This window comes from Saccopteryx bilineata, chromosome X (assembly GCF_036850765.1).
Source record: "Saccopteryx bilineata isolate mSacBil1 chromosome X, mSacBil1_pri_phased_curated, whole genome shotgun sequence".
Taxonomy (NCBI): domain Eukaryota; kingdom Metazoa; phylum Chordata; class Mammalia; order Chiroptera; family Emballonuridae; genus Saccopteryx; species Saccopteryx bilineata.
In genome coordinates, this window is record NC_089502.1 from 115,041,821 (window position 1) to 115,589,238 (window position 547,418).

The following is a 547,418-nucleotide window of genomic DNA, read 5'->3' on the forward strand; positions in this document are numbered from 1 at the left end:
CAAGTGGCATCTGAACTAGTCGATCTGAGAAACAGAAAGTGGAATGGCAGTTGCCAGGAGCTGCAGGGATGGGGAAAAGAGTTGTCTTTCAAGGGTATTGAGATTCAGTTTTGCAAGATGAAAATTTTCTAGAGATCTGTTGTAAAGTAAGTAATGTTCTTATAGTTAATACTAATGTACTATACACTTTAAAATGGTTAAGGTTTTAAATTTTTATTTTATTTTATATTTTAGGTGAGAGAAGGGGAGATAGTGAGGCAGACAAATATGCCCAAAATGGGATCCACTTGGCAACCCCTTCTGGGGCTGATGCTCGGGTACCAAGCTATTTTTAGTGTCGTGTCTGCAGCTGATGCACTCAGACCAACCAAGCTATCCTCAGTGCCCAAAACCATGCTTGAACCAATTCGAGCCACTGGTTGCGGGAGAAGAAGAGGGAGAGAAGAGGGAAAGGTGGGGGAAGAAGCAGGTGGTTGCTTCTCTTGTGTGCCTTCACCGGGAATCAAACCCAGGACATTCATATGAAGGGCCGATGCTCTATCCACTGAGCCACCATTCAGGGCCAAGATTTTAAATTTTATGTGTTTTTTCACACAATAAAAAAAGATTTCATGTTAAGGTAAGCCCTAAAATAGTTATTTATACTTCTATTCTCCTTTATTCCTATGCTAGAATTTTATTACAATTTCTGTCTCTTACTGTCTCTTCTCTTTGAACTTACCACTATGTCCATTTCCTTTGTCTTTTGAATTCCTATTCACTGCCAACTGACTGAGAACAATAGTTTGAAAATTCCATTAATCTTTATAAGAAGAGCACAAAACTCTGGAGATTCAATCAACAAATGTTGTAAATCATAATTGCGTTTACGTGCTGCACCAACCTGTAGCTATGATTAGCTTTTTGAGTAAACTATTGTGGAGAAAAAATAATTATATCACTACCCTTCTAGAGGTAGAGGTTGAGACCCCTCCCTGTAACAAAAGACAGATTAATAGGAGAAAAACAAACTAAAGTTTAATGACATGTGTCCCTCCTGTATATATCGAGAGACCCAGGAAAACTGAGTAACTATCCCATGTGTTCCTCCTGTATATATCGAGAGACCCAGAGAAACTGAGTAACTATCCCAAATGTCCCAAATCTTCATCTTAAATACTATGTTCAGCTATAGACAAAAGATGTTGGGATGGGTGCAGCCAGTTGTGGGAGGTTATCAGGCAAAATACAATAAACAAGGGTATAGTTATAATGCAGATTAAAGTCCAGACCTTCTGCACTAATAAGAGATTTTAGATTTTAATTATCTTCCTCTTACTCATAGGGAGCTTCTCTTATGCCCCCTATTTCTTAAAAGTAACCAGTACAAAATAATTATTATGCCAAAGAGGCATATATTGGAACGGCAAATCCTGCTCCCCAATCTAAATCTAGGTAAGGTACAGTCAAAATGTACCTCTAAATTAGAAAAGGAAAAAATACATTACACTGAAGGGGTTTTGAACAGGCCCTCCTCAAAATGTGCTACTTTGGCATGTGGATTCTTGTGACCCAAGACATCTTAGGTAATTCCATGGCTCAGAATGCCATATTGTTGCTCTGGTGGCAAGGTGTTTACAAACCACCACCAGCTTCTTTCAAGATTTTTTCTTTTTCCTGATACTGTATTTTTTTATTCCTAGCATATACTTTTGATTCTTAGCATTTATACAACATTGTTTATTCTACCTACCTACATCATTTTTTCATATTGTCATTTTTTCCCATTAGCTCTTTTAAATATTAATCATATATATTTTTAATTTCCCTAATAATTCCAATATCATATCTAAGTCTGGTTCTGATGCTTGTTTTGTTTCATCAGACTGTTTTCCCTTCTCTTTTGGCTTGCCTTCTACATTCTGTTGAAAGCTGGAAATGTTGCATCAGGTAATAGGGACTGAGGTAAATGAGTATCTAGTGTGGATATTTATGTTAATCTTACTAAGAGTTTATCTGTGCTCAACGTTTAGCATAGCTATAGGGGCCAGCGATTTCAAACTTCTCTAGTGTCCTTGTTTGTTTCTTTGTTTTTTGTTTGTTTCCCTCCTCTTGGCTTTAAGTTTCCTTAAGTATTTTCAGCTCTTTCAACTGTTATCCATTGCTATTATACTGGAGCCCTGTTGGTAAAGTAGTAAAATATGGGAGCATATTTTATAATCTTCAGACTAAATCTATTTTTTACTGTCCCTATGAACTGTGGCCTTCACAGGACTTTCTCTAGTGCTATAACTACCCTTCTTCCAACTCCATATTGCCTTCCCTGGTTGCAACATCATAACCTATTTCCTTGAATCTCTGAATCTTGTTAATTATGTTTAACAAGATTGCCCCTTCCTCCCCCACAACACACACCTTCTATGAGAGAGGGAAACTAGAGAAGGCTGGAACGGGGTGAATTTCCCTCTCCCCGCAGTGATAAGACTCTGAAAAAGTCCTTTTCCTATAGAATTCTGTTATGGAAAAGGCTCATATTTCACAATGGTTACTCTTCTTTTTTCCTTGCTAGAGCAATGAAGTGATCTTACTTGGATTTCATTATGAGAGCATGGCAAGGTTTCTTGAGATAAAGCCCACAAAAGTGTGCAGGCATTCCTAAGACTGTGACCCTCTAAGAATTTCTCAGTGTTGTAGAAAACTATACCCAGTTTCCAACTGTTCAGGTATTATTTAATACTTTTCATTAATATTTTAAAACTATTGCCTGACCAGGTGGTGGCGCAGTGGATAGAGCATCAGACTGGGATGTGGAAGACCCAGGTTCAAGACCCTGAGGTTGCCAGTGTGGGCACGGGCTCATCTGGTTTGAGCAAAGCTCACCAGCTTGAGCTCAAGGTCGCTGGCTCAAGCAAGGGGTCACTTGGTCTGCTGTAGCTTCCTGGTCAAGGCACATAGGAGAAATTAATCAATGATCAACTAAGAAACTGCAACGAAGAATTGATGTTTCTCATCTGTCTCCCTTCCTGTCTGTCTGTCCCTATCTGTCCCTCTCTCTGACTCTCTCTGTCTTTCCCACAAAAAAAAATAGAAAACTATTTCTTATAATATAATATAGTTTTGTATACCTCTTTATTTTTCTTATTTAAATATTAAATGCATGAAATAATAAACTACCTTTCGGTATATTGTTTTCTATACTTAAAATGGTCATTTAGGCAGAGAACCGGTTGTTAAATTATTGGAATCCCACCATGCCTCAGACTGTGTGTGAAAGGTGACAGTGTACCACTAATGCAGAGATGCACAAGAGTAAAACCACAAAACTGAGAGAGCTGACCTTCATTTGGAAACAATCCAGTGAATAAATAATACGATATATGTCATAAAGAAGTATGAGTATAGTGTTATCGAAAGAATGAGGCGATTCTCAATATGAAAGTGTAATTTCAGAGTCAGTTTTCCATATATTCATTTAGAGTTCTGTTCTAAGCTTTTTGAAATGCACTCAGTAATGGAGTTAGTTCCCTGGAGACCATGTGAATTTGGAGGATGCCAGGGACATGTGTCAGAAAGAGTTATGCACATAAACTGCATTAGCATCAATGTTAATCTCCATTTCCCTCATCGGCTTACTGAAAACCACATCTAATATTGATATTTCTCAATCTTATTTTCTTTTCAAAGAACTTCATGGTACAGTTTTGACAGGAACACACATATTTAATTCTCAAGAAAAAAACATAGATTTGAGATATCACAACCTTAAATGGTAAAAAACAAAACAAAATAAAAACAGTATAATAGCATTCTAGAACAACAAAATGTGATAGTCTCAGAAAGCAGAGAAAGGCACTTTATAAAGAATAATAGCATCACCTGATTGCACCAGGATATGCATTGCCTGGCAACCATTGGTGATTAGCATTGACTAAATCAACAGATCCAACAGTGCCAAGGTATAGGAACATCTCTAGAACTTTCTTTAAAATATTAATATTTTGGCTTCCAAAATTTCCACTCAGTTATTTCCTTTTGCTTTTATATTGTCCTCCTGATGTCTGCATGGATTGATATGTTAATCTCCTTTGCATTTTGATAATGCATATAGACCACTTGTTTACAAAAAAAGAACAGAAAAGGCATTTAATAAAATATGTCATCTTTTTATGTTCAAAACACTAAAAAAAATGAGTATAGAAGGAAAATACCTGAACATAATAAAGGCCATTTATGACAAACAATCAGCTAACATCATGCTAAATGGTAAAAAGCTGAAAACTTTTCCTCTAAAATCAGGAACAAGACAAGGTTGCCCACTCTCTTCATTCCTATTCAACACAGTGCTGGAAGTTCTAGCCAGAGCAATCAGACAAGAGAAATAAATAAAAGGCATTCATATTGGGAAAGAAGAAGTAAAGTTTTCACTTTTTTCCGATGATATGATCCTGTACATAGAAAATCCCAAAGATTCCCCAGAAAGGCTATTAGAAACAATAAACCAATACAGTAAGGTCGCAGGATAGAAAATTAATATACAGAAGTCTATTGCTTTCTTATATGCTAACAATGAAACCTTGGAAAAAGAACTAAAAAAATAATTCCCTTTATACATGCAACAACAACAACAACAAAATACCTAGGAATACACATAACAAAGAATGTGAAGAACCTATATACTGAAAACTACAAAGTATTATTAAAGGAAATTGAAAAAGACACAATGAAATGGAAAAATATTCCTTGTTCATGGATAGGAAGAATAAATATAGTTAAAATGGCCATATTACCCAAAGCAATATACAAATTTAATGCAATTTCCACCAAAATTCCAATGTCATTTTTTAAAGAAATGGAACAAAACATCATCAGGTTTATATGGAACCATAAAAATCCTGAATAACCAAAATAATACTAAGGAAAAAAAAAAGCTGGAGGCATTATAATACCTGAATTCAAACTATACTACAGAGCCATGATAATCAAAATAGACACACAGACCAATGGAACAGAATAGAGAACCCAGAAATAAAACCACATATATATGATCAGATCATCTTTGATAAAGGAGACAAAACACACAATGGAGAGAAGAAAGCCTCTTTAATAAATGGTGACGAGAAAATTGAAAAGCCACATGCAAAAGAATAAAACTTGACTACAGTTTGTCTCCTTGCACAAAAATTAATTCAAAATGGATCAAAGACCTAAATATAAGATCTGAAACAATAAATTACACAGAAAAAAACATAGGTACCAAACACACAGACCTTGGCAGTAGAGAACACTTTGTGAATTTGACCCCAAAGGCAAGGGAAGTAAAGGCAAAGATAAATGAAGGGGCGACATCAAACTAAGAAGCTTTAGCACAGTAAAAGAAACTGTCAACAAAACAAATAGCCAACTAAATGGAAGAATATATTTTCAAACAACAGCTCAGATAAGGGGCTAATATCCAAAATATATAAAGAACTCACAAAACTCAGCAACAAACAAGCAAACAATCCAATAAAAAATGGGAAGAGGACATGAACAGACACTTCTCCCAAGAAGAAATACAAATGGGCAACAAATATATGAAAAGATGCTCATCTTCATTAGCTATTCGAGAAATGCAAATCAAAACTACAATGAGATGCCACCTCACACCTGTTAGATTAGCTATTATCAATAAGACAGGTAATAAGTGCTGGAGAGGCTGTGGAGAAAAAGGTACCTCTATTCACTGTTGGTGAGAATGTAAATTAGTGCAACCATTGTGGAGGAAAGTATGGTGGTTCCTCAAAAAATTAAGAATAGAACTACCATATGACCCAGCAATCCCTCTACTGGGTATATACCCACAAAACTCGAAAACATGGGTACATAAAGACACATGCACCCCCATGTTCATTGCAGCATTGTTCACAGTGGCCAAAACATGGAAATAGCCAAAATGCCCTCAATAGAGAATTGGATAAAGAAGTAGTAGTACATATATACAATGGAATACTACTCAGCCATAAGAAATGATAACATGGATGAACTTTGATAACATTATACTGAGTAAAATAAGTAAATCAGAAAAAGCTAATAACTGTATAACTCCATACATAGGTGGGACACAAAATTGGGACTCATGGACATAGATAAAAGTGCAGTGGTTACCAGGGGGAGGGGGCAGGGGTGGCTTAAAGAGAAACAAAATATAGTGTGACAGAGGATGATTTGACTTTGGGTGATGGGTATACAGCATAATTAACTGTCTAAATGATGTGGAGATGTTTTCTCTAAATCTATGTACTCTGATTGACTAGTGTCACCCTATTAAATTTAATTGTCTAAATAAATTAATTAGTTGATTTAAAAAAAAAGGCCTGACCAGGCGGTGGTGCAGTGGATGGAGCGTTGGACTGGGCTGTGGAGGACCCGGGTTCGTGATCCTGAGGTAGCCAGCTTGAGCGCGGGCTCATCTGGTTTGAGCAAAGCTCACCAGCTTCAACCCAGGGTTGCTGGCTCAAGCAAGGGGTTGCTCAGTCTGCTGAAGACCCGCGGTCAGGGCACATATGAGAAAGCAATCGATGAACAATTAAGGTGTGGCAACGAGCAGCGGGAAACTAATGATTGATGCTTCTCATCTCTCCATTTCTGTCTGTCTGTCCCTGTCTATCCCTCTCTCTGATAGAAAAAAAAATTAAAAAAAAAAAGAACAAAAAATGCTACACCTTTGAGCTATTGTTTGGCCATTTAATAAATTCATTTTCCCTATGTCTCTATTATTTTAATGTTCCTCTTCTTGCACCCTTATCTCAGAGACAATATGTGTCTCACTTACCATATTAGGTATATTGATTTTTCTTGATAAGTTAGTAGTAGTGCCTCTTGGTTTTTATACTCTGTAAAAGGCTGAGAAAGACTGCAGCTTAAAAGAAAATAGTGAATTGCTTCTATAATTTAAAATGGAGTCACATCTTAATTTTATTTTTTTGTTCTTTTTTTCTAGACCAAAGAAACGGGATAGAGAACTATGTGCCTAAGTGGATGATTTATTAGAGTCATTTTCAGAGATTGCAGTGCCATTTCTTTTTCTTTTTTTTCTTTTTATTTTTTAGCAAATGAGAAAGACAGACAGGGAGAGAGAGGAAAGGAGATAGATGAGAGGCATCAACTCATGGTTGCAGCACTTTAGTTGTTCATTGATTGCTTCTCACATGTGCCTTGACTGGGGGGCTACAGCTGAGCCAGTGACCTCTTGCTCAAGCCAGTGACCTTGGGCTTCAAGCCAGTGACCTTTGGGCTCATGCCAGTGACCATGGGGTCATGTCTATGATCCCATGCTCAAGCCGGTGTCTCCATGCTCAAGCTGATGAGTCTGCACTGAAGCCGGTGACCTTGGGGTTTCGAACCTGGGTCCTCAGCATCCCAGACCAATGCTCTATCCTCTGCACCACCACCTGGTCAGGCTACAGTGGTATTTCTCACTCAGGGTTCAGGCTGAATTCTGCTGCTGAATAAGCCATGTCCCTTTCCTGACCTCTTTTCTTATGGGCCACTCATAAAAGCTGTGGAAAATTTTAAAGGACCAAAGGTTTTTATAATTCCCAACACAGTGTATTCCTCTACGCATATGTTCAAATCTTAAGTGGCCTTTAAAATGTCTTTGTGCTTCTGGCTTCCCCTTTCTAAATGCTACAACATGAAATGTGAATGACTTCCAAGGCAGGTCCTTAGTTTTACCTTGCAAGCACTAGCCAGCCAGCCAATGTGTTTACAGCAGCCTCATGTTGGCCTTTGTGATAGTCAGTGTTCAAAGCTGTCACACCTGACCTCAGTCTTTTTATACTTAAGCACACTAGACACAGTGACACAGTAAAACACTAGAAAATAAATCTTTACTTGTCAGTTACAGAGAGGCATATTCTTTTCTTCCCTTATTAAAAGAACTTTCTTAGTAATCATGAAAATGAAACCCTGTAGTTCTAGTTTTTTTATGCTTTGTCACATATCACATGTATAAGAGTATGATCTGTCATCCACTGAGAATTGAGTGAATGTCTCCCAGACAAAACCAGAGCAGACGAGCAGAAGCCCTCCACTGTACCTGGTGTACTTAGGAATAGGCAGATCTCTGCAGCGGACTCATTCCTGTTCTGTGGAGATCAGAGTTACTAGTCTCTGTGTTTACATGTTCCCAGAGGACAAATGTGAAGTAGATTTGAAGGATGCTTAGGAACTAACATTAGCCTAAAGCCTTAGCATATACTGTCTCCACGTGAGTGATTTTGTTATTTAAAAGTTTTTGGAAGCGAGAACTCATGAAGAAAGAAGATCCTGAATCTACCAAATGTTCACTGGTTGTCCTAATATTTCCATGTGAGAATAAAACAATCAATTTCTGGATTATTTGTATACATACTGCTTGAAAATCCTTTTAGTCTTTTGGAGGCCACAAATATGAGGACCAAATGCTCCACTTATTTCTTTCATTTAGCATTCATGGATCACCAAAAACACGATGTCCCATGCCCTAGTCATCACAAATACAATTATTAAAAACAACTTCTTGGACTGTACTGCAAGGTAATGTTGCCCAACAGCCAAAGTGCGTGACAGGAAGCAATCAATTGGCTGTTTTAGGGGCTGCTGCAGTCACGCTACCGGGAGCTATGTGCTAGCTGTGCTGGCATTGGGGCAATTGGCAGACACATATTAGAGACACTTACCAGCCAGCTCATTGTAGTCTCTGTTGGAATTCATTTTCATAACAGCAGACCTCTGTGAAAGAAGAAGGTAGAACCTAAAAAAAATCTTAGGACCTGATGACTAGAAAATCTATAACTAGAATAGGATAACCTGACCTGTGGTGGCACAGTGGATAAAGCATTGACCTAGAGTGCTGAGGTGCCAGGTTCCAAACGTAGGCTTGCCTGGTCAAGGCATACACATATATGAGAAGTAGCTACTATGAGTTGATGCTTCCCGCTCCTCCCCACTTTATCACTCTCTCCTCTTTCTAAAATCAATAAACAAAATTTAAAAACAAAGAAAAACAGCTTAACCAGGAGTTAAATCACATTAAAAAGATTTTATTGCCCTGGCCGGTTGGCTCAGCGGTAGAGCGTCGGCCTAGCGTGTGGAGGACCCGGGTTCGATTCCTGGCCAGGGCACACAGGAGAAGCGCCCATTTGCTTCTCCACCCCTCCGCCGCGCTTTCCTCTCTGTCTCTCTCTTCCCCTCCCGCAGCCAAGGCTCCATTAGAGCAAAGATGGCCCAGGCGCTGGGGATGGCTCTGTGGCCTCTGCCCCAGGCGCTAGAGTGGCTCTGGTCGCAACATGGCGACGCCCAGGATGGACAGAGCATCGCCCCCTGGTGGGCAGAGCGTCGCCCCTGGTGGGCGTGCCGGGTGGACCCCGGTCGGGCGCATGCGGGAGTCTGTCTGACTGTCTCTCCCTGTTTCCAGCTTCAGAAAAATGAAAAAAAAAAAAAAGATTTTATTAGTTCTCTGAGGTTCTTGGTAAAGTGAGACAGTGGTCCCAGATAGAATACTCCTTTGAGGAGGTTGAGCAGAATTTTGCTCCTAAAGAAGTGGTCTCTGTTCAAGCAGTGAGAGCATGATATAGAGAGGGAAGCCAGCAAGCCCATGCTTGAGGTTCAGCAGAAAGCACTGCAGGAGCCACAACTTACTTCTCAGAAGTTCCACGTGGAAGCCATCAAGCTGGACCCCATTCTGTTCCCCTTTCAGAGAGAAGAGCCAGATTGTAAATCAGCCCTCTCCAACTACCAGCCCCTGAAGTCAGGAAGCACATCACCACAGTGTACACCCTGGTGGAGTTGAAGAGATAGAGCTATAGGCAGCTGTCCAAACACACTGCCCTTGAGAGCCAGAATGACAAGGGTTCAAGCCTGCTTGTCACAGAATTAGGCATGCTGAGAATAAATATAAATTTAATCAGGAAACAAATCTATAAAATATGCTTAAGAAAGACATAGTCAACTAGGAACTGGCATATGTTGGTCATAAGAAATTGTAGATGCCAGTTTTATATGCGAGTTAATGCCCTAGGATTATTTGATTTCAAGTGCTTTTACTTACATGAAACTATAAATTTGCTCTTCCCCACCTCATTTCCCATTCTTAAGCTTATGTTATTTAAGTCTGAAGAAAAAAAAATCAAAATAAGTAGACATTATGTTCAGTAAGCACTATGCTAGAAACATAGACATCAGGACAACTTGAGGCTTGATCTGTTCCCAAAGTGAGCTATAAATGAAACATTTAGGCAATTCCACACATATCAAACTCAAACACTGTTTATCTAAAATACTCAGTGAATAGAGGCCCTGGTATCTTCTTGGCTTGAATTATTCACACTATTTCATCCACTTTCCATCTGGCTTTGCATAAATATAACCAACCCACATTTTTGAAAGAAATATCTTTGTCCCGAAATACATCCTCCATGGCCACTGCTTCCACTGTGACTACTGGAATGCATAAAGGCCAGAATGGTTGAACAGGGCCATATTGTTAAAGGCAGATTAACAAAGAGAGATACAAATGATAGGAGAATCAGCGAGTACGATGCTGCTCTTGTGTAGGCTGGTTGAACTTGGACATAATTAAGGGATTTAGAATGGAGGGGTGACTCAGAGAACTGAGCAGTCTGACTTTTGTTGAGATGAAGGAGGTAAAGTATGATATTTTTAAATGGCACCCTACTTATGCTTCCAGCCAAAGTATTAATAAGGACTGAATTTATCCTTTCACATAAAACTACTAAAAAAAAGGGAGTCAAAATACATGAGAAACTTTTTAAAGATATTATGTAATAAGAGATAATGATAGTTGAAATTTGGAGAACAAATTGATCAACCTAACTATTGATGAGACAGGTAGAGGAAATGTGATTAAAATGACAAAAGATTTCAAAAGTTGGGAGATAGAACATGTCATGTTCCACAGAAGCAGGAAATTTCTTAGATAAGCCAAGATTGTAAAGACAGATGAAGGCTGATGCTTTAGTTTGCATTTTTCTTTTAATTTTTGCTTTTGTTGTTCTTACTATATATTCACATGCTCCAAGTTTTCAGGTGAAATGGAGAAGCCCTAAACACAGTGCAATTTGTGGCCAAAAATTAGTAAATCAGGGCCAGGAAATATAAATAAATAAAAAAAAATTCATACATCGATCAATGGCAGTTCTATTTTAAAGGAAGCTCAAATCAAAAGAGCTGAAAGTGAAGACTGAGCCATTTTTCTTATAAAGTTATTGTGATTTATTTTGTTTTGTCTTATACAAGATCTTTTGTGGCCCTGGCATGTTGGATCAGTGGTACAGTATCATCCCAGCATGTGGAAGTCCCAGGTTTGATTCTAGTCAGGGCATAAAGGAGAATTAACCATCTGCTTCTCCAACCTTCCTTCTCCTCCTTCTCTCTCTCTCTCTCCTCCCCAAACCATGGCTCTAATGGTTCAAGCAAGTTGGCCCTAGGTGTTGAGGATGGTTCTATGGCCTTGCCGCAAGTGCTGAGATGGTTCAGTTGCTGAGCAATGGAGCAGCAACCCCAGATGGGCAGAGCATTGTCCAGTAGGGGGCTTGCCTGATGGATCCCAGTCAGGGCGCATGGGGGAGTACATCTCTGCCCTCCTACTTCTCACTTCACTTCATAATAAAATAAATAAATAAATAAACAAACAAACAAACAAGATCTTTATAACCCAAACTGGTGTATAGGAGTGGCCATTGAACACTGAGTTGAGATAGCAGATATCTAAGAAATAGTTCTCATTTGTTTGTGGTTGGGACACTTTCTTCTTATTATTAGTGATCCAAATAAGAAGAAAATTCACAAGCTATTAACATTATTTAAATATTCACAAAATAAAGAAGAAAACTCTTCTAGTTTCAGTATAAACACATAGGCACTCTTTCCCACTAGAGACTCTCCCATTTTATGAAATTCATTTGTTTACATATAGCTGGGATTTCTGCCAACCTTCTAGTGAAATAGACATATTTATGAATAAGACGTACTTTCATAGCTTCAAAAAACTTTCAACTAGGTACTCAAGAAACTTAATATCTTCTTTCCCTAAAAGTCACTATAATTTATGGAGATAGCAATGTCAAGTAATTTGAATTTCTTGTCATTGCAAAGTTACAACTGGTATCTTATATAGTTAGTGGATCTATTAAGAACACCTTCAGTTCTCTTATGAGTTTCTCTGAAGACTAGCTTTATTTCTTTGACTTGCTTTCATACCTTTTACCTATGGTGGTATTCCATAGGGTTTTATATTAGCTCTCCCAGTGGAAAATATGAAAGACTTTCATAAATTAGGGCTTGATATTCAAGATACTCATTGCTTATTAGATATATTATTTGCAAATATTTTCTCCCATTCTGTGATTGCCATTTCATTTTGTTGATTGTTTCCTTTGCTGTGCAGAAGCTTTTTAGTTTGATGTAGTTCCATTTAGTGATTTTTGCTTTTGCTGCCTGTACTTTCAGTGTCATATTCAAAATTTCATCGCTAAGACCAATGTCAAAGAGATTTTTCCCTATGTTCTCTTGTAAAAGCTTTATGATTTTAAATTCTTAAATTTAATCCTTTAATCCATTTTGTTAATTTTTGTGTATTGTATAAGATAAAGGTCTAATTTCATTCTTTTTCATGTAGATAACCTGCTTTCCCAATACTACTAATTGAAGATACTATCTTTTCTTTATTATGTAGTCGTGGTACACTTGACAAAGCAAATACAATATAGTCTCACTTATATGTGGAATAAAAAAAAAAGTCAAACTCTTAGAAGCTGACAATAGAACAGTGTGCTTGCCAGGGGCTGGGAGGTGGGGAAAATGGAGAGATGTTGGTAAAAGGGTACAAAATTTCAATTAGAAAAGAAATATGTTTTGGGGAGCTAATGTACAGCATGATGAGTACAGTTAATAATCCTATACTGTATATTTGACATTTGCTAAGAGTAGATCATAGGTGCCCTTACCACACATAGTGCTAACTGTGTGAGGTGATGAATGTGTTAATTAGTTAATTGTGGTAATAATTTTACAATTTATATGTATATCAAACCATTACATTTTATACCTTAAATATATGCAATTTTTATTTGTTATGTATATCTCATAAAATCTAGATAAATGAATGAAAATAAATGTTCATAGCTTTATAGAATTCCCACTTGGCAATGAGATCCAAGATTGTGCTGTCACTAGCTAGGCAATGTATTTGAATTTTAAAATTTGCCTCAACACATACTGTCAAAACCTAGATAATTTGGCTTTCTTTTGAACATATTACCAGCAGAATAATAATTCTTAAATGACCTAGCTCTAATTTCAATTCTAGAAGAACTTCAGGCAACACTCATATATTCTTATAAAAGATTGTAATAAGAAACAAAACCATATTACTCCTATAACCTCAATCTTCAAGCACTACTTTGGACCTACAGAAAAGAATGGCGGCAAAACAAACACTACTATAATTCCATATTGCTTCTTTACCAGGCCTACAAACTCTCATCTGACAGCCTTAGCATTAGTCAGTATATTTTATTTCCTGATATTTACTAGGTATTTAAAAATATTTGTCTTGAAAAATTAATCAGTATAGAAAATTCAGAGAATCTAAAAAATTACAAAGAAGATAATAAAATGTCCCATATTTCTATCTTTAAAGAGAACTTTATATCTTTTTGTTTTTGCTACATTGTTCTGCCTATCTTTTCATATTGTTAAAAATTCTGTAAAATTAATTTTAATGGTTTATAATGTTTTAATGTGTTCAGGTAATACCTAATTTTTTTGTGTGCATTTTTCTGAAGTGAGAAGTGGAGAGGCAGAGAGACAGACTCCCGCATGTGCCCAACCGGGATCCACCCAGCAAGTCCACTAGGGGGCGATGCTCTGCCCATCTGGGACTTTGCTTCATTGCAACCAGAGCCATTCTAGTGCCTGAGGCGGAGGCCATGGAGCCATCCTCAGTTCCCGGGTCAACTTTGTTCAAATGTAGCCTTGGCTGCTCAAGGGGAAAAGAGAGAGAGAAAGGTGAGGGGGAAGGGTAGAGGAGCAAATCGGTGCTTTTCCTGTGTGCCCTGACTGGGAATTGAATCTGGGACATCCACATGCCAGGCTGAATCTCTACCACTGAGCAAACCGGCCAGGGCCCATAATTATTTTTAACTACAAGACTATTCTTAAAAATACAGTGTGTCTGTAAAGTCATGGTGCACTTTTGACCGTTCACAAGAAAGCAACAAAAGATGATAGAAATGTGAAATCTGCACCAAATAAAAGGAAAATTCTCCCAGTTTCATACCTACTCAGTGCAGTTCAATGTGGGCTCACGCACAGATTTTTTTAGGGATCCTTAGGTAGCTATCCCATATAACCTCTACAGACTAGTCACTGATTGATGGCCTACCAGAATGGGGTTTTTTTTTCCACCAAACTGTCGGTTTCCTTCAACTGCAACCGAGTAATGTTATTCCTATATGGTGGTGCTTTGTTATAAATGCGCCGATATTCACATTGCACTTTGGTCACGGGTTCAAATTTAGCGAGCCACAGAACACACTGAACTTTCCTCTGTACCATCCACATCTCAACTGGCATGGCCGTGGGCTGCTCCACTGTATACATGGTGTTACATCATCATCTGTGCATGCGCATATGCTGCCACATCATCCTACAGAAACTGGGAGGGTTTTCCTTTTATTTGGTGCAGATTTCACATTTCTATAGTCTTTTATTGCTTTCCTGTGACCGGTCAAAAGTGCACCATGACTTTATGGACACACTGTATGTTTTTAACATTTCTTAATATTGTAATATGGTGCATGTGCTGGAACACAATTCTCTGTCTCACAGTAGATATGTGCTTTATTTATGCATTTATCTTTTTGACTGTATAGTATCCTTGTTTTGGCTCACCAAAACACTTTATCACATTCTGTTAGAAACAGTGAACAGTCAAGGGATATTTTCATGACCTAAGTAGGTCAATCCAAAGCATTTTCTGGTTTGATAGAGAGATGCTAGGAGAATAAGAGAAGAAATACTCTTTTAACTGTAGAGTTGCTAAAGCAGAGCCAATTGAATCTACAACTATTGGGGGTCATATTTTTTTTCGTTGAGAGAAAACATATTTGAAGAATAGTCAAGAAACACTAGCAAAGAAGAATGAGAGAAGAAGTTCGGGGGTGTCTTGGCATATACTGGTTCTTACCACCTGGCCTTGGGCCCTGGGTTTCACAACACTTTCTTCAATTATGCGAGATTTAGAATTCTTTCTGGCATTAGGAGCCATCACATTTCCACTTTTCGCTTAAATTATTTTGAGACAAGTAACAATGACATACAAATGAAAAATAAGTTTTGTTTATTTTGGTATCTATGAGTCCTTTTTGAGGACCACTTTTAAGAAACAGAATATATGGATCAAAGAATAATAACATTTCAAAGCTTTTGATATGTATTTCAAAAATGAATTACAGAAAAATAACATCTATTTCTTTCCATTAGTAATGAATGCATGCCACAGACAAGTTTCTGAAAAATTTCCAAATAATGATTCATCTTTGGGTTTGAGGCTGTTTATAATTCTGAATTTTAATTTGATTTCTTCTACCAATAATTATAGAGCATTTGCTACAGTGTGTTAAGAATTCTCCACAAATTAGAGTACAAAAATGAAGAACATTTAGGCCTAATTTAAAGGAGCTCACATTCAGTGAGCTTATCCAAAATACGTCATGTTATGATCAGTGATATAACAATAAAAAAGTTAGCAAACAGGAGGTTAGCATCTGGACTGGCTTTCCAGGATTGATAAAATATATACAATTTTAACAGTTTTCCCACAAGAGGAAATAAGAATTATGAAGCAGACATATCCATAGAAAAAATCTAAGAAAGCCTCAGGACCCCTAACAGAGTTAAAGAAAGGTATTTCCCTCCTAAAGTCAGTTAGTAAAGACCATAGGCGGTGATTGTTTCTTCATTGAGAAGTTAGCAATGTAAGATTTCAAGGAACAAGCAAAATCAAGGAAACATGATACTACCAAAGGAAGACAATTTTCCAGTAACCAAACCCAAAGAATGGAAATCAATCATTTGCCCAATATATAATTTGAAATACCTGTTTTAACAAAGTTAAGTGAGCTATAAGAAAACACAGAAAGACAATTCCAAGAAATCAGAAGAACAACACATGAACAAAATGAGAAGTTTAACGGAGAGATAGAAAGCATAAATAAAACAAGCAAAACAGAAACTGTGGAAATGAAGATCATAATGAGAGAATAAAAAATGTAATAGGGAACATCAGTGACAGAGTGAATCAAGCAAAAGTAAAACTCAGTGAAATAGAATACAATTTGAAATTAGTCAGTTAGAAAAAAAATAAGAGAAAGCTACACGAACTATGAGATATTAAGAGAGATAATCTAAAAACATCATTAAGAGAAACAACCTAAGGATATTAATAAGAGAAAGTCTATACACTATTTAAGTTCCAGAAGAGAAGAAAGGGACAGTGCAACAGAAAGAATATTTAAAGAAATAATCTGGGGAGAGATTTTGAATATCCATGTTTATGGTATTCATAAATCTCACCAAAATTTCAACAAAAAATGTTCCTTCATAATTTTTTAGAAAATGTCTAAAACAACCTGACCAGGCAGTTGTACAGTGGATAGAGCATTGGCTAGGATGCTGAGGACCCAGGTTCGAAACCCCAAGGCTGTAGGCTTGAGTGCAGAATCATAGACATGACCCCATAGTTGCTGGCTTGAGCCCAAGGGTGCTGGCTTGAGCAAAGGTTCACTCACTCTGCTGTGGTCCCCTGGTCAAGACACATACGAGAAAGCAATTAATGAACAACTAAAATGCTACAACAAAGAATTGATGCTTCCCATTTCTCTTCTTTTGTTCTTGTTTGTCCCTATCTGTCCCTCTCTCTGTCACTCTCTCAGAAAAAAAAATGTCTAAAACAATGACAGAGAGAATTTTAAAAGTACAAAATAGTCATGGGGATATAAAGTACAGCATAGGAAGTATAGTCATTAATGTTGTAATAACTATATATGATGCCACGTGGGTACTGGAAATATCAGAGGGACACTATGTAATGTATATGATTGTGTATACGTGAAACTGATACAAAACAGTACTGAATATAAAGTGCAATTGAAAAAAAAATAATTAAAGAATACAACTACTATTTAATCTAGCAATCTCATTTCTGGCTATATAGACTAAGGAAATAAAATCAGAATCTTGAAGACATATCTACATATTCATAGGAACATTATTCAGAATAGCCAAACATAGAAAGAATCTGTATCCACTGGTGGATGAATGGATAAATAAAATGTGATATAATATTATATTACCATATTTCACCATGCATAAGAAGCACCCTTTTTCAGAAAATTTGGGGTCTAAAAACTCAGTGCATCTTATACAGTAGTTGTAGACTTTATACTTGCATTTCCCACTTTTTCGTGCTTGTTTTCTTTGCACTCATTGTTTAATGATGAATAAAACTTGAGTTCAATAACTTTATGTAATACATTTTTTTTCAAATTTCAAGTCCCAAAATTAAGGTGTGTCTTATACATGAGAGTGTCTTTATACATGGGCAAATATGGTAATATATTATTCATTTAATAATAGAATAGCTATAGGTAAAGTAGAATATTATTTGGCCATAAAAATGAAGAAAATTCTGCCCATTTGCAACAAGATGATGGACCTTGAAGGCATTATGCTAAGTGAACAAGGTAGAGAAAGTATAATCCTTTGCATTAGTTTGCTAGTGCTGCCACAAGAAGGTACCATAAACTCGGTAGAATAAACAACAGAATGTACTGTCTTATAGTTCTGGAGGCTAAAAGTGCAAATCGAAAGTTCCACAGGGTTGTTTTCCTTGAGGTCTGCAAAGGAGAATCAGTTCAATCCTTCTCCTAGTTTGCAGTGGTTTGTTGGCAATCTGGCATTCCTTGGCTTGTAAGAAGCATCATCCTGATCTGTTTTCATCTTCACATGGTTTTCTCCAAGCATGGGTACCTAGCTCCAATTTCTCCTTTTTTTTTATAAGGACACTAGTCATATTGGATTAGAGCCCACCCTAATGACTTCACCTTAACTAATTAATTATGTCTGCAAAGACCCTATTCCAGATAACACCACTGTTAGGACTTCAACCTGAATTTTGAAGAGACACAATTCAACATGTAATAATAGCCTTCTTCTTGACAAAACCAAGGAAGATGGAAAGTCTTGCAGAAGGTCCGTTGAAGAATCATGGAGAAGCAACACAAAATTAAATTGTGGTGTGGCATATTCCAGGCATAAGGGGCAATAGCTTTCCTCTTTTCTTCTTAATGGTTCCATGGTTCTGAACAATTAACAAAGAACACTCAAAAGCCAGAGGCGGATTTAACGGCGGGTACACCGGGAAAGCACCCTGGACCCAACTTCTGAAAGGCCCCACAAAACCCCAACTTTATACTTTTTTCTAAAGATACCAAGTTTGGTTTCATATGTGCAATTTTAATATTAATAGTACATAATATTTTTAATTTATTTAAGAATATGATTAACATGTATTTTTATTTTCCATCTCTCTCTTTCTTTTTAAGGGGCTCAATATTTTCTTCTGCACCCTGGGCCTCAACCAACCTTAATCCGCCTCCTCCAAAAGCTCAAGTGATGGCCCAAGAAAATATGTACATTTTTTAAGAGAGAAATTGCTGGCAGACCTGTAGATGTCTTAAAGCTAGTTCAAGAGAATGCTGCATTTTTAACTGAGTTTAGAATTCAAATGAGTTTATAAATCTTTGCTAATGGCTAGGTGAGAGGAAATAAACTCAAGGACCAGAATGCATGAGTCATATCACTTTAGATGCTAGCATGGGATCAACATAGAGCTAGAGAGCAAGATAAATGCTGACTCCCCACCAATGACATCATGGCATTTGTTTAAGAACACAAGTCCCAGAGAAAAAGGTGTTAGAGTAAAAATCCTGAATTTGTCTGAGTTGAAGCTGAAATGACTGAGAAAATCACCAAAATAACTAGGCTCATCAGGAAGTGATAAGATCCTAATAATAATAGTATCATATTGCATCAGAGAGAAAAAGGGTATTGTGTAAGGCAGGGGTCCCCAAACTTTTTACACAGGGGGCCAGTTCACTGTCCCTCAGACCGTTGGAGGGCCAGACTATAAAAAAAACTATGAACAAATCCCTATGCACACTGCACATATCTTATTTTAAAGTAAAAAACCAAAATGAGAACAAATACAATATTTAAAATAAAGAACAAGTAAATTTAAATCAACAAACTGACCAGTATTTCAATGGGAACTATGCTCCTCTCACCGACCACCAATGAAAGAGGTGCCCCTTCCGGAAGTGCGGTGGGGGCTGGATAAATGGCCTCAGGGCGCCCCATGTGGCTCGCGGGCTGTAGTTTGGGGACCCCTGGTGTAAGGCATGCGGTGATAGAAAGTAAGCCAATTTGTAGAAATAAAGAAAAGTTTCATTTTGTCACATAGTAACTAAGTTTCTGGTCTATCAAGTTTATAGCCACTAAGTTCACTTTAACCAGCGATATTCTGTAGAATATAAGATGGAAGACTCTATGTTTTGATGTCCTATTATGATTATCTATAGAGTACTAGATGAAGATGAAAGATTTCATACATTTTACTAGCTGGAAAGTATATATTATGGGTAAATGCTATACTATGTTTTTTGGGTGTCAAGTGATCAATATTCCCTGCTAATCTTCATTAAGTATCACATAATACCTAGATCACCTAAAATAATACAAGAATAATAGTTGTTATTTTTTCTCCTGTAAAATAAACTCCTTCCAATGGTCACTTATGACCACTTGTTCACTCTGTAAGGCAGATCAGGTTACTCCAGAGGATATGATAACAGCCACCCTTGCAGTCTGCCTTCTGGTTTTTGGCCTTTCCCATAGTGAGCCAACTAGAGACAGTGCCGATTCCGCCTTCCTTTCCCCCGGTGCCCTTCCAGGTCAGAGTACAGCTATAACACTCCCTTCACCACTCCCCAACTTAGTGAAATGAAAAGTATGTTTTCTTCTGGAAAAATCTTAAAGACCCTGTTTTTATATGTTTGATGGTTTTTACAATAACTTTTCATTTATATTTAAAAAATGACCTTCTTTATTAGATCCAGCTAATAACACTGTTTTGTCTTTTTCCAAATAGCTCCAGATATATGGAAAAGATTTATATAGGCAGATGGGGATCCTCAAACCCCTCAGCGAGATCTTCTGAGCATGGCTTTTAAGATACCTAGAGGCAGAAAAAGCCCAATAGAGATCAGGGGAACTACCAGCTTTTAGGATACATCCTTAAAGGCTCCAACGCCCCAAAGGGGTCTCATAGGATGCCATCTGGGTCCTGCTTCAATAGTGGAAAGGAAGGTCATTGAGCTAAAGCCTGCCAGGCTTATATGCCTCTGCTGTGAGGAAACAGGGACACTGGAAGGTAGGCTTCCCCCTCGCTCCTCTAAGGGAGGGTTCAGTCTCTTCCAGCCCTGCTCCATCCACCTATGACCTAACATTGCCCAGAATGCTGGGGTTTGCCACTGAAGGCTGAAGGTGCCCAGGGCCGTCGGCCCCATCTATGACACTGTGGACGAGACTAGGGTATTTCTTCCAAGAAGCAGGTAAACTGATCTCATTTGCACAAGGGCCACTTAACTATGTTTTGCCTGAATAGTCAGGTTTTTTATTCTTCCTTCAAAGATCTCTGTTGTGGGTGTTGATAGTCCTATTTTCTGCGGCTTTGCTTAATATATAGTGTTTACTTTATCCCTCCTACCTCAATGCCTCACTCATATTTCAGGCTGGGACCTACTCCTAATTTAGAGCTCTCTTTCCCCCTTTTGCTAGCTTCTATTATGAATCTACCTTTGCAACCCAGCTTAGTGTATCCCAAGGTTCTCTCTACCATGCCACAGTTGCAGAGCTCCAGGGAAAAGCAACCTGGTCTCATCTCTCCAGGCAGAGGAGAACAGAAGCTCCATATCCACGCATGCTGCAAATGGCTTTTCCAGTCTACCTGAATCATTACCAGCTAGAAGCAGTGGTCATTGGGACTTGGACATGAGCTGCAAAGTATAGAATGGTGACAACAATTCCAGTGCCATGCGGACTTTTCCTGGATGTGGACTTTTCCTGGACTCCTGCTCCCTGTGACAGCTCCTAACAGACTGAACTGTGGTTGGGTTGCATTTTTCAGGGATTTGGCATGGTGATGGGGCCAACTTGGACTTGGTGAACATATTAAGGACACTACTCTTTTATGGATTCTTGCTGTATTGGCCAAGAGTTTGCTTAAAGGCTTTTAATCACTGTAAAAAAAATAGAAGATTGGATAAAGAAGATGGGGTACATATACACCATGGTGTACTATTCAGCTAGAAGAAATGATGACATCAGATCACTTACAACAGAATGGTGGAATCTTGATAACATTATGCGGAATGAAATAAGCGAATCAGAAAAAAACAAGAACTGCAGGATTCCATACATTGGTGGGACATAAAAGCAAGACTAAGAGACATGGACAGGAGTGTGGTGGTTACAGGGGGGTGGGGGGAGGGAAGGACGGAGAGGGGGAGGGGGAGGGGTACAAAGAGAACTGGATAGAGGGTGACGGAGGACGATCTCTCTTTGGGTGATGGGTATGCAACAGAACTAAATGACAAGATAACCTGGAAATGTTTTCTTTGAATATATGTACCCTGATTTATTGATGTCACCCCATTAAAATAAAATTTTATTTATAAAAATAAAAAATAAATAAATAATAAAAATGGGTCAAAAAAATGGGTCCTTCCATATGCTGTGCACCATACACGCATTTAGGAGAATCATTCTCTTTAATTTTCCTTTTTTTCATCACTTCTCTATTAGAGCATCATTTCCTTTGGCAAGTCTCACCTGTCGTTCGTGAGGGCGAGGCACACGAGGGTTGGAAGAATACCTGTTGCAGCTCCACTGTGCTTCCTCGTGTCAAAGTACTACAAATCCGGAACCTAAAGACAGTCTCACCTCACCTGACTGCCGTGCTGGATGTAGATCTCAGAGGAACCCATGCAGGAAAAACACTCCTGACAACATGGCCCCTCACTGTTGGCCCCCTCCTTCTAGGTTCCCAATCATGAGGCCTCTTAGCTTTTCCTAGAATGTAACGGCTACATTGAGGAACGTTTCTCTCCCCCCTCACTCTTACTAACTTCTTATAGGAGTTGATGGGAATCTATGTACTAAATTGCCCTAGAAGCATGTAAGAACCTCTATTTTTAGGATCCTTTGTATGCTCTGAAATTTAAGAATAAAAACAGAAACTTGTTCTGGTAATTAGGGCCACTCTGAAGGAGCACACAACCTGTGTTTACTTGAATGATCAGCTCATTAAAGAGATTTTGCAAGGGAAAAAAAAGTGTCTTCATTTTGATTTTTTTATTATTAAATAAAAAGAGAAATAACTAGCAAAATATTCATAGTCATCGCACTCCTTAAGAAAGTGTAGTTTAAAAAAAGTGTAGTTTGTTAGCAATATTACCATGGATATATGAATAAGCAAACATAACTTATAAAGAAAACTGTATACTATTCTAATAATGATTACTATTATCATTTACCCTGCCCTGACACATAATTCTCAATTTTAGTGTTTGTGTATATTCCCAGATAAAATTTTAAACTCCTCTAAGAAAGAGAAAACCTTTATTGTGTATTTTAATTTGATCCAGGACACCCTAAAAAGGGCTTTTCCCATAGTGGGGCTTTCATATGTACATATTATATGTGCATACATACATATATACTAAATATATTACATAAATAAAAATATATATGCATTTCATACATGCATATATATTTATAATTTTTATACTTGGGTGATTCTCAGGGTTTTTTTGTTTGTTTGTTTTACAGAGACAGAGAGAGAGAGTCAGAGAGAGGGATAGATAGGGACATACAGACAGGAATGGAGAGATGAGAAGCATCAATTATCAGTTTTTTGTTGCGGCACCTTAGTTGTTCATTGATTGTTTTTTCATATGTGCCTTGACCGTGGGTCTTCAGCAGACCGAGTGATCCCTTGCTCAAGCCAGCGACCTTGGGTCCAAGCTGGTGAGCTTTTGCTCAAACCAGATGAGCCTGTGCTTAAACTGGCGACCTCGGGGTCTTGAACCTGGGTCCTCTGCATTCCAGTCCGATGCTCTATCCACTGCACCACTGCCTGGTCAGGCTGATTCTCAGTTTTTTAATAATATGTAATTGACATACAATATCCTATCAAGGTCAGGTGTATATCTTAGTGATACATTATTTATATACATTACAAAATTATTCCCACAATAATTCTAGTTACCATCTGTCACCATACGAAGTATTAAAATACTATTGACTATATTCCCAATATTTTACATCCCCGTGACTATGTTGTAACTAAAAGTTTGTACCCCTTAATCCCCTTTGCTTTGCCTATTTTCCCTGCTCCCCTGATTCTCATTTTAACAGACTTATTTATTTTTTCTAGGAAGTAAAAGTCAAATAAGATTTAGAATTTTAGACAGACTCACATTAGACTTTTAACCGTTAATGATGCTATGAATCCTAAGCTGTGTGCTAACAAGCACATTGTTAAAAGTGCTAATACTGAAACATGAAATATACTGAGTGAGAGCCAAAGTGAGGACTCCAGTTTGTAGAAGAGTGAGCCAGACACTCATTCTGGGGACAGATGGCACAAATAAGGACACCAGAGCAGGAGAGGAACTGATGACATTTTGAGAATTCTCCCTGGGGCTGGATACAAATCCCTCCCTTTATATATTCTGATTTCACCACAATTTGAGAGCCCTTCTGACACCTTCACAGCGTGGCAGATACAGCCTCTTGAGCAGCTTGATGTGGTGCCCTTGTGTGTAGAAAGGCATGATTTGCTCGGATGTGGAAAGGTGAAGGGGCACACTCGGAAGGCTCCCTCATGAATTTCACAGGCAGGCCTCTTTAATGCGGTTGTTTGTTGGACCTGCCAACTGAAATAAGTGGTGAGAAATAAAATCAGCAGTCCGGTAGGAGGCTAGAATGCCGGCTTAATTGTGGACTTTGCCAAGTGAGATTGTCTTGTAATGCAGTGAAAATAATTCCGGAGGGAAAGGTAGAACTTGTTTGGATCTAACATTAGGCTTCAAGACATACCCCAAAGGGTCTGAATAGGAATGAGTTCCTTGAATCTCTGTGCCACAGCCTCTGGAGAAGCTGTGCTGGCATACTGTCTCTGCCTTTGCACATTCCTATATGTGGTTGTCAACTTGTCATTCTCAGAATGTAATTATTTCTTTTCCAGCTTGTTCTCTAAACAGCACCTGATTGTATAAATCTACTTCCTATGGCACATCCTCATCGACCTCTTGGCGACTCTAATACCCAGGATGCTATATTAAGCACACTCAGAGCACCACAGTTCATTTTCAATGCTTTCACAGTGGGTTGTCATTGCTTTTCCCTTTATTCCTCCCTTCTCATTCCAATGGCTTCATCATTTCAAATATGGTCTACTTAAGACCTAAAACTACATTTCATACTATACATATTCTAGCCACTTCCGTAACAAAAAGTGAATGATTTTTGCCTCAATTTCCCTCCTTTGGTAAAGGGTAGGAGGATTAGTATAATGAAGGCATATTTTTTCATAGGCCTTGCTTGCCTAAATGGATTATTAAATGCAAATGCTAATCACATAATTTTGCTTATGTAAAACAGAAAGAGAAAGAGAATCAAGATGTTATCCACTGTTAATTACAGATGAGAAAGAATTAAGTTGGAAACACTCTCACTGCAGGAAATTGGCAAAGGAAAAATCAAATAAAGAAGCCTAATATTATTATTCAACACAGACAACAAACAAAGAAAACAGAGCTTAAGCTTTTCTCCAAAGGAATTATAGAAGCAATTTGAAAGATTTTAAAAATTTAATTAGATTATTATTTTTTAAGTGAGAGGAGAGGAGACGGTGAGACAGACTCTCACATTTGCCCCGACCAGGATCCACCTGGCAACCCCTGTCTGGGGCTGATGCTTGAACCAATCAAGCTACTGGCGGTAAGAGGGGAAGAGGGAGAAATGCAGGAAGGGGAGGAGAAGAGGGAGAGGAGGAGGATGGGGATAGAGAGGGAGGGGGATAGAGAGGGAGGGGGAGAGAAGCAGATGGTCACTTCTCTTGTGTGCCCTGACAGGGAACTGAACCCGAGACATCCATATACTTGGCTGACGCTTTATCCATGGAGCCAACTGGCTAGAGCAGTTTATTTTTTCATAATCAAAAGTTTACACTGTACCATAAGTATATTTTTAAAACAAAATAACTCATGGAATGGCAAAATCTCCCCAGCATGGACAGAATAAAAGGGAAGTTGATAAATCTCTAGCAATATGTCCTCACCATGAAACCCATGATTTGCACGATTCTGCTACTTTCTGCATAGTATCCTCTATTCCCTCATAATATCCTAAGTTTTACACCCAAGCCATCTAAATAGGCACACTTTCCCAATATGATTTTGAAACTTTATTGCTCATGTTAAATTAATCTTAGCCTACAATATAGAGTACATATTCTTATGCCTCAGAAATGTATTTTTTTTGCTTGTAGGTGTTTTAAAGAATAAATAATATTGTTGTATTATGCAACATAATTCCACGCTTCATTGTGTTCCTTATATTGATTGAACTTGTCTGCTAAGAGAGAGGTTTGGAAAGTTAACAACTTCAAATCTCCAAACCCAGTGAGTTCATATTATCTATTAAACAAACATGGTATGACCTACAGACTTAACAAGGGAAAACCCGGGCCGATTGCTGAAAAGAAATAGCATTTAAATATTTGTAAGTCTCCATCATTAAGGAATAAAATGATACTTATTTTAATTTGAGCTAACAGCTTTAAAGTGGGATAACAGAAAAGTTTTCTTACAAATTTTAAAAATAAACTGGCACTCCTCATGGTTTACTTGATTCCTGTTCTATAATGTATTAGCTAGAGTGTCTGAAACATCCATTATTCCTCAATAAAATATGAAATTAGAATTATCAATATAAAAAAATAAGAGCATTATTTTTAGAGAAATTTTGATGAGCTGAGTTTTGTGTGGAAACAAGCAGAACAAGCTCAAGGCAAGAGTGATGTCATTTTGTCTGTTAATGCAGATAAATATGCCCTTAATAAAAGCCCGGAGTTCACAGCAAAATGCAGTTGCAGGGAAAAGCTGATTTTGATGTAAACGATGTAATTTCCGTTCATAAGGGAAGCACAGGCAACTGAAATCTTTCCATCATTTCCATATTTTATTTTAGATATCAAGCTCTATCTTTTCCCAAAATAAATATTGTACCATATCTATTGTGTTGTTCCTTTAGAATATACATCTAATGGTAAAAGAGCCACTTGTATTTATTTCTTTTTAGAACTGGCAAGTTATTCCACTACTTAATTCTCAAATTTCTATTGAGCATCTACTACTACATGTGCTACGGGGTTAGAACTGTGATAAGACATTCACAGCCTGAGCCCTAACAGAGGTTATAGCTTAGCTGTTTTGACTTTGCATATTTCTCCAATCCAAGGCTAACAGTCATCCCAATTTCCTTTAACAGCTACTTTCATACTAGAGGTGTGATCTCTGGCTGTGGCACAGAGTTCTCTCTTTTAGAAGACATCTCATTGGGGGTGAACCTGCCAATGCTACCAGCATATCTATCCCCAGAGACAAATGACAGAGCAGACCAACCTGGGCAACTTGAACTCCAAATAATGACAGTTTGGGCTTCAATTTTTCAAGTGGGTTTGCACATCAGGAGGAGGTGCTAATATTCTAAGGGAAATGAAAAAAACCTGTGTATATTCCTTTTCACTCCATTTCCTATAATTCCAGCAAGGTGATGCCTTCTTCCCCCATGACTCTGCTGCCTGGCTTGGTGAGAATGAACACACGTTTCAGAGGAGAGAAGATAGAAGTACTATTTTTTGTCTGTGCTATCCTGAACGTACCACATCGCATTCCATTTGTTTATTTTTATAGCTTTAATGAGGCATAATTCACATAAAATGCATGCTTTAAAAGCATTTAGTTTTATAAGTTTGGGCATATGTTTGTATCTGTAAAACCACTATCTTAGTGCAGACAACAAACAAATCAATAGCTTCAAAAATGATTCTTTATGCCCATTGGTACTTGGCATTCTAAACCATAGATTCATCAGTAAAACTGTTATGAACATACAGGCTTATAATGTAATCACAGAACAAGCTCAAATGGTCCTATACTGTTTCTAACAAAATAATGAGTTGCTTTTCAGAGCCAACAGACCAAAACAGACCAAGACATGCAGCCGAAGCATGTGCAGAAGAGAGAACATTGACTTCCAGCTGCACCCAGAACCCCATGGAACCAAAAGAACTAGACATAATAGGAACTTGAACACCAGAACCCTTTAAGAGGCAAAGGTTACATTGTCCAAGAAGTGGCACCGAAGTCCCTTACCATAAATACCCAAGCTCCAAGGTCCTCCCATTAAAATGTGCCCTACTTCTGCTTCCACATACCCATTCCCTTTAAACCCTGAAAAACTCACCTCAAACTTTGGATTGGAGAGGCAGATTTGGGTTTTCCCCTGTCTCCTCATTGGGCTGCCTCTCAAAATAAACTTTTTCTTTGTTTCATAATCGATTCTTTAGTGATTGGTGTTACTGTGCATCAGGCATACAAACTTGGATTTGATTACCATAACATTTTAGTAAAACTTTACAAAACACAGGTAAAGAACATACTATGTAGCAGGAGATTAGTCTGTATTAGATGATTACAAAAATTTTGCATTTAGTAAATATTCATGAACAATTAAGTTCTAACTGATTTTACCATTATATGCTTCCCATTTCCTCCAATAAATCAAGTCTTTTCTCAAGCTTACAACTAGAAATAAATGATTTCTACATAAGCTCTACATGAGTTGGTTATGTTTGCTGTAGAGAAGAGAGCTGGGCCTTCTGAATTATCTAAGGAGTAGATGATAACTACAGGCACAAGCCCTAGTGTTGGCTGACAGCTGAGCAAATGTCTGTGCGTGTCTGTGGAAGGGAGGAGATGAATCAAGGGCATTGATGTCACTACCTGAAGGGAGTCTGACCTTCATCAACAGCTGACACCAGGGGATAAGGATTCACAAAATTCTATCAGCAAAGAAACCACTATCTGAACAAGACAGTAGAAAGAAAACTTAGCTCCCAGGAGGAAGCTGTGCTTACCTGAGTCCAGATGGAATTAGTTGGTGTTTAGTACTATAGATGTTCAAAGTAAAATGGCAGAGATGTGGCAGTTCCTTAATAGATTATTTTCAGGTGCCTCTGAAGGAAAAAGGGAAGAAACTGAAGGATAGCAGAATTTGCCACCCCAAAATATGTCTCTTTGCCATAAGGATAATATTAAGCTGATTATTTGGAAGAAACAGAAGACACAGGAAAAATTCTGAAAACTGAGAAGTTACCTTTTCTGTAAGAGACATTTCATTTTTAAGGGGAATCTCCATTTGTTAGGGTGTCTCCCTCTCCGTACCTAGAAGAGAAGAATGACTAAAGACTAAATTTCTAGAAACTGTTGTGCATTGAGAAGGCAAGGACTTAAATAAGCATAATAACCATACTTGTTTTTACTGTGCTGTTAATGGTAACCTCCAATAACCAACTCCCCACACCAAATATCCTTTGGCTTTGTCTGGAAATGGTATTTAAGTTGGTGACTTGGGTCATCATTTCAGTAATTACTTATTTCCTCTGAGTCTCTTCCATGTATACAAGAGGTATACATGTTATTAAACTTCTGTTTGTCTTTTTCTGGTTAATTTGTCCTTTTATTACAGAGAGTTCTCAGTGAGGAACATGGAATGGTAAAAGAAAAATTATTTTCATCCCCCACAAAACTATAAGAAATACACTTCCATGTTTGAAAAGGAATGGTTGTGATTATATCCATTTTACAGAGTTAGAAGGAAATCCATGTCGGACTGTGAACCATTCTCTAATTTTAAAACTGCCATTTAGTGGGTTAGGTCACTTTGAATTGAATCTTGCTAGTTCTCTGTTAAAATGTACAAGTTTAAGTAATATTCAAGCACTAGATAATTCAAAGCAATATAAGTTTTCCCAAGTGGAATTTGGGGGAAAAAATCAAAGTATGCTAGTAAGTGTTTCACACCCCCAACACACACAGGCCTATAAAACATTTTAATTCATTGTTTTCTGGCTTTGGATATCACATTTTTAGTATCACTTATTTCATTGTGTTTGTTTTTAAAGTATGCATATTGGAGACTGACTTGAAACTATTTTTTAAAGTTTTGAAAACAGATGAAATGGTATTACTTTTAATCCTAAATAATTGCCACTTACCAAGTCAAAATCATTCAAATGTAGGTGATTTGTATGGTTTATCCTTCTTTGAAATCTCTTAAGAGAATCTCAGGACATAGTCTACTTTTAGAAAAGCACCATCTGTACATTTTGGGGTTTTTGTGAAGCATCCCTGTTGATTATTTTTTTAAAAGCATTTGCGCAAGTTCAGTGGTATGTACACTAATTTACAACTTTGTGACTGCTCTTATGATAGGTTTTTCAAGCTAATGAAATCATATCTGCTGATTGTTTTGGCTAACTTTTAAAGATATTAATATTGTTTATTTTTATTTTCATTGAGTGATGCGCCCTAATTATGTTATCAGACTCAAGTAGCTCAGGGAGCTTGTTAAATGCAGATTCTTGGAACAATTCCCAGACATACTACATGCTGTGCTTTAGTCATCTTGAGTTGCTATAACAAAATACCATAGACTGGGTAGCTTAAACAACAGAAGTTTATTTCTCACACTTCTGGAGGCCGGGAAATCCAAGATCCACGTCCTGGCAGATTCAGTGTCTGAAGAGAACTCATTTCCTAGCTTGTAGACAGTTGCTTTTTCACTGTGTGCTCTTTGCCAAGTTTTTTTTTCTCTCTCTCCGTTTCTCCCTCTCTTCTTATAAGGGCACTAATTACATGATGAGGATCTTATCTTCATGACCTAATCTAAAGCAAATTACCTCCTAAAGGCCCCATCTTCAAACACCACATATGAATTTGGGTAGACACAAACATTCAGCCTATAATAGGGAAGAACAAAGAATTGTATTTTAAACAAATTTCTTGAGTGAAAATTAAATGTATAGTTTTTGAGACCATGTACATACTTTTTACATATCTTCCTAATTTAAAATTTATAGCAATTGTATGTGGTGAATTTTATAACTGGTATTTTAAAAAGGAAGACCAAAAATTCAGCAAGACTAAAGAATTTACCAAGGTCTGGCAGCTACAATGTTCAGATTGATTTCAAATATGTGATTTCCCCACCATGTTTCAAGTCCTTTGTATGCCTATTAGTTTTTATCCTTCCAGAATCTTTTGCACATCAGTCTAAGTCAAATAACAGTAGCTTTACTGTATTAAAGCTAGAAAAATAATAGCTATCTGAACAGAACAGCTGTGTTCTGGGAAAAATAGATGTGGTTGGTAATTTTAAGTATGTCTCAAAAGTTCTATTGTAAGAAGCCATGCAAAGAACATAAAAAGAGCCATCTGGAAATCTATGGAAATCTATTCTTCATTATGATACTTTGTCAGTCATTGGCTGATGAGAGAAAGACCCGCAGTTCTGAGGGAGGGTTGAAAGAAGTTAAGAAAAGATTCTGAGAAGTGTAGTGAGGAAGTAGAAGCTGGCATCCCCTTACCAGAGCCCTCAACCTTGGTACATGATCAAAGGGAAACAGTAATGGCAGGAATCCCCTAAGGTGGCCATAAAATCAAACAATAAGGCCTCTCCAAATCAGAAGGCAGAGTGAGAATTTGGTGCTATAAAGCTTGGAGACAACCCCTTACCTTTGGAAACACATGAAACACCAAAAACCAATTGACCATGCCTAACTCATTCAAGTTGGTCCACATCCACAGAGATGGGTACTTTTCACTTCTTGCACAGTGGAGCCCACATCCTGGCCTCTGTCATTTTCTCTAGCTGAAAAAAACTTGCTTTATTCTCACTTCAATTCATCCTTGAAATTTTTCCTGGGTGAGTCAAGGACCTGGAGATCACCTGAAATGTGAAAGTCCCTGGAATGTGCTGAAGCAAAACTAGGTCTTGGAGTAGGAGTGTTCTGGTAACAGTTCTTCCATTTACAAAGGCTGAAATAATCCAAACCTGGGTTTAATTGTGTATAATTTAGTGGAGTACCATTTGTAAACAAAGTATAAAATGCATTTGCTTCCATAAAACAGAGGGCCATGATATGGCCTTTTCTCATTGAGTCCTTCCCTTCCTCAGATGCCAGGGCACTGAGAACCACAACATGAGTACACCTGGGAAACATCATGTGATAGTTCCCCCAGTGATGCCAGCTGCTGCCCAGGAAGCCATCTGCTTCACCTGTGCAGCTGGAAAATCCTTGTTCTCCTTCTTCAATTGCGACTCAAGTGAAGTCTCATTTTTCCCTCAGGAATTTAAATACCATCATGGGAGAGAGCTCTTTTTTTCAGCTTCTCTAAAAACAAATGTTCTTATTGATGACATACAGTAGCTGCCAGGGAAAACCTGTAGGATACTGCATGCTGAGAAATAAATAGCACACAAGATACAATTAATTCAGAATAAATGAAAATTCTCTGAAAAAATGTAGGTTTGCTGTGAAATAGTCCCATAGGATATCAACAAGTTGTATAACACAAATCTGTTTATTAATTTGCCAAGGGAAAGTGAGTGCTAACATTGAATAAGGTTAAGATGTTTCCTGAAAACTTATTATAGCTCATAACAAACATAATATAGAAATTTGTTATACAGAATGGGTAGTGGAGGATCTCCAAAAAGAAAGTGTCATCAGAGATAAAATATTGAGTTTTGAAGGTTTAAAACATCATTATTGACATATACAAAACACTTCACACAACAGCAGAATATATATTTCCCTCAAGTACACCTGGAACATTCTCCAGGACAGGCAATATCATAGGCCAAATAATTAAAATTATAAAAGATTGAAATTATACAAAAATCTATTATGATCACAATTCAAGGAACCAAGACATTATTAACAGAAGGAAAATTTGAAAATTCAGAAATATACAGAAATTAAGTAGCATACTCTTAAAAACAAACAAGTCAAAAAGAAATAAGAGGAATAGCAACATGCCTTGAGAAAAATGAAAACAAAATATACAAAAACATATGAAACACAGTGAAAGCAGTTCTAAGAAAACTTATAGCTGCAAAACATCATAATTAAAGACAGATCTCAAATTAATAACTAACCTCAAATCTTAAGAAAATAGATATCCAGCTTGAGGACAGACTCACCAGCTTAAGCGTGTGTGTGGAGGTGCTTGATTGTGGAATTACAGATATGACCCCAAGGTCACTGACTTGAGGAAGGGGTCACTGGTTCAGCTGGATTCCCCCACCCCAGTAAGACACATATGAGAAAGCAATCAATGAACAACTAAGGTACCACAAGTATGAACTAATGCTTCTCATCTCTCTCCCTTCCTGTCTGTCCGTCCCTGTCTGTCCTCTAAATAAATAAATAAATAAATAAATAAATAAATAAATAAGATAAAACTAAACTTAAAAGTACCATAAGAAAAGAAATAGTAAAGATTAGACATGAGAGATCCAAGACGGTGGCAGAGTAAGTAGATGATACACCCACCTCTTCCCAGGACCAAACTGGAGTTACAACTACATTTAACAAAAATTATTTCAGCAAACCAACTCAAGACTAAATCAAGAGGAGTTTTGGGGCAGATAAAGCTATTTTCTCTCACCCTTATTGTTAAATATGGCCACTACCCTCATGTGATATAGCTAGTTGCCCTTCTTGCTTAGAAGGGGTATGGTCATGCTAATGTGTGTTGGGGGAGGGTTTTTGCATCAAAAGGCTTTAAAAGAAGGAGCTAGGAGGCCATTTGGAGAGAGTGATTACATTCTGTAGAGAGGAAGAGCCCATGGAGGCAGGGCAGGGAGGCCACGTGGAGGAGGCAGCCTAAATGGCAGTATGGAGGAGAAGGAGATGGGGAACAGAGGTGAATAAGACTGGTGAGGTGGAAGCCTTTGATTCTAGGAAAATTTGGTTGAGTCAGTAGCTTTATGAGCACTGAATGAGTGGGTTTTCAAGCCCAGTGTGTTTGTTTTACTCACTGACTGCGAGCTAGAATAAAGGAAAATGGAACACCAGTCTTTGGCTCTGTTGATTCCTTACCATCTGTCCAAATCAAACCTGAACCTGCGTTGGCCAGGCGACTTTGATGGTGGCTGTGAATACTGGCTCTACAGGAGTCTTATAATCGAAGATTCACAGAAGTAGCCACATAAAGACTGGTAGGAAAGTCAAAGAAGCAAAAATAGTTGGCCCTGCTCCTACAAGTGGTAGCTAAGTTTCTGGAGGGATATCTCAGCTGTGGAGGGAATTCCCCATGAGAAGGGAGGGGTTTAAACCCCAAGCTCAGCTCTCCAGCCCAACATACCAGAGCCAGGAAGAGGAGCACACATAGCATTCAGCTATAAAAAGCACTGAGATTTCTGTCTGCCAGAAAGATATAGGAGTTTTCAGAGATTCAGGCAGCCACTTAAAGGGTCAACTTAAAAATCTTGTTGGCAGCCACTTACCCTGGGCTCTGGTGGAGGGAGGGCTGATCAGACTAGAGTTGCATGAGGAGAGTCTATAGTTTGTGGCCCTGGGGAGAGACATGGGGCAAAGCTATCAAAATCCCTGTGCCGCGTCATTCTTCGATATGACAGTCACCATCATTCTTGGACGGAGCACTCCCTTCCAAATGGCATCGTCTGGGGGAAAGAAATTTGCACTAAGCTGATGATATTAGGTCCTGTTGAAGAATCAGCAGCCTTGGCAAGGGAGTAGAGATCTGGACAGACTCAGAGAGTAACAGTGATTCAGTTGTCTGGCTTTGAAGCAGGAGGCATTCCCCCACTTTTCCATGAATGTGACTGGTTTTTCCTTCTCATGGGAGACTCAATAGAACTACTCTCCTAGCTGCTGGCAGACCCACACTCCAAGCTCCAACACCCCACATGCCTGACTCCTAGTGGATCCACCTTGCTGAGGTCTGGGCAAAATCTGGGGAAGACTTTCAATTGTGACTCTGGGGTAGGAGCCACACCCACCAAATTCCCTGAAGCCTGATTGGGACCCTCCCCTCAGGGGAGATACAACATTCCATCCTCCCCACTCCACCAGAGGCTCTTTCAGTGCCTAACAGGCAACTAGCAGGTAGAGCTAGCCAAAGGTGGGTCTTGGGGTGCTTGGGATCTTTGGTGACCTGCCCCTGGTCCAGGTACTGGTAAAAGTTGGCCTTGGTGTGGAGTTTGGTACCTGCACAAACACTGAAGCCCAGCAGAGGCAGCCACAAACATAGATCACTTATAGCTCCAAACAGGTGGCTGAGGGCCAGTCACAGGAACATCTTACATTGCCCTGCACAAGGCTCCTTCCCAAAAGACCCAGAATCAACACAATCAGTGGTCAGATTCAGACAACATCATAGCAAGATCCAATTAGCTCTTCAAGAAATATATCCAGGCCCTGGCCGGTTGTCTCAGCGGTAGAGCATCGGCCTGGCGTGCGGGGGACCTGGGTTCGATTCCCGGCCAGGGCACATAGGAGAAGCGCCCATTTGCTTCTCCACCCCACCCCCCTCCTTCCTCTCTGTATCTCTCTTCCCCTCCCGCAGCCAAGGCTCCATTGGAGCAAAGATGGCCCGGGCGCTGGGGATGGCTCCTTGGCCTCTGCCCCAGGCGCTAGAGTGGCTCTGGTCGCGGCAGAGCGACACCCCGGAGGGGCAGAGCATCGCCCCCTGGTGGGCAGAGCGTCGCCCCTGGTGGGCGTGCCGGGTGGATCCCGGTCGGGCGCATGTGGGAGTCTGTCTGACTATCTCTCCCCGTTTCCAGCTTCAGAAAAATACAAAAAAAAAAAAAAAAAAAAAGAAATATATCCAAACGAGAACTCGTCAGGCACCAAACTTAGCTCAAGTGAATATGCTTCCTATAGTCAATACCTCCACAGCAGCTCACACATTGCTTGAGGTAGAGCCTCATCATCAGCCAGACTGAGAGTCAATCCCATGCACAATGGGCCTATAGCAATAAAGATTCAATACAATAGGAGGTCCTACATAATCCACACAAGGGACATTCCTGGAACACACAGCTAACATGGTCAAGGAGTCCACACCACTGGACCCGAAAGAACACCCTACTACATAAGGACACCCCCACGAAGCCTAGGAATCATAGCAGATATATATATGGTCTATCGGAACGTTCTGTCCGTTTTTGGAATTAAAACAAAATACAAATTTTTCTTACTGTCAATAAACTTTATTAAATAATATAATTGCCATTATTATTAATGATTTCTTGCCAGCGTGAGGGCAATTTGTATATCCCATTTTTGAAAAATGTTTTATCTTTTGATGTGAAAAATTGAACCAGTGCTTGTTTGATATCTTCTTCATTTTTGAATTTTTTGCCCTTCAAAAAATTTTGTAAGGACAAAAACAAGTGATAGTTGGAGGGTGCTAAGTCCGGGGAATATGGTGGATGCGACAGACAAGCTTCTGTAGCATTTCTTCCTTATTGAAATTCGTAAAAATTACAGTGGCGTAAATGAACTTTATCAGTAGCCATGGGTACACTATGGCTTCACACATAAGACTAACATGAATCAACTTTGTTTTAGTTAATTTGCTATGTCAGTATGTATACATTAAGTGATAAAAATAGAGAGGCACACATGCGCCAAATAAACATGTGCTTACATGTCGAAACTTGTGATAGAAACGGACAGAACTTTCCGGTAGACCTTTTGTATATATTTCATAGAAATAAACACAAAGAGGCAGTCAAAATTAGGAGAAAAAGAAACAGGATCCAAATAACAGTACAGGAGAAATCTCCAGAAAAACAGCTAACTAAAATAGAGAAAAAAATTTATCAGATATAAAGTTGAGAGTACTGGATATATGGATGCTCAGGAACAAAGTGAGAACTTCAACAAAGAGATAGCAAACATTAAAAAAGACATAGAAGCCAAAAAAAGGAACCAGTCAGAAATGAATAATACATTTTCTGACATCAAGAATACACTGGAAGGAATAAAAAGTACATTGCATGAAGCAGCATATCAAATTAGTGATTTGGAAGACAAGATACAAAAAAATTGCAATCAGAAAAGCAAAAAAAAATTTTTTTTTAAAGAATGAGGAGAGTTTAAGGGACTTTTGAGACAGCATTAAACATATATTTGTGTCATAGGGTTACCAGAAGGAGAAGAAAGAGAGCAAGGAATTGAGAACCTATTTGAAGAAATAAGGACTCAATATTTCACTAACCTGGTGAAGGAAAAAGACACATAAGTCTAGGAAGTTCAGATGATCCCAAACAATATGGACCCAAAGAGGCCCACACCAAGACACAGCCAAATTAAAATGACAAAGGTTAAAGAAAGAGACAATCTTCAAAGCATCAAGAGAAAAGAAGATAGTTACCTAAAAGGAAGGTCACAGAAGACTGTCTGCTGATTTACCAACAGAAACATTTCAAGCCAGAAAGGATTGGCATGAAAAACTCAAAGTGATGAGAAACATCAGCCTAAGACCAAGACTACTTTACTCAGCAAGGCTATCGTTTAAATTGAGGGAGAAATAAAGAGCTTCCCAAACAAACAAAAAAAAAACTAAAGGAGTTCCTTAGCACCAAAACAGTATTACAAGAAATGTTAAAGGGCCTGTATAAGAAGAAATGGGAGAAGAAAACAAAGTAACATAGTTTAAAGAATAAAATGGTAATAAGTATATATCTCTGAATAATCACTTTAAGTGTAAATAGCTTAAATGTTACAATCAAAAGACATAGGGTAGCTGAATGGATAAGAAAGCAAGACCAATATATACATTTTCTACAACAGACTCACTTTTTTTTGTATCCCACTTTACTGAATTTATTTATCATTTTTAGTAATTTTTTGGTGTAAACTTTAGGGTTCTATGTAGACAGGTCACCTGAAAATAATGACAGTTTTAATTCTTCCTTTAAATTTGGATGTCTTTTATTTCTTCTTTTTGTCTGATTATTGTGGCTAAAACTTCCAGTACTATATATAACAAATAAATATCCAGAAATCAACTGTAGCCTGACCAGGTGGTGGTGCAGTGGATAGAGCATCAGACTGGGATGCAGAGGACCCAGGTTTGAAACCCCGAGGTTGCCAGCTTGAGTGCAGGCTCATCTGGTTTGAGCAAGGCTCACCAGCTTGAGCCCAAGGCCGCTGGCTTGAGCAAGGGTTCACTCACTCTGTTGTAGCCCCCACCCCCGGTCAAGGCACATATGAAAAAGCAATCAATGAACAACTAAGGTGACACAACTAATAATTGATGCTTCTCATCTCTCTTCCTTCCTGTCTGTCTGTCTTTATCTATCCCTCTCTCTGATTCTCCCTCTCTGTCAAAAAAAAATCAGTTGTATTTTTATATACCAATAATGATCTATCAGAAAGTGAAACCAACAAGTGCTGGAGAGGCTTTGGAGAAAGGAACCCTCATTCACTGCTGGTGGAAATGTAAACTGGTACAGTCATTATGGAAGAAAGCATGGTGGTTCCACAAAATTTAAGAGTAGCACTACCATATGACCCAGCAATCCAGCTACTTAGTATGTACCCAAAAAACTCGAAAACATTGGTATGCAAAAACACATGTGCCCCCCCAGGTTCATCACAGCACTATTCACAGTGGCTAAGACATGGAAACAACCGAGTATTCCTCTATAGAGGACTGGATATATATAAAATGGAATATACTATATATATAAAATGGAATACTACTCAACCATAAGAAATGATAACATATTGCCATTTACAACAGCATGGATGGACCTTGAGAACATTATACTAAGTGAAATAAGTAAATCAGAAAAAGCTAAGGACTATTTTATTTCACACATAGATGGGATATAAAATTGAGACTTATGGACATAGATAAAAGTGAAGTGGTTACCTGGGCAGGGGGTAGGGGTAGGAGAGTAAGGAGGGACAAATATACAGTGATGGAAAATGATTTGACTTTGGGTGATGGGAACACAACACAATTAACAATTCAAATGGTATGGAGATATTCATCTGAAACCTATGTACTCTTATTGATCAGTGTCACTCTGTTAAATTTAATTTCAAATAAAAAAATAAAAATTAAAAAAATGGGTAGAGGATCTGAATAAACACCTCTCCCGTGAAGACATAAAAACAACAATTAGATATATGAAAAGATGCTTATCTTTGCTTGCTATTACAGAAATGCAAAGCAAAACTACAATGAGATACCACTCACTGCACACCTGTTAGATTGGCTGTTCTCAACAAAACAGGTAATAACAAGTATTGGAGAGGCTGTGGAGAAAAATGAATCCTCATTCACTTCAGGTGGGAATGTAAACTGGTAAACCATTATGGAAGAAAGTATGATGGTTCCTCAAAAAATTAAGAATAGAACTACCATCTGACCCAGCAATTCCTCTACTGGGTATCTACCCCAAAACTCAAAAACATTGATACATAATGACACATGCACCCTCACGTTCATAGCAGCATTATTCACAGTGGCCAAACCATAGAAACAACCAAAGTATCCCTTGATAGAGGATTGGATAAAGAAGATGTGGTACATATGTTCAATGGAATACTACTCAGCCATAATAAATGATGACATATTGCCATTTACAACAACATGGATAGACCTTGAGAACATTATACTGAGTGAAATAAGAAAATCAGAAAAAGCCAAAAAGTATATGATTTCACACATAGGTGGGATATAATACTGACCTCGTGGACATAGATAAAAGTGAAGTGTTACTAGTGGGAGGTGAATGTGGGGGAGAGTGGTGGAGTATGATGAGTAATAAGGGACAAATATATGATGATATGAAATGATTTGACTCTGGGTGATGGGCACACAACACAATCAACAGTTCAAATGCTATAGAAATGTTTACCTGAAACCCATATACTCTTATCGATCAATGTTACCCCATTAAATTAAATTTCTAAATGAGAAAAATAAAAGAAGAGAAAAATTCAATGAAGATGGTACTCAAAACAGAGGACTCTCAGTAAATTGAGGCTGGATGCAGAACAGAAAGTATGTGGGCACTGAGGACTATGAGCATCTGCCTGCATTAAGCTTCAAAAATAGAGAAATGTCAATAAGTAGAATTTTAAAAAGAAATTGGATATTACTTTGCTTTGTACTATTAAAAAGCATTTCCTTTCCAGATCTGGAATTGTTGGCATGTGCTTCATACATACTATACATACCCTGTCCTGTGAACAACTCACTGACAATCCCTAGAAAGGCAGCCAATCAACTCTTAGCATATTGATTCTTTGATGTTTCTAAAGAAGACAGAATAATAGCCTAGAAAAAGTTCAGTATTCAATATTTTTAATATCCATTAGGAAAACAGAAAGGCAAAATATCCCAATTCCTGACAGAATATGCTCAATCAGCATATGAAGATATATTCAATCTTACTTAAAAATGAGGCAGAGTAATATAACAATAGACTATATTTGCATATAAAATTCCAAGTATTTTATTGCACCCTTTTGATGGATGATGAATGAGATAGATGATGAAACGTCTTATTTGCTGAACATTGGTGTAAATTCTCTGACAATTCAAAAATGTAATATCAAAAATCTTAAAAATATATGGGCTCTTTGATTAAGGAATATGAAATCCGGCATTGTCAGTAGATAATGAATGCATACAAACTTTAGCTACATGGTTGTTTATCATAGTAACATTAAAGTAAAATAACCATAAACAAATTTTCAACACAGGCTGCTGGCTAAATAAGAATGAATAATTTTCTTAATGTAAAACCAAACTTGTATCATAGAAAATAACAAATAGTACCACGTATTTTGCCAAATAGTGTGTGTCTATATAGTGCAATACAGGAAATAACTACAGAAATTGAAAACTGGAGAATGATCCAAGGGTTCAGCAGGAAACTATTTCCTTTCCGAATACAGAAACCATAGATACAGAAAGTACACTCATGGCTGCCAGGGGCTGTGAGAAGTAGCCTGGCTGCTAATGAGTGTAGAATTTCTCATTGGGGTGGTGAAAATGCTCTGGAATTAGATATGGGTGATGATTGCAGAATATTTTACAATGCTTTGAATATGCAAAATTTTTCTCAATTGTATACTTTAAAGTGATGTATTTTATAGCATGCAAATTCTATATCAATAGTTAAAAAAATAATTTTCAATGAAGTTGTGATTAACTAACTTACTTTTTTTTGATTACATAGGTTTTGGGCATACCGTTCCATAAAACATCAGCTATACACTGCAACTTGCTTTCACCACCCCACATCAAGTTACAGTGAAAAATAGAAAAAAAAATAGAATGAATTAGGAGCACTGATGACAACCACATCATAAGAAATGACTGGGTTTGTTCCCAACTGAAACTAAATAGGAGGGATCATTGCAACATAGGAAATAAGCTTATAATGAGCTGTTTTCTGTTACCATGGCAACCAACCCAAAGGTATTACCCTTCTGAAATGTATCACCAAGTAAAGTCTACCAAATCCATCTACCATATGCCTTAAATTCTTCCTTCTGTAAAATAATTATAGTCAACAGGCTTCTTCTCCTTGGGAGGCTTGTCCTTTATCCCTCTGTTTAAGCTGAGAATGATGAGAACATTAAGGTGGAACATGCTTTGATTTAGCGAGCTAGCATGGTGGAGCTCTGAAGCCTTGAATCTTATCCTGACCCAGCACCAACCAGCTGAGAAATCTTTGACCAGTTTCAGACAATTTACCTGACTTCTGTCCTTCTCTGAACCTTGTTTTTTTTTTTGTTTGTTTGTTTTGTTTTGTTTTTGTTTTTTTTTAGCCAGAGAGACAGAGAGAGGAACAGATAGGGACAGACAGACAGGAAGGGAGATGAGAAGAGGCACTTTAGTTGTTTGATTGCTTTCTCATATGTGCCTTGACTGGGGGGCTCGAGCCGAGCCAGTGACCCCCCGCTCAAGCCAGCGACCCTGTGCTCAAGCTGGTGAGGCTGCGCTCAAGCCCGCTACTTTGGGGTTTCAAACCTGGGTCCTCAGTGTCCCAAGCCGATGCTCTATTCACTGTCAAACTGCCTGATCAGGCTGAACTTTGATTTCTTCACGTTATCTGCAGCTCCATTGTCACAAGAACTCAGGGACACATCAGTATGCAAGTGCTTAGCACTGTACTAGGTCCCCAATGAGTGCTTATTAAATATGTCTGGTCCTATTATGGTTTATTATCCTTTCTTCTATTCCTCCCACAAACGTGTATAGATAGCCAACTCTGTGCCGGGCACTGTTCTAAGCACTGCGAATACAGAAGAGAACTGTTAAAAATTATGGGGCTTACAGGTTGGTGGGGAGACACACAAATAAGATTTTAAAATAATGCATGTGTAATATTAGGTAGTGATAAATGCTAAAGAGAAGGAAATAAAGAGGGAGGTGTAAAATATCAGTATAGAGAGTCAACTTCTAGTTCACGTGTCCAGGGAAGGCCTCACCAAGAAGGGAATTTGAGTAAGGATGTGTAGGAGCTAAGGAGCCAGGCTGAAATCTGGCTGAGGGGCATTTCAAGAAAAGCAACAGCAAAAGCAATGGTCCTGAGTTGGAGCTTGCCCAGCATGTCTGAGGATAACAAGGAAGTTGTCTTGTTGAGGTGAGTCTGAAGTGGGCAGAGAAGAAGTGTGGAGTTCTGTCAGGGACAGGAATTCAGACCAGAGGTGAGCTTAGACCAGGCTAGTGAAGGTAGGGACGTTGAGTGTTGGTCAGATTCCTGACATCTTCTGCAGGTCAAGCTGACATAGTATGTGATGGAACAGCATAATCGAGAGAGACTTAAAGATCTCTGTGTTAATTTGCATCCACTACAAAGCTGGAAATAATGATCCACTCATGGAGGGCGCTTCAGAAATATTTAATTCTCAGAGTTGGAATATCCCTTAACGTCTGTTCATTAAGCCATGTTGTTAGTCCTTGCTTTTCTTGTAACCACTATCTGGCTTTCACCACGCTATGCTCCAGCAATTACCAGAGGAAAGCACTGCTTCTCAGGGCAATCAAGTCTATCCTTATACAATTGTGGTTTTGTTTTGTTTGGGTTTTTTGATTCAGTGAGAGGAGGGGAAGCAGAGACAGACTCCCGCAAGTGCCCTAACTGGGATTTACCTGGAAATCGCACTAGAGGGCACTGCTCTACCTATCTGGGGTGTTGCTCAGCAACTGAGCTCTTCTTAGTGCCTAAAGCAGAGGCCATGGAGCCATCCTCGGCAGCCAGGACCAACTCATTGCAATCAAGCCATGGCTGCAGGAGGGAAAGGGGGGGCAGCGAGGGGTGGAGAAGCAGATGGGCCCTTCTACTGTGTGCCCTGACTGGGAAGCAAACCTGGGACATCCATACACAGGGCTGACGCTCTAGCACTGAGCAAACCAGCCAGGGCCTATCCTTATACAATTCTTATTGTATGCATTACATGCCTCTCTGAAGTATTAAAAGATAAATAATTGAAGAGGGACCCACAGGTTATTAGTGGACCTCTTCACTTCAGAATTGTCTGGAATGATCTCTCCTGGGCCAAGATTAGCCTTGAATCCAGACAACTCCAGAAGTGGAGACTTCATATTTTTTTAACTTAACTCTTAAACTAATACGCATGTAAATGAACACAAACTAATGCTAAACACTATGCTAAAAGCTTTACATTAATCCTTTATTCTAGTTCTAACAACTTTGATCGAAAGTAATTATTATTGACCTTATTTAGCAAAAGGAAGAAATAAGACCCAAAAGGGTTATGTGCTTGCCCAACTAGGAATCAAGTATGTGGCCGACCAGAAAGGACCTAATCTCAAGTCTCTCTTATTCCAAAGTATGTACTCTTTTTTTAAAACTAATTAAAAATTTTTTCAACTGTAGTTGGCATACAATATTATATTAGGTTCTGATGTACAACACAGTAATTAGATATTAATATACCTTATGAAGTGATCATTCTGATAAGATTAGTAAAAGTAGGTACCCGTTATTATATCCACTCTTATGCATATTGACATCTCTCTCCCAGGTCCCAACTCTCAGTTGCAATTTGCTTCAGAAGTGTCTGGATTTCAACTGCATTCTTGGTCTCAATATTCAGTTGGTCTGGGCTGGGGTGATTGCGTCTTATGGCCTAACATAAATGTGAAGTTCATGAAACTCGCCCTTGTCAGTCAATGAGGAGGAACTGAGGGAATCTGCAGCTTTCACAGAAAAAGAATTGCCCAGATGAAATATTGCCTTCTGAAGCCTTTCACGTGCATTTATTGAGTCAAAAAGCTTCCTACAATAAATAGTTCATCTGTATGGTGCCTTAGAGCAGTCACAAACCTTGCCTTTATGTCTTCTTTTTCAATTTTCAGTGATTGCTTAAGAATTCAAGATTCCTTTCTGAATACTGATCATTGTTATTTCTCACCAAATTGTTGTAAAAATAAATGAGATACATATAAAACCTATCCCAAACGAAATGCTCTATAAATTTTATTTCACAGTTGAGAAAGCAGGTTGAAAGCCTCTAACTAATTGAAGCACTACAGCTGAGAAGTGACAGACTGTGCATGTTGGTGCCAAATTCTGAGCTTTTTCTACAACAGAAATGCCTCTGTTACCTGCTGAGAACCTGATGTGTTAGGAAAACATTTACATGGCAGTAAATATTTGCAAAATTGCCCCCAAGATGGACTCTTTAGAGTTGTTTTACCTCTATTCTGCATTTTTTTAAGTGATTTGTGTAAAACATAAATAAAATCTGATGCGTGAACCCAAATCTCTTTGACTATCAGTGCAATTTTTCCTTATATCTTTTCCTAGGCATGCCCCCCCAACCCTTCAACACTTTTCTAAAATTTTTGTCATATGTCTTTAAAGAAAGTTCCTAGACTTCAGAAATTACCATTTACTTAATCTACACATATCTTGTAATACACAACTAGGTGTCCACAAACATCAACACATGCTGTCACATTATACAATACTAGCACATAGGAGCTATATGGTGACTGTTGTTCACTGACTCACACCTCTAAAGATTGGATTTTTACTAGATAGAAGGTGACAGAGGACAATCTGACTTTGGGTGATGGGTATGCTACATAATTGAACGACAAGATAACCTGGACTTGTTATCTTTGAATATATGTATCCTGATTTATTGATGTCGCCCCATTAAAAAAATAAAATTATTAAAAAAAAAAGATTGGATTTTTACCAATAAACCATGGGAAATATTGTCAACAATACTGTAATAACAATGTGTTGTATCAGATGAATAATAGATTTATTGGGTGGTCACTTTGTAAGTTACATGAATATTTAATCACTATGTTGTACACCTGAAGCTAATACAATATAGTATGTCAACTGCAATTGGAAAGTAAATTAATTTTTTAAATAAATAAATGCAAATATGATGATGTTTAGGTTCATTTCACCTTGCCAACTACCAAGGGTTTTTTTTTTGTATTTCTCTTCTGCCATTGAACATAGGTGATTTCATAGCAATTATTATGATGTATACATAGAAGTATGAAACTTTTTAAGACTTCACCCAAAGTAATAACATAAATGAAGAGGGTACGGTTAAAGACATTGACCTGTGGAAATGATCCCATGATGGATAACTCCTATAGCCATACCACATCATTTATAAGCAATGTTTTAGTCACAATAAACAAGCCAGTTACAAAATCAGTTAAATACATGATTATTCAACTATAGCTTTCCTATGTTTTTTTCCCTCTAGAAATAGGACATTCTAATACATTCCTAAAACACAGCTATATCATATATTCTGCATTTGTTTCACTTAGTTTTTCTTTAAAAAATAAATTTGACTTTTCATAATTTATTCTTAATAAATCTATATAAGATCCTTCTGATTAGAAGGATAAATACTTTTAAAAGTATTTAAAAGTTTTAAAAAAGTATTTAAAAGTTTTATTATTTATCCATAATAATGGCTGACTTTCTAATGATACTACTTCAACAGGACTGTAGATGATAAAATATATTCTTTTTCCCAAACAGAAAAATGAAAATATATGTATGCATATCCAGCATTCTGGCAAATGTCCACATCTTCCTGATTCTTCAGAGAATATTAAAACTTTTTTCTGATAAATATATTATATATTATATTTTATATATATTTAAGATATATTATAAATATATATATATATTATTACTTGAGCAAAACATCTTGTAAGTAAATTTGATTTTTGAAATAATTCTCACAGTGTTTGGGTGCATTTTGAATCTGACAACTTGGCAGAACACCAGGAAAAGAAAGGGCAGGTTGTCCACCCAGATCTCACTTCACATCAAAGAAACAGAAAAGAACCATCTACTACTCTAAAAAACACTTTCTTCCTCAGTTGGACACTGTTCTCCTTCAAACACTTCACCAACTGGTGGTCTAGAATTTCTTTTTAATTTATGTTTGTTCTTCAATTTTCTTTTTTAAAGCCATTTTACTTTATAGACAAAAAACCCTCAAGTAACATGAGATGGAGTGTTTCTTTTCTGTGATCTAGTATAACATCATCTCATCTCTTTTCATGTTCTATTTACTGCTCACAAAAATTATGGGATATTTTATTGCTTCATATTTATTTTTGAAATATCCCTAATTTTTGTGAGCAGTATATAATTCAGTAGTGATTTATTCTTGTCCATACTTTTCTCAAGCCTCCATTTATTATAGATTTTAATTATCCTGTTGCTATTCTATGGTTTTACTATTCTCTATTTGCTCTCTCAGTTATATTTTCTATGAATAATCTTGATGATATGAGTCTTCTTTTATATTACAATAATGTTTCTTTATAAAAATTAACACATATAACTTCCTAAGTGATGTAATTTATGGGACATTTCAGAAGATTTCTCTTATCTATCAAAATTCACTTATAATTCATATTGGCAACTAAACTTGCTTTAAAACAGAAGAATCCTTCTGTAATTTTAGTACAAGCATGGAAATACATATGATCTTTAGAGAGTCTATATTTTGAGATTAAACACCCATTAAATATTAATGTCTAATAAAGTCATTTATCAAATCAGGTTCATTATGAAGAAAAAAATAGGAGAGAGTATGTTGATGGGAAGGCAGATTGGTACAGCTGCTGTGGAAAACAGTATGGAGTTTTCTCAAACAATTAAAAATGGAACTGCCTTATGACCCAGCAATCCTACTACTGGGAAAATATCCAAATAAACTCAAAACATTGATTTGAAAGAACATTCATTGCAGCACTATTAACAATAACTAAGATTTGGAAGCAGCCCAAGTGCCCATCAGTAGATGAGTAAATAAAAAAGCTGTGGTACATCTGTGGTATATTTACACAATGCAATATTACTTGGCTGTAAAAAATAAAAAAGGTAAATCCTACCTTTGGCAAAGTCATAGTTAGACTTGGAGATTATTATGCTAAGTGAAATAAGCTAGGCAGTGAAAGACAAATACCATATGATCTCACTCATATCTAGAATCTAATGAACACAATAAACTGAGGAACAAAATAGAAATAAAGGCAGGGTCACAGAAAACAGTATGCATCTTCACTCCTTCTAAACTACAGAAGTCACATTAGCAAGTGCCTTAAATAGGGATTTTCCAAACTGCAATTGTGCACAGAATTCCCTGGGTATCTTGTTAATATGCAGATTCTGATTCAGTAGTCCTGTGGTGGGGCCCAGGATTTTGCAATTCTAAGAAGTTCCCTGGTGATGCTGGACCATGGAACATACTTTGAGTAGCGAGCATCTGGACACATTAAAATGACAAATATATTCTGCCCAAGCCTTGGTAGGAACAAGCTATCTTACTTAATTTAACATTTATAACTTTTGATTTTGTGTCTGTTTTAGTTTGACGTGAAAAAAAGTGAACTACTTTGGGATAACATTATGGAATTAAACTATAGTTTTAGGTTCTCTGAGACAAAAACGAAGTATAAGCATTTTTTATGAGCTTTGTACAAAATTTGTGCTATCTCTTCCTATGTCCTGAATTAGCACATTTAGCTTTTTGCATTTTAGCTTACTTTGAACTGCTGCATACCAATGCACTCTCTACCTCCTCCTTTTCTTGTTCCCAGACCTGCAAAAACTTCAAATTGTACATCCAGCATGATTGCCATACATTCTTTTGAGAATTCTATAGAGCACATACACAAGGACAAGGTAACTGAGGACTGTTATCTGCCTTTCTCTCATCCCTATTTAATTTCTTTACACACTTACACAGGGGAGCTTATGCTTACCCTTTATTGATTGCTTTAATGTACTGGAGAATATCTATAAATGGTCCTTTACTCAGACTAGGATCTTTCATTGCCATTTTCAATACTCTGACACAGTGAATATGACAATATTTTCATTAGTTGGAGCAAAGAAAACCAAACCAAAAAAAAAAAAAACCCCAAAGATGAAGCAGTTTCTACAGCAGAAGATGCTAAGAATTTTTCACTATTGCCAGAAGAAGAAAAGCCATTTCATAAAACCTGAGTTGATTGGTCTTACAATGCTTTCTCATTAGAAGCCAAGCTAGTAGCTAACAATATTCTATACCTCTAACAGATTGTGTCTCCTTAAGCAGTACATGTGATTGGAAGGGATGAAGAGGAAGAAGAGAAGGAGGATATTGTTTACAAAGGCTTCTACTAGAAAGGCCCTTCCTCTCATCCCTGTTTAATTTCAAAAATTAAATAAGAAATAGTAGGTTCCTTTGTGCAAATTAATTTAGCAACAATATCTTACAGGCCTCCTCTTATGGTAAATCCTCAATTCCACGGGTTTTTGTAGAGACACCAAGTCCAGATGAGTTTTGAAGAGTTTTATTAAAGGAGGAAATTTATTAAATATGCCGGCCGCATATAGTGTACATGGGGCAGCAGTCCCAAATTGTGTGTCTGACTAATATTCTAGGGGCTGGTTATATACCCTTAATTATACATGGATGGGGAAAAAGCCTGACATCACGGCATAAGATTAAACCTTTGTTTTTACCTATACACATTTGGGAAAAGGATGAAGGGAGGGGCGATGGGACACAATCATTAGCAAGTTTGTAACATTTGTCTACAGGATTCATAAAAAACGTTTCTACACATTGAAACTTACAAGGTAACATAATAGTAAAAATGTCACTCTACATACTAAGAGATATTCCTATATTTTCTAGTGTTCACCTGCCATTCTTTTGTTCAGAGATATATACATTAACTACACGCTTTCAGGATGGGAGGGATAGTTTCCATGGGGACAAATGCCTGTAAATGGCCCATCAATATAAGAAAAGGTTTAATTTAATCTTTCTCTTTCTGCACCTGGCTAGCTATTCACTTGCTTCCTTATAGGTGTGGGGGAAGGTCAGAGAATCCAAATCTTCCCCTCTTCATTTACAATACAATGCTATCAGCCATCCTGAGTTGATGCTAATCATACAAACATAGAAATCCCATCTACAAAATGTCTCTGCATGCCTAGCCCAAATTAATAAAATATTCTTTAAGCTTCCTAAAATATTAATTCTGTAGCCTTTGGTACCTTACTTTGCAATGGATGCCATGAGGAATGGTTTTTTTGAGGTGAAGTAATCTCCAGGTTGTTATTAGGAAATGGCTTTATTTATTTTTAAGTGAGAAGAGGGGAAATAGAGACAGACACCTGCATGCGCCCTGATCGGGATCTACCCAGCAACCCCCAGTCTAGGGCTGATGCTTAAATCAACTGAGCTATCCTTAGTGCCTGAGTTTAATGTTCATACCAACCAAGCCATTTGCTACAAGAGGGGAAGAAAGAGAGAAGAATGAGAGGGAGGGGAAGTGAAGCAGATGGTCATTTCTCATGTGTGCCCTGACCGGGGATAGAACCTGAGACTTCCACACGCTGGGCTGATGTTCTATCCACTGAACCAATGGGCCAGGTCCAGGAAATGGCATTCTTAATAAAGTAAAAAAAAAATGCCAGAATCTTTGCTTTTCCTGGGCATTAGTAGTATGATCCTGACAATTACTGACAGCTAGTCAGAATACCATTTGTGTTTTTTACTCTGGGTATTTCCTAATTATGAATGATAATTCTATTAATCATGTACTTGAAACAAGTAAATTATCCAGCAGTACATCATAATCAGTTGCATCAAAGAACCTTCCAGGAAGTCCCCCTGTGGCTTTCTGCTAGCCTCCCCATTTGCAGCTCTCCCCAGGTACTTTCAGGAAGTCATGAATCAATGGCTGTTTCCTAGCAATGAGAGGCATCCATCAGTGGATACCTTTGCAAATAAAGCCACACCACTTATTTGGGCTTAATGTCAGTCTCATGACTTGCTAGACTTGCCCTGTGGTTGACCACCAGGGGGTCCTACAAACTGACAGTGATTATTTGCAAAGGATTGGTCCTTCCTGGGCAGCTACTAAGGCTTCCTGACACCCCCATTACCAGCCGGACATCCCTATTGTATTTAGATGTCCTGACCCTAGAAGTAAAGTTATTCTCAGTCCACTGACAAAATAAGAATTGTTATTAAATTTACTCAGAGCAGCCTCCCAAACTTCACATTTTGGTGTGTAGGTGGTGTTATGCTGACTTGTATACTTGAAACCTGTATGGTTTGGTAAACTATGTCATCCGAATAAATTAAAAATAAATTGAAAAAATAAAGTATAAGGTATCTTGATAGAATTTTAAAAAAGAATTAATTCCTACAGCCTTTCTCTCTCCTTCCTTTCTTCCTTTCCTTCCCTTCCTCTTTTCCTAAATTTGTGCTGATATATATGAATGCTTCAATCCCTCAATCTAGGGTACTAGAGAAAAGATTATCTTTCTGGAAATGTCACTGGAGTAGAAGGCCCTAGTTCAATTTTCTTTTTAATATTGCATTTCTTCATTACATTATTTCTTCTATTATCTCTTATTATTGGGGATTTTAATGTTTCTATTACAAAGAAGACAACAGAATTAATTTAATTCAAAACCAGAGTCAGAACCATTAGCAATAGGAAGTTACACAAAGACTGTTTGCATTGACAGGGAAGGGAAGGGAAGAAAGTAAAACATTGTGTAATTAGTCATTCTATTAAACACAACACTGACCCTACCAGGTCCTATATTTTTTGTGTCTGTGGGCTGAGAAGGAAATGAAAAGATATAAATATAAATTAAAGATAGTCTTTTTTTTTCAGGGGAGCTGAAATGAGACACAGAATTGAATCAAGTCACACATTTCAGTTCTGTGTTTACTAAATGGACTCTTCTTAACAGCTTGACATACTAGGTATCCACATAGTGGTTGGTGAGTATCTAATGAGGCATTGTAAAACACTTGTTACACTTATACAAGAAAAGCTAAGGATGCAGACATTTGTGTGATCAGGTGAGGGAGCCAGGGATATGCCTGCTTAGATCTCTTCTCAAGAAATAATTTGCTGTTCGGTAAGGGGTGCAGCTGTCTGAGAGCCTCCAGCTGCATTACCTTCAGCGTTCCCCTCAGGTGTTATGGGCTTAATGCTTGTGTGTCCTCTTAAAACTCCTATGTTGAAATCCTTGTTGAAATGTGATGGAATTAGGAGGTGGGGGTCTTCTGGAGGTGATTAGGCCATGAAGGAAGAGCCCACATGAATGGGATTAGTGCCCTTATACGAAGAGACCTGAGAAATCATTTCCTCTCTCTCTATTCTCCACCACCTGAGGATACAAGGAGAAAACAGCCATCTTCAAATGAGGAAGCAGGCCTTTACCACACACTAAATCTGCCAACATCTTGATCTTGGACTTCCTAGTCTCCAGAACTGTGGGAAATAAATGTTTGTTGTTTAAGCCACTTAGTCTATTCAGTGGTCAGAAAACTCATTAGTCAACGGAGACAAATATCAACAGTACAACGATTGAAATTTCTTTTGAGAGCCAAATTTTTTAAACTTAAACTATATAGGTAGGTACATTCCTTATTGAGGTAGCACCTGCATGTAGTATTTTGTGGAAGAGCCACACTCAAGGGGCCAAAGAGCCACATGTGGCTCACGACCACGGGTATATGGTATATTTCTTATAGAAGTCCAAACCGACTGTGACATCTTTCCAGAAGATGCCATGCTCTTCCTGGGCATTCCCCAGTCATCGTCTGTGCAGAATCATATTAGTAAATCCTGACCATTCCTGCCAAGTATAAGGATTCTCTAACAAGAAATCTTTGTTCTCCAGCTCCCTACTGGGTTTGTTGAGATTCTGTCATATCTGCATTGTAGACTAAGGCCTTCTTTCCCCTTTTATCTTCCTCAGGCATTATTCCACAATAAGCTTCTTGTGCTCATCACTCTTTCTCCATGTCTGCTACCCAAAGGATCCCAATGATTTACCCTATCAACCTAAACTTAAACCCGATTTAAAGAAAACTATAAATCATTTAAAATCAAAGCCAGAGATTGATTATTAAATGTCTGCGAAATACTGTACCTCTCAATAATTTTCCCCCTCCAGGAAAAGAAGTTTTGTTTGTTTGGAAAAATCACTGAGACAGGGTAAATATCTTTCTGGTGAGTTTTAATTGGCAGTTATATAACAAGGGAGGTTTGGTAGGGATTGCTCCAAGTGTATTATCTCTGGAGAAATTAAAAACAACAATGAAGTCAACTAAAAGTTTGCATGCTTTGATTATCAGTGTGGGCTCAGTAATTTTTTTTAAATGTTAGTGATAAAATAAGTTTTACCTGTCAGAGTAGAATCTCCCCTGTCCCCTAAGTCCTACCTTGGTACACCACAGTGAACTGGTTAAAGTATGAACCTGAAATAGTTGAAAGTAATTAAAAGAGACAATAAATTCTCAATTTCTCCCTTATTATAAAGTTGGGCAAACCCTTTCTTTTTGGATATTAAATGTTTTTCCTATTTAAAACTCTAATTTAACATTTATTATTTTAAAGATATTACAGTTAACACTTAGTTTGTGTGTCACAGGGACTGGAGTGGTAAGGATTGCGGTCTGTACCCTTCATCATTCCCCCTTCCCTCAGTGTAGCACTGTGCATGTGTGTATATGTGTGATTGTGTGTTTGTGTGTGTGTGTTGGTGGAGTCTGGGTCGGGATATTCCTTCTACCTCGCCCTTACACATGTAGCTCCTCCAGGTTTGGGAACAGGGAGGAAAATCGGCAGCATATAAATGCTCATACATAACTTTTGGATGTTGGAGTCCTATGTCTTATTCTGATTTTTTTTTCCTTTTTCTTTTTTCCCAGTGAGAGGAGAGGAGATAGTGAGACAGACTCTCGCATGCGCCCCAACTGGGATCCATCCAACAACCTGTCTGGGGCTGATGATCGGACCAACCAAGTTATCCTCAGCCCCTGGGGCAACACTCAGACCAATTGAGCCACTGGCTGTGGGAAGAGAAGAGAGAGAGAAGGAGGAGAGGAAGGGGAAGAGAAGCAGATGGTTGCTTCTCATGTGTACCCTGACTGGGGAGTTAACCCAGGACGTCTGCATGCCCGGTTGATGCTTTATCCACTGAGCAAACTAGACAAGGCCTCTAATTTGGTTTTGCTTCTGCTTATGGCTACTGATATGTAGGTGGTGTGGATGATAATCAGGTTGGGTATCAGCTTTACTCTGTATCAATCACTCTAGCACTGAGGACCCCTACAGAGAAGTAATATATTATCTCTCTCTGATTACCTTCCAATACTCTATACTTCTAATCCCTTCTCTGGGCTGAGTATCACAAGGCTTGTCCAGCCAGTGGCTTGAGAAAACTGAGAGTTCCTCTTAGAGATGTAGGAAATGTTCTTATCCCCTTCTCCAAGGACTACAGAAAACTGGAATGGGATGAAGATGCCTCAATATTTTTTCAAAGTCCTCCTATACCATGATCTCTTAAAGTCTTGCTTGCCTCAGTCACTGTAGTTTAACTCTCATATTCAAATTTCTAGGAAAGAAAATGGAATCAATCATTCTATTCACTATGCCATGAATCTCCAGGAAATGCCTGTAAAACTACTCCCAAATCTCTCTTAATAACTCCTCTTAGGTTACAGTGCCAGGACTTCCAGATGAGTAAGTAGGAAAAGAAAACCCAGTCTCCTCTTCTCGCTAACTACCTAAAACATTAAAAGTGATTCTCTTAGAAAAAAACCATCACTATCAGCACTTAGATTTAGGAGTTGAGTCTTGGAGAGGGAAGATACGAGCCTTTCTTTGGACACCCTGCATGCTCCAAAAACTGTCAAGTATGACTCTCCTCCCTCCCATCTCTAGATCTTGGCAAACTCTGGGATGAGAGGGTGAATGATGGTAGTAGAGCTGATTCTATTGCCTTTAAATGTCTTTGAGTAGATGGTGTTCATAAGGCCTTCTTGAGTTTAAACTTATTCATAGGGACTTTTTTTTTTTTTTTTTTTTTTACCCAACTGTTTTCCTTCATGGCCAAGCCTGTACTAACAGGAAAATCTCATTCAACATCCCATGACTCTAGTTTCTTACCTATGAAATGAGGAATTAGAGAATATAAACCCCAAAAGTTTCTTTCAGTTCTAAAAGTGCATAAGTCAGATATGTCTTACCAAAATCAGGATTATAAAGACTCTCAACAAAATGTGTATACAAGGAAAATATCTCAACATAATAAAGGCCATATATGATAAACCATCAGCCAACATCATATTAAATGGCGTAAAACTGAGGACTTTCCACCTTAAATCAGGAACACGACAAGGGTGTCCACTCTCTCCACTCTTATTTAACGTGGTGCTAGAAGTTCTGGCCAGAGCAATCAGACAAGACAAAGAAATAAAAGGCATCCATATCGGAAAAGAAGAAGTAAAGGTATCACTTTTTGCTGATGATATGATCCTATACATCGAAAACCCAAAGGACTCCACAAAAAGATTACTAGAAACAATAAACCAATACAGTAAGGTCGCAGGATACAAAATTAACATACAGAAGTCCATAGCCTTTCTATATGCCAACAATGAAATATTAGAAAACGAACTCAAAAAAATAATCCCCTTCACGATTGCAACAAAAAAAAATAAAATACCTAGGAATAAACATAACAAAGAATGTAAAGGACCTATATAAAGAAAACTACAAGGCATTGCTAAGAGAAATAGAAAAAGACACAATCAGATGGAAAAATATTCCTTGTTCTTGGATAGGAAGAATAAATATAATTAAAATGGCCATATTACCCAAAGTAATATATAAATTTAATGCAATTCCCATCAAAATTCCTATGACATTTTTTAAAGAAATGGAACAAAAAATCATCAGATTTATATGGAACTATAAAAAACCCCGAATAGCCAAAGCAATCCTAAGGAAAAAGAATGAAGCTGGGGGCATTACAATACCTGACTTTAAACTATATTATAGGGCCACAATAATCAAAACTGCATGGTATTGGCAGAAAAATAGACACTCAGACCAATGGAACAGAATAGAAAGCCCAGAAATAAAACCACATATATATGGTCAAATAATCTTTGATAAAGGGGCCAACAACACACAATGGAGAAAAGAAAGCCTCTTCAACAAATGGTGTTGGGAAAACTGGAAAGCCACATGCAAAAGAATGAAACTCGACTACAGCCTGTCCCCGTGTACTAAAATTAATTCAAAATGGATCAAAGACCTAAATATAAGACCTGAAACAATAAAGTACATAGAAGAAGACATAGGTACTAAAATCATGGACCTGGGTTTTAAAGAACATTTTATGAACTTGACTCCAATGGCAAGAGAAGTGAAGGCAAAGATAAATGAATGGGACTACATCAGAATAAAAAGTTTTTGCTCAGCAAGAGAAACTGATATCAAAATAAACAGACAGCCAACTAAATGGGAAATGATATTTTCAAACGACAGCTCAGATAAGGGCCTAATATCCAAAATTTACAAAGAACTCATAAAACTCAACAACAAACAAACAAACAATCCAATAAAAAAATGGGAAGAGGACATGAACAGACACTTCTCCCAGGAAGAAATACAAATGGCCAACAGATATATGAAAAGATGCTCAGCTTCATTAGTTATTCGAGAAATGCAGATCAAAACTACAATGAGATACCACCTCACCCCTGTTAGATTAGCTATTATCAACAAGACGGGTAATAACAAATGTTGGAGAGGCTGTGGAGAAAAAGGAACCCTCATACACTGTTGGTGGGAATGTAAAGTAGTACAACCACTATGGAGGAAAGTATGGTGGTTCCTCAAAAAACTGAAAATAGAACTACCTTATGACCCAGCAATCCCTCTACTGGGTATATACCCCAAAACCTCAGAATCATTGATACGTAAAGACACATGTAGCCCCATGTTCATAGCAGCACTGTTCACAGTGGCCAAGACATGGAAACAACCAAAAAGCCCTTCAATAGAAGATTGGATAAAGAAGATGTGGCACATATACACTATGGAATACTACTCAGCCATAAGAAATGATGACATTAGATCATTTATAGCAAAATGGTGGGATCTTGATAACATTATACGGAGTGAAATAAGTAAATCAGAAAAAAACAAGAACTACATGATTCCATACATTGGTGGAACATAAAAACGAGACTAAGAGACATGGACAAGAGTGTGGTGGTTACCAGGGGTGGGGGGAGGGAGGACGCAGGAGGGAGGGAGGGAGAGATTTAGGGGGAGGGGGAGGGGCACAGAGAAAACTAGATAGAGGGTGACAGAGGACAATCTGACTCTGGGCGAGGGGTATGCAACATAATTTAATGAGAAGATAACCTAGACATGTTTTCTTTGAATATATGTACCCTGAATTATTAATGTCATCTCATTAACATTAATAAAAATTTATTAAAAAAAAACAAAAAAAAACCAAAATCAGGATTATAACACTCCATCCCCACTGAAGCTAATTTATTTATTCATCATACAATTATTGAATCCTAAGAATTGCTCTATATTACATCACTACCCAAATTTGTTTACATATGTTTTTTTCCTATTTTTCCATAAGTTCCTCAATCACAGCAGAACTTTATTTTATTCTGGTTGCTTCCTTATCATATGATAGACAATAAATCTTGTCCAAAGGAATATGATTTTATGCAAATTACAGAAAACTGACTGTCAGTCATGGCTTGTGGATAAAAAGTATCAATGAATAAACCAATGTTTCTTATTCTGTTCTTATGAGTCTACAGTCATACCATAATTTTGGGAGATTAAAGGGGTAAAAGATCCTGACCTCATGAAGAACAAATTCTAACTGGGAAAGAAAACTTAATCTACCGAAGACAAAGATTAAGCTTAACTCACAAGCTGAAGTTTTCTTAGAAAATATGTAAGCAAGAAATTAAAAAGAAAATATGTTTCTAGTCACATGCTCTTACAACTACTATAATAAAATGTGAAATAAGATAAAATATTTCACAGGGAATTAAAGAACAACCTTTTTTTTATAAAATAACTGAGGACCACATATCAAAAATAAATTTCACATAGCCATCAGTTGTTGCTGCAGCCTGATGAGGTAGTGAAATGTTGCAAATAAGCCTACAGCCTTTGTAGCCTCCATATACTTTATTAGCTCTGTTATATTGGGGATGGTTAATAATGTTCTCTGTGCCCCATGTCTTAATTTTAAAATGTGATTAATAATAAAAATTTTTTCATTAGTTGTTGTAGGTATCGCATCAGTGAATACAAGAAAAAAGCAAAGCTTGGCACTTAAATACCACAATATTAATGTTTGCCTTTCTTTTTACTGAATATATCCAGAGGCGGATTTAATGGCGGGCACACCTGGCACATGCCTTGGGCCCCAAATTCTGAAGGGCCCCGCAAAACCTCAACTTTATACTTTTTTCTAATGACACCACCAAGTTTGGTTTCATATGTGCAATTTTAACATTAATAATACATAATATTTTTATTTAAAAATATAGTTAATATGTATTTTTATTTTCCCTGTCTCTTTATTTAAAGGGACCCAATATTTTCTTCTGTGCCCAGGGCCTCAACCGACCTTAATCCACCTCTGAATATATCATGCCACAGAGGCTGTAAAAATATTAGTTCAGAATTTATGTTAATCTTAAGCAACTAAAAATCAGAGTCTTTGGTAGGAGTCACATGCACACACAAATACATACACATGCATAAATACATATTTTTTTCATACATTGCTCTCCTGACTTCAGTGAGCATCTTTATGTTATTTAAAATTCTCTTCAGGGAATTCATGTATCTCTATTTCATTAGGGTTGGTTTCTGGAGATTTATCTTATTTGGAGCACATGTCCTTATTTCTTCATTTTTCTTTATTCTTTGTGTTGGGGTCTGCACATTAGACAAATCAGCCACCTCTCCCAATCTTCACAGACTGGCCTGGTACAGAAAAAAACAACAACAACACTTACCGTCTCAGCCAGAGAACTTTGGTGCTTCTCAACAATGGATAGATCATTTAGACAGAAAATCAACAAGGAACTTTGAACTTGAATCATACTGAAGAACAAATGAAACTAAAAGATACATACAGAACATTTCATCCCAAAAGAATAGCATACACATTATTTGTGAGCACACACAGAACATTCTCCAGAATAAATCACAAACAAGTCACAAAACAAGTTTTAGAAAACTTTAAAAGTTTGAAATCATTCTAAGTATCTTTTCTAACTTCAGTGGTATGAAAATACAAATCATTTACAGGAAGAAAGGTCAAAAATACACATATATACAGAGATTAAAGAACATGCTTCTGAACAAGGGGTCAGAGAAAGAATAAAAACAGAAACAAAACCACCATATAGCAAAGTTATGGAATATTGCAAAAGCCTATAGTCTCTGCAGCCTGTATACACCTTATTAGCTCTGTAATGTTGGAAACGTTTATAATTATCTCTGTGCTTTTACTTCCTCATATAATAATGGGGTTAAAAATAGAATTTTCCTCATCACGTTGTTGTGAACATAACATCAATAAATACAAGTTAAGAGTATGGCTTGGCACTTAAGTACCACAATATCAATGATTTTCTTCCTTTTTACTGAATATAGAGATACATATCTGTGTTAAGAAACAAGGAATACATCAATTATATCACAATACATAATAAAGATCTCAAATAAACAACTCCACTTTACCCCTAAAGGAACCAAAAAAGAAGCATAAACTATGACCAAAGTTAGGAAAGGAAGGAAATAACAAAGATAAGAGCAGAAATAAATGAAACAGAGACCAGAAAAAACAATATAAAAGATCAGTGAAACTAAGAACTGATTTTTAAAAAAAATATAAACTAAACCGACAAACTTTTAGCTAGACTAACTCATAAAAAAGAGAGAACTCAAATAAATAAAATAGAAATTAAAGAAGAGATATTACACTGATACCATAGAAATAAAAAATGTCATGAGAATGCTATAGATGATTATGTACCAATTGAACCGGATAACCTAGAATAAATTGAAAAATTCAGAGAAATATACAACTTACCAAGACTGAATCATGAAGAAATAGAAAAATCTGAATAACGAGATTAAATCAGTAATCAAAAACCTCCCAATACAAAAAAATGAGGACCAGATACTTTCACTGGTGAATTCTACCAAACATGTAAAGATTTAATGTCAATCCTTCTCAAACATTTCCAAAAATTGAAGAGAAGCAAACTCTTAAACTCATTTTACAAGGTTCCCTTACCCTGATACCAAGGTCAGATAAAAACACTGCAAGAGGCGCGGCAAGATGGCAATGTAGTAGACAGACGTACCACCTTCCACCTCCCTGAACCAAAGTGGATTACAACTTAATTTTAAGAACCATCATTTGGAAAAACCAACACTGGACTAAACTAAGAGGATGCTTTAACCAAGGAACACCGAAGAAGCCACACTGGGACTGGTAGGAAAAGCGAAAACACAGATAGGGCTGCCCAGCTCCCGGGAGTGAACAGCAGCCCAGAGAGACTTGTGTGGCGGGAAATGAGTTTAATGGAGAAGGGAAGGTCCTGAGCCCCAGGAACAAAGCCCCAGCCTGCAGCCCCAGAACCTAGAAGAAGTATATGGACAATATTTAGCTGTGAAACAAGTCAGAATACAGTTTGTGAGAAAGAGACAGATTTCAAAGACCCAGGATCCTTCTTAAAGAGATGGCAGAGAAAACCTCTTTCACAACTACTCACCTGGGGCTCCGGCAGATGGGGAGATAGGAAAGGACTAGAGTAGCAGGAAGAGAGTGTAATCTAGGAGAAACAGGCAGAAACACTTTGAGGGACAGCCACCTTAACCCATGGGCTGAGTCACTCCCCATACTGGAAGTGAATATTTCCCCTGGAACCAGCAATACCAGCAAAGGGAAGCAGGACACCAGCCAAAGAAGCTCTTCCGCAGCACTCAGAGCCGAGTCGCTTAGAAGGAGGGAGCCTTAAGGAATAAAGTATTGAGTGATACAATCTGAGCTGCAGCACCCCCACTCACACAGCTGAGGGATTGCAGAAGTACAATCCCGTCAGCAGCAGTGGAAGCCAGGCCAGCTATGACTGAGTTCCGGTGTGAGCTCAGTCTTGCCCAGCAGCGGTGGAAGGGGCGCATGAAAGTGGTCTGACTGGCTGCATGCCCACCTTCAATCCTGCCCGTGGGGGTGGGTTGAGAGCCTGGGAACAGGCGGAGACCTATGGCTGAGGGCAGGCGCATAGCCCTGCCTGGCCCCCAGAGCTGGGGCTTGAGGTCCAACGCATCAGCACAGCTCTGCCCATGGGGGCAGGGTGAAAGCCCAGGAATAGGCAGAGACCTACGAATGAGCAAAGGTGCTCAACCCTGCCTACGGTGCCGACCATAGTGCACATCCCCACCCACAGGGGCAGGGTGAAGGCAGAGGCTTGTATACATGGCACGTGAATACAACTCCTCCCATGAAGGAGAGGTGGAAACTGCAGTGACAGCAGCAGTGGGCCAGCACCAGCAAAGCCCATGCCCAAATGCCCGAGGCAGAGGCAGAGGGGGTGGGGGCCTGCAGACAGAACATACCGAGGCAACACAGAGGCCACACCCATTAAACTCCAGTGGCCAAACCCTTCTTATACACAGACAAAATAGGAAGGCAGAGAAATGCAACCCAATTGAATTAAGAGAAATTCCCAGAAAAGGACTTGAATGACTCAGATGTAACCAAATTACCAGATGCAGAATTTAAAATAATGATTGCTAGGACGCTCAAAGATCTTAGAACAACAATAGATGGTCATAACGAACAACTAAATAAAGAGATAGCAAGTACAAAAAATGACATTGAAATAATAAAAAGGAATCAGTCAGAAATGACAAATACGATATCCGAACTGAAGACCACAATGGAAGGAGTTAAAAGTAGGATGTATGAAGCTGAGGATCGAATCAGCAAGTTAGAGGACAAGGTAAATGAAGGCATGGAAGCAGAGCAGAAAAAAGAAAAGAGACTCAAAAAGTCTAAGGAAACTCTAAGAGAGCTCTGTGACAACATGAAGAGAAATAACATCTGCATCATAGGGGTTCCTGAAGAATAAGAGAAAGAACAAGGGATAGAGACTTTGCTCAATCAAATCATAGCTGAAAACTTCCCTAAATTAATGCAGGAAAAAGTCTCAAAAGTTCAAGAAGCACAGAGAATTCCATTAAAGAGAAACTCACAGAAATCTACACTAAGACACATCATAATTAAAATACCAAAGCTAAGTGATAAAGAGAAAATACTAAAAGCTGCTAGAGAAAAAAAGGCTATCACCTACAAAGGAGCTCCCATAAGGATGACATCCAACTTCTCAACAGAAACACTTGAGGCCAGAAAGGAATGGCAAGAAATAGTTCAAGTAATACAGAAAAAGAACCCACAACCAAGACTACTTTATCCAGCAAGGCTATTGTTTAAAATTGAAGGAGAATTAAAAAGCTTCCCAGACAACAAACAAATAAACAAACAAACAAAAAACCTCAAGGAATTCATTACAACCAAATCAATGCTGCAAGAAATGTTAAGGGGCCTGTTGTAAACAGATCAAAGGGGGGGGGAAATATAGCAAAAGAGGAATACAGCTTTAAAAAATAAAATGGCAATAAACAACTACATGTCAATAATAACCTTAAATGTAAATGGATTAAATGTTCCAATCAAAAGACATAGGATAGCTGCATCGATAAGGAAAGAGGAGCCCATATATATCCTGTCTATAAGAGACACACCTTAAAACAAAAGATGCACATACTGAAGGTAAAAAAATGAAAAAAATATTGCATGCAAATGGAAATGAGAAAAAAGCTGGGGTAGCAACACTTATATCAGACAAAATGGGCTTTAAGACAAAGGCTATAGTAAGAGATAAAGAAGGTCACTACTTAGTGATAAAGAGAGCAATCCAACAGGAAGATATAACCATTAGAAATATCTATGCACCTAATATAGGAACACCTAAATATATAAGACAGACTTTGATGGATATAAAGGGTGAGATCAACAGCAATACTATAATAGTAGGGGATTTCAATACCCCACTAACATCACTAGATAGATCCTCAAGAAAGAAAACTAACAAAAAACAGCAGACTTAAAGGACACACTAGATCAACTGGATTTAATAGATATCTTCAGAACCTTACACCCTAAAGCAGCAGAATATACATTCTTTTCAAGTGCTCATGGTACATTCTCTAGGATAGACCACAGATAGGACACAAAAGTGGTCTCAACAAATTTAAGAAGATTGAAATCATATCAAGCATTTTCTTTGATCACAATGGCATGAAACTAGAAATCAACCACAACAAAAAAACTAAAAAATACTCAAACGCTTGAAAACTAAATAGGATGTTATTAAATAACAAATGGGTTAACAATGAAATCAAAGAAGAAATAAAAAAAATTACTAGAAATGAATGACAATAAGTATACAACAACACAAAATTTATGGGACACAGTAAAAGCAGTACTGAGAGGAAAGTTCATACCATTACAAGCATACCTTAAGAAGCTAGAAAAAGCTCAAAAAAAACAACTTAACCCTGCATCTAAAAGAACTAGAAAAAGAACAGCAAGTAAAGCCCAGAAGTAGAATGAAGGAAATAATAAAGATCAGAGCAGAAATAAATGACATAGCAGCTAAAGAAACAATACAGAGGATCAATGAAACAAGGAGCTGGTTCTTTGAAAAGGTAAACAAGATTGATGAACCTTTAACCAGACTCACCAAAAGAAAAAGAGAGAAGACTCAAATAAATAAAATTAGAAATGAGAGTGGAGAAATAGCAACTGACACAACAGAAATACAAAGGATTGTAAGAAAATACTATGAAGAACTGTACGCCAAAAAATTAGACAACCTAGATGAAATGGACAAATCCCTTGAAACATAAAATATTTTAAAAATCAATCGGAAAGAATCAGAAAACCTAAACAAACCAATTACAACAAATGAGATCGAACAGTTATCAAAAAACTCCCTTGGCCCTGGCCGGTTGGCTCAGTGGTAGAGCATCGGCCTGGCGTGCAGGAGCCCAGGTTCGATTCCTGGCAAGGGCACACAGGAGAAGCACCCATCTGCTTTTCCACCCCTCCTCCTCTCCTTCCTCTATGTCTCTCACTTCCCCTCCCACAGCCAAGGCTCCATTGGAGCAAAGTTGGCCTGGGCGCTGAGGATGGCACTATGGCCTCTGCTTCAGGCACTAGAATGGCTCTAGATGCAACAGAGCAGTGCCCCAGATGGGCAAAGCATCGTCCCCTGGTGGGCATGCCAGGTAGATCCCGGTCGGGCACATGCGAGAGTCTGTCTGACTGCCTCCCTGTTTCCAGCTTCAGAAAAATACAAAAAAAAAAACAAAACAAAAACCCACAACAACAACACCTCCCTTAATAACATTATACTGAGCAAAATAAATAAATCAGAAAAAACGAAGAACTATATGATTCCATACATAGGTGGCACATAAAAATGAGACTCAGAGACATGGACAAGAGTGTGGTGGTTACAGGGGTGGGGGAGGGGAGGGAGGAGGTTAGGGGAGGGGAGGGGCACAAAGAAAACCAGTTAGAAGGTGACAGAAGACAATTAAACTTTGGGTGATGGGAATGCAGCATAATCAAATGTCATAATAACCTAGAGATGTTTTCTCTGAACATATGTACCCTGATTTATCAATGTCACCCCATTAAAATTAATAATAAAAAATCTTTAAAAAAACCTCCCAACAAATAAAAGCCCGGGGTCCAATGGCTACACAAGTGAATTCTACCAAATATTCAAAGAAGAACTAACTCCTATTCTTCTCAAGCTATTTCAAAACATTCAAGAGGAAGGAAGACTTCCAAGCTCCTTTTATGAGGTGAGCATAATTCTGATTCCAAAACCAGGCAAATACAACACAAAGAATGAAAATTATAGGCCAATATACCCGATGAATCCAGATGCTAAAATCCTCAACAAAATATTAACAAACCGTATCCAGCAATATATGAAAAAAATCATACACCATGGTCAAGTGGGATTTATTCTGGGGAGGCAAGGCTGGTACAATATTTGCAAATCAATCAATGTGATTCATCACATAAACAAAAGGAAGGAGAAAAAAACCACATGATAATTTCAATAGATGCAGAAAAAACATTTGACAAAATCCAGCACCCATTCATGATCAAAAATCTCAGCAAAGTGGGAATACAGGGAACATACCTCAACATGATAAAGGCCATCTATGACAAACCCACAGCCAACATCATACTCAATGAGCAAAAATTAAAAGCAATCCCCTTAAGATCAGGAACAAGGCACAGGTGCCCCCTTTCACTACTCTTTGTTGTTGTTGTTGTTGTATTTTTCTGAAGCTGGAAACGGGGAGAGACAGTCAGACAGACTCCTGCATGCGCCTGACCGGGATCCACCCGGCACGCCCACCAGGGGGCAATGCTCTGCCCCTCCGGGGTGTCGTTTTTTGCGACCAGAGCCACTCTAGCGCCTGGGGCAGAGGCCAAGGAGCCATCCCCAGCGCCCGGGCCATCTTTGCTCCAATGGAGCCTCAGCTGCGGGAGGGGAAGAGAGAGACAGAGAGGAAGGAGAGGGGGAGGGGTAGAGAAGCAGATGGGCGATTCTCCTGTGTGCCCTGGCCGGAAATCGAACCTGAGACTTCTGCACGCCAGGCCGACGCTCTACCACTGAGCCAACCAGCCAGGGCCCTTTCACTACTCTTATTCAACATAGTCCTGGAAGTCCTAGCCACAGCAATCAGACAAGAAAAAGAAATAAAAGGCATCCAAATTGGAAAAGAAGATGTAAAACTATCATTATTTGCAGATGACATGATATTGTATATAGAAATCCTGAAGTCTCAGTCAAAAAACTACTGGACCTGATAAATCAATTCAGCATGATGGCAGGATATAAAACTTAATACTCAGAAATCAGAGGCATTTTTATACACCAACAATGAACTGTCAGAAAGAGAAATTAAGGAAACAATCCCCTTCACTATTGCAACCAAAAAAATAAAGTACCTAGGAATAAATTTAACCAAGGAGATTAAGGACTTGTACTCGAAAAATTATAAAATATTGATAAAAGAAATCAGGGAAGATACAAACAAGTGGAAGCATATATCGTGCTCATGGTTAGGAAGAATAAATATCATTAAAATGTCTATATTACCCAAAGCAATTTATAAATTCAATGCAATACCAATTAAAATACCAATGACAGACTTCAAAGATATAGAAAACATATTCCAAAAATTTATATAGAACCAGAAAAGAACACAAATAGTCTCAGCAATCTTGAAAAGGAAGAATAAAGCAGGAGGTATCACACTTTCTGATATCAAGTTATACTACAAGGCCATTGTACTCAAAACAGCTTGGTACTGGCATAAGAACAGGCATATAGATCAATAAAATAGAACAGAGAACCCAGAGATAAACCCACATCTTTTTGGACAACTGATATTTGACAAAGAAGGTAAGAGCATATAATGTAGTCAAGACAGCCTCTTTAACAAATGGTGTTGGGAAAATTGGACAGCTACCTGCAAAAAAATGAAACTAGACCACCAACTTACACCATTCATAAAAATAAACTCAAAATGGATAAAAGACTTAAATGTAAACTATGAAATGATAAGCATTTTAGAAGAAAACATAGGCAGTAAGGTCTCTGACATCTCTCGCAGCGATATATTTGCTGATTTATCTCCACAGGCAAGGGAAATAAAAGACAGGACTAACAAATGGGACTATATCAAACTAAAAAGTTTTTGCACAGCTAAAGACAATAAGAACAGAATAAAAAGACAAACTACACAATGGGAGAACATATTCGACAATACATCTGATAAGGGGTTAATAACCAAAATGTATAAAGAACTTGTAAAACTCAACACCAGGAAGACTAATAATCCAATCAAAAATGGGCAAAAGAAATGAATAGACACTTCTCCAAAGAGGACATACAGATGGCCAATAGGCATATGAAACAATGATCAACATTACTAATCATTAGAGAAATGCAAATTAAAACCACAATGAGATACCACCTCACACCAGTCAGAATGGCGCTCATCAACAAAACAACAGAAAATAAATGCTGGCGAGGATGTGGAGAAAAGGGAACCCTTTTGCACTGCTGGTGGGAATGCAGACTGGTGCAGCCACTGTGGAAAACAGTGTGGAGATTCCTCAAAAAATTAAAAATCGAACTGCCTTTTGACCCAGCTATCCCACTTTTAGGAATATACCCCATGAACACCATAGCACTGTTTCAAAAGGAGAAATGCACCTCCATGTTTATGGCAGCATTGTTTACAATAGCAAAGAACTGGAAACAGCCCAAGTGTCCTTCAGTGGTACATATATACAATGGAATACTATGGTGCCATGAAAAAGAAGGAAATATTACCTTTTGCTACAACATGGATGAACATGGAAACTTATTATGTTAAGTGAAATAAGCCAGGCAGAAAAAGAAAAATATCATATGACCTCACTCATTTCAGGAATCCAATGAACAATGTGAACTGAGGAATGGAATTGAGACAGAGGAGAGATCAAAGGGACCAGAGGAAAAGAGAACAGAGGGAAGGGGGATGATAGGATGGGATAAAGCTGAAGGGAAGGGGGGAGGGCGCTATGGGGAGGGGACAAGGGAGATTGTTCAGGAGGATATGAGGGAGGGGGGATGCATTCGGGGCAACACTAGAATCTATGTAAACACAATAAATTAAAATCAATAAAACAATTAAAAAAAGACACTGCAAGAAAACTATAGACCTATATCCTAATATATATAGATTCAAAAATTCTCAATCAAATATGACCAACATTAAAAAAGATGATACATCATGATCAAATAGGTTTTATCCCTGGGATATAAGAACGGTTTAGCAAACACAATCAATCAAAGTGATACATCACATTAATAGAATGAAAAATAAAAGTACAATTATCTCACTGAATGCAGAGAAAGCATTTGACAAAATACAGCATCATTTCATGATAAAAAGGATTCAACAAATTGGATATAGAGGGAACCACACCTCAATACAAGAGAGGCCATATATGAAAAACCCACACTAAATCATACTCACTGGTGAAAGTTGAAGGTTTCTCTTCTAAACCAGGAACAAGACATGGATGCTGACTGTAATCACGTCTAGTCACCATAGTACTGGAAGCACTAATGAGAGCCATGAAAATGAAGGAAACCCTGCTGTTTGCAACAACTTGGATGAATCATGAAGGCATTATGCTAATAGGGAAAGAGAAATTCCATATGCTCTCATTTATATGTGGAATCTAAAAAGCCAAAGTCAGAGAAGCATAGTGTAGATTGGTGGTTACTGGGAACTGGAGTAGGAAGAAATGAAAAGATGTTGGTAAATGGGAAAAATTTCCAGTTATAAGATTAACAAGTTCTGGGGATCTAATGTAGAACATGGTGATTATAGCTAATAATATTGTATCATATTCTTGAAAGTTTCTAAGAGAGTAGATCATCTTAAATGATCTGTTCCCATAACACCAAACCACCCTGATTACAAATCCATAGATTCTCAAGAGATGGTGATGATTTATTATAGTGAATTATTCATTGTCTCTGATCTCTGACACTTGGTGGCATTAGATGTAAATTATATAGAATCAGGCATTGGGATCTAGAATTTGAGTTTTGCATCGCATTTCGGAAGTACTCCTAAGGCAGAGAGTACTAGGTGGGTATTAGGGTACTAGGAGTTCCAGATTGCAAATTTGCAAGATAAGATGTCCATGGGTGTTACATTTAAATAACAGATTGGATTGCTCCCCACAGCCTCAGTTCCAGGTCCTTCTGGGTAAATTAAGCAACTTTTAGGAATGGAACATTTTATCACAAATCCAAACAAATCTCAGGACTGCAAGGACAAAAAAGAAGCTGGGGCTTTCCCCTGTGCAAAAATACACCAAGACTGGCTATGCTTAAAATCCTAGTTCATGGTAAAACAAGCAGGCACTGACTGCTCCCCAGGTCTGTTTTCTCTACATATGCCACAAAGAGGAAGCCCAGAAACATATGTGCATTTCTTGAGTCAGGACCTAGAGAAGTCCAAGTGGAAGAGTCCCATTTGGCATCCTTAAGAAGAAAGTCAGATGGATTCCATAAATATGCATTCAGAGAATGATCCTCAAGTGATCCTGCAGTGAGGACCAAGTGGAAAGGAGTCCTCCACTGGATTCCTAAGCAGTGCACAGGACGTAGCCAGCTTATGTGCACTCAAGGAATCACAGATGAGAAAAGGCATGGTGGTGAACGGGCATTCACTGCAGGATTTCTGAGATTGAAGGAAGGGAAAGTGCCTGCATGTTTGCAGTCAGGACTCAGACCGAAGAGAAGGTCCAGTGAAAGGAATTCTCTGCTGGATACTAAGAGGAAAGGGAAGGAGAGCACCAGCATGTGTGCTTTTAGGGAAAAGGTCAAATGCTTTTACTTGGTCTTAATTTAGATACTGAAGAAGTAAGAATGGGAAGGCGACTTAGGCTGGCTTTTTAAAGGGTAAGGGTGAGAAGAGGAAAGAACATGAGGGCAGGTGCTCTCAGGCACATTTGTTATAAATTGATGAAGAGAGTGTGTCCAGGTGTCATAAAGGGACAAAGTGAATCAGCTAAGCTCTTTTGTTTCTTTCACTTTGGTTTGCATCAAGACAGTGAATATCAGTGCTACTGCTCCCTTACTTGCTGAATTTATTTATGAGAGTTCACATTATTTACAACAATGAGATACTTTTTCTTATATGTCTTTGATATAATAATTCCAAATCAAAAACATTCCAGGAGGCATTGTATTGATAATACATATCCCAGGAGTGGAAAAACAAATCACAATGAAGAGATCAACCTCAGACTGCAAAGGCAGGTCTGTTTGTATACAGTGCTCCATGGGTCTTTCATATTTCTGAACATCTTGAGAACAAAGATTTTAAGTACTTAGACTATCTATTCAGGGATGTTCATATAATGAATAAACTTGGAAGGTGAAATAGTATCTCTCTCCAGAACCAAGGGTAGGTTCACTGACTGTCCAGTATAATAAACACAATACCATATCCCTCCAGATCAAAGGACAGGCATGCTTACCGCCCTATGTAAATCGATTGAGATTCTCTACTCTCAGTATTGATCTTCTGAAAGCAACCCTCTGTTTGTGCAGACATCCATATAGGTCCATTTATTGTCGCTATGGAATGGGAGGCAAAGCGAACTGATGCAAATATTCTGATGCTCATACTGCTTACTGTGCTGTAATAGTTTCATTTATCTCTGAAACAGGAGTCTCATGTTTTCTGACAGTACCTTTGGAGCAGACTAATTTTTATCTTACAAGTGGTATAAATCCTGAGATCCTTCACTAGTTGAGACAGCCTAGGTGGGAACTCAAGTCCCAAGTTGAAATATAAGCAAGTGATCTAGAGTTTTTAACTTAGGACACTTTCGGAGCTCCAGTGGCACAATAGGTCAGCACGCGGTACTTATACAACTTAGGACACAAGACCTACACACACACACACACACACACACACACACACACACACTTCTACTAGAGATTTACTTATGACAATTTTGAATTGTTACCCGAACTAAGTCCTGAAGCTGGGAATAAAAGACAAGTTGTAGGTCACACAACAAATTTTCTGAGAAAACTAGCATTATTTGAAGTCTATAAAATGTTCATATTGAATACTAGAAGTAAATAATGTAAGGGGACAAATAAAGGGGTAGTTAGAGAAAATTCAGTGTACGTAAATTATATGCACGTTTAATTTCAGCAAATTTAATTTTTTGCTTTTATGAGGGAGTGATAGTGACAGTAAGAAAGATTGAGAATGGGGGGAGGGAGAAAGGGGGAAAGGAAGGAGAGAGAGAGAGAGAGACAGAAAATATGAATAGAAGTTTAAATAATGTGAGCAAATCAGTCTACCATTGCAGTAAGCATACATACTAGAGGAAAAATAAGGTGAGAAGCATGATGTTACATGGCCTAGTCCTAGTTCTAGCATGCCTGTCAAAATGAGTAGTTATTTGTTTCCAGTGGTATTCCAGTATTTAAAGTTGTATGCTTTTCATATAACAGGGCATCTACAAGCCAGCGAGTCACTTCATTTGGAGCTAAACAAAAGAAACAGGAACCTGCTCCCACGCTTAGGAAAAATCATGAGTTGGACTTTCTAGCTAACTTTTTAGCACTTGATGTGTCACCTTTCTAAGGAATTTTCAAGCATCATTTTGATATATTATAGGGTGTGGCAAAAGTAGGTTTATAGTTGTTCATATGGAAAATAATATAATGATTAATGAATAATAATACAAGAATAAACTGTTTGACATAATCACAATTGTAAACTTACTTTGCCAACCCTGTAGAATGACTTTTTAAAATTGATTTTTATAAAGAGGAAGGAGAGAAAGAGAGAGAGAGAAATTGATTTGTTGTCCCACTTATTTATGTACTCATTGGCTGATTCTTGTATGTGCCCTGACCAGGAACTGAACCCACAATTCTCCGAGCACTTTTTCTTAGCCTAAGATAGATTCATGACTGTATCCTTCAGAGATAAATCAGTACGACAGATGCTACCCTAAGCATCTCAAGTAGAATGGCATTTAATATAGAAAATCAAAGTATTAAACAAGCATTGAAAGTGCTAGAAAAGTAAAAGTCAGAAATAACACTCTTGGCTTTCAGGAAATTTGGAAGTGCAAAAATCTGCACAAGCCACTGATGATGATGTCAGCTGCCTCACAGGAGCTAGCTCTCAGTCTACTGCAAACTCGTTTGCAATTTCCCAAGGGCCTCATTTTAATGCTGCTGGATCATAACACCTTCTACCTCTTATTGGCCTTCCAAATAAAATAACACGTGGATCCTTCTTATTGGCAAAATTTAACCTGGAACTCAGCTAGCAATGGAGTCTTAAAAATGTACTTCTGAAGACAGATGCAAGTATAAATCAGGTGGAGATTGTGTTTTTTTGATACAATCTGGCACACCTTACCTTTTTGACAAGTCAGGATCTGAAAACAACATATATAAATTTCAAATAACAAAAATCACACAAAATTCTGCTTTCACCTAACATGATGATACATATGACACTACTTTTTACTCCTAACATGAAACTCTAAACTCCTAACATTCCTTTATTCATTATTCTGTGATTTTTATTCCCCTTCTGTTTCAGTCACAATCTGTTGTTGTTGTTGTTGTTGTTGGTTTTGAATAAAGATTTTATTTTTTCTTAACCGATTTTACTGGGGTGACACTGGTCAACATAATTATACAGGTTTCCGGTGCCCAATTCTACAACACATCTCTGTGCATTGTATTGTGTGTTCACCCCTCAAGTCAAGACTTCGTCCATTACTATTTATCACCTTATACCATCCTTCACTCCCCTACCCACCCACCTGACAGTCACCACACTGTTGTCTGTGTCCATGACTCATTCTTTCTTTCTCTCTCTCTTTCTTTCTGGTCTTTTTTGCTCCATCCCTCCACCTCCTCCACCCAGCCCCCACCCAACCCTGACAGCTGTCTGTCTGCCCTTTATGTATGAATCTGTCTCTATTATGCTTGTTACTTTATTTTGAAAGCCCACATATGAGTAAGTCATACGATACTGGTCCTTCTCTGACCGGTTTATTTCACTTAGCATCATGATGTTCAGGTCCATAGATGCTATCACAAAAGATAAGATTCCCTTCTTTTTCAAGGCCGCATAGTATTGCATTGTATAAATGTACCACCGCTTTTTTATCCACTTGTCTACTAATGCATATTTGAGCGGTTTCCAGATGTTGGCTATTGTAAACAATGCTGCAGTGAACATGGGGATACAGATCTTCTTTTCAATTAGTGTTTTGGGGTTCTTAGGATATATTCCTAAAAGTGGGATATCTAGGTCATAAGGCAGTAGTTTCATTTTAATTTTTTTGAGAAAACACCATACTGTTTTCCACAGGGGCTGCATGAGCCTGCATTCCCACCAGCAGTGCAGGAGGGTTCCCTTTCTTCACACATTTGCCAGCACTTGTTTAATTTGTTAATGAGAGCCATTCTGGCAGGTATGAAGTGATATCTCATTGTGGTTTTATTTTGTTTTTCTCTGATGATTAGTGATGTTGAGCATTTTTTATACTTTTTAATTGACTCTATTGTGGTAACATTAGTTAAGAAAATTATACAGCTTTCAGGTGCCCAATTCTACAACACGTCTCTTTACACAATATCATGTCAAGTCTTTGACACTGAACATCTTTTCATGTCTATTGGTCACCTGTATGTCCTCTTTAGAAAAGTCTCTAGTTTATATTCAGGTTCTTTGCCCATTTTTTAAATTAAGGGGTTTTTTTTGGTGTAGAGTTTTATAAGTTCTTTATAAATGTTGAATATTAATCTCTTATTAGATGTATCAGCAAATATGTTCTCCCATTGAGTTAGCTTTTCCTTTTGTTGATGGTTTCCTTTCTAGGTGCAAAAAATTTTAGTTGATGTAGTTCCATGTTTATTTTTTCTCTCATTTCCCTGGCCTGAAAAGATATTGCTATGTGAAATGTCAGAGATTTTACTGCCTATGTTTTCTTCTGGGAATTTTACCATTTCAAGTCTAACGTTTAAGTCTTTAATCCATTTTGTGATTATTCATCTGTATGGTGTAAGAAGGGGGTCTAGTTTCATTTTTCTTGCATATATCTGTCCAATTTTGCCAACAGCATTTATTGAATAGACTGTCTTTACCCCATTGTATGCTCTTGCCTCCCTTGTCAAATATTAATTCACCATATAGACATGAGTTGATTTCTGGGCTCCCTATTCTGTTCTATTGATCACTATGTCTCTTTTTATGCCAGTACCATGCTGTTTTGAATACTATGGCACTGTAGTATAGTTTGATACTATACAGCATGATTCCTCCAACTTTGTTGTTCTTTCTCAAGATTGCTCTGGCTTTTTTGGGTTTTGTTGGTTTCATATAAATTTTGATATATTTGTTCAAGTCCTATAAAATTAGTATATTGATACTAATTGCATTGAATTTATAGAATTACGGACATTTTAATAATGTTAATTTTTCATCCATGAACATGGTTATATTTCCACTTGTTTGTATCTTCAATTTCTTTTCTCATTGTCTTATAATTTTCTGAGTACAGCCCTTTTATATCCTCGGTTATATTTATTTCTAGGTATTTTATTCTTTTTCAAGCAATTGTGAATGGTACTGTTTTCTGTTTCCCTTTATGATAGATCATCATTGGTGTATAAAATGAAACTAATTTCTAGATATTTATTTTGTATTCTGCTACTTTACTGAATTTACTTATTAGTTCTAGTAGTTATTTGGTGATTTAGGTACACTATAAACAGTATAATATCATATGCAGATAATGACAGTTTTACTTTTTCCTTCCAGTTTGGATGCCTTTTATTTCTCCTTCTTGTCTGCTTGTTGTGGCTATTTCTTCCAGTACTATATTGAATAAGAGTGGTGATAGTGGACATCCTTGTCTTGTTCCTGATCTTAAGGTAAATACTTGTAGTTTTTCCCATTGAGTATGAGGTGGAATGCAGGTTTGTCATATATGGCCTTTATTGCATTGAGGTATGTTCCCTCTATTCCCACTTTGCAAGAGATTTTAACAAAAATGGATGCTGCATTTTATCAAATGCTTTTTAGCATTTATTATTTATGATCATGTTATTTTTATATTTTGTTTATGTGCTGTATTATGTTTATTGATTTGGGAATGTTGTATCAAACTTGCATCCCTGGAATAAATCCCACTTGTCCATGGTGTGTAACCCTTTTAATGTATTGCTGGATTCAGTTTACTAATATTTCGTTGAGGATTTTAGCATCTATGTTCTTCAGGAATATTGTCCTGTTATTTCTTTCTTTGTAGTGTCTTTATCTGGTTTTGGTATTAAGATAATGCTGGCCTCATATAATGAGCATTGGAGCCTACCCTCCTCTGGAATTTTTTGACATAGCTTCAGAAGCATAGGTGTTAGTTTTTTGAATGTTCAGTAAAATTCACTGGTAAAGTCATCTGGTTCAGGACTTTTGCTTGTTGGGAGTTTTTTTTTATTATTATTACAGTTTCAGTTTCACTGGCTGTAATCTATTAAGATTCTCTGGTTCTTTCTCATCCACTGTTGGTGGGAATGTAAAGTAGTACAACCATTATGGAGGAAAGTATGGTGGTTCCTCAAAAAACTGCAAATAGAACTACCTTATGACCCAGCAATCCCTCTACTGGGTATATACCCCAAAAACTCAGAAACATTGATACGTAAAGACACATGCAGCCCCATGTTTATTGCAGCATTGTTCACAGTAGCCAGGACATGGAAACAACCAAAAAGCCCATCAATAGATGACTGGATAAAGAAGATGTGGCACATTTACCCTATGGAATACTACTCAGCCATAAGAAATGATGACATCGGATCATTTACAGCAAAATGGTGGGATCTTGATAACATGATATGAAGTGAAATAAGTAAATCAGAAAAAAACAGGAACTGCATTATTCCATATGTAGGTGGGACATAAAAGTGAAACTAAGAGACATTGATAAGAGTGTGGTGGTTACGGGGGGAGGGGGGAAAGGGAGAGGGAAAGGGGGAGGGGGAGGGGCACAAAGAAAACTAGATAGAAGGTGACAGAGGACAATCTGACTTTGGGTGATGGGTATGCAACATAATTGAATGACAAGATAACCTGGACTTGTTATCTTTGAATATATGTATCCTGATTTATTGATGTCGCCCCATTAAAAAAATAAAATTATTTTAAAAAAAAAGATTCTCTGGTTCTTTTTGATTCAGTTTTGGAAGATGATATGTTTCAAAAATTTTATCTCTTTTGTCCAGATTGTCCAACTCCTTGGAACATAGTTGTTCTTAATATTTTTCTTACAATTCTTTGTTGTCGGTTAATTCTCTTTCATCTCTCATTTATTTGGTTCTCTCACTATTTTTCATTAGTCTGGTTAAGAGTTTGTAAATTTTGTTTTTTTTTTTCAGAGCCAGTTCTTTATTCCATTGATCACTCTATTTTGATCTATTATATTGATTTACCACACTCTGTTTTGTTTATTTCTGGTCTTTATTATTTTCTTCCTTCTATTCACTTTCGGTTTTGCTTTTCTTTTTCAAGTTGCTTCAAGTATAAAGTTCGATTGTTTACTTGAGATATTTGATTCTTGAGGTAAGCTTATAATGCTGTAAATTTTCCTCTTAGAACTGTTTTTGCTGGGTTTCATAAATTTTTATTTGTTGTCTTCTCATTTTCATTTGTTTCAAGTTATCTTTTGATCTCAGTTTTCTTTTTTAAGAGACAGACAGAAAGGGACAGAGATGAGAAGAATCAACTTTTACTTGTAGCACCTTAGTTGATCATTGATTGCTTTCTCATATGTGCCTTAACCAGGGGGCTCCAGCTGAGTCAGAGATACCTTGCTGAAGCCAAGAACTTGGGCACAAGCTAGCAACCTTTGGGCACAACATAGTGATCATGGGGTCATGTCTATGATCCCACGCTAAAGCCAGGAACTCTGCATTCAAGCTGGTGATCTCAGGGTTTCGAACTTGGGTCCTCAGCATCCCAGGCCAATGCTTTATCCATTGCACCCCCACCTGGTCAATCTCATAGTTAACCCTCTCATATTTAGTAACATGTTATTTAGCCTACATCAGGGATTGGGAACCTTTTCGGCTGAGAAAGCTACATATTTAAAAATATAATTCCATGAGAGCCATACAATATGTTTAACACTAAATCCGAGTAAATGTGTGCATTTTATGTAAGACCAACACTTTTAAAGTACAGTAAGTCTCTGAATTCTTTTTAATAATGTTGTTATGCTGTTGCTAACCAATGATGAATAAAGTACTTCTTACCATTAATGCGACTTCTGGTGCTGCATGGTTTTGCTGATGGTTTTTTAGTCTGGTTGATATGTGGTGAGGTTAAACTTCATGCAGGTGTTGAGACTTTCATCTGTTAAACGTGATCGTAGGTTGGTCTTAACATTCTTTAGATGTGAGAAAGACTGCTCACATGCATACGTAGAGCCAAACATTGTCAGTACAGCAATACTCAGACACTGCAGTGTGTGGTATGTGATGGGAAGCGCATTCCAGGTTTTGACAATCATCTGGTCTGTGGGTGAAGTTTTTCATTTCTCCTCACTTGTGTTTGTTCGCCAACTCTGCTTGCTGTTGTGCAAGTCTTTCCAAATCTTCATTCAGTGACTTGAACTTATTCACCCACATGTCTGAGGACTTCAGGTCAGCAACTTGTAGCTCAACATCTCTGAGGGAGACACCGGGGATGTAACTCAGGTCGGTGCTGTCCACTGCACTCTCTTGTAGATGGGTGATGAACTTAAAAAGACGAGTGCACTCACGAAATTCTCAAGAGCATGCTTTGAATGACTGCAGGAGATTATATTTGAAGCCCGCTAACTACTGGAGATCAAGATGTTGAGCAGGATCACTTGCTGTGCATGCATCTTTAAACTCTCCCAGGTTTTCAAAGTGTAGTAAACAACCTCTTTCCATGTCCGTGATGAAGAGTACTAGCTTGTTTTCAAATGCAAACACTGCTTGTTGAAGGAATAAGATTGTATTTCTAATGCCTTGCATTTTCAACTGAGCTAGTTCAGATGTTCAGTCAAGTCCATGAGATAGTAGAACTTCAAGAGACACTCAGTGTTAGCTAACTCAGGATGCGTGGTGTTTTTCATTTCAAGAAAAGTCCGGATTTCCCTCAGACAAGCCGCAAAATGGTTGAGCACCTTCCCTCTTGATAACCAATGCATATTGCTGTGCAGAAGCAGACCAGGATACAAATATTGATTGAATTACAACTTGTGCAACTTACAACCATTTGACTTTAAGACCACAAACACTAGCCAAGACTGCTCTGCGTCTGGCAGTACAAGAGTTGCCCAGCTGGGCATACGATAGTGCAGATCAGTTTCCGGCAACACTACCATCTCCATGTGCACCATTTCAACTGTAATCTCAGACTCGGTACAGAAATTTGTGTTTTGTGTCTTGGATATTTTTCATCAAAACCCTCCCAAGATGTCAACCAAGAGGAAATTGTCTTTGCAAATATTAAACCAATTGTACTGGTAATGCAGTGTTTTACTTAAACCTGATGAATGTAAAAATAAGAAACAAAATGGTGTAGAGATGATAAAAATGGCATAAAATGAACAAGGAAAATTATGATATATAACAATAATGAACGAAAATTATGAGAAAATATGACTTAAAGATTTTTATAACTTCATTTCACAGTACTGTACATATAGCCTACTCAACTTACAACCCAATCGTGTTACGACTGGTCTGTCGGAACCAGTCATGGTCGTAAGTCAAGCACTAGCTGTAGTTATTCCCCTTCATCCAGCAGTGTTTTAAACTGGCGATCATTTAAAGCTTGGGCAACAATAAAGTTGACCACTTGAATGACTGGTGACATCACCTTACCAAGCTGCTTGCCACACATCTGACCGCAAAGCGCTTCCTGATGTAGGATGCAGTGAAAACCTAGGATGAGTCTCCTTTCATGTTCATGAAGAAGTGCTATGAATCCTCTGTTTTTCCCCACCATGCACGGAGCACCATCAGTACACACAGAAATAAGTTTATCCATTGGTAGATTTTTTTCTTTAGCGAACTCAGTGAAAGACTTGAATAAATCCTCCCCTCTTGTTGCCTCTTTCATAGGCAAAACAGCAAGACTTTCCTCACGTAGTGTGTCACCGAAAGCATATCTTGCAATCACGCTGAACTGGAATAAATGGTTTACATCTGTTGACTCATCCAAAGCGAGAGAAAAGAATGGTGCTGCATTTATGTCCTTCACTTGTGTTGCCTCAATTTGATTTGCCATCATGATGGTACGATCGTGAGCAGTTCTTGCTGACAGAGGCATGTCTTTTATTTCTTTGATTATCTTGTCTTTATCTGAAAAGTCGTCAAAAAGTTCATTGGCAACATCAAGCATGAATGTTTTGGCATACTCCCCATCTGTGAATGGCTTTCTGTTTCTCACAATTGCTAAAGCACCAGCAAAGCTAGCCGAATTCCAGTCACCTTGTTGGGTCCAAACACGGAATTGCTGCTGACTAGCTTGCACTCTGCACAGTAGCTCTTGACATGCTTTCTTCCTGCTATCCTCCGCTGGATATTTCGATGCAAATGTAGTATGATGTGTGTCGAAGTGCTGCTTTATATTTGACTGTTTCATCAATGCAATTTTATCATTGCATATTAGACACACTGCAGAACCTGCTTTCTCCACAAAGGCGAATTCCTCTGTCCATTCCTGCTGAAAAGTATGATATTCCTGATCTTTTTTTCTTTTAGCCATCTTCTTCATCAAAAAGATTTCTGCAATTAGCTAGCTGGCTACTTGAATAAAAGGAGGGAAGTTTACTTCCTGACCTCACAATGACACATGTACGTTACACATTAACCAATAAAAATTTGGTGTTGTCCCAGAGGACAGCTATGATTGGCTCCAGCCACCCGCAACCATGAACATGAGTGGTAGGAAATGAATGGATTGTAATACATGAGAATGTTTTATATTTTTAACATTATTACCTTTTTTATTAAAGATTTGTCTGCGAGCCAGATGCAGCCATCAAAAGAGCCACATCTGGCTCGTGAGCCATAGGTTCCTGACCCCTGGCCTATACGCTTTGGTGTGTTTTTCAGTTTTTGTGATTGATTTCTAGTTTCATATCATTATACTCAGAGAAAATGCTTAAATTTATTGAGACTTGTTTTGTGTCCTAACATGTGGTCTACCCTAAAAATGTTCCATGTGCACTTGAAAAAATGTATATTCTACTGCTTTGGGGTGAAAGTCTCTCGTTATCAATTAAATCCAATTGATCTTGTGTGTCATTTAAGGCCACTGTTTCCTTATTGATTTTCATTCTGGAAGACCTATCTATTGATGATAATGAGGTGCTAAAATCCCCTACTATATCTGTACTGCTCTCAATTTTTCCACTTATATCAATCAAGATTTGCTTTACATATTTACGTTCTCTTATATTGAGTGTGTTAATGTTTTCAAAGCTTATATCCTGTTCTTGGATTGCTCCCTTTATCACTATGTAGTATCCTTCTTTGTCTCAGTATATCTTTGTTTTAAAAATTATTTAGACAGATATAGATATTGCTACCCAGCCTTTTTTTTCCTCATTCCATTTGCATTAAATATCTTTCTCATCACTTTGCTTTTAATCTGTGTGTATCTTTCATTCTGAGGAGGGTCTCTCGTAGACAATATGTATATGGGTCTTGTTTTCTTATCCATTCAGCTACCTTATGTCTGGCACATTTAAGCCACTTACATTTAAAGTGATTATAAATAGGTACATATTTCTTGCCATTTTATTCTTTTAACTTCCTCTGTCTTCTTCCTCTTGCTCTTCTTCTTAAAAGCAGGGCTTTAACATTTTTCGTAATGCTGGTTTGGTTTTACCTCCACTACCTTTTTCTTGTCTAGGAAACTCTTTACTTTTCCTTCAATTTTAAGTGATAGTCTTGTGGGATAGGGTAGTTTTGGTTGTAGGTCCTTGCTTTTCATCATTTTGAATATTTCAGGCCTATCTCTTCTGGCCTGTATATTTCTGTTGAGAAATCAGCTGAGAGTCTTTTTTTTTTTTTTTTTTTTTGTATTTTTCTGAAGTTGGAAATGGGGAGGTAGTCAGACAGACTCTCGCATGCGCCCGACCAGGATCCACCCAGCATGCCCACCAGGGGGCGATGCTCTGCCCATCTGGGGCGTTGCTCTGTTGCAACCAGAACCATTCTAGTGCCTGAGGCAGAGGCCATACAGCCATCCTCAGTGCCCGGGCCAACTTTGCTCCAATAGAACCTTGGCTGCGGGAGGGGAAGAAAGAGACAGAGAGGAAGGAGAGGGGGAGTGGTGGAGAAGCAGATGGGCGCTTCTCCTGTGTGCCCTGTCTGGGAATTGAACCCGGGACTCCTGCATGCCAGGCCGACACTCTACCACTGAGCAAACTGGCTAGGGCCCAGCTGACTGTCTTATGGGATCTCCCTTGTAGGTCACTATCTACTTTTCTCTTGCTGCTTTGAAATTTTTCTATTTGTATTTAACCATAGCCATTTCTTTCTTTCTTTCTTTTTTCTTTTTTTTTTTTTTTTAGAGAGAGAGACAGGAAGGGAAAGAGATGGGAAGCATCAGTTCTTCATTTCAGCATATTAGTTATTCATTGATTGCTTTCTCATATGTGCCTTGACCGGGGAGGGGGGCTCCAGCTGAGCCAGTGACTCCTTCCTCATGCCAGTGATCAAGGGGTCATGTCTATGATCCCACGCTCAAGCCAACAACCCACACTCAATCTGGTGAGGCAGCACTCAAGCCAGATGAACCCAGGATGAACCCATGTTCAAGCTGGTGACCTTGGGGTTTCAAACCTGGGTTCTCAGTGTCCAAGGCTGATGTTCTATCATTGTGCAACTGCCTAGTCAGGTATCATTGCCATTTCAATTATGTTGTGTCTGAATGTGAACCTCTTTAAGTCCATCTGGTTTGGGGCTCTCTTCTCTTGACTGTGTGTCTTTTCCTTTACCAGGCTGAAGAAATTTTTGGTTATTATTTCTTCAAATAGGTTCTTCATCCATTGCTCTCTTTTTTCTGCTTCTTGGTACCCTATGATACGAATGTGGTTACATTTCATGTCCCAAAAGTATTTTAAACTATCTTTATTCTCTTTAATTTTTTTTCTTTTTCCTGCTCTGATTGCTTTTATTTTCTACACTGTCTTCTAAATTTCTAATTTGATCTTCTGCTTCATCCAAACTGCTATTTATTCCTTCCATTGTAGTCTTGATGTTGGACATTGTAGTTCTAATATATGACTGGTTCCTTTTTATAGTTTCTATGACCTTTTTGGTACTTACTATCTCTTTGTTGAAGTTCTCACTTTGTTACTTGAGTATCCATATAACCACTACTTTGAACTTTGTAATTGATAAATTGTTTATCTTGTTTTTATTCAGCTCTTTTTCTAGAGATTTTCCTGTTCTGTCATTTGGGGCTTGTTTCTTTCCCATTTTGACTGCCTCTTCATTTTTGCTTTTATGTATTAGATAGATCTGCTATGATTCCCAGTCTTCATGAGATGTCTTTCTGTAGTGGGTATTCTCTTTTCCAGTGATGAAGCCTCCTTGATCACCAGAGTTGGGTAGTCAAGGAATGTCTCTTGTGTAGTTTATGTGGGCCCTCCTATTGTAATTGAGTCTTGATTGCTATTGGCCCATTGTGCATGAGATCAACCTTCAGACTGGCTGCCTGTGAGGCTCTACCTCGATCAAAGAGTGCTAGCTGTTGTGCAGGTGCTAACCACATGAAGTGGAATTTGCATCAGCTGGGTTTGGTTCCTGATGAGCTCTCCCTTTGGATATGCTGCTTGTGAGGCTAATGAATCCTGCTCTGATGTTGTCTGAAGTTATCCACTATGTGTGTTGTTTCCGGGACTCTAGGGCAGGAACCTGGTACAGGCTAGTGTAAGATGCTGTCTGTGACTTGCCCTCAGCAACCTGTTTGGAGGTATAAGCAATTCATAGTTTGTGGCTGCCACTGCTGGGTTTAAATGCACATGGGAAGTTTCATGCTGCACACCAAGCATGGCTTCTACCTACACTGATCCTGGGAGCAGGTCAACAAATGTCCCAAGTCACTCTGAAATCTGGCTGTGTATTAGAATCAGCCACTGAAAACCCCATTGGCATAGTCAAGAATGGGGCTAGTGGATCTCTACTGAAGGAAAGGTGCCAATCCAGCTTCAGGGAAGGTGGTGGCTGTGGCCCCCACCTCAGAACTACAGGTTATAATCTATCCCAGATTTTGCCCTGACCTTGGCAGAGTGGAATCACTTGAAGTTGGGTAGGTGGGGCCACTGGAGCCCAGAGAGTAGTACTATTGAATTCCCATTGAGGGTGAAGCGTCAGTCAGATTTACAAGATAGGGTGGGTAATGGACCCCACATCAAAGGCAGACAACTGAGTCATTGTTACTCCCTGACTCTGTCCTGACCTCTACTCCCTGGACAAGGCCCTGACTGCTCAGCATTGCCTGATATCTGGTAGGTGGGGCAAGAGGGAATTCTAAGGGTGACATCATTGTATCCCCCTAGGCAGATGCCATATGAAGGTAGTGCTCCACCCAAGATGATAGCAACTATTGGAGAATGACTCAGCACAGGAATTCTGGTGGGTGTGTCTCCCCCACCCTCCATTAGTCGCCCCAGAGCCACAAACTGCAGACTCTCCTTATGAGACTCAAGTCAACTTAGTCTTTCCTCTATTGGAGCCCAGGTTAAGTGGTTGTGAATGAGATTTTGTGCATTGGTCCTTTAAGAGAGTGCCTGCATATAGGTGAACTTCTCTCTCTTTGCAGCAGACAAGAATCTTGCTAGTTTTCACAGCTAACTGCTATGTGGACACCTCTTCCTGGTTCTGCTGCTTTGGTTATGGTTCCCAGCTTGAGGTTTAGGCCTTATTTTATCAGGGGTAATCTCCCCATAGCTGAGATATCCCCCCAGACCTCAGCCCCTGCTTATGGGGGGAGGGCCAGTCTTTTTCACATCTTAGGCTTTACGATTAGTCTTGATATATCTTCTTTTGTGAATCCTTGGTTATAAGACTACTCTTCACTTAGTCCTGAGTTAGTTATTCAGAATGATTGTTCTTAATTTTAGTTGTAATTCCAGTTTGATCTTGGGAGGAGGTGAGTGTAACATTTACCTATACCACCACTATCTTCTGATGAATTATTGGCTCTATCCTGGGGAGGAGCAGAGCCACAGTCCTTTTCTTGATGATCTGCAATCTGAAGATTAAATTATAATGTTAACCACTTTGAATATCCATTACAGAAACTAGAACATGAAGAGAAGATTGGGAACATAAATTGCTTAACATATGAAAATATAACAAAGCAAGTAGAAAAATGCTTAAAATCTAAGGTCTTGATTTTTATAGTTGATCACAGTGTTGGTGTCTATAACTTCCTTCTTCCATTATGCAAGGAAGTTTCCTTTTGCCCATAGCTGATCGTGGTGGTTTACCTTTCCTAAAAGATATGAGTCCTGAAAAATCCTGTCTGAGTTAAGTTGCTATATATTTCATCTATTTTTAACACTAGCATAGAAGTCCTCCAAAGAATCACTTGAATACCATACTCAACGCATTATCACCTTGACTCCACAGTGAAGCAGCAAACTTACTTTTTCTTTATAATCTGGATCAATTAGCACAAAAAACAGAGTAACATTTTGCCTGTAAATTAACTGCTTTGCTGAATTTTAAATGGGTCATTTGGCAACTTCAGTTTTCCCATATTGGGAGAATTGCTGTGGCTCTGGTGGAAATAATGTTCTAAACCAGAAGAGCTGTCAATGATGTGAAGGATTAATTATAATCAGTCTGCCACATGGTAAATTGTTTCCCTCTCCCTCACAATGGTGCCATGTTGAGTTCTCAGCATTTGTCCAGGCCGGCAGATTGGTCACTCAGCAGTGGGAGTAGAGAATCAGTAGGAAATCTAAGAAATCGTGACTTACCTAAGGTAAGTGGGAAATAAAGGCACACCTTTTTTCTCATACTCAGGTGTTCTTTAACTTATTTGACTGCTCACATCATATAAAGTTCTGTCCTTATTGGAAAAAAAATCTGCAAATAAATGTCTGCATTATCTTTCCCATTCATACTTTATTGTCTCCAAAGCAATTTGTAGACAAAATTCTCTTAAAGATTGTTCAGCACATATCTCCAGACATCTCTCCAGCTCCAATCAGTGCAACAAGACACAGCTGAAAACAAGAAGTGGGGAGGAGGGGTAGTAACTCAGGTCTCCATGGAGATCTGAGATACACCTCCCTCTACTGTAGCTGAGAAAACACCCCACCCCCAGAGAAAGTGTAAAGACAGCCTCTTTAATAAATGGTGTTGTGAAAATTGGGCATCTACCTGCAAAAAAATGAAACTAGACCACCAACTTACACCACTCACAAAAATAAACTCAAAATGGATAAAAGACTTAAATGTAAGCCGTGAAACCATAAGCATCTTAGAAAAAAAGATAGGCAGTAAGCTCTCCAATATCTCTCACAGCAATATATTTGCTGATTTATCTCACGGGCAAGTGAAATAAAAGGCAGGATAAATAAATGGGACTATATCAAACTAAAAAGCTTTTGTACAGCTAAAGACAATAAGAACAGAATAAAAAGACAAATTACACAATGGGAGAACATATTCAACAATACGTCTGATAAGGGGTTAATAACAAAAATTTATAAAGAACTTGTAAAACTCAATACCAGGAAGACAAACAATCCAATCAAAAAATGGGCAAAGGAAATGACTAGACACTTCTCCAAAGAGGACATACAGATGACCAATAGGCATGTGAAAAAATGCTCAACATCACTAATCATTAGAGAAATTCAAATTAAAACCACAATGAGTTATCTCCTCACACCAGTCAGAATGACGCTCATCAACAAAACAACACAGAATAAGTGCTGGCAAGGATGTGGAGAAAAGGGAACCCTCCTGCACTGCTGGTGGGAATGCAGACTAGTGCAGCCACTGTGGAAAACAGTATGGAGATTCCTCAAAAAATTAAAAATTGAACTGCCTTTTGACCCAGCTATCCCACTTTTAGGAATATACCCTAATAACACCATAGAACTGTTCCAAAAGGAGAAATGCACCCCCATGTTTATGGCAGCATTGTTCACAATAGCAAAGATCTGGAAACAGCCCAAGTGTCCGTCAGTGGACGAGTGGATTAAAAAGCTCTGGTACATATATACTATGGAATACTATTCAGCCATAAGAAATGATGACATTGGATCATTTACAATAACATGGCTGGACCTTGATAACATTATACTGAGCTAAATAAGTAAATCAGAAAAAACTAAGAACTATATGAATCCATACATAGATGGGACATAAAAATGAGACTCAGAGAAGTGGACAAGAATGTGATGGTAATGGTGGGGAAAGAAGGAGAGAGAGGGGGTGGGGGGAGTTGAGAGGCACAAAGAAAACCAGTTAGAAGGTGACGGAAGACAATTTGACTTTGTGTGCTGTGAATGCAACATAATCAAATGTCAAAATAATCTGGAGATGTTGTCTCTGAACATATGTACCCTGATTTATCAATGTCACCGCATTAAAATTAATAAATTAAATTTTTTTTTAAAAAGATTGTTCAGCCAGATTATTTTATACCATTTCAATGGCTGGATCACATGCTTTCTTCTGACTTTCCCATACTGACAGCTGCAAACTCGTCTCAAAATAAGATATTTTAAATTTGTCTCAAAATACTTTTGAATTTTAATGGGTACCATATTGACATTGATAAAAATAATTTAACAAATAGTAGTGATAGGCTACTGATATAGTATAGAATCAATATATATATGATTGCTAGTGCACCACATGTAACCTATTTCCTAGATTTTCTTTAGCACACCCCCCCCTCCAGTAATGCAGGAGAACTACTGAAACTTGACCTCCCATAACCCTGAAGAGAACTACTGAAGCAGGACATTCCCATACCCCTGAGGAGATGACTGGCACCCAAGAATCAATAAAGAATGTGATAAGATCAGAACGCCATGGAGAAGAAATTACAATTCTGGAAACCAACCATCCTGCTGATGACTCTGACAATGCTGGGAACCAGCTATCTTACTTTATGACTAACTGCATTCCCCCCATTGTACTAACTTCACCTGAAGAAGTATATAATTAGCCCTGGTAATGGAGATTGTAAGGCAGGCTTTATGCCACCTGTAGTTTCAAGTTGCTGGCAATCTTAATTAAGGACACCAGTTAACCTCTCAGACCTAATCTCTGCTTATTGGCTATTGTGGCAATGGGTGGGTGATCTGAACCCTGGACCAGTTGTAGTCTGGTAACAATAGTGAGCAATACCAAGGCATGTAAACCACTGTAAATTCTTTACATGTGATGACTCATTTAATCTTCTTAACATCTTCAGGAGGTAGGTATTAAATATATACATTTTAAGATGTGGAAACTAAGGAAAATTCCTGGATTAAGTTATTGTCAAAGGTCACACAGCTGCCCTGGCTGGCTGGCTCAGTGGTAGAGTGTTGGTCTGGCCTGTGGAAGTCCCAGGTTCGATTCCCAACCAGGGCACACAGGAGAAGCGCCCATCTGCTTCTCCACCCTTCCCCCTCTCCTTTCTCTCTATCTCTCTCTTCCCCTCCCACAGCCAAGGCTCAATTGGAGCAAAGTTGGCCTGTACGCTAAGGATGGCTCCAGGCGCTAGAATGGCTCCAGTTGCAATGGAACAACAACCCAGAGGGGTAGAGCATTGCCCCCTAGTGGGCTTGCCAGGTGGATCCTGGTCGGGTGCATATGGGAGTCTGTCTCTCTGCCTCCTTGCTCTTCACTTCAGAAAAATTACAAAATAAATAAGTAAATAAATAAAATAAAGGTCACACAGCTACAGTCTGGTGTAGTGGGGATTCAAACTCAGGCATTTTGGTTTCAAAGTGCATTTTTCTCTTTTATTAGCTGTGTCTCACACTCAGCCCACCATGACACTTTTTTACTAACCCCATTTTGAAGTTTCATTAATCTACCTCCTACAGTTTGCTGTTAAATTTCTCTAGGAGAAAAATCAGTACTTAAGACTGAAAATTGTCATGTTTAAAGATGTTGAGTTAAGCCGTATTTTATATCTTTACCCTAATTTAAATCATAATCTAAAATTTTGAATTTAGGCATTGATAGACTGTTTTGATAATCATTAGAACTTCCCAAAGAAACCCTGATTCTATTTTGGCAATATTTAAATTCCTTATTAGTTAATGATATATAGCTTTAAATAATTATTATCCAAATGTTAATGTAATTTGGTAGCTAAATAATAAGGAAAGGGAGCAAAGGAAATCAGACATTAAATTTAATAAATCTCAAAAGCCTGATTCAGTAAGAAGCTACAGAATTCCATTTACTAGGAAGCTATAGCATTTACAATTCTGGACACCTGAGGTGATGAATATTCCTTCCCTCCCCAGTGTAAGGAAGAACCATTTTATCCAGCTCCCAGAGTACACCCTATCTCAGACTAGGAGGGGAGGTGCTTCTGTGCTTCATCTTTGAAGCATGCACAGGGGAAGCCAGGATGGTAGCCATAGAAGCCCGTCTGTTCAGCCTAGAAAAAGAGTATGATTTCTTAGTGGGGAAAAATAAATGCAAGCCCAAGAAATTTCTAGAAACTTATTCACTGGCTTAAAGAAAAGCTAGTCCTTCCCAGCCCACAAATATAAACAGAAACATACCAACAAACAAAAAATCTCCCTTTCTCCCTCCTTTTTTACTGCTGGAGACACATTACTCATCCCATTTGTTCATGAGCTCACCATGCAGCCATGTGGTCCTAAAAAGCCACACTAACCAGGGCATAGTGAGGAACACAGAGTATGCCAAGTAGATGAGGACTTATTGGACTGAACCATGGTGCAAATTGTACTCTGATCTTTATACTGGGCTCTATGAAAATTGGTGGACTTTTTCCAGACAGAAATGAGACATTGGAAACCTATGGGCCTCCTATTTCAATCCTGAATAAATCCCACTGTGAAAGTTTTACTTTCTCCAGATGTGAGTCCTGAAAATTCCTTTTCTGTGAGTCCATTAAAAAAACACCATTTCCATTGGCAACACAAAAGCTTTCATTTATCTAGAGATTTTCCTGTCTCTACTTCCCTCAATTAAAAAAAGGTCATTCTATGGTATATGAAGATTCACAACCTTTTGGCTAATTTGTAAGCGAGGATATCTAAACAGGTTTGAGAAAATTAAATTGGTAAAGGTGGGATAAAAGCATTGCAACATTACTGATCACATGAGTGAACCTTAGATAACATGTATGTGTATTAGTACCAACTTGCTATATTAAATTGGAGGAAGAATTGAAAAAAAGAGAAACCAAAAGAATGCTTGACAAATATATGGGATAAATATTGGCTTTTTGACTGCAACTCTGGAATCATTTAGGCTTTCAAATGAATATGTGGGAAGTTGAAACATGGAGAAAAAACATGAGAAGTACATCCCTGCTTCTACCACAACATTCCATCACTACCTCTAGATATTTACAAACTATATAAACACCATGCCAGCAATATTAATTGAGAACTTTTCTCTAAAAATGGTGACAACATCTGCACCTGTGGATTGTCAGTGAGATATAGTATTGGCAATGTAGATGGATCTATATTTTAAGAGCAAAATCTAAATGGCATTTTAATAAGGTGTCAAATTGCACTACCCTGGGGTGTTTTTTCAAATCCATAATCACAGATCAAGCCTTACCCTCCTTCTCTGAGGCAAGCAAGGAGTATCACCACTTTGGTCAACAGACCAGCCACATTAACTCTTTAAATATCAGCACAAGTAGCATAAAAAACTGTAAAGGAACAAAATGATCACAGCCAAGAAGCCACTAACACTTAATATTCAAAGGAAGAATATTAGCATATTTCCATGGAAAAGAGTCACACTTACCAATGCATTTTAAAAATTATCATTACTGAAAAAGAAGGAAGTGTAACTGATGTGTGTTCATGAGAACAGATGGCATAAAGTTGAAGAGCCAGTATATGCCTTCCCAACCACCCAATATGAAATGCTCACCTGAGATACTTCTTTGATCTGGGTTGCTCCTTTGACCTACATAAAATACAAATGTCTCTTTTCTTATTTGCCTATTTCTTTTCTCACTTTTCCTTTCTGCTCTTTAAATCTATTTAATTTTAATTGCCTGCTTTTCTTATGTCTCTTGTGGGCTGAATTGTGTTTCTCAAAAAGATATAACCTAACCCAATCCTGACCACCAGTACCTGAGAATGGGACCTTATTTGGAAATAGGATCTTTCCAATCATAAACCAAAGAATATGAGGTTATACTGTATTAGGGTGAGCTTTAACTATTTTTTTTCTTTATATCAGTGTACCTATAAGAAAAGATGGAGACACAGAGGAAGAAGACCATGTGATGATGAAGGCAGAGGTTACAGTCTGGAATCTTAAAAGTCTATTTTGTCTGGTATTAATAAAACCACTCCAATTTACTTTTGCTATTGTAAGGTATTTTTCCCCACCGAGAAAGAAGGAACAGGTCTCGGAGCCACCAAGTGTGGTAAGTTCAAAAGGCTTTATTCAGTACAAAGCGTTCCCCGGACAAGACTCACTGGTGTGCAAGATGGAGGTCAGGAAAAAATCACACATGGAGAGACCGTGCGGGTATATTTAAAAAGGAGTCCCTCTAGGGAAGTCGGGCTAAAATGATGTAGAGAAATCTTACTGGCTGACAGTCAGTCGCTTTTGTTTCCAAGGAGTCCTAGGAAGTTTCTTTTTGGTGCGCTTGACTGTGGGCGGTCCTAGCCAAAGTTCCCGGGCCTAGGTTCCCCACGTGACCATCCCTCTATCCACCGACCTTACAGCTATGTTGGTATCTTTTTTTTTAAATCATTTTACTTTCAACCAAGTTGTATCTTTTAATCTAAAGTGGGTGTCTTATAGAAAACATATAGCTGGATCTTATTTTGTGATTTTAAAAATCTATCAATGTTGCCATCTCTTCCTTTTCATTGGAGTGTTTTTCCGTTTTCATTTAACGCAGCTACAAGCAAGGTAGGACTTATGGCTGCCAACTTGCTATTTCTCTTCTACATGTAAGAAACTTTTATTCCTCTATTCCTCATTACTGCTTTACTCTTTGTTACATGGTATGCCATTTTAGTTGCCTTGCTTGTTTACCTTAAAATAATGTTGAGTTATATTATTATTTGTTGCCCTGGTGGTTACAATCAGAATATAAAGTAAGCTATCTAGTTTGGATTAATAGTAACTTAATTCCAATAGCATACAGAAAATCTGATTAATATTGCTATGCCCAAGCCTTTATACTATTAGTATCATTTCAATTACCTTTTCATACACTGTAAGCCCATCAACACAATTTATATCAACAATACTATTACTGATGAAATAATGTATGCTTTTCCACTAATCATGGAAAGAAGCAAACAATAACTATTCTTGCCATTTCTTTTCTTTTTGAAAAAAATATTTTTTTTAATTTGAAATTAAATTTAATGGGGTAACTGATCAATAAGAGTACATAGGTTTGCCTGACCAGGCGGTGGTGCAGTGGACAAAGCATTGGACTGGGATGCAGAAGACCCAGGTTCAAAATCCTGAGGTTGCTGACTTGAGTGCAGGCTCACCAACTTGAGCGAGGGGTCACTGGCTTGAGTATGAGACCATAGACATGACCCCATGGTTGCTGGCTTGAGACCAAAGGTCCCTGGCTTGAAGCCCCAGGTCGCTGGCTTGACCAAGGGTCACTTACTCTGCTGTAGCCACCCCCCCCCATCAAGGTACAGATGAGAAAGCAACTAAGGTGCTACAGTGAAAAATTGATGTTTCTCATCTCTCTCCCTTCCTGTCTGTCTGTCCCTATCTGTCCCTCTCCAATTCTCTGTCTCTGTAAAAAAAAAAAAAAAAAAAAAAAGAAGAAGAAGAAGAAGAAGAAAAGAGTACATACGTTTCAGGTGAACATCTCTATAGCATTTGAACATCTCTATAGCATTTGATTGTGTTGTGTGACCATCACCCAAAGTCCAATCATTTCCCGTCACCATATATTTGTCCCTCTTTACTTCCCTACATGAGAGATGCTGTCAAATACAATAATGCAAGAAGTATTATCTATCTGCATATAGCACAACTGCTTAGAGAATTATAAGGAGGTAAAAAATAATTAGAAGTAATTGATGAATTTAGCAAAGACACAAGATATGTAGTAAAATAAAAATTCAGTGTATTATAATGAACCATCAAACCAAAATTAGAAGTAGATTAAAAAATGTAAAATAACTTTAACAAAATATAAGCAAGTTATATAACACAATCATAGTTTGGAAGACTCAATACCGCTAGAATGTCTAGGCTCCACAAATTCACCTACAGATTTAATAAATCATAATAAAAATATCAGTAGATATTTTGTAAAAATATACAAGCTTGTTCTAAAATTTTTTGGAATTGTAAAAGATCTAGAAAAGCCAAAAACTACACAAAAATGAAAAAGTCTATATGATCTGATTCAAGACCTAGTATAACTCTACAGTAATAAGACAGTATGATATTGACATAAAAAACACATAAATCCATACAATAGAGTATATACTCTAGAGATATACCCACACATATGTAATCATTTAATTTTCAACCAACATGTCAACTCACTTCAATGGGAAAAGGATAATATTTTTGACAATCGGTACTAGAAGAGTTAGATACCTGGAAGCAGAAAATTACATCCAAATTAACCATACTATACAAAAAAGGGTAATTTATCAGAGATCAGACCTAAATATGTAAGCTAAAACTACAACGTTTTTAGAAAAGAAAAGAAAAAATATTCTGTGATCTTGAGACATCTTTGTGACCTTAATATATACATATAGGATACAAAAAGCACAAACCATAAAATAAAAAATAATAAATTAAACTGCATCAAAATGAAAAACTTATGTTCATTAATTAAGAGTATTAAAACTAATAGCAAAGATGTACCCTGGGGAAAAATATTTCCAAAGCACTCATTTAACAAAGGACTAGTATCCTGAAAATATTTATTATTTATATTATCAGTTAATATAAATGCATAGTAAACATATTATGTGCATTTTACAATTCAGTTCTGAGACGACAAAAGACACCCAAATTTGGGGAAATTTTGAAGATACGCTTCAAAGGAAGAACATACAGGAAAGGTCAACAAGCATATGTGAAGATAATCGACATCATTAGTCATCAAGGAAACCCAAGTTAAAAGCACTGTGTGATACCAGTAAGATTTCCTAGAGGATAAAGCATTAGTGTGGATGTGGAGCAACTAGCACTTTCATACTTTGCTAGTGGCAACCACTTTGTATACTAATTTGGCAATTTCTTATAACACTAAAAACATAGAACTCTAAGACCCAGCTGTTCCACATCTAGGTATTTACCCAGGAAAAATGAAAGCATGTGTCACATAAAATCTCAAATATTCTGAGCACTTCTACTCTTAATATCTAAATCTAGAAATAATTCATATATCAGTCAACAAATGGTCAAACTATGTATATTCACATAATGAAAAACTACTCATCAATAAAAAGGAATGAACTACTGTTATACACAACATGGATAGGTTTGAAAAAATAAGTTTATGAAAAGAAGCCACACACACACACACACACACCCCAAATAAAAACCCAGACTACCTTATCTCATTTATATATGGCTTTAAGAAGGGAAAAATTAACCTATAGTTAAAGAAATCAGAGAAGATATTATCTGAGTCAGGAGATAGGAAGGATTGACTGCAGAGAACACAGGGAAACTTTCTGGGATAATGGGAAAGTTTTATATTTTGATTAAAGTGCTGGTCAAAATGGTATATAACTCTGTTGAATTTCTTTAAACCACACCTTTAAAATGGTTGCATATATTGTATGTGAATTTTACTTTTAGAAAGTTTGTTTTGTAAAATAATGTAATTGAAAAACAAATACCCATTGAGTTTCAATAATATTATGGCCCTGGCTGGATAGCTCCATTGTTTATATCATCTGCCCAAAGCACAGAGGTTACCGGTTTGTTCATCAGTCAGGGCACATACAGGAACAGCTCGATGTTCCCTCCCTCTCTTGCTAAAATCAGTCAAATAAAATCAGGTACAATAATATTCACTTCAACATCACTTTCACAGGTAAAAATGTTTGCAAATAGAGATGTGTTCTATTAGATTGCTGGGGTGCGGTAACAAAGTACTGTAAATTCAGTAACTCAAATAACAGATGTATTGTCTCACAGTTCTGGAAGGTATTAAGAGAAATCCGTGATCAAGGTATCAGCAAGTATTTGACAGTGCTAGGGAAGGATCTACTCCAGGCTTCTCTCCTAGCTTCTGGTACTTCTGTGGCTCGTGGCGGCATAACTTCAATCTTCCCGTGGTATTCTCCCTGCGTGTGTGCCTGTCTTCACATGTTTTTGTTTGTTTGTTAAATAAGGAAAACTGTCATATTGAATTAGGTGCCCACCTTACTCCAATATGATATTATCTTAACTAGTGACATCTACAATAACCCTTCTTCCAAATAAAGTCACAGGTTGAAGTACTTGGGGTGAGAATTTCAAAATATGAACTTTCTGTGGGGGACACAATACAGCCTATAATATTTTTTAAATGGTGCTGTGCCTATAAATCAGAAGAGCATTCAGTTTTATAAATCATATTTTCAGTTATAGGTAAGGATATTTTAAAATACTACATTGTGTTATTAAATGAGTAAAATCAGCTTAATAGATATAAACATATGTATCTATATATAAGTATATACAGATATATAAGTATATGAAATATGTATATGGTTATTTTATAAGTATAATTCTGTGCATGATAATCACATGAATATTTTGTTTTTTTGTGGAGATGCAACTAGAAATTTATTGAATGGTAAGGTAACTATACCCATAAAGATGGATTTAATTTTGTGAGTCTTCTTCTTCATTCAGCACGACTTCACATGGAGTAACAAAAGCTAATTGCTTTAAATGACAGTAGGAAGTTCTACCATCATGCAGAGATTGTCTGTATCAATAGGCTTATTGTATCATTTGAAAGATGTTTTTTGCAAATGTCTCTAGTTGCTAGGAACATAATAGAAATATTTCAGAGAGAGCACACTGACTGATGGATGATTGGTTCACTGAGTCTAAAACTTCAGAGCTTGTAAATGAGTCACCAAATTCTCTTGAAAACCATTTTAAACTAGTTTTCTTTTATTCATAATATTATCTCCACATACACCAAAGAGTAGCCGTGTTTGACAGGAAAGCAGCAACTAATGCAGAAAACAGAAAAGTAAGATACTCTGAGAATAACAAAAGCAATTATTTGATCCTAAATTTACTTTAGACATTTCACATTCATATTTTGAAGCATGGGAAAAATATTTAAAAATGTAAGACTATGCACTGGAAAGAAAATAATCTCTCTTTCTTTTTAACATTTAGAGAGATTTTGAGGGAAGGATGAGTAAATAGGCTGCTTCAGTTACCAGAACAAAATTGAGAACAGACCTAGGCTAAGAGACATAGATTCAACACAATACCAATCAATATCCCAATAGTCCTTTTCCCAGAAATAGAATAAAACAATTTTATTTTTTAATTTTAATTTGTGTTTACATAGATTTGTGTCCCACCGACTATATCTCCCCCCTTATTCCCCCTCAGCTCCCTGTATGCCCCCTCCCCCAATGAACAATTTTAGAATTCACAATAATTTCATGAATGTAACACTAAAAACACAGGCAGCAAAAGCAGAAATAGATAAGTCAAATAATATAAAATTTAAAATCTTTTGCATAGCAAATGAAACTATAGAATAAAAAGGCAACATAAAAGTGGAGAAAATATTTTTAAACCTGTATCTGATAAACAGTTAATTTTCAAAATATAAAAGGAACGTCTGTAACTGAATATCAAAACCTAACAATATGATTTAAAAAATAACCTAGGGACCTGAATAAAAATTTCTCCAAAGAAGGTATACAAATGGCCAATTCGTACATAAAAAGATGCATGCCCTCACTACAATCAGGGAAATGCAAATCCAAACCACAATGAGATATCATCTCACACATTTGGATAGCTATTATTAAGAAACAAAAGACAGCAAATGTTGGCAAGGTTGTGGATAAATTGTAACCCTTTTATACTGTTGATGGAAATATAAAAATCATGCAATTACTATTGAAAACAGCATGGAGAGTCCAAAAATTAAAAATAGAACAACCACATTATCCAGCCATTCTATTTCTGGGTATTTAATTAAAAAAAATGAAATCATTGTCTCAAAGAGCTTTTAGCACTCCCATCTTCAATACAGTATTATTCATAATAATTAAAATAACTAAATTTCCATCCAAATTAATGGATAAAGAAAATGTAGTATATTCATATAATAGAATATCATTCAGCCTTAAAAAGAAAAGGGAATTCTGCCATTTATGACAACACCGATGAACCTCAAAGGATGTTGTTATGCTAAGTGAAATAAATCAGTGAAAGGACAAATACTGCATGATTCTACGTAAGAGGTTACCAAAAGTAGCTAAACTCATGGAAGTAAACACCAGAATTATGGTTTTCACAGACTGAGGGGTAAATGGGGTATTGATAATGAAAAGTTATATAATTTTAGTCATACAAGATAATTTGTAGAGATCTGCTGTACAATACTGTATTGTCCACCTAAAAAATGTGTTAAGTGTTCTTAAGTTTGTATGTTAAATGTTAAGTGTTCTAACCATAGAAAATTAATAGTAATAAAAAACAACCTTGGATTCCAAGATGGCTGCAGAGTAAGTGAATTTTGTACTCACCTGCTCCTGGCCCCAAACCAGATTTACATCTAAATTATAGTGCAACCAACCTGAATAACCTATTGAAAGACAGCTGAACTGAGATATTATAATCAAGGATTTGCAGAAGCCACAATAGAGACTGATAAGCAGAGACATGGAAAGGGCTGGCCCTGTGCTCAGGTGAAGGACGATGGCAGCAGGACTGCCTCCCCCCAAGACGCAGGAGTTCTCTATCCCAAGCAAGGATCCCTGGCCCAAAGCACTGGAGGGGGAGCCAGGAGCCTACCAAGCAACACCCACCGGGGGTTCTCCAATTACAGTACAGTTCTGTTCCTACCACAGTGGTACAATTTGAATTTTGGTGTGAGCTGAAACATACCCTAGCCTAAGTCAGTCCTAACACGTTGTAAAATCATAATCTAGAACATAAAAACACAACTAAGCCACAGAAAGAGGAAAAGGACATAAATACTGTACTGTACACTGTACTGTGTATTCTTCCACCGTGTACAACCAAACTAGTTCACCCACATAGCCTGTAAGTATGACTAACGGGTGTAAGCCAAAATACTCACGTCTCAATTTTTTTAAGTTTTTATGGGAGTGAGCATCGTAAAGTTAGAATGCCGTATATCAAGACTGTTGTAACCTGAGGACCCCTGGTATTTGGTGAAAACCACAGGAGACTGAGTCAGTCTGGGTCACCTAGATGCCACCTACACAGGAGCAAGCCCTCCCATTGTTAGAGTATCAGCATGAGGTGTGCACTCCCCACCCCCTGTTGTGGGTGTGGCCACTCTGCCCAGCTTGTTCCTGCAGAGGGGTCTGTAGGTTCCAACCGCAGTAACTTTTGGGATGCTCTCTCTTTGGGGAGGCTTGTAGGAGACACAAACAGTGACTGGTCTGTAAGGCTTTGGAAAAAGGACCTGTCTCTCTCATCTTGAGTGCTCAGAAGGTGCCCTTCACCCCCACCCCACCTGGAGGGGACACAAAGGGAGACAGGAGAATAGCACAGAGCTAGGACTTTCTGTAGTTTTGGAAGAAGAGCCTCTTCCAGCCACCTCAAGCACACAATTGGCACCCTCACCCACCCCAGCCTGTTGGGGCGCTAGGTTCACAGTTATAGCTGAATGTGCTGTGATGGTATTTGCCACACACTGAGAGACAGGAGAACAGAACATAGCTGAGACTCTCTATGGTTTTGGAAGGAGAGCTGCTCAAGGAGAGGCACGTGGGGAGACTCTGGAGTTTGTGGCTCTGGGGAAAGCCAGGGGTAGGGGAGAGTTGACTAGAATTTCTGTGCTGAGTCATTCTCCAGTGCCATGATCGCCATCTTTCTTAGGTGGAGCACTCCCCTCTGAATGGCATCAGCAGGGAAAAATCAATTGTCCGACCCTCTGATTCCTTGCTGCCCCATAGATCCTGCTGAAGAATCAGCAGCCTGGGCCAGAGAGGAGAGGTCTGGATAGACTCAGGGCAGAGGAAGATTAAGGTCGGTTGAGGTCCTGGGCACAGAAGAAAATATTGGGCCCCTTAAAAAAGAGAGAGAGAGGGAGAATAAAAATACATGATAACCATATTTTTAAATATTATGTGTAATTAATGTTAAAATTGCACCTATGAAACCAAACTTGGGGTCATTAGAAAACAGTGTAAAGTTGGGGTTTTGCGGGGCCCTTCAGAAGTTGGGGCCCCGGGCACGCACCCAGTGCGCCCTCCGTTAAATCTGCCTCTGACTCAGGGGCGGACAATAACTCAGTTATGCAGAGTTAAGGTGGAGTGGCTCTGACTGGCATTCCCTCTCACAGGTGATTTAGGAGAACCAGCCTGCTGGTTGAAAATGAGAATATTAATACCAGAGGCTCTGGAGTGGGGACCACACAAACCACCTTACCTGAAACCTGACCAGCACCTCCCCCTCCGGGGAAAGCTACTAGCCTCATCCTCCTGACTCTACCAGAGGCTCTTTTAGTGACCAAGCTTAACAGGCAGCCAGTAGGTGAAGGCAGCTGGAGGAGGATCTAAAGATGCCTAGAGTCTTTTGCCAACCTGCCCCTGGGCCAGGTGCTGGTAAAGGCCTACCACAGTGTATACTGTGGTCCTTCTCATGAGCACCTAAGTCCAGCAGAGGCAGCCACAAACTGTGGATCGCTTATATCTCCAAACAGGTAGCAGGAGGCCAGTCACAGGTAGCATCTCACATTGACACGTACCAGGCTACCTCCTAAGACACCCAGAAGCAGCACACCCAGAGGATAGCTTCGAACATTAGAGAAGGATCCAACTAGCTTCACAAGCAGTATATCCAAAGGGAAATCTTATCAGGCACCAAACCCAGCTGAGGAAAATTCCACTTCTTGTGGTCAGCTCCTGCATAACAGCTCATATGCTTTGGTCAAGGTAGACCCACACACACAGTCAGCCCTCCCGAGGCTCTAACTGATGCACAGTGGTCCAACAGCAATGAAGTCTGAATTACAATAGGAGGGACCACATAACCCACACTAGGGTCAGTCTTGGAACATCCAGCTCAGGCGATAAAGGAGAATGCACCACTGGATCCAACCAAACATCTGCTACAAAACCCCACTACAATAATACTATAAATCATAGCAGATTAATCTAACACATGGAAACAAACAAAAAGAGGCATCCATAATGGGGAGAAAAAGAAATAGGCCCCAAACAACAGAATAACTATCCAGAAAGAAAGCAAAATAAAATGGAGATGAGCTATTTATCAAATATAGAGTTTAAGGTGATGGTTTTAAGGATGCTCAAGGAACAAAGTGAGAACTTCAACGAAGAGATAGCAAGCATAAAAAATGACACAGAAACTCTAAAAGGAACCACTCAGAACTGAAGAATATATCGGCATCAAGAAGAAATAAATGGTAGGTTGGCTGAAGCCAAGTACCAAATCAGTGATTTGGAAGACAAGGTAAAAAACAAACAAACAAACAAACAAACAAACAAACAAACCTCAGTCAGAGCAACAAAAAGAAATTGCTGCCCTGGCCGGTTGGCTCAGCCGTAGAGCGTCGGCCTAGTGTGCGGGGGACCCGGGTTCGATTCCCGGCCAGGGCACACAGGAGAAGCACCCATTTGCTTCTCCACCCCTCTGCCGCGCTTTCCTCTCTGTCTCTCTTTTCCCCTCCCGCAGCCAAGGCTCATCGGAGCAAAGATGGCCCGGGCGCTGGGGATGGCTCTGTGGCCTCTGCCCCAGGAGCTAGAGTGGCTCTGGTCGCAACATGGCGATGCCCAGGATGGGCAGAGCATCGCCCCTGGTGGGCAGAGCGTCGCCCCATGGTGGGCGTGCCGGGTGGATCCCGGTCGGGCGCATGCAGGAGTCTGTCTGACTGTCTCTCCCTATTTCCAGCTTCAGAAAAATGAAAAAAAAAAAAAAAGAAATTGCTGTCCAGGCAGTGACCAGTAGATAGAGTGTTGACCTGGGATGCTGAGGACTCAGGATCTAAACCCCAAGGTTGCCTGCTTGAGCATGGGCTCACCTGCTTGAGTACAGGGTCACTGGCTTCAGCATGGGATCATAGACATGTCCCCATGATTACTGACTTGAGCCCAAAGGTCACTGTCTTAAAGCCCAAGGTTGCTGACTTGAGCCCAAGGTCACTGGTTCAGCTGGAGCCCTCCACCACTCCCTGTCAAGGCACACATGAGAAAGCAGTCAATGAATAAATAAGGTGCCATAAAAACAAGTTGATACTTCTCAACTCTCTCCTTTCCTGTCTATCTATCCCTATTTCTCTCTCACAAAAAAAAAAAAAAAAAAAAAAAGAATTAAGAAGAATGAGGAGAGTTTAAGAAGCTTTGGAAGAACACAAAGTGCAACAACATTCATATGATAAGGGTACCAGAAGGACAAGAGAGAGAGCAAGGAATCAAGAACCTATTTGAACAAATAATGACCAAAATTGTTTCTAAGCTGGTAAAGGAAAAAGACACTCATGTCCAGGAGGTTCAGAGAGTCTCAAATAAGATGGACTCAAAGAGGCCCACACCAAGACATGCCATAATTAAAATGGCAAAGGTTAAAGGTAAAGAGATAATCTTAAAAGCATCAGCTGGATTTAATTAATATTTTCAGAGAATTACACCCGAAAGCTGCAGAACATATATTCTTTTCACATGCACATGGAATATTTTCAAGGATAAACCACATGTTGGAACACAAAACAAGTCTCAATAAATTTAAGAAGACTGAAATTATACCAGGTATCTTCACTGACCATAATGAGATAAAATGAAAAATAAATCACAAGAAAAAACTGAAAATACACCAAGGCATGGAGGCTAAATAACATGTTACTAAACAATAAATGGGTTAACAATGATACCAAAAAACAAATCAAAATATACCTTGAAACAAGAAAATGAGGAGATAACAACCCAAAGTCCATGGGACACAGAGAAAGCAGTCCTAAGAGGGAAAGTTACAGCATTACAGGGCTACCTCATGAAACAAGAAAAATATCAAATGAACAATTTAACCTCACATTTAAAAAACAAAGCCCAAAGTAACTAGAAAAAAATATATAAAAAGATCAGAGCAGAAATAAATAAAATAGAGACTAAAAAACAATACAAAAAGATCAAGGAAACTAAGAGCTGGTTCTTTGAAACAATAAATATAACTGACAAACCTTTAACCAGACTCATCAACAAAAAGAGAAATCAATAAATAAAATCAAAGATGAAAGACAAGACGTAACAGACACCAAAGAAATGCATGGCGTTGTTGAAAGCATTATGAATGACTGTATGCCAACAAATTGGACAATTTGAATGAAATAGATAAATTCCTAGAGAATAGAATCTTCCAAAACCAAATCAGGAAGAATCAAAGAATCTGAATAGACAGTTTTTAGCCAGTGAAATTGAAGCAGTAATTAAATAACTCTCAACAAACAAAAGTCCAGAAGGCTTCACCAGTAAATTTTACTGAACATTTAAAGAAGAATGAACACCTATCCTTTTCAAACTATGCCAAATTCAAGAGGAGTGAAGGCTCCCAAGCTCATTATACCAGGACAGACTTATTCTAATTCCAAAACCAGGTAAAGACACCATAAAGAAAGAAAATTATATGACAATATTCCTGGAGAACATAGATGCTGAAATCTTCAACAAAATATTAGCAAACCAGATCCAGAAATTCATTAATAAGATCATACATTGCCTGACCAGGCGGTGGCACAGTGGATAGAGTGTTGGACTGGGATATGGAGGACCAGGTTCGAAACCCCGTGGTCACCAACTTGAGTGCAGGCTCATCTGGTTTTAAGCAAGGTTCACCAGCTTGAGTTCAAGGTTGTTGGCTTGAGCAAGGAGTCACTCCATCTGTTGTAGCCCCCCAGTCAAGGTACATATGAGAAAGCAATCAATGAACAACTAAGGTCCCACAAGGAAGAACTGATGCCTCTCATCTCTCTCCCTTCCTGTCTGTCTATCCCTATCTGTCCCTCTCTCTGTCTCTGTCACACACACACACACACACACACACACAAAAAAAAAAAAAATAAAGAAAAAACAAGGTCATACACCATGATCAAGTGCTATTTATTATTCTGGCAAGGCAAAGTTGGTACAACATCTGAAAATCAACTAATGTGATACACCACATACACAAAATAAAGGATAAAAATCACATGATAATATAAACAGATGCAGAAGAAGCATTTGAGGAAACCCAGCACCTTTTACATTAAAAAGTCTCAGCAAAGTGGGCATAGAGGGAACATACCTCAACATAATTAAGGGCATAGATGATAAACCCACATCCAACATCATACTCAATGGACAAACATTACAAGCATATCCCTTAAAATCAGGAACAAGAAAAGGATGTCTGCTTTTACCACTACTATTCAACACCGTACAGGAAGTCTTAGCCAGAGCAATCAGAACGAAGAAATAAAAGGCATCCAGATCAGAAATAAAGAAGTATAACTGTCATTATTTGCAGATGACATGACATAGTATATAGAGAACTATAAAGATTCCACCAAAAAAGTACTAGAACTGATAAATGAATTTAGTAAGTAGCAGGATACAAAATAAATATCCAGAAGTCAGCTGCATTTTTATACACAAATAATGATCTATTAGGAAAAGAGGCCAAGAAAACAATACTATTCACAATTGCTTGAAAAGCAATAACTACAAATAAATTTAACTAAGGATATAAAAGACTTGTACTCAGAAAATTATAAGACATTGAAGAAAGAAATCAAGGAAGAACTAAACAAGTGGAAGCATATCCATGTTTCTGGATTGGAAGAATTAACATCATTAAAATGTCCATACTACCCAAAGCAATTTATAGATTCAATGCAATTCCTATTAAAATATCAATGGCATACTTCACAGACCTAGAACAAATATTCCAGAAATTTATCTGGAACCAAGAAGGAACCCAAACAGCCTCAGCAATCTTGAAAATAAAGAACAAAGTAGGAGGTATTACACTTCCTGATATCAAGCTATATTACAAGGCCATTGTAATAAAAAATAGCTTGGTACTGGCATAAGAACAGGAATATAGATCAATGGAACAGAGAACCCAGAAATAAACCCACACTTTTATGGTCAATTAATATTTGATAAAAGAGGCAAGAGTAAATAATGTAGTAAAGACACTGTCTTTAATAAATGATGTTGGAAAATTGGACAGGTAGGTACATGTAATAAAATGAAACTAGACCACCAACTTACACCACTCACAAAAACAAACTGAAAATGGACAAAAAACTTAAATGCAAGTTGCAAAACCATAGAAATCTTGGAATAAGATAGTAGACTCTCAAGCATTTCTCTTAGCAACATTTTGCCAATATATCTCTGTGGCAAGTGAAATAATGGACAAAATAAATAAATGGTACTATATCAAACTAAAATGCTTTTGCACAGCAAATGACACCATTAACAAAAGAAAAAGACATCCCACTCTATGGAAGAACATATTCGCCAATACATCTGTTAATGTGATAAGAACCAAAATTTTTATAAAGAACTTATAAAATTCAATACTAGGAAGGTAAACAATCCAATTAAAAAATGGGTAAAGGACCTGAATAGAAACTTCTCCAAAGAGGACATACAGATGGTGTAATGCTGGTGGCCAAGGCCAGGCAGGTTCACACTGGATTTGGGAAGACAGTAGAGGAACTGCGAAGCCAGAAAGGGTTGGGTCATTCCCATTTATTAGAGTCTCACAATGGCAGGTGAGCAGACCGGCAGGGGAAAACTTTCTCACAGCAGCAAGTGAGCAAAGAGCAAAATCACCCCTCGTGGCAGCAGGCAAATGAACAGGAAAATGACTCCTCACATTGGAAGGCAAGCAATCTACCAAAAGGCCCCTTGCAATGTCAGAGAAGCAATCCGTGCCAAGGGCAAGCACCCGTAGTCTTATATAGGTTATAAACATGTGGCTCTGCCATGTGCTCACGCACTAATCATGCAAAGTGCAAGTGAGCAAGCCTAACACAGCTGTTTTCCCTACAGATGACCAATAGGCATATGAAAAATGCTCAATATCACTAATTATCAGAGAAATGCAAATAAGAACCATAATGAGATACCACATCACACTTGCTGGAATGCCTTTTATTAACAAATCAACAAACAGCAAGTGCTGGAGAGGGTGTAAGAAAAGGGAACCCTCCTGCACTGTTTGTGGGAATGCAGACTTGTGTAGCCACTGTGGTAAACAGTATAGCATTCCCTCCAAAAATTAGAAATGAAACTGTCTTATGTCCTAGCTATCCCACCTCTAGGAGTATATTCTAAGAATCCCAAATTACTAATTAAAAAGAAGATTTGCACGTCCATGTTCATTGCAGCATTGTTTACAATAGCCAAGATCTGAAAACAGCCAAGTCCATTAGTTGACAAGTGGATAAAAAAGCGGTGGTACCTTTACATAATGGAGTACTATGCAGCCATGAAAAAGGAAATCTTACCTACTGTGATGGCATGGATGGACATGCAGATTATTATGCTAAGTGAAATAAGTCATGCAGAGGGAGACCAATATTATATAATCTCATATGTGAAATCTAATGAACACAGTAAACTGAGGAAAAAAATAGAAACAGAGGCAGGGTCACAGGGAACAGATGCACAGTTGGCAGAGGGAAGGGGGAAAGGAGATGGAATCAAAGAAGGTGAAGGGACGAGCCAAATTATATATTCATAACACATAGATACAGACAATAGGGTAGAAAGTCTCGGAAGGAAAGGGAGGATGGAGGTGTGGGAGGGGGACAAATGGAGTAAAATGGGAATGGAAAGAGACTGAATGGGTTCTTGGGGTGCACGATGCAGTTTGTAGAGGGTGTTATATTGAGTGGGACACTAGAAACCATGTCAACACAATAAATTTAAAAAATAGCCATGGTACATTTACACAATGAAATACTATGTGGCCATAAAAAAGGATTATTACTTGACCAGGCAGTGGCACAGTGGATATAGCATCAGACTGGGATATGGAGGACCCAAGTTCAAAACCCTGAGGTTGCCGGCTTGAGCAGGGTTCATTCAGCTTGAGCGCAAGGTCACTGGCTTGAGCGTGAGACCATAGATATGACCCCATGGTTGCTGGCTTGAGCTGAAAGGTCGCTGGCTTGAAGCCTAAGCTCATTGGCTTGAGCAAGGGGTCAGTCAGTCTGCTGTAGCTCCCCAGTCAAGACACATATGAGAAGGCAATTAATGAACAACTAAGGTGCTGCAACGAAAAATTTATGCTTCTCATCTCTTTCCCTTTCTGTATGTCCCTGTCTGTCCCTCTCTGACTCTCTGTCTCTGTTAAAAAAAAAAAAAAGAAGGAAATTGTATATTTTGTGACAGCATGGATGTGCCTGGAGAGCATTATGATAAGTGAAAAGGCTGGTCAGAGAAAGACAAGTACCACATGATCTTGCTTATATGTGGAATCTAATGAAAAAAAGAACTAACAAGCAAAATAGAGACAAACTCATACACAGAGAGCAGGCTGACAGCTTTTCTGGGGGATTGTTCTTGCTGAGTGAGGGGGTGGAGGGAATAAACAAAAGCCTCCTGGACATGAACAACAAACAGTGAAGTGATTGCCAGGAGGGGTTGTTGTGGGGGAGGGTGTAGCAGGGATAAATGGCGATGAATGAAGACTTGACTGGGTGAACGTATTATATGGTGTACAGAGATGTGTTATAAAATTGGGCACCTGAAATCTGTATAATACTTTAACCACTGTCACCTTAATAAGTTCAATTAAAACAAACAAACAAAAACAAAGAAAAACTTGGCCATGCCCAGAAAGCTAAGTTGGTTAGATATACGTACCAAAGTTGCAGGTTCAATCTCCAGTCAGGGCACATACAAGAACCAACCAATGAATGTATAAATAAGCAAAACAACATATAAGTTTTTCTCTCCCTTCCTTTCTCTCTAAAAATCAATAAAAACAAAATAATCCTGCTGGTACCTTGATCTTTGATTTCCAGCCTAAAAAACTAAGAAAATAAATTTCTGTTGTATACACCACCCAGTCTGTGTTAATTTACGGCGGCCCAAATGGACTAACACACCAGGGCACTCACTTCCATGTTCCTCAGTCTCAAGGTCCCCAGCCATCTGTTTTACTGCCTTCTGAGTCTTCCTATGCTTATCACTGTGTTAGGTTCAGGGCTTTTAGTTATAAGACTAAAGATCTAGAAGGGGTCTTTTCCATTTTTTGCTGGAGCTGGAAGCCTCCTGCTCTGTCCTTTGAATGCAAACAATGAAAGGTCACCAGGCAGAAGCATGGGATGACTACATTATGTAAAACCACTGCAATTTACAAGGATCAAATGAAATAGGCTTATATCAGATATAGTCAGGATTAGGCACATTTTTTGTGACCTTCCTCTTTAGATCACCACATCCTCAGCATTCAAGGGAATAAAATATGTATCAGATTCAGTCCCCACTTCACTCTTCTCTCTTTAAGGTCACATAAACACCTGTCTGTGCCTTTGGTATAAATCTCCATAGGTGCAGCTCTGCAAGCCTTAGGTTTGCTTCCTGCACAGCTTAATTCTAGCACATTGCTTTCAATAACTGCAGATATTACATGATATTTTTTGTTTAATTTTTAAAATTAAGTGTCTCATTTATCCACAAAACACTTTAAATCTGTTAATAACACATCACTATGGGACGCAAGGTGCTGCCTGTGGATTGTTACGGAAAACTGACCCTTTTTCTCAGGCTTGGATATGACATTTTCTGAACCCAGATGTCCACGCAATTTGACACTTTCCTGGTGTCCATTAAATTGTTTTTACACAGGGATTGAAAGATGCAAGCAGCAACCCTGAGAGCCATCCTGGTGGCTCGCAAGACCCAGACGTATAATCAGCACCTGTGGGGTGGCATGGCCTGCCTCCTTGAAGCTCAATGCATCTAAGAAAATGAGCTCTTGGCTTCTCCTTCAGCTTCCAAAGGTGGCCTTTGCTTACACCCTTCTAAATCCAACATGCCTTATTGTCATCAGTATTGTTTTCACATGTTCAGGCTCCGTAACATCTTGAAGATTAATGGTGGCACTTCAGAAAAAATTACTATTAACACTTGACCCGCAGTTCATGTACTCTGTCACCATTAGAATGATTGACAGTGGCCAAAATTTCATGACACTTAGAATTTTTAGCATCTTTTTGTTAACCAGAGGAGTATGGTTGACTTGTACAAAGACCTGAGAAGGTTAGGTTCTTATAAATCTTTTAAAAACACTTTTTAGTTGCACAATAAGCTCTTATTTATAAATAGGTATAATTGTTAGTTTATATATTTTTATTTTACTTTATTTTAGCAAGTGGGGGAGACAGACAAAACAGGAAGGGAGACAGATGAACAGCTCAGCTGGTAGTTGCAGCACCTTAGTTGTTCATTGATTGCTTTCTCATATGTGCCTTGACCAGGGGGCTACTGCAGAGCAAGTGACCCCTTACTCAAGCCAGAGACCCTGGCTTAAGCAAGCCATGGGCTCATGTCTATGATCCCACACTCAAACCAGCAACCCCACACTTAAGATGGTGAGCCCATGCTCAAGACGGCAACCTTGGGGTTTTGAACCTGGGTCCTTGGCGTCCCAGGCCGATGCTCTATCCACTGTGCAACTGCCTGGTCAGGCAATAATTGTTAGTTTTTAAAATGTTTTAGAAAGTATTTTTCCCTACTTTGCATCAAATAGAATGCAGTTTTAAAAATACAAATAAATAATCTCAAATCATCTATGCTTGATAGTAATTTCTAAACCCCAATGTCAATTAAAATAAAAACCATGCAATACTTTTCAATTTGTGAAACAATATTTACGTATTTACTTGCATTTGGAAATTAAAAACAAACTCTTCTAGATTTGCACAAAGAACCATTGATTAAAAACAATTAATTGTTACCAGCTTGCATAGTCAACCAAGCCTCAAAAATTTCCAACTCTGGAGACCAGTTTCTCAGAGACTGCATTTCCTTACCTAAGTGGTCTATATCAGAGTCATCCTCAAAGGCTGAACAAGAAAGGGCTCAGGAGGCAAGAAGATCTAGATTTCATTTGGAGATGAGGGAACTGGTACTCAGGAAAGGTAAGTGGCTTGTCCAGGTTATAAAACCAGTTAATACTGAATTAAAATTTATTTTTGCTCCAGGATTGTTAGTGCAAAGCCTTGGAAGTTCCTGGGTAAAATTTCCAACTGGCTCCTGCACACAGAGGACAAGGAAAGACGGAAGGAAGAGGCCACTCTAGACTGGTCGGTAGCAGGTCAATAAGCAACAGAACTTGTTTACCTGGCTTGTGTCGGAAGGCTGAAAGATGAGTAGAACTCCACACCCAGCCACCCACCAGAACCTTAATGTTTATATAGAGGCCTTGAGTTCAGTCATGTATGCCATCCAGCTGGTTTCAACACATTATCCTCCCAAGGCTGAATTACTGAAGCGGTTCCTGGGGGCCGAGGGGGGGATGTGAGGGGTGAGGGATGGGTAACAAGTCTCCAATTGCCAAGGTTCAGATTGAAGGTCAAACATGGGTCACATCATCCTGATGATTTCTTCTAACCTCAACCTATACTATTTTCATTACATTAAAGATTTTTCAAGAGCATTGGACTGGGATGCAGAGGACCCAGGTTCGAAACCCCGAGGTCACCAGCTTGAGCATGGGCTGGTTTGAGCAAGGCTCACCAGCTTGAGCCCAAGGTCGCTGGCTTGAACAAGAGGTCATTCCGTCTGCTGTAGCCCCTCAGTCAAGGCACATATGAGAAAGCAATGAATGAACAACTAAGGTCCCACAAGGAAGAATTGATGCTTCTCATCTCTTTCCCTTCCTGTCTGTCCCTCTTTCTGCCTCTGTCACACCAAAAAAAAAAAAAAAAAAAAAAAGAAGAAATCCTCACAAGTCTGTTGAGCACCAACAACAGTCCAACAACAGCAATCTAAAGGACTTAACCTGATGCTTTATTACTTTTTTATACACTTTCTCCTAGGAGACAGGCACCCTCTTATGTTCCAAAATTCTAATGCAAGTTATATTTTGCATTATCATCTCTCTGTCTCTTCCCTTCCCATAGCCATGGCTTGAGCGGCTTCAGTGCATCAGCCCCAGGCACTGAGGAGGGCTCCATGGAGCCTCTACCTCAGGCACTAAAAATAGCTTGGTTGTGAGCATGGCTCAAGATGTGCAGAGCATTGGCCCCAGACAGGGGTTGCTGGGTGAATCCTGGTTGGGGCACATGCAGGAGTCTGTCTCTGCTCCTCTTATTTGGAAAAGAAGGGAAAAAATACAGAGAAGGGGACAAACTATATGATTCTTTTTATATGAAGCTCAAAATGGCAACAACTATTTCATAATGATAACATCAGAATTCACAGTGACCTTATGGGGAGTATTAACTAGGAAAAGGTACATAAGGTTTTCTTGATTGAATATGTTATGTATCTAGATCTGTGTACCAGTATCGTAGGTGTATGCATATGTAAAAAATCACTGAACTTTATACTTTGAAGTTGTTTATTTACTAAATATCTTAATAGAAATAAGATTACATAGCCATTACTATAGAAAAGTCCTGTTGTAGTGACTTCTGGACTGGCTGATTTCCAAGTACCCAGTCTTAATCCCAAAATGACCTTATTTCTGGGCACTATAATTTAAATAATACTGTGCTTAGGAGCAAGTGATGCTGAAATTTAGATTCAGTGTCTTAAAAACACATCTATGTAGCCAGCACAACTTACACAACTCTTTGTAAGCTATTGTTTCAGTAACTAGTAGGTGTATCTATTCTTGGAGGCCTGGGGTATAAGTCTAAAAAAAAGAGTTTGCTTAATAAAATATTCATCCTTTTTGAAGCTTATGAAATGTCTTATAAATATTTTTTCATAAACATGTCTTATTTTCAGACATACTATTGTTTTAAAGAATGATACATATGCAGACATGGAAGAAAAATACAGCCCCCATTTCCAAACAATACTCTAACTGGCACTATTTTCTACCTGGGTTGAACTCTCCCATAGACACACAAGGCAAGAAGGCACACAAGACACTGAGGAAATTCAAGCCACTAAGATATCTGCTGATGCCTTGAGTTTTGCTTTTGCTAAAGTTTAGCATGATTCTCTGTGAGCAGTTGTCCCAGATACAAAATCCCACGGAGGATTGATTCCCCAAGAATGAATCTGAAGTCACAAGTTTTGTTTGTCACTGGAAACCGCAGCATGCTTTCTCAGCATTGCCTTTCTGATCTTTGATATGGGGCAAACCCTTATACTCAAGAAAACTTTTTATACCAGAGAACATGCTTGAATATCATTTTTCTTTTGGGGAGTGTCTTTTTTGAAAATGGTTACCTTGACAGATTATTAAATGTGTTGCCATTCTCAATTAAAATATCTTTTTACAAGCCAGGTGCCCCCTCAGTATTGCAATGGCTGAAACAAAGTAAAATATGGAAGATTTTTCACATCAATGGACATGGTAGAGCCAGAAAATTAATTGGATTCCTTTTAGATGAATCTTTTATGGGTCAGAAGATTTATTCAGAGTTACTTAAAAAGCAATTAACATTCCATTAGCAACAAACTGTGATCTGTGTCAGCACTGAAACACTCTTCAGTCATTTATTTTAGTGCAAAAAGCCACTTCAGAAAAAAAAATGCAATTTTAAATATCCAAGAGGCACATAAATAGTGAGGCAAAACTAGGTCATTTTTCTTATAGAATTATGGACATTATCTTTGATTCTTTGCTTCATTTAGTCAAAATATTTGGCTGTTTTATTTTTGTCAGTTTATGATCAGAGAAGATGAAATAAGTTTTTTTTTTAAAAAAAAGACAGTAAAGATAACATTTTTTACAAGTTCATAGCAAAAACTTTAGTAACAAGTGCTTGGAGGATGGGAGATGTTTTTTGCTTCACAAGAGCATATTTGGGACAGGGCCACTACAAGACTTTAAGAAACTCCTGGCCTCCAGTGCTGGGAATCTCTGAGGCCAATGTGCACAGGCTCATTAATGAGCAGTGCCCTTCACCTTGACTGCATTGGGCTTCACCTCAGCACCTACAGATTTAGAATCTCACCTGGCATTAAGACAGAAGCAGATAGTAGAAGAATCCCAAAGGGGTCATGCTGAAGTTGGCTTCCTGTAGAACAGAGAGGTCATAGAGCTGAGCCCCTTTTGGCTTTTGAAATAAATGGATGACAAGGATGCTGGGGGAAACTGGAAGCATCCATGTTATTTCTCTCTTGGAGTTAATTAAGTGAATCTAAAATAAACTTCTTGTCTTGGGAAAGTGGAAGAAATTTATTTATCCCTTTTCCGCCCAGTAAGTACAACTAAAATCTATATCTTTATACATGTATCTATCTTAATAGATAGATACATGATAGATATTAATAGATAGATAGACAGACAGATCGATGGACAGTTGATGGATGGACAAACCAATGGAAAGATGGTTGGACATAAGTCTTAAAGATGGAGAGAAGAAGGCATACCAGTTAAAGATTACCTTGGAACTCAAGAAAGGATTAGGAAAAGGTCAGCCTAGCATACAGAAAACTTAAACAATAACTTCTCTACTCCAGTCAGATACTGTGGTCTTACATTAACCAATTAAAGCCAAATGGAGAGCTACACCTTCACACTCACAATTGCCAGGCTGTTATAAAGTCTACACCCTCCTCTGGAGTGGTGTCAGAGAAAGTGGAGTGGAAGGTAAGGCTTTAAAACCCATCCTTGCTAGGTAGTAAGAAGGTTGTGCTCCCCACACTACTGGGCAGATTGCACAAAAGGCTCAAACAACTGCTCACACTCTTCATTCTTACCCTCCCAAATGGGGTGGTGTAGAGATAGGACTTTGACCACCTCTCACTCATGATGAGGACACTTTCCTTGTGCTGTCACTGGAGGCCATGTGAAGAATAAGAACCAGGCACTCCTAGCCTTCTTGCCATAGTACTGTCATTGGAAGCCCAGTAGGGTTCACCGTCCATCCGTCATATGTCCATCGATCTGTCTGTCTATCTATCTATCTATCTATCTATCATCTACTGAGATAGATCCATGTATAAAGGTATAGATTTCAATTGTACTTATTGAGAGGAAAAGGGGTCAATTTATTTCACCTTCCCAAGAAAAGAAGTTCATTTTAGATTCACTTAATTAAGCAATCCCCCACCTGTTTGAATGTCGTTGGAGGCCAAGGGGGAAACCTGGACTTCTGCCCTCACTTGGCAGTGGAAAATTGGTGTCCCATTTTTTCTTGTTGGTGTGCTAGCATATAAAGCCAACTTAAACAGAAGTTTTAAATAAGATTCAGGATGGCATAACGTAATATCCAAAAGTTTCAAATAAAAATCCTTCTTCATATCAATAACCAGAAAGATCTTAATTTGAATGAAAAAGACAATAAATCCCAATACCAAGGTGGCAGAAATGTTAGGATGATCTGACAAAGATTTTAAAGTGGCCATCTTCAACAAACAATAAAAAAAGAAAACCTTTATGAACCTATTGTGAACATGTCTGAAACAATACACAGTATCAGCAAAGGAACAGAAAGACAGAAGAGAAACAGATGATATAAGGAAGAACCAAATAGAAATCTTAGAACCTAAAAACACAATAAGTAAAACTAAAAAATAAAAAACATTGGATAGCACATAATGCTCCAAATAAAAGATATAAGAAACGGCCAATCCTTTCATTGTATATGCTAATTTTACCATTAATGTTTTAAAGATTCACAAGCAACATCAACCTGAAAAAATGAGCAACATCGGTAATAGAAATAGTATTGTCATTGAAATCACATTTTTTTCAGTTTTATTATCAATATACTCCTGTACTTTAAAAATGAACCAATTCCGCCTGACCGGGTGGTGGCGCAGTAGATAAAGCGTCGGACTGGGATGCAGGAGACCCAGGTTCGAGACCCCAAGGTCACCAGCTTGAGCGAGGGCTCATCTGGTTTGAGCAAAAGCTCACCAGCTTGAGCCCAAGATCGCTGGCTCGAGCAAGGGGTTACTTGGTCTGCTGAAGGTCCATGGTCAAGGCACATATGAGAAGGCAATCAATGAACAATTAAGGTGTTGCAATGCCCAACGAAAAACTAATGATTGATGCTTCTCATCTCTCCGTTCCTGTCTGTCTGTCCCTGTCTATCCCTCTCTCTGACTCTCTCTCTGTCTCTGTAAAAAAAAACAAAATAAAAATAAAATAAAAATGAACCAATTCCAGCATTTGCATCTAGTCCATTAATTCAGAAATTAGGTATAACATATTCAGAGAATAAATTTACCATTAAAAAATGAAATATATTGCCTGACCTGTGGCAGCACAGTGGATAAAGTGTCGACCTGGATTGCTGAGGTTGCTGGTTGGAAACCCTGGGCTTGCCTGGTCAAGGTACATATGGGAGTTGATGCTTCCAGCTTCTCTCCCCTTCTCTCTCCCTCTCTCCCACCCTCTCTAAAAATCAATAAATAATTTTAAAAAATCCTTCCTCTAAAAAAAAAAAGAAATATATAAAGCCTCTTGCAAATGAAATAGTCAAAAGATGAAATAACAATAACAAAAATATTAATAAAAAATAATAATAAATTTGACTTAAGACCAATAAATACTTTGGAAAGAGTTTTCTTTATTTTTTATTATTCGACACCAAAGAAGCACTCTTGATGGTAGAGGACACCCTTGATTTCACGGCGTTGATATTTTCAGAGACAAAATCGTGCCGAATAATTATTTTTTTGTTAACCTTCTTACGAGTTGTGCTAATTTTGGATTTTATATTCTGTGGTGGCACAGTGGGAACCTCAGGTATTCCAATGACTTCATACAAATAGTACATATCGTCTGTCTGGAAACAAAGAGGGGAAGAAATTTTATATAAAATATTCAGGGATTAAGAAAACTGTAGAAAAAAAGTTTACCAAATTAACACTTCTCTTCTCCATGTAAGGTATAGGAAAGACAGAAAACAAACAGCACAGATAAAAGCAAATAACGAATATGGAAAATAAATTCAGGAAAGCATTTGGTTGTATGCATTAAGAAGCATTCACTAAAAAGTCTCTCACAGTTAGAGGTCTGCCCAGTGAACACACTAAGCACCTATCTGATGTAAGGAGAAGCAATTTATTAGTTTCTATGGAGCTGTTGCCCAGCAGGAACTGTAACTAACGGAAACAGTGCCTTGCAAGGTGAACCTATACATAAGAATGTAAGTGTGGCTAGAGAACCCATTGGTAAAATATGTGGAACTTCTCCTTTTTGGATTATGAAAGTACATAATTAATATAACCATTTGAAATTTCTGAACATGGTGTAAAATTATTTAATGACAATCATAATCTAAATTCAAGTCAGTACAACTTATATAGGGATTCCTTTTATAATTCTCCATTTCTTCTGCATTATGAGCAGGATGGCAATATTAAATTAGGCAGTGTAGCATTTTCTGCATGTTTATGTTCATATTTAAATCCCATTGCTCTTGCAGAATTTCCTGATGCTTCCTGTTTTCAGTTAGGACTTCTTTCTTGCAGTAAGACTTTTTCCATGTATGTTCAGAAAACCAATTCAGGATAAGTCCAGGCCAAGTACATACTGTGGTAACATCAGGGTTTAACATCTAATAAAGAAAAGTAAGTGCGGGCACTATTTGCACATCTGCAATGGCCCTATTTTAATCATAACTGGCCCTTCTATCTAGTGTTCATAGTATTGATAATTATGTATTCAGAATCAATGAGTCAAAAGAAGAACACACCAAGAACCCACTATTACAACAGAGATAACATTTTAATTCATCTGAGGATGCTGAATTTGAAGAACAAAGCTACATTTTGGTGATTGTGGATATGTCATTGTAAATTTTTACATTACAAGTGACCCACTTCATGAGTACAAATGGGTAAGCTACATCAAGAGACCTGCACTAGTGAGTGGCACAGTGGGTACATCTGAGTGAGCTATATGAAGGGATGTATACTTCTATTTGAAACCTACTGGGTATAAATGGGAACTACACATACGAATTTGTATCTTTGCCTAAACACATTCTGCAAGACCCTTTGAAAATAATCACTGAATGTTATTGTATGCATTTCAGTTAAAATCCAAATAATTTTGCAATAAATGATGATGAGTGTGTGTGTATTTATATATACAGTATATAACATATGATTCAAATATAAAATATATTTGTAAAAAGTTGTTCATGCCCTTTGTTCTAACATTCCATATGGTAATAAGAATGTTTATTTTATAAAGATTAAATATTCAGTTCTTATATCTAATTTTCTTCAATCAAACTGTGAATAAACACGATTACTCATTTGTTTTTGAAAATACTGCAGAGATATAGCTCTATATCCTCTACACTTAGCCTCCCTTTGAAAATATAAATAAAAAGCTGAAGTTAAAATAAGGAAAAAATCAATACATACATGTTACTAATGAGTTATAGAGTCACTGTGTTGATGCTTGCAAAAGAATGTCAAATTGGTAACTCAACTACTTATTAAAATAAATTTAAAACATTATTTTTTAAACAAATGAAATTTCCATATTTAGGTATGATCTCTCCAGTCCTAAAAGGGATCAGCCAGTACCAAAGACCTTATGGAATGAATGGCCAAAGCTATGTTTTTTTTGTTTTGTTTCGTTTTGTGTTTTTCTCTCTGCTGGGAAGCAGAGAGACAGACTCCCGCATGTATCCAACAGGGATCCACCCGGTATGCCCACCAGAGGGGATTGCTCCATTGTAACCAGAGCCATTCCAGCATCTGAGGCAAAGGCCACGGAGCCATCCAACTTTGCTCCAGTGAAGCCCTGGCTGTGGGAGGGGGAGAGACAGAGAGGAAGGAGAGGGGGAAGGGTGGAGAAGCAGATGGGTGCTTCTCTTATGTGTCCTGACCAGGAATTGAACCCAGGACTTCCGCACTCCCGGCCAATGCTCCACTGATGAGCTAGCGAGCCAGGGTACCAAAGCTATGTTTTAAAGGGCATGTTCTTATGAATGGAAACAAGTAATTATCCAGTAGAAGCAGTGGCTGTTTTCATTTCACTGTCTGCCTCAACTTCCAATTGCCAGTATCTACACTTCTTTGACTCTGTTTTTCAGAAACTCCAGAAGGCTTCTCTGTTGCTAGGGACTTACTAATCCCTGGGAGTGTTTCACAGTTAATAATTGAACAGTGGCAGTTGTATATACAGTCATCCCTCGCCATATTGTGGTTCACTTTTTGTGGTCTCACTGTATTGCGGATTTTTAAATTGTATATGTCTAATTTTGTAACGTGGATTTTTTGCTATATCAAGGGATTTTGCAGTATATAGGTATTTTCATATTTTTATAGGGCTTTGTACTTAGCATTATTTTAATTATTTCTGCAGTAAAATAAGCATTTTCTAGCCTCAAAAATTGAAAAGGTTTATGAGTGTGGGGAGGGTTTATAAAGCCATAAAATATATTTAAATAAAATAAATATAAGGTCTCTACTTCATGGATTTTTACCTACCACGAGGGGGTTCTGGAACCTAACCTCCGCAATAGATGAGAGACCACTGTTAATACCCCAGCTCTTTGGCCCCTTCGGGTGTAAACATTCTAAGGTGTACATTCCAGCCACACTATTTCCCAGAAAACTCCCATGGGATTAAATTTCAGTTGCCCACTGTGGTAGCTGTGGTGGTGAGGGACCCTTTCTTGGTTTTGACTTCTGTTTCATATCCTAGTTTCCCTACATCTGTTTCTTGAAATCACATAGCAAATATGCTACTTGGGACTTGAATTCTTATTTTAGGATTTGCTTATGAGGAAATACATATATATGCCATTTCCCACAGTTTAATGACAACGATAGATTCCTTTAAAAGCAATTCCTTTAAAAGCCCCGGCTGGTTGGCTCAGTTGTAGAGCATTGGCTCAGCATGTGGATGTCCTGGGTTTGATTTCCAGTCAGGGCACACAGGAGAAGCAGCCATCTGCTTCTCCACCCCTTCCCCTTCACCTTCTCTTTCCAACTCTCTCTCTTCCCCTCCTGTAGCTATGGCTTGATTGGTTCAAGTGCATCAGCTACAGGTGCTGAGAATGGCTCAATGATGCCTCTGTCTCAGGCACTAAAAATAGTTTGGTTGCGAGCATGGCCCCAGTTGGGAAAAACATTGGCCTCAGATGGGAGTTGCTGGGTGGATCCCAGTTAACATGCATGCTGGAGTCTGTCTCTCTATCTCCCTTCCTCTCACTTGGAAAAGAAGGAAAAAAAAGTAATATATTTATGTACATATCACTTATATCTGGTATGTCCCTAGTTATAATATGTCCAGCTATATATAAATATTACTTTTGTGCAAGCATTATGTTTTATCTTGGATAATTATGAAGTTCTCACATTTTAATATAAACTATTTCATATTTATCATGTGCTCCAAAGAAAGTTGAGTGAACTATCTATTCTCTTTGAGTAGCACTGCTTTTTGTAGCAGTCTGAACAAGTTAACTTAAGTCTCTCAAAGCTAGTGCTATATGCTGCCTTGTTTTAATAGTGTGGGAAAGACAGTTTTTAATTATTTTAAATATGGTTTCATTGAAAGGGAACTTATGAAGCTTGCTAACATGAATGTTAAAGTTTGTATAGGCTAATATGTAACTAAACTGTTCTTAAAAGTCCTATTTTTTATTTTCAAGTCAATCACAATTAAGATTGTATATTTTGGCCGTGACCAGGTAGCTCAGTTGGTTAGAGTGCCACCCTGATATGCCAAGGTAGCAGGTTCTATCCCCAGTCAGGGTAACTACAAGAATGAATTAATGAATGCATAAATAAGTGGAATAACAAACTGATGTTCCTCTCTCCGTCATTCTCTCTCTCCAAAATCAATCTTTTTTAAAAAAATTGTATGTTTCATATCTTTACAAGTATTATTTCACCTAATGCTGAAAATCAACACGTTAACTATAGTTAGAAAATGAATTAACTTCTTAAATTCTTCACATTTATCATGGTGTTGTCATTAAGAGCAGGGTTTTGGAGACAATGTTTGAGACATGATTTCAGAATCATTGATTTGATACATGTGGTAATTTTTGTAAATCTCAAGGGCTTTATACTTAGCATAAAATCCAATCTCAAAGGGTTCCATAGAGTAATTCCATTTAAATGATATGCTAGAAATTACAAAGTCACAGATGGAAAAAAGATAAGTGGTTGCCAGGGGTAGAAAGGGAATTAAGGTGCTGGACACCACATGATATAGTTTCTCTGTTGTGATGGTAGAGATCTATAACTTAGTTGTGACTGTAATTATGCAAATCTATACATGGGTTCAAATTGTCTAGAACCACACACACACACACACACTACCACCACCACCACCACCACCACCACCACAAATGCATGTAAAAGAACATTTCTAGCCTAGTTAACAGTATTTTATTAATGTCAATTTCTCTGTTTTGATATTTACTATAGCTGTATAAGCTGTCACCATTGGCAAAAGTAGGGAGAAGGATTCTCAGGACCCTATGTACTATTTTTGCAATTTCTTGTAAATCTATACACATATTTTTAAGTGAAAAAAAAAGTGAGATTTATGAATCAACTGGCAATTTGAACACTAAATGGATATCTTATATATGCTGATCTTAAGGAATTACTGATAATTTTAGATGTGATAATATATCATGGTTATTAATATTATCTTTTAGAGATTAATATAAAATATTTGCAGCTAATAGGATGTCTGGGATTTTCTTCAAAATACTATGAGGGGCGGACATCAGAGAAAGGGCACCGTAAGGAGCAATACCGATAAATCTCCCCAAAAATTCAGCAAGATCTTCAACCAGAGACAGAAAAATCCATCCTTGGAGCCTCCAGAAGTTCCACACTAAACACAAAGGCAGAGGCAGCAGCAACCCCATAGCTGGATCATCAGGCTACTAATTCAGGAAGGAAAGACTAGGAGAGAGGCTCCGGGAATACGGACCTTCTCATTGGCGGAGCCTGCAGATGCTAATGAGCCTCGACTGCCAACAAGACTGAAGCCCAATATATGACATCACCATAAAGACTTATCAACTGCAAACATCTACCTAAGCGTACCACAGGGGCAGAACCAGGGGTACAGAGTCACCGACCAGGAAGAGGGAGATAAAAGAAAAAGCAAGAAGATACCCTCTCAAAATCAAGAATAATCCACAGACTGTATAACCTATCCCATTTTATTATATTTGTTCGTTTGTTTCCCTTCTTGTCTTGATCATTTTCTTCCTCTTCCAATTTGGTTGTTTAATTCTCTGCTGGTCTTACTCTCTCCTCTCCTTGAACTACACTACCCATAAGTGTTACATACCCATTATCTTTTCTTTCTCCTTCTTTTTATCTCTATGAGGGTTGCACTCCAAAACTCTGAACTCTCTCTCTCTCCTTTTATTCTTTTTTCTATTTTTGTGTTTTCCTCTTTCATTTTTTTTCTCCCTCTATATTAGTTTCTTCTTTTCTCCTTTACTTTTCCTCTCTTTCAATCCTCAATCACGAACAAATTACTTTATCTGGGACACAAATTTTACTTTGTGGCACTTTGGGGGTTTTTTACTTCGCTTTTTTAACTCACTAGCAGTGCTCCCAACCCTGGCTCTCCATTTTATCTAGTTCTTGCTCCACTAAATACAATAGTAATTTTTTTTCCTTCTTTTTCCTGTTTCCCTCTTATTTCTCTCATCATATCTCTTAGTCAACCATCACCTAAAAGCAAATCATTTTATTCTTGACCCAAATTTTTTTCTTTTTTGCATTTTGTGGGTCCATACCCCCTTTTTTTCCCTTTATCACTTCTCCCCAACTCAGGCCCTCCATTATAGGTAGCTTTTGTTCTATTTAGCACAATATAATTCACAGTTCACCACAAGATTTTCTCAAGAAGGAGGGGAGATGAGAGGAGGGGAAAAAAAGGTGGGGGAATAATAATTGTTTTTACTTATTCCTTTATATTTTTTATTTTTTAAACTTTTTATTCTCTATTAATTCTTATTAATACTATCAACAAAACCACCCTCAGATGCCATTAAGGAAAAAGAAATCGAATATCATGGATACAAAAGACAGAGAGGTAGCAGAGATAGATGAGAAAAAAATCTATGGAGAAAAAAATTAATATATTGGAAAGCTTGGAGCTAAATGACAGAGATTTTAAAATAGAAATCCTAAAAATATTCAGAGATATACAAGAAAACACAGAAAGGCAATTTAGGGAGCTCAGAAAACAATTCAATGAACACAAGGAAATTGAAACTATAAAAACAAATCAAACAGAGATGAAAAACTCAATTCACGAGCTGAAAAACGAGGTAACAAGCTTAGTTAATAGAACAGGCCAGATAGAAGGTAAGATTAGTGAAATAGAAGACAAGCAACTTGAGGCACAACAGAAAGAAGAAGAAGAAAGACTCAAAAATTAAAAAAAATGAGAAAGCCCTACAGGAATTGTCTGACTCCATCAAAAATAATAACATAAGAGTAATAGGTATATCAGAGGGAGAAGAGAGAGAAAATGGAATGGAGAACATATTCAAACAAATAATAGATGAGAACTTCCCAAGCCTGTGGAAAGAAATAAAGACTCAAATTCAAGAAGCAAACAGAACTCCGAGTTTTCTTAGCCCCAACAAACCTACTCCAATGCACATCATAATGAAATTGGCACAAACCAATGACAAAGAAAAAACTCTCAAGGCAGCCAGGGAAAAGAAGAATACAACATATTAAGGAAGGCCCATTAGATTATCATCCGATTTCTCAACAGAAACTCTACAAGTTAAAAACAGTGGACCCCATTATTTAAAGTCCTGAAAGAGAAGAACTTTCAGCCATGAATACTATACCCATCAAAGCTATCCTTCAAATACGAAGAAGAAATAATAACATTCACAGATACAGAAAAGAATAGGGAATTTATCATCAGAAAACCCCCACTCCAGGAATTACTCAAGGGGGTTTTCCAACCAGATACAAAGAACAAAACCAAACAAAACCACAAGTAAATGCTCCACCAAGAATACAATAAAACCAAATTTAAACTGTGACAACAACAACAAAAAAAAGGGGGAAGAGAGGACGGAGATTAACAGTTGCAAAGGACGATGGAGTGCAAAAGTACTCACAATGTAGTGCACTACAATGAACAGGGTAGGAACCCTTTTCATTACTTAATGGTAAGCACCATTGAAAAAACCACCACAGAAGCACATGATTTAAAAAGATAGCAACAGAGGAAAGATGTATGGAATACAACCAAACAAAAACAAAAGATAGAAAAACGAAAGAGAAGAATCAAACAAGACACAAAACTAACAGAAAGCAAGATATAAAATGGCAATAGGGAACTCGTAAGTGTCAATAATTACACTAAATGTAAATGGATTAAACTCACCAATAAAAAGGCACAGAGTAGCTGAATGGATTAAAAAAGAAAATACAACTGTATGCTGCCTACAAGAAACTCATCTAAGCAACAAGGATAAAAAGAAATTCAAAGTGAAAGGCTGGAAAACAATACTCCAAGCAAATAACATAAAAAAAAGCAGGCGTAGCAATACTCATATCTGATAATGCTGACTACAAGACAGCAAAGGTACTCAGAAACAAAAACGGTCATTTCATAATGTTTAAGGGGACTCTGAATCAAGAAGACATAACAATTCTTAATATATATGCACCAAACCAAGGAGCACCAAAATATATAAGACAGCTACTTATTGACCTTAAAACAAAAACTGACAAAAATACAATCATACTTGGAGACCTTAATACACCACTGACGGCTCTAGATCAGTCATCCAAACAGAAAATCTATAAAGATATATTGGCCTTCAACAAAACACTAGAGTACCTGGATATGATAGACATCTACAGGACATTTCATCCCAAAGTGACGGAGTATACATTTTTCTCCAGTGTACATGGATCATTCTCAAGAATTGACCATATGTTGGGCCACAAAAACAACATCAGCAAATTCAGAAAAATTGAAGTTGTACCAAGCATATTTTCTGATCATAAAGCCTTGAAACTAGAATTCAACTGCAAAAAAGAGGGAAAAAAACTCCACAAAAATGTGGAAACTAAACAACATACTTTTGAAAAATGAATGGGTCAAAGAAATAAGCACAGAGATCAAAAGATATATACAGACAAATGAAAATGACAATACGACATGTCAGAATCTATGGGATGCAGCAAAAGCAGTGATAAGAGGGAAGTTCATATCATTTCAGGCCTATATGAACAAACAAGAGAGAGCCCAAGTGAACCACTTAACTTCACACCTTAAGGAACTGGAAAAAGAAGAACAAAGATAACTCAAAACCAGCTGAGGAAAGAAGATAATAAAAATCAGAGCAGAAATAAATGAAATAGAGAACAGAAAAACTATAGAAAAAATTAATAGAACAAGGAGCTGGTTCTTTGAAAAGATCAACAAAATTGACAAACCCTTAGCAAGACTCACCAAGGAAAAAAGAGAAAAAATTCATATAAACAAAATCCAAACTGAAAGAGGAGATATCACCACAGACATCATAGATATACAAAGAATTATTGTAGAATACTATGAAAAACTTTATGACACTAAATTCAACAATCTAGAAGAAATGTATAAATTCCTAGAACAATACAACCTTCCTAGACTGAGTCAAGAAGAAGCAGAATGACTAAACAGACCAATTATTAGGGAAGAAGTAAAAAAAAAAAAAACTATTAAAAACCTACTCAATAATAAAAGTCCAGGCCCAGATGGTTATACTAGCGAATTCTATCAAAAATTCAAAGAAGACTTGGTTCTTATTCTACTGAAAGTCTTCCAAAAAATTGAAGAAGAAGCAATACTTCCAAACTCATTTTATGAGGCCAACATAACCCTCATCCCGAAACCAGGCAAGGACGGCACAAAAAAAGAAAATCATAGACCAATATCTCTAATGAATACAGATGCTAAAATACTAAACAAAATACTAGCAAATCGAATACAACAACATATTAAAAAAATATACATCATGATCAAGTGGGATTCATCCCAGAGTCTCAAGGATGGCTCAACATATGTAAAACGGTTAACGTAATACACCATATCAACAAAACAAAGAACAAAAACCACAGGATCTTATCAATAGATGCAGAAAAGGTATTTGATAAAATACAACACAATTTTATGTTTAAGACACTCAACAAAATGTGTATACACGGAAAATATCTCAACATGATAAAGGCCATATATGATAAACCATCAGCTAACATCATACTAAATGGCACAAAACTGAAGGCTTTCCCCCTTAAATCAGGAACAAGACAGGGTTGTTCACTCTTTCCACTCTTATTTAATGTGGTGCTAGAGGTTCTAGCCAGAGCAATCAGACAAGACAAAGAAACAAAAGGCATCCATATCGGAAAAGAAGAAGTAGAGGTATCACTTTTTGCTGATGATATGATCCTATACATCGAAAACCCCAAAGAATCCACAAAAAGACTACTAGAAACAATAAGCCAATACAGTAAGGTTGCAGGATACAAAATTAACATACAGAAGTCAATAGCCTTTCTCTTTGCCAACAATGAAACATTTGAGAACGAACTAAAAAAAATAATCCCCTTCACGACTGCAACAACAAAAAAATAAAATACCTAGGAATAAATATAACAAAGAATGTAAAGGACTTATATAATGAAAACTACAAAGCATTGTTAAGGGAAATTGAAAAAGATACAGTGAGATGGAAGAATATTCCTTGTTCTTGTTTAGTAAGAATAAATATAATCAAGATGGCCATATTACCCAAAGCAATATACACATTTAATGCAATTCCCATCAAAATTCCAATGACATTTTTTAAAGAAATGGAACAAAAATCATCAGATTTATATGGAACTATAAAAAACCTCAAATAGACAAAGCGATCCTAAAGAAAAAGAACGAAGCTGGAGGCATTACAATACCTGACTTCAAACTATATTATAGAGCCACAACAATCAAAACAGCATGGTATTGGCAGAAAAATAGACAATCAGACCAATGGAACAGAATAGAAAGTCCAGAAATAAAACCACATATATATAATCAAATAATTTTTGATAAAGGGGCCAACAACACACAATGGAGAAAAGAAAGCCTCTTCAACAAATGGTGCTAGGAAAACTGGAAAGCCCCATGCAAAAGAATGAAACTCGACTACAGTTTGTACCCTTGTACTAAAATTAATTCCAAATGGATAAAAGACCTAAATATAAGACCTGAAACAATAAAGTACATAGAAGAAGATATAGGTTCCAAACTCATGGACCTTGGTTTTCTTTTTTTATTTTTTTTTATTTTTATTTTATTTATTCGTGTTTGTTTTTTTTTAGAGAGGAGAGAGAGGGAGAGAGAGAGAGATAGAGATAGAGAGAGAGAGAGAGAGAGAGAGAGAGAGGAGAGAGAGACAGGGGGGAGGAGCTGGAAGCATCAACTCTCATATGTGCCTTGACCAGGCAAGCCTAGGATTTCGAACCGGCGACCTCAGCATTTCCAGGTCGACGCTTTATCCACTGCGCCACCACAGGTCAGTGGACTTTGGTTTTAAAGAGCACTTTATGAATTTGACTCCAAAGGCAAGGGAAGTGAAGGCAAAAATAATAGAATGGGACTACATCAGACTAAGAAGTTTTTGCTCAGCAAGAGAAACTGACAACAAAATAAACAGACAGCCAACTAAATGGGAAATGATATTTTCAAACAACAGCTCAGATAAGGGCCTAATATGCAATATATACAAAGAACTCATAAAACTCAACAACAAACAAACAAACAATCCAATAAAAAAATGGGAAGAGGACATGAACAGACACTTCTCTCAGGAAGAAATACAAATGCCCCACAGATATATGAAAAGATGTTCATCTTCATTAGTTATTAGAGAAATGCAAATCAAAATTGCAATGAGATACCACCTCACACCTGTTAGATTAGCTATTATTAACAAGACAGGTAATAGCAAATGTTGGAGTGGCTGTGGAGAAAAAGGAACCCTCATTCACTGTTGGTGGGAATGTAAAGTAGTACAACCATTATGGAAGAAAGTATGGTAGTTCCTCAAAAAACTGATAATAGAACTACCTTATGACCCAGCAATCCCTCTACTGGGTATATATCCCCAAAACTCAGAAACATTGATATGTAAAGACACATGCAGCCTCATGTTCATTGCAGCATTGTTCACAGTGGCCAAGACATGGAAACAACAACCATAAAGCCCTTCAATAGAAGACTGGATAAAGAAGATGTGGCACATATACACTATGGAATACTACTCAGCCATAAGAAATGATGACATTGGATCATTTACAACAAAATGGTGGGATCTTGATAACATTATACGGAGTGAAATAAGTAAATCAGAAAAAAGCAAGAATTGTATTATTCCATATGTAGGTGGGACATAAAAACGAGACTAAGAGACATTGATAAGAGTGTGGTGGTTAAAGGGCGGGGAGGGAGAGGAAAAGGGAGAGGGGGAGGGGCACAAGGAAAACTAGATAGAAGGTGAGGGAGGACAATCTGACTTTGGGTGATGGGTATGCAAAACAATTGATTGACAAGATAATCTGGAGATGTTTTCTTTTTTTTCTTTTTTTTTTTTTTCATTTTTCTGAAGCTGGAAACAGGGAGAGACAGTCAGACAGACTCCCGCATGCGCCCGACCGGGATCCAACCGGCACGCCCACCAGGGGCGACGCTCTGCCCACCAGGGGGCAATGCTCTGCCCATCCTGGGTGTCGCCATGTTGCGACCAGAGCCACTCTAGCGCCTGGGGCAGAGGCCACAGAGCCATCCCCAGCGCCCGGGCCATCTTTGCTCCAATGGAGCCTCGGCTGCGGGAGGGGAAGAGAGAGACAGAGAGGAAAGTGCGGCGGAGGGGTGGAAAAGCAAATGGGCGCTTCTCCTGTGTGCCCTGACCGGGAATCGAACCCGGGTCCTCCGCACGCTAGGCCGATGCTCTACCGCTGAGCCATCGGCCAGGGCTGGAGATGTTTTCTTTGAACATATTTACCCTGATTTATTGATGTCACCCTAGTAAAATTAATTTTAAAAAATTAAAAAAAAATACTATGAAGGGTAAGAGGGTGGAATATACTTGAAGCAGGATTGGCCATGAGTTGCTACGTGTTCAGACTGTTTGATGAGTACATAAAGATAATTATTCCCTGTATTTCTACTCATATTTGGAATTTTCCATAATAAAAAGAGAATCAACAAAATGGTGATTTCTTAAACATGTTTCAATTTATCAAACTGTACCACCACCTCATACCTAAACAAAAACATCATAAAGTCAGATGATGCCATATATAAACTTATTCTCTCACAAAAACTCCTCAATTCTCCCAGTGACTGAATTCTCAACTCAACATGGGGAACCCAGGCACAGATTCGGTTGGCAATGACTCCTACGTAGTTAGTTTCAGAAATGTCCGCTGTGCACTAGATAAAATGAACACCACTTTAATTTATAAATCTACTTATAAAGATGCCATTTAATCCTCTTAGATTAAAAGTATGCCCTTATTTCTTGAAAAGCAGGTACAACAACATAATCATTTTAAATCAAGTATCAATGCAGCAAAGGGCTGTGTGTAGCAAGATTCCAGAGGCTTTATATCCTTACTACCTGGGTTGTAAGAACTCACAGAAAGATGAAAAATATAAATGCTTTTCTCAAGCAATACTCAACGCATTTTCTCTATTCATTAAAGCAATAACAACACATTTTTCTGCCCATGACACTGCCTAATTAGTGTCTTATTTAGAAATATACTGATCACTTTGGCACCAATAATTGTGTCATGAAACATGAATACATATCCCTTGTGCCTGTGCTACTGAAATAGTGGCATTTTTTTCATAAATAATTTAAAAGTTTTCTTTAGCCTAAATGTCCTTAGTAAAACATGTGTATAAAATTTTATGGAGAAATTTTGCTTACTGGATAAATTTCCATAATTGTATTTACATTAACTCTTAATAAAATGATCATTTTAACTGGCTTTTATATTAAAGGGCCCATTTTATGCTGTATTTTTTCAATTGAAAATAAATTTTATCTTCTATTTGATTTCCTTCATTTTAGACTTTAACATTTTGACAATATCTTATGCCTTAATTAAAGGTTTGGAATATCTCTATCTCAAATCACCTAAAGTCCTTCAATAGGTTATTATATAAAGATTATGTCACTCTACAAATCACTTCACAGTCATTATTTGTCTCTTCCACATTTCCTTAAAATGGAAGGAAAATCATTTCTTACATTCCACTGGTGATGACAACTTTTTGCTTATATTCACGATGAAAAGTCCTTGACAGGACAAAAGAAAGTTCAAATAACACAGAGCAGTTAAAATATGTTGACTTTGCAAGATAATGCTGCTCTTCTTCACCCTTGATCATTGGGTATAACCTTTTCTCCCTAGGTCATTTAACGCCTTTAGTAACATCAAACATCCTTGAGTAATACCTTTATAGAACTTACCTCTACTACTAATTTTGAATTGTATTTCTTTCCATACATTTGGGGTTTAAAACCCACGAGGAGGATAATTCCATCACTGTCACGAGGAGGAATTTCTCCAGATTCTGGTCTTACGAAAAACTCAGGATCACTGCCAGGTTGGAAGTACGCAGAGAATGGAACAGCTTTGCTGAAAAAAAAATACATATAAATGTTATCTTTAAATTTTATCATTACCCCCTCCTCTTTGTGAGAACTTGATGAATAGAGTATCTCGTGCTGTACTGGACTACAGTGAAACACCAATGCTGTCATGCAGCTATGTGTCTGACACCTGTAACTTTACAGAATGCTTACAGAATAACAGTGAGGAGGCATTTAAAAAGTTACTAAAGAATGTATTCTTCACAGTGTGACAAAATGGAATCTTCCTCATAAAAATTGGAAGCACTCAATGACCTAAATGAAAATTCAGTCATTTGCAAATAAATTCATAGCTAACATGCCCGACCTCAACAGTTATAAAGTCCTTCTTTTTACTACTATTCCAATGTGATATTTACTCCCACTCTCCTTTTGTTTTCTACTTGTGAAGTGAGATGAAAGTAGTTTATGGGTTAATTAAAGTTTTTGGGCTGAAGATGGGTTGCTATGATCTAAAGTGAACTGAGGGACATTCCAGAGTCAAGTGACCATCTTCCTGTCACGGTTGATTATATTTGCGATGAAGGCTATGAAAGAAGTTAAGGAACTTCTTGGTAGAATAAAGCAGGAAAGAGGCACAGTGCCTGGGAGGTTGTAAGTGAGAAATTTAAAATCCAAAATGACAGGAGAGAGGCAAGTAGAAGGTAAAGAAAAGTTTCTTAGAACAGATCCACCAGTAGAGACATAGAAAGAGATGTGGGAGGTTCAAGTTGGGACTTACCCATTCGGCAAATGTGCACTGAGTATCATTACAGAGGGTTCAAAAGAGTGGACTATGGATATGGACGGCCTAGATTGAAATAATCCTCACTCTAGGTACATGACTGCAGGCAGTTTACTTAGCCATTTTGTACCTCAGTTTTCATATCTGTAAAGTGAGGCCAATTCCTATAAAGCCATTAAATCAGTTCCTGACATGTGGAAAGTGCTATATCAGGATAAATCAGTATTAATATAGTCATCATTATGATTGTTGTTCTGAAACATTTTATTACCAGTGCTAAGTATTGATGCATTATCCAATGCTGAACAAAGTCCAGTACTGGAAATACAAAAGACAGGAGAAATTAAAAAGAAAAAAAAAACTTATACATCATTTAACGAATGAATATTAACAGGCTGGGAAGATAAGACACATGCATTAAAACAAAAACAACTACTGGTTTACACAGTGCTATAGTAATTCAAAGTCTGACTGGTCAAATTAAGATTTTATTGTAATGAGAAGAATGAGTAAAATTCAGAAAGTTGAAGAGGCAATGAAAAGTGGATTTAGAAGCAGAAAGAAGATAAAGTCAAGTGAGAAAGAGTAATGGATAAGACAAGCTCTGATAATAATGACTTTCCCCCCATAAGACTGAAAAAGAAGATCTGGTTTAGATAGCAAAGAAAGGAAATCTGGGAGCTTGGAGTGGGTTAGGACCGTGGACTGTGCATATAATTTAGATGCCACCTTGAGTAAGGAACAGGGAACTATCAAATGCTTTTGACAAGGGAAGTTACATATTAATAACATTGTTTTAAGGAGATAGGTTTTACTACAATGTATACAATGGATTGGAATGTAAGGAACTTCAGAGGCATTAATGAAATAAAATATATATAGAATTAGGAGTAGCAAATGGTAACAACATTGAATAATATAATTTGGGGGTTTTATTCCAAATATTTTTCCAATATTGCATTTGAGGAAATTATTAGTTATGAAGAAATCAGCTGAAACTATTTCACTAGTCCTGAAAAATATTTTGAATGCATGAAATCATTTTCCATGTAAACCAAAACATATAATAACTTGACTCTCTTTGGAAGTTGTAAATAAGACCACAACAGACTCAATATGGCTAAGTGGAACCCAGCCCTATACAACATCAAAGTTCCAAATACAGCAGGTGATTATATATTTAACTGTCCATTATTCATCTTGAACTATACATAAAGTACATCCAGGCATGGGCAGTACCTTTGTAAAGTTAATTTCTATGGTACATACAGGGACCAGCATGAGCTGCCACAGAACACAGGCAGGCATGTCATTCATTCTATAAATGAAGAAAACCAGTCAGTTAAGTGCTGCCTTCCCCTATTCTATTTCTCAGGTCTTGTATAGCATAAGTGGGAAATGTGCTCACTGTGACTCAGTAACATGAAACCCTTTATTCTCTATTCATCAGAGCTTAGCTTTTGTGATAAGTAGACAATCTTACTCTTATTCAGAAGAGATCTGACCTACACAGGCCCTGTAGTAAAACAAATTAGAGTAATTATCATCAGACTCTAGTCAGCACTTTGAATATAGAATCTCAGGAAGCATTTATATGCAACTATAGTGTGTTTAAAACACTGTACAGGATTGACTTCCAGTTGACTGGGTGAGGTTAATAAACCCTGTCCCCAAATGGTCAACTATAATGCTAGACTAAATGTTAAAAATAACCATTCAAGCCTTCTGGAAATTGACCAAATGTATACAACAGACTGAGAGGTGTTTATTCATTAGAAGTGCTGAACTTCAGATATGAATAGTGTTAAGAGAAGTCATGAACAATAGTAGATATATTGAAATCTTGGTTTTTGGTTCTTCATGTAAGAAGCTTAGAAGTCACCATGCTATTCTAATAAGTAAAAGGCTGAACACAGGGAAAAATCAACAAATCTTCTTGGATCCAAAATAGAGGGAAAGAAGAAACAGGCAAACTGCTGATCTCAATATCCCACAGAAAGGCAAATACAGAGAGGTACCAGTGAAAGCAGGAATCAGTTCCAGGATAGGAAAACCTGAACAGTAATTGACTAATTGCTGGCAAATCTGCAGGCAAATCTGAGAGTTAAAAACTCCAGGGGACTCAGTCATAAGAAGGCCCCCAAAATATTGTAATTTTTAATTAAAATATATAAATATATAACATATGAAATACAATATAAAATAAATTTAATTGTGTAATTACTGTGACAGTTGTTACCTTCAGTAGCTGAATATCGGCCTACAGTAAATGCCAGTGAAAAATCTCTTTTTGTGTTCCTTCACTGAGAGGGGAAAAGGTACCATTTTGAAATATCCCAGGATACTCTGTTCTTCTTAATAAGGTCTGCCCCTAGGAGAAACTAGTTAACCAGAGCCTAACTGACATGAGGAAGGGAAATACCCAACTCCAGGCCAATCTAGCTATGCTGTCCCACCTAAGTGGGGAGAAAAACTGAGAGTCAATTGTAGAGGTCACAATTCAGAGGCATAAGCTTAAAGACTGAAATTTAATCATAGGACTAGAGAATTTTTTCTCTCTTCACACACTAAAGCATCAAGTTACTAAAGGTCTTTGATAGTAGTTCCTTTTATCCAGTATAACATATCTGGTTATCAAGAAAATATTTCAAGACACACAAAAAGGCAAAAAACACAATTTGAAGACAAAACAAACATTAGACCCAGAGGTAATAGGGACACTAAAATCATTAGAGTGGGAATTTAAAACAACTATGATTAATATGTTAAGGACTCTAATGGATAACGCAGAAAGCATGCAAGAGCAGATAGACAATGTAAGCAAAGAGACGGAAATCTTAGGAAAAAACCACAAACAAATGCTTGAGTTTAAAATAAAAAACCTATCAGAAATGAATAATGGCTTTGATGGGTTTATTAGTAGACTGGACACAGCTAAGTAAAGACTCTCTGAGCTAAAAGAGATATCAATAGAATTCTTGAAAACTGAAAAAGCAAAGAGAACAAACACTGAAAATAAAAAAACCAAAACAGTAGCCAATAACTGTGGGAGAAGTACAAATGATGTAAAGGCAATACCAGAAAAATAAAGAGAGAAAAGAACAGAGAATATTTCAAACAATAATGACTAATAATTTCCCCAAATTAATTATGGATACTAAGCCATAGACGCAGGAAGCTGAGGGAATACAAAGCAAGATAAACGCTAAAAACAACAACAAAAAACAACAAAACCTACATATAGGCATATAACTTTTAAATTAGAGAAGCCCATGAGTGAAAAAACCCCACCTTAGATATAGAAGAATAAACATAAAAATGACATCTTACTTTTCAGAAACTATGCAAGCAAGAGAGTAAACTGAAATAAAGTTTTAAACAAACAAAAATCCCCATAACCTAGAATTCTGTACCCTGTGGAAATATCCTTGAAAAGTGAAAGATAAATAAACACTTTTTCAGATAAACAAAAAATGAAGGAATTTTTAGCTAGTAGATCTGCCTTGTTAAACTTCTGTAGAAAGAAAAATAATACAGGTGAGAAACCTGGATCTACAGGAAGAAAGGAAAATCATGGAAGAAATAATAAATAAAGGTAAAATAAAAACTTTTTATTACCCTTAATTGATCTAACAAGTAACAATTTCTTCAAATAAAAATACCAATAATATATTTAATTATGTATCATTATGTGTACATTTTTGTGTATATATCCATACATATGTTATATACAAGAAAAATGAATGACATCAGTGAAACAAGAGTTTGGAGGAAGGAATTAAGATTGTCTTGTTATTATAAGGTACAGATACTACCTGTGAAATGTACTATGTTATTTGAAAGTGGACTTGAATTACTTATAAATGTATATTGCAAACTCTAGGGCAACCACTAAAAAAAGTAAAAAAAAAGAGATATAACATGTAAAAAAAAAAAGAAACAATGGAATCGTATAAAATGCTTATCTTAAATCACATAAGGCAGGATAAGAAGACAAATACAGATACAAAGAATAAGGGCAACAACAAAACCAGTAATGAATATAGTAGATATTAATCCTGCTATATCAATAATTACTCTGAATGTCAACAGTCTACATACACCAATTAAAAGACAGATTATCAGTCAATCAAAAAACATGACTCTACTAGACCTATTAGCGTGATCACTTCGTAAGTTATATAAATGTCTAACCACTACGTTGTATACCTGAAACTAATATAGTGTATGTCAAGTGTAATTAAGAAGTTAAAAAGAATTTTAAAATCATTAAAACATATGACCCAACTAGATGTTGCTGACAAGAAATGATCAAAAGAGGCCTTTATCTATTAAATAAATTAAATCAATAACAATAACCTTCACAAAGAGAAAGCAGGTAGTCCAGATAGGTTCACTGATAAATTCTACCAAAGATTATAATAAACAAAACTCAACTGCTTTCCAATATGCCCAAAATAAACAAGTAGAATGTTGAATTAACACAAGACCATTTACATTAGCATCTCCCCAAAATGAAATACATAGGTACAAATCTAACAATATGTATAAGATCTAAATCAGCAAAACTACAAAATTCTGATAAAAGAAACCACATAATAAATACATACATTTGCCATGTATGAAAACATAAATTGGACCTTGAGGAAATTACACTGAGTAAAATAAGTAAATCAGAGAAAGCTAAGAACTATATGATTTCACACATAAGTGGGATATAAAAATGAAACCCATGGAAATAGATAAAAGGAAGTGGTTATCGGGGGAGGGGAGTAAAGAGGAACAAATATATGGTGGCAGAAAATGATTTGACTTTGGGTGATGGGCACACAACACAATCAACCTATGTACTTTTATTGACCAATGTCATTCCATTAAAATGAATTTTATAAATCAAATTTTAAAAAAGAAAGAAATGAAGATATTCCATGTTCATAAATAGGAAGATTCAAGATGTCACTCTTCCAAATTTGATCTATAGACTCTATTCAATTCCAATCAAAATCCCAGTAAGTTATTTTATGGCTATCAACAAATGGATTCTAAAATTCATATGGAGAGGTGACAGACTCAGAACAGCCAGCTTAATATTGAAGGATAACGAAGTTGGAAGACTAACACTCCTTGACTTTAAGACTTACTATAAAGTTACAGTAAAACAGTGTGTTATTGGTGAAATAATAAAATAATAAATAAATCATGAAACTTAAGAGAGACCTGATATAGTCATAAATATAGTCAACTGAACTTTGACAAAGGAGCTAGAGTCATACAATGGAGCAAAGATAATCTCTTCAAATAGTGATGGAACAACTGTACAACCACATGAAAAAAATATTAATCTGGACACACACTTTATACTCTTCTCAAAAACTAAGTTAAAATGCATAGTAAACCTAAATGGAAAATAAAAAATTGTAAAACTAGAAATGATCACAAGAGAATGATCGAGATGATCGTGATGCTTTACTAGATACAACTGCAAAGAGACCATTAATGAAATCAATCAATAAACTGAACTTAATAAAAATTAAAAAGTTCTACTCTGTGAAGGACTATATCAAGGGAATTAGAGGATACCCACAGACTAGGAGAAAATATTCACAAAAAATATATCTAATAAGAGACCGTTAACCAAAATATACAAAGAACTCTTAAAACTCAACAATGAGAAGACAAACAGCCCATTTTAAAAGCGGACCTTATCAGTTACTTCAACAAAGAAGATATGCAGAAAGCAAGCAGGTATTTGAAAACATGCATCACATCATGTTATCAGAAAAATGTAAACTAAAACTACAATAAAATGCTACTATACTTATATTACAGAGGGCAAAATCCAGAACACTGGCATCATCAAATACCTGTAAGGATGCGGAGTAACAGGGATACTCATTCATTGTTAATGGGAGTGCAAAATGGTATAGACACTTTGCAAGACAGAATGGTCATTTCTTACAGAACTAAACAAATTCTTACCATGGGATCCAGCAATTGTGCCAGTTGGTATTCACCCAAAAGAGTTGAAAACTTTACATCCACATAAAAACCTACACTCAGATACTTTTATCAGCTTTTCTTGTAATTGCCAAAAACTTAGAAGCAACGAAAATGTCCTTCAGTAGGTGAATGGCTAAAGATACTGTGGTACATCCAGACAGTGGAATGTTATTCACTGCTAAAAGGAAATGAGCTAGCAAGACATGGATAAACATGAAATGCATATTACTAAATATGAGAAGCAAATCTGAAAAGTCTATACTCTGTATAATTGCAATTATATGGCATTCTGGAAGGGGCAAAACCATGAAGAAAATGGAAAGATTAGTGTTCACTTGGGGTGTGGAAGAGAGATGAATGGGGAGAACACAAAGGATTCTGAGGGCAGTGAGAATACTCTGTATGATATAATCATGGATATGTGTGCAAACCCATAGACTGTCCAGCACAAGAGTGAACTCGAAGGTAAACTAGGGACTATGGGTGATTGTGATATGTCAGTGTCGGTTCATCCTTGTTAAAAAAATGTACCATTCTGGTGAGTGAAGTTGATAATAGAGGAGGGTATCTATCTATAAATGTGTGGGACAGGGTGTAGAAAAAAAATCTCCATAAATTCCTGTCAATTTCATTTTGAACCTAAAATAGCTTTTCGAAAACTTTTTAAAGACATATTGGGTGATTTTATTTATGTGAAATATCCAGAGAAGGCAACATTATAAAGACAGAAAGTGAATCACTGCTTTCCTAAGACTGAGTGTGGGAGTGGAGGTTGATTGTAAAGAGGCTTGAGGGAACTTTAGGAGGGGGGAAGATATTAGAGAGTAATAAACCAAGAAAGAACAATAGTTATGATAGAAAATTCTATAAATTTTCAATAAATTACTGAGTTGCACTTACAATGGGTGAGTTTTATAGTATGTACATTTTACCTCAAAAAAGCTGTAAAAACATACCACATGTGAGATATGTAAAAGTATATGACCATGCTGCATCTTTGTCACAAGTATAACAAAGATAGCTATGGTTGAGCAGAATAACAATACAGAAAATTGAACCAATATAAGTTACTCAATCATCTCTAGTTAGTTAAACCACTTGATAATCCCAAACCATTAAAATTTATTGAGAAACATTCCATTTATCTTTGAAAAAGTATATTAAAACATCATTTGAAAAACAAATAGAAATATTATACTAAATTTTGGTATCTATTTATTTTTGCTTCTTGTTTTTCAGTCTTCACCTTACAGACCCCACTTTCAAATTTTGAAATAAAAATTATAAAATATATAAAGCTTTGATTCACAGAAGCAATACTGCTCTGGCTTAATCAGTAAATGATGACATAATATAATTTTCCAACTTAAATTTTGTTTCCTAGTTCAACATAAATTACATTCACAAAACCAGTTAACATACTCTTGCTTGGTATATATTACCTTTTCCGACCCAACAGCAATAATTCCGTAACAGATTCCTTACATAAACCACTCCCTGCAATATGAATGACATCCTCCGTTTCGGGATCAGTAGCAACCAACGTTACCGGAAAGTTCCAGATCCCATCTAATATGCATTCTACTTTCAGCATAATGTTAGACCTTGAATAGAAAAAGAGATTATAAAGGATACTGCAGGGTAAAAGGCAAAGAGAACACAATACAGCAGATCAATATCTAACGTAAAAATGTAAGCAAACTTGTAGTTTCAATAAAAACACTGGGACTGTTAATTCATAAATAAATATACATAACTTAATTACATTTTACAATAACTTTAGGTCACAAATTATATTATCATTTTTCTTTTGAGGTAACTATTTTGTAGCATCCCTGACCTACTCTCTAATTATTTACTAAAAACCAGGAACATACGTAGATTTGACTCTGAAAATTTACTGTAACTGGCACAAGAGGCTGGCAAATGGTCCCCAGAGTTATACTAATAGACGTTCCATATGGAATTTTCTGTTCAAAATGAAACACTGTGAAAAAAATTTTCCAACCCTTGCTCGGATAGAAAATATATTTTCTGTGAACACTTAACAAAGCTCCATAAAACTGACTTAAAGTACAGCTTAAAAAATGTTTATTGTAATTGATAAAGGCCACAGAGACCTTACACAATAATGTATAGTTGAGTGGCAGCTGAATTAATGAAGAGAGTAGAGATAGCCTTTCTAAAGCCTTCGGTTATGAAGAAGAGGGGAGACAGAACAGTAGGCAAAGTTGGGGAATGGTTACCTGTTTGCTTGCTTAGAGTGGAAAGGACTCAAACACGTAATGATGTGGTTGCAATATCACATGTCATTTTGGATAAAGAAATCACAATCCTCCTATGTAAAAGTGTCAGGAAGAACAATTCCAGGAACTCTTATCTTCTTTAGATAGGAGTCTAAAATCACTCTCATTTGGGGAACAATTATACAATATCTTACCAAATTCCAAAGCTGCATACACTAAACCAGCAATTCCACTCTTAGTAATTTCCCCCAGAAATATGCCTCAAAGATTTCAAATGATATGTATGAGGATGTCCACTGGTTCCAAAAATTAAAAATAGTCCTTTAATAGAGTGGTGATACCAATAAAGTATATTACATGAACATATTGTAATATGTAATATACCATACGTAATATATCAGAATGACTGATATATCTGATTAAACATATAGGCAAAATGTAAACCCTACTCCTATACCTCTCTCACACAATATTCCTCTCCAAGCTATTTCAAGAGCACTATTTTGATAACGTATTTCTGTTCCTACTCTTGCCATCTTCCAAGGAGAGGACTGTTTTATTTTGTTTTTTCTTATTTAACTCTGTATCTACCTTTAACCACCTCCAAATTCATGTGGAGCAAGGAATGGCAGAAGTAAATGAATATGCATAAAGTAGAACTGTTAAATAACAACAGATCATCATCCAGCACTTACAGAATTTTATGAATCATGTGCACAAGTTGCCCTAAATCAGTCCCCTCAAATTTATCCTTAAGTCATTTCCAACTGTTTCTAGCATAAAAGACAAATTCATATCCTCCAGACACTATGTGATGAGATCCAGGCTAAACACTTCAACCTTACTTTCTCCTTTGCTTACTGCATTAGAGAAACACTGGCCTTTATACTATTATGTTCATCCCCAAAGTTCTGCAGTCATTTTCTCTGTCTCATATACTCTTCCAAGATCTTCTTGTCTATAAGGTCTTTGTTCAGACATCACTTCTTCAAGGAATCTTAAATGTCCACTAATCTGATGTATATCCTTCATAGCCCTTTATTCCTATTTACTTCCTTCTAAGGACAATCTGAAATGTCATTGTTTACTCACACATTTAATTCTCTCTTGTACTCACTAGGCTATATAAACCAAAAGTGTAGGGATTTTTATCTCTTTTGCTAATGCTAAATGATTTTTGAATACATGAATGAACATATTTAAATAAACAATGTTGACTGATTCCATTTAGTAGGCCAATTCTTTCAGTTGGTAGGAAGCCACTGAGTCAAACTTTTTGGCCCATACCAAAGACCACTCAATTTCAGAGTTGAGCATATGAACTATTTTATGGTCAATATTGTAGATTCCAAACAATATACATATCTGATTTCTTATTTCCAGCTATTTCTCTCAAACTCCGTAAAATTGCACTTTGTGTTCTCATTCTGGTAATCTCTTGAGTAGGTGAAAATTTGCAGGAAAAAGTTCTGGTAAGATAATTACTATTTCTAAAGATGTCCTAAAACCATCTATCATTTCTCTATTTTTTTAAGTTTAGACCTGTTCTACCATATTTCCCCATGTATAAGATGCCCCCTGGTTCGAGAAATTTGGGGTCTAAAAACCGGGTGCATCTTGTACAGTGGTTGTAGATTTTTTTACTTGCATTTCCCACTATTTTGCACTTGTTTTTGTGCTCATTGTTAAACAGTGATTTTTCATTAGACACAGACGAGGACAAGCTAATGGATGGGAGTTTTGACAGTGATAAGGAGTTGTATGAATTTTATGATGAATAAAACTTGACTTCAATAACTTTATGTACTACATTTTTTTCAAATTTCTGGCCCCAAAATTAAGGTGCATCTTATACATGGGGAAATTAGAATCATCAGACAAATTCATGACAATATTAAACATTTATCTTTTAGGTATTTGTATTAAATCCTTGATTTCTGTTAAAAGGTCAAGACCTTTAGGAATAATATTCCTGTTATTTTTTTCTTTGTAAAACCACCATTTAGAGTCATGACTACTATTTTTATTGTGTACAACAATCTTTTTCATGTACATGAAAGGATGGATACTAAAATTGCCTTGTATTTACTATTGTGAAACCATGTTATATTTTCCTTTTACCCAAACATGAAAAATTAAATTAAATACTTATTTTAATTATCCAGGTAAAGCATGGTTTGGGTATAGTTATTTTATTCTTCTTTTTCATGGTTTAGAGCTACTGATATTATTTTAGTTTTTCTAATTTACGTAACTGTGTGTCTTGCAGTGAACCATCCGAAATATATATGGAAGAAGGAATGACAGAAGTAAATAAATTTATAACTATACGCACAAAATAGAATATTAAACCACATCAGAACATCACTCCCAAAACAGAACAACACTCACAAAAACGTATGAATCGTGCATAAAATCTGTCCTAAACAAGTTTCTCAAACATTCACCAAGAAGCTCTAAATCCACAAAATGTTAAATGAGCATAAATTCACATTGGTTCTGATCATATTCACAAATGATAACATTTTCTCCTTCTGTTTGCTGTTGGTAATCTACATATTGCTAAATTAACACAATACACAGCTAAATGTGTAATACTAACAAACACAGAAAATTATGAAAATGAAAGTGCTATAAAAGAGGATAATGTCAATGTTTACAATGTATTTTCTTCTTGTAGCTTGATTTTATTACCATTTCCTGAAGATGACCCTGGTATCTTTTAGTTATTGGACTACATATTCAAAACCTGGCTACATCAGCTACATTGTTAAACTATAAAATGATTAAGAGCACAAGTAACTTTTTCAATTGGTCTTTTATTGCTAGGTTGTATTTTGTGCTTTGTGCATCTTGTGGTTCTGATCAGCATCATTGCATAAATAAAGCTCTATTTCAGATGTGACCTATCATATGGTATTTGCAGGTACTAAGTGTCAGGTGCCTAAAAAGTAACTCTAACAACCCTGGATGAGGTTTCCCAATGGACAGACATTTAAAGTTCACTATTCTAACAGATTCCACTATAATCCTCTTAAGCCTTATTAAAGTGTGTACAATGTTATTTTTAGGAGGTAAAAGAGTAATGACAGGAAATGCAAAATAGAAAGAATATATAGTTTAGAATTTTCATCATTTGAAATGGCTCTGAGAAGTATCAAGAAACATAATGTTGCCAATGTATAGTGCTAAGTCAGTATTTCCTTTTTCATTAAAAAATTTTATTAAAGTACAACTGGCAGACACTATTAGATCAGTTTCAAATGTACAACAGTTGTGATTCAACATTTATTTACCTTTCAATGTGATCATCATACTAAGTCTAGTAAACCATCTGTCACCACACAAAGCTGTCACAATATTGTTGACCATATTCCCTTTCACCTTTTTAATTTTACAAAGCAGATTATTCTCTTTTGTTAATATCATACTAATTACCTTAGGGAGGTCAAAATTTGGGAAGGATATCTTAGATTTCGAATCATTTGGACTCTTTTCTCATCTGACACATTTGGTAGCTTAATAGTTAGAGAAATAATCTAGCCCAATATATTTACCTCAACTGCATCAAAGAAGTAATGTAATTCAAATATAGAAAAATAAACAATTAGTTTAAAAGAGTGATAATATTGTTTAAAGAAAAATAGGGTAAAAACAGGTTTACCTCAATGGTTTCTTTGGTGAAAATTTCACAGTGAAGTCCAATATTATCAGTTGAGCATTGAAAATATAAACTGTATTTATCAACTCTAAGTCCAGGGAGGGCTTCAAGAAAGACTTCTCCTCTTCAGATTCAAATATAAATTCATATTCAAATTCACGTCTTATAGGTAGCACTAAGAAAATTGAGATTGAAATGCATCTTAATTTAATTAAATATGTTTGGATTCTACATCAGTTACATGTCAGCACTAATTATGCACAGGTATTTAGAGGGAGGGAGACAGTTATGCCATTTAGCTTTATGTTCATAATACCTAGAGTGTATTACAAGGTACATATAGTACTCAGTATGTTTTTGATAAAAGGTAAATAAATAAATGAATATAAAACATAATCAAGATAATTTGCACCATCCTTAAATCTTTAAAATTCAGATTTATAAAATAAGAAATAGCCAAATGGAAGTGAATAGTCAATATTCACTAAAAATACTAAAATAATACTACACAATTCACAATTCTAAAATATGATATGCTCTATATAGTAAATGTATTAAAAATCTATAGACATAAAAGTCTAAATACATATAATTTATAAAAAAAATAGGTTTGAATTATGTTTAAACAATATTAAAACAGTATCCCAATCTGTTTGGGCAGGAATTTCAAGTTCTGGTTTATTTTGCTAAAAGAGAAAGTTCTTAATGTTTTAGCATTGGGGTATTATAGACAATATGGTTAATGGTGTTTTCTTAATCAGTAGGTTACCAGAGGAAAGTTATAGCAGGATTTCATTAGGTACATGTGAAAAATATATGAAAGTCAGGACTGATATATAGAAAAGAAATACAAATATCTATTATATCCACATACATGTAAGGAGCCCAAATTCCAAATCAAAGGATTTGTTGCATGTGGGTCATGGAAAAGAGGTCAGAGAACCATGACTTGACCTCGTACATAGCTGAGCTAATTTCTAAAGTCTATCTCTACTGTATAGGGTAAAAGTAATCCTTGGGTTCAAAGCTGCTCTAAGAAATCCTAATGGAAACCAGACCACCTGTCAGAGATAGCTGATTATAATTTCTGCAATAGAACTCTAAGAAATAGCTTGGGCATAACAAACCCAAGTCACATTTAATGATTTCTCAGCAAACCTTATTAATGTGAATGGCTAACTGACCAATGCCATCACAAAATCTCTTTTTTCCTTTTTCTACATTTAAAAATAAATCTCTGACCTTCTGAATTGCCAGTTTTCATCCTGTTGACAAATCGGCAATTGTTGTTCCTATTGATAACCATTCTTTGCTTTAGCAAAATCAATATGTCTACATATATGACGTCTATTTGTTTTTGGAAATGTTTCATAGGAAGCCATACTCCATATAGAGACAAAGAATTTAAGAATGTGAAGAGAGTTTAATGGGAGATGAAATTCCCATTGCATTCAAATAACATACTATTTTTAAAAGCAAATACTGTATGTAGTTGAGATTTGCATCTGTTTCTGCTTAGTTACTGAAGCCTTTATGGGAATGGCTGTGTCAGAATGAAGATAGAAAAGGAAAAGTTAAATTTAGTTTCAGAAGCACTGGTCCTTCTGTGAGTGATCTGTTACTAAGGATGCTACAATTCCAATTCTAAAAAGATCCATTGGTACAAAATACAGAAATACTATCAGCTACAGAATGGAGTGTGTGTGGGGTAGGGGAGGTGAGGTGAGTATAAATCACAAGAGTATATTTTTTCAGACTAGACATAGCCCCTTGTCTGCAACTTGAATATTATGAGTATCTAAGGGAGTGGAAAAGAATCAGTTTGAACAAAATCATGATAAATTCACATTCTGTATTGCAGGGCTCGGGAACCTTTTTGGCTGAGAGAGCTATGAAAGCCGCAATTTTAAAATGTAAATCCGTGAGAGCCATACAATGACCTGTGTACGTTACACATTATCCAATAAAAAAATTATTGTTGTCCCGGAGGACAGCTGTGATTGGCTCCAGCCATCCGCAACCATGAACACGAGCGGTAGGAAATGAATGGATTGTAATACATGAGAATGTTTTATATTTTTAATGTTATTATTATTTTTATTAAAGATTTGTCTGCGAGCCAGATGCAGCCATCAGAAGAACCACATCTGGCTCACACGCCATAGGTTCCTGACCCCTGCCATATTGTGTCTTAAAGCTGACCTGTCGAGTCTCTGCATTTTATTGAAAAAGTCATATAGCCAAGTAATAAAAAATGCCTTTTGACCGACCAAGTTGGCAGTGGAGTAGGCAGATGCACAGACTCCCAGCTCACACCACCAAACTGGATTAAAAATTAATTTAGGAACAATCAGTGTGAAAAAACCAACTTTGGATTACAAGAACAGGTTTCAAAAACCAAGGAGCAAAAAAGAAGCCACACCGAGCCTGGTACGGAGGCACGGTAGGGCTCTCCTGCTTCCAGGAGCAAAGGGGGTTGAAGCTGAGAGCCCAAAAGGGCTCTCATTCTAAGGAGAAGAGCAGAAAATATCACTCACAGCCACTTGCCTGAGGACCTGGAAAAGAGGTGTGCTGAGAGGGCTGGCTTGTCTTCCAAAGGAAAGTGGGGGGAGAGAAACAGACAGTGACAGGCAGAGGAATGTATGGGATGACCTGAGAAGCTGACTCATCCAGTGTGGAGGTGGCCATAACTGGAGGAGGGGTTGATCCCTCCACACAGCACAAGCCTAAAGTGGTTCTGGGTGATCCACCTCTAGAAAGCTCTCCAGCTCCAACCAGCACAACAAGACACAGCTAAAAACAGGAAGTGGGGAGGAGGGGCAGTAACTCAGGTCTCCATGGAGATCTGAGATATACCTCCCCCTACTTTAGTGGAGAAAGCACCCCGCCCAGGAAGAGAAGCTGGTAGATCACACCTTCAGAATCTCAGGTTACACCCACCACATTCCTGGATACAGTTTCAAATAAGTCCCCTGCTGAGATCAGTAAACAAGATTACCACTGAGTTAAGAAAACTGAGAAGAAAACAAACAAATCAAGACTTCAAAGCGGCTCTACTAGGTAAGGAGAACACAACTGGAAGATAATGGGAAGGCAGAGAAGCATAAGTCATATGCTTCAAACAAGATGAATCAGAAGTAATCAAATTACCAGATGCAGAGCATAAAATAATAACCGTTAGGATGCTTAAGGATCTCAAAGCTAAAATGGATGGACTTAAATGAACACCTCAGTAAAGAAATTGTAAGCATCAAAAAGGACATGAAAATCATAAGGAAGAACCAGATAGAAATGACAAACACAATATCAGAAATGAAGACTACACTAGAAGGAATTAAAAGCAGGCTGGATGAAGCAGAGGATTGAATCAGAGACTTAGAAGACAAGATAAGTGAAAGCACAGAAGCAGAAAAGCAAAAAAAAAAGGGAGGGGGATTAAAAAGTCTGAGGAAACTCTAAGAGAGCTCTGTGACAACATGAAGAGAAATAACATTTGCATCATAGGGATTCCTGAAGGAGAAGAGAAAGAGCAAGGACTAGAGAAGCTCTTTGAAGAAATTACAGCTAAAAATTTCCCTAAATTGATGCAGAAAAGAGTCACACAAGTTCAAAAAGAAGAGAGAACCCCATTAAAAAAGAACCTAAAGAGACCCACACCAAGACATATCATAATCAAAATACCAAAGCTAAGAGATAAAGAAAGGATATTAAAAGTTGTAAGAGAAAAACAATCACCTACAAAGGAACACCCATAAAGATGACATCCAATTTCTCAACAGAAACACTTGAGGCCAGAAGGAATTGCCCAGAAATATTCAAAGTGATGCAGAACAAGAGCCTACAACCAAGACTTCTTTATCCAGCAAGACTACTGTTTAAAACTGAAGGAGAAATAAAAAACTTTTCAGACAAAAAACAAAACAAAACAAAACAAAAAAGACTCAAGGAATTCATCACAACCAAAAATGCCTTTTGCCATGCTCCTAATCTGGAGAAAATCTATACAGTACTTTTATGTGGACTGGAGTGATAAGAACTAAATCACTTAGGCTAGTATAAATTATCTGATTAATAAAATTATTCTGTCATGAAAAGCATAACTCATAACTTTAACAGAATAACTGCACATTTCTAAAAAAAATAGGCATTTAAATAAATGTAGTTTCCCATAATACACATTATAATTTCAAAGTTACAAGTCAACAGTCCTTGGGACTACTGTAACATTTTTTTTAATATTGAAGGAAAATTCTGACCTTTCACAGAAAACATTTAAAAATACTCTTGAATTCATGAAATTATGAAGTCATAATTAATATGTATTTAACTTCGGTTGTGTTTTAACAGGTAGTAAATATTTATTAACCTATGTTTTTTCTATCTTACAGTATATAATGCTTATCACATGCTTTTTTTAAAGCACCTCCCATTTTCAACTGCCTCCTATTCTCTGAAGATTTTCATGACCCCTAAGATCTGTAGCTTTTGCCCCAATGAAACATTTTAGCTTTGGCTAAATTAATGAACACAAGGAAGATGATTCTGTTTCCATACCAACATCTAAACATACCATACTTTAAAAGCATAACATTTTTCTTATTCATTCATTTATTTATTCATTCAGTGTATAATAATTGCAAGCTTTCATTGTAATGATGGTTCTCATTTTCATGGAGCTTATGCTTGAGAGAAAAGAACTGTCAATAAACTATCAATGATACCATTAATTTAAAAAATATTCCTGTGATAACTGCTACTATGGGGAGAAGTAAAAGACGCTCTGAGAGCAGAAGTCCTGGCAACCAGACTGCTGAGGTCCTGAAGAGCAAAGTGAAAGACAATGGAGGTACCTGGATACAGAGAGAAAGAAAATGCCTCTTCCGCATTACAGAAGCACGGGGGAATAGTCCACAGTGGAAACCAGCTCAGCCCATTCCCATTTGAAGAACTTATGTAGGTAGAGCAGAGAGAGTGGGAAGAACTTAACAAGAGATGAAACAGGTAAAGTTGGCAAGACCATGCTGGGTCGTGAGAATTTGAGACTTCTTAGCATAATAGGATGCCACTGAACGTTTTAAGTATGGAAGTGATGTGCTCATTTAATGAGTACTGAGAAAAAGGGGATTAGGAGATCCACAGTAGTTCAGGCCAGTTGTGGCTGTGCAAGGGTGAGAGGAGATTGTAGATTAAGATAAAAAGAATACCCATCTATGTATAAAGCAGGAGCTACTTAAGCAGTCATGACTAGTAACTGGAATCATTGTGTTTATCACTTCAGTACTATATTTACACCCTTAACATATATACAGAATATTTAATCAAACAGGGTTCAGGTCAGTACATAGTATCATGTATCTATATTTATTCACTTATTATGTCATAAAATAATAATGGTAATAACCATTTGGGTTGATGACAGTAAAGTCATTATATTAAACAAAAGGAATATGTCTCCCATCCAGATATTATCCCTGCACTGTTATCATTCAACATAATGCCTGTATCATACTGCCAATAAATTATGCAGCAGGAGCAATTTTGGGCAAAAGTTCCCGTTACTTGGGTAAGTGTTTTCAGGACAATAACTAAATTTTATTCAATGTGGAAGAATATTAGTAATTTTTAGAAAGAGATAACTTGACTGGCCCTGGCCAGTTGGCTCAGCGGTAGAGCGTCGGCCTAGCGTGCGGGGGACCGGGGTTTGATTCCCGGCCAGGGCACATAGGAGAAGCACCCATTTGCTTCTCCACCCCCCACCCCTCCTTCCTCTCTGTCTCTCTCTTCCCCTCCCGCAGCCAAGGCTCCATTGGAGCAAAGATGGCCCGGGCGCTGGGGATGGCTCCTTGGCCTCTGCCCCAGGCGCTAGAGTGGCTCTGGTCGTGGCACAGCGACGCCCCGGAGGGGCAGAGCATCTCCCCCTGGTGGGCAGAGTGTCGCCCCTGGTGGGTGTGCCGGGTGGATCCCGGTTGGGCGCATGCGGGAGTCTGTCTGACTGTCTCTCCCCGTTTCCAGCTTTAGAAAAATACAAAAAAAAAAAAAAAACGAGATAACTTGACTAAATATGATAATTGAAAAAGTATCAAATTCTAACAAACTTATTTGCAAAAAATACTTTGAAATTGTGTTATTATACAACATAAATTTTTAATTGAGTTTATTGGGGTGACATTGGTTAATAAAATTATATAGGTCTCAGCTGTACAATTCAATAATACATCATCTGTAGATTGATACACTTTAATATGTAAGAATACATTTCATAGCAAGCCCAACAAAAAATGTCTTAATTACAGAGAAATGATTATCAAAGTATAATTAACATTGCTATTCATGTTATTTTCCTACATTTCCATAGTACTCTCTTTATTAATAATAGGCACATACATTCGTTTCAAAGAACATAATCATATAAGAAATGGACTACTGAAGACAAATTTGAAATAGGATGAAGACAACAAAGTACTCAAAGAAAATAGAGAATGCTGGATATACTCCTTAGATCTATTTTCTTTGAACAGATAATGAAGATTGTGCCATCTGCTCACTTAATATTTTTATAAAATTGCATATTTCAAGAGGTATGCCATTTACATGTTTCATTTCACTTTAATAAGGCAATTTAATAGAACAAACATTTTAATTAACTTAAATTTAACTATGTTCCTATGCTGTGACTGTAAAAGGAAAACTCAAGGAAGAAAGTGGCTACATGGCTGATGCTTTTCTCAAATGTTTTATTTTAAACAAGATACCAGAAATAAAAGATAAAGAGACTAATTTTAACATAAATATTTTCTCTGATCAATGTCACCCTATTAAATTTAATTTCTAAATTAAAAAAATATTTTATCTGAGTTTTTAGCAATTAGCAATCAATTTCAAACTCTATCCAGGATTTATGTACCATATTATTGTACTTTCATTTTGATCACATATTCTTTTTTGTATTAATGAGAAAACCCACGGAATGGCATTGAGAGGACCGTGTTTCCATCTCAGAATATCATGTCAGTAAATAGGAGGTGTCCGCCAGTACATCAATATGATGGACTACCTAACCGAGCTTTAAATGATAATAATGGTAATACCTAACACTTGCTGAACACTCACTGAGCACGAGGCACTTTTCAGTATTCCATGAATTTCCACTTAATCTTCAAAAATATCCTATGAAGTAGATACCATTTCTGTCTGCATTGTTCAAGCAATTTATAGAGAGGTAATTTTCTTAAAGCCCAACAGAGACTAAACGGAAGAACTCAAGCTGTCTGGCTTCACACTATACAACCTAGGCCTGTCCTATAGCACAACTGCCAAGCAGACATCATCAGCATTATCATCTGGAAGTGTGCAGGACATAATCTGTACAATAAAGTATGGTGGCCCTTAGGGTAGAGACCTGGGTTACTCAAACATGCAGATTCTGGTCAGAGGAAAAGGAGCCAATAGAGAGAAGGACAGCAGTTAGATAATAAATTAACAAAGCTAATAAATCAACAAAGTCATGAAAACCAATAACAGAAAGTTCTTCGACTGGGTCAACTAGTAAATGCGGCTTTAAGTTGAGAATGCCCAGAACACCAATCTGACCATTGGATTAAGCATACTTGATAAGGCTGACAGTCTTGTTAAGGGCCATATCATTAGAGTAGTTAAGACAGAAGCCTTAATGGAGTGACTTGAGAAGAGAAAGTAAAATAAAGAGAAGCATAGCAAAGGATCAAGTCTAGAGGATAATATGGGGTCATGGAGGACCGATGCCAGGTTTCTCAGGACCCAATTGTAATTACAGGCCAAACTGAGCATGGGAGTCTATGGTCTATGTATGACATGCATAAAGCATACAGCCTGATGATTGGCCAAAGGTTAAAAGAGATTGGCGTAACACATAACTCGGCAAATCAGACACAAAAAAAGACAACAGATTAAGCAAAGAGAAATAGCCTCAAGCTGCAGAACACCTGGGAAATAAAAGGAAGAAGCATGAATCTGATGTGCTGTGAAATAATAAAACCACTCTCACAGAAAAAGTCACTGAACTGCTCCCCAGAGAGACACAGAGAATGCGTGGACCAAAAGCCACATATGAAGAAATATAATTAAAAGGAAAGTTCTTCTCACAGAGAATAATCTGTAATGTTATGAAGGGACATGCAAACTGCACTCTAAAACTGCAAGCATAATAATATCCCAGTGGAGCAATACCAATAATACAGATATATAAACCCAATATATTGAGTAGGTGTTCCTTGAATTCTGAGTCTTTGTCTTGTTCACATAATATCTGGTAGCAAAGATGCTCACTAGATTGTTGTTGACTGAGGAAGCTATGAAAGTGATCAATCCTGATTAACTCTACGGTGTGCACAAGGAGTAGGGGTAGAGAGAGAGACAAGTCCTGACATTTTCAAGCCTGAATGAGGCTTGATAATTTTATTGGACTCTCTGGGAAAGAAGATTACGATAAAGGGAAAATTATGGAAAGAGAGTGGTGGGGATTCTTATCTCCTACTTATCATGTTTACATAGAGGAATCTATTCACTCACGAGACGAAAAAAATTTAAGAGGAAAAAAAATAGCATCAACTTGCTTCTTCCCTCATGACTTGCCATCAGAGGAAAAGCAATATATCTGATCAGTGAATGTGGGTGAAGGAATGGAACATAAGCAGATAAGCAAACCCCTCTCTTCCTTTCCCAATGTTGAATCCAGGACTAAATCCTTCCGCCTCCTCTTTCATGTGTATGTTGTTTGTTCCTACAGGGAGTCTGTAACTGGGAGGCTCGGGGTGAACACACTCAATTTCAGAGGAAGGCATTAATAAGCCCAAATGAGTCCGTAGTACCAAGTCCAGTCCACCTTTATAATGATAAAAGTAACACCTTTTGATCTCCATCTGCTATATCTCTACATCTACTTGTTAGGAAACTTGAACGAGGGAATACCGGATGGAATCAGTGATCACACTGAAAACTCTATCACAATCCAGGCCACAGATGAAGTGCTTTAATTTCCACCAGAAGGGATTTAAGAGACATTAGAAAGTGCAAAATGGCATGAGCAATACAACTTTGTTGGACACTATTTGTTGAGTAAATTATAATTAAATTATACGCATGGGGAAACACGACTTTGCATATACTAAAGACTAAAAGAGCTTTCAGATTTTGTGGTCAGATTGTCCCTTCATAAAAATACAGGGGAGGGAAGTAAGGAGATTTACAGAGAGTGCAGGCAAGTTGACTATACCTTTGGAATAAGGGCAGAGAAAGGAATCCAGTTATTACCAGATGCCTTTATGAAATCCAGACAAGAGAGAGGTCAGCTGATTTATCAGATATTCAGATATCATAAAGACAAAGAAAAACATTCATGTTGAGGGATGACTGGAAAAAAATTCTACTTCTGGACAGCAGGACAAGCTTCAGACCAGAAACATTCACAGAATGTTTTTAGTTAAAAAGAAAGATGAGCTTCTTGAGCTTGTTGGTATTGAGCAGGAAAAAACCTATGGTAGAGGAAATGGTGCAAAGGGAGAGGTCTGCAAACTTTCCAAATAGCTATTTTCAACAGTAAGTGTTATTTGTCATTATGAAAAGTGCTGAAACAGTGAAAAATGACTCATGGCAAAAAGTGCATTCTGAAGAGTTATTTGAGAGAGACTGTTTTCCTAATATAATATGCCTATTTTAAACCTCCCAAATTGATGTTGGTGGCTTCCTTATAGACCTTGCTTCTTTCGAAGAAAGAACATTTTTTCAGTTGCAGTAGATAAAGCATCAGACCAGGACATGGAGGATCCAGGTTCAAAACCCAGAGGTCACTGGTTTGAACGCAAGCTCATCTGGCTTGAGCGTGGGCTCACCAGCTTGAGCATGGGGTCTCTGGCTTGAGCGTGGGATCACAGACATGACACCATGGTCACTGGCTTGAGCAAGGAGTCACTTGCTCTGCTGTAGCCTCCTGGTCAAGGCACATATGAGATCACAATCAATGAACAACTAACATGCCACATCAAACAATTGATGCTTCTCATCTCTCTCCCTTCCTGTCTGTCTGTCCCTCTCTGTCCCTCTCTCTGTCTCTCTGTCCATCTGTGTCACAAAAAAGAGAAATATTTATTTCCAGATCTTCCTCTATATTTATTCTTAGAATGCTTGTCTGCAAATAAGAGAACCCCAGTGTGAATGATTTTTCGGAAGTCACTAAGGGTGTCATGAAATAAAAGGAAGGACTGATTGATCATGACTGATCCATATGTATAAGTTGATGAGTAGACAGAGAAGTAGGCCCACAAAGGGAGGAGAAAAACAAGCATGCAGAGAACAAATTCTCCTCGGTTATACTTCTTGCAATTTCAGCAAATGAAGAGTAACAGACTTTCTGTGTTCTGACTACAAAAGATGTGGGGGCAGGGGAAGAATCACAAGCCCAACTTCCATCAGATGCCCTCTCTGAGCAGGGGAAGACTGTGTGATTAAAATATTATAAGAATTATAGGGCTAGTGGGAGTAGTTTCTCCAATAAAGGAGTGGAAGTTTCATGATGGGCAGGGCAGATTATCGCAGACATTCCCCATGCTGGGGAAGTACATAGTAACTATACAGAAGTAGCAAGTGATCCCACGTGGTTGAATAACAGGTTAACAATTTAGGGCAACAAGATATGGAATGATAGATAGGGGACTAATGGTGAAGGCAATTCTGGATTATTTTATATAGACTGCATCATTTGAAAAGACACTTTTGTAGATAAAGATCAAATATCTGTGGTTTCATATAAAATAGCCATTTCTGTGGATGAATATTGGTAATTTTATGTTTCACGGTAATATCTTATTTGGAAAGCAATCAGGAAACATTACTACTGAAAAGAAAAAGCAACAGAATCAAACAAGGTAGGAAGTAAAATAGACCACAGTGTGATCATAAAAGGAAAGTACAAAGAACTCTTGCTTACTGACTGGACATTCTCAACCAGGCATTATACTTTACATTAGGAAACCTCTCAGGAAACTTTGCTTTGTAAATGTTTTGTGATTCCTACAGGGCATTAAAAGGAAAATCAATTAGGTTAGGCCTGATCACAGTATCAACAGTTCAGAACCTACCATTGACATCTTGGTTTTAAATCCAAAGTTCTTTCAAAAATTTAAAAAATGTTTTAAAAAATAGGCAAGCCTAGATTCATATAGCATGTGTGCCACTGCTATGTTGTATAAATCTTACAAATCATTAGATTTTCTCTCCTTTAAAATAAAAATATAGCTGTACTACTCTGATGATAAATCCTGTAATAACACTCTATTCATATAAAGCCAGTAATAATCATAATTAATGTCATTTTGGAGATTACTGTGAAGGAAAAAAACATAACTGAACACTTACTGAGCGCTATTTCAATGACATTGTAAATGAAAAATAAATGGGCATGGATTTTCATGAAACTGAGTAATCAGGAACCTACAATTTAAGAAAACTAAGGTTTTGTTTATCATCATATTTTATATCTATCATGGCAGTTCTCTTACCATCAACATCTTCATAAGATGAATATGAATTTCTTTTTGGAACCACTGAAAAATCTTTCGTAAATAAGATAGGACGTTGTCCTATGAAGTCACCACTCAGTATGACTTGCATATTCGTTTCTATCAGTTTCTTTGCTTGGCATGTTATGACAACTAAAAGAAAGAAATACTTCCAGTTAATTTGACTATTAGGTTATAGGATCATTCTTGAGCTAGAAGAAAATAAATTATTATTGTCGTGAAAAATAAAAGTTTCTTTGGCATACTTTAACTTTACATTGCATCTGGCATTCATTCTCATTCACGAGGTATCCACATACATTGATAATTTTGTGATAAAATATAAATATTAAATAATATGCAAAAATAGCATGATGAGATAAATCTGGAAGATCTAAATTAGGTAATAGAAAATTTTAATAGCTTGTAGAAATTTGATTCAGAAACTGAACTAGTTATATCAATATTTCAACTGTGGGTTATGAACACATGAATTTTTCAACTATCTATATGTTCGTTGTGGTAAATCCCAAACCTTATTTACATAATTATACTATAGCAAATACCTTCAACTCAGTTCTGTAGTAACCTTTAATTTGTAACCACAATTTAAAAAATTTTTATTATATTATTTACATGTACCTTAAGATTCCTTTTATTTAAAATATTTAAGTATAATATTTTAATTTCCTCTTTTGAACTGCTTTTAATTTACAAAATGCACCATTAACAGTTCAAAATAAAATTGTAATAAATTAAAATTAAAATATGACTATATATTTATAGCATAAAACTTTATATATTTATATATACATTAAATTTCAATATTTTCTTATATCAAGTACAGAAGTTGTCAGTGATCTTGTGAGAAACCATATTATTGTTTTCATATATTTACTAATTATATAAAGGGGCATTAATATGTTCCTTTGGCATCAGCTCTATATTATATTATGAGGCCATATACACTAGAGTCCACATAAATAAGAATATTTTTTTCAAAATATATTAATTGTTATATTTTTCTCATTTTAGATGATATAATATATGGAATAAAGATGAACCATAATATTAAAAAAGTTTTTGAAATGCATCATACCATGCATTTGTGGCATCAATAATAAATTCACTTAAACTACAAAATTGAATAATGTTCTCATATGTATGTGTTTTCACAATATGTACAACATTTATAGTATAAAAATGTTTAAAATAAATATTTTTAATTCTAAACTTTACAGGTTGATAGTAAACATTTTATATTTAGAATAAATGTAAAACGTACTATAAGGGTATAAAGTTATATGTAAGTTAAGAGAGTTGAAATGGTTGAGGAAAATGTACAAGCTTTCTGGTTATCATTTTCTTTAGTCTTAAAGCATTAAGTTAGACATTAGTGTGATCAAAGTTCCAATCAGCACCATGTCACAGGTCTTACCCTGTAAGCCCTTAGGAAATGAGTGCCTGACACTGTAAGGATCATGGAACCACGGGTGGATTCACATTCCATTTTATTTCCACTGTGACAAATTGTGGAGTTTTTTCTAATTATCTGCCCCAGTGGACAGGAGCAGATAAGAATACTCAGAGAGTACAAACAACCACAAAATACCCTGGGTTTGAGAGTAACCTGAGTGACAGATACACTAAAAAAAAAAAAAAAAGAAACAATAAATGTTGGTGGAGATGCAATTCAGTTTGGAAAGCATACGCTATCTCTCTCTAATGTGTTCTTAAGAATGAAGAATGGACTATACAAAGGGTAAATAATATGTATATATAAAATTATACCTATTTGGTTCTCAAGGGCATTTATAGATAAAAATAATTACTAGAATAGGTTTTAGATTTTTGTAAAATGATTAATAACTATCATACAGTCTGTTTCAGAACTCTGATGTTAATATTAGGTCGAACTAATGCAACATTGGATACTTACAGAACTCACATTTAATTTAAAAATGGAGTAATAACCAAGAGATATGACTAAGTAGAAAGTGCCTTTATGTTTCTAGAGGGTGTTTAATTTTCTTTGAAGGAAACTGTACAAAAATTATGTTTATGTTTCTCTTAGGCTTTGTTGTAGACTAAAAATTTTTTTAAAATCTTTAATCTGGTTAAAACCAAACTCTGTCTGCATAGACACAGCAACAACATTAGAATTCCAATAGAGCAATGTCTAGGCTTTATTACATCATATTGATCATATGTATGTCTGTACTACAAATTTTAAACAGTTCAGCTTCATGGAAAGTATACAGACAGTTATCTTCTAGAAAGAAATAAACATTTTGGTTATATTTGGGAAGCATTCTGAAGATAATTTGTTATATATATATATATATATATATATATATATATATATAATTTTTTGTATTTTTCTGAAACTGGAAACAGGGAGAGACAGACAGACTCCTGCATGCGCCCGATCGGGATCCACCCGGCACGCCCACCAGGGGCGATGCTCTGCCCACCAGGGGGCGATGCTCTGCCCCTCCGGGGCGTTGCTCTGCCGCGACCAGAGCCACTCTAGCGCCTGGGGCAGAGGCCAAGGAGCCATCCCCAGCGCCCGGGCCATCTTTGCTCCAATGGAGCCTTGGCTGCTGGAGGGGAAGAGAGAGACAGAGAGGAAGGAGGGGGGGTGGAGAAGCAAATGGGCGCTTCTCCTATGTGCCCTGGCCGGGAATCAAATCCGGGTCCCCCGCACGCCAGGCCGACGCTCTACCGCTGAGCCAACCGGCCAGGGCCAATTTGTTATATTTGAAATATTAGTATGTATTGATAATTTTTTAACTGAAAAGTAAAAATACTTCAAATAAAACAAATGACATTTATTGTCCAAAGTATTGTTAGATATTTGAACTTTTCTTCTAGTTAAAATGAAACTACAGAAGAAAATATGTCATCTTGGCCTTCCAGTGTATTAAGGGAAGTACTGTTATTTACAAGCAAAACTTGTAACTTTTCTTTCTAAGTGTGGTGACATAACTTAAGTCAGTAAATGACTAATTCTTTTTCAATAGAAAAAACTGGCATTGGAGAGAGAAGGAACATTCAAAATGTCAAGACCTTTCTCAGCTCATCTGAGGTGTTCAAGAGGGAGATCTAAAATAAGTATCTGTTTGCTGTGCAGAGAAATTCAGTGTTTCTTAGTTATGAAGAACTATGCCCAGAGACTGGTAAGAGGTTGGGATGCTAAATTTCGCTTTATGGCTACCTAAGAGGCATTCGTTTCTTAGGCTGATCTTTGGCAGCAAATGGGAAAAGCCAGGAATGTGGAGGAAGGGAGAAGAGTATTGAGGAAAGAGAACAAGCTTGAGCAAAGTCTGGAGTGTGTAGAGGAAAAGGGGGGGCTCTGAGAAAAAGGAAAGTATTTAAACAGTAGAGGTTTGATGTTGTGTGTAAGCAAAGTGAACCTCCTTGAGAACTTTAGTACATTCTGACTAGGTTTGCAGAGCATCATTAAAGTTTGTGTCTGGGCTAACCAGGAATAGAGGGATAGGCTAGTTCTTGGATGAAATTTAGAACTACATAGAAGCTGGAATACGGTGATTAAATGTAATTAAAACCTGTGTTCTGACTAGGTTTTGCAGAGCATCATGAAAGTTTGTGTCCGGGCTAACCAGGAATAGAGGGATAGGCTAGTTCTTGGATGAAACTTAGAATTACATAGAAGCTGGAATACGGTGATTAAATGTGATGGGAGATCTATTGCAGGGCTTTGAGCGCCTCACAAAACATGAGATAAAGGGGACTTAAGCTAATGTAATTTTGATCTTAGTTGATTTCTGGCTTTCACCAACAGGAAGAGCAACAGGAAATGGTATGATTTTGTGGAAAGATCATTGGACACATTATTAAAAGACCAGATTCAGTCTTAGCACTCCCACCAATGAGGCTGATTACTTCACAACTTACTCTCCCTGGACCTCAACTTTCTTATTGTACAAAGAGAAGATGAGAAGGCCTCTAAGGTACCTCCGAATACTGGTGTTTTATGACACTAAAATATACCTACCTGGAGGACCTTGATCTTCCTTTGCCTGTGGAAGTCCAATAATAGGGTATATCCATCGTATTGTGTGGATTTCTCCAGTGTCTACTCCCATAAGTCTAATTAGAAATTAAATTAAGAGTGAACAAAAAACATAAACACTGTCAATATTAGCATAAAAGAGCATATTCTCTATTAACCTAATGGTATTTGAGCAAAGCTTGTGAATTTAACTTTGTCAGAAAGAAACTAAGTATGAAATACAAAACACTTTCAGCAAATGTTGAGTTTATAAGCGTTTTAAAGCAAATCCAGGGAAATGATCACAAATAAAAATGGAATACAACTATTATGAAATGTAAGGTGCCTTGTGCAATGGGTAGCGCGTCAGTCTCCTGTTATGAGATGTAAGTTAAAACTGAAGAACTTTTTCCACCAACATTTAAGTTTGGTATTTACTGATGTGAATAAACTGTGATTAATCAGAGGAAATATAGTTCCCATGGGTTATATTTTAAATTGGACAGGCAAAGCCTAAAATATAAAACAAAACAAAACACAAAAAATGCCATTAAATACATGACTTCAGAAAGTGATGAGTAATTCACTTTTAGGAGATATCAATTGAAAGAAAGAGGGCATCTCTCAAAATGCTGAGTCCATTTTACACCATCAGGAGGCCATCAGTACTAGAAAAATGGGCCTGATCATTGCTGAAAACGGGCTTTTCTGGTTAAGAATGAAATATAAGTCACAGCTGGCAGGACCAGCTTTGTGGGCATGTGACCTGTGCAACAGCACAAAAGCCCCACATTTAGAATTGCTTCATGTTTGTTTAATGCACTTCTGTTACTGTCTTAAAATTATTAATTTTTGAACAAAGGGATCCCTCATTTTCATTTTACACTGGGACCCAGAAACTCTGTAAGCAGTTTTGACTGTAGGAGTGATGAAAAGCAAGACAGAATGGGCCCAAAGGAAAGATTTTTTCCAAATGTGGAAACTAAATATTTATACATAGGGCAGAGTTCAAATTTATTTTTAATTAAGATTTCTAGACCAAAAAAAAAAAATCTCTAGACCACTATTCAATTAAAGTATAAAAGCAGAGAAAACATTTAAATGCTGCATCAGTATTGGAGTTTGCTTCGATTTCAGCGAAGCAAAGAGGGTACAAGTAGCCTGCATTCTGACAGTGATACAGGGTCCTCTCGTCATGGTCGAGGTTCATCAGGATATTATGTCCACCCAGCACAGTGTCATCACTTTGTGAATGACAGCATCGCGAGTCCTATACTTTACTCAGACACACAATTTTTTAGGTTGTTCTCTAGATATAGATTATTTATTGTCTTAGCAGTAACTATTTTCCCAGTCAAAAAGGAGGCCCTTTGCATATGTCTCTGACTGATTCATTGATATAATTCTTAAGATTGACTTGATCATCACTCTGAAGTTCGTATCAGCAATGCTATATACTATTTAACAAATACATTTTCCTCCTCTGAACAAATACATTTCAATACAATAGAGAATGTAAAAATCATCAACTTTATATTGCATAACATATAAAAGAAACTGATCATATCAGTGCCAGACAAAATGAAGGCAATATCCTTACTTTTTCATTTCTGGGGGCAATTCATCAAAATTGTCAATAGGCCAATTTTTTCCATTTGCTCTCATCATTTGAATAACAACCATTGTCTTCTTTATTTTTACAATTTTAGGATTATAACACACCAAGATACGAGTCCTCATTCTTGGAGACAATTCAATTCCTTTTAAAAACAGAAAACTAATTTTTAATGTGGTAATAAATTTCAGAATATAATTTGAACAGCATAAAGTAATTACCTAATTCCTTTACCGATAACAATTTTTTAAACTACTTATGAACAAAAAAATAAAGATGCAAAATTGTAAATACATTTTACTGGCATCACTAGTTTTCCTCAAATGTCATCAACCCTATTAAAAACTACAGTTTAGGCCCTGGTTGGTTGGCTCAGTGGTAGAGCGCTGGCCTGGCATGTGGAAGTCCCAGGTTCAATTCCTGGCCAGGGCACACAGGAGAAGCGGCCATCTGCTTCTCCACCACCCTCCCCTCTCTCCTTTTTCTCTCTCTCTCTCTTCCCCTGCTGCAGCCAAGGCTCCATTGGAGCAAAGTTGGCCCGGGCACTGAAGATGGCTCCATGGCCTCTGCCTCAGGCACTAGAATGGCTCCAGTTGCAGCAAAGCAATTCCCCAGATGGGCAGAGCATCGCCTTCTGGTGGGCATGCCAGGTGGATCCTGGTCAGGTGCATGCGGAAGTCTGTCTCTCTGCCTCCTTGCTTCTAACTTCAGAAAAATAAAATAAATAAATAAATAAATAAATAATAAATAAAAACTTTTTACCCAGAGGCAAGAAGATTATCCTGAAGAGGCTGGAGGGCTAAGTAAATGTTTAAAGTGATGGTTTGGGTTTCCCTGAGTGATAAAGGAATCATAAAACTCATGAATATTTTCAAGCTTTACTACATTTTACAGAAGAAAAAGAAAGTATAGCTATTTTTGACCCTTTAATTACTTGTATATTTTTTTCCTAGACCATAACAGCCCAAAGTTCTGTTTTGAGTTCCCACATTGCTACCAGTAAACTGTTCATTTATAAAACTGATGCCATGAGGGAAGCCAGAGCTAATTTGGGAAAGGAAGGGGGGCATCTGCTCCACACTGTAAAGATCAGAAGACTGAGAGCATTTTTTTGAATTCTAATGAATTAGAGTGTTTCAAAGTTTACTTTGCATAAGAACTACCTGTGAAATTTGTTAGATGTGAAGCTGGCTGAGTTTCACATTTAGAAATTCTAATTTACTAGGTCTGGGCCATGGCCCAGGATGCTACATGTTTATGTAGTGTCTCATGGGATACAGAGGCAGATGGTAAAGGGACCATACTTTGAAAACATATCCTACATGTTGGACAAGTACCATATTTCCCCATGTATAAGATGCTCCCATGTATAAAATGCACCTTAATTTAGGGGCCCAAAATTGGAAAAAAATGCATTACATAAAGTTACTGAAGTTTTGTTCATCATAAAATTCATACAACTCATCATCACTGTCAAAACTCCCATCCATTAGCTTGTCCTCATCTGTGTCTGATAATGATTACTATCTTCAACAAGGAGCACAGAGCGGGAAATGCAAGTAAAAACACCAACAACTACTGTATAAGACACACCCAGTTTTTAGACTTTTTTTGAAAAAAAACCTGTCTTATACATGGGGAAATATGTTATTAAGAGGTTGGAAGAGTGGTGAGCTAGGCATTTGTAACAGTGAGGGTTTCTAAGAGATAGGTATCTTCTTTTATTGTAAAGCGTAATGCTATTTATTTTTTTACAAGAAAAGAAGGGATATTGACTATATTCTGTTCTGTTTTTAATTCTTTGTTTTAAGATCAATGATATTCACAGCCATTTTGTCTCAGATGAGAACACTATAGGGTGATGTCAGAGGAGGGGCAGCATAAGGGATCTCCTTGATCTCTTCACTTGAAATTTTAACAATTTGAACAGCTATAACTCAGCCCATAGGCAAGCCTGAGAGATCTGCATATTAAGCAACTAGAGGTGGGCAGACTGGAGTAGGAGAGGGTATTGAGAAAAATAAGGACACAGACCTGCAGCTGAGAGCTTGACCTGGGGCTCCAGATAGGGGAGAAACCTGTTTTGTCTGTGTTTCTTTCAGCTGGGAGGAGCAGAGAGATCCTGTGACCACACCCACAACAACTAGTTCAGCAGCTGAGTGCAGGGACCTGGGCGGGGTACACAGGTCTGGGACATTGTCTGTTCTTCCAGTTACACAGTCCACCCATGGTCTGCTCTACAGGCAGAGAAACTGAGGCGCAAAGCCTGGCAATCCACCAGCTTCCCCAAACTTGCCTCCCTTCGCCCCTAGTGTCAGGCTGCAGAGTACATCAGTATCATACTGGAGAACTGACACTAAAATGCTACTGTTTCCCCTGAGCAAAGTGAGTCCTTTATGTTTGGTCCTCATCAGGGCACAAGTGAGAACATGCAGAGGCCCAAGGTCGCCATTGCCTGGAGGAAGAACAAAGAAAGTGGTTGGGTTCCCCCAGCACAGCTCACCCCACCCCCAGCAACACAGATACACTGCATTGGGGTGGCAGTCAGCACTGGGATTTCAAAGAGCTAAAACTTATGATTCACTGCCACCTACTGGAAAATAATAGAAGGGCCTCTTGGAAGTAATCTATAAAAAAAGAGCCCCTCGCACTAATGCCTACTACACCTAGGTCCATCCATATAACAATGAATAACCAAAAAAGACATGCAAATCAGAAAGAAAATAACAAATCTCCAGAAATCAAACTTAAACCCACAAAAATTAGGATATAAATGACAAAGAATTCAAAATTGAAGTTCTGAAAATACTCAACAAAATGCAAGAAAACACAAATAAGCAATTTAATGCACTCAGAAAACTAACGAACAAAACAAGTACTTTATCAAGAGATGGATAAAGAAGATGTGGCACATATACACTATGGAATACTACTCAGCCATAAGAAATGATGACATCGGATCATTTACAACAAAGTAGTAGGATCTTGATAATATTATACTGAGTGAAATAAGTAAATCAGAAAAAACAAGAACTACATGATTCCATACATTGGTGGGACATAAAAACAAGACTAAGAGACATGGACAAGAGTGTGGTGGTTACCGGGGGTGGGGGGAGGGAGGGCATGGGAGGGAAGGAGGGAGAGGGGAAGGGGAGGGGGAGGGGCACAAAGAAAACTAGATAGAGGGTGATGGAGGACAATCTGACTCTGGGCGATGGGTATGCAACATAATTGAATGACAAAATAACATGGACATGTTTTTCTTGAATATATGTACCCTGATTTATTGATGTCACCCCATTAACATTAATAAAAATTTATTTAAAAAAAAAGAGATGGAAACTTTAAAAAAGAAACAAAAAATAAATTCTGGAGATGAAGAATTCAATGAACTAATGAGCATAGGAAATAGAGTTTAGCATATGGAGGAAAAAATTAGTAATACAAAAGACAGAAATTTAGAGAGGAGGCAGAGAGAACAGAGATTCAAAAATAAAAAAAGATACAGCTCTATGAGAATTATTTTACTTCATTAGAATGAGCAATGTAAGAATAATAGGCATACCAAAAGAAAAAGAGAGGGAGAAGGGAATGGAGAACCTATTCAAACAAATAATTGATGAGAATTTACTAATCCTATGAAAAGAGCTAGGTCCTCAAATCCAAGAAGTGAGCAGAATACCTAGTTACTTCCATTCAAACAGACCTTCTCCAAGGCACATTGTATTAAAGCTATTAAAATTAATGACAAATAAAGAATCTGTAAAGCAGCCAGGGAAAAGAAGAAAGTAACATATAAAGGAAAGTCCATTAGGTTATCATGAGACTTCTCAGTAGAAACCCTATTAGCCAGAAGAGAATGGAACCAAATATTCAAAGTACTGAAGACTTCGAATTACCAGCCAAGAATAATATATCCAGGAAAGTTATCCTTTAAATATTGAGGAGAAATAAAGACTTTCTCAGACATACAGAAACTGAGGAAATTATCACGAGAACACCCTCATTGCAGGAAATACTCAAGGGAGTTATTCTACATGAAACAAAATACAAAACATTACAAAGCTATGAGGAAGAACTCCAACAAAACTACAGCAGAAATAGGGATGATTTGTGACAACAAAAACATAAAAGGGGAGGAGGCAGAAGCAAAGTAGGATGGAAGGCAGAAGCATTCATAAGACAAAGGGCTCCTACATATATGAAAGTTCCTTTTTTCATCAACAAGACAGGTAATAACAAGTGTTGGAGAGGTTGTGGAGAAAAAGGAACCCTCATTCACTGCTGGTGGGAATGTAAACTGGTACAAGCACTATGGAATACAGTATGGGTCCTCAAAAAATGAACAACAGAGTTACCATATGACTCAGCATTCTCTCTTCCGTGTATCTATCCAAGAAACACAAAAACATTTGTTCTCAAAAATATATGCATCCCCGTGTTCATCCTAGCATTATTCATGGCCAAGACATGGAAACAACCAGTGTCCTTTTTTTTTTTTTGCATTTTTCCGAAGCTGGAAACGGGAGACAGTCAGACAGACTTGCGCATGCGCCCAACCAGGATCCACCCGGCATGCCCACCAGGGGGCGATGCTCTGCCCCTCTGGGGCATCTCTCTGTTGCATCCAGAGCCATCCTAGTGCCTGAGGCAGGGGCCACAGAGCCATCCTCAGCACCTGGGCCATCTTTGCTCCAATGGAGCCTCGGCTGTGGGAGGGGAAGAGAGAGAGAGAGAGGAAGGAGAGAGGGAGGGGTGGAGAAGCAGATGGGTGCTTCTCCTGTGTGCCCTGGCCGGGAATCAAACCCGGGACTCCTGCACGCCAGGCCGATGCTCTACCACTGAGCCAACCAGCCAGGGCACCAGTGTCCTTTGATAGAAGATTGAATAAAGAAGATGTGGTACATATATACAATGGCATACTACTTAGTCATATGAGAGGATAAAATACTGCCTTTTGCAACAACATGGATGGACCTTGAGAATATTATGCTGAGCGAAATACGTCAGTCAGAGAGAGCTAAGAACTATATGATTTCACTCATATATCAGATATAAAAATGAGACTCATAAAATGTAGACAATAGTATGGTGGTTAGAAGAGGAAGGAGTTTCTGGAGATGGTGGGGGTAAAAGTGGCCAAATACACTGATGGAAGATGGTTTGATTTTGGGTGATGGGCACACAACCCAACATATAAATAAGGGGTCGGGAACCTATGGCTCGCGAGCCAGATCTGGCTCTTTTGATGGCTGCATCTGGCTCGCAGACAAATCTTTAATAAAAAAAAATAATGTTAAAAATATAAAACATTCTCATATATTACAATCCATTCATTTCCTACCATTCATGTTCATGGTTGTCGGTGGCTGGAGCCAATCACAGCTGTCCTCCAGGACAACACCATATTTTTATTGGATAATGCGTAATGTACACAGGTTGTTGTATGGCTCTCATGGAATTACATTTTAAAATATGTGGCATTCATGGCTCTCTCAGCCAAAAAGGTTCCTGACCCCTGATATAGATCATGTACCATAGAGATGTACACATGAAACCTATATGATCCTATTAGCCAATGTCACCCCATTAAATAATTTAAAATTTAATTAGTTAATTTAAAGAAAGTACCATATTAAACTATTAAGAACATCAAGAAAAGAAATAGAAAATGGCCCCTCTGAAAAACATCTCAACTCAAAATTTTCAAATTTAAAATTTAATTCCTTCAGGAAGTGAAAATATTGTTTTAATACTATAGTTAAAAATGATTAATTAATATGATTACAAGTTATTATTTACTTGTAATGATTATATGCCAGATTCCGTGCTAAATAATTTTCAAATATCTTATTTCCTTCACAGAAAAATGACCATAAATTAAATGCTATTATGTGTCATTTAAAAATATTCTTTTAATTTATTGATTGATTTTAGAGAGACAGAGAGAGGAAGGGAGAAAAAGAGATGGAGAGGGAAGCGTTCATTTGTTGTTTCACTTAGTAGTGTATTCACTGGTTGCTTCTTGTATGTGCCCTGACCAGGATTGAACCCACACCTTGGTGTTTGGAGATGACACTGTAACCAACTGAGCAAAGTGGCCAGGACTATATCTCTCATTTTAGAGATGGGGAAATTGAGACGATTTGGTTAACTTCTTCAGTCCCAATTAAAGACTTTATTGTGTGCTATGCTATCTAAACAATGTGTTACCTTCAACTTTGTCTTTATGAGCTCTATATTTTTAGTGAATCATTGATTCAAATGAATTAAAACAGCAAGAGCTAGAATAGAAAACAGCAAGAGCTGAGTCAACTATCATCATACATCCCCAAGCAAATCAAGTTTAGAAATGATGATCTACCCTTCTAAAATTATATTATCACTAAAATTAGACTATACTATGACTAACAATAAATCCAGATATTTGGATGGTGTAAAGAGTAGAAACAAACACAGAAAATGGAAATTCATTGCTAACACCATGCTTTCTTCTATTGTTTGAATTTAAAGTATGAAGAGATAATTCTATGACACATAAGGTCATTTAATTAATAATCTAGTAGCCTTTTTGTGGCTGTTATTGTTTACCAGACTAGAAAGAACTATTCACTACTGAATTCATGATAATCTTCTTTAATTATTTTTAACTGTGTGAATAGTAAAGAATCACTGTGCTGTTGTTAGCGTACAAAAAAAGATCACTGAAATTTAACATTGAAATAAAACTTTGAGAATTTATCAAATTCATTTTGTATCTCAATACCAAGTGTTGTTTCTTGTGATTTTCCCATTGTCCTTTGCAACACTAAGGAGAGACAAGAAAGTTGTCCTCACTTCTATCTTATAAAGAATGTACCCATGTTTCCTTCTAATACCTATATGCTTTCATTTTTATAGTTAAATATTCAATCAATATGTAATTTATTCATATGTATGGAATGAAGAATGTATTCAATGTTATGAAATTTCTCTATGGGAATAGTTATCCCCAAACCAATTATTTAAAAGTTAACTGATTTGAATTGCTGTTTTCATGGCATTCCCATACATATTATGGTCTTTTTCTGGAGTCCTAGATTTCTTTGGTTTTTCTTTTACTTCATCTGCAAGTGCTACATTGTTTTAATTATATAGGTGGTTTAGTTTCTAGTAGGACTAACTGCCTTTTCCTCCAGCTCATTTTTTAAAATAATTTTTTTTCTAAATTTGAAATGAACAGTTAGCTCCAGGATGTGGATGAGGTGGCAAATAGTACTTCTAATGGAATCACCCTACATTTATACTTTAGGCAATTGACACTTCTGTCCTTTCATGATCTATCCAAGAGCAAGAGTATGGCTTTTATTTTATTTTTCTCACTTGAGCATTATTTACAGTGCTTCCAGTTTCCTGGGATAAGTTTTCAGTCAGTCTAAGTTTTCAGCATCTTCATAAGTATCTAGCTGGTAAAAAGCACACCAGTTGTTTCTATATCCTGATTGGGCAACCTAGCTGGTATGAAGATTACTACATATATTCATTAGATAAAACAATCTAATATATTCTAAACTCAAAACATTTTCTGAGCTTATCACTTTCAGTTTTACTTAATTTCCATATAGTAACTATGCATTCAAATTACAGACATATTAGCTTTTTTATATTTCTTGTATATAGTTATATTTAAAGCTAAGATAGAATACTAAAATTTGTTAAAGTTACATGAAAATTATTTTAAATAGAATTATGTATATCTGGTTAGTTTTAATTATATGTATAAAATGATGTAGGGAAACAAAGACTGATGTTTTAAAGAAAAATATAATTTAAGTGTAATAGAGCAACATGGTCAAATGTATCTTCCCTATCTGCTTTTCTGCAATCTTTTCAGGAATCATTATCTAATCAGAAAAGTATTCCCTAATATTGTGATCACTCCCATAACAACAACCTAATTAAGGCTCTAAATCTTTTCTTTTAAATTAAAGATAAAATTTAATTAGTCTTTACAGAAATTATTAGCATCATGTACAATGTCTTGGATAATGTATTAATTCTTCTAACACCAAGAGTACTAAAATGATATAATAGTTATTATATAATAATACTTTCAAATATATTAATTTTTCTCATGTAAATGATTAAAGGTTTTCTTCTTTTTAGCAGACAACACTGTCATCATTTTAAGTAAAGCCTTTATATTATCAAGAAAGCAATAAGAGAAAATATAATAGTGAGTTGTTGCATTTAAAATCAATAATAAAATATTAAGTATAAATAACCATTGAAGTAGCTTGGATTATGTGACAACAAATTGTGTATTTTCTGTTGCTCTCACATCACAAAAAGGATGAGCTATATTGATAATATTAATACTATCTTAATAGGTTATCTAAAATGGTTTTGAGCATGATTTTTTTCCATTATAACACATGCAAAAAATATTTAAAAGTAAAATTTAAACATTTCTGAAGACACAAATTTGATGGACTAATAAAAATACAATAAAATGAACACTGATAAAGTTTTAGGTATCAAAGAAATACCCTTCTTTCCTACATGTACAGTTATAATTTAAACTATAAAACAAGGAAGGATAGTCAGTAAAGCTCTGAAAAGTAATGTGAGAGAACTATCCTGAACACATAGTAAAGCACATTATAAAGCCTCTCTAATGAAAACAGTGTAGTTTTGTTCTTAAGGACAGATTTGGTGGAATAGTAGAGATAACACAGAAAGAATCCAAGTACATATGGCTGTGTAGTCTCTGACAATGGTGGCAAATCAAATTACTGGGGATAAGATGGGCTTTAAAATAAATCTTTTTTTAACCTTATTTTTATTAATTTTAATTCAGTGACATTGATAAATCAGGGTATATATGTTCAGAGAAAACATCTCCAGATTATTTTGACATTTGATTATGTTGCATACCCCTCACCCAAAGTCAAATTGTCTTCCGTCACCTTCTATCTGGTTTTCTTTGTGCCCCTCCCCTCCTCCGACCCCTCTCTCTCCTTCCTCGCCCCTTCCCCACTCCCCCATCCTACCCCCTGTTACCATCACATTCTTGTTCATGTCTCTGAGTCTCATTTTTATGTCCCATCTATGTATGAATTCATATAGTGCTGGTGGGAATGCAGACTGGTGTAGCCTTTGTGGAAAACATTAAAACATCAAAAAATTAAAAATCAAACTGCCTTTTGATCCAGCTATCCCACTTTTAGGAATATACCCCAAGAACACCATAGAACTGTCTCAAAAAGAGAAATGCAGCCCCATGTTTATGGCAGTATTGTTCACAATAGCAAAGATCTGGAAACAGCCCAAGTGTCCGTCAGTGGACGAGTGGATTAAAAAGCTTTGGTACATATATACTATGGAATATTACTCAGCCATAAGAAATGATGACATCGGATCATTTACAATAACATGGATGGACCTTGATAACATTATACGGAGTGAAATAAGTAAATCAGAAAATAAATCTTGAATAAAGACACCCATTTGGATAAATAGAGGGAAGTACCATGTTCTATACCGAAAGACTCAATATTTCTAAGATGCTAGTTGCCTTCATATCAATGTACAGTTTCAATATACTTCAAGTAAAAGTCCTAAGTAAAAGGGGGTATGTGTGTGTGTACATGTCTGTGTGTGTTTGGAAATCAAACTAGCCGATTCTAAAACTCTTAAGAAAGTGCAAAGGGTCTAGAGCAGGGGTCCCCAAACTACGGTGCGGCCCCCTGAGGCCATTTATCCAGCCCCCGCCGCACTTCTGGAAGGGGCACCTCTTTCATTGGTGGTCAGTGAGAGGAGCACATTGACCATCTCAGCCAAAAGCAGGCCCATATTTCCCATTGAAATACTGGTCAGTTTGTCGATTTAAATTTACTTGTTATTTATTTTAAATATTGTATTTGTTCCCATTTTGGTTTTTTTTACTTTAAAATAAGATATGTGCAGTGTGCATAGGGATTTGTTCATAGTTTTTTTTTATAGTCTGGCCCTCCAAGGGTCTGAGGGACAGTGAACTGGCCCCCTGTGTAAAAAGTTTGGGGACCCCTGGTCTAGAGTAACTAAGAAAATCATGAAGTTCAGGAACATTTTGAAAGATATATGTTGTCACATATCCAGACTTGCCATATAGCTATAATTGTTAAGGCAGTATGCTATTAGTGCAAAGACAGATGAATAGAGAACTGAAACTGAAGAGAGTCCGGAAACAGATTCATACACACATTGTCACTGGATTTGAAAAAGTGTCACCATAATTCAGTGAAGGAAATGATGACTTTTCTATAAAACATCCTAGGACAATTTGGTATATATGATAAATAAAATGAACCTTGGCTCTTACATGTCACCACATTTTAAATTACTGAAGTATGTATCAGGAAAAGTAAACAATAACGCTTCTAGTAAAAAGAGGAATTTATTTTAACAACTTTATGCTCCAAACTATCGAGATTACTGCCAGTATTATCAGCTCTTTGAGAACTGCCTTCACCTGAAGGGAGTCAGCCGACCAAGGTCAAACTCCTTTCTAAGGCAGACTGCACTTAATGATGGATTGATGTGGGCAGTGGGTGAGGTGGGGATCAAGGCATAAAATCCTGACCTCCTCATACCAAATGAGGGCAAGTCTGAAGGGCTATCCTAATTCCAGTGCTTGGCATGCTGTAACTGGAACCTGTGTCCCCACCTTTTCCCTTTGTTCGGGCCTGTTCCGTTTGCTTCCCCCAGTGGTGTGTAGACCATGAGAGCACTCCTTAATAAACTTCCTTCACACTAACCTCCTTCTCAGGGACTGCTTCCTGGGAAAACTGTTTTTGCAACAGTGATACTTAAAATACTTCTGAGTAAAACTTGACCAGATATTTTAAATTTTTATTTCATTATTTGTTGACTGATGTTTTATAGCTGTTTATGACAGTACTGAGCAGTTGGGTAAGAGCCGAAGCTCTCCATTCAAACCCAAGCTTCAGCATACATTGGGGGTGTGGCATTGGACCTAACTTCTACACGTCTCAGTATACTCATCTCTAATACAGGGGTGTTAATAGGATCTATTTCATATGGTTGTGAGGACTAAATCAATCACTGTTTATGAAGTGCTTCAATAGTCCCTGGCAAGGAGTACATTGCTATTGCTTATGACAAGTGGCACTGTTTTCCATTAAAATACTATTAAGTAAATTATCATATAGGTCATACAATGGTATGCCAAAATTTGTGAAGGTGGCATATGATTAGTTAATTATATTAGTGATATTTTAAAAATAAAAATGTTAAACAAAAGAGAATATATAAAGGATTAAATATATCAAAAAGAAGAAAAAAGCTAGATTATTTTGAAAATATAGATATATCTGCAAAGTTGGATACTCTGAAATACAGATATAAAAATAAATAAGAAATAGTTATCTAATATTCTGTAAGAACTCCATTTCAAGAAAACTGGATTCACTAAGATAACAAGACTATTTAATGAATAAGTAATTGATGAAAATTAAAATCATTTGTCCAGTAATTGTTTCACTTAGACAACAAATGGATTTCAGAAGCAAAATAACTGTTATTTATTTCTTCATTTGTTTTTTTAGAATATATTTCCTGGCATGTACTACCAGCATGCTAGGTCTTGTTTTTAATAAAACATAAAACAGGAAACTGTTTTTGGGTTTAGCTATTTTCATCTATATAAATAATACTAATAACCCATACTTGTAAATGGTATTAGAGTGAGTTGAGAAATTTATTCATATACATAATTACATTTGTTTTTCAAAAAATACACTATTAGGTAAAAATTGATTTTCATTCTTTATAATGTCCAAAATGGGGTCTAGAGGGTACAGAAAAAATAGCTCAAGTTGCCTGACCAGGCGGTGGCACACTGGATAGAGAATCAACCTGGGACACTAAGGACCTAGGTTCAAGGTCCTTGGCTTGAGTGCGGGCTCATCTAGCTTGAGTGCAGGCTCACCAACTTGAGGGCAAGGTTGCCGGCTTGAGTGAAGGACCACAGACATGACCTCATGGTCGCTGGCTTGAGCCCAAGGTTGCTGGCTTGAGCAAGGGGTCACTGGCTTGTTGGAGGTTTATATATATTATTATTTGAACCCTTTTAAGATTTAAGTAAATCTTAAAATTATAGGATCAGGGAATGTGCAGATAATTCAGTATTTTCAAGCTTTTGTATAGTGCATTTTCACTAATGAAATAAAAGATAGTTTTGCATCTCATTTGCATAATCAAACAACTTTCTTTGACTTGTTATTTGCTTTTATGTTCTTGTTTAATAAAAAAAACTCAAATTTTTTTTATCGTTTCATATTCATTTTAAAATATCCCCTAATTTTTGTGAGTAGTATAGATAAAGGTTATACTATTCATGTTTTTCTATGAACTTACTAAAATTTGTGTCAAGAATGATAATTTGTATAATTAATTACTATCAAGCATTTAGTAAGACAACCGACATATTTCATTTTCTCTAAAATATAATGGCATACAGAACGACAGAATATAAGGTAGAAATCCTGTACCTTTTGAGGCAGTCATAGCAAGCCTGAAAGCAGAAGTCTCAGCAAAGAAACTACTGCACTGAATTCCAAGAAAGATCTTCTTGGGCACTTGCTGATCTAGTAAAAATATAAAGAGATATTACACTTTAATATCACATTTAAGAGAAAAAAACATTAGTGAAGATTATAATAGAATTAAAACTCTTCTCTAATGGGACATTTCTCAGATGATTACTTTTGAAAATACATTTTAAGATGAAATTTAAATTATACTTTTGAAGAACTTATTTAACATTACATGTAATTTTCTCTATAATATTTAAGAAACATTATAAAATCAACTCATACATCCTTGGAATTTTAATTTAAACCAGTCTAATAACAGATATTACTGAGACTGTATTTGAGTCAACAATCTAAATTTGTTTGTTTATTTATTCATTCGGGTGAGAGGAGGTGAGATAGTGAGGCAGATTCCCTGTAGTACAGGATGTAAATGGGAAGCATCAGTATAAAATAATAATTTTTAATAATATTTCTTTGTCCACCTCAAGGGACAGCCCAGCAGCCATGAGCACATCTAACGTCCATATCGTGGATACTAAATACCCTCTCTCTATAAAATGAGTCTTGGAAAAACACTTAATTTGAGCTTTACAGCAAATTAAGGGCAAGTTAACTGGACTATCTTGTGCTACAAAGTAACAAAATGTTCAAAAACTAAAGGAGACAATCCAAAGGTCTTGAGGATTGACTTGTAAGAGATACCACTGGTCAAATTTAAGAGTATTCAAAATGATAAATTTTTAAAAAACTTAAGAAAATGAAGTAGCCCTATTTCTTCTAGGCCGTCCTTATTAACTAAAAATTGCCAGACAGCACAGCAGACAAGCACGGGGAAACTCCTGAATTGTGAAGGAAGAAGCAGCCTGCCTGGAGACCTTGGAACGTGAGGAATGACATGGGGTAAGTTCCCTGGTTTCCATATTGCCTCTCATATATACTGGACAAGGCACTACAGAAGCCTCCAAATCAGTTATCCTCAATACAAGAGGAAAAAGGAAAAAAGGTTTGATATTTTTTTCTCTCAATGTAAGAGCCCTGGATTTGTACAAATATTAGCTCTAATTCTTTTAAATTGGTCATAAAAGCCATAAGGTCCTACTCGATCTGGAGACAGAGAAATACACAGACAGAAGCGATGTGTGTCAAAGACATTTCTGTTAACGTTTTGTTTTTGTTTCTGTTGTCCTAAACTCAGGAACATTATCCAGAAATATAGTGATACTGACATTTTTTACACAAAGGGATTAAGTAGCATTCTCTGAATAATAAGTGGGCCATCAGATAATATTGTTCAGTGATCAAAGAATTCTAGAATCACTAGCTAGCAGCAACTTTAGAGATGCCCTGGTATATCCCCCAGTGTGTTAGGAGATATAGAATCCCAAAAGCCAGAAGTTCCTTGCCCAAGATCACAAAGCGTGTCTTCTGAATTTAGACCCCCCTACATTTTATAAATTGAATGCTCTATAGTCAAATGTGATAGTGTAATGCAGGGGTCGGGAACCTGTGGCTCATGAGCCAGATGTGGCTCTTTTGATGGCTGAACCTGGCTTGCAGACAAATCTTCAATTAAAAAGTAATAACGTGCCCTGGCCAGTTGGCTCAGTGGTAGAGCGTCGGCCTGGCGTGCAGAAGTCCCGGGTTCGATTCCCGGCCAGGGCACACAGGAGAAGCGCCCATCTGTTTCTCCACCCCTCCCCCTCTCCTTCCTCTCTGTCTCTCTCTTCCCCTCCTGCAGCCAAGGCTCCATTGGAGCAAATATGGCCCGGGCATTAGGGATGGCTCCTTGGCCTCTGCCCCAGGCGCTAGAGTGGCTCTGGTCACAACAGAGCAATGCCCCGGAGGGGCAGAGCATCACCCCCTGGTGGGCAGAGTGTCGCCCCCTGGTGGGCGTGCCGGGTGGATCCCGGTCGGGCGCATGCGGGAGTCTGTCTGACTGTCTCTCCCCGTTTCCGGCTTCAGAAAAATACAGGAAAAAAAAAAGCAATAACGTTAAAATATAAAACATTCTCATGTATTACAATCCATTCATTTCCTACCGCTCATGTTCATGGTTGTGGGTGGCTGGAGCCAATCACAGCTGTCCTCTGGACAACACTCAATTTTTACTGGATAATACATAATACACATGGATCACTGTATGGCTCACAGAATTACATTTTAAAATATGTGGCATTCATGGCTCTCTCAGACAAAAAGGTTCCTGACCCCTGGTGTAATGGGTATGTGAAAACAAGAAAATTTGTGGTGTAAAAGGTAAGAAAAAAAAATCTGATTCTATACTCATACTCAAAAATTTTCTAGCCTGACCAGGCGGTGGTGCACTGGATAGCCTGTCAGCCTGGGATGCAGAGGACCCAGGCTGGACCCCTGAGTTTGCTAGCTTGAGTACAGGCTCACCAGCTTGAGTGCGGGGTTGCTGCCTTGAGCATGATATTATAGACATAACCCTAAGGTCTCTGGCTTGAAGCCCAAGGTCGCTGGCTTGAGCAAGGGGTCACTCGCTCTGCTGTAGTCTCCTCCCCGACCCCTGTCAAGGCATATATGAGAAAGCAATCAATGAACTAAGGTGCTGCAATGAAGAATTGATCCTTCTCATCTCTTTCCCTTTCTGTCTGTTAGTCCCTAACTATCCCTTTCTCTGTCTCTCTTAAATTTTTTTTTTCTGAAGAGTTGGGGAAGGGGGGTAAAAGGTCTCTCTCTTTAAACACACACACATAAATATGCATACATATATATTTATTATAGATATTTAGATATATATAGATATATATTGTTACTAAAATATATAGTTTGATTTTAATTATGAAGACATAATCAAGGAAATCTACCATGTGAACTCTTTTATAAGACAGCTGGTCTGGACTCTAAACTGCCAATAGCATAAAACACAGAAAAAGGTAGATTAAATGAGACTTAAGATATCTGACAACCAAATGCAGTGCATAGTTCATGATGGGATCCTAGTTTGAAGAAAAAAGAAACTAAGGTATAAAGAGACTTATATAGTTGATATATAACTTTCCTACCTACTAACCTCAAATCTACCAATACTGTTTAGCTGTTAATTCAAATACTGACATAGCTGATGGATTGAATTTGGGAGATTTATCTTTTTATTTATAAACTTATGCACACTCTGCCAATTTACAATGATCACTACACATTAAAAATCAGTATTTATTCAACTCTGAAGTTACTTTAGTTAAGATTCAGACGGTTTCCAGGTACAAGATTTTCATAAGCTAATTCTAACATGTAAAACTCGAATGCACTAAGTAGTGCCTCTCCATGTCCTATAGGTATGTCTAACTTTTAACTACGCTATATCGTGTGCTTTATTATGTTATTGCTGTGAACACCACGGTCATAACTAAGTGAGTAAACAACAACTCAATACAGTACTTTGTGTACATTTACCAACCCACAATATGAAAGTTATATTGGTAAAATAATATATTGTGTTGATTGGTATGAACATTTTACCCTTACTGTTACTTTTTTCTTCAATAAAACTATGACATATTTTATGAATTTAATCCTAAAGGCAAGGGAAATAAAGGCAAAATAAAGGAATGAGACTATATCAAACTAAAAAGCTTCTGCACAGCAAAAGAAACCGACAAAACAAAAAGGCAGCCTACAAAATGGGAAAAGATATTTACAAAAAGCAGCTCTGATAAGGGGTGAATATCCAAAATATATAAATACTTCACAAAGCTCAGGAACAAACAAACAATCTAATTAAAAAATGGGGAAAGCCAGACCTGTGGTGGCACAGTGGATAAAGAGTCAATCTGAAATGCTGAGGTCACCAGTTCAAAACCCTGTGCTTGCCTGGCCAAGGCACATACAGAAAGCAACTACTATGAATTTTTTTTGTTGTTGTTGTTTTTGTGATAGAGACAAAGAGAGAGACAGAGAAAGGGACAGATAGGGACAGGCAGGAACAGAGAGAGATGAGAAACATCAATTCTTTATTGCAGCATCTTAGTTGTTCTTTGATTGCTTTCTCATATGTGCCTTGACCAAGGGCTACAGCAGACTGAGTAACCCCTTGCTCAAGCCAGTGACCTTTGGTTCAAGCTGGTGAGCTTTGCTCAAACCAGATGAGCCCACACTCAAACCGGCAACCTTGGGGTTTCGAACCTGGGTCCTCTGCATCGTAGTCCGATGCTCTATCCACTGCGTCACTGCCTGGTCAGGCACAATTACTATGAGTTAGTGCTTCCAACTTCTCCTCCATCTTCTCTCCTCTCTCTAAAAGTGGGGAGAAGATCTGAACAGGCACTTCTCCCAAGAAGGCATACAAATGACCAACAGATATATGAAAAGATGCTTATCTGCACTAGCTATTAGAGAAATGCAAATCAAGACTACAATGAGATACCATCTCATGCCTGTTTGATTGGCTGTTACCAACAAGACAGGAATGACAAGTGTTGGAGAGGCTGTGGAGAAAAAGGAACCCTCATTCACTGCTGGTGGGAATGTAAACTATTACAACCATTATTGAAGAAAGTATGGTGGTTCCTCAAAAAATTAAGACTAGAACTACCATATGATCCAGCAATCCCTCTACTGGGGATATACCCAAAAAACTTAAAAACATTGGTATGCAAAGACATATGCACCCCACCCCCATGTTCCTCACAACATTATTCACAGTGACCAAGACATGGAAATAACCAAAGTGTGCCTTGACAGAAGACTGGATAAAGAAGATGTGGTACACATATACAATGGAATACTACTCAGCCATAAGAAATGATGACATGTTGCCATTTACAACAGCATGGATGGACCTTGAGGACATTATACTGAGTGAAATAAGTAAATCAGAAAAAGCTAAGAACTATAAGATTTCACACATAGGTGAGATATAAAAATGAGACCCATAGACATATATAAAGTGAAGTGGTTACCAGGGGGACAGGAGTAAAGAGGGACAAATATGTGGTGACAGAAAATGATTTGACTTTGAGTGGTGGGTATACAACATAATCTATACTTGTGCTATAGAACTATTTACCTGAAACCTATGTACTCTTATTGATCATGTCACTCTATTAAATGTAATATTTTAAATAAAATTATTTTTAAAAACTGCACAACATAATACACACAATAGAATAGTAGACTTGAAACCTATATAATCTTATTAACCAATGTCATCAAAATAAAATTAATTAATAAAACTACTGATACCTGGAAAGAACAGTTATATTTAAACATTTGAATCAAATTACTAATTTCATATTTAAATTTGGATTAAGTAAAAAAATTAAATAATCTCAAGATTGCTGGTACTTTAGTAGACTAGTAATCAAAACAGCTACTTTACATGCATCAGTTACTACTTCACTCATTTATGCAATTTATATAATCCATAGTGATATTTCACATGTAGGATACCACTCAAAAATCAGAGAAAGCAATTAATGAACTAAGGTGCCACAACTATGAGTTGATGCTTCTCATCTCTCTCCCTTCCTGTCTGTCTTTAACTGTCCCTCTCTCTTTCTGTCTAGCTAAAAAAAAGAATACCACACAAAAATCAAAATACATTGTTAACATATGTATGTTACATTTATAATTATTTTTGAAATGTGCATATGACAGTTTTCAGCATAAAATAGATGCTCATTAAGTACTGACTAAATGATCACCTCCTACTTTATCAATATAAATACCAACACTAAAATAGTCATTTAGGTAGGCCCTGGCCAGTTGGCTCAGCGGTAGAGTGTCGGCCTGGCGTGTGGAAGTCCAAGGTTTGATTCCCAGCCAAGGCACACAGGAGAAGCACCCATCTGCTTCTCTACCCCTCCCCCTCTCCTTCCTCTCTGTCTCCCTCTTCCCTTCCTACAGCCAAGGCTCCATTGGAGCAGTTTGCCTGGCACTGAAGATGGCTCCATGGTCTCTGCCTCAGGCACTAGAATGGCTCCAGTTGCAGCAGAGCAACTCCCCAGAGGGGCAGAGTATTGCCCCCTGGTGGGCATGCCAAGTGGATCCCGGTAGGGCACATGCAAGAGTCTGTCTGTCTGTCTTCCCCTACTTCTCACTTCAGAAAAATACAAGAAGGGAGGGAGGGAGGGAGGGAGGGAGGGAGGGAGGGAGGGAGGGAAGGAGGGAGGGAGGAAGGAAGAAATTTAAATAGTCATTTATGTAGGAATAAAGTTATGAGTTAATTCAACCCCTGCCATAGGCAAACACACAAATTAGCTGGTTTGGAATATGGTTAAATGAGCAAAAGCACACACACACATACATGTAATGAAAATGTGCCTTACAATCTCAATGCATACAGCAGGTCTTAATTCCTAATGTTTAAACTCAGACCCTGCTTCCCATTCATGACTATCTCTCCCATTCCCAGCTTTATTTCTGGCTAAGCAGGGTGGAAACTTCAGAGCTAAGGACTGGGGTAGAGGGCATAATTACTGATGAGAATTGTAGAGACAGTTCAAGGATACCAGCCAGTGAGCAAGGGTACAATCTAGGCTGTAAAAGGAGGCCAAGATGGAAATCTAAGTATGTGTAGATCAGACAGACAACTTAGAATGACAGACGGTCCTGGAGAGGACAGCTAGACATGATGAGTTCAAGACCCTCTTCCATCACTTATTTATTACATGTATGGTTTTAGGAAATTTCTAAGCCTCAGGTTCCATATCTGGAAAGCCTCCAAGATTTTTTTTTTTAAAGATTGGGTACTGTCATGTTTACAAAGCTCAAGTGTGGTGTATACTGCGTGTAAAACAAATCCTAGTTCCCTAGGCTATTTGAGCTTTTCTGCAGCAATCTGCTCCTCTTGGGACTCATTAATAATCTGCTTTGGGACATTTCTATTAGTCTCTGGGTCTGAGGCCATCTCCTCTCGAGCCACCCTATCTCATTCACCTTTGGAAGTTGGCATGGGTTAAGATATAAATAGGCTCCTGAAATATAACCTTTTAATACTTTGCTTTGCGTAATATTCACCTGAAAAAACTTTATGCTAAGACAACACGCAATAGAATTAAAGAGTTATATAGAATTAAATAGAATTAAAAGATTCTTTGAAAAACAAAGGGCAATACTTCTGAGGCAAGTGATTAAAATGGAAATAGCCAAGATATCAGCAGAAGAAAAGATACTAGAGAATAGGGCAATATAAAAGTTTGATCATAAGTTTGCAACTTTAAAAAATGCTGCCTTCTTGGAAAAACAGTGAATTTTGAAAGATCTATCCATCCATCTATCTGTCCATCTATCCGTCCATCCACCCATACATACATACATACATACATACATACATACATCCAAAGAGAAGCAAGAAATGCAGGATCCGAAAACCTGAGATTCCTCACACTTAGCAACCACCCTCGTCGTGCTAGCCTATGTCTTGCTATCAATTTTCATAAGGGGATTCTATTAATTCTGTAGCATCTGCAGGAACAGTTACACATTCCTTTGAAAGATAACAAGGGATTGCATTGTCCTGCCAAGAAATAATTTGAACCCTTTGAGTAGTGAGTTTTTTTCATGCTCGCTGATGCCCAGGAGTGAATTTTTTTTCAAAAAATGAAATTAGTTCCAGTTCCAGTTTTATTAACTTAAAATCATGTTTGTTTGTTAACCAATTTATACAAACAAGAAGAACATACATTTGCTTTTTATAAATGTTGCCTTACACATTTTTAAAGATGTACATGTACGATCGTACTCTGGATGGTCAGGAGGCACGAGAAAGTACGTGAACGTTCCTACTACTCAAAGGATTAAGACATTTACAAATATTTACATGAGAAGGTATCAATTTAGCACCTTTTTAATGTATATATTGGGCATGTATGTTAAATATTTTATTCTTCTTGTCAGTCACGTTTCCCTGTGGCCCTTCAACAATTCAGGCTAAATTATGAGGCACAGTCACCAAGGAATATAAGATGATATATAGGCCTTGGCCAGTTGGCTCAGTGGAGAGAGTGTCAGCCAAGCATACGAATGACTCAGGTTCAAACCCTGTCAGGGCACACATGAGAAGTGACCATCTGCTTCTCTGACCTTCCCTCTCCCTCTTCTCTCTTCCTCTCTCGCAACCAGTGGCTTGAGTTGGTCTGAGTGTCAGGCTCAGGTACTGAGGATAGCTCAGTTGGTTCAAGCTTTGGCCCCAGACATGGGCTGTCAGGTGGATCCCTGTCAGGGCGTATGCAGGAGTCTGTCTCACTATCTCTCCTCCTCTCACTTAAAAAAAAAAAAGACATGTATATGATGGCTAGAGAAAAAGAGTCCACGAAAGAAAAAGGAAAGGATGAATCTTTTCATAAAGGGAAGAGAGAAAGATTAGATCAGTGTCTTATTTTGTCCCTAGTCTTGTCGGGTTGAAGGAAGAAGTGGAAGAACCTGAGAGTTTGAGTATTTACCCAAGAGAATGAGTTCAGTTATAAGACTGTTTTAAACTGCAAAACACTAATAAATAAAAAAGTTTGTACTACAAAGAAAATTAGCCACAAATTGTTTCACAATTTATGTTCAATGTTAAAAATCTCAATCAAATATGTTCTATAACACTCTCATAGTTATAATTTGGCTGCACCCACCCTGAAAACTTCATTCCCTGATATAATTCATCTATCAGCTTTGTGTGTCCTCACACCAGTAAATCTGAGCCCTAAAACTGGTAGAAATTTCACAAACACACATTTTTTGGGGGTCTATCTAAATGTGTGGCCTGCAATTCCAGCCAAATACAACACAGTTATATTTGAATTTTGTCAGCTGCATCTTCTTGTCCCCCTGGTAGTTATTGGAAACCCCTGTTCCACACTTCAAATCTCTTACTAAGTCTCCTTTTTTTCAGCAGACGAAAATCTAAACAAAACTGCTCTTAATTGGCAAGCCTTTCTAGTACCTAACAATTTGTCTACATTCACGTTTGTTTCATCTTGCCTCTTCTGTCCATGACTTTTCTTTCTACCTCAAGTCTGATCTTAGTCCTCCCAGAGCCTCAGCCATCAGTTAAACACTACCTCCTTTATAGCTTTCACTCCTGCTCCTCCTGGCTTCTTCCTTCTGCTGCTACACATGCTCAAGTCTCTTCAATATTAAAATGCCAACTTCCTGAGACAGCAATCAACTGTTAGTAAATATTGGCATGTCTCTCCTCACCACAGCCAAAGTAGTCATAAGAGAATTTTACATCAGATGACATCACGTACTTATTTTTTCTTATTTCGTATCGGGAATATGAAGAGATGATCAGAAAAGATAAAAACTCCAATAGGTAAATAAGACTATTCAGCTTCAGGATTAAACAAAAAATAATAATAAATTTGCAATGATGATAAAACACCATTTTTCTCCAATCAGATTGATGGAATTAAAGAGACTGCTACTAGTCAGGGTTAAAAGGCTCAAGAAAATAGGTAATGTCTATAATATACTCCTGATGGCAGTATGAATTGCAGTAGTATAACTATTCTGGAGAAATAGTTGATTATTTATATGAAAAACCTTAATATATATATTCCTCTCAGCCCAACATTTGAACTATATAAAATGGATCACTGCTATAGTAGTATTTTAGTAGAAGCAATAATATCTGAGAAGATAAAATTAGTACTGTCCAACATTACATTTAAAATGTGTTTGAGAAATTTAATAGTGAGTTATTATTTAGACCTACATTATTTGAACATTTAATAAAAAGTGAACAAAAACTCCAATCTTTAAAACCATGTATCTTCAATATGAAAGGAAGAAAAGAACAAGTTTGATTACAGCCAAAATTTAACCCAAAGATGCTATTTATAATGAATATAGAGAAAGGAAACAATATCAGAACACTAAGAATTTCTATAAACTTTTATAGCATATTTGAATAATAATAATCAGAATCTTACAAGTCTACTAATTTATAGTTTTGGCTTTATAGATAAAATTAGAAGATGACTTGTTACATAGATGTCTTACTTTTTTGGAGCATTTAAAAATATTTTTTTATTTATTGACTTTAGGGAGAGAGTAAAGGAGAGAGGGAAAGAGACAGAAACATGTATCTGTATCTGTATGTGCTCTGACTGGGGATCAAAGCGGCAACCTCTGCATATCAAGATGCCACTTGGACCAACTGCGATATCTGGCCAGGGCTAGATTTCTAAATTTTCATTCTGTCTCCACCACTTACATCCTGTGATTTCAGCCAAGATACCTCATTTTCACATCTCATATTCTCTCTCTTATAAAATGATGGTATTGAGCTCCTGGATCTCTAAGTACCCACTACCTCTAAAATGCATTGTTTCTATGATAAAATAAGTTTGAATAATAATTATAAAATAGCATAGGTAAAATATAAGAAAAACAACTTAAACAACTTACTTGTTAACAGGATATTGACGAGAACATTTTCTTTTGTGGGATTTTCAAAATCTATAGCAATACTTATTGGCTTATGCAAAAATGTAGTTACTTTTTGTACTTCTAGAGGCTGTGGAAAAAGTCCAACTCCAGAAAGGAGGCATTTCCATTCTTCAAACTGTTTAAAGATAAACATTCATAACATATATGTCATAATTGCATGCATTAAAATGAACAGGTTTTGCTCAAAAAGGATGGTGACTGGATGAGTTAAATTAAGAAAGGAGACCCGATGACTCTGAGATGAAAAAATAAAAAGTAAAAAATAAAAAGGAAAGGCAAATAATCAGAGAGGTCAGGGAAATACGTTGAAAAGGTTGAAGGGGTCTGGGCCCTGGAGCTGAAAAGATGAACAAATGATTGATTGAAGTCTAACTACAGATGAATCCTTGAACCTTTGCTACAACTTGGAAGGAGACGTTTCAAGTGGCCGAAATCAAGCACCAATGTAAAAATGATTTATAAAAGGTTTAAATTGATTACTTACTTGAGTTCTTTGTGTTTCAGAATTTCAGGCTCAATGTCTAGGCTAGGATTTTCTAAAGCTATTAAGACGAAAACTGCTAATGTACCAGGTTATCCTTAATTAGATATAATTTACATCAGAAATGCAAGTGACCAAACTGTCCCCAGTAATTAAGATAAAGGGACTAACCCTGGTATGAAGCAATGATTTAAAAGTGTGCCTTGTTAAAGTTATTTTTGTACAAGAATCCAACCTCTATTGTACTTTCCCTCTGTACAGAAAGGATTACTATTTGCTTTAATATCTTTGAGGCACAGATACTTCCCCAGTATTGCTTCGGGTCATGCATAATTAGATCAGTAATCATGTAGGAAATTTAATAGCCTCAAATTTTTTGCTGAAGGTAGATTACACAGTATTTTAGAAAAGAGAACACTTCTGTCACCCACAAGTCTTGCACCAACATTGGGACCCTTATATTGTATGTGATTCCACTGCCTCTCAGATGGCAGTCTCCTTTGTGTCCCTTGAGATTTAAAGTTCCTATCTCCATTTATTTTCATTCCCATCAGCACTTGAAGAAGTACAAAATAATAATAAATGTAAAAAGCTATATAAATTTCTCATGGGTAATAAGAGAGTTATAAGAAAATTGGCAATCTGTAGGTAGCTGTAAAAATAGTCACGAAGATGGTTTGAAGCCAGACATTTTGGATTCAGGTCTGGATTAAACTTCTTACTAGCTACCTGATTTTCATCTCTGTAGCTCAGTTTCCCGATCTGTAAAGAGGGGTTGATAATCTTTTCATTTTAGAACTGCAGTGAGAATGAACTGAGATAATTAGAAGAATGGCATGAGGCAAGCTTAGAGATGCTTAAAAAATGATTAGCCATTGTTGCTTTTTCAAATATTATTCAAAAATGCTGTGCAGATGAAACAGATTGAAAAAATAACATATTTGCAAGATCAAACTTTCTACAGTTTAAGTTTATGAAAATTTGAATAGTTCATAAAACCCAAGTCAGAAAATTCACATAAATGCCAACAATTTGGCATTTACAAATGTTTAAAACCTGGGTGTCTATTCTCCTTCATTCAAGCAATTTAAGGATTCAAAAATGTCTTTTTTAGACGCCTGTACATGCACAAACTGTATTTCCAAAAGTTTATTTAATTAATAGTTTACAATAAACTTGTTCTATATACAAAAGATGTCAACTGGATGAACAGGTTTTAGTTACTTGACTTTAAAATTTAATTAACTACACTTGGTCTAAGAATACTCTATCATACCTGGGCACAGTAAAAGATAATAGAACCTTGGTGACCAGCTCTTCCAAGGCCAGAAGGCCGAAACTGAACAGGTACTTTTTCCTTGCCGTGAGGAAGTATGATCAGCTGTGTAAATTTTGAAAGAAGAGAAAGAGAAACAAAACAATCAATACCTTTGTTTGGGTCAGCATCTTTGTGTACTAGGTGTATGCTGGGTTGCTGTTTGTGTGATTAATGTGTTGCATTGCACCCTTTATCCAATCTTAGTATGCCTGCTTGATGAATATTGGTAAAACAGCTGGTGGTTAAGTGTTGAATGGTGCTCATGCCATGTTCTTACCCAGACATGAACTTCATGCTCTCTTTATATATAAAGAAAAGCAACATTAATTTTTTAGTCTGAGTTAGAGACCCCATAATAGAGATGTGCATTTTGTTTAAGAATCCATAGTTTATTGTTCATTCTAGGAAACAAGGCACACACTGGGAACCTAAACTGTAGCCTTGGTGATGTGGACAGAAATGAGCTGATTCTAAGCATAGATGCAAGTCATGCTTCTTTAGTGTATCGTAAAGTGTTCCACTTTGTCCTATCACATACACACTAGTGTGACCTGAGAAAGTAACTTGATTCTGAAACGTATTAATTTGTTACTTCTTTAGAGTTTGTAAGTCAAGAACTTTATCCCAATATATTGAGGACTTGAGTATCTCATAATTAAAATGCTACACTGTGAATAATATTTATTACCAACGCAAATAATAATAGAATGAGTGGTACATATCTGAAAAATAAATGAGTTATTTTTTCACTAATTTATTTTGCCAGATAACACTTGAAAAAGTAAAACTGATATATGGCAGTGTCATTCAATCCTTGTTAAATATAGCACTTGGTTCTCAATAAACTCTGAGACAATGAAATACAAATACAAACTTAATTTTATATTTAGAACAGAGTTATGTCTTTATTATGTATCAGTGTGTTTATCTACAGCAAGTATTTTTATCTTGGACTGGTTGTCTAATACGTAGAATATTTCAAAGTTATTAGTTAATGCACATTTAAGGAGAATAAATTAATTTCAACATCAACTTTAGCAAAAAATAAAGTTGTATTTCATATATTCTTTAAATTTAGCAAATAAGAAAAGTTTCTCTGTACATATAGAAAGGATATACATATACATGAAATAAATAATCCTTTTTATTGGAAAAAACATAAACTACTTCATCAAATTTGATTTTAATTCTAACATTACCACTTGCTAATCATGTCGCTTAAGTATTTTAACCTTCCTATCTTCAAATTCCTCTTTTGTAAATATATGTCACAGGCAGCAAAGATTGAGGTAGTATATACAACCAAGGAGTGATTCAATGAAATTTCTTATTTCTAGCTGAAATGTACTAGAAAATACATTTCTCGTGTTCTCAAGGGAAGAAGTATTTAGTGTTGAAATAGCATGATACAATTTACCTTAAAATTAAACAGTGAAGGGATGAAGAAGTACAGATTGGTAGTTCCAAAAAAAAAAAGATGTAAATAAAGTACAGCATAGTGCATATGATAAATAATATTGTGATAACTGTGTCTGGTGCCAGTGGAGCATGGATAACACTCTGTAAAGTAGATGACTATCTAACCACTATACTGTACACTTGAAACCAATATAAAATTACACTGAAAGTAAACTATAATTTAAAAAAAATCCTGAATGAGAGTGAAAAAAAAAAAAAGAAAGGAAGAGAGATACATGGCAAACTATTAAGCTAAGACCCAAAGTAGAAGGTATAAATTTGTGCAGTGTATTATTCTTTCAGAATATATGTCTTTATATATATGTGTGTGTATGTGTGTGTGTGTGTGTGTGTGTGAGTGACAGAGAGAGCAACAGAGAGGGAGAACATCAATTCATAGTTGTGACACCTTAGTTACTCATTGATTGATTTCTCATTTTGTGCTTCAACCAGGGGTCTCCAGCTGAACCAGTGACCCTTTGCTCAATCCAGTGACCTTAGGGCTCAAAGCAGCAATGTTCAAGCCAGCAACCCTTTGCTCAAGCCAATGAGCCTATATTCAAGCTGGTGACCTGAGGGTTTTGAACCCTGGTCCTCAGTGTCCCAGGCTGATGCTTTATTGACTGCATCACCACCTGGTCAGGTTCAATTTCTGTATATTTTTGAAATTTTTCACAATATATCATTAAAGGAATGCAAGATTTTTACATCCTTATTTTCTTTGGTAATCAATCTATGAGTTTTTTGTGTATGTTTCTGTGGTGTGTGACAGGGAGAGAGAGGGATAGATAGGGATAGACAGGAAGAAAGAGAGATGAGAAGCATCAATTCTTTGTTGTGGCACCTTAGCTGTTCATTGACTGCTTTCTCATATGTGCCTTGACCAGGGGGCTATAGCAAAGCGAGTGACCCCTTGCTCAAGCCAGAGACCTTGGGCTCAAGCTGGTGAGCCTTTCTCAAACCAGATGAACCCCTACTCAAGCCAGCAACCTCAGGGTTTTGAACCTGGGTCCTCTGTGTCCCAGTCTGGTGCTCTATTCACTTTGCCACTGCCTGGTCAGGCCAATCTATGCTTATTTATTGAATTATTTATGAATAATAATCAATATTTTAAAATCCTTTCCTGTGTAAATAAAACTATAAGTTATATATATATTACACACACACATATGTATACATAAATGAAAAAATACATTCATTCACATTAATGTGTTCTCCTAATTTGTCCTACAATATACAATACTAGCTTCAGTAATCTATAAATTTATTTTGTCATTTCATAATACTGATATTAATTGCTTATTTCATACTTAATATCTGACAAATATATATATAAAAGAATAAATGGACTAGGAAGACATAATTGAAAATATTAAAGCAGAGCCCATATTCTTTATTTATATAAGTTGGCATCTGCAATACATTGTATTTGTTTTCCCTTGGAACACAATTTATATTCCTCTGTAAAAGTTGTGATATAAAGAATATGAGACCACTTTCTAATGAGAAATTTATTTGTAAACTATATCCTGAATATTATATTAAATTTTTATATATGGAAAATACAGTATTGATATAAGCATACGCATATTTTAAAATAAGTTTTTAAAGATTACACAATATATTTACTAATTTTAGCATTGATAGTGATATCTAATTTTACACATTATGTTAGTTAATTACTAATTTTATATCATGCTATTGTTGATTGGCAACCAGTGATTCATAAGAGATAGGTATTAAAATATAAATGAAGGAATCACATTGTAGATTTTTGAATAGTTGTTAAAAGTCTATTATTTTGAAATTTACCTGAAAGCATGGTTTTGACATTCACTGCCATTGTTGATATATGCTTTGGAAACATAGATACTGATGCTGAACCTTCAGATCTTATTTTGTTAGTGGGGGAGGGGAAAAGTGATTGAGGCCCACTGAGAGGCTCTGATATGTGCTAGGGGCCAAGTAATGAGCAAATAGGGCAGAGAAAGGAGGAAAGAGAGGCAGAGTTGTCATCACTGTCTGGAAGTTGGGGAGGGGTGGTGGGTAGGAGCTCTTGAAGGACTGGAAAAGAATTGGCCTCTTGGGACCCTGGAAACACAGCATGACTGTTGAGCCAAAACCATACTACTGGAAACCTACTGCAAAAATTGATTAAAAGCATAGTTTATTTAGAATTCAGTGATAATGAACATGACTCTAGTCTAGCATATATATTTTCAAAAATATATATGAATATTATATTGGTTTTTTGATAAATGAAAATTGGGGATATATATTATATACATTTACATAAAATCCATTTTTAAATTTTAGACATTTAAAACCTTATTAATTGAAATGCTAATATTCTACGGTTTCCCAATATCAGAATTGGAAAATGTTCTGGTAGTGATAGGATAATTGGCTTTCTGAATTTACTTACTGGTGATGTTTGAATTTTCACTTCAAAATTATCAGGATTGCTGTTTTTTATTTGTAACTCTAAGGTTTCACATGTAGGGTTACGTAAATAAATGGTTTGAGCGACAAACCTAGAAGGAAAAACAAAGCTAGTAAACTTGTTCACAAAGCTGTACATTGTTAATTTTTTTAATTTGATGACTATTATGGGATGACATGTATCCCACAAAAAGGTAATTTGAAATCCTAAATCCCAATACTTCAGAGTGTCACCTTATTTGCAAATAGGGTTGTTGCAGACATTCTCAGTTAAAATAAGCTGGAGTAGTGTGGCCCTTAATCTAACACACTTTATATGAAGATGAAATGACACATGAGAAGATGGTCATATGATAGCGGAGATGAGATTAGAGTGATGAATCCATAAAGCAAGGAACACCAAGGACCGCAAGCAAACACCAGACGCCAGAAGAGACAAAGAACGATTCTCCCTTACTGGTTTCAGAAGAAGAATGGTCTTTCTGAGACTTTGATTTCAATCGTCTACCTTCAAGAACTGTGATACAATCAGCTTACATTTTCTTAAGGTATTCAGTTTATGGTATTTGCTATGGCGGGCCTATGAAACTAATACAATCACTTGTATGAGTTTCAAAATAAGAATCACATGAACTAATGACATTTTGCTAAATTATATAATCCCTGATTCTCTATTTTTGACACCAATAGCATTATACATTGGGTACTGGAACATACTGCAATTTTAGGAGCAATGTTTACCAATTATTTTATAACTGATAAATCCAGAAAAAAATTAATGCAGTCTAGAAATAATAACAAAGAGTAATAAATTAACAATGTCCTGTCCATTTCATCAAGAAGGTACAAAGTGATGATAAGGAAATAACAACCCCCCAAACTGTGGCTAGCATTTATGGTCAAAGCAAAGAATAATCAAGACAGTTCATAATTTTCAATCCACCATCATTTCTAATGCCTTTTGATTTACGATATCAAAATTGGAATCTTGTAAGACAAATAAAAACCACACTGAGATGTCACCTCACATCTGTTAGTTTGACTGTTTTTGTCAAGTAAGATATGTATTGGTGAGAATGTAGAGAAAAGGAAACAGTGGTACACTGTTGATAGCAATGCAAGTTGGTACAGACAATATAAAATATAAAACCAATACTGTCTAGCCACTGTGCTGTACACTTGTATCAAATACAAAATAACAATATAAACTGCAATGTAAAGAAAAGACTATCAAAATGGTCTAGAAACATATAACAAGAGAGTCAACCTCATTAGTCGTAAGAGACATGTAAATTAAAAGCACATTGAGGTACCACTTCACACATACCAGGATGGTTAAAATTAGTCTTCCAACATCTATGATTTTTAGGATGTGAAGCAAATATAATTCATATATTCTGGTAGGAGTATAAAAAGGTACAGCCAATGTCGAACTCTTTGTCATTCTCCACTAAATTTAAATGATACTATCTTCGCATGTTATCACAATAGAAATGAACACAAATGTGCAACAGAAGCATATACAATGTTATAAACAATATTTTTCATAATATACAATGCCTGGAAAAAAGATTAATCAACAACAAAACGCTGTACTTTGTGGCAGTGAAGAAAACAAATGAAGAATAGCTCTAAGAACAACATGAATGGCCCAATAAGGCCCCACTATTTTGAAGCCTCACATGTACATATGAGCAAAAAAAGCATCAGAGAAAGTTTCTAATAGGAAAGAGCAAAACCATTAAGACAAAGACCATGACTTCTTAAAATGACCATTCAAATCTTAAAGGATAGGAGAGAAAATATTAAAAACATGAAAAATTTTAGAAACATCCAAATTAAAACATTAAAAAAATGGTCTTGGATGTTGACAGCAGACATAAAAAATTCAACAAAAAAATTGTAATCTAAAACTGAGTACATCTGCCTAAATGCAAAAATACAAACGTTGGGGAGGGAGGCAATAAAAGTAAGAACATTATTAAAATAGTCCCCCTCCAAGTTCTAAATCTGAAACATAGATATTGTAGGAAGAGAGAAAAGAGAAAATGGAGAGATGACATAATTTGTGGTTTCCATGAACTGAAGGCCATTTGCTTCCATATTGAAAGAGACCACACTTACCTGGAAGAAATGTATGAAAATAGAGCCATACGAACATATTAACAATTTTAAGGACATTGGGTACAATGAAAAACCGTGCAAACACTGAAGAAGGTAAGGATCCAAGGCAAGGTTGTTAAAAATATAGTCACCACCAAACATCTTTAAATAGTATATCTTTTAATTATACACAGCATGACTTAGATGAAAATAAATTTTAAAGAAAACATGTTGAAAAATAACAAAAACTTAAAAAAAAGGCTGATGCTTTTTAAGGGCATGAAAGAAATCATGATTGTAAAACAGAAATATTTTTACAAAATTGTCTTACATTTATTAATAATTTATACATATAGTTTTCATATATTAATATATTTTTAAAACAAGAAAAAGTAGTTGTTTGTAAACAAGTTGTAGGATACTGCTGGTGCTGCACTGGTTTCCCTAGAAGATTTGAAGCAGCTCTCTGAACTTCCCCCACCACCAACTTCCACATGTTTGCTGTGTATCTTCCACCTGAGACTTTCAGAGAATTGCCCATGGGTCCTGGAGCCTCCTCAGTGTTACTGCACAAGTGTTGGAAGTTTATGGCTCATCCCAAGGAAGCTTATAGTGACTAGTATGGGAGTTCAAAAGCCCAGCATCTTGGCATCAAGACAAGACCAACTCTAAGATGTCATTTCTGCTGCAGAGCTTTTTGCGGTACTATCCCTGAAATGATCCCCTTCTTCTCTTTCCTTATCCTGCTTTCGCTATTCTGTTATTGACTTCTCTAACTGGAATCACTTCCTTAATAAATCACCTGCGGTGTTGTTTTGGCTCAAGATCTGGTGTTAGGAGAATTCAACACTCTTTTGGTGTGCTAAGGAAGAGAAATTAATGAAAAAGCACAGATGTGCCCACTAGCAGAAATTGTGACATGGTTATCCCTATGTACTAACACCAAACTTGGTGCCAGGCATGTAATAACTCAACCATCCAAATATAAATGGTCATATCTCAAGGGAATATGGTATTAACCATGTAACCAAGTATTCTCAGCTGCCTATTGCTTACTGTCTGCTTTGCCCTGACCAAGCTTTAGCCAGCCTTCTCTCTGTCCTACAGCTCCCAGAACTCTGCTGGAATCCAAGCCTGAGAAGGCACACACACACAAAAAGTAGAATGTGCCTCCCTTCTCAGCTTTTCCAGGAAATCAGTTTATCCTAGTGAGATGCTTTTCCTATCAGTTTTCACTGATCATTTTCCCTTCCTTATCTAGCTTGCCTTCCAAAGATTCTGCTTAGCTCTCTCTGCTTGCCATTTCTTTACCCTGTAGAGTAAAAATCCTTTTCTATTTGATTTTGAGGCCCTTGCATATTCCTGAGCTCAGAGCATTCTCCCTACGCATTAGTCCCCTTAGCTATTTCTCTAGTCCCTTTCTCTCCCTAGCAATACTCATTCCTGGTAAAAGCCTCTCCTTACTATGTCCTGACTTGCTTTTCTTTCATGTACATGTTCCATGGGGTAGTTTAAATATCAAACCTTCCCTGGAGAAGAAAATGAATTGAAAATATATTCATGTCTTATTTAAAAATACATGATAACACTACTCGTTTAGATAAACATTTTCCTTTCATAAAATAATTTTATCTATTAAATAGAACTTACTTTCCAAGGTCACACTGGACTTCTGGCATTACAATCGGTGTTGGTAAGTCGACAATAAATTTCAGTAAATACCAGAATTCTACAAAATTATCAGGCTGAAAAATTATGCTGGTGAAGAGAATATACAAAATTTTATCAGTTGTTTTAGTCTGAATAACTAATTTGTCAGAAAAAAATATCCCAAATACAAAAAAAAACAATGGCTCTGTAACAATCTACTCTCATGGTAGATAAATTTTTAAATTTTTCATTTTTGGTGAGAAAAATCAACTCATTATTCAAGAAAAACATACCATTATTAATACTTGTTTAATAAATTCCTGTTAAATAAATGAAAATTGTCCAAACCTAAGTAATTAAAACACCTTCCAGGAGCTATAACCAGAAAAGTCCTGCTTTCAAACTGTGATTGAATCAAATTGAGTTTGTTGAATTAAACACATGTAGATTTTCCTGTGAAGGCCATCAGGAGACATGCAGCTCTGGAGAGCCTCCTTCATAATCAACATGTGCTCATCTATGGGGAGACAGAGACAGCATATGACAGTCTCCAAGTATAACTGGGCTGGCATTCCAGCTCTGTCATCTTTTATTTGTATGGCCTTGAACAAGTCACCTAACATTTTATGCTTCAATTTAATCATTTATGAAATGGGAGCAATTATTCCTGTGTCTCTCTCATGACTACTTTGAGAATTTTTATGTGTATATATATGCAAAACTCATGCCCCAATGATGATAACAGAGTAGTCAGTAAGTATTACCCCAAATTACGTCTTCCAATGTATGCTGATAAAGAAACTTCAAGATTCAGTCTGTGTTCACAAAACCTCTACAGTCACACTGGGGAGAGCAGACTAGTCCACATTCATAATGGTAATCTATCAAAATAGTATCTTCTTTTTTAATTTAGAAATTAAATTTAATGGGGTGACACCGATCAATTTGGCAGATGGGAAAAATATGTTATGTTCTTATTTTCATGCTTCACATTACAAAAATTTTTATGCTCTAAAATTTCAAAAATGTATTTATTTATCCATTAGTCACTAAAATAAAATTTCTTTAACCCCAAAAGAGCATATTAACTAGCAAAGGGCATTTTCATGGAATAATGGCTGTATTTTATAATGTCTTTGAAGTCTAGTCTTTGAAACTATAATAAATAAATGGGATATTACTTTGAAACAAATAAAGTTGATTATTTTACTATAATGCAATTGAGTTAATCATGAACATAGAGGTTCTGTGTTTGTGTGCATGTACATGAGCATACAGTACTGTTTTTCACAATTATCATGCTATAAAAACACTTATCATTGCACTGCTAACACGTCTGTTTATTGTTGTGTGTTTGTGATGTGCATGTGTGTGTATACACACAGAAGGTCCTCAATATATAACTGTTCAACTTAAATTGTTCAGCTTACTATCTTTCAAATTTATAATGGTGCAAAAGCAATATGTATTCATTACAAACCATAATTCAAATTTTGGATTTTGAACTTTTCCTGAGCTATTTTGAACTTTTCCTGGGCTACAATTGATACACTACAGTACATTCATTGTGTTAGATGATTTTGGCCAACTGTAAGCTAATGAAAGTGTTCTGGGCATGTTTAAGGTAGGCTACACTAAGCAATGATGTTTGCTAGGCTAGGTGTATTGAAAGCATTTTTGACTTATGATATTTTCAATTTACAATGAGTTTATTTCAAGACATTCTGTGTATATATTTAGCATAGTATAGTACAGTACTGTCAATTTAATATTCTCTATGTCAGGGGTCACCCGGAGGACAGCTGTGATTGGCTCCAGCCACCCGCAACCATGAACATGAGCGGTAGGAAATGAATGGATTGTAATACATGAGAATGTTTTATATTTTTAACATTATTATTTTTTTTATTAAACATTTGTCTGTGAGTCAGATTCAGCCATCAAAAGAGCCACATCTGGCTCGCGAGCCATAGGTTCCTGACCTCTGCTCTATGTCTTCCAAGAGAATGATTTGTATTTAGTTCAGAATATAAAATATGAATTAATTTCATCAAGAATATTGAAAGTTTAACCCATAATATCCTTATATAATCACTTTCATTTAAGTCAGTTTTTGCACCAAGAAATATTTGGTTAGTGAAAAGCAGAATTGAAGAGGGTATATAAAGAACAATGCAAGAACCATTTAACTTGTTGCTCCAATAAACATTGAAGAAAGCAATGCGAACTCTAAATTAGTACATTTTATAAATGATTGGTATTAAATAAAGCTAAAACTATGAGCAAGTGTAATCTAAATGATTACAAAATGCAAATAATCATTTTAAAAGCTTGATTTCAAAAAATCAACAAGAAAATATAACACCATATTGAAACCATACCTTTCCTTTCTACAGCCTGTAGCTGCTGGAGTATACCTCACATGATAGTCCATACACTGTTGTGGAGCCAATGTAAACTCCCGGGGTGCCAAAAAAGCAGGATTTGATATTATAACATCCATGTTAATCATGTGTTCTTGTGCATTACGTAGTGGGATATCAAAACAAATGCCCTCCTAGAATTACAGAACAAATATAATCAGTTGCTAGTATTAGCATAGTGTCATTTTTCTATGGAAACAAATGCAAAGAAAAATTGGATACAATATAAAGCCATTTCTTTTATTTTTCTCCTTGGTCCACGAATAAATGCATCTCACTTTATATCGTTTTTCCCCCTTGATTAGTTTTGGTAAATAACATTATTTTTTTTCAAAAACAAGTACTCCAAAAAATCTGTCTAGCTAAATGCTAAGAGCACTGTAAAATAACATTTGAAATAAATCTTTTGTCAGTACCATTATTAATATGAGGTCCACTTGTCAAATTCTTCTCGCTGCTGTACTCATGCTTCAGCACAGAAAAGAATCACCTGCAAAGGTTGCTAAAGCATACATTACTGGCCCCTACTCCAAAAACTGATTCAGTAGATCTTAGATGGAGCCTGAAAACATTTCTAAAACATTGTGGCTGCTGCTGCCAATCTAGAGGATATACTTTAAGGACCTCTCTACATTAGCATCAAGAAGTCGCCTGACCAGGCGGTGGCACAGTGGATAGAGCATTGGACTGGAATGCGGAGGACCCAGATTCGAGACCCTGAGGTCGCCAGCTTGAGCGCGGGCTCATCTGGTTTGAGGAAGGCTCACCAGCTTGAGCACAAACAAGGTCGCTGGCTCGAGCAAGGGGTTACTCCATCTGCTGTAGCCCCCCAGTCAAGGCACATATGAGAAATCAATCAATGAACAACTAAGGAACTGCAACGAAGAACTGATGTTTTTTATCTCTCTCCCTTCCTGTCTGTCTGTCCCTATCTGTCCCTCTCTCTGACTCTCTGTCTCTCCCACAAAAAAAAAAAAAAAGTAAGGACACGCTGTACTAAGAAGTCAAATTATATGATGATGTAACTACTTTCCTGTTTAAATTCCTTTCTTCTGTGCTGGTTTCTCTTGTCCTGCCCCATTAGCTATACACTCGGCCCTGGAAGGTACTCTACAAGTTCCAAGGCATTTACTGATCGTCATTCTGACCTATGTTGGCTAATATCTTGTATTTCATCTCATGACAGCCGCAATTTCAAGTAAAAGTCATTAATTTAAGCAAATATCTCAAAAGTGAATAATAGGTTCAATACGAACAAAGGCCAGTTGTCTATAATGCTTTAACCTAATGAAAGGAGGATGTTGCACGTTTCAGTCACAATTTAAAAACTGGTAATGAATGTACTTTAAGGACATAGAGCTATTCTGAAATTTATGAAATAACATTACAGGTGTGACAGAAAAGTAAATTGGTGGGAACAGGTAGTGATAGGGAGAGTTAGTTATTCACAAAACATAACTTCAAGATAGGCATTGCAGCTTTGTCCATGAAGGAAACACTTGCTTGCTTACCTCTATATAAATAAATGAGTGGTTAATGCTACATTCACATACTCTCTGAGCAAGAAAAATTTAATTCACTAAGTATTTTCATGGAAATGTCATACTTCCTACACTGAATGGGTTTGAGTAAATAAAAATTATATTTTGGTTCACAAAAGTTTAATTGCATAAATGGCCAATTCAATATGAAATAGCAGAAAGTCTTTTTCACCATACCCTCTCCCAGATGATAATCATGAGTTCATTATAAAAGAATTACTTAGCAGGTACAAATCACACAATAATATTAACTTAAGTAAGGTATATTTTACTGAAGAAATCTTTGATTTTAATTTTATTCAATTTCAAAATATTACAAAGTCAATAAATAAATTGTTCCAAAGGGTATTTTGAAATGTACCATGTAATTTGGAGGAGGTGATAACTCTGATCTGTCTCAGTAATTTCCCTAAATTGAAAAGTCAGGGCCAACAGTTCAGAACCCAGAGGAACCAGGTCTGTAATTATAAATTAAAAACATCATTGTCATTTTTCTGCTACTACCACCTGCATGCCACTGTACCTACTAAAGTCATGCCTCCTGCCCCCTATTTCCAATCCTGCACCATTCCATGTGAGACATAGAGAAGGCAGAAGTGGGTGCTAATGTCAGATTGAGGGGGTGGCATGTTCACATGTATTCTGACATTTTCCATAACCCTGTGTGTGCATGGGTGGGGGGGGGGGCTATAAAAGACAGTAACAATAGAAAATTATTTAACTGCAGGTACCAATCCCTAGGAAGTACATTCCTGAATAGCTGTTTAACATAAGTTATAGGTTTTCTTTATATAACTATGTCTATATCAATCTAGAGCAATATATATATTTCGTGATTTAATGCAAAAGAAGACATGAGATACTTTTTAAAAAACCAGTTTAAAATTTTTTCATAACTTGTCAAGATAAATTCAGAGTCAAATGGTTATTTTTCCTATCTTAATATTTCATGAAAAAGAAAAATTCCAGTATCATATTCAAATCTCATAATGTATGGATTTTCACCCAGAAAAAATAAAGAATATTAATATATAAAGGAAAGAAGATAATACATAACACAAGGAGTACCTGAAAATATTTTTTTCATATTATGAAGGCTAAAATTTTAAACTAAAAACATTGAAAATGGTTGGCAACTCGCATGTTTTGTATATATGTTTTTATATTTGACACCACGTAGATCAACAGGCTCTTAACTATGCTCCCCTCTTACTAGCTTGTAGAGAGATTTCTGGGTCTCACCATCAGTAATAGAATGAATTTAACTGAAAGTTAATTATATAATGCATAAAACAAGCAAAGAAATAGTCATGCAATTATCATTGACAACAGAGCAAATATTATGAAGGCTATGAATGATCTAAAACTTAAAAGCATATGAAATTTTGTTTGCTCACTTCAGAAAAACAGCTCTTTGTTATATATTGGAATTATTGAGTGTCAGTAGAAAAATAATGGCTTACTCTCATAATTTTCCCACAGCCAAACTACGTGAGATACAAGAGATTTTTGAGTTCAAACAAAATAGAACAGCACATACTACATGTTAAAATTTTCAGGACTCTAAACTAAAAAAAAAAAAAAAACCAAACAAACACATAAACCAATTTAAAAATGGGCAGAGGACCTGAATAGACACTTCTCCAAAGAGGACATACAGATGGCCAATGGACATATAAAAAGATGCTCAATATCATTTATCATCAGGTAAATGCAAACTAAAACCACAATAAGATACCACTCCATACCTGTTAGAATGGTTATTAACAAGGTTGGAGAGGATGCAGAAAAAAGGGAACCCTTGCACACTCTTGGTGGGAATACAGACTGGTACAACCATTATGAAAACGGTAGGGAGGGTCTTCCCTCAAAAAATTAAAAATGGAATTGTCATATGACCCAGCAATTCCACCTCAGGGAATATATCCAAAGAAACATAAAATACTAATTTGAAAGAATATATAAACCCTTATGTTCACTGCAGCATTATTTATAATAACCAAGATATAGAAACAGCTACAGTTGCTTCAATAGACAAGTGGATAAAAAAGTTGTGGTGCATATCTACAATGAAATATTACTAGGCTATAAATAAAATAATGAAGGCTTAAAGAAAAAATTTTCAAGAAAAATCCTAAATATTTTACTCCAAGAAAAAATGAACTACCCACAACCGATTATTTTTCCTTGTGAATATAATCTGATTCTTTGAACCTGCTGTAAAAAGTAACAAAATTTATATGCCTCAAGGGTCTAAATATTTCTTAAACCCCATTTAAGCACTCGTTTATCTTTAGGAAAGATGTGGAAACTGGGTTTAATCTAACAAAAGCTGAGACAGAAAATCAGAGATAGCTTTGTATCTTGAAAGCTACATTGCCACATATGATGATTTAAGGTTTAAGTAAAATATTCCTCAAAAGTTTAGCAAAAATAGCAACTGTAGTAAAAAATATTAGGGAACAATATATAGGTGAGGGCAACAGTTTTAATGTACTTCTGAAAGTATTAAAAAAGCATCTTCTTCAAGAAGTGCACAAAAGTTTATTTGATGGGAATTAGGGTAATCCACACCATCTCTATCAACTAAATCTTCATGTTCATTAATTAATAGGTTGTAAGTTTTACCTTAGGCAATTACTATTAGAAAGGTGGAAAAGCTTGACACTTTGGCAACAACATCACTGTTATTGGTAGGCCATGTGGAGAGAGTTAGTGGAAAAGGACTCCACTTCTCTACAAACATCTTTTGAAAGTGAAAATGTAATCAGTACAGAAAACTTTTCTAGAGGAACAAAGAGAGCAATGTAGCAGCTGATGGGGCAAAGTCTTGCTTCTTCCCTGTAATGGAAGACTACTCAATAGAATGGAGGTTCAAAACTTGCATTTTCATATAGACCTTGAGAGGAAATTATTTCAGTGTCCTTCTGAAATAACGATTCACAATGAAAAATAAAAGCAATAGCATAATTGGTAATAATCTGAAATGATATACAGATAAGAGTTTTAGGTATACAACTGTGGTATTTAATTAGGATTAAATAATAATAATGGAATTTGTTACATGGGGAGGGGAAAGTCCTTTGTGGAAAATTGAGAGGGGCCCATTTTTAAAAATATAAATTTGTTTATTTATTTATTTATATTTAAGTTAGAGGATGCAAGATAGAGAGACAGACTTCTGCATATGCCCCAACCAGGATCCACCCAGCAACCCCTGTCTGGGGTCGATGCTTGAATCAACCAAGCCACTGGCTGTGGAAGGGAAAGAGAGAGAGCGAGCAGGGGGAGGGGGAGGGGAAGATGAGCAGATGGTTGCTTCTCCTGTGTGTGCCCTGACTGGGGATCGAACCCAGGATGTACACACACTGGGCCAATGCTTATCCACTAAGCAACCAGCCAGGGCCAAAAGAGGAGCCCATTTGAAAGTGTATTATTCATGAAAACAATTTATTTCCAAAAGGGTGTATCAAATCTTAATTTAAAAAGTAAAAACATAGTTGAGGTACATTAAAGAAGATAGCTAATCGCTTCTTTTTGCTTTTTGCTCAGTCTTCCTATGTATCCATATAAAGTATCCTGATGGCATGTGTTTCCCAAACTGTGTGACACTCTTGACCATGCAATGTTGAGAGTTATAAAAATCTCAATGCCTACCAATACTTTTTTGAAGGGCTAATAATACATTCTCAAAAAGGGTACCTTATGTACCATTTAATGAGGAAATGATACAGTAGTGTGTGAGTGATTTCAGAACTGCATGTATATTTGCTAGTTTGTATGCACATTTCTACTCTTCTTTATCCCTATTTTAAATGGTTAATGAGGAAGTCGATGTCTCCCCTTTTTGACACCTCATGGGCCCAGTTTCTTCTGGACCCACTTAAAAAATTTTTTTCTCCTGAATCTTGACAAAGTGATGACTTTTAATCTAGTAATAATTTTCCACAGCAAGTTGTTTCATAATTAAAGTTATGTCATTTAAAAGTAACCTTTAAGAAATATTTTATTCTGTAGTGATAACAGGGTCATGAAAATAGAATGTTTTCTTGAAGTGAAATGATCCAGACTTTATCATATTAAATAACTTTACACTTAGCAGAGATTGCTTTTGCAATCTATACTTGAGTGCATTTCAATAGTTTAATCACCCATTTACTATGCTTCAATGGAAATTTACCCAGAAATCACAGGGGCAGATAATTCATATATAGACTCAAAATGTTTTCAGTCTTATTTTCTATTTGATGGAGTAAAAGTTCAAGATTATAAATAATCAATTGTACCAAAAAAATCTATCTTCACATTTAAAAATGAAAATAACCTTTTATCACAGATTTAAATATTTGAGTACTAACAATAAGGACATTAAATTGAATGAAAACATGATTAATAGCAATTGATACTGACTTCATGTTTCATTTAAACCAAAACTCTCACAATTTGACTCTTAAATAATCCTGGACATGGAGTGAGTATCTTTAATAATTCACATAACACATTCATATTTTTAATCAACTGTTATTTAAAATGCCAACTCTATATCAGTTGCTCCAAATATGTTTCAAAGGAAAAGCCCTGCTGTAGAAAACAGGATGAATTAGTACTGAAAAAGTCTAGAGACACAAGGCTGCTTTTATCCTGTGATGGCAAGCATGAAGGTGAAGTTTTCTCCAGTAACTCCTGAGAATTCCAGGTGGAATGCTAATCGGTGCGGCCACTGTAAGATACCATACAACTAAAAAATTCTCGCCATAATATTTCAAGGTAAAGATTACTGGATTTAAAAATAAAATAGCTGTAATTTGAATAATTTATCTGAATATGAGTATTTAATATGGATTTTTTAGGGATAGCAATTTAAGTAAGTGTACAACAAAAAGCTGTCTGCAAAAACACAAAAATCGATGAACATTTCATGGGCACTTACCAAGGCAACACATTTTATTTCAACAATGTTTACAGGCTCTGCAGGGTGGATATAGATGTCAAGGTTATACCAAACTCGTACATTGCTACCAATGCCCTGATCATCTGGGAAAAAAAAAAAGCATTTAATATAGGCTCCATAATACTATACTTAACATAAAAATTTGAGGAACATGAACAGATATAATTTTCAGACTCCTTTTGATGGACTCATTTGTCAAGAGCCCTGAGAAGAGAGAAGCGCTTTCATTACTCTGTGAGTGCTAAGAGAAGCCCTATCCTGCATGGCCATGAGATAGCCCGTGAATGCTCCCTGCCCAATCTCTGCCCCAGTAACTTTAGTTCCTCACTAAAATAAACTTATAGATGTTTCACTTTTAAGTTAAGGATTAAAATTTTAAGAGAAATAATCAGTTCTTTTTTTTGCCATAATTGCAAAAATATTTACATACTGTATACATAAATGTCTAAATATGATATTATAATACATGATGTTACATTTCTAGTACCATAAGAATTTAGTCTACAGACAAAGTCAGAAATAGTTAAAGAGATTTCTGGTTTCTTGGGACACTGAAAAAGGAGCATAGGAATTTATCCCAAAGAAAACTGTATTGGAGTTATGGGCCAAGTGGAGAGAAATTGTGTTTGTAAATGGGTTCCTAATATTATTTAAAAGCAGGTATTTCTGTTGCTGCTAATGATCAAAGTCTCACTTCCAAATGTAGAAACTAGAACTCTAGTAGACCACAAGAGCCCAGCGTAGCAAGGTTTGTACTAGCATCAAACCCTGGTTCTTTCCATTTGTTCTCATCTGTGTAGATTCTTACTTTAATTTTCTCTGTTCTACAGCATTAACCTAGTTTTCAGTTTGAGATGTCCTCTAGTTTCAGTTGACCAAATGTATTTTCATATCAGTATTGTCATGTTTTATGAATTCCAAGAAGTGCCTTACCAGCTGGGGGCACAGTGGATAGAGCACGGACTGGGATGCAGAGAATCCAGGTTCAAAACTCTGAGGCCACAGGCTTGAGTGCAGGCTTACTAGCTTGAGCGTGGGGTCATCAGCTTGAGTGTGATTTAAGCAAGGGGTCACTTGCTCTGCTGTAGCCCCCCGGTCAAGGCATATATGAGAAAGCAATCAATGAACAACTAAGGTGCCTCAACAAAGAATTGATGCTTCTCATCTCTCTCCCTTCCTATCTGTCTGTCCTTATCCCTCTCTGTCACTCTAGTAAAATAAATAAATAAATAAATAAATAAATAAATAAATTCAAGAACTGATTTATTTGACTAAATTGCTCAAATCACTAGCATGTTAGCCAATTCCTTATAAGATCCCTGCATTTATTGTATATTACTTTACACTATAATATATTACAATATTATGGTGATATCTGTTTCTCTGAAGAATCTGATTAAATACATATTTAATTAATAAAGATTTTTCTTTGGGATACCTTTGTCTCGATAACTTTGCTCCTGTTGACCCACTCTTCTATAATGCCTTCATATGTTCCTACTACTCACAGAAAAGAAAACTCATTCCCCCACTCTCTAAGAAATCTTCCTTATCTATTCCCACACTCTATCATCTCAATTTCCCTTGAATTTCTATTAAAAAGGTATAATATTTATTAAAATGCAAATTACTCCTCCTATGTTTATAATATAGGAAGGGTAAACAATAATATTTACTTCCTTTTGCATGTGGAAGATTATCACATCCTATGTTGAAGAAAAGCATATTATACTGTTAAAATAATATACTCATTAGTGGGGGTTTTTTTTGTTTGTTTGTTTTTCCTGAAGCTGAAAACGGGGAGAGACAGTCAGACAGACTCCCGCATGCGCCCGACCGGGATCCACCCGGCACGCCCACCAGGGGCGACGCTCTGCCCACCAGGGGGCGATGCTCTGCCCCTCCTGGGCATCGCTCTGCCGCGACCAGAGCCACTCTAGCGCCTGGGGCAGAGGCCAAAGAGCCATCCCCAACGCCTGGGCCATCTTTGCTCTAATGGAGCCTCGCTGCGGGAGGGGAAGAGAGAGACAGAGAGGAAGGAGAGGGGGAGGGATGGAGAGGCAGATGGGTGCCTCTCCTGTGTGCCCTGGCCGGGAATCGAACCCGGGACTTCTGCATGCCAGGCCGACGCTCTACCACTGAGCCAACCGGCCAGGGCCTACTCATTAGTGTTTTATCAGAAATTTACTGCTGTTTCTTGTTTTATAACAGAAATATATATAAAGTGTTTCACTTATGAAAAAGTAGGCAGCCTTCAAGCTGAAGGATTATAATCTACAGTGTTAAGAGCAAAACAAATCTAGAAATTAAACTACATAAATTTAATACTGAAATAATACAATAAAATTCTGACAAATATATGCAACATACATTTGTATATGTATTACGAATATAAAGTATCAACTTATAAACCAGTTTATGAATAGTGGTTGTGGAACTCTCCATAATAATAAATTTACCTGATTCTTCCTCATAAAGCGTGCAGGACCCTTCTGACTCTGATTCCCACAAAATTGGTACTAAATCTTGACATTGCATTATATTTCGCTTTTTATAATGATCCGATTCTTTCTTAGAATCATCCTCTTTATTGTTTTTAATGGAACGGTCTTCATGATGATCCGACTTTTTCTCAGAATCACCATCTTTATTGTTTTTAACGGAAGGACCTTCATCAGGATCCGATTCTTTCTCAGTATCATCATCTTTATTGTTTTTAACGGAAGGACCTTCATCGGGATCCGATTCTTTCTCAGAATCATCATCTTTATTGTTTTTAACAGAAGGACCTTCATCAGGATCCGATTCCTTCTCAGAATCATCATCTTTATTGCTTTTAATGAAACGATCATTATGATCTGATTCTTCCTCAGAATCATCATCTTTACTACTTTTAATAGAAAGGTCTTCATCATGATCCAATTTGTTCTCAGAATCATCATGGTTAGTGCTTTCAATGGAAAATAAAAGTCTACCTACAACACACAGGTCCAAGATGTTAGATTAACCAGGGATTAATTTTCTAAAATGAAACGTCAGTTTGAAACTAACAAATACAAAAGACAAACACACAGTCTAGACTTTCAGTATCAGAATTAAAACTGATAGTGGTTAAAGAACAATTTAGTGAGAAGTTCAAAAAACAATTTTTTAAAATCTTCATTATAATGATAATTTTAAAATAATTTTCTTATAATAATTAAAAAAATGTGGCAAATAATAGAATTATCAGGTTTCAGAAAACTGAATGAGTGAGCGGTTTAACATATAAAACCAATCAGCGCAACACATCATATTAAGAAAACAAAGGAAAATAAAACACATGATCATCTCACTTGAGGGATAAAAAGTATGTCACAATATTCAACAGCTTTTGAAGATAAAAATAAAATAGGAACAGGAGAGAACATCCTCAAATTAATAATAGCCATATAGGAGGAACCCACAGCTAACATTATACTCAATGGTGAAAAACAGAAGACATTTTCTCTAAGATTGGTACAAATCAAGGACGTCTGGTTTTATCTTTTCTATCCAATATAGTACTGGAATTTCTTTTTCTTTTCTTTCTTTTTCTTATTCAATGAGAGGATGGGAGGCAGAGACAGACTTCCACATGCACCCCAACCGGGATCCACCCCAAAAGCCCACTGGGGAGCGATGCTCTGCCCATCTGGGGCATTGTTCCATTGCCTAGCAACTGAGCTCTTCTTAGCACTTGAGATAAAGGCCATAGAGCCATCCTGAGTGCATGGGGCCAACTCGCTCCAATCGAGCCATGGCTGCAGGATGGGAAGAGAGAGAGAGAGAGAAGTGAGAGGGGAAAGGGTGGAGAAGCAGACAGGTGTTTCTCCTGTGTGTCCTGACTGGTAATTGAACACAGACATCTATATGCCAGGCTGATGCTCTACCACTGAGCCAACAGGCCAGGGAAGTACTGGAATTTCTAACTGGAGTAATTATGAAAATATAGTAGTAAAGGTATCAAAATTGGAAGAAGTAAAATCATCTTTGTCTGCAGATGTCACAAGCATATATATAGAAAACTTTAACGACTTTATGTAAAAAAGTTAGACCTAATGTATTCAGCAATATAATATGCAGGATATAAAATCAACACAAAAAATCAGTTACATTCCTATATATTAGCAATTAACAATTTGGAAAGGAAAGTAAAACAGCAACTCTATTTTTCTTATTTCTTTCTTTTTTTAATGGCTTAGTAGTATTCCATGCGTGGTGCAGTGTACAGTTGATAAATATGGAATAGTGTATCTAAAACTTATGTGATTTTATTAACCAATGTCACCCCAATGAATTTAATTTAAAATAACAAAATTAAATCTTTGCCCCACTAACATCACTAGATAGATCCTCAAGAAAGAAAATTAACAAAGAAACAGCAGACTTAAAGGACACACTAGATCAATTTGATTTAATAGATATCTTCAGAACCTTTCATCCTAAAGCAGCAGAATATACATTCTGTTCAAGTGCTCATGGTACATTCTCTAGGATAGACCACATGTTAGGGCACAAAAGTGGTCTCAACAAATATAAGAAGTTTAAAATCATATCAAGCACTTTCTCTGATCACAATGGCATGAAACTAGAAATGAACCACAATAGAAAAGCTAAAAAATTCTCAAACATGTGGAAATTAAATAGCAGGTTGTTAAATAACGAATGGATTAAGAATTAGATCGAAGAAGAAATAAAAAAATTCCTAGAAACGAATGACAATGAGCATACAACAACTCAAAATTTATGGGACATAGCAAAAGCAGTACTAACAGGGAAGTTCACAGCACTACAGGCACACCTTAAGAAACTAGAAAAAGCTCAAATAAACAACTTAACCCTGCATCAAAAAGAATTAGAAAAAGAACAGCAAGTAAAGCCCAAATGTAGTAGAAGGAAGGAAATAATAAAGATCAGACAGAAATAAATGACATAGAGGCTAAAGAAACAATACAGAGGATCAATAAAACTAGGAGCTGGTTTTGTGAAAAGGTAAACAAGTTGATGAACCTTTAACTAGACTCAACAAGAAAAAAGAGAAAGAGGACTCAAATAAATAAAATTAGAAATGAGAGTGGAGAAATAACAACTTACACAACAGAAATACAAAATATTGTAAGAAAATACTATGAAGAACTGTATGCCAAAAAACTAGACAACCTAGATGAAATGGACAAATTCCTTGAAACATACAATCTTCCAAAAATCAATCTGGAAGAATCAGAAAACAGACGGATTACACCAAATGAGATCGAAACAGTTATCAAAAAACCCCCAACAAAGGAAAATCCGGGGCCTGATGGCTTCACAAGTGAATTCTACCAAATATTCAAAGAAGAATTAACTCCTATCCTTCTCAAGCTATTTCAAAAAATTCAAGAGGAAGGAAGATTTCCAAGCTCCTTTTATGAGGTGAGCCTAATTCTGATTCCAAAACCAGGCAAAGACAATACAAAGAAAGAAAATTATAGGTCAATATCTCTGATGAATATAGATGCTAAAATCCTCAACAAAATATTAGCAAACCGGATCCAACAATATATGGAAAAATCATATACCATGATCAAGTGGGATTTATTCTGGGGAGGTAAGGCTGGTACAATATTTGTAAATCAATCAATGTGATTCACCACATAAACAAAAAGGAGAAAAACCACATGATAATTTCAACAGATGCAGAAAAAGCATTTGATAAAATCCAGCACCCGTTCATGATCAAAACTCAGCAAAGTGGGAATACAGGGAACATACCTCAACATGATAAAAGTCATCTATGAGAAACCCACAGCCAACATCATACTCAATGGGCAAAAATTAAAAGCAATCCCCTTAAGATCAGGAACAAGGCAAGGGTGCCCCCTTTCACCATTCTTATTCAACATAGTCCTGGAAGTCCTAGCCACAGCAATCAGACAGGAAGAAGAAATAAAATGCATTCAAGTTGGAAAAGAAGTAAGACTATCATTATTTGCAGATGATATGATATTGTACATAGAAAACCCTAAAGTCTCAGTCAAAAAACTACTGGACCTGATAAATGAATTCAGCAAAGTGGCAGGATATAAAATCAATACTCAGAAATCAGAGGCATTTTTATACGTCAAAAATGAACAGTCAGAAAGAGAAATTAAGGAAACAATCCCCTTCACTATTAAAACCAAAAAAATAAAGTACCTAGGAGTAAACTTAACCAAGGAGACTAAAAGACTTGTACTCGGAAAATTATAAAGCATTGATAAAAGAAATCAAGGAAGATAAAACAAGTGGAAGCACATACCGTGCTCATGGTTAGGAAGAATATACATCATTAAAATGTCTATATTACCCAAAGCAATCTATAAATTCAATGCAATACTAATTAAAATACCAATGATACTTCAAAGATATAGATCACATATTCCAAAAATTTATATGGAACCAAAAAAGAACACTAATAGCCTCAGGAATCTTAAAAAAGAAGAATAAAGTGGGAGGTATCACAATTCCTGATATCAAGTTATACTACAAGGCCATTGTACTCAAAACAGCCTGGTACTGGTATAAGAACAGGCATATAGATCAATGGAACAGAACAGAGAACCCAGAAATAAACTCACAGCTCTATGGACAACTGATATTCCACAAAGGAGGTAAGAACATACAATGGAGTCAAGACAGCCTCTTTACTAAATAGTGTTGGGAAAATTGGACAGCTACCTGCAAAAAAATGGAACTAGACCACCAGCTTACACCATTTACAAAAATAAACTCAAAATGGATAAAAGACTTAAATGTAAGGCGTGAAACCATAAGCATCTTAGAATAAAACATAGGCAGTAATCTCTCCGACATCTCTCAGAGCAAAATAGTTGCTGATTTATCTCCACAGGGAAGTGAAATAAAAGACAGGATAAACAAATGGGACTATATCAAACTAAAAAGCTTTTGCACAGCTAAAGACAATAAGAACAGAATAAAAAGACAAACTACACAATGGGAGAACATATTCGACAATACATCTGATAAGGGGTTAATAACCAAAATTTATAAAGAACATGTAAAACTCAATATCAGGACGACAGACAATCCAATCAAAAAAATGGGCAAAAGAAATGAATAGACACTTCTCCAAAGAGGACATACAGATGGGCAATAGGCATATGAAAAAATGCTCAACATCACTAATCATTAGAGAAATGCAAATTAAAACCACAATGAGATATCACCTCACACCAGCCAGAATGGTGTTCATCAACAAAACAACACAGAATAAGTGCTGGCGAGGATGTGGAGAAAAGGGAACCCTCCTGCACTGCTGGTGGGAATGCAGACTGGTGCAGGCACTGTGGAAAACAGTATGGAGATTCCTCAAAAAATTGAAAATCGAACTGCCTTTTGACCCAGCTATCCCACTTTTAGGAATATACCCCAAGAACACCATAGAACGGCTCCAAAATGAGAAATGCACCCCCATGTTTGTGGCAGTATTGTTCACAATAGCAAAGATCTGGAAACAGCCCAAGTGTCCGTCAGAAGAAGAGTGAATTAAAAAACCTTGGTACATATATACTATGGAATACTGCTCAGTCATAAGAAATGATCATATCGGATCAGTTACAATAACATGGATGGACCTTGACAACATTATACGGAGTGAAATAAGTAAATCAGAAAAAACTAAGAACTATATGAATCCATATATAGATGGGATATAAACATGAGACTCAGAGACATGAACAAGAATGTGATGGTAATGGGGGTGGGGGGGAGGGGGGATGGGGGAGGAAAGAGAGAGAGGGGAGGGGAGGGGAGGGGCACAAAAAAAACCAGATAGAAGGTGACGGAAGACAATTTGACTTTGGGTGAGCGGTATACAGCACAATCAAATGTCAAAATAATCTGGAGATGTTTTCTCGGAACATATGTACCCTGATTTATCAATGTCACTGCATTAAATTTAATAAAAACACACACATGCACACACAAAATTAAATCTTTGCTTGAAATAAAGTGAAAAAAACCCTATTATTTAGATAGCCCTACATATGTTAAACAAAATGTGTGTACTGAATAATAAGAAAATCTAATTAATATTTCAAAGTACTATGAAATATTCTCAAGAATTAAAAGTGTACATTCTCCATTCTTTTTAATTTCAGGTCATTTATTTACTCAGCATAATTATTTCTTCTTCCAATACATCCATTTAAATGTTATCACATTTTTATTATCCCTTAACAAAAAAAAATTGGACAAGCATTTGTAAAACAATTTAAAAGCCGTACATGAGTATAAAAAAACCATATATTACTAACCAAAATAAGAAATTAAATATTTATCTTTTAAGAAAAGGAAATGGATGAATGAAACTATGGAAGTAATTACAGATCTATTTAGTAGCTCATGTTTTAACTGAAAGGATACTTTTAAATAATGCACCTTAGAATTATGCCACTAATTTTTACTTAATTTTTTCTAGAGAAAACCCTTTTTCTTGGCAATGTAATTTTAATTTTATTTCTAAACAATTGCATTTTTAAACTGCATCTTTATTTTTGGTTATTAATTAGCTATAAAAGGAGAAACAAGTAGTCTTGTTTAAATTCTTATAAACATATTAAGAAAATTAAATTAGGCTCAGCAACCTGAATGTCAGCAATGAACCTTCAAATCAAAGTCAGTATGTAAATACTCATTATGAGAAGACCATGTGTTTCAAAAAGATGATCATTTTCTGCAGTAAATGCATGTGACTACTTTGTTCCCCACATCCCTCCGGTCTGGCCAAAGCCAAGGAATCCAAAAAGGAATAAATAAAAGCTTGATTTTCAGTGCTTAAGTTTATCAGAGTGACAAGAAAATTATTAGATGGCTTTAGAAACACTATAGGTAGAACAGAAAAAATAGCAGTAAGCAAAAGCAACTCTAAGATACAGAATCATTGATATAATGGAGATTCTCAATTTGTCTGAAAAGAACGTTCCAAAAACAATCAAAAAGAGATAGGAATTAGAGCAATTCTACTTTCAATAGCATAAGCTTTTATTTTGATGAAGGAAGGTTTTTATCTGCTAAACACTCTAATATGTTGATTTTTCAAAATGCTCTTTCAACAGTCAATAAAATAAACATTTCTCAGTATACAAGTCATTTTATAAAATTAGGAATTATTTTTCTCGAATTTCATATTATCATGTAGACAGGGGTCCCCAAACTTTTTACACAGGGGGCCAGTTCACTGTCCCACAGACCGTTGGAGGGCCACCACATACAGTGCTCCTCTCACTGACCACCAATGAAAGAAGTGCCCCTTCCAGAAGTGGAGCGGGGGCTGGATAAATGGCCTCAGGGGGCCGCATGCGGCCCGTGTGCCGTAGTTTGGGGACGCCTGATGTAGAATGTTAATATCAGACTCAAGTTAATAAAAACCAAGCAATATAATATTAATGGTTTTTCTTTGAAAAATAATGAAAAAACTAGTTATGGAATGTTCACATTATGTTCAACATATGCAAAATGCCTCTCATTCATTACCTACTTAACTCCTTTAACAGACATGTGTTAATTAGACACAACTTAGTTTAAAGCTGAACAACCTGGGTTATGGAGAAGGTCAATAACTTCCTCCAGGTCACACAGGTAGTAATATATATGTCCCTGACATACAGTATCGGAAATGGTATATTAAGTCATGTCTAACCATCACCAAATATACCACAAAATCAATGGGTTTTTTTTTTTTTTTTTTCTGAAGCTGGAAACAGGGAGAGACAGTCAGACTCCCGCATGCGCCTGACAGGGATCCCGGGATCCACCCGGCACGCCCACCAGGGGCAAAGCTCTGCCCACCAGGGGGCGATGCTCTGCCCATCCTGGGCGTCGCCATGTTGCGACCAGAGCCACTCTAGCGCCTGGGGCAGAGGCCACAGAGCCATCCCCAGCGCCCGGGACATCTTTGCTCCAATGGAGCCTTGGCTGCGGGAGGGGAAGGGAGAGACAGAGAGGAAGGCGCGGCGGAGGGGTGGAGAAGCAAATGGGCGCTTCTCCTGTGTGCCCTGGCCGGGAATCGAACCCGGGTCCTCTGCACGCTAGGCCGACGCTCTACCGCTGAGCCAACCGGCCAGGGCTCAATGGGTTTTTGATTGGCAAAAACAGTAAAATCACTCACATACTTCCAAAACATTTTTATCAAAAGCGATAGGTCTGAGATACAGCTCAATGATCACCTAAACTTGCATCTCTCAGAAAACCTCCGAAAGCAAGTTTCCATGGCAACAGTTAATCCTGGCAAAGCTCTGACCTCTTTGCACTTGGTCCCTTCACAGCCACCCTGTTCCTCGCACTGGCTTCATGCTTCACCACTTCCAACCGCTAATGAGGAACACTGTTAAGGAAAATTTCCGTAGGGCTGGGCTTTGGTCAACTTGTGAATTTCTCGGAGGCACATTAATTCCATCAAAAACTTTCTTCATAAGTATCTGCTCTATGCACTTTATATCGCACATGATCAAATGAATGTTTATTGTTTTGTTTCTCTAGTATACTACCTTATAAAATCTAAAAGCAAGATATAAGATAAAAGTTTAAGGCATCTTTTGCTGACCCTCCTCTTCTATCTTTTTATTCTTGAGGTTAAGCTTAATTCTCACTCCGTTTTGTTTTGTTTCCCCTTCAAAAGGTAAGGAGGAAAAACAAAGTTATGTGGAAGATAAACAACACACAGAGAAAAAGAACAGTGCTGTAGCCATATCTATATAATAAAGCTCTACTCCCATTTTGTAAGTACCAACTTTTACGATAAAAGGTACACAATTGACCCTTGAACAACATGGGTGTTTGGAGGGCTGATTCTCTCTGTAGACAAAAGAGAGATAGAGATAGAGTGACAGAGAGACAGAGAAAAGAGGCAAAAGGGAGAGATATAAAATTTTTTATTTACTCAATAATAATTCTAACTATATCTTGGGTAGTGCAGATTTCCAATATAAAGATTTTAACCATATATCATAAATATCATAGGTGGATTTATTAGCCACGAGAGCTATCTTTCAAAAGCAGCTTGAATTTATATTCAATAGAGCATCTACAGACTGCCTTACTATCCCAAGGAGAGCTACCTCTCTAACATACATTCAAGATTTCAAGTGTGTGTTGTGCCAATTAAACGTGGGCCTCATGGCAAATGCTGGAATTACAGGAGTGCCTTCCTCCAATTTAAAAGAGCATATGTGATTTTCAAATGTATGCTTTCCTCCAAGTTCATTACTTTTCCTTGTTCTCATATTTTATTGCACTGCAATTATTGTACTACTAAGTAACTTAAAAACTATTTTGGAAACAATTTTGTGAAATGCATTGCTCCTTCTATTCTGGAAGCCTGGATGCCTGCCACTGTGTGCCAGGTGTTAGACTGGAGGCTGATGCTGACCTGGCAGTCAAAGGACAGATTATCTTGCATAAAGGCAGGAAATGCAGTATACATCATCACTCATTGGTCTGTTAACATGGATTTACCTCTAGACAATCATCTCAGGGACTTGAAAATAGAATTAGGCCCTGGCTGGTTGGCTCAGTGGTGGAGCATCAGCCTAGCATGTGGATGTCCGGGTTTGATTCCTGGTCAGGGCACACAGGAGAAGAGATCATCTGCTTCTCCATCCCTCCATTTCTTCCTTTTCTCTCTCTGTCTGTCTTTCTCTTTCCCCTTTTCCCTCCCTCCTGCAGCCATGGTTCAACTGGTTCGAGCATACTGGCCCTGGGTGCTGAGGATGGCTCCATGACTCACTTCAGGTGCTAAAATAGTTCAGTTGCTGAGCAATGACCCCATATAGGCAGAGCACTGCCCCATAGGGGGCTTGCTGGATGGACCTCAGTCAGGGTGCATGCAGGAGTCTATCTCTTTGCCTCCCTGCTTCTCACTTAAGAAAAAAAGAGACAGAGAGAATAGAATTAAAACTTATTTTGATTTTGGGATCAGAGGCAGAAAGAAAATTTCTAGTGCTCACTAGCCCTCAAGGGTAACACCATGCAGGTGGCTAAAGTCAAGAGGAAACATCAGAGCACACGCTGCCTGGGAAAGCAGATGGTGAAAGCAGAGAGAAGAGCCCAAAGAAGCACTGGAGGAGTCAAGCAAAACTAATTCATTCTCTCTGCAAGGCCCTGATTTTGTAAATCATGTCTTTAGCCTAAAAGAGAATAAAAATGCTTTACAGCAACCAAAACTTGTTTTGAAAGACCAGTGGCATTTAACCTGTTTTTGTTTTTACAACTATGTGGCAGTCCACAATAGTGATGGAGAAAAGTCAGAAGAATCCAAAGTTAGTTTCAGCCAAGCTTTTGATAGCAACCTCCCTGGTATATTCATCGAGACATACCAGGACAGAATGGGGGCAGAAGAAACCCTGGATCCCCCCAACATCCATACCATGTAATGGAATTTTTTTAAAAATAGGAGTTAGTATATTAAATAAGAGTGATATATATTACTGAGCACTTACTAGGTGAGCACTTTTCATATATTCCCATTTAATGCCCATCACTACCCTGAAAGGTGAAATATTATCTACTATATTTTACAGGTAAGACGTATGACATTCACTAAGGTTAATTATATTACCCAAGTCATACAACCAGATTATGATGTAATTAAGATGTTGAAGTAATGTTTGACTTGTGAGTGTATCCCCTTGTAGCATAATAACAATGAAAGAGGAAACAGCAAAGTAAAAGTTATACAATTTTGCCATCTCAGTGTGGTGGTTAGCATGAATATGCTGTCCAGGCTTTAAAAGAAAAATTAAAATTGAAATAACACTACATTTGCTCAGCATTACATTCTCAAAGTGCATGTAACAAGTGATGTTTCTCACATACAATATTAGAAAATTCTGAACTAAGTGTGTATTTGTAAGATGGCAACTCATACTACATATCTTTATAGACAGTGTGCTGTTTCAGAGTAGCAGGATGCCAACCATGAAAACTAATCTATCTTGTTTAAACATACGTTTAACATAAAAACTTAATTGTGCACCCATTAGACATTTTGTTTGACATTAAGCAGAAGTTTATTCAAAATAAATTTTTAAAAAGTCTTTAGAAAAGCTGGTTAAAATCTTAATGGCAATTGTTTGGACAAGGCTTCCTTGTGCCAACATCATAATAGATCTCATTCCAGTGTACGAACTTCCAAATTGCAAATGTGCAGAAATGAACCTTAGCTATAACTGACAGTTGTGTTGAACTGAATGAATACAATCACTTTTCAGCAAGTAAAAATGCAGTTTTGACTGCTATTAAAAAAATACAAGGTAATTGTTGATATGTCAAAACTAATTATCGTTACCTACTTTCCAGAGCTACCAGCTTATGAGGTCATGAATGATAAGAGAACTTCAGAGTACTCTATTATGACTGTTCAGAGTAAACAGTAAACTTATTAATATGACTGGAAACCACTTTAAATCTGCGTTCTCAATATTTGGCTTTCCAATATGGAATGAACAGTTCAAGTTCCTCGGCGATTGTATAGGACTGTGTCCATGAAGTGTTCTCTACCAGCTAAAGCAGTAATTTCCAACCTTTTTCATCTGAAGGCACACAGAGACTAATTACTACAATTCTGTAGCACAACTAAATATATATATAAATATATATATATTGCCAATCTGACAAATGAAATATGTATAATTCTGATTCACTCATGCTGGACAGCTATTGTTGTATTGGCTGTTCTCATTTTTTTATTTGACAATCTAAGGGAAAAGAGGCCAGTGTCCAGACTAAATAGGTATGGCATGTTTTAAACATTCTTGCAGCACAACGGTTGAAAATCACTGATCAAAAGACCTGATGGTCTTTGTAAATGATACATGGACATTTACATTTAAAATTTAAAACAATTTTAAATGAGATGTAATTGACATACAACACTGTATTAATTTTAGGGGTAAAAAATTCTTATTATAAAATGTTTGGACATCATTTTGGGTCTCCAGGTCATTATCAACATATTACATTATTTCAGCCTGGTATTTGTCCATACATTTAACTGATTTATAATTCAATAAATAACCCTTGCTATTGGCTTTTCCTGTTGTACTTCCACCAAGTCTATGGTCAACTCCTGAGTTTCCCCTTCTTCTTCCTTCCGCCCCTTATTGGAGGATCACAATAAATATCATTAACTATTATAAGACTTTCTAAAGGCCTCTTCCTTGCAGATAAAACTATATTTGTTTCTCACAAGTAGGAGTAGTTGTGGAATAATTATGAAGTTCCATACTTACGTTTTAAAAAATCAGCTATATTAGTTAACAATGAGAGAAAACATAATTTAAAAAATTTAGGGATGGCCATTTCTATAATATGTTGGATATTCAGAGAATCATCTCCCAAATGAAAATTTTAAGTTAAACACACACACAAACAGAGAACGCAAGAATCCACTCCAGTGAGTTATAGCTGGAGATGCCATTTGTTCTAAGATACAAGCTACTCTGTGCGGGTCTGAAGGCTTTGCTTTTGCACCACAATCGGGAATCAGAGAAGAAAAATATCAACTAATAAACTCACACTTGCATGGTCTGAGGCCCACATTTCACATTACATTTTTGGATGACCAGATCTTAAATTAATTATTTAGCTTCATAGCACTAGATACAGAAGAGACCCTACAAGTTTAAACAGTTTGCTATTTGTTATCAAAATGTGCTTTTTAAAGTTATATTATGACCCAGATATTCATAAGCTAGAGGATTATGAGCTGAATAATGTGACATCCTCATCAGGAACTCAGAACAGTTATGCCAAAGACATATGTAGATTATTATGTATTATTTTATGAAGATTATTAAAGAATAATCTGGAGCAAATCATTAGAGCAAATGATGTAGAGGTTATACCAAACTGGACAGTCTTAATTCTTACCTGTACAAATTATTTTTCTTAAGTATATTAAGAGTGACTTGCTCTAAGTTGTGAATATGCATGTAAATTGTATTTGTGACTCATGTTATTGTAATAAAAATTAATATAAGGATTACTGTCTGGGGAGGGGCTATGGTGGTTAGAATGGCAAGGGTTACATTATAGTGGAGCTCAAACAATTGAGTATTTGCGAACATATGAGAAATGTCTAATATTTTAACAGAGCATAACTAGTTTAATGTCAGTTTTGTTAATAGCTACTATGCTTTTCAAGGTTTCCCAAATTATAAGCCTTTTTGTGAAAAATGTTATATAATGAAAACAGAATTGTTACATAATAAAAAAACAGAAAAAATAAAAGTTATTTTTTAAAGACCATCAATACAAATACACTGATGTACTTTTTTTTTTAAGTGAGAAAAGGGGAGATACACATGTGCCCTGACTGGGATCCACCTGGCAACCTTGGTCTGGGGCCGATGCTCAAATCAACTGAGCTATCCTCAGCACCTGGGGCCATGTTCAAACCAATCGAGCCACTGGCTGAGAGAGGAGATGAGAGAGAGAAGGAGGAGAGGTAGGGGAAGGGAAACAGATAGTCACTTCTCTTGTGTACCCTGACTGGGGAGTGAACTCGGGACGTCCACATGCGGGGCCAACACTTTATCCACTGAGCCAACTGGCCAGGGTCTGAAGTACTTCTTTAAACAGTATAAATAGGAACATTATCATATGTTTTTAGTCTAGTTTTCTTTATATCAGATTAGCAGCTGCTCAGAAGCAATTATATTTAGCCTACTTAAACTATCGTTGATGTCTTCCAATAGCAGCATCAATCAAACTAGTCTCAGTTTCTTCACATCATAATAGCAACAAAAATTCAAGTCTAAGGGATCACCCTGGGAAGAATGATCATGATCATGTCTTGCAAATATTTTTCAAAATTATGAAGCCTACAAAACCCCTTGTGTAGCCAGCGACACTTACTAATTCATCCTCACTTTACAACTTACGCTGCATTGCCTTTCACTTCCCCAAATTTTTTCTAAAGTCCTTCAAACCAACACATTAAAGAGTCCATATCTGATTAATAAAAATACATATTGAAATTTATTGTGTCAGAAATGATGCCAAATCCAACAAAAATGACTATACAAAGAAAGACATTAAACATGATTATTTAATTCTTCTTAGCCTCATTTCTATAACTTTAAGAGTCTGATTCAGACTAGTCTTTCTTTGTTTTGTTTAAGGGAGTCATAATCACTGCTAATTCAACAGTGTTTCACAGTTCGAGGTTCCTTGTATGTTCCATCTCAGAAATAAAGCTCACTGTCTTTTTATACAACAAGAAACTGAGATTTACTGTGTATATCAAAAATGATGGCAAGAAGTTAAAATCCTAAAACTAAAAAAAAAAAAAATCCACTATTCAGACTGTCATTTGTTGATCAAAATGAAACTGAAATTGAAATTTCTTAAAATGATTTTTAATCTTCTGAATTACATAAAAAAGGCAAGTTATGGTACTTCATTGAAATGCTTGGAATAGGCTCACTATAGCTCAAAATCTACCTATCCCATGAAGAATTAATTATTAATGAGCTTTGTAAAATCAAACATCTGCAAAGTGACAGGAGGATTTCAAAAGATGCTAATGTCTAGGACTGTGGTGATATTTGAGGTGAGGCAGGTTGGATCTTCCTTCCTAGCACTTTCCATTAAAGTGGTACTAATTGGATCAGTTTGTCATTTGGAAATTTCCCTTCTGCTTATAAACTGGAATGGCATCCATTCTGCCTCTGTACTCTTTCCTTCAGAATGGCACTCTATACGTTCTATGCTAGGAATAGACCCTTTCCTAAAACATTCCTTTCTGAGACAGCAGGAGTGAGAGGAGAGGCTAGTACAGTGCTTCCAGGGCACACAAGATTGCAACTAGGCGTATGCTTTCTACACCTCTAACTTGTGTCCATTTACTTATATTACAATAACTTCCTCAGCAGAATCCAACTACCAGGGAGCATTTAATTCTCTTCCAAATAGGATAATTTATTCCTTTGATGAATCACAGTCCCTCTGTTCTTCCCTATTACTCTTCTACATTTTTCACCTCCTCACTAAAAAAGCTTATAAGAATGACCTTTATGGCCACTCCCAACAAGCAATTCTGTTCAGGGACCACCAGAGTAATCTGTATAAATGAATACTTTCTTAGACACACATTAAGAAAACTTCATACATACCAAAGTCTAACCTATTGTTCATGTATTAGTTAAGTGCATGTATGCTTTTATTTTACCTAGTCATGTAAACAGACATTCTCATAGGATGCTATCTGGTTCAAAAACTGGTATAACTATTTGAAAGTATCACATTTTTTTATTAATATTTTTCAAGATTTTCTATTTAGAAAATTAAATTTAATGGGGTGACATTGATCAGTAAAAGTACACAGGTTTCAGGTGAACATCTCTATGGCATCTGAACTGTTGATTGCATGTGTGCCCATCACCCAAAGTCACATCATTTTCTGTCACCATATATTTACCCACCCTTGTGCCCCCCAAGTCCCTCATCCTGGTAAAGTGCCACCATTTTAAATGTAAATTCCCTCAATTAAATCCTCCTACTTCAAGGAATTTGTCCTATAAATAAATTCAAATAAATAACCAAGAAAGTACAGCACTATATCTAAAACATGTGCCTCAAAACTCTGATTATTTAGAAAGGTAATGACTGAAATAAACAACTGTATTTCCTTCTGAGTCACTTATTAGAAAGGGGAAATGTAAGTACATTTTTGTTTCTTCATGTTTCTAGACTAACGTGGTAGTTAACATTTCATTAACAGTTTGCTTACCGTGGAATGCACCACGTTTCCCAGAGTTTATGTGTAGAGTATATCGAGCTGTATCATTAGGCTCTATGGTGACCGTTCGCTTTCCCCACACTATTGGAAGATTTGAAGTTACCTGGACAAGAAAATTCAAAGTAAAAATTTATATGTCAGCATTTACATGAAATCAGTGTAACAAACTAAAACACAGAAAAAATGAATTTAAAATACTTCCATTAAAACTATTCACTTTTAATTAAAAAGCAAGCCAAAATGCTATAAAATGTAAAAGAAAAATCTGAGACCTCTGAAAAAGTAGAAAATTCTTACCAAAAAAAAATGTTTCTTTTCTGTTGTTAGTCGTAGCAAGATTATTGATGCTTAGATAATCTGAGTACCTTTTATAGGCCATGTATCATTTTCTCTATGCAATTTGATGTACAAAAGTTGAACCATTTAAATTGAATTTTACATTATTATTAATACTGCATATAAAGAATATTTAAGCAACGTTTGACTACAACTCTGGTTAAACCCAGATTTCAGCATAGTGAGTATTTACATCTTGCCAACCCCATCCCTCTCACTGGCCAAACACTAATCTTTTCCTTGTCTCTATAAATTTGTCTATTGTAAATAATCTATAGAAAAGAAATCATTCAATCTGTGGTCTTTTGTGACTGGCTTTTTTCACTTTGCATAATGTTTTCAAAGTTCAACTACTTTGTGATATAAACTAGTACATTATTTCTTTTATTGATGAATGGTATTAAAGTTTATGACATGATACATTTTGTGTATCTATTCATAAGTTGATAAAAGTTTGGGATGTTTCCATTTTGGTTTATTATGAACAATGCAGGTACCAAAATATGTTCAAGTTTTTGAGTAGACATAGATTTTCATTTCTTATAAACATACACCTTGGAGTAGAATTGTTCAGGCATATAATAATTCAATGTTGAACCTTTTTAATTACTGCCTTCCAAAACTATTTTCCAAAATGGCTGTACCATTTTTCTTTCCCACCAGTGCATGATGGTCCCTATTTTTCTACATCTTCTATCAAAGTTTTTATTGTGTTATTTTAATTATAGTCATACTAGTGAGTGTGAAGCGGTATCTCACTGTGATTTTTATTTACATTTTTTTTAGAGCACGCATGAGAAAGAGAGAGAGAGAGAAAGAGAGAGAGAGAGATAAATATATATGGGGGGCAGACAGGTATCAACTTGTTATTATTGTGGAGCTTCAGTTGTCCATTGATTGCTTTTTCATACCATTTACATTTTCTTAATGACTAATAATGTGGAATATCTTTTCACCTGCTTATTGCTCATTTGTATATCCTCTTTGGAAAAATGTCTACTGAAATTCTTTGCACATTTAAAAAACTGCATTGTTGTCATTTTATTCTTGAGTTGTAAGAGGTTTTTACACACTCTAGAAATAAAGCCTTTATCTGACACACAGCATATGGATATTTTCTCACATTCTCTAGCTTGAGTTTTCACTTCCTTCAAGGAATCATTTGAAGTACAATCATTCTAGCTTTGAAGTCCAATTTATTTATTGTTCTGTCACTTGTGCTTTTATTGTCATATCTATGCCTCATCGAAGGTCATGAAGATATACTACTATGGTTTTTTTCTATTATTTTTAATTATAGCTATTAGATTTTGGTCTAAGACACATTTTTTTTTTTTGTATTTTTCTGAAGCTGGAAAGGGGAGAGACAGTCAGAAAGACTCCCGCATGCGCCCGACCGGAATCCACCCGGCACGCCCACCAGGGGCAACGCTCTGCCCACCAGGGGACGATGCTTTGCCCCTCCGGGGCGTCGCTGTGCCGCGACCAGAGCCACTCTAGCGCCTGGGGCAGAGGCCAAGGAGCCATCCTCAGCGCCTGGGCCATCCTTGCTTCAATGGAGCCTTGGCTGTGGGAGGGGAAGAGAGAGACAGAGAGGAAGGAGGGGGGCATGGAGAAGCAAATGGGTGCTTTTCCTATGTGCCCTGGCCGGGAATCGAACCCAGGTCCCCCGCACGCCAGGCGGAAGCTCTACTGCTGAGCCAGCCGGCCAGAGCTAAGACACATTTTGAGTTGACTTTTGCACATGGTATGAGTTCAGGGTCCAAATTCATTCTTTTGTATGTGACTATGAAGTTGTCTCAGCATCATTTTTTAAAAACACTATTCTCGTGATATTTTTATCAAAAATCGATTAACCAATATACTAAGGGTTTATTTCTGGATACTCTATTCTTTTTCATTTATCTACATGTCTACCTTATGTCGGTACCACATTTTCTTTGAGTTGAGGGTTTTTAGTAAGATTTAAAATCAGGAAGTATGAGTCATCCAACTTATTTCCTTATTTTACAAGATCGCTTTGTGTATTCTGCATCCCTTGCACTTCTATATGAATTTTAAGATCACCTTGCCAAATTCTTCAAAAATGGCCGTTGGGATTTTGATATCTGGGTAACACTGCCATGATAACACTATTAAGTCTTTTGATCTATACGCATATCTGTCTATTTATTGGAAATTTCCTTAATTGAATTCAACAACACTTTGTAGTTCTCAGAGTACACATTTTGCCCTTTTTTGTTAAGCTTGCTCCAAACTTTTATTATTTTTGATGCTATTGTAAATTATTATTAATTTCAATTTGGATTATTCATTGCTAATATATACAAATGGTTAATTGTTTATATTTATCTTGTATCTTGCATATTTTCTAAACTCATATATTAATTTTGATAGCATATTCAGTGAAATTCTTATAATTTTCTATTACAAGATCATGATATCTACAAATAGAGATGGTATAATCTCTTCCTTTCCAACATAGATGCCTTTTATTTCTTGTTAACTAATTGTACTACCTATGACCTTCTAGTACAATGTTCAACAGAAATGGCAAGAGGAGAAATTCTTACTTTGTTTTGACCTTAGGGAAAAATTATTCAATGTTCTCCTATTAAGTTTGATGCTAGTTGTAGGACTATCATAGATGCTCTTCAGCATGTCTCAAACACACATGGAATATTCCAGGATAGAGCATGTCTTAGGAGATAAAAGAACCCTCAATAAATTTAAAAGGGCTGGCATCATACACACTATGTGTTTTAACAATAATGGAAATAGCTTAAAATCAAAAATGGAAAAAAAATTGGGAAATTCTTAAATAGGTGGAATTTTAGACACATAGTTCTAAATAGCCAACATGTTAAAAAAGAAACTCCAAGGGAAATCAGGAAATCTTTTGAGCCATATAGTGAATAATTCCTTTCTTTGATTGTACTTTTAAACTACATAATTTTTTCTAATTCTACATATTTATTAATACTGTTTATTGAAACTTTTTATTAATCATTCAGGCAAGATTCCTTTTAGTTCACTGAATCTATTTACAAAGGTTTAAAATCTGTCTACTTAGCCAACACGTGGGCCCTGACCCTTCAGAGATGGCTTCTAGTGACTGCTTATTTTCCTGTGTACGGGTCATACTTGCCCATTCCTTTGTTTCCTTTTGCTTCGCCTCACAAATTTTTTTGTTTTTGTTGAAAATGTACCTTTTATATCAGTAGTACAGCCATTTTTGAGATCAGATCACTACTTCCCCGTGTTTTATTCTTTCTTGGCTTAGTGACTTTTCTGAACAATTCTGTAAATTTTGCATTCACGGCAGTATGTGCTCACTGAAGTCCCTGGTTTATTAGCTTAGTAGTCAGCAATAATTTGTCACAGGTTTCTTTAAATGCCTTGAAACAATAAATCATCTGCCTTTTGTCAAGGAGCATTGTACATGCGCTGTGGCGCGACTCGCGCACTTGGGTGCTTATTTATAACTTTGCCTTAGTCTTCATTGCCAGCTCAGAGAGTGCCTCTGTGCCAGCCAGAAATAGAACAAATGGCTTCCCTCAGATCTTTCCTGGGTAAGTGCACAACTCTACACATGAATGTGATCTGCATGTTCCCCAAGAATATGTGGAGCTTTTTAAATCCCTTAAGGACATCTCCTTCCCCAAATATGCCTTTCAAGTTTTTTGCCAAACTCTTGTTGGCCACAACAGTTATTATGGCCTCAGGCAACTATAGTGTCAAACAATAACTGCTGAATAGTTTTGGCATGTGTCTTGAAGGTAGAGATACACAAATATTAGGAAGACCTGGATCACATGAATAGTATTATTAATACTTTAAAGAAATACGTTTCATTAATTTAATATGTAATATCTTTAATTACAGAGAGAACTTCACTAAAGATTTACACTCTATAAGTAAAATAACTAGGTTCTTAGGTTTTATTTATGGATGAAAATGATAGAAATATAGACTTTACTTATTACTGTTTCTGAGAATAATTGTTATGAATAGAATTCCACTTCTACATTTTATCTGATATAGTTAACATAGCAATTAATTTTAAAAGCCTACATCTAAAAAATGCATTCATTCTGAAGAATATTAAAAATCTGTAAACATTATCTTTGCTATAATAACAAAAAAATAGCCAATGTTATAAAATTACAGATTTTTCTTTAACCTGTTTTCATCAAACTGTTCTTGCTTACCAGTAAATTCTGGAAGGGGAAAGGGAGTGGTGGAAAAATAACTTTTTCTCTTATTTTTAGTAAATTCAAGTAGTCATGATTTTTCCTCCCTCCTTCCTTCCCTTCCTTCTTTCTCTTCTTCCTTTGTCTTAAATGCCACCTATTATATTTTGTTCACTAAACAAAACTTTTTAAAAACCATTATGTGCTTGATATTATGATTTAGGCTAGTTATAAAAAGCTGGATAAGAAAGGCATGCCCTTTTCACATAATTATAATCTAGTGGAGACTAATGAAAGGTTGTAGTATAGGATGTATGTATGATGGTGGGACAGGTGCAGAAATGCTGTGGAAGTACATGAAAGGCATGTATTCTGGGTTTATGAGAATAGGGAAGAACTGTTGGAAAAGAGGTATCTAGGACTTGCCCTAGACAATGAAAAGGAGTTATAAACAAAAAAATGGAAGATAAGTAGCTGGACCAAGACTCTGAGGTGGTACCAAAAGGAAACACATACAAAGGCCTAAGTGTTGCTGAAGCAAGAGATGAATCAGATTTAAAAAAAAAAAAAAAGCTTTCTCTTTCTGTCTCCTTTCCTTTCACTTAAAAAAAATAAAAAGTATAAGTAAATGGAGGGAAGAAGGAGACATCGAGACAAAGTCTCACATGCATCCCAACTGGGATCCACCCATCTGGGGCCGATGCTCAGACCAACTGAGCCACTGGTTGCGGGAACGGAAGAGGGAGAGAAGGCAGAAAGGGAGGGGAAGAGAAGCAGAAGGACACTTCTCCTGAGTGCTCGGACCAGGGATTGAACCCAGGATGTTAATGCACCAGGCCAATGCTCTATCCACTGATCCAACCAGCCAGGGAGATAAACTTTCTTTAAAATTTTTATAATAGAGTATTTTTTTCTTATTTTGCTCATTTAGAAATTAAATTGAATGGGTGATATTGGTCCATAGGAACACATAGGTTTCAAGTATACATCTCCATAGCATATGAACTATTCATTGCATCATGTGTCCATCAGATAAACTTTTGAAGGACAGTAAAAGCCACTTTGGGGGGTATGTACTCTACTTTGAACTTTAGAGATGACATTGAAGAGTTTTATCAGGAGAGTGACAAAATGAGATATTTGTTTAAAATATTCATTCCATTTGCAATCCAGCAAGGGAGAAAGAAGAAAACCAAAGCACATATTTTTCAAGATCATAAAAAAGCAGAAGAGTAAAGCCAGAGGATTTCCAGACTTTGGCAGTACCCTCTAAAACTGAATTCAGGCATCTGTCTGTGATGGATAGATATTTGAAGCTTCTTTCAAGGATTCTATTGGGCACACAACAATTTATAGATAAACGTGGGGGTGGGGAGTAGAAATTTTTATTTTGGGATTGGCTGAAACAACTCAAGCAAGGAGGGCTAAGAGCAAAACTTCATAAAAAATAAACATGTAAATAATTATGCATTTCTTCACATGCCCCTTATTACACTGGTAAGTGACAAAATACACTTTTGAAATGTGCTGATAGGTTTCACATTAAAATTTCAAAAGCTTTTAAAATTCTTTGCAAATAACTTTTCATATCATGTACAATTTCTTCAAGTAAAAAATACATGAGACTCAAATAAGTAGATGATGATATGCCTTATTATATACTAATACCTAGCAATAAAATTTGTTTCCCATTAATTCAGCTTCATAATTGCAACAAAATTTAATAGCTTCTATAATAACAGAAAGTAGAATTCTAAACATTCTTTATGTGTCATCGCTTTACCTAGTTAACTCAAATTAAATGTTTTAAAAATTTCATGTTAATTCAATATATTCTTTCAGAAAATATTTTTATACGAAAAATAAAATCTTACCTTCAATGTCACTGTTTCCTTTGTATTATTGGGAACAATTATGGTTCTACATTCTGGGACCCCCACTTTACAGTTTGCAATGATGTGTTCCAAAGCCACAGGTTTTCTGCCAATCCCTTTCATGGCAACGATATGCTCCATACCATCCAGTATATTTTGTACAGTAACTTTTCCCTGGGACAAATCAACCAAATTTTAGCTCTACAGGAGTCACAGCTGAATGCCAAACAACCTCTACTATCCTATTAATTTTGAATCTGATTAATGAAATGAGCATTCAAAGAGGTGTCAGCAATTGACTCCTTCAGTTCATGTATCAATACTCTATCTGCTGAATGAGTGAGATGAATTTCCAGTGAAAACCTTATTATATCTCTTTACTTTCTCTAACTACAGAATTTATATAGGTATGCTCTTACATAGCAAGTATAAGCGTGTTTATTTCCTTGTCAAAGAAATACCGTATTTTTTGCTCCATAAGATGCACCTGATCATAAGACACACCTAGGGCTTTAAGGAGGAAAATAAGAAAAAGAAATATTCTGAACCAAATGGTGTGTTAAAATATTTAATAAAATATCACATTTTTAGCTCCCTAAGATCCACGGGCATTTCCCCCTCCACTTTTGGGGGGAGAAAGTGCATCTTATGGAGCAAAAAATACGGTAGGTCTTCAGAAAAATAATTTCTGAAATACCAACTTCCTTAATAAATAAAAATAGGAGCAGTAATTTTACTTTTCTAAATGTATCATGTAAAAGTAATCTAGAGAGAAATATTGGCAGCCACAGACACTGCAATTTTCAGAATGTTTATCCCTCAAGTTAAAATATTTATCAGAGCTTCAAGCAGAGTGAACAGTAATGTTCAAGTTCATTAAAATATAACTCTTCTGCAAAATGATTTACTGTAAATTATGTAGGTTAATATCATGCATTGTTTTATTGACATATTGATACTGGGTAAAATATATCAATGAGTTCTTACCATGATCTCACATTCCAGGGCAGGTTCAAATGTGAGAGGATACTGCATCGTTTCACCAGGCTTAAGAGTTAAATCTGAAGGTCCAGAAAAATAGTCTCCTTCTATAATCACGTGACATCTCCACTCATCCCTTGTTTTATTAATCTAAAGCATGAATAAAAAGAAATATCAGAGAGATGATATTTATAAAGTTGCATTACATATTAATTCTTGGTGCTGTTCATAAAATTATCTGTTGTATTCTTAATTGTATTTCTTAAGAATCACCATTTGAAAGTCGTATTTGTTAGGAACAACTATCAAAAATGTAAATATAATGCACAATAATGACTATATGCCCTTTCAATGTCATACAGGCGTATTGCCTAACAGGTTGATCTACAAATTATTTAATATCTAAGAGAATATTCCTTTCTTTGACTTACTAATTTATCAAGTGATAAAATGGTCTTGGAGTTACACATTTTACTCCTAATAATGTGTCATAAAAAAAGTGTTCTAACTGGTAGATTGTGTAAATAGCAAAGGTTACATATCTATTTCATCAGAGCCAAGTAGTATGCTTTGAGCAGACTTCTGTTATATATATATATATATATATATATATATATATATATATATATATATATAACAATTAAGCAATAAAATATCAGTCAAAATCAGAATTCCTTACAATTATATTACCATCTTCTATGCTGTATTATCACTTTCAGTAATAGAGCCCGAAACTACAGCCAATCATTCTTAGTGCCTATGAACCTATCTTCATAAATGTCAAGATCCACAACTGAATTTGGAGCAGAGTGATCTGAGAGACCATTATTTTGCTTGGTGGAACCAGGAGGCATGGCATTTGACTAGGAATTTGATGATAGTTTAAGGAAGTTAAAGTTCATTTTTTAAGCAAAGAGATCCAGCATAAGTGATTAATCAGGTAAGTAACCTGATGCCATTTATATTCAGGAATAAAACTCTGACATCAATGTAGAGAAACCAACAGTAGCAAATAATGCAATTAGAAATCGGTCATGATTCAAGATGAGAGTTTTGAGGACTAACTGAGATTTTGGCAGTGGGAATAAAGAAAATACAAAAAAAATGTTTGCACTTACTATTGGAATATTCTGGGTAAGGGCTTTAAATGCTGGTGTTTGAAACTCAAATGTGGCTTCCGGACGCTCATCACTCACTATGCCTTCGAGGTAAAAGAGGCGCACATCATACTTTGATGTCAACAGAATTCTACAAGGGTAGTGTCCAGGAGTAAGAGGAAAAAAGTGTAGAGACACTACAAAAGAATCATCTGGAACTATAAAAAAAAATAATTTAATAAGTTTAAATGGCGTAAATCCTAAAATTCATTTTGGGGTAAAGCAGTATTAAATATTATTGCATTTAACTGTATAATCTAGAAGAGACTAAGATATCTCAAGGTAACACACTACCCCTAAATCACCCATAACAAGCAAGTTTATTTACCAATGACAGATAGAGCATTGATAGGTCAGAGGAAGGTCTGCTCCATAAAGTCACTTGGTGACACACGCTGTGAAAGACAGCACTATCTTGCAGCAGGACCATCAGAAATACCTCTCCTCTTTCCCTGACAGGTAGGGGAAAGAGGAATGGCTAGAAGTTTGCTCAGGGGCTTTTCAGTGCTCAGATTAAAAGTATCACGTTACATTTAGTTGGCCAGAACCAGTCACATGGCTCTATCTAACTGAATGGAGGCTGAGAAAATATACAGAATATTTGGTAAGCATTATGGTTTCTGACATTTCTATGACTCATGGGTGCTCTGTCCCTAACAATCAATATAATTCGCAACATGACCAGCTGATAGAAATAATGTTTTCCATAGTTAATAACCAAGGGAAGTACAAAGAGGCATATCCAAAAAGTACTTCTCAAATCTCTTGTTATACCATTTACCTTAAGTTAATGGCTAATATAATTTCTTGTGATAGGTAGGCTATCTATATCTTTCCTTTCCTTCTAAGCAATACTACTTTTTCTCAGATCAAAATTTTCTTAATCTCCACAAAATGAGAAAGCAGTTATAAAAACCTCTCAAACCTAAAGATGCAGTATAAGAATATAATACAAATTTCACTGCTAATGGTGAACTATTTAAGTAACAGATGAAAAAGAAAAGATAAAAAAATATATTTAGAAGTCTAATTGAGCAAAGAAGTTCTCTCAAACCAAGAAAACAAATCAAGCTTATCAACCAATGGACCTGACAGGTATTTAGACATTAATTCAGCTATAATTTTAACTGACCTACATTTAACACCTCAAATGTCAAAAATGGCAAGCTTGTTTTCAAACACACACGAACATTAACTGCTTTAAATCATTTTCCAAATAAATGGAGAATTGTATGTTTATTATGTTACATGTTATATGCTACATATTATAAAAATATATTAATTATGTAGCATATATTACATGTTACATATTTCTGTATGTCACATATTATGTATAATGTTACATATTGTATATTAAAATATACTGTTAATGGATTATATTTGAAATCTATATTACATCTAAAAGCCCAAGATTTTCAGCTTGGAATCAAGCAGACCTTGATTCCAAGCAGGAATAAGGAATAAGGAAGAAACAAAGTCTGTCAGAATGTTGCTATTTTTATTCCATCTTTTCAAGTACAAATCAAATTTAGAATAAAATTTCTTCTTGTCAAAAAGGACTTAAGGCACTTCTTATCATTTGTTATTTTCATTGATTATTTTCCTTTCAGGATGAAAGAAGTATATGAGTTGTGGCAACAGCAATAGAACAAACCAGGTGAGATAGTGATGTGATCAAAATCTGTTGCTTTATTAATAGAAATAAAGAAATCTAATTTTTCTCCTGCATGAACAGGCTGAAATTAGAATACTTAGATTAGGTAATTTTTAAAAATATTAAACTGCTTAAAATAGGAAATTTAAGCAATTCAACTATAATTATTATTTTCATCATATATAAAGAATAACCAGCCATTTAATAGTAAATAGTAATTGAAATGTACATGTTCAAGCATAAAGCCTCTATCAAACGCTTTATATTATGCACTATTTTGTTTTCCCTAAGAGTATTTATTTCCTAATGATACTGAATCTAAAGTGAGAGTCAAGGTCATTCTTAAGTGTGTTATTTTCTAACTCATGAAATGTTCATGAACAGAGACCCTAAAAGGAATGCACAGTGCCAGCCCTTCTTCCTTACAAATCCGAAAACAAATCCACCACAAAGTGGAATTCATAGAAAAGGTGGGTCTATATTTGAAGATCTCAATAAAACATTTGTTTCTTTTTCTTAAACATCTGAAATAATTTAATTGATTCATTCCAGAAACATAAGTAGCAATATTATCATAGATTATCAACACGAAGTCACTTCTAGATGAAAGCACATGACAGCCAGTATGCACATTCTCTTAGATATAAAAAATAGCAGAAGTAGAAACTACCTTAATTTTTAGAGGATATTTTACTGGCCTCACTGTGCCACCATTCCATTATTTACTTTTAAGTAAATAATGTTTTCTCAAAGTCCTTTCCTACTCTGCCATGTAGCAGATGTTACTCATGTCCTCCTGCCATGTCCCCTTTCATTTAAATCTTCCCTGTAGGTCAATGGATTTATGGAACACTATAACATTCTTCTTTTCTTTTGTTAACACACATATATACAATTTATTAATAATACATGAACGCATTAAAGGCTCAATATTTATACAATCTAAATTCTAACAAGATAAACAAATACTGAGTGACTATGGTACATGCCGAGGTAAGTAAAGTATTTTCTGAGAGATTATCAGTAACACTTATGCCATTTTTATTTCCAATACATATTTCTACACGTTTAGTTTCCACCCTTCACAGTGCCAATAAATAAATAAACAAATAATAAAAAAATAAAAAAGAAAGAGAGAGATGAAGAAACTAGTCACAAATTGAATGAAACGAGAATTGGTGCCACACTCAATCTAAAAATATTTTAATAACCATCCAACTCTTATTTAGACTATGACATTCTTCATGAGGGCTATTGTGACAGGAGGTGGCTCACATGCATTGGGCCAGAAGTGTCAGTTAACACCTGCAGCTGCAGTTCTCAACAAATAATGTATCATATTGGTGAACAAATAAGCCAGCTTCTTTGTCTTTCGGTTAGAATAACTCTGGGGTGAATTCCCTACCAACTCCCAGAGATCCCCAGTGAAACAGCCCAAATAGCTCACACTGCCAACTGTTCGCTTACATTCTTTGTATTGGCTGCATGTCTTTGCCGTCTCTCCCTCTCACTCTCCTAACTGTGGATCCTGAGATTGTTTCTCAAACTATTGATCTCAAGACCTAGTCTCAGGATCTGGGGGTTCCTAAACTAACACACACCCTACACACAGAAAAGAAAGCTTCCCATCCTGGGCCTCAGGCTTTCTAGGGCCTTACTCTGAATCTCCTCTGGTACTGTCTCTCTGCTCGTGCCCAAGGAACAGACCTACATAAAGCCCAGACCCAACTACGTTCCAAGTTCATGGGATGCCATAATTCAATCCAAAGTGCTTTGATCCCATTTCCAGTGCTTGCACAGGACTCCTCCCAATGCCAGTCCTCCCATGTAAGACTCCCAGTATTGAAGGGTAACTAAGAGGTGGCTATTAAGCAGGAGATGTGGACCAATATTAATTATGTGAGCTGGGATACCCAAAAATTTGTACACAAAGTCATTATGGCAGATGTCAGAGTTGAAAGAAGGAAACTGAATGAGCATCGGGCCAAGGTCTAGCTATCTTATATTGTCATGTTCTAGTGCAAAACTCTGAGCAGGCCAAGAATTCTAAATTCAAACTTGGCTCTTTTTGATTTGTATAAAGTAATATTTGCCAATGTGAATAATAGAATATATTCTATTTAAATTTTTTTTAGTTTTATTACTTTTAAATCTTAGATATGTGCTATGTGGCCTTTCATACATGCTTTTGTCCTGGGCATCACAAATATTAAGGACCTTCTGAACCTGTCCCTTCCATCCCTACTCTACTCAGAAATAGCTCACCTGGGGCCTTTTGTTTACAGGTGATCATGGTAACTGTGGCAGTAGCCAGAGTTCTGTAATTAAAGATAATCAAATATATCTAAATTGATCAGATTACAGTTCTTGAAGAAAATAAAGGAATATAAAAGAATCTCTCTAAGAACACTTAATTTTATATAGTATTAGCTACTAGAATAAGTCAGTATAATCTATAGTTTTTGAAATAACCCATAAAAGTATTCTGTGCTCAGATTCTAGAATGGGTCATGGTTATCAGAATAGGTCAAAACTGCTGTTTTCATCAGTTATCCCTGCATACCAAACTATAACAAAACATATTGGTTTAAAGAAACAACAATTTATTTGCTCATTGTTCTGCAGTCTCACCTCATTTGGGAAAGCTTTTATGTTTCATGTGGACTCATTCACGAATTGGGACATCAACTGAAAATTCTGTCCATGAGCTCTCTAAAGTTCTATGAGATGAACCTACTATTTCTCATATAGTACAGAAGAATTACCAGTAGCAAAAGGAGAGCCCTGATGAACTAATGGTTATCAAATATCTGCTTCCTTCACATTCCATAATAATTGACCAAAGCAAGTCACCCAGCCAAAACCAGGGTCAACAAAGGAGGGAAAACTACATAAAACATGTATATAGGCAGACATTATCCTCTTGGGTCTTTACTGAAACAATCTACCTTGTTGTAATTGCAAAGCAAGAGGCATGTGTAAAACTGGTGAGGTGAAAGATATAATCAACTGAGTTTAAAATCCTGTTTTCTAGTTTTAGCTCCTCTCCTGCACTGTACAACCTTGGGCAAGGAACTTAGGATTTTCTTTCAGAACTCAATCTCTTAATGTGTTAAAATCAAAGAGTGAGATTTGATCAGTAGCTTTGAAGAATTTTATTTTTTGGTTTGGGGAACCTGTGTATAAACAATACTTTAGAGAGAATCTCAACATATCCAACAAATTAATGGAGAGTTGATCTTGTGAAGGAGAATGCTGAAGCCCCAATTCACATGCATAACACCCCAACACACAAAGCAAGGTACTTGAAAGCAATGCTAGGGCTCTATAGATAAAATTTAATTAACTTATCTCTTAGTTTTCTTTGTGTATCAGAAACATGAATGAAACTAAATAATACAGTGACTTGATCATTATCTTCTATAGTTAATTATTTAAGTATATTATTGGCAAAAAACAGTCAGAAACTCTTAATTCAGAAGATGACGTATTGAGTGAATGAAAAACTATGTTTATGTGAATCCAATTATATAAGTGAATTTACAATAACTATTACATGTTCTAAATTCATGTATGAGTAATTACATTTTCTGAGAATATTTTTAGCCTATTTACTAATCCTACTTTCATCTACTACTAGAAAGTTCTAGTCTAGATTTTTTCTACTCTAGAAGTAAAAAGACAAACACATGCCAGTTCGAATTTTACCAATTTTAATGAGTTTATTATGTTGTTATCAGCACACCTACCTCACAAATACTCTGGTAAAGAGTGATAGATTCATTGTGTACTAACCACTGCTCACTACTGAGTTTCTGAATGTAACAATAAACACATGAAGTGCACTGTAGATTTTATATAAAAAGAGAAGTATTCAGCAATTAACAAATACTAGAGTGTGCTTGTTTATTTTGTAAAGTGTTTTCATTAGTAGAGTGTAGTATAATATGCACTCAACCATTTTTGGAAATGCTTTAGCAGCTTATGTTGTCCAATTTATTATACTAGTCAATAAAGTAACAATAATTTAAAATGATAAAGATTCCTACTAATTATGGACAAGTTCAATTTTTGAAATATTGGTTAAAATGGGATTTATCCCTTCAAAAGAGGCTGAACTACTTTGTTTTCCTATCACCAGGAAGAGTTAAATAATATAATATTTCCGAGTGAAAAGAAGAAAAGACTGGGAAAGGGACAAAGAAAAAAAAGAAGGAAGGAGGATAAAAATAAAGGACGGAAGTAGGACTCGAGGAAGGAAAAGGAGAGTATGGGAGATGCTAGGAGAAGGGCATGTGAGCTTTTACCCTGATAACTCCTAATGTCCGAGAGCAGTGGACTTCTCTCCCCATGAAGTTTCTAAGGACCTGCAGGCAGAAAAGACCGCTCTGCAGTCCCCCATCAGATTTTGCTGAAAGGCAGTATCTGTACATGCTTGCACATGCCCTAAAGCAGAGGGAAAGGGCCACAGAGAGGTATCAAAGTACTAAAGTAAGCAAAGGGCAAGAATTGTGAATTTTTTTTCTAGCACAGCCAAGTTAGGCTTAAAAGGTACATGAATACCGAATCTTACAGTGTTGGTCAGGTCTAGTAGGGCCTCACTTATGATGTTCTGTCACCTGGATCTTTCAATTATTGAAAGGTGTATAATAAAATCTCCTACTCTAGCCTGACCAGGTGGTTGTACAGTGGATAGAGCATTGGACTGGGATGCCAAGGACCCAGGTTCGAGACCTCAAGTTCACCAGCTTGAGCACGGGCTCATCTGATTTGAGGAAAAGCTCACCAGCTTGGACCCAAGGTTGCTGGCTTGAGCAAGGGGTTACTCGGTCTGCTGAAGGTCCATGGTCAAGGCACATATGAGAAAGCAATCAATGAACAACTAAAGTATCGCAATACGCAACAAAAAACTAATGATTGATGCTTCTCATATCTCCGTTCCTGTCTGTCTGTCCCTGTCTATTCCTCTCTCTGACTCTGTCTCTGTAAAAAAAAAAAAAAAAAAAAAAAAAAAAAAATCTCCCATTCTGATTGTAGATATATTTATTTTTCCTTCATAATTGCCAATTTTTGCTTTATCCATTTTGAGATTATGTGGTTAAAAAAATCTAAAATTTTCTGTACATCAGATTATTTCTTTTTGTATTAATGCATGTATTTGCCTTAAATTCTACATAATCAAATATTAATATATTTATGCCAGCTATTCTTTTGATTTGTAAATACTTAGTATAGGTTTTTGGATATCCTACCAGGCAATTTTATAAACAGCCTAAATCTGCATTTTACTCTCCATTGTGAAGATATCAACTTTTATTGTTTAGCAATTTATATTTATCTAGGTTAATGATATATTTGTGTTTGATATCTTATTTTGTGTTTCTTTATCTTTACTTCTCTGCTTTTGTATTCTATTGGACTCATTAAGATGTATTTTTATGCATTTTACTGGTATATATAAATTATACAGCTTGCTCTATATTTTTTGGTTTTTCCAAATTTTCTACATTCAAGCTTTATATAAAAATGTCTTGAAGTGGTTCACACCTGTCCTCTCCAAATACGAGAATCTTATATGCTTGTAATGGCAATAACCTACTTCTTTTACAATTAAAATTACTGTCCAGTGGTTGAGTTTTCTTTATTTTTATATACCTTAATTATTTTTCTTATTATTTCCATAGCCAATGCTCATTGAAATTTACCTATATTTACTGATTACTTTATTAACCACTGCTCTTGGATCCCAATTCTTTCTTCTGAATTCAATTTCCTTCACCTATAAGTAAATCCTCTATTTGGTTTTTTGGGTTTTTTTTTTTTGTTTTTTGTGGTTTTTTTTAGCAAAATCTGTGGATTTTAAATCTCAGTTTCATTGTTGGATTGAAAATATTTTTATTTTATCTTTACTCTTGAGTGATAATTTACTGAGATTTAAAATTCTACAATGACAGTTAATTTGCTTCAGTACTGTAATTCCATTGTCTTCTGGCTTCCATTATTACTACTGGTAAATCTACCTAAGTACATTTTTTTACTCCTTTGAAAATGTCTTTTTCTCTTGTTGCTTTTCACAATTTCTTGCCTTTGCCATCCAATTGTTACATTATAACCCATTTTGGTGTTACTCTTTCATCTTCTAGCATTAAAAAAATTGCTTCTGCCTTTTCTCATTTGCTCCTATAAATAGCAGAAGGTTATCTTTCCTAGGTGCTCACATGTACAGGGTCTCATTCCCCTTTTACTTTCCAATGGTTTCTTATTAGATCTAAATGTGGAGATGGCTCAATGCATAGCCTTGGGCCAATTTCCTGTATCCAGAAAGTATCCATTTTTTAGTTGTAAGCAGGATATTTCCTTACATCTACTGGAAGTTTTCAACTGACCTAGGTGAAAATTTACATTTTACAAAATCTCATTATCTTCTTGTTATTAACTCGCATCCTACCAATAACACACACCACAAAGAACGTGGATGTTCCCTATCTCTGCCATCTGCAGCAGAGTGCACACATCCTTGATAGAATGATGTTCCTCCACATTTTCCCCTCTAATGAGAGTCATTTTAAATCAGGGAGGGTATCTTTTCCAAATGGATGCAAGCAAGTATTAATAAAGAGCCACCTTGGAAATTGTTTCAAAAAATATTTTAAAATCACTATGTGCCAAGAGGTATGCAATGAGGAGGCGGCTTCCTAGTTTTCTGGTAGGTTTAGATAATAAATTTCTGAGAAGAAGGCAGGTCATGGGACTAGACTGTTTGCTCTTTATAGCAAAATTACATTTTAATTGAGCAGGAGTCACAGAGGCCATTAAATGTGTTTTTCAATCAGGCCACAACAGCTCAGTAATTATTGGAAATTCCTCATAGGATTTATGTAAATGGATGGTTGTTATCTTTTCTTTCCATTGCTACTGAATTTTTGAATTTCTATATGTCTTCATGGATCATTTACTGGAAAAATTGAGAGAGAGCCTATCTGGGAGTTGTAGCTTGCCATTATTTTAACCAGAAAGTTTTTGTTTTCCTGTAATTTTTTAAGGAGATAAAATTTTCAAAAGAAAAGAAATAAAATAAGATTTCACTTTCTAATTAACCCCTCCATGAGGAAGGAACCAAGGGCTTGCTGACAGCAAATTAACTTCGTGTTTGCATTTTCAAGTCTGAATACCAAAACTTTCTCCAATTGTCATATATTAAAAATTACATTTTGAAGAGAGTTGGTTTTTAAGTTCTTGCAGATTGATTTACTAAGTGTGCAAACTAGTCTGAATGAGCTGCTAGCATGCCAATAAAAAGCACATTCTCTACGACTTGAACTTGCAGGAAAGGCTTATACAATTTTGATTAAATGCCACCATAAATGTATTGTTGCATAGCATATGTTCACCTTTGAAGACCTTTAGAAAGAAAAAGAATCAATATAAAAGTTTTTTTTGTTTGTTTTGTTTGTTTGTTTGGGGTTTGTTTTTTTTTTTTGGCTGGCAGGTTCTATGTCTATAGATATAAAACAATAAAAGGCAAAGTAAAACATTTATCGAACTAAAAGTACCTTGTATTAAAATGATGAGGATAAAGAATATACATAAGTCTTAGATATTACAATTATGTTGATAAAATTATTACAAATTATTTGAGTTAAACTATATTTTCTTTGATAATATAGGACAGGGTCATGTCTCACGATTGCATGGTGCAGCATACAAAGAACTTGGAACTGGAAAAAATACATAAATATCCTCAAATAGTAGGACAAGACCCGTATTGACAACTGAACAAGCTGTAAACTCTGTGGAAGGGCACATAGGGGAGGGCAGCCGGATGAGAAAGACACATTAGTCAACAACAGTTAGGACTGAGATTTCAAAAGTCAGAATTCAAATTATAATCTGGTATACTAAGCCTAGAAAAAAAGGGGAACTAGGTCAGGTTGATGTCAGAAGCCAATTTCACACTCCAGAAAAGCCCTGGGATCCTAAGTTCAGGGGCAAGATTTCTGTTTGAGGGGCCTTGGGCTGTCTGCACCAAGGTGAATGATAGAAAGACCATACCAGTACCCAGGGAGGGAGTCTGGCAACAAGCTTGGTTTTAAGAAATAAAGTAGAATCCTATGCCTGTACTGTACCATATAGGACAGAGGGAGATGCATCACAATTATGAGAGCATACAAACAAGGAGCTGGCAGACAGAAAGGAGAGAGATAAGAAGCATCAGTTCTTTGTTGTGGCACCTTAGTTGTTCATTGATTGCTTTGCCAGATAATCACATGCAAAAGGGTCTAACCGTTAGACCCTTACTTCAAATAACATACAAATACTCAAAATGGATCAAAGATCTAAATGCAAGAACTAAAGCTATAAAAATCTTAGGAAAAAAATGGAGTTCTAAATCTTCATGAACTTGAATTTGGCTATGAAGTCAAGGATATAATGTCAAAAGCAAGAAGAACAACATAAATAGAAAAATTGGACTTCATCAACATTAAAAACTTTGTGTTTCAAACTAAATCTTCATGAACTTGAATTTGGCCATGGAGTCAAGGATACAATATCAAAAGCAAGAGCAATAAGAACAACATAAATAGAAAAATTGGACTTTATCAACATTAAAAACTTTGTGTTTCAAAGGATACTATCAAGAGTGAAAACGAGAACCAACAAAATGAGAAAAAAATATTTGCAAATCATCTCTCTGAGTGGGTATTGTACTTAGAATATGGATAGAACACTTGCAGCTAAATAATGAGACAACCCAACTTTTAAAAATGGGCAAATGATCTGAATAGGCATTTATAAGATGGTCAATAAGCACATGAGCAGATGCTCAACATCTCAGATCTCTTAGGAAGGCAACATGAACAGGTTATCCTGTACCTTATAATTCTTAATTATCATTTTAGATATAGAAGTATTTTATAGTTAACACAAAGCCACAGAAAAAGTATCAAATGAAAACTTCACAATTAGCAATAATATAACTCAGAATCCATGACACATGGTACACTGTAGGACTAACCCTAATGAAAAATATATATATTCCTAGTATTATTTACCAGCTTGGAAAGAAGCAAAGGAAAAATGTCAATTAATTTTAATAGTTTAAACTCTTTAGTCACATTGTTTATATCTTATCACTTGTATTCAATAATGTATGCAATGTAGCAATATTTTATTAAATCTGGCTTAGTCCCTCCGAAACACAAATCAAAATAAAGGGACACCAGAAGACCAAGAATAAGTACTCAATTAATAATGGCACTAGTCAATATCAAAGATAAATTACTCATAAGTGGTATTGTTCTCCTCTGATATGCCCTTGACATGAACATCCCTCCTATCCTTTAGAGCCAGCTCAAGTCTCAATTCCAGCACAACTTCTGTAACCAGTTTTACTGTTCAAGCAAGAGCTGACCTTTCTCAAAGTGCACTTATTGTTTTTATCAGATAGGTATATCATTTAACAAAGAACAATCTGCAAATTTCAGTACCAGTAATTTAGCACCCAAATTCAGTATATAACTTACCATAGATTACTGTTACGCAGTTTATTGGTTACTTATAATACAAAATATTATTGAATAATTTGCATTTGTGTAGCAAAATTATCTTTTCAATTATATTATGAACATTTTATTAGAGATAATCTGTTCTTTGTATTTTATTATTTCCCAGTGCCTGCAACACTGCTAGATATTGCAATCCACACATTACTGATTACCTTCTGGATGTGATGGTTTCAGTTCCTTAGTTAAAATTTCTTTATACTGAGGGATGTGAATTTCCTTAGGTACATAAAAGAATCCTGGAAGGCTCAGTTCCGTTGTGTATAAAATGGACTTGGGCTTCCTCAACTTTGAGATATTAAACAATAATGAAGTCTGCAAATAAACAGAAAGAAAAATTGAAATGTAATTTTCTTACTTTTTAACTCTAAAACATACAATATACTATTATGTACTTAGATGCCATATTTGGGGGAAAATTAACCAAGGAATTAAGTTTGTTCATTTCTTTGGACACATTATTATTTCATTGGTGGGAGACAACCCTAACACGTTTCATGGAATTATTGGGGTCATCCTTTATTGAGAGCCGCTCAGTGTCTCTGTTCTAACCCTTTCAGTGTTGAGAAATTCATTGTCTCAGGAAGAAACCATTCCATTGGTGAGCAACACTGAGAAAGTGCTTCCTTCCTTGAGTTGAACCCTGTGCGCTCAAATGTCTACTCATCAGTTCTAGTTCTCATTAGCAGTATAGTTAGTCCCCTTTGTTTTGCTAACGACAATTTAGTGGGGGGAAAAAGATCAGAAATAAATACATACACACACAAAAACAAAAGTAGGTCCTGCCCCTCCACAGACCTCCAAATACCTCTTTTAATTAAGTTTGATATTTTTAGTCCTTTCAAACATTATATAATGTAGGTTATAACTCACCTCTATGCATATAATCCTCAAGACACAATTGAGTTCAATATTGCACTTCCTAAAATGGAACACTGAAGAGAAACCCAACTCTCTATGTGTTTGTTAACCAAACAATGATCAAAGCAGAGGGATAGGCAATCATTTATTTTGATCTGGATGATCTACTGCAACAACATAATATACCCCAATGATTAAACTAAGCATTCTTGAAACTAAACTACCCACATTTATATAACCCAACTCTGTAAGCTTGGCCAGGTTATGAACCAAAGCCACAAATTCCTCATTTGTAAAATATGGGTGATAATAGTATATACACTGCCTATCCTCGGTTGTATTTAAAATGTAAACAAATACCAGGTGCTTGGAGCATATTTTAAGAATTTAATAAATGTTGACTATCATTATCAGCATTGTCATCATCAACATGATCATGATATTACTCATCAAAAATAAATGTTAGTGTCTTCAGCAATTATCTCATTCAATGGGTTATCTATAAAAGCTACAAGATTTTTTTTCCCCCACAAAGTCACATTTTCTACCTACTTTACTTTGGCAATACACATCAAGTAAATGCTGACATTTAAATTAATTCAGTGTACATTTATCACTGTTTGGGTTTGGTTCATTTTTCTAGTCATTGTGAATAAGTAGTCTATCCACAGCCACATCTGCAATTAGCTCTTTATCCTAAATGCATATTGTCTGCCTTCTAGATCTTCAAGTCATTCAAAATAGTACATACTGACACAGACTCTTTTCCTGGCCAAACTCTAGTCAGGCTCCTCCAAGCCCTCTTCTCAACTAGGCTTCAACCTTGGCATATAGAAACAGCAGAGTCACAGAAGTAGACATTAACAAAAAGTGAGAGGCAGTTCGTGGATGTGTTCTGGACTTGTTAATCGATGCTTATCTGCAGTTACTTTAGAAAGCTTGCAATTGCAAATATTTCTTCTCTCCTTTGATATGTAAATCTTCTATTACACATAACTATCATCTCAAGGACCTCAGAACCCTCTTTTTTTTGTGTGTGTGACAGAGAATAGGGACAGATAGGGACAGACAGGAAGGAAGAGAGATGAGAAGCATCAATTCTTTGTTGTGGCACCTTAGTTGTTCATTGATTGCTTTCTCATATGTGCCTTGACCAGTGGGGCTACAGCAGACCCAGTGACCACTTGGGTCAAGCCAGCGACCTTGGGTTGAAGCTGATGAGCTGTGCTCAAACCAGATGAGCCTGCGCTCAAGCCGGCAACCTCAGGGTCTCGAACCTGGGTCCTCTGTGTTGCAGTCCAACACTCTATCCACTGTGCCACTGCCTGGTCAGGCAGAACCCTCTCTTTGAAATGCAAACATTCTGGGTACCTTGTGGCAACCTGCACCACAACCACCAGGTATGAAGATTCCAGAAGTTTTTTTCTCCTGCAGATAAGCACCAACTAGCAAGTCCAGATAACAACACCCATCAACCCCCTTGCCCTTCTTATAAATATCCATGTCTGTGACTCTGCTCAGGCCCCTACTCACTTTTTCTCATTCTTCCTTTAAAACTCCCAGTCACTGCTGCACAGACTGGAGTTCATTTCCTGCTGGTTCCTCCTCCCTGCTGAATAACATCTATCCCTGTACTGCTGTAACTCATGGCCAGCTTTATCTTTCACAGTATTAACAGGCTTACTTCATGACCTGAAGGGCATCTAAATTATACTAATACAAAAAAAATTTTTTCCTTTACCCTTTTGATTTCTCATTAAGAATTTCCTTTTTAAAAGACATAAAATTTCAAGATTCCTATAATTTTTCCTGCCATTTATCCTGAGGTACATAGCATTATTTTTAAAACATAAACATGAGGACGCTAATAGAAAATAAATGGAAACTACCCTGTAAGCCCTGAGTATTTCCAGTATCACTGAGTATATCATTACAGTTGGTTTATTAATGGACAAAGAATATGAATTCAATAATGATTGCTAAGTGAACTGTCATAAATTCATGCTCCTGAGAAAAGATCCTGTCTTTTACAGTATGTAAAGTAGATACTCCATGTTGCTATTATTCTATAAATATTTCAAAATTCACATTGTACACTGCTGTGTAACAAAAAATTGGACATGTCACTTTTCTACATTTATTCAATTAGGTTTAGCTTTGAACAAATATATTTCAAGGTTGATTTTAGATTTTATTTGCTGCAGTTATTTTATGCTATAATAACATTCTAAACTTTCATTTATTGCATTATACAAGTTCATGGTAGCAGCCTGACCAGTGATGATACAATGGACAGAGCATCAACCTGGAACCCTGAGGTCCCACATTCAAAACCCTATAGTCTCCAGCTTGAGCATGAGCTCATCTGGCTTAAGCATAGTATCACCAGCTTGAGTGCAGGGTCACCAACTTGAATGTGGGATCTTTGAAATGATCCCACAGTTGCTGGCTTGAGCACGGAGTCACGGGTTTGGCTTGAGCCATCCACCACAAGCCCCCTCTGTCAAAGCATGTATGAGAAGCAATCAGTGAACAATTAAAGTGATGCGACTACGAGTTGATGCTTCCCAGTTCTCTCCTCCCCCCCCCTTTCTAAGAAAATAAATAAAAATAAAAAACAAGTTCTTGGTAGTAGACTAACAAGTGAACATAAGAGCTGGACACAATAGTTCAAGGAAAAGAATAGTGGACTGGGAGGTAAAAACTTGGGCCTATTTCTATTCTGTTACAAATTTCTGGTGTGAACTTAGGGTGCTACCTTGCTATTTTTGGATCTTGCTTTACAGGTCTGTAAAATAAAGAGGTTGGGACTATGTGTGTCTGAGTACCTTTGGTTTGTTTTCCAGCTTTAAAATATAATAATGTCTCTACCTTAATCTGGGTTGTAATCTCTGCCCAGTCACTGAGGGCAATTTAGGATACTGTATGTGTCAATCATCCCATTTTCTTCTATTATCAATATTTAAGTGCAATCCTATCCATTATACATTTACTCATGGGGATATCAAAACGGCACCAAAAAGCACTTTGGGGAAAAAGGTGAGAGTATTTTAAAAATGTATCTTGTTTATTGTTCTGCCACGCAAAAGAATTCACATTGTTGTATTTCAAGAGTGCACTTGACTTGAAAAAAAACCTTTATAACTAGATGTATGTAAATGCAGTAAGACGTGTCCGTAAATTCTGACTTGGTGTAGCTGGGATTTTTTTTAATTGATATATTCAACCCTCCTTTAGCTACTTTCTACACTTACAGAGTTTTTGCTGAAACAAAAAAAAATGCATGATATTCAGGGAATTCAAAGAAAATACTAATCTTCAGGTGAAAAAAACTTAAAATTTTTAAACTTAGAGACTACTAAACACATTTGAAATTTTATTTTTTTAAAAAGCCAAAGGTTATTCATAAATTATTATTATCGTCATTAATATTCCTACCAACAAATTCAGAGAAGTGCACACATATACATACTCATCCTGAAAATGTGAGAGAGAAACAAGTGTAAGTAACAACAAGATTACTGTGAAAAATCAGGCTATGATGCAACCTGAATAGACATCTATATACAATGAAGACATAAGGTTTAAAAGGGCATTTGTTTTGCCTGACCAGGCAGAGGCACAGTGGATAGAGCATCGGACTGGGACGCGGAAGACCCAGGTTTGAGACACTGAGGTTGCCAGCTTGAGCGCGGGCTCATCTGGTTTGACAAGGCTCACCAGCTTGAGCCCAGGGTCACTGGCTTGAGCAGAGGGTCACTTAGTCTGCTGTAGCCCCCCCAGTCAAGGCACAGATGAGAAAGAAATCAATGAATAACTAAGGTGCCGCAATGAAGAATTGATGCGTCTCATTTCTCTCCTTTTCTGTCTGTCTGTCCCTATCTGTCCCTCTCTCTGACTCTCTCTGTCTCTGCCACAAAAATAAATAAATAAATAAATAAATAAATAAATAAATAAATAAATAAATAAATAAATAAATAAATATACAATGACAGCATCTCTCATGAACAAATCATTAAAGGGGGTAAGCAAAAATCACATAATGTAAGGTTTTAGATTTCAAGGATTTCACATCCTAGAGAAACAGGTACATATAAAAATAAATCATTTTTTTTTAAGTGAGAGTAGGGGAGATAGTGAAACAGACTCTGGCATGAGCCTTAAGCGGATCTACCAGGCAGCCCCCATCTGGAGCCAATGCTTGAATCATCCGAGCTATCTTCAGTGCCTGAGGTCATCACTCCGATTAACCATGCCACTGGCTGGGAAAGGGGAAGAGGGGGAGAAGGGGAGATGAAGGGCAAAAAAGAAGATGTTCACTTATTTTGTGTACCTTGACTGGGAATCAAACCTGGGACGTCCATATGCCGCATCGAGTCTCTATCCATTGAATACACTGGCTAGCGATAAAACTGAATCTTATATAAAACAATTTGATAAATGCAATAATAAAAACAAAAAGTATGCTGGGTTCCAAAGAAAAAGCCAAGAGATGAGGAAGAAAAACAGAAACCACATACATATATAAAATACTAGAAAGAAGATTCATGGGCAAAATCCATTTCCCTCAAGCATTTTTTATTTCAATAAAATGCTTTGGCAGGAGGTGAAAATGAAGAAAATGAAATTAAAAAACAGAAAGAGAGAGCTAGAGCACACATTTAAAGTTGGAAAAGGTCACACATTGAACATCTTTATTGTAACAGTGTTTCTAAATGTTCACATACACCTTCCCAAATTCACTGTTTTATAGAGCAGAAGGAAGCATTTTGGTAGGAGCTGAAAAGAGGCATCAGCTTCTTACATGCAAAAAGTGGATGGGTGCCGCAGAGGGCGTTCACAGCCTCAAACCTTGATATTTTGAGCTAATCAGAATTTAAAAATCCAGGTCATACCTAACATATTATCGCTGTTCAATATTTGCGATTTAGCCTAAGTGGTGGCACAGTGGACAGTACGTCCACCTGGAATGCTGAGGACCGAGGTTTGAAACTGCAAGGTCCTGGCTTGAGTGTGGGCTCATCTGGTTTGAGCGTGGGCTCAGTGGCTTCTGTAGGGGTCACCATCTTGAGTGTGGGATCACAGACATGACCCCAGAGTCTCTGGCTTGAGCAAGGGGTCACAGGCTCAGCTGGAGCCCCCCGGACAAGGCACATATGAGAAAGCAATCAATGAACAACTAAAGGACTGCAACTATGAGTTGATTCTTGTCATCTCTCTCCCTTCCTGTCTGTCTGTCCCCTGCCCTCTAAAAAAAAAAAAATCTGTGATTTCTACTATTGATTATAACATTCTGTCAAAAAAACCTCCACATCATTGAGTACTTTGCTGCAATGTATCTAAATGAAGGTAAATCTTAAACAGCAAGGATGAAAACATTTATCATTTACTCCTTCATTGAACAGTTTCTGTGACTACCTTTGGCAAGGCACACATTTTTTCTAGGAACTGGTGGTATGCAAGTTAACTAAACAAATATCTTCTCACAAATTCCTGATGGAGACACACATGAGAAAACACATATAAATATACTACTCCCAGATAATAAACTGTATCAAATAAGAAAACGAAAGGAAATTTAGGATTTGGAGAGTGACTCATAGACTAAGTGATGCTTTTAGAAAATATCTAGGTTGCTAGAGCAGAATCTCACTAAGAACACAGGGACGGACCTGAAGTACACGAGGGAGGCAGTCCTTAATATCTAGAAAAAACTAACAAAGGAAGTGCACAGGCCACGGGGAGCACACTTTGGGAATGTGAAGAACAGCAAGGGACCTGTGCTGAGGGAATGGCAGGAGTGAGTGGGCTCCAGAGGAAAGCTGAGATCAGGGAAGGAGTTGGAACTGATCAGAAGGCTCATGAACGCCATCCTAGGGGTGTTGGCTTTTATTCTAACATGAACTGGCACAACAGTAGAGGAACAATGTGAATAGGTTTACACATTAGAAGAATCACAATGGCAGCTCTGTGGTGACTAGACTGTACCTTATTTCCATTATAGAACAGAATGTAAGCTGTAACAATAGAGTCTATATTAATAGTAATGATAATAGCAACAATGTCATACAGATAAAAAGTACTTACTACATACTAGGTTGTATACTCAACATTTTATATAGTTACATCACTTACTTTCCATAAATTACCAACATCTGCAGATTAAAAATGGAAGTTTGATGATTTTTAAGTAGTCAGCCCATAGTCACACAAGTGGCAGTGTTAATGTCTAGACTCTCAGGTCATCTGATCCCAGGGATGAACCTCTCTAGATACACAACAGAATGTCCTGGGCAACCTTAGAACATATCCCCATGCACCTAACCCTTCCAGAGAGCTGTATTTAATCACTCAGGAGCGGTACCTAGGCATTAGTACGATTTTAAGTTTTCTAGAGCATTCTAACGTGCAGCCAGAATTGAAGACAACTGTGTATTAAGCAACTACAATGTAATGCCTAAAATTAGTAGAATGCTTAGTTACTGCTAATTCAGTTATTATTACTAAAATTAGTCGCAATGCTAAAATTAGTACAGTGTTCTTCAGGTTTATTTTTAATGAGGTAAAATAGAAAAGAAGCTACTGAGCGGTCGTTCTCAAGGCAACCAGAATTCATCTTTTTTTCTACGTATAAATGTTAGGATGAAGTAACCTGCGTGTACATTTGAAAAGAGAGAACAATTGAAGCACATCATCTACCTGTACGCACCTCAACTCTGGTCAGCCCCAGGAGGGCGATGGCCACGCGCACGCTGCTGCTTTCTAGAGTGCCTGTGATGGATCGTCGCTGGTACTCTATATCAGACATCTGCTGTTTTGCTGCAAAAGCCAATGCCTTTTCTTTGGCTTCATTCATGAGAGGAAGCATGAGGTTTACACTCAGCATGTGCTTCGGTTTGCACTTCAGGTAGAGAACTGGCTCTTCCTCATGAACCACTAAGGGAAGCAAAAACATTCATCACTGCAATGATCTTTTTTTTTTTTTTTTTTTAATTTTTTTAATTTCATTTATTCATTTTAGAGAGGAGAGAGAGGGAGAGAGAGAGAGAGGGAGAGAGAGATACAGAGAGAGAGAGAGAGAGAGAGAGAGAGAGAGGGAGAGAGGAGAGACAGGGGGGAGGAGCTGGAAGCATCAACTCCCATATGTGCCTTGACCAGGCAAGCCCAGGGTTTCGAACCAGCGACCTCAGCATTTCCAGGTCGACGCTTTATCCACTGTGCCACCACAGGTCAGGCACTGCAATGATCTTTATGCCCTTGACATTATCATTCAGAATGGACTTGGAGGTTTGAAATTTAAAACTGCCATGGTGGTCTTCATCAAACAGAGTAAAAATAAATAGTTAACACATTTCTAGTAGTACTAATTCTGTAGTTCAAGAATAAGTCTTCGGAAATTAAAAATATTTTCTTGGTAGTCTCTGAAAAGAGGTCTAGTGAAATGATTTTCATAGTAGCATCATTAACATGATAAAAAAAAATTCAGTGACTTTTGTGCTCCTATCAGTGATCAGAAGGTAAGGGGAGTAGAAATAAATGTAAAGAAAGACATCTGTCGAGGACTGGCACGAACTGTCATTTTCTTTCACGTACAACCTTACACTTTAAACTAGAATGTATATTACTGACATAATAAAATTATAATCTAATTATATATTGGAAAAACTTGCTATGAAGAAACTTAGGTAACTATATGAGGGACAGTCCCATCCTTCAATATTATAAGTGAAATAAAAAAATATATATATAGCCTGACCTGTGGTGGCGCAGTGGATAAAGCGTTGACCTGGAATGCTGAGGTTGTCGGTTCAAAACCCTGGGCTTGCCGGATCAAGGCACATATGAGAGTTGAAGCTTCCTGCTCCTCCCCCCTTCTCTCTCTCTCTCTCTCTCTCTCTCTCTCTCTCAATCTCTCTCAATCTTTCTCTCTCCTCTAAAATGAATAAATAAATAAAAATAATAATAAAAAAAAATATATATATATATATATACTCTACCTTCTGGAGTGTTTCTGCAGTCAAAGGAATGTGAAGTCCTAGACATCATTGCAGGTAGGACGGAAGGCAAGGGGATCACACCTGTTCCTTCCACAGCGTATACTAATTCTCCAATCTAAAACACAACCACACAATAATAGTAAATTCTAAAAGCTGAGACAAAATTAGGATAAATCTTTCTGCTGCGAGCGGAATTTGCGTGTTATAAAAACATCACGGCACTGTGCATTTTAAGCAACATATGCCCTAAATATGTGGAGAAAGGAAAGGCTTAAATGTAGCCCTACCATAGTGTGGAGGAAGCTCTGCATGCAACACAACACGGAGGTGGCTTAAGAACATCCCAGGATCACACTTCCAGCAGTTAATCCTTATAGCTACAAATATTCATGGCAGATTGCTAGCTTAAACACATAATCAATCAAGGAAGACATTTCCCCCTTTACAGTGCAATTTATTGTTGGAGAGGAGTGACATAATTTTTGCAGGGTATCTGGGTTCCCAAGAGTTTTATTTCAAAGCACAGGTTTTCTAACTCCCTTTGATGGGTGAAAGGACAAATAAAATGTGGTATATAAAGAAAACTAAGCATTATACAATGGAATACTACTCAGCCATAAGAGAGGATGAAATACGGCCCTTTGTGACAACATGTATATAGATCTTGAGAGTATCATTGTAAGCAAAGTAAGTCAGATGAAAAAGGACAAGAACCATATGATTTCACTCATATGTGGGATATAAAACAGAAAGCAACAAAAGAACAAACAAACTAAACAAACCTATAGACAGAGATAGCAGTATGGTGGCCACCAGAGGGAAAGGGAGTTGGGAGGATGATAAAGAGGATAAACAGGCTCAGATACAAAGTGACGGAAGGAGACTAGACTGGGTGGTAACACACAATGGAATATACAGATGGTGGACTATCAAATTGTACACCTGAAACTTACATAACCAACATCACCCAAATCAATTTACTTTTAAAAATAAAGTACAGGTTTTCAAAACAAGTATTGAGAGTCTGAAGAGCTTTTAGAATAAATAATGAGGCAAATAGAACAAAAGTATAAACAAAGAGAGTGACAATAAAGTGGGGTCGATGCAAAGGCAGCAACATGACACAGAGAAAGATTAACAGAGATGGACAAGCCTACTTTAATCCTGATACTCTCATTTATTAGCTACTAAGCCTGAGGCAAGTTTACTAGAAGAACTCTGAGTGCTGGTTTCTTCCTCTGTGAAATGGGATGAACAATATTCCTTCATTTTCAGAACCTAGAGACTAAGTGAAAAGAAAGGAGAGAGGGAAAGTCTCAAAAGACATATCACACAATCAGAATGGATAATTATTATTCAGACCTCAATTCTGAGTGGTAGCAGAATATGCCACCTCAAAATAGGATTGTTGGGGTTCAAGACATGCCACCCCCAAATATGTCACTTTATTATATCAACGATTTTGAGCTGTAGACATGTGAAAAATAGCAACTACAGGGAAAGGCTTTCTCTTATCTGCCTAGAGACAGATCCTCCAAAAGGAATTCAACTGTCATAAATCTCCTGGGAGTTTCATCAACCAAAGAAGACTGACTCTTTTCACAGGAGAAGAGACTAGAAGTTGAAACTGTACCCAGACAAACTGTCACAAACTATCACATCTCCCATTTATTATTTCAAAGACCCATTCGTCTTTCCTAATAAATCATTTACTCTCCTAAACGGCTGACATCCCTTTTCAACTTTCCCTAGTAAGATGGTATTTATGCCTAAATTCTAAGCTACATTAGGAAGTTGTTTGGTTTTCCTGGGTATATTGCATTTATACAAAAGGTATACATCTTAATAAACTTGTTTGAATTATTACTGTTAATTTTTTATTACAGGTGGGAGTTCTTAGCCAAGAACTAAGAAGGATAGAAAAAACATTATTTTTTCTTCTCTACATTTCAAACAAAGAAATTCAAAATAAAATGACAGGAAAAAAAAACACAATCATGAGACAATCAGGAAAATATGAACAATGCTCAGATGTTTAATGTTATTAGGAAAAAAGTTGGCCCTGGCCGTTTGCCTGAGTGATAGAGCATGGGTCCCGCATGTGGATGTCTTGGGTTTGATTCCTGGTCATGGCACACAGGAGAAGTGACCATCTGCTTCGCCCTTCCTCTTCCCATTCTTTCTCTCTCTTCTTCTCCCTCTCTCTCTCTCTCTTCCTCTTCCACAACCATGGCTCAATCAGTTCAAGCACATTGGCCCCAGACACAGAGGATGGCTCCAGAAAGCCTCCACCTCAGGTGCTAAAAATAGTTCAGTTACAAGCATGGCCCTAGATGGGCAGAGCATTGGCCCCAGATGGGAGTTGCTGGATGGGTTCCAGTTGGAGCACATGTGAGAGTCTGTCAATTTGCCCTCGTCTCATTTCCAAAAATGAAAAAAAAAATTACAATATTTTATTTAGTAGTAATGCTATCCCAGCTATGTCAAATTTTTGTTATTGTAGAGACAGTTACTGAATTATTTATGTATAAAATGATATGATGACTGGGATTTGCTTCATTAGAATCATGAAACATATCTGGCCATGCACTGCTGAAGATGAATGAAGGGTACCAGGGGGATTTATTATAGTTTATCATCATCTACTTTCATATGATAATGCCCCATAAAATTTGATTATTTATGATCCATAATTATCTTCAGTTCATGCTGATAAAAGAAATATGGAAACTTTGAATGTTTTAGATTGTTCAGCATTTAAATCTGTGCATACCTGGTAATAATTAGAACATTATATATAATTTATACAAAGTAGTTTTTCCTAAACAGCTATGTACTTTGTAAACATAAACCCAAGCTAGTGAATTGAACTGTGTTGTGTGAATGTGTTACTACAAATATAACTGAGTGATCAATACTGATGTAAAATTTTCAATGATAATTCAAATAGAGTATGAATGGATAAGTTCAACAGAGACCGAAAAAAACAACATATTAATATTTACTGTCATTTTTACCTTTTTGTTATCCTCTTATCTAAAAATCAGTTGTTTTATCCAAAATATAGTATTCATAAAACATCAGACTCAGGGAGTATAGTTATCATAACTTCATGTTATTGTTTTTTTTTAATCTGTGCTGGGATGAAACCTGATCTATAGTTTGTCTACTCCATGAATATAAATACAGACCCATTGGAGTTGATACAAAAGGAACAAACTACTACTTGCCATACTGTTATTCTTAAATATAAATTATTAACAGCTTTCCACCCTTCAATTAGCCAATGGAAATATCAGTAACGAAGTTTCCATTCAATTCTGTTTAAATCCATATATTACAGAGAATATATTATCATTTCTCAAAAAAATTACTTTATTTGTTCACTTTCAATATATTCTTTTTATTAAAAAATGTAACATAATGGAAAATAATGTATGTTTTGCCTGTGTCAGAAAATTATTCAGGAACTGTAATCTGTAGTATTATCTAATTAGTTCCCTTTACATTCCTTGAAATAAAATCAGACCAGGCAAGAAATGCAAATGCAACAAAGAACTCTTTTAAAGTACAGAAGCCCCTTACCTTCCAACTCTGGAGGCTGTGACAAGAAATGGCATTATCTGACACCTAGCAGGCACTTGTCAGTGTGTGCTATTCCAACAGTCACCTATTACATTTCCTTTCTGCTCTTAATTGGCATTTATCAGTTGGCATGTTTACTTAGATTTATATTATTATATTTTCCTGGAAGATGCCACAGCCCAGGGTTGATGCGAAGAAACCCTCACAAAAGATATTTTGTTCTTCCTGTGTATCTAGTTAAAGGAAGTCTTTAAATAAAACTGTTACATGCAACTTTACAAGACCAGCTGTCAATGACCCAGAAAGGAGGAACACAAAAACTGCACTGGAAGGGAAGTTTTTATTCCACCTCTTCTACTAATTAGCTGGGTAACCTTGGGCAGGTCATGGATGCCCTCCAGATACAAATAAACTCCATCTTAAAAAATAAAATTCTAAAGCATTTCTAGACAGAAAATCAACATGTTGCATAGGTGTTAAATTTTATGTTTTTGTTTGTTTGTTGTTCTTTATCTTGGGGCTAGATCTTCCCAGTTTTTTGTAATTTATATATTTGAATTGGTTGAACATTATATTATTTTGATGGATAAAAAGACCCATGAGAGCTAAGCTAAAATTCTAAAATGTTAAATTCTGTACACTAGAGAGGGATCATTAATCAATCATTGTAGATGATTATTTGACTCTGCCATAATTATAATATGAAACTGACTATGAAGAATAATCACTGTTCTTTTAAAATACTATTTTTCATAGAAAGATTGAGCTAGGAGACTCAGTAAGGGTAAGAAGTATAAAAAGATTCGTATGCCTTCACTAAAAAAGTTTAGCCTTCTTAACACGATTCTAACGCAATCTTAATTGCATGCCTGAATGATAATTCTGCAGATATATTGAGACTAAATTGTTGTAGACCATGAATCAACAAGAAGGCCTTGCAGGGTCCTGCACCTGAGAGTGGGCACCCATGTCCTGTAAACTTTCTATGTGACTTGGCAAGGCTGAAACTCTCCCTGGTACCTGGGGCCCTGGTGTCAGACTGGACGAATTTGCATAAGTTGTTCAGAGATGGTGATTCCCACCCCAGCTTCAAGTCAGCAGTATCTGGGTATTACTTCCGATTTTTTCTGACCAAGTTTTGAAAACCGAGAAGGACAATGAAGAACTGAAAGGTAAACCTACCAGGGGAAAGAAGGACTCTGCTTTGGGTCAATAAAAAGGCTCATAGGTTGCTGGGAGAGGGATGGTTAGGTCACTGCAAGTGGTTTCTACTGGAAGTCACTCTTAACCCAGGCCCTGTGTCAAGGATGCCTGCTTGATGTCACTGCCTCTTGTACATGATGAGCCTAGCAATGCCAAGTGGTTTCCTATTTGAGGACCTAAGACTACATGGAGCAGATATTCACATGGACTCCACAGTGAACACAGAGTCCCAAGGTTGTGTCAAGACATTGCTTTGTGATTTGTAGTGTTTGTCTGCCTTGTATAGAGACCTGTCAACCACTCCTCCCAGCAGACACAACATCTCAGGGAGTAGGTAGGTCATGATTTCATCTGCCCCTTCCACGAAGAACAGATATGTCTTTGGATTTTTGACATCTGACAGCATGGGTTTTTTAGGGCTTCTGTAGGTTTTCTCTTAAGGTAAAAAATTCTATGAACAGTGATGGGAAGTTTAACAAAACTATTTTTACTTTCAAAAAGCCGTTACAGAATGCATTTCATTTTTTTATTTGAAAGTTTGAATGAAACAGCCAAAGTGAAACAAATGGCTTTTCCTTGATAGCAGTGTTAGCAGAAATGGTTCTGTTTTACACATGGAAAGCTATCAAATTAAGGCCTAATTACTTTACAGTTTTCAACAGGTGGCTCTCAATGGCAGAGCAGTTATCACACATTTAATAAGAACAGGCCCTAACTAGGTGGACTTGAATATTTGATTATTTATTTAAGCGTGTAATTGCATTTTTCAATATAATTAGCAATAAAATTAAATGTGTAAATTAATAGATGTGTTTTCCTCACATAAGTTATTGTAATTCAATGCAATCCTTTACATTAAGGGCATTATTTCTCAATTGATAACAATATAATTTTGTGATTATTTTTCCTAATAATTTTCTCTGACAAGGACAAATTATATGTAATCAAAAGTCATGTTTTCATAAATTGACATGCCAAGTATATTTCTACTTTAATTAATTTAGATAAAATTTATGGAAGCAAATATTAATTTTCTAATAGTTTAATTTAAAGAATACAATTAACTTCCTTACTATGCTATTAAGAATCAGCCCTAGCATTTTTCTACAGGTATTTTATAAATTGATATAAAAGAGATTGTGAAGCATTTGACTAAACTACTACTTTTCACAAATTTTTATATCGAGGAATTCAGTTAAATCCTGAACTCCTTTAAAGGGAATAAAAAACAATATTTAGCATTACTATCAAACAGTACTATTTTTCCTAAATAGTAATTTTAAGTGTAAAATTAGACTATATTTTATATATTTCACAAACTATATTATTTTTACATGTAAATGATCCCATAGACATCAGGTACATAAAATATCTCTTTCTAGTTACCACTATTTCATTGCATTGACATTCAAAACAGTGCATAACTGATACATTATTAATATATTTGGGCCTATATCCTGAGGGTTATAAATTTCCTCCTCAGTTTAACACATGGCAGTGTCTTTCTAGAAAGGGATAATGGCATAAAACTTTTTCTCTAGAGATAATCTCTCTCTCTCTCCCACCCTCTCCATACCCTATACCCCCTCTCCATCTCAGTCTTTCACTTTCTGTCTCCCTCTTTCCCTTCCTTCTTCTCCTCTCTTGATACTTCTCCTTTTCGGGCTTTAAGGAAGCAAGGTGCATGGATCCTTGAGCCACTAGGAAATTAATTCTGCCAACAACTTCTGAGAAGTTGGAAGCGGCTTACTCAAATGGACCTCTGTGGAGAACTCAGCACCGGCCAACCCCTATTGAAAACTTGACAGGCTGCAGGCAGGGGACCCACTTAGGTCATGCCTGGACATTAGATCTATTGAAAATGTGCTATAACACACATGCGTTGTTTTAAGTCTCTCAGTATTCGATAATTTGTTATGCAATGGTAGATTCATACAGATAGGGCTGCAGCAAGGTTAGGCATGCCTCCACTCTGATTCCATGGAACTTTCTTATGAGGCCATTAAAAAATGTTTGCACAACTAGTGTAACTGCTTATTCTTGAGGATAAGATCTTTGTTTGGCTACTAGAAGGCTGAAATTGTTATCTAATTTCTAGAGTCTTTAGTTGCCATCAAGTTACCCATACTAGTTATCCCAGTAAAGTGCCAGGCCGGATAAAAGCCCCAACCACGGATTTGTTCTCACATTTTTGTTACTGAGGATGATGATGCAGTAGCGTGTCTCCATGTCAAATGGAACGAAGCAGAGCTCCAAATACATAGGCTTTCTCACTTGCATGTGAAGAACTGGTGTGGAGCAGAAGTACTCTCTGATGAAACTGGATCTAATTGCTGCAAAACATACAGCAGTTTGTTTACATGTCATTGCATAAGTGCTGTTGAAATAAAGCAGCTGTTTCAATTAGGGATTAAAGTTTTGGAATAAATAACAAAATGTTCAAAGCATTAGCACACAAATTTAGAAGATGACATATACATTTGTTAATAAAAGTACCAGTGATCCTAGTACAATCTTGATATAATAAAAATGCAAAAATTTTGATACATTGTTAAAGATGCCTTAATAAATAATTTCTTTACAAAGGGAACTTCACTAGTGTTAAAATTAGCTTGATATATACACATAAACAGCAAAACTGTCATCAAAGAATCTTTAAAGTTCTGGGGGACTATGTAATGGTTAACAATACAGGGATAACAAACAAGTGGAACTGTTGGCTTTAAAACATGTCCACACATTCTTCAACATCGTCTTAAATGTGGTGATATGGTAGATCAGTGTTAGTGTTTTGATCCCAATGAACAGTATACTAGAATGTAGCAATAGTCAAGAAGAATGACTCCTGGTACCAGATCAGAAAAGGTAATACAACTTCTTTATTATCTCCTTTTCTTGGTTCACCTGCTTTTAGAATCAAGTTATCTTGTGAAGAAGCCTAGGCCACACGGAGAAGCCACATATAAGTGTCCAGGCAAAGAGCCTCACCTGAGGTCCCAGAGGAAAGGCATTAATCATCATGCTGCCAGCTTATTAATATCTAGCTACCTATGCTAATAAGCAGACATGTGAGTCAAGAAGCCTTTGGGATGGCTCAAAACCCAGCCTCGACCTGGCTGCAACTGCAAGAGTCACCTAGCTGAGGCCAGTCACCCTGGAAGTGTGAGAGATACTAACCCTATTACATTTTTATTGTTTAATGCCACTACATTTGGGGTGGTTTATTTGTAGCTACAGATAACCAGAACAGTCCTATATCCATTTTCCTGTCCAGCATTGTACCCATATTTTCTAAATCTTCAGTTCTTTCATAACACAAAGTAATCTGTGTTCTTATCATTTTAAATATGGTGATACTTGTCACCTAAATAGGCTAAAGCAGTTCAGAATAAGCCAAAAGAAATGTCAAGGTCATGTATCTAAATATATTCATTGTACAGGTGCGAAAATTAAGACCCATCAGTGAAAGGAAAGATGTGAGCAGAGTCATAAGAAGGCTGAGGACCAACACTTCAGCCTTCCATTCAGTCTGCAATCCCTATGCCTTGACAGTCTGTCTATAGTTTCACTTCATGGAATGCTCTGTACATAAAAAGTATACATGGAAACACATACAAGTTTTTATTTGAGGTACTCACAGGTTCTCAGAATTCTTGGTGCCTGAAAGGCGTCCTTATCATATTCAAGGTTACTCCTACCATCCCTGTCATAAGTGAATAGAAAAACAACATCAACAACACAGAAAAAAAAGTCATCAACAATTTTCTTTTTTTTTTTTTTTTTTAGTAAGAGGAGGGGAGGCAGAGAGACAGACTCCTGCATGCGCCCTGACCGGAATCCACCCAGCAAGCCCACTAGGGGGTGATACTCTGCCCATCTGAAGCCAGTGCTCTGGTTGTTCAGCAACTGAGCCATTTTTTTTTAGCAACTGAGGCAGAGGCCACAGGAGCCATCTTCAGTGCCAGAGGCCATCTCGCTTGAAGCTATCGAGCCATAGTGGCAAGAGGGGAAGGGGGGGAAGGGGAGTGGGAGGGGTGGAGAAGCAGATGGGCGCTTCTCCTGTGTGCCCTGATCGGGAATCCAACCCGGAACATCCACAAACGGGGACAATGCTCTGCCACTGAGCCAACTAGCCAGAGCTCTCTATCTTAATTTAGTGTTACAGATCCCTAAAACTATGGCTACCCTATAATATGATGTGCAAAGACCACAGATTTCTTTCAGTATCATTTTTATGTTTATATTGTTTAGAAATTTTAAAAATAAGAAAAATGCAAAATGAACACTAAATCATCCACATTTCCACTGATATTTTTTTAAATTTGGTAAAAACAATTCCCTTTTATTTTAAAATACTGTAGAGAAGTAAAAATTTGATGATAATAATAATAATAAAAACCCAAATCTCGAGACTCAAGAATAAGTGATCTCAACTGAGGACTAGATAGGTACTCTCTCCAAAAGTGGTTCTAGAACTTGATGTCTTGAAAACTTCTCTTCTCTCAGATTATTGTTTCTATGTTTGCTTCTCCCAGTCAAGTTAGAAGAAGACTTGGATAGCTGTTTAATCTCTGCTTGCATTTCTGAAAATTAATGAACAGATCCCAGCCGAGGCAACGGCCTCCCTTGAAAGGTTCCTTTCTTCCAGAACCCATCAATTTCCCTCAAATTTCTTTTCTCCTAGTTTCATGATTATGTCACTCAAAAAGCAATCAGTTAGTATTTGGACACTCAGATACTGTTTGCCTGATTTTTTTTTTTTTTCTGAGAATAAAAAAAAATTTTTTTTTCTCACCTTGTCATCTGCCTTTGCCTAAATTTTATACTGTGCTGTAAAAATATATTGACTATTTCTAAGTAAAGTTCTAACCATATCCATGCCATTTCTCCAAATGCTGTCTTTTCTTTATACCACATTCTTAATAAAGGTTATTTGTCACATCTTACAATTATTCTGTGATTTACTTCTACTTTACAGACATTCTGAGTAGCAAATTAGGATCTTTTTAAAAAAGTAAATAACATTTCATATTTTATGTAATTTGAGCATTTGATAGATACTTTAAGGCTATCGTAGATATAATAGATGAATATCTCAGCATTTATGAGGGAGACTATACAGAGAGTAAAAAAAATGAAACAAAAAAAATGCTTATTTCTCAGTGTAGAGCTCCACTGTCATCTCTTTGATAATGAATCCCTGGGCAGAATGCCTGATTAAAACCCTCAAATAATCTCCCAACCTCATTCTGTTCAATACTTGCAGTCTCCAGCCTTTTAATGATTTTTATTCATAGTGAATAAAAAAGCAGAGCAATTTGAGCTTCATCGCCTTTTTCTTTCATTTACTTATTTTCTTAGAGAACAGCTAATGAAAGTGCCTTGTGAATAAATAAAAGAGGTGCCTCGTCCTTAAAGGAGATTCTCAAACCCAGAAAAATTGAATTATCCATACTATTTATGGCAAGGACAGATAGAAAAAAATGCAGATCTAGGAAGTTTATCGGCTTGCTCATAAAGCTAATTATCATGATTAACACAGATATATCAGAAAATAATTTAGTAAAATAATTGGGCTCAGGAAAATTCTGTTCTACTTAATCAGTGTTTTTGAGTTGAGAAATTCAGTGATAAAATCAACCTGTTTAAAAACTAGTATCTTGCATATTTCAAAGACAGAACAAAAAACAACCCATTTACTTTTTTGTTCCTCCCTGCACCTCGGTCCATGCTATCATGTTTCCAGATTCTCACAGATTATTGTAGAAGCCATGGCAGGCAGAGAAAACGTGTTTAAACTCTTGGTCTTAAGGAATAAATAGCAGCAACAACAACAACAACAAAAGGCCCAAATTATACAAAATTCTCTAGATTAAGCAGTTGAATATGTTCTAGCAATTTAGTAGTCAGACAAACTCAGGGAGTGGAACATATTAATGAGGTGTGAATAAATGACATTCCTGCCTGTCCTGGCAGTGGTGCAGTGGATAGAGCGTCAGCTGGGGACACTGTGGACCCAGGTTTGAAACCCCGAAGTCGTGGGTTTGAGCATGGGGTCGCCGGCTTGAGTGTTATGGTATCACGGACATGACCCCATGATCACTGGTTTGAGCTCAAAGGTTAATGGCTTTAAGCCCAGGGTCACTGGCTTGAGCTAGGAGTCACTGGATCATCTGGAGCCCCCTGGTCAAGACACATATGAGAAAGCAATGATCAACTAAAGTGTCGCAACTATCAGTTGATACTTCTCATCTCTCTCCCTTAACTGTCTGTCCCTGTTGGTCGGCCCCACACACTAAGAAAAGAAAAGAAAAAGAAAAAAATGACAAATTATCCAGTAGAAGTCAAATTTTTATGCATCATGGGAAAAATATAAAAAGACTTGTTTTTAGATTCATTCCATCCTCCATGTGACCAGGTGGACTATAGTCAAAATGTGATGTTTTCTGCATTTAGTTCTACTTTGGCCCCTGACCAGTTGAGAAGTCTCTGAAGCAAGAAGTGCTAACCTGGGGTACAAAGACAGAGTGGCTTTGTGGATTTAAATTTGTATTTGATAAAGGAGAACACCAGAGTAAACTGTATGCAAGGAAAAACAGTGCTTCATATCTCATTATTCTCGTTAAAAGTATTTTCTTCTGTGAATATCTCTCTAATATCTAGATAGTGCTATTCCTTGCCAATTAGTGTACAGAACATTTTTTAAAATAACACGTATTACTGAATGTGTTCTTCTCCAAACGATTGCCTCCATTTCTGGAGATTTATTTTTCTTCTCTACTTGATGTTTGGCTCCTTGAGGACCAGACCTGTGACTTATTTATCTCTATATTTATCCAGTACTAAGAACAGTGTTTGTGATGCCACTTTGTAAAAATTTACTGAATGATAAATAATTCAATATTGTAGGAGAAAGATAGCAAGTCATATAACTGTAGGAAATTATTTACAAAGTGCTCAGGTAATCAGCTATTCAATTCTAAAGGGTGGCTAAAATCACTCCCTTCTCCTGATCCTTTCTGATAATCCTTTGAATTTAATTAGCATAAAAACATCTTAACAACTCTTGCTTATGCTCATGGATCATCATCCCACAGTAAAATGTGTGATAAATATAGAATTTTATCATCCATGCAGTGTTTTGTATGTATCTATTAGCTTAAAAAGAGTACATAGTTTATAGAGTAATTTTTATTTTTTAATAAACTCTATCTTTTTTATGCCAACTTAAAGATAATGTCAGCTCTTTACTGCTTAGTTTAGAAGACAAAATTTATTATCTGGGGAGATGCTGACTGAAGTGACTCTGAGGAGGATTATTAGCTAGTATAAACTATATTGTGCTGTAGTAACAACCCCTTATCTCAGTGGATTAACACAATAGTTCATTTCCTGCTCACACTACACGTCCATTCTAGGCAGAGTGGTTGTACTCAGAGATCCTTGGTGAAGAAGGCTCCATTTCTATATGTGCTCCTCCAATAATTGTGGCAGGTGAAGGGAAAAAGAATAATTGCTCACTGGGTCTTAACACTACCACTACCACTTGGAAAAGACATGCATTCATGCCATTGTCCACACATTAACTTCAGCGTCAATGGGGAAGTATAATATTACCATATGCTTAAAAGGAGGAAAACAGGGATATCTGTAAAAAGGTCTAAAAATACAGTTTAAGGAGATTTTAAAAACCTTTTCTTGTTCTATTATGTTACCTTCCTGATTAAATCTAGAAGGCAGAGCAAAATTTTACTGAGGCAATGTAGTGATTATTATAGGGTCAATTACATACGAAAGTTAATCAAAGAGGTAATACACCACACTTCCATTCTGATAATTTAAAATCCATGCTTTTTTTTTTTTCTTAGAGATAGAGAGAGAAAGACAGAAACAGACAGGGAGGGAGAGAAGCACCGACTCATAATTGTGGCACCTTAGTTGTTCATTGATTGCTTTCTCAGAGAAGCCTTGACCAGGGGGTTACTGTAGAGCAAGTGACCCCTTTCTGAAGCCAGCGGCCTTGGGTTTCAAGACAATGACCTTTGGGCTCAAGCCAGCCACCATGTGGTCATGTCTATGTTCCCATGCTCAAGCTGGCGATCTCGGGGTTTCGAACCTGGGTCCTCAGTATCCCAGGCCAATATTTTATCCACCTGCCACCCTGGGTCAAGCTAATATGCATATTCTTAAATTTTATTTGTTTGGAAATCTATGCAAGAAAAACATTAAGAAGAACTTTAAGAAAAACAGTATGTAATATATTACTAAGTATATATTATTTAATTAAGACATTTAATGATCAAAAGGCCTCATTATGCCAATGAAGCTAGATTGATAAAATAGTAGATAACTTCATACTGTCTGGAGATAAAATGAGTCTTTTCTTTGCCCCCTCATGGTGGAAATTGTTAGTTACCAATGCCAATAACCATTGGCCCTTTCCTCCTCACTGACTAAACCCTCATTTAATTTTGATATCTATGTCTCTTATCCTTGTGCTGCTTCTTTTCTGTTGCCTATAAAGTGGATTTAATCGTTGGAGTTCTGAACATTTCAGAAAATGAATAGATGTGCCTGCTCCATGAACTGGAGACTGCAGGTGCTATACTGCAAGCAGTCAGGACCCTGGAAGAAGGAGCTACATTAACTGCTTCTAATAAATCCCTTCAGTTATCAGAAAAAAATACAGACTTTTTAGTGAACTTGAGACTGCTCTATCTCAATTCAACATATGGGCTTGGGGCTCAGCATTCAGCCCATGCTAATGCTAAAGTGACCCAAGAACCAGCCCTTCTCCTTTAGAAACTGTGTGGCTTTTGCCTCTGTAAGTTCCAACCTTGCCTTTGATGGGGGAGACAGTCTGCACAGAGTTGCACAGGAATAAGTCCTCAATCCTTTAATGGCTCTGAGTTATTCTTTGAGAGTTAATCTTCAGAAGCCTGACTACTCTATGTTGGATCATGTTCTCCCTGAGGCAACACTCAATATCACTGCATCTTTGTTTCTTTACACACAGGCTTGAGAGAAGAACTAAGAAGGTACAGGATTATAAATACAAATAGAAGAGATTATATGAGAAAGAACGATCAATAATGTTTGTGACCACAGTAGACACATTTCTTAAGTTGTACTTCATCTTAAACTGGCAATTATTTTGAAGGAATACTTCAATATTTCTTTTCTTTTCCTTCCAAAATTAAATGAGGAATGCTTTCATACTTGTTCATCCCACTTTGCTTTTGATTTGAGAAATGTCTTTGCCTGCAACTTGAAAGTGGGTGATTTCAATAATTTCAGATTTTAGGGTACAATCAAAACCACTCCATAATATAATGTGAAGGAAAATCATGTTAAAACTTGAGATACATAATTCCTGTACTGTATTCTAAATTGTGAAAGTAGATTTAATTTTGATGTTCATTGAATGGATTCAACTATGAGTTGCTTTGGTCACAGAGATCTACAGCAATGCTTTGAGATCTAATTTATAGTTTAATATGTAACAGTATAAATTATTTGCAATTAATGTGAAGAAATTATTTCAAGGAAATTCAGAAGAAAACTATGATCACCAACCATCTTCTTAAGAAAGAAGGAACTGAAAAGATTAAAATCTAGGAGAAATGTTTACTGAAGTTTTTAAAAATAATACTAGCATTTCATACTACAAAGAACCTAACATAAAATGCCTACAATATTCTATTCTAATGATACCTATAAATATGTTATCACATAGCTCAATATATTAATTCATATTTTATAATCCACAACAAAATATGAAAGAAGACTCTGAAGGCCTTAAGCATGAAATCAGCATTCAACAAAACAAATGCAATGAGATAAAAATTAAATTTCCTTTAAAAGAAAAACCCAAAACAATAAAAAATATTTTATAATAAACTCAATTCTTATCATCTAAAACTATTGGCTTAAATACAATTCTCTTTTGAAAAATAATCTGTATTCATTTTAATCTAAGCAAGATCTGTAAAATCATTTTAATGGATTCTGATTACTTTAATATTGGAAATTTCTATGCTATCAACGTGGCCAAATATTTGCCTCCTAAAATGTTTATGCATCTAAAAGAATGACGATGCGCTCAAGAATTACACAGACACAAAGGAACATGCACTTCATTAATAGGCATTGCATTATTATTTTTTGGCCCAACTTTCATTAATCTTGTCAAAATTGTTTTTAATTCTACTTGACTTTAAATAGTTATTTTATACAGTTGACCCTTGAACAACATGAAGGTTAAGGTATCAACGCTTGTGCAATTGAAAATACACATGTAATTTTGACTCCCCCAAAACTTAACTACTAATAGCCTGTTGACCAGAAAAAGTCTTGCCAAAAACATAAATAATTGAATAAAACATCTTTTTTGTGTTCTATATATTATATACTGTATTCTTACAATAAGGTAAGCTAGAAGAAAGAAAATGTAATTAAGAAAACTGTAAGAAAGAGAAAACACATTTATAGTATTTTTTAAAAATCTGTATATAATAATTGCACAGACACCATACAAATCTGGTTGTTAAGGGGCCAATTGTAATTTAACAGATGAGAAATATAAAGAAATCTAGCTTTAAAAAATTCTTCCTCTTTATTCAGAATCCAAGGTTTCTTTCTAAACTAAATACAGACCTCATCATATAGATGGAATAAGCTTAAATACAGGCAATCCTCATTACTCACGAATTCTACTATTTGCAAATTTACCTCCTTGCTAAAATTGATTAGTGACCCCAAAATCAATACTCATGGTGCTATAAAGGTTGTTTGTATACATGTGCAGAAAGGCAAAAAGTTCCAGTCACTGGTCACACAAGTTCCCAGCGGAGGTTAAACAAGGTGACACAAGGCCTTTTTGTTTCAGTTCTCATACATAGATGAGTTGAGGATGGAGACCACAGGGCAGTACAGAAGTGCAAGCAGCTCGAGCTCTGGGTCCAGGCAGACAGGGTTAGGCTTCCTTGTCTGGCATCTGTTATTGGCACAGCCACAGGCAATTCATTTTACACTCTGAACCTCATTTTCTTTGTGTAAAGAAGTTAGAAACTATCAGGACAGTTTCTGATTATACAATTTACGATTATAATCTATGTGATTATATATATATTTCTCCTAGGAGTAATGATTCAGTATTCACTAATTGAATGCTTGCAGCAATTTTATAGATCATAACTGCCATGATTAATAAGAATCCACTGTTTTTAATCACATGCATATTTATTCAATTTTCATGCATATAAACCTGTACAACATACGAGATTAAGAATATAAATTATATATGTAATATAAATTAAATATTTCCAATAAATTAAAACTATTATAGAATTTTACAATAAGTTTACTTAAACTTCTCAGAATATTTCCTCAGATAATTATTAGCATAAAATATATGGATATTTACCTCTGGTTCCTGCAGTCAATGAATTGTCCAGATGTAGTTAATTGGGATGTTGTGGAGATCATTGTTGAGGATTCCACCAAAATAACACTGAAATAAATAAGAGAATTATTTTGGGTTCTACTATAAGAAAATTCAGATGACCACAAAACATTCTTCTTTTAAAATGTTTTCTTCATTCATAACATATAATTAGAATCAGAATAAATTACCATTTAAAAACTCCATGAGTTCTCATTCTACAACTCAAAACACATATGTCAGAAAGAATGGAAAAATCTGGAAATGAAATACGTAAAAATATATACATATTCTTTTATATTGAAAGGCAATACTAAATACTCCTAACAAGGAACTTTAGAATATAAATGACTACCCAAATTATATTCCAAAAACAAAGAGGAAATCATACATTGGCCTTAATGCATTGTTACAACTGTATACATTTAATAATTTCTAGTCCTATTTCAAGAAAGTAGTAATGTTTCTTTTGGGAGTAGGACATGAAGAGACACTGAGGTTGGAGCTCTTCAGCATGGTTACAGGGTTACTGTTTAACCTGTCTTGTGGCTCCCTGAAAAAAACCAATGTACTCAGTACTGTCTATATTTAACCTAAATCATGTGATCTGAGGTAAGCCATAAAGTTACAAAATATTATGATTTTTTTGAGAAACATACAACTATTAATATCCTGGAATTTGAGTTTTCTTTCAGCTTTTACCACAAGAACACAAGGCCAAATATGTTTGCTTCTCATTTCTTCTGAGGAAATGCAGTAGGTCATTTGGTTCATTTAGGGACATATTTTCATACTGGATTAATATGAAATTTACTGACATTTTTTTTTGTTCTTTACATGATGATATTATAGTACGTAAATAAAATTATACTAACAAAATTCTCTCTCAGTGAACTCAGGACCATAAATTCACCAATTAATGATAAAAAAAATAAATTTTGTTTTGTCAACAATAAATGATATTATTATAAGAAACTTCCAAAAGCCTAGACATATGATGATTTAAAAAACTAAAAATTATCAAACATTAATAAGCATATATACAACTTACGATCTCAATACAAGTATTGTTGCAATTTCTAAAGCTGGTGGAAAGAGAGTTCATAATTTAAGCAGTACGTAAGATATCATTGTCCAATCTTCTCCCTAAACATGTAAATTTCTAGCAAGATATTTTTCTACTGTGATCTTAAATAATAAGCATTTTACTGTATTTTTATCTTAAATCTATGTTGTTGCTACTGTTGTTAAATCTCAAGATGCATAAATGCATATTTAATAAGCAGTTTTCATCAATAATGATGCCTTATGTAAAAAATAAATTTCTTGAATCAAAAGTTCACTTTTGTAAACTGAGAGATGAAATAGCATTAGAAATAAAATGTTTGTTAATTATAAATTATTTAAAGTTAAATAAATAGTAAATCTCAACAAACAGAGTTTATAAACAAAATTCAAAAATTTGATATGATCAGTTTTTGCTTTGTATAGGTAATAGCATTTTAAGGGGAACTGATTTGCCTTCATTAGTCATTCCATTTCATATAATGCTTATAAATTTATAGCAAAGTAAATATCAAAAAATTTCTCCTCAAAACAGTTCATGCTGAAAATAGTTATATTTCCTTTAAGATTTGATATGGCTAATTGAATTTATACCCAAACAATAACTTACTTGAAGTCACCATCACTAAGAAAGGGATTCTGAACATTCACACTGATCATCTGCCATTTATAACATGGGGATCTGCAATTTATAATACTCTAAAGTAAAAAAATAAATCATACAAAATGGTAAGAACAAAAAATAGTAAACTGAATTATAAAATATAAGCTTAAAGCATCTAAAAACTTACTCTTTTAAATATTACAATATCAATTATATAGTTCACCTTTTCCCAGAATCACTATACCATTGAAATCTAAATAAAAAAAATAAAAATATATTTTACCTTATTACTGATCCATAATGTAGTACTAACAACTGAACTGTCAGAGTAATGTCTCCCAAATTGATTTCTTTAAAAATGTGTTATTAATAACTGAGCATTTCACATTTGCAAATTATTTAATTGTATATATACCTAATACCATGACATAAGGAAGAGGCAGTTTTGTGTGTGTGTGTGTGTGTGTGTGTGCGTGCGCACCCAAGTGTGTGAGTGCATGAATATCTATCTGTGTCTGGGTATGTGTGAGTGAGGCATGTCTGTATTTTCAATGAGGTGGCTGCATTGGCATTTTTGTACTAATTAAAGCACAAACATAAAATTTAAAATTAAAATTACTCAATGGATTTCCATAGAGGAGAATATTCTAGAAAGTCTACCTTTATAGACTGTGTTCTTACCTTCTTTTATTTCTCTATTATTACCCAATCTACTTCCTGGTGACTAAGGCCATGAATAGTCAGATGAAGAAGTGAACAGAGACCACATGAGCTTCAAGTGTCAGTTTTGCTGTCCCAGAGCCATGCTAACAATAGGCAAAAAACATGCATGTCTCTTAGAAACATGGCAAAGCCATGTTTGGTCTCAGAGAATTTGTGTGAAAGAATTGGGAAGTGTAAGAGGTCATTATTCAGGAGGAAAATCAGAAGATCATAATACCCATTTCAATGACAATGAAATGCCTCTGGGTGTCATTATGTAAGATGCCAGTCTGTCCATGTGAATATCTTAATGTTCTCCTTACAGAACTATTACTAGAGCCATTATGTTTATTTACTTCCTACTCATGCTGCTGCACACCTGGAATTCTTTAAAATCCATATGGAAATATGACAAGATAACAAATTTATTTCTTCTTTATTATATGTCTATGGTAGAAAATAATATTTAGCCAAAATAGTGACTACAAAAAGTCAATTATAGAAACGTTACAATCATTTTATAGGAGTTTTTAAAATCCTTTTCCTTTATGCTTTGAGATATACACAGAACTATGGAATATCATCACTACTCATTAAATGCCAGTCTTAGTATTATCTTTTTAATGAATTTGATTCACAGAACACTCAAGATAAATTGATGAATGTTCCAATTGGAGAAGAGAAGCATATATCTTTGCTGTGTAAACCACCAACCCTTAATTCAAACAAAAACAGACACAGGCTCAGGGACTGCTTTAACTTAAATCACAAGTCTCCATGGCAGAGGGCATGTAAGTTGCTACATGTATTGTGAATGACCCCTTCGTGAAAAGCACTAATGTACAGTAATCCTAAAAAGCTGACCTTAAAAGCTCACTCAATTTAAGTCCTTTAAAATTCTATTATGAAAGTAGAGACTTATTTCCACAGAAAGAGTATCAGAATAAGAATATCAGAGACAGAGCCCTGGCCGGTTGGCTCAGCGGTAGAGCGTCGGCCTGGCGTGCGGGGGACCCGGGTTCGATTCCCGGCCAGGGCACACAAGAGAGGCGCCCATTTGCTTCTCCACCCCCCTCCTTCCTCTCTGTGTCTCTCTTCCCCTCCCACAGCCAAGGCTCCATTGGAGCAAAGATGGCCCGGGCGCTGGGGATGGCTCCTTGGCCTCTGCCCCAGGCGCTAGAGTGGCTCTGGTCGAGGCAGAGCGACGCCCCGGAGGGGCAGAGCATCGCCCCCTGGTGGGCAGAGCTTCACCCCTGGTGGGCGTGCTGGTTGGATCCCGGTTGGGCGCATGTGGGAGTCTGTCTGACTGTCTCTCCCCGTTTCCAGCTTCAGAAAAAAAAAAATCAGAGACAGAGAGGCCAAAATTTGTGCAAATGTAGGAACACACACACAAGATCTCAAAGAACAAGTTTCCAGAAGATACAACTAGGAAGAACAGCTATGATTGGGATATGCCATGGTCTGAAAAGAGCAGCAAAGACATATAAATAAGTAAAATTTACTTACAATGGGATTAAATTTGCTGACTTCACCCTTAAGAGGAAACATCATTGTACTTCCTCCAATTGCATTTCTATGTTTTGAAATTAATAGCAGTGAAGCTTCAGTAGGATGGAGGAAGCGACTGGTGAAATTCACAGCAACGCTGATTTCTTCTCTAATAAGAGGGAAAAGTTTATTGAGAAAAGGTAACAACCATCAAATTCAATGTGGACCATGTGCCCAATGCCTACACTGTTGGGAGACCTCAGGAAGCCTACAATCTAGTTATTGTCATCAGTTAAAACATCTAGATTCATCTTATATTCTTTTTTGAGAAATGTCTATTCAGGTCCTCTGCTAATGTTTTTTTTCAGGGAGAGAGAGGGGACAAGGACAGACAGAAAGGGAGAAAAATGAGAAGCATCAGCTCTTACTTGTGGCACCTTAGTTGTTCATTGATTGCTTTCTCAGCTTTCTCATACCTGCTTTGAAGTATGTCTGTGTGGGGGCTCCAGCTGAGCAGCGACCCCTTGCTCAAGCAAGTGACCTTGGGCTCAAGCCAGTGACCACAGAGTCATGTCTATGATCCCACTCTCAAGCAGGCAACCCTGTGCTCAAGCTGGAGAGCCCACACTCAAGCCAATGAACCCACGCTCAAGTCGGTGACCTTGAGGCTTTGAACCTGGGAGCTGAGCATCCCAGGAAGACACTCCATCCGCTGTGCCACCGCCTGGTCAGGCTAATTAGATGATTTGATTTTTAGTGCTAAATTGTACGAGTTCTTTATATATTTTGATATAAATGCTTTATCACCAGAGATGTGAAAAGATAACTCAACATCACTAAGTAACAGGGAAATGAAAATGAAAATCACAATGAGATAACAACTCACATCTGTCAGAATGTCTATCAACAATAAATCAACAAATAACACGTGCTAGCGAGGATGGAGAGAAAGGCAACCCTTGTGCACTATTGGTGGGATTGCAAATCAGTGCACTCATTATGGAAAAGAGTATTGAAGTTCCTCAAAAAATTGACAAGAGAACTACTACCATATGACACAGCAATTCCACTTCTGGGTATATACCGAAGAAATCCAAAACATGAGAAGATATATGCCCCCAATGTTCATTGTCGCATTATTAGCAAAAGCCAAGAAACAGAAGTAATCTAAGTGCTAAGTGCCCAATCGATACACGAATGAATATATATAACGGAATAGAGCCATAAAAAATAAAATTGTACCAATTAAGACAATATGGATGGCTCTAGAGGGTATTATGCTAAGTGAAATAAGTCAGTCAGAGAAAAACAAATACCATATGGCTTCATTTATATGTGGAATCTGAAAAACAAAATAAACAAACCAAACAGAAACAAACTCATCGATACAGAGAACAAACTGATGGTCATCAGATAGTTGGGAGATTGGGGGACTGGGTGAAAAAGATGAAAGAGATTATGTACAAATTGCCAGTTGTAAACAGTCACAGGGATACATAGGGAATATAGTCAATAATATGGTATGGTGAAAGATGGGTGCCACTTATCAGAGTGATCACTTTGTAAGTTATATAAATGTCTAATCAATAGGCTGTACACCTCATATTAACATAAGAAAATATGTCACCTGAAGTTGGATAATTAATTAAAAAAGAAATCTTGATCCAGTCTGTAAAATCTAAAGTTAATTTCCAAATGTATATATAATCTACCAAATATTGGATTTTCTAACAGCTAGCCAAAGAAAATTATATTTTTGTGTGAATTTCATAGGATATTCTAAGCTACTGTTTAGGCAAACTTTTAGTCATGTCACTGGTCTTTAGTCACATGAAAGAAAAAAAACTGAGAAAGACTAAGAATTCAAAAAATTGATAAAACTGTGGTTGAAAATAAAATTCAAATCTCAAATGAAATGAATGGTATATAAGTAACATGAATTTTATTTCAAGATATACATAATTAAAAGGAATAAAAAAATATCCATCTGCCTTCATGTTCAACTTTCTAATCTAAAACATAGTAAAAAGATAGAGTCTATGGTCTTGGGGATGGATAAAATGGCTATTCAGCTGCCATCTCTAGAACAGTGCAGGCCGAAAGAGGAAGGACTGGCTTACTTAGTAACCCACCCCAAATCCCTGGCTGCTGATAAGGGGACAGCTGAGTCAGAGTGCAAACAGATTTTGAGGAGCTGTGATGCCACTCCAATCCACAAACAGAGAAAACTGTCCCGCACAGCAGATGCAGCAATGTCAGCTGCTTTTGCCCCAGGCCCTTTTGATTATTCTATACAACCCCTGCCCTATCTCTCCTTTGGGGTTAACACCCTTTGTTGGTCTCAGCCCGCTTGCACCCAGACACTTTTAAAATAAATTTTCCTCTTTGAACACACTAGCCTCCTGTTTTTGGTTCAGCCCGAGGTTTTTGCCTTTTACTTGGAGATTTCACTTGCCAGTTTGTAGGGGCATGACTGAGCCACGACATCCTGGTGACCCTGCATGCTAACACATAGGCCACAAATGCAAGGCTTACCAGTCACCGATCTTAAGTATTGGCAGGAAGTTCTATGATCTTCCCATAACGTAAGAGCATGGAGGCTCATGAAGTGCTGCTACAAGAAGATAACTCACTTGCCTCCCTATCTCCCTTGAGAGGCTCTCACCAGAATGTTTCTGATGAGGTCTGAGGCTTGCTTCCTACCCCCCTTCAGGGTAGAATTACACGTTATAAAACTCAGTTGCAGCATGCAACTGTCCACAATACTCTCTTACTGACCATGATACTGTCATCTGGACCTTCTTGGTTTGGTGGTGTGCCGCACAAGGGACATAGGACTCTAGTCCCTTTGCTTACTATTGTTTTCACTGTTCATGTATAATAAATAAAGAACTCTCCAAGTACAAAATGGTTTTCATTGTTTCCTTGCTGGCTGAATCTTTCAGCATTGCCTTGCTTTGACACAACTGGGGGTGACAAATCTTGGGGAAATTTTACCTTTGCTTTTGCTCTTGCTTTTAACATATTTAGCATTAGACATCATATCACAGTTATTCATTGTACAAACTATCACCTGTCTCCTTCCCTTAGGAAACATATTTGGGAATGGTGATGGAAATAGATTCTCTGAGTGTCAAACTTTGGCTTAATTTCCCTAGAACCATAAAGAAATTACTGTTGAATGGGTGAGTTTAGGAAGCAGCAGAGTCTAGTAAATAGGGGACTTTTAAATCAATAAAAATATTCTCAAAATTTCTTTTTAGAAATAAACATACAGCCCACATCTAGCAAGAGTAGAAATGGTTTTTATCCATATAGATCATCACCAATCTTGATTTATGCAAAATGGCCTTTTCTTGGCTATTATGAAAATATCTTAAATCTGAATCTGAGAACAAAGAATATTTGACCTTGTGATACCTTTTTGGGTATAATAGGCTCAAACTCTGTGTTCGGTACCTGTGAGTGACTTAGGATTTTTCTAGATATTCTAAAATTTATCATTAGATAAAACCATTCATTCATTCCGTTGATTTCTATAGAGAATTTATAATATTCCAAGCACTTGTTTAAGTTTTTGGAATACAGTGATTAGAAAAAACAAAACAAACTATTGCTAATCTTTTGGATCTTACGTTGTATGGGACATGGCAGACAATATGTCATCACAAAATAAATGTGAAAACTACAAATTGTGTGTGCTATCAAGTGGTATAACAGCACATAATGGGGAGTGTGATATAGTCTGAAAGGTCAGATGAAGTGCTATGTTAAAGTAAGATATGAAGGTTGAGAATGAGTAGCTAGACTGAGTCAGGCAAGGACAGAAGGCATTCAAGGACTCTGACAGGAGGGATTATGATCCAATTCTCTCCCCCTAATTTAAGAAAAAAACTCCTTCATATTACATGTACCTCATAAGCTACTTTAACTTGGCTTTCAGAAAAGATAGAGGATAAATATATAACATATCAATGTCAGTGCCCATATGGTTCAATGAGGATAATGAGGAAAAAAAGAACTTTCTAAAAGTATACTTTTACTTTTATGACAGTCGCTCCATGGTTATAGCTAAATTTAGTCATGAAGTTGAAGATTGACATAAACATGTTTGTTTATATACTGGTGTAGCTGTTTAATCTTTCTGTATAAATTATATCTCTGGGAATTTAAATCCACAGCTGGCAGAAAGAGCCATTATTAATTACAATTTAGTCAGAATATAAAACAGGATGTGGTACACATAGATAATTTGATCATGATAAAGCCACAGGTTTTTTGTTTGTTTACAGAACAGTTTCTGAATCTTACTCATAAAAACCAAAGACTATGAAATTATTTAGACTAGCTAAAGAATACTTATAGAGGCCCTGGCTAAGCAGTAGATTGTCAGCCTGGCATGTGAATTTCCCGGGTTTGATTCCCAGTCACAGCACACAGGAGAAACGACCATCTGCTTCTCTACTCCTTCCCCTCTCCTTTCTCTTTCTTCCCCTTCCATAGCCATGACTCAGTTGGAGCCAGGTGGCTCTGGGCACTGAGGATGGCTCCACGGCCTCGCCTCAGGCACTAAAATAGCTTGGTTGCCAAGCAATGGAGCAACAACCCCAGATGTGCAGAGCATCACTCATACTGGGCTTGCTGGGTGGATCTTGGTAAGGGTACATACAGGAGTCTGTTTGTCTGCCATCCCCACTTCTCATTTAAGAAAAAAATAATAATACTTAAAGAACCACCTAATAATAGTATTATTCAAGCCTACAAAATAAGATACATCCAGAGAAATGAATAAGGACTTTTCATATACATGGAGAATTAAGCATTACATCTTCTGAGAACCCGTTGGTGGTTTCCCCAAGAACACTTAGGTAGCTTTCTTTTCCCATTTTCCTCTGGCTCTATACACACATCACAAATAAAACAATTATCAAGTTATATCCTCATTATATATTTGCTTATATGGCACTCTGCAAAACTGTAAACACTGTGAAGAGTGTTGATGTTTTCATGTATGAAAAACCAGCACTTTGAATTGGGGGAGAGGGGCAGATACTTATTGATTGCTTCCTGTAAGTTCTAATTACAATACTAGGTGTTTTAGCTATATAACTACATTTTCTTTTACTGACAAAACTGTGAATAAATATTCTGATCCACATTTTCCAAATAAGAAAAATGAGGCTGGATGATAGAGCCTGTGCATAACAGTATCCAACTGCAGCATTTAATTGTTAAATGACATGACAGAAGGGTTCTAGGTCACAGTGGCATCTGAAACTCAGATTCATTGCCTATAGGAGAAATCTCATTAAAACTACAATAACTTGATTTTTTTTAAATGTTGTTAGTTGGAGGGAGTCATGCACGAGCATCTGCACAGAGGCTAATAAAGAAAACAGAGATGCCCTGTAAGACTTCTGGAGAAGCCATTTCCAGAAATGCCTAGTTTCAGAAAGGACAAAATGGAATTCAGACAGCCCGACTCTTCCCAAGGCCAGAGAAGATTACCAGGTAATTGGGCACAAAAGCAGAATGCTTCACCCTAAAGCAATATCTTCCAACTGACAAACCTGTACATATACAGACTCACAATTTATATTCTATTGCCACACTGTTACATAAAAATGGATAAAAAAAGAATCACAAGTCATTAGAGTAGATCCCTCAATTTACTCAGTGAAACAGCAAGACCAAGGAAAACAAATGTAACAAATAAACTCAAATAATATAAAAATGATACAGTTACTGAGTGAGGATGTGAAAGTCAGAGACATTTATGAAGCTATTATAATCCCAAATTAAGAACATGATGTTATGAAACAGGGAAATTCAAAGAAAAAAAAAAGTAGTTACCAGAGGGGTAGCAAGAGGAAAAAGGGGCCAGATATATTATATGGTGACAGAAGATGACCTGACCTTGGGTGTGGGCACACAATGCAATATACAGATCATGTATCATAGAAATGCACACTTGAAACCTATGTAATCTTATTAACCAATGTCAACTCTATAAATTTAATTTAAAAATTAAAAAAAAGAAAGTGGCAACACTGGAGTATCTTTCAGGTATGATTATCAGTCTTTTTTCTTTATACTTTCATAGCTTCTAAATTTCCTACAATGAACATATAGTGCTTCTATAATCAGAAACAACTATATATAATATATAATATTTATATATATAAATTTAGCACAAACTGCTTCCAGTGTTCTGCAGCAAACAGGACTGTACTATGTATATAAACATCTTATTGTCTACTACTCTACATGGCATACATATGAAAAAGAAACTAAAATTAAATGTATACATTAAATGTAGCTGCTTAATGTTGTTAGGCATTTTTAACAAAACTGATGAGGAATCTCAGCAACATATGAATAAATTATCTGTGTGAGTGATGGTCTTTTCATTTATATCTATCTAGCAAAAAACAAATCCAGGTTACTTTTTTATAATTATTACACACATTAAATCTTGAGGGCTGATACATTCACTCAAGTAAATTAAAAAACAAACAAACAAAAACACACAACACTTACTTTGGAGGAATTGTTACCATACTCCCTGTTAGGGAAACAACGGAGAAGTCAGCAGCGTCTCTTCCAATAATTCTAGTTGTATACCCTAAGGGGGTCGAGCTTGGATTCTTCACTAGAATCTATGTTGTAGAACAAGAGAGTAAAAAATAAGATTATGAAATTTTGGGGGTGGGGGACAGACAGGAAGAGAGAGGGATGAGAAGCATCAATTCTTTGTTGCATCACCTCAGTTGTTCATTGATTGCTTCTCATATGTGCCTTGACAGGGGGTGACAGGGGGGGGCTCAAGGCTAGCCAGTGACCCCTTGCTCAAGTCAGCAATCTTTGGGCTCAAGCCAGCGACCATGAAGCATGTCTTTGATCCCATGCTCAAGCCAGATGAGCTCATGCTCAAGCTGGCAACCTTGGGGTTTTAAACCTGGGTCCTCAGCGTCCCAGGCCTACGCTTTACCCACTGAGCCACCGCCTGGTCAGGCAAGATCATGAATTTTAAAAATTACACAACCTAACATTCTTTTATTTTTATCAAAGAGAGTTAACATTTTAATATTGAAAATAGTTATTTCTAATGTGTACTAACTGGAGGAAAGCCCACTTTTTATTTGAATACACAGTTTAGCAAAACTAGGTAGGGAAGGGGAGCTTTCAAGCAAGAAAATGACACAAAGATTTGAAGTCAAAATTCAGTGTCTTGGAGATCATTCTTATTGCAAAGGGAAATCTTTAGAGAAATTTATACATAGATTTTATATAATCCAATTTACAAAAAGGATACTCTGGCTACTCAATGTATAAAGTTATAAAGAGCATACATTTATAATCAGATGTCCAGGCTAGAAATAATGGTGGCCTCATCTAGAAGTGATAGTATATCTATGGTTTCACTGTCCCTTCTTTCCTGATGTTGAGAGATGGAGACTACTGGAAAATGAATTAGTTCATTTTTAGAGAATGTATTCCATGAAAACTTGAACATACATATCTTTAAGTAGAATGTACTGGGGATTAAAAAAAAAAACAACATACACACATTAGGAAGACACAAGGTTATCATAGAAAGTACTGGCCCAAAAAAGGAAGAACAGATGGGCAAACAGATGATTGGCCAAATTACAGTAAAAGAAAGGTAACTGCACTTAGGCAATCCAGGAACTACAGACACAAATATTTCAAAAGTTAATAATTCACACTACGGGTGTGATTATAGTGAGTGGTAAGGAATATTGTAGAGATTTGTCGAAGATTAAATTAACTACTTTTATATTTCAATGAAAACTTTCTGTAACTACCAGAATACATATGTTGCTGCTGAAGAGTTTCTATTTTCAGTTATCCCAAGGATTTGTGGTCTAATGTTGCCTGCCTACTTATAGATATCAGCACCAAAAGAATTACTTAACTGACCAACTCATTTTAAGTCCCAGAGGACAAATTTCCATTTTCTGAAAGGGAAAGTTAAAAAGAATAATAAATTCACTATGCATGATTATTGGCTTCCACTCCTGTAACTTTCATAACCATCCCTGCGATCTTAAAGGAGATAGTCTCATGGTCAGATCACATGCATGATACAAAAATCATTGGGCTCATCTGTAGTCAGAGTATTCCATCCAATTCTAGGGCTTCATGTAGGGGTGGTGAGTGGTACATGAGGAGAGAGGAAAGCTTTTGAAGGGAAGGAAAGACAGCTTTGAAGCCTCAATTTCCGTTTTGCAACGATAGTCTGTAACTGTAGTGCTTCTGTGTAATGTCTGTTTCAAAAAAGTGGGGAGAGAGTTCATAGCTTTAAAAATTGTCTCAGAAAATAAGTACACCCTACATTTTTCTTTACTCGCCATATGATTTAATGGTTTTAGTACTCTATGTTTCTATTTGACACATATAGCTACAGAAATACCTTTTCAATTTTTATAGACATTTCCTGAAATTTTTCTTTATTATGGAAGAATTAAAGGGTTGATAAGAATGACATTCTATGACTTAGGCACTGTCGTTCATGGTGTTGGAGCATAGGGTCAAACTATCTCTAAGTTTTTCAGCAAATTGCAAATCGAAGATTCTTCTTAAATAAAATTTAAAATAAAGTTTTGTTGGAATTAATGTTTCCTTTTGCATTTATATTTAATTTTTATTGTTCCCTACAAATGATGTATCTTACATTTGTGAAAAATGAAAGTTAAATCTGTACAATGCCATTTATAATCTTAAGGTGTGGACAATACTTCTAATAATTAAATTGGAAAGATATCACGTTTCCATTTTAACATGCTTTAATTTAATTTCAATATCACATTTAAAAATCATGTTTAAATATGAGTTTGTCAGTAACTAATTTTTTTTTTATGAAGTGAGAGGGTGAGAGGCAGGGAGTCAGAGAGACAGACTCCTGCATGTGCCCCGACTGGGATCTACCAAGCAAGCCCCCTACTAGGCAATGCTCTGCCCATCTGGAGCTGCTCCTCCCTTGCTCAGCAACTGAGCTATTTTAGCACCTGAGGAGAGAAGCCATGAAGTTATCCTCAGCTCCTGGGGCCAACTTGCTTGAATCATTTGAGCCATGGCTGCAGTAGGAGAAGAGAGAGAGAGAGCAAGAGAGAAGGGAGAGATGGAGGGGTGGAGGAGCAGATGGTTGATTCTTCTGTGTGCCCTGATCAGGAATCGAACCCAAGAACTCCACATGTCGGGCCAATGCTCTGCCACTGAGCCAACCAGCCAAGGCATTATTAACTAATTTTTAAAAAATAACAAATGCCATAAAGAAATACAAACATATGGTCAGAATTAAAGAATTGTTAATAATACTTAACTGTAATAAATCAGTGCTTAATCTAACTCAGACTCCTCCTGCCTTCCACAGGCTTAAGCAAAACATTTCTAATTCTCTAGAAATATGAGTCAGAAGTCCTCTTTAATATAATGATATCTCTAGGCTAGTTAGTACCCAAGGCCCTTAAATTTCACTGCATTAGGGAATTATCACAGTAAATACTGTTGAAAACATTATCTAAAGAGTTTTACATTTCCTTTTTTGACAGAAAGAGAAAGGAAAAAAAAACTAAATAAAAGAGACTGTACCTCAATATTTTGCTAACAAAAAAAAAAATTCAAGAGTGACTTTACTTTCCCTAAATTGAGCCCTTTACACTTTGAGTCAGGACCCTCAGTTTTTCCCAATTTTTAACTCAATCTTACCAACCATTGTCCATACTGTCACAAATTACAGTTATGTTTTCAAAGAGGTCACAACTAGAAATCAAACAACACCAGAGTATGTATTTTGAAGACCAAATATGGACAAGTTTTGCATCAGAAGTATAAAATTAACCCCACCTATAAATGACCAAAGCAGTAACGTAACTTTTGTAGAAAATAAGATTTTATTAATCTAGATCAGTGGTAGTCAACCTGGTCCCTACCGACCTCTAGTGGTTGTTCCAGCTTTCATGGTGAGCAGGAGTGGAGCAACCAAAGTATAAATAAAAAGATAGATTTAACTATATAGTAAGTTGTTTTATAAAGATTTATTCTGCCAAACATAGCGAAAATCTGACATAAACTACTTGGTAAGTAATTATTATTATATGCTTTAACTTGCTGTAACTCTGCTTTATAAATTTTATAAAGTAAAGTTACTTCCCTACTTTATAAATCACCATTACTGTGGAACTGGTAGGCGGTTAGAAAATTTTACTACTAACAGAGATACAAAAGTGGGCGGTAGGTATAAAAAGGTTGACTATCCCTGACCTACAGTGTCCTTAGAAACAAGGAGACTGCCTATAAATCTGGTTAAAGATTTTTATAAAAACAACCTTAGGTAAATATAAACAATTTAAAATTTCTATGGTAGAAGATGTTACACAAGTGTTTATGTGAAACAAATTGTTTAAAATTGAAGTAAACAATTTATATAGATTTGTTACTGTCACAGACTCAAAATTTCATTTTCAATGTTTTTTCTGAAAATTAAAAAATTCAGTTGTCCATTTAGCTCCTCCAGCATATATAATACCGTTTAGAGAGAATTAGACGGCCCTGGTCAGGAGCACTGCCATTCTTACTTCCCTTTCTATACCTTCATTGGAACAAAACCCACCTGGATGTGTACACTGGTCCCGAAACGAAAACCAAGCACATTCAGATCTCAAGTTTCCACTTATGGCATCAGTCTTTTTGTATATGAAATGGATTTCAAGTTTCTTGAAATGAATTGCCCTTCAAATTGTATAACTATATTTTCTATGTCCCCAACCCCTATTCCTCAATTGCATGAAGGAGTCATCATGTTCTTGCAGGTTAGAGGTTATTAGTAAGCAAAAATTGTCTCTTTCATTCTGCTACACCTTTGCTTTAGGAGCAATATTTGCTAAGGCTTACTGTATCAGATTGATACTTCTGTTGCTTTGGGTTTGGGAAAGAAATACATAAAACCCCCACTTAAAAGTGTTTAACTCCATGTATACTTTGGCCCTGAATATACCCTTACGTGTTTTGTCGCAGTTTCATGTAGAGTACATTGAAACGTCAGCAACTTCCGGGGGAGATAAGAAGGGAGTCTTTCATACATGTAGACACAAAGCATGAGCATCTGGATTGGATTCGGTTCACAGATGTCAGGGGCCTAGTTTTGAAGAAGAAAAATATAAATAGAGTATATACAGATAAAATAAGTAAGTAGAGCTAAAGCATAGTACGTCAATTGTTGAAATACTTTAAAACTTTTTAAAATGTTATTGACTGTTACTGAAATGTAGTGACAACAACAACAACAAATATATTGCTGTGACTCAGAAGAGCTTGACCTAAATGTTAAAAGATGAATGAGGTGTGTTGTAAGTATAATGCCAACCTTACAGAATCAAAGACTCCATAAAAGCTAGCCAGACATCAGAAAAACACTATGCACTAGAAATACTTACTCATGTGACTAAAATGTCATCTCTGAGTTATTAAAGTATCATAGAATGCAGTAAAAAAAAAACTTGAAAAAAATAGACAAGCTACTTAGGTGAAAGATGGCAAGAGATATTAAATCAAAAGTCCAAGGGACGAGGTACCACATGAGATGACCTTGAAGAGTGCTTGGTTTTTAAATAGGCTGTATTTGGTGTGGGGTAAAGGGTATACTCTATCAGAAAAACAAAGAACCATAGAGCAAGGATACAGGGAAGTAGAGTGTTCATTTGGAAGAAGAAGTACAATTTGAGTTATGCACAAGGTAAGAAGGCAGTGGAAGGAAAGAATGAGGAGTGCAAGGACCACTTCATAGAGGGCATAGGTGCCAGGGAGAAGGTCTGATTTCCAAACAAGAAATAAGACAAGAGCAGCAATTCCAGCAGATCAAACTGTAGATGGTTGGGGAAGCACTTTTTCCAGAACAGACACATTATAATAAGGCAGAAAATGAATTATAGTGATAAACAAGATAAATTAGTGATGGTTGCTGGAATACATTTGAGATAAAATCCAGACTATAGAGGAATAACAGCAGAGACAATCAATATAGCCAGAAAGCACTACAGCTAAAAGGTAGAGTCAGGAGAAGAAGGAAGGATTTTATCAGTTTACATAGTGACTTTGATCTCCAAAGACAAGGTGCAGGTAGTGGGGGAGAATCAGTCACAGCAAAATAAGAATTGGGACTGGGGCCCTGGCCGGTTGGCTCAGCGGTAGAGCGTTGGCCTGGCGTGCGGGGGACCCAGGTTCTATTCCCGGCCAGGGCACATAGGAGAAGCGCCCATTTGCTTCTCCACCCCCCCCCTTTCCTCTCTGCCTCTCTCTTCCCCTCCTGCAGCCAAGGCTCCATTGGAGCAAAGATGGCCCGGGCGCTGGGCATGGCTCCTTGGCCTCTGCCCCAGGTGCTAGAGTGGCTTTGGTCGAGGCAGAGCGACGCCCCGGAGGGGCAGAGCATCGCCCCCTGGTGGGCAGAGCCTCACCCCTGGTGGGCGTGCCGGTGGATCCCAGTCGGGCGCATGCGGGAGTCTGTCTGACTGTCTCTCCCCGTTTCCAGCTTCAAAAAAAAAAAAAAAAGATTTGGGATTGGTCTGAGGCAAGAAATCAAAGATATAAAATACCCCTGATTAAAAAAAAAAAAGCAACTCTCCTGACCAGGCGGTGGCGCAGTGGATAGAGCGTGGGACAGGAAAGCGGAAGACCCAGGTTAAAAATCCCGAGGTCGCCAGCTTGAGCGCGGGCTCATCTGGTTTGAGCAAGGCTCACCAGCTTGAGCCCAAGGTCACTGGCTTGAGCAAAGGGTCACTTGGTCTGCTGTAGCCCCCCTTCAAGGTACATATGAGAAAGCAATCAATGAACAACTAAGGTGCTGCAACAAAGAATTGATGCTTCTCATCTCTCTCTCTTCCTGTCTGTCTTTCTCTCTGTCTCTGTGACAAAAAAGAAATAACTACAATAAGTAAAAAAAAAAGCAACTCTATCATTGTCAATGTACAGGGAGTTCTCTACACTTCCATAAAATTAAGATCATAGTATGATTTAATGGTGCACATTCAAGTTAGCAACTGAACGTGAACTGGACCTGGCCTGGAAATGCATATAGTGTAAGAGCTAAGGAACTCTAGGTCCTGGTCAGTTGGCTCAGCAGTAGAGCATCGGCCAGGCATATGGAAGTCCTGGGTTCAATTCCCAGTCTGGGCACATAGGAGAAGTGCCCATCTGCTTCTCCACCCTTCCCCCTGCTCCTTTTCTCTCTCTCTTCCTCTCCTGTAGCCATTGCTAAAATGGCTCAAGTTGGCCCTAGGTGCTGAGGATGGCTCCATGGCCTCGCCTCAGGTGCTGAGATGGCTCAGTTGCCGAGCAATGGAGCAGCGGCCGTAGACGGGCAGAGCATCACCCAGTAGGGGGCTTGCCAGGAGGATCCCGGTTAGGGTGTACACATGAGTCTGTCTCTCTGCCTCCTTGCCTCTCACTTCACTAAAATTTAAAAAAAGGAATTCTAAAGTGTTACAGTAGGTCCCCCATATCTGCAGTTTCATTTTATACAGTTTCACTTACCCCTAGTCAAGTGCAACCCAAAAATATTAAAAGAAGATTTGAAAAAGAATTCATAAGTGGCAAACTGTGCACTGTTGTCAGATAGAAAGAAATCTCACTCAGTTCTGCTCAGGTTGGGAATAACCCCTTTGTCCAGTGTCTCCATGCTGTACATGCACGCCACCCACCCTTTTTAGTTATATGGGAGCCATCTCAGCTACCAGATCAACTGCCACAGTATTGCAGTGCTTGCAAGTAACCCTTATTCACTAATAATGATCCAAAGCAAAAGAGTAGTGATGGTCGCAGTATGCCAAAGAGAAGCTGTAAAGTGCTTCCTTTAAGTGAAAAGGTAGAAGTTCTCAGCTTTATAAAAAAAGAAAAATATTCATATGCTGGGGCTCTTAGATCTACTCTACGAATAATTCTATCTTTGAAATTGCTAAGAAGGATAAAGAAATCCATGCTAGTTCGCTGATGGACAACACATTTACATAACTTTTATTATAGTATATTATTATAATTGTTCTATTCTATTATTGTTGTTAATTTCTTATTTTGTCTAATCTATAAATTAAACTTTATCATAAGTATGTATGTATAGGAACAACATAGCATATAGTATATACATAGTACGTAGAGTGTTCAGGCCCCAGGGTCTCAGGCAACTACCGGGTGTCTTGGAACATATGTCCAGTGGATAAGGGGGGAATGCTCGCTCGTAGAGGAACTAAGACATCTGACTCTGAACTTTGGCAGCAGTTACCTGAGAATAATTTATAGCCCATCTGATCATCTGCTAATTCACATTTCCAAAAAACATTATTTTCCTTTTATGAAAGGGAGGTGAGTTTATTCTTACTTATTTTATCAATAAGCAGTAAGGTTTACTAGTAAAGGTAACTGAGGAGGGAATTGTTAGTAAAAAAATAATAATAATAATAAGAGAGCTGGCCTGCCTCAGCAGGATAGGATGCTGTCAATGAATATGATGTGAGAAAAACATCATATGTGACATAAATATTTCAAAGTTTCTCATCAATATTCTCTGGTCCTACCTTTCTTCAATAAAGACAATAGTAGTCAACAGATATAGAAAAGTTACTTAAGATAAAAACAAATTAGCCTGTCCAGGCAGTGGTGCAATGAATAGTGCATCAGACTGGGACGCGGAGGACCCAGGTTTGAAACCCCGAGGTCGCCAGTCTGAGCGCGGGCTCATCTGGTTTGAGCAAGGCTCATCAGCTTTAAACCCAAGGTCGCTGGCTAGGGCAACGGGACACTTGGTCTGCTGTTGCCCCCTGGTCAAGGCACATATGAGAAAGCAATCACTGAGAAACTAATGTGCTGCAACAAAGAATTGATGCTTCTCATTTCTCTCCCTTCTAGTCTGTCTGTTCCTCTCTCTGTCTCTGTCACAAAAAAAGATTAAAACAAATTAAAAAATTAAATACAGAGTTGAACTTCCACAAAGTGAAGACCATGGCCCTGCTGGACCTTGTGTAACGGGCCAGCGCACGTGGTGAGCCAAAGAGGGCTCAGGGACGGGGAAAGCTACTGGTCGGGGAAAGGAGAGCACTAGTGGCGGCGCACTCTGGGCTCAAGTCTAAGGTCCACAGAAGCCTTCTGAACACTGAGTGACTACAACATAAAGGATACAGAGAGAAATATAAAAATTATTCCAAAAGTTCGTATTTGAAAATTTGGAAATAAAATGTTTATCTTGGTAGACAAATGTATTTGATAATTAAGGTATTAAACTGGAAAACAGAGAAAAGAGCATTCTTATCTTTCTTCATGATTAATTTCAATGAAAATAACCTAAATTACATTGTACATTTTAGTGTAAATTATACAACTACAATTTAGCCAATCATACATAGGCTTAAAAGGCCAAATGATAAGTTAGGATTCCCTAAAACAAGATTTTCATGTGAAGTATCTTTCAAAAACATAATCATCTTTTTCTCCATATAGGTCTAGGCAAGAATAAATTTGGTTATATTGATCCATTTTTGACCCTGATGACAACATTTTCTACTAGACTAACAAAAGATATGAAATTAAACAAACAAACAAAAAACAAAAACAAAAAAAAATCGTAATAGAGAAAATTGCTGGAATAGAAATCTGATAAACTAAAATTCAAGTCCTACTACTATACACTGCCATGATCTTGAATACATCAACTGGTTTCACAAAGCCTCAGTTTCCTCATCAGTAACAAGAAGAGATGAGATGGTACTGAGCTTTGTGTTGGATTTATTTCATTTTCTGTGACTTCAAGATATCATCAGCTTTCAAATTCAACACCAACTGTAAATAGCAGTATCCACTGACATACTGTAATCCCACAGAGAACACTGTTGATTGTCTTCCTAACAGCGATTTTCTCCCTTGTTCTTTACTAAGAATCCCAGTTTTTGTGCTTGTCCCATTACCTTTCTCAAACACTGGTTTGGCTGTAAGCGATGCAATTCTGGTCAATGCTATGTGATGGAGATATGCTTTGGGGATCAGTGAAAAAGGTTTAACTTAAAGAAAAAGAGAAGCATAATAAAACGTGCTATTCAGCCAGCCCAAGCAGAGCTGTGTGCAAGTGTTCTATGAGAATTGCAGTAGGGATTTCATGGGTATTAGTGCACATATAAGCCAGTAGGCTGAGAAGGACTGGGCAAAATGAATCTCTAAAAACTTTGTTGGAAAACTGAGTAACTGCCTGACTTCATCTACTGTAAAATATTGAATTTATTTTTAAACCACTTGTACTCGTGAATTCTGTTATTTAAGGCTGAAACGTTCTAGATGATAAAGACAAACAAAATTTTCAGTGAAAAGTTAGGTTATCTATCCAGAGTTAGCTCTCATTTCTTCTCAGTGAATTATATGTAGTATAACTAACCTCTGTAAATGTTCATTATATTTATTTTTATATCCATCTATCTACATGTGGAAATGAAAATACATTCTATGCAGAGTCCAAACAATTCCTAGAATAGTCTTCCTTTAAATAAAAAGCATGTCAGGAAAGGGAGACTATGTAAGAACTGTATATTCCAGCTCACAAGATTCTACAACAGGACACGACATTGGTTCAGAAACTTATCTAGCTTATTCGACAGTTTCAAAGGACATAAAAAATAAGAAATGTAAACATAAATAAATCCAGGGCTGAGTTTCATAGGTTAAAATGTGGACAGTACTGTAGTAGGCATCAGCATTTATCTGTCATGGCTAAGTTAATTTAAGTGTGATATTTTATTTTTATTTTTTATTTTAATTTATTGGAGTGATACTGGCTCACAAAACCATACTGGTTTCAAACACACAACTCAATATAACATCTGCACACTGCACCGTGCATCCTCCGCCCTAAGCACAGCTTTTTCTATCTATCCCCCTTGCCCTCCTTTGTCTGTCTCCACCTACTCCCACCCACCCATTCCCTTTGGCTATTGTTGTCTCTGTGTATGTGTCATGTATATATGTCTTTTTTGCTGATCCTTTCACCTTCTTTGATCCCATTCCCTCATCTCCTTCCGTTTTGACAGCTGTCAGTCTGTTCATGTATCCATGCCTCAGTTTCTATTTTGTTCCTCAGTTTATTGTGTTTGTTAGATCCCACATATAAGTGAGATCGTGTGGTATTTGTCTTTCTCTGCCTGACTTATTTCAATTAGCATAATAATCTCCAGATAAGGGTGATATTTTTAAACTTTGCTCTTTAGTGTGCTTGGTGAATCCAGGCTGACTAAAAATTAGTGAATTGGAACTAGCTGGTAAAAGCCTGGTAATTAGCTACTAAATTAATTGTCAATTTCTCTGTTCATCAACTCTTGGACATCTCTACATTTTTAAGTATATTGGGAGATAAAAGTCAAGGTATATATTAGTTTTCCTTACAACCTCAAAAATGGATAACCAATGGACTGAATACCAGTGATGGAAAAGTCCATGCTATTTTCTTTCCACTAGGATTTTATATACATATATTATATCAAACATCATGATATCATTCAATGAAAAAATCATAATATAAACTAAATACATATAATTTTCACTTACCAGTTATACCTAATAAAAATGGAAAATAAAGAAGAAAAGACCCTCATAAAATATTTATGGAATGTATGATATAAAGGCACTCACCTCTATGCCTGTGCTAAAGCCAATGTCATGAAAACTATTCACAATAATCAGGGAATTGTGAAAACGTTGTTCAAAACATTTCGGTTCTGTGTACATATTTACAAAATGAGCCTCGATCTGGAAAAGGCAACAGTTAAACCTTTCAGTAATGTAATAAAGATGACAGCTTTTCAACTGTTCTCTGTAATTCAGCAAATAATCTTTTTAAATATTAATATTTGTTTGCAGTAGACTACTGCAATCAAAATATAAGAATAAACAAAAAGGGAAAGCTAGTCATGCAGATTCAGGCGTTACTTAAAATCAAAACATTTAAAAGAATTGGTTTGCAGAAAACATTTTAAATTTAATTACTAAGTTCTTTCATATAATGGAAGACCATTCTGCATAAAAATAACTCTTACCAGAAATGGACAATAGGCTGCCAACAGTGCGGCAAAAACAAGGCCATCTGAAAGGTCTTCATCAAAATTCAATATCCATTTCCCAGGGGGCATAGTACCTGTTCAAAAAATAAAATAAAACTGAGTAAGTATAACAACAGTTTTACGTTTCTAAAAAGATATCTTATAAGCCTTGGTCTGATAGCTCAGTTGGTTAGAGCTCATCCTGAAGCTCAGAGGTTGCCAGCTTGATCCCCAGTCAGGACACATACAGGAGCAGATCAATGTTCCTATCTCTCTCTCCCTTCCTCTTTATTTCTCTAACGTCAATACAATAAACATTAAGAAAAAAAAGTATCTTATGAACATTTGAGCTATAGTCAGAGAAACATTTGCCTTTGCTTGGAAAAGAAAGTTTAAACCTCAGAATCTTAATACCAGGAAAATATATATGTGTGTGTGCATGTGTGTGTGTAAGGTTTTATGAGCAACTGCAAAAGCTGTCTCCTTTATATTTGAATATATTGCCACATAATAATGGAAGAAAAATCCAGGGTTTCAAAATTACTCATTTTGTAGAGTATCTTGGCGTTCAAGTGTTCGATCATGATCATCAACATGGGTGAAGAGGCTCAGAAGACATGGGGTTACCTGTAACTGAAAAGTTTAGTGCCAGTTTCCCTATCTGTTGCAGTAATTCCTCCACATATAGAATATATGGAAGAGATTGGAGATTTATGGCTTAAAGAAACCAGAATTGACCTACAAAAGATAACATTAAGACAGAGGAGTAATAAAAGGACTTAAAGAAACCAGAATTGACCTACAAAAGATAACATTAAGACAGAGGAGTAATAAAAGGACTTCTCAGTTATGGAAATAACTACTACATTGAGACTAGAACAAAAGACAAAGTACCTCAGTATTTAGTATACATCTGGAAGGCTGTCTTATATTAGGGAGAGAGGAGGTGATTTAAATATTGGAAATCATTGCTATGTTGGACACAATATACACTTTTTTTAAATTGCTACCAATAAGAACCTAGATTATTAACTGGTTTGGGATAATTTCTTGTCTGAAAACAAGGGGGGAAATGGGTAATCTTCATAAATTCCCTCAAATCTCTTAATTTCCATCTTCTGTGAAGAACAAACCATGACAAGATACGGTCATGACATGTATATGAATTCCACAAAGCAGGACTGCAGTATATTTGAATTAGAAGGCTTAGTTTTCTCTCAAACCACAGATGTTCTGACTGAATACATCACAGAAACAGTGCCCTGTATCTTTTTACCTGAGATGTTACCACATTGAATATTTCTATAGGACTACAATAGCACTATTACTGCAAAATCAATCTAGCAAACAAAGATCAGTAGATATTTTCAAATAATACACAACAAATAACATTCTGTACAGTATTTTTAAAGTATTTTTCCGGATAGAAACCTCTAAATAACTATATTTGATATATGATGTAATACATCAAAGTTAAGAGTTTGAAAATGTGCATTTCTAGTTGGCTGTATAATTATAACCTAAATGTGCTTCTCTTAATGTATATTTACCACTCAGGTCTTCTAATAAAAGCAAAGGGTCTCACTTTTGTAGCCAGTATTCATTTTTCTATGGACTAGAATCAATTCTAACTTTAATCTGAAAACTGCAATTTACTAGCCTTTTAAGTTGATGGTGAATCAGTCAGTTAGCAAGAGACAGAGACTGTGTCCTAGTCTACACATCTCATCCTCATCTTGTACAACATTAGAGAAGGGATAGGAATTCCTCTAAAGAAGTTTAACATCTTGTGGAGGAAAACTCAAACCCATAAAGATAAACAACTAATGAAAAAATCTCCTAGGCCCTGGCCGGTTGGCTCAGTGGTAGAGCGTTGGCCTGGCATGCAGGAGTCCAGGGTTCGATTCCCGGCCAGGGCACACAGGAGAAGCACCCATCTGCTTCTCCACCCCCCCTTCCTCTCTGTTTCTCTCTTCCCCTTCCGCAGACAAGGCTCCATTGGAGCAAAGTTTGCCCGGGCGATGAGGATGGCTCTGTGGCCTCTGCCTCAGGCGCTAGAATGGCTCTGATTGCGGCAGAGTGACACCCCAAGATGGGCAGAGCATCACCCCCTGGTGGGCGTGCCGGGTGGATCCTGGTCGGGCACATGCAGGAGTCTGTCTGACTGCCTCCCGGTTTCCAACTTCGGAAAAATACAAAAAAAAAAAAAAGAAAAAGAAAAAATCTCCTAACTACAATAGAAGCTAATGAATAGATAATATAGCAAAAATTATGTATTACATGGTTATTATCAACTCTACCAACTGCAATCCAGCACCACAAGATCCATTTATGACTGTCTACATTTCCCTATTTCTTACTTCTTTCTTCAATAGTTAAAAACCTGGCTCTCATTTTCAACAACATATTTACTTATTTGTTCAACACTAGTATACATATAAAGTACTTTAAGAATTATAAACCCACCTGACCAGGTTGTGGTGCAGTGGGTAGAGCATCAGACTAGGACACGGAAGACTCAGGTTCAAAACCCCGAGGTCACCAGCTTGAGCATGGGCTTATCAGGCTTGACCAAGTCTCACCAGCTTGAGCACAGGGTCGCTGGCTTGAGCATGGGATCATGATCACAGACATGATCACATGGCCGCTGGCTTAAGCCCAAAGGTCACTGGCTTGAGCCCAAGGTCACTGGCTTGAGCAAGGGTTCACTCGCTCTGCTATAGACCCCCCAGTCAAGGCACATATGAGAAGGCAATCAATGAACAACTAAGGTGTTGCAACGAAGACCTGATGTTTCTCATCTCTCTCCTTCCTGTCTGTCTGTCCCTATCTGTTCCTCTCTCTTTGTCTCTGTCACAAAAAAAAAGAAAAAAAGAAAACAATTGTAAACCCATAACCCTGCAAGAAAGTAATACGTAAATACAGGGTTTTGTTGTCTTTAGTTCTACAGTATGCAGTCATGATACTGTTTTCAAAAGATAATTAAGTCAGTAGTCAGCTGCTTTTTTCTCCATTACATTCAATGAGGTTGTCAAACATATGTAATGCAGTAACATTTATCATTTGTCACATTCACTGATAACAGTTTGCATTCCATCCTGGATTACTTCCATGTCTTGGTTGATTAAAAAATAATATATGTACTCATATTCATTCACTCTTTGGGGTGTAGCTTCTAGGATTTTTAGTATACATCGTCATGGATTTATTGCCACAATTCCACGCAGAAAAGTTTCACCACTCCCCCCAGATTACCATATGCATTTTAGAGTCAACATATTGATATTTACCAAAAAATAAATAAAACAAAGTGTAGTGGGACTTTCATTGGAGTTCTAGCATTTTGACATCTTAACAACAGTCTTCAACTGCATGTGCATGCTCTATTTCTTATTTAGTTAGTTCTCTTTGATGCCTTTCATCAGTATCTTATAATGTTCAGTGCATATATCCTGCACACATTCTGTTAGGCATGTTCTTAAGCATTTTTAAAATCCCAATTGTTTACTGCCATTATGTAGAAATAGAATTTACTTTTGTATGCGTACTAGTATGTCCTACCACCTTGGTAAACTCATATACTACTAGTTCTAGGAGCTTTTCTGTGGATTGGTTGGAATTTTTTACTGAACTGCCATGTTGAATCCCATCCTCTTTCCAAGAGGTGGTGGAGGTGTACGTGTGCATGTGTGTAAGTTCCTTTTTGCAGCTGTAATGAGTTTTAACAATGGTCCCAAGGATGACAGTATGTGTTGTCCTCCCCACAGATTAATTTTTAAAGACTTTATTCATTTTAGAGAGGAGAGAGAGAGAAATAGCTAGAGAAAGAGAGAGAAAAGTGAGAGATAAGGGGAGGGAGGAGCAGGAAGCATCAACTCCCGTATGTGCCCTGACCAGGCAAGCCCAAGGTTTCAAACTGGTGACACTGGCATTCTGGGTCGACGCTTTATCCACTGCACAGGTCAGGCCCTTCTCACAGATGAAAGCGTTTGTTCTATAGGGAATATAGGAGTCTGCACAAATTGCTTGCCCCTCCCCCAGGTCTGTATCATAGGGCACATATTCTCCAGACTCACTGCAGTCATTTCTGTGAGCAACTAGTAAGGTTTGTTGAGTCAAAACCTGTAAGAGGACACAGATCCCTCCATAACTGTGACCCTCAGGGACTTCACACTCTCGTGTGCACTTCACCTATACCAATTCACCAAACAGCCTAATTCAACTCTTCTCATCAGTGTCTAGTAGTCTTTTACCATAGCATACAATTCATATCATCACATTTCTTCCTATAAGTACCGCCTCCTCACTGGACTTTCTGGGCCATTTTGTTGGCCTACAGGCTCAGCTTCCTAGGAGAGCTTTAAAACACTGAAAATTTACTGTTGGCATTGCTTTTTCTGTTATAACAGCAAAAAATAAAAATTAGAGGCAGGGTCACAGGAAGCAGAGAGACAGCTGTCAGGGAAGAGGGATGAGGGGATGGGATCAGAGAAGGTGAAGGGATTAGTGAAGTTATATATACGTAACACATAGATACAGATAACAGGACAGCAAATCCCAGCGGGAAGGAAGGAGGGAGTTACTGGGAGGGGGACAAAGAGAGTGTAATGGGGGACAAGGGGGTGGGGGTGAGGGTGTTATATTGAGAGGGACACTTGAATCCATGTTAACACAATAAATTAAAATAAAAAAATTAAAAATAATAGAAGTTTAAAAAAAAGAGCCCTTCCCGGGCTTCAACCTCCCTGAGAGGAACCAATGCATTTCAACAAGCTTCCGACTGAAGGTATTTCTGATTCACATGGCACACTGTGGGTAGCGAAACCTTAGAGAAGCACAGAAGAAAGAGTAGCCTAGATCAAAGGAGCTTACATTAAAAAAAGAGAACATAATGTACAAAATAATCCTATAGTGAACATCGATATCAATGATGTAATATTTAATGTACTGTTTTTAGGATTAAGTACAAAACGATCAGGTATAATACATGATTGTCTATGTTAATTCAAACTTAGAAAAAGCCTCTTCATGTCTCCATGTCTCAATTTCAACCAATACCTTAGGCTTCAGAGTACAAAAAGTATTTCAAATACCAAATTTACCAAGGAAATGTTTTAGACCAGGTTTCACACTCTAGAACACCTCACCCATTTTGAGATTATAAAAACGTCTAAAGCTAAACCAAGCAACTAACTTACAGGGGAGGAGTTATCAGGCCAATCCATGTTTTTCAAAGCTTTTTTCCAGGTACAACATGGTGGGGTATTGTCTACAGAGTTCAGAGAAAAATAAAGTGTGATGCACCCAAGTTTGATTCTCAATCATGATGCCATTCACAAATAAATAAAATGAAGATATTTAAAAAGAGAACTGAGAGATTAGAGTCCCTTGAAATAACAATTAAACAAAAAATTATGAAATCCAGCTATCTAATAACTAAGTCAAAAATAATTTAAAATGGAGAATCCAGGTAAAATGGCACACTGTTGAACACCTACAAAATAAGGGTATTATAAGTACTGACAAGGGAGGTATAATAAACCTAACAAGATGATGTCACTGAGAGAAAATAAGAGTAATAATCATGTCACCTGTCATACCAGTGACGATCAATGCTATGATAAAATCAAAACAGGTAGCAACAAAACAAAACCATGAAAACCTCAGAACATATAATGTTATTTCATAAATTTCTTCTTTTAAATTTGAGACATGTTTTAGGAAATATATTTTTTTTTGTAGGGTAGACATTTATCTCATATGTTATCTCTCCACTATTTAATCTTATTCTCTGTTTCTATATTTGCATACATTAGAATTTTAACCTTTCTCTTTGTGCATCAGAACCCCCTAAAGAACTTTTAAAAGCTGCACATGTACAGACAACTCCCCAGACATCGTTTTTCAACTGGTCTCAAGTGGGGCATCAGTCATTGTTTGTTTATTATTTTACTTTTTGGTTTTTTTTTTTTTTGTTTTTTGACAGAGGCAGAGAGACAGAGAGAGGGACAGACAGGAAGGAAGAGAGATGAGAAGCATCAATTCTTGTTTGTTTGGGTTTTTTTTATTTTTTACAGAGACAGAGAGTGAGTCAGAGAGAGGGATAGACAGGGACAGACAGACAGGAATGGAGAGAGATGAGAAGCATCAATCATTAGTTTTTCATTGCATGTTGCAACACCTTAGTTGTTCATTGATTGCTTTCTCATATGTGCCTTGACCGTGGGCCTTCAGCAGACTGAGTAACCCCTCGCTGGAGCCAGGGACCTTGGGTTCAAGCTAGTAGGCTTTTTGCTCAAACCAGATGAGCCTGAGCTCAAGCTGGAGACCTCGGGGTCTTGAACCTGGGTCCTCTGCATCCCAGTCTGATGCTCTATCCACTGCGCCACCTCCTGGTCAAGCGAGAAGCATCAATTCTTTATTGCAGCACCTTAGTTGTTCATTGACTGCTTTCTCATATGTGCCTTGATGGGGGAGGGGGGCTACAGCAGACCGAGTGACCCTTTGCTCATGCCAGCGACATTGGGCTCAAGCTAGTGACCATGGGGTCACCTCAATGATCCCATGGTCAAGCCAGTTACCCCATGCTCAAGCTGGTGAGCCTGTGCTCAAGCCAAATGAATCTGTGCTCAAGTCGGCGATCTTGGGGTTTCAAACCTGGGTCCTCTGCATTCCAGTCTGATGCTGTATCCACTGTGCCACGAACTGGTCAGGCTCAGTTTCTTAATTCTCTAGATGGTTCTAGTGGGCATCCATATTTGAAAAACCACCATGGTGGATGAAAAGCAAATAAGATGTCTCTCTGAGTATCAGAAAATAATTCACAAAAATTGCACAAATCTAACTTAAAGAAGAATTAATGTTTCAATGAAACAGCATCTCATAATAGTACTTAACATGAGCCTTTGAGTCAAACTGCTTGAATTTAAATTCCAGCCATACCCTTTCCTAGGAAAATAAACCTCTCTGCTTTAGGTTTTCTGTTCATATTAGAAGTTACCTGATCACGTTGCTTGTTTTGAGTATTAAATAAACAAATATATGTAAAATCCTTAGTCCTTTAACTGACATACCACTTGCGTTGGCTATTATTGTTATTAATCATTGTTTTGGTGAATGTCTAATGGGAACTGTAATCTACTATACTGAAGAGATGGTAACTGCATCTATTCTTCCTTTAGTCCTATTCTACACATGCTTTCCTTCCACAAAGTGGAAAATTCCTTCCTAGTTCTTCAGAAATAGTCTTGAGTTTCCCTCCTTTCAAAGAATTGAATAAGATTTGTTAAGTTTTCACAGCATTTTTTTAAAAATCAAGATATTAGAAAAATTCATATGGGATGCCAAAAGTCTGGGATAGCCTAAAGGTCACTATAATGCTACATACAACCAAAACTATGAAATGTTAGTAATACATTAAAAAGAACTTTCCAAAAATGAGATGTCTATACAATAGCTCTGGGCATCATGGAGTATGATGGTTGGCTGTCTGCCTCATTCCTTAATTTCCTGTTTACAATGACATCATAAGCACTGATACTTCTCAGGCCATTAGAAATGGTGAAGATTTGTCCTGATAATAGAGCTAGGAACAGGAGAGAACTGAATGGGAAATCACTGAAGTGGAAATGCTGACAAAATGCGTGGTGAACGAATGTATATTTACTCATATACTTGCTCTATATTTTAAGGTAAAAATGTTAAATTATATGTGTATATATATAATGTATATTATGCATATATACACAATATTCATGATTCTATTTCTTAAACTATATTTTCAATTCAGTGAGCAACTAAGGGTTCCAACCACAGAGAAAATGGTGACTTAATTAATCAACTTGTAAAGATGTTGTTGAATGATAAAAAAATATATATATATACATTGTCACCACCATCTCAAAAGACTAGGCTCATGTCATTTTTTTTTTTTTTTACAGAGACAGAGAGAGAGTCAGAGAGAGGGATAGATAGGGACAGACAGACAGGAACAGAGAGATAAGAAGCATCAATCATCAGTTTTTCGTTGCGACACCTCAGTTGTTCATTGATTGCTTTCTCATATGTGCCTTGACCGCGGGCCTTCACCAGACCAAGTAACCCCTTGCTCGAACCAGCGACCTTGGGTCCAAGCTGGTGAGCTTTGCTCAAACCAAATGAGTCCATCCTTAAGCTGGCGACCTCGGGGTCTCGAACCTGGGTCCTCCGCGTCCCAGTCCACCACTCTATCCACTACACCACGGCCTGGTCAGGCTAGGCTCATGTCATTTTTAAAATTTTATTTTTCCATTATAGTTTACATTCAATATTATTTTGTATTAGTTTCAGGTGAACCGCATAATGGTTAGAGACTAGGCTCATTTCTAAGGTCCCTGAGGCAAAGTTCCTTCTTTCTGTTAGAATGTAACCGATATGACAGAGGGATTTGGGCTCTTTTGATTTCTGCTACATCTCTAATCCCTAGAATAGTGCTGGGCATATAAATTAGTGCTTAATAAATATTTGTCAAAAATAATTTTTTAGTGACTTCTATTCTTGCTAGAATTTTAAAAAAGTACTTATTATACCAAACTCAGATAAAATTTATCTTATTCTTTTTCTAAGTTATTTTCTAGTCTTTGTTTTATACTTAATTACTTTTCATACATTTAGAATTCATTTTTGTTATATGGTACAGAGCAGTGGTTTTCAACCTTTTTATACTTGGGGACCGGTAAAAATAGAAGAAATATTTTGGGGACTGCTAAAGCAGAAATCACCCTGAGTATAAACAAATTTGACTGAGATCATTGGGCCTACAATCTTAATACAACAACAAGGTAGTTAACTCTTCCATGAACTGGCCGAAATTTCAGGCAGACTGGAACAGGTCTCCAGACCAGCTGCTGAAAAACACTGGTATACAGTACCTTAATTTTAATTTTTTTTTCCCGAAGCCAGAAACAGGGAGGCAGTCAGACAGACTCCTGCATGCGTCCCACCGGGATCCACCCAGCACGCCCACTAGGGGGCGATGCTCTGTCCATTGGGGGCATCGCTCTATTGTGACCAGAGCCACTCTAGCACCTGAGGCAGAAGCCACAGAGCCATCCTCAGTGCCTGGGCAAACTTTGCTCCAATGGAGCCTTGGCTGCAGGAGGGGAAGAGAGAGACAGAGAGGAAGGAGAGGGGGAGGGGTGGAGAAGCAGATGGGCGCTTCTCCTGTGTGCCCTGGCCGGGAATCAAACCCGGGACTCCTGCACGCCAGGCCGACGCTCTACCATTGAGCCAACAGGCCAGGGCCAATAGTACCTTAATTTTAAAAATGTCAGTTAATTGACTTAGCATCATTTACTGAATAAACTAATTCTCATTAAATTACTTTTTTAAAATTTATTGATGTTAGCAAGAGAGGAAGAGAGAGAAAGAGAGAAACAGAGAAAGCAGAAACATCGATCTGTTCCTGTCTGTGCCCTGACTGGGGATGGAACCAGCAACCTCTGCACTTTGGGATGATGCTCTAACCAATCAAGCTATCCAGCCAGGGTCTAATATTCAATATAAATTCTGAAATGCCATATTCATCATACTAAATTCTATTAGAGAGCAAAGTAGCTATTCCAGAATTTCTGATTTGACAAGTTTTGTCTGATAGTTTGAAAATAAATAGGCAATGAGCATATTAAATTTTTCCAATTTAATTTCTTGCTATAATTGCTAAAAATGTCAACAAACTATTTTGTGCAAACCATGTGTATAGTAAAATTCATCTGCTTACGAGCCAAAATGATTGGGCAGGAAAGCTTATTAATTGTCTTTCTGTGTGGTTTCTATAAACCAATGGTTCTCAACCTTTCTAATGCCGTGACCCCGCAATACAGTTCCTCATGTTGCGGTGACCCCAAACCAAAAAATAATTTTGGTGGCTACTTCATAACTCTAATTTTGCTACAGTTATGATTCGGAATGTAAATACCTGATATGTATTATGTATTTTCTCATGGCTTTAGGTGACCCCGCTGGGGTCGCGACCCACAGGTTGAGAACCGCTGCAGTATAAACCCTTGAAATAAATTTCCCAAAAATAGTTTTTTGGGGATCACAAAGGTTCTGACTGGTTCAGAGATGCCACGCAGTTCATGCACTGGGAAGAGATTGGCTTAATGAATCACCCACCAGGCTTGGAGTGCATCTCTGGTAGAGATCCAGGCCAGTTTCAGACAGGCAATGGGCATTTGTCATGGGGTCAGAATATCTGTTCATTACCCAGAATGGAGAGTTAGGAGCTGGATTGCTGGTATTTTAGGCACTATTTTTTATCATTGAGTTTAAAATAGATAAACTGCTCTTTCTCCTGGCTGATGTCCTTCTTATGGAATGCATACCTTGCAGCAACACAAATATATGAATAGTTCAGAGAGAAAGAATATAGGATTATTTTCCATGAGAGAATGTTCATTCAACTCTGGGGATTGTTATTTTCCCAATTGAAGACTTGGAAACCATTCCCTTTCTCTAGTCACATGAATAGTGAAAATCTCCAATTACATAAATTAAAAATTAAAGACCTAATTCTAACTATAAATCTAATGGCTCTAACTTAAATATTGGATACTGAGACTACCCAGGAACTGTCTATATCTCAACAGTATTTAGATGTTCCTTCTGTCACAACTATTTTAAGTCTCATAAGGGAACCATAGCCTTTAAGAGATTATCTATAGCATCTCCTTGATCTTAAATAAAACCACACAAACTCTGACAAATGATTTCCAAGTAATACATCATAACATAAACGTCAAACAGACTGAGTTCATTTTGGCTACCTGGCACGTGAAGTTTTTATACATCTGAAAAATCTGGGCAAAAAAGCCTTATCTTACAGAATTCTTTAAAACAAATCCATTTTATTTGTTTACTTTCCAGTAAGTTTAAACCCTTGAGGGTACAGCACTACATGGATTCTGTGTCCAAAGGCCTTAGCAGGAAGGTTGCTTGAGGATTTAACGTGAACCATCCACTGTTTCCACGAGCACAAGTGACCTTTGCCCAGATGACTCTGGTTTTGTTCTCTTTGCCACCAGGAGTCACTGTGTTGTTCTTTGCCTTGTACACATAAGCACATCTCTTGCATAGAGAGAATTCAGTTTCATCTAGAGCTTAAACACCTTTAATTTTATGAAAAGCTATGTGCTCCCCTCTGGTTCCAGAGATACCACTTATAACTGGCAAAAATGGCCCTGGACCACACAGCCTTCCAGGCATGTTTGTCGTTACAGAAGTCCTGGCCCCAACAGGCTTCCACAGGCTTCAAGGTGGCACAAAAAGGCTCCTATAGGATTTTAAAAGGCCAGATGCATGCTTTTTTGCTTCCCTTACAGCTTGGGCAATCATAGTTATAATAAAAGAAAACTGAGTTCTGGTGAGGAAGTTGGAATGGTGCAAACTTTAATTTTGAGCATTCTGTGATGGTGGATACACTTTTATATCATTCCAGATTTGTAGTAGAGGTTTAGGGTTTATTCCTAAGAGATTACCCTTAAATCTGGTTCTCCAAATCAAAAGTTTCTGTGAACCAATATCATTTTAATGAACTCATTTTCTGTTTAATCAACATAAATGAGCTTCTACTACTTGCACGTATATTAATAACAGCAAAATAAATAAGTAAATAAATAACTGCTAAACCTGAGTACGGCACTGTGCTCAGTGCTTTACATGTTTTAACTCATTTAATCTTCTCAACAAACCTATGTGGATGAAACTACTTATTTACTATATATAGATGAGGACTCCAAGGCACACAATGGCTCCAGATTTGTATAAGAGGTAAGTGACAAAGGCAATTTTTTTGAATCCTGAGTCTATGATTGTAGACATGACATTTTCTCCTGTTTCTATATTAATCCAATATGCTCATTGTACAGATGAGAAAACGAAGTCCAGAGAAATTATATGAGTTGTCTAAAGTCATGGTGGTTTAATTTATGGCAGCCAAGAAGACCAGAACAAAGGTCCTATTATTCTTGGTCTGGTAAATTCCATGGTACATACACTGTTCAAATGTCATGATGACTTTTGTTTTTATTAGCAACCTCTTAATCCTACATGATATGTGTTACACCTACTTTCTTGTTCAACTTTACCAAACAAGGAGACTAGATAGATGGTTTGTTGTTTCCCATAAATGAGACCAATAAATAAATAAATGCTATTATGTACTTTTATTGTCTTGAGTTCCCTGTTATGTTAGATGCAATTATAAATGTAGTGATTCTTTAAAATATTTTAGTAGTAAATATTATTTAATATTTAATATTTTATTTCTAATATATTTATCCTTTTACTCTCTATATTTTTTTAATTTTATAATGTCAACCCTAGAAAGCTAGCAAGTGAATTGAAGTATCTAAATTTAGAAAAACATGATGGTAGACAGGGGTAATCTTGTATTATTTTATATTATAATCAAAAGAAAAGGCTAAAGAAAAAACATTTTAAGCTAAAAATACTAAATGTGCATCATTAGTCACTAAGGAAATGCAATTCACACCCAGCTGAAATACTTCACATATAACTGATGACTATAGTTAAAAAGACAGACAATCACAGTGTTGGTGAGGATGTGTAGAAACTGAAACGTTCAAACATGGATAGTGGGAAAGTAAAACTGTATAGCTATTTCAGAAAACTATCTGGAAATGTCTCAAAGTAGTAAACATTCAGTTATCATATAACCTAGATATTCTACTCTTATGTAATACTCAGGCAAAATGAAAATGTACGTCCACAAAAAATTTTTAAATAAATGTTCATAGCAGCATTTTTTATTATAGCCAAAAAGCAGAAACAACTATCCATCAAATGATAAATGGGTAAACAAAATGTCACACAGCCATTTAATGGAGTATTATTTGTTAATGTATGAACTTTGAATAAGTGGGAAAAAAAGTCTCAAAGATATTATATGATACCATTTATATTCAGAATAGTGACACAGTGTTGATGCATGTTTCCCTGCTGCTGGGGGAGTGAGAAGTGCCTTCTAATAGGTATGCCCTGTATACATTTGGGGATGATGAAAATGTTCTAAAATTGGATTGTGATTATCAACATATTGAAACTGTTAAGTAATACATTTTAAATTGGTGATTTTGTAATACTGAAATTATATTTCAATAAACCATTAAAAATACACTTATCTACAACTCAGCAATGCCACTCCTAGGGCTTTACCTCACAGAAATGGAAACATCTGCCTATAAAACACTTGAATATAAATGTTCACAGAGGCTTTACTCATAATAGCCACAAAATGAAAAGAACACAAATGTCTATCATTCAGTTAAAGAAAAACAAATTCTAGACTATACATAATAAATTTACGAATACTCACCAAAGTCAACAAATTCAATACCAACAATTCCACTCTCCCCGAAAAGAAAAATAAAAGTTTTCTCTCTGTTCTGTGTTTTAATTTATCAACCCTTTTACAACTGTAAGGAACTTGACACTGATATCATGTTTCTTAACACCCCAATCAATACCGAGTCAGTCCATATTGACTCAACATTAAGTCAGACAGGCCAATGCTAGTTACATGTTTACCTTTTCCACTGCCACAGTGGGAAAAAGAGTTAAGCTGTGAACTACTAGAAGACAGATTATAATGTTGATTATCTAAGCTTAGTAAATGCTGGGAAACAACGCTGTTAAAAATATATGCTTTCATCTCTTTACAAATATAAAATGACTGCAAGTTCAATTCAGATGTGGAGGAGGGGGTTCAGTTTAGCCTCCCACCCCACCAAACAGTGCTCTGGACACCAGCTGGGCATTCTACATCAACTCCATTCAGGCACATTTTACCCGAAAACAGCATCAGATTCCACAGGTACAAGGCTCAGGCCTACAAGATCACCCTCCAATTTAGAGACCAATCTCAAGCCCAGGTTAATACCTGTTCTTCTGACGGAACAGCTGTAGATTGGAGGTTCCAAGGAACCCCTCCTTGCACATCAGATGCCAACTGCAAATCCAGGCTGTTAAATCTTTACTTGTGACCAAACTGCTAAAAATCAGAGATTGCCATAAACCACCCCTGTTCAGATTTGACTAATTAGCTAGAGAGAATTATAGAACTCAGGGAAACACGTTTACCAGTGTATTATCAGGATATAAAAGGATATAATAAAGGATACATAATGACATGAGATGGAAGAGATTCACAGGGCAAGGTCTGTGAGAAGGGCACAGAGCTTCCATGCTCTCAGAGCAGGCCTCTCTCCCCACATCTCCACATGTGGACCAACCCAGAAGCTCTCTAAACCCCACCCTATTGAGTTTTTCTGGAGGCTTCATTACATGGGCACGATTAATTAAATCCTTAGACACCAGTGCTCAATGCACTCTCCAGGCCCTGTCCCATCCCAGGTCAGGAAGGGGGACTGAAATTCCAACCCTTCAATCTTCAATCACTTTGTTGGTTCTCCTGGCAACCAGCCCCCATCATTAGGTGACCAAAGGACTTTCCAGAAGTCATCCGCAAAAGTAACACAGGACACCTTTATCTATCTCACCACTTAGGTAACCTCAAGTGTTTGAGAAGGTGTGCTAGAAACTAGAAGGCCAAACATATTTCTGATTATAATTAACAGTATCACAAAATATTAGTAGTAATTAACACAATAATTTATCACTTCTTACAGACCTTAATGCTTCATTTCACATGAAGTTATAAGCATAATTCTTAATATATTCTATTTGGTAATTCTGGTGTGTTAAAAAAATTTAACTGAGTAAATTCGAAGACCCAATTGGCTTTATGTAGTGATTCATGAATCAGGCAGTATCCCATCTAGCAACCAGAAGGGCACTCAGAGGGCTTGTACAAAACGGAAGAATGGTGACAGGGAGCTACTAACAAAAGAAAGGAGGATTATTTGGGGATCAGGAGGTACTCTTGGGGGGAAGAGAACCAGAAGTATGTTTATCATACAAACAAGCCCTTCTCTCTTTAGGGATGGAGAGGACCATTTGACAAATTACATCATTGGTGTTGAACAGAAAATGCCAGACAGGTTGCTTAAGATTAAGTTTCTGGGAAAGGTTGAAACTGCAAGTAGATCAGGTATTAACTATAGGTTTGGTCTCACAGGCTTTTAGCAGATGTGATGGCATTTGGGGTCTGTGGTTTTCTCTTCAGCAAGTGAAAATAGGAAAAACAGCCCCTGACATCTGTGACCCTGCCCGGGGTTATCAGCTGAGCTTTGGTACTGGTAGGGGCACATCACAGCTTGGTCATGCTATTCTGTTATTGGACAAAAACAGTCTCATAGTATACTGATATCATACGAGGTCACTCTGCCACTGTGATGAAGTGAGACAAAACAAGAGCATTTCTTAATCTTGTCTAAATACAGACAAAAACAAGTTCTTATGTAAACCACAAAATACTAAGCATGCCCCTCTGCTGACTAATATGACTACTGTTTCTTTACAAATTAATGAATTGGCCTCACTATAGTTCTCTTTCCTCCCAGTAAGATTTATTAAATTACTTAATCCTAAAATTATCATTGTCCCTAACAGCATGCAATCAAGGTAAATCTCTATATTTGAACCTTTCCAAAAATTTACCTAGACAATGCACAAATCCTATAACTATTACCAGGGGTTTTTGAGTTCCTCAAGATAGAAATTGGGGAAACCCCAGAGAAATTTCCAGACAGATTTTAATACATATATGCCTGTGCACAAGGGAGGCAGCACAGAGGAAAAGAAGGTCCTCTGAACTGGCTCAGAAACTGGTTCTGTTAGGTTATATAACTAGTTAGACATAAGCCAGGACAGGCAAAGGAAAGGGAAGAGGGATGAATTGCTCCCATCCATTCCTAGTATTCAGGAGCTAGGTAAATCTTTAAGCTAGAACAGACCTCACCACTTTGCATACACCAGACTGGTGGTCTCCAGCTCCCTGATATGGTATCAGGCACATAGCAATATAATTAATAGAGATAAATGAGAAGATAAAGCCCATAAATACATAAGTTCTCTAACTAATCGGGGTACTCATTCTTGTGACTGAGTTGCCCGCTCAGGCATTCCTGAGTGCATTCCTTCATGGCCAATAAACCCTTGTTTTGCTTGCTATACTTTGTCTCTTGATTTCTTTCTCACAAGCAAGACAAGAATCGAGGTTTCGTGGCTTCACTGGTAACAGTTCTGCTTGGCTGCTTTTATAAGCTAAGGACAAAGCAGGCTTGGTTGAAAACAAGGGCTTTTTGAAAATGGCTTGTGGAAGTTTCCATGTCAGAGTAGGAAATAAAGTGGTTAGAAGGGAGATAAAATCCTATTTATTTGTTTTTTTGTTTGTTTTTGTTTTTCAGCAGGAAGTGGAGGGAGTGATGACATTCTTGCAGTCAACTCATCCATCTGGATACCTGATCTTGACTTGGCTTCCTGGCCACCCTTTTTCTTTCCCATTCCTGGGCCCAAGTGCCCAAAAAGTCTTTCATAATATCTTTTACTGTGAGACAGCCCGTGATTCTCCATAATGAGTAGTCTGTCTCTCTGCAATGAACACTGAAAGGAATTTGGTCATCTACAGATCTGCAGCTGGAAGGCACTGACACCGAGTAGGTATAAATAAGAAAAAGAGACAAAATGTGATCTGGCTGTGGGAGAATGTCTACATCCTCCATTTTCCAGCACGCGTGGCACCTGCCTCGGCTCACCCTGATTTACTAAACCACACTGCTAACCCACGGGAAATGCTTTACCTTTCTGTGATCACATTAGTCTGACTGCTTGGCATTTCTCACAATTTAGTGCTGAGCTTCACTCTAATCATGACTTCTACATATTGACTGACAACCGCCTACCCCAAAAAAAACATTGATATAATACTAAAATGTCAGATTATAGCATTTCTATTGTCTATGTACATCTCAATCCTGCAACACTGGATATATAAGTATGCAATGTGAAACATTAAAGGGCTAATTTGGAACTTCTGGGAGAAATATAAAATCCTTTGTAAATAATGACCCTTTTTTGGTTTAATGAAGTTGAAAACTAGATACATTTGAAATAAATAATGCATACAAATTTAAGAACTCAACACCACATTAGTTTTAAGAATAGATACCAAATTAAAGGCCAATACCATCACTCAAAGGCATACTGACCATTGTTTACTTGAACAAACTCATGTAATAAGTAAAATCGGGGGCACCTTTAAACGGTACACAAAATAAAAGATAAATTTTTCCAAACATACTTATAACTCAGCTCAGCTCCATAAAAGAAAATAGATTTTTTTTTTGTATTTTTCTGAAATTGGAAACAGGGAGGCAGTCAGACTCTCACATGTGCCCGACCAGGATCCACCCGGCATGCCCACCAGGGGGCGATGCTCTGCCCCTCTGGGGCATTGCTCTGTTGCAACCAGAGTCATTCTAGTGCCTGAGGCAGAGGCCACAGAGCCATCCTCAGCGCCCGGGCCATCTTTGCTCCAATGGAGCCTTGGCTGCGGGAAGGGAAGAGACAGACAGAGAGGAAGGAGAGGGGGAGGGGTGGAGAAGCAGATGGGTGCTTCTCCTGTGTGCCCTGGCCGGGAATCAAACCCTGGACTCCTGCATGTCAGGCTGACGCTCTACCACTGAGCCAACCGGCCAGGGCCAAAAGTAGATTTTTTTAAAAAAACAGTATTTTTCATTTGTAAGAATTACAATTACTACTTCATGAAAAATGCTAAAATTAGCACAAGTTTAAAGACATTATTTGTAGAACAGTGTTCCTTTGAACAGACAGTTCAAAATGTTCCAATTTGGGGATTTTGTTAAAAGTGTAGTCACATAAAAGTACTAGTCTTGTCAGAAATTAAATTTACATTACAAAATGGTCTGTTGCTGCTCTCAAAATTACCAGGTGATTACAGGATGACACAATTTCCATTAGCAATGAAATGTCACATTTGAAGCAAAGGATGCAAAGAAATGACATAATGGGCCATTTTATCACAGACGTGATCTACTAAAGAAGATACTGTCACTAAGGTATGAAAAAACGGTTCACTAGTGAAAAAACATTAACTATGCTGTTAATGATAGAAGGATTTAAGCACATACAATAAAAGAGCTACTGCAAACAGACGGCTAAGTTTATAAAAGCAAATGTATCTCCTGGCAAGCACTAAAAAGGTCCCCTATTTACATGAGACAGCTGTCCACTTATAAGAAAATTGCTTTTTGACTTTTACATTTAGAAAAAATTCCCACATGTTATGTTTTTTCAAACAAAGGATGAGTATCATTTTCTTTTCTTTAATAGTGGCTCCTAGCAACTATCTATACTTAGAAAACGTAATTTGATCAAACTTTGACTGCCTGGCACCACATATTCTTGGGAAAATTCACAGAAACCCCAGCGTTAAGACATCTCAGTCTCCTCTGAGGGCTAAATCCAGTTGTGCTGACTGAAATCATGTGGCCTCACTGCACTTTAACCATCTGGCTGTTGACAGACCAAACACCCCTTTTATCAGAACAAACCCCAGTTCAGCCATCTCCCATGCCTCTCCAACGGCAACAGAGTCAAGTTCTAAAACATTGTCCTCAATTCAAAGTATTGGATGGCTGGGCCTCTGAGCCAACTGATTCCGGCTTTACTACTCGATACTCTCCAACATGTTTTCCTCTATCAAGAGCAAGGCTCCCTCACTTGTCACATCCTTCCTGGTTCCACATTGCAAAGGAATTCTAATGAGAGAAATGTATCAGCCCTATCCTAACTGAAGTGAAGTTACCGATAAAAAGACATCAGCACATATGTAATATGGAAACAACCTGTCATGCTGACTTAACTCTTAAACTCTCAAGAGTTTCTGAGAAATCCATAAACAACTAAAATTTCTTCATTTGTTGCCCCGTCAGGGTGATCAAACAGGCAGTCCATAAGGATGACAGTGCATGCTGCCCACTGATGAGTTTATCTAGAGACTGTGTAAGCAAGGTCCCTATCTATTCTCTGCAATGTTGTCTCCTTTCACAGGGTACAGAATTCTAGGGTGTTTTTGTTTTCCTTCTCAACACATTAAATGTTTCATTCCACTCTCTTCCTGTTTGCATATTTTCTGACAAGTTGTCCATAATTATTAGATTTGCTCCTCTATAAGTAAGGTGGATGTTTTTTACTTTCCCACAGCTTTTTAATAAAAAGTTTTTTTAATCTTAGATTTTTCTGCACTGTGAATATAATATACCTAGGCATAAAATTGTGTTTTCTGTTTTTTTGACATTTTTCCTATTTGTTATTCTATTAGTTTCCTGGACCTATAGTTTGATGTCTGACATTAATTAGGGGAAATTCTCAGCCAATATTACTTCTAAATAATAGTGTTTAAAAGGGGATTTTTTTTTTTGGAAATATAATTGGTGAGCAAATCTTATTCTGTGAACAATTTAAAAGTAGCAATGAAACCCCTTTTTGTGATACTATTATCTCTTTCATATGTTAGTGTGCATCAGAATCACATAAAATAAAGATTGCTGGGCCTCACCCTCAGAGTTTCTCAATTAAATGGTTTGAGGTCCAATCCTATCCATCTAACCATCACAACAACACTGCACCAAGTTGTCCGTATTGTCAAGACCTTACCAATGAAGTGGGGGTAAGCTGAGTGTCAATGTTGAGAGGTAAAAATCTGGGGCATTGAGTATGACATCTTCTCAGTCCTAGTTAACCTAAGTGAAATATTTTATTTACAGGGCCTCTCCTCAATCTCCTCATGTACCTTCACAGTTACTAGGTTAATAAGCTAATATATGTATATATGTATATATGATATATACACACACACACACACATAATTGAATATATATATATATTCAATTATAGAAAATAAGGTAGAAAAATATATAAAACCTATGTTTCATTATTCACTCATTTATTCATTTATTTACTCAAACAGTATTTGGTATCTATTATTTTTCAGGTACTATTTTAGACTCTGAGAATATAGCAATGAACCACAAAACAGACAAGACTGTTCCTATTAAGAAGTTCACATTCTACTGGAGGAGACCTAGCTCAGTAGGTAGAACATGAGACTCTTAATCTCAGGGTCGTGGGTTCGAGCCCCACGTTGGGCGCCAGTTGTAGACAAGTCCTGCCAGGGGTGAGGACGATGGAGATGCAAAGATCCAACTCCAGGGACCAGGTTCAGTGATGCAGAACCACTTTATTCAGGAAGTAAGCTAGCTTATATACATGGGTTCAGCCAATAGGGTGTTACAGCATATTCTTCATAGCCAATGGCTGAAAAGATCAGGGAGTTGCGTGGTTGGCACTGAATCACTTCCTTAAGCAGGCGAGCTCCCTTCCTGGTTATGCCCAGGAGGGTTCTGGGAGCTGGAGTATTCTCACAGCATTGCATCAGCCACAGCTGCTAGGAATGCGCTCTGTACTACACCCAGAGACAGACTATAGGCCCTGGCCAGTTGGCTCAGTGGTAGAGCATTGGCCTGGTGTGCAGGAGTCCCGGGTTCAATTCCCAGCCAGGGCACACAGAAGAAGCACCCATCTGCTTCTCCACCCCTCCCCCTCTCCTTCCTCTTTGTCTCTCTCTTCCCCTCCCGCAGCCAAGGCTCCATTAGAGCAAAGTTGGCCCGGGCGCTGAGGATGGCTCCATGGCCTCTGCCTCAGGCGCTAGAATGGCTCTGGTTGCAACAGAGCAACGCCCCAGATGGGCAGAGCATCGCCCCCTGGTGGGCATGCCGGGTGTATCCCGGTCGGGCGCATGCGGGAGTCTGTCTGACTGCCTCCCCGTTTCCAACTTCAGAAAAATACAAAAAAAAAAAAAAAAAGACAGACTATATATATTATTTTTGTAAAGTATTATTGAGAAAAATAAATCAAGAACATGAAGGACTAAAGGATATGCTATTTTAGAGAGGTTCTTGGGAAAGCTTCTCAAATAAGGTGATAATTAAGCAGGGACTTGAGTGAAGTGGGAAAGGGAATCACAAAGATGTAGAGGAAAATAATGTTCAAAGCAGAAAGAATAGAAAATACAAAGGATTTGCAAAGTCATGGGTCTCAGTGGTTTAAAAAACAGCAAAGGGCTAATAACATACTCAACAGTGAAAAGCCTTCAGCTTTTCCTCCAGAGATCAGGAACAAGAAGAGAAGGATGCCCACTTTTACCACTTTTATTCAACAAAGTATTGAAAGTCCTAGCCATAGCAATTATATAAACAAAAGAAATAAAAGGCATCCAAATCAGAAAGAAGTAAAAATGTCACTATTCATAGATTACATGATACTATATATCAGAGGTCCCCAAACTTTTTACATAGGGGGCCAGTTCACTGTCCCTAAGACCGTTGGAGGGCTGGACTATAAAAAAAAACCAACTATGAACAAATCCCTATACACACTGCACATATTTTATTTTAAAGTAAAAAAACAAAACAAAACGGAAGTAGTATTGTACGTGAGCGACGCTGTGCTTTGCAGCGCTGCCACAGAGTACTCCAGGAGCACAGGATGTGGATGCATCCTGTGCTCCTCTCACTGACCACCAATGAAAGAGGTGCCCCTTCTGGAAGTGCGGCAGGGGCTGGATAAATGGCCTCAGGGGGCCACATATGGCCCGCAGGCCGTCGTTTAGGGAACCCTGCTATATATATTTAGAAAACCCTAAAGACTCTACCAAAAAAAAAATCTATTAGAGTAAGTAAATTGAGTAAAGTTTTTGGATAAAAAATTCATACACAGAAATCTGTTGCATTTCTATATGTTAATAATGAACAATCAAATAAAAAATTAAGAAAATCGTATTTACAACTGTATAAAAAAATACCTAGGAATAAACTTAATCAAGAAGGTGAAAGACCTATAGTTTGAAAAGTATAAAACAATGAAGAAATTGAAGAGGATACAAATAAATAAAGGGATATACTTTGCTCATGGATAAGAAAGACTCCAAAAAGCCAAAAGAATCTTGAGAAGAAAGAACAAAGGAACAGGTATCATGATGCCTGATATTAAAGTATACAACAAGGCTACAATAAACAAACATCCTGGTACTGGCATAGAAACAGACATATAAATCAAGGGAACAGAATAAAGTCCAGAAATAAACCCTTGTTTGTGTGGTCAATTAATATACCACAAAAGAGGCAAGAACAAAGTGGAGAAATGACAGATTCTTCAATGAGGGGTGCTGGGAAAATTGGACAGATATATTCAAAAAAATCAAACTAGACAACTTCCTTATACCATGAACAAGAATAAGCCAAAAATAAATTAAATATAATACCTGAAACCATAAACTTCCTAGACGAAAATACAGTAAACTCTTTGACATCAGTTATAGCAGTATCTTCTTCAATATGTCTACTTGGGCAAGGAAAAAATAACCAAATGGAAAACCTACTAATTATAAGAAAATATTCACAAATGATATATCCAATAATAGAAGAATATCTGAAACATATAAAAAACTCATACAACTCAACATTAAAAGAAAAACAATCCAATTTAAAAATGGGCAGAGGACCTGAATAAGATATTTCATCCAACAAACAAATGAAAAGATGCTCAATGGCATTAGTCATCATGAAAATGCAAATCAAAGCTACAAAGTGATAACATCTCACAGCTGTCAGAATGGCTATCATTAAACGTCAACAATGGCTGAGGAGTGGACAAAAGGAACCCTTCCTATATTGTTGGTGGGATTGTAAACTGGTGCCGCCATTATGGAAAACAGTATAGAGACTCTTCAAAAAATTAAAAACAGAGCTGTTTTATGACCCATTGATCCTACTTTTGGGAATATATCTGAAGAAACCCAAAACACTAATTCGAAAGAACATATGCACCCCTATGTTCACTGCAGTGTTATTTACAATAGCCAAGATTTGGAAGCAGCCCAAGTGCCCATCAGTAGATGAGTGCCTCCTGTTTTTTATACTTTTTAATGGGTCAAATACATTTTGAAAGATATGAATCTTATTAAATTACAGTTTCAAGTCAAACTGTTTGATTGTCAGCACCTCAATTAGAAGGTAATAAGATATTCTATGGCCCTGGCCGGTTGGGTCAGTGGTAGAGCGTTGGCCTGGCGTGTGGGGTACCCAGGTTCGATTCCCGGCCAGGGCACATAGGAGAAGCGCCCATTTGCTTCTCCACCCCCCTTCCTCTCTGTCTCTCTCTTCACCTCCTGCAGCCAAGGCTCCATTGGAGCAAAGATGGCCGGGGCGCTGGGGATGGCTCCTTGGCCTCTGCCCCAGGTGCTAGAGTGGCTCTGGTTGCAGCAGAGCGTCGCCCCTGGTGGGCGTGCCGGGTGGATCCCGGTCGGGCGCATGCGGGAGTCTGTCTGACTGTCTCTCCCCGTTTCCAGCTTCAGAAAAACACAAAAATGAAAAAAAAAAAAAAGATATTCTATATTTATACAGAATTTATAAATATAGAATCTCCTATATTTTATATTTAACTGTTCTCTAATACCAACGCATCAATATATCTCGTTGAAGCTTGATGTCACTGTTTGCTTCACTAATGGCTTTAAGAGTAACTATAATTCAAAGTCTTATGTTAAATCATACTCTTAATCTTCTCTTGCTTCTAAAGTTTAGATTAAACTCCAAGGGTTCAGTATAAATAATAAACTAAATTATTATAGGTTAAAACACAATCCATTGTGAACACAGCAGAACTGTATATACCTGGAAGAGTGAGCTGAACTGAAGTCAAAGAAACAACCACCATGAATACTGTCCTCCTCATGATAATTAATGCTAATGATGAATTAAAAAATGCACTGTTATACTAGAAATTTGGATCTTGTTAAAAGAGTTTAATGCTTTTGTGGTAGAAACTTATAGAGCCTCATTCCTCTTAAAAGGCAGAACCAGGGAGTGCTTGCCTGAATACTGGAGCAGTTCTGTCTATGAAGGAAATCTTTTCTCAGTATACTGAGTGGGACAAAAGTAGGTTGATAGTTGTTTATAAGAAAAATAATACAACAATTAATAATACATAAAAATACAAGGAGAAACTTACATTTCGCATACTCACAATTGTAAACCTACTTTTGCCCTTCCTTGTATTTTCCAAACATGACCTACTCCCCACGAATTCATGAAGCATTGTTTCACTTAGTGAATTCCAACACAAGTATCACAACAAAACGTGAGATGCTGTCTGGATGATTTTCATTTGATCTCAACTAATTACATACAAGGTTTAATCAGTATCACCTAAATTTAGTACTTTAAAAAGCAGAAAATATTAAGGTTATCTTTCATTTCTGGAAAACCTATACCATAATTTTTATCAGTTACTCTTCAAAATAAATTGGAAAAGCATCTTTTATTATTTCTATTTTACATATAAGAAAACTAATTGTGAAGATGGTAAGGAATACTCTTTTTGCAGAGCAGAACATAAATTTTGTAGTCAAGTCTGAAATCTATGAATTTTGTGTCCAATTCCATGACTCCTTCTACACTATAACTTACTTCTACACTGTCATATTACAACATATGATATTTAAAGAAAAATTCTTACCATGTTGACAGTTTTGCCATATAATATGCCGGGTATTCTCATAATTCGTGTTCATCCAACTTAGCAGAATTCTCTCAGATTTAGAATATATATTACTGGATGCGAGGCAAGGATTGACCCTTGGTGACTTCTGCATATGTACAGAGGGCAATTTATTTTTGGGATGTGGTGAAATTCGGGATAGTACCAGAACCTAAAATTGAAAAAAAGAGAAAAATATCTCTTATTGGACCTAAATGGCAAAACAAAAATTTGAAGAGTAAATTTTTTTACTCTTTTACAGTTTTTTAAAAATGACAGATAGATAAAGAAAGGTATCAGTATTTTCTGCTTAATTATATGCACTCAGGAGAAAAAGAATAAATAAGTTTTTTTTAAGCGCAAGAGAGAGAGGCAGAGACAAGAAGGGAGAGAGATCAGAAACATCAACTGTTAGTTGTGGCACTCTAGTTTTTCATTGATTGCTTTCTCATATGTGACTTGACCAGGGTGGGGGGGCCAGACAAGCCAGTGACCCCTTGCTCAAGCCACTGACCTTGGGCTTAAGCCAGCAATCATGGGGTCATGTCTATGATCCCGTGCTCAAACTGGTGACCCCACACTCAAGCCTGATGAGCCTGTGCTAAAGTCAATGGCCTTGGGGTTTTGAACCTCGATCCTCAGTGTCTTAAGTCGACACTCTGTTCACGGCACCACCAGTTATAGATGACTTCTGATGCACATTTTAAATTTCCAAGTTTTTGCTTTTATAGCATCTAGTGTAGATGGTACCATACTATGTGATTTACATGGAACAGCTTATTATCTAATGATTCTGATCACCAATTTCTAGTATATATGTGTAGGGGGGGGATGGTGGTCAACATCCCCACACAACCAAGCAATTCTCTAACACCAGCAGAGCCTCCAAAAATTTAACTCAATTCTGAAACTATCTACCCAGAGACAGCATCAGATTCCATAGGTTGAGGGCTCAGTCCTACAAGGCTACACCCTGCCCCCTCCAACTACTTCAGATGTCAATCAAAAGCCTAGGCTGTAACCTATGCTTCTAATGTACCAACTATCCACGTGAGGTTCCAATAACCCCTTCCTTTGCAAATAAATTCTGACACTAGTTGCAAGTCCAGGTAGTGACCTATACTTCTGACCAACTAGCTATAAATCAGACGTTTCTATGACCCCTTGTTGGGTTCCATTAATTTGCTATAGTGGCTCACAGAATTCAGAGAAACATTTTACTTACTAGGTCACCTGTTTATTATACAACCATGTAACTCAGGAACAGCCAGATAGAAGAGATACAAGGGTAAAGGGCATGGACCTTCCATGTCCTGTCCAGGCATACCGCCCTACCCAAATCTCTACATATCACCAACCTCAGTCACCTGTCCCTTCTGAGATTTTTATGGAGGCTTCATTAAATTCATTAAAAGGATTGATTAAACCAATGGCCACTGGCAACTGTGTCAACCTCCAGGACCTGTCCCATTCCCAGTCAGGGAAGTAAAACAAAAATCTATTTCTCTAATCACATAGTCGTTCCCTCTGATAAACAGCCCCCATAGTTAGGTACTTCCAAAAGCCACCTAATTAACATAACAAAAGACATCTTCATTACTCTCATCTTTAGAAATTCAAAGGGCTTTAGAAGTTCTATGCCAGAAATGAGAACGAAGATGAAATATATTTTTATTATAAATCACAATATCACAGTATGTAACTACTTATATTGAGTTTTATCTGATCACTGTCACATGCACCTCCAGTTCCTCATGAATTTTGTTATTATAGTTGGCTTATTATTTTTCAATGACAGATTTTTAAAAATTATGTGTTGTTTAAATCTATTTTTCAAAATTAATTTAGTGAGTAATCAGTAAAAGACCAGATTTAATTTTTGAAGCTTACATTTCTGTATCAGACTGTTTAAATGAAAGGACTTAAGTAATACACATGTTCAAACATACCATAAATGTTTATCACTGTAACAAACCCTCTTACAGTCATTTATACCTACATATTATCAAGATTACAAATTTGTTGTAAAGAGAATATAACTTACTTCCACAGAATAAGAATTATAAAAAAAAAGTTAAAAAAAAAGAGACAGAAAGCAAATTTGAAAAGTAACATTCAAGTGTGTTCATCAACAGCCCCTATTAAAGAGAAATACAAGGGAACTAATTTTGGGGTGAAGATACAAACTTCAGTTAAGACAGGAGGTGGAGCGAAAGCTCTAGGAAGAAACTGAAGCTACAAGGGTATTTATCTGGAAGTGAAAGACACAGCATCCATCTGAATGCCCATCAATAGACCAGAGGATAAAAAAGCTATAGTATATGAATACAACGAAATATTTCTTAGCCATAAAAAGGAATGAAATCTTACCATTTGCAACTGCAAGGATGGACCTAGAGGGTATTATGCTAAGTCAGTCAGAGAAAGACAAGTACAATATTATTTCACTTGTATGTGGAATCTAATGAACAGAATAAATGAACAGATAAAACAGAAACAGACTCATACATACAGAAAACAGACTGATGGCTGCCAGAGAGGAGGGGTTGGAGGGGACTGGTCGAAAAAGATGAAGGGATTCAGAGGTACAGATTGGTAGTTACAAAACAGACTTGGGGATATAAAGCACATCACAGGACATACAGTCAATAATAAGGTAATAACTACGTATGGTGCTGGGTAGTTACTGGAAATATAGCAGGGGGAACACTTTGTAAAACATTATGGTTGTCAAAACACTATGCTGCACACTTGAAACTAATACAAAATAATATTAAATATAAACTATAATTGAAAAAATATAGATTTTTAAATTTTAAAAACCAACAACAAAAACTTCTGATCACAGCCCTAAAGCACTGCACACATGATCCATGGGGCTGATGGGGAAACCTGACTTTCCTAAATGTACCTGTTCCTAATTTAAAGACAAAATCGGCAGGCCCAGGATTCCCCGTTTCCCTTGTCTTCTCACTCCGTTATCCTTGGCTCCTGGCTTCTTAATTGTCTTGATCAAACCTCCCTCCTTCTCAGCCTATCTGCTAGTTTCTCTCCGAAGTTCCATTATCAACTTCAAAGAGCAAAGGGATGACATCTTAAGGACAACACTACAGTCTCCTATCACATGTCCGAAGGGCTTGCCTCGGCATTCACTTGTCTTCCTTCCCCCCAGCCGCAATGGCTGAGCTCTCCCTTACCCCTTCTCTTGTACTAGATACCAGGCCTTCTCATCTTCCTAGGAACAGCCCTGCATCAGTTGTCTTTTTTAATTGCTTGGATCTTTAACTTCTCTCTCTCGAGTAGTTCTTTTTCAGCAGTATCAGTACATGCTTATTTGTACATTCAGCTTTTAGGGAATCTCCTCAACTTGAATTCCCATTGATTCTTTTATTTGTTACTTCTACCAGTTACAATGGTTTTCTGTTCTGTCAACACTTCCTTTCATTTGTTTAGCTCACCAAAACAAGGCCGACCTAATGACCTTCCCCAACTCATCACTGCCATCTTAAGCAAACTCTCAATTTCATCTAATACTCTTATCCATGTGCACCCTCAAAGGCTCTTTCCTCCTGATACACAAACTTATAAAGTGTGACTGCTGTCTTCTTACCCACTTGAGGCTCATTTGCAGAATTCTCTCCTTTGCCTATGTAATATGGTTTCTTCAATATTGAGTTTCTGACCTATGCTATTTTTTTTCAATCTATAGCTTTTTCCTCCCAATGTTATTACCTATATACCACTAAATGTCTATTAAGAAACCACACAGACAACCAATTTTAGTAATTCAGAAATAAAAATTCAACACAGTATTTAGAACATTATCTTAGTAGTAGTAATGAGAAAAACTACAGCTTCATGTCAGTGAGATAAATGATATAATAATCTCTTTGAAGGTATCTGCATATACCTTGGTGATGAACACATTGAGCTCTCCATCACTTTATATATTCAGTAAATTTCCTTTCTTACTCTTTCTACTAAGTAAGAAAACCCTAACTCATAATATAGGTTAACAAAACAGGTGCTCAGTCTGACTGTTACAGATTGTCAGGACTACCATGAAGCTATAAATTATAGAGATGTTTTATATTAAAATCTTTGCAATAACAAAAATATGCTAAATTGGGTGATGAGCATATCACACTCAAAAGCAGAAGGTCAAGGAAACCTCAACTCTGGAAATAGTATTCTACTCTTCAATGGCGTTCATCTTCAGATAAAGTTCCTTCAGCTCCCACTGCCAGGACAGGACTTCAATAAAACCTATATAGTGTCTTTGTGCAAATTAGAAAATGGCACCCTCTCCAAGAGAATATTATCCTGAGGGTGCCCTTATTTCAAGATAAAGGCCCCCTTAACTTTTGTGAGACACAGCTTAGACCAGGATCACTATTCTTAGCAAGCAACATGCAGGATGGATTTTAGCATCTAATTAACTCAACTGTGCAGAATATACACAATTATATTCAGGTTACCTGTCCATTCAACAACTTGATACATTTTTTATCCAATAAATATTGGTAAAAAGCAAAGCTTTTGATGCTTTAGTGATCTATACCACAATAAAAATTATAATATTCAAATCCTACAGGTATATGTCCAATGCATCCAAGAAATCACTTGATATTATTTGAGGTAGCCACTAAAAATAATGAAAATGATATATACAGAAAAGCACCACTACTATGAAAATGATGTTTTTAATTTCACCTCAATTGGAAAAATTCATGTGAGTCACCTTCCATTCATAACTAGCACATGTCAATATTGAAAAGAAAGCATCTTAAATTCACAAAGATCACAGTAAAATGATATAACTCAGTAGCCTCACTTTGACAGTATTTATGTTTTATAATTTCTTTTAACATTGAATTTAAAACAGAAGCATATTTTTTAATCACCAACATTTCTTCACACACAAGGATTCATTTGTAATACCCTTCTTGTTGTGACCAGTGTGGTTAATTCTGTATTACTATGTACCACCACTGGATTTCTCCCAGCTATGTTATAAATTAATCTTTAAATGACAAAGAATGCCACCAACTAAAGCCTGGGCTCTCCCTGTTAAAGAGGAGGTAAAAAATATCTTACCATTTGCGACAGCATGGCTAGAACTGGAGATCTTACTAAGTGAAAAAGCCAGCCAGAGAAAGACAAGTACCATATGATTTCACTCATATGTGGAATCTAATGAAAATGAACTAACAAGCAAAATAGAGACAGACTCATACATAGAGAGCAGGCTGACAGCTGTGGGGGAGGTGTTGGGCGAGGGAGGTGGAGGGATAAAGCAAAAAAGGAGAAAAAAACAACCCTCATGAACATGGACAAGAGTGTGTTTAGGGTAAGGGAAGGGGGGGAGGTGGAGAAGGGTATGAGGGAGATAAATGGTGATGGAGGAAACTTGACTTGAGAGGTGGGGTGGTGAACATATAATATGGTGTACAGAGATGTGTTGAAGAATTGAGCACCTGAAACCTGTATAATTATGTAAACCAGTGTCAGTGTCACGCCAATAAAATCTTTTTTTAATTATTTATTATTATTATTATTATTATTATTATTATTTTTAGCAAGAGAGAGATAGGGAGACAGGAAGGAGAGAGATGAGAAGTATCAACTTGTAGTTGCTTCACTTCAGTTGTTCATTGATTGCTTCTCATATGTGCCATGACTGGGGGGCACCAGCTGAGCCAGTGACCTCTTGCTCAAGTCATTGATATTGGGCTTTAAGCCAGTGACCTTGGGCTTCAAGCCAGTAACGTTTGGGATCAAGTCAATGGACTCAGGATTTGGAACCTGAGACCTCAGTGTCCCAGGTCAATGGTCTTTACACTGTGCTACCACCAGTCAGGCCAATAAAATTCAATTTAAAAAAAATGCAATGAAAATTAACTAAAACACAAGATGCAAATGACAAATGGGTGAAAAGACTAGCCGAGAAACAGCAAGGTAGCTCAAGATGAATAAGGAATGATGGGGGACACCTATAATAGGTACACAGTGTGCCCAGCCAGTTGCTAGGTGCGGGGGGAGAGCAGAATGGAACCGGACACATGCCTCCTTCTCCAGGAACTCACAAAGTCTCTCACAAGAATTCCCAGAGGCAAGCACAAATATCTGCCCACTTGTCTTGGCTTCTCACACACCCACAGGGAAACTTTTGGAAGTAGAGAGCAGATTAGTTGCTCAGAGGTCTTGGCTTCCTACCAGGTGCTACCTCCAGCTCTGTGGGCCCGAGAGCCGCCGTGCCCTATAGTGGAGTGAGGGTCTGGCTTTGGGGAACACCGCCTCTTCTCTGCCGTTCCCCCTGTCCTGTCATGTTGGCATTTCTCTGCTGCATGCCTAGTTACCACTGACTGCCCCCCAAGAAGTAGCAAGAGCTGCATCCAGCTGTTTGTAAGCCTGGGGCACTGAGTTCACAGCTGTGAACGAATGACTCACACCTTCCCCCTCAGCCTGTGCAGCAGTAGCAGAATATTGGAACACAGCTCTGGCGTCTGGGTGCCGGACTTGAATCCTGGCTCTACCAATGGCCACCTTGAACAAAGTTATATAAACTCTCAATGTGTCTGTTTCTTTGTTTATAAAATGGAAATAGCAGCACCTGATAGAACTGTAAGGCCCAATAAGACTATGCCTATTAAAGTGCTTCCAACTGTGCCTGTTAGCTATCATTATTAACTATCATTATTTATTAATCATCCTTCATAGACTTAAAAACCAATAATAAATTTGCTTTCAACTCTCTTCAGGTCATTGCTTTCTAATCCATGGGCTATGAACAACTAGTTTGTTGTAGAATGACTGTAAAGGCTTTAATATTATGCAAAAAAAGAAAGAATACAATGTCATCATATACTTTGCTCACATATATTTATCACACACATGCAGAGTTATATGTTCCCTATCCATGGTTATATCCAACCAAAATATGCAATAGTTGTTATCACCTGCAAGAATAATTGCATTTCCACATTGATGTCACTGACACTATAGGACATACTGCAAAGCCATCTAATAAAAAAGTTTCATGAATTCTGCTTCTTTCCAATCATATTTTACTGAAGTGCTTTTAAAGATCCCTCAAAATATGACCCCCTGTACCATTTTTGTTTGTTCTCTACAAGGCGTGCAATTCTGACTAATGTGTAGGTAGAACTAGTATCTCACCACATTTAGCAACAAATACTCCAATTTTAATATAGGGGGAACTGAACTGGTTCAGGGAAAACATGTTTACTTAACCAGCAAGATTACTGCTCTTAGTTTAAAAATACCAAAGTATTTGACAAATTTTGCCACTATTCTAAGAAAACAGAACTTTATGACAGACAGTATACTGGAAACAAATGAATAAACGGTTCTTTCTGATTTAATAGAGCACTTAGAGCTACCCATGCTTTGGACACAATACACGAAAAAACAGCTCTGCAAATGATCTAACTGGGCACACTTATGCGTTCCTCTGACTTCATCATGGCATTAGTAAGGAATTTCAAACGTGTGCTGCCGTCCAGATCCCTTTCTGACTAAAGGATATACCCACCTGGTAATCATACCAGGCACCATAATAACAGCAGAACCAAAATAAACTTCTCATGTCCTCTCACTTTGTTCCACTCTCTGCCCCAACAAAATACTGTTATTATCCCTTGTCTTCTATATATTTCAGTGATTGGGTCAAATTCTATTCTGTCACCCAACAAGAAACCCACTGTCATCCTTCACCTCTCTGCCTCTTATATCCCACAAGATCTAGTCATCACTAAGTCAGTACTACTGAGTTCTACTCCTAATTATGAAAGCTGCCCCTTGTCTGTCTTTCCCACCACCAACAACATTCCTAGCATCAGACATTGAAATACATCCCCAAAGTTTCTACTCTGTACCACAGTAATTCCTCTAAAATGCAAAGCTCCACTGCTCTTAACCCAGCCACGCTGTGTTTATTCTACAAAGTGTGCCATGTTCCATCTCACCTCAGACATTTCCACACTGAATCTCCTCTGCCTTAGGAAAAAACTCATGTAACACATTCTTCACACAAATCAGCCCATCTCTCTCTCTAAACTATGTCCCAGCTTGCCTGGTAAACACCTATCAATTCTCAGGGCTCAGTTTTAATTAATATTCTTCCAGGAAACCTTCCCTGAAACACAAGACAGTTAGGTTCCTCTCTATGGGCACTCATCCTTAGTTCTTTGGGTTTACCTTGTCATAGTGTTTGTCATACCTCCTTGTAATTATATATTCTTCTCCTAACCCTAACTTTAGCTGAGAGTCACCAACACCCTCATATGTTCTTCTGGGAATTAATCAAGACAAATCAGGATTTCTTCCCTTGACATCCATTAAGAGAGACAGGGCAGTTTGAGGTGGGGAGGAGAGAAGAGGAGGAGTAAGTGAGAATCATATAGCAGAAGGAACTCTCCAGAAGATAGGCCTGGGAGACTGGCTTCAGTGAAGGCTTTAGATGCACAGATTGCAGCAAGAGGGCATTGGGCTCCTGGCAGAGAACTATAAGGAAGAAATACATTTTTCCTATATCAGCTAGTTTTATATGGCCAAAATCTTAGTGATCTTAGAAGAAAGTAGTTAGGCCTGTGAACCTTAGTTTCCTCATCTCTAAACTGGGGTTCCCATTTAAAAAGCATTTTATCACAAGATCACATTTAACAAGCATTTTGTGACATATAATAATATCTAGCTTTTTTTTTTTTTTTTTTACAGGGACAGAGAGAGAGTCAGAGAGAGGGATAGATAGAGACAGACAGGAAGGGAGAGAGATGAGAAGCATCAATTCTTTGTTGCGGCACCTTAGTTGTTCATTGATTGCTTTCTCATACGTGCCTTGACCGTGGGGCTACAGGAGACTGAGTAACCAACCCCTTGCTCAAGCCAGCGACCCTGGGTCCAAACTGGTGAGCTTTTTGCTCAAGCCAGATGAGCTTGCGCTCAAACTGGTGACCTCAGGGACTTGAACCTGGGTCCTCCGCATCCCAGTCCAACGCTCTATCCACTGCGCCACCACCTGGTCAGGCAATACTATCTAGCTTTTAATTTTGTCCATTCCTTTGAGTGATGACTTGCTGTTTCTATTTAACGTCTTCCTTTTAACTCCTTATCCTGCAGCTTACTTTGTGAGGATAGAGCAGAAGCCCCGTTGATCTCAGTGAGCAAGAGAGATAATGCCACATTTGAAACACTGGGAAATGATTCCAGGACTGAAACCAGTACTCATTTTAGCAATAAAGATATAGGTTGTGAAGGCACAATTTATATGTTAATTTACTCACACATGCACCTTGGCATGAAGTCAATTGGAGAATCTCATCAACACCTGGTCTTCCCTACAGCTGTATGATTCCTAGTGAATATCTCTTCAGAATAACTTTACAAGAGACTATTATGCATTACAGCTGAAAACCATAATTTTCTTCAATATTCATTCTTTAATCCTTTCTTTTAATATACTGGAAAATGCCTGTAGGTAACAATCTTAGAGACTATACGTCTCAACTTTCCTAAATCCTGGTGCAGTTATATGACTAAATTCTGTCCAATGGAATGTTTAAAGCGATAGGATGCATTTTCCCAGCAACATCCTTTAAAGGTATATACTTGTCTTCTACTTCTTTATGTGTTCTTTCATATTCTGCGAAACTGACCCAGGGATGAAAGCCCAGTAACAAGAATGGAAGACACACCCGTACCACCTCTAAACTACAGTTCCATGAAAAAGAAAAATGAAAATTCTACTTCAGTTACTGTGGTTTTAAATCTTTTATAGCAATATTACTTATGCCTTAACTAATACACTATCTGTGTAAATTAACCAAATAAAAAAAGCCAGCAGTGAACAAGAGGGGAAATGGTACCTTATACATCTGAAGGAATAAATCTGTCCATGCCCGTTTACTCCAGGTTTCAAATTCAATCGCATTTAAAACAACAGCGTTCTTTTCTTCAGGCAGAGCAGAAAACATTGAAGAGGTTGTACTGGAATACTTTAAAAAATAAAGTATCACAACATTAATTAAAATGCAAGATGAATATTAAGTTCAAAATTTTAACTACTTATTTAGCCTATGTTGTTTCTTTCAATAAAACCTTTACATATCTTTTTTACACATTCATCAAAATCTCTAATTTCCCATGTACCAATCATAGAAACTATCAACAAAGGTAACTTTCTGGAACTCATAGCCCTTTATTGAGGTCATAGATTTATTCATATAGTGTACCCACTAGCTCTGGGGCAGAATTGGCAAAATGAGATACAAAGTTATTCTGAACTCTGACTCCTTTGAATTAAGCTACAGGGACTCGGGAGAGTGCTACAGAACTGGCCCCCAGCTCTGCTACTCATTTCATGTGGTGACCACAACTTGAGTTGCCTCAAAGGCTTCAGACATCTCAAAACAATACTCCTTTATCAACAGATTTCCATAAAATGAATTGCATAATTTGAAAAAACAACATACATATCTTTCTTAATTTCTCCCTATCCACATCAAAAATTAAAGAAGGGAAGTGAGAAGTTGTGGGTAAATTAAACCAGTATTTTCTTTGGGAGATATATATATATTCAAAATCCCACGTAAAGAAAAATATTTATCAATACATAGGCACACATCATTCTTCATTTCTAAATCCCCTATAAGAAGCAAATATTTATATATTTAAGAAAGCCATGTGATCATTTCTACCTAAGGCTTCACTGAGATTTTTAGATAAATACAAATATATAGTATATATATGTCATCAAGAGGGGCATAAGCCTTAGGATACGTCATAAATAAAAAATCAAGAATTCTAAAATGAAATATTTGGGCAAAGACCAAAAATCAGTAAATTCAATAATATCTGCACAGTTGTTTTGATAAATTATATTTCCTTACTTTAAGTTCATGCCATATCTTATAATCTCCTGGTTCTAATAGAAATTCTGGCAGTATATGAGCAAAATATGCTCCTTGTGTACTGAAATTAAAAAAGAAAAAACAAGTTATTATGGTATAACACTCATGATTTTATGTCATTTGTATTTCAACTCCAATTAAATTATTTCAATGTCATATAATGTGTTTATTATATTTTAACTTTGCTATTTAAGATTATATAATTAATTTCAAAAAATCCTCCTTAACAATAAAATATGTATATGATGTTTCCTTTAGAGAACTGATTTATGAGAAAAATCTTACTTAGTGCCTTCAATAATCAATATTTACACTTATATATTAATAGTATATAGAAATTATGATTTTTAGCCCATGTTTTTAAACTGCTGGAACCAGTCCATCAGAAATTTCATGCCAGTCGACAAAAGAGTTAACCACCCTGATGCTGTATAAAGACTATAGACCCAATGATCTTCATTGAATTCATTTGTGCTTAGGGTGATTTCTGCCTTAGCAGTCCCCGAAATAATTCTATTTTCACAGGTCCCAAAATGTAAAAAAGTTGAAAAACTAATTATTTAGCCCCTGTTATCAAACCACTAACCACTTTTTGTTATAATATTATATTTAAAAATATATAGAAAAGTTTGAATACAGTAAAATATCTGATACAGTAAAACATCTGGTTGATCATCAGTCAACCAATGCTCATGGAATACCTCTCACCATATATGCCCGAATATAGAAAACCCCCAATATACCAGAATCCATCACTTATTTTTCCAAAGAGAATATCCAAAACTTGTGGCCTCTTTAATTATATAAACTTATAGTAGCATAACTAAAGCAGCAAATACCTATATATATTATTTTATATATTCAAAAACTATTCATATTATTTTATACATTTAAAAACATTTATCATGTTTAATACTTTATAATTTTTCATGGTCAAAGTATTTGAAATATTTTAATCCAGACTCTTCATATGCATGTTCCTCACTACCAGAACCTATACAGATGTAATGCAGCTTTGGCAGGAGTGTCTCCCAGAAGGGTATTTGGGTGTTTAGGTATAACTCAGTTAGCAAGCATCAAACCTCACTCACCATAACCGGAGAAGAATGCCTCATCTAGTACTCAACTTTGAAACACCTTCAGTACTTTGCAGTCTAGAACTACTGGGAAGAATTAAAGAAAAAGAAGAAGAGAGCCTTAAAATGATTCTGAAAGGTCAAATCTTGAAGACAACACAGATGAATATAAGAAGAGAAAAGTAAGACAAGAAACTCTAGTGGGGTTGGAAGACTTGTTAAGATGACAGGGTCCTGGGCCAGTCAAAGCTAGCGGAAGAAATCCTGCTGCACACATATAAAGTTCCTTTCTTTAGAAGTCAAGCCTCATCCTTTCTATTTGATTTTTACTCATTTTATGTCTACATCTACATTATTTTTATGACTCTTCATTACATTCACATTAGTCTAGGTTTAAATAAAATCTAATTTTAATGGAACACTAATTCTCAGCAGGAGGAGCCAACCTAAAGCCTATGTAAGACTCAATGAGATGATGCCCCATTAAGTTGAAATCCTAGAGAGTGAAACAAAGACATATGAAGAAACTGAAATACCTTCTTGCTCCAGAGCCAAGACAGGATCTCAAGGGGAAATGACTATTTCTATAAAATGCTGCTGAGAGCCTAGGAGAAACTATCAGGGAACCATTAAACTGAGTTTCCTGAAGAGTGAGATCACCTGGTATTCATTTGAGGATTCTACAGTGTCTAGCAGAGAGTAGGCCATCAGTAAAAAGTTGAGAATGTAAGTATTAACATAAGCAAGTAGATAGATACTGATGGGGAAAGGAAGCAAAGGGAGCTGGATATTGTATTTTATAAAACTTGGAAAGCCTGCTTCAGTAAGAAGCTACATCCTATTTAGCTTAATTTGTTAGAAGGCTAAAGTATTCATAGGCTCAATTGCCCATTTCAGAATCTATTGTTCCCTCAGAGTCCATTGCGCCAACACTTTTACTATAAGTGCTATTATACAGGGTAACCAGAAGAAAATATTGCTTCAGCACTCTGGGCTCACTCTGGGAATCTTCCCAAGCTGATCTGGTGCTAGGGGAAGGTATTTCAGTGAGTCCACTTTAAAACATGTGCAGTGGAAGATGGAATTGCCACCATAGATGCCATAGATGCCTGTCAGTCTAGCCTAGAAGAAGGACTGATTGGTTAATGAGATAAATCAATGAAAGTCCATGAAATTTTGAAGAAACTGATTGGTTAATTTGGAAAGCTAGTCCTTCCCAGCCTGAAAATATAAACACAGGCTTAGCAAAACTCTCTCTCTCCCCCAGCTTGGAATAAAGCTTGCCTCGCTTGTTTGTTCACGAAGTCTCCCAGCTGCAGTGGCTGGCAGCCAGGTGCTCTCCCAAGTATGGGTTTTGAGCAATGCCTGGACTGAACTGAACTTTGATAAGGACTAAACCATGACACAGAATATGTGAACTTTGTTCTTTATACTGGGCCTAATGAACACAAGACTGGAGTTCCTCCTTGGTGCGAGGGATGGACAGAAATAAGACACTGAAATCCTGTAAGCAACATTCTATTTCAACCTCGAATAAATCTTGCTGCAAAAGCCTAAGCTTCTCCAAGTGCAGGTCCAGTAAAATGCTTTTCGTACGACACTGTACATGAAGCACATTTCCACTGGCATTAGAAGCTGTATCGTGAAAATTCAGTTTTGCATTGGTAAAGACAAGGTAACAGGCCCAAAATGGTGTTGTGTAGGCTAAGGCTCACATCACCAAATCAAGACTTACTTATAGTTTGGGTCTCCCATAAATGGAGTCTTAAACCATTCTATCAGAATTTCCTGATAAGCATTAGTTAGGTAGCCTGCCTGATCATAGAGCCCTGCTATCCTTTAAAGCAGGGGTCAGGAACCTTTTTGGCTGAGAGAGCCATGAACGCCACATATTTTAAAATGTAATTCCATGAGAGCCATACGACCTGTGTACGTTACACATTATCCAATAAAAATTTGGTGTTGTTCCGGAGGACAGTTGTGATTGGCTCCAGCCACCAGCAACCATGAACATGAGCGGTAGGAAATGAATGGATTATAATACATGAGAATGTTTTATACTTTTAAAGTTATTACTTTTTTATTAAAGATTTGTCTGCGAGCCAGATGCAGCCATCAAAAGAGCCACATCTGGCTTGCGAGCCATAGGTTCCCAACCCCTGCTCTAAAGGAACGTAACTTCAAAATAACCAATCTAGTTTTTGAGCTGTAGGGGTAGAAAAAGGTTTCCTTTCTTTCTTTGTAGGCTCTTTGGTTGGTCTAACCATCAAATTGATGTAAGACAGATTAAACAAATTAAATATGAACCTCTGGGAGCCCCACAGAAAACTGAAACTCCCAGGCAGTCAGGTAATTGAGGAAAAGAGGGTAAGGGTTTTTGAGGCTTCAAAGAGGAGGAAGACAATTTACAGAAAGATGAGATGAGCAGATATTGGGTTAACAAATGTTTGCCCTGTCAAGCAGATAAAAGTTATCACTGGTATAGCTCTCTTTCTGGGCCAGGCTCCCTGTCTAAATTTTTTGAGGCAGCTAAGAGAGAGGAAAGCTCTTCCTGAGTCTGCTGGGTTTCAGCCACCTGCAGCTCAAAACAATCCCCACGCCAAAGTGGCACATGTTGGGGTGGCACGTTCCACCCCCTCCCTCATTGCCTAAGTACAATGTCCTTGTTCACACCCTGATGTTCATAAAGTCTCTTGCGTTGTATAGTAGCTTTTTGGGACTCCTTTCTATCTGCTAGACTGGATGCTGTCTGATTTACAAATTGTTGAATAAAGCCAGTAAGATTTTTCAATTTTACTCAGCTGAATTTTGTTCTTTAACGGCATTTTACAGATACTGTTATGAAGTGAAGAGTAGCAGAATAAACCACCCCAAAATATGCCTCTTTGGCATACTGATTAGTTTGAGAAACTATACACACAGGAGAAGTAGAAAACAAAGTAGAAGTTAGCCTTTTGTAATGAAAATCTACATTTATTGAGGAAATTCACATTAGAAAAGAAGTCCTTACTAGAAAGAGTTATTACTAGAGATAACTTTTAAACTGAGGGATTTACCTGCATGACAAGCGGGACAACCCTTGTTTAACAAACATTTCCTTTCCCCCCAATACACCCCTCCCACCCCTCAATTTTGAAGCTCTGGACTCCTATCCCTTTCCTTCTCTCAGAATGGTAGAAAAGCCTCAATTTTTTGTCGGCCTTCACGTCCCCTATCTTTGTGGGGCTAATGTACTTATTATGCACGTAATTAAATTGTTTTCTCCTGTTAATCTCTTACTAGCCAAGAACCTAGAAAGAGGAAACATTTTTCCTCCCCTACAAGAGGTCTGTTTCTTTTTTTTATTTTGCATATATCTGAATGCCTAATTTCATCAGCCCCTAAGATAATATTTACAATTATGTTTTGTCAATAGTTTATGTCTGGTCAGTAGTTTTATAGTGTTGACTTTTATAATCGATTTCATTACACTTTTACAGTCTAGAGTTTGTATTTGCATATTTCTCCCAAGTTTACTTTAAGTAGAACAAATTAAAATTAGATGTAAAGAGTTATTAAATTCTAAACTTTATCTACAAAAATTATACTTTCTCATTAATTGCACAAGGTAAATATAATTTCACTTGTACAAAAGGCCTCACCCACTGTCACAAATTTAAATGGGAAAGCTAATAACATTTATTATCATTTTGAATTTAATACATTTATTTCCACGATGAAACATATGCATGCATTTTAAATTAATGACCCAATTCTATTAACCAGACTGCCACATTCTGAATGTTGATGGATTTTATCAGAGCAAACATATCCTGATAGGCATATATTTGCTGATAAAAGAGCAATAAATTGGAAGGGCTTGGATTTAATTCCAAAATCATTCTTCCATACCTGCATCCTCAAACCACAAAATGTCAAAACAAAAACTTCCCATGTTAATGTCAACTCTACTGGAGCTGTACCAACCACAATGCTACCAGAGTAGCATGAAAATCACAAGTACCATAAAGTGTAATGATGCTATCAGAAAACTGTTTGATTTCTATATTGCAAAAACAAGAAAGATCTAGTTAAGTATCCAAACCTTCTCCTTTTGTTCACAGTTAATATGCCATTGGATTTTAAAAGCACAAATAACTTTCTAAAATAAGAATGGAATTAGAATTTTTTTTTAAATGAGAGGAGAGGGGATAGAGAGACAGACTTTTGCATGCACCTCAACCGGGATCCACCCAGCAACCCCCGTCTGGGGTTGATGCTTGAATCAACCGAGCTATCTTCAGCATCCAAGGCTGACTCTCAGACCAATAGAGCCACTGGCTGCAAGAGGGAAAGAAAGAGAGAAAGGGGAGAGAACTAGATTGTCACTTCTCATGTGTGCCTTAACCAGGGATTGAACCTGAGACATCCATATGCCAGGCTGACACTCTATCCACTGAACCAATGAGCCAGGGCCTGGAATTAGAATATTTCTTATTGAATTAAAGGATTTATTTTATATTGAATCAGTCAAGTATCAAGAGTATGAAGGGGTAGCCTGACCAGGTGGTGACATAGTGGACAGAGCGTCAAACTGGGATGCAGAGGGCCTAGGTCTGAAACCCCAAGGTCGCCGGCTTGAGCACAAGTTCATCTGGTTTGAGCAAGGCTCACCAGCTTGAGTCCAAGGCCACTGGCTCGAGCAAGGGGTCACTCGTTCTGCTGGTGCCCACCCAGTCAAGGCACATGTGAGAAAGCAATCAATGAACAATTAAGGAGCCACAATGAAGAATTGATGCTTTTAACCTTTCTCCCTTCCTGTCTGTCTGTCCCCACCTGTCCCTCTCTGTCTTTGTCACAAAAAAAGTATATAAAGTGGTAAAATTAAAAGAAAAGTCATGTGCTTTTGATTTTAAACTTATAAAAATTTAAATAAATGTTCCTTTTATCCTGAAAATATAAAAGACCGAGTTGATAAATACTTATTTTCTTGTATTCTTTATGTTAACTGACATTTAAGTCTAATAGAACAGATTTTTAAAAATACTGACAGCTCTTCAGAAGGATGGGGTTGGGGGACGGGGGGTGGTGGTGGAGGGATTGAGCAAAAGAAAAATCAAAAGGAAAAAACTCATGGCCAGAACAACAGTGTGGTGGTTGTGGGGGTGGGAAAGGTAGTGGAAGGTATGGGGGATTAAAGGTGATGAAAGGAGACTTGACTTTGGTGGTCAACACAAAACACAGTATACAGATGACATGTTGTAAAACAGAGCACTTGAAATCTGTATAATTGTGTTAACCAGTGTCACCACAATAAATTCAAAAAAAAAAAAAGAAAATAAATAAAATATTCTATTTCAGTAATAGTGATACCAAAAAAAATCAGTTTTCCGTATGTCACTAATGGCTATTACATTTGAATACTATAAGAAACATTTTAGTACATGAAAGCCATTAATCATAATTTATTACTCTTCATCATCATCAGTCTTATTATTTGTCATGTGTTACATATTTTATTATTTCCATTCTCTTATCAACCAAGATTGAGAATTATAACCCTGAATTTTACAGATATTAAAATTGGGGCTTAAACGGGGTAAATAACTTGTGCTAAGTCACTGGAATATAAAAGAGCTAGAATTGCACCTGCTGGGCCGCTTGACTGGTTAGCGCAAGTTGCCCCACGCCAAGGTTGTGGTCAGGCACATACAAGATTCAACCAATGAGTGCATAAATAAGGGAGACAACGAATTGATGTTTTTCTCTCCCTCCCCCCACCCCTTTCTTTCTCTAAAATAAATAAATAAAATAAAATATATATTCTATAAAAAAAGCCTTCATCTTCTAACTGATTCAAAAGCCACACTTTTAACCCCACTTCAGTTTGCTCTTCCAGAATCACGTATGTACTTTGAAATATTGTTCTTCTTAGACACAATTCCATTAAAGATCACAGTAAAATCACACATGAAATTGAATTTACTTATAAAGGGAAGTAAGCTGTTTTTTTCCTGAGTGTAATTTGTTTGGGTAAATGGACAATTTTTTTTTAAATATCAGGGGAAGTAGAAATAAGAGTTACCATAGCTCTATATTACATCATCTCCTACTTTCTAGTTTCACTGTAGGGTACACAGTGTTTACATTTTGCTTGTTTTAGCTTTATATTATGGATATTATAAATCAAAAAAATTAATTTTTTCAATAAAAATTTATCACATCATGAAAAGAATACATTGAAAAAATTACATTATAATGCAAATATTTATATTTGATTTAAATATTATTTTTAAATATAATCACATATTATATATATTATAAATGAATCAAGTTATATCAGAAGATATTAGATACTGTATTAATCTGCTCATGCTGCCATAATAGAATATCACAGACTGTCAGGGGTCCCCAAACTTTTTACACAGGGGGCCAGTTCACTGTCACTCAGATCGTTGGAGGGCCACCACATACAGTGCTCCTCTCACTGACCACCAATGAAAGAGGTGCCCCTTCCGGAAATGTGGCGGGGGGCCAGATAAATGGCCTCAGGGGGCCGCATGTGGCCTGCAGGCCGTAGTTTGGGGACGCCTGGCTGTAGATTAACAAGAGAAATTTATTTTCTCACAGTTCTGGAGGCAAAAAGTCCAAGAACAAGGTGTCTGAAAATCTGGATTCTGATGAGATCTTTCCTCCAGGTTTGTAGATGGATGCCTTTTTACTTTGTCCTCATGTGACCTTTTCTCTGTGCTCCCACGGGGCTGGGGGGATCCCTGGTGTCTGTTCTTTTTATAAAAGTGCCAGTCTTATTGGCTTCAAGATCAACCTCTATGATATCACCAGCCTAATTACATACTTAATGTCTTACCTCCAAAAAAGTCAAATTGAGGGATAGTACTTCGACATGTGAACTTTGGGTGAACACAATTTAGTCCAACACAGGAAACAGTATGCATATTATTTTGCATATAGCAAAACAAAATTTACTATAAAATCTAACAACCGCCTGACCAGATGGTGGCGCAGTGGATAGAGCATTGAACTGGGATGTGGAGGACCCAGGTTCGAGACCCCGAGGTCTCCAGTTTGAGCACGGGCTCATCTGGTTTGAGCAAAAGCATCATCTTGGAACCAAGGTCGCTGACTTGAGCAAGGGGTTTACTCGGTGTGCTGTGGCCCCATGGTCAAGGCACATATGAGAAAGCAATCAATGAACAACTAAGGAGCCTCAACGAAAAACTGATGATTGATGCTTCTCATCTCTCTCCATTCCTGTCTGTCTGTCCCTATCTCTCTCTCTCTCTCTGACTCTCTCTCTGTCTCTGTAATGAAAATAAAAACCTAACAACCAATTGACATATTTTCTGTCTTGCAAAACATATGAAATTGTTAAGGGCTGAATTGTGTTCCCTGAAAACTCATATGTTGAATCCCTAACCTTCAGTACTTCAAAATGTGACTATTTGGAGTTACGGCCTTTAAGACAACGATTAGGGTAAAAAGAGGTCTTTAGAGTGGTCCCTAATCCAAACTAACTGGTGCTTTCAAGATGAAATTTGGACAGCCTTGACCAGATGGCGCTGTTGATTAGAGCACTGTCCTGAAGTGTGGAGGTTGCAGGTTCGATCCCCGGTCGGGCACATACAGGAGCAGATCAATGTTCCTCTCTCTCTTTCTGTCTGTCTCTCTCTCTATCATCCCCTCTCTCTAAAATCAATACAATAAATGTTTAAAAAATTTGGACATACAGAGAGATACCAGGGGTGTGTGCACACAGAGAAAAGACCATGTAAAAACTAGAGAGAAGGTGACCATTTGCAAGCCAAGCAGAGAGGCCTCAGAAGAAACCCAATCTACCTTTACCTGGATCTTGCACTTCTAGCCTCCAGAACTGTGAAAAAGAAATTAATTTTCATTGCTTAGGCCACCCATTCTGTGGTATTTTGTTATGGTAGCCCTAGCAAACTAATACGGGTACGTTGAAATAGTTATTCTTAAGAGTTCATAATTTAGTGTTATAAAGTCAATGTATAACATTCATAGCACCCACACTAATTTTCTCCTTGAATCTCTCATTGGTTACATCTTCCCTCCTAAAATACAAATGCTTTACTTTTTTTTCTTTTACCCCCTAATTTTATATTTCACAAAATTTTCCTCATCCCTTTTAGACTGTTCTGAGACTCAATTTCAAAGTTTTATTCCTTTTAGCACAGGAACTCAAAAAGAAAAGCTCTGTGAAAAAAAATGTTAAGAAATATTTAATGAGCACTAGACCCATTCTGTGCTATCAATGACCCTGGGTGTCAAGAGATACCAGAAGAATGAGATGTGGCTTCTTCCCTCACATGCTCACAAACTCAAAACTAGTGGGGTACACAGACCCATGAATGAGTCAGTGGTGTGCTATTTTCCTTAAATGTTAGAATCTTTCCTATTCTCCCACCCAGACTGGGTAGAGAGGAATAGAAAGAGAGTGCAGACTTGAGTCTTCACAGATCTTAGTCTCTTCTGACCAGAGCAGTCTCTTTAGGGTACTGTTCTCTGGGATAAATAATCAAAATTTTAGACCTCCTCTACCCACCACCAGGTGGCATCTGGGAAGAGGAAGATTTATTGTTAAATAAATAAAGCTTCAACTTCACGTTTCCTCACGTTCACGAGTCACTTCTGAAGACATGTATCTACTTTATTTTAATTTGATATTATCTTATAAAGGAGGAATCTCTAAATTGTATAGAGCGTCACGGGACATGGATCATCCCCTGCATTTGGGTGACATGAGATAGGTGAGAGGGACACATATCTGTGTATGAAGGTCTGTGACTACGTTTCTGGATGCTCAGTCTCTTTAGAATGCCTCCTCTCTGCCTGAAGCCAAGCTGCCATGTGGGCATTTGCTGCTGAGCCTGAGCTGAGGATTCTGTATCTCTTCTCTTAGCTCCATCAAAGACCAAGAAATCCCTCATAACTGACTTGGCCACTGCTCAGTCCTCATACATTTGTCATTCATATTGTGGCTTCAGAGCCAGCTACCCTCTGCCTCTTTTATTTGTCAACTCAGCATCCACTGTATAACAGGCTGCTTGGGTCCTCATTCAAGCACCTTCAGTAACGTAAACACTTCTAGTTCTAAGTAACAAGAAACTTAAGTTAGCTTTGCCTATAAGCATGATAACAGGAATCTAAGAAAGGAAGAAAAATATTTTTGTTTAGTGCCATTTCTAATGTTTAAGACCAAAGTATTGCTAGGGACTGAAAAAGTCTGATCTAGAGATCTAAAAACTGAACACCAAATCTTTAATTGGCATTCCTGCTATATGTGTCCTCTTCTTACACTCTTTCCCCACTCCTGCGAAGATAGATGAATATCTCTGGTCAACTATGGGATAGATTGCATACACAAATAAGCTAGATATAAATATATGGCAATATACTTCAAAATATATTAACCTTAATGCATATATAATTTCATGTAACAAATACTATTTTAGGGATATAGGAGCACAGAAGATGGAGCAATAACACTGCCTATGAATGTGGGGAGTCCCACTAGACACGGATACTACAAATGTAGGCAGAAGGAGTGCTAGATATTTAGCACCACTCCCTTACAGTTTGAATGAGCTCTGTCTTCCCATTTCTTGACCACTTGACATTGGAACATTGCAGAGGAACAGACACTATGGTATTTTTCCTTTATCTCCTATCAACCTTTTATGGAAAATTTCACCTGCTCATTATTTTAATATTAAAAGGCTTTAATCACACAGACCAAAAGTTCACAGTGTCCATAACTTGAGATTATGCTAACAGTAACTGGAAGAATAAATTATTGGTTTCACCCTTTTTTTGTTCAATAGATTTATATTTGACTTATATGAGGATTCTCAAAATGAGGTCATGGAGCAGAAATATAGTATCACTTGAAACATGTTAGAAATGCAAATTAGCATCATACACTCAGTGTGTAAGGGCCAGTAACATGTTCACCATGTCATCCCAATGATCTGGATGCATGATAAAGTTTGAAAATGACTGCCTTAGATTCTAAATTCAGTAAGTCATGAAATGCTTATTTGCTATTATTTTTCAAAGGTATATATTACAGGGTTATGTATAGTGTAGAAACTTAGTAAATATTTTCTTTTAAAAAAAGCAAATAATATCAAAATTTATCCAGCTACCTATCTACCCATCTACTTATTTATCTACCTATATAAGCCATAATTACATTTTTAAATTAGCACATTCATGTTCTTACCTTAAAAAATGAAGAAGTGAAGAATATTGCATATAAAGTTTAATCACCCTTTGATGACAATTCATCGGGAGAGACTGACCAGGTGCAATTCCTTCAGGCATTCTCCCACTCAAGTTGCGGATCACATCATAGATGGTTTTCGTGTACCTCAAGGAGTCATGTGCTCTGGATTTTCTTTGGTTTAATGGCACCGATGCCAAGGCATACATTTTACACACATCGCTATGGGAAAACGAGTTTAAAAATTCCTTTAAATCTCAAGAAATGATGTTATGGAAAAAATGTTCAATGATTAAATAAAATTCTATTCCAAATCAAAAAAAAAGTAATTACCAAATTCACTTATTTAGCTACCCTTCGCTAGTAAATGTAGATGTTTAAAATAACCCCAGACATTTCCAGCATCTTAAGACACATATTATCTAATGTTGCAATTGTCAATTCTGAAAGATTAGATTCTAAATAGAAAATATAAGTGCTTTGGATAAACATTATAGGAGTTAAATCTTGGACCCATCTCCTGCTAGCTGTGTAATTACCTTAACTCAATTTTGTATGCTATAAGTTAAAGACAGCAATGCCTATGATAGTTTCCCAGATATATTTCAAACATTCATCACACATTTATACAAAGATAAATTTATCATTTTCTCAACATCTGTATTTTAATACTTGGAAGGGCACATCTTGTACATTGGCCTCATGAGGAGGGATTCTCATTTGAAATATTAATCCCAGGGATCTATTGTTCCTATGAATGACTCTGTTCTTCCTTTATTTTTTTTAAAGAACATATTTCATGTTTTAATTTATGTACTGATTTTAAAGAGAGAGAAATATCTACCTGTGCCTGTACATGCTTTGACCAGGCATCAAACTTGTAACCTTTGTGTATCAGGTCGATGCTCTGGTAGTCAACCTTTTTATACCTACCACCCACTTTTGTATCTCTGTTAGTAGTAAAATTTTCTAACTGCCCACCGGTTCCACAGTAATGGTGATTTATAAAGTAGGGAAGTAACTTTACTTTATAAAATTTATAAAGCAGAGTTACAGCAAGTTAAAGTATATAATAATAATTACTTACTAAGTACTTTATGCTGGATTTTCAGTTTGGCAGAATAAATCTTTATAAAACAACTTACTATAGTTAAATCTATCTTTTTATTTATACTTTGGTTGCTCCGCTACCACCCACCATGAAAGCTGGAACACCCACTAGTGGGTGGTAGGAGTCAGGTTGACTACCACTGCTCTAACCAACCAAGCTATATGGACAGGGCTATTTCTCTGTTCTTTACACAGGACAATGCAATCTTTATTTTCTGACACCTCCTACACCAAGTTGTGATATATGCTAATTTTTAAATGGAGTAAAAAAATCACTACCAATTTTACTGCCTACAGAATATCAAATATCTAATACTATACTATTTGTTTCATAGCAATCAGTCACAAATCTGTCACTGGCTTTGACTGATAAATAAAAAGTACTCAAGGGACGAATTTGAATGACAGTTAACCAGTTTGCTAGCTAGCAGTTCTGTGTCACATATTATAGGAGAAAGAACATTGTTTTAGGTAATGGTTTAACTACCACTGCTCAGACCCTGGCTCTGCCACTTACTCTGACTTTATGAAGGTAACTTGACCTTTCTTTCTTCAGCTTCCTCATAAGTAACATATATAATAAAGCTAATATGTCCTGAAGTTAGCAATAAAGAAAAAATAATTTCATGATGAAGAACATTAACATCATCATAGGACTTAAAATCACGCACTTGAACAACAGTGTGGTGAGTGTTGACTGTGTGGGGAAGATGGAGGAGAGACTAAGGGAAAGAATGGTGATGGACGAAGACCTGACTCATGGGGGTGAACAAACAATACAGGGTGCAGAGATGTGCTGTAGGATTGGGCACCTGAAACCTGGATAATTAGGTTAAGCAGTGTCACACCAATAAATTCAATTACTTTTTTTAAAAAAATAAAGAACATTGCTCACAACTTTTCAAAATTGACCAAAAAATTCAAACCACAATGAAAAAATTACTAGAAATACCAGTAAAAATAACTACAAAGAAAACTTTTCTAGGCATATCAGAGTGAAGCTCCTGAAAACCAAATATAAAGATCAAATCTTAAAAGTGCACCAAAAGATATTTTCAAAGCAGTAAAAGTAAAAAATATACTTATTTTTTTTAGAAACAAATACAAAAATTTGTTAACAAAATACCTTAATTAAAACATTTAAAGATAATTATTTGAAAGGAAAAAAAAAATCACCTTACACTAAAGACCAAAAATGCAAAAAGAATGAATAACAATAAAATTGGTAAATGGTGCTGATTAAAATTATTATCTGAGATATATATATATATATACACACACATATATATATATATATATAATTACAATACACAACAATAGCATATGATAGGAAGAGAGAAAATAAACCTAAAATACCATATATACCTGCCACAATGAAAAGGAAGATCAAATTAATTAGTACAAGAATTTAATAACTTAAGAATGTATACTGTATTGTCTAAGGTAATCATTAAAAAAATTTAAATGTGTATTTAATTTCTAAGCTAGTAGACAATGAATCATGAAATAAGAAAACAATGTTTAATCAATTCAGAGGAAGGCAAACAAAGGAGAAAAAGGGAACAAAGAATAGACAGAAATAGAGCTTTATAATATTGTAGATCTTATTCAAATTTACATAATTACATTAAGTTTATGTAAACCATAAACTCAAATTAAAAAACAAAGATGGAGAGAAAAATATGAAACATGCTAAAGATGTGCATCAAAAGAGACATAACAAAAGACATAGGAACTGAAAAGATTTATGTAAAAGTGCAAATGTTAACGAGAAGTGAAGTATTGATGTTAATACAAGATAGCTTAGCATTTCAGGAACAAAGCATTCTAAGTATAAAGAAAGATATTCACTAGGCAAAAAAAAATTTCAATCCATCACAAAGGTGGTACAATTGTACATTTGAATCCACTTAGTATAGCTCAAAATATATAATGCAAAATTGACTGAATTAGCCCAGCCTTTGGTAGGCAGTGAATAAAGTGTCGACCTGGAATGCTGAGGTCGCTGGTTCAAAATCCTGGACTTGCCCAGTCAAGGCACAGAAGAGAGTTGATGCTTCCTTCCCCTGCCCCCCACTCTTTCCCTCTTCTCTCTCTCTCCTCTCTAAAATAGAAAAACTAAAATAAAATAAAATTGACTGAATTAAAAAGAAGTAGCCAAATATACAAATGTAGGTAGAGACTTAAACAACTTTATTCTAGTAATAATTTAAAAATCAATAAGCATATAAATTATTTAATGAGTACAATGATCAAACAGTGTAAATGTACACACATGAAAAACAGATTTCAATAACTAGAACTACACAACATTTTCAAGTTGAATATTTAAAAACTAAATAAGCAATAGCCAATAAACAAGTGCAAAAAGTTTCAAAGAGGATGGTCTCTGACCTAAATGAAATTATGCTAAACATCAACAGTAAAATCACCAACTGTAAGCTTCCAAATGACCTTTGTAAAATAAAATTGTTGTAAATGAGAAAGAAATGAGTGGAATGAAAAGAATATATTACTTATAAAAATATGTAATTCAGAAAAGCCAAATGAAGAAAATTATATTTTAAAAATTAAAGCTTCTCATTATGAAAATTCATGATTACTAAAAATAAAAATAAATTTAATTGGTAAAGGGTTTCTATAAAAAGCATACAATGAGCCTCATACTTAATGAAAAATATTGAAAGGTTTTCTGCCTATTGTTGAGATGAAGACGTGGTTGTCTACTATTCAATATTTAACTGAAGAACCTAGCCAATGTAACATGGCAGAAAATAGAAAAAAAAGTGATTAGTTATAGATGATGTCTTTTTAGAAATATGAAAGTAATTTTACTGATAAATCAGAATTAGTAAGTTGCCTTAACATGGCAGTTAGGTAAATATCAGCACATGATAATCTATTATAGCATATAAAAAAATCCCATTAATCATAACTTCAAAACATATTAAATACACAGAAATAAATCTGCCAAAACATGTGCAAGATCTTAATTGAAACCTATAGAGCACCAAAAAGATAAACTTCAAATGAACAAAGTAAAGGAATGTACAAGTTCTTTTTTTGATCAAGGACATAGTGCAAAGATACCATTTTTTTCTAAATTTAACATAGAAAAAATTCAACTGCAATCAAAACAACAGCAAGGTGCCATTTTTAGTCAATATTTATAAGAGATTCTAATATTTACATAAAATGCAAATGTTATAAATCACTAAGAAAAAACTGGAGAACAACAAACTTGTGTACTTGCACAACTAGATATCAAGAACTATAAAGTCACAAAGCCTACAACAATTTATTATTGAGGCAAAAGTATGCAAATTGATTGAAGGAATGTACTACTCAGATTCACAACTACGTATATGAATACTTGGCTTATGAAAAAAGAGACACCGTAGAGTGGAAAGAATATAGAAAGCGTAAACTTTTCCATCAATGGTATTCAGTCAATTGTTTATCCATATTTGAAGAAATAAGGAAAAATAAAATACACCTTAACATTTATCTCTCAATATACACAAAAGTAAATTGCAAGAGGACCAAATCAAACATAAAACACAAAACAACAGGCCGGTTGGCTCGGTGGTAGAGCGTCGGCCTGGCGTGCAAGGGGTCCCGGGTTCGATTTCTGGCCAGGGCACACAGGAGAAGCGCCCATCTGCTTCTCCACCCCTCCCCCTCTCCTTCCTCTCTGTCTCTCTTTTCCCCTCCCGCAGCCAAGGCTCCATTGGAGCAAAGATGGCCCTGGCGCTGGGGATGGCTCCTTGGCCTCTGCCCCAGGCGCTAGAGTGGCTCTGGTCGTGGCAGAGCGTCGCCCCCTGGTGGGCGTGTCGGGTGGATCCCGGTCGGGCGCATGTGGGAGTCTGACTGTCTCTCCCCGTTTCCAGCTTCGGAAAAATACAAAAAAAAAAAAAAAAAAAAAAAAAAAAAAAAAACCCACAAAACAACAAAGCTGCTAGGAATACCAAAAGAAGTTAATCTTCATGTGTCAAGGAGAGAAAGATATTTAAAGAGCAGACAAAACCAATAACCACTAAAGTAAATAGTCAAAAATGAAACTATATTAACATTATGGGGAATATATTTATAATGCATAAAACCAATATCAACCTCACATACAATATTCATAGAATTCCTCAAACTAAAAAAAGAGAATCCATTTTTTAATGGGGAAACCATTATAATACAGCATTTCCAAATGATCAAGAACATGTAAATTTTCCTAATACTAATAAGAGTAAAATGTCAACTCAAATCAGACTTACTAGAAGAGATAATATTTAAAATACTGGCCATATTTAATATTTCTTACATGTAGAACAAATGGAAATTTCATGTACTACTTGTGGAAGTACAACCACCCTGGAGAACTATATGAAAATGCCTCTTAAAGGTGATTATATTTCTTTCTTATGATCCACCAATTTTACTATTACATATATGCCTTTCAGAAATATGTTTACTAAAAGGCACATACTAAAAAGGCACATACTAAAATATGTTTATCAAAAGGCACATTCTAATAGCATTGATTAGAATAGAAAAATCTGAGAACCAGTGAAATGTCTATTGACAGGAGAATGAATAAATTGTAGAACATTTATACAATGTGCAGTGGTCGGCAAACTCATTAGTCAACTGAGCCAAATATCAACAGTACAACGATTGAAATTTCTTTTGAGAGCCAAGCGGGAGGAGTATAGTGAGTAATTATAACCACTTTCCTTTTAACACTTTGTTTTGAACTAAAGATATGTTTTGTTTTTTGGTGTTTTTTTATTTTATTTTATTTTATTTTTTGTAACTTTGTTAGAAATCACTGGCAGTGTGAATAGGCAGGGTACCCAGAAATGGTGGTGACACTTTGTTTATATTATTAAATTTATCAATAAGCTTGCCAGCAGCTCGAAATTGCAGAAAGAAAAGCATGCTACCTGACCAGGCGGTGGCACAGTAGATAAAGCATTGGACTGGGATGCAGAAGAACCCAGGTTCGAGACCCCGAGGTCGCCAGCTTGAGCACGGGCTCATCTGGGTTGAGCAAAAAGCTCACCAGCTTGGACCCAAGGTAGCTGGCTCGAGCAAGAGGTTTCTCAGTCTGCTGAAGGCCCGTAGTCAAGGCACATATGAGAAAGCAATCAGTGAATAACTAAGGTGTATCAATGAAAAACTGATGACTGATGCTTCTCATCTCTCTCCATTCCTTTCTGTCTGACCCTATCTATCCCTCTGACTCTCTCTCTGTCCCTGTAATAATAAATAAATAAATAAATAAATAAATAAATAAATAAATAAATAAGAAAAGTATGCTATATATATTTGTTTAAATTTCAAAATTTCCTACATAAGGCTGGAAGAAAATCCTTCAAGAAAGAAGTATTATTAGTGAAATAGCATTTAGGTAAGTGCTTAGAAACAATGGGTTTTAAAGTTACCTTCCACTGCCAAATAAAAGAGTTGGTAAATATGATTAATGAAATCAGAAATACATAACACTATTAACATAATCTTAATTAAATTTAATAAGAATAGCTAACATTTATTGAGTGCTTACTAGGTCCTAAGTTCTGTTCTAATATAATTTAAAGGTATTACCTCTTTTAACTATCACAGCAACCCTATAGGATAGGTATTATCATTCTCTCCTTTTTACAAATGAAGAAATGGAGGCATAGAAAGTGTTTTCCTTATTTTTTCATGCTCTCATTATATATGGTAGAACATTACTCTAATTAATTTGATTTTTGGTATGATTCCATATACTTATACGAAATGAGAGCTTCTAGGATGGAATGCTCAAATCCTGGTTCTGCTATATGTCAGCCAAGTGACCTTAGGAAAGTTTCTTAACTTCGTTATGCCTCAGGTTCTCATCAGTAAAATGGGGATAATGATAGTACCTAACTTACAAGGTAGTTATAAGCAATAAATTATTACCCACAAAGCACATATAGTACATACATAGGAAAAGTCCAATATATATTAGTCATTATTAATAAAATATAATAAAATTATTTTTCAAGAAATAAGAGATATTATAAAGAAAGTTCAGGAGGGCATGAATTATTTGGCAGCAATAATGAAATCAATAAGAGAAATGGTGAGTCGTTAAGTTGGAACTATAAAAAGATAAATGGGAGAGTAAAACTGCAGAAAACTATGAGAAGGAAAGGCAACTTCCTGTACAGAATAATAAACCAAGCACATTTACTTATTTTTTTTTCCTCTCAAAATATACCTGAAATGTCAGAAAGATTGGAGAAAGGGAATAAACCTATAACAACACTGAAATTGGGACAAGGATCATTATTATACCAGAAACTTTGAAGAATAGCTATAAGACAGACAATGGATGGAATTGTATTGAAGAATGAATTAAAATGATGGACAGCATAGAAGTAGAATACAGAGGACAAGGAAGTCATTTTCCTAAAGAAACATAAGAAAGGTGGCAAGCTTAAAGTTGGCTTAAACAGGGGAGGAAGTGACCTCTAACATGGTAATCAAGATGATTAATAAAAGTACTGCCTGATCAGGCGGTGGCTCAGTGGATAGAGCGTCGGACTGGGATGCCGAGGACCCAGGTTCGAGACCCCGAGGTCACCAGCTTGAGCGCGGGCTCATCTGGTTTGAGCAAAAGCTCACCAGCTTGGACCCAAGGTCGCTGGCTCTAGCAAAAGGTTACTTGGTTTACTGAGGGCCCACGGTCAAGGCATATATGAGAAAGCAATCAATGAACAACTAAGGTGTTGCAACACGCAATGAAAAACTAATGATTGATGCTTCTCATCTCTCTGTTCCTGTCTGTCTGTCCCTGTCTATCTCTCTCTCTGACTCTCTCTCTCTCTGTCTCTGTAAAAAATAAAAATAAAAAAAAATAAAAGATAATAAAAGAAGTACTATCTGGGAAGGCATCCATCCAGAACACAAAAATAGGGTATTATGAAATGAAAATACAGGAGAAAGGAAAGAAGGAAGAGGGGGATGAAGGAGAAAAGGAAAGAAAAAAATAAAGAATAACAGAGTTCTTAGAAAACAAAACTAAATACCACTTTAATTTTTCTATATAAGACTGAAAGAGAAAGTGAAGAAGATCTACAAGTATAAGAAAGAAAAATAGAAAAAGATGAAAAACAGAAGACATAATTGAGTGATATAAAGGATCATTCATATAGGTCCACCATCATTCTAAAAGGAAATTAATAGAAAATAGATTCTAAAAGGAAATTAATAGAAAATAGATAAATAGTAGAAAAGAAGAGTTAAAAGATGAGTTTTCTAAGTGAAAGAGCCTACTGGACATTCCCATGATGAGAATTTATTTCAATAAATCACAGATTGGGAGATTAGTAGAGAAATAAAAAACATAAAATAATTCTGAGAGCATGAACACAGTACTCACAAAATATGACATCAGTTTTATCAAAATCACTGCATGACTCCAGATGATGGAGTAATGCAGGAAACATGGAGGAGGGGGTTCAACTATTGGCAACAATACATAACCTTGGAAACAGCCTGAGAGTCCAAAGATTCCTAATAAACTATTGGCACTGAATAACAGTCCTACTTGAACAAAGTATCTTTATTCAAAGTTGTTGGCTGTGGGCAGCTTCCTACCCATGGCTTGAGAGGCCCTCATACTGCTCTAGAAATGCCTTTAGGCTGTTTCTCATTTATCACAATAGCAAGTACTCAACTCTGTCAGGAAACAACCAGAATGACAACGTAACTTAACTAGTGGAAATATAAAGTAAAATGCTTCCTAAAAAAACATCCAAAAGTGGCCCTGGCCGGTTGGCTCAGCGGTAGAGTGTCGGCCTGGCGTGCAGGGGACCTGGGTTCGATTCCCGACCAGCGCACATAGGAGAGGCGCCCATTTGCTTCTCCACCCACCCCTCCTTCCTCTCTTTCTCTCTGTCTCTCTCTTCCCCTCCCGCAGCCAAGGCTCCATTGGAGCAAAGATGGCCCGGGCGCTGGGGATGGCTCCTTGGCCTCTACCCCAGGTGCTAGAGTGGCTCTGGTCTCGGCAGAGTGACGCCCTGGAGGGGCAGAGCATCGCCCCCTGGTGGGCAGAGCGTCGAAAAAAAAACATCCAAAAGTATGAAATTTTATAAAGCTTGTATTATTTTTGTGTATGTGATAGAGACACAGAGAGGAAGAGACAGAGGGACAGATAGGAACAGAGATACAGGAAGAGAGAGAGATAAGAAGCATCAATTTTTCGTTATGGCACCTTAGTTGTTCACTGATTGCCTTCTCACATGTGTCTTGACCGGAGGGCTACAGAAGAGCCAGAGACCCCTTGCTCAAGCCAGCGACCTTGGGCTCAAGCTGGTGACATCAGGGTTTCAAACCTGGATTCTCTGCTTCCCAGTCTGACACTCTATCCACTGTGCCACCACCTGGTCAGGCTAAAGCTCATATTATTTAATGTAGTGATCCTACCCTCTGAGAACCTCCTTATTTAACATCCAGAAATGTCTGCTACCATTTATAAACAGATATGTTCAATCTCAGCATTATTTATATTAAGAAAACATTGAAAAACATTAACATTAATAATGACCAACAATTGATGTAAATGAAAAAATAATAATAATGCATGAATGTGTTACATATTCTCCAACAAAACAGCAGTCATTATTATGGTAAAAATATAAAAAATTAAAATCGCAGACTCTATAAAAAACCAAAATAAAAATACTTAATCGCAAAAATTCTGGGAAATATCCAATGTGGAATAAAGAGATAAATGTACAGATCTGAAAACAATTAAGCACAGAATCCAAGTTTAAAGAAAGAATAAATTCTAAAGAAAAAAATCACCATCAAATAATTTAGAAAACAAATGGATAAATTAATCCAAAAACTTATCTTTTATATGAGACATAAAAATAATACCTATATTTAAGAAAAAGTAAAAATTATAAATGAAGGGACTATAAACACAAACAATACTAATAGTCATAGTAGCCACAAGAATTAAGGAATTTTAAATGCCCAGTAAATGATTTCCATTCAAATGAAATCTTTTGCTGTGCAGTTTTTTGTTTGATATAGTGCCATTCATTTATTTTTGCTTTTACTTCCCTTGCCTTTGGGGTCAAATTATTAAAGTTCTCTCTAAGACTAAGGTCTGTAAGTTTAGTACCTATGGAAACAACCAAAGTGTTCTTCAATAGACTGAATAAAGATGTGTACATATAGACAATAGAGTACTATTAATCCACAAGAAAGATGGAATCCTGCCATTTGTGGCAACATGGATGGATCTTAATACTATCAGGGTAAGTGAAATGAGTCAGAAAAGGTCAAGAGCCATATGATTTCACTCATGTCTGGCATATTAATGTGAAAGCAACAAATGAACAAACAAACAGAAAAAACTAACAAAAATGAATAGACACAGACTACAGTATGGTGTTTATCAGAGGAAATAGGGATGGGAGTAGCGGAGGGTAAAAGGGGTCAAATATACGGTGATAGATTTAACATGGGTGGTGGCCGTACAATGCAATAGACAGATAATGTATTAATAGAACTGTGCACAAGAAACCTATATAATTTTAGTAACCAATGTCACTCCAATAAGTTTAATAAATAAATAAATAAATAACATTGGTAGCATGAAAATATAAAGCATTGTTTATAATCACGCTTATCATAAAATGACAGTACTCATATGAATTTGACATCAATTTTCATAAAAGTGATATTCCAGTAAAATATACTTCTTCGGCTTCACAAAAAAAGAAATCATGAAATTTACTCAAAATAGGTAAAATTTTCAGTGGAGCAAACACCAAAGCAAAAAAAAACTGAAGTTATAACAGAATAACTTCTCAAAAATTACTTGGAGTCAGATGACTTTGTGATCAAGCTGGTAAATTTTCAGGATATTTGCTGCATTCAATTTCTCTCACCATAGACAAAGATAAAATATTAGCAAATTTATTCTATTCTAAAATGAAGCTGATGTTGTCTTATTAATTTTCTAAAAAACTGAAAACAATTAACTTATAGGAAAACTATGGACTTAACGTAACCTAGCTCACTCCTAAATATAGATGCAAAAAGTCTAATAGAGCCTTTCTAGCTAAGAGATGAGTATTCACCCTATCGGTGCCAGCAAGTTACATCAGTGCTGAGAAAGGAGGTTTAAGAGCTCTGAGAACTACACCAGCAACATAACAACAACGGAGGTACCTAAATTCCTGTTCAGATTAACAAACGAAATTAAGTGATTGATGTAACCAATGCAGTTTAACTATTTTAGACATGTTGAGTAATAAAAACACATGAAAGAGTGAGGTAAATGTATTGTTAAAGAAGAGAGAGTGTCAAAGAAATTGATACTTTCTGTTCAGTAATACCACTGTGTACCTGACTATACATCTAGGGCTGCTATTTGATTTATAGAGAAATGTAGGGTTTCCCTTTTTTGCAAGTTTAAAAAGGCTTTTCCTACACATAGTTTACCCTTTGTGTTTGACAAATGAGGAAACTGTGGTTCAGAGATGATATTTGATTATATGATTCAAAGCAAGGAATTTAGAGAAACCCGCAGCTCTCACCTTCTTATGCTCTCTGGAATAAAAAGGTAATGTGGGCCTTCAGGCCAGCCAAAAAGGGTGAACCAAATTTCAGTTGCTCTTACAACCTTCTGATAGAAGTTCTCTGTCATTTTTTCTTGTTCAGAAAGTAACTGCTTCTTTTTCTCATTTTCCATCGATTTATTTTCTTCTTTCTCTGATGTTTCATTTTTGTCCACGTCCAAATTTTCAGGTGTTTCTTCTATTCCTAAAATTCACACATTTCTTTGTAAAAAGGGTTATTTGATCATAGAGCAAAATATTCCATTAGCTATTGCAATTTGTAGGCAGACGAATAGAGCTCATTCTACAAATTATTCTATGCAATCAAAGAAATTCTGATCCAATTTACTCTTATCTTAAAATAAAAGTACCAGTAAATAGATTTATTTTCAAATACCCGATAAAAATATTTTAAAAATAGAAAAATTTAAATTTAAAATGTTTAATTTTCTTCTTGCCATAATGCTATATAAAAACACTCCTCAAAGTGGAACTTTTCATTTTCAATTACACATGTAAAATATTTTAACAGTTCTTTAGCTTAAATTGTTATAATTAAATCTTAGCCAAAAAACTTACAGAAACAAAATATTGGCTTCATATTCAAAGTGATTCTCTATCCAAGAGAAACACTTCAGGAAAAGAAAACATTTTGAATTCTTTTTTTTAAGCAAGAGACAGAGAGACAGGGACAGACAGACAGGAAGGGAGAGAAATGAGAAGCATCAACTCATAGTTGCAGCACTTACGTTGTTCATTGATGGCTTTTTCATATGTTCCTTGACCGAAGGTGGGGAGAGGGGCTTCTGCTGAGCCAGCAACCTTGGGCTCAAGCCAATGATTATGGAGTCAGGTCTGTGATCCCACGCTCAAGCCAGTGACCTCGCGCTCAAGCTAGTGAGCCTGTGCTCAAGCTGGATGAGCCTGTGCTTAAACCGGCAACTCCAGGGTTTTGAATCTGGGCCCTCAGTGTCCCAGGTTGACACTCTGTCCACTGCATCACTGCCTGATCAGGCAAATTAATTCTTTAAAAAATTTTAAGAATATAAAATGATTTTATCATATTTAAAAAGTATCTGTCACAGTGGATAAAGCATCAACCTGGAAATGCTGAGGTCACCGGTTCGAAACCCTGGGCTTGCCTGGTCAAGGCACATATGGGAGTTGATGCTTCCAGCTCCTCCCCCTTCTCTCTCTCTCTGTCTCTCTCTCCTCTCTCTCCCTATCTCTCTCTCTTCCCTAAAAATGAATAAATAAAATTAAAAAAATAAAATGTATCTGCCTTGTAAGGGCACAACTCATTTAAAAACCTCATAATATTTCATTTGGTTTGGTCCATTCCCAAAAATGAAAATTTTTCAATACTACCCATATCAAGACAAAGGAATATTTGAATAGTTAACTATAAATAATATTGTTAAATTCACATATTTTTCTGTGTTCATTTTTTCTACGATAGGCAATGTTAAATCCCACTTGGTAACTAGAAGACACATCCCTAGCTTGATAGTTCCCAAACTGTGGACAGAGGGTAGCTGGGATGTCACAGCAAATTCTGAAGCCACAAGGCTTCAGAAGGATATTTAACATTTGAGTTAAATATCACTACAACAACTCTTGGCTATCACATGGATCACCACTCTTAGGTTTGTGGACCAAACCATTTTTAAATGGAACTGCTTAGTACATCTTTTGCTCTAGGTGAAAATTACTGAAATACTAAGCATACTGTGAAGCAAAAACTTTAGAAATCTCTGCATTAGATCACTGGAGAGAGAGAGCTCATAAAGCAGATGACCCATTTAAAACTAATGACAAACTCAAAATTTTCTTCTGGTATTTCTTATTATCTGAAAAAAAAAGCTTTTAATTAAATAATATGAAACAGATCATGTTTATAGACTGGGTTTGAGTGGTACACTATATATTTGCCACATACCAATAAAGAATCTCTTCGCAAGACTAGCCTCATTAAATTTAGAAGGAGCAGAAGAGGATAATCCAACTCTTTTATAGGGAAGTGAAGCACTGTATCTACTCTTCACAGGTTCCGGATCCCTTTCTGCAAATGATACATTGCATCATAGTAAGTAAAGCAAGCATTTATAAATTTACTATTGAATTTAATTTCAAATTACTAAACCTGAATTTCATAATTTCATATATAAAACACATATAATATATATGTGTGTATATAGCTATATCTGTATATATAGATATCTATATCTATAAATACACACATATACATATATATCATAAATATGAATATATACACAGAGTACAAAATAAAAGGAAAAAGCATAAATATTCATTATACATAAAATGTCAAGAAAAAAAATAACATAAAGGGTGTCTGAATCAAATGAACTTTGATATGGCAATTGTGGTATATCAAAATTTCTGGAGAATAAACAATGTTCAAATTTAGCATAAACTGGAATATGTAAAACATTTTAAATCTTTTAACTAAAAGTTTTGAAATTATTATATATGGTGCTGAAAAACAAATATAAAAAAAATGTATCACAAACAAAAGACATTTCTTCCTGGTAATTTTTCTGAAATGACATCACTGTTTGGTGAGTAGCTGACACCATTTTGCACAGCTTTCAATGTCTAGTTCACTTAGAGTTGCTGTATATACACTAGAGTTTGTCACCATAGTTATCTGAACCCAACTAAATGCAGTGCTGACAAAGAGAGAGCCGTAGATGTGACTTAGGGCAGGTTATCTATTATGATGTATGTACATACATCCATATGTATGTATTACGCATGTATGTATTTATCTATCACTGTCCATCCATTCATCCACATGTGTGCATGTATGTGTGTATGTAGATATACATATATTCATAATGTAATTCTGTCAGAAGAGCATGGCTTCTACAGTTACAAAGATCTAATTTGAAAGCTTGGCACTACAACTCTTGAGCTGTTGAACTAGGGGTATATTATCCAAGTTCTCTGTAATAAATGTTTTTTTTCCATAAAATGAAGCCAAGGGTTCTGAGCTCATGAATCTTTTGTGAGAATTACTTTATGAGCAATAACACATATAAATATGCTAGTATATACTGTTTCTTCTACTCTCTCAGTATTAAGCCATCATAATTTGCCAGAGAACCGTATCTAGTAGATGTGTATAACTCCAGAATACTACACCACCAAAGCTTCATAAAAGTGAGCCTCGGGGAATTCAAGGACAGAATGAATCACTGCATGTGCATTATGAAGTTATCTTTTCAACTTACCAACTTACTTATAAAAAGTGCCTAGTTGGGTACAAACCCACATCTGAATCCTTCAAATTAAGTTAGTGATTAATATAATAGTTTTTATTTAGCATTTTAGCTATAACAAGCAAATCATACTGTTTTACTTTTAGATATACTTAATATATTTTAAGATTTCACCTTTACTGTATATAACATACTCCAAAGCACAATAACTATTAAGTGTAGGCTCTGAGGTCTCACAAATTTGGTTAGTATTCCCTAGAGCAAGTTGCTCAACCTTAATTTGTAAAGTGAGATTAACAAGAGTATCTAACTCAGAACTGTTGAAAGGAGTAAGTGAAATAAACATAGGCACTTAGCAGAGCACTGTATCCCTGGAAAGTACTAAATATATATTATAAATTATTACTATGAATATTTATAAAGGTACTTTAGGAAGCATGATGTCTTTCTATAGTAATAATTATGCCTTCTTTTCAACCCATATACTTCGTACTCATTCATCCTCCAAAGGAGGATTCATTTTCTTTCTTTTAAAGAGATAGCAATATCTTGTATAGTAATTCCCCATTATTTTGGGGGAGAATATTGTGAGAAATATGAAAGAGTAATAAAGCAATGAAAATAATAAGAGTTACAATAGCAATAGTAATGAAATGATGATGATAATAGCAGTACTACTTTCCAGGTATTTACAGTCTATGAATCCTCAGAAAAGCTTTCTGAAATAGATAAGTACATACTGTTAATACCCTGCTACACCCTCACCATGAGCATTTTGTTCAATAACAGATGTTTGAAGATCTGAGACTTAAAGATAAAATCACATGGCAAATTGGTGAGGTTAACATACAAAATAGAATTTCTACCCAGGTTCTATGATTCTTCATCCATTGCTCCTTCTATGGTGTCTTGTCTTATCCAGGCCCACCCTGTCCAGTATATTAGAAAAATACTTTTAAAAAAAATATCAGGATTATCCAGAGAGAGAAAACAGTCAACAGTATAAAGTGCTGCTGAGGAGTGAAGGTGCAGCAGTACAATGGAGAACACTTGCTTCCTCACCCCTGACACTTCCTTCCTGTTAAAGGAAGCTGAGAGAGTAAAAGCCTACTTTCCTTTGCTAGTTCTCTCCCTCTCCCTGAGAAACTGAGTGCTTCATCTGACTGTTAAGTTTGGAAAGACTAAATCAACCATGCACCGCCTGAATTCACCCTCTTTTCTTTTTAGGAATGAGCCAGTCCACTGAGAAAATATTTTCTCCTTTCCTCCCAGTTGTCACCCTGCACACACCCCTCCCAAAGTGACTAAAAGGGAGGCTGAAGTTGAAGAGCAACAGTAAGTTGATCAAGCAAAGGTCCCTAGATAGAAGGGTTCAGATCAAGCAACAGCTTAAGTAAGAACAGTCTTGCCTCCCAGCTTTGTGATAAGAGATAATGGGTTCCAATGCATACATGGCATGTGGAAGTTCAGGGTATTCATGCGTGATGGTATCGATTTCTTCTATAAAGTCAGAGAAAGGTCATCCCCTACAACTGATGCAGAACAGGCTTGAACAGTTCCACAGGAGTGGAAAACATTTGAAAAAGCAAGTGGAGAATATGACAAAATATGTTAAAAATACAGAAAAGATCTCCAGCTTGTGACTGAAACTTAAGGCCTTGACAATCTATATATAGAGGGAATTTTTCCCTTTCTCCACCCATTCTCCTCCCGTGAGATTTACTCTAACCACCACCATCCTCTTCTGTGCCTTATATTGCACATCTCTCCCTGCTCAGCAGCTTCTCCTGATTGTTCTTACCTTTTCTCACCAGTTCCCCTGCAGCAACTCCTAGAGAGTCTACTGACCATTCGCTTTCTCTTGCATCCCAACAATTGTTCCCTTTCTAAATCACTGATACTCAAAAGAGCACTGACATTTCCCATTGTAAGAGAATAAAGGGCATAGTAGTGTGGCTCTGCCCTTCCACTACATTGCCCACCGTATTCTCCCATTTTTAATGTTATCCCTTGTCTCAATCATCCTGCTCAAGATCATTATTCATCACATTCTACACAAATGTCATCCCTTCTATAAAGTCATCCCAGACCCCCAATATCTGCGTTAACCTCACTGCACCACCCCCGGCATTCCCAATACTTCAATTCACTCAAATGCAGAGCTCTTAATTCCATCCTGTTTGTATTAATTTGTTTATGTGCCCTCCCCAAATTTCTCAACTTTTGGAATTAAGAGACACTGCATTATTTTACTCTCTATACTAAACATGCTCCCAGGAAGCTTAATAAATGTTAATTATTTATTTATTTATTGTTTAGAGAGAGAGGGACAAACAAGAACAGAGAGGAAGGCAGAGAGATGAGAAGCATCAATTCATAGTTGTGGCACCTCAGTTGTTCACTGATTGCTTTCTCCTATGTGCCTTGACCAGGGGGCTCCAGGAGAGTGAATGACCCCTTCCTCAAGCCAGAGACCTTGGGTTCAAGCCAGCGAACTTGGGCTTCAAGCCAGTGACCTTTGGGCTCAAGCCAGTGACCATGGAATCATATCTATGATCCCTGCGCTCAAGTCAGCGACCCTGCACTCAAGCCGAATGAGCCCACACTCAAGCCAGATGAGCCTTGCTCAAGCTGGTGAACTACAGATCTTGAACCCGGGTCCTCAGTATCCCATGCCAATGCTCTATCCACTGCATCACTGCCCAGTAAAGCAGTATCTGTTCATTTTTAAGGTTACTTTACTTCTAGATGTCAGCCTTAGATAACAAGAATACATACAGTTATAATTAGGTCATATGCAACTTACCATTCCTTATAACAATTTTTTCCGTGTAATTAACTGCCATAAATGGATAATAAGAAAGAATGCAATTTTCTACTGTTGCAGTAACTGGAAGTAAAAACCTAAAAATAAAAATATTGAATTTCAATAACATAAAACTTTCAGATCAGTAAGAACAATAAAGTATTTTTCTAAGTGTCCTGGATGCCTCTAAGAGTCAAGACATGAATTAGTCATCATTTTTCTCTCCATCTACTTTGTTTTTCTTAACCTCCTACTATATCTATTTTAATGATTTAAGAGTATTTACTTTTAAACTTCTAATAGAAATAGTAAATTTCACTGTGAAGTGTGCTCTAGAACATAGCTTGTCATTATTCAGGTTCATAACCAAATTCAAGAAATTTTAGAGTTGCAGCCTAACAGTGAATTCACACACCTTCTTCCTCTTCTTCTTCTTCTTTTAGAGATAGGGACAGACAGACAGATAGACAGGGGCAGATAGAGATGAGAAGCATCAACTCATAGTTGGGGCATCTCAGTTGTTCATTGATTGCTTTCTCGTACATGCTTTGACTGGGCGGTTCCAGCCAAGCCAGTGACCCCTTGCTTAAGCCAGTGACCTTAGATTTCAAGCCAACAACCCTCGGGCTCAAGATTGTGACCATGGGGTCATGATCCCACCATCAAGCTGGCAATTCCACACTCAAGCTGGTGACCTAGGGCCCTAGTTGGCAAACTGTGGCTCGCGAGCCACATGCGGCTTTTTGGCCTCTTGAGTGTGGCTCTTCCACACAATACCACGTGCAGGCACTACCTCCATAAGGAATGTACCTACATATATAATTTAAGTTTAAAAAATTTGGCTCTCAAAAGAAACTTCAACCGTTGTACTGCTGATATTTGGCTCTGTTGACTAATGAGTTTGCCGACCACTGATAGGGGTTTCAAACGTAGAACCTCAGCATCCCAGGTGAATACTTTATTCAGTGTCACTGCCTGGTCAGGCACATACCTTCTTCTATAGTATCCCTGACAAATGGTATCTAGCCTCAGATGACACTAGTGGGGAGACACTACCAGGGTGACACTCATGACTCAGAACAAACCCATTTTCTATCTGGAGAGCTGTAGCTCGAGACATTCTTTTCAGAGCAACACGAAACTGAATCTAAAATCTAATCCCCATTATATTCCTTCAAAATTTAAACATAGTATATCTTCTCAAAGGTTTCTTTTCTTCAGATTTTCAACATTCAAAAGGGTCAAGAATTCTTTCTACTGCAGTCTCCAAATATTTCACAAACCTAAAAAAAGCTTAACATGAAGTTTTGTTTCCTGTTTTCCTCCTTTAACAATGTCTGATAACTTAAAACAATACTGCAAAAGTTATTAAACCCACGGAGACTACTATTACCCTCTACTACCTGCACTCTGTATTATGCAAGTGTTGTGAAAGTGCCTTATTATTTTTACCAGACACAAAACAGTCTTAGGTTATATTATGCCTGTCTAACTTATGTGACAAATCTGTCCTTGCCTAACTGATATACTGTTGTTATATTGCCTTATTTGTTTCAGTTCTGCATTACAGTATTATATCAAGATAATTTTAGTCTTGAATCTGCCATGTACACAAAAACACACACGCACACATGTAACACACAGCATCTACTTTTCTCCACATCCAACCAGCCATTACTGCCTTCGTACTATTTGATCATTCTCCATAGTACTAGATTCTACAAATGAGGTTACTACATGCTAGAAAAGTTAAACCAACAAAAAAATCTAACTTAGAAAAGAAGAAGTCAAGTAAGAGTATTTTAGGTTTACAGCAGAGGATAATCAATAAAATGCAAATTATATTTTTACAAACCATAATCTGATACTGAATGGCATGGAGGCCACATATAATTCATATAATTCATCAAATAAGGTGTGGAAAGTATTATCATTCATTTCTGATCATTAGCTGGTGAATAATTAATACTTTAATTATACATCTCTAATTCTTTTGCCATCAATAGTGAAGATTAAGAGACTCTTCTGCTTGTCATCTCAAATCACTTCAGGGATAAAATTTTGAAGCTTCATGTTAAATCTATCTGATAAATGGTCCGGTAATTACAGTATTTTATCATTCTCCAACAGTGTATTAAGTACAGTGATGGCCTGTCAACAATATGTCAAACACCATGAGAAATATTAAGATCTTATTTATACCTTTCTCATCTTAACTAAGGTTCTTCTAGCTAGCTGTACTATTTATAAGCAGATCTTACATTCTAAAAGCAGCGCCACTGAACCTGGTTTGAACTCACAGAGTTGAACTGAGCAATAGGCAGGGCTGCAGGGGATGGAGTTGGAAGCCTGTCCCTTAAGCCTTAATATGCTTGTCTGTCTTTAACCTTTCTCCATAAGCCAGCTAAAAAATTATAAAATTATATACTGGGAAAACTGGCAGCAGCTATGAAGAGTTAAAGAAAAGCTTTTAGCTAACAACTACTTTGGATCAATGCTCTAGAGCAGTGTATTTCAACTGCTGGTCTGTAGACCAGTTCACCAGAAATTCCATGCCGGTCCCCAAAAGAGTTAACCACCCTGATAATGTGTGAAGTTTACAAACCGAATGGTATTAGTCAAATTCGCTTATACTCGGTGTGATTTTTGCCTTAGAAGTCCCCCAAATAATTTTATTTTCACCTGTCCCCAAATATAAAGAGGTTGAAAACCACTGCTCTAGATTTCTATTTACAGAACTGAATAAAGTGAGAAATAGGAGGAGAAGAAAATATCTGGGTCAGCCCTTTGAAATTGCTTTTCACTGTAAAAGCCACCAGTAATGCCATAACAGAAAAAACAAGTGCTTATTGCTATCTATACAGTATTTAAATAAAGACTTACAAATAATGGAATGACAGTATTTGCTTTAGAAGAATTTATTACACAAAACAAATATCCTTGGGCAACCTTTCCAAAGCAGCTGATCCACACCTATTCACAATGTTTCTCAATTCAAAAATTGCTAGAAAAATAATTCACATGTAACTTTATTTACACAAAAAAGGGTTAACTGATGTTTATATAAATACTGAATGCTTACTATATGTTGCACTTTTATGTTAATTGGGCCAATGAATGGAATGTAATCTAGTGCTGTAATGTATAACAATTGAGGTCAAAGAAGATGTGGCCATCCCTTCCTGTCTTTCTGCGCCTATTTATCCCACTCTCTGTCTCTGCCACAAAAAAAAAAAAAAAAAAAAAAGATGTGGCCAAACAAGATTCTCTATCACAGTTGAGGACATCGAATGTCATTTTGTTTTTCAGCAATAAAGTTACATACTTTTATTTTAAATAGAGCAAAACACAGATTGAAAATATTCCTGATGATACTGTGATTCTCACCTAACTGTTTTTCAATAATCTTTGGTGAGTGGAGGGAAAAAGAGTAAAGTTACAGCTGCTCTTCTGGGCATTGCGATAACCCACAATATGTTATCTGCAACCCATCAAGACACTTATTTATGAACATTAAGAGTTCTGGCAAGTATGTGCTATTAACAAATTTAGTGACCTTGAAAACACTTTAGGTTTGATCTAAATGTGCGTAAGTTCATGGAAGTATGTTTCACATGTGAATGTACTTCATTGATTGATATACAGCAAAGTAAGGTAAGAGCAGAGAATTCTTCTTTAGACACATGAATGATCAATGGATAGTCGTCAACTCCAGAAATGTATGTCCATTTAGCAATACCTCAAATATATATCAATTCTTTTTACCAGAAACATCTCATTTTCAGTCTGCCCAACAACCTGGAAATAATTCTGTAATCGATATAAACTACTTTTTAAATCTCCAAATCTCTCTTTAGGGGCTCTTTGCACAATTTTAAATCACTAATGTCAGTTAATATATATCAATATCTACTGCTCACAAAACATAGAGGATCACGGAATGTGCAGATACTCCAGTACTTTCAGCCTTCTATATAGTGCATTTTCATCAATGAAATAAAAGTGGTTTTGCATCTCATTCGCTAATTGAACAACCTTCTTTGACTTGTCATTAGCTTTTCTGATGTTGTTTAATAAAAAAGAATCAAATGCTTTTTTTATTGCTTCATATTCATTTTGAAATATCCCCTAATTTTTGTGAGCAGTGTATTTTATTTTTAATTCAGTGTTCTTGTGGGAAAATATTATAGTTGTTAACATAGTTAACAGGAAGAAAATGTGCCACCCGAACTTTTAGGAGCTCTGTGAGGACCAGCAGTTAGGCTGCTGCTCACACCCACTCAGGGAGAGGAAAGGGTGAGGCACTGCAACTTCCTCAAGTGAAAAATCTGTAAGCCGGGCAGAAGCTCTCTAACCACTGGCTTCAAAGATTGGGGGTGAAGAGAACAAAAAGTAGGAAAAGAGAGAAACCACATCACCAATGGCTAACTTTCTTTTCTGCAACCTGGTGTTAAAAGCACTATGATTTTAATAATCCCAGAAGACATGGTAAATATTATCTTGGCATTCCATTTCTAGGCTTTTTCAGTTTCTATACAAATTTTAAACACCCTCATTTTGCTACAAGTGAATAATGATCAAATCATGAATATTATCTTGTGTACAATTTATTATAATACACTGGTATCCTATGTTTTGGTTAAATATATATAAATATTGTACTGTACAATAGAGACTGTGCTGTAATCCTGTGACTTGGTTGAACAGATCTACTATGAAATTACTGTTCTTCATAGAATGAAGATACCATTACAAACAGCTTTTCATGGACTAGGTCAAGGAATAAGGAACAGATGCTTATGACAGAACAAAGCATGGCTCCTTAACAATTCTGCTCCTCCCACTGCCTATTCTCTCTACACATACAAGATCAAGAAAGGTGGAAAAACACCTTGTGTTATGCACCCCCATGTTCATCACAGCATTATTCACAGTGGCCAAGACACGAAAACAACCGAAGTGTCTCTCAAAAGAATACTGGATAAAGAGGATGTGGTACATATATATGATACAATGGAATACTACTCAGCCATAAGAAATGATGACCCAGCAACATTTATAACAACATGGATGGACCTTAAAAACACTATTCTGAGTGAAATAAATCAGAAAAAGCTAAGAACTATATGATGTCACACATAGGATATAAAACTGAGATTCATGGCCATAGACAAAAGTGAAGTGGTTACAAGGGGGAGGTACATGTACAGATGTGGGGGAAGGATGGAGGACAGGTACAAAGAAGGACAAATATAAGGTGACAGAAAATGATTTGACTTTGGGTGATGGGTATACAACATAATCAACAGTCCAAATGCTATAGAAACATTTACCTGAAGCCTATGTGCTCTTATGGATCAATGTCACCAAGGTAAATTTAATTTTCTAAATAAACTTTAAAAAAAAGTTTGAGAATGCCAAAGGGGGAAAAATACCTTCTTTTCTGTATAACCTATCCTCTCAAAACATGACAGATGTTTTGGGAAATATTCCAATACTGTATTATGATCTATTAGATGATTATTAAATACACATGAGATTTCCCATGCCTGCCTTTCATCAGCCACAGTGCTAAAATTCTAAATGGCTCATTGGCAGGAGGTTTGTGATAAAACTGGAGTTTCCAAAATATGAACATGTCCTAAATATTGCTCTTCTTGACCTCTAAGGGAAGGGGAGCTTTGAATACCTCAAAAGTTGCTTCTAGCTATGTGGCAGTGTCCCGTATACGTTCTTGACTCACTTTACATACGTACTTTCATATATTACAGAAAGACACATAAAGAGCAGATAATAATATTAATTTAAATAGACTTACTAAGGTCATGTTGCCAACCTGAACACATTAGCACTCCATGCAGTTGGACTGTGGGTCTGATTCATGGTCTACTAGTCTCCTTAACATGACAAAGATTCCTACCCTTTCAAAAACAATAAAATGTCTGGAAGAAGCATGCTAAAAATACTTTGTAAACTGTTAGAAACAGCCTGACCAGTGGTGGCACAGTGGACAGAGCATCGGCCTGGGACACTGAGGACCTAGGTTTGAAACCCTGAGCTCACTGGCTTGTGCACAGGGTCACCAGCATGAGTGTGGGGTCATAAACATGATCCCATGGTTGCTGGCTTGAGCCCAAGGCTGCTGGCTTGAGCAAGGGTTACTGGCTCGGCTGGAACAACACCCCCCTCTCCAGTCAAGACACATATGAGAAAGTAATCAATGAAAAACTAAGGTTCTGCCACTATGAGTTGATGCTTTTCATCTCTCTCCCTTCCTGTCTGTTCCCCTCTCCCTCTCCCTCTCCCTCTCTCTCTCTCTCTCTCTCTCTCTCTCTCTCTATAAAAAAAAAACAAAAAAAACTAGAAACAGATCCCAACTTGCCAGGTGTATCCTACACAGATGCCAAATTATGAGGAAAACAATTAGAATCAGCTTTCATTATTCCTCTTTATTGTATTGAATTATTTTAAAAATAATACTTCAATTTTAGAGACTGTCCTATTATTTTAATGAGAGTAAGCATAACAAGTTTCATTATGCACCAAAAATGTTTCTGAATCCATAACCCAGTTGATAAAATGCTACTTATATACAGAAAAAGAGTGACATAACTAAGAGCTGTTCATTCTCTATTTTAAAAAATAAACCTGCTTCTTTTTAGTTTCTCTCACTTTAATTCCCACTCATTTTTTAAATTCACCAATAAAGAGTGACCATGGGAAACCCTAGGCAACCTGCCCTCGGCTCAGTCAACACAGAACCCCCAGCTTTCCCCACCCTTTTGCTCACTCTTTCTCTACTGGCGACTTCATTATGAGGCCCCAGGTTTGCCTTTTACCCTCCCGGACTTGTCAGTACTAAATCATGTTTTGCAAAGTTTCCCCATAGTTGTTTTTGAGGTACATCCTGCAATCATAGCAAAAATTGCAAGGGCCAGTCCAGCCACAACAATGGCTCTGACAGGGAAAATGTCTGTGGGACTGCCATAAGTACATAGTATATCCCAGGTGAGTGACCCTGGCATTTCTAGGCAATAGCATCACTGTATATAGGCTGAGACGCACCAAAAACAAAACAGCACAGTGTCCCTAGAACTCTGGCTATGACAGGCATTAACCCTTTTGTTACTAGGTCTTGAGTGAGTTCAAGGTCCAAAAGGGGTACCTGAGGCAGGTCAGGCACCAGATCTGACAGTGACTGGCTACCAAACACAAAGAAATATTTCAAAACGTTACCCACTGGCAAGGATATACCACTTTATGCCAGCTAATCAGCAGCTCTGATTTTAGATCAACAACATCTACCAAACATTCCTGTACTATTCTTAGTGTACACTTCGAATTGGCCTCTCATATATAACATGATTAGTTTTAACTTGCATTAAAACATTGAAGTCTTCCTATTCATCATGGATGATATATAACATAACAAATTTTAAAAATAATTGTATATTCAGTTTTCTTACTAAACTGACCATGTTATAGCAATAAAATCCTAAGACTTGAACAGTTAAAGGGGTCCTCACCAGTTGGCTCAGTGGTAGAGTGTCTGGCCAGTGTGTGGATGTCCCTGGTTTGATTTCCAGTCAGGGCACACAGGAGCAGTGACCATCTTATTCTCCACCCCTCACCCCCCCCTTCTCTATATATATCTCTCTTCCCCTCCTGCAGCCATGGCTTGATTGCTTCGAATGCATTGGCCCTGGGTGCTAAGGATAGCACCCTGAAGCCTCTACCTCAGGCACTAAAAATAGCTTGGTTGTGAGCATGGCCCTAGATGGGCAGAGCATTGGCCCCATATGGGGGCTGACGGGTGGATCTTGGTTGGGCGCATGTTGGAGTTGATCTCCTCTCACTTGGAAAAAGAAGGGAAAAAAAAGTTAAAGGGGAGCAAATTTCTGTGATAGAGATAATGGGACTTGATCTCAGTTCTTAGTTCTTTCATTCTATAGCTGTTGAGGGTCCAAAAGATAAACAAACAGGAGTACATCAATTTCCTCTCCTGTAAATGTGGAATTATACTTAACCAGGTTAAGTTAGATAATGTATTAGCAAACTAAACTAAACCTACTCTAAAACAAAGTTGGGTTGCAGGATTCTCACAGCAACACTATTTTCTAGTAATCATGTTATTTTCTGCCAAACATTTAAAAGTGTTCCACTGTTTAATCTAATCCTTCTTGATGTCATTTTTCCTTATTCAGTATTCTTTGGTCCAGTGTTTCACCAACTCTACTGTGCACAGGAATCACCTGGGGATAGTTTTAAAATACAGATGACGCTGACTCCTTAGATCTCAACAGAGACTAGAAATTCTGTCTTTCAAACAAGCTCCAAGTCTGTGCCTAGGCAGCAACCTCAGCATCAAATGGGAATCTGTTAGACTTGCAAATTTGCAGGTCCCATCCATCACTTGGTAGACCAGGGACCAGGGACTCTGGGGATACAGCTTGGAATCTGTTGTAAGTAGCCCTCCAATTGAGTCATATGCAGGGTAAGGTTTGAGAACCACTGTTCTAGAGCTAGTGTTCTCAACTCTGAGTTCCCATTCAACTTAAACAAGAAGATTTTTAAATTTGCAATGCCTAGGTTACTCTGCAGACAAATTATAACCCCGTCTATGGATTAGACTGAAGCGTTTGTATTTCTTTTTTTAAATCTCCAGGTAAGTTTGGTATCCAGACATGAGAACCACAGCTCTAAAAGAGAAAGCGGCTGACATCAGAATAGCAACCCATATCTATTTGACAAATAAGTCATTGAGATTTCTTTCATTTGGCTTAAATTTTAATTTTCAGTAATTCACGTTACCTCTTTTATAAAACAGCTGATCTTTTTCTTTTCATTTGCTTTAAAGGTATTCCAATTAAAAACCTAGGGAAGATATAATTGCTTTTGAGCATAATGGATATGTGTTAAATAAACGTGAGATTTAAAAAATGTATGGAGGATCTCAGAGTTTTGATGCCACATTTCTAATTATGAACTCTCAATTCACATTTGCAGTTTAACAATGAGGCATTGCTAACTCAAGTTAACCTCCTGTTTCCTTATTTGCCGTTGAAATTAACTCTTCATTCTACAAAACGAAACACCTTATGTTTAGAGTTAATCATAGAAAAATATTAAGCTGTATTTGGCATGTCTTAGGATTTCTATGAAATAAATCACCCCAAGCCATAACTCTTTTGTTTTTTGCAAGGTCTAGAGAAAGTACCAGTCAGACTATGATTATTAAGAAAGAGAAAATTCCAAGACTTCATTCTCACAATTAAAAGTTCCTTCAGGATACAATGTTTTTTCTCCAGGACCTAGAGTAGAAACCACCATGCAAAACGGGGGATTGCAACATGCTGGCAACCCTTAATCTATTTGCTGCTGTGTGAATAATATACATTTGTAAACATAAAAACAAGTATCAACTCTGAAATATATTATATATGATTTGGAGATTATCCAAAGCAATCTCACTCTTATGGTAACTGAATTGCTGCCCCTACATTGTTACCTCATATGCCAAAAGTAAAAATAAGGAAAGTCAGAAATAGAAAAACTGAATTGATGAGAACATAAGATAATTTTAAGCTAGACTAGAGGTTGATTGGTAAAGCAGCAATGAGAGAAATTAGATTTTAATATTGCATTGCTTGACTCCCTCAAAAGCCATTCTTAATATCATTTAAACTCTTATAAATAGATATAAAAATCCCTCATAAAACCCTAAGCTTCTAAATTAAAATATATTATTTCAATAATAAGCACATATACTCCTGTAATTTTTGTAGGAAAAGAATATATTTTCATTTTCATAAGAAATCTAAAGACCTAAAAATATCCACCTACCAGGCTGTTGGGTGGATGTCATGACACGCAGACTAGGACCTGAGTCATGTTAATCCATAGCTGTTGACCTGCTTCCTGTATTTATTATCCAGGCTTTGATTCCCATATCAATCCTGGTTCCCTTCCTATGTCCCATTCATGGCCATAAAGCAGGGCATGCAGACTGTCATTGTCTGCTTCTGCTGCCCTTTCAGCATCATCTCTCAGTTCTGCCCTATTAATAACCATCAAACCCAAAACACCAAAGTATCTTGCAAACATGAGGCTGCTTCGGCCTTCAGAACTAGTGTGTTTTTTACCACACATAATATTCTGACCACATCACCAACCCTCCCATAGATATACACAACCTGCATCCCCAGGTTTGGGGGAAATCTGGGGAAAAGACAGGCAGGGTGTGCAACCTCAGAACTGAGGGCACATGAGTGTGGAGGGGACCATTATCAATGACAGCAGACATATCAGCAAGTACCACAGTGGATAAAATTTACAGTCGTGGGCCAGTTCAACCAATCCAAATATGACAAAGTCTAAAGAAGGACACAAAATTAAAAGCCAAGCATGTTATGCCCCAAGGGGGACCACAGTATGAAATGGGCTTATATATAAAAAAGAAAGCAAAGCATGAAGGAATGAATGTTTATTTTTAACTGGAGCCATGCACTTCCATATGGACAAACAGGATGCAAAAAAAAAAAAAAAAAAAAAAAGATAAACACTGGCAAGAGTAATTTGTCCTTTGAGATTTTCCTCAGAAGACTATGCAGTATCCCAGATTCATCCACCACCCAGGACATTAGTAACACCTTTTTCCATTTTCATTTACTTCTTTTATTCAGTACTTTTCCATTTTCTACCTACTTCTGTTGGCACCAAAGGGTATATAAAGAATTGGGTTAAGTCTATTTTCTCTACTACACCGACCTCCATCATGGAAGGACCACTTTCTATTTCATCTTTGCTTACCCCAATCTTGGGCGGAGCACCCAAGGATTACCTCCAGTACATACAAACAGATGAAAAGCAATGAAAGAGTCCAACTGATTCCAAAAAGAACTTCTAAGGTGAAAGGGAAACACTGGAGGATTTTCTTGCTGAAAGACCTCATTTATCTCAATGGTATCAAAGGTGAAATGTCTAGCAAGACAAAGGCAAAGACAGCTTTGGGCGTTGAGACTAGAAAGATAATCTGATTATATGCTTGACAGGAAACTAGATAAGGACTTAACAAGGCAGCAGTAAAGTGGGTTGTCAGTATTAAGGTTCCAGAGAGTGCTGGAACCTCATGATTTGTTGCCTGTTTCATGAAAAAGCCTTTTGTAGCCCATCTATGATTATCAAAGTTTCTAAATTAGTTCCAATAACTCCACTTTATGCTAAACCAGCAGAGGGTTGAAATGGAGTTTAATGGAAAGTAAGATAAGATGGGTGTGAAATTCAGGTCAGAGCAAACAAGTCTAGAGGCTAAAAGAAGACAAAATGACAGAGACAAGATAACAAAATCATCAAGCCTGACCACATGGTGGCGCAGTGGATAGAGTGCCAGACTAGGACATAGAGGACCCAGGTTCAAAACCTCGAGGTTGCCGTCTTTAGTGTGGGCTCATGTGGTTTGAGCACAGCTCACCAGCCTGAACCCAAGGTCGCTGGCTTGAGCAAGGGGTCACTTGGTCTGCTGAAGCCACCCCCCCACCCCCGTCAAGGCACATATGAGAAAGCAATCAGTGAAGAACTAAGGAACCGCAACAAAGAATTGATGTTTCTCATCTCTCTCCCTTCCTGTCTGTCTATCCCTATCTGTCCCTCTCTCTGTCTCTGTCACAAAAAAATAAAATAAAATCATTAAATATAGCATCAAATATAGCACCCTCCTCCCCTAGAGACTGTTCTTAGGTCTCCATACCATCCCATTTGCTGACCAGACCTCAAAACGTCGGCACAATGAAGTCTGTTCCTCCCTGCCTGACAGGCAGTTCTACTTTTATCTAAAAGCCATCTAGCTCACACAGTATTTAGTGAAACTATTTCCTTCCCATCCTGTTCTTGTGGTCTGGGCCTTGATTAGCTTTAAGGTATTCATGGATTCGTATTAGTGAACTCCAAGGTGCACCTAATGTAGTGTTTTGGGCAAAGTGTGAATTTAAGGACTAGAGAAAAGTAAAGTACAAGTAACATGCAAAAAGATACAATGTTTCCCAGGACAGAGTCAAGGAGTTCCATGCTTGAAAGGAGCCTAAATCAACACCATTATTTTTTTAATGTCAACAAAAGATAGATTGTTAGCATCAAAAGAGAAAAATAGGAGTCTGAGAAGTGTAACTTAGAAGATTTTATCTATCAACATACACACAGAACTCCATGTACTGTGTTCCGGATACAACCACACTTCACCTTGGATACAATACCCTGGTAACATGTGTTTCTCTCCTTTCTAATTCCTAACATGTAAGTCAAGCCTTTGACTAGGAATGACTACTATGTACTATATAATATAGTAATATATTATGTACTATAATATACTATATTATATATGGTATACTAATATATAATATAGTATAATAGTAAAATTCACACCAAAAGTTGATAAATTATCATATAAAGTAAACATATTGACAATAATCTTTAGTGTACAATTCATTCTAAAGCTACTTTTCACTATAAACATTTTAAACAAACTTTGTTCCTGTATATATTAGCCTCTTGCCATTTGGTAAGTCAAATCATCTTAGGATATATTGTAAAAGTGGGGTTTCTGGTCCTAAAAGGTAACAATTCAAAACCATAGTTTCACCAAGTTGTGTCTGAATTTCTCTTAGCCTGTTAAAACAACATATAACAATCATATTTTAGAAATTCATTATGCTGATGTTTCTTTTTCATTTAATACTTATTTAGCATTTCCTTTGTGTCAATTCCTGTCCAGTTACTTAATAATTATTAATTCAATTTCTCATGATTACAGATGAGACCGGTTATACCCATTTTATAGATGAGGCAACTGAGACCTGCAAAAGATTAAGTAACTTCACCGAAGGTAACAGCCAGGATTGAAATCCACGTGGTCTAGTTCCAGATATTATGCTGGTGACCACTATTATGATGTTTCTCATGAGAGCAATGTTGCATTTGGAACTTTTAAAATATTTTTTATGTCCAAAGCCATTATTTTAGATGACTCCCCTTTAACATTTTACAATAGTGTAGAATAGCATAACCATTTTCCTTTTCACTGTCAGAAACAAACAAACAAACAAACAAAAAACACTACAATTAAATATCTTACTTGTTACCGCTGCTATCACAGACAAAAATACCGGTGAAAAATGACACAGGTTTAGATGATTTGAAGCTCAAGCGGCAGGTGAGTGCGGTGTTAATTCCTTTGGGAGAGCCTTTGACGGTCCTGCCTTCTGGAAAACTCGCAGAAAGAGAGTAACTGCTGTCATCAGCACCAAGAAACAATGATGAGGGTATTCTAACACGTAAAGTTGTATCTCTGTTTAAAATGCAAAAACAAAAACTTGATGCATGAAAGTAATTGGCTTTAAATGTGTTTTTCTCTGTTTTTTTTTTCTTTGAGGGGGAGGATAATTAAAAAAAATTAAAACAACAAATATCTATAGTAATGTACCCAATTATTAAAGATATTTTTGCATCATCTCTTATTTTCTGGTCATAATATAAGATTGACAATGTATGAATTTAGTGAAGAACTACATAAGATGATCAAAAGTTCCTTTTTTCTTCTAAAGATGAAAAAAATGAGTTAAAACACCTGATTAAATACAATGAGTGTTTAACCACAGCCATGATATAAATAATATTGCCCTTAAATATATCCTGACAAAAACTTACCAAAAATTACATTAATAGCTAGAGCTTTATCCCATGTAGAGTAAATATTAATAGATGAATATACACAATTTCTTTTTAAATATGAATACTCTTCAGCACTGTATACATATATCATGAATATTTTTCAAGTATCATTATTAAAAAATTTCACTTAATGTTCATGTACATCACTATAGAGCTATAAATTATTCACCCAATCTAAAATGTTTGGAATTATGAATAACAGAGTATGTAGTGTTCACTTTAAATCAAATTAATACTTGATAACTTTTAGTGGTCTATAAATATTTAACAATATTACATTTTTATTTTATTATATGTGTAGGCTCTTATAGCAAATAAGAAGTGTTATCAAATAGAAGTCATATTTCTATAGTATTTTAATCAGAATGAACATTATTCAGCTAATTAACTAGAAAAAGTAGAGAAAGATCTCAAGTTAAATTAATTAATCAATATGATTTACTGCAGTGGTCCCCAAACTTTTTTGGGCCACGAACCGGTTTAATGTCAGAAAATATTTTCACAGACTGGCCTTTAGGGTAGAATGGATAAATGTATCACGTGACCAAGACAAGTGTCAAGAGTCTTAGACGGATGTAACAAAGGAAATCTGGTCATTTTTAAAAAATAAAACATCGTTCAGACTTAAATATAAATAAAACGAAAATAATGTAAGTTATTTACTCTTTCTCTGTGGACTGGTACCAAATGGCCCATGGACTGGTACCGGTCCATGGCCTGGGGGTTGGGGACCACTGGTTTACTGGATAAAACAGGAAAAAATAATTTATAAATTAGGTCCTATTCTATTGCTAATTATTTTTCATTGGATAAGTCATTAATGTTGATTTTATTATAAATATAATGAGATGGTTCCATCATCTCTACAGTCTCTTTTATACATTTATTCCATTATAACATATTTTGCAAGATTCAACTTTTGACTTGAGATCATTTTTAAATTGATACCTTCATACATTAATTCAAAACTTGAAAGACTAAAATAGTAATTTCTATATTAGACATGTCTTGCGATAAAAAATACTTTTTAGCACAAAATAATTTAAGCTACTTCTCTTTCCTGTTTAAGCAACTAGGTTAGTATGTACTTATAAGATCGGGTCTTGAAAGAACAGTAAATTTAGACCAAGCTCCACGGCACAAGCAAGCACTCATATCTTGTAGGCCAAGCATCAGAAACCGGCGATTGTTCTATGCTCTCCAACTTGAATAATTTTCTTTTTATTTTCAACGATTATATCACATTTGGAACTTGTTTGAGAAATCTTTATCTAACCACAGACCAAAACATTTTTCTCTGCATATTTTTTACATTTTGACTTTCACATTTAAGCCTTTGATCCATTTGTTATGGGTTCTTGTGTATTATGTGAGACAGGAGTAGTTTGAAATAGTCTCAGAGATAATAAATTGTTCCAGCACCATTTGTTGAACCTCTTGTACCCAAAGATCTGTAATACTCCCTTTGTCAGATATTCAGTATCCATCCATGTGTGTGCCTTTTCAAGTCTCTCTGTTCTATTCCTTTGGTCATTTTATCTATCACTGCAATATCACAAGCCCTTACCTTCTTCAAGGGTGGCATGCCTATACTTGAACCTGAATTCTTCCATATAACATGTAGAATTTTACTGGTCAATCTCTATAAAACATTTCATTTGAATTTTTACTGTCGTTGTACTGAAGAAGTATATTGATTTGTGGACAACTATCATTTTGATAATACTGCATATTTCAATTCTTAAAAATCATGTAAATCTTTAATGTCTGAGTTCTTTGTCTTAAATTTTATAATTTTCTCCAAATAATCCCATACAGTTCTTCCACAAGCTTTGTTTGGTTTATTACTATTACCTTTAATTTTAATATCTTTATAAATAGTAATTTGAGAATTGCATGTTCTAAATGTTGTATGCTGAAATGTTACTGAATTTTTAACATTAGACTTAGAATTTTGTATCTTCATATGATCACCATGACTTAAAATTTTGCCTGTTAATTCTTTTAATGCCCTACGTGGAAAAGCATCTGATCTATAAATAATTACAGTTTTATAGCTTACTTTCCTATTCTTACATATTTTATTTCTCTTATTTCCTATTCTTACATATTTTCTCTTAACTATCTGTATGTTTTATGTCCTTCTATAAAATGTATTAGAGGCAATGAGACTAGGCATCTTTCCCTTTTTTGTTGTATTTAAGGGAAATTTAGTTATTTATATCAGTATCCATAATCTCTTTTCTAGGTTTATGATAGGAAACTTTAACAATTTAAAGAATATCTCTTTTACTCCTTTTTAAGAATTTTATCACTTTGGAATTTTATCAAATGCTTTTTTCTTGTATCTATGGAAATGATCATATCCACATTCTCTTTAATTTGTAAATGTGAAAGATGAAAAGTCATTTTAGATTTTTTTATTTTCTTATTTTTCTTAAGTGGGAAGCAGGGAGGCAGAGAGATAGACTCCAGCATGTACCCCAACTGGGATCCACCCAGCAAGCCCCCTATGAAGCAATGCTCTGACCATCTAGCACTGCTGCTCTGTTGCTTGGCAACCAAGCCATTCCAGCTCCTGTGGTGAGGGCAAGAAGCCATCCTAAGCACCCAGGGCCAACTTGCCCCAACCAAGCCATGGCTGCAGGAGGAGAAGAGAAAAACAGAGAGAGGAGGGAGAGGGGGAGGGGTAGAGAAGCAGATGGTCATTTTTCCTGTGTGCCCTGACTAGGCATTGAACCCAGAACATCCATATGTCAGGATAACACTACCTCTGAGCCAACTGGCCAGGGCAGATTTTCTAACATTTTAGGCAAACTTAGAAATATTGGGATACACCCAGGTTGGATATAAGCTATTATTATATTTATATTATATGGGATTACATTACATTGTATTATGTTAGTCATATATTACACAAGGTGAGACAAAAGTAGTTTTATGTAGTGCAATAATAATACAAGAATAAACTTTCACATACAACTGTAAACCTACTTTTGCCCCACTCTGTGGTATATTGTATTATATTATATTAGTAATACATTATATTGCATCTATATTAGTGCATCCACCATATGAAAAACTGACCTATAATTTACAGTTCTCATACTGTCATTGTCTGATTTTATAGTAAAACCTTCTAACTTCATAAGACAAACTGGGGCATATTCTCTCATTTATTCTCTGGAAGAATCTGTACAAGGTTTGATATATCAGTTTCTTGAATGTTTAGTAAAACTTTCCTGTAAAAACATCAGAGGATGGTATTTTCCTTGTGGGAAGATTTTAAGTACTGATTCAAAGACTTGCAATTTATCACCAGTATGATTTTAGTAAATTACATTTTTTTCTACAAACTGCTCATTCACTAAGTTTTCAAATATAATTGAAATAAATGTCTTCATAGTATTTCGATTATTTCACTTTTCTTCATTGGATATATGGTTATGTCCCATTATTCCTAATATTATTTACTTGTGCCTTCTTTTTGTTCCTCATCAACTTTACTGTATTTGTGTCTTTTATATCACAATTTCAAAGAACCAACTTTTCATTTCAGTGAGCCTATCTTCTATGTTTTCTATTCCTTCAATTTCTACTTTTTCATTTTATTATCCCTTGTACATTTCTTGGGTTTAGTCGACTTCCAACCATTTCTAATACCAGAATTTAAGACTCTGTATTTTCATCTAAGTACCACTTTTGCTGCATTCATAGCTTATTTACTTATTTTTTGCTTAACCACTGGATTTTGGTGTTTATTTAACAGAACAGATAGAGTTCACTTTAACAGGCCTAACTGCCTAACGAAAGCAACAGAAGGCCCTGGCTGGTTGGTTAAGTGGTAAAGTGTCAGCCCAGCATGTGGATGCCCCAGGTTCGATTCCCAGTCAGGATACACAGGAGAAGTAACCATCTGCTTCTCCTCCCCTCCCTCTCCCCTCCCCATTCCCTCTATCCTCCTTCCCCTCACGCAGCCATTGCTTGACTGGTTCAAGCATATTGGACCCCAGAGCTGAGGATAGCTTCATTGAGCCTCTACCTCAGGTGCTAAAAATAGCTCCATTGTGAGCATAGCCCCAGATGGGCAGTGCATCAGCCCCAGACAGTGTTGCCAGGTGGTTCCTGGATGGGGCGCAGATAGGAGTCTGTCTATCTCCCCTCCTCTCACTTGAAAAAGGGGGAAATTTTTTAGAAAAAGAGAAAGCAACAGAAGCCACAGTAGGTGTTTTATACATTCGTTTAAAAGTTTAATCTTCAACTCTAATACTCGAATACTATTTGTAGCATTTGATTGTATTATACATGTTGTCTTCATGTTTTGATATATAGTATTAGTTATTATTTATTTGCAAAGTTCCATATGATAACTTCTTTGATTGTCCTCAAGTCTTTTTTTTAACATTTCCAAATGTATGGAATGTGTTATTTTCCTTATTGATTTTTTATTATTAGATAAGAAAACATAGTAATATGATGTCAACTCTTTACAATTTGTTAAACCTGAATTACAGAATGATACACTTTCAATTTTTGTAAATATCCCAAATATGGATGAGAAATATGTGCTTTCTGTAATTGCAGGGTTCAATATTTTATAACACTATTTTGAGACTATTTTTAGTATTTTCAATAATATGGTATCAAAAAATAGTTTAACTATCTTGTTCACATTCTGTTTATCTGTACAAATGTTTTTGTCTTTTGGACTCAGCAACCATTGAGATATCTTACAATTTTCCCATTATTTTAATTTGAAGTTTATATATTTTAAGACTATTTAAATTGTGGACAGAATTTTAGAATTGTGACTGTTTCCAGGTGAGCCACATAGTTTATACTTATTTAATGACTTTTCTATATTGAAAATATGTTCTACCTCATAAAGGTTACTACACGTACATGTAATACTTCTATCCTGATTGCTTTTGCTTATGATAATACATCTTCCTATGAGTTTGTCAATTATCAACTAGAAGTGGTTTCACTCTCCAGGGGACCTGAAACAATGTGTGGAGACCTTCACTGTTCTGTCACAACCCGGGGCGTGCTATTGGGATGCTGCTACACACAGCCTCCAGAGAAACAGGGATCATCCTCCCCCAAATGTCCACAGCTCTAAAGTGGAGAAACCCTACTACCCTACCTTTTACTTCAATCTTCCTTTGTCCTTATGCTTCACATATACTACTTTTAATAGGCAGTTGAACTTTTTCTTATTAACTGTAAACATTCTCTGTCTTTTAACTAGAGTTATTCATTTACATTTTACTGCACAGCTCAACTAGAGGTTTTGCCATCGTCTTTGTTTTAGATTTAAGTTCTAGAGTATGTGTCCCTTTTTCTCTCATGCCAGCTTAGATGAGGTTTCATTTGTTTCTATGCTGGTGGTATAATTATATAACCTTAGGTTTAGTGGATCCCCTTACATATTTACCCTAAACATTTTATTTTAAAATTTCTAAAACTTATATTTGGTTCATTTTCAAATATACATTGTAGAATCCCATATTAATCACTAATTTTAGCAATGCCATTTAAAAAAATAATTGATATTCTGTGGCTGATAACTCCAATATCTGAATTACTTAAAAGTCTAAATCTCAAGAAGTTTGTTTGTGTTGACTCTAAGCTACACAGTCTTCCTTCCTTGTGATACTGTGCTCCTGTCTGGTTGATAGAAATCTGTGGAAATTGAAATATGGGCCCAATCTGAGGATGGCTTAATTTTGAGTAGAGGTTCACAAAACATGGTCCGTAGATCAGCAGTATGATCTGGAAACTTATGAAAAACACTAGTTACAGCTCATTGCAGCCTTCCTGAATCATAATTCTGGGAATGGAATGCAACAACCTCTGTTTTAAAAGAGTCCTTCAGGTGATTCTAACAAATACTAAAGTTTAAGAACCAATGATTTAGGGAAGAATTACTTTTACTGAAAGGTAGAACTTACTCATATGGAACCATCTTAGCCTCTTCCAATGTTCCTGGATTAATTTAGGAATCTCAGATTAAGTTTTCCTACCTTGAAGTTGTCCCATGAATGAAGAACAAGCCTGCATTTAGCATCATGTTCTTACAGCTTACCACTCCTACTCTGCTTTGACCTTATAAGTATGTACTTTCTTGGACTGATTTGATTTGAGTCTTTTGGAGACCTCCCATGCTCAGAAACATAGCAATTAAACACACACACATACATGATCTAGTGATCTACATATTTTTTAGTGTGAAGGCTCACAGTGTATCTAGGCCAACGTACTATTGGGGTTTGGGCTATTAATATATTTCTTTAAAATGAAAACAGACTGCATTCAGCTCTAGTATACGCATGAGTTAGGCAAAATTCCAAGACAGCCCCAAAGAGTCCTGTCCCTTGGTGTACAAACTCTGTGTAATTCCCATCCCTTGGGCCTCAAGACATATAAATATGATGAGACATCACTGGTGATTGTTATGTTATACAGCAATGATAAAGGAACTTTCCAGCCCTGGCCGGTGGCTCAGGAGATAGAGTGAGTATTTGGACGCCTAGTATTTGGACGTCCTGGGTTCAATTCGTGGTCAGGGCACACAGAAGAAGAAACCATGTGCTTTTCACCCCCTCCCGTTCCCTCTATTCTCCCTCTTCCTTTCCAGAGTCAGTGACTTGACTGGCTCAAGTGTGGCCCTGAGCACTGAGGATAGCTCCATTGGAGTGCATCAGCCTCAGGTGCTAGAAGTAGCTTGGTACCTGAGCATCAACCCCAGACAGAGTGTTCCCAGGTGAATCCCAGTTGGGGAACATGCAGGAGTGTGCCTCACTCTCTCCCTTCCTTTCACTTAAAAAAGAAAAAAAGGAACTTTCTATATGTAACTAAGGTCTAGTCAAATGAAGTTAGGTGGATCAGAGTCAATTAGATGAGATCTTATAAAGAAGTTTAGAGGTCAGACACAAAGAAGTCAAGAGATGGTCTACTTTTCGCTTTGGATAAATAGCGTACCAAATTGGAGGAGGAACCACATAGCTAGGACTTGAGAGTGGCCTCTAAGAGCTGAGAGTGGACCTAGCCCAACAGCCAGCAAGAAAATGGTGCCTTAGTCCTACAACTGCAACAATAAATTCTGCCAACAACCAGGGAGCTTGGAGGAAAACTGAGCCTCAGATAAGACTGCTGCTACTGCCCTCCCTTGATTTCTACCTATTGAGACTGTCAGCAATAGACACAGTCAAACTAACCCAGACTCCTGACACAAAGATACTCTGAGATAACAAACTCATGTTTTAAGGAATAAAGTCTGTGGTAATCTGTCATACAGCAATAGAAAATTAACATTCTGAGTTTTTAAGCTTACTTTTTATACCATAAAAAGAGACAAAAATTTTTATAAGAAAATTAAATGACCGTGAGATAACTAAATGGCCTTTTTTTGTATTTTTAATTTAAATTTAAAGTTAAATATTTTAATAGTTTGTTCTAAGTATAGAAACAATTTAGACATTCCTCATAACTCATACACACAAACAAAAAAACACACAAAGAAAATATGGTAAATTCACATTAAGCATTTACCTGTAATAACTTTGAGGTAAAATTTTGATCTCCATCTCAGTTGACAAATTCAAAGGAGCAGGGGTGAAAAGTACGAAAGGACGGTCAAATAATAACTTGGGCGATTTTATCTCTCCGACCAGGTGTAACATTTGATAGCAAACTGGGATATTATTTAAACGTAGAGGAATATTTGCTGTGTATTTTTTAGGCAGAACTAAAAGAAAAAAAATTAAATATTTTAGATTAGTTTACACCAAAAAACATACACATAATTTAAATATTACTAAGTATTAAAATGTACAATAAAGTTACAGTTCAATGTAGCAGAACAGATTACCCAGAAACCGGATTTATCCTGCCAAGGAATTTAAGGCATGTAATGAGGAGTCATTGATATAAAAATCTTTCAGTGTGCACTATGTCAAAAAATAGAGCAAGTTTTCTTAAAGTAGATTTTCATTATTATAGGAAAAACACATGTAGCTGAGAAAACAGTACAACAGGACTTTTCTTATTGTTTTCTGTGTGTTACCAGGAGCTACCCATTTCTGTAGTACATACAGTACGGAAAAGACGTCAGACAATTATTATAACGATCTCAAGAGACTACTAAGAAATGGATGTGCTGAGAGGAAAGAAATATGCATTCTCCCAGGTTTTTTTAATTTATGAAGGGTTCCAGGGTTTACTGGCTGATTTCACCTGGTAGGAAAAGACAAGAAATTGCCATGTTTCTCACTATCTAATGCAACTTACTATGAGGAAAGACAATTTGAGTTAGACAAAAGGGATGAGCATAGGGGGCTGCATGCTAGCCCTGGAGGACAAGTTTCATCACAGCAAGTTGCCAATGCCCTTTAGACCCAAATCCCGAAGTCTATTATCTCAAAGGAGGAAAATGTGATCTGGTGAGTATAAACTCAATGTGTTATCTTAGAGTCTAAGAACTGGACACTAGAGTGGTCCGGCAGGGATCAGGGTTATTAAGGAGACCTGTGGCCCTGGCCAGTTTGCTCAGTGGTAGAGCATCAACCTGGCATGTAGAAGTCCCAGGTTCATTTCCTGGTCAGGTTATAAAGGAGAAGCAATCATTTGCTTCTCTTTCTCTCCCTCCCTTCTCTCTCTCTTCCCTTCCTGCAGCCATGCCTTGATTGATTCAAGCCCATCTCCCCAGGCGCTGATGGCTCCATGGAGCCTCTACCTCAAGTGCTAAAAATAGCTTGGTTATGAGCATCTGCCCAGATGGGCAGAGCATTGGGCCCAGATGAGGGTCACTGGGTAGATCCTGGTCAGGGCACATGTGGAAATCTGTGTCTCTATCTTCCTTCCTCTTAAATTAAAAAAAAAAAAAAAAGGAGACCTGCTCAGAGGATGAGAATGTTCTGGATGATGCAGAACCATGTTCAAAAGTGACACTGTGAACCATAAGCAAAACCAATGGTCTCACTGAACTGATAAAACCCACATGTTCACTCTGTACTGGATGCCTTTACTTGTTCAAATAAACCTTTTCCTTGTTCAAAAAATCTGGGCTCCTTGGAAAATGGGAGGTGGCTGGAAAAGGTAGAGAAGAGAGGCTTCCTAATAATGATGACAGATGTCTATTAGAAAGACTATGTGAAAATATAAAAGATTGTATCTGCACTTTGATCTGACAAAATAAGTTCCAATAATTTATGTATTTAAAGCATTGTAACTCTCTTGGATACGGATAGTTTCATTTAATGAATCTGATACGGTTAAAAAAAATTTTAAGAAAAAATAACAAATTTTAGAGTCAGGCAAGGTTTTAAGACTTATTGAATTCTAAATTTTGAATGGATTATTTCAAGATTATTTCTGGGTTTCAGACCTATTAAAGGTTTCTGGGTCACAGGGAAATGGCTTCGTTGTGTAACTTATGAGTACAAGGGATTCAATCACACTTCTCTCTCATTTGAGATGTAAATTATATAAACATCTTACAGGCATTTTTTTTTTAACAATTAGGTTCAGTTCCTAAGGAGGGAACCCTAAATTTGACAGCTTGGGCTCAGCTCCATACTGAAGAAAAAAACAAATGGAAATGCTTCTTATTTCATTCTAGATTGTCCAGTCCATTTCATCTGGATCTAAATGTTGGTAGGAACATAAAGGAAAGGCTCTCTATTTAAACACAGAAGGTGGCTTTGCTGAACTATTTCTTTCAGGACTTGACACAGTAGATACTGAGGAGAAATACACAGAAATATACAATGAAACCTCATTATTTTAACAAAATAAACCTCAGAATGCAGGGACTACTGGATGTATATTATCATATTTTCAGAGTTCTAAGCAGAGGTAATAAAAGATGAAACATTTTAACCCTATTAATCACAGTATCCATGTACTTTTTCTGATGTATAAAACTAAAACAAATTACACAGTGCCATGCTAACAGATGTGAGTGAGACATGTTCATGCAACATCATGCTAACAGAATACTATTGAGGAAGAAAACAGAGTTCAAGGAACTCTCTAGAACAGGGGTCCCCAAACTTTTTACACAGGGGGCCAGTTCACTGTTCCTCAGACTGTTGGAGGGCTGGACTATAAAAAAAAACTGAACAAATCCCTATGCACACTGCACATATCTTAAAGTAAAAAAGCAAAACGGGAACAAATACAATATTTAAAATAAAGAACAAGTAAATTTAAATCAACAAGCTGACCAGTATTTCAATGGAAACTATGGGCCTGCTTTTGGCTAACGAGATGGTCAATGTGCTCCTCTCACTGACCACCAATGAAAAAGGTGTCCCTTCCGGAAGTGCGGTGGGGTTGGGGGGGGCTTGATAAATGGCCTCAGGGGGCCGCAAGCGGCCCGCTGGCCATAGTTTGGGGACCCCTGCTCTAGAAAGCTTAAAAGCTATGGCACATTCTTATCATGGCTTTTCTATTGATCACATAGCTAGCTGTGGGTATTTTACTTTGATTGTCACATGCATAAAACACAGTGGTGTCCTAAAAATTCTGATACAAGTGATTTATTGAGAGTGCTCTCAGGAGGAGCCTGTAAGTAAATGAGGAAGCAGAACTGGGCAGGGCAGGGCAGGACAGGGCAGGGCAAGAGGCTATGAAAAGGTGTGGTTTTAGAATCCAGATTCAGCCTGATCCCATAAGGAGTTCTGGGATGAATTCACCAAGAGATTGTCCCACCCACAGGAGGGAGTGGGCAGGACCACCTGAGGTAGTGGTGGTGGTGAAACTTAAACTCCTAGACATGTCTGCATGAGATATCTTCATTCAGCCAAGGGGACAGACATAACCTATCAGGAACCAACACCTGCAACTAAGCAATGGATAGGAAAGCCCAGTCATGAGACTCTAGATAGAGCCAAACAGCATATACAGCAGAATGCAAACTTAATATTGATTTACAAGGAAAAAAACTAGGAAGAATAACAGGTAAGATACTATAACTCCTTCTAGACAGAAAAAAAGCTTGGAAATGGCATTCCATATGCTTATTCCATTATAGAACATAAACTAAATAAGCACATGCTTTAAATTAGAGAAAATAGCAATACAGACTTTCTCAATAAAAAAAAAAATATCTTCATAGCTGATTTTTTTTTCAAGCACCTTCCTGCTGTTGCTTTGTTCTGGTCTGCTTCAAGAAACTGGTTGTCAAAACCCTTACTTCCTGAAGCTCATTACCAAGAAAACTCTGTTCTTTTTTCTGCAGCAGGGATTCTCATGCTGCGAATTTTCTAAGGCATGTGCACCCTGGGTGCCAGGCTTGGAAAACACTGAGGCTATTTACATGAAGACAAAAACAAGCTCACCCGTGGGGAGCTAAGAGTTTAGCCACATAAATTAGATTCAAAAATAGTGAGTAACTGAGACTCAGGAGGAACTAGAGATTCATTTAGAGACCAGTGTGAGTCACATATACTAATCACATTCCAGCGTCCGTCCCTGTGGCAGTCCAAGCGAAGGACAAGAAGGGCAAGTGAAGAGTAAGAACCACCCCACTAGAACTCTTCGAAGCCCTGACAGTGTCAGGCAGCCCTGCTAGGTGACCAGCATATCAGGGTCTAGCCAGAGTATGATCTTTTAATATCCAGTTGAATTGTTTGCTAGTATTGTTTTTCAATTCATTAATTTTTAATCTTCAGTTTGCGAGTATTTTGTTGCTCATTTTTACACCAGTGTTCATCAAAGATATTGGCCTAATTTCATATCATCTCCTTGTCCAGCTTTGGCATCAAGGTGATGAAATGAGTCTGAAAGGGGCCCCTTCTCTTCAGTTTTTCCTAGAATTTGAAAAGAATCCATATTACTTCCTTAAAGATTTGGTAGAATTCTCCAGTGCGGCTATCTGGTCCTGGGGTATGCTTTGCTGAGAAATGTTTAATTGCTGACTCAATGTTCTTACTAGTCACAGGTCTGTTCAGACCATGATCTTTAAAAGCTATTTTAGAAGAAAAAAGCTTCAGTTTTTAACAAGGAAGGTAACAACTGAACACACAAATAACTAAAGTATGATACAAGTATATGTTAAATATGTTCAGCTGATGTTAGAGGGAATAGTGGAAATAGTACATCTGAAAATCCATTCTTCAGTGAAAGCAATGACAATACTGCTAGAGTTTTAGATTGTCACAGTTGCTTCAATAAAATAGTTTGGCAGTTTCTTAAAATGTCAAATATCAAATAATCCTAGGACCCAACAATTCCACTCCACAATATATGGCCTAGTTAACAAAAACATGTGTCCACGCTAAACTATACAGAATGTTCATAACTGTTACTCATAATAGACAAAAAGTAGAAACAATCCAAATGTCCATTAACTGAATGGACACTGAATGTCTTATGAATAGAAAATATGTGATATAGCCATACAACTATTTGACAATCAAAAGGAAGGAAATACTGATTCATGCTACAACATGGATGGGCCTTGAAATTATTATGCTATGTCAAAGAAGTCAATCACAAGAGGACACACGTTGTATTACTCTATTTATATGACATGCCCACAGTAATGATATTCTAAGAAATAGGAAATAAAGTAGTGTTCAGCACTGGCTGAATGGAGGGGATACAGGGAGTAACTACTAATGGGTATGGGCTTTCCTTTCTCAGGTGATGAGTACGTTCTAAAATTAGACTGTGGTGATAGTTGCACAACTAAACTACCATATTGTATACTTTTAAAAGATGAATTTCATGGTGACAATCAAATTTTAATAAAGTTGTATTTAGGAAAATTATGCTTTAAATACAATTCAAAGTATAACTATAAAACAATCCCATCTGAGTGTGAATTATGTCTTTCTTAGGGTATCTGAGGCAAAACAGAAGGCATCTTTTTGAAATCGCTACTAAAGAAAAGTTAAAAGGCTGTATTCAGTGCCTTGTGAGCAAGGAATAGTAAAATTGTCTGCACTAGAAGAAAATAAATGGTGGTAACCAAAGATGCTATCCAAGTTTCAACTCAAAAGTCTTCTGTAACTCAACCCCAAGTCCCCAGAGATTTCAGTCTCTGTCCAGTTGTTTGACCCAGACAAACCCAGCACTCTTACCCAAACTGCTAGCTTTGATCTGCTAGAGACTTGCCTCATGTTTCTTTAATGCCTTAGAGATGAAGAAATCTCTAGAAATGATTTAAAAATGTGAGGAACTGAATGTTGTATAACCTTTTACATAGCACCCAAACTGAAAATAAAATTCCAAATTATTTCAGCAAACTCTTGACATATTGAGAGTAAAAGGAAACTCACAGTATGATTTTTATTTTATCTGTGGCTGAGTTCACTGATATTCCTTCATCTTAGAGCTGATAGGAAAATATATTTTGAAGTATTTTTAAAGGTTTAAAGATTATCACAAAGAGAATAGAAATAAGAGGTATAGTATGTCCAACTAAAATTTGATCAATACATATAACTTAAGAAAAAGTATAAGAAAATATAAAATTGCATGAAATAAATTTCTAACACAAAATATAAATAAGCCACATTAGACAAATTTTTCATAACATCTAAATATACAAAGCAAAACTATTGAAATCAAGAAAATTTTTAACAAACTGACATAACAACACGTCAGACAGATTACAGTAACAACTATAATACAACTTTAAATGTAATTGTAATGTCTAACCTTGTATTAACAGATTCAGGAGGAAGATAAGGAGTCAGAGGAGAGGGGGAAGAGGAAAGATATAAATATTGTAAATGAAGAGACAACTTTAAGAGTTACCATAATTTTATATTATTAACAATTGCTTAGAAAACAATGTAGAATAATATTTGAAAAACTTCCAGCTCTAGCCAGAGAAGTTCAGTATAGAAGTGCCAGATAAAATATAAATATATTCCTTTAATGTAGTGATAGTTAATTTAAAGGAATAATGAAAAAAATCTCATTACCAATAATGATGCATATAAAATAAAACTTTAATTACTGAAAAAAAAATATTCTCTGAAGTGAAAAACTCAATTATGTGCCTTTTTCTAGAAACTAGATAAAAACAAACTACAGTTCATTTCCAAAAGTAAATGTGTAAGAATTGCCATGCAGTTCTGTAACAGATACTTAATGAGAGAAAATTTGTCATACTAATTATAAAATGATACAATAAAATTGCTGTAATTAAAAAAAAAAAGCCACCAGAAATGAAGTGAAGATATAGCTAAATAGAGATACTAGCCAGCTTCCTCTAAAGCAGGGGTCGGGAACCTATGGCTTGCGAGCCAGATGTGGCTCTTTTGATGGCTGCAGCTGGCTCACAGAAAAATCTTTAATAAAAAAAATAATGTTAAAAGTATAAAACATTCTCATGTATTACAATCCATTCATTTCCTACCGCTCATGTTCATGGTTGCAGGTGGCTGGAGCCAATCACAGCTGTCCTCCGGGACGACACCAAATTTTTATTGGATAATGCCTAACGTACACGGGTGGTTATATGGCTTTCACGGAATTACATTTTAAAATATGTGGCGTTCATGGCTCTCTCAGCCAAAAAGGTTCCTGAACCCTTCCCTAAAGTAAGTAATCCAAGAGCACAAGCCAGATGATGCAATTTCTTTTCAGACTGAGCTTTGGAAGGCCCATACTCAGTGGTGGGATTCAGTCAGTATGCACCTATTCCTGTTCGGCAGAACTGATACTTAATTTTTTGTTGAGGTTGGCAAACCAGTTGTTAAAATGGCACTTGTAATCACGGTTCTCTCTAAGGCGGGTGCCTGGCTTGCCGGCCATGTAACAATCACAAATTTACATTCTTTACTCTTTTTTAATGTTCATCTGTACCACAGAGTATTCTAAGAGCTCATAGTAATGTTTATTTCATCCATAGGGGAAAAAAATTGCAAGTGGAGACACTACTAAAGAAGCAATATGGCAATACCTTAACAGTTTTATTTATTTTTTTGTCAGGTATTTAATATTTTTTCATTAAAGTTTTAAAACCCTTTCTTGGCCCTGGCCAGTTGGCTCAGTGGTAGAACGTCAGCCTGGCGTGCAGGAATCCCAGGTTTGATTCCCAGCCAGGGCACACAGGAGAAGCGCCCATCTGCTTCTCCACCCCTCCCACTCTCCTTCCTCTCTCTCTCTCTCTTCCCCTCCCGCAGCCAAGGCTCCATTGGAGCAAAGTTGGCCAGGGTGCTGAGGATGGCTCCGTGGCCTCTGCCTCAGGCCCTAGAATGGCCCTGGTTGCAACAGAGCAACGCCCCAAGATGGGCAGAGCATCACCCCCTGGTGGGCATGCCGGGTGGATCCTGGTCGGGCGCATGCGGGAGTCTGTCTGACTGCCTCCCTGTTTCCAATTTCAGAAAAATACAAAAAAATAAAAATTAAAATAAATAAAACCCTTTCTTATAATCTACTTTTGTGTACCTCTTTTTTTGTTCTTATTTAAGTTTGAAATGAATAAAATAATAAACTACCTTTTGATGTATCTTCTTTTTATACTTACAATGGTCATTAGGGCAGAGTATCGGTTGTTAATTATTTGAATCCCACCATTATTCATAATTATTGCATTCACAATATCCCATGGGCTATATATCAGCCCTATTTGATTTGAGAGAGGATTACAATGGAATTAATACTAGTAGGTGAGAATCACTGGGAGCCATTTTTTTAGGATGATTAACAGAAAATTCTAGTAAGAAACTTCTTAAAACTGTTTTAAAAACATATAACAAAAAATTAAAATTTTGTATACATGATAAAACAATGTGGTAGATAAACTGAAATATCAACAACAAATATAGGAAAAACTACTTACGTGGACAAAAAGTTATGGAAATACTATACTCTTCATCTGGTTGTAGAAACCCATCCAGTTCACTAAATTTGAATATGCCACGTTGGAAAAGTCTACTACTTTTACTAATATCCAGAGTCCAATCCACAATGCGTGTTGAGAAATTATGTAAGACAAGATCCTGTTAACACCGAAAACATAAAAGAAGCAATTTATAAATATTATAATATGCAATATGAAATTTAGTTGGCATTACCATACCAAGTTGATGAGCCTATGAATGAAGTGACGCCATTAAAGTGATAATCATACGACTGATCAATCAGTGGCACAGTGGATAGTGTGTTGGACTGGGATGCGGAGGACCCAGGTCTGAAACCCTGAGGTTGCCAGCTTGAGCATGAGCTCATCTGGTTTCAGCAAGGCTCACCAGCTTGAACCCAAGGTCTCTGGCTTCAGCAAGGGGTCATTGGCTCTGCTGTAGCCCCCAGTCAAGGCACATATGAGAAAACAATCAATGAACAGCTAAGGTGCCACAACAAAGAATTGGTGCTTCTCATCTCTCTCCCTTCCTGTTGTCTGTCTCTATCTGTCCCTCTCTCTGTCTCTGTCACACACACAAAAAGTGATAATCATAGGCCCTGGCCAGATAGCTCAGCAGTAGAGTATCGGCCCAATATGTGGAAGTCCCAGGTTTGATTCCTGGTCAGGGCACACAAGAGAAACAACCATCTGCTTCTCTACCCCTCCCCATATTCATTCTCATTCTCTCTCTCTCTCTCTCTCTCTCTCTTCCCTTCAAACAGTTTGAGCACGTTAGCCCTGGGAACTGAGGATGGCTGTGGCCTTGCTGAGCAACAGACAATACCCCAGATGGGCAGAGCATCAGCCTGTAGGGGGCTTGCTGAGTGGATCCTGGTTGAGCAGGGCACGTGCAGAAGTCTGTCTCTGCCTCCCTGCCTCTCTTAATTAATAATAATAATAATAATAATAATAATAATAATAATAATGTGATAATCATAAATACAGTGTTTTAAAAGTGATGTCAGGCAAACAAAAGGATAATTTTTTTCATAGCTTATTAACAACTATGTAAAGTACACAAAAGATAAGAGACTGAGGTTAAACAAAACTACCAAAATAGTGACATTAGCTAGCAAGGATGCAGAGTAACATACAATTTCGTTTGTAATTATGAGAATGCAAAATGGTGCAGCCACTTTGGAAGACAGTTTGGCAGTAATCCCATTCTGAAGTATTTACCTAAGTGAACAGAAAATTTATGTCCATACAAAAATCTGCATGTGAATGTCTTTTGTTTTTTGTTCTGTTTTGTTTTGCTTTTACAAGAGAGGGGAAGGGAGAGTAAAAAAGAGAGAAATGAAGAGAGATGAGTAGCTTTAACTCATAGTTGTGGCACTCAAGTTCTCAATTGCTCCTAATATGTGTCTTTACTGGGGGCCTCCAGCCAAGCCAGTGACCCTTTGCTCAAGCCAGTGACCTTGGACTTCAAGCCAGAAACCTTGGGCTTCCAGCCAGTGACCTTTGGGCTCAAGCCAGCAACCATGGGGTCATGTCTATGATGCCACACTCAAGCTGGTGACCTCAGAGTTTCCAATCTGGGTCCTCAGCATTCCAGGATGATGCTCTGTCCACTAGTGTGCCACCACTGGTCAGGCTGTATGTGAATGTTTATAATAGCTTCGATCATAATCACCAAACACTGTTAGAAAAAAACAAACAAGATTTCCTTTAACTAATGAGTACATAAATAAATTGTGGTACATCCACACAAAATAAATGAGTGATATATTCATAAAATGATAAATGATTATGTAAATATATTTTGCTAAATCAAAGATGTCAGAACCCAAATGGCTACAAATTATATAGTTAAGTTAATTACCTGTCACTCTGGAAATGCAAAATTATATAGATAGAAAAAAAAATCAATGGTTGTCAAGTGCTGGTGTGAAGAGAAACAGTAGACTACAAAGATGTTACACAAAGAACTTTTAGTGTGATGAAACTGTTCTGTATGGCACTGAAGTGGTAGAAAAATTATTCCATAAATTTTTCAAAACCCATAGAACTAGAACTATATAATATAAAGCATGAACTTAAAAGTATGTAAATTTTAAAAAATCAACCAAGATGTTGGGATTCCCAGGATGAACTGCAAACTATGACAAATTATATTACAAAAGTATAAAATAACCTCACTGATGTTATTGGGAAATAGGAGGAATGGCCAAAGTTAACTTTGGAAAACTACAGTTAGACTGGAAACTACAAAGCTAACAAAGCTAAACACAAAAAGGTCCTCTTTATAAACACTATAATTGGTAAATGTGTTAGCATTCTAAAGGCTATAGGTTAAAAAATATGAATCTTTTTACTAGTACACTATGGTTAAAACACAGTTAAATAAATAAGAGAAACAGATTTCTGTCAGAGAAAGGAGTGAAAAAAAAGCAAGAAAGAGTGGAATGAACCTTGCCATGCTGAATTAGAGTCACAGCTGGAAATCTGTTTGAATTCACATTGAGAGAGTAAAAGAAGAAGATAGACATACAAAAGATAGATGGACAGATAATTACAGATGTATGTGGTAGATAGATGATAAATAGAACTATATAGACAATCATAGATATATGTGTATTCGTGGGTTAGTATACACACAAATATTTCCTTGCTCTATTTGCCAAAAAGTGTCTAGAACATATAACATCCCAGCAGCACATAGCACTCTTACTGCACAGATCTTGGGTTTCTAAATACCATTCCCCATAAAATAGACTGATGTTTCTCAGCAAAAAGACTAATTCTAGAGCTTGAACAAATAAAACGGATGAACATGACCAGTGGTGGTGCACTGGATGAAGTGTTGACCTAGAAAGTTGAGGTCTCAGATTCAAAACCCCAGGATCACCAGCTTAAGTGCAGGATCACTGACATGATTCCAAGGTCACTGGCTTGAGCCCAAAAGATGAGGGCTGGAGCTCAAGGTTGTTAGCTTGGGCAAAGGGTCACTTGTTCGAGCAAGAGGTCACTGGTTTGGCTTGAGCCCCCCAGTCAAGGTCCATGTGAAAAGCAGCCAATGAACAACCAAAGTGAAGCAGCTACAAGTTGATGCTTCTCACTCTCCCCCCCCCCTTCATGTCTCTCTCTCTCTTTCTCAAAAAGAAAATCAATTAAAATAAAAGATGGGCCTGGGCCATTTGTAGTAACAGAGAATAAGAGAATGCTTTAAAATCATAATGATGAGAATATGCCAAAGGTCCAATCTGAAAGAGCTCTTAGTGGCCAAAGTTGAAACAATTTTAGCTAAAAAATAAATTATAATACTGAGTTATAACTGACAGTATAAAATAAATATATGTGAGTTCACAGCAACATATTATGTAATTAAATATATAAACAAATGGAGAGAATGCTTTTTCTTACAGAAAATTTCCAAAAAGTATTCTCCTCCAGGAGGTTGAGCTTGACCCTATACCCCTTGAGTATGGGCTGAAATGAACAACTCACTTCCAAAGTATAGAGTGTGGAAAGGAAAGAAATGGAAACTTGATATATATACTAAAGTCATGTTGTTATCATGTACCCCCTTCACATGATGTGACAAAAAGAATGTTTTGCCTCCCTGATATTCTCAAAACCTATGGAAAATAAGAACTTGGTCTAGTCGGGATCTAAACATCATTATATATGAACCAATATGGAAAAATTTACAAGAACTGTTATGGGGAGGGAAAGCAATGTGTAGAACATGGTGTACAGGGTTATATATGGATGTATTTTATTTATATATATGTATATATATATATATATACACACACACACACACACACACATATATATATATATATAATACATACATGTGTAAGTGTATATGAATACACACTCTCACGTTCATGGACAACCATTAAAATTGCCTATAAAACACCTGAAATGGTTGTGGTCCTTGGGGAGGAGAACGGAGTAGCTGGAAAACAGCATAGGAGAAGGGAGATATACTTTTTATTGTATAATGGCATATAATTTTGTATTGTAGAATTTTGTACCATACGTGTACACCTGTTCAATAATAAATAAATAAATGGAATTTATATCTCAATTTAGTTTACATTTTTTGACAACTAGAGACTGAACAGATTTTTATTTACTAATTGGCCAATTTTATTTCTTATCTCATGATTTGCCTTTTCATGTTCTTGCATAAGATTTATCTTTTGGTATTTTGTTGAACGGAGAAGCGGGGAGGCAGAGAGACAGATTCCATCATGTGCCCAACTGGGATCCACCTGCTATGCCCACCAGGGGGCGGTGCTCTGCCCATCTGGGGTGTTGCTCCATTGCAACCAGAGCCATTCTAGTACCTGAGGTAGAGGCTATCAAGTCATCCTCAGAGCGCAGGCCAATTTTGTTCCAATGGAGCCTTGGCTACAGGAGGGGAAGAGAAAGAGAGAAAGGAGAGGGAAAAGGGTGAAGAAGCAATGGGCGCTTCTCCTGTGTGCCCTGCCCGGGAATCAAACCTGGGATTTCCACACGCCGGGCTGACGCTCTGAGGCTGAGCCAACTGGCCAGGGCCAAGATTTAACTTTGTAAAGCTTCCCACAAATAATATTAAAATCTATAAGCATTTTGGGAAAACATATGATATTTCATAAAGTAGAGCTGCATGCTACTATGTGACCAAGCTTTCATCTAAGGAAATGCTGTTACAGCTTACACCATTGCTGCCTAAGCAATCGGTGATTTCCCTTGGCACCAAACACAGCAAAGGAAATCCACTGAGGCTCTAAACCGTTTCCACATTTGAAAAGCTACAGCCATAATAAATCGTGGAGAAGAATTTTTTATTTGGGGATCTAAAAGCCAATAATCATTAGTCTTTTTTTTTTTTTTTTTTGGTTTATGATGCATACATGTAAGAGACAACATTACAATGTCATACTAAATTGAAAATAAGAAATAATCTTCCTAACGCACCTTATAACAAATATTACACTTAAATATTAAGGAATTTAGAAGGTGCATGCTGCTTCTGTGGTCACTTTTCTCCTCATATTTTTTAGATATATTGAAACTATGTGGTGGTTTTGTCTAAGGCATTCTTCTTTTTCCCTTTTTATTTGATAAAGTATAATCTTGGTTTCCAAATACCAAGTTTCTCCAGTAGGACAACTGGACTGAAAAGAGCCACAACTGAGTAGACATACAGGAACCTTTCTAAGGTCTGGGAGACCCCAGAATAACATCACCTTCCTGCTGTCCTGTCAACCTCCGGCAATGTGGAAGATCTTCACTGATTTAAACCTTGCTCTGGACAAGTGAAAAGGGATTTAAAATATCCATTTCAGAAGTGTACTGTAAAGATTAAATTAATAACATGTAAAGCTCTTAGCATGACGGCTTGCAATAGAAATATACGTAACAAGTTGTGGTATCATGATCATCAAGAAGATGAAAACAAGAATGTGGCAATTTATCAAGGTGAAGGCAGAATAGACACAGAAACCATACCCGAATCTGCATACCACAATTCTGGGAATGTGAAGGTCTTTAAATACATATTTCCTGACAAGTTTCAGACTAACAGAACAAAACAAAAACCAGCCATTTTGCATGCTACTTCAAGTAGCACCTCACCACAGAGGTCATACATATATACTGTTTCCTCTTCACATCAATCATAGAACACCACAATTGACACAACCAACCAGAGAAGGATGAGTATTTGTAGAAGGATGAACAATGAAGGACATCAGGGTAAGTGACTAACAAAAAGGAATTCACTGTAAAACATTTATTTAGCTGCTTAACTTTCTCCAAAGTTAAGCAGCAAATTACCACATGACCCAGCACATCTACTCTAGGTATACGCCCAAGAGAACCGAAAACAGAACTTCTAGTAGGCATGGAGCTTTTGGGGGTGATGGGAATGTTCTGAAATGAGACGGTGGTGATGGTGGCTAAACACAGTGAACATATTAAAAACCACTGAACTGTACACTTTAAAACGGCAAATGGTATGTTATGTGAAATCTATCAATTTAAAGAAAAGAAATGAATTCACAGATCGCTCCAAAGATGACCCATATTTAAGATTAGGCACTGTAATTTGGAAGAATGATTTTATGCTGTCCATAGAAGAAAAAAGCAGATGCAAAAATAGCACAAAAGACAAGTTAGACACAAATTAGTAATAGTAAAAATAAAGAAAAGGAAAAAAGGAAGGGAAAAAAAGAACATTTTAAATAATATGTCAGACCAGTACTCTTTAAAATTGTTAAGGTAGTAAAAAAATTAGCAAGACTGAGGGCCTGTCACATATCAGAGAAAATTAAATGCAATATAGAATCCTGGATTGGGCTCTGGGACTAGAGAAGTACATTAGTGAAAACTTGGTGAAATTCAAATAGAATGTGCTGTTTACTTAATATTGTACTAATGTTAATTTCTTCATTTTGAAAAATGTTCTATAGTTGTATAAATTGTTACCATTGCAAAAAGGACTGTGAAAAAATACAGAACCTCTCAGCACTGTAATGTTTTGATAAATCTGGGCAATATGGGGATGACTGAGTGCAGACTTATCTTTCCAATGCAACATATACCATTAAAGTAAAACCTTAAACCAGTTTTTAACTAACTTTAATCTTCAAAAGTTTGAAGAGTACAGAATGACCCATACTATTGCGACCACAGCACAATAATGTATTTTCTTTCTCTCTAATGCATAATTCTTCTTATTATTATTATTATTTTTGACAGAAACAGAGAGAGAGAGTCAGAGAGCAGGACAGATAGGAACAGACACAGAAAGGGAGAGAGATGAAAAAGCATCAATTTTTGGTTGTGGCTCCTTAGTTGTTCATTGATTGCTTTCTCATATTTGCCTCAACCAGGGGGCTACAGTGGAGCAAATGACCCTTGCTAAAGCCAGCAACCTTGGGCTTCAAGTCAGTGACCATGGCATCATGACTACGATCCCATGCTCAAGCCAGCGACCCTGCGCTCAAGCAGGTGAGCTCATGCCCAAGCCAGATGAGGCCTTGCTGAAGCCAGTGACCTTAGGTTTTGGAATGTGGGGATCCACGTCCCAGTCCAATGCTCTATCCACTGTGCCACCACCTGGTCAGGCTTCATGATTATTTTAAAATGTTTAAAATTGAAAAATGAATCAATTTTACTCTGAATATTTTAGCACTTAAATATTTATTCCTAAAACAGCATCTTTTAAAACAGAAGGTGAGCATGAAATCATACTATTTATATGAATCATTTTTCCATTATGAAACTGAAGAAATGGTATAGGATATCTAAAATAATATCTACTTTCCATATTCTATCCTAATAGAACCAATACAGTTAGTTATAGAGAAACATTGTTTAGTTTGTTTAGTATATGTTTTATAATTTTATCAAAATAATATTGGACATAGGTTACACAGCTAGCTCAAAAATGCTCATAAAAACAGAGCTCTCCCATTCAAACCTACTTCTTCTACAGTTCTGCTTCTCAGAAGCAAACAGTTTTAGACAACTCTAATTTAGATTTTCTAAAATACCTAGTTGCACCTTATTCTAAACATGATGCTGATATGACTTCAGGTTATTTTATGGCTGCCTTAACAAATACCACATAGTGGTTTAAAACAACACAATTTTTTTATATTACAGTGTTGTAACTTAGAAGTTCAATCACATTACGTATCAGCAAAGTATCTTTTGCAAGAAGAGGGAATATATTCACAAATTCTGGGGATCAAGGATTAAGCAGGCCCTGGCCGGTTGGCTCAGTGGTAGAGCGTCGGCCTGGCATGCGGGGGACCCGGGTTCGATTCCTGGCCAGGGCACACAGGAGAAGCGCCCATTTGCTTCTCCACCCCTCCCTCTCTCCTTCCTCTCTGTCTCTCTCTTCCCCTCCCACAGCCAAGGCTCCATTGGAGCAAAGATGGCCCGGGCGCTGGGGATGGCTCCTTGGCCTCTGCCCCAGGCGCTAGAGTGGCTCTGGTTGCAGCAGAGCGACGCCCGGAGGGGCAGAGCATCGCCCCCTGGTGGGCAGAGCGTCGCCCCTGGTGGGCGTGCCAGGTGGATCTCGGTCGGGCGCATGCGGGAGTCTGTCTGACTGTCTCTCCCTGTTTCCAGCTTCAGAAAAATACAATAAATAAATAAATAAATAAATAAATAAATAAATAAATAGGATTAAGCAAATTTGGAGGACATCATTTTGCCTGCCACATGACTATTTCATGATTTATCAGATTCAGATATCATGTCTTGACTGCCCGCCAGTGAGGACTAGGATCTAGCTCCTTTGCATTACCTCCACTCCTCTTTCCACCTTTCAATTTTGGATATTTGTGCTATTTTAATTTTTCCATCAGTCACCTGGAAATTTTAAACAATGTATTTACAGCTTTAGTTCATTTTCTCTCATCTTTACACAATTCCCTTTAATTCTTCACCATCTAAGAGGTTTCACTCCTCTTCCTCCTACCATTCCCAACTGTTTTGTCAACTTAATCTTCACATACACATTGTCTATATCATGCACATCACTTTACACATAATATATTATATATGATCATATTTTAATTCTGCTACATAAACATCTTGACCTCTCTGTATTATATATTTTATTCTGACTTTGTAAATATTAATGCCAAATCCAAATAGTGTATTAGATTCACAGTTCCTTCTCTGTGGGGCCAATGGTCAGTCCTTTCTCAATCAAGAGAGATGACTCTCAAGATTCCAAGTGAATAAAATTACAATTATATAAAATAAGCTTGTGCTAATAAAGGGATTGCTTTTGTCTGGAATTCAAACCAATTCATTTGACTAAAGTTGACAAGGTCTTTGCATCCTTGAAGTTATATGACAGTCTTACTTTTATGCTTGAAACAGTCACATTTTAAATTCAGAAGAGATCTTTTATTCTCTAACAATTGCATATACACTCAGCTATTATTTTATGGATACAATATTAAATATTTTCTCCTGATAATTTGTCTTCAAGCTACAAAGGTTCAAAATGTATTTTAGGAAAAGCAATGTACAAGGAAAAAAAGAAAACTACAAATACAAATTTCTACAGTATATAAATGAGTTCTTCTTATGAATTCTCTTACTTTTCTTTCTAGATATATTTATAATTAGAAGACAGGCAGAAATACCTATTAAGGAAAAAGTAGATTATCACAGAAGTCACTTTATTATCTAGCTACACTTTTTCAGGTTTTATCATTGCCTTAAACCACATTTCCTTACCTGTATGAAACATATTTCATATTGATTTTAATCACAGCTTCCATTCGTATAAGGAGACAGGGATAACTTGGTTCTATTCAAAATATTTATATATACATATTTAAAATAAATGGCTTTATGAGTGTTTGTATACTTTCACAATGACTTCCAAGAAATATGAGGTATACATATACATATATACACACATACACACATAACATACAGGGTAGAGCAAAAGTAGCTTTACAATTGTGAATATGTGAAAACAGTCTAGTCTTGTATTATTACTTATTAGTCATTGTATTATTTTCCATATGAACTATAAACCTATTTTTCCCTACCCTGTATATACATACTTCTGAAAAATATGATATATATATATGTGTGTGTGCAAATTATATATATATAAGTTCTCTGAAAATGAAAGTTTTCTTATATGCTTCATATTAACTCAATAAACTAAAATTTATCATCAGAAAAACAGTTGTAAACTGCACCATACATACCTCAGTTTTTGTGACCTTAGTCTCGGGATATACAGTATGTGATGGAATATCAAACATAAAATCAGTGTTGGATAATCTCACTGGTGATTGCAGTACTATGAGAAGAAAGTAAACAGACTGATAAAATAGTAATTGATATAAGCTCATAGGTGATTCTAATTATACCTTTCAACAGGAAGCAATAAAATACAGAATTATTTTCTATTTTGATATTCCCAGCCAGACAAAAACTTAAATTATAAACATTTTTAGAATATCTTGGTTTATCATATCTATAAAATTCCAACTTTTTACTTTTAATGGTAATAAAAGTAAAATTAAAAAACCTTGAGACAATAAAATAATATTAATGTAAGAACTATTGAGCTAAGAAAAGTGTAAACAAAACTAAAATGACTTCCATACTAGAGCCTGACCAATTTGGTACAGAACTGAAAAGAAACATAGAAGGAAAAATTATGGGACTAAAGGAAATATGTAGATTGCATATCATAACATTCATACATGAAAAAAGAAGATGGCTATTTTACTGAAGGTTTGAATTGGTGGTCTGTAAAAATACATTAGAGAAGATATTAGCTGCTGGCATATCTTTTTAAAAAAATTATTACATTTATTGTGGTGACATTGGTTAATAAAATTATATAGGTTTCAGGTGTACAGTTCTATGACACAATATTTGTATATTGCATTGTGTGCCTAAGTCCAATCTTCTTCCTTCACCATATATTTGACACACTTTATCCTTTACTATCTCCCCACCCCAATTCTCTCTGGTAACAATCAAACTGTTGCCTGTATCTATGAGTTTTGGTTTGTTTTTCTTGTTCATTTGTTGCTTTCAGTTTTATATTCCACATGTGAGTAAAATCATATGGTTCTTAACTTTCTCTGTCTGACGTTTTTCACTTAGCATGATATTCTCAACATACATCCATGTTGTTGCAAATGGCAATATTTCATCTTTTCTTATGACTGAATAGTATTCTATAGCATATATATACTATATCAGGGGTCGGGAACCTATAGCTCGCAAGCCAGATGTGGCTCTTTTGATGGCTGCATCTGGCTCGCAGACAAATCTTTAATAAAAAAAATAATAATGTTAAAAATATAAGACATTCTCATGCATTACAATTCATTCATTTCCTACTGCTCATGTTCATGGTTGTGGGTGGCTAGAGCCAATCACAGCTGTCCTCCGGGACAACACCAAATTTTTATTGGATAATGCATAACGTACACAAGTTGTTGTATGGCTCTCACAGAATTACATTTTAAAATATGTGGCATTCATGGCTCTCTCAACCAAAAAAGTTCCCGACCCCTGTACTATATCTTTCTTATCCAATCATCTACCAAAGGACACTTTCATTGTTTCCATGTCTTGGCCACTGTGAATAATACTGTAATGAACATAGGGGTGAATATATCTATGTGAATAAATGTTTTCAAATTTTTCATGTAGATACCCGGAAGAGGGGTTGCCTGGTCACATGGTAACTCTATTCTTAATTTTTGAGAAGTCTCCAAATTGTTTTCTGTAGTGGCTGCACCAGTTTGCATTCTGACCAGCAGTGAATAAGGGTTCCTTTTTCTTCTCAGCCTCTCTAAAACTTATTACTTGTCTTGTTGGTAATAGCTATTCTTTTTTTTTAATTTATCTTTGTTTTATTGATTTCAGACAGAGAGGAAGAGGGAGAGGGAGAGGGAGAAAGAAAGTGAGAAACATTGATTTGCTGTTCCACTTATTCATGCATTCATCAGTTTATTTCTGTATGTGTCTGACGGGGAATCAGACCCACAACCTTGGCATACAGTGACAATGTTCTAACAAACTGAACAAACCAGTAAGGGCAATAATAACCATTCTAACAGGTGTGAGGCAGCATCACATTGTGGTTTGATTTGCAATATCCAGATATAATGCAATCCCCATCAAAATCCCAATGACATTTTTTTTAAAGAAAGAGAAGAAAAAAATCATCAGGTTTATATGGAACCACAAAAGACCCCGAATAACCAAAGCAATTTTGAGAAAAAAGAACAAAGCCAAAGGTATGTATCACACTCCCTGAATTCAAATTATGCTACAAGTGACAATAATCAAAACAGTATGGTACAGGAAGAAACACAAACATACAGAACAATGCAACAGAACTGAGAGCCCAAAAATAAACTCATACATACATTTTATATGTGTGTGTATGTGTGTGCACACATATATGTGTGTGTGTGTGTGTAAATAATTTTCAAAATGAAGCCAAAAACATACAATAGAGAAAAAAAGCCTTTTCAAAAACCGGTGCTGGGAAAATTGAAAAGACAAATGCAAAAGAATGAAACGAGACTGTAATTTTCACCATAGGCAAAAGTTAACTCAAAATGGATCAAAGGTCTAAATATAAGACCTGGAACAATAAAATACATAGAAGAAAACATAGGTACCACACGTATAGACCTTGGCCCTAGGGTTTTATGAATTTGAACTCAAAGACAAGGGAAATAAAAACAAAAATAAGTGAATGGGAGTTAACCAAACTAAAAAGTTCCTGCACAGCAAAATAAACCAACAAAATAAAAGGCAACCAACCAAATATTTGTAAACAAAAACTCTAATAAGGAGTTAATATCCCAAATATATAAAGAACTCATATGACTCAACAGCGAAAAAACAAACAATCCAATGAAAAACTTAGCAGAGGACCTGAACAGATACTTCTCCCAAGAAGACATACAAAATGGCAACAGATATATGAAAATATGCTCAACCTCACTAGCTATTAGTGACATGCAAATCAAACCATATCTTTTTAATAGATTTATTATTAGAGACATTTTAGATTCACAGAAAAACTGAACAGAAGGTATAGAGATTTCCCTCATGCCCTCTGTCCCCATGCATTCATAGTCTCCTCCATTACCACCCTTCTTCACTGCAAAGGTGCATTTGTTTATAACTGATAAACCCACAACGACACAACACTAAAATCCAAAGCCCACTGCTAACATCAGGGATCTCTTGTAGTGGTGTACATTCTATAGATTTGAACAAACGCATACATAATGTTATGTATCCACAATTACAGTGTCATAGAGAAGAGAATCAATGCCCTAAAAATCTGTAGTCTGCCTACTCAAATCTCTCCCCCACCCCACATTCCCTGGAAACCACTGATTTTTTATTGTCTCCACAGTTTTGCCTTTTCCAGGATGTCATACAGTTGAAGTGAAACAGTATATAGACTTTGAGATTGGATTCCTTCACTTAGTAATATAAACTTAAGGTCCATGGGATCGGTAACTGACATAACAGCTCATTTCTTTTTAGTGCTATTAACAATCCACTGGCAGAGTGTAACAAAGTCTATCCATTCATCTACTGTAGGACATCTTGGTTGCTTCCTAGCTTTAGCAGTTATAAACAAATCCACCATCAACATTTGTATACAGGTTTTCATGTGGACATTTTTCAACTCCTTTGGAAAAATACCAAGGGGCACGATTTGAGGGACTGTATAGTGAGTATGTTTAGTGTTTTAAGAAACCACCAAATGCCCTCTCCCATCATAGCAAGTAATGTATCACTCCTGTTAGCCATGTAATCTCACCAGCAGTTGCATTCCCACCAGTTCCTGTTTTTCCACATGGTCTCCAACATTTAGTGTTGGCAGCATTCTGGATTTTGTCCATTCTAATAGGTGTGTAATGGTATCTTACTGTTGTTTTAATTTGCATTTTCCTGATGATATATGTGAAGTATTTTTTATAAGCTTATTTGCCATTTGTATATCTTCTTTGGTGAGGTATATGTTCAGATGTTTGGCGCATTTTTTAATTCTTTTGTTTTCTCCTTGAATTTCTGAGTTATCTATATTTAGGATAGCAGTTCTTTCTCAGCTATGTCTTCTACAAATATTTTTCGCCCAGCCAGACGGTTGTCGTTTTTTCACTTGACAGTGCCTTTTGCAAAACAGATATTTTTAATATTACCAAAGACCTGCTTATCAATTTTTTTCTTTCAAGGATCTTGCTTTTATTCTTGTGTCTAAAATGTCATTGCCAAACCCATCTAGATTTTTTCCTGTTATCACCTAAGAGTTTTATAGTTTCGAAGTTTATATTTAGGTCTATGATGCATTTTGGGGTTAATTTTTGTGAATAATTTAAGGAACATGTATGATTCTGCTTCTTCTTCTTCCTTTTCTTCTTCTTTATTTTTGCTTGTGAATGTCCAGCTGTTAAGCAACAAATTTTGAAAAGACTACCCTCCTGAATTGCACTTTGTATACTCATTTGTCAAAGACCAGCTGTCTGCATTCCTGTGGGTCTATTGCTGGGCTGTCTATTCTATTCCATTGATCTATTTGTCCATATTTTTTCCAATACCAAACTTATTGATTACTGTACTGTTGTAGTAAAGCTTGAAGTCAGACAGTGTCAGTCCTCAAACTTTGTGTTTGTTCAAAAGTGTGTTGGCTGCTGTCAGTCTTTTCCATTTCCATATAAACATTGCATCAATCTGCCAATATCCACAAAAACAACATGCTAAAACTCTCACGGGGGCTGCCTTAAATCTCTAGATCAAGTTGGAAAGAACAGCCATCTTGACAGTATTTTCCTAGATGTGAGCATGTATTAGCATTTCATTTACTTAATATTCTTTGATTCTTTTCAAAAGAGTTTCATAGATTCTCTCATATAGATTTTGTAAATATTTTGTTAACATGGGAGTCTCATTTTGGAGACTGCTAATATCAATATAAATCGCATTTTGTATTTAATTTTAAAAACCATTTGTTGACTTTTGTATATTAACCTTACATCCTGAAATCTTAGTAGGGTTCCAAGAGACTTTTTTAAATCAATTCTTTTAGATTTTCTACAGACAATATATCACCTGTGGGGGGAAATACAGTTTAGTCCTGCTCTCTAAACTCTATAGATAATTCATCCTTCTTTTTTTAAGTGAGAGGTAGGGAGGGAGGGAGGCAGAGAGACAGAGTCCTGCATGCGCCCTGACTAGGATCCACCCAGCAAGCCCCCTATGGGGTGTTTCTCTGGCCATTTGGGGTCACTGCTCCATTGCTCAGCAAATGAGCTATTTCGGTGCCTGAATCAGGCCATGGATCCATCCTCAGTGCCTGGGGCCAGCTTGCTCAAACCATTCGAGCCATGGCTGCAGGAAAGGAAGAAAGAAAGAGAGAGAGAAGAAGAAGGGGGAAGAGGTGGAAAAGTAGATGGTCACTTCTCTTGTGTGCCCTGACTGGGAACCCAACCCGGGACTTCCACATGCTGGGCCAATGCTCTACCACTGAGCCAACTGGCCAGGGCCAATTCATTCGTTTTAAATTGCACGTTGTGAATTGTGTGATAAAATCTCATGGCATCACATTCCATCCTGCTTGAGACATGAATCTTCCCTTTGTCCAGTCTATCCATGCTGTAAATTCTCCCAGCTTGTTAGTTACTTAGTAGCCATCACAATTAGCAGATCGACTGTCACAGTGTCACATGTGCACATAACTCTTATTTTACTCAATAATGCCACATTCATATAATTTTTATTATAGTGTATTGCTATAATTATTCTATTTCATTATTGTTGTTAACCTTCCATGGTGCTGAATTTATATATTAAACTTTATCATAGGTATGTATGTACAGAAATAAACAGTACACATAGGATTCTGCACTATTTGTGGTTTCATGCATCCACTGGGAATCTTGGAACTTATCCCCTGTGGATAAGGGAGAACTACTGCAGAGAAAGCACTGCTATTCATCTGAGAATACAAAACCTCAGTGATAATGGCAAAGTTCATGAACATATAATTTACATAAGAAATATATAATAGCAAAGATAGAAATCGGTAATCTGTAAGCAATTAATGAAAGAAAAATGGAAATAATATACTTTTAATCACATAGAAAGATACCCAATTTCTTTACTTCAAAGCTGGTTACAGTTTGTACTGAAGGAGGGGCAAAAGAGTACAAATCTTCACGAAAGCCTTTTTGAAACATTCATCAAGAGCTTTAATATGTATATACTTTAGAAGGAATGCAGCAAATTCAGAGAATCAACAAAAATGATCTCAATAAAAAAAGAACCATATGGTATCACACATATTTGGGGGCTAACAGAGAGGCCTGAGGGTGGATGAAGAAGGTAGAGGGGGTCAAATATGTGATGGAGGGAGACTAGACTTAGGGTGCTGAGCACAGAATACAATCTACAGATGATGTATTACAGAATCGTACACCTGAACGTTACAATGTTATTAGCCAATGTTACCCTAATAAATATAATTAAGCAAAAAATTTAAATAGAAAAATTTACCATACATAAAAAAGTTCACTATTACAATATTTACTTTAATAAGAAAATAAATGTGTTCAGGTCCTCTTCCCACTTTTTAATTGGATTATTTGCTTGTTCATTGCTGAGCTTTTTGAGTTATTTATATATTTTGGATATCAATCCCTAATCAGAGCTGTTGTTTGCAAATATCATCTCCCATTTAAATGACCGCCTATTTGTTTGGTTGTCAGTTTCTTTTGCTATGCAGAAGCTTTTTAGTTTAATATAGTCCCATTCGTTTATTTTTCCCTTTATTTCCTTTGTCTTTGGGGTCAAGTTCATAAACTGTCCTCTAAGGCCAAGGTCTATGAGTTTAGTACCTAGGTTTTTTCTACGTAATTTATTGTTTCAGATATATTTAGGTCTTTGATCCATTTTGGATTAATTTTTGTGGGGACAAACTGTATCTAGTTTTATTATTTTGCATGTGGCTTTCCAGTTTTCTCAGCACCATTTATGGAAGAGGCTTTCTTTCTAAAAGATTATTTGTCCATATATATATGGTTTTATTTCCAGGCTCTCAATTCTGTTCTATTGGTCTGTATGTCTGTTTTTCTGCCAACACCATGCTATTTTGATTATTGTGGCTCTGCAGTATAATCTGAAGTCAGTTAGTGTGGTGCCTCTGGCTTCATTCTTTTTTTCTCAGGATTTCTTTGTCTATTTGGGTTTTTTTAATGGTTCCATACAAAGCTTGTAATTTTTTGTTCTATTTTGTTAAAAAAAATGACATTGGGATTTTGATGGGAATTCCATTAAATTTCTATGTTGTTTTGGGCAATATGGCCATTTCAACTATGTTGATTCTTCCAATCCATGAATATGCAATATTTTTCCATTTCACTGTGTCTTTTTCAGTTTCTTTCAATAACGTTTTTAGTTTTCAGTACATAGGTCCTTCACATCCTTTGTTAAGTTTATTCCTAAGAATTTTATTTTTTGTGTTGCTATTGTAAAAGGAATTTTTTTTTTTTAGTTCATTTTCCAAAATTTCACTGCTGGCATATAGGAAAGCAATAAACTTTTGTATATTGATTTTGTATCTGTGACTTAACTGTATTGGTTATTGTTTCTAAGAGTTTTTTGGTAAAGTCTTTGGGGTTTTCTATATACAGGATCATGCCATCTGCAAAAAGTGATACCTTTACTTCTTCTTTCCTGATATAGATGTCTTTTATTTCTTTCTCTTTCTTGATTATTCTGGCTAAAACTTCCGGAACTATGTTGAATAAAAGTGGAGAAAGTGGACAATTTTGTCTTGTTTCTGATTTTAGAGAAAAAGCATTCATTTTTGTACCATTCAGTATATTAGCTGATGGTTTGTCATATATGGTCTTTATTATGTTGAGTGTTTAAAACATAAAGGGATGTTCTATTTTATCGAATGTCTTTTCTGCATCAAATTGATAGGATAATATGAATTTTGTTCTTTGTTTTGTTGATGTGGTGTATTACGGTGATTGATTTCCATATGTTGAACCATCCTTGTGCTCCTGGCATGAATCCTCGTTTGATTGTGATGTATTATTTTTTAATGTGTTGTTGTATTCGTTTTACTAGTATTTTGTTTAGGATTTTTGCATCTGTATTTGTTAGAGATATTGGTCTGTAGTTTTATTGTGTGTGTGTGTATGTGTGTGTATTGTCCTTGCCAGGTTTTGGTATAGGGGTTATGTTGGCCTCATAAAATGTGTTAGGGAGTATTACTTCTTCTTCTATATTTTGGAAGACTTTGAGAAGAATAGGTACCAAAATGTCTTTGAATGTTTGGTAGAATACACTAGTGTAGCTATCTGGTCTTGGACTTTTGTTTTCTGGGAGGTTTTTGATAGCTGTTTATATTTCCTTTCTCCTTATAAGTGAAAGTGTCCCTGATAAAAGATTGGATAAAGAAGATGTGGTACATATATACAATGAAATACTACTCAGCCATAAGAAATGATGACATAGTGGCATTTATGATAACATGGATGGAATTTGAGAACATTACTATAGTAAGTGAAATACGTAAATCAGAAAAAGTTAAGAACTGTATGATTTCACACATAGGTGGGATATAAAACTGAGACTCATGGACATAGATAAAAGTGAAGTGGTGACCAGGAGGAGGAGAATGTGGGATAGGGGAATGTGGGGGAGAAGTGGGGGAAGGGTATAAGGAGGGATAAATATAAGGTGACAGAAAATGATTTGACTTTGGGTGATGGGCACACAATGTAATCAATAGTTCAAATGCTATAGAGATGTTTACCTGAAACCTATGTACTCTTGTAGATCAATGTCACCTGTTAAAGTTAATTTTCTAAATAAAATTTTAAAATAAAGAAAAGAAAGAAAAAAGAAAAAGAAAAGAAAGAGAAAAATAATAAAAGAAATGAGAAGGAGAGTAAAAGAAAAGAGAAGAAAGAGAAAAGAAAAAAGAAAAAACCTAAATGCCTCTGATTATGGTTAAGTACAGATACTTACTGGATGAAAAAGTCTGCAATAGTTACCAGTCTTAATTTATATATTTAATAAGGGCCTATAACTTCCAAGTAAAAGTTCATATTAAGAGGTAACACATTTCAACTTAACATAGGCAATAAGATGCCAACTATATTAAAAAATAAACTGATAAAAGCAAAGTAAAAAACAAAAGTAATATACCAAAATATTAACAATATTGTGTCCTGAATATTCACATTGCGGATAACATTTACAATATTTCCATATTTTTCAATTTTCCATAATGATGAAACACTAATTTCATGGAGCCTCCCTGCCAACTGCTAATTCTTAATTCTGTATTTTAAAGGGGAGCAAAATAAATATTTTGCATATGCTACCTTAAATGAGGCTTCCCTTATTAGGTGACAAGTATAATTATTAACTGATCATAATTTCATTATTGACAATATCAGAACTATAAAAACAAAATATAGTATCAGATAATATAGACTAAACTTAACTTTTCTGAAAAACACTTAAGCATATATTATAAACTACAAAGCCAACACTTTTCAAAAGTATGGTTTGCAGAGTACATTGTTTTTATACTTAAATATCTGGAAAAAGTGAGTAAATGAATATTCAAGAAATATTTCAAAAATTTAATATACTTTTTTTACATAAAGTTTGTCATAACCCATCCTTGTGGGGAAAATATTTTCTACAATTAAATTTCTATCCTTTTATTTTATATCTGATGTACTTTACTTTAATAATCTAAATTTTAATATAATCATTTAAAAACTGCCCACCCAATAAATAAAATACTAAACTGACTTAAAAAATTATATCTTATATTTTTTAAAGAAGGGTTACTGATAGAAATTATATCCATACTATTTATCAAAATTCAGTCTCAGACTCAAAATTTAAGTGAAACACACAGCAATCATATAATTTTACTTTCTAGTACTTATATTTTTTTAAAATATCATAGTCTGATTTCTTAAACTTTTAGCTGTTTAAGTATAAATATTTGGCTTATGCACATCCCTTAGATATTTCATATTACATACCAGTAGCTTGAACGAAACATGGTCGAATAATAGGTATTTTTTGTGGAGGCAGAGGAACTTTAGACAAGTGATATTCAGTGTAAATATCTGACGAGTCGAAGAAATTAATTCGAACTGGAACGTGAAATTGATAAGATGCCACCTAACAGACAAAAAATACATTACTTCTGTGACTATTTTGCTCTAAAGATATGTGATAATATTTTATTTTATATGTGAAATGTACAACTTGATGATTTGATACACACATATATATATACACATAATGAAATAACACTACAATAAGCTTATGATCATATCCATCTCACAGTCACCTTTTTGTCTTTTTTTTTTCCACGATGAGAACACTTAAAATCGACCTTCTTAGCAAATTTCAAGTATAAAGTACAATATTGTTATCCACACTATCATATTACCAAGCAATCTTACTTCTGGGTATTCATCCTAACAAAATGAAATCAGGGTCTCGAAAAGATGCCCACACTGTATTTATTACAACATTATACGTAATAGTCAAGATACGAAAATAAACTAAGTGTCCTTGAAAGGATAAATGGATAATGAAAATGTGGTATATACATGCAGTGAAATACTTTAAACTTTAAAAATAGAATAATATTCTGCCATTTGCAGCAACATGGATGGACCCGAAGGACATTATGCTAAGGGAAATAAACCAGGTACATAAAGACAATGTACGATCTCACTTACTAATGGAATCTAATACAGTCAAACCTATGGAAGCTGAAAGTAGAATGGCAGTTACCATGGGCTGCAGGGAGGGAGAAATGGGGAGATGCTGGTCAAGGCATGCAAAGCTTCAGTTATGCAAGATGTATATAAGTTCTGGAAAGCTATGGATTTAGTAAAATAACACTTAAAAAAAGTTTCATAAAGAAAATTATTTTGTGACACTGAAAGTCTATTTTTCATTATAAGACTTGGTTTCTTTTATTATATAAGTCCAAAATTAATTCCTAAAAATAAAAAAATAATATTTAAAAATAATTTCTATTAATTAAAAATGAACCAAAGACATAAATATAAAATCTAACTATATAAACCTGGTAGAAGAAATGTAGGAAAAGAATATTTGTGATTATTAGTTAGGATCAAAGATTTCTGGAATGCAATACAAAAAAAATCATCTATGAAAGAAAAAATGATTAAATTGTACTTTAGCAAAATTAATATCTGTTTTCTTAAACATAATATTAAGAAAATAAAATTGGAAGCCAAACACACATTTCTGATCCCCCAAATCCAAGATATCTAAAGAACACACAAAGATCAATGAAAAACAAAGTACCTAATGAAAAAACTAGGTAAAAGATTTGAAAAAACAACTTATAAAAGAAAATATACATATATTATCACATGAAAAGATGTTTCACATCATCAGACCATAGAGAAATACAAACTGAAATCAAAGGAGATGACACTTCATACCGATCACAATGGCTTAAACAAAAATGACACACTGCAGGACATTTGGTCCCTTACAAAACATACAGTACATGGCAACATTTGGTCCACAATAAAAGGTCCCTGATATTTGTTCCTGTACAAAACATCCATGCTTAGAAAAAGTCTCTGGGTTGAAACAGCCTATAACACTTATTTCTATTTTTCATTTACAGAATTAACACATAAAAAATACTATTATGTTCTATTGTTCCAATAAATGTGTTGTGGCTGTACTGACAATTACAATAACTCTTCTTGCTTCGGTAGCCTAGGTGGTAAAGGCACATGACGTTAGGTAGGTGAGACAAAGTTTCAATCTTGAAGAAGAGCAGGATTTATATAAACTATGGACCAAAAGTTTCCATGCACGTTTTAGACAGGATCAAATATCTGCTAATCAGATGATATTACCAAGTGCTAATAAAGATATGAGTACCTAATACATTTACACATTGCTGATGGAATGCAAAACTCTATAGTCATTTTGGAAAACAGTTTTCAAGTTTCTTAGAAAATTAAATATTTACTTAAAATAAGGCCCAGGATTCCCAAACCTAGGCATTTACCGAAGAGAAGTGAAAACTTATTCATAACAAAAGAAACCTGCATGTAAATGTTTATTGTGGCCCTATTAATAATTGTCAAAACATGAAAACAAAACTAATTCCCTATAGTAAATGTATAAAAAAAACTTTGGCAAATCCATACAAGATTATTCTTAACAGCAAAATGGACTGAACTACTGTTACACATAAATAATATGGATGAATATCAAATGAGTTATTCTAAGTAAGAGACATCAGACTGAAAAGGCAGCATACCTTGAAAAGGCAATATACCTTATTAATTCATTTATATAATACACAAGTGAAAAGACAAAATTATACAAACAAAATAAGATCAGCATTTGCCAAGAACCGGAGGTAGGGGACAAGTTGACTTATAAACAGGCACATGAAAAATTTTAAAAAAGGTGATTAAACTGTTCTTATTGATTTTCATATTTGCTATACAACTGCATAGTCTGTCAATACTCATATAATAGACACAGAAGTTTACTGCAGCATAGTTTTAAAAATAAATGAAATGAAAGTTCATTCCTTAGCTCTAATTTTTATACATCTGGATTCAAAATCTAAATCAGACTAATAATATAGGCAGCTAATCAGGATGAGTCATAGAAGAATGAATAGAAATTCATAACATCTTGACAATTATATAGTGCTAGCCCTCAGTTTTAAATGAAGTCTCTGTGATTAGCCTTGATAAAAACACAAATCTCCATTAAGGAGAAGAAATTGAGACAATTTTGATGTTCAAGGCCCACAACAAAATAAAAGGAGAGGGTAACGTCAGCCAAATGGTGGATATCCAGTTCCAAATGCGCATTCCTTCACACAAACAATGAAAGCAAGCATATGCTGTCAGGACCAACTTCGTTAGAACTATGAAAAATAGTCAAAGGCTTAGAGCAACCAAGCGAACGCTTAAGAAAAAGACAATTTAAAAATAGTAGTAAAGCAATTCCAGAAATAGCTTTCTGAGTTAGTATGCAGGTTAGTGTGGTCTTTGTCAGTCTCAAACATGGCATACTATGGCCAGGGACAAAAAGTGCAGAAAGTGATGGTGAAGCCCATCAACCTCATCTTCAGATATTTGAAAAACAGATCTCAGATTCAGGTATGGCTTTATGAGCAAGTGAATATGTGGATAGAGGGCTGTATCATTGGCTTTGATGAGTATATAAAAAACTTCATACTTGATGCAGAAGAGATTGATTCTAAAACAAAGTCAAGAAAACAACTGCCTGACTAGGTGGTGGTGCAGTGGATAGAGCGTTGGCCTGGGACGCTGAAGACCCAGGTTTGAAACCCCAAGGTCATTGGCTTGAGTGCAGGTTGATCCAGCTTGAGCCTGGGCTCACCAGCTTGAGCGTGGGGTCATAGACATGACCTCATGGTCACTAGCTAGAACCCAAGGCCACTGGCTTGGCTGGAGCTCCCCCCCAATCAAAGCACATATAATGAATGAACAAATAAGGTGCTGCTACTACCAGCTGATGCTTCTCATCTCACTCCCTTCCTCTCTGTACCTGTCTCTCTCTCTCTCTCTCACTAAAAAAAAAAAATAACAGCCCTGGCCAGTTGGCTCAGTGGTAGAGCGTCGGCCTGGCGTGCAGAAGTCCCGGGTTCGATTCCCAGCCAGGGCACACAGGAGAGGCACCCATCTGCTTCTCCACCCCTCCCCCTCTCCTTCCTCTCTGTCTCTCTCTTCCCCTCCCGCAGCCAAGGCTCCATCGGAGCAAAAGATGGCCCGGGTGCTGGGGATGGCTCCTTGGCCTCTGCTCCAGGCGCTAGAGTGGCTCTGGTTGCGACAGAGCGACGCCCCAGATGGGCAGAGCATCGCCCCCTGGTGGGCGTGCCGGGTGGATCCCGGTCGGGTGCATGCGGGAGTCTGTCTGACTGCCTCCCCATTTCCAGCTTCAAAAAAATACAAAAAAAATTAAAAATAAAAAACAAAAAAACCCTGCATATGATCATGCTATGAAAGGAGATAATATTATTCTTCTCCAAAGTGTCTCCAACTAGAAATGACTCACGAAGCGAGAAATGGTTGAGAAGGCAGTAGAGTTTGTGGTTTTTAGTGGTCCTTTGTTTGAAGTATATCTTAGACATTTTTTCATATGGATTTGATTACCTGTATGTTTTACGAGATGACAATAAATGCTGTGGGATTGTTTTCATTTATTTATTTTTTAAATAGTAGAAACGTTCTGTGATACTTTTACTTGGTCTTGTGCCTCTCCGTTCCTGATTCAGTGGCAGGAAGACTTTGGAGTGATGGAAATATTTTAAAAGGAGACAGAGGGGGTAGTTATAACATATTATAAAGGCACAAAATGCCACTGAGTTGTTTATTTTAAAATGGTTAATTTGATGTTCTGTAAGTTTTCCTTCAATAAATTATTCTTTAAAAAAATTAAGGAAGGCTTGGCCTGTGGTGGCACAGTGGATAGAGTGTCAAAATGGAGCAGTGAAGTTACGGGTTCAAACCATAGGCTTGCCTGATCAAGGCACATAAAACAAGCAATCAATGAACAACTCAAGTGATGCAACTGTGAGTTGAAACTTATTTCCACCACCCTGCTCTCTCTGTAAAATCAATGAATAGAATCTTAAAAAAAATTTTTTTTAATTAAAAAAATGTTTCTTAAGTGAGAGGAGGGGAGATAGTGAGACAGAGTCCCACACGCACCCTGACTGGGATCTGTCAAACAGCAACCCCCTTCTGGGGTGATGCTCAAATCAACCGAGATATTCTCAGTACCTGAAGCTAACACTTGGACCAACTGAACTATTCTTAGTGCCCGGGGCTGATGCTCAAGCAAATCGAGCCACTGGCTGCAGGAGAAAAAAGGAGGAGAGAAGCAGGAGAGGGAGGAGGAGAGAAGCAGATAGTCACTTCTCTTGTGTGCCTTGACCTGAATTGAACCCGAGACATTTATATGCTGGGCTGAGACTCTTTCCACTGAGCCACTGGCCAGGGCCTAATTTAAAAATTTTTAAAGAAGTCAATCAGACATTTCCAGAAATTCTTCAGGCACCCACAATTTGATGATCTCAAAGTTCTACAGAAAATGTTCTCTAGTCTATCTTTGCAAAATGATTAAGAGACTGTATTATATAAGATCACACATGAAATTATTCTATTTATTGAGCTTTAATAGCTTAACTATTCTTTCTTCCTAATATTCTCCTGCCTTTTAGATGGATGCCTCTGAAAGACAAACAGCTCACTTGAAAATTGAAATGTCCCACACCTTTGAATTCTAACTGATAGTTACCTCCCTCATCCTGAGCTCATCAATTAAAAGTTGAAGAACCAGGAGGAGGATGTGTTAGTAGGATCTGGAAGGGGCTCCAGTCCCAGATATCCATTTTGGAAACTGTAAGTTTAATAAACTATGCAATTTATTAGAAATTTAACAAAATAATTGAAAATTCTTCTGAAGTAATGTCAGAAATAAAATATTTACATAGAAATTATTACTGTATTTGAAGTTAAATTATAAAATATAGAAATGGTCAAAAATCATTTTTTAAAATTTTTTTTAAGCCCTGGCCGGTTGGCTCAGCGGTAGAGCATCGGCCTAGCGTGCGGAGGACCCTGGTTCGATTCCTGGCCAGGGCACATAGGAGAAGCGCCCATTTGCTTCTCCACCCCTCCGCCACGCCTTCCTCTCTGTCTCTCTCTTCCCCTCCCGCAGCCAAGGCTCCACTGGAGCAAAGATGACCCGGGCGCTGGGGATGGCTCTGTGGCCTCTGCCTCAGGTGCTAGAGTGGCTCTGGTCGCAATATGGCGATGCCCAGGATAGGCAGAGCATCGCCCCCTGGTGGGCAGAGCGTCGCCCCTGGTGGGCGTGCTGGGTGGATCCCGGTCGGGCGCATGCGGGAGTCTGTCTGACTGTCTCTCCCCATTTCCAGCTTCAGAAAAATGGAAAAAAAAATTTTTTCAGAAAATTAAGTTTAAAGGGGTGACCTTGATCAATAAGAATACATAGGTTTCAGGTAAACATCTCTATAGCATTTAAATTGTTGGTTATGTTTTGTACTTATCATCCAAAGTCAAATCATTTTCTGTTACTATATATTTGTCTCTCTTTACTCCCTTTCAAAATTCATTTTTAAGACTCATTAAATTTTTTTTAGTTATGTGTTGATTTTTTATTAAAACCTAGCATTATTTCTGTTTAAAATAATTTTTAAAATATGAATCTTGCAACTGTTGCTCTTTGATTTCTTGGCAAGCTTCAGTAGGTGGGGAGGAGAAAAACAGGTAAGAATGGCAAATGTTTTAAATGCAGAAAAGGAGAATAACAAAACCACTGACATATCTAAGTTTCCAAGATAATGAAAACAAACACTAATGGTTTCAGAGGTATATATACTTGGAAAGCCAATGCTGACAATCTGAAAACTTTTAAATAAAGAGCTAATAAAAGGGTTACACTTACAGCTCCAGTCATGCATATTACCTCACCAGGTAAAACACCTGGGTTTTTATTTTGCTTTTATTTCACTTTAGCTGGCTGCTATGGTCTGAAAGTGCCCCCCCCCCCAACATTTACACGTAAAAATTCTAAAACCACAAAGATGGTAGTATTAGGAAGCAATAAGGCCTTTAGGAGATGCTTAAGCCAGGAGTGTAGAGCAGTCATGAATGAAGTTAGTGCCTTATAAAAGAGATCCCACAGAGCTCAACTTTTTCTACCATGTGAGGACACAGCAAGAGGTCTGTGACACAGAGAAAGGCCCTATCTTACCATGATCCTGAACTTCTGGCCTCTGAACTGTAATAAATTTCTGTTGTTTAAAAACGATCCATTCTGTGGTATTTTTGTTATAGCAGCCCACACAGATTAAGACACTGGCCCTACCACTGCCAATTCCATCTCCTGTCACAGAAAATATTTTTTGTAAATAGTCTATTCTCATAACAGAATTATAAAAGCAGCAAAAGCACTGCAGCATGTTTTATTTTCGCAGATGTTTCATTTATTTTAACAAATCCAAGCAAGTAATTCATTCTCATGATAATCTATTTTGTAACGACACCAGCACACGGATGTCAAGGAGCAAATTGAATAAAGACATATTTTATGTACATATATACTACGTGCTTTCATATTTCAGCCCTTAAAATAAAAGACACAAAAGACTTTGCTTGACCTTATTTCCCTGGGATCTCTTCTTAATGATCAGCAACTGGTTACATTTTGTCTCATTTCTATTTTTCCTCTACCATTTGTTCTATCTCATGTATTTTAACATATATATTTTAGGCTACTGTTTTATTTTTTGATTTTTTTCTTTATAATATAAACTCATATTTCAAAGTCAAATAATCTCTAAAAATATGTTTCTAAACCATCATCATCTGACTGTGATAGAGGGAGATGGGCTCCCAATGGAAGAAGCTGAGGGAGAGGAAGGGAGGAGGAGGAGGTCAATGGAAACATGGAAAGAAGAAACTGAAAGGCCAGGGTTATGGATAGACCCCCCCATATGGATACTGAAACCACTCAGAAAATGAGAGATGTGAAGAATACACAATTAGCTTGGCTGGTAGCAATTTCCAGATGTTATTATTCTGAGTCAGGGGATGTGGTAAACTCACACACTACAAAGTTCAAAGTAGCAGCCATTTTAACATATAAGATCAGCTAGAAAACTCAACCTAGGGTTCAATGCTTCTAGAAATGATTACATTGGCCTTGGCTGGTTGGCCCAGTGGTAGAGCGCTGACCTGGCATGTGAAAGTTCCAGCTTTGATTCCTGGTCAGGGCACAGAGGAGAAGTGAACATCTGCTTCTCTACCTCTTAACCTCACCTTCTCTCTCTCTCTCTCTCTCTCTCTCTCTCTCTCTCTCTCTCTCTCTCTCTATCTCTCTCTTTTCCCTTGCTGTAGTCATGGCTCAATTGATTCAAGCACATTGGTCCTGGGCACTGAGGATGGCCATGTGGAGCCTCCATCTCAGGCACTAAAAATAGCTCGTTTGTGAGCAGCCACAGATGGGCAGAGCATCAGCTCCAGATGGGGGTTGCCAGGTGGATCCTGATTGGGACGCATGCAGGTATCTTGTCTCTCTATCTCCCCTCTTCTCACAGAAAAAAAAAAAAGATTATCTCTAGAGCCACACCCAGATCCACAGAAAGGTTATACAGAGATAGTCATGCTCATAATATGAAGAAACCACAAAGGAAAAAGAAGACTAAAAACAGCGAGGACTTATTTAAATGTGGGGATCCTAGTGGGTAAGAAGGAGGGAAACAAAACCTGCTGTGAGGGAGCTCAGAGTTAGTAGGGATGAGACTCTATTCACATGGGGCTGCACTTTAGGGATGACTGAGATAAAGAGCAAACATAATGGATTAACTTCTGAGTCATTGGTTATTGAATCTTGACTGTCATTGGTCCGAGTTCTGGGTCCCAAATTCAGGGATGACAGGAGTGGAAGATTGAAGTGATGATAGAGGTTTAACACAGAGCATGACTGTGGGCTTCATTCAAGAATGTCTGCTGCTATTGTGGATGCTGATGATGTTGGTAATTATCAAGATAATTAAATATGCCTGACCAGGCAGTGGCACAGGGGATGGAGCATCAGACTGGGAAACAGAGGATACAGATTCGAAATCCCAAGGTCATCAGCTGGAGTGCGGACTCACCAGCTTGAGCGTGGAGTTGCTGGCCTGAGGGTGGGATCAGAGACATGAACCCAAAGTTGCTGGCTTGAGCCCAAAGGACATTGGCTTGAAGCACAAGGTCACTGGCTTGCCCCCAAGGTTGCTGGTTTGAGCAAGGTGTTACTTGCTCTGCTGTAGCCCTCCATCAAGGCACATATGAGAAAGCAATCAATGAACAACTAAGGTGCCTCAATGAAGAATTGATGCTTCTCATCTCTCCCTTCCTGTCTGTCTGTCTCTATCTATCCTTCTCTCTGTCTCTGTCACACAAAAAAAGAAGTGAATGTGCAGGGTTTCTCCCAGTTATTTAATTCACTCATGTAATAATTACTAACAACTCAATGTCTTCCAAAAATATATATTAATGCTACAAATATAATGTTGAATTATATATGTTTTTTTTCTCCACTGAATATTATGACTGATGGAATGCAGGTATTTAACTAGAAAATTTTAATTTATTCTACTCTGGTTTAAAATTTGTGTTAAATTAGTACTAGAAAGATATTCCCCAACATGGGGTTAAAACACTATATTGCTTCATTGAAAATCAGGAATAAGATAAGCCAAAAAAATAATTTGACCTTGTTTTGGAAATTATACACAATGTAATAAAAAGTTAGGTAAGAACTGTAACTATTAAAATAGAAGACACAATAATATTTGCGGTCTATAAGAGTATTCCTGAAAAATCTAAAACAAATTGAAAGATAATTAAAAGTAATTGAAGTTTAAAGTAAAATGCACAGTTTTACATCATTCTCAGTAACATTTATTTTCAATACATAAGAGCATAAAAATACATACAACTTAAACATTTATACTACCATAAACAGCACAAAAAATTAGTTTAAAATATTTCAAAAATTTGCTGAGCAGAAGATGTGTTAATAAAATAAAAGGCATATCTTATTTCTGAACAGGAAGCTCAGTTGTGTATAGAAATTATTTCCCTCCAAATTTTGTATTAACTTAAGGAAATACAAATCAAAATACCCACAGAACGTTTAGCTATAAACTTGAGAAAATTATTTCAAAGTTTATCAGTAAAATGAAGCAGAAAAAATGGCCAATAATACCTTCAAAAGAAAAGAATAGAGGTTACTTATCCTACCAGAGTTAACAGAATTTCAATAGTACCAACCGAGCCAAATTATTAGCAAATAAATCATTACTGTTGTAGAGTGATTTGTTACACAAGAGTAATCAAAGAAATTCAATTTAAAATTCATCTTTCACTTATCAGATTATGTGAACATTATATATGCATAGATATATAATGATGCAACCTCTCTACAAAGAAAGAAGACAAGAAAAATTTTACACTGTTACTGGTGGATAATGTAACTGCTATAACCTTTTTGGACAGCAATTTACAATACATATCAACAGCCTAAAATATGTGCAGTTTGACCCAACTATTCCACATCTAGGACAATATAATGAAAACATACAATGTGAAAGCAAATTTTTACCTACAAGAATGTTTCTTATGGTATAATTTATAAAAACAAAATATGCAAAAATTTTAAGTATAGAAGAAGGATTAGTTAGGTAACTATATATAACATAGCCATAAAGTACAATATTCATCCCTAAAAGAAAAAAATGTATTCTGAATACTTAATGACACAGAAAGCAATTCATAATACCTTAATTGACACATGTAACAAAAATGTAGGTTAAAAATAGTTTATAAAGTATGATTTCATTACAATTACAACTGTAGAAATATAGGTAAACAGATAGAAGGAAGGGGAGTCAAACAGAGCTACCCCAAAATATAACCCAGGGGTCATTGTAAAGTATTATAATTTATTTTTATATATTTTCTTTCTGCTTTTCTTAACTTCCCATCTAATTTTAGCCATCTACTTTAACAATGAGGAGGGCATTATCATTGATACGCAAGATTACAAGATAACTTGATGCTGACAAAACTTGCAATCGGTTGGGTTCTGTGAGAGCTAAGTATGCTTTGAAAGAATCTAGAACACTGCAAAAATTAAAAAGATAAACATCCTCTGAATCTCTTCAAATAATTTAATTAGCTTTTTGTTTAAATCAGAAAGACAAATTAGAGACTGTATTATTCAATAAATAATTGTAATATTTCGACAATATTTAGTGCACTTTAAAATCCTTGCTAAAATGGTTAAAAGAAAATCTAGAGAACATTTGTATTCTGACATCTGAGAGCCTAAATTAGGCCAAAGAAAAATATTCATAAGATGACTTTCAAAAAAAGCAAACATGTTCTCTCTCATCTTGAAAACCCTGCTAAACAGTATCTACCTAAATATCACTGTTCATTAATATAGATAATTTCTTTACACCAAACCTATGGGAATTGAATATTAGTATACATCTTAGCACATTTAATGCTGTATATAAGATACAAAAATTTAATTTTCTTTAATGTCATAAAAGTAGCCTTTGCTACCTCATCCTTTATGCTTGTTTAAAACTAGAACATTCACAAGAGTGAACTCTGTAGACAATATCATTCCATGGGAATCACATGTGTACAACGCCCACAAAACAGATCCCCCAGCTAACGTATTGTAGTTAAGAAGGCAAAACTAATTCCTAGCATTTTCTTAAATCTCAAAATGTCCTCAAATTTTCTTTACTTTTTCTTCCTGAAAGGTAAATAGCTATATCACTCTCCTAACATAAAATTTCAATTTCAGTAGACTCTGTAATTTAGTACCATTATTAAAAGTGAGTTATTAAAAATAGCACTTAATATTCAAATCTTTTTTTGAGTTATTATTTTCACTTAGTTCATTCTGTTCTAGATCTATTGGACATAAGGCATCATGCTACTTAAGTTGGAATACAAAAAAAGTTTGACATAGTTTTATATCCTAATTGCCATAAATAAGCTTGATTCTTGTTTGGGAAGATACCAACACGTCTCAACGTATCACGTAGAGAGAAGCTCTCTCCTTGGCACTTCTGCTGCAGAAACTCTGAAGCAAAAATAAATCAGAGATATCCCCTGAAGTTTTGCAAGTGGTACTCTTTTCCCCTGGGCACATTCTAGGGAAGATGTTTTCTTTGATTCTTTGTTTGCTATTGTTGTGGTGGTTTTTAAATCATTAAACATCAAGGAACACTATTAAAAAAAGTATCAGAGCTACCTCTCCTAAATCTTCACAGCAAATCTATAGTAATTTCAATTAGTGATTCAAAGAGCATTTAGCATATCCCACTTAAGTATAACTACAAAGGACACACTGGCTCAAATGTAAGTGATTACAGAATTAGTCTCAACTTCCCTCTCCTTCATACATGTCATAGCTTGAATTTTCTAGACAGCATAACTGGGACAACAGGACTATAGGTTCCTTGTGCGTGCCCTGAGCACCACTTGAGACACTATAAGTACAAGCCAGACACCTCTAACAATCATTTTTCTGAATCGAAGGGTAAATCCAGGCATGCTCACAAGTGAGAAAAAGACCCACTACAAAAAGAACTTAGGTGATCTTTGATAGCTTCTTGGTTATGATTATCTATAACTCCACCACTCTCCAGTAATATCAGTAATGGAAAATTGAACTTACTTCTTTGGGAGAAAATGTTATGCCGCATTCCATGGATGTGTGCTCTTCTAACTCTACAAAATACACATCAGGATGTTCGGGATCTGTGTGTTTCACTATAAGACAGGAAAAAGTACATGTAAAAGAAGCCAGAAACATACAGTTAACACCATTGTTAAGTATAAAAATGAAACACTGAGAAATCTCACCAATGTGTTAACAATCAAAAAGTAGCAGCTAAAATATCTGTGCAGGGCTGTGTAAGGTTGCTGGGTTACAGGATCGCTCTAAATGCCAAAATTCTAGTCCGCAAACCTGATATCCAAACACGGAGCTATTGATAATATGCATGCAATCAGCAAAACAAACAGTAAACCCAGCTTTTAAATCCTGCAAAGCTCGAGAAGCACATCACAATCCTATTCAGATGAATGTAGAAAGGAATAAAGGGTATGGTTATGTGACTGACTGACTCAGGTCTAAGAACATTGGGAGACGCCTTTTCCAGTGAAGACAGAGCAGGGAACACTCTGACCTCCTTTGATGCCTTGCAGGGGTCCCCAAACTTTTTACACAGGGGGCCAGTTCACTGTCCCTCAGACCATTGGAGGGCTCCCACATACAGTGCTCCTCTCACTGACCACCAATGAGAGAGTTGCCCCTTCTGGAAGTGCGGCGGGAGCTGGATAAATGGCCTTATGGGGCCAAATTGCGGCCTGCGGGCCGTAGTTTGGGGAAGCCTGCAAAGAGTCCGCAAAGAAGAGAAACACAATTTTATACAAGAACATTCTTGACAAAATCGTACAAAAGCACTGGGTAAATATATAGACACAGCTGCTCAACAATAATGCAAAATTCAGGTTCAAAAAGTGTAACCATTGAAATTCTAACAATTTCCTGAAAGATCACATGTTAGAGTAGAACCGCTGTCCTCATCTAAACAATTTAAAATTGAAATTAAAAATTTAAAAGAAATTTAAAATTAAAAAGAAAAAATTCTTTTTTCTCCCTAAAATTTTCAGATCATGCCAAGAAATAATAATTTTGATTATCCCTGTTTGGAAATGACCTTTAATAACTTATTCCACCCTCATTCATCCTACTCAGTTTTACTCATCTTGATAATGCAAAAATCATTAAAGTTTATATTAATACAAATATTGTCAGTGATGGAAAAAGATGCACGTGTTGCAGAGCAAAGAATATCCACCTAGAACAGATGTAGGTCTAGAACATAGAAGACCTAACAAAAATGGATAAATAAATCAATATTCATAAATATATTTGGAATATAGACTGCCCACAAAAATTAGGGGATATTTCAAAATGAATATGAAGCTATAAAATATCCCCTAATTTTCGTGAGCAGTGTATATAAACATGTAGTTCATGAAATGCAATAATCTAAGATAGCTTCAGTAAGTATTTGAGTGTTTATAATGTACGCACACTATCCTGGACAACTCTAATAGCAAACAAAAGGTACAGATGTAGCCCTTAACCCCATGCAGCTCACAATGGACAAGGGGAGACAAACAGGTACACAGCCCTTTCTGACACAAGGCGGCAATTGGTTAGTGCTATAATAAAACTTAAACAATGACCTGAAAATACGGAAAAAATTTAAAAACAATTCCAAACAACTGGACGGGGTAGAGGATGGGATTAATGACTCACAGGACAGAGAAGGCTGAAGCTTATTTTAAAAAGAAGGTAAGATCTCAGGCAGCAAAGAAAGAAGAGGAACCACCCTAGAAGGGAAGCCCAGTGCCACTGGGAGGACTCGCAAGACGGAGTCTGGTGGCGGCAGAGAGCAGATGGAGCCTGTGATGGATGAGGTGGCTGGAAAGACAAAGTGGAGTCAGACCTAAATGGATCTCACCCTTTCCTGTCCTCCAAGTCACTTTATCAATTAGCCATGAAGCCATCATGTGAAAAACTAAGTCGAATTTGCCAACAAAGAGCATTTAAGTGTTCAAATACTTATAGTAGTAGGATACATTTTCAGGCCATTTTAAATACAGACTTTATTACAAATTGATATTCATTACTGAGGTCAGCTTACATACTTCCAATACTGTATCAGCAGCAGGCATCTGAAGAACAATGTTATTGGCAGTAGAGGATCAGGAAAGATTTTTAAGAAGAGATGTGATAAGACCTCTGTTTTAGGAGACCACTCTCGAATAAGTATGAAGAGAAAGGCATAGGGGCAGAGAGAGCATTTGAAAAGTGATGCAATGGCTTAGAGGGGAGGCTTGAGCTAGGGCTAAGGCATAATTGAAGAAAGAAAGGCACTTTGCAAAGTAGTTCTGCAGAACAACCAAGAACTCTCTGTGATCCACTGAACAAGGTGCATGAAAGTACACGGGCCAGTAAGTGACAGCAAAGTGTTAAAACCACGAAAGTTTCAACGTTCAGACTTTTTTGAAAAATGAATATAGATTTCATAGTTATTTCAGATTGCCTACTGTTATTATTTCTGGGCTATTCCACAATCTCCTCAAACACAGTATGTCTGCCTAAACCTGCTCTTCCTGCACTATATCAACTATGAATTTGTACCTCTCCAGTCATCCACCTTTCAGTGTCAAAAACCAGTAGTGATTTGAGATTAGCTCCTCTTCCCTACTATCTATGTCCACTCAGTAACCAAGGCAAAGCCTGTCTAAATCATCAGTACCTTTGTACTCTCCACCTTCCCATCACTATCACAACCTGAGTTTAGGCTCTCATCACATTTCACGTATATGACCACAACACCCAACTGATCTCCCCGTCTCTGGTCTTTCCCTTCCCACACCTCCCTTTCCCCACCGAAAAGGAAAATTAATAGGGTGTGAGCCTAACCACACCATTGGCTAGAGATAAGTCTTTAAATGGAGCAGCCTAACATCTAAGGTAACAGTCCAGAAAAGACCCTTAGTAACCTGGGTCTCACCTGCCCCTCCATTTTGCCCCCTTAATGCTCTAGATAACCTGTACTACCTTCTATACTGACTCATTTCTAGGCTTTTAATTGCATTCTTTCACATATCCCCTTTTCTTGTGAATCTCCTCCAAGACACAAACTATGCATCAAATTCTCCAAAATATCTTTTCTTATTGCTGTTTTCTGGCTACTTTTCCCTAGCATATGCTCCCTTAGCATTATGTACTGATCTTATAGCATCAGCCATGTTATATGACAATAATCCAATTCTTTATCCTCCCCACCTACTGTTAGGGGCAGTCTCCATTTGTCATGTAGATCTAACAGCCATCTTTCTCTGCTCTGTTCTGCTCTTCTGCTCTGTCCTGACCTCGACAGGCTGATTCAGCTAGGCCCCCTTGCTCCTCTGCCTCTGCTTTGGTTCAACCACAGGGAGACATTGGCAGGATTGGAGAGACTATGTCTTTGCTGCTTTGGCTACAGTTCTGGCAAGCGCTGCATTCCTTTGGAGCTACAGCTCTTAAAGCTGACCATAGTTTCAACACTCACAGGGCTCCAACAATATCTTGCCTCCTCTTGCTCCTTCAGGCAAAAAGGGAGTAGCAGCTTCCATCCCTTGTTGGTTTCTTTCAACCAGGCTACCATCACCATAGATACTTCCCTCATTATACCCTCATCATTTAAACCCTCTTAGTGAATTATCTGTTTACTGCTGAGACCGTGACTAATAAACTTACTGTTCACTTCCTGAGAAAATGTAGGATATCTTAAAAATGTAGTCATCTAGCCTATTATTAGTATTCAACAAATATTTATTGAAGAAGAAATGACTAAACCAATGCTCAACAGACTTCTTAAATAAGGCTCAGGTTGTAAATATTTTAGGTTCTGCAAGACACATGGTTTCTGTCATAACTCTTCAACTCTGCATTTATAGCAGACATGCAACCATAACAAATACAAATGAGTGTGTCTGTGTTCTAATAAAACTTTTTTACAAAAACAGGTATCAGGCCAGATTTAACCCCCAGGCCTTAAGGTGCCAACCTCTAGAGTAAACATATGAAATGCAGTTATAAAAATGCATATTTTTTGTGGCACAGTGGATCAAGCATCGACCTGGAAAACTGAGGCCCCTGGTTCGAAACCCTGGACTTGCCCAGTCAAAGCACATATGGGAGTTGATGCTTCCTGCTCCTCCCCCTTCTCTCTCTCTCTCTCTCTAAAATGAATAAATTAAAAAAACAGTGCATATTTTTAAAAACTTAATTTATCATAAAAATACCTAATATCTGAGTAAACATACAGAACCTAAAAAAGAAAAAGAATTCATGAGCAATTAAAACTAGAAATTAATTTTGTGTTCACTTATAGTATACACTTATACGTAGCATATGTAACATACTATATTATTGCAATAAATAAAATAAGCATAGTTACATGTCATGCATTACAGAAGTATTATATTAATATGGATATATTTCTAGAAATAAAACCATGATGGGTTACAAAATATAAGAAAAATATGCATTGAATCATAAAAAATAGTTAAGAATAATTTCCCTCGACTTTCAATATTTTTAACATTATAATTTCCGAGCAGCTTAAAACTGTCTTACTTTTATAATACTATCATTATAGTATAAAATATATACCTGATTTGTCTTTAAAATCCATTGAAAAATACTGACGGTTTTCCAGATTAAATTCCACTCTCACACGTGCTATACCTTTGTTTTTTACTAAAAATGGAAAAGTCTGAGTACCATTAATATAGGTGCCACCGAAGTTAAACATGTCCTAAAATTAAAAAAAAAAAAGAATAATTAGAAAGTAGTGTAATAGTTTATGAGAATAATGTAAACTAAAAATGATACTATAAGAGAGATCTTAAAAGTTCTCATTATAAGAAAAAAATGTAACTATGACTGGTGACAGACGTTAATGAGACAGTGGTAATTATTTTGCAATATATACAAATACATATTGTACACTTGAAACTAACATAATGTTATATGTCAACTATACCTCAATGAAAAATTGTACAGTTATGCTTACCAGAAACATTAACTAGAGTACTCTATAAAAATGAGTCACATTTTCCTTCCTCCCACTTTCTACATGTAATCAGTTACCAAATCCCATTCATCCTTCCTCTGCCTTCACTTCTTATCTTTACTGTAATTCTATGAAGTCAGTAACTCATCACTGTTCATTTCTAGATTCTGACCTCCAGTTCTCCCCGCCAAAACTAAGTCACAATTAAACTCATTGAAAATCTGACCACATTGTTTCATGTTTTAAAATCTGATGATTCTCTTCCATATACAGGAGAATGTACAAGCTCACTACCAGGGCCCACAAAGTTCACCATGACTTTCCCCAACCTTGCGGTCCAGCCTCACCTAGCTTCATTCTCACCCACTCAATTTATATTTCAGCAAGCTCTATGACTTGTCAATTTCTTTTTTTTAAAATTTATTTAGAAAATTAAATTTAACAGGGTGACATTGATCAATAAGAGTATGTAGGTTTCAGGTAAACATTTCTATAGCATTTGAACTGTTGATTGTGTTGTGTGCCCTTAACCAAAAGTCAAATCATTTTCCGTCACCTTATATCTGTCCCTCTTCTCCTTTTTCACTTAAAATATCAATCTAGTTGCACAGGGTGAAATTTGTAAAATACTAAATGGATAATGAAAGTTTGATGCCTTCTATATGCAAAAAATTAATTCTTCTTATCCCATTCTGGCTCAGTCCATTTGCTCACTGGGATAAAATTTCCTAATTGTTACTAAGATACACAATCAATGCCACACTCATATTACATATATAATATTTCTGACAGTACCTAGTGATACTAGAATAGTGTTTTAAAGGCAGCTAGGCAGCTGTGTTTAAAATCCAACATAATTAGGAAATATTAATAAATATTTATTAATGTAAAGTCCTGTAAATTACTTAGTTGGACTATATCATGAAAGCCTGCCACAAATTATTTTAGGATGTGGAAATAAAGTAGTAAAAGTCTCAATGCATGTGCAGTATTGTACAAAGAGGGACACCATAGCAATGGGAAAAGCGTTCGGATACTACAGGGTTTAATCTCTGAGCATTACCATAGTCTTGAACAAGCTAGCTTAATATCTGTCAGTCTATGTGGATTTATAATGTCTTCCACACTGAAAAAAAAATTAAGAAACTTATAACTTAAAGTCACACCCTAGAACTATGGTGATGCCATTAAAGTGCAGAAGAGTAGTAAGGCCTACCTGAGGCAACCAGCAGCCTCATTAATTTCTGCTCAATTTATTTAGTTAAGCACCAAAGTGGTGCTAGGTGCTTGGGTACTGTTGAAGGAGAAAAAGAAAAGTGCATGTATACTGAAAATAATGTGGAAATCGCTAGAATGAAGATATTCCCAGAGTTGAAGCTGTTTATAACAAATTACAACATAATAACAATTTTAAACACAAATGGACTGACTTGTTTCATATAGCAAATAAAAATCACCACGTTCATAAAATGAATACACATATAGGTCACACACTCACCGGTGTAATTTCGACATCAGGAAATTCACTGATCCCACCAATTCTAAGGTCTATGGTCTCAGCATGATACACAGCAACCTAATATTTAGGAAAAATATAAACTCTGTAGAAACCACATTACAATATACTCATATACTGCTGAAGAGTTACCTAGCATTTTTGTAACATTTTATAATTTAAATAATCATATCATATTATAAATGTCACAAGATTTAGTCTGGCAGTTGTCATCACATTTCATATTATGCAGAATTGATGTTCCTAAAAGGAGTGAGTGTTCAACTCTTAATTACCTTCAACACAAATGGGACCAGCTGACAGCCTGTTAATTTGACTGCAGAATTCTACCGGTTAGAACTGACATAAGTGTCTCAAACTCTCTGTGGCCCTTTTGTATTTACCTAATTTCAATGGATTATTAAAATTAAATCAAACAGGAAATGAGTACATACGTACTTCTTTCCACAGAAAAACACTGATATCCACAATGACTATAATGAGAACAGCTAAAAATTGCTGAGTATATGGGCCAAATATGGAGCTAAATACATTATCTCCTTCTTAATCCTCAGTATTCTGTGAAGTTACTACTATTATTACCCTAATTTCCAAGAGAGGAAAACTAAGGCGAAGGGATTTGTCTTTTTCTTGAGGTTACAAAACTTAAAAGCAGGAGCAGTGAAACTTGAACCAAGGACTATCTGAACACTCAATTGTTTCCAGGAAAATTAAGACAGTGAAACAAGAATTTAGTTGTGCCTGATCTGTGGTGATGCAGTGGATCAAGTGTCAACCTGGAATGCTGAGGTCGCCATTTTGAAAGACCAGGCTTGCCCAGTCAAGGCACATATGAGATGCAACTATTACCAACCTCCTTTCTCTCTTTCCCTCTCTCTCCCTCCTCTCTTTAAAATCAATTTAAAAAATGAATTTAGTTGTATAATTCCTTATTTGACTTTGCATCCTAGAGTCTTTGACAGAGACTATATTGAATGAACGAATGAACAAATTACATTGTATTACACTATTAAAAAGGTAAGCTGTATAAAAATAGCATACTCCTCTAAAATACAGTAAAAATGAATCTTTTAGCAAAATCTGTACTTTAGTGGCCATATTTTATTTTTTCAGAATACTATGTGAAAGAACTTCTGCCCAAATCTCAGACCATATACAATATATAATTTATAAAATATTTTTCAATACATATTTCCCTATATAGAAGAATAGGTTATTTATTTTGGGCTAGTCAAATTGGTGTTTGTTACATTAAGCTACATATTATTTTAAAATTGTTATGGAAACTAAAGGATAAAATGAGGGATATATCAAAAGCTATTCATTTTGATCTGAGAGCGTACATATTATTTTTCAATGTAAGTAAATGTACACAGTTGTGCATCAAATTGAAGAACAAGAGTATTCTACTTCATGATTCTATAATACATAAAATTTATTACAGACTGGTCTTACTTGTTTGTTTCATTAATTCTGTTTAATGAACACAGAGAAGTCCCTAAAATCAAGGTAATATCTTTTCATTTATATAATTTCCAGAACATAAAATAGCAAAACATTTGATGTGCGCTATAAAATATAGGTATTAACATCATATAGAATTTGTCTATAATTTATATAGTCACTAAGCTATTCAGAATTAGCAATCTAAAATTGGTTGTTTTTTCCCTAAGTTACCTAATTAATGCCATGAAAAAAAAATCCTTTACTCTGTGACTAGTGAGGGCTTGTCACAAGTTAGAGATGCCAAATATAATACAGATTTCACGTGAAAAATGCCTTGTATTGATGAAAGGTATTCATTTCAATTTAGTAAAAATGTCCATTACCAACTTTTACCAATAATATTTTCTACAAATCCTCTGTCAAATTGTTAACCATGTTTATAATAGATAATATAGGTAAGCTTGCATTTCTTTTAGATTGCTAAAATCTGCATTTCGTTAGAGCTAACTCAATTACTAGAAAAATAATAGAGATTTTAAAAATATATTCTTTAATGTCATAGCATTAAAACTTATTTTTATTAGAAAAAATCAAATAAGTATTCTAAAAACAGACATGTTTACATTTTATATTATTATACTTCCCATTACAAATACCTTAAACAACCAAACAAAATCACATAGACAGCTATATGGTGCAGGACACACATATATAAACATACCTTTGCTACTGTATCAAATTTATCTGCTATGGTAGGTGTACAGCAGATATTGAGAACAAATTGCCCCCCTAATGGAATTACTCCTTCTGATGGAATAATATTAATTATTGGCAAAAGACTCTTCTGGCAAACCTGTAATTGAAAATTTGCAGAAATGCTACATTATCTTTTCTTTTTAAAATTTTAAGTATAGTTAGCATATAATCTTGTATTTGTTACATTAGTTTCGTACGTACAACATAGTGATTAAACATTTTTATACCTTACAATGTGATCACTCCATTAATTCAAGTACACATTTGTCATATGCAAACTTATCACAATATTATTTACTAAAGTCACCATCTTCATTTTACCCATCCCCTCCTTTCTGATAAACATCACCCTTGGCCTCTATTTCTATGTCTTTGTTTCTGTTTTGTTTGTTCATTATCCTTTAAAGTTACTGTTCCAAAACTTCAATAGAAAAGTTTTCAAACTATTACCTAGAGGACCCCTCGCCAGGCACAAGGCATGAGATAATTCTTTAATAAATTTTCAAACACCAGATGCACGTATAGTTTGAACTTCAACAATGATTTGGACCCCTAACCCAGCAAACAGAACATTCAATAGTGGCATCTGACAATTCAAATAGAAAGCTGAAGTTTATTGTCTGAAGTGTTTTCAATACTGTATAAAACTTATAAGGATGAAATATATCTCTTAGAGAAGATGCCAAAGTTTTAGATACTATATCGGTAGTTTGGTTTTTCCCTGATCATGAAAACGGAAAGCAAAGTTAGTGGGGAGGTAAGATGATAAAGTAACCGTCTCTTCTTTATTATTTCCTTGATAGCCTAATGTCTAAGGTACTATGTTGACATTCAAAAAAGGAACTTACCAAAGGGTTTATGGTGAGATTTGTCAGAGACCAATTTAACCCTATCTACCATCCTTCAAACCAGAAGAACTTAAAGGGAAATTAGATATTTAAAGGAAAATTGGAAATTAAGATATTTTGGGTGATGAGGGAACAAACCACCTACAGATCTAACTCTGAAGCAAGTGTAGAAAAGGGTGTATCCTCGTTTGCTTACTGAGGCAGAAGATGACATGTAAGTACAAAACCTGAATGGAAGACCTCAAACGCTAACTTCTGTCACTGTTGGGAGATCCTAATAGGTTTTTTAGTAAAAACAAAAACTCTATCACCAATTGAAACACCTCCAACTAACAATCTGAATCAGGGGAAACTGTAAATACAGTATCTTTAGAATGGTCTAGATCTAGATCTAGGTCCCATTCTCTACTGTAAGAGTCCTGATGGCAGAGAGAAAAGGAAAAGTAATTAAGTATGGAATGTAACATCAACAATGTATATTTTTAAAAGCTGTTTTCTTCAAATCACTTATCTTTTTTTCAATATGAAAAAAATCACAGAAGAAAGAAAAAAGGGGTAAGGAGAAAAAAAAGAGAACTAAGAAAAGGAGAGAAATAAATTTTATGGGAAATTAAAAAGAAAAAAAGTAGATTAAAAGGTATTCAGATAAGTCTCATATAAAGTATCTAAATATTAGCATTAGTAAAACTATAAAGACTAAAATATTAATGCCATGGTGTTCACAGAAAAACAAATTAATTCAAATTATAATGTGATCTGATCTAGGTAAGATTCCAAGAGTTTACATCACCTTGAAATAGGCATGGTTCTGTCCAACATTATGAAGAACAATTCTCTTCGAGGTTGTTAAACCTTGAGGGATATTACTAAAGAATATCCTTGGCTCCAAAAATACGACCTTGGAGTTACCAGGCTAAAAATAAGAGGAGAAAAGTGAAAATGCAATTGAAAAATACTAAACACCATTTTTTACATTTCCTAGATAACTCAAATTTTTTTTCAGCTTTATGGAAATTTCTGAAATATGAGGTGTTATCAGATTTTCTTGTTTTAAGTTTTATTTTTTATGTCTTGTGTTGACATTGTTTCAAGTGTCCCACTCAATATAACATCCTCTACCCCCCCCATCAAGCCCCTCATGCCCCATGCAGTCTCTTTCCACCTCTATCTCCTCCCCCTTTCCCCCCTCCTCATACCTCCCCCTCCCCCTCTCCCTCTGGCTATTGCTACCCTGTTGTCTGTATATATGTGTTATGTATATGTGTTTTTGACTAATCCCTTCACTGTCGTATCAGATTTTCTGGTGTGCTTAAGAAAAAGGAAAATAGTATAGAATATTTAAATTGTACTCCTAAAGTGAGGAAGGCAGAGAGGGAGTAAGATAGCCCCATGGAGGAAGTAAATCCAGGACTGAGAATCATGTAGATAAATCACTGAAGATGTAAAAGATCATCTACCCAACTATGTACAGTGTTACTATGTGCTATGCAAAAGGAGAGAGTTCAAGGCTCACTTAATTCTGACCAGGTGGTGTTGCAGTGGATAGAGCATAGGACTGGGATACAGAGGACCCAGGTTCGAAACCCCAAGGTCGCCAGCTTGAACATGGGCTCATCTGGTGTGAGCAAGGCTTGTCAACTTGAACCCAAGGTCGCTGGCTCGAGCAAGGGGTTACTCGGTCTGCTGAAGGCCCATGGTCAAGGCACATATGAGAAAGCAATCAATGAACAACTAAGGTGTCACAATGAAGAACTGATGCTTCTCATCTCTCTCCCTCCCTGTCTGTCTGTCCCTATCTGTCCCTCTCTCTGTCTCTCTTTCTGTCACAAAAAAATGGCTCGCTTAAGTATGGGAAATAATGTACCAAATGCATGCTTCTACTAGAAGTCTTAATATGTGGATAATGTACACTTTGCTTATCTGAGAATGGGGAGGGAGCTTACTGTGATTCACAGAATGACTTAGGCATAGAACTCCCTCACCTCATCCCACACAAATCATTCCATAGAAGTAGTACATCATAAAACACTTTTGGGAAATGTTGATATTGTCCAGCTCTGCCATTTAACAGGAAAGCAAACCATAGACAAGGGCAACTAGAACCCATGTTTTCCAATTCATCATTCAGTGCTCTTTACACCAGAATCTATTGTCTTTATCTATAATATATTATTTCTTATTGGCTTAGGAGAGTTTAGTACATTCTTATAATTATATGAATAACATGGCATGGGTAAATGAAATAATAATTTTCAAACAAAGCTAACAAAAGAGGAAATGGTCAAATTCTTCATAAATCAATGACAATTTATGCTGCTCCATCTTTACTTGTTTAAAAGCAAGACTTCACACAGTCAATTTAACATTAAGGGCTTCAAAAGTTTACCAAAAACAAATCTAATTTATTATTCTGATATGTCAAATTTTAATTTTTAACCAACCCTTGTGCAAGAAAAGCATAAAGCAAATTTTATTAGAGGGTAACAGCAAAGGCTGTGGAGGCAGATATAGCTGAAAATAAATTCCAACTAGGGCATTTGACTGCATGTGTAAACTTGTATTAGTTAATTAACCACTCAAATCTTCCATTTCCTCACCCATCAATTGAGTTGTTAGTATATGCCTATAGAGCTGTCATAAAGATGAAATGAAATACTACATGAACACCATTTAGTATCATGCCTGACATTGTAACTATTTAATAAAATGCCAAATCTACATTACCAAGTCCCTCGTCTTTTATCTGTCAGAATAAATACACATGGGGTAAATGTGTGAGAAAATTTATATTAGTAAACTTGTCAAACACAAAACAGTGAAGGTGGTAGGATCCAGTTTATTTCAAGCTCAGAGCAGTGGAAACACCCTGCTAACGTCTGATTGCCACTTGCCATCACTAAAAATAAATGAATCTATTATCTCTTAAGGCTGTAGGTTCTTTCATAGCTGAACTGTGTAAGAGCATGATCATGGCATGGAGATAGAGACAGGGTTTGGTAAAACAGCATTTGGCTTGTGTTAAATTACTAAGAACACAGGGAGGGAGATTTGGTATACAAGCAGATTCCTAGTGACTAAGAGGCATGAAGTCAAGGACTTCTAGGCTCTACCACAGAAAGGAAGTTAAAATTATATATTACAGCTCTCACTTTACTCATAGTTTCACTCCAGGAAATATATTCTATAAAAATAAGAATTTTCCATACTTCCTTGCCATATAAATTACATGATCTATGCCACACTAATTACTAATTATTACTAGAATACCAAAAATGCCACACAGTAGGGCAAAAACATAATTTTCTCTGTTTCTCTTTGGCATCTATTAATGAAACAATTGAATTTCAAGTGGTTCCCATGGTATTATAGATGTATAGGGGCTCTGACAACAATCTAGGATTGTTGGCACAAAAGTCTTAGGTTTCTAAATTAATTCTAGATAACACATTTCTTAACAAAGTCTTCACTTACAATAAAGAAATAGCTCCAAAAAGATACTAACATAATTTAGTTAACAAGTATAATATGCAAAATCCGTTTTTGTTAACATAATATACATGTCTAACTACTCGATGCACATATGTATACCTAACCAATTTAGAGCCCTCAAAAATAGAAGTCACATTCAAGAGAAATCATTACCTGCGCGATACATTTTAGTGACTCACTGTCTCCCTCGTCAATGCGAAGAACAAATCCTCCCCTTTCGGGAGAACTGAAGCCTGGGATCCATACTACCTCGCATTTCAACGAGGAATATGGTTCAACACTGCCTACAGATGATATAGAGAGAAGTCAGTTTCACATTTTAATTATATTTAGTTTTTAATATCCAAAATAAGAGATGGCATACAAATATGACATTATATAACACATTAATTAAATTACACTGAAAAAATAGATAAATGCTAGATGAGCGATTATCCAATGAGTCAGACCTACAGTTTGATTAAAATGTAAAATGCATACCTTGTTTTCCAATTTCAACAGGCAGATGAAAATATTTGACAAAAAGTATGCCAGTATTTAGCAAAAACCAGAAATTTATCAATGAAGCAAACACTCTAGGATTAGAGATGGCTTTATACATACACAGTCAAAAACCATTTGCAATCCCTGAATAAGAGTCCCCTTGATGTTTCCCAACACTCTGAAATACTTGTTAACATCACACACTCATTCAGTTTCCAGAGAAAGCAGTTACCAGAGGCATTTTTAAATGTTCTCATCCCTAGAAACATAACTTCTAATAGAGTTGCTTTATCTGCTTAATCATTTGCTTTAAAGTAAGAAAATAATACTTGATGGAAAGAATAAGTCAGAGCTTCTTCCTTATTGATCAGGATGACCTGAGATTCAAAGACACTGCACAATGAAAGGGTAGATGAGTGATCATCACAAACTTGGCCTTGGGTCAGGTTGACTTTCATGTGATGTCAGTTTCCTCAATCTTAAAAAAGATATAGTGCCTACCTCCTATGACCATAAAGGGAGACAACAATACATGCAAAAGAATTAACATAGTATGTGAAGCCCAAGAAGCACTCGGTGCCAATTATTATCAATATTCTTGAATGTCAATACTTCAGAAGACACAGTAATTTATAAAAAGAATAGAAACTAGTCCCGAAACAGCTAACCATCTAGGTCTAGTGGGAGGCCACCAGGATTATATTTGTCTATAAGTAACAAAAAGTCCTGCTACAACGAGTTAGGTAGATAGGGGTTTGTTTATCTTACTAAGTTAGAAGTCCATTAATAAGTATTCCAGAGCTGCCTTAACAGGTTGACAAGATCTTCAAGGAGCAATGTTCGTTCTAGTTTCCCACACTACCATTCCTTACTGTGTGGCCTTCCTCGGTGTAGAAAGGTATCATAGAATAGTGGTTAAAAGAGCACAATTTCTAGGGTCAGACTCCTTAGTTCAAATTTCAACTCTGTGACTTATTAGCTGAGACCCTGGACAATTTACTTAACCTCTGTAACACAGTTTTCTCATATATAAAATGGGAATAACAATTGTATCTAACGCAGAGAATCGTTGAAGGGGATTAAGTAAGCTAAGATATGCAGAAATACTTCAAACAGTGACTGGCACAAAGAAGGGGGGTAGTAGAAATAGAGGAAATTTCTGTCCATATCTCATTGGCAAGATGCTTGGGAAAAGAGATTTCTGGTTCCCCAAACAAAATGAAGGTCCTGCTAGAAAGGGGAATGGATACCAAGTATGGGCTTAGCAACATCTACCACAATAGGAGATGTATATAAACAAACAGTTCTGGGTAATATTAAAGAAATACAGAGTGGGAGCTGAAAAGAAGGGAAAGGGAGTCTCAACCCAAGAAAGTAGAGAAAATCTCATTTAAGGAGATGGTATTTGAATGGTAACTAATGGACAAACAAGAAATTTGAAGGAGGACAAAGCTGGGGGAAGAGAGTGTGTCTGGTAAAAAATGTGAGGGGAGTAACGGAGATGTAGAAGATTCAACACTACATACAAAGACACTTGAAAAAGGAACAGGAGAAATAAATTGGGTATCCAGACTGAGCAAGGGTGGGATTGGCAGGGCAGGTATTACACATGGCCAAGGAGGGAGAGGATTGAAGAAGATAATGAACCAATCTCAAGACAAGTTTGAAGACTGAGTGGACTCAAAGGTTCAGTAAGGTTAAAGACAGTAAAAATGAAAACAAAACAAGCAGAAACATGAATACCTAATAAAAACATTGTATTAGAAGCCAACTTAAAAACCATCAATCAGCTCTTACATTCTTCCCTTACAATATCCACTAACCAAACACAACCCAAACTACATCACCCTCAGGAAGAAAGGGCAATCAGAACATAGAATTTAATTTAGAACTATTCATTTTACTTTACAAAAACACATAGAAAGATATGATTAAATGTATTATCTGAGATGCAAAACCCATAGAAAAAAATGATCTAAGAAAAATACCTTGCTAAAAATTCTTTCTTTATAAAAACAAGCAAAAACAAAATTAAGAAATTATATTTATTCTGAGCATCAAAAAATGACACAAGAAAAATCTATGTATGTAAATTATGTATAGTTTCTTCAGTGCTATCTAAAATGGGTTTAAGTACTGTATCATTTGTGTTCTAAAAAGATAAAAAATACTTGAAGACTAATGTGATTACTCATATGAACACTGTATTTGGAATTAAATGTCATTGTGATTTTTGTGCTTTGACTTAAAAATTTCTAACAGATGTTATGAGCAGCCTAGAGAAAATAAACACTAAAATCTCCCTGTAAAAATAAGTTCTAAAGATCGTGAGAAGCATAACTGGTGTTCTACTTTGTAATATTGTAATTCCACATCTATCTTGACAAATTCAGCATCATCACTGCATTTCCATGGCAGCCCAGCCATTTCAACCCTGGTTAGGATGGAGAAACATGGAACAGTGCAGTGTGCTGTGCCTTTCAGATGCCCCCAGCTCTATGTCACATGCTAAATCAGAACCTGTAGCAGGGATGCAGTTAATATAACTAGCACTGTTTGATACCTGTTCCAGAAACAACAGCCACAAAAAATAAACCTGGAGATTTACCTAGAACCACTGAAATGGGCATAAATAGTTTTTCTTTCTTCTGATTGTTCACTCAGCTTTTCCCTAGATTGGGACAGGACTCAATATCATCAGTATTAATAACAACAACAACAACAAAAAAGAACTTAGTCAAATGAGTCTGCTAAATAATAATGGAAGTATACTTCAACTGTTTAATCAATAATCTGGATTGTGCTAAATCACCCCAGGTTCACAAAAGATGAAATATGGCTGTGTCAATGATCTCTAACTCCAGCGAAGGAACAGTCTTACTCTTCCGCTTGTTAAGTTTGTAAACATCTCTGCTTATGTCTACATTAAAATTAAGTAAATTTAAATTAACACTTAAGTTTGTTTACAACACTCCCTGTTACAAACGCTGGTAGAGTTATATAAAAGTTGTGATTTGGAAATAACTGATACTGACAGGAATATACACCTAAGCCAAGATTTCTACAAACTAGAATTCCTCTGTGATCTGGTAATCTATTTAGATCACAAATGAAGGCTATTCCTAAATTAGAGATAAAGAAGGAAGGAGAGAAAAGAGGAATGGAAAAGAGGCGAGGAAGAAAAGAGACAGAGAAGGAAGCAGGGAGCAAGGTTTGAGGATGAATGGCAGGAACCATGAGAGGTTGTTATTACCCTGAGGATACTTTGAGGGAAAAAAGACAGTCCAAACACAATTAACAAATTTTCCTAAGAAAGTAGCTATCTATCTATTTGGCACCTACTCTATAGGAGTTTTCATATATTTAATCTTTATGAGATATAGTAGTCTCTTCATTTTAAACATAAAGAACCTAGTGCTTATAGAGTACTCTCCCAAGATCACAAAGGCAGTGAAAAGGTATGGATAGTTTTAAAATCAGGTCTGACTCCAAAGTTTTAAATTCCTCTTGCAGAATTGGACTTCAGCTGATTATAAAACACCACGTGACTCACTGTAGATATAAGGATGCAGACCTTTCCATCTAGCTAGAAAGTCATGACATGTAAATAAAACGAAGATACCATATTCATCGCTCTGCTTCTAACTTGCCATTTTATTTCTTTAAATGCTAGCTTGTGTCCTCATGTGATCCTCACAGCACATCACAATTATGTTTGCAAAATCTGATACGCTACTAGGTAAGTGACAGTTTAGCAGTTACCAGGGATTAGTTTTGTAACAGGCACATTAGGCAGAATTAAAAATTCCAGAAAATGACAGAAGCAAGGTTAAGAGGATAGTTAACGAATACAAGGGACCATCTAAAATGTTAAGTCTGAGATTATTTTCTATTAATTAACAAATTTTCAGCCTGACCAGGCGGTGGCGCAGTGGATAGAACGTCGGACTGGGACGTGGAGGATCCCGGTTCGAGACCCCAAGGTCGCCAGCTTGAGCGCAGGCTTATCTGGTTTGAGCAAGGCTCACCAACTTGAGCCCAAGGTCACTGGCTGGAGCAAGGGGTCACTCGGTCTGCTGTAGCCCCACGGTCAAGGCACATATGAGAAATCAATCAATGAACAACTAAGGAGCAGCAACGAAGAATTGATGTTTCTCATCTCTCTCCCTTCCTATCTGTCTGTCCCTCTCTCTAACTCTCTCTCTCTCTGTATCTGCCACAAAAATAAAATAAATTAAAAAATTTTAATTAACAAATTTTCTTATTTAAATGACAGTTTTAAGTTCTTAATTTTGTTAATCAGACTTCATTACCTGTATTAAGTATTGACTATAAGGAATTTGTGCATCCTTCTAAAATAATTCACAATGTAACAAAATGTAACTCATTCTGAATCATATCATCATGAAACTAAAACTAAACAAAAAAAAATACCAAGTTCACCTGTATCTGTGATGGTTAACTTTGTCACCTGGTCAAGCTATGGTGCTTAGTTGTTTGGGCAAGCATCAGTCCAGATGTTGCTGTGCAGGTATTTTTTTAGATATGATTAACATTTAAGTCAACAGACTGAGTACAGCAGATTACCTTACAAATGTGGGAAGGCCTCATCCAATAAACTGAAAGTCTTAAAAGAAAAGACTGAGATCCCTTTGGATTGAAGATTGCCACATCAATTCTTCCCAGAGTCACCAGTCTAAAGGCTTGCCCTAAAGATTTCAAACTTGCCAGTTTATATAATCATATAAGCCAATTCTTTAATCTCTTCCTCTCATACACACATACATATATACACACACAGATACATACATGTGTTAGAAGTATATAAATATAGAGAGATATTTCCTATTGTACCCATTTCTCTAGAGCAGTGATTTTCAACCTTTGTTTCTCATGCACTCATAAACTAATTACTAAAGAAAAGGGGGCCCTAACCTCTTCTTCCTTAGTAACAAATTTATTTGTGCCATGAGATGAAAATGGTTGTATTTAGTCAGGGGCACTGACCTCAGTAATTAGTGTGTGTTTGTGCCATGAAAAAAAAAAGGTTGAAAATCTCTGCCTAGAGAACCCTCATACAGGATCTGTATTTTTAAGTCAAATTTATGCATGTTTTATGTATGTAAAAATAAATCTCCAGATGACCATATCAGATTTACTTGCATGTTCTCAGCACCCCTATACAGTACATACTCAATAAATGATTAATGCCTGAATACGTGAATAAATGATGTCTAAATCAAACAAATCGAATAAACTATTACCTTGATTTGGACGAATGAAAAATCCTATTTTTTTTGTGTATGCTGGTATCCACTCAAAGCGAGCAACATAATTCTGATGATTATACAATGTCACTGTATCCCTAAAGCATGTTTTCAAGAAAAAGCCATGTGGCTTTAACACTACTTCTTTTGAAGAGAGCTCAAGTCTCACTGGCAATACGTCTGCCACCACTAAGATGTGTCCACCAGGTATACTGTTCACTGTAAAGGTGAACGACCTGCAAAACAACAAAGGCTTCCAGATTTAACTGATAATAACTATTTGCAATTATAGAATAAAGGTACATGTAAAAATGCATATAATATTGACTAACATCCACAGTGAACTCCTAGTAAACAAAACATTAAAGTAATCATTAAAGATAAACTATAACTGAAATAAGAATCTATAAATTCACAAATTGATACATATGTAGTTTCTGTGTTTTGGGATCAAACTGAATGTACACTACAATCATTGGGGCAAATAAAACATATTACACAATAGGACACTTTGATTCTAGCAAATAGTAATTTGAAAATAAATCCTACTTCCAAAATTTTCCAGCGTTGGGAGACTGAAATATCATTGGAATATAAGCACTCGATGAAGGTGGAATTACATACGACAATTGTTTGGTTTTCTTAAGTTCTTTCAAATTAACATCGAACTTGATGAAAACATGACTAGATAGCATATTAACAACATGCAGAGGACGATTGTTTATGGAGTTCACACAAATATCACCAAAATTAAGTACGGCAGGACCTAAAAAAAGGAAAAGTTATTAAGTTTAATGTTGGCAACATGTTCATTTTTTTAAAGTTTTCATAATATATTTTGATCAGTTAATTTATAAAAACATGATACTCAGAAATATATTCACTATAATATCCGACATTCTTTTTTTAATTTTTTAAGACTTTATTCAATTTTTAGAGAGGAGAGAGAGAGAGAGAGAGAGAGAGAGAGAGAGAGAGAAGGGGGAGGAGCAGGAAGCATCAACTCCCATATGTGCCCTGACCAGGCAAGCCCAGAGTTTCAAACCAGCAACCTCAGCGTTCCAGGTCGACACTTTATCCACTGTGCCACCACAGCTCAGGCCTATATCAGACATTTTTAATCAAGATTTATCTAAATGTCCATAAGTTGATGATTAGAGTTTACTGGCTAAAATTCAATATAATTATATTCAGATTATATAGAACATTATTAACACTCATTATAATTCACCTTAGCACATGTATTTTCATATTCCAACACCCTCTCCACTCATCAATACATTGATGCCCACTTATTCAGAATTTACAAAAACTGGTTAATTTTACCATAAATCATTGCTTAAGTTTTCCTGTTTAAATGCCTAAAGGTTTTATATCATAACAATTTAAATAACTGTCTTATGCTTTTTCAACAACTTAAGTTAATTATAACTGATATATAGTAAACTATACATGCTTACAAGTATAGAATTAAATAAGTGTTGACATGTCTACTCCTGTGAAAAAATCACGAAGAGAGGGAACATCCCTCACTACAAAAAGTTTCCTTGTGCTCCTTTATATTCTCCCCCTTGTACCAACCTCTGAATTCTCCCTTCCCAGACAATCACTCATCCTCTTTTATGTCACTGGAAATTAGTCTGCCTTTTCTAAAGTTTTATATGAGTGGAATAAAACAGCATTACAGTTTTTCTGTGATGTTTCACTCAACAAATTCCTTGGAGATTCATTCATGTGGTATCACATAAGTCAACAGTCCATTCTTTTATACAGTGTGTGCATAAAGTCATGGTGCACTTTTGACCAGTCACAGGAAAGCAACAAGACAATAGAAATATGAAATCTGCACCAAATAAAAGGAAAATCCTCCCAGTTTCTGTAGGATGATGTGGCAGCATGTGCGCATGCACAGATGATGACATAACACCATGTATACAGCGGAGCAGCCCACGGCCATGCCAGTCAAGATGTGGATGGTACAGAGGACAGTTCAGTGTGTTCTGTGGCTCACTAAATTCGAATCTGTCACCAAAGTGCAAAGTGAATATCAGTGTGTTTATAATGAAGTGCCAACACATAGGAATAACATTACTTGGTGGGATAAGCAGTTGAAGGAAACCGGCAGTTTGGTGGAGAAACCCGTTCTGGTAGGCCATCAGTCAGTGACGAGTCGCTAGAGGCTATATACGGGATAGCTACCTAAGGAGCCCTAAAAAATCTGTGAGCCCACATCAAACTGCCCTGAATAGGTATGAAACTGGGAGAGTTTTCCTTTTATTTGGTGCAGATTTCACATTTCTTTCATCTTTTGTTGCTTTCCGGTGACCGGTCAAAAGTGCACCATGACTTTACAGACACTCTGTATAACTACAGATGCTGCTGACTCAGACACTAAAAGAAAAATTTGGGAATGCTACAAATAACCCTATGCATATAAATATGACATCTTAGCCTGACCAGGTAGCAGTGCAGTGGATAGAGCATCAGCCAGGAATGCAAAGGATCCAGGTTCAAAACCCTGAGACTGCCGGCTTGAGCACGAGCTCAACCAGTTTGAGCGTAGGCTCACCGCCTTGAGCAGGGGACCATAGCCATGACCCCATGGTCACTGGCTTGAGCCCAAGGTCGCTGTCTTGAGCAAGGGTCACTGGCTTGGCTGGAGCCTTCTGGTCAAGGCACATATGAGAAAGCAATCAATGAACAACTAAGGTGCCACAACAAATAATTGATGCTTATCATCTCTCTCTCTTCCTGTTTGTCCCTGTTTGCCCCACTCTATATTTAAAAAAAAAATGACATATTTGATGAAGGAGAGCAATTCTGGGGGGAAAAAACCCCAAAGTACCAAAACTCTCCTAAAATGGTGTAAATTATTTGAAGTCTTACAAGTATTATATAAATTGAATATGAAATTACTTTATCTGAAAATAGAATTTCTTTACTTAGATGGTTTCTCTGAAGAATTCTATGTAACATATAATTATACTGTACTCAATCTCTTTAGAAAACAGTAGAGGAGTAGACTCTTCCTAACTTTTCCAACTCAGTTCAGGGGGCCAACATTAATGCCAAAACAAAGACATACAAACAAAATCAAACAAAGCAAAAAAGCAGACTAATATACTTTATGAAAACAGATGCAAAAATCTATATTATGTCCATATCTCTGACCATATCTATATTATATCTTAATAATACTACAAGGTAGAAAAAAAGGAAGTTTGCAAAAAGCTGGGAGATATACTCTAGAGAAAAATATCAATAAAAAGATAACATTATACAGAGTGAAATAAGTAAATCAGAAAAAAACAAGAACTGTAGGATTCCATACATAGGTGGGACATAAAAACGAGACTAAGAGACATGGACAAGAGTGTGGTGGTTATGGGGGGGAGGGAAGGAGGGAGAGGGGGAGGGGGAGGGGTGGGGTACAAAGAAAACTAGATAGAAGGTGACGAAAAACAATCTCTCTTTGGGTGATGGGTATGCAACAGAATTGAATGACAAGATAACCTGGACATGTTTTCTTTGAATATATGTACCCTGATTTATTGATGTCACCCCATTAAAATAAAAATTTATTTATTTAAAAAATAAATAAATAAATAAATAATAAAATAAAAATAAATAAATAAATAAAGAGAATGAAAAGGGAAATCTAGATAGAAAGTATAACTAAAAACAACTAATTTCAAACCTACTCCTTCACACTAACCCAGTGGTTCTCAAAGTATGTGCCCTAGATTTCCAGGTATGCCCTATGGCAGGCGTCCCCAAACTACGGCCTGCGGGCCACATGCGGCCCCCTGAGGCCATTTATCCGGCCACCCACCGCACTTCCGGAAGGGGCACCTCTTTTATTGGTGGTCAGTGAGAGGAGCACTGTATGTGGTGGCCCTCCAATGGTCTGAGGGACAGTGAACTGGCCCCCTGTGTAAAAAGTTTGGGGACCCCTGCCCTATGGTATTCCAGAGAAATATGTGCCTGTTGGGGACCAAAACACCAACAGGGTTTTTGGACTTGAGAGTTTTGGGGGACAGAGGTGTGGAGAATTAGCTGTAAGCTGACAGTCTGCCCAACCCCTCACCTCACTTGCCTGATTAGGTTGTTAAGCTGTGGTGCTGGATTGTTTACACTACCCCCATGTTCCCCAGAAAGACTGGAGGCAAGTTTCTTCTATCCTTTGTTTGGTGTAAAGTTAAGATGATATGTATGGTGGGGGTTTTCTGCACTCAACACAAGAGTAAAAAGAGAGGAATTCTTCAATGTATTGATGAGGAAATGAGAGTTTGCCTTTCAAATAAATATACGCCCAAAGATTGCAGAAATTGCTAGGATTCATCAGGCTCATGTTTCTCATAAACACAAGAATGAAAAAACTTAACACATTTGCACTGGGACCTGGTAAATTTATTAAATCTTACTAAGAATGTATCTTTATATATAAAAACAGAACTATTTTGTCATTTTTTTAATTTTTAACCCCTCTCTTTTATGAATTTTAAAAAGTATAACTCAAAAAATGTAACATAAAAATGTTTTTGAATGTCAGAATAAATTTAATTTTGTCATATTTATTTTGTTTAATTACCATAAAAGCACCCTAGGACTTTATATATTTTTCCTTTAATATTTGACTTAAGTATTATAACATATTTCTCAGAAATTTCTATATAGTGTGCCTATAATTATTTGTAGGATTTTAAATGCGCCCCAACTTCAAAAATTTGAGAACCACTGCACTAAATATTTGAGCAATTTGATCAAGGTGTTTCACCTACCTGGGCTTTATTTTACTCACCTCTAAATTGAAAATAAAAGCATTTACCTCATAAGTTATTTATATAATTTAAAGGATTAAATAAGGTTTTGTTTGTAAATTGTTCAACACAATGACTGGCTTACAATATGCATCAATAAATGGTAGCTTAAAACCAAAATGATGGACAAATGCTGAAGAAGCAAACAATACTTCATATGACTTTCCATGTCACTCAGACTCCTATCATAGTTTTCACTATTGACTCAGGTAATCTCCAAATGCTCTACTGCAGTGGTCCCCAAGCTTTTTTGGGCCACGGAACAGTTTAATGTCAGAAAATATTTTCACAGACCGGCCTTTAGGGTGGGATGGATAAATGTATCACATGACCGAGACAAGCGTCAAGAGTGAGTCTTAGACGGATGTAACAGAGGGAATCTGGTCATTTTTTAAAAATAAAACATCGTTCAGACTTAAATATAAATAAAACGAAAATAATGTAAGTTATTTATTCTTTCTCTGCAGACCGGTAACAGATGGCCCACGGACCGGTGCCGGTCCACGGCCCAGGGGTTGGGGACCACTGCTCTACTGTATCCTCTTGAAAACCATTTCAATTTATATTATAAATATATAAATATATACATGTATAAAATATATAAATATCTATGAACATAAAAATATACAGAAATATATACATATAAATTTATATTATAAATATAGAGCAAATTTTCTTTAATCACAATGTCCTTTGATAGTACCACTCCCTATCCTATGCATAGTCTAGAAAAGCACATTTAAGGCACAAAAAATGAGAGCAACCCTTGAAGAGAAATAGAGTAAGTGACCCCAAGATATGGCACACCCCAAGGTATGCATATTATTTTGAGTTGAAAGCTTAAGGTCCAATAGTCTCCAGACCTCTCTCTTGACTGCCTTGAAGAACTTACAGGCCTGGTAGAGAAAGAGCTATTACCAGAGATAGCTTTTATATAAATGACATATCTGTGTAGGAGAGCAAATATCTGTTCTTGTCCTGTGAATTACCCTCCTCCCCTTTGAAGCTCCAGGCTCCCATCCTATTCCTTAGTTCAGGATATAAGCCTCAAATTGTCTTTTCCTTGGGTCTCATATTTTATGATGCTCTCATATGTATGAAATTAATTTTTTTCTCCTGTTACTCTCTTATGTCAATTGAATTATTAGACCAGCCGAAGAACCCAGAAAGGTAGAAGAAAAAATTTTCCTCTCCTACTTCTCCCTGCCAATTTCATAAACTGCATTTTCAACACATGCTTCCTCCAAATGATTCAATATTCCCACCATCAAAGTTGCTGCCCTTGTAAACTTAGGGGCCCTGTCCCCAGAGGGCCATTATTAAAAATACACAAGACACCAGGTAAAGAAGGGAGAGAAGCTGGCGTTGGAGTTGTAGAAGAAGCACTGGACACTGTCTTCTAACTGCTCCTTTTGCATTTGTATAGAACTATTCATTTCACTAGTTAGTCACCAATTTGGAAGATTCAGGGTATTTACCACCCAATAGTTAAAGGTAAATTGCTGGGACTAAAATGCCTATCTATATACATGGCATAAAACAGAAGCACAGTAAATTGAATCACCCCCCACTGCTTTGCCTCCAACCTTGTACCTCTTTTGACGTCTCCTTTAATCTGGATAATATCACAGTTTGTATTTGGTGTTTTTGTGCTAGGTTTTCCCTAGAATAAGCACATCCAAATTAATTAGTCATCCTCTGCCCACATCTTAGGGCCACCTTTAGTCTGCCTAGAATGAAATGAGACCTCACTGTTCATTCCAGTATAGTCATTATTTCTTTATCCATAATCATCCTTTAATAGGCATACTACATGGCCATAAAAAAAGAAAATTTTACTTTTTGCAATGGTATGGATGCACCTGGAGAGTATTATGCTAAGTAAAATATGCCAGTCAGAGAAAGACAATTACCATATGATTTCACTCATATGTGGAATCTAATAAACAAAATAAACTAACAAGCAAAATAAAGACAGACACATAGACAGCAGGCTGATAGCTGTCGGGGGAAGGGAGGGTGAGGGGAATGAGGGAATTGATCAAAAAAGGACAAGCAATCAATCGATCATGCAAACAGACAACAGTGTGATAATTGCTGGGGAAGGGCGGGAAGGTGGAGGAGGCTATGGAGTACAAATGGTGTTGGATAAAGACTTGCCTTTGGGGGGTTGAACACACAATACAGTGTATAAAGATATGTTGTAGAATGGGGGCACCTGTAACTCAATAAATTCAATTTTAAAAGAAAGAAAATGGACTAGAGAGGGACACAGTGGAACATCTCTGCAAGGTTGAAGGGGAGTTGTCACACGTTTCCTAACTCATGACTAAAGGTGTTGTCAAAATATCTTGTTGGAGGCCCTGGCCGGTTGGCTCAGTGGTAGAGCGTCGGCCTGGCATGCAAAAGTCCCGGGTTCGATTCCCGGCCAGGGCACACAGGAGAGGCGCCCATTTGCTTCTCCACCCCTCCCCCTCTCCTTCCTCTCTGTCTCTCTCTTCTCCTCCCGCAGCCAAGGCTCCATTGGAGCAAAGATGTCCCGGGCGCTGGGGATGGCTCCTTGGCCTCTGCCCCAGGCGCTAGAGTGGCTCTGGTTGCAACAGAGCAACGCCCCAGAGGGGCAGAGCATCGCCCCCTGGTGGGCAGAGCGTTGCCCCCTGGTGGGCATGCTGGGTGGATCCCCGTCGGGCGCATGTGGGAGTCTGTCTGTCTCTCCCCGTTTCCAGCTTCAGGGAAAAAAAAAATCTTGGTGTGGCTAACTTGGTGCAGTCATTTGGGGTAATTTTTTGGCAGCTTCTTTAAAGTTAAACATAAATTTATCATACAATCCAGCAATTCCAGTCCTAGAATCTAACCAAAAGAAATGAAAATGTGTTCATTCAAAGAATTATAGGTGAATGCTTATAGCAGTATTATTCACAATAACCTAAATCTGGAAACAGCTCAGTGTCCATCAACTGCTAAATGGATAAACAAAATGTACTACTTAGATATAAAAAAAGAACAAAAAATTTATACCCACTACCACATGATGAACCTCAAACACATCAACTAAATACAAGAATCAATGTAAGAAAGTACACATATTGTATGATTCTTTTTATACAAAATATTCAGAACAGGCAAATCTACAAAGATAGAAAGATGATTAATGTCTGGGGTGAGGGTGGGAATATGAAGTAACTGTCTATGGTTATGAGGGTGATGGCATTTTAAAAATGAGTTGTGATGATGACTGCATAATTCTGTACATTTACTAAACTACATTGACTTGCATACTTGAACTGGTAAATTTTATGGAATATAAATTACACTTGAATAAATCTGTTTAAAAAAACAAAGACATCGTAGGTATTTGTAAATTCTTACCAATGATTACTTGATGAATTTGCCTTGGTGTCAACATTAAGGTGCAATCACGTGTTTCCTGAGGTGTGGATGGGTATGGTTTAAGTCCTTCGTGAACCTGTGAAAAATCAAATGATTTCAAAATCGATTGTTCAATATTAGCAAAAGGTATTTTAAGAATTTTCGTGGCATAATCAAATGTAAATATTGCACGTGCCTCTCTTGCTAAGGCCTCTGCTTCCTTGGATTCTATATCACTGGTGCACAGCAGTTGGTAAGGTTCGAGCTTGTGTTCTGATGATGAACATGGTTCATCTTTTAATTCTGCAAGTGAGAGTGAAGGCGACTGTAAACCTGACACTTGATATAACACTGTTTCTGCAAATTCAGCGTCATCCCTGTTGAAATCATAACAATAAAAAATTGAGGCCAAGTATTTTCAAAAATACATCCGTAATCCCAAATATTCCCCATATTGCATATGCTGTGGTTGGCCCACTCCAATCCATTTATGCAGACTGATGCACTAATCTGCATAAAATTACCTTCTGATGAGGAGACCCACTCTCAAACACCTCCTCAAAGAAGTTATGCTTACCCCACCACACCCAGCAATACCTCACAGTCAACGACTGATAAGAGGCACAAAAGACAAGCCCCTTCGGTCAAGGCAGGAACAACTATGTATGCCAATTTATGTCCAAGAGATCCTAGGCGTCCGGCTGAGTGTAAACTTTATATGAAACATATAATTTTTCAGTGACCTCCCTTGCCCTATCCTGCCTCTCTCACACTGTATAGGTTTCTCTTAAAAGAACACTCTCCAAAAATCACACGTGCTGGCTGGCATCCCTGTCTTAGGATCTGCTGCTGGGGAAACCCACTTAAGATACTCCCAAATCAAAGGTAAGAAAATAAGTCATTGCAGGTAAAGTAGTTCAAGGTTTTACTACTTTTATACACGAAAAGGTCATTTAAATCACTAAAAAGAAACTAAGAAGTAAAAAAAATATCTGGCTCTGTGTTTCATATTGCTTGAGGAAGTCAACTTTACCTCCGTGCTTGTTTCTCAAGGCGCATATTTCTTATATAGTCATTGTAATAGTTTTCGTTTCCTTTCTTTTCTAGTAGTTCATAATTAGTATATGCATAATCAGGATCCACATAGTGATGTCTTGGAGTCTTTGTGAAAATGGTCCTACAATAGGAGTAAGTGATGTTAATATTCACATATATGCATTTATTAAATCAGTATTTACAGAGTGCCAACTATGACAGGGATTGGGCATAGAACAGTGAATAGCAGACTCTAATTCTTTCATGCATATCCTACTATATATCGATGCATTATTACACAGAGAACTACAATATCTAGTTTCCTTCTTAACCAAATCAGAGAAAATGCTTAACATCATTGAAATATAATGGCCCCTACCCTGAACCTACTCTCGGAGAATTAGTCAAGTAAACAATTTGGACAGTTCTAGATTATAGATGAGCTATATCTGAATCTGATTAGTGTTATATTTCATATTCACTAACTGGGTTCATATTCTTCCTTTTCAGCCACTATATATTTTCCATTTTAAAAAAAGTACAATTATTCATCTCGTAGCCTTGTTCTATCTCAATCCTCAGCAAATTTTATTGATCACAAGATTTTCACCCTCAATAATTAACTCATTAAGTATGAACCTATTATACCAATCTACTCTAATCCATGGTTTCACTTTCCATAGTTTCAGTAAACCATTGTCCAAAAATACTAAATGAAAAATTCTAGAAATAATTCATTAAGTTTTAAAATTTGAGTCATTCGCAGTGGCACAATAAAACCTCTCATCTTCCCACTCCATTGCACCCTAGAAGTGAATCATCCTTCTGTCCAGTGTATCCATGCTGCATATGCTCCCTGCTTGTCACAGTGCACCCTTCTTGGCTATCATATCGGTTGTGAAATATATAGATAGGTAGATAGATATAGATATAGATATAGATATATAGATATAGATATAGACATAGAGATAGACATAGAGATATAGAGATAGATAGAGATATATACATAGAGAGCACATTCACACAAAAATTTTATTTTACTGTTATAATTTTTATATTTTACTATTACTTATTGCTTTTAATCTCTTATTGTATTTTCATAAATTCAACTTTATCATAGGTATGCATGTATGTATAGGAAAAAAACATAGTATATACTATAGAGTTTTGTATTACCTGTGGTTTTAGGCATCCACTGGGGGGGGGGTGTCTTGGAAATATCCCCTGTGGATATGGGGAGATTACTAGAATAATGTGGTCAAATAAAATTGAAACTACTATTTCTCTCTGTTTTCAACAGTTCGTCAATGGTTACAATGAGACAGCTTTAACTTAGTTAAAGTCTTTAAGAGTGAGGCAATAAGAGAAACAAATGCTTTCTTATTCAAAGACAGTTGATATTTACATTTCCCTTTAGGCTCTGTGAACCTTAACCATCTTTAGAACCTAGAAATAATTCCTATATACAAAGTCTGTAACAAGAATAACTTGGAGGGATTTGGAAAAAAGTACAGTAGCCCTCCCCTTTTTCCACAGAGGATATGGTATTATAGTAAATGCCTTCACATATCTAAGTGCTTATCAGTTCCTTAAAACCTGAGTTAAACCAGTGTCTCTGAAACTTTGAGTAGCCGACGTTTCTAATATGCAACATACAGGGGACAAAATTTATTACGTAAATAAAACATTTGAGCTCATTTATTAAAAAGTATTTATGGAGTGCCTACTCTGCACCTGACACTATTCTAAGCACAGGACATACTTTAGTGAACAAAAACAAAATAAAAATGTCTACTTTATTTTCTTCTAAAAATTTGAAAAGGTAAAAATGCATTGCAAATAAAATAGTAATAACAATTATCAACAATTTAATATACTGCTAAACTTTATTAATAACATTTACTAATTGCTAGCCAGAAAATAACTGGACTAAATTTTGTTTTTATATTAGGAAATTTTGTATTTATATATGGAAAACAGTGGCCATGTAATAAATAGGAAACAGCCTTCTTCAAAAAAATTGTAGCATTTTAGATCATCTGATTTAACATTGATTCAGACAGAAATAAAATGTTTATGTTAACATTAAATGAACATGTTATAGCTCTCTATATAAATATATTTACACATAGGAAAGAATTTAAAAGGATACGTTAAAAAGTTGTTTCCTGCTACAATTTCTGCAGGGTGGGATGGAGTACAATGAGTCAGAGGGAGGAACAGATTTTCCTTTTTTATTCTATTTTTATGTTTTTACTTGTCAAATAAAAAAGAGAGAAAGAAAGGCTGATACAGATGGAATTGTAAAATGAAATAATAAGGTACACTATATAAAAACCTAGAATTTTCCAATTGTGAATAATAAAACAATTATGGCCTAAAAATCAAATGGTATTGCTATAAAATTAAGTGAAACTACTGCCTCCCCAAAGGTAAAGAGATAAGTAGAGAAAGCCCAGAGAGGCACATTACCAATTTATATAGTCTACTAGTAGTAGCACATAAGCAGGCAGAAAAGAAACCCATTTTGGTCTCAAACATGTTAAAATCATTCCTAATTTAAAGGCCCAGGTAAAGATGCCAGGATGCCTGTGTTGATTCTAACTGTTGGTAAGGAATTAATTTATTTGAGGTTTGGGTATATTTAAATTGAGGTTTAACATCAATTATAATCCTAATTAGGAAAGTTTTAGTTCAATTTTGGAAAGATTATTGGAAAAATGACTTTGAGGGGATGGAACAAAGATGACTGAGATGAAGATGAAGAAGACGACGACAACCATGATGATGACAATGACATGAGGATGACAAGGACAGCTGGTTTTTCACTATCTTAAATTTCTTTTTTTAAATCTTAGGTAAATTCAAGCTCTCAACTTAATGAACATAACTACTTTGAGGACTTGATATCCTTTCAAAAGTGATTATTTCTATTATTATTCTATAATTGTCAACAGCATATTTTAAGAATAAGCTGGTAAATTTTTCACCTCCTGGCAAGTGCAGAGTAGAGGTGATGAAAGGTTAGACAAAGCAAATAGAGTAGCATTTAACAACAATCTCTAATGTAAAAAAGCTATAAATGTTATTATCATCATCATCATCATTATTACCATTATTAGTTTGTTACAGAAGAATATGGTAAGATCTCTGTATATCAAGTTGGTCACTGACTCATTCAAAATTTTAGGTTTTTAATATAGCATGTTACCTGAAATATTTATCCTGGTCTGTAGACCTGACACTTCCAGCTCGGTCATTGGGAAAGGCTATCAGTGCATTGCTCACTAACCCTTTACTTGAACGATGATCGTGAATGGTTGTCTTGTCTGATTGCAACATCGCGACAGGTGCACATCTCTCGCATTTTACCAAATCTTTGACCATAAACTGTCCCGTAGGATTAGTGATGAAAGGGGATATGCCTTTTACAGAATTGGATATTAAGGTTAAATAGTTTTTAACTTCATTTTTCCAAATAACATCCATGAGTTAATTAATACACTAGGTCAATGGTTCTAAATTAAAGCTGAATCTCTAAATAAACAAATTCAGAAACTCTAAATGGACCTACACAAAACAATGTAGCAAAATAATTAATGTATAAAAAATAAAGATAGTAACTTGAAGGATTGGTTTGGCATAAGTCAAACAAATTAATATAGGTTAAATAGTTGAATACCAGCAATTTCATATGGTTCAATTCATAAAAGATAACTGAGAATTAGATAAAACAACAGCAACAAGAAAATCCTTGAGGCCCTGGCCGGTTGGCTCAGCGGTAGAGCGTCGGCCTAACGTGCGGAGGACCCGGGTTCGATTCCCGGCCAGGGCACACAGGAGAAGCACCCATTTGCTTCTCCACCCCTCCGCCGCACTTTCCTCTCTGTCTCTCTCTTCCCCTCCCGCAGCCAAGGCTCCATTGGAGCAAAGATGGCCCGGGTGCTGGGCATGGCTCTGTGGCCTCTGCCTCAGGCGCTAGAGTGGCTCTGGTCGCAACATGGCGACGCCCAGGATGGGCAGAGCATCGCCCCCTGGTGGGCAGAGCGTCGCCCCTGGTGGGCATGCCGGGTGGATCCCGGTCGGGCGCATGCGGGAGTCTGTCTGACTGTCTCTCCCTGTTTCCAGCTTCAGAAAAATGAAAAATGAAAAAAAAAAGAAAGAAAATCCTTGAAATGGTAAATTATACTTATATTATACACTCAAACAAAGAAGTAAAAGAATAAAATAAAAAACTATTAAAATATTCAATTAATTTTATAGATCATTAAGCCAGTGTATTCAAAGTACAATCCTCCAAATGTCAATATCAGTATCCACTGGCAATATGGTAGCAACGGCAGTCTCTGGCTTCCAACAATGACCTACTTAATAATCAATACTTAATAACCAATGCTGGAATGCAGGCCAGCAATATCTATATTAACAGAACTTCTAGGTGATTCTGAAGCATTAAAAAGGTAAGAACCACTAGATTAGACCAAAATTGATATATACAGCTGAGCAATTAGCATATTGATAATCTTATATTAACCTTACAAAAAAGGTAAGGGCCTATGATGACTTACCAGGATTAATTTTCATCACAACTTCTTTCGGGGAAGCTATGCAGACAGTCTTGAAAAGTAAATATATTTGATGAAAAGCTTGCTGCGTTAAAGATCGCAAAGTTTTATCAGCCACCGGTCCAATAAACTCTATGTATTGCTTCACTTCAAAGACTCCAAATTGATGTGGAATGAATGAACATGTTATTCTCTAAAAAAAAAGAAGAAAAGTCACAATTGCTATAGGCTAAAGGTTTGTGAAGTCCTAAAACTCCTATGTTAAAACTTAATGCCCAGGGTGATAGAATTAGAAGGTGAGCCCTTTGAGATATGATTAGGTCATGAGAACAGAGCCCTCCTGAATGGAATTAGCACACTTATAAAAGAGGTCCCAAGGAACTCTCTATCCCCTTCCACCATGTGAGAAGACACAGTTTGCAACCAGGAAGGGGGCCCTCACCTGACCACATTGGAACACTGACCTAAGACTTTCAGCCACCAGAATTGTAAGAAATAAATTTCTGTTGTTTATAAACTATGCAGTCAGAGATATTTGTTATAGTAGCCCAAATAGATTAAGAAAATAATATTGTACTGTTAGAAAAAAATAAAAGCCAAATCCAAAAAGAAGTTTATAAAAAATTTAAGGAGAGCTAGTTCATCATGGTGACATTAAAATGCTTTAGAAATAGCATTAACAGTATAGACAAACCTTTATGATACATATTATTGGAAAATTATTTAAGAAAAAAGTAAGAACCATTGTACCTAAGCACTTTCAGAATGGAAGCTTAAGGATATCCAGAATTCTACTCCTCTACAACCAGAAAAAGGCCACTAGAATAAATGTCAAAATCAACTTGTCAGATATTTTTAAATTTCTTATAATCTTGCAAAAATCCAAGGAGTATATATTTAAGAAAAAAGTGGCTGAATATTTGAGAAAATAAAAAAGTTTTTGTGGCATTTTTACTTACTATAATCCCATCCTGCTATTCCCAGTTTTGTGCTTTTCTTGAAAAACAGCAGCCTTGCAACTATGGAAGCTGTGAAAACTGTTAGCCTAGCAGCCACTGAGGGAGAAGAATCCATTTGGAGCGTTCCAAAAACCCATCCCCAGCGAACTGCCCCTATTTGTCCTATCTGGAAGGTGGCTGAAAAGTCTATTATGAGGTTACATCTTTAACTGACCTGACTTACAACTCATTCAGTGTGAATAACTCTTTCCCCGAAGTGTTGCTCCCCACTACAAAAAAATCAGCTGTACTTGTTGATGGATGGATGGATGGATGGATGGATGGGAGGAAGGGAGGAAGGGAGGGAGGGAGGAAGGGAGGGAGGGAGGGAGGGAGGGAGGGAGGGAGGGAGGGAGGGAGGAAGGAAGGGAGGGAGGAAGGAAGGAAGGAAGGAAGGAAGGAAGGAAGGAAGGAAGGAAGGAAGGAAGGAAGGAAGGGAGGGAGGGAAGGAGGGAAGGAGGGAGAGGTAAGCACAAAATAAATTATTCACAGGGTATTTGAAAAGTTCTGATATATTCCTGGGAATCTAGATTACTACAAGCATGTGCACGACAGTGAATCTGCCCAGGAATGTTTGTGAAAATTCTAATTTCTCACCTCTAGCTGAATTTGTGACCCTGTACAAGGAATAACTGAAGGCCGCCAGGAGGGTAAACTACCTGACAAAACACTGAAAACATTCCTCACCCAACACACTTACACAAAGGCTCTTAGCAAAGGCTATGAGACTTACAGACACAAGGAATTTAAAAGAATCTGTGCCTGGTCATTAACTAACCTCTAAATTAACTGAGCAGATACATGATTGGTTGCACACAACAAGGAATGCCACCTTTACAGAATTAGCCAAGAAAGTCACAAAACATACAAAACAACAAAAAACACCAAAGACAGTAAATCCTGGTGGCTATCTCATTTCCAGAGTTGCCAAATTATATAATTTAAAATGTTTAGTTCTCAATAAAAAAAATTATAGGATACCCAGAGAAGTAAAAAAAAAAAAAAATATGGCCAGGCTTGACCTATGGTGGCACAGAGGATAAAGCGTTGACCTGGGGAACACTGAGGTTGCTAGTTCAAAACACTGGGCTTGCCTGATCAAGGTACATACAAGAAGCAACTACTACAAGTTGATGCTTCCAGCTTCTTCTTTCTCTTTCTCTCTCTCCTCTCTCTAAAAATCAATAAATAAAATCATATATATATATATATATATATATATATATATATATATATATGCACCCAATACACAGGAAAGATGCAATAAATAGAAACTATGCCTAAGGAAACCCAAATGTTGGACTTAGTGACAAAGATGACAGGTTGACTATTATTAATATGTTCAAAGGACTAAAGAAAAACATATCTAAAAAATTAAAAGAAGCCACTGAAAGTAAAAATGAAAAGTGAGACTACATCAAACTAAAATCTTCTCTGGCCCTGGTCAGGTTGCTCAGTGGATACAGTGTCATCACAGCACACTGAGGTCACATGGATCAGGGCACATATGAGAAGCAACCAGTGAGTGCACAACTAAGTGGGAAAAAAAGCTGATACTTCTCTCTCTCTCCACCCATTTCCCTTTTCTCTCTCTTCCCCCTTCCCCTCTCTCTCTCTCTCTCTAATCAATGGAAAACATTTTTAAGACAATAAAAAGCTTGTACACAGCAAAGGAAACCATCAACAAAACAAAAAGACAACCTATTAAATGGGAGAAAATAATAGTAAATCATATATCTGATAAGGGGTTAAGAGCCAAAATAAACTACAAACTTCTACAACTCAATAGAAAAAAATGCAATAAAAATTGGGCAGGAAGTTTGAATAGACAAGTTTCCAAAGCAGACATACAGATAGTCAATTGGCATATGAAAAGGTGCTCAACATCACTAATCATCAGGGAAATGCAAATCAAAACCACAATTAAATATCATCTCACACCTGTTAGAATGGCTATTCTGAAAAAGACAAAAAATAACAAGCGTTGGCGAGGACATAAAGAAGAAAGAACCCTTATGCACTGTTGGTGCGAATGTAAATTGGTGCATCCACTATGAAAAACAGTTTGGAAGTTTCTCAGAAAATTAAGTATATAACTACCATATGACTCACCAATTCCAATTCTGAGTATTTATCTGAAGAAAATAAACACACAGAATCAAGAAGATATATGCACTCCCATTTCAGCATTATTTGTAATTACCAATTCATGGAAACAATCTAAGTGTCCACCAACATGAATTTAAAAAATGTGGAATATTCAGCCATACAAAGAAGAAAATCTTGTTATTTGCAATAACACCGATAGACTTTGAGGGCATAATTCTTTTTTTTTTTTTTTATTTATTCATTTTAGAGAGGAGAGAGAGAAGGAGAGAGAGAGAGAGAGAGAGAGAGAGAGAGGTGAGAGAGAAGGGGGGAGGAGCTGGAAGCATCAACTCCCATATGTGCCTTGACCAGGCAAGCCCAGGGTTTCGAACCAGCAACCTCAGCATTTCCAGGTCGACGCTTTATCCACTGCGCCACCACAGGTCAGACCCAAGGGCATAATTCTAAGTGAAATAAGTCAGAGAAAGATAAATAGCCTATGATATCACTTATACATGAAATCTTTTATAAAAAAAAAAAACAAAAATAAGATCACAGATACAGAAAACAGGCTGTGGTGGTTGCCAGAGACAAGGAGTAGAGAGTGAAGGATGGTGAGCAAAATGGGTGGAGAGGCTCAAAAGGTACAAATTTCCAGTTATAAAAAAAATAAGTCATAAGGGTGTAATGTAAAGCATGATAACTAAAGTTAATACTATTGTATTATATATTTGAAAGTCACTAAAAAAGTACATTTTAAAAGTTCTCAACACTCAAAATTTTTTAACTATGTAGATTTAGCTAGACTTATTGTGATCATTTGACAATATATACAAATATTTTAGCTAGACTTATTGTGATCATTTGACAATATATACAAATATTAATCATTATGTTGTACACCTGGAACTAATATGTTTATATCAATTATACCTCAATAAAACAAAATAAAATATAAAAGCACCTCTCAAAATAGAGAATATCAATAAAGTATAGAAATTGTTAAAAATAATAAAGGGAAGGAAATCTAGGAAATTACAAATATGTAGAAATTAAACAGTAAACTCCTAAGTAACCAATGTGTGAAAGAAAATCTCAGAGGAAATTCAAGAATACTTTGAGGTGAACGAAAACCAAAACACAACATACCAAAATTTATCAATGCAGCAAAAGAAGTGGTTAGAAGTAAATTTATAGCTTGACCAAATGGTACCGCACTTGACAGTGTTGACCTGGAATGCTGAGGACCCAGGTTCGAAACCCTGAGGTTGCTGCCTTGAGCGCGGGATCACCGGCTTGAGTGTGGGCTCATAGACATGACCCATGGTCACTGGCTTGAGCCCAAAGGTCACTGGCGTGAGCAAGGGGTCACTGACTCGGCTGGAGCCCCTTGGTCAAGGCACATATGAAAAGCAACCAATGAACAACTAAAGTGCTGCAACTACGAGTTGATATTTCTCATCTCTCTCCCTTCCTGCCTCTCTCTCTGTCTCTCTCTCCCTAAAGGATATATATATTTGTAAGCACTTATATTAAAAAGAAAAATGCCTACAATTAATAACTTAAACTTCCTCCTTAGGAAATAGGAAATGGTAGAGCAAAATAAACTGAAACGAAAAGAAAAAAAGAATAAAGACAAAGGCAATAATACATGACATAGAGAATCAAAAAGAATAGAGAAAACTAACAAATCTGAAACTGTTTTTGAAATGAACAACGATTCAAAAATCTTTAGGTAGACTCACCAAGCAAAAACAAACAAACAGACTCAATATAGTAAAATCAAGAATGAAAGAGAAGACATCACTATCTATTTTACAACAATAAAAAAGGGTATGAATATGATAAACAATTGTTCGACAAGAAATTAGATAACATAGTCAATAACATTCTTAGATGCAAAGTTCTAATAAGTCTAGAAGAGAAAATCTGAATAGTCCTATGATAACAAAAGATTGAATTAGTTATCAAAAAAATTCTAACTTAGAAAAGCCCAGAACCAGATGGCTTTGATGCTGAATGATAACAAACCTTTAAAGAATTAGCACCAATCCTTCACAAACTGTTCTAAAAACTAAAAAGGAAAGTTCGCTTTCAAACTTTTTCTATAGTACCAGTTTTAGTCTAATGTCAAAACCAAAGGCATTCAAGAAAACTACAGACTAAGGACCCTTTGAATATATGATACATAGAGAGAATTCCTCAACCAAATACTATCAAATTTCACCTAACACTCACAATGGATCATTCACTATGTGCAATTGTGCTTTATCCCAGGTTTAACATCTAAATGTAAATCTATATAATACACCCTCCTAATAAAAACAAAAACCACAGTATCAAAATGTAATTGACAAGGAAAAATTATTTGAGGAAACAATACATTTTTACAATAGGAACTCCAAAAAATTTCAAATAGAGAACTTCCTCAAGTTTATAAAGGCAGTCTATTAAACATCCATGGCTAACAACATAATGGTGAAAAAGTAAAAGCTTTCCCCTTGGATTGGAACAAGGAAAACATCCTCTCTTGTCACTTCTGTTTAATACCATACTGGTAATTGTAACCAGGGCAATTAGGTAAGAAAAAATAAATAAAATCCATCCAGGTTGGAGAGAAAGAAGTAAAATGATCTCCATTCACAAATAACATATCATATTCCAAAGAATTCACCAAAAGCTACCAAAATTAATAAAGGAGTTCAAGGTATAGGGGAAAAAGTCAATATACAAAAATACGTTGCATTTCTACACATTAGAAAATTAATCTTTAATTTTAAAGTTTAACTAGTTTTTAATTAATTAAAATTAAGAGTGCAATTTCATTTACATAGAATCAAAAAATAATAGACTACTTAGGGATATTTTTTTAAAGAATTTCCAACAACTGTACACTAAAAAGTATGAAGAACCATTCAAAGAAATTTATAAAGACATAAATAAATGGAAAGATATCCAATTCAGGAATTGCAAGATTTAATATTGTTAAAATGGTGATATTCCCATTTAGAGTCAATACAATTCCTATAAAAAATTCCAGCTGCTGTTTTGTTGTTGTTTGAGGATATTTTGTTGTTGTTTGTGAGAGGTTTTTGGCAAAAATTGGCAAACTTATTCTAAAATATAGTTTTTCAAAAGTCCCAGATATTTGGTCAAGAATATTTCTTAGGCCCTGGCCGATTGGCTCAGCGGTAGAGCGTCGGCCTGGCATGCGGGGGACCCAGGTTCGATTCCCGGCCAGGGCACATAGGAGAAGCGCCCATTTGCTTCTCCACCCCCACCCCCTCCTTCCTCTCTGTCTCTCTCTTCCCCTCCCGCAGCCAAGGCTCCATTGGAGCAAAGATGGCCCGGGTGCTGGGGATGGCTCCTTGGCCTCTGCCCCAGGCGCTAGAGTGGCTCTGGTCGCGGCACAGCGACGCCCTGGAGGGGCAGAGCATCGCCCCCTGGTGGGCAGAGCATCGCCCCCTGGTGGGCGTGCCGGGTGGATCCCGGTCGGGTGCATGCGGGAGTCTGTCTGACTGTCTCTCCCCGTTTCCAGCTTCAGAAAAAAAAAAAAAAAAAAGAATATTTCCTAAAAAGAGCAAACTTTGATGACTTACATTTACAAATTTTAAAAATCACTACTACACTAATCAGTGCATTGTAGTACTGGCATAAGGATAAACATAAACAAGTAAAATATAATTGTGAGTTCAGAAATAAATTTTTAGATTCACATTCAATTGACTGTTAGATCAATGTGCCAAAATTCTAGGGTAACTGGACATCTATCTACATGTAAAAGAATGAATCTGGATCTCTAAATAAAACCATATAACTTAAAATGAGTAATACATTTAACATGTGAGCTAAAATTCTTAAGAGAAAAACATAGGAACCAAGCTTAATGACCTTAGATATTCTATGACTACCTAGATATGATACTAAAAAGGCAACAGATAAAATAAAAATTATAAAAACTGGACTTAATTAAAAGCAGCCACAGACAATAGACAAACTAGAATGAGTATATTCCAATAATAGTTTACCTAAAAGAAAAGGCAACAGGCCAGATTCAGCGTGTGGACCATAGCCAATGACTAGTTTAGAGGATTTGGGAAAGAATTATCTGAGTATGGTAGTGAGAAACAGAAAAGCAGTCCCTGACATCCACAAGGTGGCCTGGTATTGACATATACGCTTCAGTGCTTAACTTTTCTGCTCTGTACCAGCAATAGGAGGGTAGGGGCAGCTAAGTCCCAAATTTGAAAATTCTATTCAATCTTGAAGGTCTGGCTTGTGTGTTACTACCATACAGAGGTGGATTTAATGGCGGGCAAACCAGGTGTGCCCCTGGGCGCCAAATTCTGAAGGGCCCAGCAAAACCCCAACTTGACACTTTTTCTAATGACACCAAGTTTGGTTTCATATGTGCAATTTTTACCTTAATAGTACAGAATATTTTTTATTTAAAAATATGGTTAACATGTATTTTTATTTTCCCTATCTCTTTTTTTTTTTTTTAAGGAGCCCAATATTTTCTTCTGCGCCCAAAGCCTCAACCAACCTTAATCCGCCTCTGCTACCATACGGAGACCTTTCCACCTGGCTGGAAGTCAACACAGTGCCCTCTGAGTTTCTACAGCACATTGTTACAGATTTCTTTTCAACAGACTACTTTGCATTCTTCTCAACGGCAAATTAAGGTTCGTTGGGGCCCAGGAGCAGAAAAAAATATTGGGGCTCCTTAAAACTTGGTGTCATTAAAAAAAAAGTGTAAAGTTGGGGTTTTGCAGGGCCCTTCAGAAGTCGGGGCCCAGGGCACGCACCCGGTGCACCCGCCATTAAATCTACCTCTAATTCTTCTTAAACCCTGCTTGTTCGTGTATTTCTTACACTGCGTTAGGGCATTCAAAAAATTCTTACCGGGTGGAATAATGGAGGGAAAGAGGAAACGCCACTGTTCCGGTTGGAAAGCTGCCCTCAGTAGAGACACCAGGGCAGTGCAGGCTGTGTCCGGAGCTCCCACCACCACCACCACGTGGCCACAGCCTCCTGCTCACCACAGCCATGTTCGCTACTGGCTGGAGCTGGAGCGAGCACGCAGTCTGCGCAGCCGCAGATGCGGCACGCAGAGCCATGCTGCCTATATCCCAGAAGCCCACACTCCGCTCCCGGCTACACAGGCCCTGTTCACGCGGGATCGCAAGCCCTGCCCCGCAAGTAGGTGGTGGGGCAGTTGCAGGCGTCTGTGGGGCACATAGGTGAGAATCCAGTACTAAAAGCACCTGAGCCTGCCCCTGGACCCGCCACCCCTCACTGTATCCCAGACACACAATGCCCGCGACTAGTGGCTGCAGGATGCCTTCCATATCAGCCTCTGAAGAGCTAAGGAGGTGTGTTTGGGGGGAGGGGGATAGGAGACACGCAAAAGGCTCAGAAACTCACCCCTTTAGCAAGTACTTGTACTCAGACTATGGTGCTTGCTTTGACCCTTAACAGCTTACTTCACAGGAAGCATGGTCTAGGCTGCTCAAAGGCAAAACTGCCACATCCCCTCTCTCCTGTCTTGGGTTAGCTGACATGGAGGGTGGACACCTCGCTACAGGGCAATGGACCTCCAGTTGTGCCACATGTATATACTCCGGCTTAGCCAACCTTCAGTTTGGCAGCAGGACCCAAAGAATTTTGACTCCCCTTAATATCTCTGGGTTTCGGATATGTGCCTTGGTACCACCCCCTTTCCACCTTTTGCAGCTATTGGCAGCTGCTGGCCCAAAGTTATTCCACTGCCTAGGCCAGGGCTGCAGGACCCGTTCCTGCACCCACCCACAATAGGAAGTGCGGAGACTCCGTGCTGAACATTGAGATTTAGGGGCCTGCCTCTTGAGTACTTGATAAATAAATACTCTCTCAGAAAAAAAAAAAATAGAAGCTGGAACTACTTTTTGCACTTATTTATATTTCCTGTAATGTCAAATGCTTTACTGGGCACATGAAAGGCACTTAACAAATAATTATGGACACTATGTGAGGGCCAATACTAAAGGATTCATAACTAGGCCACAAAAGAGATATAATTTATAAACATTGGTGCAACAAATGTAGGTTTTAAACTCTACAAGGCATTTTTGCAAACCTTAAAATATGTGAAGTATGTGGAAGCATAGAATAATTATCTTACCTGCATACATCCTTCACCAACTTTGCCCCTTTCAGGCTCAACTTTAAAATTTGCAGTTTTTTTATACTGGTATGTCAGAGGAAGGACTTTGGATCGATTTTCCATATAAAATGTTATTTTTGAACTTTGGCCGATGTTACAGGGTGGAAAATGAAGAATGTTTCCTAAATCAAACTGCAATACAACGGGGAATCCTGAGCCCGTCAGTGCTAATTCAAACTTCTGAAATTGATCATCTGTAAAAACAATAGTAGGATTTTAACATAAAAGATGTTTTGGGAATCCAAAATATATTTGCTTAGTTCAAAAAGTGTCACCTGAAAAACCTCATGAGATATGGGTGGCTCATTCAATCTTTCAGTCAACAAAAACAGTTGAGTTCCTTCTCTGTACCAAGTACTCTTCTAGGACTTGGGAAAACAAAACAGTGAATAAAATAGAAACATTCCTGCTCTTATGGACTTTACATTTTAGTGAGGTAACTGTTGGGCAAATGAGTTTGTAAAGTTTGTATTTTTTTTTTTAGTTTGCTCACTTTTATTGTTAAAAAATGGTGCTGGGCTGCCAGGTGTGTGCTTACCCTTAGAGCAGGGCAGTTGGTTGCAAATTGCAGATTGCATTCCTGCTTGGGAGGGGTCATTGTTTTGCTAATGTTTGCTAGAGGAGGAGTCTTTGTGGGCCTAGGCAGTTTTGGAGGTAGAGGGGAGAGAATGCAGAGTGCTGAAAAAGAAACTAGTTTTGCAGAGAGAAGAAAGAGTGCTGAGGGGACTTTGGGAGCTCCACTGAGACTGGTGGGGCCTTTGATTCCAGGAGGAACCTGAGAAGATTCTCTGAGTGGTGGAACCGGAGAATGTGTCAGGGCTTTGGTAGCTCTGAATGAGAGGGAAGCAGTCTTCCCTGCCTGTCTGCTTGTCTGCCAGTGTGAGACTTTAATAAATGGAATATCCCATGATTTTTTCGCTCCACTGTTTCTTTACCATCTGCCCGAATCCAATGGGAACCTGCTTGGCCACAACGGCAGCGCCATTGGCCTTACAGTGACATTGACAGTAAATTAGTAAATATATAGCATTTCAGAGATAATAATTGTTGTGAGGAAAGGTAACTTAGGGTGAAGGGGAGCAGAATTTGTCATACCCAAATATGGCTCTTTGGCATGAGGGTTATTTTTAGAAACAGTAGACACAGTAAAAGCTCTGAAAACCTAGTAGCAGTTATCATTTGTAAGAGACATTTACATTTATAAGGCAAATATCCATTTGTAAGGGTCTTTCTCTGTGTACTTAGAGGATCGCTTATGGGTGCAGAAGACAGAGACTTAAATCTGCATAACAACCTTAACCTTTCTTACTGTGCTCTGCCTGAAAACCTCCCATAATTGGCTCTCTATCCCCAACATCTTTTGTCTTTAGCTAGAGATGGTATTTAAGGTGGTGGCTTGGGCATTACAAAGAGTTAGTTTTCCTGGATATCTCCCATGAATTTCCATGCTTAGAAATACACGTTTTATTAAAATTCTGTTAGTTTTCTCCTCCTATCTGTCTTTTGTTATGGGGGTGGGTCCCAAACAAGAACTTATAAGAATAGTAGGAAAATTATTTTTCCTCCCCTACCTGGAATAGACTGAGCATATTGTCTTATGGCTGCCATTTTATATGGGTGAATCCAAAAAGGAATGTCTGATAGGGAAACATTTGGGTAAAAATATAGACACTGCAAGAAAATCATGTGAAAATCTAGTAGAAGTTCATTTGAGATAGAACAGCAAAGACAAAGACTCTGAGGTAGGAATTCACTTGACATGTTTCAAAAATCCTAAGGAACCAAATATGTGCAGGTAAGAGAAGAAGAAGGATGGTGAGAAATGGTCAGATTTGATATATTTTTGAGGGTACAGTCAACAAAATTGGCTGATTGATTGGATGTAGAATATGAAATTAAACACATGATCAATGATAATGCTAAGCAACTGAAGTGATAAAACTGCCACTCTTTGAGCCAGAAAAGAATTCAGGAGGGACAGGTTATGGGGAAGCCAGGAATTCTTTTTTGGACATGTTAAGTTTGAAATGCCTCATAGACATCCAAATGAAAATGTCTACTAGGTCACTTAATGTATTTACAAGTTTAGAGGAAAGATGAAGGAGGAAGTATTGAAGGTTTGAGGTAAAAAGAGAAAGTTTGTGATATACAATATTAAGCACATACTGTAAGAGTGACTGAATGGAGGAATGCAGCAGGAATGGCAAACAGCTTTAAGGACCCATTTGGAGTTAGTGATTGTAGATTAAAAAAATGAGACATCACAGGATGCTTTTGTGTTTTTCTCCATTACAATTACCTTCCCAGGTACAGACAAAGAGTAGGAGGAAATTACAGATTTTCCCATTCAGTCACTATGGGAGATGGACCAAAATATTTAAGTGTACGTTGAAAAAAATGACTAAAGTAAGGGAAAATGGAATATAAATTGGGTAATAGAAGAAACATGAACTTTTGGAGATAATAGAAAGAAAGGTAGAACTAATTGTATGTTCTAATTGGGTGAAAGAAAAGATTTGCAGAGATAGCAATGTAAGTAGAATCTAAAAGGGTTTATATTTCTGCACTGATGCTCTTAGTAACAAGTCCTAGTAAGTGCAAACTTAGCATCACCATCTCTAGCCATTCAAAATGAGATTAACCTGCTATCCTCGGACAAATATTTTATCAATGATCATGAGACAGGGTTATAACAAACTATGTCATAAATAGTAACAGAACAATCAATTTCTGTCCTAAGAGCACAGTTCAACCCTGCTCAGTAATATATATCACTGCACTGTACTAACATGCTAATTTTTTAGACTCTTTTTTTTTTGCATTTTTCTGAAGCTGGAAACAGGGAGAGACAGTCAGACAGACTCCCGCATGCGCCCGACCGGGATCCACCCGGCACGCCCACCAGGGGGCGACGCTCTGCCCACCAGGGGGCGATGCTCTGCCCATCCTGCGCGTTGCCATGTTGCGACCATCCTGGGGGTCGCCATGTTGCGACCAGAGCCACTCTAGCGCCTGGGGCAGAGGCCACAGAGCCATCCCCAGCGCCAGGGCCATCTTTGCTCCAATGGAGCCTTGGCTACGGGAGAGGAAGAGAGAGACAGAGAGGAAAGCGTGGCGGAGGGGTGGAGAAGCAAATGGGCGCTTCTCCTATGTGCCCTGGCCGGGGATCGAACCCGGGTCCTCCACACGCTAGGCCGACACTCTACTGCTGAGCCAACCGGCCAGGGTAATTTTTTAGACTCTTGAATTCCCATGATTCATCTTTCTGGATTTGATCTCTCACCTGCTTACATCTTTATTTTATCTTTCTGTGTATGTTTGTATGCATGCATGCGTGTGCACATGTGTGTGAGAGACAGAGAGAGGGACAGATAAGGACAGACAGACAAGAAGGGAAAGAGATGAGAAGCATCAATTCTTCGTTGCAGCACCTTAGTTGTTCATTGATTGCTTTCTCATATGTGCCTTGATGGGGGCTACAGCAGACCGAGACCGAGTGACCCCTTGCTCAAGCAAGCGACTTTGGGCTCAAACTGGTGAGCCTTGCTCAAACAAGATGAGCCCGCGCTCAAGCTGCCAATCTCAGGGTTTCGAACCTGGTTCCTCCGCGTCCCAGTCAAATGTTGTATCCACCGTGCCACTGCCTGGTCAGGCCTTTATTTTTATCTTTGATTTATCTTGTTAAGCTAACTGCCAAGTCTTGTTCCATTTTGCTCACTGCAGCACACCCTATGTAAATGCCCCATGCATCTTTACATGTGGCCTGCAAAGCATATGCACTTATCAATATCCAATAATACGATATTGTGCCCTATTTACCAAAGCTCTAGGTATTATTCTTGGACTGTTACTGTATATGGATTCTGTGAACTGAGAAACTGTAGAGATGGAATGGGTCATTTGTTCCCATATCAATCTCTAAGAGAAAACTTAGGATTATATAGGAAAAGAAGCCAGGTTGGTTTTTGGTTTTGGTTTTTATTCCTTAAGGATCAACAATTTTCAACCTTTTTCATCTCATGGCACACATAAACTAAGTACAAAAATTCTGCAGTACAATAACAAATATTTTTTGCCGATCTCAAAAAAAAAATAGGTGTAATTTTGATTCATTCACACCAGACTGCTATTGTTGTATTAACTATTGTCATTTTTTTTTTAAATTTTACAATCTAAGAGCAAAGAGGTCAGTGCCCTTGACTATATAGTCAGGCATAGCATGTTTTAACAATTCTTGCGGCACACCGGTTGAAAATCACTACTCTATCTAGAACATTATGCTTATCTAATGTCATTTTATTCCTTTACATGTCACAGAAGACACTTTAAGATCTCTTGATTGTGTCTGTAATTACATATTGTTATTACATTGACTCTACAAATAGTGATGTACAAACTTTAAGTAATTTAAACTGCAATACGTTTGATGATTACATTCATTTCATACTTACTTTTGACGGTTTTACTGTTATCATCTCTCAGAAACCCATCCTTACTTCCTACAGAGTCAAATCTCAGAAAGACAGCATAGTCTTGCCTGTGTGAAGGATCATTATCTTTTTTACCCTCAACAATTAGCCTGTAAAAAATTATAATTAGTTATTTTTTAAGTGAAGATAATATACTTTGTTACCTCTCAAGGGAATATCTAGAGAATCTTGAAATCTATGCAAACAGATGAAAGTTCAGGAATAAAAACATGACTTGGATCCATTTCCCAATATTACTGTGAAGACAGAGACTTGCCAAAAGAAGGTCACAAAAATGTAAATATCCAAAAAATTAGTTTATGACAGCATTTGCAAGACAATTAAAAAACATTAAGTCATTGCCTGACCAGGCGGTGGCGCAGAGGATAGAGCAACAGACTGGGACGCAGAGGACCCAGATTCAAGACCCCAAGGTCGCCAGCTTGAGTGCAGGCTTATCTGCTTTGAGCAAGCCTCACCAGCTTGAGCCCAAGGTTGCTGGCTTGAGCAAGGGGTCACTCCATCTGCTTCTCACTCTTTCTTCCTGTCTGTCTATCCCTATCTGTCTCCCTCTCTCTGTTTCTGTCACACACAAAAAAAGTCATCAGGGCCAGCTCCAATGACACTTTCTCCAATGCTTTTCTTTCTATGCAGAGTTCATTGCTGACTAAGACCTCTGTTAGATTCTCTAAAATAATCCTTCCTATCCCAGGGTATAATTGCAAACTTCTGATACATAACTGTTCCTCCCATAGAGTAAGTATATATTGCTCACCATACTCTTGTTAAAGGAGAGAAAAGAATTTGGAGAACAATATTTGGAGAAAAGGCAAGGAAAGATGGAAAGAAGAGGGTTACATCACAGGCCTACACATTAGCAATCCTAACTTGACTTAACTGAAAGTCAGCTTTTTTGGCAGAGGATACTCAAATACATACATAAAAGGTTGATGTGAAATACTACATAAGAATCCAAAGAGAATGTTGAGAAAACGTGTAACTAAGATTTAAAATCATGCTCATATGTATGTGTTTATGCTAGTCACTCGACATTACCATGCTGTCATGAAAAATAATATGTACTCAGAATTTCAGCCTGACCAGGCAGTGGTGTAGTGGATAGAGTATCAGAATGGGATGCAGAGGACCCAGGTTCGAAAACCCGAGGTTAAAGGCTTGAGCACGGGCTCATCTGGTTTGAACAAAAGCTCACCAGCTTGAGCCCAGGGTCGCTGGCTTGAGCAAGGGGTCACTTGGTCTGCTGTAGCCCCCCACCCCCCGTCAAGGCACAAATGAGAAAGCAATTAGTGAACAACTATGGCGCTGCAACTAAAAACTGAAGCTTCTCATCTCTCTCCCTTCTTGTCTATCTGTCCTTATCTGTCCCTCTCTCTGTGTCTCTTTCTTTCTCTGTCACAAAAAAAAAGAATTTCAGAAATTGTGTAATACACAGAATCTTACAGATTCACCAAAGAAATTTTGTGTATGAAAGTAAGATAAATAAGGCAAGTATAGATTGTACAAAGAGAACAATTACTTGATGCATTTCCCTCCTTGACCCAACTCAGTTTTTAGCAAACAATTGGTATCACCAAGGATGCTACAGCCTCAGAAAGAAGAACATTAACCATTCATTGCCTTCTCACAATTAAGGGTAAACATATTTACAATTAGAAGGGTGATTGCCACAAATTGCAACCTCTTCAAGTATTGCTGAAATTGCTACTATATATTTACAACAGCATTTCCAAAGATATTTTCAAACTAAATAACCAAACCATGGAGCCAGAATTGTGAAAAATATCCATTAGTCCTCAAAGTCTGTATGAATTTCAGCAACCAACTGTGGTTGATCCTAGCAACTACTGTAGGCTTAATAGTCATAATAGTCGGCAAGTGTCTGCCCTGGCAGGAGCTCTGCATCCTCTTTGGAGGCACCTAGAACGTGCTGGCCGTACCTGACTATGCAGAGATGATAAGGTCTTGGTTGTACAGATTGGTTTGGAATCACAATCCAAGAAAACCCAAAACCTCCATTTCTAGCAGATCTATAGAGACTTTTTATTTAACATAAAGTATTTATGACCACATTTTAAAATATTAGAAATAATATTGAGCATGTTAAAAATACTTAAAACCATAATAAGAAAAATCCAATTTGTGCCCTCTGACAAGTTTTAACATTGAAGTTAGTCTGTTGAATGTGTGGTTAATATACTTTCTGTTAATAAGTAACATCACAATTGAATTAATTTTTACTTACTTTGGGCTGAAACAAAATGTAATTTTAATCTTCTCATAAGGTAGTAACCTCCCTTCATTAGGAACACAGGAAATAAAAGTAGTAATATCTATGTCCTTTATTTTTCTGAAGTAAGTAAGATTATTTATGGCCACATCTGTTCGTTGGTGAATATTTGTACCCTATAGAATGGAATAAAAAATAAAAGAGTGTTAAGGCAAAATGCAAACAAAATAAAATATTTTAGGTCATAAAATAATTATAATTACAGAAATTTCAGCATCTAGAAGACTGACAATATTTTGTCTTTAAAATAACATACTGTATTTCCCCATGTATAAGACGATCCCATGTATAAGACGCACTTTAATTTTGGGACCCAAAATTTGAAAAAAAAAAATGTATTACATAAAGGTATTGAACTCAAGTTTTAGTCATCATAAAATTCATACAACTCTTCATCACGGTCAGAACTCCCATCCATTAGCTTGTCCTCATCTGTATCTGATAATGAATCACTGTCTTCAACAATGAGTGCAAAAACAAGCGTGAAAAAGTGGGAAATGCAAGTAAAAATCTCTACAACTGCTGTATAAGACGCACCCAGTTTTTAGACCCCAAATTTTTTTTTTAATTTATTCATTTTAGAGAGGAGAGGGAGAGAGAGAGAAGGGGGGAGGAGCTTGAAGCATCAACTCCCATATGTGCCTTGACCAGGCAAGCCAGGGTTTCGAACTGGCGACCTCAGCATTTCCAGGTCGACACTTTATCCCACTGCGCCACCACAGGTCAGGCCCCAAAATATTTTTTAAAGGTACGTCTTATAAATGAGAAAATATGGTACATAAATTTGATCAAGGTACATCATAAAAAGTAAAGAACTTTAAAAAAACTGATGGGAGCAGAAACCCCCACAATTAGCCAATGATTTACAAGAAACACTTGTCTGATTTACTTCAAACATATTACTATCAATGTTAGTTTAATGTACTTAACTTTTTCAGGTTACCCTTAGGGACACATGAAATGAAATCTACCTGCATGTTAGAACATAGTTAAAATAATTAAACAGCTTGTTAGGAAGATGAATTTGAGAATTAGTTTTCCCATCTTCTCGAGCTAGGCCTTCTAAATCAATAAACCTTTCCTTGCTTAAAAACAAACAAACAAAAAAAACCCAGCTCTTTGTTTATTAGCATGTTCAAAATGATGTTTCAAAACATTGTACCTGATGTTCCACTGCACCATTTACTTACCGATTCTCCAAATGCATCGTTTTGTATTATGGCCACCCAATTTATAGGTGCTGGGCTATTATTGTACAGAATTGCATATTCAAACTTGGATGTTCCAAAGTAAGCAGAACCAAAACGTATGCATTCCACCTTTTTATTATCATTCATGTTTAACAATTCAAGAATCTGTTCAACCACAGAAACTTTGATCTTCAAGTATTTGATTGGACGGCCTTCCAAACTCACTCTAAAAGATAATGCATTATACATACATATTTTCATTACAATTCTGTATACTTTCTTTTTCTCCTAAATATTTATGTAAAGAGAACTTTTATAAAATCACATTATATTTAAAATTAAAAGGCTTAAGAGCAGATCCTTTCACATATAGGCCAGAGACTGCCATGTTCTCTATATGAATCTGCACAGTAGAATGGCAAATGTGCAACCTAATTCATTATCTCTTGCTTTCAGATAGAACTTATTGGTAATGTCCATATCACCAATCATTTTGTAAATTGTAGAATTAGATGGGGTCATTTATATGCTCACCTCTAGTTCTAGAATTCAGAGATTCTTTTCTAACTCCTCTTACTCCCCTAAGTACAACAGCCAACTAGCACAAACTGGGAATATGAGATCATCCAAATCCTAATTATCCAATTACCTACAAAATCAAGGATCTCAGCAAAATCGCATTCTTTGCTCTAATGAATATACCCCCCATAAAACTTCACTTCCCAAACTAATTTGAATCCCTTTTGAAACTGGCCCCCACCCCAAATTTATCCTTCTCTGGTCTAAATGCAATCCTTTTGAATCTTGTCCCATCAGATACCACAAACAAATGACCACTGCACAACTGAAATCCTTATCTGATGTTCTATCTCTGTCACAGTAGACGTGGTTAATACCATCTCTTGGCACATTTCTCCTCCCTTAGCTTCCCTGATACCAAGTTATCCTGGTTTTCCTCTAACTTATTCAGACTCTACTCAGTCCTCTGGGATATTTTCTAAACTCCATGACTAATGGTATTTATCTCCTGTTCTTTCATACTCTACCTTCCTCAAAGTTATTTTCAACACTTCTTGCTTTAAGGACAACCTCAAGTCAATATAACTAAACCAAACTTTTTTCTGGGACTCGAGATAAGTAAATTTCAGAGGCCCCAAAATATTCTGCAAAGCAAACCAACTCCAACATTTCGAAATTGAACTCAGATCTTCTCCCACAGACCTGTTCCTTCTCATACCTTCTCTTTCTATATAACTGGTCACTAAATCTAGTGAAATCTACCTTCATAAACTCTCATCTCTAATCTGCAGAATTCTCTCCATACTCCCAATTTGTACCTTAGCTGATGCCTTTATCATTTCTCTTTTGCTTTCTTTTTACAGATTATTCTAGTCAGGCTACCCATTCCACATCTGTACTCCCTAATTTGTTTTGGACACTGCTATTAGTATAACCTTTCTAAAATGCAAACTGATTTAGACATGTCCATCCTAAAACCTTCCTGAGATTCAACAGCCTTCACAAGAAAACCTATGATCCTATCAGGACTCACAACTGTTTCTCAAACAATTTTTTTTTGTGGCTGTGACTTTCAGTAAGAAATATCTTTTACATCACAATGTAGGAAGCACAGACAAACACACAAAGTTTTATAAAGCAACATTTGCCCTTACTAGGCAAACTGCATTCTGATATTTTCCATTTCATTGCTTTAATAGTGGAGGTACCCCACTATAGTGATGGCATATTCCACAAAACAACTGAGACATTCAGAATTAAATAACACTGTGCTGTGAGGCACATTCTGTTTTCCTGGTCTAATATCATATCACTCCTTAGCTCTATCTTTTTGCCTCTACATTCCTCAGATCTCAGTGTGTGACATTATTTATTCACCTCTTGGAGTTCAAGTCTTCTATTTGCTCTGCATGGAATCATTCTTCTAACCCACTCCTATTACCAACACCCACCTCCCCTACACACACACACACACACACACACACACACACACACACACACAGCCTAAATCACCACTACAACACTGCTCTGTGTCTGGCTCATCCATACTCACCAATAAGTGTTTGGTTCAACTATCACCTCTTTAGTGGAGCCCTTGCTTGATCCATTCCCTTACCCCCACAAAATCCAAACTAAGAGCTTCTGTTATGGATAACCATATGCCATCCTCTGGTTCTTCCCATTTTTGAATCCCTGGTGCTTAGCAAACATTACAGACTCAATGAATTAATGCTGACTAAAAGAACAAGAAGCTAATCTACATTTAAAGACAATAGGCGCCCTGGCCGGTTGGCTCAGCGGTAGAGCGTTGGCCTAGCGTGCGGAGGACCCGGGTTCGATTCCCGGCCAGGGCACACAGGAGAAGCGCCCATTTGCTTCTCCACCCCTCCGCCGCGCTTTCCTCTCTGTCTCTCTCTTCCCCTCCCACAGCCGGGGCTCCATTGGAGCAGAGATGGCCCGGGCGCTGGGGATGGCTCTGTGGCCTCTGCCTCAGGCGCTAGAGTGGCTCTGGTCGCAACATGGCGACGCCCAGGATGGGCAGAGCATCGCCCCCTGGTGGGCAGAGCGTCGCCCCTGGTGGGCGTGCCGGGTGGATCCCGGTCGGGCGCATGCGGGAGTCTGTCTGACTGTCTCTCCCTGTTTCCAGCTTCAGAAAAATGAAAAAAAAAAAAAAAATGAAAAAAAAAAAAGAAAGAAAAAGACAATAGGCATATCTGATGAGTGAAACAGAAAAGCAAGAGAGTATTAAGTAACATATTAGAATTAAAAACAATAGCACATACTCACTTTGCCACTTCATTTACAACCCTGGGCTCATCTGCACAGAAATCTACTTGAACAATTGTTGATGACCTAGGACTTACAATGCCAGAAGATGGGGAAATGGTAATGGGTAATTGGCCCTGGTAGTCTGTTTTAAATGTACCTAAGGAGAACAAGAACAGTTGGTTTACATCTGGATCCTTACAATATTACATTCACATTCTTAGTAGGAGAGAGACAAATATTACAGAGTATAAGGTCTATTGAGAACCAACACTTATAGCTATGATTGTATGTCTCAGTCTTGAGTCACCAAAGATATTTGAGCCTAGTGTTAGGATTCAATCCTCGCCAATAGCTAAAACATATTGTCTACATACTGTGTTCAGATATTTATGCTAAGAGCTTTGTATATGGTATCCTTTTTAATCTTCATAATGATTATATGATTTAGTTTCAATCATTACCTCCATTGATGAATAAGGAGATAAAAACTTAGAAAGGTTGAATGACTTTGTTCAAAGATACACAGATATTGTGATAGATTAAATGGTTGACCCCAATTCTTCACCCTTCTCTGTATCCTTACCATTACCCTAAAATGGACAAAGTATGTTTTCCTATCCCTTGATCACGTGATTTTCTTTGGCCAATAGCATGTAGCTAGAAGTGACAATGTCGGCTCTAACCCCAGATGTTACCTTGTACTTCTACTATGAAAAATGTTTCCCTTCAGTACCTGCCATCCCTTTGGCCTGTGCCCCAGAATGAGCAAATACGGTGCATAGTCACACAGCTGAAGCATAGACCTGCAGTGAGTAACAGAATAGCCCCAGGTATCTCAGATTGAAGCAGAGCCACCAACCTGAGCTCAGTTTAGATCAGTCAGGTTCCAGCCAATCTGCATACAAGTTATAAAATAATTGCCTTTTCAAGATATAGTATTGTTGGGTGGTTTGTTACATGGCAATATTTGACTACTATAGCTAGTAACTAAATAATTCAGGTGGGATTTTCACCAGGATGTTTCTGACCATAGGACTCATGGCCACTGCCACTTCTCTATATATGAAGGAATGCCGTTCACACAAGGAAAGGGCAAGAGGAATGAGTTTCTAGAATCAAATAGTATATGAGAAGGAGGCTACAAAAATTTATTCCTCTGAAAGGAGACATGATTTATATCATAATTTATGGTTATGTTTGGTGCCTCCATTAGAGCACACAATCCTTGAGATCAGATGCTACCTTTCATCTCTGCGGTTCTGGCACCCCACACAGTACCTAGCACAAAGCTATGCTCAAAATATGCCCAGTCACAAGTTTTGTAAATATCACTCTACAATATTAACACAAATGAGCATACTGCTAACATAAACAACTTTGCAAATTTTCAATTCACCGGTTTTAAATTACATTTGATGATATTTTCCAAAATTATTCATTTAACATCAGCATGATAAAAGTACTGAAAATATAAAAGACAAAAATTTGTTAAGTAAAAATATGAGCTGATGGAAAAGGCAAATCCACACTGGCAAAACACGTTAATGCAATCATTTTAGGGAAGTGTTGATGGTGTAATATTTAAGGTTTATTTTCTATTATAAAATAAACAAAAATAGCTCTGGCCGGTTCGCTCAGTGGTAGAGCATCGGCCCAGCTTGTGGATGTCCCAGGTTCAATTCCTGGTCAGGACACACAGGAGAAGAGACCATCTGCTTCTCCAGCTTTTCCATTAGCCCTCCTCCTTCTTTCTCTCTCTCTCTTCCCCACCCACAACCATGGCTAGATTGGTTCGAGCACATTGGCTGGGACACTGAGGATGGTTCCTCCATGGAGCCTCCACCTCAGGCACTAAAAATAGCTTGGTTACAAGCATGGCCCTAGATGGGCAAAGCATTGGCCCCAGATGGAGGTTGCCACGTGGATCCTGGTCGGGACACATGCAGGGGTCTATCTCCCCTCCTCTTACTTGGAAAAGAAAAAGAAAACAATAAATAAATAAAATAAACATTTGTACAATTATTCCCATTTCAAATAAGTAAGTTATTATTGACTCAGTTCTTCAGAAAAAGAGAACTACATGAGTTCAGTTAAGGCTGAGTCAGTGTAATAGTTTCTATATTGTAACCACTTCAATGTACAATTATTTGACAAATGTTTCAGTAATGTTTCAAAAGCCTATTCAGGAACAACCCTAAAACCAAAATAAAATTGTTTAGTCTTCCAAATATATTTCAACAGTAGGTACATAAACACTGCTATGTCATATATAACTATACCATTAGTAATCATGAAATATGTGACTGTTGTGTTTTAATTGCTATCAATAGGAACAAGGATATCATCCTAAGAGAAGAATATCACTGAAGGAAGAACATTACAGATGAAATTTTGTCATCAAATTTTCATTGCTTTTCAGATAAGGCACTGGCTAATTGTGGAGAATGAACTGGAGATACAAGGAGACTTCAGAGAAATGAGTTAGGTTGGTGTAATTACCAGGTAAGAGAAGATGATGGCCTGCTACAGAGAAGTAGCAATGGGACTTAGTAAAAGTAGAATTATTAACATAATCAGGAAGTAAATAAACAGGATTTAATAATTGACCAGAGGGTAGAAAGTGAAGAAAAGAGAGGTCTCAAAGATTTTGCCAAGTTTCTGACTTTCCCAAATACATGGTGGTGACATTCAATGAAAAAGAAAAAAGGACAAGTTTTGGGCAGAAGCTGAGAAGTTTAGTTTTAGACATGTTAAGTCTGAGAAACCTGAAGGAAACACAAAGTATTGTACAGATTTCAGAGAAGTGACAGGAATGGAAGTGATTGTCTAGGACAAAAACGTTGGCCTAGGAAACCCGAGGGTTCGTGATAAATTCTAAGGAACACTCAAATTTAATGTACCAAAAGAATGGTACAAAAGAGAATTGAAGAGCCTGACCTGTGGTGGCGCAGTGGATAAAGCGTCAACCTGGAAGTGCTGAGGTCGCCGGTTCGAAACCCTGGGCTTGCCTGGTCAAGGCACATATGGGAGTTGATGCCTCCAGCTCCTCCCCCCGTCTCTCTCTCTCTCTCTCTCTCTCTCTCTCTCTCTCTCTCTCACCCGTCTTTCTCTCTCCTCTCTAAAATGAATAAAATTTAAAAAAAAATAAATAAAAAAAGAGAATTGAAGAGGAGGGAGGCAGTAGAAAAAGAATAATTCTAACATCAAGAGTGAATATTTATTGCCTGACCAGGCGGTGGCGCAGTGGATAGAGCATTGGACTGGGATGCAGAGAAACCAGGTTCGAGACCCTGAGGTCGCCAGCTTGAGCAGAGGCTCATCTGGTTTGAGCAAAAGCTCACCAGCTTGAGCCCAAGGTCGCTGGCTCGAGCAAGGGGTCACTCTGTCTGCTGTAACCCTCCAGTCAAGGCACATATGAGAAAGCAATCAATGAACAACTAAGGTGCGGCAATGAAGAATTGATGCTTCTCATCTCTCTCCCTTCCTGTCTGTCTGTCTCTATCTGTCTCTCTCTCTCTGACTCTCTCTGTCTCTGTCACAAAAAAAGAGTGAATATTTATTGAAGACTTCATATATGTCAGAGAGTATGCTAAGCTTTATTCATCAGCACCACAATTGTAAAGGGCAGGCACTGTTTCTCTAATGTACAAGTGAGGCAGTGCATGTTCAGGAAGTGTAAACTCCTTGCCTAGGGCTCCCCAGCCAGTGAATGCTATAACCAAGGTTTGGGCCCTGGAAGACCTCACACCAGGACCTGAGCTATTATACAGGACAGTCAGGGGTTATAGGAGCCAAAATTTGTTTGTTTGTTTTTTCAAGAACATGAAAGTGGCCAACTGTGTCAAATGCTGTTAATAATCCATGTAAAATAAACACATGGACTTGTCCACTGATAAGACTTAGGAAACACATAGGATGTGAGAATGCCCACAGCTGTACCTGAAATGAAGGGTTTTTTGCACAAACTTGTATGGTTTTTTTTTTTTTCTTCTTTTTCAAGTGAGAGGAGGGGAGATAGAGAGACAGACTTCCACACTCATTTGGACTGGGATTCACCCGGCAACCCCCATCTAGGGCTGATGCTCTGCCCATCTGGGGCCATGCTCACAACCAAGCTATTTTTAGCACCTGAGGCAGAGGCTCCATCCTCAGCACCCAGGGCTGATACCCTCGAACCAATTAAGCTATGACTGCGGGAAAGGAAGAGAGAGAGAGAAAAAAAGAGAGAGAGAGAGAGAGAGAGAGAGAGAGAAGAGGGAGAAGAGGGGTGAAGAAGCAGATTGTTGCTTCTCCTGTGTGCCCTGACTGGGAATCAAACATGGGACATCTACATGCTGGGCTGACACTCTACCATTGAGCCAACTGGCCAGGGCTTGTATTTTTGTTTTAATCAAACTGCTCTACTTTCTCTAGAAAAGCAGCTTAGACATGGGGCAGGACATGAAATATTCATTGTACCTTGCCATTATTCTTCCAAAATACAAGGAAACAGTCTGTAGTTTTATAGGATGCTACTGAAAATCAAGAGTTACATATCCAAGGTCATTGTTATTTGCTATGTTTGTTTATTTTTTCCTTTAAGTTTCCTTAGGTCTAAACGTACCATAGGTGTATCACTCTCTAGCTGTCTCCAAATGACTAAGTTTGAGGACTTTCAGAATGCACATATGTGATTAAATGGCTTGCTTTTGAATCACCTTTCATTGAAAGCTTAATGTTTCTTTACCAAAACTATTAGAGATCATTGAGCCAAATCAATTAAACAAGGGTTTATTGAATGTCTGCTATATGTCCAGCATGGTATTATGCATGAAAAGTATATTGAGATTCCATGGCATCAGTTTCCAAGTAAGAAAAAAACATGCACTGAGAATTAGTGGGTGCTTCTCTAGATACTTAGAGAGGATCCCGAGGACCACACATGAGTTGGGCACAATTTAGCAAATTTCCTCATTTCTAGACAGTGAAATGAAGAGATGATGCTGATGATCAGGGAAAAGGGGAAAGTGGGCATTAAGAGCAAGAAAAAGGTCATATATTTTGTGCCAAACGACTCAAATAAACATAAAGGATGATGACTTCTCAGGTAGCTGTTCAAACCCAGAAATGGTATGTCAAGATCACACCAGGGACTTTAAAGACTGTTCTATATCATAACACTGTTAATAGAAAAAAATGTACTCAAATATTCAAGAAAACTGACGGGGAGAGGGAAATGATTGCACTTCAAGGCAAGCTAAAATAACAATGTTTTTTTCCTTCAAATCTTCAAAGATAACTGAGAATAAAATTGTAAGAAAGAACATAGAGGTCATCAGCTCACAATGTACTAATAGCAGAGGCATTTTAAAGAGTAAAGTATGCCTTTTCAAAATGAAAAGATAAGTGTTACTTTGTAGTCAGAAGTGAACTTTGGAAATATTTTTATAAAGGGTGAGAAAAGAAAATGTTCAAATGACATTCGGCAAAATTCATGGAGGGACACTTCATAATGTACTATAACGATAAAACACCATAAAGTCATTATATAGACAAATTTTGGGGTTTACAAAATCAACGATAATAACCAAAGTGACAATATCCAAGACAGTAAACAATGCTGTACAAAATCATGAACCTGCTGAGTACAGCTTTTTATATCCTCTTAAGTATACATATAAATTTGTAAACATTTGATCTTTGACTCTAAAATTATATAGTATTTGTCACATAAAATCCTTTTTTAAAAATTTATTAAAATCATCTTTGGTTGCTGAATCTATTTTCTGCATAAGTGTTTTTCTTCATGAAAATACAATGTTTTTCTCATGAATATTTACATATTGTACTTGTAGGTAATAAAGACTTTATGACACTTTATAGGCACTTGCTGTGAATATAAAACATACTATCAATTTTGGTAATGGTGAAAAGCACAGCATTATTCAATTCTAAGAATGAGGGGCAAAATCAACACTAAGAGATGGTGTTTCATTGATAACATTTTTTTTGTTTGTTAAAGTAATAGTAATTAACATTTCTTAGTTCTCAATCATAATTTACCAAATGTAGTATTCAATACAAATAATATGCACACATAAAATATTAATATAATACTAAAAACCAATGTGGATAACTTTTCCTAAAATATATGGACTCAGGTCTGAAGCTTAATTTTATTTATTTTATTAAGTAAAAATATATTAAATATTCAATTAAAATAAACCATTGACCTATTTTTTACTTACAGAAAGCATCTTATCTAATAAAACTACAATTTGGTGAGATTTTAGAATAAAGAGAGGATATGATCAAAAGTTTGAAGGATTTGTTATGGACAACTGTTAAGAGATTTTGGAAAGTAAAATAATAAAAATAAAATTCCCTCAATCATATATCACTGCTCTAAAATATAACCAGAGAGTCTAAAGGATCATACCTCCCACAATCACTTTCCATGAGAGACTGTATTCTTAATATCAGAGTCAGACCACAAATGAGCCTAAAATTCTACATTCCCATAGTCACCAGAAATTCAATCACTTAAAAACCAAAGCACAGAAAGTAAAATAAGCATCATGCAATGAGAAACAAGTATCAATTTTATTTGTTTATATCCCAGGAAAAAAAAAACAGTAAAATGACAGATTGCTTTTGTCTTAATAATTCCCATTGCTCAATCAAACACTCCAGAGAACATCCTCACCTAGTTAAGACAGGTTTGGATTTAAGACCTGTTTTAGCCCTGGCCGATTGGCTCAGCGGTAGAGCGTCGGCCTGGCATGCGGGGGACCTGGGTTCGATTCCCGGCCAGGGCACACAGGAGAAGCGCCCATTTGCTTCTCCACCCCCGCCCCTCCTTCCTCTCTGTCTCTCTCTTCCTCTCCTGCAGCCAAGGCTCCATTGGAGCAAAGATGGCCCGGGCGCTGGGGATGGCTCCTTGGCCTCTGCCCCAGGCGCTAGAGTGGCTCTGGTTGCGGCAGAGCGACGCCCCAGAAGGGCAGAACATCGCCCCCTGGTGGGCAGAGCGTCGCCCCTGGTGGGCGTGCCGGGTGGATCCCGGTCGGGCGCATGCGGGAGTCTGTCTGACTGTCTCTCCCGGTTTCCAGCTTCAGAAAAATACAAAAAAAAAAAAAAAAAAAAAAAAAAAAAAAAAAAAGGACCTGTTTTATATATCCAATAAGCAGTCTCAGAGAAAAATGTCTTCCCTGGGTGATGCCTGTCCTCATTTCAGCTTAGTAGAAATGATAGCCCTGCCACCTCAGATGCTGAGCATCCAATGAGAATGAAGCAATAAGTGATTTTATACCTAAGGTATACCATCAGTGAAGAGTGTGCATAAGCACATTCACACATGCCTTTATGTAAACTCTTAGGTCTCAGCAAGAATCTCCAGAAATAATCCAGTCTGGTGAAGAGAGAAGCATTTATTGTTTCGACAAAAAGTTAATGAGACTTCTAGAGACCATCGTGTAAATTTAAAGTTGAATACAATAGAAAAAAAAAACCACAGATATTTATTGAGTGCCTATGATAAGTACCATATTACAACCTTAAGACATACATAACCAACCACAGTACATTTTATTAGCCATAGTTTATAAATGAGAAATCTCAAGGTCAGAGTCTTTAAAGATACTTGTGACAGATCACACAGCTAGTAAGTCACTATGCCCTGATCCTATCTCTGGATGACTCTAAAGACTATGTCAATTCCATAACCCCACCTAGTCATCTGAGAGTTAAGTTATGTTAATCAAAATCATAATATGTGGATTCATCTTTTCTGAGTAACTGCCTATCTTTTCAGAATAACTGATAGGAAAAATACAAAAAAAATAGTTTGGCTGATACTAAATCTTTTACAGTTATTCTATTTAAGGGCCTTCAGTGTTGAGCTTTCAAGAGTTAGACATTTGGCCAGGGGTAGGAGGAAGAAATCAGAAACTCCATTAATTATACAAGGTATATTTTTCAAATAGTACCAACTTTCTTCCAAAAGTGTAAGCTAATGTATATGACAAAGTATTTACCTGGAGCCTTGCCACGGTTAACAATACGAATCTCTTTAGAGTGTACTTTACTATTGGCAACCAAAATGCCAAAATTAACTTCTGGCACAATTTCCAACTGACAGTTTGGAATCAACCTAGGAGAGCACAAAACAGGATAACATAATGAATTTTCACAATTATAATCCTGTGGTTAAACCTACAGAAGACATATAAATAAACTTTTAACTTCTTAAAAAACATTTCAGCTTCTTTCTGGGTCTACTGGTGTCATACTTGTCGGTAAAAGAAATTGTGAAATCAAGATATGAAACCAAGACAATGAGACACATTTTTAACAAAAAAAATCAGAATTTATGCATCTAAGAACATGGTATATCCTCCCAAGTACTTATTTTGAGAGGCTACCCATGTCTCAATATTGTTGTTCCTTAAAACACATTTGGAACTCTGCTTTGGATTCTCCATCTAAACCTATAAAGTACATTCTTTTGACCTTCCTCAAAAAGTATAGAACTGACCTTAACAAAGTAAAATAATTTGGCTTGGCCCTGGCCGGTTGACTCAGTGGTAGAGTGTTGGCCTGGCGTGTGGAAGTCCTGGGTTCAATTCCCGGTCAGGGCACACAGAAGCGCCCATCTGCTTCTCCACCCCTCCCCCTCTCCTTCCTCTCTGTCTCTCTCTTCCCCTCCCGCAGCCGAGGCTCCATTGGAGCAAAGTTGGCCTGGGTGCTGAGGACAGCTCCATAGCCTCCACCTCAGGTGCTAGAATAGCTCCAGCTGCAACAGAGCAATACCGCAGATGGGCAGAGTATCACCCCCTGGTGGGCATACCGGGTGGATTCCGGTCAGGCACATGCAGGAGTCTGTCTGACTGCCTCCCTGCTTCTAACTTCATAAAAATACAAAAAAAAAAGTTTGGCTGATACTAAATCTGATTAAATAGAAAAAAAAGATGTGATACAACTACCATATGTCCTGGTATATAAAAATGAAAATTGGCCCTGGCCATTTGGCTCAGTAGTAGAGCATCGGCCTGGCATTTGAATGTCCCAGGTTCAATTCCTTGTCAATACACACAGGAGAAGTGACCATCTTCTTTTCTGTTCCTCCCCCTCCCCGTTCTCTCTTTGTCTCTTCTCCTCCAGCATCTATGGCTCGATTGGTTCAACTGCACCAGCTCTGTGCATTGAGGATGGTTCCATGGAGCCAATGCCTCAGGTGCTAAAAATAGCTCAGCTGCAATTATGGCCCCATATGGGTATAGCATTGGCCCCAGATGGGGGTTCTCATCAGATTTTCTGTCAGGGTGCATGCAGTAGTCTGTATCTCTATCTCTCTCCTCTCACTTGGGAAAGAAGAAAAAAATAAAAATTTATTTTCACATAAAACTTGTACAGAAATATTTATAGCAGCTTTGTTTGTAATAGTCAAAAATTGGAATCAGCCCTGAAACCCTTCAACTGGTCAATGGTAAAACTGTGGTATACACATAGCATGGCCTAGTACTCAAAAATAAAAAGAAGGCAATTTGGAAAACAGTATGGAGTTTCTTCAAAAACATTAAAAATAGATCTCCCCTTTGACCTAACTATCCCACTTTTAGAAATATATCCTAAGAATTTCAATACCCTAATTCAAAAGAAGATATACACCCCCATGTCCATTGCAGCATTATTTCCAATAGCCAAGATCTGGAAACAATCCAGGTGTCCATCATTGGACAAGTGGATGGAAAAGCTGTGGTACATTTACACAATGGAATACTATGCAGCCATAAAAAAAGAAAGAAATAGGCCCTGGCCGGTTGGCTCAGTGGTAGAGCGTAAGCCTGGAGTGCAGGAGTCCCGGGTTTGATTCCCGGCCAGGGCACACAGGAGAAGCGCCCATCTGCTTCTCCACCCCTCCCGCTCTCCTTCCTCTCTGTCTCTTTCTTCCCCTCCTGCAGCAAAGGCTCCATTGGAGCAAAAGTTGGCCCGGGCGCCGAGGATGGCTCTGTGGCCTCTGCCTCAGGCACTAGAATGGCTCTGGTTGCAACAAAGCGATGCCCCAGATGGGCAGAGCATCGCCCCCTGGTGGGCATGCTGGGTGGATCCCAGTCGGGCACATGCAGGAGTCTGACTGCCTCCCCGTTTCCAACTTCAGAAAAATACAAAAAAAAAAAAGAAAGAAAGAAAGAAAGAAAGAAATCTTACCTTTTGTGCCTGCATGGATGGACCTAGAAATTATTACACTAAGTGAAATAAGCCAGGCACAGAAAGACAAATACTATATGATCTCATTTATATGTAGAATCTAATGAACACAGTAAACTGAGGAACAAAATAGAAACTGAGGCATTGACACATGAAACAGTTGGACAGCTGTCAGAGGGAAGGGGGAGGAGGGGACGGAATCAAAGAAAGTGAAGAAATTAGCCAAAAAACATACATACATAACATACAGATACAGACAACCAGAGGGAAAAGAGGGTGGAGGTAGGGGGAGGAAGGCAAAGGGGGAGGATGCTGGTTGGGACTCTGCCTGGAGGGGTGGGGCATGATGTAGTGTATAGATGGTTTTATATTGAGTTGTACACTTAAACCCTGTATGGTTTGGAGAACCATGCCCACTCAATAAATTAAAAAGTAATTAAGAAAACGAATAAAATATTATAAAAAGAAGCAATTATTGATATATTCAACAACTTGGTTGCATCTCCAGGGAATTTTTCTGTGAAAAATAAGTCAAACCCAAAAAGTTATATAACATATTTGAGATGAAAAAAAAATTAGAAATAGAGGATTGCATTTGGTTTCCAGTTTAGAAATGATGCTTGAAAGGCAGAATGGAGGTGGGGCCTTATTATAAAAAGTAACAGGAGGGATCCTTGTGGTATTGGAACTGCTCAGTATCTTCACTGTCATGGTGGATACAAAATCCTATACAGTTATTAAAGTTATATAGAACTTAAAAGCTTACACACAAACAGAAGTTTAAGTAAAGCTCTGACAATCTGAATACAATAGGTGGACTATTCAGTGTAAATCTTCTAGTTATGGTATTATCCTATTGTTTTGCAAAATGTTTCCATTGTGAGAAACTGGAGAAAACGCACAAGGAATTATTTCTTATAATTGCAAGTGAATCTTCAATCATCTAAATTTTTTTAAAAATAGAAACGTAGCCTCAAGCTCACTCACTACATCTCCCCTCAGCTCTGTTTATCACATTTTAGTGGGGCAGCATTGTCTTTATGTTGTAACTCTAGTGAGCAGCTTGGCCTCTGATGAGAAAGGACATATTATGGGTATAAGACAAAATTCATTTTCAAAGGCAGAAGCATCTTTGACAGTTTTCTTCTTAGACAGTATAAACAAGCAAATCTGAATACTAGTCATAGGTGTGTCAATGTGCAGAATGGGCCTAAAATGACCCTACTTAAAAAATGTAAAATGTAAATTAAATATTTGTAATAGGTTCATAACTTGTCTTTTTCCTGACATGTAGCAACTGCTTGACTCCTGAGCAGAATGGGATGGTTTGTAAAATCAGAACTTCTCAGCAGCACAGAGAACCAAAATAATTGCAGATCTAAATTAGTTTATAAAAATGCAAAAGCAGAAGGGAAAAAATAAAAAGGCACACGTCTAATCCAAATTCATATTAATACAATGTTTCAATATTAATTGTGCTGCCAGTAAACAAAATACAGCTTTCCTTGCTAAGTCTTTCTGTCTAATGGCACCAAAAAATATGAGGGATATAAAATAGGATGTGAGCCTGACCAGGAGGTGTCACACTGGATAGAGTGTCAGATTGGGACACTGAGGACTCAAGTTTGAGTCCCCAAGGTTGCCAGCATGAGCTCAGGCTTGAGTGTGGGCTCACTAGCTTGAGCGCAGGGTTACTGACTTGAGCTTGGGATCATAAACATGACCTCATGGTCCCTGGCTTGAGCCCAAAGGTCGCTGGCTTGAAGCCTAAGGTCACTGGCTTGAGCCCAAGGACACTAGCTTGAGCAAGGAGTTACTCACTCTGCTGTAGCCCTCATCCAAGGCACATACGAGAAAGCAATCAATGAATAACCTAGGTGCTGCAACATAGAATTGATGCTTCTCATTTCTCTCCCCTTCCTGCCTGTCTGTCCCTGTCTGGTCCTCTCTCTATCTTTCTCTGTCCCTGTCTCTCTGGCTAAAAATAAAAAAATAAATAAAATTAAACAATAAAATAGGATGTAAGATGAAAAAAAAATAAAGAATACATGCACTCGTTAAATGTTTTTAAGTTATCATAATAAAACATTTCAGCAAACTACTCTTCATTTGTTTTAAAGAACTATAGATACAACAAGCCCTTTTGCTGAGGGAATATAAAGAATATTACTTTGACCATAATTTTCATTTGAAGAGTGCTCAAAATATCAGCATAATATATAAAGAATACGTACCCAATAAGAGGGATTTCCATTGCTTTATTTCCCACGACAATTATTAGTTGATCAAAAGTGTCTTCATCTACATTAGGGTGATATTCCACTACAGCTGTCATCTGAAGACCAGAAGCAAGTTCTTTATCCAAACTGGTCATATTCAGGTTGAACTACAGTTGGAAAAAAAAAATCAAATTACACATCTTAACTCTTAATAAAGAAATATGAGCAACTGTAGTTAGGAGTGTACATTATTTAGAGATATACCAGACCTGACCAGGCAGTGGCGCAGTGGGTAGAGCATCAGACTGACGCGGAGGAACCAGGTTTGTGACCCTGAGGTTGCCGGCTTGAGTGCAGGCTCATCTGGTTTGAGCAAGGCTCACCAGCTTGGACCCAAGGTCACTGGCTTGAGCAAGGGGTCACTCGTTCTGCTGTAGTCCCCCAGTCAAGGCACATATGAGAAAGCAGTCAATAAACAACTAAGGTGCCTCAACAAGGAGTTGATGCTTCTAATCTCTCTCCCTTCCTGTCTGTGTGTCCCTGTCTGTCCCTTTCTCTGTCTCTATCACAAAAAAGAGATATATCAGGACATAGGCAATATTCCTGCCATAAAGGCAAAGACTTATGAATATATTTGTACCAATCAGATTCTAGATCCTTCAGATATGCTTTTAAAAGTATGATAATTGAAACTGACAATGTAGTCAGTTAACAAATATATAAATGCTGAGAAGTATTTAAATATAGAGCAAAAGAAAGAGCAATCTAATAAAAATGTTGCTTAATCATACACACAAGCATAATACATACATGCATATACATATACATACACACATGCATATAGCATTTTATTTTATTATTTTTACATATCACATTTTATATACTTACTCTCCACATAAGAACTCAGGCTTCTTAATTTGGAGGAAATATTAAAAAAAATAGGGCAAAGAGAAAAAAAAGACAGTTCCGTTCTTTTCAAATATTTGCTAGATCTGGAAAAAAATTAACAGAGAAAGAGAACTGCTATCTGTTGAGCACGTATAATAGGTCAAACATTCTACCTCTCATGCACTTTTACAGTTCTGTAAGGCTGATGTTAAGACTCCCAGCATAGAGATGTGAAAACTGGGAGCTCTGGAGTGTAATTAATGTCTAAGGTCACTCAGGCAGTGAGGATTCAAAACACACATCTATCTGCTTCTAAGCTGTTTTCCCTACAATTAGACAGAGTCTCTCTCTTAAACACATAATCTCTTTAAGGAAGCAGACTATGTTCCCCTTGAAAGTTAAATAATGTAGGCCGGGACTAATTAAGTATTATATGAGTGATGCATCAATAAATAAAAAAATCCTCGAGAGAACATGATTAGTATGGGCTAGGAAGAAGTGCATTTGGCCAAGGCTTACAGATGGATGTAAAAAGTGGAAAAAAAGCAAGAAAGGTGCCCCTTGAGGGGGAAGGAATATGTCAGATACAAGCAGAGAAAAGAATAAGCAAAATAATCTTTCTGCAGACAGCTAATAAGCTAGCGTCGCTGGACAAAGAGCTGTAATCAGCAGCAGTAGAGGTGCTGTTGAAATGAAATATTCAGGGCTTTCAGTGCCAGGTTGAGTCTAAGCAGTGCTTTACAGCCATGAAGGATATACAGCACTGGAGTGATCTGTTAATAAACACTGGTCTGAAAGCCTCATACATCCAGCAACAATGATTCTGATACCTCTAACTACCACATTCCAAATCTCAACACCTTTGCAATTCCAAAACAGTTAGAAAACAATGCATCATTCCCCATATGGCCTTTGGGTGTTGGCAGTCCACCCATCAGGTTTGACTTCTTGCCATGAATGAAGCTGTATTTCCAAGAAGGGAAAGAAAGGCTTCATCAACATATACTTATGGTCAAACTACCAGTAGCTCAGTACTTTGAGTGTTCTGCAAAGGTGTGTAAGGCATCTCCTTGCTCTTAGGACCTTCTGAACTGACTATTAAGGTAAAATAAAGATTTACTGGGAGTCACAGGCATACAAACCCAAACTATAATAAATGTCTATAAATGCAATTGGCATCCAATAGGGAAGAAATAATTTGGAGATGAGAAGATTTGTTAGAGAAAATGAGAACTCACATTGCCTATCAAAAATGGGTGGATTGGAAAGGGGTGATTCTTGCAGGAGAAGGAATGAAAACACAGGTAAAAAAAAAAAAAGAAAATGCCTGGGCCATGGGAGTAAGGGAACAATTAAAAGTATGACTGGCCTGACTAATCCAGAGGGCACATGAGTCAGGATTGTGTTGTCAAAAGTGTGTCTTCTTCATTTACTACCAGCAACTACTACCACAGTAGATGGTATGCGTAACTTCTTATGCCCCCTAGTTGGTATTCACTGTATAGACAATGCAGGATCTTGAGTCAGGATAGAAAACAAGTACTATCATGTGTTAGAATTATTTTCTAAGTAATCATAAACTGGTGATAACAATGCTCACTAGCACCTTTTCTTTTTTCTTACATGACAGTTAATCCATTTGTTGCTGATTTCTCTCTTCCCTACTTCCCAGTATACCCATGAAGGCTCTGGAGTGCATATCATCATCTTGCACCAAATAAAAGTTCACAGTGTAATGGGCTCATGGCTTTGGTCTCTAACTAATAAGCCTGCTTAGCCATTCTCTTGTCAATGTCAAGACCTGTGGTTTAAATAATTTTTCTATTTAACTCTAAGTTCAAACCAAATTAAAAGAAACTATATCACTGCTCTGTCTGCATAAAAACCAGGAGACATACAAAAAATAGAATATTCTCACATCTGGGATTACTGCCAGTTTGAGGATTAAAAAAAAATACTTTAATATATACAATCAATTGTTCAGTAAATATGTAAGCAAGGTAGGGAAATACTAAATCTTTCCCTAATTATATAGCATTTGAAAGAATCAGAAACTTTTATTTAATGATCAATGAATAGCCTGCTTTGATGTACTATTACAAAATAACCACATTACTATTGTTAAAACATGTTGTAAGGCCAGGGGCTGTTGCCATTCCCATTCAGGTCCCCATTAGATTCAGGCGGATGGTAAAAGAATTGTGTAGGCAGAAAATGGTGGGCCATTCTGTTTATTAAAGTCTTATAATGGCTTGACCAGGCAGCGGTGCAGGGGATAGAACATCAGACTGGGACACTGAGGACTCAAGTTCGAGTCCTCAAGGTCACAGGCATGAGCGCTGGCTCACCAGCTAAAGCACAAGGTCCCGACATGACCACATGGTCACTGACTTGAGCAGAAGGTCGCTACCTTGAGCAAAGGGTTACTCAATTAGCAGCAGCCCCTCAGTGAAAGCACATATGAAAAAGTAATCAACATATACAGTGTGTCCGTAAAGTCATGGTGCATTTTTGAGTGGTCACAGGAAAGCAACAAAAGACGATAGAAATGTGAAATCTGCACCAAATAAAAGGAAAACCCTCCCAGTTTCTGTAGGATGATGTGGCAGCATGTGCACATGCACAGATGATGACGTAACACCATGTATACAGCGGAGCAGCCCACAGCCATGCCAGTCAAGATGTGGACGGTACAGAGGAAAGTTCAGTGTGTTCTGTAGCTCACTAAATTTGAATCCATGACCAAAGAGCAACATGAATATCGGCACGTTTATAAAGAAGCACCACCACATAGGAATAACATTACTTGGTGGGATAAGCAGTTGAAGGAAACCGGCAGTTTGGTGGAGAAACCCCGTTCTGGTAGGCCATCAGTCAGTGACGAGTCTGTAGAGGCTATACGGGATAGCTATCTAAGGAGTTCTAAAAAATCTGTGCATGAGCCCACATCGAACTGCCCTGAATAGGTATGAAACTGGGAGAGCTTTCCTTTCATTTGGTGCAGATTTCACATTTCTCTCATCTTCTGTTGCTTTTTTGTGACCAGTCAAAAGTGCATCATGACTTTATGGACAAACTATATTTTATATGCTTTCTAATAATAAACATTTTAAAATTCTTTGCATGTGCAAAACTTGTAAACTAAGCAATTGGGGGCTAGCTTTAAACTTCCTAATAAGCTAAGCCCAACACTCTTAGCAAAAATAACTTCCTTAGCTTCTCTGCTTATCCTAAACTAAACATTTTCCACTATTGTGGCAACAGGGATAGGATGTAGATCTTAGAATATTTGGGAATGTCTTTGCCAGATATGTAAAACATTTTTCACTACTGTGTTATCTTATGGTCTTAGTGTGTAGAAATGTTTTTTCCTTTTGATAAATCCTATAGATAAATGTTGTAACACGACAGCAAAATTCAACGAGCTTTTTAGTAAGATTAATGACTTTTGTACCATGCTCCCCCTTCTTTTCCCCCAACCAGTATGTGCTTTTGTCTTTAAAAGCAGCCTAAGAACTGTGTTCATGGCTGCATGATTTGGGTTTGATATGACCCGTGAATGTTGCCAGAAATAAAGCTCCTTCTAGAGAGACAAGGAGAGAGGCTCCAGGAAAACATACTCTCTCATTGTCAGAGCCTGCAAACGCTAACAAGCCTTGACTACCAACGAGACTGAAGCCTAATATATGACATCGCCGTAGAGTCCCATCAACTGCAAATCTCTACCTAAGCGTGCCATAGGGGCAGAGCTTGGGGTACAGGGTCACCGACCAGGAAGAGTGAGAGGAAAGAAAAAGGAAGAGGAAGTTAACCTCTCAAAATCAAGAAAAATCCACAGACTTTATAACTTGTTCCACTATTTTTTTGTTACTTTCATCTTCTTGCCTTTATTGTTATTATTTCTATTTCCTCCACCTTGGTCCTTTCATTCTCTGCCCGTCTTATTCTTTCCTCTTCTTGAACTACACTACCCATAAGTGTTACATTTTATTTCTTTTCTTCTTCCTTACTCTCCATGAGGGTTACACTCCAAAACACTTAACTCTCTCTCTCTTTTTGTTTTCTTTCTTTTTTTGTCTTTTCCTTTTCCCCTTTTTCTTATTTCTCCCTCTATTAGCTTCTTCTTTTCTTCTTTTACTTTTCCTCTCATTCAATCCTCAATCACGAACAAATTATTTAATTTGAGACTTAAGTTTTTTGGGGGTTTGTTGTGGCATTTTGGTTGCTTTCTACTTCGCTTTTTAATTCATTAGCATTCCTCCCAACCCAGGATCTCCATTCTATTTAGTTTTTGTTCCACTTAATATAATAGTTATTTTTTTCCTTTTTCCTGTTTCCCTCTTACCCTCTAATTATATCTCTTAGTCAACCATCACTTACAAGCAAACCATTTTATACCTGACCCAAATTTTTTCCTTTTTTGCATTTTGTGGGTCCCTACTTCCTTTTTTTCCCCTTGAACACTTCGCCCCAACTCAGACCCTCCATTATAGGCAGTTTTTGTTCCATTTATATTAATATAATACACAGTTCATCATGATATTTTACTAAGGAGGAGGGGAGAGGAGGGGAAGAGAAGAAAGAAAAGGGGGGTAAATAATAAATTATTTTTTTTTCCATATTTTTACTTTTTTTTTACTTTTTATTCTTTATTAATTTTCATTAGTGCTATCAACAAGACCACCCTCAGATGCCATTAAGAAAAAGGAAATCGGGCCCTGGCCAGTTGGCTCAGCGGTAGAGCGTCAGCCTGGCATGCGGGAGACCCGGGTTCAATTCCCGGCCAGGGCAAATAGGAGAAGTGCCCATTTGCTTCTACACCCCCCTTCTTCCTCTCTGTCTCTCTCTTCCCCTCCCGCAGCCAAGGCTCCATTGGAGCAAAGATGGCCCGGGCGCTGGGGATGGCTCTGTGGCCTCTGCCCCAGGCGCTAGAGTGGCTCTGGTCGCGGCAGAGCGATACCCCGAAGGGGCAGAGCATCGCCCCCTGGTGGGCAGAGCGTCGCCCCTGGTGGGCATCCGGGTGGATCCTGGTCAGGTGCATGCGGGAGTCTGTCTGACTGTCTCTCCACGTTTCCAGCTTCAGAAAAATACAAAAAAAAAAAAAAAAAAAAAAAGAAAAAGGAAATTGAATATCATGGATACAAAAGATAGAAAAGTAGCACGGATAGATGTGGAAAAATCTATGGAGAAAAAATTAATATATTAGAAACCTTGGAGCTAAATGACAAAGAATTTAAAATATTTAAAATAGAAATCCTAAAAATACTCAGAGATATACAAGAAAACATAGAAAGGCAATTTAGGGAACTCAGAAAACAACTCAACAAAAACAAAGAATATATTACCAAGGAAATTGAAACTATAAAAACAAATCAAACAGAGATGAAAAACTCAATTTATGAACTGAAAAATGAGATAACAAGCTTAGCTAATTGAACAGGCCAGATAGAAGGTAGGATTAGTGACACAGAAGACAAGCAACTTCAGGCACAACAGAGAGAAGAAGAGAGAGACTCAAAAATTAAAAAAAAAAATGAGAAAACCCTACAGGAATTGTCTGACTCCATCAAAAAGAATAACATAAGAATAACAGGTGTATCAGAGGGAGAAGAGAGAGAAAATGGAATGGAGAATATATTCAAACAAATAATAGATGAGAATTTCCCAAGCCTGTGGAAAGAACTAAAGCCTCAAATTCAAGAAGAAAACAGAACACTGAGTTTTCTTAACCACAACAAACCTACTCAAAGGCACATCATAATGAAAATGGCATAAACCAACGACAAAGAAAAAATTCTCAAGGCAGCCAGGGAAAAGAAGAATACAACATATAAAGGAAGGCCTATTAGATTATCATCAGATTTCTCAGCAGAAACTCTAAAAGCTAGAAGAGAGTGGACCCCAATATTTAAAGCCCTGAAAGAGAGGAACTTTCAGCCAAGAATACTATACCCATCAAAGCTATCCTTCAAATATGAAGGAGAAATAAAAACATTCACAAATACAGAAAAGATGAGGAAATTTATCATCAGAAAACCCCCACTCCAGGAAATACTAAAGGGGGTTTTCCAACCAGATTCAAAGAACAAAACAAAACAAGACCACAAGTAAAAGCTCCACCAAGAACACAATAAATCCAAATTTAAACTGTGACAACAAACACACAAAAAAGGGGAGAGGACGGAGATTAATAGTAGCAAAGGACGACGAAGTGCAGAAACACTCATAAGATAGGGTACTACAATGAATATGGTAGGTACCCTTTTCGTTACTTTATAGTAACCACCCTTGAAAAAAACCACCACAGAAGCACATGACTTTAAAAAGTTAGCAACACAGGAAAGAAGTATAGAATACAAACAAACAAAAACAAATGATAGAAAAACAAAAGCGAAGAATCAAACAAGATACAAAACTAACAGAAAGCAATTTATAAAATAGCAATAGGGAACACACAAGTGTCAATAATTACACTACATGTAAATGGATTAAACTCACCAATAAAAAGATACAGAGTAGCAGAATGAATTAAAAAAGAAAATCCAACTGTATGCTGCCTACAAGAAACACATCTAAGCAACAAGAATGTAAGCAAACTCAAAGTGAAAGGCTGGAAAACAGTACTCCAAGAAAATAAATTTTTAAAAAAAAGCAGGTGTAGCTATACTCATATCTAATAATGCTGACTACAGGACAGAAAAAGTACTCAGAGACAAAAATGGTCACTTCATAATGATTAAGGGGACACTGAATCAAGAAGACATAACAATCCTTAATATATATGCACCAAACCAAGGAGCACCAAAATATATAAGACAGCTACTATTGACCTAAAAAGAAAAACTGACAAAAATATAATCATACTTGGAGACCTCAATACACGGCTGACGGCTCTAGATCGGTCATCTCAACAGAGAATCAATAAAGATATATTGGCCTTAAACAAAACACTAGAGCACCTGGATATGATAGATATCTACAGGACACTTCACTCCAAAGCAACAGAGTATACATTTTTCTCTAGTGTACATGGAACATTCTCAAGAATTGACCATATATTGGGCCACAAAAATAACATCAGCAAATTCAGAAAAATTGAAATTGTACCAAGCATATTTTCTAATCATAAAGCCTTGAAACTAGAATTCAACTGCAAAAAAGAAGGGAAAAAACCCACAAAAATGTGGAAACTAAACAACATACTTTTAAAAAATGAATGGATCAAAGAAGAAGCACAGAGATCAAAAGATATATACAGACAAATGAAAATGACAATACAACATATCAGAATCTATCAAATGCAGCAAAAGCAGAAATAAGAGGGAAGTTCATATCACTTCAGGCCTATATGAACAAACAAGAGAGAGCCCAAGTGAACCACTTAACTTCACACCTTAAGGAACTAGAAAAAGAAGAACAAAGACAACCCAAAACCAGCCAAAGAAAGGACATAATAAAAATCAGAGCAGAAATAAATGAAATAGAGAACAGAAAAACTATAGAAAAAATTAATAAAATAAGGAGCTGGTTCTTTGAAAAGATCAACAAAATTGACAAACCTTTGGCAAGACTCACCAAGGAAAAAAGGCACAGGACTCAAATAAATAAAATCCAAAATGAAAGAGGAGAGATCACCACAGACATCATAGATATAAAAGGAATTATTGTATAATACTACGAAAACCTATATGCCACTAAATTCAACAATCTATAAGAAATGGATAAATTCCTAGAATAATATAACCTTCTAGACTGAGTCAAGAAGCAGAAAGCCTAAACAGACCAATTAGCAGGGAGGAAATAGAAAAAACTATTAAAAACTTCCCCAAAAATAAAAGTCCAGGCCCAGACGGTTATACTAGTGAATTCAATCAAACATTCAAAGAAGACTTGGTTCCTATTCTACTCAAAGTCTTCCAAAAATTGAAGAAGCAATACTTGCAAACACATTTTATGAGGCCAACATAACCTTCATACCGAAACCTGAAAGGACAGCACAAAAAATGAAAACTACACACCAATACCTCTAATAAATACAGATGCTAAAATAGTAAACAAAATACTGGCAAATCGAATACAACAACATATTAAAAAAATAAGACACCATAATCAAGTGGGATTCATCCCAGAATCTCAGGGATGGTTCAACATACGTAAAACAGTTAACGTAATACACCATGTCAACAAAACAAAGAACAAAAACGACATGATCTTATCAATAGATGCAGAAAAGGCATTCCATAAAATACAACATAACTTTATGTTTAAGACACTCAACAAAATGGGTATAGAAGGAAAATATCTCAAAATGATAAAGGCCATATATGATAAACCATCAGCCAACATCATATTAAATGGCATAAAACTGAGGACTTTCCACCTTAAATCAGGAAAAAGACAGGGTTGTCCACTCTTATTTAACATGGTGCTAGAAGTTCTGGCCAGAGCAATCAGACAAGAAAAAGAGATAAAAGGCATCCAGGCCCTGGCCGGTTGGCTCAGTGGTAGAGCATCGGCCTGGCGTGCAAGGGGTCCCGGGTTTGATTCCCGGCCAGGGCACACAGGAGAAGCGCCCATCTGCTTCTCCACCCCTCTCCCTCTCCTTCCTTTCTGTCTCTCTCTTTCCCTCCCGCAGACAGGCTCCATTGGAGCAAAGATGGCCCAGGCACTGGGGATGGCTCATTGGCCTCTGCCCCAGGTGCTAGAGTGGCTCTGGTCGCAATAGAGCGATGCCCCGGAGGGGCAGAGCTTCGCCCCCTGGTGAGCAGAGCATCGCCCCCTGGTGGGCGTGCCGGGTGGATCCTGGTCGGGCGCATGCAGGAGTCTGTCTGACTGTCTCTCCCCATTTCCAGCTTCGGAAAGATACCAGAAAAAAAAAAAGGAAATAAAAGGTATCCATATCAGAAAAGAAGAAGTAAAGGTATCACTTTTGGCAGATTATATGATACTATACATCGAAAACCCCAAAGAATCCACAAAAAGATTACAAGAAACAACAAACCAATACAGTAAGGTCACAGGATACAAAATTAACATACAAAAGTCCATAGACTTTCTATATGCCAACAATGAAATATTAGAAAATGAACTGAAAAAAATAATCCCCTTCATGATTGCAACAAAAAAAAAAATAAAATACCTAGGAATAAACATAACAAAGAATGTAAAGGACCTATATAACGAAAACTACAAAGCATTGTTAAAGGAAATCGAAAAAGATACGATGAGATGGAAAAATATTCCTTGTTCTTGGATAGGAAGAATAAATATAATCAAAATGGCCATATTACCCAAAGCAATTTATAAATTTAATGCAATTTCCATCAAAATTCCTATGACATTTTTTAAAGAAATGGAACAAAAAATCATCAGATTTATATGGAACTATACAAAACCCCGATTAGCCAAAGCAATCCTAAGGAAAAAGAATGAAGCTGGGGGCATTATAATACCTGACTTCAAACTATATTATAGGGCCACGACAGTCAAAACAGCATGGTATTGGCAGAAAAATAGACACTCAGACCAATGGAACAGAATAGAAAGTCCAGAAATAAAACCACATATATATGGTCAAATAATTTTTGATAAAGGGGCCAACAACACAAAATGAAGAAAAAAAAGCCTCTTCAACAAATGGTGCTGGGAAAACTGGAAAGCCACATGCAAAAGAATGAAACTTGACTACAGCTTGTCCCATTGTACTAAAATTAATTCAAAATGGATCAAGGACCTGAATATAAGACCTGAAACAATAAAGTACATAGAAGAAGACATAGGTACTAAACTCATGGACCTGGGTTTTAAAGAGCATTTTATAAATTTGACCCCAAAGGCAAGAGAAGTAAAGGCAAAGATAAATTAATGGGACTACATCAGACTAAAAAGTTTTTGCTCAGCCAAGAGAAACTGACAACAAAATAGACAGCCACTAAATGGGAAATGATATTTTCAAACAACAGTTCAGATAAGGGCCTAATATCCAAAATATACAAAGAACTCATAAAACTCAACAACAAACAATCCAATGAAAAAATGGGAAGAGGACATGAACAGACATTTCTCCCAGGAAGAAACACAAATGGACAACAGATATATGAAGAGATGCTCATCTTCATTAGTTATTAGAGAAATGCAAATCAAAATTTCAATGAGATACCACCTCACACCTGTTAGATTAGCTATTGTCAACAAGACAGGTAATAGCAAATGTTGGAGAGGCTGTGGAGAAAAAGGAACCCTCATTCACTGTTGGTGGGAATGTAAAGTAGTAAAAGCGTTATGGAGAAAGTATGGTGGTTGCTCAAAAAATTGAAAATAGAAGTCCTTATGACCCAGCAATCCCTCTACTGGGTATATACCCCCAAAACTCAGAAACATTGATAAATAAAGACACAAGTAGTCCCATGTTCATTGCAGCATGGTTCACAGTGGTCAAGATATGGAAACAACCAAAAAGCCCTTCAATAGAAGACTGGATAAAGGAGATGTGGCACATATACACTATGGAATACTACTCAGCCATAAGAAATGAAGACAATGGATCATTTACAACAAAATGGTGGGATCTTGATAACATTATACGAAGTGAAATAAGTAAATCCGAAAAAAACAAGAACTGCATGATTCTATACATTGGTGGGATATAAAAACGAGACTAAGAGACATGGACAAGAGTGTGGTGGTTACCAGGGGTAGGAAGGAGGGGGTGTGCAGGAGGGAAGGAGGGAGAGGGAAGAGGGAGGGGGAGGGGCACAAAGAAAACTAGATAGAAGGTGATGGGAGGACAAACTGACTTTGGGTGATGGGTATGCAACATAATTGAATGACAAGATAACCTGGACATGTTTTGTTTGGAAATATATACACTGATTTATTGATGTCATCCCATTAACATTAATAAAAATTTATTTATAAAAAAATTAAAATCAAGCTCCTTCTAAAATTTCTTCTGTGACCTTGGTGTCTCTTTTGAACTCCCTGGTTACTTTACAACAATATAATTATAAACACTTTTCCATTTCTGTACATGTAAGTCCAGCTGAATTCAATACTATTCATCATTAGGAATATACCATGATAGATACAGTTATTTGTCACTTACATATCAAATATTCTTGGCCCTGGCCAGTTGATTCCGTGGTATGGCGTGGGCCTGGTGTATGGAACCACGCAATTGATTCCTGTCCAGGAAACATAGGAGAAGCACCCATCTGCTTCTCCATCCTTCCTCCTCTCCTTTTTATCTCTCTCTTCCCCTCACTCAGCCAAGGCTCCATTGGAACAAAGTTGGGCAGGGCACTGAGGATGGCCCTATGGCCTCCACCTCAGGCACTGGAATGGCTCGGTTGCAATGGAGAAACACCCCAGATGGGCATAGTATTGCCCTTAGTGGGTATGCAGGGTGGATCTCCGACTGGAGCATGCGAGAGTCTGTCTCTCCGCCTCCCTGCTTCTCACTTCAGAAAAAAAAAAAAAGATATTATCACTTTTCCTATATCAAGCCTCCCTGATAAAAAAAGTGATACTGGTAAACTAATAACCATCCATTCATACCCATGCTCTAAAATAACAGTGTGATAGTATTGAAATTGTCAATGTTTAGGTTACCATTAGAGGATGAAGACAGGTTCACAGAACATTAATTTTGCTGAGAATTAGATCTTTACTGACATTGTGAATTTCTAAGTCCTATAAGAACAGGGCTATGTCCATCTTGCATTTCTCAAACCTCCTGCGTATTACATAGTATTACTCAACAAATATTTGTTAAAATGTGAATAATAAACCTTCCCACTATCTTATAATGCATGCAGTGCTGTAATCGGGGTCTTCAAAGTTCAAAGGTTTGACGTCATAATTTTATAGAATCTTGTGGCATTCTCTGCTAATCAGAGACTGATATTAACTCCCTTCCCTTCTTTCCAGTCCCATAATGGGAAAATGGGAAGGATCTAGTTCAAATTGCCCCACCCTGTGTCCCAACACTAAGTAAAAAGGATAATCAAAAAAGAAAACAAAACCAATAGGTGAGCAAGCACACATATATATGGATACCTCAATTCCTGGTTTCCAGGAAACCCAATCCTGGCCTCTGGCCTCTTTCTCGGCGGGGGGGGGGGGGGGGGGGGGGACTCAGAGCCTCAGTCCTCCTGAGGCCCTGCTGGGGGCCTGGGTGTGTTACCTGTGGCTTGACTGGGTCCAGAAACCGGATCTTCTGGTTCCAGGGGCCCAAATTCTGGATCGTCAGTGTCTGGCGGTACATCTTCCCCGCCTGCGTGTCCACGAACTTCAGGTCCATCGGGGTCACCCGTAGCTGCAACTCCTTTGGTGTCTCCACATCCAGAGCGATCAGGGATCCACTGGGGGTGCTCATGGATGCCCTGGGGGTCGTCAGGGATCCCCTGGGGATGCTCACAGATGCCCTGGGGGTCATCAGCGATCCCCTGGGGGTGCTCATGGATGCCCTGGGGGTGGCCAGGGAACCCCTGGGTGTGCCCATGTCGGCCCTCTAAGTAGCGCACCAACTCTGGCGGAGCCCACCCACTGAGGATTAGCAGCTACCCCATTGCTAGGCAACAGTGTGACTGTGACGCAGTCAGCAGGCGCCGGAACTTGTGCGAGTGGAAATTTCAATGAAGAATGCAGGCTTCTGGGAAAAGCACCCCGGGATCCAGGTGTCACCACAGTAACTAACACAAAAGCCACAACAACCCAAATCCCAGAGTCATCTTACTCCCCAGGGCCTGGCAGAATTTTAAGATGGCATTGGTGCAGCCATTTTCCTGCACTCTCTTAAGGCGAAGCCTAAAGAGCAACGGAAGTGCCCATGGGTGTCCCTTAAAGCAGTCATGGAGGAATTCAGGAGAAACAGAGTCAGGGCCCCCTAGGGGTGCTGCTCAGTGGCCTTTAGACTAGCATTTCTATACATGTCAAAGCAATCCTCTGTGTCTTTGCTTAAAATGCAGATTCTGTATCAGTAGACCTGGGGCAAGGCCTAGGAATCTCTATTAGTAACAAGATCCTAGGTGATTCCAATGCTCCAGGTAAGGTGCAGGTCCATGGACCACACAGAGAGGCTTCAGGAACTGTTAACTATCTTGTTTCCTCATTTCTGAATCCAAGGTGCTGCTCAGAAGTACCACTGCAACAGGCCCAGACTCACACAGCGCAACCCCTACTCTCTCCTCTTCATCAGAGGCTGTGATGGTCTCAAAGGTTTCAAACATATTAGGTGAATGATATTTCCCTGCCTTAAATCTGCTTCTTCTCACTACTGTATCTCACTTCTTCTAGAGACTTTTATTAATTTGGAGCTGTTAGGTTAGGATCCTGGGTCCCTTACCAAAAGCCTCAACTAGCCAGGTTGAACTTTAGGTGACCCAGCACCAGTGCAGTTCCAGTGACTCTCCACCTGAGCAGTCCTGATTGATCTCTTACCTCTGTCCCATGCTCAGACATCCTGCCAGTTAATGACCTCCCCTCACTTATCTTAACACTCTGCTACTTACTCAGCACCACCCTCCCTCTCCCATTGTTTAACCTCCACAAGTAACAGAGGTTTTGGCTCTGCAGCAGGAAGTACTGCCAAACCCCTGCCTATACAGGCTAGGCCTTCACTTCCTCTGGCTGTGGAAGGATGCCACTTAAGGTCTCAGCACATCTGTTTGCCGATGCATAAGTAATTTTCTTATAAAACTCATCAGGCCTTCAGCATCCCTCCTTTGGTGACCTAACAGGAGCCAATCACTGCAGAAATGGCATTTACTTTTGTTTTTTATTTTAAAAACTATATGGAATTCCTCACTTCATATTTGGACCTTTAGTTTCCTCCTTGCTATTTCACTTGAATTTCTCTGAGGAGACTGCCCTTCCCATCTGCTAGCCAAAGAGGAGACATTTAGGTTTCAAAGTTTTGTGTGTTTTTTAAATTTTTTAATTAATTTTTATTTATGGTGTTCATATGAATTCAAGTGTCCCACTCAATATAATGCCCTCACACGCACCGCCTTGTCCTGCATCGCCTACCGCTCCCCCTTCCCTTTGGAATTTGCTGTCTTGTTATCTGTATCCCTTTTTTATGTGTATATAATTTCACTAATCCCTTCACCAACTCTGAACCCATCCCCTCATCCCCCTTTCTTCTGACAGCTGTCCCTCTGCTCCCTGTGACCCCGGCTCTGCCTCTATTGCATTCCTCAGTTCACTTTGTTCATTAGATTCCACATATAAGGAGATCATATGATATTTGTCTTTCTCTGCCTGGCTTATTTCACCTCGCATAATAATCTCCAAGTCATCCATTCCATCGCAAAAGGTAAGAGTTCCTTCTATTTCACAGACGTGTAGTATTCCATTAAGTATATGTACCAGCTCTTTTTAATCCGCTCGTCCACTGACAGACACTTGGGCTGTTCCCAGATCATGGCTACTGCAAACAGTGCTGCAATAATCATGGGAATGCATATCTTCTTTTGAATCCATGATTTGGTATTCTTAGCATATATTCCTAAAAGTGGATAGCCTAGTCAAAAGGCATTTCCATTTTTAATTTTTAGAGAACACTCCATACTGTTTTCCACAGTGGCTGCACCAGCCTGCATTCCCACCAGCAGTGCAGGAGGGTTCCCTTTTCTCCACATCCTCGCCGGCACTTATTGTGTGTTGATTTGTTGATGCGCCCCATTCTGACTGGTGTGAGGTGATATCTCATTGTGGTTTTAATTTGCATTTCTCTGATGATTAACAACATCAGAGAAATGCAAATTATTGAACATTGAACATTGAGAAATGCAAAAACATTGAACATTGTTTCATATGCTTCTTGACCATCTGTATATCCTCTTTGGAGAAGTGTCTATTCAGTTCTTCTGCCCATTTTTTAAATTGGATTGTTTACATTCCTGGTGTTGAGTTTTAGAAGCTTTTTATAAATTTTGGTTATTCATGCCTTATCAGACGTATTGGCGAATATGTTCTCCCACTGTGTGGGCTGTATTTTAATTTTCTTCATGCTTTCTTTTGCTGTGCAAAAGTGTTTTAGTATGATATAGTTCCATTCATTTATTTTGTCCTTTATTTCACTTGCCCATGGAGATAAGTTGGCAAAAATATTGCTACAAGAGATATTGCAGAGTTTACTGCTTATGTTTTCTTCCAGGATGTTTATGGTTTCACACTAAGTCTTTTATCCATTTTGAGTTTATTTCTGTGAATGGTGTAAGTTAGTGGTCTAGTTTCATTTTTTGCATGTACCTGTCCAATTTTCCAACACCATTTATTAAAGAGAATGTCTTTTCTCCATTGTATGCTCTTAGCTCCTTTGTCAATATTAACTGACCATAAAGTCCTGGGTTTATTTCTGGATTCTCTGTTCTGTTCCATTGATCTATATGCCTGTTTTTATGCCAGTACCAAGCTGTTTTGGGTACAATGGCCTTGTAGTATTACTTGATATCAGGAAGTGTGATACCTCCCACTTTATTCTTCAATTTCAAGATTGCTGAGGCTATTCGTGTTCTTTTTTGGTTGCATATAAATTTTTGGAATATTTGTTCTATATTTGAAGTATGCCATTAGTATTTTAATAGGAATTACATTGAATCTGTAGATTGCTTTGGGTAATATAGACATTTTAATGATGTTTATTCTTCCTATCCATGAACACTGTATATGCTTCTACTTGTTTGTATCTTCTTTGATTTCTTTTTTCAATGTCTTATACTCTCTGAGTACAAGTGTTTTACCTCCTTGGTTAAATTTACTCATAGGTATTTTATTATTTGTTGTTGTTGCAGTAGTGAAGGTGATTATTTTCTTAATTTCCTTTTCAGAGACTTTTTCGTTGGTGTATGAAAATGCCACTGATTTCTGAATATTAATTTTATATCCTGCCACCTTGCTGAATTCATATATCATGTCTAGTATATTTTTGATTGAGACTTTAAGGATTTCTATGTACAGTATCATGTCCTCAGCAAATAATGACAGTTTTACTTCTTCCTTTCCAATTTGGATGCTTTTTATTTCTTCTTCTTGTCTTCTTGCTATGGCTAGGGCTTCCAGAAATGTGTGGAAAAGAGTGGTGAAAGGGGGCACCCCTGCCCTGTTCCTGATCTTAAGGGGATTGCTTTTAATTTTTGTCCATTGAGTATGATGTTGGCTGTGGGTTTGTCATAGATGGCCTTTATTATGTTGAGGTATGTTCCTTATATTCCCACTTTGATGAGAGTTTTGACCATGAATGGGTGCTGGATTTTATCAAATACTTTTTCTGCATCTATTGATATAATCCTGTGATTTGTATCCTTCTTTTTGTTTATGTGATGAACTATATTGATTGATATGTAAATATTATACCAGCCTTGCCTCCCTGGAATAAATCCCACTTGATCATTCATGATGTATGAGTTTCTTAAAATATTGCTGGATCCGGTTTGCTAATATTTTGTTGAAAATTTTAGTATCTATGTTCATCAAGGATATTGACATATAGTTTTCTTTCTTTGTAGTGTCTTTACATGGGTGTGGGATAATGCTTATGCTTGCCTCACAAAAGGAGCTTGGAAGTCTTCCCTCCTCTTGAATTTTTTGAAATAGGTTGAGAAGGATTGCTTAGTCCTTTTTTGAATGTTTGGTAAAAATCGCCTGTGAAGCCATCCGGTGCAGGACTTTTGTTTGTTGGGAGCTTTTTGATGACTGCTTCAATTTCATTTGATGTAATTGGTTTGTTTAGGTTTTCTGATTCTTCCAGATTAAGTCCATTTATCTAGGTTGTCTAATTTCTTAACATACAGATCGTCAGAGTATTTTCTCACAATCATTCATATTTCTGTGGTGTCAGTTATTACTTCTCCATTTTCAATTCTAATTTTATTTATTTGAGTCCCCTTCCTTTTTTTCTTGGTGAGTCCAGTTAAAAGTTCGTCAATCTTGTTTACCTTTTCAAAGAACCAGCTGTTGGTTTAATTGATCTTTTGTATTGTTTGTTTAAACATCTATGTCATTTATTTCTGCTCTGATCTTTATTATTTCCTTCCTTCTACTTCTTTGGATTTATTTATTGTTCTTTTTCTAGTTCTTTTAGATGCATGGTTAAGTTGTTTCTTTGAGCTTTTTCTTGCTTCTAAAGGTAAGCCTGTAATGCTATAAACTTCCCTCTCAGAACTGCTTTTCCTTTGTCCCATAAAATTTGAGTTATTGTATGCTCATTTTCATTTGTTTCAAGGACTTTTTTATTCCATCCTTGAAATCACTAACCAAATTATTTTTTAATAACATGCTATTTAGCCTCCAAGTGTTTAAATGTTTTTCAAGTTTTCTATTGTAGTTGATTTCTACTTTCATGGCATTGTGATCAGTGATGATTCTTGATATGGTTTCAAACTTCTTAAATTTACTGAGTCTTGTTTTTTATCCTAACATGTGGTCTATCCTAGAGAATGTACCGTAAACACATGAAAAAATGTATACTCTGCTACTTTGGGGTGAAAGGTTCTGAAGATATCTTTTAAATCCAGTTGATCTGGTGTGTCATTTAAGGCAAGTATTTCTTTGTTAATTTTCTGTCTGTAGGATCTATCCATTAATATTATTGGGGTATTAAAATCTCCTACTATTACACTATTCCTATAGATCTCGCCCCTCATATGCATCTAAATTCACTATATATATGTGTGTGTGTGTGTGTGTGTGTGTGCTATATTAGGTGCATAAATATTTACAAAAGATATAACCTCTTATTGGATTGCTCCCTTTATCATTATGTAGTGACCTTTTTTAGCCCTTACTGTAGCCTTCGTTTTAAACTCTATATTTTCAGCTATAAGTATTGCTACCCCAGCTTTTTTTTCATTTTTATTTGCATGAAATACTTCGTTTCATTCCTTCACTTTCAGAATATGTGTACATTTTTTACTGAGGTGTTTCTCTTGTAGACAACATATGTAAGGGTCCTGTTTTCTTATCCATGCATCTATCCTGTTCTTTGGATGGGAGCACTTAATCCATTTACATTTATGGTAATTACTGACATGTACTTATTTATTGCAATTTTATTCTTTAAATCTACAATCCTCTTTCTCTAGATTTTTTTCTTCCCTTTGCTCTTTTTACAGCAGACTCCTTAACATTTCTGGCAGTACTGGTTTGGTTGTAATGAATTATTTTAGTTATTTGTTTGTTTGTTTTTTATTGTCTGGGAAGCTTTTTATTACTCTTTCAATTTTAAATGATAACATTGCTGAATAAAGAAGTCTTGGTTGTAGGTTCTTGCTCTGTACTATTTTGAATATTTCTTGTCAATCCTTTCTGGCCTCATGTGTTTCTGTTGAGAAGTCGGATGTCATCCTTATGGGGGCTCCCCTGCTGGTAATTAACTGCTTTTCTCTTGCAGCTTTTAGTATTTCTTCTTTGTCTAATTTTAGCACTTTAATTATGATGTGTCTTGGTGTAGACCTCCTTGTGTTCCTGTTTAATGGGAATCTCTGTGTGTCTTGAACTTGTGAGACTTTTTCCTTCATCAATTTAGGGAAGTTTTCAGCTATGATTTCTTCAAAAAGGTTCTCTATCCCTTGTTCATTCTCTTCTCCTTCATGAACTCCTATGATGCCGATGTTGTTCCTCTTCATGTTGTCACAGAGCTCTCTTAGAGTTTCCTCAGTCTTTTTGAGCTTTTTTCCTTTAGCTTCTCTGTTTCCATGCTTTTATTTATCTTGTCCTCTAAATTGCTGATTAGTTCCTCTGCTTCATCCAGATGCTGTTAATTCCTTCTAGTGCAGTCTTCATTTCTGATATTGTATTTGTCATTTCTGACTGGTTATTTTTTATTATTTCAATGTCCTTTTTGATGCTTGTTATCTCTTCATTTAGGTGCTTATTATGTTTATCAAATGTTGCTCTAAGACCCTTGAGCATCCTAAAACAACATTTTAAATTCTGCATCTGGTAGTTTGGTTACTTCCATCTCATTTAGTTCTTTTTCTGGGAATTTCCATTGTTGATTTATCTGGCTTGCATTTCTCTGTCTACCCATTCTGTCTGTACATTATGAAGCACTGTCCGACTCTGAAATTTTGTGGTGTCTTTATGAAGAAGATGGGCTTGGTGGTACTGGCCTCCATCCCACCTGTTTTTCTTGTTCTAGGAATGCTTCTTGAGGGTACAATTTTCCCTCTTGTCTAATGTGAGTATTAAATGCATTTTGTCCTTTTATAAGTATGTTTATCTCTTTAGGCTGGCTAGCTCTAACGGTCTACCTTGCTCATATCTATTATAAACTGTGCAATGTCTATCCTGTTGAGCATATTTATTCTCCACAGTGTTCGGTGCCTGCTGGACTTCACCTTTGGACATGATGCCTTTGTAGTTACTTGAGTCTAGAGTTAGTGCTGTCTGCCACACTTTACCAATTGTGTTAGCTCTAGATCGTCTTGGGTTGACATCAGGTCTTGTTTGTCACCTGCTGTGGGAAAACCATCTGCAGTTACTGCAGTTTTTGCTGTTTGTGTCTGCGTTTTCTGTGTGTGGGTAGTGTGGGAGGGGCCAACCTTTGTATAATGATCAACTTCCTCCTGCTTAGAGATGACAGAAACTCCATAAAATCCCTAAGTTCTGTAATATTTGTCCACACATTTCAGCTTCCCCTTTTCCTCTTGCAGCTACCTGGTCTTCCTACAGAATATTTTGTAGTAAGGCTGTGATGTGGGCTCAGAAAAGGCTCACACAACTAACCCCTCAACAGGTTTCATGCTTGGTGGGTTAGGGGCCCTGAGGCTGTGAATACAACTTTACTGGGACAACTTATGTCAGGGGCCTATTGGTCAGGAGCTTAGTACAAGAAATATGTCCCCTACTCCAGAGCTTAATACCTCAGCCACTGCTGGATACTCAAAATTGATTTTTCCACAAAAAGATGAGCACCAGGTTCAGCCCAAGTGTGGTAAACAATTCCCTCTGCAGAAGTTCTTTCAGTTGGTTAGACCCTGGTCTCAGGGAAGAAGACTGAGAGAATCTACTCCTGGGGCTGATTGTGCTCCTCCCAAAGGTGCTAAACCCCTCGACCAGATCCAACAATAGACTCACAGGGACCCACACTTTAAATGTCCATGTTCAAAGCTTATATCCCTTTCCCCTGTGGAATCTAGTTTAGCAGAGCAGGATATTCAGCATCCTGGCAGGCTGTCTGTGAAGCTCCACCCTGTCCAATGCACATGAGCCACTGTGAGGGTGCTGATCACAGAGATTGGATCTCACATCCGCTGAGCCAGGGGTGAGGAGCCTTTCCTTATGATACTACTCTATCAAGGGTTGTTAGGTCCTGAACCAATGCTTTCCAAAGCTGGCATTTGTATGTGCCAGCCCTCAGACTCCATGGCAGGAACCTGGTGCTAAACAATAGGAGACACTCTCATGACTGGCCCTCTGCAGCCTTTTTGGATGTAAAGCAATCCATAGTTTGTTGCTGCCTCTGCTGGGCCCTGTTTTCCATGGAAATACCAAGCTGCGTTATTAGGCTGACTTTTCCCCACAATGGGCTTGGGGCAAGCATTGATTAAAAAGCTAACAATCTCTGAGTCCGCCTCGTGCATCCTCAGTCTGCTGGCTATTTATTTGGCTCAGTCACTGAAGTAAATCTCTGCTAGAATCTAGCACCTACATCATTTCAGGGATTAGGAAAGTGGTAGGTGTGGCTCCGCCCTAAGGCTAAGGTATTTGTCTGTCCAGATTTTTTTCACAGATCTCAGTAGGGTTTTGCTCCAGGAGTCTAGTGGGTTTGGCCTCTGAGACCCAGAGGTATGGTCTACCCATATCCAGACAGTTTCTACTGAGTCTTCCATGAGATGCAAGCAGCAGTACTAGAGTTGGGAGCATGTGGGGGAGTGCTTTGGTCTGAACACCAGAAATCTAAGCCACTGATGTGTGCCCTACTGCCTGGCCTCTCAGAATGACCCATCACCATGAATTGGGTAAAGGAGACTCTCAAGGGAGAAGCTTTTCCCCAGACTGATGCTGCAGAAAGAGGAAGCTCTGGTCAATAAATATGGCGACTGAAGGATTGGAGAATGACTCAGCACAAAAGATCTGGTGGTCATCCCCCACAGTGTCTCTCCCTGGGCCACTAACTTTATACTTTCTTCACGAAACACCAGCCCTCTCAATTTTCCCTCCGCTGAAACCCAGCAAGTGGCTGTGAATGATATATACTGCACGAGCACTTTAAGACTCAGTCTGCATCTCAGAAAGTTCAGTCTCTTCCTAGCAGACAGAAACTTGTCTCTTTTCACCACCAAATGCTGTGTGGGCACCGCTTCTAGGCTCAGGGGCCATAGGCTGAGGATCTGGGCCAGGGTCTGAGGACCCACACTTCTTAGGGAAAATTCCTTGAAGTGAGAGTTCCTCCAGACCCTCAACTGCACTTGCACCAGGGATTGGGGCAGCCCTTTCTACGCCTACACCCATTCTACCAGTCTAGGTACAGGCCTCTCTGTGATCCCTGGTTATAGAGTCCTCCTTTTCCTTTAGTCCAAAGTTGGTTATTCAAGATAATTGTTCTTAAATTGAGTTGTAAGCCAATTTAGTTTGGCAGGTGGCAGTTGGAACATTCGACTACTTGTCTCTATCTTGGACACTTTTGAAATTTTTTTAAAAACTTTTCCCATATCTCATTTACAAGATTCTCAGAGTATCAGGTTGAAAAATAAGTTTACTTCACTTTAAAGTTGCCGTGAATATAAATACCAGTTTACAAATTTCTTGGAATTGCAGTTGTATGGACAAACAAGTGCATTAGGCTTGTTTGCTTATACTTTGCCTGATTGGTGCATGAGCATGGGGCTGCACCACGTGTGTATAGTCTATGTAAGGCTGCAGGTACTTGCCCTCAGGGCAGCAGATTGTAGATTGCAAACTGCCTGCTGCCATTGGGAGGGACCATTTGCTGCTTTGTTGATATTGTTTGCTCATCAGCCCAGGGAGATGGAAGTAGTTTTGCTGGCCTCCTTCCTCATCTGCCATTGAGTGACTTGAATAAATGGAATGGCCAAGAATTTTCCAGCTTCACAGTTTATCTACCATCTGACTGAATCCAAGGTGAACCTGCATGGCCATGGCCACTGGCCTTCGAAGTTGTCAGTAGTAGAAACAGTAGTGTTGATGATTATTATTTGCAAATGCTTATGAATTAATAGGTTAAAAGCATCTGCATCATTTTCAAAATTCTATATATTTTGACTTCACTAGTGGGTATTTGGTTGTATGTTCATACTAATCACTACTATTCTATCATAATGCATAGCTAGTCCATTTCCTTGAGCCCCTATGCAGGCAATTTTACAGTGTTGAAAGTGTAACAGTGACTCAAGAAACTTAAGTGAACCAAGACTACTGTCCATGCAAAACTCTCCTGAAAAATTGGAAACTCCAAAGAGGTCTCAAAAGTGTCTTCTGTTCAATCACAAGAAGACTGGCCCATGTCTGACTTCTATGTAGACTCTAAAGATGTAGTGATTTAAATCAAATGAAAAACTTTTGTTTCCCTGTTGTGTTGGTACTCTCATAAATTAAAAACAGGGTGTCACATAGCTAACTCCAAGTTCACCAAACCCAAAAGCTATCCCACTAACCTTAGTAACTATAACTAAGCCTTTCTGATTCATTGCCCACATTTTATCTATTCTAAATGTAAATTTAAGCATGACCAGGTGATGCTTCAGTGGATAGTGTGTTGGACTGGGACATGGAGAACCCAGGTTCAAAACCCCAAGGTCGCTGGATTGAGCACGAGCCTCATCTGGCTTGAGTCCTGGCCCACCAGCTTGAGCTCAGTGCCCCTGGTGGGAGCTTGGGATCAGAGACATGACTCTATGGTTGCTGGCTTGAGCCCAAAAGTCACTGGCTTTAGTCTAATGTCACTGGCTTCAGCCCAAGGTCACTGACTTGAGCAAGGGGTCACTCACTCTGCTGTAGCGCCCCAGTCAAGGCATATTGGAGAAAACAGTCAATGAACTACTAAAAGAGCTGCAACAAAGAATTGATGCTTCTCATCTCCCTTCCTGTCTTTGTCACTATCTATCCCTCTCTCTGTCGCTGTCACAAAAAGGAAAAAAAAAGTCTCATGGCAGCCTAGCAAACAGACTGCTTCCCTGGAAAGACAAGATGGTGATGGAGTAGACAGACGTACCAACTTCCACCTCCCAGAACCAAAGTGGATTTCAAACTAATTTTAAGAACCGTCATCTGGAAAAACCAACTTTGGACTAAACTAAGAGGACTCTTCAACCAAGGAACACTGAAGAAGCCACGCTGAGACTGGTAGGAAAAGCAGAAACGCAGAGAGGGCTGCCCAGCTCCCCAAAGCGAACATTAGCCAGGAGAGGCACGTGTGGCGGGAAGTGAGTTCAGCAGAGAGAGGAGGGTTCTGAATCCCAGGAACAAAGCTCCAGCCTGCAGCCCCAGAGCCTAGAAGTGGCATATGGCAGTATTTAGGTAGAAACAAGACAGGATACTGTTTGTGAGAAAGAGACTGATTTCTCAGACGCAGGATTCTTCTTAAAGGGACCGCAAAGAACACCTCTCTCACTACCACACACCCGGGGCTCCAGGGGACAGGGAGAGAGGATAGACCAGAGTAGCAGGAAGAGAGTGTAATCTAGGAGGTACAGGATGAAACATTTTGAGAGACAGCCAGTCTAACCTCTAAGACGAGTCACTCCCCAAATCTGAAGCGAATATATTCCCTGGAAACAGCAATAACAGCAACGGAAAGCAGGACACCACCCAAATTAGCTCTCCCACGGCAATCAGAGCAGAGTTACTTAGAAGGAGGGAGCTTTATGGACTACAGTAGTGAGTGTTAGGGTCTGAGCTGCAGCGCCCCCATCACATGGCTGAGGGCTCGCCCATGGGTGGGCGACAGCAGGACAAGGAACTGCAGTTCTGTCGGCTAGGGTGGAAGCCTGATGGCCAACACTGAGGCCCAGGTGTGAGCTCAGTCTTGCCCAACTGGGGAGGAGGGGGCGTGCAAATGTAGTCAACCCAGCTGAAAGCCGTCTGTAATCCAGCCTGCAGAGGAAGGGCAGGAGCCCTGGAAGGGGTGGAGACCCGCCCTTGAGCAAGGGCGCAGGAGCACAGCCTTGTCCCTCCCGCAGAACTGAGCCTGGAGACCTGATTTGCGAACCGGCTCTTCCCGTGGGGGTGGAGCCAAAAGCACAAAACAGGTGGAGTCCCGCTACTGAGCTTGGGCACGCAGTCCCACCCGGTCTGTGGAGCCAAGGCTTGCAGCCCTCCCACAAGCGGGCTCCCCTGAAAAGGTGGGCGAAAGCCCGGAATAAGGTGGAGACCTGCTGCTGAGCAAAGGTGCTCACCTCTGACCTCAGGGCCGAGCATAACGCCACCCGCGGGGGCAAGAAGTGTACACTGGAGCACGTGATCACAGCCACTCCCGTGAAGGAGAGGCAGAGACTACAGCAGTAGCCCAAATGGGCTGGCACCGGCAACGCCCATACCCGAATGCCCTAGGCAACAGTAGCAGAGGGAGTGGTGGGCCTGCAGACAGACTACACCTAGGGAAAACAGAGGCCACACCCAGTGGACTCCAGTGGCCAAAATCTTCTTTTACACAGACAGAATAAGAAGGCAGAGAAATGCAACACAAATGAATCAAGAGAAATCCCCTGAAAAGGACCTGAATGAGTCAGATATAACCAAATTACCAGATGCAGAGTTTAAAATAATGATTGCTAGGATGCTCAAAGATATTAGAACAACAATAGGTGGTCATTTCAAACACCTAAATACAGAGATAGCAAACATAAAAAAGGACATTGAAATAATAAAAAAGAATCAGTCAGAAATGACAAATACAATATCAGAAATCAAGAACACAATGGAAAAAATTAAAAGCAAGATGGATGAATGTGAGAATCGAATCAGCGAGTTTGAGGACCAGATAAATGACGGCACAGAAGCAGAGCAGAAAAAATAAAAGAGAATCAAAAAGTCTGAGGAAACTCTAAGACAGCTCTGTGACAACATGAAGAGAAATAACATCTGCATCATAGGGGTTCCTGAATAAGAAAAGAAGAAGGGATAGAGACTTTGTTCAATCATATAATAGCTGAAAACTTCCCTCAGTTAAGGCAGGAAAACATCTCACAAGTTCAAGAAGCACAGAGAACTCCATTAAAGAGAAACCCAAAGAAATCTACACACCAAGACACATCATGATTAAAATACCAAAGCTAAGTGATAAAGAGAAAATATTAAAAGCTGCTAGAGGAAGAAAGACTATCACCAACAAAGAAGTCCCCATAAGGATGACATCTGACTTCTCAACAGAAACACTTGAGGCCAGAAGGGAATGGCAAGAAATATTCAAAGTAATGCAAAACAAGAGCCTACAACCAAGACTATTTTATCCAGCAAGGATAGAGTTTAAAATTGAAGGAGAAATAAAAAGCTTTCCAAACAAACAAACAAAAAAAACTCAAGTAATTCACTACAACCAAACCAAGCCTGCAAGAAATGCTAAGGGCCCTGTTGTAAACAGATCAAAGGGGAAAAAGAATATAGCAAAAGAGGAATACAGTTTTAAAGAATAAAATGGCAATAAACAATTACATATCAATAATAACCTTAAATGTAAATGGATTAAATGATCCAATCAAAAGACATAGGGTAGTTGCGTGGATAAGAAACAGGACCCATACATATGCTGTCTACGAGAGACACACCTTAAAGCAAAAGATGCACATAGGCTGAAAGTAAAAGGATTGAAAAAAAAATTTCATGCAAATGGAAAAGAAAAAAAACTGGAGTAGCAATAATTATATCAGAAAAATAAACTTTAAAACAAAGACTATCATAAGAGATAAAGAAGGTCACTACATAATGATAAAGGGAGCAATCCAACAGGAAGATATAACCATTATAAATATCTACGCACCTAATATAGGAGCACCTAAATATATAAAGCAGACTTTGATGGATTCAAAGGGCGAGATCAACAACAATACTATAATAGTAGGGGATTTCAATACCCCATTAGCAACACTAGATAGATCCTCAAGAAAGAAAATTAACAAAGAAACAGCAGACTTAAAGGACATACTAGATCAAATCAATTTAATAGATATCCTCAGAACCTTTCACGCTAAAGCAGCAGAATATACATTCTTTTCAAGTGCTCATGGTACATTCTCTAGGATAGACCACATGTTAGGGCACAAAAGCGGTCTCAACAAATTTAAGAAGATTGAAATCATATCGAGCACTTTCTCTGACCAAAATGGCATGAAACTAGAAATCAACCACAACAGAAAAACTGAAAACTACTCAAACACTTGGACACAAAATAACATGTTATTAAATAATGAATGGGTTAACAATGAGATCAAAGAATAAATTTAAAAATTCCTAGAAATGAACAATAATGTGTATACATCAACTCAAAATTTATGGGACATAGAAAAAGCAGTCCTGAGAGGAAGTTCATAGCATTACAGGCATACCTCAAGAAGCGAGAAAAAGCTCAAATAAACACCTTGACCCTGCATCTAAAAGAACTAGAAAAAGGACAGCAAGTATAGCCCAGAGGTAGTAGAAGGAAGGAAATAATAAAGATCAGAGCAGAAATAAATGACATGGAGGCTAAAGAAACAATACAGAGGATCAATGAAACCAGGAGCTGGTTTTTTGAAAAGGTAAACAGGATCAATGAACCTTTAACCAGACCCACCAAGAAAAAAAGAGAGAGGACTCAAATAAATAAAATTAGAAATGAGAGTGGAGAAATAACAACTGACACAATAGAAATACAAAATATTGTAAGAAAATACTATGAAGAAATGTACGCCAAAAAACTAGACAACCTAGAGGACATGGACAAATTCCTTGAAACATATAATCTTCCAAAAATTAATCTGGAAGAATCAGAAAACCTAAACAGACCTATTACAACAAATGAGATCGAAACAGCTATCAGCAAACTCCCAACAAAGAAAAGTCCTGGGCCTGATGGCTTCACAAGTAAATTCTACCAAATATACAAAGAAGAACTAACTCCTGTCCTTCTCAAGATATTTCAAAAAATTCAAGAGGAAGGAAGACTTCCAAGATCCTTTTATGAGGCGAGTATAATTCTGATTCCAAAACCAGGCAAATACAACACAAAGAAAGAAAGTTATAGCCTATATCCCTGATGAATTTAGATGCTAAAATCCTCAACAAAATATTAGCAAACCGGATCCAGCAATATATGAAAAAAATCATACACTATGATTCAAGTGGGATTTATTCTTGGGAGGCAAAGCTGGTACAATATTCGCAAATCAATCAATGTGATTCATCACATAAACAAAAGGAAGGAGAAAAACCACATGATGATTTTAATAGATGCAGAAAAAGCATTTGATAAAATCTAGCACCCATTCATGATCAAAACTCTCAGCAAAGTGGGAACACAGGGAACACACCTCAACATGATAAAGGCCATCTATGACAAACCCACAGCCAACATCATACTCAATGGGAAAAAATTAAAAGCAACCCCCTTAAGATCAGGAACAAAGCAGGGGTGCCCCCTTTCACCACTCTTATTCAACATAGTCCTGGAAGTCTTAGCCACAGCAGTCAGACAAGAAAAAGAAATAAAAGGCATCCAAATTGGAAAAGAAGAAGTAAAACTATCATTATTTGCAGATGATATGATATTGTATATAGAAAACCCTAAAGACTCAGTCAAAAAACTACTAGACCTGATAAATGAATTCAGCAAGGTGGCAGGATATAAAATTAATACTCAGAAATCAGAGGCATTTTTATACACTAACAATGCACTGTCAGAAAGAGAAATTGGCCCTGGCCGGTTGGCTCAGCGGTAGAGCATCGGCCTAGCGTGCAGAGGACCCGGGTTCGATTCCCGGCCAGGGCACACAGGAGAAGCGCCCATTTGCTTCTCCACCCCTCCGCCGCACTTTCCTCTCTGTCTCTCTCTTCCCCTCCCGCAGCCAAGGCTCCATTGGAGCAAAGATGGCCCGGGCGCTGGGGATGGCTCTGTGGCCTCTGCCCCAGGCGCTAGAGTGGGTCTGGTCGCAACATGGCGACGCCCAGGATGGGCAGAGCATCGCTCCCTGGTGGGCAGAGCGTCGCCCCTGGTGGGCGTGCCGGGTGGATCCCGGTCGGGCGCATGCGGGAGTCTGTCTGACTGTCTCTCCCTGTTTCCAGCTTCAGAAAAAAAAAAAAAAAAAAAAAAAAAAAAAAAAAGAAAGAGAAATTAAGGAAGCAATCCCCTTTACCATTGCAACCAAAAAAATAAAGTACTTTGGAATGAATTTAACCAGGGAGAATAAAGACTTGAACTCGGAAAATTATAAAACATTGATAAAAGAAATCAGGGAAGATACAAACAAGTGGAAGCATATACCATGCTCATGGTTAGGAAGAATAAACATCATTTAAATGTCTATATTACTCAAAGCAATTTATAAATTCAATGCAATGCCAATTAAAATACCAATGACTTACTTCAAAGATATAGAACACATATTCCAAAAATTTATATGGAACCAAAAGAGAATCCGAATAGCCTCAGCAATCTTGAAAAGGAAGAATAAAGTGGAGGTATCACACTTCCGGATATCAAGTTATACTACAAGGCCAATGTTCTTAAAATAGCCTCGTACTGGCATAAGAGCAGGCACATATATCACTGGAACAGAATTGAGAACCCAGAAATAAACTGACACTTTTATGGACAACTGATATTTGACAAAGGAATTAAGAGCATACATTGGAGTAAAGACAGCCTCTTCAACAAATGGTGTTGGGAAAATTGGACAGCTACCTCCAAAAATATGAAACTAGAACACCAACTTACACCATTCACAAAAATAAACTAAAAATAAATAAAAGACTTAAATGTAAGCTGCGAAACCATAAGCTTCTTAGAAGAAAACATAGGCAGTAAGCCCTCTGACATCTCTCGCAACAATATACTTATTTGCTGATTTATGTCCATGGGCAAGTGAAATAAAAGTCAGGATAAACAAATGGGACTATATCAAACTAAAAAGCTTCTGCACAGCTAAAGACAATAAGAACAAAATAAAAAGACACAAACTATACATTGGAAGAACATATTTGACAATATGTCTGAGAAGGGGTTAATAAACAAAATTTATAAAGAAGTTTTAACACTCAATACCAGGAAGACAAATAATCCATTCAAAAAGTGGGCAAAAGAAATGAATAGACACTTCTCCAAAGAGGACATACAGATGGCCAATAGGCAGATGAAAGAATGCGCAACATCACTAATCATTAGAGAAATGCAAATTAAAACCACAATGAGATATCTCCTCACACCAGTCAAAATGGCGCTCATCAACAAAACAACACAGAATAAGTGCTGGCAAGGATGTGGAGGAAAGGGAACCCTCCTGCACTGCTGGTGGGAATGTAGACTGGTGCAGCCACTGTGGAAAACAGTATGGAGATTCCTCAAGAAATTAAAAATCGAACTGGCTTTTGATCCAGCTATCCCACTTTTGGGAATATACCCCAAGAACACCATAGCACTGTTTTAAAAGAAGAAATGCACCCCATGTTTATGGCAGCATTGTTCACAATAGCGAAGATCTGGAAACAGCCCAAGTGTCCGTCAGTGGACGAGTGGATTAAAAAGCTTTGGTACATATATATACTATGGAATACTATTCAGCCATAAGAAATGATGACATCGGATCCTTTACAACAACATGGATGGACCTTGATAACATTATACTGAGCGAAATAAGTAAATCAGAAAAAACTAAGAATTATATGATTCCATACATAGGTGGGGAATAAAAATGAGACTCAGAGACATGGACAGGAGTGTGGGGGTATGGGGAACGGGGGAGGAAAGGGCGGGGTTTGGGGGAGGGGAAGGACACAAAGAAAACCAATTAGGAAGTGATGGAAGACAATTGGACTTTGGGTGATGGGTACGCATCATGATTAATGTCAAAATAACCTAGAGATGTTTTCTCTGAACATATGTACCCTGAATTATCAATGTCACCCCATTAAAAGTAATTTTAAGAAAAGATTGCTTCCCTTTCTATCAGGACTACCAAGCCCTAAAATCAGGGCTTCTAAACCCCTCAGCACACTGGACTCATTGGACTTACTTTTTCCCACCAGCAAAACAGGCTAAGCAGAATACCACTTTTTCCAGCATTTTGCAATTTGCAATCTGCCACCCTGAGAGCAAGCCAACAGCCTTCCACAGACCACAGACATAGGACTGCCCCACCCCAATGCAAAATACAAGCAGGCAAGCTTGACTCACTCTTTACAAACTTGTTTGCCCAAGACATGCAAATACAAAAATGAAGACCCCCAGGATTTCTTTATAGGAAACTCAATAAGAGGCAAAACTAACCTGTAGTGGTAGAAATCAGTATAGAGGTCATCTACTTGAGGTGATTCTCCAGGTATATAAAATCCGCCAGTACTAGAAGTATTCTATAATTTGAAGAACTGGTGGCTACGTTGGTATACACATATATATAAATTCATCAAGCTTTACTTACAAGGTTTGGACACTTTACTGTAAATCAGGGGTAGTCAACCTTTTTATACCTACAGCCCACTTTTGTATCTCTGTTAGTAGTAAAATTTTCTAACTGCCCACGTGTTTTACAGTTTTGGTGAATTATAAAGCAAGGAAGTAACTTTACTTTATAAAATTTATAAAGCAGAGTTACAGCAAGGTAAAGCATATAATCACTTACCAAGTACTTTATGTCAGATTTTCCCTAACTTTGGCAGAATAAATTTTATAAAACAAAACAAAAAAAAAACCCAAAACAACAAAAAAATCTTTATAAAACAACTTACTATAGTTAAATCTATCTTTTTATTTATACTTTCGTTGCTCTGCTACTGCCCACCATGAAAGCTGGAACAACCACAAGTGGGCGGTAGGGACCAGGTTGACTACGATTGGTGTAAATAAATAGTACATCAATTTTTTAAAACTGTAAAAAGTAGAACATGAAAGTCCTTTTTCTCATTGCCCTCCTAATCACTATGGTACATTTTTCTGTTTATATTTCAACAAATATATGTAAGTTTGACAAAATATTGTGATAACATGTCAAGGAAATATAAAAAAAAACCTGTTACCATTAGCGTTTTAAAAGAAGAGTTAGGCCCCCTTAACCCTCCTTTCTGAGGGAGAAAATACAAGAAGATCTTGCTGGGGCAAACTGAGTCAGCTGGTCATAATTTAACTACTTCCTATAGTTCTCTAGAAAGACTGGTGCCACCTGCTAGGCAGAGGAAAGAAGATAGAACTTATCTGAAAACCCCTTCCTCTGCTTCATTCTTAAAAGCCTTTAGGAAACAATGTTTACATACCTTAATTTAAAATACGCTACACTATTCCTCTGACTCACCCTCCCATCCTGGAATCATGAGAGTGATGTATACATGTAGACAAAGAGAGCACGAGTCCCTCCTGCCCCCATTGCATGAAATTCCTGTATTCTGTAATATATTATATGCTTTCTAATCAACATTTTAAAATTCTTTGCATGTGCAAAACTTGTAAACTAAGTAACTGGGGGCTAGCTTTAGACTCCCAATAAGCTAAGCCCAAAACTCTTAGCAAAAGTAACTTCCTTTAGCTTCTCTGCTTATCCTAAACTAAACATTTTCCACTATTGTGGCGACAGGGATAGGATGTAGATCTTAGAATATTTGGGAATGTCTTTGCCAGATATGTAAAACATTTTTCACTACTGTGTTATCTTATGGTCTTAGTGTGTAGAAATGTTTTTTCCTTTTGATAAATGCTACAGATAAATGTTGTAACACGACAGCAAAATTCAATGAGCTGCTTAGTAAGATTAACGACTTTTGTACCATGCTCCCCCTTCTTTTCCCCCAACCAGTATGTGCTTTTGTCTTTAAAAGCAACCTAAGAACTGTGATCATGGCTGCATGATTTGGGTTTGATATGACCTGTGACTGTTGCTGGAAATAAAGCTCCTTCTAAAATTACTTTTGTGACCTTGGTGTCTCTGTTGAACTCCCTGGTTACTTTACAACAACATAATTATAAACACCTTTCCATTTCTGTACCTGTAAGTCCAGCTGAATTCAATACTATTCATCATTAGGAATATACCATGATAGATACAGTTATTTGTCACATATCAAATGTTCTTGGCCCTGGCCGGTTGATTCGTGGTATGGCGTGGGCCTGTTGTATGGAACCACACAATTGATTCCTGGCCAGGGAACATAGGAGAAGCGCCCATCTGCTTCTCCATCCTTCCTCCTCTCCTTTCTATCTCTGTCTTCCCCTCACGCAGCCAAGGCTCCATTGGAACAAAGTTGGGCAGGGCCCTGAGGATGGCCCTATGGCCTCCACCTCAGGCACTGGAATGGCTCGGCTGCAATGGAGCAACACCCCAGATGGGCATAGTATTGCCCCCTAGTGGGTATGCAGGGTGGATCTTCATCTGGAGCATGCGGGAGTCTGTCTCTCTGCCTCCCTGCTTCTCACTTCAAAAAAAAAATGTTATCACTTTTCCTATATCAAGCCTCCCTGATAAAAAAGTGATAATGGTAAACTAATAACCATCCATTCATACCCATGCTCTAAAATAACAGTGTGATAGTACTGAAATTGTCAACGTTTAGGTTAGAGGATGAAGACAGGTTCACAGAACATTAATTTTGCTGAGAATTAGATCTTTACTGACACTGTGAATTTCTAAGTCCTATAAGAACAGGGCTATGTCCATCTTGCATTCCTCAAACCTCCTGCATATTACATTGTATTACTCAACAAATATTTGTTAAAATGTGAATAATAAACCTTCCCACTATCTTATAATGCATGCAGTGCTGTAATCAGGGTCTTCAAAGTTCAAAGGTTTGACGTCATAATTCTATAGAATCTTGTGGCATTCTGTGCTAATCAGAGACTGATATTAACTCCCTTCCCTTCTTTCCAGTCCCATAATGGGAAAATGGGAAGGACCTAGTTCAAATTGCCCCACCCTGTGTCCCAACGCTAAGTAAAAATGATAATCAAAAAAGAAAACAAAACCAATAGGCGAGCGAGCACACATATATATGGATACCTCAATTCCTGGTTTCCAGGAAACCCAACCCTGGTCTCTTTCTCGGCGGGGGGGGGGGGGGGGGCAGACTCAGAGCCCCTGGGTGTATTACCTGTGGATTGACTGGGTCGAGAAACCGGATCTTCTGGTTCCAGGGGCCCAGATTCTGGATCGTCATTGTCTGGCGGTACATCTTCCCCGCCTGCGTGTCCACGAACTTCAGTTCCATCGGGGTCACCCGTAGCTGCAACTCCTTTGGTGTCGCCACATCCAGAGCGATCAGGGATCCACTGGGGGTGCTCATGGATGCCCTGGGGGTCGTCAGGGATCCCCTGGGGATGCTCACAGATGCCCTGGGGGTCATCAGCGATCCCCTGGGGGTGCTCATGGATGCCCTGGGGGTGGCCAGGGAACCCCTGGGTGTGCCCATGTCGGCCCTCTAAGTAGCGCACCAACTCTGGCGGAGCCCACCCACTGAGGATTAGCAGCTACCCCATTGCTAGGCAACAGTGTGACTGTGACGCAGTCAGCAGGCGCCGGAACTTGTGCGAGTGGAAATTTCAATGAAGAATGCAGGCTTCTGGGAAAAGCACCCCGGGATCCAGGTGTCACCACAGTAACTAACACAAAAGCCACAACAGCCCAAATCCCAGAGTCATCTCACTCCCCACGGCCTGGCAGAATTTTAAGATGGCATTGGTGCAGCCATTTTCCTGCACTCTCTTAAGGCGAAGCCTAAAGAGCAACGGAAGTGCCCATGGGTGTCCCTTAAAGCAGTCATGGAGGAATTCAGTAGAAACAGAGTCAGGGCTCCCTAGGGGTGCTGCTCAGTGGCCTTTAGACTAGCATTTCTATAAATGTCAAAGCAATCCTCTGTGTCTTTGCTTAAAATGCAGATTCTGTATCAGTAGACCTGGGGCAAGGCCTAGGAATCTCTATTAGTAACAAGATCCTAGGTGATTCCAATGCTCCAGGTAAGGTGCAGGTCCATGGACCACACAGAGAGGCTTCAGGAACTGTTAACTATCTTGTTTCCTCATTTCTGAATCCAAGGTGCTGCTCAGAAGTACCACTGCAACAGGCCCAGACTCACACAGCGCAACCCCTACTCTCTCCTCTTCATCAGAGGCTGTGATGGTCTCAAAGGTTTCAAACATATTAGGTGAATGATATTTCCCTGCCTTAAATCTGCTTCTTCTCACTACTGTATCTCACTTCTTCTAGAGACTTTTATTAATTTGGAGCTGTTAGGTTAGGATCCTGGGTCCCTTACCAAAAGCCTCAACTAGCCAGGTTGAACTTTAGGTGACCCAGCACCAGTGCAGTTCCAGTGACTCTCCACCTGAGCAGTCCTGATTGATCTCTTACCTCTGTCCCATGCTCAGACATCCTGCCAGTTAATGACCTCCCCTCACTTATCTTAACACTCTGCTACTTACTCAGCACCACCCTCCCTCTCCCATTGTTTAACCTCCACAAGTAACAGAGGTTTTGGCTCTGCAGCAGGAAGTACTGCCAAACCCCTGCCTATACAGGCTAGGCCTTCACTTCCTCTGGCTGTGGAAGGATGCCACTTAAGGTCTCAGCACATCTGTTTGCCGATGCATAAGTAATTTTCTTATAAAACTCATCAGGCCTTCAGCATCCCTCCTTTGGTGACCTAACAGGAGCCAATCACTGCAGAAATGGCATTTACTTTTGTTTTTTATTTTAAAAACTATATGGAATTCCTCACTTCATATTTGGACCTTTAGTTTCCTCCTTGCTATTTCACTTGAATTTCTCTGAGGAGACTGCCCTTCCCATCTGCTAGCCAAAGAGGAGACATTTAGGTTTCAAAGTTTTGTGTGTTTTTTAAATTTTTTAATTAATTTTTATTTATGGTGTTCATATGAATTCAAGTGTCCCACTCAATATAATGCCCTCACACGCACCGCCTTGTCCTGCATCGCCTACCGCTCCCCCTTCCCTTTGGAATTTGCTGTCTTGTTATCTGTATCCCTTTTTTATGTGTATATAATTTCACTAATCCCTTCACCAACTCTGAACCCATCCCCTCATCCCCCTTTCTTCTGACAGCTGTCCCTCTGCTCCCTGTGACCCCGGCTCTGCCTCTATTGCATTCCTCAGTTCACTTTGTTCATTAGATTCCACATATAAGGAGATCATATGATATTTGTCTTTCTCTGCCTGGCTTATTTCACCTCGCATAATAATCTCCAAGTCATCCATTCCATCGCAAAAGGTAAGAGTTCCTTCTATTTCACAGACGTGTAGTATTCCATTAAGTATATGTACCAGCTCTTTTTAATCCGCTCGTCCACTGACAGACACTTGGGCTGTTCCCAGATCATGGCTACTGCAAACAGTGCTGCAATAATCATGGGAATGCATATCTTCTTTTGAATCCATGATTTGGTATTCTTAGCATATATTCCTAAAAGTGGATAGCCTAGTCAAAAGGCATTTCCATTTTTAATTTTTAGAGAACACTCCATACTGTTTTCCACAGTGGCTGCACCAGCCTGCATTCCCACCAGCAGTGCAGGAGGGTTCCCTTTTCTCCACATCCTCGCCGGCACTTATTGTGTGTTGATTTGTTGATGCGCCCCATTCTGACTGGTGTGAGGTGATATCTCATTGTGGTTTTAATTTGCATTTCTCTGATGATTAACAACATCAGAGAAATGCAAATTATTGAACATTGAACATTGAGAAATGCAAAAACATTGAACATTGTTTCATATGCTTCTTGACCATCTGTATATCCTCTTTGGAGAAGTGTCTATTCAGTTCTTTTGCCCATTTTTTAAATTGGATTGTTTACATTCCTGGTGTTGAGTTTTAGAAGCTTTTTATAAATTTTGGTTATTCATGCCTTATCAGACGTATTGGCGAATATGTTCTCCCACTGTGTGGGCTGTATTTTAATTTTCTTCATGCTTTCTTTTGCTGTGCAAAATTGTTTTAGTATGATATAGTTCCATTCATTTATTTTGTCCTTTATTTCACTTGCCCATGGAGATAAGTTGGCAAAAATATTGCTACAAGAGATATTGCAGAGTTTACTGCTTATGTTTTCTTCCAGGATGTTTATGGTTTCACACTAAGTCTTTTATCCATTTTGAGTTTATTTCTGTGAATGGTGTAAGTTAGTGGTCTAGTTTCATTTTTTGCATGTACCTGTCCAATTTTCCAACACCATTTATTAAAGAGAATGTCTTTTCTCCATTGTATGCTCTTAGCTCCTTTGTCAATATTAATTGACCATAAAGTCCTGGGTTTATTTCTGGATTCTCTGTTCTGTTCCATTGATCTATATGCCTGTTTTTATGCCAGTACCAAGCTGTTTTGGGTACAATGGCCTTGTAGTATTACTTGATATCAGGAAGTGTGATACCTCCCACTTTATTCTTCAATTTCAAGATTGCTGAGGCTATTCGTGTTCTTTTTTGGTTGCATATAAATTTTTGGAATATTTGTTCTATATTTGAAGTATGCCATTAGTATTTTAATAGGAATTACATTGAATCTGTAGATTGCTTTGGGTAATATAGACATTTTAATGATGTTTATTCTTCCTATCCATGAACACTGTATATGCTTCTACTTGTTTGTATCTTCTTTGATTTCTTTTTTCAATGTCTTATACTCTCTGAGTACAAGTGTTTTACCTCCTTGGTTAAATTTACTCATAGGTATTTTATTATTTGTTGTTGTTGCAGTAGTGAAGGTGATTATTTTCTTAATTTCCTTTTCAGAGACTTTTTCGTTGGTGTATGAAAATGCCACTGATTTCTGAATATTAATTTTATATCCTGCCACCTTGCTGAATTCATATATCATGTCTAGTATATTTTTGATTGAGACTTTAAGGATTTCTATGTACAGTATCATGTCCTCAGCAAATAATGACAGTTTTACTTCTTCCTTTCCAATTTGGATGCTTTTTATTTCTTCTTCTTGTCTTCTTGCTATGGCTAGGGCTTCCAGAAATGTGTGGAAAAGAGTGGTGAAAGGGGGCACCCCTGCCCTGTTCCTGATCTTAAGGGGATTGCTTTTAATTTTTGTCCATTGAGTATGATGTTGGCTGTGGGTTTGTCATAGATGGCCTTTATTATGTTGAGGTATGTTCCCTATATTCCCACTTTGATGAGAGTTTTGACCATGAATGGGTGCTGGATTTTATCAAATACTTTTTCTGCATCTATTGATATAATCCTGTGATTTGTATCCTTCTTTTTGTTTATGTGATGAACTATATTGATTGATATGTAAATATTATACCAGCCTTGCCTCCCTGGAATAAATCCCACTTGATCATTCATGATGTATGAGTTTCTTAAAATATTGCTGGATCCGGTTTGCTAATATTTTGTTGAAAATTTTAGTATCTATGTTCATCAAGGATATTGACATATAGTTTTCTTTCTTTGTAGTGTCTTTACGTGGGTGTGGGATAATGCTTATGCTTGCCTCACAAAAGGAGCTTGGAAGTCTTCCCTCCTCTTGAACTTTTTGAAATAGGTTGAGAAGGATTGCTTAGTCCTTTTTTGAATGTTTGGTAAAAATCGCCTGTGAAGCCATCCGGTGCAGGACTTTTGTTTGTTGGGAGCTTTTTGATGACTGCTTCAATTTCATTTGATGTAATCGGTTTGTTTAGGTTTTCTGATTCTTCCAGATTAAGTCCATTTATCTAGGTTGTCTAATTTCTTAACATACAGATCGTCAGAGTATTTTCTCACAATCATTCATATTTCTGTGGTGTCAGTTATTACTTCTCCATTTTCAATTCTAATTTTATTTATTTGAGTCCCCTTCCTTTTTTTCTTGGTGAGTCCAGTTAAAAGTTCGTCAATCTTGTTTACCTTTTCAAAGAACCAGCTGTTGGTTTAATTGATCTTTTGTATTGTTTGTTTAAACATCTATGTCATTTATTTCTGCTCTGATCTTTATTATTTCCTTCCTTCTACTTCTTTGGATTTATTTATTGTTCTTTTTCTAGTTCTTTTAGATGCATGGTTAAGTTGTTTCTTTGAGCTTTTTCTTGCTTCTAAAGGTAAGCCTGTAATGCTATAAACTTCCCTCTCAGAACTGCTTTTCCTTTGTCCCATAAAATTTGAGTTATTGTATGCTCATTTTCATTTGTTTCAAGGACTTTTTTATTCCATCCTTGAAATCACTAACCAAATTATTTTTTAATAACATGCTATTTAGCCTCCAAGTGTTTAAATGTTTTTCAAGTTTTCTATTGTAGTTGATTTCTACTTTCATGGCATTGTGATCAGTGATGATTCTTGATATGGTTTCAAACTTCTTAAATTTACTGAGTCTTGTTTTTTATCCTAACATGTGGTCTATCCTAGAGAATGTACCGTAAACACATGAAAAAATGTATACTCTGCTACTTTGGGGTGAAAGGTTCTGAAGATATCTTTTAAATCCAGTTGATCTGGTGTGTCATTTAAGGCAAGTATTTCTTTGTTAATTTTCTGTCTGTAGGATCTATCCATTAATATTATTGGGGTATTAAAATCTCCTACTATTACACTATTCCTATAGATCTCGCCCCTCATATGCATCTAAATTCACTATATATATGTGTGTGTGTGTGTGTGTGTGTGTGCTATATTAGGTGCATAAATATTTACAAAAGATATAACCTCTTATTGGATTGCTCCCTTTATCATTATGTAGTGACCTTTTTTAGCCCTTACTGTAGCCTTCGTTTTAAACTCTATATTTTCAGCTATAAGTATTGCTACCCCAGCTTTTTTTTCATTTTTATTTGCATGAAATACTTCGTTTCATTCCTTCACTTTCAGAATATGTGTACATTTTTTACTGAGGTGTTTCTCTTGTAGACAACATATGTAAGGGTCCTGTTTTCTTATCCATGCATCTATCCTGTTCTTTGGATGGGAGCACTTAATCCATTTACATTTATGGTAATTACTGACATGTACTTATTTATTGCAATTTTATTCTTTAAATCTACAATCCTCTTTCTCTAGATTTTTTTCTTCCCTTTGCTCTTTTTACAGCAGACTCCTTAACATTTCTGGCAGTACTGGTTTGGTTGTAATGAATTATTTTAGTTATTTGTTTGTTTGTTTTTTATTGTCTGGGAAGCTTTTTATTACTCTTTCAATTTTAAATGATAACATTGCTGAATAAAGAAGTCTTGGTTGTAGGTTCTTGCTCTGTACTATTTTGAATATTTCTTGTCAATCCTTTCTGGCCTCATGTGTTTCTGTTGAGAAGTCGGATGTCATCCTTATGGGGGCTCCCCTGCTGGTAATTAACTGCTTTTCTCTTGCAGCTTTTAGTATTTCTTCTTTGTCTAATTTTAGCACTTTAATTATGATGTGTCTTGGTGTAGACCTCCTTGTGTTCCTGTTTAATGGGAATCTCTGTGTGTCTTGAACTTGTGAGACTTTTTCCTTCATCAATTTAGGGAAGTTTTCAGCTATGATTTCTTCAAAAAGGTTCTCTATCCCTTGTTCATTCTCTTCTCCTTCATGAACTCCTATGATGCCGATGTTGTTCCTCTTCATGTTGTCACAGAGCTCTCTTAGAGTTTCCTCAGTCTTTTTGAGCTTTTTTCCTTTAGCTTCTCTGTTTCCATGCTTTTATTTATCTTGTCCTCTAAATTGCTGATTAGTTCCTCTGCTTCATCCAGATGCTGTTAATTCCTTCTAGTGCAGTCTTCATTTCTGATATTGTATTTGTCATTTCTGACTGGTTATTTTTTATTATTTCAATGTCCTTTTTGATGCTTGTTATCTCTTCATTTAGGTGCTTATTATGTTTATCAAATGTTGCTCTAAGACCCTTGAGCATCCTAAAACAACATTTTAAATTCTGCATCTGGTAGTTTGGTTACTTCCATCTCATTTAGTTCTTTTTCTGGGAATTTCCATTGTTGATTTATCTGGCTTGCATTTCTCTGTCTACCCATTCTGTCTGTACATTATGAAGCACTGTCCGACTCTGAAATTTTGTGGTGTCTTTATGAAGAAGATGGGCTTGGTGGTACTGGCCTCCATCCCACCTGTTTTTCTTGTTCTAGGAATGCTTCTTGAGGGTACAATTTTCCCTCTTGTCTAATGTGAGTATTAAATGCATTTTGTCCTTTTATAAGTATGTTTATCTCTTTAGGCTGGCTAGCTCTAACGGTCTACCTTGCTCATATCTATTATAAACTGTGCAATGTCTATCCTGTTGAGCATATTTATTCTCCACAGTGTTCGGTGCCTGCTGGACTTCACCTTTGGACATGATGCCTTTGTAGTTACTTGAGTCTAGAGTTAGTGCTGTCTGCCACACTTTACCAATTGTGTTAGCTCTAGATCGTCTTGGGTTGACATCAGGTCTTGTTTGTCACCTGCTGTGGGAAAACCATCTGCAGTTACTGCAGTTTTTGCTGTTTGTGTCTGCGTTTTCTGTGTGTGGGTAGTGTGGGAGGGGCCAACCTTTGTATAATGATCAACTTCCTCCTGCTTAGAGATGACAGAAACTCCATAAAATCCCTAAGTTCTGTAATATTTGTCCACACATTTCAGCTTCCCCTTTTCCTCTTGCAGCTACCTGGTCTTCCTACAGAATATTTTGTAGTAAGGCTGTGATGTGGGCTCAGAAAAGGCTCACACAACTAACCCCTCAACAGGTTTCATGCTTGGTGGGTTAGGGGCCCTGAGGCTGTGAATACAACTTTACTGGGACAACTTATGTCAGGGGCCTATTGGTCAGGAGCTTAGTACAAGAAATATGTCCCCTACTCCAGAGCTTAATACCTCAGCCACTGCTGGATACTCAAAATTGATTTTTCCACAAAAGATGAGCACCAGGTTCAGCCCAAGTGTGGTAAACAATTCCCTCTGCAGAAGTTCTTTCAGTTGGTTAGACCCTGGTCTCAGGGAAGAAGACTGAGAGAATCTACTCCTGGGGCTGATTGTGCTCCTCCCAAAGGTGCTAAACCCCTCGACCAGATCCAACAATAGACTCACAGGGACCCACACTTTAAATGTCCATGTTCAAAGCTTATATCCCTTTCCCCTGTGGAATCTAGTTTAGCAGAGCAGGATATTCAGCATCCTGGCAGGCTGTCTGTGAAGCTCCACCCTGTCCAATGCACATGAGCCACTGTGAGGGTGCTGATCACAGAGATTGGATCTCACATCCGCTGAGCCAGGGGTGAGGAGCCTTTCCTTATGATACTACTCTATCAAGGGTTGTTAGGTCCTGAACCAATGCTTTCCAAAGCTGGCATTTGTATGTGCCAGCCCTCAGACTCCATGGCAGGAACCTGGTGCTAAACAATAGGAGACACTCTCATGACTGGCCCTCTGCAGCCTTTTTGGATGTAAAGCAATCCATAGTTTGTTGCTGCCTCTGCTGGGCCCTGTTTTCCATGGAAATACCAAGCTGCGTTATTAGGCTGACTTTTCCCCACAATGGGCTTGGGGCAAGCATTGATTAAAAGCTAACAATCTCTGAGTCCGCCTCGTGCATCCTCAGTCTGCTGGCTATTTATTTGGCTCAGTCACTGAAGTAAATCTCTGCTAGAATCTAGCACCTACATCATTTCAGGGATTAGGAAAGTGGTAGGTGTGGCTCCGCCCTAAGGCTAAGGTATTTGTCTGTCCAGATTTTTTTCACAGATCTCAGTAGGGTTTTGCTCCAGGAGTCTAGTGGGTTTGGCCTCTGAGACCCAGAGGTATGGTCTACCCATATCCAGACAGTTTCTACTGAGTCTTCCATGAGATTCAAGCAGCAGTACTAGAGTTGGGAGCATGTGGGGGAGTGCTTTGGTCTGAACACCAGAAATCTAAGCCACTGATGTGTGCCCTACTGCCTGGCCTCTCAGAATGACCCATCACCATGAATTGGGTAAAGGAGACTCTCAAGGGAGAAGCTTTTCCCCAGACTGATGCTGCAGAAAGAGGAAGCTCTGGTCAATAAATATGGTGACTGAAGGATTGGAGAATGACTCAGCACAAAAGATCTGGTGGTCATCCCCCACAGTGTCTCTCCCTGGGCCACTAACTTTATACTTTCTTCACGAAACACCAGCCCTCTCAATTTTCCCTCCGCTGAAACCCAGCAAGTGGCTGTGAATGATATATACTGCACGAGCACTTTAAGACTCAGTCTGCATCTCAGAAAGTTCAGTCTCTTCCTAGCAGACAGAAACTTGTCTCTTTTCACCACCAAATGCTGTGTGGGCACCGCTTCTAGGCTCTAGGGCCATAGGCTGAGGATCTGGGCCAGGGTCTGAGGACCCACACTTCTTAGGGAAAATTCCTTGAAGTGAGAGTTCCTCCAGACCCTCAACTGCACTTGCACCAGGGATTGGGGCAGCCCTTTCTATGCCTACACCCATTCTACCAGTCTAGGTACAGGCCTCTCTGTGATCCCTGGTTATAGAGTCCTCCTTTTCCTTTAGTCCAAAGTTGGTTATTCAAGATAATTGTTCTTAAATTGAGTTGTAAGCCAATTTAGTTTGGCAGGTGGCAGTTGGAACATTCGACTACTTGTCTCTATCTTGGACACTTTTGAAATTTTTTTAAAAACTTTTCCCATATCTCATTTACAAGATTCTCAGAGTATCAGGTTGAAAAATAAGTTTACTTCACTTTAAAGTTGCCGTGAATATAAATACCAGTTTACAAATTTCTTGGAATTGCAGTTGTATGGACAAACAAGTGCATTAGGCTTGTTTGCTTATACTTTGCCTGATTGGTGCATGAGCATGGGGCTGCACCACGTGTGTATAGTCTATGTAAGGCTGCAGGTACTTGCCCTCAGGGCAGCAGATTGTAGATTGCAAACTGCCTGCTGCCATTGGGAGGGACCATTTGCTGCTTTGTTGATATTGTTTGCTCATCAGCCCAGGTAGATGGAAGTAGTTTTGCTGGCCTCCTTCCTCATCTGCCATTGAGTGACTTGAATAAATGGAATGGCCAAGAATTTTCCAGCTTCACAGTTTATCTACCATCTGACTGAATCCAAGGTGAACCTGCATGGCCATGGCCACTGGCCTTCGAAGTTGTCAGTAGTAGAAACAGTAGTGTTGATGATTATTATTTGCAAATTCTTATGAATTAATAGGTTAAAAGCATCTGCATCATTTTCAAAATTCTATATATTTTGACTTCACTAGTGGGTATTTGGTTATATGTTCATACTAATCACTACTATTCTATCATAATGCATAGCTAGTCCATTTCCTTGAGCTCCTATGCAGGCAATTTTACAGTGTTGAAAGTGTAACAGTGACTCAAGAAACTTAAGTGAACCAAGACTACTGTCCATGCAAAACTCTCCTGAAAAATTGGAAACTCCAAAGAGGTCTCAAAAGTGTCTTCTGTTCAATCACAAGAAGACTGGCCCATGTCTGACTTCTATGTAGACTCTAAAGATGTAGTGATTTAAATCAAATGGAAAACTTTTGTTTCCCTGTTGTGTTGGTACTCTCATAAATTAAGAACAGGGTGTCACATAGCTAACTCCAAGTTCACCAAACCCAAAAGCTATCCCACTAACCTTAGTAACTATAACTAAGCCTTTCTGATTCATTGCCCACATTTTATCTATTCTAAATGTAAATTTAAGCATGACCAGGTGATGCTTCAGTGGATAGTGTGTTGGACTGGGACATGGAGAACCCAGGTTCAAAATCCCAAGGTCGCTGAATTGAGCACAAGCCTCATCTGGCTTGAGTCCTGGCCCACCAGCTTGAGCTCAGTGCCCCTGGTGGGAGCTTGGGATCAGAGACATGACTCTATGGTTGCTGGCTTGAGCCCAAAAGTCACTGGCTTTAGTCTAATGTCACTGGCTTCAGCCCAAGGTCACTGACTTGAGCAAGGGGTCACTCACTCTGCTGTAGCGCCCCAGTCAAGGCATACTGGAGAAAACAGTCAATGAACTACTAAAAGAGCTGCAACAAAGAATTGATGCTTCTCATCTCCCTTCCTGTCTTTGTCACTATCTATCCCTCTCTCTGTCGCTGTCACAAAAAAGGAAAAAAAAAAATCTCATGGCAGCCTAGCAAACAGACTGCTTCCCTGGAAAGACAAGATGGTGATGGAGTAGACAGACGTACCAACTTCCACCTCCCAGAACCAAAGTGGATTTCAAACTAATTTTAAGAACCGTCATCTGGAAAAACCAACTTTGGACTAAACTAAGAGGACTCTTCAACCAAGGAACACTGAAGAAGCCACGCTGAGACTGGTAGGAAAAGCAGAAACGCAGAGAGGGCTGCCCAGCTCCCCAAAGCGAACATTAGCCAGGAGAGGCACGTGTGGCGGGAAGTGAGTTCAGCAGAGAGAGGAGGGTTCTGAATCCCAGGAACAAAGCTCCAGCCTGCAGCCCCAGAGCCTAGAAGTGGCATATGGACAGTATTTAGGTAGAAACAAGACAGGATACTGTTTGTGAGAAAGAGACTGATTTCTCAGACGCAGGATTCTTCTTAAAGGGACCGCAAAGAACACCTCTCTCACTACCACACACCCGGGGCTCCAGGGGACAGGGAGAGAGGATAGACCAGAGTAGCAGGAAGAGAGTGTAATCTAGGAGGTACAGGATGAAACATTTTGAGAGACAGCCAGTCTAACCTCTAAGACGAGTCACTCCCCAAATCTGAAGCGAATATATTCCCTGGAAACAGCAATAACAGCAACGGAAAGCAGGACACCACCCAAATTAGCTCTCCCACGGCAATCAGAGCAGAGTTACTTAGAAGGAGGGAGCTTTATGGACTACAGTAGTGAGTGTTAGGGTCTGAGCTGCAGCGCCCCCATCACATGGCTGAGGGCTCGCTCATGGGTGGGCGACAGCAGGACAAGGAACTGCAGTTCTGTCGGCTAGGGTGGAAGCCTGATGGCCAACACTGAGGCCCAGGTGTGAGCTCAGTCTTGCCCAACTGGGGAGGAGGGGGCGTGCAAATGTAGTCAACCCAGCTGAAAGCCGTCTGTAATCCAGCCTGCAGAGGAAGGGCAGGAGCCCTGGAAGGGGTGGAGACCCGCCCTTGAGCAAGGGCGCAGGAGCACAGCCTTGTCCCTCCCGCAGAACTGAGCCTGGAGACCTGATTTGCGAACCGGCTCTTCCCGTGGGGGTGGAGCCAAAAGCACAAAACAGGTGGAGTCCCGCTACTGAGCTTGGGCATGCAGTCCCACCCGATCTGTGGAGCCAAGGCTTGCAGCCCTCCCACAAGCGGGCTCCCCTGAAAAGGCGGGCGAAAGCCCGGAATAAGGTGGAGACCTGCTGCTGAGCAAAGGTGCTCACCTCTGACCTCAGGGCCGAGCATAACGCCACCCGCGGGGGCAAGAAGTGTACACTGGAGCACGTGATCACAGCCACTCCCGTGAAGGAGAGGCAGAGACTACAGCAGTAGCCCAAATGGGCTGGCACCGGCAACGCCCATACCCGAATGCCCTAGGCAACAGTAGCAGAGGGAGTGGTGGGCCTGCAGACAGACTACACCTAGGGAAAACAGAGGCCACACCCAGTGGACTCCAGTGGCCAAAATCTTCTTTTACACAGACAGAATAAGAAGGCAGAGAAATGCAACACAAATGAATCAAGAGAAATCCCCTGAAAAGGACCTGAATGAGTCAGATATAACCAAATTACCAGATGCAGAGTTTAAAATAATGATTGCTAGGATGCTCAAAGATATTAGAACAACAATAGGTGGTCATTTCAAACACCTAAATACAGAGATAGCAAACATAAAAAAGGACATTGAAATAATAAAAAAGAATCAGTCAGAAATGACAAATACAATATCAGAAATCAAGAACACAATGGAAAAAATTAAAAGCAAGATGGATGAATGTGAGAATCGAATCAGCGAGTTCGAGGACCAGATAAATGACGGCACAGAAGCAGAGCAGAAAAAATAAAAGAGAATCAAAAAGTCTGAGGAAACTCTAAGACAGCTCTGTGACAACATGAAGAGAAATAACATCTGCATCATAGGGGTTCCTGAACAAGAAAAGAAGAAGGGATAGAGACTTTGTTCAATCATATAATAGCTGAAAACTTCCCTCAGTTAAGGCAGGAAAACATCTCACAAGTTCAAGAAGCACAGAGAACTCCATTAAAGAGAAACCCAAAGAAATCTACACACCAAGACACATCATGATTAAAATACCAAAGCTAAGTGATAAAGAGAAAATATTAAAAGCTGCTAGAGGAAGAAAGACTATCACCAACAAAGAAGTCCCCATAAGGATGACATCTGACTTCTCAACAGAAACACTTGAGGCCAGAAGGGAATGGCAAGAAATATTCAAAGTAATGCAAAACAAGAGCCTACAACCAAGACTATTTTATCCAGCAAGGATAGAGTTTAAAATTGAAGGAGAAATAAAAAGCTTTCCAAACAAACAAACAAAAAAAACTCAAGTAATTCACTACAACCAAACCAAGCCTGCAAGAAATGCTAAGGGCCCTGTTGTAAACAGATCAAAGGGGAAAAAGAATATAGCAAAAGAGGAATACAGTTTTAAAGAATAAAATGGCAATAAACAATTACATATCAATAATAACCTTAAATGTAAATGGATTAAATGATCCAATCAAAAGACATAGGGTAGTTGCGTGGATAAGAAACAGGACCCATACATATGCTGTCTACGAGAGACACACCTTAAAGCAAAAGATGCACATAGGCTGAAAGTAAAAGGATTGAAAAAAAAATTTCATGCAAATGGAAAAGAAAAAAAACTGGAGTAGCAATAATTATATCAGAAAAATAAACTTTAAAACAAAGACTATCATAAGAGATAAAGAAGGTCACTACATAATGATAAAGGGAGCAATCCAACAGGAAGATATAACCATTATAATTATCTACGCACCTAATATAGGAGCACCTAAATATATAAAGCAGACTTTGATGGATTCAAAGGGCGAGATCAACAACAATACTATAATAGTAGGGGATTTCAATACCCCATTAGCAACACTAGATAGATCCTCAAGAAAGAAAATTAACAAAGAAACAGCAGACTTAAAGGACATACTAGATCAAATCAATTTAATAGATATCCTCAGAACCTTTCACGCTAAAGCAGCAGAATATACATTCTTTTCAAGTGCTCATGGTACATTCTCTAGGATAGACCACATGTTAGGGCACAAAAGCGGTCTCAACAAATTTAAGAAGATTGAAATCATATCGAGCACTTTCTCTGACCAAAATGGCATGAAACTAGAAATCAACCACAACAGAAAAACTGAAAACTACTCAAACACTTGGACACAAAATAACATGTTATTAAATAATGAATGGGTTAACAATGAGATCAAAGAATAAATTTAAAAATTCCTAGAAATGAACAATAATGTGTATACATCAACTCAAAATTTATGGGACATAGAAAAAGCAGTCCTGAGAGGAAGTTCATAGCATTACAGGCATACCTCAAGAAGCGAGAAAAAGCTCAAATAAACACCTTGACCCTGCATCTAAAAGAACTAGAAAAAGGACAGCAAGTATAGCCCAGAGGTAGTAGAAGGAAGGAAATAATAAAGATCAGAGCAGAAATAAATGACATGGAGGCTAAAGAAACAATACAGAGGATCAATGAAACCAGGAGCTGGTTTTTTGAAAAGGTAAACAGGATCAATGAACCTTTAACCAGACCCACCAAGAAAAAAGAGAGAGGACTCAAATAAATAAAATTAGAAATGAGAGTGGAGAAATAACAACTGACACAATAGAAATACAAAATATTGTAAGAAAATACTATGAAGAAATGTACGCCAAAAAACTAGACAACCTAGAGGACATGGACAAATTCCTTGAAACATATAATCTTCCAAAAATTAATCTGGAAGAATCAGAAAACCTAAACAGACCTATTACAACAAATGAGATCGAAACAGCTATCAGCAAACTCCCAACAAAGAAAAGTCCTGGGCCTGATGGCTTCACAAGTAAATTCTACCAAATATACAAAGAAGAACTAACTCCTGTCCTTCTCAAGATATTTCAAAAATTCAAGAGGAAGGAAGACTTCCAAGATCCTTTTATGAGGCGAGTATAATTCTGATTCCAAAACCAGGCAAATACAACACAAAGAAAGAAAGTTATAGCCTATATCCCTGATGAATTTAGATGCTAAAATCCTCAACAAAATATTAGCAAACCGGATCCAGCAATATATGAAAAAAATCATACACTATGATTCAAGTGGGATTTATTCTTGGGAGGCAAAGCTGGTACAATATTCGCAAATCAATCAATGTGATTCATCACATAAACAAAAGGAAGGAGAAAAACCACATGATAATTTTAATAGATGCAGAAAAAGCATTTGATAAAATCTAGCACCCATTCATGATCAAAACTCTCAGCAAAGTGGGAACACAGGGAACACACCTCAACATGATAAAGGCCATCTATGACAAACCCACAGCCAACATCATACTCAATGGGAAAAAATTAAAAGCAACCCCCTTAAGATCAGGAACAAAGCAGGGGTGCCCCCTTTCACCACTCTTATTCAACATAGTCCTGGAAGTCTTAGCCACAGCAGTCAGACAAGAAAAAGAAATAAAAGGCATCCAAATTGGAAAAGAAGAAGTAAAACTATCATTATTTGCAGATGATATGATATTGTATATAGAAAACCCTAAAGACTCAGTCAAAAAACTACTAGACCTGATAAATGAATTCAGCAAGGTGGCAGGATATAAAATTAATACTCAGAAATCAGAGGCATTTTTATACACTAACAATGCACTGTCAGAAAGAGAAATTGGCCCTGGCCGGTTGGCTCAGCGGTAGAGCATCGGCCTAGCGTGCAGAGGACCCGGGTTCGATTCCCGGCCAGGGCACACAGGAGAAGCGCCCATTTGCTTCTCCACCCCTCTGCCGCACTTTCCTCTCTGTCTCTCTCTTCCCCTCCCGCAGCCAAGGCTCCATTGGAGCAAAGATGGCCCGGGCGCTGGGGATGGCTCTGTGGCCTCTGCCCCAGGCGCTAGAGTGGGTCTGGTCGCAACATGGCGACGCCCAGGATGGGCAGAGCATCGCTCCCTGGTGGGCAGAGTGTCGCCCCTGGTGGGCGTGCCGGGTGGATCCCGGTCGGGCGCATGCGGGAGTCTGTCTGACTGTCTCTCCCTGTTTCCAGCTTCAGAAAATAAAAAAAAAAAAAAAAAAAAAAAAAAAGAAAGAGAAATTAAGGAAGCAATCCCCTTTACCATTGCAACCAAAAAAATAAAGTACTTTGGAATGAATTTAACCAGGGAGAATAAAGACTTGAACTCGGAAAATTATAAAACATTGATAAAAGAAATCAGGGAAGATACAAACAAGTGGAAGCATATACCATGCTCATGGTTAGGAAGAATAAACATCATTTAAATGTCTATATTACTCAAAGCAATTTATAAATTCAATGCAATGCCAATTAAAATACCAATGACTTACTTCAAAGATATAGAACACATATTCCAAAAATTTATATGGAACCAAAAGAGAATCCGAATAGCCTCAGCAATCTTGAAAAGGAAGAATAAAGTGGAGGTATCACACTTCCGGATATCAAGTTATACTACAAGGCCAATGTTCTTAAAATAGCCTCGTACTGGCATAAGAGCAGGCACATATATCACTGGAACAGAATTGAGAACCCAGAAATAAACTGACACTTTTATGGACAACTGATATTTGACAAAGGAATTAAGAGCATACATTGGAGTAAAGACAGCCTCTTCAACAAATGGTGTTGGGAAAATTGGACAGCTACCTCCAAAAATATGAAACTAGAACACCAACTTACACCATTCACAAAATAAACTAAAAATAAATAAAAGACTTAAATGTAAGCTGCGAAACCATAAGCTTCTTAGAAGAAAACATAGGCAGTAAGCCCTCTGACATCTCTCGCAACAATATACTTATTTGCTGATTTATGTCCATGGGCAAGTGAAATAAAAGTCAGGATAAACAAATGGGACTATATCAAACTAAAAAGCTTCTGCACAGCTAAAGACAATAAGAACAAAATAAAAAGACACAAACTATACATTGGAAGAACATATTTGACAATATGTCTGAGAAGGGGTTAATAAACAAAATTTATAAAGAAGTTTTAACACTCAATACCAGGAAGACAAATAATCCATTCAAAAAGTGGGCAAAAGAAATGAATAGACACTTCTCCAAAGAGGACATACAGATGGCCAATAGGCAGATGAAAGAATGCGCAACATCACTAATCATTAGAGAAATGCAAATTAAAACCACAATGAGATATCTCCTCACACCAGTCAAAATGGCGCTCATCAACAAAACAACACAGAATAAGTGCTGGCAAGGATGTGGAGGAAAGGGAACCCTCCTGCACTGCTGGTGGGAATGTAGACTGGTGCAGCCACTGTGGAAAACAGTATGGAGATTCCTCAAGAAATTAAAAATCGAACTGGCTTTTGATCCAGCTATCCCACTTTTGGGAATATACCCCAAGAACACCATAGCACTGTTTTAAAAGAAGAAATGCACCCCATGTTTATGGCAGCATTGTTCACAATAGCAAAGATCTGGAAACAGCCCAAGTGTACGTCAGTGGACGAGTGGATTAAAAAGCTTTGGTACATATATATACTATGGAATACTATTCAGCCATAAGAAATGATGACATCGGATCCTTTACAACAACATGGATGGACCTTGATAACATTATACTGAGCGAAATAAGTAAATCAGAAAAAACTAAGAATTATATGATTCCATACATAGGTGGGGAATAAAAATGAGACTCAGAGACATGGACAGGAGTGTGGGGGTATGGGGAACGGGGGAGGAAAGGGAGGGGTTTGGGGGAGGGGAAGGACACAAAGAAAACCAATTAGGAAGTGATGGAAGACAATTGGACTTTGGGTGATGGGTACGCATCATGATTAATGTCAAAATAACCTAGAGATGTTTTCTCTGAACATATGTACCCTGAATTATCAATGTCACCCCATTAAAAGTAATTTTAAGAAAAGATTGCTTCCCTTTCTATCAGGACTACCAAGCCCTAAAATCAGGGCTTCTAAACCCCTCAGCACACTGGACTCATTGGACTTACTTTTTCCCACCAGCAAAACAGGCTAAGCAGAATACCACTTTTTCCAGCATTTTGCAATTTGCAATCTGCCACCCTGAGAGCAAGCCAACAGCCTTCCACAGACCACAGACATAGGACTGCCCCACCCCAATGCAAAATACAAGCAGGCAAGCTTGACTCACTCTTTACAAACTTGTTTGCCCAAGACATGCAAATACAAAAATGAAGACCCCCAGGATTTCTTTATAGGAAACTCAATAAGAGGCAAAACTAACCTGTAGTGGTAGAAATCAGTATAGAGGTCATCTACTTGAGGTGATTCTCCAGGTATATAAAATCCGCCAGTACTAGAAGTATTCTATAATTTGAAGAACTGGTGGCTACGTTGGTATACACATATATATAAATTCATCAAGCTTTACTTACAAGGTTTGGACACTTTACTGTAAATCAGGGGTAGTCAACCTTTTTATACCTACAGCCCACTTTTGTATCTCTGTTAGTAGTAAAATTTTCTAACTGCCCACGTGTTTTACAGTTTTGGTGAATTATAAAGCAAGGAAGTAACTTTACTTTATAAAATTTATAAAGCAGAGTTACAGCAAGGTAAAGCATATAATCACTTACCAAGTACTTTATGTCAGATTTTCCCTAACTTTGGCAGAATAAATTTTATAAAACAAAACAAAAAAAAAACCCAAAACAACAAAAAAATCTTTATAAAACAACTTACTATAGTTAAATCTATCTTTTTATTTATACTTTCGTTGCTCTGCTACTGCCCACCATGAAAGCTGGAACAACCACAAGTGGGCGGTAGGGACCAGGTTGACTACGATTGGTGTAAATAAATAGTACATCAATTTTTTAAAACTGTAAAAAGTAGAACATGAAAGTCCTTTTTCTCATTGCCCTCCTAATCACTATGGTACATTTTTCTGTTTATATTTCAACAAATATATGTAAGTTTGACAAAATATTGTGATAACATGTCAAGGAAATATAAAAAAAAACCTGTTACCATTAGCGTTTTAAAAGAAGAGTTAGGCCCCCTTAACCCTCCTTTCTGAGGGAGAAAATACAAGAAGATCTTGCTGGGGCAAACTGAGTCAGCTGGTCATAATTTAACTACTTCCTATAGTTCTCTAGAAAGACTGGTGCCACCTGCTAGGCAGAGGAAAGAAGATAGAACTTATCTGAAAACCCCTTCCTCTGCTTCATTCTTAAAAGCCTTTAGGAAACAATGTTTACATACCTTAATTTAAAATACCCTACACTATTCCTCTGACTCACCCTCCCATCCTGGAATCATGAGAGTGATGTATACATGTAGACAAAGAGAGCACGAGTCCCTCCTGCCCCCATTGCATGAAATTCCTGTATTCTGTAATATATTATATGCTTTCTAATCAACATTTTAAAATTCTTTGCATGTGCAAAACTTGTAAACTAAGTAACTGGGGGCTAGCTTTAGACTCCCAATAAGCTAAGCCCAAAACTCTTAGCAAAAGTAACTTCCTTTAGCTTCTCTGCTTATCCTAAACTAAACATTTTCCACTATTGTGGCGACAGGGATAGGATGTAGATCTTAGAATATTTGGGAATGTCTTTGCCAGATATGTAAAACATTTTTCACTACTGTGTTATCTTATGGTCTTAGTGTGTAGAAATGTTTTTTCCTTTTGATAAATGCTACAGATAAATGTTGTAACACGACAGCAAAATTCAATGAGCTGCTTAGTAAGATTAACGACTTTTGTACCATGCTCCCCCTTCTTTTCCCCCAACCAGTATGTGCTTTTGTCTTTAAAAGCAACCTAAGAACTGTGATCATGGCTGCATGATTTGGGTTTGATATGACCTGTGACTGTTGCTGGAAATAAAGCTCCTTCTAAAATTACTTCTGTGACCTTGGTGTCTCTGTTGAACTCCCTGGTTACTTTACAACAACATAATTATAAACACCTTTCCATTTCTGTACCTGTAAGTCCAGCTGAATTCAATACTATTCATCATTAGGAATATACCATGATAGATACAGTTATTTGTCACATATCAAATGTTCTTGGCCCTGGCCGGTTGATTCCATGGTATGGCGTGGGCCTGTTGTATGGAACCACACAATTGATTCCTGGCCAGGGAACATAGGAGAAGCGCCCATCTGCTTCTCCATCCTTCCTCCTCTCCTTTCTATCTCTGTCTTCCCCTCACGCAGCCAAGGCTCCATTGGAACAAAGTTGGGCAGGGCCCTGAGGATGGCCCTATGGCCTCCACCTCAGGCACTGGAATGGCTCGGCTGCAATGGAGCAACACCCCAGATGGGCATAGTATTGCCCCCTAGTGGGTATGCAGGGTGGATCTTCATCTGGAGCATGCGGGAGTCTGTCTCTCTGCCTCCCTGCTTCTCACTTCAAAAAAAAAATGTTATCACTTTTCCTATATCAAGCCTCCCTGATAAAAAAGTGATAATGGTAAACTAATAACCATCCATTCATACCCATGCTCTAAAATAACAGTGTGATAGTACTGAAATTGTCAACGTTTAGGTTAGAGGATGAAGACAGGTTCACAGAACATTAATTTTGCTGAGAATTAGATCTTTACTGACACTGTGAATTTCTAAGTCCTATAAGAACAGGGCTATGTCCATCTTGCATTCCTCAAACCTCCTGCATATTACATTGTATTACTCAACAAATATTTGTTAAAATGTGAATAATAAACCTTCCCACTATCTTATAATGCATGCAGTGCTGTAATCAGGGTCTTCAAAGTTCAAAGGTTTGACGTCATAATTCTATAGAATCTTGTGGCATTCTGTGCTAATCAGAGACTGATATTAACTCCCTTCCCTTCTTTCCAGTCCCATAATGGGAAAATGGGAAGGACCTAGTTCAAATTGCCCCACCCTGTGTCCCAACGCTAAGTAAAAATGATAATCAAAAAAGAAAACAAAACCAATAGGCGAGCGAGCACACATATATATGGATACCTCAATTCCTGGTTTCCAGGAAACCCAACCCTGGTCTCTTTCTCGGCGGGGGTGGGGGGGGGGCAGACTCAGAGCCCCTGGGTGTATTACCTGTGGATTGACTGGGTCGAGAAACCGGATCTTCTGGTTCCAGGGGCCCAGATTCTGGATCGTCATTGTCTGGCGGTACATCTTCCCCGCCTGCGTGTCCACGAACTTCAGTTCCATCGGGGTCACCCGTAGCTGCAACTCCTTTGGTGTCGCCACATCCAGAGCGATCATGGATCCACTGGGGGTGCTCATGGATGCCCTGGGGGTCGTCAGGGATCCCCTGGGGATGCTCACAGATGCCCTGGGGGTCATCAGCGATCCCCTGGGGGTGCTCATGGATGCCCTGGGGGTGGCCAGGGAACCCCTGGGTGTGCCCATGTCGGCCCTCTAAGTAGCGCACCAACTCTGGCGGAGCCCACCCACTGAGGATTAGCAGCTACCCCATTGCTAGGCAACAGTGTGACTGTGACGCAGTCAGCAGGCGCCGGAACTTGTGCGAGTGGAAATTTCAATGAAGAATGCAGGCTTCTGGGAAAAGCACCCCGGGATCCAGGTGTCACCACAGTAACTAACACAAAAGCCACAACAGCCCAAATCCCAGAGTCATCTCACTCCCCACGGCCTGGCAGAATTTTAAGATGGCATTGGTGCAGCCATTTTCCTGCACTCTCTTAAGGCGAAGCCTAAAGAGCAACGGAAGTGCCCATGGGTGTCCCTTAAAGCAGTCATGGAGGAATTCAGGAGAAACAGAGTCAGGGCTCCCTAGGGGTGCTGCTCAGTGGCCTTTAGACTAGCATTTCTATAAATGTCAAAGCAATCCTCTGTGTCTTTGCTTAAAATGCAGATTCTGTATCAGTAGACCTGGGGCAAGGCCTAGGAATCTCTATTAGTAACAAGATCCTAGGTGATTCCAATGCTCCAGGTAAGGTGCAGGTCCATGGACCACACAGAGAGGCTTCAGGAACTGTTAACTATCTTGTTTCCTCATTTCTGAATCCAAGGTGCTGCTCAGAAGTACCACTGCAACAGGCCCAGACTCACACAGCGCAACCCCTACTCTCTCCTCTTCATCAGAGGCTGTGATGGTCTCAAAGGTTTCAAACATATTAGGTGAATGATATTTCCCTGCCTTAAATCTGCTTCTTCTCACTACTGTATCTCACTTCTTCTAGAGACTTTTATTAATTTGGAGCTGTTAGGTTAGGATCCTGGGTCCCTTACCAAAAGCCTCAACTAGCCAGGTTGAACTTTAGGTGACCCAGCACCAGTGCAGTTCCAGTGACTCTCCACCTGAGCAGTCCTGATTGATCTCTTACCTCTGTCCCATGCTCAGACATCCTGCCAGTTAATGACCTCCCCTCACTTATCTTAACACTCTGCTACTTACTCAGCACCACCCTCCCTCTCCCATTGTTTAACCTCCACAAGTAACAGAGGTTTTGGCTCTGCAGCAGGAAGTACTGCCAAACCCCTGCCTATACAGGCTAGGCCTTCACTTCCTCTGGCTGTGGAAGGATGCCACTTAAGGTCTCAGCACATCTGTTTGCCGATGCATAAGTAATTTTCTTATAAAACTCATCAGGCCTTCAGCATCCCTCCTTTGGTGACCTAACAGGAGCCAATCACTGCAGAAATGGCATTTACTTTTGTTTTTTATTTTAAAAACTATATGGAATTCCTCACTTCATATTTGGACCTTTAGTTTCCTCCTTGCTATTTCACTTGAATTTCTCTGAGGAGACTGCCCTTCCCATCTGCTAGCCAAAGAGGAGACATTTAGGTTTCAAAGTTTTGTGTGTTTTTTAAATTTTTTAATTAATTTTTATTTATGGTGTTCATATGAATTCAAGTGTCCCACTCAATATAATGCCCTCACACGCACCGCCTTGTCCTGCATCGCCTACCGCTCCCCCTTCCCTTTGGAATTTGCTGTCTTGTTATCTGTATCCCTTTTTTATGTGTATATAATTTCACTAATCCCTTCACCAACTCTGAACCCATCCCCTCATCCCCCTTTCTTCTGACAGCTGTCCCTCTGCTCCCTGTGACCCCGGCTCTGCCTCTATTGCATTCCTCAGTTCACTTTGTTCATTAGATTCCACATATAAGGAGATCATATGATATTTGTCTTTCTCTGCCTGGCTTATTTCACCTCGCATAATAATCTCCAAGTCATCCATTCCATCGCAAAAGGTAAGAGTTCCTTCTATTTCACAGACGTGTAGTATTCCATTAAGTATATGTACCAGCTCTTTTTAATCCGCTCGTCCACTGACAGACACTTGGGCTGTTCCCAGATCATGGCTACTGCAAACAGTGCTGCAATAATCATGGGAATGCATATCTTCTTTTGAATCCATGATTTGGTATTCTTAGCATATATTCCTAAAAGTGGATAGCCTAGTCAAAAGGCATTTCCATTTTTTAATTTTTAGAGAATACTCCATACTGTTTTCCACAGAGGCTGCCACCAGTCTGCATTCCCACCAGCAGTGCAGGAGGGTTCCCTTTTCTTCACATCCTTGCCGGCACTTATTGTGCGTTGATTTGTTGATGCGCCCCATTCTGACTGGTGTGAGGTGATATCTCATTGTGGTTTTAATTTGCATTTCTCTGATGATTAACAACATTGAACATTGTTTCATATGCTTCTTGACCATCTGTATATCCTCTTTGGAGAAGTGTCTATTCAGTTCTTTTGCCCATTTTTTAAATTGGATTGTTTACATTCCTGGTGTTGAGTTTTAGAAGCTTTCTATAAATTTTGGTTATTAATGCCTTATCAGACGTATTGGCGAGTATGTTCTCCCACTGTGTGGGCTGTATTTTAATTTTCTTCATGCTTTCTTTTGCTGTGCAAAAGTGTTTTAGTTTGATATAGTTCCATTCATTTATTTTGTCCTTTATTTCACTTGCCCATGGAGATAAGTTGGCAAAAATATTGCTACAAGAGATATTGCAGAGTTTACTGCTTATGTTTTCTTCCAGGATGTTTATGGTTTCACGACTTACATCTAAGTCTTTTATCCATTTTGAGTTTATTTCTGTGAATGGTGTAAGTTGGTGGTCTAGTTTCATTTTTTGCATGTACCTGTCCAATTTTCCAACACCATTTATTAAAGAGAATGTCTTTTCTCCATTGTATGCTCTTAGCTCCTTTGTCAATATTAATTGACCATAAAGTCCTGGGTTTATTTCTCGGTTCTCTGTTCTATTCCATTGATCTATATGCCTGTTTTTATGCCAGTACCAAGCTGTTTTGGGTACAATGGCCTTGTAGTATTACTTGATATCAGGAAGTGTGATACCTCCCACTTTATTCTTCAATTTCAAGATTGCTGAGGCTATTCGTGTTCTTTTTTGGTTGCATATAAATTTTTGGAATATTTGTTCTATATCTTTGAAGTATGCCATTAGTATTTAAATAGGAATTATAATGAATCTATAGATTGCTTTGGGTAATATAGACATTTTAATGATGTTTATTCTTCCTATCCATGAACACTGTATATGCTTCTACTTGTTTGTATCTTCTTTGATTTCTTTTTTCAATGTCTTATACTTTCTGAGTACAAGTCTTTTACCTTCTTGGTTAAATTTACTCATAGGTACACCTTATTATTTTTTGTTGCTGTCGTAGTGAGGGGGATTATTTTCTTAATTTCATTTTCAGAGATTTTTGGTTGGAGTATGAAAATGCCACTGATTTCTGAATATTAATTTTATATCCTGCCACCTTGCTGAATTCATATATCACGTCTAGTATATTTTTGATTGAGACTTTAAAGATTTTTATGTACAGTATCATGTCCTCAGCAAATAATGACAGTTTTACTTCTTCCTTTCCAACTTGGATGCTTTTTATTTCTTCTTCTTGTCTTCTTGCTGTGGCTAGGACTTCCAGAAATGGGTGGAATAAGAGTGGTGAAAGGGAGCATCCCTGACTTGTTCCTGATCTTAAGGGGATTGCTTTTAATTTTTGTCCATTGAGTATGATGTTGGCTGTGGGTTTGTCATAGATGGCCTTTATTATGTTGAGGTATGTCCCCTGTATTCCCACTTTGTGAGAGTTTTTTAAAATTAATTTTAATGGGATGACATTAATAAATCAGGGTACATATGTTCAGAGAAAATATCTCTAGGTTATTTTCACATTTGTTTATGCTCCATTCCCATCACCCAAAGTCCAGTTATCTTTTGTCAACTTTTAACTGGTTTTCTTTGTGCCTCTCCCCACCCCAGCCCCCTCCGTCTCCTCCTCCCACCCTGTAACCCCCACACTCTTGTCCATGCCTCTGAGTCTCATTTTTATGTCCCACCTATGTATGGAATCATATAGTTCTTAGTTTTTTCTGATATACTTATTTCGCTCAGTATAATGTTATCAAGGTCCATCCATGTTGTTGTAAATGATCCGATGTCATTATTTCTTATGGTGTAGTAATATTCCATAGTATATATGTACCAAAGCTTTTTAATCCACCTGTCCACTGAGGGACACTTCGGCTGTTTCCAGATCTTCGCTATTGTGAACAATGCTGCCATAAACAAGGGGGTGCATTTCTTCTTTTCAAACAGTGCTATGGTGTTCTTGGTGTATATTCCTAAAAGTAGTATAGCTGGGTCAAAAGCCAGTACGATTTTTAATTTTTTGAAAAATCTCCATACTGTTTTTCACAGTGGCTGCACCAGTCTGCATTCCCACCAGCAGTGCAGGAGGGTTCCCTTTTCTCCACATCCTTGCCAGCACTTATTCTGTGTTGTTTTGTAGATGAGCACCATTCTGACTGGTGTGAGGTAATATCTCATTGTGGTTTTAATTTATATTTCTCTAATGATTAGTGAGTTTGAGCATTTTTTTCAAATGCCTATTGGCCATCTGTATGTCCTCTTTGGAGAAGTGTCTATTCATTTCTTTCATCCACTTTTTGATTGGATTGTTTTTCTTCCTGGTATTGAGTGTTACAACTTCTTTATAAATTTTGATTATTAACCCCTTCTCAGGCGTATTGTCAAATATATTCTCCCATTGTATAGTTTGTCTTTTTATTCTGTTCTTATTGTCTTTAGATGTGCAGAAGCTTTTTAGTTTGATATATTCCCATTTGTTTATCCTGTCTTTTATTTCACTTGCCCATGGAGATAAATGGGCAAATATACATATATAGCTGCGAGAGATGTCAGAGAGCTTACTGCCTATGTTTTCTTCTAAGAAGCTTATGGTTTTTTTCTGCTTACATTTAAGTCCTTTATCCATTTTGAATTTATTTTTGTGAATGGTGTAAGTTGGTGGTCTAGTTTCATTTTTTTGGAGGTAGCTGTCCAATTTTCCCAACACCATTTGTTGAAGAGGCTGTCTTTACTCCAATGTATGCTCTTACCTCCTTTGCCAAATATCAGTTGTCCATAAAAATGTTGGTTTATTTCTGGGTTCTCAGTTATGTTCCATTGATCTATATGCCTGTTCTTATGCCAGTACCAGGCTGTTTTGAGTACATGGCCTTATAGTATAACTTGATATCTGGAAGTGTGATACCTCCCACTTTATTCTTCCTTTTCAAGATTGCTGAGGCTATTGGTCTTTTCTTTTGGTTCCATATAAATTTTTGGAATATGTGTTCTATATCTTTGATGTAAGTCATTAGTATTTTAATCAGTATTGCATTGAATTTATAAATTGCTTTGGGTAATATAGACATTTTAATGATGTTTATTCTTCCTAACCATGAGCACGGTATATGCTTCCACTTGTTTGTATCTTCCCTGATTTTTTTAATCAATGTTTTATAATTTTCTGAGTAGAAATCTTTAATCTCCCTGGTTAAATTTATTCCTAGGTACTTTACTTTTTTTGGTTGCAATGGTAAAGGGGATTGCTTCCTTAATTTCTCTTTCTGACAGTGCATTGTTAGTGTATAAAAATGCCTCTGATTTCTGAGTATTGATTTTATATCCTGCCACCTTGCTGAATTCATTTATCAGGTCTAGTAGTTTTTTGACTGAGACTTTAGGGTTTCTATATACAATATCATATCATCTGCAAGTAATGATAGTTTTACTTCTTTTCCAATTTGGATGCCTTTTATTTCTTTTTCTTGTCTGACTGCTGTGGCTAGGACTTTCAGGACTATGTTGAATAAGAGTGGTGAAAGGGGGCACCCCTGCCTTTTTCCTGATATTAAGGGGGTTGCTTTTAATTTTTGCCCATTGAGTATGATGTTGGCTGTGGGTTTGTCATAGATGACCTTTATCATGTTGAGGTATGTTTCCTGTATTCCCACTTTGCTGAGATTTTTGATCATGAATGGGTGCTGGATTTTATCAAATGCTTTTTCTGCATCTATTGAAATTATCATATGGTTTTTCTCCTTCCTTTTGTTTATGTGATGAATCACATTGATTGATTGGCAAATATTGTACCAGCCTTGCCTCCCAAAAATAAATCCCACTTGATCATGGTGTATGATTTTTTTCATATATTGCTAGATCCGGTTTGCTAATATTTTGTTGAGGATTTTAGAATCTATACTCCTCAGAGATATAGGCTATAATTTTCTTTCTTTGTATTGTCTTTGCCTGGTTTTGGAATCGGAAGTATATTCACCTCATAAAAGGAGCTTGGATGTCTTCCTTCCTCTTGAATTTTTTGAAATAGGTTGAGAAGGACAGGAGTTAGTTCTTCTTTGAATATTTGGTAGAATTCACTTGCGAAGCCATCAGGCCCGGGACTTTTCTTTTTTGGGAGTTTTCTGATAACTGTTTCAATCTCATTTGTTGTAATTGGTCTGTTTAGGTTTTCTGATTTTTCCAGCTTAATTTTTGGAAGATTATATGTTTCAAGGACTTTATCCATTTCATCTAGGTTGTCTAGTTTTTTGGCATACAGTTCTTCATAGTATTTTCTTACAATATTTTGTATTTCTGTTGTGTCAGTTGTTATTTTTCCACTCTCATTTCTAATTTTATTTATTTGAGTCCTCTCTCTTTTTTTCTTGGTGAATCTGGTTAAAGGTTCATCGATCTTGTTTACTTTTCAAAGAACCAGCTCCTAGTTTCATTGATCCTCTGTATTGTTTCTTTAGCCTCTATGTCGATCATTTCTGCTCTGATCTTTATTATTTCCTTCCTTCTACTAGCTCTGGGCTTTACTTGCTGTTTTTTTTTCTAGTTCTATTAGATGGAGGGTCAAGTTGTTTATTTGAGCTTTTTCTAGCTTCTTGAGGTATACCTGTAATGCTATGAACTTCCCTCTCAGGACTGCTTTTGCTGTGTCCCATAAATTTTGAGTTGATCTATGCTCATTATTGTTCGTTTCTAGGAATTTTTTAAAATTTTTTCTTTGATCTCATTGTTAACCCATTTGTTATTTAATAACATCATATTGAGTTTCCAAGCGTTTGAGTATTTTTCAGTTTTTCTATTGTGGTTGATTTCTGGTTTCATGCTATTGTGATCAGAGAAAGTGTTCGATATGATTTCAATCTTCTTAATTTGTTGAGACTGCTTTTGTGCCCTAAAATGTGGTTTATTCTAGAGAATGTACCATGAGCACTTGAAAAGATTGTATATTCTGCTACTTTAGGTGAAAGGTTCTGAGGATATCTATTAAATCGAGTTTATCTAGTATGTCCTTTTAGTCTGCTGTTTCTTTGTTAATTTTCTTTCTTGAGGATCTATCTAGTGTTGCTAGTGGAGTATTGAAATCCCCTACTATTATAGTATTGCTGTTGATCTCACCCTTTAAATTCATCAAAGTCTGCTTTATATATTTAGGTGCTCCTATATTAGATGTGTAGATATTTATAATGGTTATATCTTCCTGTTGGATTGCTCCCTTTATCATTATGTAGTGACCTTCTTTATCTCTTATGATAGTCTTTGTTTTAAAGTCCATTTTTTCTCATATAAGTATTGCTACCCCAGCTTTTTTTTCCTTTTACCTTTGTGTGTAATATTTTTTCCATCCTTTTATCTTCAGCCTATGTGCATCTTTTGTTTTAAGGTGTGTCTCTCGTAGACAGCATATGTATGGGTCCTGTTTCTTATCCACGCAGCTACCCTATGTCTTTTGATTGGATCATTTAATCCATTTACATTTAAGGTTATTATTGATATGTAATTGTTTATTGCCATTTTATTCTTTAAAACTGTATTCCTCTTTTGCTATATTCTTTTTCCCCTTTGATCTGTTTACAACAGGCCCCTTAGCATTTCTTACTGCCTTGGTTTGGTTTTAGTGAATTCTTTGAATTTTTTTTTTGTCTGGGAAGCTTTTTATTTCTCCTTCAATTTTAAATGATAGCCTTGCTGGATTAAGTAGTCTTGGTTGTAGGTTCTTGTTCTGCGTTACTTTGAATATTTCTTGCCATTCCCTTCTGGCCTCAAGTGTTTCTGTTGAGAAGTCAGAAGTCATCCTTATGGGGGCTCCTTTTTAGGTGATAGTCTTTTTTTCTCTAGCAGCTTTTAATATTTTCTCTTTATCACTTAGCTTTGGTATTTTAATTATGATTTGTCTTGGTGTAGATTTCTTTGGGTTTCTCTTTAATGGAGTTCTCTGTGCTTCTTGAACTTGGAGATGTTTTCCTGCCTTAATTGAGGGAAGTTTACAGCTATAATATGCTTGAAGAAAGTCTCTATCCCTTGTTCTTTCTCTTCTTCTTCAGGAACCCCTATTATGTGGATATTATCTCTCTTCATATTGTCACAGAACTCTCTTAGATTTTCTTCAGACTTTTGAGTCTCTTTTATTTTTTCTGCTCTGCTTCCGTGCCTTTATTTATCTGGCCCTCCAACTCACTGATTCTATTCTCAGCTTCATCCATCCTGATTTTAATTCCTTCCATTGTGTTCTTGATTTCTGATATTGTATTTGTCATTTCTGACTGATTCTTTTTTATTATTTCAATGTCCTTTTTAATATTTGCTATCTCTTTAGGTGTTTGTAATGACCACTTATTATTGTTCTGATACCTTTGAGCATCTAACAATCATTATATTAAACTCTGCATCTGGTAATTTGGTTATATCTGACTCATTCAGATCCTTTTCTGGGGATTTCTCTTGATTCATTTGTGTTGCATTTCTCTGCCTTCTCATTCTGTCTGTGTAAAAGAAGGTTTTGGCCACTGGAGTCCACTGGGTGTGGCCTCTGGGTTCCTTAGGTGTGGTCTGACTGCAGGCCCACCACCCCTTCTGCAATCGCTGACTAGGATGTTCGGGTATGGGCGTTGCCGGTGCCTGCCCACTGGGGCTGTTGCTGTGGTTTCCTTCCCTCCTTTACAGGAGTGACTGTGATCATGTGCTCGGGTGTACAAGCCTCGGTGGCCTTAGCCTTCACCCTGTCCCTGCGGGTGGCGTTATTCTCGTCCCTGATGGCAGGGGTGAGAACCTTTGCTCAGCTGCAGGTCTCCACCTGATTCCAGGCTTTTGCCCCACCCTTGCAGGAGAAGCCTGCTCATGGGACGGCTGCAAACCTTGGCTCCGCAGTTCAGGTGGGACTGGAAACCCAAGCTCAGTAGCAAGACTCCACCTGTTCTGGGCTTTTGGCTCCACCCCTACGGAAGGAGCCGGCTCCCAAGTCAGGCCATAAGCCTCAGTTTCGTGGGTGGGGCAAGGCTGTGCTACTGCTCCCTTACTCAAGGGCAGGTCTCCACATCTTTCAGGGTTCCTGCCTTTCCCCCACAGGCTGGATTGCAGGTGGCCCACAGCTGGGCTTGGCCACTTTTGCATATCCCCTCCTGCCCAGCCGGGCAAGACTGAGCTCACACCTGGGCTTCAGTGGTGGCCAGCCAGCTTCCGCCCTTTCCGACAGAATCGTGCTTTCATGTCCCGCTGCGGTTCCCCCCCTCAGAGGAGCCCTCAGCCGTGTGGGTGGGGGCGCTGCGGTTCAGACACTAAGAGTCACTATTGTCCCAAAAGCTCCCTCCTTCTAAGCATCTCTGCTCTGAGTGCCACAAGAGAGCCTTTTTGGCTGGGGTCCTGCTTCTCTTTGCTGGAATTGCTGTTTCCGGGGAAAATATTCACTTCAGATTTCAGGAGTGACTCGTCCCAGGGGTTAGGGTGACTGTTTCTCAAAGTATTTCTCTCTGTGCCTCCTAGATTACATTCTCTTCCTGCTACTCCGGTCCTCTCCTCTCTCCCTGTCCCCTGGTGCTCAGGGTGAGTGGTTGTGAGAGAGGTTTTCTGCACAGTCCCTTTAAGAAGAATCCTGGGTCTGAGAAATCAGACTCTTTCTCACAAACAGTATCCTGTCTTGTTTCCAGCTAAATACTGTTCATATGCCTCTTCTAGTCTCTAAGGCTGCAGGCTGGGGCTTTGTTCCTGGGACTCAGGACCGTCCCCTCTCTGCTAAACTCAATTCCCACCACACAAGTCTCTCCCGGCTGCCATTCGCTCCAGGGAGCTGGGCAGCCCTCTCCGCGTTTCCGCTTTTCCTACCAGTCTCAGTGTGGCTTCTTCAGTGTTCCTTGGTTGAAGAGTCCTATTAGTTTAGTCCAAAGTTGGTTTTTCCAGATGATAGTTCTTAAAATTAGTTTGTAATCCACTTTGGTTCTGGGAAGTGGAAGTTGGTACGTCTGCCTACTTCATCGCCATCTTGTCTTCCTCCTACTGAGAGTTTTGATCATGAATGGGTGCTGGATTTTATCAAATACTTTTTCTGCATCTATTGATATAATCATGTGATTTGTATCCTTCCTTTTGTTTATGTGATGAATCACATTGATTAATTTGTAAATATTATACCAGCCTTGCCTCCCTGGAATAAATCCCACTTGATCATTCATGTTGTATGAGTTTCTTAAAATATTGCTGGATCCGGTTTGCTAATATTTTGTTGAAAATTTTAGTATCTATGTTCATCAGGGATATTGGCATATAGTTTTCTTTCTTTGTAGTGTCTTTAAATGGGTGTGGGATGATGATTATGCTTGCCTCACAAAAGGAGTTTGGAAGTCTTCCCTCCTCTTGAATTTTTTGAAATAGGTTGAGAAGGATTGCTGTTAGTCCTTTTCTGAATGTTTGGTAAAAATCGCCTGTGAAGCCATCTGATGCAGGACTTTTGTTTGTTGGGAGTTTTTTGATGACTGCTCCAATTTCATTTGTTGTAATCGGTTTGTTTAGGTTTTCTGATTCTTCCAGATTGAGTCCATTTCACCTAGGTTATCTAAGTTTTTAACATAAAGATCTTCATAGTATTTTCTTACAATCATTCATATTTCTGTGGTGTCAGTTCTTACTTCTCCATTTTCAGTTCTAATTTTATTTTATTTTATTTATTTATTTTTACAGAGAGAGAGAGAGTCAGAGAGAGGGATAGACAGGGACAGACAGACAGGAACGGAGAGATGAGAAGCATCAATCATTAGTTTTTTGTTGCATGTTGCAACACTGTAATTGTTCATTGATTGCTTTCTCATACGGGCCTTGACTGTGGGCCTTCAGCAGAGCAAGTAACCCCTTGCTTGAGCCAGTAAGCTTGGACTAAAGCTCGTGAGCTTTTTGCTCAAACCAGATGAGCCCTCATTCAATCTGGCAACCTTGTAGCCTCAAACCTGGGTTTTCTGTGTCCCAGTGTGATGCTCTATCCACTGTGCAACCACCCGGTCAGGCTCTAATTTTATATATTTGAGTTGCCTCCTTTATTTTCCTGATGAGTGCAGTTAAAAGCTTGTCAATATTGTTTACCTTTTCAAAGAACCAGCTGTTGGTTTAATTGATCTTTTGTATTGTTTGTTTAAACATCTATGTCATTTATTTCTGCTCTGATCTTTATTATTTCCTTCCTTCTACTTCTTTGGATTTATTTATTGTTCTTTTTCTAGTTCTTTTAGATGCATGGTTAAGTTGTTTATTTGAGCTTTTTCTTGCTTCTAAAGGTAAACCTGTAATGCTATGAACTTACCTCTCAGAACAGCTTTTGCTTTGTCCCATAAAATGTGAGTTGTTGTATGCTCATTTTCATTTGCTTCAAGGACATTTTATTCCCCCCTTGATCTCACTACTAACCAGTTGATTTTTTAATAACATCCTATGTAGCTTCCAAGTGTTTGAATGTTTTTCAAGTTTTCTATTGTGGTTGATTTCTATTTTCATGGCATTGTGATCAGAGAAGATTCATGATATAATTTCAATCTTCTTTTTTTTTTTTTGCTATTGTTATAATTTTTTAAATAAATTTTATTAATTTTAATGGGGTGACATCAGTAAATAAGGTACATATATTCAAAGAAAACATGTCCAGGTTATCTTGTCATTCAATTATGTTGCATACCCATCACCCAAAGGCAGATCATCCTCTGTCACCTTCTATCCAGTTTTCTTTGAGCCCTCCCCCTTCCCTTCTCATTCCTCTTCTCCCCCTGCCTTGGCAACCACCACACTCTCGTCTATGTCTCTTAGTCTTGTTTTTATGTCCCACCCATGTACAGAATCATGCAGTTCTTGGTTTTTTCTGATTTGCTTATTTCACTCCGTATAATGTTATCAAGATCCCACCATTTTGTTGTAAATGATCCGAAGTCATCATTTCTTATGGCTGAGTAGTATTCCATAGTGTATATGTGCCACATCTTCTTTATCCAGTCATCTACTGATGGGCTTTTTGGTTGTTTCCATGTCCTGGCCACTGTAAACAATGCTGCAATGAACATGGGGCCACATGTGTCTTTAAGTATCAATGTTTCTGAGTTTTGGGGGTATATACCCAGTAGAAGGATTGCTGGGTCATAAGGTAATTCTATTTTCAGTTTTTTGAGGAACCACCATACTTTCTTCCATAATGGTTGTACTACTTTACATTCCCACCAACAGTGAATGAGGGTACCTTTTTCTTCACAGCCTCTCCAATATTTGCTATTACCTGTCTTTTTGATAATAGCTAATCTAACAGGTGTGAGGTGGTATCTCATTGTAGTTTTGATTTGTATTTCTCTAATAACTAATGAAGATGAGCGTCTTTTCATATATCTGTTGTCCATTTGTATTTCTTCCTGGGAGAAGTGTCTTATTGAGTCTTGTTTAGTATCCTAACATGTGACTTATCCTAGAGAATGTACCAAGAGCACTTGAAAAGAATGTATATTCTGCTGCTTTGGGGTGAAAGGTTCTGAAGATATCTGTTAAATCCAGTTGATCTTGTGTGTCATTTAAGGCAGCTATTTCTTTGTTAATTTTCTGTCTGTAGGATCTATCCATTAATATTATTGGGGTATTAAAATCCCCTGCTATTACACTATTCCTATAGATCTCACCCCTTATATGCATCTAAATTTGCTTTATATATATATAGGTGTTCCTATATTAGATGCATAAATATTTTCAAAGGTTATATCCTCTTGTTGGATTGCTACCTTTATCATTATGTAGTGACCTTCTTTAGCCCTCACTGTAGCCTTTGTTTTAAACTCTATATGTTCAGCTATAAGTATTGCTACCCCAGCTTTTATTTCATTTCTATTCTTATGAAATACTTCTGTTCATCTCTTCAATTTCAGAATATGTGCACCTTTTTTTCTGAAGTTTTTCTCTTGTAGACAACATATATATGGGTCCTGTTTTCTTATCCATGCAGCTACCCTATTCTTTGGATGGGAGCACTTAATCCATTTACATTTATGGTAATTACTGACATGTACTTATTTATTGCAATTTTATTCTTTAAATCTACAATCCTCTTTCTCTAGATTTTTTCCCCTTTGATCTTTTTACAGCAGGCCCTTTAACATTTCTGGCAGTACTGGTTTGGTTGTAATGAATTCTTTTAGTTTTTTGTTTACTTGTTTGTTTTTTATTGTCTGGGAAGCTTTTTATTACTCTTTCAATTTTAAATGATAGCTATGCTGGATAAAGAAGTCTTGGTTGTAGGTTCTTGCTCTGTACCACTTTGAATATTTCTTTGCCAATCCTTTCTGGCCTCAAGTGTTTCTGCTGAGAAGTTGGATGTCATCCTTATGGGGGCTCCCCTGCTGGTAATTAACTGCTTTTCTCTTGCAGCTTTTAGTATTCTTTCTTTGTCTAATTTTAGCACTTTAATTATGATGTGTCTTGGTGTAGACCTCCTTGTGTTCCTGTTTAATGGGAATCTCTGTGTGTCTTGAACTTGTGAGACTTTTTCCTTCATCAATTTAGGGAAGTTTTCAGCTATGATTTCTTCAAAAAGGTTCTCTATCCCTTGTTCATTCTCTTCTCCTTCATGAACTCCTATGATGCCAATGTTGTTCCTCTTCATGTTGTCACAGAGCTCTCTTAGATTTTCCTAAGTCTTTTTGAGCCTTTTTTTCTTTTAGCTTCTCTGCTTCAAATTCTTTTATTTATCTTGTCCTCTAAATTGCTGATTCGTTCCTCTGCTTCATCCAGAGGCTGTTAATTCCTTCTAGTGCAGTCTACATTTCTGATATTGTATTTGTCATTTCTGTCTGGTTCTTTTTTTATTATTTCAATGTCCTTTTTGATGCTTGTTATCTCTTCATTTAGGTGCTCATTATGTCCATCAAATGTTGCTCTAAAATCCTTGAGCATTCTTAAACATCATTTTAAATTCTGCATCTGGTAGTTTGATTACTTCCATCTCATTCAGTTCTTTTTCTGGGAATTTCTATTGTTGATTCATTTGGCTTGCATTTCTCTGCCCATTTTGTCTGTGCATTATGTAGCACTGTCTGACTTTGAAATTTTGTGGTGTCTTTATGAAGAAGATGGGCTCGGTGGTACTGGCCTCCATCCCACCTGTTTTCCTTGTTCTAGGAATGCTTCTTGAGGGTACAGTTTTCCCTCTTGTCCTATGAGAGTATTAAATGCATTTTGTCCTTTCATGAGTATGTTTATCTCTTTAGGCTGGCTAGCTCTAACGGTCTACCTTGCTCATATCTATTATAAACTGTGAAATGTCTATCCTGTTGAGCATTTTTATTCTCCACAGTGTTTGGTGCCTGCTAGACTTGACTTTTGGACATGATGCTTTTGTATTTACTTGATACTACAGTTGGTGCTGTCTGCCACACTTTACCAGTTGTGTTAGCTCTAGATCTTCTTGTTTGTAACCTGCTGTGGGAAAACCGTCTGCAGTTACTGCAGTTTTTGCTGTTTGTGTCTGCGTTTTCTGTGTGTGGGTAGTGTGGGAGGGGCCAACCTTTGTATAATGATCAGCTTCCTCCTGCTTAGAGATGACAGAAACTCCATAAAATCCCTAAGTTCTGTAATATTTGTCCACACATTTCAGCTTCTCCCCTTCCTCTTGCAGCTGCCTGGTCTTCCTACAGAATATTTTGTAGTAAGGCTGTGATGTGGGCTCAGAAAAGGCTCACACAACCAACCCCTCAACAGGTTTCATGCTTGGTGGGTTAGGGCACCTGAGGCTGTGAATGCAACTTTACTGGGACAACTTATGTCAGGGGCCTATTGGTCAGGAGCTTAGTACAAGGAATATGTCCCCTACTCCAGAGCTTAATACCTCAGCCACTGCTGGATACTCAAAATTGATTTTTCCACAAAAAAGTGAGCAGCAAGTGTGGTAAACAATTCCCTCTGCAGAAGTTCTTTCAGTTGGTTAGACCCTGGTCTCAGGGAGGAAGACTGAGAGAGTCCACTCCTGGGGCTGATTGTGCTCCTCCCAAAGGTGCTAAACCCCTTGACCAGACCAACAATAGACTCACAGGGACCCACACTTTAAATGTCCATGCTCCAAGCCTCTCTTCCTTTCCCCTGTGGAATCTAGTTTAGCAGAGCAAGATATTCAGCATCCTGGCAGGCTGTCTGTGAAGCTCCACCCTTTCCAATGCATATGAGCCACTGTGAGGGTGCTGATCACAGAGAGTGGAACTCACATCCGCTGAGCCAGGGGTGAGGAGCCTTTCCTTATGATACTACACTATCAAGGGTTGTTAGGTGCTGAACCAATGCTTTCAACAGCTGGCTTCTGTATGTGCCAGCCCTCAGCCTCCCTGGCAGGAACCTGGTGCTGCCCAATGGGAGACACTGCTCATGACTGGCCCTCAGCAACCTTTCTGGAGGTAAAGCAATCCAGAGTTTGTGGCTGCCTCTGCTGGTCTCTGTTTTCCATGGAAATACCAAGCTGCATTACTAGGCTGACTTTTCCTCACACTGGGCTTGGGGAAAGCATTGATTTAAAGGCTAACATACTCTGAGTCCTGCCTCCTGCAGCCTCAGTCTGCTGGCTATTTATTGGTCTTAGTCACTGAAAAAACCCTCTGCTAGAGTCTAGCGCCTACAGCATTTCAGGGATTAGGAAAGAGGTGGGTGTGGCTCTGCCCTCAGCCACAGGTATTTGTCCAGAGTTTTTTCACAGACCTCAGGAGGTTTTTGCCCCAGGAGTCTAGTGGGTGTGGCCTCTGAGACCCAGAGTTGTGGTCTTCCCATATCCGGACAGTTTCTACTGAGTCTTCCATGAGATGCAAGCAGCAGTTCTAGAGTTGGGAGCATATGGGGGAGTGCTTTGGTTTGAACACCAGAAAACTGCGCCACTGATATGCACCCTGTTGCCTGGCCTCTCAGAATGACCCATCACCATGAATGGCATAAGGGAAACTCACAAGGGAGGAGCAGTTGCTTTTCCCAGGCTGATGCTGCAGAAAGGTGAATCTCCGGTCAATAAATATGGTGACTGAAGGATTGGAGAATGACTCAACACAGAGGATCTGGTGGTCATCCCCCACAGTGTCTCTCCCAGGGCCTCTAACTTTATACTTTCTTCATGAAACTCCAGTCTTCTCAGCTTTCCCTCTGCTGAAACCTTGGGTAAGTGGCTGTGAATGATATATACTGCACGAGCCCTTTAAGACTCAGTCTGCATCTCAGAAAGTTCAGTCTCTTCCTAGAAGACAGAAACTTGGCTTTTTCACCACCAAATGCTGTGTGGGCACCGCTTCTAGGCTCTGGGGCCATAAGCTGAGGATCTGGGCATGGGGCTGAGGACCCACACCTCTCAGGGAAAATTCCTTGGAGTGAGAGTTCCTTCAGACCCTCAGCAGCACTTGCACCAGGGATTGGGACAGCCGTTTCCATGTCTCTACCCATTCTACCAGTCTAAGTGTGGGCTTCTCTGTGATCCTTGGTTATAGAGTCCTCCTTTTCCTTTAGTCCAAGTTGGTTTCTCAAGATAATTGTTCTTCAATTAAGTTGTAAGCCAATTTAGCCCAGGAGGTGGCAGTTGGAAGGTTTGCCTACCTGTCTCCATCTTGGATCCTCTGGAATTTTTTTAAAAAATCTTTTCCCACATCTCATTTACAAGATTCTCACAGTATCAAGTTGAATAATAATTTTACTTTACTTTAAAGTTGCCGTGAATATAAAGATCAGATTACAAATTTCTTTGAATTATAGTTATGTGGGCAAATAAGTGCATTAGGCTTGCTCGCTTGTACTTTGCCTGATTGGTGCATGAGCACGGGGCAGCACCACATGTGTATAGTCTATGTAAGGCTGCAGGTACTTGCCCTCAGGGCAGCAGATTGTAGATTGCAAACTGCCTGCTGCCATTGGGAGAGACCATTTGCTGCTTTGTTGCTATTGTTTGCTCATCAGCCCAGGTAGATGGAAGTAGTTTTGCTGGCCTCCTTCCTCATCTGCCATTGCGAGACTTGAATAAATGGAATGGCCAAGCATTTTCCAATTTCACAGTTCCTCTACCATCTGACTGAATCCAAGGTGAACCTGCATGGCCATGGCCACTGGCCTTAGAAGTTGTCAATAGTAGAAACAGTAGTGTTGATGATTACTATTTGCAAATGCTTATGAATTAATAGGTTAAAAGCATCTGAATCATTTTCAAAATTCTATATATTTCGGCTTCACAAGTGGGTATTTGGTCGAATGTTCATACTAATCATTACTATGCTATTATAATGCATAGCTAGTCCATGTCCTTGAGCCCCTATGCAGGCAATTTTACAGTGTTGAAAGGGTAACAATGACTCAAAAAACTTAACTGAACCAAGACCACTGTCTATGCAAAACCCTCCTGAAAAAATTGGAAACTCCAAAGAGGTCTCAAAAGTGTCTTCTGTTCAATCACAAGAAGACTGGCCCATGTCTGACTTCTATGTAGCCTCTAAAGATGTAGTGATTTAAATCAAATGGAAAACTTTTGTTTCCCTGTTGTGTTGGTACTCTCATAAAGTAAAAAAAGGATGTCACATAGCTCTCTCCAAGTTCACCAAGCCCAAAGGCTAAGCCACTACCCTTAGTAACTATAGTTACGCTTTTTCTGATTCATTGCCCACATTTTTATTTATTCTGAATGTAAATTTTAGCATGACCAGGTGATGGTTCAGTGGATAGTGTGTTGGACTGGGACACAGAGAACGCAGGTTCAAAACCCCAAGGTCGCTGGATTGAGCACAAGCCTCATCTGGCTTGAGTCCTGGCCCACCAGCTTGAGCTCAGGGCCCCTGGCGGGAGCTTGGGATCAGAGACATGACTCTATGGTTGCTGGCTTGAGCCCAAGGTCACTGGCTTCAGCCCCAGGTCACTGACTTGAGCAAGGGGTCACTTGCTCTGCTGCAGCACCCTAGTCAAGGCATATTGGAGAAAGCAGTCAATGAACTACTAAAGGAGCTGCAACAAAGAATTGATGCTTCTCATCTCCCTTCCTGTCTGTCTGTCACTATCTATTCCTAATTCTGTCTCTGTTACAAAAAGAAAAAAAATCTCATGGCAGAGTAGTAAACAGACAGGAAAGACTGCTTCCCTTTCTCTCAGGACTGCCAAGCCCCAAAATCAGAGCTCCTAAGCCCCTCAGTACACTGGATTCATTGGACTTACTTTTTTCCACCAGCAAAACAGGCCAGGGAAAATACCACTATTTCCAGCATTTTGCAATTGCAATCTGCCTCCCTGAGAGCAAGCCTTATAGGCTTCCACAGACCACACATAGTA

General features: G+C 37.2%; 2 protein-coding genes and 1 non-coding gene across 3 annotated transcripts; 2 read left to right on the plus strand and 1 right to left on the minus strand.

Annotated features, from left to right (window-relative positions):
- Positions 1 to 112,559: 112,559 nt before the first annotated feature.
- Positions 112,560 to 486,778, minus strand: CFAP47 (cilia and flagella associated protein 47). The gene is made up of 65 exons (XM_066250539.1): positions 486,503 to 486,778; positions 473,446 to 473,597; positions 469,039 to 469,154; positions 461,045 to 461,183; positions 458,240 to 458,465; positions 457,005 to 457,165; positions 454,724 to 454,851; positions 450,231 to 450,466; positions 440,985 to 441,174; positions 439,628 to 439,841; positions 436,415 to 436,558; positions 435,578 to 435,791; positions 435,382 to 435,478; positions 427,742 to 427,958; positions 427,190 to 427,428; positions 421,596 to 421,726; positions 418,744 to 418,866; positions 417,071 to 417,202; positions 414,886 to 414,963; positions 412,985 to 413,129; positions 408,419 to 408,513; positions 396,133 to 396,274; positions 386,266 to 386,360; positions 376,520 to 376,679; positions 368,269 to 368,464; positions 360,119 to 360,331; positions 346,993 to 347,090; positions 342,884 to 343,006; positions 340,924 to 341,149; positions 329,234 to 329,455; positions 317,894 to 317,975; positions 316,871 to 316,951; positions 306,963 to 307,155; positions 282,402 to 282,499; positions 281,998 to 282,114; positions 275,345 to 275,479; positions 270,859 to 270,977; positions 264,337 to 264,487; positions 262,135 to 262,223; positions 260,442 to 260,528; positions 252,655 to 252,719; positions 251,204 to 251,349; positions 244,229 to 244,343; positions 242,941 to 243,167; positions 235,526 to 235,685; positions 224,115 to 224,311; positions 223,003 to 223,146; positions 222,016 to 222,189; positions 215,604 to 215,715; positions 200,717 to 200,787; positions 200,272 to 200,347; positions 197,792 to 197,895; positions 191,279 to 191,454; positions 188,898 to 189,005; positions 185,128 to 185,236; positions 181,203 to 181,307; positions 179,404 to 179,560; positions 168,994 to 169,089; positions 156,443 to 156,602; positions 154,846 to 154,940; positions 150,828 to 150,980; positions 139,300 to 139,471; positions 134,832 to 134,993; positions 126,483 to 126,651; positions 112,560 to 112,778 (listed from the first exon to the last, which is right to left on the minus strand). Exons 1-65 carry the CDS (start codon positions 486,776 to 486,778, stop codon positions 112,560 to 112,562), a joined length of 9,552 nt encoding a protein of 3,183 aa, XP_066106636.1.
- On the plus strand, positions 399,184 to 400,187 carry LOC136316987 (small nuclear ribonucleoprotein E-like). Its single transcript, XM_066249414.1, has 2 exons — positions 399,184 to 399,412; positions 400,138 to 400,187. The coding sequence occupies exons 1-2, from the start codon at positions 399,184 to 399,186 to the stop codon at positions 400,185 to 400,187; spliced, it is 279 nt and encodes a 92-aa protein (XP_066105511.1).
- TRNAV-AAC (transfer RNA valine (anticodon AAC)) lies at positions 440,176 to 440,251 on the plus strand. The gene has a single exon. It is a non-coding gene; the product is annotated as a tRNA-Val (tRNA).
- Positions 486,779 to 547,418: the final 60,640 nt, after the last annotated feature.

Excerpts from the sequence above, each read along its gene's own strand:
- LOC136316987 (XM_066249414.1), top strand. The coding sequence starts at position 399,184 with ATGGCATACTATGGCCAGGGACAAAAAGTGCAGAAAGTGATGGTGAAG. Across the intron at positions 399,413-400,137 it reads AAGAAAACAACTGCCTGACT|ATGCTATGAAAGGAGATAAT; the intron begins AGGTGGTGGTGC and ends CTGCATATGATC.
- CFAP47 (XM_066250539.1), bottom strand. The coding sequence starts at position 486,778 with ATGAGCACCCCCAGGGGATCGCTGATGACCCCCAGGGCATCTGTGAGC. Across the intron at positions 282,500-306,962 it reads ATGGCAAAACTGTCAACATG|GTACTATGCCCCCTGGGAAA; the intron begins GTAAGAATTTTT and ends TTTTTTGAACAG. Across the intron at positions 260,529-262,134 it reads CTTAGTGATGGTGACTTCAA|TGTTATTTTGGTGGAATCCT; the intron begins GTAAGTTATTGT and ends TATTTATTTCAG.